General features: G+C 48.5%; 13 protein-coding genes and 2 non-coding genes across 27 annotated transcripts; 10 read left to right on the forward strand and 5 right to left on the reverse strand.

Annotated features, from left to right (window-relative positions):
• Positions 1-8,014: 8,014 nt before the first annotated feature.
• On the reverse strand, positions 8,015-18,618 carry OPN1SW (opsin 1, short wave sensitive). Its single transcript, XM_053407061.1, has 5 exons — positions 18,243-18,618; positions 17,277-17,445; positions 12,483-12,648; positions 10,562-10,801; positions 8,015-8,547 (listed from the first exon to the last, which is right to left on the reverse strand). Exons 1-5 carry the CDS (start codon positions 18,586-18,588, stop codon positions 8,425-8,427), a joined length of 1,044 nt encoding a protein of 347 aa, XP_053263036.1. The 5' UTR covers positions 18,589-18,618; the 3' UTR covers positions 8,015-8,424.
• Positions 18,619-21,811: 3,193 nt separating this feature from the next.
• TRNAP-AGG (transfer RNA proline (anticodon AGG)) lies at positions 21,812-21,883 on the forward strand. The gene has a single exon. It is a non-coding gene; the product is annotated as a tRNA-Pro (tRNA).
• Positions 21,884-26,433: 4,550 nt separating this feature from the next.
• Positions 26,434-26,505, forward strand: TRNAP-AGG (transfer RNA proline (anticodon AGG)). Its single transcript has one exon. It is a non-coding gene; the product is annotated as a tRNA-Pro (tRNA).
• Positions 26,506-38,562: 12,057 nt separating this feature from the next.
• On the forward strand, positions 38,563-80,446 carry CCDC136 (coiled-coil domain containing 136). Of its 5 annotated transcripts, XM_053407055.1 has the most exons (10): positions 43,053-43,124; positions 47,476-47,739; positions 50,205-50,279; positions 65,120-65,494; positions 68,117-68,234; positions 69,600-69,825; positions 71,368-71,499; positions 74,606-74,749; positions 76,584-76,701; positions 78,970-79,077. In XM_053407055.1, exons 1-9 carry the CDS (start codon positions 43,076-43,078, stop codon positions 76,686-76,688), a joined length of 1,488 nt encoding a protein of 495 aa, XP_053263030.1. In that variant the 5' UTR covers positions 43,053-43,075; the 3' UTR covers positions 76,689-76,701; positions 78,970-79,077. The 5 variants fall into 5 exon arrangements, with proteins under 5 accessions (XP_053263035.1, XP_053263031.1, XP_053263030.1 ...); XM_053407060.1 differs by lacking the exons at positions 43,053-43,124; positions 76,584-76,701 and adding an exon at positions 38,563-38,744 and having other exon boundaries at positions 47,494-47,739; positions 78,970-80,446; XM_053407056.1 differs by lacking the exon at positions 76,584-76,701 and having other exon boundaries at positions 43,040-43,124; positions 47,494-47,739; positions 78,970-80,446.
• A 19,708-nt stretch (positions 80,447-100,154) lies between these two features.
• Positions 100,155-221,753, forward strand: FLNC (filamin C). 8 transcript variants are annotated; one of them, XM_053407045.1, is made up of 49 exons: positions 100,155-101,064; positions 138,836-139,084; positions 145,214-145,311; positions 145,906-146,056; positions 147,853-147,971; positions 149,051-149,128; positions 150,291-150,453; positions 152,015-152,215; positions 155,605-155,730; positions 160,236-160,373; positions 161,827-161,953; positions 162,900-163,036; positions 163,854-164,047; positions 164,422-164,535; positions 165,672-165,815; positions 166,724-166,847; positions 168,204-168,364; positions 169,095-169,185; positions 170,226-170,395; positions 170,639-170,756; positions 172,468-172,730; positions 174,341-174,938; positions 176,932-177,105; positions 179,438-179,600; positions 181,581-181,741; positions 182,378-182,545; positions 183,618-183,741; positions 183,873-184,029; positions 184,828-185,017; positions 186,501-186,524; positions 188,533-188,780; positions 191,585-191,683; positions 192,299-192,398; positions 194,671-194,811; positions 196,835-196,963; positions 198,078-198,251; positions 198,859-199,020; positions 200,483-200,686; positions 201,696-201,848; positions 203,019-203,141; positions 206,250-206,495; positions 209,907-210,176; positions 210,936-211,073; positions 211,676-211,791; positions 213,360-213,492; positions 216,268-216,444; positions 218,196-218,414; positions 219,330-219,554; positions 220,398-220,759. In XM_053407045.1, the coding sequence occupies exons 1-49, from the start codon at positions 100,710-100,712 to the stop codon at positions 220,583-220,585; spliced, it is 8,325 nt and encodes a 2,774-aa protein (XP_053263020.1). In that variant the 5' UTR covers positions 100,155-100,709; the 3' UTR covers positions 220,586-220,759. The 8 variants fall into 8 exon arrangements, with proteins under 8 accessions (XP_053263020.1, XP_053263025.1, XP_053263021.1 ...); XM_053407050.1 differs by lacking the exon at positions 206,250-206,495 and having other exon boundaries at positions 220,398-221,753; XM_053407046.1 differs by lacking the exon at positions 191,585-191,683.
• A 4,114-nt stretch (positions 221,754-225,867) lies between these two features.
• On the reverse strand, positions 225,868-231,284 carry ATP6V1F (ATPase H+ transporting V1 subunit F). Its single transcript, XM_053405969.1, has 2 exons — positions 231,071-231,284; positions 225,868-227,047 (listed from the first exon to the last, which is right to left on the reverse strand). Exons 1-2 carry the CDS (start codon positions 231,226-231,228, stop codon positions 226,846-226,848), a joined length of 360 nt encoding a protein of 119 aa, XP_053261944.1. The 5' UTR covers positions 231,229-231,284; the 3' UTR covers positions 225,868-226,845.
• A 1,872-nt stretch (positions 231,285-233,156) lies between these two features.
• On the forward strand, positions 233,157-239,191 carry ATP6V1FNB (ATP6V1F neighbor). The gene is made up of 2 exons (XM_053405968.1): positions 233,157-233,698; positions 239,025-239,191. Exons 1-2 carry the CDS (start codon positions 233,236-233,238, stop codon positions 239,132-239,134), a joined length of 573 nt encoding a protein of 190 aa, XP_053261943.1. The 5' UTR covers positions 233,157-233,235; the 3' UTR covers positions 239,135-239,191.
• Positions 239,192-242,829: 3,638 nt separating this feature from the next.
• Positions 242,830-245,067, forward strand: LOC128422591 (interferon-induced protein with tetratricopeptide repeats 5-like). The gene has a single exon (XM_053406752.1). It carries the CDS (start codon positions 243,040-243,042, stop codon positions 244,324-244,326), a length of 1,287 nt encoding a protein of 428 aa, XP_053262727.1. The 5' UTR covers positions 242,830-243,039; the 3' UTR covers positions 244,327-245,067.
• Positions 245,068-250,367: 5,300 nt separating this feature from the next.
• LOC128422518 (uncharacterized) lies at positions 250,368-266,449 on the forward strand. Its single transcript, XM_053406610.1, has 11 exons — positions 250,368-250,390; positions 250,651-250,786; positions 253,283-253,375; positions 254,192-254,304; positions 255,005-255,236; positions 255,406-255,483; positions 257,549-257,622; positions 260,156-260,280; positions 261,029-261,167; positions 262,146-262,298; positions 266,434-266,449. Exons 1-11 carry the CDS (start codon positions 250,368-250,370, stop codon positions 266,447-266,449), a joined length of 1,182 nt encoding a protein of 393 aa, XP_053262585.1.
• A 4,420-nt stretch (positions 266,450-270,869) lies between these two features.
• Positions 270,870-284,725, forward strand: LOC128422519 (microtubule-associated protein futsch-like). The gene is made up of 5 exons (XM_053406611.1): positions 270,870-271,005; positions 273,692-273,885; positions 278,132-278,260; positions 280,110-284,680; positions 284,722-284,725. Exons 1-5 carry the CDS (start codon positions 270,870-270,872, stop codon positions 284,723-284,725), a joined length of 5,034 nt encoding a protein of 1,677 aa, XP_053262586.1.
• Positions 284,715-294,837, forward strand: LOC128422590 (uncharacterized). Its single transcript, XM_053406751.1, has 6 exons — positions 284,715-286,919; positions 288,200-288,346; positions 289,652-289,798; positions 290,815-290,919; positions 292,250-292,341; positions 294,602-294,837. The coding sequence occupies exons 1-6, from the start codon at positions 284,742-284,744 to the stop codon at positions 294,687-294,689; spliced, it is 2,757 nt and encodes a 918-aa protein (XP_053262726.1). The 5' UTR covers positions 284,715-284,741; the 3' UTR covers positions 294,690-294,837.
• Positions 294,838-296,414: 1,577 nt separating this feature from the next.
• On the reverse strand, positions 296,415-301,776 carry LOC128422404 (interferon-induced protein with tetratricopeptide repeats 5-like). Its single transcript, XM_053406373.1, has 2 exons — positions 301,357-301,776; positions 296,415-298,548 (listed from the first exon to the last, which is right to left on the reverse strand). Exons 1-2 carry the CDS (start codon positions 301,359-301,361, stop codon positions 297,165-297,167), a joined length of 1,389 nt encoding a protein of 462 aa, XP_053262348.1. The 5' UTR covers positions 301,362-301,776; the 3' UTR covers positions 296,415-297,164.
• A 4,642-nt stretch (positions 301,777-306,418) lies between these two features.
• On the reverse strand, positions 306,419-405,536 carry KCP (kielin cysteine rich BMP regulator). The gene is made up of 51 exons (XM_053404655.1): positions 405,052-405,536; positions 397,843-398,399; positions 396,751-396,823; positions 388,655-388,923; positions 387,544-387,727; positions 385,778-385,845; positions 383,486-383,656; positions 381,683-381,779; positions 379,684-379,766; positions 377,487-377,580; positions 373,861-373,940; positions 372,774-372,950; positions 372,259-372,352; positions 371,148-371,230; positions 368,397-368,490; positions 367,365-367,444; positions 365,952-366,051; positions 364,245-364,330; positions 362,657-362,750; positions 361,040-361,192; positions 356,845-356,951; positions 355,557-355,650; positions 354,967-355,140; positions 352,277-352,359; positions 351,999-352,092; positions 350,846-351,028; positions 350,072-350,242; positions 348,068-348,244; positions 347,102-347,187; positions 345,681-345,771; positions 344,303-344,385; positions 343,193-343,366; positions 342,181-342,360; positions 341,763-342,033; positions 341,437-341,519; positions 340,238-340,408; positions 337,001-337,094; positions 335,371-335,544; positions 332,731-332,813; positions 330,384-330,504; positions 326,785-326,867; positions 323,985-324,084; positions 322,741-322,829; positions 322,550-322,652; positions 321,448-321,590; positions 318,878-319,050; positions 316,746-316,857; positions 316,516-316,617; positions 311,771-311,935; positions 309,079-309,385; positions 306,419-306,953 (listed from the first exon to the last, which is right to left on the reverse strand). Exons 1-51 carry the CDS (start codon positions 405,167-405,169, stop codon positions 306,736-306,738), a joined length of 7,044 nt encoding a protein of 2,347 aa, XP_053260630.1. The 5' UTR covers positions 405,170-405,536; the 3' UTR covers positions 306,419-306,735.
• A 13,736-nt stretch (positions 405,537-419,272) lies between these two features.
• Positions 419,273-493,550, forward strand: LOC128421639 (cadherin-related family member 5-like). Its single transcript, XM_053404656.1, has 15 exons — positions 419,273-419,540; positions 448,700-448,849; positions 455,868-456,082; positions 456,728-456,787; positions 458,295-458,387; positions 460,863-460,949; positions 462,691-462,801; positions 468,199-468,369; positions 469,573-469,663; positions 476,770-476,876; positions 478,626-478,826; positions 479,499-479,630; positions 481,032-481,110; positions 482,761-482,951; positions 491,059-493,550. Exons 2-15 carry the CDS (start codon positions 448,786-448,788, stop codon positions 491,950-491,952), a joined length of 2,496 nt encoding a protein of 831 aa, XP_053260631.1. The 5' UTR covers positions 419,273-419,540; positions 448,700-448,785; the 3' UTR covers positions 491,953-493,550.
• Positions 493,551-497,709: 4,159 nt separating this feature from the next.
• Positions 497,710-512,461, reverse strand: LOC128421653 (alpha-N-acetylneuraminide alpha-2,8-sialyltransferase-like). Of its 2 annotated transcripts, none has more exons than XM_053404686.1 (8): positions 512,317-512,461; positions 508,656-508,770; positions 507,698-507,778; positions 506,442-506,594; positions 503,890-504,031; positions 502,575-502,687; positions 500,748-500,837; positions 497,710-498,804 (listed from the first exon to the last, which is right to left on the reverse strand). In XM_053404686.1, the coding sequence occupies exons 1-8, from the start codon at positions 512,420-512,422 to the stop codon at positions 498,381-498,383; spliced, it is 1,224 nt and encodes a 407-aa protein (XP_053260661.1). In that variant the 5' UTR covers positions 512,423-512,461; the 3' UTR covers positions 497,710-498,380. The 2 variants fall into 2 exon arrangements, with proteins under 2 accessions (XP_053260661.1, XP_053260660.1); XM_053404685.1 differs by having other exon boundaries at positions 512,314-512,461.
• Positions 512,462-513,581: the final 1,120 nt, after the last annotated feature.

Consider the following 513,581-nt stretch of genomic DNA (forward strand, 5'->3'; position numbering starts at 1 on the left):
GTTTTTGGATTTTGGGTTGGGGTGTTTTCTAGGAGGTTTGGTGCTTTTGAATTTTTTGGATGTGAAGCACTGATTTTTTTTGGGGGGGGGGGTTGCGAAGGTAGGAGCTGTGCTGCCATGGGGCCCAAGAAGACTGCTGCTGCAGAGGCCGGCGAGAGGAAGAAGGAGAAGGTGACGCTGGAAATGAAGAAGGAGATCATCTGGAAGCACGACGGTGGAATGTGTGTGACAGACCTCGCCAGGGAGTACGGCAGGAATCCATCGACCATCGGGACCATCCTGAAGATGAGGGAGAAGATCCTTGCGACTGATGTAGCCAAGGGAGTCACCAGGATCGTGAAGAACCGCCCAGCTGTTCTGGAGGAGGTGGAGAAGTTGCTGCTCATCTGGTTAGAAGAGAAGCAGCGTGCAGGGGACACAGTGACTGAGGCCGTCATTTGTGAGAAGGCCAAGGCCTTGCACGCAGACCTCGTCCGGCAACAGCCAGGAACCTCAGGCGAGCCAGAAGTCTTCAAGGCAAGCAGAGGCTGGTTTGACCGGTTCAAGACGAGATCTGTAATCCACAGCGTGGTCAGGCATGGAGAGGCTGCCAGTTCTGATGTTCCTGTGGCTGAAGACTTTGCAGCGCAGTTCCTGGAGGTTGTGACGACGGAGGTCTACGTTCCACAGCGGCTGTCCTCCAAAGAACTTGAAAAAGAAACTTTACGGTTTCTCTTGCAAGGAAGATAAAATTTGGATAAGAGGTGAAGATATTTCTGAGAGGAGAGGAGGAGATATTTCAGGGAGGAGAGATCTTATTCCTAATTGGATGTTCAGTGAGTGGGACGCAGAGGTCTCCCAAGCAGCACAACGCTCCTTCGGTTGTTGACTTTTGGTGATGCCTCTCCTAGATGCACTGGCTCTGCTACGGGGAAATGTTGCTGTATTTGCAGCTTTCTTGTTCAGAGAAAAGGAGAGCAAAATGGACTGGCTCAATTGAGAAGGTGAGTGAGAGTATCGCATGATAGACCTGTATAAAAAGAAGGGACCCCTGGACGGTGGAGTCCAGTCAAAGGCAACTATGGGGTTGCGGTGCTCCTCTCGCTTTCAGGCTGAGGAAGCTGGCGTTTGTCCACAGACAGCTTTCCAGATCATGACTAAATCACTTCTGGCGCAATGGGACACCATGATGGAAACCAGAGTGCACGGAAACGCCGTTTACCTTCCTGCCGGAGCGGTACCTATTTATCTACTTGCGCTGGTGTGCTTTCGAACTGCTAGGTTGGCAGGAGGTGGGACAAAGCAACAGCAGCTCACTCAGTTGTGGGGCTTCAAACCGCCGACCTTCCGATCAGGAAGCCCAAGAGGCTCAGTGGCTTAGACCACAGTGCCACCCGCGTCCCTAGACCTGTATAAAATTACACCTGGCATGGAGAAAACAGAAAAAAGTTTCTCATAACACCAGAATTCGTGGACGTCCAACGAAGCTGAATGTTGGGAGATTCAGGACAGATGAAAGAAAGTTCCTCTTCGTTAAACTCTGGAACTCCCTCCCACTGGAGATCCACCAACCTTTGTGGCTTTAAAAGAGGATTGGGCAATTCATGGAGGGATGGTGACCGCAAAACCTGGTGTCTATGTTCTGCCTCTGGGTAGGAGGCAGCAATGATTCTGAATACCAGTTGCTGGAAACCGCAGGAGGAGAGAGGGGTCCTGTGTTCGAATCCTGCCTGCTGGTTTCCCATTGGGCATCTGGTTGGCCAATGTGAGAACAGGGTGCTGGACTAGGTGGGACGATGCGTACCTTACACAGCCCTGTGTGTAGGGAGGCCAAAGTAAGGCATCACTTTGCCAACAAAGGTCAGTCTAGTTCAAGCTATGGTTTTCCCAGTAGTGATGTATGGAAGTGAGAGCTGGACCCAGTGGCGTAGCGTGGGGGGTGCAGGGGGCGCCGGCCGCACCGGGCGCAACATCTGGAGGTTAGGGTTAGGGGGCGCAAATCCACGGGTTAGGGGGCGCAAATCCACAGGTTAGGAGGCACAAATTACTTGCCTTGCCCCGGGTGCTGACAACCCACGCTACGCCACTGGCTGGACCACAAAGAAGGCTGATCGCAGAAGAATTGATGCTTTTGTATTCTGGTGCTGGAGGAGACTCTTGAGAGTCCCATGGACTGCAAGAAGATACAATCTCTCCATTCTGAAGGAAATCAGCCCTGAGTGCTCACTGGAAGGACAGATCCTGAAGCTGAGGCTCCAAGACTTTGGCCACCTCATGAGAAGAGAAGACTCCCTGGAAAAGACCCTGATGTTGGGAAAGATGGAGGGCACAAGGAGAAGGGGACGGCAGAGGACGAGATGGTGGGACAGTGTTCTCAAAGAGACCAGCATGAGTTTGACCAAACTGCGGGAGGCAGTGGAAGACAGGAGTGCCTGGCGTGCTCTGGTCCAGGGGGTCACAAAGAGTCGGACACGACTAAACGACTAAGCAACAACAACAACATAAGCTAGAGACAGTTGCCTGGACGAGTTTTCTTTTATGCTGGCCAAACATTTGTTTTTCATCAGACAAAGATACCTTACTCAGCAAAGTTTTTTCGGACTCCTTCCCTTCCCCAGGGCTACAACTCTTTTGCACAAAGATACGGCAACTCGGGCTTTCAGAGGATCTCCTGGGCACTGTGGCTCTCCCAGTTGCCAAGACCATGTTAAAAACTAGGCTGTGGGACATAGATTCCCGGGAACTAATCTCAGCTATGGAAAAAACATGCTCCCCTCTTTATTTTCGACTCTCTTGGGCGCAGGAATTTAATCTTAATTATTTACAATTTTTGTTTAATCCGCAAGAAAGAAGGGCTAGGTTCAATTCTAATCCTTCTAACCTCCTTTGGGGTGCGGGTGGCGCTGTGGGTTAAACCACAGAGCCTAGGACTTGCTGATCAGAAGGTCAGTGGTTCAAATCCCCGCGATGGGGTGAGCTTCTGTTGCTCGGTCCCTGCTCCTGCCAACCTAGCAGTTCGAAAGCACGTCAAAGTGCAAGGAGATAAATAGGTCCCGCTCCGGCGGGAAGGTAAATGGCGTTTCCGTGCGCTGCTCTGGTTCGCCAGAAGTGGCTTATTCATGCTGGTCACATGACCCAGAAGCTGTACGCCAGCTCCCTCGGCCAATAAAGCGATATGAGCGCCGCAACCCCAGAGTCGTCCACGACTGGACCTAACGGCCAGGGGTCCCTTTACCTTTACCTAACCTCCTTTGGGGTAGGTTTGTGGCTTTGGCAGAAGGAGACTGGATCTGCCCATGCGATGCCCACCTGGTGGAAACTCCAGCTCACATGGCCCTTAAATGTAAAATGTATGATGATCTCCGCCAACAATTTCTAGACCATTTATGTATTCCAAAACCAGAGACGGAGGTTATGCACTTCTTATTACAGTGGAGAGACCAGAAACTCAACAAGACAGTAGCTAAATTCCTCTCTTTGATTTTTTGTTGCCGAAGGATGCTACAGGATCTTGCCCTTGCTGGAAACCCTCAGAGATGAGGCGGATTGCTGTGCCTTTGGGGTGGTGACGAGATCTCATTGGCCTATCTATTTTAAATGTATTCTGAATGTTCTTATGTGATGCGAATAAAGGTTACTTGACTTGACCAGGTGGGCCATTGGCCTGATCTATCAATCTATTGTATCCTTTTGATTTAATAGCCACACAGATCTACCTGCTATGTGATTTAAGTAGGTGTCCTGTGAAATTTGGAGCCTGAAAATGTGTAACTGCAGCCCCGATTATCAGAAAGCACAAACCCAGCCATTTCTCTGCTCTTTGCAGGTCTTTTGTGTGTGTGTGTGTCTCACTTTCAACCACCTTGTGAAGGACACCGCAACTCCTTTTCCAAGTTGCATTGCGTTGAAACGTTTGCATTGGATTTATTGTCTCAGGTCTTTGGTTCTATTTCAAAGCAAAGTCACAGAAGTGGAAAGGCAGATATACAAGCCGTGGTAGGTTCCGTTGTGAATTTTATAAATGCTTTGTATATTTATATATTTTTTTAAAAACACCTTCTGCGTTGGGAGGAAAGAACAGATTCTGTCCATTATCGGGAGATTATAATCGAGGCCTCGGATTCGTCAGTCTTTTGTAACTTACTCGTCTACTTTGCATCCTGGGCACCAGGATAATAACATGCAGGTCGTTGTGCTGGGTTCGAATCACAGAATTGTCTGGTCCAACCCCTTGCAATGCAGGATAAGTGATGGGGTTACTGACAGTAATAAAAGTATTGGTACCAAATCTTGCATGACCCTTTAGACGCTCCCGCCCACCAAGCTGCCAGGTAATTTAAAGAGTTGAAAGTTTTCTGGAAACTAGGTGTATTGATCTTTTTAGTGCTTGGGATTCAACTCTCTCAACACAGAGAGTCCTTCTTACATCCCTGCGAGGTAGACCAGGATAGTGCCCTCTTTACAAAGGGGAAACTGATGTGCCCAAGGTTATGCCAGAGCTGGGATTCGAACCCAAGTCTGTGTCCAACTCTTTCCCTGCCCTGGACCCTTCTCCTAAGATTTTCCTCTGCACATCATATTCCTACCCCAGCCATGTGCAGAGCGGGTATTGCCAGTATTCCTTGCGAGTAGGGGTGTAGCTCAGCGGAGGAGAGCATTTGCTCTGCATGCAGAAGGTCGCAGGTTTGATCCCTGAAGGCGACTCCAGGTAGGGCTGGGAGAGTAACTTCCCCTGAAATCTTGGGAGAGCTGCTTCAAGTCAGTGCAGACGACACTGTTGAGATGGACCACTTGCTCTGACTCGACAGGCAAGCTTCCTGGGTTTCTATTTGTGGGTCAAAGCTCAGTGGCAGAACAGCTGCACTGCATGCAGAAGGGCCCAGCCTCAGCCCCCAACACTTCCAATGTAGGGCTGGGAGCAACGCTCGCCTGAAGAGATGCTGCCAGTCTGTGCGACAATAAGTAACCAAACCAACCCCTGTGTTGCAAAGAGAACGTCAGCAATGTCTAGGCAACACGATGACCATGTACATATGCAACAGACAGTCTTTATAGAATTCCTTCAAACCATAGCAAGTCCAAAATGAAATCTTTAGTCTCAAAGTCTCTGGAAATCTTTAAATGAAGCGAGGTACCAGACTTCATAAGATGAAAGACAAGCTGTGAAGCTTTGTGTATTCAGCAAATGTGATGTCCAACACTGAACAGTGATTCTGGATATTGATTACTGTTTTGTAGAATTCTACGTGGAACAGTGCTTATGTAATAATGTAGTCACTGCATTTGATATTTTCATTTACGTACATTCATTTGAAATAAGATGGGTTTATGAAACAATTCTATATTCTCCCACCACGCTGACGAAGATCTACGAAACAGCAGTCAATATCCGGAATCACTGTTCAGTGTTGGACATCATATTTGCTGAATACACAAAGCTTCACAGCTTGTCTTTCATCGTACAAAGTTTGGTACCTCGCTTTATTTAAAGATTTCCAGAGACTTCGAGGCTAAAGATTTCATTTTGTCCTTGTTATGGTTTGAAGGAATGCTATAAAGATTGTCTATTGCGTATATACATGGTCATCATGCTGCCTAGACATCGCTGCCAGTCCGTGCAAGGCAGCTTCCGACGTTCTGATCCTTTTGCAAAGCTCAGATGGAGTGTCGAGCACCCAACGACTGCCACCATTTGCTCCGGAAAAGTTACGACGGTATTTGGTGAAAGTGAAGCCACAGGGCTTGCACTGGCTGGCGGAACAACCAGCCTGCTTTCTAGTGGAAAGCGTGCAATTTTAGGAGGGCTCTGCCAGTGTGGAAATGGGGCTTCGGAGCTGAGGACCCTGGCGGGAAAGGAGCTCCAAGCTTAACGGAAAAGAGTTGGGAGTTTGGAGGCGGTTGGAGGATGGATGGCGGCTAACAGATTGAGGTTGAATCCTGACAAGACAGAAGTACTGTTTTGGGGGGACAGGGGGTGGGCAGGTGTGGAGGACTCCCTGGTCCTCAATGGGGTAACTGTGTCCCTGAAGGACCAGGTGCGCAGCCTGGGAGTCATTTTGGACCTCACAGCTGTCCATGGGGGCACAGGTCAATTCTGTGTCCAGGGCAGCTGTTTACCAGATCCATCTGGTACGCAGGATGAGACCCTCTCTGCCTGTGGACTGTCGTGCCAGAGTGGTGCATGCTCTGGTTATCTCCCGCTTGGACTGCAATGCACTCTATGTGGGGCTGCCTTTGAAGGTGACCCGGAAACTACAACTAATCCAGAACGCGGCAGCCAGACTGGTGGCTGGGAGCAGCCGCCGAGACCACATAACACTGGTCTTGAAAGACCTACATTGGCTCCCAGTATGTTTCCGAGCACAATTCAAAGTGTTGGTGCTGACCTTTAAAACCCTAAACGGCCTTGGTCCAGTATATCTGAAGGAGCGTCTCCACCCCCATCGTTCTACCCGGACACTGAGGTCCAGCACCGAGGGCCTTCTGGCGGTTCCCTCACTGCGAGAAGCCAAGTTACAGGGAACCAGGCAGAGGGCCTTCTCGGTAGTGGCACCCTCCCTGTGGAACGCCCTCCCACCAGATGTCAAAGAGAACAACAACTACCAGACTTTTAGAAGACATCTGAAGGCAGCCCTGTTTAGGGAAGCTTTTAATGTTTGATGTATTACAGTATTTTAATATGTTGTTGGAAGCCGCCCAGAGTGGCTGGGGAAACCCAGCCAGATGGGCGGGGTATAAATAATAAATTATTATTATTATTATTATTATTATTATTATTATTATTATTATTATTATTATGTTTGCCAACGTGGTGCCACTGCATTCTTGAGGGCTTCTGCCATTGAGCCTCCCTACGGTCATCATCTTGAGCAAGAGAGCCCCAAACCACTGTCAAATCGCAGCTCACATCTATTAAAAAAGAACGCGCTTCCAAGCGGATCTGCTTGAATTCCATGGGCTCTTTCTACAGATCCTTTGCAAAAGTGATGAGTGCGTTTGTCTGCACGTGTGTGATAGAGAGACGCTATTTGGGAGAGAAGCTCAGGCAGCGAGAGTTTCTTCCGAGCCCTTCCGCTTTTAATTAGAAAGTTTTAATTAGCTGGGCTAGGGATTCAAGCTGGGGTACTCAACATGCTCTGCAAATACTCTTCTCAAACAAGCAGTTTCAAGCTTTTGCTCCTCATCTCCTCCTTTGCTTCTACTGGGCTTTCCTTGTCACTCCATCAGTCATTTTGCCTCTCCCATCAGATAAAACTGGTCCCATTTTCCTTCTGGAACAGGGAGCATGGATGCTGCTAAGGAATGTTTTGGTCCCTGAAGCAGGGGATCCAAAAGCTCTCCCCCGCCCGGGCACAGTATCGCAATAAACTAAAGGGCGGCCAGTTTTCACAGCTCCTGGGGGTGACAATATAATTGTACCCCCTGATTATGGCTTAAGGAGGACTCTTGCTCCCAATATTGCCTCAGTCTGTCCTGAAAACAGCCATCAAGCACCTCTTGCCCCCCAGCTCCAGTTCTTAAAGTCTTCCCAGCTACTTCGCTGCTATCTGCCCTTATCACAGAATCGTAGAGGGACCCTGCGGGTCATCTAGTCTGACCCTCTTCAATCCCTGTCCTCACCACCACTTATTCCCAAACTTCTTTCTGTCTATCCTCCCGGTTGTCATTTGTGGGGCCCTGGGTACGGCGTCTAAACATTCTGGCCCTAGATACGTATTAAAATAGCGGTAGTAGACAAGAGTTGCGGTCATCACACGCAGGGCAGTTTGTGAGCTGACTGTACACTTCAGGGCTCTCTGCTTCCGTGCGGCGGCTTGCTTTGCAAAACCAAGTTTCTAGGCCTCATGCTTGTTGCTTTGAAAGGTGCTGCCGAAAAACCCTGAAGGGGACATGGCAATTCCATGAGGGTTTCAGCAGGCTGGCCCCACAGCACCTGTTGCTTCCTAGTTTTAATTCCTTCGGATTAATTCCCACGGCTGGCCCCTCTTAACTTTTAATGCCCGCCACCTTCCTGCTGCCGCCCCCCTTCCCCAAGTTGGCTCTTTGAACGTGCCGTTTCCCACCACTTAACCTGAGCGCAACTGCAATTTTTAAAGGGTTAAAATCGTCTTAAATAAATCTGGTGGTTTAGCTTCTGGAACAACTCCAAATTCAGAAGGAAATTCAGAAGTGTGTATGGTTCTGCCCGACGACTCTGCAACAGAAACCCCCGGAGACACGATCTGACCGTTGCTGTCCTTTTTTTGCTCGATTGAGCCGGTCCGTTTTGCCCGTGTGAAACTACGAGAGACCAAATTATCTGGGTATTGAAGTCCCGGGCCTTTGCCCTGCGTCCGAGCCATGGAGGAACCCTTTTGGCCCTCTCTCTCCCCTGGACATCCTGGGCCCAGCTGTGGATGGCTGGGGAGGGTCTCTCGCCTTCTCGGGACCCCCGGCACGCTCTCCTTAGCTGGGGCTGACCTGGCTGGAGGAAACCGAGGACACCTCTGTCTTCTGGGCTGAGCTGGACACGTCAGACTCATCGGTCATGGGTTTGCCACAAACTGTCTCCATGATGCAAGCCCGGAACTGGCAAGGAAAGGGAGTTGTTGTTAGCTCAAAAATGGAAAATGAGCGAGGTATCAAACAAAGAATAAAGGTAAAGGGACCCCTGACCATTAGGTCCAGTCGTGGCCGACTGTGGGGTTGCGGTGCTCATCTCGCTTTACTGGCTGAGGCAGCCGGCGCACAGCTTCTGGATCATGTGGCCGGCATGACTAAGCTGCTTCTGGTGAACCAGAGCAGCGCACGGAAATGCCGTTTACCTTCCCGCCGGAGCCGTACCTATTTATCTACTTGCACTCGATGTGCTTTTGAACTGCTAGGTTGGCAGGAGCAGGGACCGAGCAACGGGAGCTCTCACCGTCGTCACGGGGATTTGAACTGCCAACCTTCTGATCAGCAAGTCCTAGGCTCTGTGGTTTAACCCACAGCGCCACCCGTGTCCATAAACAAAGAATAATGGCAGCTTAAACTGATGGAATATGCGCAGTTTGCGGATCTAACATATAGAATAAGAGAGCAAGAAGGAAATACGTTTAAAGGAGATTGGAAAACGTTTATTGAATATATGGGAGCAAACTGTGTACGCTTGAAAACGTTGGCAGCATTCAGATAAATTCAACAGTGTAAATAAGTTTTGATGGATGCAATAATGGAATACTGAATGGTATAGTTTTTGTAAAACATGCAGGGATTTATGTTATGCAAAATGAACCATGGGAAGAGAAGAAGGGAAATCATTGATATTTTAAGGTTGTTTAAATGAATATTCTAAATTGTAAAACAGAAAATATTGTTTGTGTGTGTGTGTGTTTGTGTGTGTGTGTGTGTGTGTGTGTGTCCCTATTTTCCAGGGATTTGATCCTGGAATGTCCCACTTTTCCTTAAGTGGGAAATATCAGAAAATATTGGAGGGTATGGAGTTATGCGATCCCCAAGTCAAAAAGACAACTTAGAAGACATCTGAAAGCAGCCCTGGACTGTGAAGGTTTTTTTTTTAATGTTTAACATTTTATTGTGTTTTTATGCCAGCTCCATCTGGTACGCAGGCTGAGACCCCATCTGCCTGCAGACTGTCTGGCCAGAGTGGTGCATGCTTGGACTACTGCCATGCGCTCTACGTGGGGCTACCTTTGAAGGTGACGCGGAAACTGCAATTAATCCTGAATGTGGCAGACTGGTGACTGGGAGCGGCCACCGGGAACACATAACACCGGTCTTGAAAGACCTCCATTGGCTCCCAGTACGTTTCCGAGCACAATTCAAAGTGTTGGTGTTGACCTTTAAAGCCCTAAACGGCCTCAGACCAGGAAACCTGAAGGAGCATCTCCACCCCCATTGTTCTGCCCAGACACTGAAGTCCAGCTCCGAGGGCCTTCTGGCGGTTCCCTCCCTGCGAGAAGTGAGGTTACAGGGAACCAGGCAGAAGGCCTTCTTGGTAGTGGCACCCTCCCTGTGGAACGCCCTCCCACCAGATGTCAAAGAGAAAAACAACTACCAGACTTTTAGAAGACATCTGAAGGCAGCCCTGTTTAGGGAAGCTTTTAATGTTTAATAGGTTATTGTATTTTAGTGTTCTGTTGGAAGCCGCCCAGAGTGGCTGGGGAAACCCAGCCAGATGGGCGGGGTATAAATAATAAATTATTCTTATTCTTATTCTTATTCTTATTCTTATTCTTATTCTTATTCTTATTCTTATATATGATGGAAGCTGCCCAGAGTGGCTGGGGAAACCCAGCCAGATGGGCGGGGTATGTATGTATGTATAAATAATTAATTAATAATAATAATAATAATAATAATAATAATAATAATAATAATAATTACTATTAATGTTGGAAGCTTCCCAGAGTGGCTGGGGCAAACCAGTCAGATGGATGGGGTATAAACAGAGCTGTGATTCCCCAGCGGTTTGACCCCTGAAAGCCCACTCCATTGCCTCTCGAGACAAATGGGATGCCGGCAGTGAATGGCAACCTTGCAGCCCCGCCACGTTCTGCGCCCCTTTCCCTGCCTGCGGAGCGGCTGGCTGGCGACTCACCTGCTTGTTCATGAAGCAATAAATGATGGGGTTGTAGACGCAGGCGGACTTGGAGAAGAAGGCGGGGATGGTGACCAATCGCAGGTCCAGGCCGTGGTCCCGGTTGTTGACCATGTACATGGCGAGCGCGGCGTAGGGGACGTAGCAGAGGCAGAACGACCCCACCATCACCACCACCATCCGAGAGACCTCCCGCTCGGCCTTCTGGGTCGTGGCCGACTCCTGCTGCTGAGCGGCTACCTGGAGAAGGAGGGCAGGGGCCCGGAATGTGTCGTTTTCCCAGAGCTGTAGCACTGTAGCAATTGGAAGGGGGCTCCCCAAAGGCCATCCAGCCTGACCCGCTGCAACACTTGCTCGGCAGTGAACGGGTGGCCGATGCCCCCAGAACTACGCAGAGGCGTTCACTTGGTGGCTATCGGCGGCCGGGCGGGAGCACCATAGGGTGGGGTGCAGCCTAGCGCCGTGGGGGTGGTTCCATCAGCACAGCTGACGGCGGAACTCCCTGCCACAGGAGTGGCCGCCAATCTGACCGGCTTTGAAAGAGGATTAGACAAATTTGGGAAGAGGAGAGGGCTTCTGAATACTGGTTGCTGGAAACGGCAGCAAAAAAAGGCTATCCTGGTAGTTATTGGTGTGTTGTCAAGATGGGATTAGTCTGATTTCCTAATCAGCTGAAAGCATGAGGCTGGATGAATTGGAGACTTGAGGAAAGGTATCTGCAATGCTCATCTCGAAGAATATCTATTCACGATGCATTTATACAATTTCATCATTTGCTTGCTAGTTATCTCCCGCTTGGACTACTGCAATGCGTTCTCCGTGGGGCTACCTTTGAAGGTGACCTGGAAACTGCAATTAATCTAGAATGCGACAGCTAGACTGGTGACTGGGAGCGGCCGCCGGGACCACATAACGCCGGTCTTGAAAGACCTACATTGGCTCCCAGTACGTTTCAGAGCACAATTCAAAGTGTTGGTGCTGACCTTGAAAGCCCTAAACGGCCTCGGCCCAGTATACCTGAAGGAGCGTCTCCACCCCATCGTTCTGCCTGGACACTGAGGTCCAGCGCCGAGGGCCTTCTGGCGGTTCCCTCCCTGCGAGAAGTGAGGTTACAGGGAACCAGGCAGAGGGCCTTCTCGGTAGTGGCACCCGCCCTGTGGAACACCCTCCCTTCCTTCAGATGTGAAGGCAATAAGCAGCTATCTTATCTTTAAAAGACATCTGAAGGCAGCCCTGTTTAGGGAAGCTTTTAATATTTAATGCTGTATTGTTTTTAACACTTGATTGGGAGCCGCCCAGAGTGGCTGATGGGCGGGGTATAAATAATAAATTATTATTATTATTATTGATTACAGGCTTCCCATTTAGACGTTTGGTTGCACACAGCGAGAACAGTGGTACCTCGGGTTAAGAACTTAATTCATTCTGGAGCTCCGTTCTTAACCTGAAACCGTTCTTAACCTGAGGTACTACTTTAGCTACTGGGGCCTCCTGCTGCCGCCGCGCCGCCGGAGCACAATTTCTGTTCTCATCCTGAAGCAAAGTTCTTAACCTGAGGTACTATTTCTGGGTTAGCGGAGTCTGTAACCTGAAGTGTCTGTAACCCGAGGTACCACTGTACTGGGTTTGATCCAGCCGCAGGGACCCTTGTCTTTTTAGCGTCTCTTAAGAAATGGTGCCCCTGGGATGCCAACATCAACCTGGGGTCCAGCAGGGCTTTCCTGATGTACCTGCCAACTCTTGAGAAGAGGGGGTGTAGTACTTAGAGTGACAGATTAGGACCTGGGAGAGACCAGGGCTCAAATCTCCACACGGCCAGCTCCCTGGGTGACCTAGGGCGCTCGCCGCTCCCTGTCCGCCTCACCCTACCTCACAAGATTGTTGTGAAAGGGGTCAGAGGAGCTGGGCAGGAGGTACTTACGGCACGGAGGGCGCCCAGGAGCTGCGAGTAGGAGAAGACGATGAGAGTGAGGGGCACAATGAAGCAGAATATGAAGAGGAACCAGGTGTAGTATTCGCTCTTGTACTTGGTGCCAACTGTGTACCAGTCGGGGCCGCAGGAGCACTGCAGGCCTTCGGGGATGAACCTGAAAGGCAGAGGAGCAGGGGTGAGGGGAGGACATTGGCTTTGTAGGAGCATATTTCCAAAATATGGTTTTCCCAGTAGTGATGTATGGAAGTGAGAGCTGGACGATAAAAAAGGCTGATCGCCAAAGAATGGATGCTTTTGAATTCTGGTGCTGGAGGAGACTCTTGAGAGTCCCATGGACTGCAAGAAGATCAAACCTCTCCATTCTGAAGGAAATCAGCCCTGAGTGCTCCCTGGAAGGACAGATCCTGAAGCTGAGGCTCCAAGACTTTGGCCACCTCATGAGAAGAGAAGACTCCCTGGAAAAGACCCTGATGTTGGGAAAGATGGAGGGCACAAGGAGAAGGACAGAGGACAAGATGGTTGGACAGTGTTCTCGAAGCCACCAGCATGAGTTTGACCAAACTGCGGGAGGCAGTGGAAGACAGGAGTGCCTGGCGTGCTCTGGTCCAGGGGGTCACAAAGAGTCGGACACGACTAAACAACTAAACAACAACAATTTCCAAAATAACAACAACAAAGAGGCTAACAGCAGTGGATTAAGGCATATCAGTGCAATAAGACATAGAATTATAGAACTGTGAAATTGGAAGGGAATCACAGTTGAAGAATCCTTGAAATGTGGCCATGTCTTCTACAAACCTCCAAGGAAAGTCCACAACCTTTTCAGAGACTCCACTCCACTGTGGACCAGCCCTTATTGTCATAAATTCCTTTACCGAAGTTTAGTTGGAATCTCATTTCCTGTACCTCGAAGCCTGGGTTTTGCCTTCTCCATGGGGCAGCCCTTGAGATATTTGAAGATGGCTCTCAAATCTCCTCTCCCTCTCCTCTTTTTCAGGCTAAACATACCCAGCTCCTTCAACCGTTCCTCATAAGGCTTGGGCTGCATCTACGCAGCTATAAAAGAACGCTCTGGAAAAACTGGTTTCAAAGCTCACAATGGGAAATTTCATAGAGTTCCGGTTTCGGCTCTACAGCGCCATCTGTTGTCACAGTGTTATAATGAATATGTAACGCTTTATTTTCCCAGTACAATGGTACCTCTGATTACGTACTTAATTAGTTCTAGAGGTCCGTTCTTAACCTGAAACCGTTCTTAACCTGAAGCACCACTTTAGCTAATGGGGCCTCCCGCTGCCACTGCACCGCCATCGTGCGATTTCTGTTCTCATCCTGAAGCAAAGTTCTTAACCCGAGGTACTATTTCTGGTTAGCGGAGTCTCTAACCTGAAGCGTATGTAACCCGAGGTACCACTGTAGTGATGTATGGAAGTGAGAGCTGGACCATAAAGAAGGTTGATTGCCGAAGAATGGATGCTTTTGAATTCTGGTGCTGGAGGAGACTCTTGAGAGTCCCATGGACTGCAAGAAGATCAAACCTCTCCATTCTTAAGGAAATCAGCCCTGAGTGCTCACTGGAAGGACAGATCCTGAAGCTGAGGCTCCAATGCTTTGGCCACCTCATGAGAAGAGAAGACTCCCTGGAAAAGACCCTGATGTTGGGAAAGATGGAGGGCACAAGGAGAAGAGGACGGCAGAGGACGAGATGGTGGGACAGTGTTCTCAAAGAGACCAGCATGAGTTTGACCAAACTGCGGGAGGCAGTGGAAGACAGGAGTGCCTGGTGTGCTCTGGTCCAGGGGGTCACGAAGAGGCGGACATGACTAAACAACAACAACAACAGCTTCATCGTTTCCAGGCCCTTGACCATCTTGGTTGCCCTCCTCTGCACACCTTCCACCTTGCCAATATCCTTCTTAAATTGTGGTGCCCAGAACTGGACACAGTATTCCAGGAGGGATATGACCAAGGAAGAATAGAATTGGACTATGACTTCCCTTGAGCTGGACACTAGACTTCTGTTGATGCAGCCTAGAATAGTGATAGCTTTTTTTTGCTGCTGCATCACACGGTTGGCTGGGGTCCACCAAGACCACCAGATCTTTTTCCCATGTACTGCTAGTAAGCCAGGTGTCCCCCATCCTATGTCTTTAGGATGAGGAGATGACATTGAAAGAACTCAGGAGGGGGTTCCCATCCGTATGGAATTTCCCAGACATCTGGAATACTGCAGTCTGCAGAAGTGTCCGAGTGGAAATCAGAAAAACATCCAGGAAAATCTGGACATGGCAGCCCATGTTGGCGGTGCTGTTTTTGCTGATTCCCCATAAAAATAGCTCAAAAACTTTTCGCTTTTTGAAAAGTTGTCCCCGAGAGGGGGCAATGACAATAAAGATATTATTATTATTATTATTATTATTATTATTATTATTATTATTATTATTATTATTATTAAATATGGCAGCCCTGCTCAGGAGGGAACTCCCAGCAAGGGATCTGGGCGATCTGTTCAGCGCTAGAGGCGGATCCAAACAGCTTTCCAAGGAAGAACAGCATTTGCAACCTTTGCACCAGGAGCAAACTCACAACCGGTCCATAGACGTGTCATAACTAGCAGCCTTTCCCTCTAGAGTAGACCCTGAAGAAGAAGCGTCCTGTGTGACTCAGAAGCTTGCTGACTACTTTCAGTCGCTCCTGCTAATAGCTACTGCACAGACCGTAATATACAGCTAGAAGAACGGGAGAGGTTGTGGAATGAAGGTGTTAATTTTACAGCATGCAGGACGCTTCAGGAAAACGTTACGGAAATGATGTATAGGTGGTGTTTAACACCAGTTAAACTGGCCAAAAAGTACAGAACAAAAATTGAATGTTGGAAATGTAAGGGAAAGGAGGGTAATTTTAATAATAATAGACTTTATTCACATTAGCCCAACGGCCATGGCAACATAAAACAAGCAATATATACAGATAAAAAGACAGAAATGGGTAAAAAGGGCAATCAAATGACCAATATTATTGTTCAGATAGTGGCCCTTAATCTCATTGCACTCTCGATAAACCTAGCAAACTGCTGTTGTCTGATAATTTAGATCTGATAAAAGAAAAGGAGGGTCCTTTTTACCATATGTGGTGGATATATGGTAAAAGCTTTCTGGGAAATGATATACAATGAGCTAAAGAAAATGTTCAAAAACACTTTTGTTAAAAAACCGGAAGTGTTTTTTATTGGGGATAGTGGGTAGAGAGATACTGAGACAAGATAAAAAATTGTTCTTATGTGCAACAACTGCGGCGAGAATTTTGTTAGCCCAAAGATGGAAACAACAGGAGTTACCAGCAAAAGAAGAGAGGCAGATGAGGCTGATGGATTTTGCAGAACTGGCAAAACTGACAGGAAGAATCTGGAACCAGCGAGACCAAGCATTCCAAAAGGACTGGAACAAATTTATATTATACTTGAAAGACAACTGGAAGCAATTAACATCACTGGCAGGGTTATCTGAAGATTTGTAAGGTGAAATTGCTACCTAGTCAGGTTGAGTAATATAGTGTTTTAGGCAATGGTGTAACAAGGGGAGGAAACGAAGCAAAATGTAAAGATGCAAAGTTTAGTTTTGTGAACCGTCAGACGGGAGGGACGGAAGTCGTTAGGCTAAGAACAGCCAAAGAGATAAAATAATAGGGTACGATGTTACGCAATGTAATTATATTCAGGTAGGTAGCCGTGTTGGTCTGATGCAGTCGAAATAAATAAATCAAAAAATCAAAAAACTGTCCAGTAGCAAACTTAGTTGGTACTGTTTTGGGGGGGGTACAGGTTTTGGGAGACAGGAGGCAGGCGGGTGTGGAGGACTCCCTGGTCCTGAATGGGGTAACTGTGCCCCTGAAGGACCAGGTGCGCAGCCCGGGAGTCATTCTGGACTCACAGCTGTCCATGGAGGCGCAGGTCAGTTCTGTGTTCAGGGCAGCTGTTTACCAGCTCCATCTGGTACACAGAATGAGACCCTCCCTGTCTGCAGAAAGTCTTGCCAGAGGGGTGCATGCTCTAGTTATCTCCCGCTTGGACTACTGCAATGCGCTCTATATGGGGCTATCTTTGAAGGTGACCCGGAAACTACAACTAATCCAGAATGCGGCAGCTAGACTGGTGACTGGGAGCGGCCGCCGAGACCATATAACACCGGTCTTGAAAGACCTACATTGGCTCCCATTCCGTTTCCGAGCACAATTCAAAGTGTTGGTGCTGACCTTTAGAGCCCTAAATGGTCTCAGCCCAGGAAACCTGAAGGAGCGTCTCCACCTCCATCGTTCAGCCTGGACACTGAGGTCCAGCGCCGAGGGCCTTCTGGCGGTTCCCTCACTGCGAGAGGCCAAGTTACAGGGAACCAGGCAGAGGGCCTTCTCGGTGGTGGCCCCCGCCCTGTGGAACGCCCTCCCACCAGATGTCAAAGAGGAAAACAACTACCAGACTTTTAGAAGACATCTGAAGGCAGCCCTGCTTAGGGAAGCTTTTAATGTTTAATAGGTTATTGTATTTTAGTGTTCTGTTGGAAGCCGCCCAGAGTGGCTGGGGAAACCCAACCAGATGGGCGGGGTAGAAATAATAAATTATTATTATTTATTATTATTACTGGACAATTTTTAAAAATATTTTAATTTATTTTGAATGTGGTTATATGTAAAACCAATAAAAATCACACACACACAGAGACAGGCTTCCAGTCTATGGACCTTCTCCCCAATCTGGGCATCGGAAGACCCCCTCGCTTCCCCCCTCACCTGCTCCACCCAAAAAATGGTGGGATTGAAACTCCGATGCCAATGAACCAAGTCGCTGCCACCACCAGAAGAGCGTGTTTGGAGTTGAAGCGGAAATTCCCGAAGGGCTTGCAGATGACGATGTAGCGTTCGAAGGCGAGGAAGGCCAAGGACCAGCCGGTGACCAGCCCTGGGGTGTGTGGGGAGACAGAAACGGACAAGGGTTGGTGAAGATCAGCAGCCAGCCAGGCCCCCAAGGGCACGACACGCAAGGAAAAAGGGACAGGGAGGGAGAAGGAAAAACGCCAGGGGAGGAATTACAGTCCTCCTGCATGCCAGTTGGTTGCAGTGTGGTGCTGTTGGGGGTTCTTCAGGGATTCTCTGGGCTGGACTAGATGAGCCTTGGGGCTCCCTCACAAGTCTCCAATTCTATTATTCTGATATACCTGAAGGAGCGTCTCCACCCCCATCGTTCAGCCCGGACACTGAGGTCCAGCTCTGAGGGCCTTCTGGCGGTTCCCTCCCTGTGAGAAGTGAGGTTACAGGGAACCAGGCAGAGGGCCTTCTCGGTGGTGGCACCCACCCTGTGGAACGCCCTCCCACCAGATGGGAAATAAACAACTATCTGACATTTAGAAGACATCTGAAGGCAGTTTTTAATGTCTGATGTTTTAATGTATTTTTAATCTTTTGTTGGGAGCCGCCCAGAGTGGCTGGGGAAACCCAGCCAGATGGGCAGGGTATGAATAATAAATTATTATTATTATTATTATTATTATTATTATTATTATTATTATTATGATGATGCGATTGAGAGTCCTTTAAGTGTACTGAAAAGGCAAGGAAGAGGAGACGTGAACCAGAGTCCCCAACAAAGGCCAGACGTTCTTCCGCTGCCATTCTCCGCGGGCTGGGCTGGATGACCTTTGAGGGACCCACCCGACACTGCAACTCTATTCTACTCCGCTCCTCCTCCGGGGCTTTTACCTGCCACCGAGCCCAGGAAGGCCTCCAGGGCGCAGATGTGCCTGCCGAAGAAGAAGTAGCCCTGCGAGCTGGCCAGGAAGACGGTGAAGACGGAGAAGACACAGAAGAGGAACCCGGCGAAGGAGATGTTGACCAGGATGTAGTTCAGCGGCTGGCGGAGCTTCTTGTATTTGACGGTGACCACCAGGATGATGGCGTTGAGGGGCGTCCCGGCGAAGAAGACGAAGCCCATGAAGGCCGTCTGGAAGTAGAAGGCCCACATTGGGGCGATGTGGTACTGGGGTCCATCCCAGGGACCCACCTTGGAGATGTTCTCAAAGAGGTAGAAGTCTTCTTCGCCGGACATCGTCCCTGGTGGCGCCGCGGGGACCGAGATCTGCCCGAGGGGCCCCTGCCCTCCTGTTATAGGAGGACGGAGGGGGCAATCCACTTAGAGGCTCGGCCCGGGATCAGGCACTAATCCTGATCATCCCAGAGGCAAACTGGAGGATTGAGGGCATCTAAGACCCTTACCTGCTGTCCCTTAAGCCCCTCTCAGGGGATAATCTTGTTTGCTGTCCAGATCGGAGCCGATTGCGAGGGACTCTTCGGGATGGCAGAGGGCAAGGCGACGCAGAGCCGTATTTCCCCCGTTCGCTTCCCAGGAAGCCTCTCTCAAAAGCACTTTGTAGAATCGTAGAGTTGGGGGACCCTCAGCGGTCATCTATCCCAACCCCCTTGCGATGCGGAGAATCTCAGCTGTAGCAGAAATTACCGGGAAGATCAGAAACCAAGATGATAATAAATTTAGTAAAGGATGGTTCTTACTAAAAGGAACACTGTAAAGAATTAAAAACGTTGGCAGGATTTTTTAAAAAAACCGCTTGCAGTGTGACAAGAACTATGGTGAGAACTGAGCGTTCAGGAAATATGGAGAATGTTATTCGATGCAGTCGGCAAAAAATAACTATGGAACCCATGGAGGGAAGTCAAGGGATTCAGAGAATCCTATGTATATTTTATTATGATTTACATGTGATTTTAATTGTTATATATAAAACTGAATTTGAAAGAGAGAGAGAGAATCGCAGCTATAGCATAGGAACCCAAATGGGACATCCAGAATTGGGATCAGAAGCTGGGGCGGCTTCTGTAAATTTGGGGTGTCCCGCTCGAAACGGGACAGTTGTGCTTTTTGCTTTCGTATCCCCTTCTCTTCTCCAGGCCAAATAAACCCAACTCCCTCAACGGTCCTCGCTCTCTCTCCCCATTCACTCTCCACCCCACTACTGGAAACTGAATTCCCTCGACTTTATCAATGCACACGACGTACATTTGAAGCACACATTATTTCCCTCCGAGTACAGTCATACCTCGGGTTACAGACGCTTTGGGTTGTGTGATTTTGGGTTACACACCGTGCCGAACCCGGAAGTACTGGAATGGTTACTTCTGGGTTTGGGCGTTTGTGCATTTGCAGAAGCGCTAAATCGCGCTTTGCATATGCACAGAAGTGCCGAATTGTGCTTTATGCATGCGCAGAAGTGCCGAATTGCAACCCGCACGTGCACAGACGCATGGGTCGCAGGTTGCGAACGCTGCGGGTTGCGAATGTGCCTCCCGCACGGATCACGTTCACGACCCAAGCATCCACTGTAATCCCAGGAAGTGTAGTTGCCTAAGGGTGCTGGGAACTGTAGCTCAGGCGGACTACAGTTCCCAGCACTCTTTGCAGGGAACGGTGTGCTTCATGACGATTTGTGCCCAGGATGCAACTGGGCTGGTTATACGCGACTCCACTTTTAATACAGTTCGTACCTGCGAAAATTTCAGGGCAGGCAGACTGCTTTAGATCCAACCAGTCCATGACCTGCAGTTTCCTGTTGAAATCCTGTAGCTATTTCTGCCACAAATGTTTTCCACTGCGTTCTCTCCCCTGTTCCCCTTTAGATGCTCTGTAGCTCATGAGAGTCCCTCTAGACGGCAAGAACGAGTTAACATTGGGGGTAGCATTGCAGAACTACAAATAAAGTGGAATAATTTTATAAAGTGTTTAGGTCAAAATGGTCAAAGGCCTGGAAACAATGCCTTATGAGGAACGGCTAAGGGAGCTGGGCATGTTTAGCCTGGAGAAGAGGAGGTTAAGGGGTGATATGATAGCCATGTTCAAATAGATAAAAGGATGTCACATAGAGGAGGGAGAAAGGTTGTTTTCTGCTGCTCCAGAGAAGCGGACACGGAGCAATGGATCCAAACTACAAGAAAGAAGATTCCACCTAAACATTAGGAAGAACTTCCTGACAGTAAGAGCTGTTCGACAGTGGAATTTGCTGCCAAGGAGTGTGGTGGAGTCTCCTTCTTTGGAGGTCTTTAAGCAGAGGCTTGACAACCATATGTCAGGAGTGCTCTGATGGTGTTTCCTGCTTGGCAGGGGGTTGGACTCGATGGCCCTTGTGGTTTCTTCCAACTCTATGATTCTATGATTCTATGAAGTTTTTAATGCTTGATATTTTATCGCTTTTTTATTCTGTTGGGAGCCGCCCAGAGTGGCTGGGGAAACCCAGTCAGATGGGTGGGGTATAAATCTATTATTATTATTATTATTATTATTATTATTATTATTATTATTACAGTGGTACCCTGGTTCTCAAATGCCTTGGTACTCAAACAACTTGGAACCCAAACACTGCAAACCTGGAAGTAAGTGTTCTGGTTTGCGAACTTTTTTCAGAAGCTGAACATGCTCTGTTTTGAGTGTTACGCTTCCGTTTTGGGTGCCACACTTCTCTGTTTGAGTGTTACACTGAGGTCTGTCTGTTTTTGCTATTTATTTTGCGTTTTTGTTTTTGCGGCTCTTTTTTTATCTTTTTGTGACTGTGTGGAACCCAGTTCGGCTCCTAATGGATCGATTGTGTGACTGCAGTACATCATTTATCGCTTTCATTTCATGGATCAGTGGCCTCGTTACATAGTAAAATTCAGGTTAAATCGCTGTTTTAGGGGTTGTTTTTAAAAGTCCGGGACGGATTAATCCGTTTTGCATTGCTTTCTGTGGGAAAGCGTGCCTCGGTTCTGGAACGCTTTGGTTTTGGAACGGACTTCCGGAACGGATTAAGTTTGAGAACCGAGGTACCACTGTATTATAACTTGCGGACCGAATGAATGTTGGTGCACCAAGCTGTCTCGTTAAAAGCACAGCAACAGAGGCTGGTTGGAAAGTTGGCAACCCAAATTGTAGTGAGCCTGCTTGGGATTTGGGCCTCATGCTCTGCCTATTGCTCCACCCCTTTCCCCCCAAATAAATGGGGTTTTCTCCTCTTTAAGGGCAGAGGGGGTAAATGTAGCGTAAGACACTCCTCTGTGTGTTAAATTCCCATTTACTTCGCGGAATCCGGTCTGCCCGATTCTCCCCGGCGCCAAAGGGGTTAAGAGCTTTGCTCCTGAGCAAAGTGGACATGAGCATGTGAGCGCCATATGGGAATGTGGCGCATCACCCTGTTCCTTGCCTGCCACATGCAGAGAGAAGGTAATTTGAGCCTGCAAATTACCAGCCAGCCTGAAAAGAACATCTGGAAGGACTGCAAGCAACTGGCTCGTTGGTCTAGGGGTATGATTCTCGCTTAGGGTGCGAGAGGTCCCGGGTTCAAATCCCGGACGAGCCCTACTTTTTGAACTCCGACTAGGCAAAGGAGAAGACAAGTTGAAACCACAAATGCAATTACCTTTTCTGAAAATCCAGATTTACCAGTGCAGATCACCCGGGGGCAATCATTTATGGCCGGCCTCCCCTTTTGGCCACGATCCAATCGCTTGCCGGCAAATTCAGGTTGTGCAATTAAAGTTGATTAGGGGGGAGGCTTGTGCAACAAACCCGCTTCTCCAAAAGATTAAGAGTTTATTTATTTATTTTTAATGTTGCAATGCAATCTATGAAATCTTTACATAATGATTCATCTACATTATATTCCTAAATTCACTTTTCATTATGTACCAACATTTATCCATTTCTTATTTCTTGCCCTGTGCGTGACTTCCTTGTTATTGTTTTGTAACTTTATTATTGAGATTGGAATTTTTGCATCTTAATAATTAAACGTTCAATCTTATATATCTGCTGAGCTTAACTTAACTTTGTGAAATCAGTCTATGCATAGCAATAAATTCTTGTTGGCGCATCTTTTGGCTATGTATTCTTCTACACCTTTCCATTCCTGTCTGAGATTTTGATTAGATTGCATTCTAATTAGAAAGATTAAGAGGGTTTTGTTTTTTTTGCATAAAGGAAAGTGACAGGAAGATGCGGCGAGACGTGTGGAATCACATCTGGAATCAAACTTCCTTGCAACAAATAAGAATTTGTAGCGAACATGCAGGAGGCCTGGATAATAACACAATATTTCTAACCTGGGGGAAATTATCTGGATTTTTTGCTAACTAATTCACATAAAATATCCGCTGCGGCTGTCGTCTTGCCATGGGCATGTTTTCGTGGCCATCTTTCCTATCCTGATCTGTGGGAATTATTTACTCCCGTGTAAGGATGGGGCTCTCTTTAGACGAGAAAGAGCTATAGATCGAGAAGACCCCAGTTCGAATCTTGCCAATTCAACACTGGATTTATTATTGGTCCTTCAACACCAGGTCCCAGGAGCGGATTGCTACAGTTTAAAACAGTCATGGCCAAACCTGGCCCTCCAGATGTTTTGGGACTACAACTCCCATCATCCCTAGCTAGCAGGACCAGTGGTCAAGGATGATGGGAATTGTAGCCCCAAAACATATGGAGGGCCAAGTTTGGCCGTGCCTGATTTAAAATCCAGTATCTTAAATATTGGATTAGACAAATAATAGAGGCTCAGGCTACCTGCCCGAAGACTGTCTCACCAGAGTGGTGCATGCTCTGGTTATCTCTCGCTTGAACCACTGCAATACGCTGTATGTGGGGCTACCTTTGAAGGTGATCCGGAAACTGCAATTAATCCAGAATGTGGCAGCTAGACTGGTGACTGGGACTGGCCGCCAAGACCACATAACAGCGGTCTTGAAAGAACTACACTGGCTCCCAGTATGTTTCCGAGCACAATTCAAAGTGTTGGTGCTGACCTTTAAAGCCCTAAACGGCCTCGGTCCAGTATATCTGAAGGAGCGTCTCCTCCCCCATCGTTCTGCCCGGACACTGAGGTCCAGCTCCGAGGGCCTTCTGGCGGTTCCCTCCCTGCGAGAAGCCAAGTTACAGGGAACCAGGCAGAGGGCCTTCTCGGTGGTGGCCCCCGCCCTGTGGAACACCCTCCCAGCAGATGTCAAAGAGAAAAATAACTACCAAACTTTTAGAAGACATCTGAAGGCAGCCCTGTTTAGGGAAGCTTTTAATGTTTAATAGGTTACTATATTTTAGTGTTTGTTGGAAGCCGCCCAGAGTGGCTGGGGAAGCCCAGCCAGATGGGTGGGGTATAAATAAATTATTATTATTATTATTATTATTATTATTATTATTATTATTTGCCTCCACAGTATTATTTGCCTCCACAGGAGAGGAGAGTGGTCTTGTGTTCGAATCCTGTTTCCGGGTTTTCCACCGGCATCTGATTTACATTGGTTTGCTCTTCCTGATTTTGCTTCCACAAGCATGTGGCCCCCAAAAAGTTGTCTAATAGGGAGTGCGGCCCTTCTGCTAGGGAAAAAAAACCATTTACCACCCCTGAGGGAAAGGACCACAGGTCACAGAGAAGATATCTGTCTGAATTTTCGTTGCAGCAGAAAACCTTTCTGGAAACTGCCAGTCAAAGCGGGTCAGGCTTCCCCAACTTGGCGCCTTCTGCTTTTTGTCATACTACAACTCCCATAATTTCTGGATATGCTGGGTGTTGGGAGTTAGGGATCCAACAATGTCTGGGTGTCACTAAGGTTGGGTAAGACTTGTTGCAGGAACCCGCCCCCAAATCATTCAGTTTGTACAAACACTACACACACACGACATACGCAACGTTTCTGTTATAAATTCATAGAAAATCAAGCGTACATCGGATTTACACCGGTCCACTTTTATTTTGCTCCATGAAGAAAGGACTATCAAAGGGGATGTTTTGATACAGGATGGCCATAATCCCTTGAGCGTACCAACACATACGCAGGAGCCCTACCCAGTTGGCATGCCAACCGTGATGGTCCCAGACCGAAGACCATCAGGGTCACAAAGGACTTGCATATGGGAGTGGATTCAACACGGACTGGAACAAAGGACAACGATCAGATCTTCCCTCTGGGGGCAGGAAACTGCAAACTCCCCTTTGTCCTCTGGAAATGACTCGTGGGGAGGGGGAAAGGAGGAACCAGTCAGGTGACAAGACACTCAGGTTACCTCCACAACTCCTCCCTCAACCTTATTTGTGATGTAGTTGTGATGTAGTCTTAGGGGTGTAGTTTGGGGGGATTAAAGGTAAAGGTAATGGTACCCCTGCCGGTACGGGCCAGTCTTGACAGACTCTAGGGTTGTGCGCTCATCTCACTCTATAGGCCGGGAGCCAGCGCTGTCCGCAGACACTTCCGGGTCACGTGGCCAGTGTGACAAAGCTGCTCTGGTGAGCCAGAGCCGCACACGGAAACGCCGTTTACCTTCCCGCTAGTAAGCGGTCCCTATTTATCTACTTGCACCCGGGGGTGCTTTCGAACTGCTAGGTTGGCAGGCGCTGGGACCGAGCAACGGGAGCGCACCCCGCCGCGGTTTCGAACCACCGACCATGCGATCGGCAAGTCCTAGGAGCTGAGGTTTTACCCACAGCGCCAAGTTTGGGGGATTAGCAACTAATAAAAGTTGGGGTCTTCTTTTGTTTGGGGCTTCCATCATGTTCCACCTGGTGGCAGGTGGGAGTCCTGTTGCGACAGTCTTCAATAAAGACCAAGCCTACTGGCTGCTGTTTTGCTCTGGTATTCCTGGCTGGTGTCCTTGTTTTTTCCCCCCAAGGGAGCCCTCGGATTTCTCCGTTAACAGACAATTCTGGTCTGGATGCTACACCAGTCCAACGATGCTTTTTTCTGGAACCATTATTAGCTGTGATTCTTGCACTGCCGCGGGTTGGACTAGATGACCTTTCGGTCCCTTCCAGCTCTATAGTTCTATGAGTCTATGAATCATGACACTTTCATTAAACTGCATTAAAACGAGGGGCATTTTGCTGCGTGGACGTCGCTTGGGAAAACCTGAACATATGGCAAGTAGAGCGATTTATTTTGGGGGAGAAGGCTTTAAAAATCTAAGAAAAAATGTAATTTTGGGGGAGATGTCCCTAAAAATAAAAGCTCACAGATGCTCTCCTCCTCCACGAATTTGTCCCATCCTCTTTTGAAGGTTGGTGGCCCTCACTTGCTCCTGTGGGAAGGAGTTCCACAGGTTAAGCATGCAAAGCTTGAAGTGTGTTTAGCAATTTTTGCTTGGAAAAGATTGGCTTCCAGGGTGTTATGTACTGAGTTGAATAGGGTCCAGAATACAGCAGTCTGATTGGTCCTAGAACAATAGAATTCAGAATGCAGCAGTCTGATTGGTCCTAGAACAATAGGGTCCAGAATACAGCAGTCTGATTGGTCCTAGAACAATAGAATTCAGAATGCAGCAGTCTGATTGGTCCTAGAACAATAGGGTCCAGAATGCAGCAGTCTGATTGGTCCTAGAACAATAGGGTCCAGAATGCAGCAGTCTGATTGGTCCTAGAACAATAGGGTCCAGAATGCAGCAGTCTGATTGGTCCACAGGAGCCACCCAATCCAGCTCCAGGTGGAAGTGAATCCGCAACCTGATTGGCCTACAAGAGAATCCCAGAATTAGCCAATCATGTGGGGCCCATTGTGTAAATAATGTATATAAAGCAGACATTCTGGCGGAACTTCCATTCCTCACTACTATGGGCTGAATAAAGAGCGTGAAATCCACTCTCAACTCCGAGTATATTTCACAGTCAGATTGTCTCTGTTTTGGGGTGGGCTTTAGCAAATCGGAACAGAGGCTCATTAAATAGCCCAGGGTGGTCTAGTCTTCCTCCAGAAGAAGACTCAAGCAAACAGGCCATCAGGTCTTAGTCCTCTCACTATTCCTTTTTGCAGGGATATGGTTTCCAAACCTCACACACGTAAATATAGGAGCATGATGCTTTGTGGTTTCTCGGTTTGCCAGCACTTCGTCTTTTTAAATGGCAACATCTGGCAGGCCGCTGCAACAGCTGGCTCGTTGGTCTAGGGGTATGATTCTCGCTTAGGGTGCGAGAGGTCCCGGGTTCAAATCCCGGACGAGCCCCAGGTAACTTTTTCAGCTTATGTGGGCTGAAGTAAAATGTTTGGAAAGGGGTTGAGTTATACCATATTTTTGCTCCATAAGACGCACTTTTTTCCTCCTAAAAATTAACGGGAAATGATTGTGCGTCTTATGGAGCAAAAGTGTGGGCCCTGGAGCCGAATTGCCCAGGGGTGAAAAGCAGATCATGCTTTTTTTTTTTTAGAAAGAGGGAAGGGGGTGTTGAAACAAAGCTGCTGATCGGCAAGTGATTGGGAGGGAGATAAGGGACGCTAGCGATAAAGGAGGCTGCCTGGGAAGGGGGAGGTAAAAGCACATGGATCCTCAGGATTTTTGCATTGGGTCACCCCAAATTCACCATCGGATCACATAGCATGTCCATGGCTACAGCCAGCACCAAAAAAATCACGCGCCCACTGTTTCCTGGGGCCGCAATGGTGCAAAAATGTGGCTCCAAAGCATGGATCCACATGGATCCTCAGGATTTTTGCATTGGGCTACCCCAAACTCACCGTCAAATCACATATCATGTCTGTGGCCACAGCATGAATCACAAAAATCATACATCCATTGTTTCATTCAGAATATATTTTTTTCTTGTTTTCCTCCTCTAAAATCTAGGTGCGTCTTATGGTCAGATGCGTCTTATGGGGTGAAAAATACGGCAATTTTAGAGCAGGAGAAGAACTGTCTACATTGGGCAGTTAGGGATATGGAAGTCTCAGAGGGACAATGTCGCTGCTGAAAATGCATCAACTTATCAAGTTTGCTGTTTCTGTGGACAGAAAGGGGAGAAATGATTGGTTTCGCAGAATTGTAGAGAAGGGAATCCCTGAGGGTCATCTAGCAAAAAAACCTTTCATCATCACCACCACATTTTCCCCACCTTCAAAGAACTAGTTCCCGCGCTTTCAACTAGGGCTGGCATACATAAAAAGCGGAGACAAAAAAGTGGAGGCAGTGAGAGATTTTACTTTCTTGGGCTCTATGATCACTGCAGATGGTGACAGCAGCCACGAAATTAAAAGACGCCTGCTTCTTGGGAGAAAGGCGATGGCAAACCTAGTTAGTATCTTAAAAAGCAGAGACATCACCTTGCCAACAAAGGTCCGTCTAGTTCAAGCTATGGTTTTCCCAGTAGTGATGTATGGAAGTGAGAGCTGGACCATAAAGAATGGCTGATCAAACCTCTCCATTCTGAAGGAAACCAGCCCTGAGTGCTCACTGGACGGACAGATCCTGAAGCTGAGGCTCCAAGACTTTGGCCACCTCATGAGAAGAGAAGACTCCCTGGAAAAGACCCTGATGTTGGGAAAGATGGAGGGCACAAGGAGAAGGGGACGACAGAGGACCAGATGGTGGGACAGTGTTCTTGAAGAGACCAGCATGAGTTTGACCAAACTGCAGGAGGCAGTGGAAGCCAGGAGTGCCTGGCGTGCTCTGGTCCGTGGGGCCACGAAGACGCGGACACGACTAAACGACTAAACAACAACAACACGTATGCGGCCTGAAAGCGAGATGAGCGCTGCAACCCCATAGTCACCTTTGACTGGACTTAACTGTCCAGGAGTCCTTTACCTTCTCATGTTCTTATGAATGCCAAAGGGGATATAAGCGGGCATCAGACTGGCATGTGGAATCAGGTGTCAAACCAGGGCAGGTAGAGCTTAGCTCTCCAGGTCTACCTGCCTCTCTCGCTCCCCTGGGGAGCCATAATACGCAGCGCAAACACCTGTGAGCCCAGGATCCTGCAGGAAATTTCTACTGCGTACCAGACGCCGTGGTTGCCTTTCTGCCAAAAACTTCCTCCAGCGATTTGTTCGCATAGTTGGGAACTGAATGTAGGTCGTGGACAAGGATAAAGTGGAGGATAAAGTGGAGAAATTTTCAGCCAGGATCTTGTGCCCATATCCTGCTTGTGGTTTCTGGGGGCCAGCAAAACCTGCCCGCTGTGGCCAGCTGCACCCACCCAGCAATCTGCTGCCCACTCTTCAGCCTTGGGGCGGTGAGTTCCACAGGATAATTTCAGACCCTCCGAGTGTCCCTATTTTCCAGGGACAGTCCGGGACTTACAGAAGCTTCCCCGGTTTCTGATCTGATCCCGGAATGTTCCACTTTTCCATGGAGGTTCCTATTTCCATCGGAGAAATGTTGGAGGGGATGGAGTTATGTGATCCCCGAGCCAAGGAGATAAGCAACTATACAACCTTTAGAGGACATCTGAAGGCAGCCCTGGATAGGGAAGGTTTTTTTAAAAATGTTTAATACTTTATTATGTTTTTATATATGTTGGAAGCCACCCAGAGTGGCTGGGGCAACCCAGTCAGATGGGCAGGGTAATAATAATAATAATAATAATAATAATAATAATAATAATAATAATAGAATCATAGAAGAATCATAGAAGAATCATAGAAGAATCATAGAAGAATCATAGAATCATAGAAGAGTTGGAAGAGACCACAAGGGCCATCGAGTCCAACCCCCTGCCAAGCAGGAAACACCATCAGAGCACTCCTGACATATGGTTGTCAAGCCTCTGCTTAAAGACCTCCAAAGAAGGAGACTCCACCACACTCCTTGGCAGCAAATTCCACTGTCGAACAGCTCTTACTGTCAGGAAGTTCTTCCTAATGTTTAGGTGGAATCTTCTTTCTTGTAGTTTGGATCCATTGCGCCGTGTCCGCTTCTCTGGAGCAGCAGAAAACAACCTTTCTCCCTCCTCTATATGACATCCTTTTATATATTTGAACATGGCTATCATATCACCCCTTAACCTTCTCTTCTCCAGGCTAAACATGCCCAGCTCCCTTAGCCGTTCCTCATAAGGTATCGTTTCCAGGCCTTTGACCATTTTGGTTGCCCTCCTCTGGACACGTTCCAGTTTGTCAATGTCCTTCTTGAACTGTGGTGCCCAGAACTGGACACAGTACTCCAGGTGAGGTCTGACCAGAGCAGAATACAGTGGCACTATTACTTCCCTTGATCTAGATGCTATACTCCTATTGATGCAGCCCAGAATTGCATTGGCTTTTTTGAGGTGAAACCAGAGTATGCATTGGCTTTTTTAGCTGCCGCGTCACACTGTGTGTGTATATAATAATAATAATACAGTCATACCTCAGGTTACAGACGCTTCTGGTTGCGCAATTTTGGGTTGCGCACTGCGCTGAACCTGGAAGTACCAGAACTGGTTACTCAGAACTGTGCATGCTCAGAAGTGCTAAATCACACTTTGCGCATGCGCAGAAGCGCCGAATCATGATCTGTGCATGCGCAGACACAGCACTGCAGGTTGTGAAGGTGCTTCCCGCACGGATCATGTTCGCAACCTGAGCGTCCACTGTAATACAGTAGAACCTCGGTTTTCGAACGTAATCCGTTCCGGAAGACCGTTTGACTTCTGAAGCATTCGAAAGCCGAAAATCAAAGGGCTGTCAGAAATTTCAATGGAGGAAAAAGAGAAACACGCTTCGGAAGCCGTTTGAGTTCTGAAAAACGTTCAAAAACCAGAACATTTACTTTCAGGTTTTCGGTGTTTGGGAACCGAAACGTTCCAAAATGGAGGAGTTCTAGAACTGAGGTTTGGCTGTAATATAAGATGTCCCTGTTTTCATCAGAGAAATGTTAGAGGGTATGTTATTTCTTGGCCGCTCCAGGAAGCCTATTTACAGAGTGTTCATCCCAATTTGCTCCCACAGTGTTTACACACCTTTCTGTTAATCGTTTGTTCCCATACACCCTTCCTTGCATTTCTCCATTCCTTTCCAAATTCCAAAAAGTCTCTTTCTTTCCTTCTTTCTTTCTTTCTTTCTTTCTTTCTTTCTTTCTTTCTTTGAAATGGATTTGCTGCCCCGGGGTGTGAGACAGAGCCTGTTTTATCCCCTCTAACTGGGCAAACCTACAATCTCCATCCCGCACGAGAGTCTGGGAGCACCTTGGGGGACAAAGGCGGGTTGAGGGAGCTGCCAGCTGCCAGCCAGCGAAGGTGCCCCCATTTCTGTGCCCCTAAGAAAGGGGCACACGGCGGCAAGAAGCCCCAGAGAAGCTGAGTGAAGAAGGATGTCCAGGGAGGAAACATTGGCCTCGTAATCCAATTGGGTCAATCCCATTTCCGATTCTTGGGCGGCTTCCCACCAGTGGGTAAGGAGGTCAGGGGCATTGCAAATGGTGCCAGATTCCTCTTTCACAACCATCATTATGTGTGCTTGTGTGTGTTAAGCAAGCTGTGGGGTTCCTTCTGGCCTTCTTCGAGTGCCTAAGAAAAGATGGAGAGTATTATTCGAGCGGTGCCATTTTTTTAAGGAGACATATACCTGATGGGTATAGGGACGCGGGTGGCGCTGTGGGTTAAACCACAGAGCCTAGGACTTGCCAATCAGAAGGTCGGCGGTTCGAATCCCCGTGACGGGGTGAGCTCCCATTGTTCAGTCCCTGCTCCTGCCCACCTAGCAGTTCAAAAGCACGTCGAAGTGCAAGTAGATAAATAGGTACCACTCTGGCGGGAATGTAAATGGCGTTTCCGTGCGCTGCTCTGGTTCGCCACAAGCGGCTTAGTCATGCTGGCCACATGACCCGGAAGCTGTACGCCGGCTCCCTCGGCCAATAAAGCGAAATAAGCACCGCAACCCCAGAGTCGGCCACGACTGGACCTAATGGTCAGGGGTCCCTTTAACTTTACCAACCTGACGGGCAACCAATTGCCCAGGCCCAATTTTCCTTTTGATATGCTATCAATATACACTCTTTATATAATATGAAGTATATGAAATCACATAAACAGAAAACTTATGAACCTTTGACTTATCTTTATTTGGTTTTATGTTTTCAAGAGAATCCATTAAGAGTGCATATTTTGTTAGTTTCAGAGATTCATAAGTTTTCTGTTTATGTGATTTCATATATTTCATATTATATAAAGAGTGTACAGTGGTACCTCGGGTTACATATGCTTCAGGTTACATATGCTTCAGGTTACATACTCCGCTAAACCACAAATAGTGCTTCAGGTTAAGAACTTTGCTTCAAGATGAGAACAGAAATCGTGCTCCGGCGGCGCGGTGGCAGCGGGAGGCCCCATTAGCTAAAGTAGTGCTTCAGGTTATGAACAGTTTTAGGTTAAGAACAGACCTCCGGAATGAATTAAGTACGTAACCCGAAGTACCACTGTATATTGATATCGCATCATTGTATTTGGTCATCATGTTGCCTTGGGTATTACTGACCATTGTTTGCAACACAGGGGTTAAATTGTTTGGTTACCAATTTTCCTTTTGCCAGAATCCCTCCAGAAGGCAGTTCTTAAGAACATAGGAAGAACTCATCAGCCAATGGACCATCTAGTCACAGAATCATAGAAAGGGAATCCCAAGGGCCATCTAGTCCAACCCTCTGCAATGCAGGAATCTCAATTTTTTCCACGCAGGCATAATTTTATAAGCCCCCATCTTGTTGCCTTTTTACTCTCCTTTCCTCAGCGGTGTCCGAACTTTTTTCAAGGAGGGCCAGATTTGATGAACTGAAGGGCCATGAGGACCGACCAAATTTGTTGACCTTTTTTTTAGGATTGAATTTCTTGAGCTTTTTTTAGGATTTTACCTCGGGAAATAAACCGATCGGCGGGCAGGATTAGGCCCCCAAAACGGACTTTGGACACGCCTGCTCTACACATGGGTAGGCAAACTAGGGCCCGGGGGCCGAATCCGGCCCAATCGCCTTCTCAATCCGGCCCACGGACGGTCCGGGAATCAGCGTGTTTTTACATGAGTAGAATGGGTCCTTTTATTTCAAATGCATCTCTGGGTTATTTGTGGGGCATAGGAATTCATTCATTTCCCCCCAGCAAAAAAAAAAAATATAGTCCAGCATGTAAAACGTTCAGGGGTAAGCAAGGAAATAATAAAAGAATCAGCTGAACAATGATTAAATTAAAACAACACAACAATACGGAAGAAGTAAAAATAAAATCACAGATGGGTGAAGGGGAAGGGGGGCGTGTAGGGGAATTTGAAATATTATTTATGTTGTTGTTGTTGTTGTTTAGTCGTTTAGTCGTGTCCGACTCTTCGTGACCCCCTGGACCAGAGCACGCCAGGCACCTCTGTCCTCCACTACCTCCCGCAGTTTGGTCAGACTCATGCTGGTAACCTCGAAAACACTATCCAACCATCTTGTCCTCTGTCGCCCCCTTCTCCTTGTGCCCTCCATCTTTCCCAGCATCAGTGTCTTCTCCAGGGAGTCTTCTCTTCTCATGAGGTGGCCAAAGTATTGGAGCCTCAGCTTCAGGATCTGTCCTTCCAGTGAGCACTCAGGGCTGATTTCCTTCAGAATGGAGAGGTTTGATATTCTTGCAGTCCATGGGACTCTCAAGAGTCTTCTCCAGCACCAGAATTCAAAAGCATCCATTCTTTGGTGATCAGCCTTCTTTATGGTCTAGCTCTCACTTCCATACATCACTACTGGGAAAACCAGAGCTTTAACTATACGGACCTTTGTTGGCAAGGTGACGTTTCTACTTCTCAAGATGCTGTCTAGGCCTGTCTTTGCCCTTCTCCCAAGAAGCAGGCGTCTTTTAATTTCGTGGCTGCTGTCACCATCTGCAGTGATCATATTATTTATAAAAAGCTTTAATATAAAATTTCTAACTGTGTTGTATTTGTATACAGCAAAGAGAAGAGAAGTATTTGTATACAGCAAAGAGAAGTTTAGAGTAATTAGGTATATCTTAATTTAGTTGTGTAATTGGTTAGAAAATGAATATGGATGTTGAATTGATGTAATTTTTCTTTTTTCGGTGATATATATAAAAAATCCGGCCCCCCACAATGTCTGAGGGACAGTGGACCAGCTCCCTGCCGAAAAAGTCTGCTGACCCCTGGACTAAAAAGTAACAGGCATTTCCAGACTCCTGGATATTGTCCCCATAGATGGAGGGGGGGGCGGTCTAGGGCAGGGCCCTCCTTGCCCGTCAAGAGGGAGGCAGGCCGGCCCCCTCCCCAGGAAGGATGAGCAGGTGGAAAGCAGCTTAAGGAAGATCGGTCCAGCCCCCTGACCTAGGGGTGGGGGATAGAGAAAGGATTAAGGACAAAGTGATTACCCCAAACTCTCCTCCACTGCCCTTGCTCTCGTTGGATAATGGGATGCTCTCCCCCCTGGCAGGGCCTGATCCTGTATGCGATGCTGGCTGGTTTTCTCCCTTGCCAGCTGCGTGAATCTGCGGTTGCACCCACCCCAATCTCCTAGAGAAAAAGGGATTCTCTCTCTCTCTCCCCCCCCCAATTTTTTTTATTAGTTTTCACAATATTATAAACAAACAAACAAAAACACAAGACAAACAAACATAAATCACAGCCTTATTGAAAATTGGTTATTAACTTTGTTAAGTGACTTCCTCGCTTCCCCTTGGTTGAATTTCATTGCATGTCCTTTTAACGGTTTTCCAAATCCCAATTTTTATGAAATTTAACTTAAACATTAACATCCTTAGATCTTCACCTTATGGAATTAAACATATTAATTCATCACTTAACATAAATAAAATCCTAAGCCCATTAAGTATCTGCAAGCTATTTTCGGTTAATTTAACTTAACATATTATACTAAATAATCATTAAATTTATTCCACTCTTCCTGATTCTCTCTCTCTTTTTAAATTTTTATTCATTTTTCTTTTTCATTCATTACATACATCTCAATTTCTTAACATTCACTATATATTCCTCCTCTCCAAGGTTTTCCCCAACTTCCGCTGCTGGTTCGTTTATCTTTTCACCCATTTTGCTATCTCTTAACAGAAAAAAAGTTATTAATAACAGAACATCAAACCTAACGACGTAAAAAAGTACACCATCATCTTTCACTGTCTTCTAATGCTAATAATGTGAATGTTTATTTAAATCCCACCATCAAGTCTATTAACTTTCTTTGCTTCAGCAAATATACCGTATTTTTCGCTCTATAAGACGCACCAGACCACAAGACGCACCTACAGTGGTGCCTCGCAAGACGAACGCCTCGCAAAACGAAAAACTCACAAGACGAAAGAGTTTTCCGTTTTTGAGTCGTTCCGCAAGACGAATTTCCCTATGGGCTTGCTTCGCAAGAAGAAAGCCCATAGGGAAATCTCCGGGGACCTCTTTTAAATGCTGGCCATCGGGAGCAAAGACTTTTGCCCCCCGCCGGCCTTCAGAAGAGGTCCAGGAAGGCCGGCGGAAGGTCCTGGACCTCTTCTGAAGGCCGGCGGGGGGCAAAAGTCTTTGCTCCCCCCCGCCTGCCTTCCCGGGACAGCGGAGACTTCTCCGCTGTCCCGGGCGATCTTAAAATGCTGGCGGGTGGCAGCGAAGCCTTCGCTGCCGCCCGCCAGCATTTTAAAATCGCCCCGGGACAGCGGAGAAGTCTCCGCTGTCCTGGGGGCTTTTAAAATGCTGGCAGTCGGGAAGAAAGCCCTCCTGTCCCCGGAGCTTGCGGGGCGGGAGGTGGGGAGAAGGGCTTTTCTTCCCACCGCCAGCCTTCAGAACAGCCTTCTGAAGGCTGGCGGTGGGAAGAAAAACCCTTGTCCCCCCCCCCAGCCTTCAGAAGAGGTCGGGGGACAGACTGTCCCCGGACCTGGTCTGAAGGCGGTTTCCATAGGAACGCATTGATTGATTTTCAATGCATTCCTATGGGAAACCGTGCTTCGCAAGACGAAAAACTCGCAAGAAGAAAAAACTTGCGGAACGAATTAATTTCGTCTTGCGAGGCACCACTGTAGTTTTGGATGAGGAAAACAAGAAAAAGAATATTCTGAATCCCAGCAGCCAGAACAGCAAGAGGGATCGCTGCGCAGTGAAAGCAGCAATCCCTCTTGCTGTTCTGGCTTCTGGGATAGCTGCGCAGCCTGCATTCGCTCCATAAGACGCACACACATTTCCCCTTACTTTTTAGGAGGGAAAAAGTGAGTCTTATAGAGCAAAAAATATGGTATTCCTCCCTCCCTCCCTCCCTCCCTTCCAAGGCTTCCCCCAACTTCTGATTCTGGTTCGTTTCTATTTTCACCCATTTTGCTATCCCTTAACAGAAAAAGTTATTCATAACATAACATCAAACCTAAAGATATAAAAATAACAGTAAATTAACACCTTTCACTATCTTCTAAACATTTTCTAATGCTAATGATGTGGATGTTTATTTAAATCCTGCCATCAAGTCTATTGACTTTCTTTGCTTCTGCAAATATAATATGGATGGGTCCCGATCTTTTTCAAAGTCTCCGTTTTCTTTTTCTCTTAGTCTATCTATCATTTTTGCCAGTTCTGCATAGTTCATCAACTTCTCTTGCCATTGTTCTTTCGTTGGTGTTTCTCCAGTCGCGAAAAAGGGATTCTCAACAGATACCTCAGGCTTTCTCTGGAGGGGAAACTGGAAGTATACATGAGCAGAAGAACGCAAACCTATACAGTGGTACCTCGGGTTAAGTACTTAATTCGTTCCGGAGGTCCGTTCTTAACCTGAAACTGTTCTTAACTTGAAGCACCACTTTAGCTAATGGGGCCTCCTGCTGCCGCTGCATGATTTCTGTTCTCATCCTGAAGGAAAGTTCTTAACCTGAGGTACTATTTCTGGGTTAGCAGAGTCTGTAACCTGAAGCGTATGTAACATGAAGCGTCTGTAACCTGAGGTACCACTGTAATGGGGCACAGTTGGGGGTCTGCCAGCCCCATTGGGTGTCATGGTCCGAAGTCCTGGCAGAGTCCCTGTTTCCAGCTCCATCAGTCTGAAAGGGTAGATTTCCAGCCATCGTGTGCCCCAAAGCTAAGCATTTAATAGGTGCTTCAGTTCCAAGAGAACGATGAGCAAGTTATCTCTCTTTTTTTGTATATAATTTTTATTGAATTTTCTGTTTGTTTTACCATTTCAAGTACTCCTTTTCACATCCTTTTTTTTAAAAAAAGAGTTTATTAGACAAACAGGTTCTTAAAACACATGCAATACAAACAAAATAACATTCACTATGTTATAAAGATTATAAATATAAAATGGAAAGAATGGAAAAGAACAGAAGAAAGAATAAACAAAGAGAAAGAAGAATGAAAGTGTGAATAAAGGCAAAGACATAATGTTATTCACTGTTTGAATCAGCAAAGAAAGGAACTTCCGACTATGGCCATTGTACTACCGTAATTTACAATTAAACTATTATTTACACAGTTGCGTGAAGTTGTTTTTTGTTAACTTAATTTAACTTTATCTAACAAATACTTTTTATTGCATGGCTCATTCAATATCAGCCAGAAAGCATTTATTATTGCAGTACCCTTTGAGTGCCGCTGTGGGTTAAACCACAGAGCCTTGGACTTGCCGATCAGAAGGTCGGCGGTTCGAATCCCCGCGACGGGGTGAGCTCCGGTTGCTCGGTCCCTGCTACTGCCAACCTAGCAGTTCGAAAGCACGTCACAGTGCAAGTAGATAAATAGGTACCACTCTGGCGGGAAGGTAAATGGCGTTTCCGTGCGCTGCTCTGGTTCGCCAGAAGCGGCTTAGTCCTGCTGGGCACATGACCCGGAAGCTGTACGCCGGCTCCCTCGGCCAGTAAAGCGAGATGAGCGCCGCAACCCCAGAGTCGGCCACGACTGGACCTAGTGGTCAGGGGTCCCTTTATCTTTACTTACCCTTTGAGACCCTCGGACCCCTGACTTCGTGACTCCTTGCTTCTTGACCCTCGGACCCCTGACTTCGTGACTCCTTGCTTCCTGACCCTCGGACCCCTGACTTCGTGACTCCTTGCTTCTTGACCCTCGGACCCCTGACTTCGTGACTCCTTGCTTCTTGACCCTCGGACCCCTGACTTCGTGACTCCTTGCTTCTTGACCCTCGGACCCCTGACTTCGTGACTCCTTCCTTCTTGACCCTCGGACCCCTGACTTCGTGACTCCTTCCTTCTTGACCCTCGGACCCCTGACTTCGTGACTCCTTGCTTCTTGACCCTCGGACCCCTGACTTCGTGACTCCTTCCTTCTTGATCCTCGGACCCCTGACTTCTTGACCCCTTGCTTCTTGACCCTCGGACCCCTGACTTCGTGACTCCTTGCTTCTTGACCCTCGGACCCCTGACTTCGTGACTCCTTCCTTCTTGATCCTCGGACCCCTGACTTCTTGACCCCTTGCTTCTTGACCCTCGGACTCCTGCCTTCATGACTCCTTGCTTCTTGATCCTCAGACCCTTGAGTTCGTGACTCCTTGCTCCTTGCTCCTCGGACCCCTGACTTCGTGACTCCTTCCTTCTTGACCCTCAGACTCCTGACTTCTTGACCCCTTTCTTCTTGACCCTCAGACTCCTGCCTTCATGACTCCTTGCTTCTTGACCCTCGGACCCCTGACTTCGTGACTCCTTGCTTCTTGACCCTCGGACCCCTGACTTCGTGACTCCTTGCTTCTTGACCCTCGGACCCCTGACTTCGTGACTCCTTCCTTCTTGATCCTCGGACCCCTGACTTCTTGACCCCTTGCTTCTTGACCCTCGGACCCCTGACTTCGTGACTCCTTGCTCCTTGCTCCTCGGACCCCTGACTTCGTGACTCCTTCCTTCTTGACCCTCGTACCCCTGACTTCTTGACCCCTTTCTTCTTGACCCTCAGACTCCTGCGTTCATGACTCCTTGCTCCTTGCTCCTCGGACCTCTGACTTCGTGACTCCTTCCTTCTTGACCCTCGGACCCCTGACTTCTTGACCCCTTTCTTCTTGACCCTCAGACTCCTGCGTTCATGACTCCTTGCTCCTTGCTCCTCGGACCCCTGACTTCGTGACTCCTTGCTTCTTGACCCTCGGACTCTTGGCTTCCTGGCTCCTGGCTTCTGGGCCCCCATTCCTGCTCCCACCCCGCCATCTTGCCCCTGGTCCTGACGTCCCCAGCTGGGACTTTGATCGCCTGTGAACCGGACCGTGACAGCATTGTGCGCTGTTGCTGGCCTCTCCGCAGCCGCCGGGGCAGCGAGGCGTGCAGAAACCCTGCTGCCCCTCAGGGATGCTGTGTGGTCCGTTGCCAGGGAGACGCAGAATCTAGAACTCTGAGTGGCATCTCAGGTGAGAAGGATGCTCTGTGCAAGCGTGCCTCCAGCTTGTCCACAAGGCTGGCTGTGCTGGGGTGCGGGAGAAGAGGGGAAGGTGTTCAGAATGTGACCTTCTGGACCAGAGTGCCAGAGCTTCTGTATCATCTCACAGATTTGGCCCGGGAACCATAAATCCACTGATGGAGCAGCCTCCAGACAGTAAGGAGGAGGGGTGTGCTTTGAAGGTCAGAGAGAGGGAGGGAGGGAGGGAGAGAGAGAGAGAGAGAGAAAGAGAGAGAGAGAGAGAGAGAGATGGGATTGTGTCTGGAGAGAGGTGTCGTAGACACTGACGATGGTGATGAATTGAATTTGTATACTGCCCTATACCCGTAGATCTCAGGGCGGTTCATCACGTAAAATTGCAACAGCAAAATCACAAAATAAATAAGTAAGTACCTTGGGTTAAGGGACACAGGTGGTGCTGTGGGTTAAACCACAGAGCCTAGGACTAGCTGATCACAAGGTCGCGGTTCGAATCCCCGCAACACCCCGTTGCTCGGTCCCAGCTCCTGCCAACCTAGCAGTTCGAAAGCATGTCAAAGTGCAAGTAGATAAATAGGTACCACTCCGGCGGGAAGGTAAACGACGTTTCCGTGCGCTGCTCTGGTTCGCCAGAAGCGGCTTAGTCCTGCTGGCCACATGACCTGGAAGCTGTACGCCAGCTCCCTCGGCCAATAAAGCGAGATGAGTGCAAAACCCCAGAGTCGGCCACAACGGGACTTAACGGTCAGGGGTCCCTTTACCTTGGGTTAAGAACTTAATTCGTTCTGGAGGTCCGTTCTTAACCTGAAACTGTTCTTCACCTGAAGCACCACTTTAGCTAATGGGGCCTCCCACTGCTGCCACACCACAGCCGCACAATTTCTGTTCTCATCCTGAAGCAATGTTCTTAACCTGAGGTACTATTTCTGGGTTAGCGGAGTCTGTAACCTGAAGCGTCTGTAACCCAAGGTACCACTGTAATAAAAATAAGAACAAAGACAAGCCAGGAACACCCCTTTTCATAACACGTTTAAAAGGGCATCGGGTAGGCCAGAGGTCAGCAAGCTTTTTCAGCCGTGGGCCGGTCCACCGTCCCTCAGAACACGTGGTGGGCTGGACTATATTTTTTGGGGGGGAAAGAACGAATTTCTATGCCCCACAAATAACCCAGAGATGCATTTGAAATAAAAGCACACATTCTACTCATGTAAAAACACGCTGCTTCCCGGACCATCCGTGGGCCGGATTTAGAAGACGATTAGGTAGGGTAGGCCCAGATTTTGTCTTTCCTGCAGACTCAGAGCTGAAATGCTCTTTAAGTTTGTTTTGCACCTCTGAAAAGGTTTGTCTGCCGCCTCCAGCTGCTGTCGCATGATCTCTGCTGCCCCCTGCTGGACACAGTGGCAAATGCAGACATAGTCCTGGACTGCAGTTGGACAGTTATCCCTGTAGGATGCAGGTAGGGCCGGCACACTGTCTCAGGCGGCTGGATCAGTAGGGGCAGCAGATCTTTAACTCCCTCCCCCTTTGTTCCTGATGTAGGTCTTCACTCACCTTTCTTCCTTGGTGGCAAGGGCGGGGGGGGGGCAGGGACAAAATTTAATAATAGTAATAATAATAATAATAATAATAATAATAATAATAATAATAATAATAATTTATTTATACCCCGCTCATCTGGCTGAGTTTCCTCAGCCACTCTGGACGGCTTCCAATCAAGTGTTAAAAACAATACAGCATTAAATATTTAAAACTTCCCTGAACAGGGCTGCCTTCAGATGTCTTTTAAAGATAGGATAGCTGCTTATTTCCTTCACATCTGAAGGAAGGGCGGGCGCCACTACCGAGAAGGCCCTCTGCCTGGTTCCCTGTAACCTCACTTCTCTCAATGAGGGAACTGCCAGAAGGCCCTCGGAGCTGGACCTCAGTGTCCGGGCTGAACGATGGGGGTGGAGATGCTCCTTCAGGGATACTGGGCTGAGGCTGTTTAGGGCTTTCAGGGTCAGCACCAACACTTTGAATTGTGCTCAGAAACGTACTGGGAGCCAATGCAGATCTCTCAGAACCGGTGTTATGTGGTCCCGGCGGCCGCTCCCAGTCCCCAGTCTAGCTGCCGCTTTCTGGATTAGTTGTAGTTTCTGGGTCACCTTCAAAGGTATGCCTCAAGTAGAGCGCATTGCAGTAGTCCAAGCGGGAGATAACCAGAGCATGCACCACTCTGGCGAGACAGTGCGGGCAGGGAGGGTCTCATCCTGCGTACCATTTGGAGCTGGTAGACAGCCGCCCTGGACACAGAATTGACCTGCGCGTCCAAAATGACTCCCAGGCTGTGCACCTGGTCCTTCAGGGGCACAGGTACCCCATTCAGGACCAGGGAGTCCCCCAAATGAGGGGACCATTCAAGAGTTCCCCCCCATCCTGCACCCCTATGCCTGAGAGTTGCATCCAGCCCCCTCCTTGACAGGCCAAGGAATCGTGAATTGGGTGGCGCATAGGAAGCTAGGAAGCTGATTGGTCCTGTGCTATTGTTCCCCGTAACCCAGTGTTGTCTACCCTGGCAGGCAGCTGCTTCCAGGGTGTCAGGGCAGAAGGCCATCTGCAGATGCTCCTCCACTGAACTCAAGCCCTTACCCAAACAGGCACACCTGAAGATGCCTAATACTCAGCCGCCCATCATCACAGTGATCCATGCGACGGTCATCTCCAGGCTTGACTACTGTAATATGCTCTACGCGGGGCTGCCCTTGAAGCTGTCCCAGAAACTCCAGCGGGTGCAGAATGCTGCAGCGAGGCTCCTCACGGGGTCCCTGCCATGGGAGCATATTCACCCAGTGCTTTTCCAGCTGCACTGGCTCCCAGTGGAGTACAGGGTCAGATTTAAGGTGCTGCTTTTGACCTTTAAAGCCCTTCACGGCCTAGGACCCTCGTACCTACGGGACTGCCTCTCCCGGTCTGCCCCACGGAGAGCCTCAAGGTTCATAAATAGCAACACCCTAGAGGTCCTGGGCCCTAAGGAAGTCAGATTAGCCTCAGCCAGAGGCCTTTTCAACACTGGCCCCGACTTGGTGGAACGCTCTGTCTCATGAGACCAGGGCCCTGCGGGATCTGATCTCTTTCCACAGGGCCTGTAAGACAGAGTTGTTCCGCCTGGCCTTTGGCTTGGAGCCAGTTTGATTCCCTTCCTCTCTTCTTTTTCCTTTTTCCTTTCTCCTCCTGTGATGAGGCTGCATTTTAATATTTTATGTTGTATTTTAATCTTGTTTTTAAGTTGTATTCATTCAACTTGTTTTTATTATTGCTTGTTAGCCACCCTGAGCCCGGCCTTGGCTGGGGAGGGCGGGGTATAATTAAAAATTATTATTATTATTATTTATTATCTAGCTCAGTACTGTCTAAACTGACTGGCAGCAGCTGTCCAGGGTTTCTGGTGGGGAACCTGCCCAGTCTCACCTGTGGACTAAACCTGAGCTATGTCCCTTCCCAGATAGGAACGCGGGAATCAATGCTGAGTCCATGTAGCTCAGTATGGGCTGCTCGGACTGGCAGCAGCTCTCCACGGGGAGGAAAATACCTTGAGCCTTCTGTAGTTCGAGGCTGCCATCCTAGTTTAGGCTGAGAGGCAGAGACTGCCCCGGCCAGGTCACCACCGGCCAGGTGGATTTAAACCCCGGCCTCTCCCAGGAGGTCCGCGCGGGTGCTTCGAGTTTGCGTGCCGGGTGTTTGTGTGTGCCCAGTTGCGGACAAATGTGGGGCTGGGCTGTGGGTCCCGGCTGGTGCTCAGCTTGCTCGCCTACCGTTGGGTGTGCGTGCCAAGCGGACAACGCCGCCTGCTCCTTGGTGCGCGTCGATTCGAGCGCTTGCGCTTGGGAATAGCAGAGCTCGCCAGATGGGAATGCGCATTTCGAGCGCTGCGCGCGTGTCTGGGGGCATGTCTGAGTGCCGGGAGGTGGCGGAGAGCCACGCGCTGATGCTCCCCGGCTCGGGACATCTGCCAGGATGTGCGAGTGTATGCGCTGGCCCCCTGCAAAAGCACAGGCATGTGGGTGGCTCTGAAGTCGTGAGGTTTTAACCTTTGGCTAAAGAGCAGGCCTCGCCAGAAACGCCACGGCCGGGTGTCCATTTATGTGCGCGTTTTGCGCTTGGTTGCGCGCCCTCCACAGCGGTTACGCGCGCGGAGTGGCGAGCCGAAGACGCCCCCGATGTTTCCCGCTGGGCACCCGGGCGGCAAAAAGCTCGGCTGCGCGCTCCTGGGTACCGATTTCCAGCGCGCAACGGAAAGCATCTTTGGGTACCGGCGCGAGCGCGCCAAAGAGATGTCGCGTTTGGGTTGCGCCAGCCCGGGTTGTGAGGATGGGCTCCGGGTAGCGCCAGCCCCCTGTCTCTGTGTGTGCGCGCCTTCCGCCAGCCTGGGGGTGGGCCCTGTCTCCTCCCCCTCCTCCCCTCCCCCGCCTCCCCCGCCTCCTTCTTCCCCCTCCCCCTCCGTCTGCTTTTTCGCTCCAGAAACGGCCATGGAGGCAGCTGAGCTGCAGCTGCTTGGGAGGCGGACGGAGAGAGCAGGTCAGTGATGGGGGGGCGGGTTTGATGGAGAGGATGGGGGCGCAGCCCCAACTCCCGCAAGGACCCCCGCAACCCCCCTGCTCCCCTCCCCTCCCCTTGCGTCACCGCAGCCTTTCCGTTGCGTCCCCTCCATCCGTCTCCCTTCCAAGCGCCTTCACCTCTCCGGGGTCTCTCCTTCCTCTCCTCCTTCCCCGTTTTTTCCCCTTCTCTCTCTCCCCTCCCCCTCTCCACTTTCCACCTGTGGCTGCCCTTTCCCCCCACCCCCCCGTCCTGTGCAGCCCTCCCCCTCTGCGACCCTTCCCCACCCACCTCTCTCTTTGCAAAAAAATATAGAGTCACACCTTGCGCTGATGACACCACGGGCGGTGGTTATGTCATCCGGCGGGCGAGGAGGGTATGTGGTGGAAAGTCCAGTCACTTTGCTACCCGAGACCCTTTCCCCAAATTTACACCTCTGAGGAGTCCCGGCCCCGTTTGGAGAACAGGATTTGGGGGTAAACCGGTGGAGAAAAAGGAAAGCAAAACCCGAGTTTTCTGGAGAGTGTTTGGCGTAGGGGGAAATGGGTTCTCTGGAAATGAGGCTGAATTGTGTGTCTCTAAACACACACACACACACACACACACACACACACACACACACACACACACAGATGTTCTGGACGCTCCATCCTTGTGATCATTGAGGAGTTTGTCCGTTTTACTGCCCCCCTTCCCCGGTTCCATCTGAACTCCACCGCCTTGAAATTGTGTCTAAAAGAGCTGCAGTGAGAAACGGGCTTCTCTTTGTCCAAGGGGAATTGAATCTCTCTCTCCGCCCCCCCTCCAGCTGCCCACCCGATTTCTCCCCCCCCCAATTGACCCAGTTACATAACCCTCCAAGAAAGAAGCGAGAATGCAGTCTTCAGAGACTTGTGGGGTTGCGGAGGCCTTAGGAAGAATGTATCCCATAAGGGATACATGATGCGTTGGGTGGTCTGTGCCCCATAACAGAACCCCGGTGGGGCTAGGGGACTGGCCACCTCTCCCCACCCTCGCCCCAGATTGCCCCACTCTGCAGACACTGCAGCAGAAGTTAAAGGGACAGATACACGAAAGCCCTTCTTCAGGCAGTGCAGTTAACCTGTGGAACTCCCTCCCACAGGGATTTCAAAGGAGATTAGACAAATTCATGGAGGAGGAGAAGAGGGTTATAGAGGCAGCAATGCTTCTGAATATCAGCTGCGGGAGGGGGGGAGGGCTCTTGTGGTCGCATCCTGTTTGCGGGTTTCCCACAGGCATCTGGCTGACGGCCATGAGAAGAGAGTTCTTGACTCGATGGGCTGTTGGCCTGATCCAGCAGGCTTGTCTTGGAATCATTGAATTGGAGAGTTGAAAGGGAACCCCAGGGGTCATCTATTCCAACCCCCTGCAATGCAGGGATCTCAGCTAAAACATCCAGGACAGATGGACCAGGTGCGCAGCCTGGGAGTCATTTTGGCACAGGTCAGTTCTTGTCCAGGGCGGCTGTCTACCAGCTCCATCTGGTACGCAGGATGAGACCCTGCCTGGCCGCAGAGTGTCTCGCCACAGTGGTGCATGCTCTAGTTATCTCCCGCTTGGACTACTGCAATGCGCTCTATGTGGGGCTACCTTTGAAGGTGACCCGGAAACTACAACTAATCCAGAATGCGGCAGCTAGACTGGTGACTGGGAGCGGCTGCCGGGACCATATAACACCGGTCTTGAAAGATCTGCATTGGCTCCCAGTACATTTCCGAGCACAATTCAAAGTTGGACTACAGCTCCCATCACTCCCTGACTATTGGCCATGCTGGCTGGGGCTGATGGGAGTCAGTCACAATCCCCAACTTTGCCTCGGAAGGAGATCTCAAAGGTCATTCAGTCCAACCCCCTGCCGACACAAGAATCTTGTTGTTGAAGGTTCCCTGATGGACGGGCATCCAGACTTTGTTTTTACACCTCTAGTGAAGGAGACTTCATCACGGTCATGAAATGCACCCTAACGTTTAGCCAAAATAATAATAAAATATTAATATTATTATTACAGTGGTACCTCGGGTTACATACATTTCAGGTTACAGACTCCGCTAACCCAGAAATAGTACCTCAGGTTAAGAACTTTGCTTCAGGATCAGAACAGAAATCGCGTGGCAGCAGCAGGAGGCCCCATTAGCTAAAGTGGTGCTTCAGGTTAAGAACAGCTTCAGGTTAAGAACGGACCTCCGGAAGGAATTAAGTACGTAATCAGAGGTACCACTGTAATTATTATTTATACCCCTCCCATCTGGCTGAGTTTCCCCAGCCACTCTGGGCGGCTCCCAACTGAGTGTTAAAAACAATACAGCATTCAATGTTAAAAACTTCCCTAAACAGGGCTGCCTTCCGATGTCTTTTAAAAATAGGATAGCTACTTATTTCCTTCACATCTGATGGAAGGGCGTTCCACAGGGCGGGCGCCACCACCGAGAAGGCCCTCTGCCTGGTTCCCTGTAACTTGGCTTCTCGCAGCGAGGGAACCGCCAGAAGGCCCTTGGTGATGGATCTCAGTGTCCTGGCAGAACGATGGAGGTGGAGACGCTCCTTCAGGTATACTGGACCGAGGCCGTTTAGGGCTTTCAAGGTCAGCACCAACACTTTGAATTGTGCTCGGAAACGTACCCGGAGCCAATGCAGATCTCTCAGGACCGGTGTTATGTGGTCTCGGCGGCCGCTCCCAGTCACCAGTCTAGCTGCCGCATTCTGGATTAATTGCAGTTTCTGGGTCACCTTCAAAGGTAGCCCCACGTAGAGCGCATTGCAGTAGTCCAAACGGAAGATAACTGGATCCCCTTTCTTTTATTTCTAACCTTAAAATTGGGCCTGTGATGGAGCTGCTGCTCAGAGGTTTGCAGAACGGAGTGCAAATCCATAAGAAATTGTTGCTGATGCGTTAATTTATATAAAGCATAAAGCCAGGATAGCTTTGCAAGCGCAAAAACCAATTGCACGAATATTAAAATATAAACACCCATAATTAAAATGCACGATAAAGCAATTCTGTTAGAATTATTACAGTAGAGGCACCCATAATTAAAACAGGCAAGGAAGTAATTCCGTTAGAACAACACGGTAATTAAAACAGAAGTTTGGGTTGGAGAACTCGAGGGAAAAGCCTGCGTAAATGGAGGGGGTGATTTTAAAAGCCGGCAGAATGACAGTGTAGATGGGGAAGAGCAGTAGCTCAGAGGTTGAGCATCTGCAGAATGTTCCGAGTTCGATTCCTGACACCTCCAGGTAGGACTGAGAATGCCTTCAATCTGAAACTCAGACAATACTGGACTGGATGGACTAAGTGTCTAAGGCACCTTCCTGTTGCTGGAAACCCCAGGAGGGGAGGGGGGTGTTCTTATGGTCAGATCCTGCTTCCAGGTTTCTCCCCCTCCTGCTTCCAGCCAACAGAGGACACTGGGGTTATCCCCATATGGGATAGATCCCCATGTATATACTTTGTAACTAAGTCTGCCTTCAGGGATCCAACTGTGAACTGTTGATGTGAGTAAACTTCTTTTATATACTTTACACAAGATTGTGGCGTGTTTATTCTTTTAAGAGGGATATAAGGGACGCGGGTGGCACTGTGGGTTAAACCACAGAGCCTAGGACTTGCCGATCAGAAGGTCGGTGGTTCGAATCCCCGCGACGGGGTGAGCTCCTGTTGCTCGGTCCCTGCTCCTGCCAACCTAGCAGTTCGAAGGCACGTGAAACTGCAAGTAGATAAATAGGTACTGCTCCAGTAAGAAGGTAAATGGTGTTTCCGTGCGCTGCTCTGGTTCGCCAGAAGCGGCTTAGTCATGCTGGCCACATGACCCAGAAGCTGTATTCCAGCTCCCTCGGCCAGTAAAGCGAGATGAGCACCGCAACCCCAGAGTCGGTCACGACTGGACCTAATGGTCAGGGGTCTCTTTACCCTTACTTTAAGGGAACTTAGCAGGAACCTGATAGTGAGAGGCTTACACAAGCCTGCAACCAGTTATCCGCTGTGCGTTTAAAAGGGGAATGTAAAACTCTGCTAAGTAAAGGAACTTGCTAGCGCAAGTTAGGAAGGATATTAATAAACAATATATCCTCTCCTGCCTCTCTGAACGTTCCCACACATCTGCCTCCTGAAGTTCTGCTTGTCTGCCAGAAGATGGCGAAAGCTGCTTGTGTTAACATGGTGGGCGGCCGACTCTCCTTCCTTAGAGGTTTATAAGCAGAGGTTGGACGGCCAACTGCAAGGGATTCAGTACTCTCAGGGGGTTGGGATAGATGACCCCCGGGTGTCCCTCCAAACTCTACGATTCTCCTCTCCCGTTCTGCCTTTTGCTGACAGAGGCATGTTTCCTCCCAGGTGAGGTGGAGACCCCCAATGTCGAAATAAACGAGTTGGAGGAGGAAGATGAGGAAGATGAAGAAGAGGAGGAGGATGAGGACGACGAGGTGGAGGTCAGGAACTTGGACTCTTCGGACGACGAGAAAGAGCCGGACGAGGAGAAGCAGCTGGAGTTGAGAGCCCAGGTGATGCGTTTGCTGGACGAGCTGGAAGAAGTCCGGGAGGTGGCCCTCAAGCACGAAGGGGATTCCCTCGAATTGCAAGGTGGGTGTCTTGCCTCAGGGCTGCGGGGTCCCTGGAACCTGCCAATTTTTTCAGGTCGTTTCAGTTTCCTCCAGGCGACCCACCTGTGGAGCGATCTGCTTGCACAAATCTTATGTAGAAAGTTAGATCATATGTCTGCTCTTTGGTATGTGTTCGCACAGACTGGCTTATGGTTCTGAAAGTGGGTGGTAGCCCCCCCTGGGGGTCGGTGAGATTACCAGGTGGTCCCAAGGGGGCAAGGGAAAAAGCAGAGAGGAGGCCAGAAGTGTAAATGACGCTCAGGCTATGAAAAGTTGGATCAAGTCCATGCATTTTATGCCCATCATTAGAAGAAGAAGAAGAGTTTGGATTTGATATCCCGCCTTTCACTCCCCTTCAGGAGTCTCAAAGCAGCTAACATTCTCCTTTCCCTTCCTCCCCCACAACAAACACTCTGTGAGGTGAGAGGGGCTGAGAGACTTCAGAGAAGTGTGACTGGCCCAAGGTCACCCAGCAGCTGCATGTGGAGGAGCAGAGACGTGAACCCGGTTCCCCAGATTATGTGACTACCGCTCTTAACCACTATACCACACTGGCTCTAATTAAGTTGCTCTAATTAAGTTATCTCTCGCTTGGACTACTGCAATGCGCTCTGCGTGGGGCTACCTTTGAAGGGGAACCGGAAACTACAACTAATCCAGAATGCGGCACATTATTGTGAAAATCTGGACAGAAAAGTTGAGCCAATTTCTGCCTGGACACTGCTTTCATCTGCAGTATTCCGGGTATGTCTGGGAAATTCTGGATGTATGGGAAGCCTAACAAGGCGCCATCCAACCGCCTTAAGGACTCAACTCTGGATTTGTGTAGGAATTTCTCCTGAGCCTCTTCTTCCTCAGAATTTATCCCACAAGGCAGCGGGTAGAATTTAATACAGTGGCACTTTGGTTCTCAAACGCCTTGGTACTCAAACAGCTTGGAACCCAAGCACTGCAAACCCAGAAGTAAGTGTTCTGGTTTGCGAACTTTTTTCAGAAGCTGAACGTGCTCTGTTTTGAGTGCCGCACTTCCGTTTTGAGTGTTACGCTGAGGTCTGCATGTTTTTGCTATTTATTTTCTGTTTTTACAGCTTTTTTGTTTTGGTTTTGTCAGAAGCGGAGCTAGCTGCTCCAGCACATGGAGCGGCGCACATGCTGTGCTCCTGCGGGCAGGGCTAGCCGCCCATGGGGGCAGGGCAAGGGGCAAGTTTCCCAGGGGTGGTGGCGCACGTGGCGATTGTTACGAAAAAGGAGCAATGCAGCTGCGAGCTCCAGGTGGCTGGAATGCCAAACAGGATGTTGATGTTTTGGGACTGTACCGTGGAAACAAGGGACAGTCTATTCTGTGCACTGAGCACCGGATGTTAGCTCAGAGTGTCGCATGACCCTGTACTGGAAGTACATGGGTGGAGTTATTCGCTCTCTGCTGTTGGTGATGAGAGAGTACAGACACGATTTCTCTGTACTGCTGGAAAGACAGGAATAAAGGCATGTAAATACATTTCTGTCTGTCTCTTTCCCCTCCCTGGGAATGGGAGGGGTGAAGTGGTGTGTTCTTCTTCACGTTGAGAAGGATCGCCGATTCAGACCTCCCCTGGTCTTGCCGGGAGTCGCTGACAGGGAGGTCAACAAGGATTCAAGCTGGGCACCTGGAGGGTGGCCAATTCCTCTGGCTTTTGGCTTGAATCAACAGCGATGTCACCCACCCAGGGATGACACCTGGGGCGGATTGCACCCGCAGCACCCCCCCTTCCTCCGCCACTGGTTTTTGTGACTGTGTGGAACCCAGTTCAGCTACTGATTGATTGTGTGACTGCAGTACATTGTTTATTGCTTTCATTTTATGGATCAATGGTCTTGTTAGATAGTAAAATGCATGGTAATTTGCTGCTTTAGGGGTTGTATTTAAAAATCTGGAACGGATTAATCCGTTTTGCATGACTTTCTATGGGAAAGTGCACCTTGGTTTTGGAACGCTTTGGTTTTGGAACGGATTTCCGAAATGGATTAAGTTTGAGAACCAAGGTACCACTGTAAACGGTAAAGGTGTAGGCAGCTTTTAAGCAACATTGTGTAGGGACTGCCAAGCTCAGCCTTGGTTCCCCAGCCAGGAGGGACACGCCTGGTTTTGGAATGGACTTTCGGAACGGATTAAGTTTGAGAACCAAGGTACCACTGTAAATGGTAAAGGTGCAGGCAGCTTTTAAGCAACATTGTGCAGGGACTGCCAAGCTCAGCCTTGGTTCCCCAGCCAGGATTTCACTTTGCTTCTGTAACAGAAGCCAGGGTTTCAGAAAGACAGCTGTGCAACACAGAGGAGCCATAGCAAGGAAGGTGATCTGCAGGTTGCTTTTGAGAAGCTGAAGAGAGGGGGCTCCTGGCTTTTGAATTCGTGGCTGCCTCCTCAAAAGGGTCAACAATTTTTTCTGCTTTTTCTCTCTGCGGCAGGGTTGCTGGAAGACGAGAGACTTGCCAGTGCGCAGCAGGCCGAGACCTTCACGAAGCAGATTCAGAGACTCCAAGGTCAGTCCTGGCCTTGTGTGTGTGTGTGTGTGTGTATGTGTGTGTAATGAATTGATTTACTGATTTAATGCAATTTTATTTAGTGTGTAAATATGCCACATTTTCCCAAGCTGGGTTTCAAGGAGCTTCTGACATTTGAAAACTTTGCTAGAAAATAGTGGTAAGCCAAAGGAAAAAGGGATGGGGTTGGAGAAGGAAAAATAAAATGCAAGCTTAGGCATCTGTTCTTAACAGTTAAGGACTTCTTACTGGAACCAGCAGGGATGGGAGTGGTTCATGGAGCCCAGCGTGTTATAACTGTTTACAATTCTGAATTTTAAATTGTTATAACCTTCCCTGGGACCTCCTGGCAGAGAGCGTGGAATAAGTTTGATGCTGGTGGTGATAAATGCAAAGTAAGAAAAACAAGCTAGTTGAAAACGATAACCAAAAATGCGTCAAAGCACATTTAGAAGTAGAGTAAATACAATTTACTCTGACAGCAGCACAGGCATCAGCATTGTCTAGACATTAGTTTCCAAAGACCTGAACAGAAAGGTCTTAGTCTGTCGATGGAAAGATCACAAAGAGGGAGAAACTCTAACCTCTCCTCAATATGGGAGCAGCTGCGGAAAAGGCTCCGTCTCGTGTTGCTATCAGCCGTGTTTTTGAGGTCGAGAGGCTGAGAGGAGATTCTAAAGGGCATAAATGTGACCCCGTCACTGTTGCCAGGGTTTGATTTGGTCTAAAACTGCTCCGTTGAGTCTCGGAAGCCGTTTCCTCCTTCCGTAAGAGCTCAGGCAAATTGGTGGGGGACTTCATTGGTGTCAGAAGTGGGATATATCACTGGAGGGTGAGTGTCGCTTGCCCTTCCCCTTCCTTCCCACGGGAAGTGATCGTCAGCCCTTCTTTGGGTTCCCCCTCTAAGAGACGTCTAGAGCAGGGGTCAGCAAACTTTTTATTTCTTTTTTTTAAGTAAATTTTTATTGTTTTCCTTACATATTCTTTTCCAACAAACCATATTAATGCCATACATTCCCTTCGACTCTGCCGAGTCCAGTTCTGGGCACCACAGTTCAAGAAGGATACTGAGAAACTGGAACGTGTCCAGAGGAGGGCAACCAAAATGGTCAAAGGCCTGGAAACGATGCCTTATGAGGAACGGCTAAGGGAGCTGGGCATGTTTAGCCTGGAGAAGAGGAGGTTAAGGGGTGATATGATAGCCATGTTCAAATATATAAAAGGATGTCATATAGAGGAGGGAGAAAGGTTGTTTTCTGCTGCTCCAGAGAAGCGGACACGGAGCAATGGATCCAAACTACAAGAAAGAAGATTCCACCTAAACATTAGGAAGAACTTCCTGACAGTAAGAGCTGTTTGACAGTGGAATTTGCTGCCCAGGAGTGTGGTGGAGTCTCCTTCTTTGGAGGTCTTTAAGCAGAGGCTTGACAACCATATGTCAGGAGTGCTCTGATGGTGTTTCCTGCTTGGCAGGGGGTTGGACTCAATGGCCCTTGTGGTCTATTCCAACTCTATGATTCCATGATTCTATGATTCCCTGTTTGCAATTGGAATATTTAACCCCTTAATATCGCGCACATCATTCTCACAATAGTACTATTATACATTGAAGGTATTATGTCAATCCTGCTAGTGTCTTGACCTCTTTACAATTCTCCTTTAAATATTCAATAAATTTACTCCAGCTATTTTGGTATCTTTGGTCTTCCTGGTCCCGGATCCTTCCTGACAATTTGGCAAGTTCTGCGTATTCTGTCAACTTCACCTGCCACTCCTGGATGGTTGTTATGTCTTGTGTTTTCCATCTTTGGGCCAGGAGGGTTCTTGCGGCGGTTGTAGCATACATAAACAGATTTTGGTCTCCCATTTTGATTTCCATTCCTATTAAACCTAATAGACATGCTTCCGGTCTTTTGGGAAAAGTATACCTAAATATTTTTTTGAGTTCATTATAAATTGATTCCCAATTTTTTTAAACCTTATCACAGGTCCACCAGCAGCAAACTTTTTCATCAGGGGGCCGGTCCACTGTCCCTCAGACCTTGTGGGGGGCCGGACTATATTTTGAAAAATATAAATACTCTGCAAGCCGGTCCTGCAGCTGCCTCTGGACCTGGTCGCGAATTTAAGCTGCGCTTTAACTTTTCACTGTCGGAATTTGGGGGGGAACTGCGGCTTATATTTGGGGCCAATACGGTAATATTCTAGTGTAGATCATTTTGGCTTTGTAATTGATCTTCTGGCCCCATTCCAAATGCACAAGTGGGGTTGGGCTAGATGACCTTTGGGGATCCCAACCAGAACTCGGCAGTTCTGCAAAGGGTCTCCCCTTTGTCCCCGGATGCAGCCCCTCTCCTCCCGCAACACTTGGTTTCTTCCTCCCCAGTTCGCTCGCCGGCCTTTTGATGTATTTATATATATATATATATATATATATATATATATATATATATACACACACACAATAATATTTATTAATTTTCAATAGACATAACAAAAAAGAAAATATGCAACAACACAATAGAGAAGTGAAAAAGAAGAAAAAAGAATAACAAACTTAAAATACCTAAACAGAAAAAAGAAACTCAATTAATTAATTAAAATCCATTTTCATAAACATTTTAGTTGACTTCCTCTAATCTCCTCCATCTGAATTTGAATGTAGCAGTTTCCAATATCATTATTTCATAAAACAATATTACAGTCATATTCCAATTTCTTTACCTTTCTTATAGTACATTTTCTTATTTATATATTTAAGTCTAATTTAGTCCTAGGCCTGATTGGTTACATATCTTTAATATTAGAATATTTGTACAAATAGTCTTTAAATTTCTTCCAGTCTTCTTGGTAGTCCTCTTCTTTCTGGTCGCGGACCTTTTGATGTATTTATAGGCCTAATAACCCAGCTCCTTCTCGTCGAGCAAGTGTTAATCTGCGCAGAATGCTGCTATAAATAGCGTGGGCACTGTACAGAGGACGCCACGTGTCCCTGGAGCGGCAGGTGGCGAGTCTATATCTGGCAATTTTGCCCGGGGCTCAAGCAATCCATGGGGACCAGGGATGGGGACAGCCTTGCAGGGCTGGCTCAAGGAGGGGCGGCAGGCAGGCAAGACGCTGGGACAGTTTGGGGTTCAGATGAGGCCAAGTGCTTATTCCCTGGGGGTTTTTTTTGAACTGAGCTTTGACCACTAGGCGCTGCTGCCTCTTCTTGCTGCAACCTCCGAGATCCCCGGTAGTTGTGAGAGCAAAGCACCGGAAAAGGATCTGGAGGTACGAGTGCACCTCGCGGCCTTGTAAAGGTAAAGGGACCTCTGACCGCTAAGTCCAGTTGTGGCCGACTCTGGGGTTGCGGATCCCATTTCACTTTATTGGCCGAGGGAGCCAGCGTACAGCTTCCAGGTCATGTGGCCAGCAGGACTAAGCCGCTTCTGGCGAACCAGAGCAGCGCACGGAAACGCCGTTTACCTTCCTGCCAGAGTGGTACCTATTTATCTACTTGCACTTTGATGTGCTTTCGAACTGCTAGGTTGGCAGGAGCAGGGACCGAGCAATGGGAGCTCATCCCGTCACGGGGATTCCAACCGCCGACCTTCAGATCAGCAAGTCCTAGGCTCAGTGCATGAGAGCAAAGCACTGGAAAAGGATCTGGAGGCAGGAGTGCACCTCGCCGCCTTGACACCGATGCAAATTGAGCAGATCTACACCAGATGGAGCTCGTCTCCCATGCAAAGGCAGAGGCCGTCCATCAAACCAACTCACAAATCTCCAGCACAGCTTTTGTCGGAAGGGCCCTCTTCTCTCTTCACGTCCTGCGCCGGGCTGCATTCTTTGAAATTTCAGTAAATCATAGGATTGTAGAGTTGGAAGGGACCCCAGAGGTCATCCAGTCCAACCCCCTGCAATACAGGGATCTTTTTTCCCCTCCAATTTTTTTTATTCCGTTTATAACACAACTAAACAACACAAACAGAAAAACAAACAATACAAACAAATCCTTGTCTTATCCTTATATTTTCTAAACATTGTTAGGTGGGCTTCCCCAAGTCCCCCCTATCTGATTTTCATTTTACCTCATCTTTAGCAGTTTACATATTTCATAATTTTTAACCATTTTAAAAAATCATGCTTACTTTTACCATAAAAATCTTCACCTTTTATCACTTACTTTAAAATTGTTGTTGTTGTTTAGTCGTTTAGTCGTGGCCGACTCTTCGTGACCCCATGGACCAGAGCACACCAGGCACTCCTGTCTTCCACTGCCTCCCGCAGTTTGGTCAAACTCATGCTGGTCTCTTAGAGAACACTGTCCCACCATCTCGTCCTCTGTCGTCCCCTTCTCCTTGTGCCCTCCATCTTTCCCAACATCAGGGTCTTTTCCAGGGAGTCTTCTTTTCTCATGAGGTGGCCAAAGTATTGGAGCCTCAGCTTCAGGATCTGTCCTTCCGGTGAGCATTCAGGGCTGATTTCCTTCAGAATGGAGAGGTTTGATCTTCTTGCAGTCCATGGGACTCTCAAGAGTCTCCTCCAGCAGCAGAATTCAAAAGCATCAATTCTTCGGCCATGAGCCTTCTTTATGGTCCAGCTCTCACTTCCATACATCACTACTGGGAAAACCAGAGCTTTAACTATACGGACCTTTGTTGGCAAGGTGATGTCTCTGCTTTTTAAGATGCTGTCTAGGTTGATCCATGAAGGGGTACTTTAAAATAGTAGTATTTTAAAATACATTATCTTCTACTTCTCACCCTACAGCCTATATCCACTTCCAAAGCTATTCTAAGATTTAAATATTAACATATTTTCTCAAATATTCTTTAAACTTCTTCCAATCTTCTTCCACCGTCTCTTCTCCCTGGTCTCGGAGCCTCCTAGTCAGTTCGGCAAAGTCCATATAGTCCATCATCATCATCTGCCTCAATGCAGAAATCTTAGCTAAAGCGTCCCTGGCAGGTTGGCTGTCCAAGCTCTGCTTAGAAAACCTACAAGGAAGGAGTCCCTACCATCTCCTGAACTAGTCTGTTCCACTGCGGAATGCCTCTCGCTGTCAGAAAGCTCTTCTTCTTGATGTTCAGTGGGAATCTCCTTTCTTGTAACTCGGAGCCATGGGTTTGGTTCCTCCTCTCTGTTGCAGGAGAAAAGAAGCTTGTTCCGTCCGCCATGTGACAACCTTTGAGATATCAGTTGAATGAAAATAACAGGAGGACAAGTACACACACCAAAAAGCAGCGCGGTATATCTGGAAGAGACTTGGGTCAAATAGGCAGAGGACGTTAGACCTTTAGGAAAGCCGAATTTCACATTGTACCACAAAGAGGGAGTCCTGTGTTTCTGTATTTGTACACATGTAAGATAAGCGACATTGAGTTGCTTAGGTGCACCATGGGTACAGCCTGGGAGTCACTTTGGACTCACAGCTGTCCGTGGAGGTGCAGGTTAATTCTGTGTCCAGGGCGGCTGTCTACTAGCTCCACCTGGTATGCAGGATGAGACCCTCCCTGCCCGCAGACTGCCTCACCAGAGTGGTGCATGCTCTGGTTATCTCCCGCTTGGACTACTGCAATGCGCTCTACGTGGGGCTCCCTTTGGAGGTGACCCGGAAACTGCAATTAATCCAGAATGCGGCAGCCAGACTGGTGACTGGGAGCAGCCGCCGGGACCACATAACACCGGTCTTGTAAGATCTTCATTGGCTCCCAGTATGTTTCCGAGCACGATTCAAAGTGTTGGTGCTGACCTTTAAAGCCCTAAACGGCCTCAATCCTGTATACCTGAAGGAGCGTCTCCACCCCCATTGTTCAGCCCGGACACTGAGATCCAGCGCCTAGGGCCTTCTGGCGGTTCCCTCATTGCGAGAAATAACCCTACAGGGAACCAGACAGAGGGTCTTCTCGGTAGTGGCACCCACCCTGTGGAACGCCCTCCCTTCAGATGTGAGGGAAATAAGTAGCTATCCTATCTTTAAAAGACATCTGAAGGCAGCCCTGTTCAGGGAAGTTTTTAATATTTAACGCTGTATTGTTTTTAATACTTGATTGGGAGGCGCCCAGAGTGGCTGGGGAAACTCAGCCAGATGGGCGGGGTATAAATAATAAATTATTATTTTTATTATTTTATTATTTTATTATGTACAGACTTGTATTTCTAAATGATGACCTCCTGACTTTTCCTTTTTTATAAAAACCCCGCCATCCGATTACCTCGATGATGTCCTAGTTTACTACCTGCAGGGAAGATTTTTGCGTGTGAGTCTTTACGTCAAGAAACATTCAGAACAGTGCTGCCACCTGCAGTCTGAAGTGGCATAGGTAAAAAGGTAAAGGTAAAGGACTCCTGGACAGACTTAGGCGACTATGGGGTTGCGGCGCTCATCTCGCTTTCAGGCCGAGGGAGCCAGCGTTTGTCCACAGACAGCTTTCCGGGTTCATCTGGCCAGCATGACCAAACCGCTTGTGGCACACGAAGGACCGTGACAGAAACCAGAGCGCACGGAAATGCCGTTTACCTTCCTGCCACAGCGGTACCTATTTATCAACTTGTGCTGGTGTGCTTTCGAACTGCTAGGTTGGCAGGAGCAGGGACCGAGCAATAGGAGCTAACCCCGTTGCGGGGATTCGAACCACCGACCTTCCTGGATCCCTTGCCTCAGGCATCACCTGAACCAAGTCTGGGGCCTTGAAGAGTCCCAGTCTGCACAGGTTCCCCTGCAACAAGCACCAGCTGGGCCGAGTCAGGGGCCTGAGCCTGCCCTGGCTCCAGATGTGGGGATTACCTCGTTGCCTCCAGCTGGGCCATCACTTACAGCTGCTCCACTGCCAGTTGGGTCAGGGGAGGCTGAGGCGGCCTCTGGGTCTAGTAACCCACCAACGTCTCCCGAGCTGCAGAGACTGAGGTCTGAGAGAAGGAGAGACCTGAGTACTCGCAGGAGGAGTGCTCGCCTTTGGGCGAGACAGGGAGGTGAGTCGCTGGGGGATCAGGACCGGCCGTTATCCCGACAAAGATAAAAGGCGGTCGGACCCCGCCCCAGGTTGCGGGAGCAACATTGCTGTATACTAGATCCTGCCTGAGATCCTGTACCTGTCCTTGCTTGGTATCCTGCCTTGCCCCTGTCGGACTGACTCCTAGAGGAACCTTTGGATTCTGGACCGGTCCTGGACCACGTTGCTCGGGTTAACCCCCAGGCCCAGAACACCACTCTGTGCAAAGAAGAAGAAGAGGAGTTTGGATTTGATATCCCGCTTTATCACTACGCGAAGGAGTCTTAAAGCGGCTCACATTCTCCTTTCCCTTCCTCCCCCACAACAAACACTCTGTGAGGTGAGTGGGGCTGAGAGACTTCAGAGAAGTGTGACTGGCCCAAGGTCACCCAGCAGCTGCCTGTGGAGGAGCAGGGAAGCGAACCCGGTTCACCAGATTACGAATCTACCGCTCTTAACCACTACACCACACTGGCTCTCAAGTGGAAAGGAGCTGCCCTCTGCTGGTCTTGGGGGCCAGCCGGGCAAATGCCCAGTCTTGCCACCCTCTGGGTACAGCCACCACCACCTCATTTTGCAAAACTTGTAGTATGGCTCTCTGGGAATCAGTGTCTTTGGAGAAGAAGTCTGGAGTGACTTCCCAGGAGGGCATCCTTCTGAGTAAATGAGGAAAGGTGATTTCAGACCTCTTGAAACCAGCCCGGATCAACTTTCTTCTTGGCAAGATGCTGTCTTGACTCTCCAAAGCCAATTTTCTCATGTCTTTGCAAAGTAGGGTTGGTGAGCCAGACCCAATAGTTTTGGAGCTGTAGATTTGTTAAAAATGCATTGCTTTTTTCCTTGCTTGATATTTATAGACCGGCTTTTAACAGAAGGGGGCTTGCAAGGTGGCTTGCCACAGTTTAAAAACACAGTTTTAAAATGACATTCCGGCAGCAGCAGAGATGCAGGCTGTTCTCTATGTTCTGTGCGGCTAGGATTTTTTCCCCTGCCCTCCGACCTTTGGCAAAAGCACCAGGTTTTCTTGCTTTATGCAAAAATCCTGGCATCTTCGGAGAAGTGCTGGGGAAAACCTGTGTCTTGAACATAGACAATGTGGAGCCAGATGGACAAAGGATTTAACTTGGCTGAAGGCCGCTTTAACAGCCATGCCTTCATGCTGTTGAAGAGAGCAAGAGAATAAGGCTCTGTTCCTGGGCTCTCAAATCCCTTGCTACAAAAACGCAAACTTTTGAGATCAAAACAGACATATTTCCCTGTAACCTAGGAATCACATGTAAACACTGATGCATAGTTGAATTGCTTGTTTTGCAGACTCATAATGCTTGCAGATTTGACAAGGATCGTAATATAGAGAGTTTAAGGTGTGGGGGAAAGCAACATGAATATACACCTGAAAAATGGAACAGCTTTTTTATTTTTTTGTAACCATTCTGTTCATTCAAGCGCAAAATGAAATAGTAAAGGTAAAGGGACCCCTGACCATTAGGTCCAGTCGTGGCCGACTCTGGTGTTGCGGCGCTCATCTCGCTTTACTGGCCGAGGGAGCCGGCGTACAGCTTCCGGGTTATGTGGCCAGCATGACTAAGCCGCTTCTGGAGAACCAGAGCAGTGCACGGAAACACCGTTTACCTTCCTGCCGGAGCAGTACCTATTTATCTACTTGCACTTGTGTGCTTTCGAACTGCTAGGTGGGCAGGAGCTGGGACTGAGCAACGGGAGCTCACCCCATCACCGGGATTTGAACCACCAACCTTCTGATTGGCAAGTCCTAGGCTCTGTGGTTTAACCCACAGCGCCACCCGCATCCCACAGCACCACCCATTCCGTTCATTCAAGCACAAAATGAAATAGTAGGATGTTCCAAAAAGCAGCCTCATTAAAAACTGCTGCTGCTATTATTATTATTAAAATCAAGAGCAGTGTCAGCTCCAGATCTTGGGGTTCCTTGTAAAAAAATGCCTGCAGTAGACCCCCTTCTTGCTCGCCCTTGCACCCTATTACAGCACTGCCTCCAGCAACTTGGACATTTTAGACTACAACTCCATGATGGGAATTGTTTGGTCTGGGTGTTCATCAATGTGTGGATGATACGCAGCTCTACCTCTTTCAAATCAGAATCAGGGAAGGCGGTGAAGGTCCTGTGTGAGTGTCTGGAGGCAGCTGGAGGATGGATGGCAGATAACAGATTGAGGTTGAATCCTGACAAGACAGAAGTACTGTTCTTGGGGGACAGGAGGCGGGCAGGTGTGGGGGACTCCCTGGTCCTGAATGGGGTGACTGTGCCCCTGAAGGACCAGGTGCGCAGCCTGGGAGACATTCTGGACTGACATCTGTCCATGGAGGCGCAGCTCAGTTCTGTGTCCAGGGCAGCTGTCTCCCAGCTCCATCTGGTACGCAGGATGAGACCCTCCCTGCCCGCAGACTGTCTCGCCAGAGTGGTGCATGCTCTGGTTATCTCTCACTTGGACTACTGCAATGCCCTCTACATGGGGCTGCCTTTGAAGGTAACCTGGAAACTGCAATTAATCCAGAATGCGGCAGCTAGACTGGTGACTGGGAGCGGCCGCTGAGACCATATAACACCGGTCTTGAAAGACCTACACTGGCTCCCAGTACGTTTCCGAGCACAATTCAAAGTGTTGGTGCTGACCTTGACAGCCCTAAACGACCTCAGCCCAGTATCCCTGAAGGAGCGTCTCCACCCCCATCGGACACCCCCCGGACACTGAGGTCCAACTCTGAGGGCCTTCTGGCAGTTCCCTCCCTGCGAGAAGCCAACTTACAGGGAACCAGGCAGAGGGCCTTCTCAGTGGTGGCGCCCGCCTTGTGGAACGCCCTCCCACCAGATGTCAAAGAGAAAAACAACTACCAGACTTTTAGAAGACACCTGAAGGCAGCCGTGTTTAGGGAAGCTTTTAATGTTTAATAGGTTATTGTATTTTAATATTCTGTTGGAAGCTGCCCAGAGTGGCTAGGGAAACTCAGCCAGATGGGCGGGGCATAAATAATAAATTATTATTAATACCCAAAACATCTGGAGGGCACCAGGTTGGCAAAGCCTGACTCAGAGCAATTTGGAAAATTCAGCCGGTGCCGAATTTGGCAGCCAGGTTGCTCACAGAAGCAAGATAGCTTGAGTGTATTACACCAATCTTGGCCCGACTGCTGCTTAGTTTCTGGGGCTGATTCAAAGTGCTGGTGTTGACCTACAAGGCCTCAAATGGCTTAGGACCACAACCCCTCAAGGACCGCCTCTCCCCATATGAACCGACCCGGACCCTGAGATCATCTTCGGAGGTACTTCTTTGTGTGCCCCCTCCATGAGAGGTCCAGAGGTTGGCAACAAGAGAACGGGGCCTTTTTAGTGGTGGCTCCCCATATGTGAGATGCTCTCCCCAGCGAGGCTCGCCTGGTGCCTTCATTACATCTCTTTAAGTGCCAAGCGAAAAACACTCCTCTTCTCGCAGGCCTTTGCAGGGGTCAGCAAACTTTTTCAGCAGGGGGCTGGTCCACTGTCCCTCAGACCTTGTGGGAGGCCGGACTATATTTTGGAAAAATAAATAAATGCACAAATTCCTATGCCCCACAAATAACTCAGAGATGCATTTTAAATAAAAGGACACATTCTACTCATGTAAAAACACGCTGATTCCCGGACTGTCTGCGGGCCAGATTGAGAAGGCGATTGGGGCAGATTTGGCCCCCGGGCCTTAGTTTGCCTACCCATGGACAACTTACTCCTTAACTTAAAGAAAACAAAAAAGATTATTGTGGACTTTAGGAAATGTAAACTGAATATTCAGCCACTTATTACTGAGGGGAAGTGTGTGGAACGGGTCTCGGTGTTTCGATTTCTGGGAATGGAGTTGAGAGATGACCTAACCTGGGGAGAAAACAGCAAAGACCTGATGAAGAGAGCACAGCAGAGGTTATATTTTCTGAGAATCCTCCAGAAAAACAATCTCTCAAAGGACCTGTTGATGGCATTTTACCATTGTACTGTGGAGAGTGTATTAACTTATGGTCTCTGTGTGTGGTTTGGGAGCTGCACGGTCAGGGAAAAAACAACGCTGTCCAGGGTTGTAAAGACTGCGGAGAGAATAATTGGGTGCCCTCTTCCCACCTTGGATCAAATCTACACTTCCAGGTGCCATAAGAAAGCTGCAGAGATAGCGCAGGATAGTGCGCACCCCGGAAATGATCTCTTTCAGCTTCTGCCTTCTGGAAGAAGGTCCAGGGTTATAAAGACTAGGACTAGCCGCCTGAGAAACAGTTTCTATCCAAATGCGATTTTGGCTTTAAACACAGTGTAAGGAGTCTCTATGGGAGTATATTGTGTTTAAAAATGGGGTATCACAATTTTTAGGGGGCTAACCAGGTTGGGATAGCTGGGATAGCAGGCTTGTTGGTTTCTGAATGTCTGGTGTAGATTTTTTCAATTTCGTTGTTCTGTATGGGACAATGACAATAAAGATTATCGTATTATTGTATCGTATCGTATGGACTACCGGTAATCAAACAATCTACGGCTTTTATGGTTTGTTGTTTCTGTTTGTTACTATGTTACGTCCATTTTGTGTTGTTGTACTGTAAACCACCCTGTGACCCTCGGATATGAAGGTGTGATAGGAATTTTATGGTCTTAGATATATATTAAATGTTCATAAGTGTACCAACCAAGCACGTACATAGATCAGCACAGGAAGACCAACCTGGAACCATTTTGATTCCTAAACTGAGTAAATGTTTTCTTTACAAGGTCAAAATGGAAAAGCCTCCCCATTGTCATTTCCTTCACAAATCCTGTCTTAAGGGCACATTTAAGATATGAATAGGGTGTGAGGCTGTGACCTGGCCCAGGAACTAAGTATTTATCATTACAAAAAACTGGCCAGGCTCCCCAGGCAATCCAATCAAGTAACCTGCCAGACAGGAGATAAACAACGACAGGAGTAAAACAACATTCAAATTTCTGTTGTAGACCACCTTTTCTGTGATGTAGGTGTGATGTATCTGAGGGGTGGTCTTAGGTTACACCCCTTCTGTGATGTATGTATGATGTTTCTGGGGGTGGTCTTGATCTACAGGGTGGCAATTTCAAAAGTCTTTATAAGACCTTGCACGCCATTGTTCTGGGTTCCTCCTCCCTCGTGCGTGTGGTGAGCGAGGACCCTGTTGCAACAGATCAATAAAGATCAGGCTTACTAGCTGCTTTGCTTCTCAATATTCTCTGGTTGGCCTCTGTTATCTTCTCCAACCAATAGGAAACCGACGTAAGGACTTTATATGGGCTCTTGGATACCCCATTAGGGAAAAGGGCAATTTTTGTTTACAACAAAGGGCAGTATAGAAATTCAATAAATAATAAAATAACAAACAGCAGGACCAATCCTGCCCGGCTTGCGCCATCACCCTCTGATCAGTAGCCATGTCAGGGCTCCGGCCTAGCCTGGGGGGTTCCGAGGTGCCGCCACTTTAAGGGCCCAAGGGGGCCCCCGAGCCGAGCGCAGGGGCCGGGTGTGGTGGTTCCGCAGGGCCCCCCAAACCGGCCCCGGCCATGGAACTGGGACACTCATCTTCTCTTGGCTGTGAGTCCCCCTGGGCCTGAGATCAAGGGGTCTGAAAGCCCACGCGGGGCGTTGCCATGGCAGCCAGGCCCCAGAGCGGCACAACTGCCAGGAGTGGCCCCCGCAGCCCCCTTGAGACAGGTCCGGGGCTGGTCCTGCTCCCACCCCAAAGTCTCCAGTCTCCCCCAGGTGTGGCCCTGGGTTTTGGGAGTCACATGACTTGCACCCGGGGCTGAGTGGAAACGCCCTCCCAACGCCCAACCCCAGCAAGGGTTGCCAACTCTTTCCCCTGCCTCTGCTCCTCTGCTTTTAGTAATAGCTTGATTTGCAGGGGTGCCTTCGCTCCCTCTTCACTGCCTGCCCCCCCTACTGTTTTTATGGGAGGATCAAGCTGATGTCTAAATAATAATAATAATAATAATAATAATAATAATTAATAACTACATATTTATTAATCGTCCACCTTTGCACCTAAAGGGCGGCTTAGCATCCCTATTTTCCTGATTTGATCCCCAAATGTCCTGCTTTTCCTTAGGACGTCCCTATTTTCATCAGAGAAATGTTGGAGGGGATGGAGTTATCCGACCCCCGAGCCATCTGAAGCCAGCCCTGTATAAGGAGGTTTTGTAATTTCTTATGTTTTATTATGTTTTTATATATGTTGGAATCTGCCCAGACCGGCTGGGGCAACCTAGTTAGATGGGTGGGGTATAAACAGTAAAATTATTATTATTATTATTATTGTTGTTGTTGTTGTTGTTGTTGTTGTTATTAAATATGACATCCTTATTTTTATCAGATAAATGTTGGAGGTTATGCATTTTTGATATGCAGAAATGAGTCTTTCAGATGACGATGATTTATGAAAGGCATTTTATGACATAAAAACAGAAAAGGTGCAATATAATGATTTAAAACACAACTCCCCCACAGACACACTGAAAAGGCCATTGATTGTTTTAATAGTCAAAGGCCTGGTTGAAGAGGAATGTTTTCACCTGGCGCATAAAGATGTAATGAATGCGCCCGCTTAGCTTCCCCAGGGAGAGCATTCCAGAGATGGGGAGCCACCGCAGAAAAGGCCCCGTTCTCGTGTTGCCACCCTCCAGACCTCTTGTGGAGGAGGCACACAAAGAAGGGCCTCAGAAGATGATCTCTGGGTCCGGGGCAGTGCAGATAGGAAGAGGCGAAGCTTGAGATGTTGGTAGTGATTTTTTAAATCTTTTTTTTTTTGTATATAATTTTTAAAATTAAATTTTCTGTTTTACAATGTACTCATTTTTACACCCTTAAGATATCAGTGACTTCCCTTCTTCTCTTTCCATGGTTCATTTTACATATCATAAATCCCTGCACATTTTACAAAAACTATACTATTCAGTATTCCTTTATTACATCCATCAAAACTGATTTACACTGTTGAATTTATCTTAATGCTGCCAGCGTTTTCAGCTGTACAAGTAGTGATATCTATCATCTATCTATCTATCTATCTATCTATCTATCTATCTATCTATCATCTATCTATCTATCATCTATCTATATCTATCTATCTATCATCTATCTATCATCTATCTATCTACAGCATCTATCATCTATCTATCTATCATCTATCTATCTATCTATCTATCTATCTATCTATCTACAGCATCTATCTATCTATTATCTATCATCTATCTATCTATCTATCTATCTATCTATCTATCTATCTCATCTATCTATCTATCTATCATCTATCTATCTATCTATCTATCTATCTATCTATCTATCTATATCTACAGTATCTATCTATCTATCATCTATCTATCTACAGCATCTATCTATCTATCTATCTATCTATCTATCTATCTATCTATCTATCTATCATCATCTATCTATCTATCATCTATCTATCTATCATCTATCTATCTATCTATCTATCTATCTATCTATCTATCATCTATCTATCTATCATCTATCTATCTCTATCATCTCTATGTTGGAAGCCAATCAAAGTGGCTGGGGCTACTCAGTCAGATGGACGGGGTATAATAATAATAATAATTGCACTTACTGCTCCCCTACCATCACCTGTCCATGGCAAGAGGCGTCTGAAAAAGGAAGTTATAAAGAGGAGGAGCAGGTTCAAAGTGCGCTCTGGTCAAATTCCTTAAAAATATCAGGGCCTGTAGCCCCCGTAATGGCAGTTTCAGAAGAGAATGTGGCCCCTGGGCTGCAAAGGACCAAACTCAGTGACTAATCGAAAGCCCCTGGCTTCTGCCCCCTTGCCTCCTTCTCCCCGCCCCGAATCCAGCTCAGATGTGCTCCCTGAAGGAAGAGTTTGACTCGCTGCAGGAGGTGAAAGATGTGGAGCTGGACCGCTTGGAGCGCGAGCTGCGGGAGGCCAACGAGGAGATCCACAGCCTGCGCTTGGACGCCGAGGAGGCGGCTGCCTTGCACGAGAACGAGGTGGCCGGGCTGCAGGAGGAGATCTGCCGCCTGAAAGCCGAGCTGGAGCGCGTGCAGAGGGTCCGGAACGAGTACGACATGGAGGTCACAGCCCTGCGGGCCGAGATCAACATGAAGCGGCCGGGCACCGGAGACAGCCAGCCTGCCCCAGAGATGTTGGTGGTGTCCCACTTTGATGACCGTCTCGCCTGCACCTCGGAAGAGGTGGCCAGGCTTCAAGGTATGGCCATGTCTCGGGTTACAGACGCTTCGGGTTGCGCAATTTCTTTTTTTAAATATATATATATATATATTTATTGGTTTTAACATGTAAATTATAAAACATACCACACTATTTATTACAAATACAATCTTACTGGACTTCCATCAGCACCTCTGATGATCTTCCGTCTTAACCACTTCTAACACATTTCTTTACTTTATATTGTCTTTACCTCCCTTAACATAACATCACCCCTTTTCCATTTTTACAATATTTCAAATTATACTCCTCACAGAACTTCTTGCAAACCTACAAACGTCGTCTGGTCATCACAAATACTTTTCATGTAGGTCGTAAATTTACGCCAGTCTTCGGTAAATTTCTGGTCTCGCTGGTTTCGGATCCTTCCTGTTAATTTGTCTAATTCTGCATAGTCCATTAACTTCATCCTCCATTCTTCAATCGTCGGGAGTTCTTCTTGTTTCCATTTTTGGGCCAATAATATTCTAGCTGCTGTCACTGCATATAAAACAAACTTACAGTCCTTTCTATTTATATCACTTCCAACAATACCCAGTAGAAATGCTTCTGGCTTCTTACTAAATGTATATTTCAACATTTTTTTCAACTCATTATATATCATCTCCCAGAAGCATTTCACCTTTTTACAATCCCACCACATGTGATAAAATGTTCCCTCTTTTTCTTTGCATTTCCAACATTTATTACTAGTTTTATACATTTTTGCTAATTTAACAGGGGTACTATACCATCTGTACATCATTTTCATCATGTTTTCTTTTAATCCATTACATGCAGTAAACTTTAAGCCTTCTTTCCATAATTTTACCCAATCACACAGTTGTATGTTATACCCAAAATCTTTGGCCCAGTGAATCATAACCGACTTAACTTCTTCATCTTTCAAATGCCATTCAAGCAGCAATTTATACGGGTTGCGCGATTTCGGGTTACTTCCGCGTTTCGGTGCTTGTGCAGGCGCAGAAGCGTTAAACGCACTTTGCGCATGCGCAGAAGCACAGAATCGCGACCTGCTTTAAAAGCAGCTGATCTCTTGTGTGGCCTGGTCCTCTTCAGTGGAGCTCAGAAATAGGTGCCCCGCTCTTCAGTAGGGCTGACCCCCAAGCGAATGTGCATAGGACCATGTTTGTGAGCAGGGCCAGATTGAGGTTCGATGAGGCCCTAAGCTACTGAAGGTATCGGGGCGCTTTCTATGTCCAGCTGTCCTTTGTCAACAAAAATGGTTGCTGTTTTTTGTGTGGAATATAATGGTATATGGTAATTTATGGACCCAATAGGTATTTCAAGCCATTTGCGTGTGTTGCAATGCAATCAGCCCATGCAGAATGTAGGCACCCTATATAAAGGTAAAGCTAAAGGGACCCCTGACCATTAGGTCCAGTCGTGGCCGACTCTGGGGTTGCGGCGCTCATCTCGCTTTACTGGCCGAGGGAGCCAGCGTACAGCTTCCGGGTCATGTGGCCAGCATGACTAAGCCGCTTCTGGCAAACCAGAGCAGCGCACGGAAACGCCGTTTACCTTCTTGCCGGACTGATACCTATTTATCTACTTGCACTTTGACGTGCTTTCGAACTGGTAGGTTGGCAGGAGCAGGGACCAAGCAACGGGAGCTCACTCCATCACGGGGATTTGAACCGTCGACCTTCCGATCGGCAAGTCCTAGGCTCTGTGGTTTAACCCACAGCGCCACCCCTGTCCTGTGAAAGGAGCAAACCAGTGATATTTGAGGGAGCAGGCTAGCAGGCGGGACCCATGACATACATCATAGGAGCCTACACAACGCAAAACACTCTTGCTGTATGTAGGTTTTATTTTATTTGTCTTTTATCTTATATTTTGGAAATGTACATCCAGTTTTTTCCCTTTATTTTTTTGGGGCCCTCACGAGAGAGGGGCCCTAAGCTATAGCTTGTTTAGCTTATACGTAAATCTGGCACTGGTTGTGAGCATATTGGCCTGTTGACTGGGGCTGTAAGCAATTGTTGGAGGTTTCCAGAGGGGCATTTATTGTGTGACTGGAGCTCATCATACTTTCATAATTTTTGCAGTGTTCAGCTGACATTATTGACACCAAAACCCCAGCCTGCATTTCCTTCCTGTTTAATTTGTTTTTGTTTGTTTCCTACCTGGGGAGAACCAGTAAGTAAAAAAACTGAGCAAATGACTTATTTCCAAATGAAACACCCTTAGGGCTCATCCACACTTTCACCACGTGCTTTGCCTGTTGGCTGTGCCTTGCAAAAATTCAGCCTCACTCCGGCGGGAAGGTAAACGGTGTTTCCGTGCGCTGCTCTGGTTCACCAGAAGCGGCTTAGTCCTGCTGGCCACATGACCCGGAAGCTGTACGCCGGCTCCCTCAGCCAATAAAGCTGAGGGAGCCGGGTCCCTTTATCTTTACCTAACTTTTGCACAAGTTCTGTTTTACGCACTTGGCAGAAAACTTTTTAAAAATAAGAAGGGAGTGGAAGGAGGGCGGGCATGCAGGGAAAAAAAAGACTTTGGCAATCTTACCCACCAAACTTTGAATGAGATGGAATAATCCTCCTGACGTGAGCTGCTCGGCTGCAGCACATGATGTTTCATCCCGGTGTTTTGCAGAGGATCTCCGGACGCTGAGAATTCAGTACCAGGAACTGACTAACGAGTACCAAATCCTGCAGGAGAGCAACAAGATCATGGTCAACCAGCTGGAGAGACTGGAGGCCCTGAAATACAGGTGAGTCTCCATGTCCCGGGATTGCCCATGGCGGCCAATGGCTTGTGGCAGGACCCCGAGGGGCCGGAACATTTTATTCGATTGCGTTTGTATTCCACCTTTCCTGCAAGGAGCTCAAGGCGGCCTGCCTTGTTCTCCTCCTTCCCATCTTGATCCTCACAACAACCTTGTGAGGTAGGTTCAGCTGAGAGACTGTGACCGGTCCGAGGCCACCCAGTCAGCTTCATGACCAAGCGGGGATTTGAACCCTCGTCTCCCGTGTCCTAACCCGGCACGCTGTCTACTAAACCACGCTGACTCTCCACAAATAATCAGCTTTAGAGCAAGGATTTTTTGCCGGGAGCAAAGTGGGAGTGGGAAAGAGTTAAAGTCCCTCCTCAGCCCTGCTGCGCTTTTAATCAATAACCTTGCTGCCGTAGTTGCATACATACCGTATTTTCCGCTCTATAGGATGCACTTTTCCCCCTCCAAAAATTAAGGGGAAATGTGTGTGCGTCCTATGGAGCGAATGAGGCTCCTTGGCTTCAGCGAAAGCAACGCGAAGCCTCCGAAGCGCCCTCCGCGCTCCGGAGGCTTCCCGTTGCTTTCGCTGAAGCCTGGAGAGTGAGAGGTCTTGGTGCGCACCGACCCCTCTTGCTCTCCATGCTTCAGGGATAGCCGCCTGAAGCCTTCGGAGTGCAGCACGAGTTCCCACTGTGCTCCGCAAGACTCTCCTGGCTTCAGCAAAAGGAACCCGAAGCCTGCAGAGCGCAGCGGGAACTCGCGCTGCGCTCCAAAGACTTCAAGGATAGCCACGCGCAGCCCCTCCGGCAGGGAGAGGCTGCAAATGGCTATGGCTTCTTTACCCCTGCGCAGCCTCTCCCGGCTGGAGAGGTTGCGCACGGCTAAAGAGGAAGCCAAGACAGCCAGCGGGATGGATCCTGCTCACTGTCTTGGCTTCTTTGCTCTTTGGGGCTGGGGGGGGTGACTCCCCCTGGCAGCCCCAGCAGCTCTGGGAGAAGCTGAATAAGATTTTTTTTCTTGATTTCCCCCTCTAAAAACTAGGTGCGCCCTATGGTCCCGTGCGCCTTATGGAGCGAAAAATACGGTAAATATTGGTCTGACCGTTATTTTTACTTCCTCGGACATGATACCTAGGAGAAAGGATTCTGTTTTTTTTTTTCCAAATGAGAATCTAAACATCTTTTTCAGTTCATTATAGATATTTTCCCAGAATCCCAGTATCTCTTTGCACTCCGACCACATATATAGAATTCTGTTCTCATTCTGAAGCAAAGTTCTTAACCCGAGGTACTATTTCTGGGTTAGCGGAGTCTGTAACCTGAAGCGTATGTAACCCGAGGTACCACTGTATCTCCCTCTCAGTCCTTTCCCTCCGAACAGAGCAAGGAGCAAGTCAGACGACTCTCCCTCCCTCGACTCGGACTCCGAGGGGAGCACGGACCACCCTCCGTCCATCAACTGGCGGGCCACGCCCCACGCCAGCGGCAGCGTCTCCTTCAAGTCCGTGGAGATGGCAGGCACGGCCAGCGAGGGAGACGAGGAGGAGAAACTGTCGAAACCGGAGAGCGAGGCTGACCTGCGCTACCAGGTGAGGAGGGAGGAGAGCGAGGCGGATCCGGACCAGGTGCAGGCATGGGGAGAGGTTTTTAAATGGTGTATAATGTATAATTTATTAAAGAAGAAAAAGAGCTCTTTTACATTCTTAAGGCAGCCAGAAAAAGCTGCCTCCTCCAATCAGGGGTTTTCCAGATATTTCAGATATTTCCAGCTGGTCTTGCCACCTGGGGCTGATGGGATCTGCAGCCTAATAATAATAATAATAATAATAATAATAACAATAATAATAACAATTTATTATTTATACCCCACCCATCTGGCTGAGTTTCTCCAGCCACTCTGGGCGGCTCCCATTCAAGTATTAAAAACAGAACAGCATTAAATATTAAAAACTTCCTTAAACAGGGCTGCCTTCAGATGTCTTTTAAAGATAGGATAGCTGCTTATTTCCTTCACATCTGAAGGGAGGGTGTTCCACAGGGCAGTCTGGTAAAAGTCTGGTAGTTGTTTTTCTCTTTGACATCTGATGGGAGGGTGTTCCACAGGGCGGGCGCCACCACTGAGAAGGCCCTCTGCCTGGTTCCCTGTATCATGGCTTCTCGCAGTGAGGGAAACGCCAAAAGGTCCTCGGCACTGGATCTCAGTGTCCGGGCAGAACAATGGGGGTGGAGACACTGCGTCAGGTATACTGGACCGAGGCCGTTTAGGGCTTTCAAGGTCAGCACCAACACTTTGAATTGTGCTCGGAAACGTACTGGGAGCCAATGCAGATCTCTCAGGACCGGTGTTATATGGTCTCGGCGGCCGCTCCCAGTCACCAGTTTAGCTGCCGCATTTTGGATTAATTGCAGTTTCTGGGTCACCTTCAAAGGTAGCCCCACGCAGAGTGCATTGCAGTAGTCCAAGCGGGAGATAACTAGAGCATGCACTACTCTGGCAAGACAGTCCGCAGGCAGGTAGGGTCCCATCCTGCGTATCAGATGGAGCTGGTAGACAGCCGCCCTGGACTCAGAACTGACCTGCGCCTCCATGGACAGCTATGAGTCCAAAATGACTCCCAGGCTGCGCACCTGCTCCTTCAGGGGCACAGTTACCCCATTCAGCACCAGGGAATCCCCCACACCCACCCGCCCCCTGTCCCCCCAAAACAGTACTTCTGTCTTGTCAGAATTCAACCTCAATCTGTTAGCCGCCATCCATCCTCCAAGTGCCTCCAGACACCCACACAGGACCTTCACTGGTTCCAATTTAAAAGAGAGGAAGAGCTGGGTATCATTCACATAATGGAGAACACCAGCCCAAACCCCCTGATGATCTCTCCCAGCGACTTCGTATAGATATTAAAAAGCATGGGGGAGAGGACGGAACCCTGAGGCACCCCACAAGTGAGAGCCCAGGGGTCTGAACACTCATCCCCCAACACCACTTTCTGGACACTTTCAGGAAGGCTCCCCTAGGTCAGAGAAGGCCGGTAACCCTCCCTGCAGGTCAGAAACAAGAAGGCACAGAGTTTTTGGATGGAGGGCACAGCTTGACCCTCTTGCCCTCTGTGCCCCTCTTCTTGCCCTGGCAGAGCGACCAAGCCCCACGCAGCCAGCGCAGGACGGAAGACAAGGACCATCTCGACCTCCCGGAGTGGGCAAGGAGAGCGGCAGAGCGGAAGGCGGGAGAGGCGGCAAGAGCAGGGAGGGAAGACGGAAGTGAGGTAGGCATGATGTAGAGGAACAGGTGCTGATCAGGAGTTTGGTGGGAAATCCACGTGCTTCAGCTCTGCGTTAGCAGTACAGCGGCCTTCCTTACAGGGTGGCTGTAAAGGGTCCAGTAATATATTCATGCAAACTGCAGGAGTCTGGGCTTGGTTGTTGTTGTTGTTTAGTCGTTTAGTCGTGTCCGACTCTTCGTGACCCCCTGGACCAGAGCACGCCAGGCACTCCTGTCTTCCACTCCCTCCCGCAGCTTGCTCAAACTCATGCTGGTAGCTTCAAGAATACTGTCCCACCATCTTGTCCTCTTTCATCCCCTTCTCCTTGTGCCCTCCATCTTTCCCAACATCAGGGTCTTTTCCAGGGAGTCTTCTCTTCTCATGAGGTGGCCAAAGTACTGGAGCCTCAGCTTCAGGATATGTCCTTCCAGTGAGCACTCAGGGCTGGTTTCCTTCAGAATGGAGAGGTTTGATCTTCCTGCAGTCCATGGGACTCTCAAGAGTCTCCTCCAGCACCAGAATTCAAAAGCATCCATTCTTCGGCGATCAGCCTTCTTTGTGGTCCAGCTCTCACTTCCATACATCGCTACTGGGAAAACCATAGCTTGAACTATATGGACCTTTGTTGGCAAGGTGATGTCTCTGCCTTTTAAGGTGCTGTCTAGGTTTCTCATTGCTTTTCTACCAAGAAGCAAGCGTCTTTTAATTTCGTGACTACTTGGGCTTGGTAGCCAAGTATTAAGTTTTCACCCGCCAGCTTCCAAGTCCAGTCGCAGACTGGTGTCACAATATTGTATACATTTATTAATATGGATCTTCTTTGGAGAAGCACAGGCTGCTCTTAGGGTGACCTGCAAACCGGATCGCTTGCAGGGAGATTAGACCACGGTTGGCTATTTAATGGGCACTCGTTCTGGGGAAGCTAGATGATGTGATGTCAAAGCAAGGGCCAGTCCACACTGTCCAGTGTGCTCTCCCATCAGTTTCCTTACCGCCATCAGTCTCCTTTCTTGTAACTTGGAAGCCACGGATTCGAGTCCTACCCTCCGGAGCAGGAGAAAACAAGCTTGTTCCCTCTTCCATGAGATATTTGAAGATGGCTCTCATATCTCCTCTCAGTCTCCTCTTTTCCAGGCTAAACATACCCAGTTCCTTCAACCGTTCCTCATCAGGCTTAGTTTCCAGGCCCTTGATCATCTTGGTCACCCTCCTCCTCACACATTCCAGCTTGTCAACATCCTTCTTAAATTGTGGTGCCCAGAACTGGACACAGGATTCCAGGTGTGGTCTGACCAAGGCAGAATAGAGCGGGACTATGACTTCCCTTGATCTGCACACGATACTTTTGTTGACGCAGCCTAGAATAGTGTTACCGTATTTTTCGCACTATAGGACGCACCGGTCCATAGGAGGCACCTAGATTTTTTGGGGGGGGAAATAAAGGGGGGAAATTTTATTTCCCCCCCCCCCCAGGCGTGGGGCTGGGGCGGAGGAAGCCCGAGCTTCCCCCTCCCCCAGAACGGGACCCAGAGCCATGCCGAAGCTGTGCGCAGCTTTGGTATCGCTCTGGGAGCTTGCGGGGCTGGGGGAGGAGGAAGCCCTCCGCCAGCCTCCAAACCATGTCGGGAGACAGCGGGATGGCGCGCTGCGCCTCTCCCGCTGTCCCCCGAATTTGCGGGGCTGGCGACGGGGAGGAGCAGGCTTCTCCCCCCCGCCAGCCTTCTAACCGAGTCGGGGGACAGTGGGAAAGGCGCGCTGCGCCTCTCCTGCTGTCCCCCGAGCTTGTGGGGCTGGCAGTGGGGCTCTCCTGAAGCCTGGAGAGCGAGAGGGGTCGGTGCGCACCGACCCCTCTCGCTCTCCAGGCTTCAGCGAAAGCCTGCATTCGCACCATAGGACGCACACACATTTCTCCTTCATTTTTGGAGGGGAAAAAGTGCTTCCTATAGTGCGAAAAATACGGTAGCTTTTTTTTTGCTGCTGCATCGCACAAGACCCCCTCCCTCCCCACTATGGTAACTGCATTACCTGAATCTGAGGGGTTGCATCTGCAGACCTGGGTCCCATATGGGGAATTGCCCCACCAACGTCAGTCCGGCCCCCACCTGCCTGCCTTATTTTTGACCACCAATCCAGGGGGTAGCCCTGCCTGTCAGATTTCCCCTCCTTCTTCACTCCAGGGCTTCTGCCTGCTGAACTTAGCAAAGGGGAAGAGGATGGGGATGAAACTAGAATCAATTGGCAGTGCTGTTGCGTTCCAAAGGCAAAGGAAGGATTGGACTCTGATTACTAAAATACACATGAGGCTTGGCCAGCAAGACTCTGGGAGGAAGTGCCAATAATAATCTGTCGCATCCTGGCCAAGGTCCCTTTTATTAACAAAAGAACTTTTAACAAGCACTTGTAAGACCCAATCAGATTTCCCCTGAGCATTTCGAAAAAGCCACATGGGGCAAAGTTAGATCAGAGAAATCCTTTCAACTACAAAGAACTAATTTGAGCATGCGTACATGTTCAGGCTAAATAAAACAGGAATCAAGGAGGAATGCATTTAGCAAACCCTGGAGGTCATAAACAGGCAGTAAACAGGAAAGGAAGGACAGGCAAGGAAAGATAGTATTTAGCATCTCCTTGTGAATTCTCTTCCTGGCCCTTAAGATCTACCTAAAGATTAACAAAATCTACATCAAAGCTACCTCCTTATCTTATGTACTGAGGATGCCTGGTGAAGCAACTGGTCTGTGTTTTAGAATGCTTATACGTGCCTGTCAGGCAGAGAAAATGGGCAGTAGAGAAAATGGGGCAGAGAAGCAGAGGCTTGTGGGATTTGATCAGAAATTATTGTCAGTGATTCAATCCCACTCAAGCGATGCTTTCATTGCTGACACAATGGCTTGCTCCATTTTTCATAATTTCATAGCAATCCCACCTGACCATCACATCGTGCCCAGGCAGTGGCTCTGGCGCCACCTGCTGTGGGCCTCCGTGCCTCTGCCCTACCCAGTCCCACCAGCTGCTCCTGGATCCCACTAAGACCCCGTGCGTCGGAAAGGTACGCGAAGGGATGCCCGGCTTGTCCGTTGACCCTCTGCTCTTCCTTCTTCTCTGGCAGCACGACCAAACCCAGGACATCCTGCGAGAGATGGAGAGTAAGTGTTGGCTCAGCCAGAACGAACGGGAGCAGCTGCACGAGGAATTGCGGATGTGCAAGGAAGAGATTGAGAGACTTAACGGCACCATCCCCACCGGAGGGCGGGTAAACACTCAGAGGCGTTTGGGCGTGTGTGTGTGTGTGTGTGTGTGTGTGTGTGTGTTGCAGTTTGCTCTGCTCGGTCCAGTGGGGAGCTGGGGGCTGGAACAACCCTTTCCCTGAGGTAGGGGTGATTGATTGATTGATTGATTGACTGATTGCATTTCTATGCCGTTTCCGTTCAAACGAATCCCAAAGCGGCTTACAAGCAACAAACAGCAATAGCATGAACACCACAAGTACAGCATGAATCAGATAATCACGGGGAATCTGGTTCAAGTTTGAATTTGGGTACAAAACCTTTCTGAAACGCAGCTGTCCTCTCCAGACAGGCTTTTAACAACCAGCCGCCTCAGTGTCTCCACAGGGACATATTAATCATTTTATTTGTTTATTTCATAAATAAATTTATGCACAATTTGATTGAGGGTGGGGGTGGGGAGAGACATACCTCAACGCGGTTTACAAAGAGAAGGGGGAAATAAAATTAGCTTTAACAGCAATACTTTGAAATGTTCAAAAGGTAAAACCAGCAAGAAACTGAAAGCAGGTTAAAACACACATCCGCGTTCTGCATGTCTGGGTAAAGGTAAAGGGACCCCTGACCATTAGGTCCAGTCGTGGCCGACTCTGGGATTGCGGCGCTCATCTTGCTTTACTGGCCGAGGGAGCCGGCGTACAGCTTCGGGGTCATGTGGCCAGCATGACGAAGCCGCTTCTGGAGAACCAGAGCTGCGCACGGAAACGCCCTTTACCTTCCCGCCGGAGAGGTGCCTATTTATCTACTTGCACTTTGACGTGCTTTGACTGCTAGGTTGGCAGGAGCAGGGACTGAGGGAACGGGAGCTCACCCCGTCGCGGGGATTCGAACCACCAACCTTCTGATCGGCAAGTCCTAGGCTCTGTGGTTTAACCCACAGCGCCACCCACGTCTGGGTAGGCTTGACCAAACAGAAATGTTTTTAGCAGGCGCTGAAAAATATACAGGGAAGGCACCTGTATGTCATTGGGCAGGGAGTTCGAAAGTGTAGGTGGCGTCGCAGAGAAAGATTGATTTCTTACAAATGCGGAACAGGTATCACACAGCACTTATAGCAGCGCCAGATATCACGTGGGGATCAGTTGTCGGGGCACTTTTGGGGGTGCTGTGCCCAAAGAAGCCAGTGTGGTGTAGTGGTTAAGAGCGGTGGACTCGTAATCTGGTGAACCAGGTTCGCTTCCCTGCTCCTCCACATGCAGCTGCTGGGTGACCTTGGGCCAGTCACACTTCTCTGAAGTCTCCCAGCCTCACTCACCTCACAGAGTGTTTGTTGTGGGGGAGGAAGGGAAAGGAGAATGTTAGCTGCTTTGAGACTCCTTAGGGTAGTGATAAAGTGGGATATCAAATCCAAACTCCACTCCACAAATGCCAAACGACAGGGTTCGAGAGACACAGCAATTCCTGCATAACGTCTCGTGTGGTTGCTTTTTTAAAACACACTCACACATTGACTGACTCCTATTCTAGCACAATCGCAATCCCTTTCCTGGTGGGTGGTAGGAATTCTGCGTAGCCAGCTCCTTCCCAGACACCCAAATTCTTTGGTGCAGAGTCATAGCACGCAGGCGGCTCTGAAGCAGGATCCGGGCCCGAAATTTCAGACCCCCTTCCCACACGGGCAGCCAAAACACCCTGTGGCCTAACTTCTTTCTTTCTTTCTTTCTTTCTTTCTTTCTCTCTCCTCTCTCTCTTTCTCTGGTCCCCTGCCTTGGCTCATCTCCCCTCCGTGGTGTTTCTGGCGTCCCCTCCGCCCTCCATCCCACGCTCTCCCTCCCCACACCGCCCCCCGGAACCCCACAGCCCCCCCACGTACCCGACCCTCCTGCCGTCATCTCCCTCCCTCTCATAGGACTGGTTATCATAGTAGCCCTGCTTTGGTGCTGGCGGGCTGAGATGTCTTCCTAAAGCCCCGAATCAGGTACTGGTATCATCCGCTTGGTCTGCTAGGCTGCGCTTGGCTTGCGTCTCCTGCATGAAGCAAGGACACACATTCCCCGTCCCCAACATTTGGTTGCTTTGTTGTCGTTCTCCCCCGCTTGCAGTCACACCCATGCGCCTGCACTGCACCCCTCCCTCTCGCCTCCTTCCCCAACCCATCGCCTGCCGCACAGCCTGTTCCCTCTTCACAACAAATCATTTCCCCATGCTTGCATTTCCTCCTCCGGTGAGGCAGAGCAGGAACAAGCAAATTCCTTTTTTTTAATAAAAGACTTTGGGTTAGGAACGCCTTTCCAGAGGTTTCCTGCTGGGGCTGATGGGAGCTCTAGGCAGTGCCGGATTTACGTACAGTGGTACCTCGGGTTAAGTACTTAATTTGTTCCGGAGGTCCATTCTTAACCTGAAACTGTTCTTAACCTGAAGCACCACTTTAGCTAATGGGGCCTCCTGCTGCCGCTGCGTCACTGCTGTGCAATTTCTGTTCACATCCTGAAGCAAAGTTCTTAACCCGAGGTGCTATTTCTGGGTTAGCGGAGTCTGTAACCTGAAGCGTATGTAACCCAAGGTACCACTGTATAAGCTAAACAAGCTATAGCTTAGGGCCCCACTCTCTTGGGCCCCCCAAAAAAATTAAAGGAAAAAAACCTGGATGTACATTTCCAAAATATTAAAAAGGTAAAGGTGAAGCACCCCAGACAGTTAATCCAGCCATGAATGACTCTGGGGTTGCGGTGCTCATCTCGCTTTATTGGCTGAGGGAGCCGGCGTACAGCTTTTTGTGGTTTTATATCTTGAACTGCCCTGAAACCCCAGGTATAGGGCAGTATATAAATTCAATTAACAACAACAGCAGCAGCAGCAGCAACAACAACACCACCACTTTATTTATTTACATGCTGTCCATCTGACTGGGTTTCCCCAGCCACTCTGGGCGGCTCCCAGCAGTCAAAACCATTCCTCTTCAACCAGGCCTCTCTCTGGCTTTTGACAGAATCATAGAGTTGGGAGGGACCAACGAGGGTCATCTAGTTCAACCCCCTGCAGTGCAGGAATCTTTTACCCAGTGCAGGTCTCGAACCCACAGCCCTGGCATAGCTACTGACTGAGCTATACCGGCTTGTAACTACCGGTGGCTTTCCAGAATAAGGGAGGGTGTTTTAACGTATTTCTCTCCCACCCGGTTTTAATGCATGTCTTTTTTCCTTTTCCTTTTTCCTTTTGTAAGTCGCTTTGAGTTGCCCTGGCAAAATAAATAAAAAAAATAGGGCGACTAATACATTTAATAAATAAATAAATAACTGACCTACCAGCTCAGAAATAAATAGATAGATAGATAGATAAATAAATAAAGACTAAGCTGCCACCTCAGAAATAAATAAATAGATAGATAGATAGATAGATAGATAGATAGATAGATAGATAAATAAATAAATGACTGAGCTACCGGCTCAGAAATAAATACATATATAAAGGGTAAAGGGACCCCTGACCATTAGGTCCAGTCATGGCCGACTCTGGGGTTGCAGCGCTCATCTCGCTTTACTGGCCGAGGGAGCCGGCGTACAGCTTCCGGGTCATGTGGCCAGCATGGCGAACCAGCATGGCGAACCAGAGCAGCGCACGGAAACGCCGTTTACCTCCTGCCGGAACGGTACCTATTTATCTACTTGCACTTTGACGTGCTTTCGAACTGCTAGGTTGGCAGGAGCAGGGACCGAGCAACGGGAGCTCACCCCGTCGCGGGGATTCGAACCGCTGACCTTCTGATCGGCAAGTCCTAGGCTCTGTGGTTTAACCCACAGCGCCACCTGCGTCCCTAAATAAATAGATAGATAGATAGATAGATAGATAAATAGATAGATAGATAAATGGCTGAGCTACCAGCTCAGAAATAGATAGATAGATAGATGATAGATAGATAGATAAATAGATAAATGACTGAGCTACCGCCTTCCTAGGAATCACCTTCATAAGAATGTAAAAGGCTACAGGATCAATCCAATGGGCCTTTAGTCTAGCACCCTGTTCTCACGGCAGCCGACCAGATGTCTGGTGGCGACCCAGCAAGCGGGATTCGAACACGAGCCCCCCGCCCCCCGCGTGCCGAAAGCGCGGGTTGCAATGCACGCCTGCGGATGTCCGTGTGGTTCAATTAACCCTAGTGCATGGAGCGGGGTTGGAGCCAGGCGGGTGGGTTTTAAGGCTCCCTCGCTGACCCCCCCTTTCTCCTTCTCCTCCTCCCCTGCAGGTCCCAGCCGGAGGGATGAAGCCCCTCGCTCTCTTCGCCGTCCTTGCCGGGGGCCTCCTCCTCTACCCCTGCGTAAAGAGATACACCAGCAGCTGGACGCCGCCCTAAGGAGCCTGCACACCTGGACACCCGCCCCTCAAAGAGGGGGCCCCTTGCGCCACGTACCCCTCCCCACCCCAACTCTGTGAGGACTGAGCACCTGTCCCCCCCGCCCCCCATTAACCCAACCGCTGCTCGGAAGGCCGGTCTCGCCATCAGCCACGCCAAGCGAACCTTCACCCATCATCAGTTATCCATTCCCCTCCCTTCCCTGCTTCTGCTGAGGATGAGCCAAGGTGGGTTTTTTTGGGGGGGAGGGTCTTGCAACTGGGCTTCCAGCTTCCCACCTGCCCTGCCCCCTCCCCTGCCGCCAGGGACCTCTGGGGTGCAGTCCTCGGTCTCCCCATCAGTGGTCCCAACCTCGAGGAGCCCAGGCGTTGGCTGGGAGGGAAGAGAGATGGCGGCTGTGAGTCCGTCTCACCTGCTCGTGGCCCCCCCTGGAAAAAGCAGGACCTGGGGACCCTATGGTACCTCTCCCCTCTTTTACCCCCCTCCCCGGCTCTTCTGCCCTGAGGGAGCAACCGAGAGCAATACCTGCCCTCTGGGTGGCTGACCTCTGCAATAACTGGAAGGGACCTGATGCGCTTTCCCAGCAGGAAAAGTTGCCAGCCAGGGTTGGGATGGAGAGATGTGGGGAGCTGGGGGGGGCATTTTCCTCTAGGCAATATTTAAAATCTGTTTCAACACACTGTGAACGGGAAGCAACTTCTGGAGGGGCCCGGAGCACAACGGATCGACCTGTGAATTTCTTTCGTCCTCCACTCCATCAGTGATAACCTTTCTCGCTTATCCCCAACCCGGGCCGGATCCTGAATCTATGCATTCCACCCCTAGCTCCATCCCCCTCCTCTTTCTCCATTGTGGTCTCATCCCACAGCTGCGCACCATTTCCTCCTGGCCCTAGGAACGCTCACAGAGTTTGTGTGTGTATGTATGTGTGTGTCCCTCTTTGCACCTTCGACGCAGGTATGATGGTTCGGGGACCACCAGGATGCAGAAAGGTCCCTTAAGGCCTGTTTGGGTCCCCCAGGACTGTCCTCGTCCAACAGCGCTTCCAGCAATCAAGGCCCCATCCAGGTAGCAACAGGTGGGGGAGCCACGGCATGTGGACTGTAGCGCAGCCCTCCGGGATTTGAGGCACCAAATCCTTGCCCTGCATGTTTCGTGGGCACCCGTCCTCCGTCACCTCACGGTCCGTTGCCCCCTCCTCACCTCTTCCGCGTCTCGTTCGTCGAGCTCTGCTCCCGACTTCTGTCCGAGAAGGGGGCCACCCCCGAAAAGCCGCTGGAGACCGTCTGCAGATCTTTCTCTTTCGTCTTTGTTCTATGTTGTAACTCAGTAACAAAAGGAAATGGGAAAACAAAGACCTTTCTAAATACATGAGGCTTGGCTCTCTTCTGTCCTGGTTGCGTTTTTCCGCGTGAAGGCAGTGTGGGACTGTTCAGGGTGGCAGGAGAGGATATAAAGGTAAAGGTAAAGGGACCCCTGATCATTAGGTCCAGTCGTGACCGACTCTGGGGTTGCGGCGCTCATCTCGCTTTATTGGCCGAGGGAGCCAGTGTACAGCTTCCGGGTCTTGTGGCCAGCATGACTAAGCTGCTTCTGGTGAACCAGAGCAGCGCACGGAAACGCCGTTTACCTTCCCGCCAGTGGTACCTATTTATCTACTTGAACTTTGACGTGCTTTCGAACTGCTAGGTTGGCAGGAGCAGGGACCGAGCAATGGGAGCTCACCCCGTTACGGGGATTCGAACCGCCAACCTTCTGATCGGCAAGTCCTAGGCTCTGTGGTTTACCCACAGCGCCACCCGCATCCCTTTGAATAAACCTATACAGATTTATTATTGGCTCTCCTTATATTCTTATGCATTGCGGGCGTTAATGAGGATTTTCTCGCTTCTGGGGATCACACTTGACCAGACCTTGCCTGGGGCCTTCGAGCAGTGGCAGAGAAGCGCCAATGGCTGCGATGTGTCTGCGTCTCAAATGAGCAAGCAGGCTCCAAAAGGTCCACGTGAGTCACAGGTCTATAATTGCTGCCCCAGGTGGCCAGGGGAATGAGATGGGTACCCGCCAGAGGTGCCCTCTGGGAAGGCCGCAGCTCAGAACGCTCACTCACCTCCCAGCCTATTCCCCAGTCTCCCCCTCCGAAGAGGCGAAGGGGCTGCTGCTTCTCTCTAGTGCATGACCTGCTTCAGAGCGTCTGGAGCACAAACTGTTCTTGGGGGCCGCGCATGCTGTGTCTTACTCACAAGTCCCTTTTTGAGGCCAGGTGCTCTGGGACAGAACCTCATCGGCTATATCGAGCGAGGAGCGTGGCCTCTGGCCAGCCCATCGCCCTAGCCAGAGAATGAAATGTGTGTGTGTATTTGGGGTGGAGAGGAGGAGGGAAAAGAAGGGGTGAGTTTTAGGGGGCTTGCGAGGGACACGGGTGGCGCTGTGGTCTAAACCACAGAACCTAGGACTTGCCGATCAGAAGGTCGGCGGTTCGAATCCCCGCAACAGGGTGAGCTCCCGTTGCTCGGTCCCTGCTCCTGCCCACCTAGCAGTTCGAAAACACGTCCAAGTGCAAGTAGATAAATAGGTACCGCTCTGGCAGGAAGGTAAATGGTGTTTCCGTGCGCTGCTCTGGTTCACCAGAAGCGGCTTAGTCATGCTGGCCACATGACCCGGAAGCTGTACACCGGCTCCGTCGGCCAATAAAGCGAGATGAGCGCCACAACCCCAGAGTCAGCCATGACTGGACCTAATGGGAAGGGGTCCCTTTACCTTTACCTTTAAGACTTTTGTTCAGCCAAGACATGCTTTCTTGAAAGGTACTAAAAACCAGGAAGATTTGAGGGTTTGCAGGTTAATGATATTGTTATGGGGTTTGTGGGGGAGAGGGTATTGGTCTGGATGTCCTTTCCTGAGCCCCTTCCAATTCCTGGCCCCCTGCACCCAGGGAGGGCTAGAATCCAGCAGAAGATGCCCTAAACCAGGGGTCAGCAAACTTTTTCAGCAGGGGGCCGGTCCACTGTCCCTCAGACCTTGTGGGGGGCCAGACTATATTTTTTTGGGGGAAATGAACGAATTCCCATGCCCCACAAATAACCCAGAGATGCATTTTAAATAAAAGCACACATTCTACTCATATAAAAACACCAGGCAGGCCCCACAAATGACCCAGAGATGCATTTTAAATACAGTGGTACCTCTGGATGCGAACGGGATCTGTTCCGGAGCCCCGTTCGCATCCTGAGTAGAGTGTAACCCGCGACTGTGCATATGTGTATGCGCAGGTCGCGATTCGCCACTTCCGTGCATGCGCGTGACATCATTTTGAGCCTTTGCACATGCACGAGCAGCGAAACCCGGAAGTAATGCGCTCCGTTACTTCCAGGTCACCGCAGAGCGCAACACGAAAATACTGAACCTGAAGCTACTTCAACCCAAGGTTTGACTGTAAAAGGGCACATTCTACTCATGTAAAAACACGCTGATTCCCGGACCGTCTGCGGGCCGGATTGAGAAGGCGATTGGGCCAGATCCGGCCCCTGGGCCTTAGGTTGGCTACCCCTGCTCTTGACTCAAGGTCCCTTAAGAGTTATGACTCTACAATTATAAGCCTCTTTGTAAGACAATGGCCTTGGCTGCCCAAGTTACGTGTCCTCATCAGCACCCCAGAAGAACCAGCCACATTGCAGGAGTTACAACTAAGTGAGGGAGACTTCACCTTGCTGCTAGGCAGGAGAACAAAAACAGATTTATGCATGAGCTGAGCTGAAAGCAGCCCGGAAGCTGGATCCACAGAGACCTCCTTGCTCTGTGCTGGATCCAAAGGTGCGACTGAAGGAGAAGCGAGATCTGTTTGGGGGTTAATGCTGCGAGCCCCTCTGTCTTATGCTTCTTCTACTTTGGTGATCCCTCGTAGCCAAGTAAGATTGTCTTCCATAAACACGGTTTTAACAATGAGTCCGTAAGAGACTGTGGAGGCCAATTCTGGACCCACACATCTTTCCACAGTGGGGACATTGGTTTCCGGGCAGGAGTTGATCACGGTGTGGATTTGCCAAACGTGCCTTCCTCTTAGCATGTTTCTCCCTTGCGTCCTGAGTTCGAGTGTCTTCAAAGCCCATGACACCTTTGGTCAAAGCTGTTCTCCAACTGGAGCGCTCACAGGCCAGAGTTTCCCAATCGTCAGTGTTTATACTACATTTTTAAAGATTTGCCTTGAGACAGTTTTTAAACCTCTTTTGTTGACCACCAGCATTACACTTTCCATTTTTAAGTTCAGAATAGAGGAATCTCAGATTGTACATATGTGCAGATAAAACCACATAACCTGAAGACACCACGATCTCCACCTGGAGATCATTCCAAGGAAACCAATATCTGGGTAAGTGCCCAGAACCCCTGACGTCTCGGAGTTTGGGGTGGCACATAACCAGTGGCATAGTGTGGGGGCGAGAGGGGCAACTGCCCTGGGTGCAAAATTCTAAGAGGGCACAACCTGGTACCCCCACAAGAGACTCTCTCGGGCTGAGTTTCTGGGGCAGTGGGGAGGCAAACCGTGGCCAGGCTGGGCCTTTGGGGCTGGGGCAGTACTACCTCCTCCTTGTGGCCTACAAAGGGGTGCCTGCACGCACCCCACCCCTGGGCTGACCGAGAAGTCAAGGCCAAGGCACCCAGCAGCAGGGCACCACCCCAGCAACAGCATCAGTACATTTCTGAGCACAATTCAAAGTGTTGGTGCTAACCTTTAAAGCCCTAAACGGCCTCAGTCCGGTAGACCTGAAAGAGCGTCTCCACCCCCATCGTTCTGCCCGGACACTGAGGTCCAGCACCGAGGGCCTTCTGGCGGTTCCCTCGCTGCGAGAAGCCAAGTTACAGGGAACCACGCAGAGGGCCTTCTTGGTGGTGGTGCCCGCCCTGTGGAACGCCCTCCCACCAGATGTCAAAGAGAAGAACAACTACCAGGCTTTAGAAGACATCTGAAGGCAGCCCTGTTTTGGGAAGCGCCTCTACCCTGGCTGCCCAGTCCACCAGGGCGGCACAACACTTTCCCTGCCCTGGGCACCAGCAACCCATGCTACACCACTTCCTGTACCCATATAAATTCTGGCCCTCCTCACTCTCCCGGCACCGCCAGAAGACCGTGGACCTCACAAGCTGCTTTGCTTGTGCCCATTTTTTCTTCTTTGCTTATTTCTTTGCTTATTTTTTATTAAATTTTATCTACATAATTATTACAAAATACAAGCAAAATACTGCAAATACATATATATTTCAGATAAGCACACATATATAAAAAAGAACAAAAAAGAAAAAAAGGAAGAGAAGAAAAATTGGAAGAAGAAGAAAAATTGGAAGAATTTCTTCAAATTTATTCTACAAATATCTCAATAATAAAATTTCAGGGATTGACTTCCATTGCTTACACTGCACTTCCTATATATGTTTTAAGCAAAATTGTATCAGTCATTCCATTTTTCCCCCATGCAATCTCATACAAATATTCTAATCAAGAAGTTTTCTCAATCTTTCATAAACACAAACACCACCTTACACTTAATCCTTGTCTACATAAATAACCATTTAAACATTTCCATTATTTTTGGTTTTTGTCTTTATCTTCTTTGCTTATTTCTCTTGTTTTAGGACAAGCTCCCCCCCCCCTGAATTTTGCAGATACGGCGGAGAGACAGACAACCCCAGATGGGTCCTGGGAAAAGACTGCGACTCATGAGGCTGTTGGCCCTGCAGGGGAGAGGAGGAGAATTCCTGGCCTTTGGCTGTGTCTGCCCCCCCTGACTCGGCATGATATTAATAGATTTCCCCCCCTCCCACGTTACCCCTGAGCTCGGCCATTCAGGAATCCCTGGACGCAGCTGCTGCCAGGACGCCTTTGTCTTGCCCACCCACTTTTGCAGAGAGATCGGCCCGCGGCAGAGAGAGGGGCCCGATCCTTTGCCTCACGGGGCCCGATCCGGAGCAGATGAAGCTGTTCCCCACTCACCCGGTGGATTTATGTATGCGCTCAACAAGCTATAGCTTAGGGCACCACTCTCTTGGGGGCCCCAAAAAATTTAAAGGGGAAAAAACCTGGATGTACATTTCCAAAATAGAAGATAAAAAACAAAGAAAATGAAAACGACAAACAGCAAGCGTGTTTTGTGTTGTGTAGGCTCCAATAAGTCATGGGCCCCGCCTGCTAGCCTGCTCCCTAAAAGATCACTGGTTTGCTCCTCTCTATATATAGGGTGCCTACATTCTGCATGGACTGGTTGTATGACAACATGTGCAAATGCCTTGAGATACCTATTAGGTCCATAAATATATGGCATATATTCAACACATAAAACAGTGACCATTTGTTGTTGACAAAGGAGCTGGACGTAGAAAGGGCCCCATTACCTTCAGTAGCTTAGGGCCTCATCAAACCCAAATCTGGCCCCATGCAGGAGGGAGGAGAACCCTGAATAGTGGTGCACAAGCCCTTATACAGACATTTGAAGTTCCAGTATTAACCGTCGCAAAAGAATGGCCAGGCTTCCCAGGTAAAGCAATCAGTGACCGTTATCAGGTATCCTGGCAAACACGATTTTTGTTGTAGACTTGCCTCCTTCTGTGATGTATGTATGAATGATGTTTTGGGGGGTGGTCTTGGGCAACAGGGTAAACCTCCAAGGTAGGAGAGCCCACCACTGTCCCCCTGTCGAATAGCTCTTGCCATCGTAAAGTTCTTCCTGATGTTTAATGGGAATCTGTTTCAATGTCATTTGAAACCACGGGTTCGAGTCTTCTCCTCTGGGGCAACAGGAAACAATCTCTCTCCATCTTCCACTGGACAGCCCTCCAGACATTTGAAGATGGATCTCGCCAAAGACCCAGCGGTGTCGGAAGAGCTTTGCCACATCTGTTTTTGCCGTTGCCTCCTTCCTTGTCCAAAATCTCCACTGGACGCTGTTCCCACCTCACCACCATTTTAAATTCAATTAATAATAGGCCTCATGCATGCAACGCAAACTCTAAACAACCACGCTAATGTAAGTAAGAATATCAGATTATGTGACATATCCTATAATAGAAAACTTTTAATATCCCTATGTTATGAATACAAAACCCTTAATGTCAAAGTTATGCATTTTTAAATATACCATGAAACGTGTATTAAATCTCAATCTATTTTTCTTTAAATAAATATGCGAGTTATCTCTAAAATCTAAGTATCAAAAACCTGCTTATAAAAGTATTAAATGATTATACCTGCTCATAAAAAATGTTAAAAAAATATTCCTTTTATAGCTGGCCCCTGCTAGAAGGTAAAGGTAAAGGGACCCCCTGACCATTAGGTCCAGTCGTGGCCGACTCTGGGGTTGTGGCGCTCATCTCGCTTTCTTGGCCGAGGGAGCCAGCGCACAGCTTCCGGGTCATGTGGCCAGCATGACTATGCCACTTCTGGCGAACCAGAGCAGCGCACGGAAACGCTGTTTACCTTCCCGCCAGAGGGGTACCTATTTATCTACTTGCACTTTGACGTGCTTTTGAATGTGCTTTTGAAGGTTGGTAGGAGCAGGGACCGAGCAACGGGAGCTCACCCCATCGTGGGGATTTGAACTGCCAACCTTCTGATTGGCAAGTCCTAGGCTCTGTGGTTTAACCCACAGCGCCACCCGCGTCCCTAGCCCCTGCTATAGTGCATAATAAAACATTAAACATGGAAAAAACCCTTCCCTATGCGGGGCTGCCTTCAGATGTTTTCTAAAGGTTGTGTAGTTACTTATCTCCTTGGCTCAGGAGTGACATAATTCCATACCCTCCAATGTTTCTCCAGTGAAAATAGGGACGTCCTAAGGAAAAGCCGGACATTCTGGGATCAAATCCCTGGAAAATAGGGTCACCTGGAGGGTCTGCGAGGCCCTTTTGAGCCACAGCCAGCACATGTGTGACTCATGTTTGTGCATAAATGTGTGTCTGATGGGCAGGTGGGGGCAGATTGGCCGCTAGAAGCCGTCCCTCGCTCCAACTGGCATGAAAAAGCCGAAGGCAGCACATAGCATTCGTCAGGAGCTTTCCTAGATAGAAATAACCCACTAGGTCAGTCCAGCCTGAATCACAGCCGGCTAGAATATCAGACCACGTTTTCTCCAAAGGACAAAGGACACCGTGTCTGGGCACCCGTCACTGCACACATCGTTCTGTCGGAGAGGAGAGGATCGCCGGGGACAACACTCAACTCACCCTGCTCTCCGGCCTCTAGACATTCCCTTTGCAATTCCTGTTTCAAACAAACACGAACTGGAAAGGATTGCTGATATTTTTTCGATAAAGCACTCCCATGAAAGAATGGCAAATGAAATATTGGGCTGGGGTATTGTTTAAGGGGGGTTGTTGGTGCTCTCAGTATCAATTATTGTTGTTGTTTAGTCGTTTAGTCGTGTCTGACTCTTCGTGACCCCCTGGGCCAGAGCACGCCAGGCCCTCCTGTCTTCCACTGCCTCCCGCAGTTTGGTCAAACTCATGCTGGTCGCTTCGAGAACACTGTCCAACCATCTCATCCTCCGTTGTCCCCTTCTCCTTGTGCCCTCCATCTTTCCCAACATCAGGGTCTTTTCCAGGGAGTCTTCTCTTCTCATGAGGTGGCCAAAGTCTTGGAGCCTCAGCTTCAGGATCTGTCCTTCCAGTGAGCACTCAGGGCTGATTTCCTTCAGAATGGAGAGGTTGGATCTTCTTGCAGTCCATGGGACTCTCAAGAGTCTCCTCCAGCACCAGAATTCAAAAGCATCAATTCTTCGGCGATCAGCCTTCTTTATGGTCCAGCTCTCATTCCATACATCACTACTGGGAAAACCAGAGCTTTAACTATACAGACTTTTGTCAGCAAGTTGATGTCTCTGCTTTTTAAGATGCTGTCTAGGTTTGTCATTGCTATCAATTATTAGCATCTTTGTTTTTCTAGATCTTACGATTTATGTTCAGGTTACCAGATGTCCCCATTTCCCGGAGACAGTCCCCGGATTTACAAATCAACCCCCCCTGACAAAATCCTATCGTTCCTACTAAAGTTGAAAAGTGTCCCCAGATTCATTGAAAAAAATCTGGTATCCTTAATTTATGTTGAGATTGTTCAGCTTTGTCGTGTGCAATCTCGATGTGCTTTCTTCATTGCTGATGACTTACCTTTCCAATTAGGGACGCGGGGGGCGCTGTGGTCTAAACCACTGAGCTTCTTGGGCTTGCCGATCGGAAGGTCGGTGGTTCAAATCCCCGTGGCGGAGTGAGCTCCCGTTGCTCTGTTCCAGCTCCTGCCAACCTAGCAGTTCGAAAGCACACCGGCGCAAGTAGATAAATAGGGACCACTGCAGCGGGAAAGTAAATGGCATTTCCATGCGCTCTGGTTTCTGTCATGGTGTTCCGCTGTGCCAGAAGTGGTTTAGTCATGCTAGACCAGGGGTCAGCAAACTTTTTCAGCCATGGGCCAGTCCACTGTCTCTCAGACTCTGTGGGGGGGGCCAGACTATATTTTTTGGGGGGAAATGAACGAATTCCTATGCCCCACAAATAACCCTGCTTTATAGGGACATCCTATTTAATAATAATAATAATAATAATAATAATAATAATAATAATAATAATAATATGTTTGTGGGAAGCAGGGCATTTATTGTTTTGCTCTTTTGTTTTTAATTATTTACTTGTTTCTATCCTGTATTTTTTTCTGTGAACCACCATGAGATCTCATGAGAAGGGGCAGCATATAAAATTTAATCATCATCATCATCATCATCATCAGTGCTTTTTTCTTAAAAACCATACCGTATTTTCTGGCGTATAAGACGACTGGGCGTATAAGACGACCCCCCAACTTTTCCAGTTAAAATATAGAGTTTGGGAAATAAGACGCACTCCAAATAAAAATTAAAAAACCAGTCTCCAGTCTGGCTCGGAAATCCGCTCCACTTCCCAGTGGCCGGGGGCTTCTGGGGCCAATTTTCAAGCGTATTTCTGCTTCATTTAGAGAGCTTGGTGTCCTCTGATTTAATTTGCTGACGTTTTATCCTTTGGTGGGGAGTTGCTGCAGGAGCTGCTGCTGTAGCTGGCGTATAAGACAACCCCTGAATTTTGAGAAGATTTTCCTGGTTTAAAAAAATAGTCTTATACGCCAGAAAATACAGTACTCTCATTTTCCTCCTCATATTGAAATACTGCCCCTCAATGAGGCCAAACTTAAATTCACAACATATTTAGGCATATGTGTACCCCTGCGTCCCCCCAGAAAAAAGCACTGATAATAATAATAATAATAATAATAATAATAATAATAATTTTTATCATTTATGCCCTGACCATCTGATTGGGTTGCCCCAGCCACTCTGGGCAGCTTCCAACATATATAAAAACACAGAACTGTCCCAGGAAAACAGGCACATTTGGAGGGTCTGTTGCAGGTTCTGCAGTCCTGAATTACACTCTGTTCTTTGGCCACGAAAACACTTTGAGAATGGGTGGGGCGGGAGTAAGGAGCCCCCCCTCCTTCATTACCCTTTTTGGCACAGCAGGGTTCTGGAAATGACTTCAAGGATAGCTAATCGGCTGGCCGGACTGTGAGTGTCTCTCCCGGCGCACCGTCAAGTGTTTCGCAGATAAAATTGGACATGTTGGTAACATCCCTATTTTCGTACGATCACTGCTGCCTAAAAGCACCCCCCTTGCCCCCCACGCTCTGACCAGATATGCATTTACGAAGGTTCTACTCTGTCTCCAGTAGCCTAGCCCATGTTGTTGTAATAGCCAAGAAGCTGTTGTGCATTAAAAAGAAAAAAAACCTTGGGAAATTGTCCTGCAACCTGCTTTCCAAAGTTGGCACCAAAGGGCTGTGGCTCAGAGTATGTTTGCAGGGAAATCTCTCCTTCTTCTCTGTCGATCCCTCGTAGCCGAGTAAGATTGTCTTCCATAAACATGGTTTTAACAGTGAGTCCGTAAGTAACTGTGGAGGCCAATTCTGGATCCACACGTCCTTCCACTGTGGGGACATTGGTTTCCGGGTGAGAATTGATCACGGGGAGGGTTTCCCAAGCGTGCCTTCCTCTTGCCACATTTCTCCCTTGTGTCCTGAGTTCGAGTGTCTTCAAAGGTGCTGACACCTTTGGGAAAGGCTGTTCTCCAACAGGAGCACTCGCAGGCCAGTGTTTCCCAGTTGTTGGTGCTTATACTACATTATAAGCGGGTGGCGCTGTGGGTTAAACCACAGAGCCTAGGACTTGCCAATCAGAAGGTCAGTGGTTTGAAACCCCGCGACGGGGGAGCTCCTGTTGCTCGGCCCCAGCTCCTGCCAACCTAGCAGTTCGAAAACACGTCAAAGTGCAAGTAGATAAATAGGTACCACTCCAGCGGGAAGGTAAACGGCGTTTCCGTGCACTGCACTGGCTCGCCAGGCACTCCTGTCTTCCACTGCCTCCCGCAGTTTGATCAGACTCATGCTGGTCTCTTCGAGAACACTGTCCCACCATCTCGTCCTCTGTCGTCCCCTTCTTCGTGTGCCCTCCAACTTTCCCAACATCAGGGTCTTTTCCAGGGAGTCTTCTCTTCTCATGAGGTGGCCAAAGTATTGGAGCCTCAGCTTCAGGATATGTCCTTCCAGTGAGCACTCAGGGCTGATTTCCTTCAGAATGGAGAGGTTTGATCTTCTTGTAGTCCAGGGGACTCTCAAGAGTCCTCCAGCACCAGAATTCAAAAGCATTGATTCTTCGGCGATCAGCCTTCTTTATGGTCCAGCTCTCACTTCCATACATCACTACTGGGAAAACCATGGCTTTAACTATAAGGACCTTTGTCAGCAAGGTGATGTCTCTGCTTTTTAAGATAACAATTGATAACAATAGGCTTTTAAAGGTAACAATAGGCTCCCCCAGCTCCTGCTCTGTGATTCGATGAGTTCCTGGGGAAAGCGGGTGAGTTGGAAGAGATAACAGGTTCTGTGTGGGATGATATCGCTAGCCCATCGGCCTTGCATCAGTTGTCACTCACTGCTGAGGCCTGGAGGTTCCCTGGTGGATAGCACAGCATCGCAGGGATGAGTGGATCGATGTCCCAGCGGCAGCCCTGATTGGCCGAGGAAATGGGCCACAAGGAGGTCAAAGTCGCTTCACCAAATAATTCGTCGTTAGGCAGCTGCCACGCAACAGCTCTTGCCTGAAGGGCAAGGGGAGGAACTGCGTCCTCGCCTGATCTGAGGACATTTCACCCCGGAAACCCGCCAAAATTGTTCACCCAGATTTGCTACCTGCAAATGACAGAAGATGGTATTTTGGCTCAGACCTCAAAACACGGAGATGTGTTTGAGATGAAGAGAGCAGACAGGAAGCGCTGGGCTGCGTTGCTCAAACCGGCCATAAAAATGTCTTCGGTCTTCTGTATCTTCTGATTTTACTGGGTTACGGCAAAACCATAATAAAAAATCGTTTTAGCTGGTATTTGCTGCAAGGCTGAATTTGCTTGTAGAAGATTAGGGGGCATTTTTGAGCTCTATCACTGGATCTCCCATAGGTTTGAATTTTTTTGGTGCTTTTTTAAAAAAAGAACTGCAAATATTCTGAGTGGAAAAGTGATGTTGGGGCAGGTTCCCAACCCAGGGGTTCCCAAATTTTTGGGGCCTCTGCTACGAAAATCAGGAAATGGAATAGGTGAGTCGAGGAGCAACAGGTGCTGGGGGAATAAAAACCAAGGGAGCTGCCTTAAATTGAGTGTCGTGGGAATAAGGCGCAGGGTGGCAGCAACTGTTCAGGGTCTCTCCCAGCCCTACCTTGAGGTGCCACCGGGGACTGAACTTGGGTCATTCAGCATTCTCTACCCACTGACGCGGGTGGCGCTGTGGGTTAAACCACAGAGCCTAGGCCTTGCCAATCAGAAGGTCGGCAGTTTGAATCCCTGCAACGGGGTGAGCTCCTGTTGCTCCATCCCTGCTCCCAGTCACCAGTCTGGCTGCCGCATTCTGGATTAGTTGTAGTTTCCGGGTCACCTTCAAAGGTAGCCCCATGTAGAGCGCATGGCAGTAGTCCAAGCGAGAGATAACCAGAGTGTGCAGCACTCTGGCAAGACAGTCTGCGGGCAGGTAGGGTCTCAACCTGCGTCCCAGATGGAGCTGGCAGACAGCTGCCCTGGACTCAGAACTGACCTGCACCTGCATGGACAGCTGTGAGTCCAAAATGACTCTCAGGCTCCGCACCTGGTCCTTCAGGGGCACAGTTGCCCCATTCAGGACCAAGGAGTCCCCCACACCTGCCCGCCTCCTGTCCCCCCAAAACAGTACTTCTGTCTTGTCAGGATTCAACCTCAATGTCGGAATTCAAACCTGGGACCTGGTGCTATACGCCGCTGAGCTATGGATCTGAGCCAGACCATTGGTGCATCCAGCCCAGTGCTGTCTACACTGGCTGGCAGGGTCTCTCTAGGTTTTGAACACGCCAAGGAGTGAACCTGGGTTTTTCTGCAGGCTCTCTGTCACTGAAGAGGGGCCCCTTTTCAGCACGGATTCTAATAGCCAAGAATTGGAAGGGTATAAAGAAAAAGACTCGAAATTTCAAATAGAAATTGTTAACAATGATTGTAAGATAATTTCAAAAATGTATAAAATTTTACTGGAATGGCACACGATGGATGAGGAAGTTAAAGCAGTAATGATTCAGCGGGCCAGAGATTTAGGGTATAGTATAGATTTGGAAGATTGGCAGGAAATATGGAATGAAAACTTGAAGTTTACAGCATGTACTACGTTAAAAGAAAATGTTATGAAAATGGTATATAGATGGTATATGACACCAGTTAAATTGGCAAAAATGTATAAAACCTGTAACAAATGTTGGAAATGTAAAGAGAAAGAGGGTACATTTATCCATATGTGGTGGGAGTGCAAGAAAGTGAAGGGATTCTGGGAAATGATATATAATGAGTTAAAGAAAATGCTGAAATATAGCTTTGTAAAGAAACCAGAAACCTTCTTACTGGGTATAACTAAAAATGAAATAAATAAGAGGGACTGTAAACTCTTTCAGTACGCAATAACAGCAGCGAGAATATTGATGGCCCAAAAATGGAAACAAGAAGAACTACCGACTTTGGAAGAATGGAGAGCAAAACTAACAAACTATGCAGAACTGGATAAATTAACTGGAAAAATCAGACTTCAAAGAGACCATAAGTTCCTAGAGGACTGGGGAAAATTCAGAGACTATTTGAAAACTGTATGTGAGGAAAATATAACGCTAGTGTGTTTTAAAGAAGCTTTGTGAAGAAAATAAGGAATATTGCAAGAATGTAAATGAGGATAGAAAAATTGTATTTAAAGGCGATACTATAATTAAGGAATGTGAAGATAGGAATTTAATTACGGATGATTGTCAGAGGAGTTGAGGGAGGTTCAACAAGTCAAAAAATGTGATGTGGAAAATTGTATGATTGGAGATACTATGGAAAAATTTAATAAAAAATTTATAAAAAAAAAGAATTGGAAAAGTAATCACATCCCCACCAAAACAGACTGGTTAGCAAAAATGATTGGATATCTAAAATGTGCGAAGTTAACAGGGAGAACTAGTGAAGGCGGTGAAAGTCCTGTGTGAGTGTCTGGAGGCGGTTGGAGTGTGGATGGCGACTAACAGATTGAGTTTGAATCCTGACAAGACAGAAGTACTGTTTTGGGGGGACAGGAGGCGGGCAGGTGTGGAGGACTCCCTGGTCCTGAATGGGGCAACTGTGTCCTTGAAGGACCAGGTGTGCAGTCTGGGAGTCATTTTGGACTTACAGCTGTCCATGGAGGCGCAGGTCAGTTCTGAGTCCAGGGCAGCTGTCTACCAGCTCCAACTGGTACACAGGATGAGACCCTACCTGCCTGTGGACTGTCTCGCCAGAGTGGTGCATGCTCTGGTTATCTCTCGCTTGGACTACTGCAATGTGCTCTACGTGGGGCTACCTTTGAAGGTGACCCAGAAACTACAACTAATCCAGAATATGGCAGTTAGACTGGTGACTAGGAGCGGCCGCCAAGACCACATAACACCGGTCCTGAGAGATCTGCATTGGCTGCCAGTACGTTTCCAAGCACAATTCAAAGTGTTGCTGCTGAACTTGAAAGGCCTAACCGGCCTCAGTCCAGTATACCTGAAGGAGCGTCTCCACCTCCATCGTTCTGCCTGGACACTGAGGTCCAGCTCCGAGGGCCTTCTGGCGGTTCCCTCCCTGCGAGAAGTGGTTACAGGGAACCAGGCAGAGGGCCTTCTCGGTGGTGGCGCCTGCCCTGTGGAACGCCCTCCCTTCAGATGTGAAGGAAATAAGCAGCTATCCTATCTTTAAAAGACATCTGAAGGCAGCCCTGTTTAGGGAAGTTTTTAATATTTAATGCTGTCTTGTTTTTAACACTCGATTGGGAGCTGCCCAGAGTGGCTGGGGAAACTCAGCCAGATGGGCTGGGTATAAATAAATTATTATTATTATTATTATTATTATTATTATTATTATTACTACAGAGAGCTGCTGCCGGTCCGAGCAGAACATATGAGGTTAGATAGGCCAACGGCTTTACTTGGCGCCAGGGAGCTTCCTGTGTTTGCCAACCAAAGGGGCTGGGAGGTCAAAATGGGTCGTGCGCCAGCGTGACCCAGATCCTGGTCTCTGCTCACCAGCCAAATCTGTAACTTTGCAGGACCCTCTTGCTATCAGTTGCACGAGGCGTGACTTTGCCCTTTGGAAATGGCTGACTCACGCCTGACGTGCAAAGTCTATCCGTGTGTCTCACAATCCCGTTTTTCCCTGTCGTTTCAACCAGACTTCCTGGCACGATTCTGATTCACAAACCTGTTGGGATCTTGTTTCTGCGGCCAAAGGCTTGGCTTTTTGGCACAGGGAACAGTTTGGTAGCAAAAGAGGGGAACCCCTCAAATCCCTCTGACCCTGACTTGTCTCTCACCTTCCCAGACTCTTGTTGTGGTTTTTTTGAGATGGGATAATAAACATTTTATTGGAATTTTATTTGCAACACAACCCCCCAATACACAAATCCACTCTCATTAAATGTGAACATAACATACAGTGAGCATAACACACAACAATACAAACAACCAAATAAAAGACTTCCTTTATCCTGTATCTGGCCTCCTTATTTACTTCTTATAAGCTGTTTCCTTTATGAATAATTATTAAGATTTATCTAATTATAACTCAAATATCCACAAAGTCTCCTGCAGACATTAGTCGAAACAAGTCCAGGTATGTATTTTAGGGCACTGTTTTGCGAAGTATTCTCTGCGTTTCCCCCATGCTTTTTGAAATTCTTGTCTAGTGTGATCTCTAATTGCCTCTGTTAATCTAGCCAGTTCAACAGTTTTTCTTGCCATTCCTTTTTTTGTTAGCAGTTTCTTTTTCCCAGTTTTTAGCAATTAGGATCCTTGCCGCTCCTGTGGCATAGAGGAATATTTTCTGATCTTCCCTTGCTATACCTGTGTCTGTTATCCCTCGTAGAAAATACAGAAACTTTTCTACTAGGGATAACTTTATGAAAAACACAGAAACTTCCCAGCCTCTTGGAGCTAAAAGAGAAAGATTTTGGCCAACCTTTCCCCATGTTTTGTGAGAAAGACGGTCCCAGAAAGGGTGGTCTGCAACAGAAATCTGAGTGCGTTGTTTATCTCCTGTCTGACAGGTTACCTGTTAATGCTTACTTGATTGGATACCCTGGGGAGCCTGGCCAGTCTTTTGTAATGATAAATACTTAGTTCCTGAGCCAGGTCACAGGCTCACCCTATTCAAACACAGGATTTGTGAAGGAAAAGACAATGGGGAGGCATTTCCATTTTCATTGACCTTGCAGAGAAATCATTTGGTCAGTTTGGGAGCCAAAACGGTTCCAGTGATGTTTTCCTGTGCTGCTTCAGACATGTGGTTTATATATTTATGTACGTGTTTGCTTGGTACATTTATGAACATTTATTCTATATAGTAAAGGGTAAAGGGACCCCTGACCATTAGGTCCAGTTGTGGCTGACTCTGGGGTAGTGGCGCTCATTTCGCTCTACTGGCCAAGGGAGCCGGCGTACAGCTTCCAGGTCATGTGGCCGGCATGACTAAGCCACTTCTGGCAAACCAGAGCAGCGCACGGAAACACCGTTCACCTTCCTGTTCATAGCTGTCAACTTTTCCCTTTTCTTGCGAGGAATCCTATTCGGAATAAGGGAATTTCCCTTAAAAAAAGGGAAACGTTGACAGCTATGTTCCCGCCGAAGCGGTACCTATTTATCTACTTGCACTTGGATGTGCTTTCGAACTGCTAGGTTGGCAGGAGCAGGGGATTCGAACCGCTGACCTTCTGATCGGCAAGTCCTAGGCTCTGTGGTTTAACCCACAGCGCCACCCGCGTCCCATAAGACCTTAAATTTTTTATTTCACCTCCCAGTGTGGTTGGGGCAGCCCAGTCACATGGGCAGGGTACAAGTAGTAAAACAATAATAATTATTATCATCTTCATCATCATCATGGAGTTGGAAGTCCCAGCAGTCACAAAAGTAAAAGACGCCTGTTTCTTGGGAGAAAAGCAATGACAAATCTAGACAGCATCTTAAAAAGCAGGGACATCACCTTGCCAACAAAGGTCCGTATAGTTAAAGCTATGGTTTTCCCAGTAGTGATGTATGGAAGTGAGAGCTGGACCATAAAGAAGGCTGATCGCCGAAGAATTGATGCTTTTGAATTGTGGTTCTGGAGGAGACTCTTGAGAGTCCCATGGACTGCAAGAAGATCAAACCTCTCCATTCTGAAGGAAATCAGCCCTGAGTGCTCACTGGAAGGACAGATCCTGAAGCTGAGGCTCCAAGACTTTGGCCACCTCATGAGAAGAGAAGACTCCCTGGAAAAGACCCTGATGCTGGGAAAGATGGAGGGCATAAGGAGAAGGGGACAACAGAGGACGAGATGGTTGGACAGTGTTCTCGAAGCGACCAGCCTGAGTTTGACCAAACTGCAGGAGGCAGTGGAAGACAGGAGTGCCTGGCGTGCTCTGGTCCAGGGGGTCACGAAGAGTCGGACACGACTAAACGACTACACAACAACAAGGCTCTGTGGTTTAACCCACAGCGCCACCCGTGTCCCATAAGACCTTAAATTTTTTATTTCACCTCCCAGAGTGGCAGTCCCATGGGCAGGGTAGAAGTAGTAAAATAATGATTATCATCTTCATCATGGAGTCGGACGTCCCTATTTTCAACGGAGAAATACTGGAGGGCATGCTCTTTTGGCTTTGACATGCCACTAGTCGAGTGTCTGGGCTCGGGGTCGAATGGCGCTCAGTCAGTGCCTTCTGTCCTGCGAGTTCCTGCTGGACTCCACACCCCCCCTCCAGAGAAAGCTGATGCCCCTGCGATGGGCCAGCGTGGACGCTCCGTTAGCCGAGTGGGTGCTGTTTACAATGCAAATCCCTCCTTGAGCTGCCCGTCCGGTGCGCACCCCCTCTCGACGCAGCACGTCAGGGTGACTGCACAGCTCATGGGCTATTTTGGGTGGCAGCAGCATCATAAGAGAAAAATGAAACAGGGCCCAGGCCTCTCTCCCTCCCTCCTGCAGCTGTGCGAGGAGTCAGCTTTCAACCGTTCCATGAGAAGGCACCTTTTTTGAGCCAGGGTGACACCACAGAGGAGGAGAAAACTCCAGCAGCTTCCAGTGCGTAAAATGCACATGGATGCACAGCTCGACGGGGTGATATCATTTGCACACTCCCCGAGGCGAGGAAATCACTGCTTCTCCCTCTCCGGTTCCCCCACCAGCTCCCAAAACTACATGTACATCATCAGCCATGACCCAGAAAATATGTCACCGACGTAGAGAGAGTTTGCCATACCCCTGAGTCATACTATTGGTCCTCAGTTTGGATATACAGTGGTACCTTGGGTTACAGACGCTTCAGGTTACATACACTTCAGGTTACAGACTCCGCTAACCCAGAAATAGCACCTCGGCTTAAGAACTTTGCTTCAGGATGAGAACAGAAATTGCGTGGCGGCGGCAGCGGGAGGCCCCATTAGCTAAAGTGGTACCTCAGGTTAAGAACAGTTTCAGGTTAAGAACGGACCTCCGGAACGAATTAAGTTCTTAACCCGAGGTACCACTGTAAATAGTATAAAATAATCTGCATTTAAATAGATTTGGGTTTTTTTTTTATTGTTATAATCCCATTGGAGTTTAATTGCTTTTTAACCGTGAGCGAGGGGTGGTTTTGGGGGGTGGGGGAGAGGATGAAAATAATGGAAAGAAAGAGTTCAAAGTATTTTAAGTATTTGCTGTGCACAGTGTGGGAAAGGAAGGAGGTGTTTGGATAGTTTTGTTCCACATTCATAGGTGGCAAAGGGGAGTGTGTGTCCATGTGTGAGCAACGCCTGGCGCCTTCATTATATATTTTTAGGTGGCAGGGCCTAGGAGGAAACGGACCTCTTCAACCAGGCCTTGAAGAGTCTTTTAAATGTGACTGCGGCCCTTATTGTTCTGCTGTTTTGTTTTTAATTATTTACTTGCTTTTATCCTGTGTTTTATACCTTGTGATCTTATGAGGAAGGGAATATATAAAACCTAGTAATAATAATAATAATAATAATAATAATAATAATAATAATAATGCCTGTACTGACACTTCACTCTTTGGAGTAAAAGCTATCCAGGTTGCACCTGTATTTCTGAATTATTTATTTTTATTAATATACTGTAACCTCTGCAAAGAGGGCGAGCCAAAGTAGATCAAGAAAGGGTGTGTGAGAGCTTGAGTGTGGAAGACTCGGGTTCGAATCTTGCTGGTGCTGTGGGCTCTGCTCAGGGAAACTTCCATGCGGCTTGCCACTTGAGTATCAAGGAGTCAACTGATGACAACTGAGTTGCACAAACTGGGCCTCTTTGCTCCCCTGAGGTGTGTGTGTATGTGTGTGTAAAGATTTCCCACCTCTGCAAACCATACTTTTCAGAATACTAAAACACTTGGCTTTTAAGAAAAACACGACGCTCTTCCACTTGCGCTGCCGTAACTGCATCCACAAGTGATGGGTTCAAGATGCTCAGTCATTCTGAACCCCGTGTGTGTGTGTGTGTGTGTGTGTGTGGACGATCCACCTGGCCTTTGGCTTGGAATCAACTTGATCCCCTCCCCTTCTTTCCTTTTTTCCTTTCTCCTTCTGTGATGGAACTCCTATTTGGGGACTTCCCTGGCTTTTTTCTGGCCCACGTAGGACCAGTCTGGATAGTTGGCCTTGGTGAAGATTTGACATTTTCATCCCCAAAAGTTTTTGATTTGAGTTTCTACTGAAATGTGGCTGCATTTTAATGTTGTACTTAATTTTGTTTTTAAGTTGTATTTTAATCAATCGTTTTTATACCTGGTGTTAGCTGCCCTGAGCTGGGTTTTGGCCGGGGAGGGCAGGGTATAAATAAAATTATTATTATTATTATTATTATTATTATTATTATTATTATTAGTTCCCCTGAATTTAATCAGGTGGGCTTTCAAAGGCACATCCGATTCCCCATCTTACAGTTCTGCGCCCGCCCCCAACAAACCTTTTGCGCCCCCCCACAACTCCCCCATTTAAACTCCCCCCCTTTCTAGCAGCCATTGGATCCAAAGAACTGAGGCCAGAGGCCGGCTGCTTCCCCCCTCCCCTTCCCATATTCAAAAGAAGACAAATCCTAACAATATCCAACCCCCCCATTTGTGGACTGGGGGGGGGAGAATCTTAAAAATAGCAACTGATACATCCCTAACTTTCCAGCCTGAAGAAGTGGGTTGGGTTGGAGGGGGGTGTAGAGCAGTGTGGAGTTTGTAACGGGTGTGTGGGGGGGAGATCTGCTCCTGGCAGAGCCAATCCCTGCCCCTTTGCTATCCATAGCGCCCAATCCACAGCTCCTGAATTATCTCAGGGGGCGATTGGGAGCCAGTTACTCATCTCATCGTTGTATATGGTCACAGCACAGGCATTCCTGGGAGTCCTTCCTCCTGACGTGGAACAAGGGGGTGGCTGGTTGGTTGGTTGGGGGGCGAGGGGTGGGGTGGGGGAAAGCTTTTTAAAAACCCCTCCTTTGCCCCGGACCTTCCACTTTTGAATGAGCCAGGAAAACTCGCAACACACGCCCTCTTTTCTCTCACTCTCTCTCTCTCCGCTGTCCTCCCTGCCTGTCTTTCCTCTCTTCGCTTGCCTCCGAAATCCCAGCTGAAAGGAAGAAGGAATCAGAAAAGGGAAACAAAAGAAAATAGAAGCAGCAGCAGCAGACCGTTTTTGTGGATTAATTTTCTCCACCCTCGCTGATCCGTTTTCTGGATACTGTTTTCACCCGCTTCGGGGCGAAGCGCCGCGCCTCTGGATTTTGGGAAGGAAAGTTGGAGAGCCCAGGAAGAAACCCCCCGCCCCCAATTTAAAACAAACAAGGTGGGTTTCGAGCCCTTTCTTCCTCCTCTTCGGTCTGCTCAATTTCACCCCCCGCTAGTCGATCCCAACTCGCCGCGAGCAACTTTTTGCGCCGCTTGGATTTTGGTCTCTCCTCGTCCCTTTCGCTCCTTCGCTCCCCTTTCTCGGAGCTGCTCTCTTTGAACGGACAGACCCACTTCCTTCCTTCCCGAAACAAAATAACAATAATTCAGGATGAATAGCAACAGTTACTACGACCAGGCCCCCCAAACTTATTACCAAGAGGAGCAGGAGGAGATGCCGGCCACCGAGAAAGACCTGGCCGAGGACGCGCCCTGGAAGAAGATTCAGCAGAACACTTTTACGCGCTGGTGCAACGAGCACCTCAAATGCATGAACAAGCGCATCGGCGACTTGCAGAAGGACCTGAGCGACGGCTTGAAGCTCATCGGTCTCCTCGAGGTCCTGAGCCAGAAGAAGATGTACCGAAAGTACCACGCGCGCCCCAACTTCAGGCAGATGAAACTGGAGAACGTCTCGGTGGCGCTGGAGTTCCTCGACCGGGAACACATCAAGCTGGTCTCCATCGGTGAGTTGCTGGAGGAGGGGGACGCGCCCTGGCAGGAGGAGGGGGCGAGGGTGGGGGATCCCCCCGGGGTTTTTTCCCCAGCCCCCATTTCTACGCGCCCCCCCCACTAGCGATCAAGGGGTGTGGACCCGGGAGGAGGCGCGCGCGCGCAGGGTCTCTGTGTGCGCCTGTCTTAGAGAGGGGCGCGTGGAAAACGGTTTGGTAGAGGAAGGGGGTTTGTGGCTGCGTCTTCCGGCGTTACACAGGTCTCTTGGTCTGCGAGGGCTAAGGGCAGCAGGCGCCCTCTGTGCCAACTTTCACACGCCCGCTGGAAACTTTTCTCCGCCTCCGGGCCTGTGCAGGAAATTCGGAATGGACATCTGGTTCTTGCTGTTGTTGTTTAAAAAAATCTTAATGGTATTTATGGTGTGTTTTTCTGTTGCTATTCCTGCGAACCGCTTTGATATATATTTTTACGGCACAAATATTTTATTTATAAAGAGACAGGTATTAGCGCTGGTTTCTTACTGCCCAGTTTGCATGTTAGGTTTCTTGCAGAAAAGGACAGCTGGCAGCCCTTGCGGGGAGGCTATCCTCTGATGGGCCGCCAGCTTCCCAGGTTACACAGAGCGCTACTTAGTCCCGGCCGAGAGAGGGATTACACGGTTGCATTCGCAGCTGCTGCTGCTGCTTAGTCGGTCCCAGAGAGGCGGAGCTTCAAAATGAGCACTTTCTCGGAGCAGCTTCAGATGGGATGGAAGTTCTCTGGGTTAGACAGAGTTCCTCTTGGCCGTGGTCAGGGGCAGCAATGGATTCTGGATTCTACAGGAGAGGAGAATGTTGGTCTTTCCTGCTTATGGGTCTTCTGATGTCAGTATGAATCTACTGAAAATACACTGCTGCGTTGAGAGATTTTGTTTGCTCAAGAGAATGCAGTAGCACAGTCGCTGGCAGGGGTCTGCAGAAAATAAACACTGCTTGCCCATTTGCAAAGCCAGGATCAAGATGTCACTATTAGTACATAAAGCCCTTCACAGCTTGGGACCAGTTGACTCTCACTAGACCAGTTTGATCTGTGGAACGAGCACCATCAAGGGTGCCACATAATATTCAGACCACAGTGGAAAGAAATTCCCCCTTTTATGAAGATTACCGGCTCTGGGATCCCACATCTAATTCTCCCCTGGCCCAAATAGGACTAATTTAGCCAGCTAGCCCTGGTGATCACCTAATGTTTATTGGGTGGATTTCCCCCCTAAATTGATTTTTGAATTCTGGATTTATTGTTATTCATGTTTTAGACTGTATTTTATTCTGTTTTTTGTTGCATCAATTAAGTGTGGTGATAAGAGCTGCCTGCCTTTCAGGGCTATTGTATGCACACATCCTGTATCCTTTTAAACGTGTTTGTGGGAAACGGGGTTATTGGTTTGTAGTTCTCATTCTTGCTTTTGATGAGGGGTTTTGTGTTTCTGTCTTGTGTTTTTATGCTGCGAAACTGCCCTGAGATCTTCAGAGGAAGGGTGGTATGCAATTCTAATTAAAAATAACGGAAGATTCCTGGGCTGCAGGGAGCTGGACTGGGTGACGCTCGTGGTTCTATGATTATATATTGCACGAAATACTATAGAGCTGCAGTTGTCTAACAGCAAGAGGTACTTGGTCTCCCAGAATGGGGAGATACATCTCCCAAGTCCCTTGGCTATTGCAGTGTGGGGCAGAAGAATTCAGAATATGAGGGGCTTCTGAATCCTGGGCCTAGGGGGACTCCCGGCTCTCTCTTATTGCAGCAGCAGGCAGGTTTTACATACTTGCCCTTGCTGATTCTGAACCTCCCAAGGCTTAATTAAGCCTTCAGATTTCCCCCCCAGTAGCTGTAAAGTGTAGTGGTTAATAATAATAATAATAATAATAATAATAATAATAATAATTTATTATTTATACCCTGCCCATCTGACTGGGTTTCCCCACTCCGGGTGGCTTCCAACAGAACACTAAAATACAATAACCTATTAAACATTAAAAGCTGACTTCAGATTTCGTCTAAAAGTCTGGTAGTTGTTCTTCTCTTTGACATCTGGTGGGAGGGCGTTCCACAGGGCAGGCGCCACCACCAAGAAGGCCCTGTGCCTGGTTCCCTGTAACTTGGCTTCTCGCAGTGAGGGAACCGCCAGAAGGCCCTCAACGCTGGACCTCAGTGTCCAGGCTGAACGATGGGGGTGGAGACACTCCTTCAGGTCTACTGGGCCGGGGCCATTTAGGGCTTTCAAGGTCAGCGCCAACACTTTGAATTGTGTTCGGAAACGTACTAGGAGCCAGTATAGGTCTTTCAAGACCGGTGTTATAAGATCTCGGCGGCCGCTCCCAGTCCCCAGTCTAGCTTAGAGTGTCAGACTAAAACCCGGGTGAGACCAGGGTTCAGATCTCCACTTGGCTTCATGAAGCCCCCTGGGGTGTCCTCTGGGTGCCGGTCACTGCCTCTCAGCTTGGCCTACCTCGCAAGGCTGTTTTGGGGATTAGAAACGAGGGGAGAGGCAGAACCATGTAAGCCACTTTGAGCTCCTGGGAGAATAAAGTGGGATATAAGGTAAATGCAATGAATCATTTGCCCAGCCGAACTTGGGCTTATAGACCGAGCTAAGTCACTCCCACGCCCTGTAATTATAATTATTTTTACCACTGCTGTGCTTATTAGAGTTGAATAAACCGAAGGCTTTCCTCTGACGCAAGCAGCTTGCAGTCTAAATTTGCTACCGGATAGCACTGGATTTAGGATGTTGCGGGAAGTTCCCCCACACAAGGTGCTGAGCCGAGGGGGCACATAATGATGATGATAATGATAATAATAATAAAGGTAAAGGGACCCCTGACCGTTAGGTCCAGTCGTGGCCGACTCTGGGGTTGCGGCGCTCATCTCGCTTTGCTGGCCGAGGGAGCCGGCGTACAGCTTCTGGGTCATGTGGCCAGCATGACTAAGCCGCTTCTGGAGAACCAGAGCAGCGCACGGAAACACCGTTTACCTCCCGCCAGAGTGGTACCTATTTATCTACTTGCACTTTGACGTGCTTTGGAACTGCTAGGTTGGCAGGAGCAGGGACCGAGCAACGGGAGCTCACCCCGTCGCGGGGATTTGAACCGCCAACCTTCTGATCAGCAAGTTCTAGGCTCAGTGGTTTAACCCACAATGCCACCCGTGTCCAAATAATAATAATAATAGCAGCTATATTTATATGGGCACCTTCTGAGAAGTTCAATAGAAAACCAACTGTACCCAAAGGAATTAGTGTGAAAATAATAAATATTTAAGGTGGGGGCGCCAAATATTGTCCTCGCTCAGGGAGCCATATTACCAAAGTCTGGCCCTGTTCTGGATCAGGCCAGAAGCAAATCGGTTCCTGCCTCCTGTTCCTACAGCAGCCAATCAGATGCCCCAGCGGGAAGCTAGCAAGTAGGAAATGAGAGCAACAGCCTTCTCCCACTTTTGCTCCCAGCGTTCGAAATTCTCCAGGCGCATTTTGCACCTGGCTTTCGGTCGCTTTTGGCTGAGTGAAGATGCCCGGGTGCCAGGATGGTGCCTGAATTCTCCACCACCTGGAGGTGCATGCCTGGGGGGTCCTTGGACTGGGACTGTTTTCACACCATCACCCCACACCCTGCAGAATTCTATCCATTCTATTTTACCTGCACAATCGGAATGAATTTCAGGAAACAAAAACTCACTCTCTGTGCTGTCTGAGCAGGAGCAGTGAACCACCTTAGAGTAATAATAATAATAATAATTTATTATTTATACCCCACCCATCTGGCTGGGCTTCTCCAGCCACTCTGGGCGGCTTCCAGCACAATATTGAAATACGGTAATGCATCAGACATTAAAAGCTTCCCTAAACAGGGCTGCCTTCAGATGTCTTCTAAATGTCTGGTAGCTGTTGTTCTCTTTGACATCTGGTGGGAGGGCGTTCCACAGGGCAGGCGCCACCGCCGAGAAGGCCCTCTGCCTGGTTTCCTGTATGAATGGTTGCCTCTTGCCTTCGCTGACCCCACCCCATTGCCCTGCTCACGGTTGGGAAGAATATTCCCACTTTATGAATGGACCGTGTCCCCATTAAGAAAAAGATGTCATATGTCTCCACCCCCATCATCCAGCCCAGACACTGAGGTCCAGCTCCAAGGGCTTTTTGGCAGTTCCCTCATTGCGAGAAGGAACCAGACAGAGGACCTTCTCGGTGGTGGCACCCACCCTGTGGAACACCCTCCCTTCAGATGTCAAGGAAATAAGCAGCTATCCTATCTTTAAAAGACATCTGAAGGCAGCCCTGTTTAGGGAAGTTTTTAATATTTAATGCTGTATTGTTTTTAACACTTGATTGGGAGCCGCCCAGAGTGGCTGGGGAAACTCAGCCAGATGGGCGGGGTATAAATAATAAATTATTATTATTATTAGCCAATATATATGTGGATTGTCCCTGGATCAAGCGACTTTTCATCTCTGGGCTCTCAAAGCTTTTAACCAAGCTCAAGGCTGTCATCTGATCTAGCCAGATGTTTAAGTGACAATTAATCGCAGTCAGTGCATCATTTGAAAAATAAGAGCCTTGCCCCCAAATGGCAACTAGACGTTCTGTTGTTGGCGACTGCCAGCTTTGTTTACGGAGCCGTTTGGCTCCCAACTTATATATCTGAGTTTCTAAGACTGCTTGTTGAGAGGTGTTGCTGCTTGCAAAAGTGGAGGGGAGGACATAGCCCTAGTGCCTTGTATCGTCCAGAAATCATCTGTTCCCTCTTTTCAAGCCATCCTTGTCAGCGGCCTTCACTTGTGATAAGCCAAGGGGGAGACTGGGGTCAAGGTAGAAGGAAGGAACGGGACAGGCGGGAGATGAATAGGCTATTTACACGACTCTGTGCCAAGATCAGCCAAATCCAGCAGCCTGAATAAATAACGCAAGGAATAATGATGTTTCTGCGCATATTTGGACTCCCTCAACAATTTATTTGGCTTGGCTTCAGTCGGTCACGGGGTTGGGGGTCTGTGTATAAGCGTCTCTGCAGACTATTGGTGCCCTGCAAAAAAAAAAAATTAACTATCCTACTTTCTTCCTGGCACCGTTCACAGATTTGAATGCCACTCTCCTGCAGCCCTGAGGGCTAGTAACTTAAAACAAGCAAACCCATACGCAGTCTCATAGAAAACTGATATTTCCCGGGTGGCAGTTTCGGCTGCCAAATTTCCCTTGGCCAACAGGGGACAAGATTTCAGTGTCTACTAGGCAGGATGTTTGTCAAGGATGTGGTTTCCTGATTTTACAAGAGTGTACAACCTTACACCAACTAAGTTTGTTATTGGTATGAGCTTTCGTGTGCATGCACACTGACTACTGGTGTTATTAATATTATTTTGATTCTCCATAGCTGCTAATTCCAGTTTCCTCATCTCCAGCTGAAATTGCATTTTTTTGCCTTCTGACTGATTATCTCAACTGTTTGACTGTATTCAGTTAACTACAGAAAAATTATAACTGTACACTGGTTAATTTCAGCTGGAGATGAGATACTATTAGTTTTGACATCTGGTGGGAGGGCATTCACAAGGCAGGCGCCACCACCGAGAAGGCCCTCTGCCCGGTTCCCTGAAACCTCACTTCTCGCAATGAGGGTACCGCCAGAAGGCCCTCGGTGCTGGATCTCAGTGTCTGGGCAGAACGATGTGTGTGGAGACGCTCCTTCAGGGATACTGGACCGAGGCCGTTTAGGGCTTTCAAGGGCAGCACCAACACTTTGAATTGTGCTCGGAAACGTACTGGGAGCCAATGTAGGTAATGTAGGTCATTCAGGACTGGTGTTATGTGGTCTCGGCAGCTGCTCCCAGTCCCCAGTCTAACTGCCGCATTCTGGATTAGTTGTAGTTTCCGGGCTACCTTCAAAGGTAGCCGCATGTAGAGCGCATTGCAGTAGTCCAAGCAGGAGATAACCAGAGCATGCACCACTCTGGCAAGACAGTCTGCGGGCAGGTGGGGTCTCATCCTGCGTACCATGGAGCTGGCAGCCAGCTGCCCTGGACACAGAACTGACCTGTGCCTCCATGGACAGCTGTGAGTCCAGAATGACTCCCAGGCTGCGCACCTGGTCCTTCAGGGGCACAGTTGCCCCATTCAGGACCAGGGAGTACCCCACACCCGCCTGCCTCCTGTCCCCCTGAAACAGTACTACTGTTTTGTCAGGATTCAACCTCAATCTGTTAGCCGCCATCCATCCTCCAACCGCCTCCAGACACTCTTCACGTCTTCATCGCTTTGCTCTGCTCAGTCTGCTTCGCCTGTACTGGCATTTTTTTGGGGGGTGGTGGTGGGGAGGGAGGGAGGGAGGGAGAGGAGCTCTGCCAAACATCCCTCTCTCCCTTTGAAAGGAAATGTGCTTGACTGTGCAGAACAGGATGGAGAGAAGCCAAGCGGCTTGGTGGGCAGGGAGACCTCATAAGACTGGACTCCTGTCAACAAGAATTGTTCCCCTATGTTTTCCTTGGCTGGCGGTGGGGGGCAAGTGGAGGGAGGGGCTTGGGGGTCTCGAGTGCCCCTCTGCAGTCCCACCGCGGCTCGCTTTCTGCTCAAGTTCTTTTTTTAATTTTCAAAAACCATAACAACAATAATAAGGTTTCTGCTCAAGTTCACGGGGAGGCAGCTGTGCGGTGCCAGCCTTGGTCCGGTGCCCCCGTGCCAGCCCAGTGTGGGAATTTCTCTCTTTAAGCAGATTAGGGCCCCTGCGCACAGCTGGCGCAAGCGTCAACAACAAGCTGAGCCAGCCTGGATCCGGCCAGAGGCAGCCCATTTGGAGCACAGCAGCCCTTGCTTCTCAGGGATGCCAGTCAGGCGCATGTAGTTGTTTAGTCGTTTAGTTGTGTCTGACTCTTCGTGACCCCCTGGACCAGAGCACGCCAGGCCCTCCTGTCTTCCACTGCCTCCCGCAGTTTGGTCAAACTCATGCTGGTCGCTTCGAGAACACTGTCCCACCATCTCGTCCTCTGTCGTCCCCTTCTCCTTGTGCCCTCTATCTTTCCCAACATCAGGGTCTTTTCCAGGGAGTCTTCTCTTCTAATGTTGTGGCCAAAGTATTGTAGCCTCAGCTTCAGGATCTGTCCTTCCAGTGAGCACTCAGGGCTGATTTCCTTCAGAATGCATAAGGTGCATAAGGGACCAGAAAGAACGGCCAACAAGTCACAGACTCCTTTACAGTGGTACCTCTGGTTACATGCGCTTCAGGTTACAGACTCTGCTAACCCAGAAATAGTACCTCGGGTTAAGAACTTTGCTTCAGGATGAGAATAGAAATCGTGCGGCAGCAGGAGGCCCCATTAGCTAAAGTGGTGCTTCAGGTTAAGAACAGTTTCAGGTTAAGTATGGACCTCCGGAATGAATTAAATACTTAACCTGAGGTACCACTGTAATAATAATATAATAATAAATTTTATTTATAACCCTCCCTCCCCTTGGCACGGCTACTGAGCAGAGAGCGATGGTGCAAGCCGGGCACAATTGGTCCTGCTGTTTGTTATTATATTGTTTAATAATAATAATAATAATAATAATAATAATAATAATAATAATTTATTTATACCCCACTGTCCCCGGCCAGAGCCTGGCTCAGGGCGGCTAACACCAGTAAGATTACAATAAAAGCATAATAGGGGGGGAAAACCCCACAATTTAAAATACAGGTTAACATGCAATTTAAAATGCACCCTCATTTTAATAGTAGCCCATAGATCAAAACCATAAGGGGAGGGAGACATAAGGGTCAGACAGAGTCCAAACCAAAGGCCAGGTGGAACAGCTCTGTCTTGCAGGCCCTGCGGAAAGATGTCCAGTCCCGCAGGGCCCTAGTCTCTTGGGACAGAGTGTTCCACCAAGTTGGGGCCAGTACTGAAAAGGCCCTGGCCCTAGTTGAGACCAATCTAACCACCTTGCGGCTTGGGACCTCCAAAGTGCTGTCATTTGTGGACCTTAAGGTCCTCCACGGGGCATAGCAGGAGAGGCGGTCCTGTAGGTACGAGGGTCCTAGGCCGCAAGCAGGATTCGATCGCAAGATCTCTCTCTCCTCCTGTGGTTGCCAGGAAGCGTTGGAGCAGAGCCATGAGGCCCAGTAGCCATCGATAGCCCTCTCCTGCTCCACAAATTCGTCTCATCCTCTTTTAAAGCCATCCAAGTTGGTGGCCATCACCTCTTGTAGCAGGGAGTTCCACAGTCCATCTGTCCCGAATCTTCCAACATTCAGCTTCGTCGGATGCCCACGAGAGAGGGAGAGAAACATCTCTCCATCCACCTTCCGCACGCCGGGCATGATTTTTACAAACACCTTATCTCGTCTCCTGTTACTTGCCTTTCCCCTAAACTAAAAAACCACAGAATTTCGAGCTGGAAGCTTCTGGGAAATGATATATAATGAGATGAAAAAAATGTTGAAATATACATTCATAAAGAAACCAGAAACATTTTTACAGGGCATGGTAGGAAGTGATATAAATAGAAAAGAACGTAAGCTGCTTTTATACGCAACAATGGCAGCAAGAATATTATTAGCACAAAAATGGAAGCAAGAAGAATTACCGACGAAAGAAGAATGGAGGATGAAATTAATGGACTATGCAAAATTAGACAAACTAACAGGAAGGATTCAAAATCTGCGGAACCAGAAATTCACAGAAGACTGGTGTAAATTTACAGACTATTTGAAAAGTAATAGTGATGATCAAAGTACGTTTGTAGGTTTGCGAGAAGTTTTGTGAGGTGAATTATTGGTACTATTGCAAAAATGGATAAAGGGGAGGATGATTAGTTATGATAATTAAAGGCAATATGAATTTAAGAAATGCATAAGAAGTGGTTAAAACGGGGGATCATCAGAAGTGCTGATGGGAGTCCATAAAAAGATTGTGTAAGTGGTGAAGTTTTGTGGTATGTATTATAATTCATATGTTAATATTAATAAAAATTATTATTAAAAAAAGGAAGGGACCCTTGAGTCTCATCTAGTCTAACCCCTTGTAAGGCAGGAAGTTGGGGTCTCCTTTCCTCTGCAGCCATTTCCCAGAGTGCTGCAGTTAAATCCTGTGCCGGTGACCCGGGGCCGACGAGCGGGTTGGTCTGCATGACCTCTGCGGTGCCCGCAGCGGTGGCATTTGGGCTTGGCGCCCAGTCCCGTCTTTGGAGCAAAGCGTCAGCTGGGGGAATCAGCTGCTCTTTCAAGCCAAGCCAGGGTCTTGACCCACTGCCAAGCGACTCCTGACCAGCTCAGTCATTCCTGGCTTCACTTGGGGGGAACGGCTGCTGGGTCTGCAAAAGTACTTCTGTGTGGGTCTCCCGGCCCTTCGCCACCCTCCTCTCATCCTTTCTCTCTCTCTCTCTCTCTCTCTCTCTCTCTCTCTCTCTCTCTCTCTCTCTCTCCCCCTACCACCGCCTGCCCAGGCCTCTGATAAGATCACATTCTAGGAAGCAATGACCGCATTGGTAGCCCATTCCAAACAGCTGTTCCCATCTGAGCCAGCGCCAGGGTTAGGGGGAGGCGAAGGAGGCAGTTTTGGAAGCCTGGATTTTTTGGCCTCAAGATATATATAGCAGATACACAGAGTAGAGAGCTGGAGAAAGACAGCGTCCCAGTGTTAAAAAGGCAGATTCCATGTGATCCTTGGGAAAGGAACTGGAAACAAAACAGCCACTGTCATAATCGCAGTTAGGCAAATCTGCGTTCAGAGCATAGCTGTCAACGTTTCCCCCTTTTTTAAGGGAAATTCCCTTATTCCGAATAGGATTCCTCGCAAGGAAAGGGAAAAGTTGACAGCTATGATTCAGAGCCATGTGTATGGTTCTCCCTGCCTCACCTCTGAAAGGGTACAGTGGTACCTTGGTTCTCAGACGCCTTGGTACTCAAACAACTTGGAACCCAAACGCTGCAAACCCGGAAGTAAGTGTTCCGGTTTGTGAACGTTTCTCGGAAGCCGAACGTGCTCCGTTTTGAGTGCCACGCTTTCATTTTGAGTGCCACACTTGTGTTTTGAGTGTTATGTTGGGGTCTGTCTGTTTTTGCTCTTTATTTTGCGTTTTTGTGGCTCTTTTTTTTTGTTTCGTTTTTGCGACTGTGTGCAACCCAGTTCAGCTCCTGATGGATTGATTGACTGTGTGACTGCAGTACATTGTTTATTGCTTTCATTTTGTGGATCAATGGTCTCGTTAGATAGTAAAATTCATGTTAAATTGCTGCTTTAGGGGTTGTTTTTAAAAGTCTGGAACGGATTAATCCGTTTTGCATTACTTCCTATGGGAAAGTGCGCCTTGGTTTTGGAACGCTTTGGTTTTGGAACGGACTTCCTGAACGGATTAAGTTTGAGAATCACGGGACCACTGTAAACGGTAAAGGTGTAGGCAGCTTTTAAGCAACATTGCGCAGGGACTGCCAAGCTCAGCCTTGGTTCCCCAGCCAGGAGGCAAATGCCTGGTTTTGGAATGGACTTCCGGAACGGATTAAGTTTGAGAACCAAGGTACCACTGTATTGTGGAGTGGGAAAAGCTTCAGAAAGAGGCCACTGGAAAAAGATTCAGGGGTTGGAGCGTCTCCCCATCAGCGTTTTAGATTAGACAAAAGGTGAGTAAATGGGGGTGCAATGGATGGATGGCTCAGCTGGTTAGAGTGTGGAGCTGATAACGCCAAGGTTGCAGGTTCGATCACCTGCCTGTTCCTTCATTGCAGGGGGTGGACTAGATGATCCTTGGGGTCCCTTCCAATTCTACAATTCTATGGTTATACAGACTTAAGGAAGTGTGGCTTTCATGGGAATACAGTGGTACCTTGGTTCTAAAACTTAATCCGTTCCGGAAGTCCGCTCCAAAACCAAAGCGTTCCAAAACCAAGGCGTGCTTTCCCATAGAAAGCAATGCAAAATGGATTAATCCGTTCCAGACTTTTAAAAACAGCCATTTAATATGAATTTTACTATCTAACGAGACCATTGATCCATAAAATGAAAGCTATAAACGATGTACTGCCGTCAATCAATCAGTAGCTGAACTGGGTTCCACACAGTCACAAAAACAAAACAAAAAAGAGCTGCAAAGACAAAAATGCAAGATAAATAGCAAAAACAGAGAGACCTCAGCGTAACACTCAAATCGGAAGTGTAGCACTCAAAACGCAGCACGTTCGGCTCCCAAAAAACATTCACAAACCAGAACACTTACTTCCGGGTTTGCAGTGTTTGGGTTCCAAGTTGTTTGAGCACCAAGGCGTTTGAGAACCAAGGTGCCACTGTCGTCACATTTTGGCTTGGACACTGATTCAAAAATTGGGTGGTTCAGATGCAAAGAGAACCAAATAGTTAAGATGCAAAGAGAATCTCTTTAAGAGAAGCACCCACCCACAGCTCCTAAGAATCCCTGTCCCACCAGCTGCCTGTGCAAAGAAGACGACCTCCCCCTGCATAACGGGGTTGGACTAGATGACCGCTGGGTGCCCCTCGAGAATTCTACAATCCAGCCCCTTTCCCCAGGAACCAGGCAGTTCCACACCAGCTCAGGGCGTATGTGTGTGTGTGTATATATTTATATATAGAAGGAGAGGAGCTGGGCTCCCTGTGGGAGATGCCAGGCATTCCCGAAACTCCACGGCAAAGGCATTTGCGCTCCATTGTCTATCTTTGGTAACAGAGTCTCCTCCCGGCCTTGGGGGGAAGGGCGGCAACCTTGGCATTGCCTGGCTGGCACCCCAGAGGCCAAGGGACTCAGCTGCCGGCCGGGAAGCCCCTCAAATGTTGCCTCTGCTGTGATGTGCCCATTCTAGGAAAACCTGCCCTCCCCACTCCCTGGCCTCGTACATGAGCTAGGGTTGTTGCTGTTTAGTCGTTTAGTCGTGTCCGACTCTTCGTGACCCCCTGGACCAGACCTCACCAGGCCCTCCTGTCTTCCACTGCCTCCCGCAGTTTGGTCAAACTCATGCTGGTAGCTTCGAGAACACTGTCCCACCATCTCGTCCTCTGTCGTCCCCTTCTCCTTGTGCCCTCCATCTTTCCCAACATCAGGGTCTTTTCCAGGGAGTCTTCTCTTCTCATGAGGTGGCCAAAGTCTTGAAGCCCCAGCTTCAGGATCTGTCCTTCCAGTGAGCACTCAGGGCTGATTTCCTTCAGAATGGAGAGGTTTGATCTTCTTGCAGTCCATGGGACTCTCAAGAGTCTTCTCCAGCACCAGAATTCAAAAGCATCCATTCTTCGGCGATCAGCCTTCTTGATGGTCCAGCTCTCACTTCCATACATCACTACTGGGAAAACCAGAGCTTGAACTATACGAACCTTTGTTGGCGAGGTGATGTCTCTGCTTTCTCTGCTAGGGTTGCCATATTTAAAAAAACCAGGAGAACCCCAAAAGTTGTCAAGCTTTTTCTAGACAACCCCAACGTTGTTGAGTCCCAGATTCGAATCCTGCTAGCACCTCCAGGTAGGGCTGAAATCCCGGAGAGCCTGGTCAGTATGGACAACACTGATCTCAATGGACCCAGCGGACTGACTCTGTATAAGGCAGCTTCTTGTGTCAAGAGGAGCGTGCTGGATCAGGCCCATGGCCCATCTAGTCCAGCGTCCTGTTCTCACAGTGGCCAGCCCAGTGCCTCTTCTGGGAAAGCAGGATTCGAACCCAACTCCTGTGGTTTCCCCCCAACGGGTATTCAGATGCACTGCTGCCTCCAATTGCAGAGGCAGGACAGCACAGTCACCAACGATGCTGTAAAGCATACAAAAAGTTAAAACGCTATCAAACAGATTAAAATCCTCACCCACTTTCTAAGCATCTGTGCAGGCCTGCAGCTTCCAGCGAAATATAAAAACATAATAAAACCTCAAACATTAAAAACTTCCCAAAACAGGGCTGCCTTCAGATGTCTTCTAAAAGTTGTGTAGTTCTTGAACGTTTCTTGAAAGCGCTGGAAGGAATACAGCGAAGGCGCCTGCCTGATATCACTAGGCGGGGAGTTCCAAAGTTCCAAGGTGCCGCTACGCCAAATGATTGAGTTCTTACCAATGCAGAACAGGTATTACATGCAGTAGTGCCAGTTCCAGTGGGGCAGGACGTCTCATAGGTAAAGGGCAGACTGCAGGTTAAAGAAAGAAAGAAATTCTATAAGCCTATAAGGTGCTGTGGTCTAAACCGCTGAGCCTAGATCTTGCCGATCAGAAGGTCGGCGGTTTGAATCCCCGCGACGGGGTGAGCTCCCGTTGCTCGGTCCCTGCTCCTGCCAACCTAGCAGTTCGAAAGCATGCAGTGCATGTAGATAAATACTGTATTTTTTGCTCCATAAGTGGCACCTGACCATAAGATGCACCTAGTTTTTAGAGGAGGAAAACAAGAAAAAAAATATTCTGAACGAAACAGTGGATGTATGTTTTTTGTGGTTCATGCTGTGGCTACAGACATGATATGTGATTTGACGGTGAGTTTGGGGTCGTCCAGTGCAAAAATCCTGAGGATCCATGTGGATCCATGCTTTGTAACCACGTTTTTGCGCCATTGCAGCCCCACGAAACAGTGGATGCGTGATTTCTTTTGGTGCAGGCTGCAGCCATGGACATGCTATGTGATCTGATGGTGAATTTGGGGTGACCCAGTGCAAAAATCCCGAGGATCCATGTGGATCCGTGCTTTGTAACCACATTTTGTGCCATTTTAGGAGGAAAATGGTGTGTCTTATGGAGCGAAAAATACGGTAGGTACCGCTCCAGTGGGAGGCTAAACGGCGTTTCCATGCGCTGCCCTGGTTTTGCCAGAAGCGGCTTAGTCCTACTGGCCACATGACCTGGAAAAACTGTCTGCGGACAAACGCCGGCTCCCTCGGCCAGTAAAGCGAGATGAGCGCTGCAACCCCAGAGTCATTCGTGACTGGACTTAATGGTCAGGGGTCCTTGACCTTTTTTATAAGGTGCTATAAAGTTTATGCACAAACGCAATAAATAAATGGCCAGAAAGCTGGTTAAAAGGTAAAGGGACCCCTGACCATTAGGTCCAGTTGTGGCCGACTCTGGGGTTGCAGCGCTCATCTCGCTTTACTGGCTCAGGGAGCCGGCGTACAGCTTCCAGGTCCATGTGGCCAGCATGACTAAGCCGCTTCTGGCGAACCAGAGCAGCGCACGGAAACGCCGTTTACCTTCCCGCCGGAGCGGTACCTATTTATCTACTTGCACTTTTGACATGCTTTTGAACTGCTAGGTTGGCAGGAGCAGGGACCAAGCAACGGGAACTCACCCCGTCGCGGGGATTCGAACCGCCGACCTTCTGATCGGCAAGTCCTAGGCTCTGTGGTTTAACCCACAGTGCCGCCCGCGTCCCAGAAAGCTGGTTGCTCAGCGGCAAATTTCCCCTTGTCCCTGCCTTGGGGCTGGACATCTTTTAGGATTGTGCTGGAGTTTTCTAACCGTGCAGCTGGCCATGGGGTGCGGTCGCATTCCCAGGAACCCCAAATCTGGAAGAGAAGGAGGTGCCCCCTTTGCCTTGGGGGGGGGCGGCGGTGTTCCTGGAATCCCAGGAATCTTCCACCAGCCGCTTCTTGCCCTCAGCTGTTGGTAGAAGCCCAATCCATCTTTGTCCTAGTGGAATGCGGGTAAGGACAGGTGTCGACAGATAACTGCAAGGGGGCTCAGAGATAGTCCTATGGCAAAACACCCCCCCTTTAACTTGGGGTCCATAAGAGTGACAGAAACCTTATGGCCCGGCTGCTGTGAGATGAGTCACTGCTTCAACAGATGCTTCTTACATTCTTAGTCCAGTTTTTTTGGGGGGGCCAGCAGACTTGTCATGCAAGAGCGCCAGGAAGGTTTCAGTTTCGCAACCCGAATTTGCTGTTGTGCATCCAAATCCCACTTGCAAAACAGCAGCATTCAGAAATCGCTTCTAGGTTTTTGTTTGTTTGTTTGTTTGTTTGTTGCAAGTATGGATGCACTAGGGACGTGGGTGGTGCTGTGGTCTAAACCACAGAGCCTAGGGCTTGCCGATCAGAATGTCGGCGGTTCGAATCCCCGTGACGGGGTGAGCTCCCGTCGCTCGGTCCCTGCTCCTGCCAACCTAGCAGTTCAAAAGCATGTCAAAGTGTAAGCAGATAAATAGGTCCCGCTCTGGCGGGAAGGTAAATGGCGTTTCCATGCGCTGCTCTGGTTCGCCAGAAGCGGCTTAGTCATGCTGGCCACATGACCTGGAAGCTGTACGCCGGCTCCCTCAGCCAGTAAAGCGAGATGAGCACCGCAATCCCAGAGTTGTCCGCGACTGGACCTAATGGTCAGGGGTCCCTTTAACTTTACCTATCCTACTTTTTTAATGATTTGCCTTGAGAGAGTCTTTAAACCTCTTTTGTTGACCACCAGCATTATCCTTTCCATTTTTAAGTTTGGAAGAGAGTACAGGGGTACCTCGGGTTACATACGCTTCAGGTTACAGGCTCCCTCGGCCAATAAAGTGAGATGAGCGCCGCAACCCCAGAGTCATCTGCGACTGGACCTAATGGTCAGGGGCCCCTTTACCTTTACATTTACCTTTTATGGATGCACAAGCACTTATTTCACCTGCAAACGTTCCCAGGGTGAAATCGCTAGCAAAGTCACCATCGGAGAACATTCACCATCCAACCCACTGAAACCATTGCACACACCCGCCCTCCTTGTGATATTAATTTTATTTATTTTTTATTTCATAAAATTTATACACTGCTTGAGTGGTTAAAAAAACCAAAACAACTCTCAAAGCGGTTTAGGAAAAAGATGGAACGATAAAAAATTCACGACTTTAAAAAAATTCATCACTTTAAAATTTGCTAAGATAACCATAGACCGAAATCAGATTAAAACTCGCACCGACTTTCTAAACATCTGGGTAGGCTTGTCAGACCAAAAATGCTTTTTGCAGGAGTGAAAATGAGTTCAGGGAAGATGCCTGCCTGATGTCAAGTGGCAAGGAGTTCCAAAGTGTGGAATGGGTATTTTGTGGCAGTGCCAGTTCCTCGTAGGTTAACTGGGCCCAAGTTGTTGAGAGCTTTATATACTAAGGCAGTCCTGCCTTGGATCCCGAACGCCTTGGTACTTGGACGTTTTGGCTTCCGAACGCCGCAAACCAGGAAGTGAGTGTTCCAGTTTGTGAGCGTTCTTTGGACCCTGAACAGCCAATGGGGCTTCCGTGGCTTCTGATTGGCTGCAGGAGCTTTGGTTATACTATTAGAAATACATAGACAGATAATTCTGAAATTATTGGGCGGTTTAATAAACTAACTGTTTATGTTTGGACAACTTTTCTGCTGTAAAAGTTTTCCTCCAAAAGCATTTTATTTTTAAAAAATCTGATTTAAATAAAAAACATCATATTCATTCATATATATATATATATGTGTGTGTGTGTGTGTGTGTACATATATATATATATATATATATATATATATATATATATATATACACACACACACACACACCATTGATTCTTATCCATAATAATAATAATAATAATAATAATAATAATAATAATTTATTATTTATACCCCGCCCATCTGGCTGAGTTTCCCCAGCCACTCTGGGCGGCTCCCAATCAAGTGTTAAAAACAGTACAGCGTTACATATTAAAAACTTCCCTGAACAGGGCTGCCTTAAGATGTCTTCAGAATGTCAGGTAGTTGTTTATCTCTTTGACATCTGGTGGGAGGGCGTTCCACAGAGCGTGTGCCGCCACCGAGAAGGCCCTCTGTCTGGTTCCCCATAGCCTCACTTCTCGCAATGAGGGAACCGCCAGAAGACCCTCGGAGCTGGACCTCCATGTCCGGGCTGAACGATGGGGGTGGAGACGCTCCTTCAGATATACTGGGCCAGGGCCATTTAGGGCTTTAAAGGCCAGCACCAACACTTTGAATTGTGCTCGGAAACGTACTGGGAGCCAATGTAGGTCTTTCAAGACCGGTGTTATGGGTCTCGGTGGCCGCTCCGAGTCCCCAGTCTAGCTGCCGCATTCTGGATTAGTTGTAGTTTCCAGGTCACCTTCAAAGGTAGCCCCACGTAGAGTGCATTGCAGTAGTCCAAGCAGGAGATAACCAGAGCATGCACCACTCTGGCGAGACAGTCTGCGGGCAGGGAGGGTCTCATCCTGCATACCAGATGGAGCTGGTAGACAGCTGCCCTGGACACAGAGTTAACCTGCGCCTCCATGGACAGCTGTGAGTCCAAAATGACTCCCAGGCTACGCACCTGGTCCTTCAGGGGCACAGTTACCCCATTCAGCACCAGGGAATCCCCCACACCCACCCGCTCCCTGTCCCCAAAACCAGTACTTCTGTCTTGTCAGGATTCAACCTCAATCCACCCTGAGCAGAAGCCCTTCCACAACCAGAATGCACATGGATGATGTGTTCGGGTGTTCAGACAGGCAAGGCAGCTGGCAAAGAAACATTGGGAGGAAACTTGCTCCTTTAAGACCCTGGGTTTACCAATATAAATTTTGGCAACCAATCAGAAGCTGGGGGAGGTGGGGGTTCAGCCAGTTGGCATCTGTATATGGGGGAGGTTCTGGGCGCACAACCAGGACAGGAACCAGCCCCTTGTCACCCGTGCAAAGAGGGCCGGAGGAAGGGTGAGCCTGCTATTTTGGGACCCGGGACCAGGAGTATCGCATGTTGAAAGGGACAGGACATCAGGGTTCTGCTGGGGGCAGGAGAAAGAAAGGGAGAAGAAATAATCTTCGCAAAAGAGTTGGGGGAGAAGGGTCAAACTGTCTGGTCGTGTGTCCCTAAGATTGTGGGAAAGTTCAGGGATATATTGTTTGGTTATAGCCTTTCTAACTTGTTCCACAATTTAGCAGAGTAACATTCCCCTTTTTAAACTCACAGCGGATGCGTTTGCTCAGGCTCACTAAAACCTCTATAATAACTGTTCTGGTATTTTCCCCTTATTCCCTCATAAAAGAGAAGACACGACACAGTCTTCTATAAAGTATAAAAAGAGTTTACTCACATTCTGTTCACAGTCGGATCCCAGAAGGCAGACTTAGCTTAGAAAAGTAACATACACCTGGGAACTATCTCATAAGGAGACAGTCCCTTTGTCCTCTCTTGGCTGGAAGCCAATTGTGAACAGAATGTGAGTGAGTAAACTCTTTTTATACTTTTATAGAAGTATAAAAAGAAGCCAAGAGAGCATCTTTGGCTAAGCAGATGTTGCTTCTTCGATGCATGTAGTCAGAGAGAGAGAGATGGCTGCCCTCCCCTGTGCTTTTGTTGTTACCTGCACACGTGAGGCCACGCCCACGTCTAGTCACATGCAAAGGAAGTCTGTCCCAGCCCAGAAGGAAACAGGAAGTTGACCTCCTGGCTGGACAAACATTCCTCCCCATGTGTAAACATGTTCACTCTAGGAAGGTTGTACTTGACTGCTCTTGTGTTTCACATCCCACAAAGATTAGGCGCCAGAACCCCTCAAATCATTAGATTTTTGAACTCTTGCAACTCAGGACGGAGAAAAGCAAGTCCTTAGTCACATAGTTAACCTGTGGAACTCACTCCCTCAGGAGATGGCTGCCAATTTGGATGGCATTAAGAGGGGACTAGAGAGGGAGGAGAGGGCTGTCGATGTCTACTAGCCATTTTCATTTCATTTTTAATTTGTATACCGTCTTTCTGTTTCACAACACCCAAGGCGGTTTACAAGCTGAAGAAACAAAGAATGTACACATCATAACAATCCAATCCAATACAAAAATGTGACATTAACATAACTTTAAAATAAGCAACTTGTATCGAATAAAGTAATATTCAACAATCCATTGGAATAGAATGGAATAATATTCAATATCAGCATATAAAAATTAAACAGAAATCCACTCTTAACAATTATAATTAATAATTTCTAAACTATAGTCAATAAAACAACGGCAGGATGGTTCTGCTCTGCCTCCACAGTCGGAGTGCGGCGATGCTTCTGAATCCCAGTTTCGGGAAGCAGTAGGAGGAGAGAGGGGTCTTGTGTTCGAATTCCGCTTGCAGATTTCCCATAACAGGCATCTGGTTGGCCACTGTGAGAAGCTGGACTAGATGGGCTCTCCTTTGAAATGATCCAATGGGTAACTCTGACATTCTTATTTTGTGGGTTGATGCATAATGGGGTGTGTGTGTGTCAGAGCGGCCGTGCAGACTAGAGGACCTTTGGGGATCCCAAACCAGGACAGCAATTCTGCTTCAATGAATGAAAGAATCTGTTTGCGTCAGCCATCGGCCATAGCAATAAAACCACAATACAATATACAAAGAATAGAAATAAAAAGTCAATTACAGTCATACCTCAGGTTACAGATGCTTCAGGTTGCGTTTTTTCGGGTTGCGGACCGCCAAAACCTGGAAGTACTGAAATGGGTTACTTCCGGGTTTCGGCAGGCACACATGTGCAGAAGCACTAAATCATGCTTTGCGCATGTGCAGAAGCGCCGAATCGCAACCCGCGCATGCGCAGACGCGCTGCTGCGGGTTTGTGGACGCTGTGGGTTGCGAATGTGCATCCTGCACGTATCATGTCTGCAACCTGAGTGTCCACTGTATATAAAAGACATTTTAAGGTTTTGAATCAATAGTCAAATAGGGGACCTTATTCTGATTGCCCCGGCTAAAAACCTTGCCGCCTTTGCTGTCACCTGCTCATCTTGATCTGCCAAGAGAAAGGACACTGGGGCAGTGGATGGGCAACCCGGAATGGACAATAAAAAAGGGGTGATAATCTCATTCCTCAAGTCTTTATAAAGAGGGCAAGCCAGAAGGGCATGCGCCACCAATTCAGGACTGCCATCTCCACAGGGACAGAAGCATTTTCCGTGTGGAATCTTTTGGAATCGTCCCTCAAGTCCAGCCGAGGGCAATACATTCAATCTTGCAAGAGTAAAAGCACGTCTATGTTTTAGAATTGCTAGGTTATGCAGATAGGGTGCCAGAGAGTCAAAATGGGAAGGTGGGAAATAGTCATACCACGGGCAAAATTTCCTTATTGTGGCCAAGTTGTTCGGACACTCGATATCATTATGTTGTTGTTGTTTAGTCGTTTAGTCACGTCCTACTCTTCGTGACCCCCTGGACCAGAGCACGCCAGGCACTCCTGTCTTCCACTGCCTCCCGCAGTTTGGTCAAACTCATGTTTGTAGCTTCGAGAACACTGTCCCACCATCTCGTCCTCCGTTGTCCCCTTCTCCTTGTGCCCTCCATCTTTCCCAACATCAGGGTCTTTTCCAGGGAGTTTTCTCTTCTCATGAGGTGGCCAAAGTCTTGGAGCCTCAGCTTCAGGATTTGTCCTTCCAGTGAGCACTCAGGGCTGATTTCTTTCAGAATGGAGAGGTTGGATCTTCTTGCAGTCCATGGGACTCTCAAGAGTCTCCTCCTGCACCAGAATTCAAAAGCATCCATTCTTTGGCGATCAGCCTTCTTTATGGTCCAGCTCTCACTTCCATACATCACTACTGGGAAAACCATAGCTTGAACTATACGGACCTTTGCTGGCAAGGTGATGTCTCTGCTTTTTAAGATGCTGTCTAGGTTTGTCATTGCTTTTCTCCCAAGAAGCAGGCGTCTTTTAATTTCGTGGCTGCTGTCACCATCTGCAGTGATCATGGAGCCCAAGGAAGTCAAATCTCTCACTGCCTCCATTTCTTCCCCTTTGCCAGGAGGTGATGGGACCAGTGGCCATGATCTTCGTTTTTTTGATGTTGAGCTTCAGCCCATATTTTGCGCTCTCCTCTTTCACCCTCATTAAAAGGCTGGCAAACTAGACTGTTTGCTTTACTAAAACCCAAAGTGAGTAGCTGTTGTGGTGATAAACCGCAAGAGTGAAGAGTTTTTGAGAGACAGTTTTAGTCCAGGCGCCCTTGTGACAATCTTGCAGTACTAGGGATCTTAGACCGGGGGGTGAATTTCAGTTTAGGCGAAGCCAATAGTTCAGTGTCCTACGCCAGATCTGTCATTCTGCCGAGGGAAGATTGGTCTCTAGGCACAACAATGCATTTGGGACCCAGGGACGTATGGAGAAAAATTGCTTCTTTCCCATCCTGTGCCCTCTGAATCCTGGCAAGGCCTGATGCGAATGCCCTCCTGCCCCTCCTGCTCCTGAGCTATGCTCAGTCCCAGAATGGCAGAGCCTGGGGGTTTGGCACCCTCCTGCCTTTGGGCAGCTGCTGGGCCAGGGAGTGGGGGCTGTGGGAAGAGGCAGGGCAGGCATTACTGGACTAATCCCACTGACATCGGGCCCAACTGGGAGAGCATGGTCTGTGCTCCCAGAAGCCTTTCTGGTAATTAATAATAATAATAATAATAATAAATAATAATAATAATAATAAATTATTTATACCCCGCCCTCTGCAGCCAAGACCAGCCCCTCTGGTCAAATGGGGAGGAGAACTACATAGGCTGGGGCAACCCAGTGTGACTGTAATTATTATTATTATTATTATTATTATTATTATTATTATTATTATTATTATTATTATTATTCCACCTTGAGCTCCTTGGAGAAAAAGGCAGGATATGAACATAAAAGACAGATAGATAACAAAGACAGATAGATAATAAACAAAAACAACGCTGTCCAGGGTTGTAAAGACTGTGGAGAGAATAATTGGGTGCACTCTTCCCACCTTGGACCAAATCTATGCTTCCAGGTGCCATAAGAAAGCTGCACAGATAGCACAGGATAGTGTGCACCCCGGAAATGATCTCTTTCAGCTTCTGCCTTCTGGAAGAAGGTCCAAGGTTAGAAAGACTAGGACTAGCCACCTGAGAAACAGTTTCTATCCAAATGCGATTTTGGTTTTAAACGCAGTGTAAGGTAGTCTCTATGGGAGTATATTGTATTTAATTATGGGGTATCAGAGGCTGGGATAGCTGGGATAGCAGGCTTGTTGGTTTTTGAATGTCTGATGTAGATTTTTCAATTTCGTTGTTCTGTATGGGTAAATGACAATAAAGATTATCGTATCGTATTGCATAGTGTCGTAACCTGTGGTGTTTTTTCAAACGAGGAAAGCGATGGGAAGACATCCCATATGGTTGTTGTTCTTCGTGACCCCCTGAACCGGAGCACACCAGGCACTCCTGTCTTCCACTGCCTCCCGCAGTTTGGTCAGACTCATGTTTGTAGCTTCGAGAACACTGTCCCACCATCTCGTCCTCTGTCATCCCCTTCTCCTTGCGCCCTCCATCTATCCCAACATCAGGGTCTTTTCCAGGGAGTCTTCTCTTCTCATGAGGTGGCCAAAGTCTTGGAGCCTCAGCTTCAGGATCTGTCCTTCCAGTGAGCACTCAGGGCTGATTTCCTTCAGAATGGAGAGGTTTGATCTTCTTGCAGTCCATGGGACTCTCAAGAGTCTCCTCCAGCACCAGAATTCAAAAGCATCCATTCTTTGGCGATCAGCCTTCTTTATGGTCCAGCTCTCACTTCCATATAGTGCAGGCTAACAAATGCTCAATTATATAGCCAACGCTGTCTAATATCCCTGAAAACAGATCAAGGCGGAGGCTTAGAACAGAAGGAGGTCTGGACTTAGCCTAGGATGGGATTAGCCTAGCAGGAATTGGAGAGGCAGGAATTGGAGAGCCTGTAGGATTTTAGCAGAGATGCTGTCCCCCTCTTAACAAGACTGAACGCAAGTTGCAGCTCCTGGCTGATGCCTGGGGTTGTTTTTTTTTGGGGGGGGGAGGAAGACTCTGAGTGCACCAAACATCTGCTTGCAGCTGGGCTGGCCCCTCCCTCAGATTCCCACCCCCTGAGGCACACTTCTGCATTTCTGACAGCTTATTTCATTGTTTGTATCTCACCAGCTTGGCAGGCGTCCTGTGACAGACGCGGCAGGGGACTCAGGGTGTCGGCTCACAGGTCCCCTTCTGACCCCCATTCCCCCCCCCGAAACCCCAATCTTTCTCCTTCCAGCTGAGGATTCAGGTTACCAAACCCATAGCAAGCATATTTGGTTTCTCTCCATTTTTTAAAAAAATCATTTTTATTAAGTTTTCCATCTTAACAATCCAATCCAATCACATTAAATATTCCAGATTATACAAATACATATCAAATAGTCCAAATACTCTGCCAAATTATAATTTTTTTATTGGGACTTCCCATGCTTCAAGTTTGGGGGGGCCCTGATCATCTCAGATCTCTCCTTCCTTTGATAGCCTTTCCAATAATTCCTTTAAATCTTCCTGCTGTTAACCTTCCTTCTTTCACGGCCTCTGAGTTGTTTCCACAAGCGAGTTGAAGTCAAATGATGTGTTTCTGTGTGAATTTTATGTGTATGATTCCCTTCTGTTGTTGCAGTACCTCCTCACACGCTGGTGTTTCTGCCGAATCAATCCAATTTGGTTTCTCTCAATTGGGGCTGGCCAATTATTGGACTGTAATTCAAAACTAATAAAAAATATTATTATTTTTATTTTAAAAAATGGGCAAGAGGGGGGAAGAGCAATGGGGGGAGCTTCTGGAAGAGCCATTTTAGAGACACTGAACCGGGGACCCAGGGGCGGGTGGGATCCTGCACTGCAAGGGGGTTGGACTGGATGACCCTCAGGGTCCCATCCAACTCTCCAATTCTGTGATCAGCCTTCCGAACTCCTAAAACTTTGCCAGAAGATTTAAGCACCATTTCCACTCCCTGTTGGCCCGAAGACATGTGCCCCATATGATACATGATGGGTCTTGACCAAATTCTACTATTGTTTGGGGATTCATAGTAGTGATATTAGTGACTCAGTGTGCCACAGCCGTGAAAAAGGCAAATTCCACGCTAGGGATCATTCGGAAAGGAATCGAAAACATAGCTGCCAATCTCTTTTTTTAAAAAAATATTTTTTATTAGGAATTTAAACAAAACATATTATCTTACAACGTATCATCCTTAATCCCCCCCATAAAACACCCCCCCTGACTTTCCTGCAGTTCCCATCTCTGGTTTCTCTGTAAATGCTATTCTCTGCATGCTACAAAGTTGTATAAATCCTTATTTTATCTAACTGATTATTATCAGTAAAAAGTTTGTGAGTGTTTATTCAAAACCTGCCAAGGAGTCCGGTTCACTTTGTTGCTTCTTTAAATACTTTGTAAAAGGTTCCCATTCATCTTTAAAGTCACAGTTATCCTTGTCCCGTAGCTTATATGTCAATTTTGCCAGTTCTGCATAGTCCATCACTTTCTCTTGCCATAATTCTTTAGTCGGGGTTTCTTCATTCTTCCATCCTTGTGCTATTAAGACTCGCGCTGCCGTTGTCGCATACATTAAGATACTTTTCAACATCCTTGGCAGGTCCTTTCCTACAATCCCAGACAGAAATGCTTCAGGTTTCTTAACAAATGTTAGATGGAACATTTTCTTCAATTCATTGTATATCATTTCCCAATTTTTTAAAATTTCATTACAATAGCTGCCAATCTCATGATACTGTTAGATAATCTATGGTGCTGCCACATTTGGAATACTGTGTACAGTTCTGGTCCTCAAAAAGGAGATTGTAGAGTTCGTAAAAGTTCAGGAAAGGGCCCCGCAAATAATTAAGGGGGTGAAGGGGACCCCCCCTTTGAATAAAGGCTGCAATGTTTGGCACTTTGGAGTTTAGAGAAAAGGCAAGTTAAAAGCCACATGATTGAAGTTTATAAAAGTGCACAGTCATATAAAGTTTATAATTAGGGCTGGACGATATCTAGCTTTCAACTTTCTGATAGATCAGCAGCTGAACATCGGGACATACAGTGGTACCTCGGTTTACGAACTTAATCTGTTCCGGAAGCTGGTTCTTAAACCGAAACCGTTCTTAAACTGAGACGCGCTTTCCCTAATGAGGTCTCCTGCCAGGGGTGCCCTTCTAGCATTCAGATTCCGTTCTTAGACCGAAGTAAAGTTCGCAAACCGGGACACTACTTCCGGTTTTGCGGAGTTCGTAAACTGAATAGTTCGTAAACAGGGCTGTTCTTAAACTGAGGTACCACTGTACAGTGGTACCTTGGGTTAAGCACTTAATTCGTTCCGGAGGTCTGTTCTTAACCTGAAACTGTTCTTAACCTGAAGCACACTTTAGCTAATGGGGCCTCCTACTGCTGCCGCGCCGCCAGAGCACGATTTCTGTTCTCATCCTGAAGCAAAGTTCTTAACCTGAAGCACTATTTCTGGGTTAGCGGAGTCTGTAACCTGAAGCGTCTGTAACCCGAGGTACCACTGTACTAACATATCACAATATACTGATATGTTAAAGGTCAAGGGACCCCTGACCATTAGGTCCAGTCGTGGCCGACTCTGGGGTTGCGGCGCTCATCTCGCTTTATTGGCCGAGGGAGCCGGCGTACAGCTTCCAGGTCATGTGACCAGCATGAATAAGCTGCTTCTGGCGAACCAGAGCAGCGCACGGAAATGCCGTTTACCTTCCCGCCAGAGCAGTACCTATTTATCTACTTGCACTTTGACGTGCTTTTGAACTGCTAGGTTGGCAGGAGAAGGGACCGAGCAATGGGAGCTCCCTGGTTCCCTGCAACCTCACTTCTCGCAGGGAGGGAACCGCCAGAAGGCCCTCGGAGCTGGACCTCAGATAGAATCATAGCTTCCTAGAGTGGCTTAACCGCCAATCTTAACGCTGGGAATCGTAGCTCTGTGAGGGGGGAATGGGCGTCCCCGAACAGCTCACAGCAACCTTAACAAACTGCAACTCCCAGGGTGCTTGGAGCATTTAAAGCAGTCTGATTTGCATACATGGCTGGTGCAGATTGTGAGTCTAAGGGTTGCTTGAAAGCTTCCAAGAACCTGGTTCTGGGTTTTCTCCGGAACCGGGAAACCCGGATCCAGTCAGAAATCTGGCTTTCTCTCCTCTGCCACTGATCTGCACGCTCACACACTCACTCTCACACAAGCCTGACTCTCCTGCCCACCTCATAGCTGAGGCCTGAGCTCAACCAGCTGCAACTGGGAAAGAAAATTCAGCCATCTCTCGCTGCCTCTGGAGGGATGATCTCAGTTGTGAGCTGGAAGTTTGTGTGCGCATGTGTTTAGACGCAAACCATGAGCAGAAAAGTTCCCCTCCTTTCTGCCTGCTTGCAGAAAAATTAAAATACAAAACCGCATCTTTGCTATAAGACGTGGAACATCTGGCTCCTCTTGCCCCCAAACTCTCGGTTTGACCCCTGCGAGGTCCCAGGCAGTTTGGAAATGTGCGAAGGTCCCCTTAGGGGGTGATCAATAACTGCTGGGGAAGAGGAGGGAGGGGGAGGCAGTTGCCATGGCAGCGGAGCAGGGATGCAGGGCATCAGTTAATGCAAGCCTTGTGACGTAGAGTGACAAGGCATTTGAAACATGAGATCCGCAATCGTCTGCCTGCTGGATTCATCAAGCCCTCTCTCCCTGCATGTGGTCTGATTCAGGCGGATAATTTTCCCTGCACATGGGAACTCTGGCCGGGCTGGGAATACGCACACCCACCCCACAAGAACACGGCATGAGGAACTTAAGAAAATGCTAAAAAAAAACTTGATAAAAAAATCCCGAAGCTTACTGTTAGTGTGGGTGGGCAAAGACATAAGAGGTAAAGGGACCCCTGACCGTTAGGTCCAGTCGTGGCCGACTCTGGGGTTGCGGCGCTCATATCGCTTTACTGGCCGAGGGAGCCGGCGTACAGCTTCAGGGTCACGTGGCCAGCATGACTAAGCCACTTCTGGCGAACCAGAGCAGCGCACGGAAACGCCGTTTACCTTCCCGCCGGAGCGGTGCCTATTTATCTACTTGCAATTCGATGTGCTTTTGAACTGCTAGGTTGGCAGGAGCAGGGACCAAGCAACGGGAGCTCACCCCGTCGTGGGGATTCGAACCGCCGACCTTCTGATCGGCAAGCCCTAGGCTCTGTGGTTTAACCCACAGCACCACCTGTGGCCCTGGGCAAAGACATACCACATATTTAAAAACCCCAATCTTTTTATATGCAACAACAGCTGCCAAGGTAGTGATTGCTACCAAATGGAAATCTTAGGACATACCAACAAGGGAAGAGTGGATTTGTAAATTAAGTGAGTATATAGAATTGGCAAAATTAACTTCATTTATAAGATATCAATCAAATCCAAAGTTAATAATGGAGTGGGAGTATTTCGAGGATTATATGTCAAAATATCGTTCTAAAAATGACATGTTAATAGGCTTAGAATAAAAAAATGTAAGCAATAACAAAACCAATAAAGAAAGAAGGAAAAATCAGAATTTAACAAAAATAATTTATTATGAAATGCAAGGGAAAAATGCAGAAAGAAATATAAAGAAGTCGAATTGCTGTGGAGGGAAGTCGAGGGTGAGTGGGTGGGGTTATAATTAAGTGTATAATTATGCAACTGTTGTAATTTAGATATTATATTTTATGTGAGGCAATCATTGGGAATTTTGGTGGTTATGTATATATGTTAAGTTTCAATAAAGATCTTTGAGATATTCTGAGATCCTTCCAGATCTGCCCTGAGATTTCACGCTTGGTGACAATTCTCAGCTCGCCCTCTTAAGAGCAACGAGAAGAGCCTGTTGGATCAGGCCAACGGCAAATCGAGTCCCAGAATCCTCTTCTCTCAGGGGCCAACCCACAATCAGGATTCGAACACAAGACCCCTCTCTCCCTTTCTGCAGCTTCCAGAAACTGGGATTCAGAATCATCGATGCCTCCAATTGTGGGGAGACAGCGCAGCGGCCATACCTCTCACGATTAGCTTTATCTATTTTGGCGATCCCTCGTAGTCGAGTAAGATTGTCTTCCATAAACACGGTTTTAACAATGAGTCCGTAAGTGACTGTGGAGGCCAATTCTGGATCCACACATCCTTCCACAGTTGGTACATTGATTTCCGGATGGGAGTTGATCACGGTGTGGATTTGCCAAGCGTGCCTTCCTCTGAGCACGTTTCTCCCTTGCGTCCTGAGTTCGAGTGTCTTCAAAGCCCGTGACACCTTTGGGAAAGGCTGTTCTCCAACTGGAGCGCTCGCAGGCCAGTGTTTCCCAGTTGTCAGTGTTTATACTACATTTTTAAAGATTTGCCTTGAGGGAGTCTTTAAACCTCTTTTGTTGACCAATGGCATTACGCTTTCCATTTTTAAGTTCAGAATAGAGTAATTGCTTTGGAAGACGATCATCTGGCATCCACACAACATGACCAGTCCCTAAACCCTGTTTAGGGAAGTTTTTAATCTTTGGTGTTTTATCATGTTTTTAATATCCTGTTGGAAGCTGACCAGAGTGGCTGGGGAAACCCAGGCAGATGGGCAGGGTATTATTATTATTATTATATTATTATTATTATTATTATTATTATTATTATTATTATTAATGATTATTAAAGCCCTATGCAGCCTTGGCCCAGTATACCTGAAGGAGCATCTCCACCCCCATCGTCCAACCCGGCCACTGAGGTCCGGCCACTATGAGAGCAAGATGCCTGATCCTGCAAGCTCTTCTTATGTTTAATCCTTTTCTAGCATTGGGGAAGCATCACGGGACAGAGAATCGAGCGGAATAAATCCGCCATGAATCCACTATTCTTTTTGTCAGAAAACATGTTGCAGAACACAACAAAAACACCCATCTGGCGGGGCCCACTGTCACCGGCCTTCAAAGTGTTGCTTTTACCTCTGCAAAGGAGCAGCTCGTGAACCCCTGTGCTTCTGCAAGTGCTCCCCCCTCTAGCAAAGAAGGATCGTGTTACATCCGCCTGTTGCTCCCCAGTGAAGAGTCTCTCTCCTCCCTCACACACCCAGACCAGGACAGCTGCAGTCCCTGGTTGTGAATGCAGACTTCTTCGAGAATTTATTTTTTTTGAGGGGGAGTTCACTCTGGCTTGGAGGGGGCGGGCAGGGAGGAAGAACAGAGACAGCTGCGAGTCTAGAAGAGGTTGCTCCCCAACTCTCCACCCACATTTAGTAGCAATGGATGTGGAAGAAGCACACTGGTGTCCACAGGTGTTAATCATATAATAATAAATAATAATAATAATAATAATAATAATAATGATAATAATAATAATATTTATTATTTATACCCTGCCCATCTAGCTGAGTTTCCCCAGCCACTTTGGGCGGCTCCCAATCAAGTGTTAAAAACAATACAGCATTAAATATTAAAAACTGCCTTCAGGTGTCTTTTAAAAATAAGCTGCTTAATTCCTTCACATCTGATGGCAATTGCCTCCTGCGTTGTTTAGTCGTTTAGTGGTGTCCGACTCTTCATGACCCCCTGGACCAGAGCATGCCAGGCACTCCTGTCTTCCACTGCCTTCCGCAGTTTGGTCAAACTCATGCTGGTAGCTTCGAGAGCACTGTCCAGCCATCTTGTCCTCTGTCATCCCCTTCTCCTTGTGCCCTCCATCTTTCCCAACTTCAGGGTCTTTTCCAGGGAGTCTTCTCTCCTCATGAGGTGGCCAAAGTCTTGGAGCCTCAGCTTCAGGATCTGTCCTTCCAGTGAGCACTCAGGTCTGATTTCCTTCAGAATGGATCGGTTTGATCTTCTTGCAGTCTATGGGACTCTCAAGTCTCCTCCAGCACCAGAATTCAAAAGCATCCATTCTTCAGCGATCGGCCTTCTTTGTGGTCCAGCTCTCACTTCCATGCATCACCACTGGGAAAACCATAGCTTTTACTATACGGACCTTTGTTGGCAAGGTGATGTCTCTGCTTTTTAAAAGCAGAGACATTGCCTCCTGTACTGGTGCTCAATCTCTCTCTTTCTCTCCCCCCCCCCAAGTCCCCGCAAGACCCCTGGAGGCAGCTGATCGTGTGGGGAGCCTGATTCTCCACCATCTCCTGCTGCAAACATCTGCAGCCCATTTCCTCCCTGGCTGCAATCCAACCGTATTTTCCATGTCCATCATGCCGAATGGCCCGGCGCCAGCTCCCTTTCCCTTTGCAAAGGGGGGGGGGTTTGCATGTGTATCTCTTCTCCCCCTTTGAGAGGAAACAGGCAGACACCCCAGGGGTTTTTTTGGGGGGGAGGGTTTGCACGTGCTAATTCATGTCAACCGTTGCCTTGTATTCACCCAACGAAGCTGAATGCTGGAAGGTTCAGGAGAGAGCAAAGGAAGTCTTTCTCCATGCGGCGCATAGTTGAACTGCGGAACTCATTGCCACTGGAGGTGGTGCTGGCCCCCAACCCAGATAGCTTTATTTTTTTTCTCCCAAAATTTTTATTGGTTTTCACAATACTATAAACAAACAAACAAACAAACAAACACACAAGACAAACAAACATAAATCATAGCCTTATTGAAAATTACAGTTATTAACTTTGTTAAGTGACTTCCTCGCTTTCCCTTAGTTGAATTTCATTGCATGTCCTTTTAACGGTTTTCCAAATCCCAATTTTTATGAAATTTAACTTAAACATTAACATCCTTAAATCTTGACCTTATAGAATTAAACATATTAATTCATCACTTAACATAAATATAGTTCTAAGCCCATTAAGTATCTGCAAGCTATTTCCAGTTAGTTTAACTTAACAAATTTAACTAAATAATCATTAAATTTATTCCATTCTTCCTGATACTACTCCTCCTCCTGGTCGCGGACTCTTCCGGTTAGGTCGGCTAGCTCCGAAAAATCCATCATCTTCATCTGCCATTCTTCTATTGTTGGTAATTCTTGGGTTTTCCACTTTTTAGCTAACAAAATACGAGCAGCAGTTGTGGCATACAAAAATAATTTAACGTCTTTCTTGGGCACAACCCAGATAGCTTTAAAAGAGGAATGGACAGATCCTTTTTTCCTCTTCTTTTTATTATTGATACAGCAAGAAAAGAAGAAAGAGAAAACACAAATACCAAATTACCCACGGAATAACCATAGACACAGAATTTTCTTAACAAACAGTAAGACATAAGTTGGTCTTAACACTAAAGACCCCACCTCGCGTCTATTCTATATTTCATATTACTTATTGCCAATACACACTTTTATCAGAATTAAACTTTTTCTTAATATATCTTGATTCTTATATCTACCTTGCAACTATTACGGAAGTTCCTCGAATGCTGCAACAGAGTTTAAACTACTCTATTTATATTTGAAATATTCTTTAAAATTTATATTGCATTGTAGAATGCAAAGATTATTGTAAATTGTATAATGTGGAGGAAATCGAGTGGGGGTGGAGGGATGTGGCAGGAAGGAGAAAAGAATATGATGGATTGAGGAAATAGAAATGTAAATGTCTGGAGCGATGGGGAGGAAATTGTGTTGGCTTTGGTATATCTGTATTGCAATGTAATATGTGAAAACCCATAATAAAAAAAAGAAAGCTGAAAAAAGACAGACAGACAGACAGAAAGAAAGAAAGAAAGAAAGAAGAAACCTGTTCTCTGTTCGCCAGGCGTAATATTATACACCTCCACCACGCGCCTCCAATTGCCTTTACCCCAAATGACATCAACTATTATTGTTAATGTATCGGGTTAATGCGTGCCGCGGAAAAGGACAAGAAAGGGTTCGTTTTGGTATGCTGTTTAATTGGGGTGTGTTTTGTCCTGCAGCTGCGGCGCTTGTGAGAATGAGTCAGCAAGCATGTGAGAATGAGTCAGCGCCATCTGCCGTGTAATAATAATAATAATAATAATAATTTTATTATTTAAATGTTGTTGTGTTTAAGGCATAATCTGTAGGCTCTAAGGAGACTGTATCTGTCATTGCATGCAACTGAAACTGTATTATGCTCTCAGCAAAGCAACAGATTCTTCTCTGTTCTTTTGGCCCACTCTCCCGGCACTCTGCACATGCCCCCTGGAGAGGGAGGTTAATTGGGAATGAGGGGGGGGGATGAGCTCAGACCTGCAGAGTCTAAGCTAGGACTCTGGTGTCTGAACCAAGAAGGCTCCATCTGAAGGATATTAGGAGCGAAACGAAACGTTGAACAGATTTGAAATCTGGCAGCAATGTTGCTGAACCTGAACTTGACATCTGAAAATGAAGTTGCTGGGTTTTTGTTTTGTTTTGTTCTTAAAGAAGCTGCAAGGAATCTAGTAATTAAATCTCTCTCTCTCTCATGGGAACTGATGCTGAGGGCAAATATCTACTAATATTTCTGTTGCTCAACAGTGTGTGTGTGTGTGTGTGTGTGTGTGTGTGTGTGTGTAAAAAAGGGCAGAAACTGCAGACAGAAAGTGTGATGGCCTGGGAGTCGGATCCAGAGGCTGAACTTGAGGGATCCCAGCCTGCACAGGATTCCCCGCCTCCAGAACCAGCTGAGCTGGGGCTGGGGCATGAGCCTGAAGAGTCCTCACCTGTGCTGGATCCTCAGGTGCAGGCACCAGCTGAGTCTGCTCTGGCCCCTGAGGTGATGGAGGACCCATTGCCTGCAGGTGCTCCACTCTCAGCCCCGTCAGGGGAAGCTGAGGTTGCCTCTGGGTCCGGTAACCCTCCAGCCTCTCCGGAGCTGCAGAGGCTCAGGGCAGAGAGGCGGAGGGAACTAAGTTCTCGCAGGAGGAGTGTTTGCCTCCAGGCCAGGAGAGGCAAGTCACCTGTGGACCGGGGCCGCCCTATGCCTCGGGGCAGATAAAAGCCAGTCAGCCCCAGTCCCAGGTTGCGGGAGCAACATCGTTGCTAGCCTGTTCCTGCCTGCACCCTGTCCTGCTGTTCTGCCGGAGCTCCTGACCTCACCCGACTCCCTGCCTTGGACCCCGCTTCAGCTTTGACGGACTGCCTCCATATTGCACCCTCGACCTCAAACTGGACTCGGACCTCGCCTCGCGGTTAGCCCCCGGGACTGGCACAGGAAGCTTTTAATTAAAGGCACAGTGTGGTCCCTTCCAAGTGTTGTGGAAGTGCCATCAGCCTCAGCCAGGATTGCTAGTGGTAGAGGTCGTTGAATTAGCTACCCTTGCGAGGAACTTTCCAGAAAAACCCTGCTCCTATGACTCGTGCAATTAAGCCAAGCCGTGTGCCAACGACTGACTTTTTTCTGGAGTGTCAGAGGCAAACCTGAAATCTGTTTCTTTCAGCCGAGGGCAATAACAGCTCAGATAAGTGGCTAAGACCATGTACAATAGTGCCTTTTATTTGAAGTATTCGTCAAGGCTCCTCTGATCGTTTTTTGTGGGACTCCCAGTGCTTTTTTTCTTTCAAAAAATGTTTAGGGGTTCTCTCATTTTCCGACTCATATTGAAATACTGCCCCTCAGTGAGGCCAAACTTAGATTCACAAAATGTTTAGGGGTATGCGTACCCCTGCGCCCCCCCCCAAAGCACTGGGGGCTTCTCTTGGCCTCAGTGAACAGTCCATGGGGTCACGAAGAGTCGGACACGACTAAACGACTAAACAACAACATCAATAAGGGACAGCAGCGGGACACGGCGCTGGGATAAGGGAGTTTCCCACCGTTTAAGGGACGGTTGACAGCTATGCCTTCGTGATGCCGGATGCCTCTGGTCCACCTGGAGATGCTGAATGTGGTCCATCGCAGCGCATTGCCGCAGCTCATGTTTGTTATGAAGCGGAGGAGAGATTGCTAAGGAAATGGGAGGCTGCCTTGCCCTCCGTAGCGAGTGTTTATGGAAAGACTGAGCTCGGAGAGAAAGAGTTCGGCGCAGTATTGCATTGTTGTTCTCAGGAACGGCTCGAAAATGTGTCAGAGATTCCTAGGGCAGCGGAGACGGGATTTCCCCGTAACCTCTTCACCCCCGCTTCTCAAACCTCGGCTTTCCTGCCGCACATAACAACCCAACACACACACACAAAACCTGTTCCCAGCCTTTCCTGGGAAGAAGCCAAGCTACAGGGAACCAGGCAGAGGGCCTTCTCGGTGGTGGCGCCCGCCCTGTGGAACGCCCTCCCACCAGATGTCAAAGAGAAAAACAACTACCAGACTTTTAGAAGACATCTGAAGGCAGCCCTGTTTAGGGAAACTTTTAATGTTTAATAGGTTATTGTATTTTAGTGTTTTGTTGGAAGCCGCCCAGAGTGGCTTGGGAAACCCAGCCAGATGGGCAGGGTATAAATAATAAATTATTATTATATATTATTATTATTATTTCAACAAAGTCGAGCCAGTGAAGATTGTGGCTTGGGAGAGCAGGATAGGATGCACTTCTCTGGTTTTATTGATTTGTAGAAGTGTCAGCATGCCACAAATTCATGCCATATAGCAGGGGTCAGCAATCTTTTTCAGCAGGGGGCCGGTCCACTGTCCCTCAGACCTTGTGGGGGGCCGGACTATATTTTGGAAAAAATATGAATGAATTCCTATGCCCCACAAATAACCCAGAGATGCATTTTAAATGAAAGGACACATTCAGGTAAAAACATGCTGATTCCCGGGCCGTCCGTGGGCCGAATTGAGAAGGCGATTGGGCCACATCTGGCCCCCGGGCCTTCGTTTGGCTACCCATGCCTTATAGCAAGGCGGTGTATACGTGATAAAACACAATACGCCACAGACACAGTGCAAAACGAGAATCAAAATGACACTTTTGTAAGCTTGTGCACATCAATGCTGACATATTGTCAGCTTTGCAACATTCTGATTCTGCCCAGCAAAATCTGCTTCCTTCCCCCCCCCCCCAAGTTCTGTGTACCGTAATTTGAAAACTTGCCTGCTGCATTTGTGGTCTTCTGGAGGAAGGTCCTAGAATCAGTGCTTTTTTCCCTAAAAAATGTTTAGGGATACAGTGGTACCTCGGGTTAAGAACTTAATTCATTCTGGAGGTCCGTTCTTAACCTGAAACTGTTCTTAACCTGAGGTACCACTTTAGCTAATGGGGCCTCCTGCTGCTGCCGCGCCACCGGAGCACAATTTCTGTTCTCATCCTGAAGCAAAATTCTTTTTTTTTTAAAGAAATTTATTAAATTTTCCAATTTTTTATACAAACAAAAAGACAAACAAAGAGATTAAAAAAAAAACACATATAGTTCATAAATCATACTTTTCAATAACAAATTTCTCTGACCTCCTCATACCTCCCCTTCTTGTATTCCATTTAAGATTATTTGTTCAGCAAATCCTTAACTTAAAGCAAAATTCTTAACCCGAGGTACTATTTCTGGGTTAGTGGAGTTTGTAACCTGAAGCGTCTGTAACCCAAGGCACCACTGTAGTCTCATTTTCCTACTCATATTGAAATACAGCGGTACCTCTGGTTGTGAACGGGATCCGTTCCGGAGCACTGTTCGCAACATGAACAGAACGCAACCTGCGTCTGTGCGGGTCACGATTCGCCGCTTCTGCGCATGTGCGTGACATCATTTTGAACGTCTGCGCATGCGCGAGCGGCGAAACCCAGAAGTAACCCTTTCCGGTACCTCCGGGTCGCCGCAGGACGCAACCTGAAAAGACGTAACCTGAACCGAATGTAATAAGCGGTATGACCGTACTGCCCCTCAGTGAGGCGAAACATAGACTCACAAAAGGTTCAGAGGTATGAGTACCCCAAGAAAAAAAGCACTGCCTAGAATTGGAGAGTTGGAAGGGACCCCAGGGGTCATCTAGTCCAACCCCCTGCACGGCAGGAATCTCAACTAAAGCATCCAGGACAGAGGTCCAAACTCTGCTTAAAAACCTCCATGGAATAATAATAATAATAATAATAATAATAATAATAATAATAATTTATTATTTATACCCCGCCCATCTGGCTGGGCCTCCCCAGCCACTCTGGGCGGCTTCCATAAAAACCAAAAATACAGTAAAATATCACACGTTAAAAACTTCCCTAAACAGGGCTGCCTTAAGATGTCTTCTGAATGTCAGGTAGTTGTTTATCTCTTTGACATCTGCTGGAAGGGCGTTCCACAGGGCGGGCGCCACTACCGAGAAGGCCCTCTGCCTGGTTCCCTGTAGCTTTGCTTCTCGCAATGAGGGAACCGCCAGAAGGCCCTCGGAGCTGTACCTCAGTGTCCGGGCTGAACGATGGGGGTGGAGACGCTCCTTCAGGTCTACTGGACCGAGGCCGTTTAGGGCTTTCAAGGTCAGCACCAACACTTTGAATTGTGCTCAGAAATGTACTGGGAGCCAATGTAGGTCTTTCAAGACCGGTGTTATATGGTCTCGGCGGGCGCTCCCAGTCACCAGTCTAACTGCCGCATTCTGGATTAGTTGTAGTTTCCGAGTCACCTTCAAAGGTAGCCCCACGTAGAGCGCATTGCAGTAGTCCAAGCGGGAGATAACCAGAGCATGTACCACTCTGGCCAGACAGTCCGCGGGCAGATAGGGTCTCAGCCTGCGTACCAGATGGAGCTGGTAGACAGCTGCCCTGGACACAGAATTGACTTGCGCCTCCATGGACAGCTGTGAGTCCATGGAAGGAGAGTCCACAACTTCCCGAGGGAATCCGTTCCACTGCCAAACAGCTCTTATCGTCAGAAAGTTCTTCCTGATGAAGATCGACTTTTTTGTAACTTGAAGCCATGAGTTCGAGTTCTACCCTCCAGAGCAGGAGAAAACAAGCTTGATGTGTTACATTATTACTGAGAATTACGGGTTCAATATAGTCTTAAATGAGGCAGATTTCATAGATCTGTAGAGTCGGATCTCAAAAGTCATCTAGCCCAACCCCTTCTGATGCAAGAAACTCGGCATATATATTTATAATATTCTGGTGACACCGAGCCTTGATATTTGCATAAGAAATAACTTCGTGCCCTAGAGCCCTCTCCCATCTGATGTCAAAGATATATATAATTGATTTTTTATTTACAGTCATACCTCAGGTTACAGACGCTTCAGGTGGTGTTTTTTCGGGTTACGGACGCGCCAAAACCCAGAAGTATGGAATGGGTTGCTTATGGGTTTCGGCGGTTACGCATGCGCAGAAGCACTAAGTCGTGCTTTGCGCTTGCGCAGAAGCTCCGAATCTCAACCCACGTGTGCGCACACGCGGCGCTGCAGGTTGCGAACGTGCCTCCCGCAGGGATCATGTTTGCAACCTGAGCGTCCACTGTATATTCTTTGTATATCATATTGTTGTTTTATTGCTATGACCGATGCGCTGACGCAAATAACAAAGCATTCATTCTCATTCTCTGATGTCAAAGAGATAAACATACAACCTTCTGTAGACCACATAACACCGGTCTTGAAAGACCTACACTGGCTCCCAGTACGTTTCCGAGCACAATTCAAAGTGTTGGTGCTGACCTTTAAAGTCCTAAACGGCCTCGGTCCTGTATACCTGAAGGAGCGTCTCCACCCCCATCATTCAGCCCAAACACTGAGGTCCAGCTCCGAGGGCCTTTTGGCGGTTCCCTCCCTGCGAGAAGTGAAGTTACAGGGAAGCAGGCAGAGGGCCTTCTCAGTAGTGGCACCGCCCTGTGGAACGCCCTCCCACCAGATGTCAAAGAGAAAAATAACTACCAAACTTTTAGAAGACATCTGAAGGCAGCCCTGTTTATGGAAGCTTTTAATGTTTAATAGGTTATTGTATTTTAGTGTTTTGTTGGAAGCCTCCCAGAGTAGCTGTGGAAACCCAGCCAGATGGGCAGGGTATAAATAAATTATTATTATTATTATTATTATTATTATTATTATTATTATTACTACTACTACTACTACTACTACTACTACTACTACTATATGAAAGCAGCCCTTTGAATAGATAGGAAGAAACTGTGATGAAGTGTTTTGTGGGGACAAAATCATTGGGACGATTTTAACGTGTCGAGTGGGGTCAGATTTGTGGGGCGCAAAAAATAAGTCACATTATTAGAATTATTCTACTGATACTTTTTAAAAAACCACGCAGAGTGCTCCTTGCCTTTTTGCTAACCCTTTCCCTCTCCGCCTTTCCTCCCGACAGACAGCAAGGCCATCGTGGACGGGAACCTCAAGCTGATTTTGGGCTTGATATGGACCCTGATCCTGCACTATTCCATCTCTATGCCCATGTGGGAAGACGAGGACGAGGAGGATGCCAAGAAGCAGACCCCCAAACAGCGGCTCCTGGGCTGGATCCAGAACAAGGTCCCTCAACTGCCAATCACCAACTTCAACCGCGACTGGCAGGACGGCAAGGCGCTGGGAGCCCTGGTGGACAACTGTGCTCCCGGTGAGTAGGAAAAATAAGCCGCCGGATGGTGACTCTGGGCTTTGGTGTTCCTCATGCCTGGGTCCCTGGGTGGACTACAAATCCCATTGTCCAGTGGGCTAAGCTGGCTGTGGACGATGGGAGTTGTAGTCCACCTACACTGGGGAGACCCAGGAGCAAAGAACGCTACTTTGCTCGGTAATGTCCGTGCCAGCAGCTCTCCAGGGGTTTCAAAGAGGAGATGTTCCCAGCCCTCTGTAATAAAAGAAAATCTGCCCTTATTCCCTTATGGGGGGACACAAGAGCCCTTATAGAGTCCTTTGTAGGTTCTCCATCGGTTGGAGAAAAGAACAGAGGCCAACCAGAGAGTATTGAGAAGCAAAGCAGCCAGTAAGCCTGATCTTTATTGAACTGTTGCAACAGGGTGCTCCCCTCACACGCAGGAAAGGAGGAGGACCCCAGAACCCAGGTGTGCCCCCCCTTATATAGACATTTTAAATTGCCCTCCCTGGAGTCCAAGACCACCCCCAGAAACATCATATCCACATCGCAGAAAGGGGTGTAGCTCAAGACCACCCCCCAGATACATCATACCTACATCACAGAAAAGGTGGTCTACAGCAGAAATCCGAGTGCTTTGTTTATCTCCTGTCTGGCAGGTTACCTGTTAATGCTTACTTGATTGGATACCCTGGGGAGCCTGGCCAGTCTTTTGTAATGATAAATACTTAGTTCCTGAGCCAGGTCCCAGGCTCACACCCTATTCATGCACAGACATACCCTTAAGACTGGATTTGTGAAGGAAAAGACAATGGGGAGGCTTTTCCATTTTCCTTTGACTTTGCAGGGAAAACATTTGGTCAGTTTGGGAGCCAAAATGACTAAGCCGCTTCTGGAGAACCAGAGCAGCGCATGGAAACGCCGTTTACCTTCCTGCTGGAGCGGTACCTATTTATCTACTTGCACTGGTGTGCTTTTGAACAGCTAGGTTGGCAGGAGCAGGGGCCTGATCGACAAGTCCTAGGCTGTGTGGTTTAACCCACAGCGCCACGTAACAAGTGTAACAAAAGAGACATTTACATTTCCCTGTTTCCCAGCCAAGTTAATCACACCCTTTTGTCTTCCTCTGGGTTTGTTATTTCTGGAATGGCTACCTGTCTGGCACTCAGGTATCAGGAGGCCAGGGATTATCCCTCAGGCAGAGGGGCTGCTGAGTAGCTGAGCTCACATGTCTATAGGAATTTCTGAAGTTTTCCCTGTGAGCCAGTACATAGAGACATTTATCAGTGAATTCTTACATTTGGTATCGAGCAGCAAAGGCCCTTTGAATAGATAGGAAGAAACTGTGATGAAGTGTTTTGTGGGGACAAATCACAAAAGCCACAAAAGTGATTGTGCTGGTTTTGGTAGTGGGATGCATGTGCGTGATATTTGCTGGAGGGGCAACCCCCACAACCTATACATAAATTCCTGCAAGACTCCGAATATCCAATACTGTATAGAAAACTATACATAAATTCCTGCTTTCAGAGGCACGGCTAAAACCTTTGCACCAGGATTGCCGAATTAGGATTACCGGTATTTATGTTGCAGTCTTGGCACCCTCCAGCTCTCTAGGACTGCAGCTGCCTAGCGCCGGCCGGTTGTTGGGAGTTCTAGTTGGGAGTTGTAGTTCAGAAAAGCTGGAGGGCGCCCGGTTGAGAAAATCCGCCTTCTTCCGTGTCTCCTCTTGGGCTGGTTTTGCTGCTGAGCTCATCTCCTCTTCCAGGACACATCAGCCTAAACACTTCTCTCTCGGATTTATGGCTGGGGGGCGGGGAAGGGAATCTACCCTCCACTCAGGAAAAGCAAGCCAAATTTGGGCAAACTCAGAGGTCTGGATGGATATGTTGGCAGTGGGAGCCCTTGGCTTGTTTGTGGGTTACGTATCCCGCTGTGTAGAGGGGTCTGACGTGGACTGTAGCCTCCTTAATGTTCAGAACTTAAATCCCCCCTCCATTTTTATTTTTATTTTTACATCTGTGGAATTGAGGCAAGATTTCTCCGCAGGCAAACCTTGCTTAGCAACATCCGTGTGGCTTTTGACGAGCCACAGATCTATTTCGCTCTATTAAGTGATACTCAACTCAGAGCAAACCCACTGAAATTAAGGGACCTAATTTAGTGACAGTGGTCAATTTCAATAGGCCTACTCTGATGGACGCGGGTGGCGCTGTGGGTTAAACCACAGAGCCTAGGACTTGCCAAGCAGAAGGTCGGCGGTTTGAATCCCCTTGACGGGGTGAGCTCCCATTGCTCGGTCCCTGCTCCAGGCCACCTAGCAGTTCAAAAGCACATCAAAGTGCAAGTAGATAAATAGGTACCACTCCGGCAGGAAGGTAAACGCCGTTTCCGTGCGCTGCTCTGGTTCTCCAGAAGCGGCTTAGTCCTGCTGGCCACATGACCCGGAAGCTGTACGCTGGCTCCCTTGGCCAATAAAGCGAGATGAGCGCCGCAACCCCAGAGTCGGTGATGACTGGACCTAATGGTCAGGGGTCCCTTTACCTTTACTTACTCTGAGTAAAGTCCAGTTTGCTACCCATCATCAGTGTGGCTTTTGACGAGCCACAAATCTCATCCCCACAGATACGGCTCAGCCACGCTGCTCACTTGCCATCCGCTGTCGCCCCATGGAGTTGCGGGGCAGAGCTTTACCCTAATAATAATAATAATAATAATAATAATAATAATAATAATAATATATGCTGCCCATCTGAGTGGCTCGCCATAAGCACGTGCAGCACACATTTAAAGTGCATGGTTTTGACCAAAGCATCATGGGCACCGTAGTTCGCTAAGGGTGCTTGGAGCCCTGTGAGGAAAAACTACAGTTCCCACGATTCTTTGGGACATAGCTGTCAACGTTTCCCTTTTTTAAAGGGAAATTCCCTGATTCCGAATAGGATTCCTCGCAAGAGAAGGGAAAAGTTGACAGCTATGCTTTGGGAGGAAGTGATGTGCTTTCAGCAGTGGGGTACTGCTTAGCAGGCATGGCCAAACTCGGCCCTCCAGCTGTTTTGGGACTACAACTCCCATCATCCCTGACCACTGGTCCTGTTAGCTAGGGATGATGGGAGTTGTAGTCCCAAAACATCTGGAGGGCCAAGTTTGGCCATGCCTGGCTTATAGTGTCAGACCAGGACCTGGGAGACCTGGGTTCGAATCCATGCGCAGCCATGAAGTTCAGTGGGGGATCTTGGGCCAGTATAAGTGCCATAAAAATTGGTGGGTTATATGTGCCATAAAATTTATGGACACAATTAATATGTGCAGTGTGAGCCTGCTGTCAAAGAAACTTCGGGCCTAAAGCGACTGTCTTGCGGAGGTCTACTCAGAAGTAAGCCCTGCTGAGCCCACGGCAGTTTGCCCCCAGGTAAATGGGGAACAGGATTGCGGCCACGTTAGTGGAACTTACACCTGAGTAGACACTTATAGGATTCTTGCATTCTCAAAGGAGAGGTCCCTTTGCCCGAGAGCGACTCCCCCCCTCTGACAGCCGAAGGGACTGATTACACTCCACACATGGGCAGAGGCACTCTTGTTCTTGGCCGAATCCTGCTGCCGTTAAAATAATGGCAGGTGTGGGTGCTTTGAGGCGCGATGAGTCCGGGTTCGAATTAAATGGAGATGGGGAGGGGGATAGACACCTGTCCTGTCCCTTCTGAAAGCCTTAAGAGAAGACCCTGCTCCCGAGAGCTTTCGTTTACTGCCTTGCCTTGCACGGGGTTGGACTGGATGACCTCCAGGTGTCCCAGCCTCCCACTTTGAGAATCATGTGATTCCTGGGCACTCGCATCCTCGGCGAGGCAGGAGGGTCAAGCAATGGACAGCTGAGTGCTGGGGCTGCCGAGCCAAGTTGTGCCGGGGAGTTTACCTTAACAGAAGCCGCAGCCAGGCCTTATATGTCGATAGCTTCCCTCTGGGTCTGCCTCCTTCCTTAGTTCTTGGCATACTTTCTCTCCATCTCTGGGGATCCCCCAGGCTGCTGCTCGGCTCTCCGCAAATGTTTGGCAATCCATCTCCAGCACGAACGCCTCTGCCCATCCTCTGCAGTGCTCCAAAAAGGCCTCTTCCTCTCAGGGCTAGCGGCAGAATTGCCCGGCAACTGGCAGAATTGTAGAGTTGGAGGGGTTCCCCAGTGGTCATCCATCCCAACCCCAGCAACAGTGGCACTCTGCTGTTCAGCGCAGCTGCCGTGCGCCACTCCAGAAACAGCCGTGTCAGGAGAAGCGGTCATATATATACATACATATATATTATGTAATTTTTATTAAATTTTCTATTTTACAATTTAGAAGACAGTCTTCATTTAAACCTTCTTCACTTTCCACAGTTCATTTTGCATGGCATAAATCCCTGCATATTTTATATAAGCTAAAGGGTCAGCAAACTTTTTCAGCAGGGTCCCTCAGACCTTGTGGGGGGGCCAGAGTATATTTTGAAGGGGGGGGGAAAGAACAAATTCCTATACCCCACAAATAACCCAGAGATGCATTTTATTTATTTTATTTTTTAAATATATCCTTAGTAAAAGGTAAAGGGACCCCTGCCCATTAGGTCCAGTCGTGGCCGACTCTGGGGTTACAGCGTTCATCTCGCTTTACTGGCCAAGGGAGCCGGCGTACAGCTTCCGGATCATGTGGCCAGCATGACAAAGCCGCTTCTGGCGAACCAAAGCAGCGCACAGAAACGGCGTTTACCTTCCCGCTGGAGCGGTACCTATTTTTCTACTTGCACTGGTGTGCTTTCAAACTGCCAGGTTGGGAGGAGCTGGGACCGAGCAACGGGAGCTCACCCCGTTGCGGGGATTCGAACTGCTGACCTTCTGATCAGCAAGTCCTAGGCTCTGTGGTTTAACCCACAGCGCCACCCGTGTCCCTATATCCTTAGTAATTTAAAATAAATACATTTATGAGAAAACAGAAGTACAGACAAGTAAACAAACATACAATCAAACAAACAATTAACAGAAAAATCAAACAAACCACCATACTATAACCTACATTGTTAGGTTATAGTCCTGGTCAGTTTGGGAGCCAAAATGGCTTCATGCCTCCTGCTTCAGACATGTGGTTTATATATTTATGTATGTTTTTGTTTGGTACATTTATGAACATTTATTATATATATATAAAAGACCTCAATTTTTTTATTTCAGGGGACTAGATGGCCTTTGGGGGTCCCTGCTGTGACATCATTCCCAGGGTCTGTTCCACAAATGTCAGCCTCTAGGTCCTTTCTCTGCTGCAGGAGGTTGAGTCCCACAAGGGCAAAGAGGGCACTGCCCCGCCAGTCACAGAATCGCGGAATTGGAATTGGAAGGGATCCCTAGGGGTCATCTAGTCCAACCCGCTTCAATGCAAGAATCTCAGCTAAAACATACACGACAGGTGGCCATGCAACCTCTCCAAGTGGAAGATATTGGTTGCATTTAGAATAGATTTATGAAAGATTTAGAAAACTTCTCGATTAGAATATTTGTATGGGGAAAATACGGAATAACAGATACAAATTGGCTTAAAATGTATATAGGAAGTGCAGTGTAAGCGATGGGAGTCAGTCCATGAAGTTTTATTATTGAGATATTTGTAGAATAAATTTGGAAGAAATTCTTCCAATTTTTCTTCTTATTTTTTTCTTTTTCTTTTTTCTTTTCTTTTTTGTATATAGGTATGCTTATCTGAAAAATATATGTATGTATGTATTTGTATGTATTTTGCTTGTATTTTGTAATAATTATCTTAAATAAAATTGCGCAACTTAGCAGGGAAGAAGAGGGAGGAGACGCCAGGGTGTGTTGGCTCCGCCTCCGATTGGCTCTGGCTCCACCCACTCTTGGACCTTAACCATGGGCACCTTCTGCTGAGTCCTATCCGGTTCCGTGTCTTAATTCTCCCCTTTGCACTCCCTTCCTCAATCCAGTTCCTGTTCTTCTCGGCAGCCAGGACGGCTTGCTATAAACCCTGGAGTGGATCCAGTTCCTTTCCGGCTGGATCGGGCGATCTGTGCCAAGGGTGGCCACAATGCCCCTATTGTCTCTGGCTCTCCTGGCAGGCGCCCCCAAGGCTGGCGCTGCCCGTCTGACCCTGTCTTTATCTCTCCTTCCCATAGGCCTGTGCCCGGACTGGGAGACCTGGGATCCTAACCAGCCCGTGGAAAACGCCCGGGAGGCTATGCAGCAGGCAGACGACTGGCTGGGAGTGCCCCAGGTACCACCTTGGCAAAAAACAGGGTTTCCAAAGGGCTGGGCTCTCTGGACCAAAGCCACCCTTTCCCCTCTGCCTTTAAAAGTTGTCCGGCAGGCGGTAATCCAACTGGCAAAGCCTCTTTTCGTGCTTCGCCGGTTGAATTTTTGCCCGTTGCGGAACAGGGAAGGGGATGGCTCTGGCACGCCGGAGAAAAGCCACTGGTGAGGAAGGGGTGTTATTCCTCTTCGGCGGAATAACATGGCCTTTTCAGTACTGGCCCCGACTTGGTGGAACGCTCTGTCCCAAGAGACTAGGGCCCTGCGGGACTTGACATCTTTCCACAGGGCCTGCAAGACGGAGCTGTTCCTCCTGGCCTTTGGTTTGGACTCAGTCTGACCCTTATGTTTCCCTCCCCTTATGGTTTTGACTTTTAAAATGAGGCTGCATTTTAAACTGCATTTTAACCTGCATTTTAAATTGTGTTGTTTTTTCTTATTATGTTTTCTCTGAAATTTTATTGGTGTTGGCCAGCCTGAGCCCGGCTCTGGCCGGGGAGGGTGGGGTATAAAAAAAAATTATGATGATGATGATGATGATTACTCCTTCTCCTCGCAGGTGATCGCCCCTGAAGAGATTGTGGACCCCAATGTGGATGAGCACTCGGTCATGACCTACCTGTCTCAGTTCCCCAAAGCCAAACTGAAGCCGGGGGCTCCCCTGCGTTCTAAACAGCTGAACCCCAAGAAAGCCAAGGCTTACGGCCCAGGTAAGTAGCCCTGACTAAGGTCAAGAGGACACTGGCCAAGAGAATTACCGTATTTTTCGCTCTATAGGACGCACCATAGGAGGGGGAGAACAGGGAAATTTTTTTTTCCTTGTTCTTTCCCTCTAAAACAAGGTGCATTCAAGGTGCATTCACCCAAAGCCTCCGGAGGCTTCAGGTGGCTACATTGGAAGCCTGGAGAGTGAGAGGAGTGCGCTGCGCACTGCCAGAGCCAGTGTGGTGTAGTGGTTAAGAGTGGTGGACTCGCAATCTGGTGAACTGGGTTCGCTTCCCTGCTCCTCCACATGCAGCTGCTGGGTGACCTTGGGCCAGTCACACTTCTCTGAAGTCTCTCAGCCCCACTCACCTCACAGAGTGTTTGTTATGGGGGAGGAAGGGAAAGGAGAATGTTAGCCGCTTTGAGACTCCTGAAGGGGAGTGAAAGGCGGGATATCAAATCCAAACTCTTCTTCTTCTTCAGTGAAGGCAACCCGAAGCCTCTGGAGCGTGGCACGAGTTCCCACTGGGCTCCGGAGGCTTCAGGTTCCTTTCGCCCTGCTCTTTGGGGCTGGTGGAGGGAAGCGCTGCTTTCCCCCACCGCCAGCCCCAAAGAGCAGGTCGGGGAACAGCGCAAAGGCTGCGCGCAGTCTTGCCGCTGCCCCCTGAGGTTGTGGGGCTGGCGGTGGGGGGAAGTGCTGCTTTCCCCCAGGGCCAGCCTCAAAGATCCCTGAAGCCTTTGGAGCGCAGGGAGACCTCGCGCTGCGCTCCAAGGCTTCGGGTTCCTTTCGCTGACCCAAAGCCTTTGGAGCACAGTGCGAGTTCCCGCTGCACTCCAAAGGCTTGAGGCTTCGGGGACAGCCTTTGTGGCCTCTGCAGGGTTTGGGCTTAGCCGCGCAGCCTGCATTCGCTCTATAGGACGCACACACATTTCCCCTTAATTTTTGGAGGGGAAAAAGTGCATCCTATAGAGTGAAAAATACGGTAATTGCTCTCGTCTCCACCCAACTCCCAAATGACCAGGAAAAGGCCTGCTCCCGTCATTTTAAGAAAGGGACCAATCCGGATCAATCAACCAGCGAAGCCTTCTGTGTTCTGAAGTGAAAGAGGGGGCCTCTGGACTCTTATTTCCATTTCATAGAATCGTAGAATGGGACCCACAAGGGTCATCCATCCCAACCCACTGTGATGCAGGAGTCAGAGCTGTAGAATCCCTGAAGGGTGTAATTCAGCTACTTGGGGTTTACAGATGCAAAGTGAATTAAAGGGCCCAAAGGCAAACAAACAGACAGACAGACAGACAAACAGACAGACAGACAGACAGACAGACAGACAGACAGACAGACAGACAAACAAACAAAGCCCACTTTAAAATAAACATTAGATGGGGAAGTTCCGTTGAAAAGCATGGGACGAGTGAATTGCTGATTAAGGCGGTTAAAGAGCCCGCAAGCTAATCTGGATCATAGAATTGTAGAATTGTCGAGTGAGCCCCCAAAGGTCATGGAGTCCAACCCCCCCAAGACGCAGGAATCTCAGCTGAAGCATCCGAGCCAATGAGTCATCTGATTTGATAAGCAGGTCAGGCAAAAGGCTTAACAGAGACCGGGCGAAATCAAAGTTTGTGCAAGCGGATCGGGACAAATTTTTGATCATTCGTGGAGGAGGAGGTTGGAACGGTTTTACGATTCTATGAGGATTCAGAAAAGGGGGGGAAATAATAATTATGAGAACTGGGGAACTGGAAAGGGACGTTGTTCCATCTTCTGTATCCCGGCTAACGTATCTGACGTTCCTTGCAGGAATCGAGCCCCACGGCAACACGGTGCTGAAACCAGCCCATTTCACAGTGGAAACCATTGAGGCAGGATTGGGAGAGGTGCTGGTCTACATCGAAGACCCCGAAGGCCACACAGAGGAGGTACTGGGCTCTGCAGCCTTCTGCTCTTCTCCTTTTTTTTTAAAAAAAATACATTTTTATTGGGGTTTTTTAAACATATCATTTCCAACAATCATTTAACATAACTTCTTACCTTATACAGTATTTTAGACTTGCGTCAACAACCTCTGAGGATTTTCCGTTCTTTATCGCTTGTTCTGCATTTCTTAATTTCTCTGTTACTTTTAATTATCATTAACTAAGAATTCTCTTCATATTCTTTCTTGCAATATTTCAAGGAGTCCTCCTTGCAGTCCTACTAGCGTAATCTGTTCATCACAATTCCTTTTCAAATAGTTTGTATATTTACTCCAGTCTTCTACGAATCTCTGGTCCCGCAGCTTTCGAATCCTTCCTGTTAATTTATCTCATTCTGCATAGTCCATTAATTTCATGCCTTCTGCTCTTCTCCTTGCCCTCCTGAAAGCCCCTGAGTTTTGTGGGGTCCTGCACCTGATCATATTGAAATGGAAGGTTTTACGGGCAAAGGACTCTTGCAATATCAAACAAGGATGGGAAGCGTGCAGCCCCCCCCAGCTGTTGCCGGACTACAACCCCCATAATCCTTTGCCATTTCCCACGCCAGAGTCCAGCAACAAATGCAAGGCCCTATATTGCAGGACGCGGGTGGCGCTGTGGGTTAAACCACAGAGCCTAGGACTTGCCGATCAGACGGTTGCCGGTTTGAATCCCCGCGACGGGGTGAGCTCCCGTTGCTCAGTCCCTGCTCCTGCCAACCTAGCAGTTGGAAAGCACGTCAAAGTGCAAGTAGATAAATAGGTACCGCTCCGGTGGGAAGGTAAACTGTGTTTCTGTGCGCTGCTCTGGTTTGCCAGAAGCGGCTTAGTCATGCTGGCCACATAACCCGGAAGCTGTAAGCCGGCTCCCTCAGCCAATAAAACGAGATGAGCGCCGCAACCCCAGAGTCAGCCACAACTGGACCTAATGGTCAGGGGTCCCTTTAACTTTACTTATATTGCGGGACACCGCAGTAGGGACACGGGCGAGGGTGCATCTTCCTAGGAAATAATGTCTCCTGCTTTTGTTCCTCACCCACCCAGGCCAAAGTGGTCGCCAACAATGACAAGAACCGGACGTATTCTGTCTCCTACGTGCCGAAAGTGGCTGGCTTGCATAAGGTGAGAGGCCCTTTTCATCTGTAAGCATGGAATCAGAGAAGTGTAGAGCTGGAAGGGACCCCCGGGGTATAATAATAATAATAATAATGATGATGATGATTTATTTATACCTCACCCATCTGGCTAGGTTGCCCCAGCCACTCTGGGCAGCTCCCAACAGATTAAAAGCAGAATAAAACATCAAACATTAAAAGTTTCCCTAAATAGGGCTGCCTTCAGATGTCTTCTAAAATTCAGATAGTTGTTTATTTCCTTGACATCTGACAGGAGGGCGTTCCACAGCGCGGGAGCCACCACCGAGAAGGCCCTGTGCCCGGTTCCCTGTAACTTGGATTCTCACAGGGAGGGAACCGCCTGAAGGTCCTCAGAGCTGGACCTCAGTACCTGGGCAGAATGATAGGGATGGAGATGCTCCTTCAGGTATACTGGGCTGAGGCTGTTTAGGGCTTTAAAGCACCAACACTTTGAATTGTGCCCGGAAACGTACTGGGAGCCAATGTAGGTTTTTCTGGACTGGTGTTATATGGTCTCGGCGGCTGCTCCTAGTCCCCAGTCTAGCTGCCGCATTCTGGATTAATTGCAGTTTCCGGGTCACCTTCAAAGGTAGCCCCACGTAGAGCGCATTGCAGTAGTCCAAGCGGGAGATAACCAGAGCATGCACCACTCTGGCGAGACAGTCTGCGGGCAGGGAGGGTCTCATCCTGCATACCAGATGGAGCTGGGACATAGCCACCCTGGACACAGAACTGGCCTGTGCCTCCGTGGACAGCAGTGAGTCCAAAATGACTCCCAGGCTGTGCACCTGGTGCTTCAGGGGCACAGTTACCCCATTCAGGACCAGGGAGTCCTCCACACCTGCCCGCCCCCTGTCCCCCAAAAACAGTCCTTCTGTCTTGTCAGGATTCAACCTCAATCTGTTAGCCGCCATCCACCCTCCAACTGCCTCCAGGCACTCACACAGGACCTTCACCGCCTTCACTGGTTCTGATTTAGATGTCCAACCCAACGTAATGCAGGGATCTTTCCTCGCAGGAACGTTGTTCCAAACCTTGATCGTTGTTATGCCCCTTTCTGACCTTTTGCCAGTGTGTGCCAGTCCAGGCTGGTTCCCTCCCCATACCCAAAAAATCACCCTCTTCCCCTCCTTGCTCTCCCGCCCTAGGTCACGGTTCTCTTCGCCGGGCAGAATATCGACAAGAGCCCCTTTGAAGTCAATGTGGGCATGGCCCTGGGCGATGCCAACAAGGTCTCGGCCCGCGGGCCAGGCCTGGAGCCCGTGGGCAACGTGGCTCATAAGCCTACCTACTTTGACATCTACACGGCAGGTAAGTGGCCAGGCGGATGCCTCTGAGAAGCCTCCAGGCAGCCCTGCCCGACTAAGTGCCCCCAGTACATCTCAGGTAGACTGCCCCTGAACATTGAAGCTCCATGGCTGATTGCCGTCAATGGGCGTTTCTCCCGAGGGTTGCCAGTCTGCCAGCTCTTGACTTGAAAGTCTCCAAATTTGCCTGTACGATGTCTCCACTGCAGGTGGCAGGGAGAGCGCTTTGTCCCCCAGATGGGCAAGAGTGCCAATAATAATAATAATAATAATAATAATAATAATAATAATACAGTGGTACCTCTGGATGCGGGTGGTGCTGTGGGTTAAACCACAGAGCCTAGGACTTGCCAATCAGAAGATCGGTGGTTCGAATCCCTGCAACGGGGTGAGCTCCCGTTGCTCGGTCCCTGCTCCTGCCAACCTAGCAGTTCGAAAGCACGTCAAAGTGCAAGTAGATAAATAGGTACCACTCTGGCGGGAAGGTAAACAGCATTTCCGTGTGCTGCTCTGGTTCGCCAGAAGCAGCTTAGTCATGCTGGCCACATGACCCGGAAGCTGTACGCCGGCTCCCTCGGCCAATAAAGCGAGATGAGCGCCGCAACCCCAGAGTCAGTCACAGCTAGACCTAACGGTCAGGGGTCCCTTTACCTTTACACCTCTGGATACAAACGGGATCCGTTCCGGAGCCCCGTTCACGTCCAGAAGCGAATGCAATCAGTGTCTGCGCCTGCGCGGGTCACGATTCGCCACTTCCGTGCATGGGCGCAACGTCATTTTGACTGCCTGCGCATGCGCGAGCGGTGAAACCCGGAAGCAACGTGTTCCGTTACTTCCGGGTCGCCATGGAGAGCGACCAGAAACCGCTCAACCTGAAGCAACTTCAACCCGAGGTATGACTGTAATAATTATTATTTAAGAAGATCGTGTGTGTAGCTTGCAAACTTCAGCTCAGCAGGAGATGGACGCAAAGAATAGTTTAGACCAGGCATAGGCAAATTCAGCCCTTCCAGATATTTTGGGACTACAACTCCCATGATCCCTAGCTAACAGGACCAGTGGTCAGGGATGATGGGAGTTGTAGTCCTAAAACATCTGGCGGGCCGAGTCCTCCGCTCCTCATTCCCAATTAACCTCTGTCTCCAGGGTCTTTCCCAATGACATCACCAGGGCTCTTCCCTGTGACATCACTCGGGGCAACCCATAGCTCTCAGTTTCGGTCTCTGAGATCTCAGGGTCTGGGGCGCTCCTCACTTGGCAACCCCAATATCCCAGCAGGAACTTCTTCCAAAGCCCTTTGAAGCGCGGATCGTGGGCCTCGTCCGGGGAGGGGGGACGGCCAGAAGGGTGTGGAGAGGACCGACATCTGTGGGAAGGGAGGGGGGCACCCGGCACACGATTCTTCCGACAGCCAGAGTCCTCGAACTGTAAAGTTGGAAGGGGTCCCCCAGAGGTCATCCAGCCCAACCCCAATGTGAGGACACGGGTCAAACACTAGATGGAGTGCATGGTGTGTGTGTGTGTGTGAGGGTTGGATCCTGAGCTGTGCCCCTCATGCCCAACAGGTGCGGGGACTGGAGACGTGGGCGTGGTGATCGTGGATCCCCAGGGCCGCCGCGACACCGTGGAGGTGGTACTGGAGGACAAGGGCGACAGTATTTTCCGCTGCACTTATCATCCCGTCCTGGAGGGTCCGCACACCCTCTACGTCACCTTTGCGGGGGCTCAGATCCCCAAAAGCCCTTTCACCGTCAACATCTCAGAAGGTAAGGCCGCCTAACGCTTCCTTTCCCCTTCCTTCCTCCCTCCCTCCCTCCCTCCCTCCCTCCCTCCACATTTCCATGCCTGTCTTTCACCTCCAAAATGCCACCCTAACCATTTCCTTAACACTCAGAAAGAAGCCTTTGCAGTCTGAGAAGTGGCGAGGCAGCGTGGGGTAGTGGTTAGAGCGTTTCAGACTAGGACCTGGGAAAGACAAGGGTTCAAATTGCTCCCCTCTCCCCTTGGTCAGTGGGTGACCAGTCCCTGCCTCTCAGCCTAAGCTACCCTACCTCACAGGGATGTCGTGAAAAATAAAGGGAGGGAGGAGAATTGTGTGTGGGGTGATAAATCAATAAATTAAATCATCGTCATCAAGGGGAGCCCATGTGGTATAGCTGTTAGAACGCTGGATCCAGGGAGATCTGGGTTCGAATCTCTGTTTGGGCACGAAGGGAGGATGACCTGTTGCAATATCCCAGCCGGACCCTACTTCACAGGGCTGTTGTGCGAAAGCAAACGGCATAACCTCATGGCTGCCGCCCCAAGATCTTTGGAGAAAAAGTGGACTAATAATAATAATAATAATAATAATAATAATAATAATAATAATAATAATAAATTCCTTTGTAGCTTAATAGGGGGCGTTCTCAACCTTTTTGGGATCCAAGGGGAAAGGTTTGGAAATAGAAGAAACAGTCGTGGTCACCATATACCCATTTCACAGAAGAAAAACCAGCGGTGCTCAGAGCCACACTGCCCAAGAAACCTGGTATAACCCCTGGAAGCCAGTGCAAGCAGATAAAACACAGACAGAAAAAGGATGCAAACTTGCTAACCCCAGATTAAAACACTGGGAGAAGGGGGCCATTTTGGAGACCCCAGTACCAGGGAGTGGGGAGCCAAGCTGCCTCTGTTTCTCTCCAATATGGGGCTAACAGAGAGCTTAGGGGGGCAGACCCTTGGGTGGGCGACGGGTGCCCCTTCCTGGGGTCCAGACTCCTTGGTACCCCAAACCGTTGCCAAGCAATGGGGCTAGTCCAAAGAGAAGCCATTATTTCAACTGTGTGTCCTGCTTCCTCCAGGGAAGCCTGCCTAGGAGTTTGGGGTCCCAGCTGGGGCTACTGGCCCTGATAATAATAATAATAATAATAATAATAATAATAATAATAATAATAATATAATAATAATACCCGGCCCATTTGACTGGGTTTCCCCAGCCACTCTGGTCAGCTTCCAACAGGATATTAAAAGCAAGATAAAACACCAAAGATTAAAAACTTCCCTAAACAGGGCTGCCTTCAGATGTCTTCTAAAAGTCTGGTAGTTGTTTATTTCCTTGACATCTGAAGGGAGGGCGTTCCACAGGGCGGGTGCCACCACTGAGAAGGCCCTCTGCCTGGTTCCCTGTAACCTCGCTTCTTGCAGGGAGAATCGCCCTCGGTGCTGGACCTCAGTGTCCGGGCTGAATGATGGGGGTGGAGATGCTCCTTCAGGTATACAGGACTGAGGCCGTTTAGGGCTTTCAAGGTCAGCACCAACACTTGGAATTGTGCTTAGAAACGTACTGGGATCTCTCAGATCTCTCAGAATTATGTGGTCTCGGCGGCCGCTCCCAGTCCCCAGTCTAGCTGCCGCATATTGGATTAGTTGCAGTTTCCGGGTAACCTTCAAAGGTAGCCCCACGTAGAGCCCATGTCAGTAGTCCAAGCGGGAAATAACTAGAGCATGCGATACAGTCTGTGGATACAGTCTGGCGATACAGTCTGCGGGCAGGGAGGGTCTCATCCTGCGTACCAGGTAGACAGCTGCCCTGGACACAGAACTGACCTGTGCCTCCATGGATAGATGTGAGTCCAGAATGACCCCCAGGCTGCGCACCTGGTCCTTCAGGGCCACAGTTACCACATTCAGGACCAGGGAGTCCTCCACACCTGCCCGCCTCCTGTCCCCCCAAAACAGTCCTGTCTTGTCAGGATTCAACCTCAATCTGTTTTCCGCCATCCATCCTCCAACCGCCTCCAGGCACTCACACAGGACCTTCACCGCCTTCACTGGTTCTGATATAAAGGAGAGGTGTGATTGGCACATCCATTCACCAAATTGAACTTTTTATCGGCAAACTTTGCATTTTGTCACCGGCGGGAGTTATTCCTGGTCTCCCGCGCCAGGAATTTATCTTTATTAATTTTCTTTTGGTTCCTGGGCTGAGATTGATGGTGCCCTCATTATTTTCCACCATTCAAGCCCTCTGTGGCATCTTGGCGGTCATTGCTCCCGTCTCGGCCAAAGCGTCTCACAAAATCCCTAGCTGATATAGTGCAATATAGTCCATTTTGCACGTTTCTAGGAAACACGCCTGCGGAAAGGTCTGGAATCTCGCGGCCAGCTCCCCTCTCTCCTTTGCACTGAAAAACAGGAATCTGACACACCAGATATTTCCTGACAACAACATTCCCCTGGGCACACAGCTGAGCTCTGCTCTCTAGCCTTAGTCCTCATTTTCTCACAACCCCCCCCCCGAACTCTGCGTTTTTTAACATGCAAAACCTTTGCCGTTTCGTATCCTCTTTGGGATCGCCGCACAACAGCCCTATGAGGTCGGTTCTTAGGCTGGTAGGGCCTGAATTCGACTGAGCTAAATGGGACCTACTTCTGAGCCTTACAGCTGCTGTGGCCATTTTACAGATCTGCAAACCGAGTCCGAAGGACAGTGACTTTCCCAAGGTCTCCCCGCGAGTTAGCAGGCTTGAAAACTCTTAATCCTGGCTATTTGGGGATAGGTTGTGGTTCGTTCCTCAAAAGTGAACACACTCTGTGCAAGCTCAGAGGCAGGTGTCTGACTGTTCTGTGCAAGGCTTGGGTGGGGAACTGGATCTCGCCAGTGGGCTGAATCCAGAGCCAGCTCCCCCTTTTGACTCAAAAGTCCCCACCTGTCAATCACCTGATTTCAGGTGATTCAACTTCAGAGGAAGAATGGGGAGTGCACTTTTAGCATGCTCTGGCTTCCTCTTTTCCCCCTTTGCAGCCCCGCCTTGAATTAGGGTTGCGGCTGCGAGTTGACTTTATAGGTGGGCGTGGCTGGGGGGGAAACAGCCTTGCTGGCCAAATTAGGATGCCCAAGGTTTCGTTGTTGAATTTTCTTAATTGAGTTTATACACCGCCCTAGACCCGGAGGTCTCACAGGACAAAATCAAAATATTAAACCCTGGTTTCCCCATGCTTGCCATAGGTAAATGACTAGGAGATCAGCATTCCCATTACACAGATGGGCAAACTGAGGCGGTCTGTCTGCTTTTGGGAGGGAGGCTTCTAGCTGGGACGGGGGGCTTTCCCTGCTTCCTCACCCCATCAAACATCACTAACTCATCCTCTCCTTTCTCCTCGGACCCTCCAGCGCCGTTCCCCTTGCCTCCGCCCAGCGTCTCCCCCCTCCAGATCATCCCTCAGTCCGTCCGCACCCCGCCCGCCGACAAGGCCAAGAAAATCCCACCCCGCACCATGCCCAAGCCACGCAAACCAAGTTAGTAAGAGCAGGCCTGGCGAAGCCTCGCTTGCCCCCGTGCTTCCTGGCATGAGATGGCCCGGCAATGGCATGGAGCGGGCAGACCCACCGTGTCCCGACCACCCAGACTCCTGTTTCGTTTGTTGGGTTGCTTGGTTCGTGGGGTAGGGGGAGAAGATTCATACGTTTTCAGCCTTTCGTCTGCAGAGACTGCTACGCGGTTTGCAAGGCAGTGAAAGTCAAGCCCTTGCAAGACCTCAGCTGCTTTGACTGCCGGCTATACCAGGCGAGAAAGCCTCCCCATATAAAGATGAATGTGCTACCCGAAATGTTATTTTTATTTCAAACAATAAGTGGGTTGGGTTACTTCAAAGAATAGCAAAAAGTAACAACAAAGTTCATCTGGCAAGGGAAAAAACCAAGAATTAAAGAAAGAGGAGGTTTCTCCCTGCGAGATTTGAGATTATATTATGAAGCATCTTGCCTATGTTGGTTAAGGGACTGGATTTTGTTTAAAAATACAGATCTGTTAGATCTGGAAGGATATGAGAAAGCTTCCCCATAACCCTCAAACAAGGGATCCCCCCCTTCTCAGCTTGGGGGTCCCAACCCAGCAACTCTGGCAGGCTGACCCCAGTGCCTTCCTTGGGAGTTTTGGGTTCTGCATGGCATCGTGCTGCCCCCAACCAAGCCCTGCCCCATAGCTGCCCCTTTCCCACGTGCCTGTCGCTTGTGGCATGGACTTGAGGTCGTGCATTTGAGAGATGTGCCTGCACCAAAGGACCGGCATGCTTCACTTTGAGCTGCTGTGACGCCTGCGAGCCGCAGCCTTTCCCCTAAGCGTCTCTGCGGCTTTCGCCTCCTCTGCCAATCTAAGGGGCACCCATCCACCGTGGGATGTGATCCAGGAGAGACAGTCAAGTACAGCATTCCTTAAAATGCTAGAGAAGACATGCGAAGGAATGTTTGGTCCAGCCAGTTCAAACTTCCTGTTCCTCCTGGCTGGAGCACCCTTCCTTTTGCATGTGAGAGAAGGTGGGCGTGACATTACCTGTCCAGGTAACAAAAGGACGAGTCATGCAGCACACCTCCCTCTTTTTGACTTCCTTCTTTGTTTGAGCAGCTTTCAGCGAGGACTGCTCTGATAGCTCTCAGCTAGCAGAAGCACTGGGATTATTCCCCCATATGGGGTAGATCCAATGTACATATTTGCAGCTAAGTCTGCCTTCAGGGATCCAACTGTGAACTGATGTGAGTAAACTTCTTTAATCATCTTTGAATAAGATTGTGGCATCTTTATTCTTTCAAGAGGGAGTCAAGGGAACTAGAATAGAATAGAATAGAATAGAATAGAATAGAATAGAATAGAATAGAATAGAATAGAATAGAATAGAATAGAATTTATTATTTATACCCCGCCCATCTGGCTGGGTTTCCCCAGCCGCTTTGGGCAGCTTCCAACAAAATATTAAAATACAGTGGTCTGTTAAACATTAAAAGCTTCCCTAAAAGGGCTGCCTTCAGATGTCTTCTAAAAGTCTGGTAGTTGTTGTTCTCTTTGACATCTGGTGGGAGGGCGTTCCACAGGGCGGGGGCCACCACCGAGAAGGCCCTCTGCCTGGTTCCCTGTAACTTGGCTTCTCGCAGTGAGTGAACTGCCAGAAGGCCCTCGGTGCTGGACCTCAGTGTCCAGGCAGAACGATGGGGGTGGAGATGCTCCTTACCAGGAACGTACAATTCAGTCTGAGACAGAGTTAGAGGCTCCCACGAGCCTGCAACCAGCTATCTGCTGTGCATGTATAAAAGGGGAACGTAAACTCTGCTAAGGAACTTTCCAGCGCAAGTTAGGAAGGATATGAATAAACAATATATCCTCTCCTGTCACCCTGAACATGCCCACACCCACCCTCTGACTTCCATCTACCACTGCCAGCGTGGTCAACAATTTGTAAGGTGGTTGGGAGTCCCGCAGCACCTCGGGGCACGAGGAGACCAGGTTGGCTGTTCCTGCACTAAACCATCATTGCTAATTCATTCCCCTCCATCTTCCGCTCCATCCACCCTCAATGTCCTTCTTTCCCCTCTTTCGTACCCGTAAATATCTTTTAAATGTGCTCGCCTGATACAACTGGGGAGAAGGACCCCGAATATGGTCTAGGGCTCAAGGCCATTGATCTTCCAACTGGCCATTACTGGGTCGTGGCCCCGATTCTGGAGTCGTTGCAGCACGGTCAGCGTAAGGGCATGTGATTAAAAAGTTAAGAAATGGGTGCCTGGGTGCATGCTTGGGTTCCAGGTGAGTCCTGGATCGGAAAATATGGAAGATTACCAAATTAGGCCCAAGAGAAGGTGGTTTAAGCGCTTGTGATTCCCTGCAAAGCAGGTTTCTGGGGAATAATAAGGACATTAAAAGAGACTGCTGGGTCAGGCCACTGGTCCACATAGTCCAATATGCTGTTCTCACAGTGGTCAACCAGATGTCCTCTTTTAAAGCCCTCCAAATTGGTGGCCATCGCCGTCTCCTGTGGCAGGGAGTCCCACAGTTTAACCTTAACCTCCCAGCATTTAGCTTCACTGGATGTCTGTGAGTTCTGACGTTATGAGAGAGGAAGGAAACCTTTTCTCACTCCCACGATCTCCATGCTTATTTTTACGCACCACTGTGATGCCCCCAATTACTCGCCTTGTTTCTAAGCTAATCAATCGATCTTTATTACGGTCCAGAGACCCAACAAATCGTTACAAAGCAATGCACAATTCATACAGTCTACCTCCAGGTTAAATAAGCATTTTGTTCAGACTTAAAGATAGGGATCATTGGTTCTTGCAACCACCGATAAAAACTTTGCCACTGCTAATGTTCTAGCATTTGTCTGGTCTTCCAATAGGAACTGGACATAGTGAGCCTCTGATTTTCCCGGGAAAGGTACCAGCAAGGGTAGTATCAGTTCAGCCCTGGCTTGCTCATATTTTGCACAGTGCAACAAAATATGTTTTATGGAATCAATGTCTTGAGCCCACGAGCAAAGTCTGTCCTGGCAGGGAACTCCTCTCAACACTGCAGAAGGAAAGACGTTTAGTCTGGCTTTGGTGAATAACCTTCGATAATTTGGTACCGTCAGGTTTTTAATGTAAGGTGTTAACTTAAAGACATGCCCATATCGTACTCCTACTGCCAGCGGACTACAGACTGCGTGTGATCGAGATCGCAAGTCACTGTGTGCAATATCCCATAATCTTTGCTTTAACGTCTTTAGGGCGCCTTCATAACCCAGGTAATAAAGTTGCGGGGGGTGACAGACCAATAGAGGTGGCTTTTCTAGCCATGGTTTTCTGCCATTTGCTGACAAGCTCCTCACTGGTCAGGTGTTAGTGCAAACCCTTCCCTAGAACAAGCTAAAACGTCCCATATGCTGCAACCCATTGATCATTTGAGCTGCCCCTTTCTGAACCGAAACGGCTTGTTTTGTTTTTTTAGTTTCGCTTGCAAAAGTGGGTCAGTGATGACCCCACGGAGCTGTGGGCAGCTGACGTAGGGTACCCCTTGTGACTTACGCAGTTTTAAACAAAAGATAGAAAGGGAAACCCATGCCCAATGCCTAAGAAACTCCAGCTAGAGCCATAATAATAATAATAATAATAATAATAATAATAATAATTTATTATCTGTACCCCGCCCATCTGGCTGGGTTTCCCCAGCCACTCTGGGCGGCTTCCAACAAAAATTAAAAATGCATCAAGATGTCACACATTAAAAACTAACTTGAACAGGTCTGCCTTCAGATGTTTTCTAAATGTCAGGTAGTTGTGTATCTCTCTGACATCTGATGGGAGGGCATTCCACAGGGCGGGCGCCAACACCAAGAAGGCCCTCTGCCTGGTTCCCTGTACTTTGCTTCTCTCAATGAGGGAACCGCCAGAAGGCCCTCGGCGCTGGACCTCAGTGTCTGGGCTGAACGATGGGGGAGGAGACGCTCCTTCAGGTATACCGGACCAAGGCCGTTTAGGGCTTTAAAGGTCAGCACCAACACTTTGAATTGTGCTCGGAAACGTACTAGGAGCCTATGCAGGTCTTTCAAGACCGGCGTTATGTGGTCTCGGCGGCCGCCCCCAGTCACCAGTCTAGCTGCCGCATTCTGGAAAGGGGTTCCCTTTTTCGGAGTGCATAGCTGGAGCTTCAATTGGGCCAGATCTCTTCCGCTGCCGACCCTTCTGCTTGTCTTGCTCGCGAGTCGCTGCATGGAGGGTCTCTTTCGAGCTGACCCGGCCCCAGGTGTGCAAATGTCTGTTCGGGTGGCCCCTTACCCATAGCACCTGGGCGGTGGCGCAGTGCTTGGCTGGCCCTGGGTACCTTGGCAACATTTTGCGTGTGGCAGGTGTGTGGCGCTCTTTGCGGGCCCTGCCTGCCGGATCCCAGCCCTCTCCGGAGAGCGTTGCTGCGGATCCGACGAAGCCAGGACCGTGGAGAGTGAACTGTGTGGCCTGATCCTGCTAACCTGCGCCTTTTCTCTCCTCCTCTGCAGCGTGCAGCCCCAACGCCTGCCGGGCTATGGGTCGCGGGCTCCAGCCCAAGGGAGTGCGAGTGAAGGAAGTGGCTGATTTCAAGGTGTACACTAAAGGCGCTGGAACCGGGGAGCTGAAAGTCGTGGTCAAGGGACCAAGTAAGTGCTGGGAAATTCGAACCCAATCGAGGCCGACGCTACCCTTTCTTTTCAAATTAATTTATTTGACTTTACATATTAACATGTACGTGGACGCTGGGTTCCGAACGTGATCTGTGCGGGTTGCACGTTCGCAACCCGCAGCTGCGCATGCATGGGTTGTGCACCGCGTATGAGAAAAGATGCCTTCATCTTCTTTACATTCCCAGCAGATACTTGTACCTGTCTTATACATTTCCACTAACTTGAAGGTAAAGGTAAAGGGACCCCTGATCATTAGGTCCAGTCGTGGCCGACTCTGGGGTTGCGGCGCTCATCTCGCTTTACTGGCCGAGGGAGCCGGCGTACAGCTTCCGAGTCATGTGGCCAGCATGACTAAGCCGCTTCTGGCGAACCAGAGCAGGGCACAGAAACGCCGTTTACCTTCCCACCGGAGTGGTACCTATTTATCTACTTGCACTTTGACGTGCTTTCGAAAGGCTAGGTTGGCAGGAGCAGGGACCGAGCAATGGGAGCTCACCCCGTCACGGGGATTCGAACCGCCGACCTTCTGATCGGCAAGCCCTAGGCTCAGTGGTTTAATCCACAGCGCCACCCGCGTCGCTTCCGCTAACTTACTGGGAGTTAAATAACAGAGGCCAGCTCTCCCCTTAGGCAGGGTGCAATAGCCGCCTCGGGCGGCAGATGTAGAGGGAGCGTAGGGCAGCGGACTCTCATTTCCCCATAGGTTCGTAAGCGCAGGAGGGTGCCTGGCTCCCAGACTGCCAGCGGCTGCTGTGGGTGCAGGATGCTGCGGCCCGGTTGCTGACAGGAGCGCGGCCTCGTCAGCATGTGACGCCTGCGCTCAGGGATCCGCAATGGTTTCTTGATTTGCTGCCAGGACAAATTCAAGGTGTCATTGCTATTAGTGTACAAAGCGCTTGATAACCGGTTGGCCCACACAATCGCCTTGCCCCAAATGTGCTCTTTTCGACCTGAAGAATTGGCACCGCTAAGGGTACCGTACCTGTTCCTCATTTGTAAGAATGTGATTGTTTAATGTGGCAGTGCCTGAACTTTGGAACTCCTTGCCACTTGATGTCAAGCGCTCTTTTCGGCTCCTGCTAAAAACATTCTTGTTTTAGGCAAGCCTTCCCGGATTCTTAGAAATGCTGGCGCAATTCTTAACCTGTTTTAGTATTTTAACTTTTTCCACGTTTTAAAGTATTGTCAGTCTTTCTTGATTTTATCAATTTAACTTTCTGCAAACTGCTTTGAGGTCCCCGTCCCCCCCAATCAAGCAGCGTATAAATCTTATTAAATAAATAAAGGTTCGTGGAAAGAGATGGAAGAACGAAATTGAATCCAGTGAAGAAATCGGCCAACCAATCGCTTGATTGGCTGGGCACTTTGTACATGCCCAGGTTCCTGTATCCCTGCCATTCACATCTTTGCTCCCGCCCCTTTTTCGCAGAAGGCACTGAGGAGCCAGTGAAGGTTCGGGACGTTGGCGACGGGGTGTACGAATGCGACTACTACCCGACTGTCCCCGGGAAATACGTGGTGTCCATCACATGGGGCGGCTATGCCATCCCGAGGAGGTAAGAAAAATGCCGTGTGGGGCAGGGCACGATCCTGTGCATGCAGAAACGGTGTGGAATTTACACTCTTGAGAATCTCAGATACCTTTCTTTCTCAAAGCAAGCTTATAGTCCTTATTGATGTGAAAATATTTGGCTGATTAATATTTCGCAGCCTGATTAGTACCCGGCAGCCTTTTTAATGCGTTTGCATGAGGCTTGTGGTTTTGTTGCTTCTGTTGTAGCTATTTATTTGTGCTTTATTTTGTATTTTTATCTTGTGAATCACCCTGAGATCTTATTATTATTATTATTATTATTATTATTATTATTATTATTGAAACGGCAAGAAAAGAAAAAAGTGAAAACACAAATACAAAATTACACACAGGGATAACAATAGATACTGAATTTTCTTAACAAACAGTGAGACATAAATTGGTCTTAACACTAAAGACCGAACCTCCTGTCTGTTCCATATTTCAATTTCATATAACTTATTGCCAGTACACACTTTATCATTATTGAACTTTTCCTTAATATATCCTAATTTTTATATCTGCCTTTCAACTGTTACTAAAGTTCCTCGGATGCTGCAACCGAGTTTAAACTACTATATTTATATTTCAAATATTCTTTGAAAACCTCCCATTTTGAAACAAATTCCTGAGATCTTTTGATGAAGGGCAGATTACAACAACAACATTTCCTTGAAAAGGGAAATGTCTAGTGAAATCTCTGCAGCCCAGGAGGACTAGATAATGCTCAACTCTACAATTTCATGGGTGTTCTATGAATTCTGCAAAATGAGAAAAATCTTTTGCACGTGCTTTTATGGAACAAAACTCAATTTGAGTTTCCTTTAGGGCGCTCGTGGATTCTAGGGTGGCTGGTTCCAGCTTGCAAGACTGGCTCAAAATCTTGGTGTGGCATGGAGTTAACTGTTTTTCTTTCCCGCCCCCTCCAGTCCCTTTGAGGTGCTGGTGGGCCCAGAGGCCGGAGTGCAGAAGGTCAGGGCCTGGGGCCCTGGCTTGGAGACTGGCGTGGTGGGCAAGTCGGCAGATTTCGTTGTCGAGGCAATTGGCACAGAAGTGGGCACCCTTGGTAAGTCACAGCGGGGGCAAGGTGGCTTGGGCTGGAGGCGGTTGGGGGGGCATTTCTCAGTTTTGTTTTGTTTTTTAATTTTTTTATTAGTAATTTCAACATAACATTTTATCAAAAAACATATCATCCTTAACTTCCCCCCTCTCTATTTTTCCCTCCCCAAAAACATAGCCCCCCCCAGACTTCCTTCAGCTCCTCTCTCTGGTTTATCAACATATGTTAGTTTCTGCATGTTACAAAAATGTAAAGGTAAAGGGACCCCTGACCATTAGGTCCAGTTGTGGCCGACTCTGGTGTTGCGGCGGCGCTCATCTCGCTTTATTGGCCGAGGGAGCCGGTGTACAGCTTCCGGGTCATGTGGCCAGCATGACTAAGCCGCTTCTGGCGAACCAGAGCAGCGCACGGAAACGCCATTTACCTTCCAGCCGGAGCGGTACCTATTTATCTACTTGCACTTTGACATGCTTTTGAACTGCTAGGCGGGCAGGAACTGGAACAAAGCAACAGGAGCTCACCCCATCACAGGGTTTCGAACCGCCGACCTTCCGATCGGCAAGTCTAAGAGGGTCAATGGTTTAACCCACAGAGCCACCGGCATCCCTATTCAACCTTAAAACAGTGACCATTTGTTGTTGGCAAAGGGCAGCTGGACATTACCTTCAGTAGCTGAGGGCCTCATCAAACCAAAATCCGGGATGTTTGTTTCAATCTTTCTTTTCAGTGTGCTACAGTGATGTGGGTTGTGGGCAGTCCAGGAAACCGTGGCTTGGTGATCTGCTCTCAGCCTAACCTGCCCTCTCTCTCTCCTTCCCGGCAGGCTTCTCCATTGAGGGTCCCTCTCAGGCCAAGATCGAATGTGACGACAAGGGCGATGGCTCTTGCGATGTCCGCTACTGGCCGACCGAGCCGGGCGAGTACGCTGTGCACGTGATCTGCGACGACGAGGACATCAAGGACAGCCCCTTCATTGCTCACATCCTGCCCGCCACCAACGAGTACTTTCCGGAGAAGGTAGGCGCTCCCCAGCCGGGCCAGTCAGAGGTAACCTGCCTCGCCCGGCCACCATCCGTGCCAATCGCTATCACCTTCTTTGGTTCCCTGCGAGAATCCTTGTGGATCAGAACCTGGATGGAAGGGGTAATCAGGGGAGCCTTCTTGGCCAAGCCAATGCCTGCCCTCCCCAGTCCTAGCTTCCTGATCTCACAGTGGCCAAATCAGGATTCGAACACAAGACCCGCCCTCCCGTCCTGCGATTTCCAGCAACTGGTATTCAAAAGCATTTACTGCAACCTTTTGCAGGAGGTGCAGACGCCTGATGGTTGTCAAACAGCGCCCTGAGGTTGCTCCCGTCTCCCCTAACTCCCTTCTCTGCCTCTTTGCACCAGGTAAAAGCTTTCGGTCCAGGGCTGGAGCCGGTCGGCTGCATTGTGAACAAGCCGGCAGAGTTCACCATCGACGCCAGAGGGGCAGGGAAAGCAGAACTCAAGATCTACGCCCAGGTAAGTGGCAAGCCAGGTGTACTGATGACTCCTCTGTGTTTTTTTGCAAAGCTGGTCACTCTGGGATGCTATTTCCTGAACCGACTTTGGTCCCTGACTTCCAGCATCCTTGAAATTGTTAGTAGAATTGTTAGTAGAAGTGGATGGTAAATTAAAGCTGAAAACATTTGAAGAGTTGAGAGGGAAATTAACTGACTGCTTGCAGTATCACCAGTTGCAAGATGTGTTTAGAGAGAATGTTAAAAGTAATGGATTTGCAAGTAGTAAATCAAAAATTGAGGCAGAATTGCTGAGCAGTAAAAGAAAAATACTGTCAAAAATGTATAAGATATTATTAGAGTGGAATACAAAGGACGAAGAGGTGCAAAGTGTTATGATAAGATGGGCTCAGGATTTGGAACACAATATTGATTTCGAAAGGTGGGAAAAAATGTGGACCACTTCCAGCATAATTTCTTTTCTTTCTTCAATTTTATTTTCAAAGTTTCAAAAAGAAAACAATTTTTTGCACACACACAAACATACTTTTGTACATTAAGCCATAATTCATATCAGTACCTTTATGGGGTTCCCTGAAACCCCAAACTTCACCCCACCCCTTGGCTTCCAAAATTTATCTTCCTTTTTAAAAGTGCATCTAATTACCTTTATCTAAAATTAATATGCTTCAGTTTTATCCTTTTATCGTTTTAAAGCACGAGTTCTGTATCAACCCTGCAAACGTTTTTTTTTTAAAATATAAATCTTTATTAGTTTAAAATACAATCATACAGTAAAGGTAAATATAACCAAATTAAGCACAAAAAAGAAAAAAGAAGAAGAAAAAACTTTATTGGATAAGACATGGTGTTGTATAAATATGTGGTTCTTTTAATTGTCTTTTTTTAAACCTTTTTTCCAACCTTTTTGAGGCGACGAATCCCTGCAAACGTTTTTTAAATGTTTGCAGCGTTCTTTAATATATTCTTATAAAATTGTGCCATTCTTTGTTGAATTTATTATCCTCTCGGGGCCTCGGTTAGCCTTGCCATTTCTGCATATGAGACTTCCAGAGTCATTTCATGGCTGCTCCAGAGGGTGGCAGAGAGAGATAACCCAGCAACCTGCTGTTTACACGAGACGCCTTTTCTTTGCAGGATGCAGAAGGCGTCCCCATTGACATCAAAATCAAGGACAACGGCGACGGCACTTTCTCCTGCGTCTACGTCCCCACCAAGGCCATCAAGCACACCATCATCATCAGCTGGGGAGGAGTCAACGTTCCCAAGAGCCCCTTCCGGGTGAGTGTGGGGTTTGGCAGAGAATTGTTGGAAGGGACCCCAGGGGATGTTGTTGTTTAGTCGTTTAGTCATGTCCGCCTCTTCGTGACCCCATGGACCAGAGCATGCCAGGCACTCCTGTGTTCCACTGCCTCCCGCAGTTGGGTCAGACTCATGCTGGTAGCTTCAAGAACACTGTCCAACCATCTCGTCCTCTGTCGTCCCCTTCTCCTTGCACCCTCCATCTTTCCCAACATCACAGTTGTCCTTGTCTCCCAGTTTGTATGTCAGTTTAACCAATTCTGCGTAGTTCATCAATTTCTCTTGCCGCTGTTCTTTTGTCGGGGTTTCCTCATCCTTCCATCCTTGTGCTATCAAGACTCTTGCCGCTGTTGTTGCACACATAAATAAATTCTTTGTTTTCCTTGGCAGGTCCCACAATCCCGAACAAAAATGCTTCTGGTTTTTTTTACAAATGTCATTTTAAACATTTTTTTCAATTCATTATATATCATTTCCCAATTTTTTAAAATTTCTCTACATTCCCACCACATATGATAAAAAGTCCCTTCCTTTTCTTTACATTTCCAACATACGTTTGACCCGGTTTTGTACATTTTTGCTATCTGTACTGGTGTTATAGTAGCTTCCACTGTTGACTGACCCAGTACCTGCCCCTGACTATGGAGGCACCACTGAGCTCTGGTAGCGAATAGCAACCGGTCAAATTCTCCTTTCCCACATGTTAGCCTAATCCTCTTTAAACGCTCCCTAACCTTGCGTCCGTCGCCACATCTAGTGGCAGCGAGTTCCGTAAGCTAACTGCGCGATGCACTTCCCCCAAGACTGTCCTTCGCTTCCTGTCCCTACGGAAAGTCACACCGCCCTCCTAAACCTTTAGCGTTAATCCTTTCTCTTCTTCCCCGCAGGTGGCCGTCGGCGAAGGCAGCCACCCCGACAAAGTCAAGGTCTACGGCCCCGGCGTGGAGAAGACGGGTCTGAAGGCCAACGAGCCCACATACTTCACGGTGGACTGCAGCGAGGCAGGGCAAGGTCAGGATCCTCAGAGGAGTGTCATGACTCAAAAGGAAGCTGCTTTGATCCAGAGTCAGAGCCATTGGTCCGGCTAGACCAATATTGTCAACACAGGCTGGCAGTATTTCTCTGGAGTCTAAGGGCAGGGAAGGTGTTTCAGGAAACTGGGAGGGCTCGATCCAGGACCTTAGCGCCACGGTGCTCAGCTGGTTAGTTTCCAGGGGGTTCTTCTGGGGTGTCCTGCCTTAGGGGTCATCTGGTCCCCATCAGCTGTTAGAATCTAATCATAGAGTTAGGGACCTCAGGGGTCATCTAGTCCAACCCGCTGCAATGCAGGAATCTCGGCTAAAACATCCATGACAGACGGTTGCCCAACCTCTGCTTAAAAACCTCCAAGGGAAGGAGAGTCTGTTCCAATTTTCTCTGGGGCTTTGTTCGGATTTCAAGAAGGGTTGTGTTGCTATTGTTATGATTTCATATTAATATCAATGCTATTTTCTGGGGGTAGGCAGGGGTACACAAACCCCTAAACATTTTGTGAACCTAAGTTTGGCCTCACTGAGAAGCAGTATTTCAATATGAACAGGAAAATGAGGGGATGCGGGTGGCGCTGTGGGTTAAACCACAGAGCCTAGGGCTTGCCGATCAGAAGGTCGGCGGTTCGAATCCCCGCGATGGGGTGAGCTCCCGTTGCTCGGTCCCTGCTCCTGCCCACCTAGCAGTTCGAAAGCACATCAAAGTGTTCAATTTCCGAAATGTTTGGAAACCAAGGCGTGGCTTCCGATTGGTTTCAGGCGTGCCAGAAACAACAGCTGAAGCTGCGCCGGACGTTCGGCTTCCAGAAAAACGTTCGAAAGCCAGAACACTCACTTCTGGTTTTCGGTCGTTCAGGAGCCAGAACGTTCGACTCCCAAGGCGTTTGGGAGCCGATGTACCACTGTAATAAAAATGACAATCATAATACAGTGGTACCTCAGGTTACATACGCTTCAGATTACAGACTCCGCTGACCCAGAAATAGTGCTTCAGGTTAAGAACTTTGCTTCAGGATGAGAACAGAAATCGTGCTCCGGTGGCACAGCGACAGCTGGAGGCCCCATTAGCTAATGTGGTGCTTCAGGTTAAGAACAGTTTCAGGTTAAGAACGGACCTCAGGAATGAATTAAGTACTTAACCTGAGGTACCACTGCACAATGAAGGTAGAATAACGGAATCATAGAATTTTGGGCAACAGGGCGATCAAGGGTGGGGCTTATGGGGGCTGGTTCTGTGGGGCCTGGCCACCCTTGACCATTTGGGTGCAGACCAGAGCTCGGCCCTCGATCGCCTTTGGCGCATCTCATTTGTCATGCGCCTCCTTGGCTGTCTTTGCAGGGGACGTGAGCATCGGTATAAAATGCGCTCCTGGCGTTGTGGGGCCAGTGGAGGCCGACATTGACTTTGACATCATCAAGAATGACAACGACACCTTCACCGTCAAATACACCCCACCCGGTCCTGGGCGCTACACCATCATGGTCCTCTTTGCCAACCAGGTAAAAGGAAGCGAAATGGGCTTAATTCCAGGTGAAATCGCTGGTAGGCTTAGAGCAGGGGCCAGCAACCTTTTTCAGCAGGGGGCCGGTCCACCGTCCCTCAGACCTTGTGGGGGGCCGGACTATATTTTGGAAAAAGAAAAATGAACGAATTCCTATGCCCCACAAATAACCCAGAGATGCATTTTAAATAAAAGCACACATTCTACTCATGTAAAAACATGCTGATTCCTAGACTGTCCACGGGCTGGATTGAGAAGGCGATTGGGCCAGATCTGGCCCCCGGGCCTTTGTTTGCCTACCCCTGAAGTATAATAAGAGAAGGAAGGTACTGACACATGAATTGCAATGCAAATAAGAACCTTAAAGTAATAAAGATAATGAGCACTGCTGGAGGGAAATTGCAAGGGTGTATTAACAGTCACCCATTTTCCTTTAAAAAAATTTGGGGGCCCCCAAGAGAGTGGAGCCCTAAGCTATAGCTTGCTTAGCTTACATGTAAATCCTGCACTGATTATGGGGACACAGGCCACCCCAGATTCCTCTCCTCAGCACCTGGGCACCCCTTTTTTCTGAAGATAGGTGTGTGGGGGGTGCCTGGGAGGAGAGAGGGGGCGTCTCTGCCTGTTCCTGTAGCCAGAGGCCAAAGGGTAGATAGCGCGCATGATCTTGCGGGCGAGAGATGTGATCTTTGCTCATCCTGTTTCTCTCCTTCGCTCCCCTTTTCCAGGAGATCCCCATCAGCCCGTTCCACATCAAGGTAGACCCGTCGCACGATGCCACCAAGGTGAAGGCAGAAGGGCCTGGACTCAGCCGGACAGGTGAGCGGCGCCCAAGGAGTGGTGGGGGGGCAGAGGGGGGAGTCCCACCCCAAAAGATCGCCTCCGAGAGTGCAGCCCCGCCTAGAGATGTCATGGGGACCAGGGACGATACAATATCTTTATTGTCATTGTCCCATGCAGAACAGCAAAACTGAAAATCTACATAAAACATTCAAAACCCAACAAGCCTGCTATCCCAGCTATCCCAACCTGGTTACCCCCCCTAAAAACTCTGATACCCCATTTTTAAATACAATATACTCCTATACAGGGGACGCGGGTGGCGCTGTGGGTTAAACCACAGAGCCTAGGACTTGCCGATCAGAAGGTCGGCGGTTCGAATCCCCACGACGGGGTGAGCTCCTGTTGCTCGGTCCCTGCTCCTGCCAACCTAGCAGTTCGAAAGCACGTCAAAGTGCAAATAGATAAATAGGTACCAGTCCAGCGGGAAGGTAAACGGCGTTTCTGTGCGCTGCTCTGGTTCGCCAGAAGCGGCTTAGTCATGCTGGCCACATGACCCGGAAGCTGTACACCGGCTCCCTCGGCCAGTAAAGTGAGATGAGCACCGCAACCCCAGAGTCGGCCACGATTGGATCTAATGGTCAGGGTCCCTTTATACTCCCATACAGACTACCTTAAATAATTCAATATCTTCTTAAACCAATCCTCCTCCTTCTCACTGACCTTATGTATTGGAATTTGCAGGAACTTAATAAAATGTAAAAACAGAATTGTAGAGTTTGAAGGGGCCATCTAGGGGCCATCTAGTCCAACCCCCTGCAATGCGGGAATCTCAACTAAAGCATGCATGACATGGTACCCGTGTCTCTCTGCAGCCAGATACTGCAGCCGAGAAGGTCCTATGGGGTGGAGTTTGGTGGGGAGGGTCGCAGCCATGGCCTTAATCTCAGTTCAGGAAGCTGCAGGATCAGCCAGAGAAGCTATGGGGGGGGGTGTGCTCTCCTTGGTTTCCTGCAAGGGGGGAAGAGTGACGCCAGAGGACTGAGGGTCTCTGCCCCGCTATGGCCTTTCCTTCTCAGGTGTGGAGGTCGGAAAACCCACCCACTTCACGGTCTTCACCAAGGGGGCTGGCAAAGCCAAGCTGGACGTCCACTTTGCCGGCGCCACCAAGGGAGAGGTTGTGCGGGACTTTGAGATCATCGACAACCACGACTACTCTTACACCGTCAAGTACACGGCCGTGCAACAGGTGAGTAGGACCGCATGCCCCCCACCCTCTGTCCAGCGCGCTCCCCAGCCATGGTGTCTAGCAGCCATCGAGAGCCTCTCTTTCAAAGCCACCCAAGTTGGTGTCTCATGTGGCAGGGAGTTCCGCTGTTCGGCTGTGTCCCGAGTTGGCGATGCAGACCAACACGCTGTTTAAGGCGAATTCAGCTCCCATCCTGTATCCTTTTGCGTGTCTGACGCTGATCTCTTCTCTCCCACGACTTAGGGCAACATGGCGGTGACCGTGACGTACGGCGGGGACCCCATTCCCAAGAGCCCCTTCCCGGTGAACGTGGCGCCGCCCCTCGACCTCAGCAAGGTCAAAGTGCAAGGGCTCAACAACAGTAAGTGGGGCTAAGGGGTCAAGATGGGCAGGGACCAGCAAGGGCCAGCTTCGGCTTGGGGAGGCTGGTCTGTGCCCTGCAGAAAGATTGGCACTCCAGTGTGACTTGACTGCCAATGCTGGAAAATCTTAAATAAACTTTAGGCTCCTCCCCTTTGACCTTGAAGTCTACCACCCCGCCTTTTCCTACACAGCTGTTCTGGGATGAATGTAGAGTTCAGAGAAACAGGGGAGATAAAATGCTCATCTAAAGCTCATATGGCCATTTCAGTCTTATATACTTGGGATTAAGGCTCGCTGGTATCAGTGGGGTTTACTGTTATGTAAACAGTCCATTTTGGACTCACAGCTGTCCATGAAGGCGCAGGTCAATTCTGTGTCCAGGGCAGCTGTCTGCCAGCTCTATCTGGTACGCAGGATGAGACCCTCCCTGCCCGCTGACTGTCTCGCCAGAGTAGTTCATGCTCTGGTTATCTCCCGCTTGGACTACTGCAATGCGCTCTATGTGGGGCTACCTTTGAAAGTGACCCGGAAACTGCAATTAATTCAGAATGCGGCAGCCAGACTGGTGACTGGGAGTGGCTGCTGAGACCCCATGACACCGGTCCTGAAAGACCTACATTGGCTCCCAGTACGTTTCCGAGCACAATTCAAACTGTTGGTGCTGACCTTGAAAGCCCTAAATGGCCTCAGCCCAGTATACCTGAAGGAGCGTCTCCATCCCCATCGTTCTGCCCGGACGCTGAGGTCCAGTGCCGAGGGCCTTCTGGCGGTTCCCTCCCTGCGAGAAGCTAAGCTACAGGGAACCAGGCAGAGGGCCTTCTCGGTGGTGGCGCCCGCCCTGTGGAACATCCTCCCACCAGATGTCAAAGAGATAAACAACTACCTGACATTTAGAAGACATCTGAAGGCAGCCCTGTTTAGGGAAGCTTTTAATGTTTAACAGACTATTGTATTTTTAATCTTTGTTGGAAGCCGCCCAGAGTGGCTGGGGAAACCCAGCCAGATGGGCGGGGTACAAATAATAAATTATTATTATTATTACTGTTATAAGTATGCATTGGGTTGAGCTGAGCTGCCTGGCATAGGTGCCAACTCCCTGGGGCCCTGGGTGCCCGAGCACCCACAAAATTCCCCATAAAAGGAACTGGGCACCCAGAAATTTCAATGCCAAGGTCTTGCACGCTGCATGGAGCCAAGTTGACACTCCTGGTAAACGTAGCAGCTCATATCTAGCAAGTTTTCTCTCGTCCGGCTGCTGAGGTCTTGCAAAGGCACCGTGCTCCACTCTCTTGCGGCTAAAATCCTCTTGTCTTCCCAACCTCCCTCTCCCAACCAACTTTTTTCTTTTTTTAATTTTTTTAAAATAATATTTATTACTTTTAAACCTTACAAAAAGGAGAAAAGAAAAGAAAAAAAGCAAAAGCAAAAGAAAGAAAAAACAATACAGTACAATATATAAACAATACACAACACAACATTAACACATTAAACAAAACGAGAGCAAAAACAATTCAAAAAACACACATCATACCATCTCAATACCCTCTCTTTCATTCCCTTGTTTCATCGACCTCCTCTCACCTCCCTTTTTGTATTCCATTTCTCTTAATTATTTCAGCAAATCCTTTCCATCTTTCTCTATTTTCTGTCATATGGTTAACATATTTTAACCTTATTTTCCAACCAACTCTTTTCTGCCCTCCCCGCAGAGGTGGACGTGGGTCGCGACCAGGAATTTGCCATCAACACGAAGGGAGCCGGAGGCCAAGGGCAGGTGGACGTGAAGATCAGCTCGCCCTCCCGCCGCCCCATCCCTTGCAAGGTGGAGACGGGCAGCGCCAACGACATCCACACCGTGAAATACATGCCGCCCGAAGAGGGGCCCTACAAAGTGGACATCACCTACGACGGGCACCCGGTGCCGGGCAGCCCTTTTGCTGTCGAGGCCGTCATGCCCCCAGACCCATCCAAGGTAAGCACTGAGGGTAGATAGGGGTCTAGATCGGGGGTCAGCAGACTTTTTCAGCAGGGGGCTGGTCCACTGTCCCCCAGACCTTGTGGGGGGGGCCGGACTATATTTTGGAAAAAAGAAATGAACGAATTCCTGTGCCCCACAAATAACCCAGAGATGCATTTTAAATAAAAGGACACATTCTACTCATGTAAAAACACCAAATAAGAATGAAAAAGTGCACCCCACCACTGAGACCGTTACATTGTAACTCTCCAACCTCCCGAAATTTCAACACCTTTTGCGATCGTTTAGACCCTTTTCCGTTTTAACAGTACGAATTCTGCAAACACCCTTCCGTATCTCCTGAAAATCATTACTCCCGCATATTCCCTGTCTTACTTTAATGGCACATGTTAATTGATCATATATATATATATATATATATATATATATATATATATATATATAACATATTTTCAATAATCATTTCACATAATTTCATGTCTTATACAATTCTTTGACTTCCATCAGTCACATCTGAAAATTTCCCAATCTTTCCCACTTCATTTACATTTCTTAATTTCACAATTACTTTTAATTATCTTACCTAATGACTCTCCTCATAGCCTTCCTTGCAATATTTCACACGTTCCTTCTTAGAAAACTTCTTGTAATCCTGCTACAAGCTTCGGCAGCACATATACTAAAATTGGAATGGTACAGAAAAGATTAGCATGGCACATGTTAATTTATCGTTAATAGCTATATCTCATACCTCTTTGTACCATTCTTCCATTTTAGATTCTGCTTGCCCCTTCCACTGCCTAGCTATCATAATTCGTGCAGCTGTCAATCAATTTGTGAGCAAGCCCTTCCTAGCCTGTGAACCTTCTACCCCGTCGTAAATTGATAATAATGCTACCTATATGGTCTGCCCCGCGGAGGACCTTAAGGTCCACAAATGACAACACTTCAGAGGTCTCAAGCCACAAGGTGGTCTCAACTAGGGCCAGGGCCTATTCAGTACTGGCCCCGATCTGGTGGAACGCTCTGTCCCAAGAGACTAGGGCCCTGCGGGACTTGACATCTCTCCGCAGGGCCTGCAAGACGGAGCTGTTCCGCCTGGCCTTTGGTTTGGACTCAGTCTGACCCTTATGTTTCCCTCCCCTTATGGTTTTGATCTATGGCCTATTATTAAAATGAGGCTGCATTTTAAATTGCATTTTAACCTGTATTTTAAATTGCACCCTCCATTATGTTTTTACTGTAATTTTACTGGTGTTAGCCGCCCTGAGTCCGGTTCTGGCCGGGGAGGGCGGGGTATAAATAAATTTATTTATTATTATTATTATAATACAGTGGTACCTCAGGTTAAGTACTTAATTCATTCCGGAGGTCCGTTCTTAACCTGAAACTGTTCTTAACCTGAAGCACCACTTTAGCTAATGGGGTCTCCTGCTGCTGCCGCGCCGCCAGAGCACGATTTCTGTTCTCATCCTGAAGCAAAGTTCTTAACCTGAAGCACTATTTCTGGGTTAGCGGAGTCTGTAACCTGAAGCGTATGTAACCTGAGGTACCACTGTATCTGAGTTACTAACCCTGCCCCAATCCCGTTTGCTCCCTTCCAGGTGTGCGCCTACGGCCCTGGGCTGAAGGGCGGCTTTGTGGGGAAGCCAGCCCCCTTCACCATCGACACCAAGGGGGCTGGCATGGGGGGCCTGGGCTTGACGGTGGAGGGTCCTTGCGAGGCCAAGATCGAGTGCCAGGACAACGGCGACGGCTCCTGCTCCGTCTCCTACCTGCCCACCGAGCCCGGCGAGTACGCCATCAACATCCTCTTTGCGGACGCCCACATCCCCGGCTCGCCCTTCAAGGCGGACATCAAGCCCGTCTTCGACCCGTCCAAGGTGACGGCCAGCGGGCCAGGCCTGGAGCATGGCAAGGTGGGCGAGGTGGCGACCTTCATGGTGGACTGCTCCAAGGCGGGCGAGGCCGAGCTCACCATCGAGATCATCTCGGACTCGGGCGTCAAGGCCGAGGTGCTAATCCAAAACAACAGCGACGGCACCTACAGCATCACCTACATCCCCTCCTTCCCGGGCAGCTACACCATCACCATCAAATATGGCGGCCACCCCGTCCCCAAGTTCCCGGCGCGCGTCAACGTCGACCCCGCGGTGGACACCAGCAACGTCAAGGTCTTCGGGCCGGGAGTGGAGCCGAGAGGTATCCTTTGCGGGATCGTGGACTTGCAGAGTTGTAAGGGACCACAAGGGACGCGGGTGGCGCTGTGGGTTAAACCACAGAGCCGATCAGAAGGTCAGCGGTTCAAATCCCCGCGACGGGGTGAGCTCTCGTTGCTCAGTCCCTGCTCCTGCCAACCTAGCATTCAAAAGCACGTCAAAGTGCAAGTAGATAAATAGGTACCGCTTCGGCGGGAAGGTAAACGGCATTTCTGTGCGCTGCTCTGGTTCGCCAGGAGCGGCTTAGTCATGCTGGCCACATGACCCAGAAGCTGCACGCCGGCTCCCTCGGCCAATAAAGCGAGATGAGCGCCGAAACCCCAGAGTCGGTCACGACTGGACCTAATGGTCAGGGGTCCCTTTAACTTTACCTTAAGGGACCACAAGGGGCATCCAGTCCAACCCCCTTGTCAGGGGCTGGACTGAGGAAGAATGGTGGGAACCGCCCCTCCTTCTCCTGAACCTTTCCAAGGGCAGGAGGACAGTATGGATTTAGAACAGTGGTTTGCAGAGGGGCATAGTCCAGAGGGGAAAAGCTGGGAAATACTGGGTGAGGAACAGCTAGAAAAGGAAACACATATTACGAAGCCTTCTGTCTTCTCTGGTTGAAAGATTGGTATTTATTAAAAAATTGGGATATTTTAGATCTAGAAGGTCACGACACCCGTTTTGGGTGGCATGGCTATCTTAATTATGGGAAAATAAAGGCGCATAGGCGTTTTTCAAATCATATAATAAGAAATGCTATATAAAAGGTATGAGAGCTGGCAGATTCAGTGTCCTTGGACAGCATTCTTGACCCCCCCCCCTTTCGCCTAAGACTAGACAGGCTATGAGTTAAAGAACAGAGAGCAACAAGCTCAGATTACTCGATATAGGAGTAACGTAGATTAATGGGGACGTAGGGGGTTAACCTTTACTGGGAGCAATGCCATTTCTAGAGGGATATGCATTCCTTTGTCTCTCGCTGTGATTATTAAAGAAACTACCGTATTTTTCGCTCTATAGGACGCACCTTGTTTTAGAGGGGGAGAACAGGAAAAAACAAAATTCTCCCCCTCTCTGCTCAGCGCCCCTTCAGCGAAGCGGCAGGAGCAAAGCAGCCCCTTCCATTTCTCCTCCCGCTTCGCTGAAGGGGCGCTGCACAGAGAGGGAAAACTGTGCAGCGCCTCTCCAGCGAAGCCTGGAGAACAAGAGGGATCGGTGTGCACCGACCCCTCTTGCTTTCCAGGCTTCAGACGGCTACCCGCAAGCCTTCGGAGAACAACAGGAACTCCTGCTGCGCACCAAAGGCTTGCAGATTGCTGCCTGAAGCCCCTGGAGCGCAGCGGGAGTTCCCACTGTCCTCCGGGGGCTTCAGGCGGCTTCAGCAAAAGCAACGCGAAGCCTCCAAAGCACGGGGGAGCGCTCCCTCTGTGCTTCGGAGGCTTCGCGTTGCTATCGCTGAAGCCAAGGAGCCTGCATTCGCTCCATTAGACGCACACACATTTCCCCTTAATTTTTGAAGTGGAAAAAGTGTGTCTTATAGAGCGAAAAATACGGTAACCGGTAAGAACACTCCTTTCGTTTGATCTGCTTATTCACTGCCACCGGGGGAGGGATCCGATTCCTGAAGCCTGACACCTCTGCAGGATTCCAAGGCAGGGATCTTTCGCCCAACATGGAGCTGGAACCCACAACCCTGGGACTGAGCGTCTCATGCTCTCCCGACTGAGCCATCATAGAACCATAGAACTGTCAGGGTGAAAGCCGCCCTCAAGTGCCATCCTCTTCAACTAGACATCCGATGCCTTTTTAAATGTGTTTTGGAGGGGGGATTATTTGTTTGTTCCTGTTCTTCTCTTGCATTTTTTGCAATTTTCGCTATATCGTATTTTTATGCTGTGAACCGTCCCAAGATCTACGGACAAAGGGCCGTCTGCAGATTCAGTAAACAAAATAAAGAGAAATAACATATGTCGCCCACGTCTCCCCAGGTGTTCTGCGTGAGGTCACCACCGACTTCACGGTCGACGCCCGTTCGCTGACCAAGACCGGGGGCAGCCACACCAAGGTGCGCGTCATCAACCCCTCTGGTGCCAAGACGGACACTTACGTCACCGACAACGCGGATGGCACTTACCGTGTCCAGTATACCCCCTACGAGGACGGTAAGAATCCCCTGGTCACCCTCCACCTCTAATCCCCTTCCACCCCCTGATGGCACGTGCCAGGCAGGCCTTGGCCAGCCAGGTGACTGCCAGATGTTTCGGACTGCGATTCGCATCTGTTTTAGCCAATCTGGCCATTTTGGACAACAAAATCCGGCCATTTTTAGCCAATCCGGCCATTTTGGACAACAAATCCCATCAAACCCCACCAGGGCTCAGGGCCATATGGCTGCCCTGGTTGATTTTCCAAAAGTAACAAAAATTAAAAAAACACACAATACCAATAACAATACCAAAACAAAACACAATGCTTGACTCCCGTCCCCTTCTTGGTTCTATTATTTTATACTTGTTCACGCACGTCAATAACACCATTTTTAAAACCTTCTTCATCTTATGACAAATGACTTTAAAAAGTTCTACTGATGTTAAGACCTGTACATAAAGCCTAAAAAAATGCATTGAGCATTTGCCCTTTTTTATATAAACTCAAAGTCTCTCCTTCTTGGGCTTCAAAAATATCTGGTTTTTCCTGCATAGTTCAGTAGTTTACCTCCCTCACTCTGACCTCACCACAGTGATCCACGTGACGGTCACCTCCAGGCTTGACTATTGTAACTCGCTCTCCGTGGGGCTGCCCTTGAAACTGACCCAGAAACTCCAGCGGGTGCAGAATGCCGCAGTGAGACTCCTTATGGTGTCCTTGCTGTGGGATCACATTCATCCAGTGCTTTACCAGCTGCACTGGCTCCCGGTGGAATACAGGATCAGGTTCAAGGTGCTGGTTTTAACCTTTAAAGCCCTATGCGACCTGGGACCCTCGTACCTACGGTACCGCCTCTCCTGGTATGTCCCACGGAGGACCTTATGGTCTGCAAACACTCTGAAGTTCCCGGGCCACAGGGAAATTAGACTGGCCTCGACCAGCGCCAGGGCCTTTTTGGCCGTGTCCCCAATCTGGTGGAACGCTCTCCCACAAGAGACTAGGGCCCTGTGGGATTTGACATCTTTCCGCAGGGACTGCAAGATGGAGCTGTTCTGCCAGGCCTTTGGCCAGGGGGCAGTCTGACCTATTTTCCTTTGTATAAGAACAAGCATGAACGAGGCCTCCACAGGTCCTTATAAATATATGATCAGTGAAAACAGTTGGTCCTGACAAGTATTAACCACTCTCAGCCATAACCTGATAACTGCCATTTGTCCAGATTTTAATTTGTCTGAATTTTAAGAAGTATTTTAATTAATTGATGCCTGTTTTTATGTATACAGTGGACGCTCGGGTGGTGAACGTGATCCGTGCGGGATGCACGTTTGCAACCTGCAGCGGTGCATCTGCGCACGTGCGGGTTGTAATTCGGCGCTTCTGCACATGCGCAAAGCACGATTTAGTGCTTCTGCGCATGCGTGACCCCCGAAACCCGGAAGTAACCCATTCCGGTACTTCCGGGTTTCGGCAGTCCGTAACCCGAAAAAAACGCAACCTGAAGCATCTGTAACCAGAGGTATGACTGTACTGCGTTATTTGTATGATGTTAGCCACTCTGAGCCTGGCTTCGGCTGGGGAGGGCGGGGTACAAATAAAATGTATTATTATTATTATTATTATTATGAGTTAGTTTTGTCAATCTTCTTTGGCCGAGGCTTCTTCTTTATGTAGGGGGCTGTCTGGTCTTGGCCTGACGTCCAATCTCAGACGCAGGAACAAAGTTTCCTGCTTTACGGGACCGCCTCTCCTGGTCTGCCCCACAGAGGACCTTTAGGTCCATGAACAACCATAGTTTAGAGGTCCCTAAGGAAGTCAGACTATCCTCCACCAGGGCCAGGGCCTTCTCAGTGATGGCTCCGACCTGGTGGAATGCTCTGTCCCATGAGACCAGGGCCCTGCAGGATTTAACCTCCTTCTGTCTGGCCTGTAAGACAGAGCTATTCCGCCTGGCCTTAATTTGAATTCAGCCTGATCTTTTATTTCCCTTCTCTTCCCTCCCCCTCCCCCTTTTATGAAGATCACCTACTCTGAGACCCCACAGCGAATTCTCCCCTGGCCTCCTTGCTGGCCCAAGTAGGACCAATTCAGCCAGCTAGCCCTGGGGATTATCTAATGCTTATTTTCCCAAAATTGATTTCTGAATTTTGAATTTTATTGTTATTCATGTTTTTATACTGCTTTTTATGCTGTTTTAAATTTGTTGTTAGCCGCCCTGAGCCTGGTTTTTGAACCGGGAAGGGCAGGGTATAAATAAAAAAAATATTATTATTAATTATTATTAAAGAGTCAACTTCCTCGCTTACTCGGAGTGATTTATCGCGTGTGCCCGACTCTCGCCCTTCTCAGGTGTGCACCTGGTGGAAGTCACCTACGATGACGTCCCCGTCCCCAAGAGCCCCTTCCGAGTGGGGGTCACCGAGGGCTGCGACCCCAGCCGTGTCCGAGCCTACGGCCCCGGGCTCGAGGGGGGGCTGGTGAACAAAGCCAACCGCTTCACGGTGGAGACCAGGTAGGCGCAGCCTTCATCTTGGGGGGGCAAGCAAGGGGGTGGCGGTTGTTGTAAAAAAAAATTGCCCTTTTCCCTTATGGGGTATCCAAGAGCCCATATAGAGTCCTTACATAGGTTCCCTATTGGTAGGAGAAGATAACAGAGGCCAGCCAGAGAATATTGAGAAGCAAAGCAGCTAGTAAGCCTGATCTTTATTGATCTGTTGCAACAGGGTGCTCCCCTCACTCGCAGGAGGGAGGAGGGACCCAGAACAATGGCGCGCAAGGCCTTATAAAGACTTTTGAAATTGCCACCCTGTAGATCAAGACCACCCCCAGAAACATCATACATACATCACAGAAGGGGTGTAACCTAAGACCACCCTTCAGATACATCATACCTACATCACAGAAAAGGCAGTCTACAGCAGAAATCTGAGTGCGTTGTTTACCTTCTGTCTGGCAGGTTACCTGTTAATGGTAACCTGTTAATGGTTACCTGTTGATTGATAGCCTGGGGAGTCTGGCCAGTCTTTTGTAATGACAAATACTTAGTTCCTGAGCCAGGTCACAGGAACCGAGAACAATGGTGTGCAAGGCCTTATAAAGACTTTTGAAATTGCCACCCTGTAGATCAAGACCAGAGACGCGGGTGGCGCTGTGGGTTAAACCACAGAACCTAGGACTTGCCGATCAGAAGGTTGGCGGTTCGAATCCCCGCGACGGGGTGAGCTCCCGTTACTCGGTCCCAGCTCATGCCAACCTAGCAGTTCGAAAGCACGTCAAAGTGCAAGTAGATAAATAGGTACCACTCCGGCGGGAAGGTAAACGGCGTTTCCGTGCGTTGCTCTGGTTCGCCAGAAGCGGCTTAGTCATGCTGGCCACATGACCCGGAAGCTGTACGCCGGCTCCCTCGGCCAATAAAGCGAGATGAGCGCCACAACCCCAGAGTCTTCTGCGACTGGACCTAATGGTCAGGGGTCCCTTTACCTTTACCTAGATCAAGACCACCCCCAGAAACATCATACATACATCAGAGAAAAGGCGGTCTAAACAGAAATTTGAGTGCGTTGTTTGCCTCCTGTCTGGCAGGTTACCTGTTAATGCTCACTTGATTGGATACCCTGGGGAGCCTGGCCAGTCTTTTGTAATGATAAATACTTAGTTCCTGAGCCAGGTCACAGGCTCACACCCTATTCAAACACAGAGATACCCTTAAGACAGGTTTTGTGAAGGAAAAGACAATGGGGAGGCTTTTCCATTTTCCTTTGACCTTGCAGAGAAAACATTTGGTCAGTTTGGGAGCCAAAATGGTTCCAGGTCAGTCTTCCTGTGCTGATCTATGTATGTGCTTGGTTGGTACACTTATGAACATTTAACATATATCTAAGACCTCAAAATTCCTATCACATGATCAAGGAAGAGGTTGAGACAAGGACTTTAAAAAAGAATGGGGGAAATTCACCATTGACCTAGGAGACCATTGTTAGCAAACTGAAACTTCTGCTGAACTCTTAAGAAACCCGCGTAAAGTAACGAAGGCTCTGGATCATTTGGAAAAATGAAAACTGCGGAGAACTTACTGATAGGTAGTTTAAATTCTGTTTTAAGGATAGCGGGGGGAGTCTCAAGATTCAGAGAGTTCACAGGAGTTGCTGTTTCAGATAATCAATATATTGAATGTATCGATAGATTTAATGTATTTTAAATCTCTCGTTGGAAGCCGCCCAGAGTGGCTGGGGAAACCCAGCCAGATAGGCAGGGTATAAGTAATTAATTAATTATTATTATTATTATTATTATTATTATTATTATTATTATTATTATTTGGGGCCTCAGTCGTTCTCTTGCCCTCCGAAGTGTTCCGGAACGTTCCACGCAAACGGTTGCGCCGCCGGCCGCAGAGAATCCTGGGAAATCCTTACACATGGAGACCTCCTTATGTCTCTGTTAAGGCTTGCTGGCATCTCCCCTTTGACGGTGCTGTTTTCTGTCTCCCCAGGGGCGCGGGGACCGGGGGCCTGGGCTTGGCCATCGAGGGGCCATCGGAGGCCAAGATGTCCTGCAAGGACAACAAAGATGGCAGCTGCAGCGTGGAATACATCCCCTTCACGCCGGGAGATTACGACGTCAACATCACCTTCGGGGGGCGCCCCATCCCTGGTAGGCGGAGGGCAGGGCTGCTGCGCTTGGACCTTCAGGATGTGTTCTGGAATCATAGAATTGGGGAGTTGGGTCACCCAAAGGTCCTCTAGTCCCATAGACTAGGAATTATGGGTAACGCAATTCCCAAAAAGTTCAGGAGAGTATTGAACTTTGTATGCCACAGTTGCTGCCAGAATTTTAATTGCAAAAGGTTGGAAGGGAGAGGATATTCCGTCCAAATCAGACTGGCAAAATAAATTAAGAGAGTACGCTGAACTGGCGAGACTATCAGCAAGGCAAAACTAATGATATGTATAAACTTGTAAAGTATAAACAGAAAACTACAGTGGTACCTCAGGTTAAGTACTTAATTTGTTCTGGAGGCCTCTTCTTAACCTGAAACTGTTCTTAACCTGAAGCACCACTTTAGCTAATGGGGCTTCCCGCTGCCACCACACGATTTCTGTTCTCATCCTGAAACAAAGTTCTTAACCCAAGGTACTATTTCTGGGTTAGCGGAGTCTGTAACCTGAAGCGTATGTAACCTGAAGCGTCTGTAACCCGAGGTACCACTGTAAAAACAAAAAACAAAATCACAATATGAAAACGCAAAATATGTAGTACAAACTTCCTTCCTGTTTGCTTTTCCCGCAGGGAGCCCCTTCCGCGTCCCGGTCAAGGACGTGGTCGACCCCAGCAAGGTCAAGTGCTCGGGCCCCGGCCTGGGGGCTGGCGTGAGAGCCCGCGTCCCCCAAACCTTCACCGTCGACTGCAGCAAGGCTGGGCTGGCCCCCCTGGAGGTGAAGGTCCTGGGACCCACAGGTATGGAGATCTGGGGCCGAAAAAGAGGACCACCTTGGTGGTTTCACTTGCTAGCCCCCACCCCTTTTTGACCCCCCTGGGGGTGGGGGGTACGGGGGTCCTATGCCTCGCTTTGTGGGTGCTCCCCTAGGAATCCCCTATACCAGGGGTGGCCAACTCCCAAGAGACTACAATAACTGGCAGTGATCTACCCCCTTTTTAGGGGTGCGGGGCAGAGTTGTTGAGCTTTTTACAGGGAGGGGGAAGAAAGCCACGATTTTGGGGGTTGCACAGCAAAAATGGTGAGCTTTCTTTAGGGGAGCCGATCTCTATATAATGGGTAGGCAAAGTAACGCCCAGCCCAATCGTCTTCTAAATCCATCCCGCGAACGGTCCTTTTATTTAAAATGCATCTCTGGGTTATTTGTGGGGAATAGGAATTCGTTCATTTCCCCCCCCAAAATATCGTCCGGCCCCCCACAAAGTCTGAAGGACAGTGGACCGGCCCCCTGCTGAAAAAGTTTGCTGACCCCTGCCCTATACAGTGGTACCTTGGTTCTCAAACTTAATCCATTCCGGAAGTCCGTTCGAAAACCAAAGCGTTCCAAAACCAAGGCACGCTTTCGCATAGAAAGCAATGCAAAATGCCTTAATCCGTTCCAGACTTTTGAAAACAACCCCTAAAGCAGCAATTTAACATGAATTTTACTCTCTGGCGAGACCATTGATCCCTAAAATGAAAGCAATAGTCAATGTACTATAAAGTAGATAAATAGGTACCACTCCGGCGGGAAGGTCAACGGCGTTTCTGTGCGCTGCTCTGGTTCGCCAGAAGCGGCTTAGTCATGCTGGCCACATGACCCGGAAGCTGTACGCCGGCTCCCTCAGCCAATAAAGCGAGATCAGTGCCGCAACCCCAGAGTCGGCCACGACTGGACCTAATGGTCAGGGGTCCCTTTACTTTTACCTATGGAGCGAAAAATACAGTATGTCCTTATCGCTGCAAACACTTTGTCGGAAAGGCGAACGGGCTTAGTTTCGGGTGCTCTGGGTCCCTTGAGAGCCTTTCTGACTCTCTTTCCTCCCCGCCCAGGGGTCGCTGAGCCCGCCGAGGTGCGCGACAACGGGGATGGCACCCACACGGTGAACTACACTCCGGCCACGGACGGGCCCTACACGGTCGCTGTTAAGTACGCCGGGGAAGAGGTGCCCCGCAGGTGAGCAGGGAGACCCAAAGGGAGGTGTTGGGGGGGGGGAGAAGGCAGCTTCCCCTTTGGGAACCCTGCGCGGTTGGTGAGGCCGAGAGGCGGGGTCTTGGGGACATGGTCTGACTGGTCTCTTCTTCCAGCCCGTTCAAGATCAAGGTGCTTCCGGCGCATGACGCTAGCAAGGTGCGCGCCAGCGGCCCCGGGCTCAACGCTTCTGGCATCCCCGCCAGCTTGCCGGTGGAGTTCACCATCGACGCCCGAGATGCTGGCGAGGGGCTGCTCACCGTGCAGATCTTGGTGAGTGGCGGGCGAGGGCGTGGTGGGTTGGGGGGGGTTGCCTGGGTGGGGGCAGGGACAAAGGAGCAGCGGGGGTGCTCCAGGCTGTGCTGGCGGGGGCTGATGGGAGTTGTAGTCCAAAATGGCTATGCTGGTTATGGATAATGGGAGTTGTAGTCCAAAAAGGCTGTGCTGGTGGGGGCTGATGGGAGTCCAAAAAGGCTGTGCTGGTTCTGGCTAATGGGAGTTGTAGTCCAAAATGGCTGTGCTGGTGGGGGCTGATGGGAGTCCAAAATGGCTGTGCTGGTTCTGGCTAATGGGAGTTCTAGTCCAAAATGGCTGTGCTGGTGGGGGCTGATGGGAGTCCAAAAAGGCTGTGCTGGTTCTGGCTAATGGGAGTTGTAGTCCAAAAAGGCTGTGCTGGCGGGGGCTGATGGGAGTTGTAGTCCAAAATGGCTATGCTGGTTATGGATAATGGGAGTTGTAGTCCAAAGCATTTGGAGGGCACCTGGTTGGCAAAGGCAGTGATGTGGGGGTGCCCACGAGACTACTTCCTATTCTGAAGCACCTACCCTCATTCTGACCTCACGAGTGAATTGGGCTGCGTACTCAGTGCCGATTTCTGAGAGGTGCATTTCGTATAAGCTCAGAGGCACTCTCTTCTTGTTGCGTCGTACACGCCCTGACATAGGGCATGGTTGTGGATAAAGGGTTCTGGGGCCTCATCCACCCGTATGTTTGGACTTAGAGAAGCCTCTGATCTTCAGCTCCCCCCCCCACCCCATTCATAGAATCACAGAATTGTTTTCGGTCCCCCAGGACCCTGAGGGCAAGCCTAAGAAAGCCAACATCCGGGACAATGGCGACGGCACCTACACTGTCTCCTACGTCCCGGACATGACGGGCCGCTACACCATCACCATCAAATACGGCGGCGACGAGATCCCCTACTCGCCCTTCCGCATCCACGCTCTGCCCGCGGGCGATGCCAGCAAGTGCCTGGTCACAGGTAGGAGTCTCTCAATGCCCGCCTTGCCAACCCCCGTCCAGCCGGTCTCATCCCCCGGAGTGGGGCACCAGAACGCAAGTTTCTAGTTCTCATGCCCTCTCTGCCCTCTCTGTCCCCTGCCTCCCCCTCCTTTTTGCCTCCATCTTGTGCCGTCTTTGAGGAGGCAATTGGGCGAGAGAGAGTCACTTCTCCAGACGACCCGTATATCGGGCCTTCGCCCCGGCTTATTCCATAATTTCCTTGCTGCATCTACCGTATTTTTCGCTCCATAGGATGCACCTGACCATAGAATGCACCTTGTTTTAGAGGGGGAGAACAAGAAAAAACAAAATTCTCCCCCTCTCTGCTCAGCGCCCCTTCAGCGAAGCGTCAGGAGAAACGGAGCTGAAGGGGCGCTGCGCAGAGAGGGGGAGATTTTTCTCTCTCTTGTTCACCCCCTCTAAAACAAGGTGCGTTCTGTGAGTTCAAGGTGTGTTCACCTGAAGCCTCCGGGTTCCTGCTGCGCTCTGGAGGCTTCAGGCGGCTACCCTGGAAGCCTGGAGAGCGAGAGGGGTCGCTGCGCACTGACCCCTCTCGCTCTCCATGCTTCAGTAAAGGCAACCCGAAGCCTCAGGAGCACAGCGGGAGTTCCCGTCGTACTCCAGAGGCTTTGGGTTCCTTTCGACCTGCGCTTTGGGGCTGGTGGGGGGAAGCGCTGCTTTCCCCCACCGCCAGCCTCAAAGATCCCTGAAGCCTTCAGAGCGCAGCGCGAGTTCCCGCTGCACTCCGCAGGCTTCGGGTTCCTTTTGCTGAAGCCGGGAGAGCTTCAGGAACCTGAAGCCTGCGGAACACAGCGGGAACTCGTGCTGCGCTCTGAAGGCTTCAGGCGGCTATCCCTGAAGCCTGGAGAGCAAGAGGGGTCGGTGCGCACCGACGCCTCTTGCTCTCCAGGCTTCAGCAAAAGCAATGCGAAGCCTCCGGAGTGCGGAGGGAGCGCTCCCTTTGCGCTTTGGAGGCTTTGCGTTGCTATCGCTGAAGCCAAGGAGCCTGCATTCGCTCCATAGGACGCACACACATTTCCCCTTCATTTTTGGAGGGGAAAAAGTGCATCCTATAGAGCGAAAAATATGGTACATCCCTTCCCTCCAAGGAGCTCAAGGTGGCGTATATGCTCTTCCCCCCCTTCATTGCCCCTACAACAACAACCTTGTGAGGAAGGTTAGGCTGAGAGGTTGCCCAAGGAGCTTCATGTCCGAGTGTGAATTCGAACCCGGGTCTCGCCCAGGCCCGAGTCCTGCGCTCTATAAACTTTTGCACGGAAGTCAGAACAAAGTTTTTCAGGGAATCTGTATGCCACAAAAAAATACTTCTTTGGAGTGAACGGTTCATAATTTTTTAGAATAAAATAATAGTACCGCAATCAGCCCTGATTCGCTGCCACGGCGGCAGGTATATGTGCCTTGCTGCTGATTCTCACGTCTGCTCTTCTTCTTCCTTTCTGCAGTGTCCATAGGAGGCCACGGATTGGGTAAGTACCCGTGATGCCCCCTGCCCTGGATCTTGTGGGCGGGCACATGGTAATATCCTGGTACCCCATTCAAGCAGCGCCATTCCTGCCCACCAGCCTAAGAACAGAGGAGGCAGCCTTACGGCAGAATTGCAGAACTGGAAGCCGCCCTACAATGGCAGGCAAAATTTTCTGCAGATCTGGGGACACGAAGGAGAGATTTGCGCTAAAACGCTGCCGCTTTTGAAATGAAATGAAATTGCAAACTGATGTGGAAATGGCAGAGAGAGAGAAAGAGAGAGCTGAATTTAAGATTGGAAAGATGAGAATCTGGGCGCATAGCTCCGAGTGGATGGCTTTCCTTGATGGGTTTGCGTCGCCATCTGGCGGTTAGCTAGTCCAAACACGATTCCCAGCACGTTAGATCAAATTAATCGCTTTAGCAGGTGCTGTCTTTATGGCCATGCTGCAACCCGGCGATTCTCAAACGTTTTCAGGCTGCCGCCTCCCTTGGTTCCGAAGATTCATCACCCCCAGTGCTCCCTCCCTTACAAAAAGCATTATGCACAACCCTCCAAGGAAGATAATGTCATGATAAAATTCAAAACGGTAACCATTAATTGCACGTTTGTTGCAAAATCCCATTAAATACTGAACATAACACCGGTCTTGAAAGACCTACATTGGCTCCCAGTACGTTTCCGAGCACAATTCAAAGTGTTCGTGCTGACCTTGAAAACCTTAAACGGCCCAGTATCCCTGAGGGAGCATCTTCACCCCGTTGTTCAGCCCAGACACTGAGGTCCAGCTCCGAGGGCCTTCTGGCGGTTCCCTCCCTGCGAGAAGCCAAGTTACAGGGAATCAGACAGAGGGCCTTCTTGGTAGTGGCACCCTCCCTGTGGAAAGCCCTCCCTTCAGATGTGAAGGAAATAAGCAGCTATCTTATCTTTAAAAGACATCTGAAGCCAGCCCTGTTTAGGGAAGCTTTTAATGTTTAATAGGTTATTGTATTTTAGTGTTTTGTTGGAAGCCACCCAGAGTGGCTGGGGAAACCTAGCCAGATGGGCAGGGTATAAATAAATAAATAAATAAATAAATAATAATTACTACATCTGGACAGCAGACAGCGTCATCAAAGAAGGGACCATGCGGAATCATTCACCCAACGTGGGTTTTGAACCCACGTCCCTGAGATTGAATCCGGTGCTCTACCAACTTGGTTTCATTAATTCCACAAAACTGAGGGACTCCATCCTGTGAGATCAGCTTTTCAAAGGCTGGCAGTCATTTAGCAAGAGCTTTGGATGCCCCATTTAGTAACTGCTTGGCCGCTCAGCCAATTCCGAATAGATGGGCTGGAGGGAGTGATACCAGTTTCTCAATACCAGCTGAGCAGGAGAGCCCTTGACTCTGCACCAACCTGACTTATCTCTCCGTCCGCCTGCATCCGCGGTTCCCTCTCCAATCCTGCACATACTCCGGCCTCTGACTCTCGTCTCCCAGCTGCCAGGGGCTCCCCCAGATCACCGATCCCTTCCTGCAAGTCCCCACTTCACCCGCCGGCTGCTCCTCTACATCCAGCCGGATCATCCTGACATCGAGTCGCTAATAATAATAATAATAATAATAATAATAATAATTTATTATTTATACCCCAGCCACTCTGGGCGGCTTCCAAAAAAATATTAAAATACTATAATACATCAAACATTAAAAGCTTCCCTAAACAGGGCTGCCTTCAGGTGTCTTCTAGAAGTTTGGTAGTTGTTGTTCTCTTTGACATCTGATGGGAGGGCGTTCCACAGGGCGGGTGCCACCACCGAGAAGGCCCTCTGCCTGGTTCCCTGTAACCTCACTTCTCGTAGGGAGGGAACTGCCAGAAGGTCCTCAGAGCTGGACCTCAGTGTCCAGGCTGAACGATGGGGGTGGAGACACTCCTTCAGGGATACAGGACCGAGGCCTTTCGGTTTGGCTGAGTTCTCCTCCCCGCCTTACCCTAACCAAGGTGTTCTCGATCCTTTACCTGCAGGTACCTGCCTGGGCCCCACCATCCAGATCGGGGAGGAGACGGTAATCACTGTGGACGCCAAGGCAGCAGGGAAAGGCAAGGTCACCTGCAAGGTGTCCACGCCGGACGGAGCTGAGCTGGACGTCGACGTGGTGGAGAACCATGATGGCACGTTCGACATCTACTACACGGCCCCCGAGCCCGGCAAATACGTCATCACCATCCGCTTCGGGGGAGAGCAGATCCCCAACAGCCCCTTCCATGTGGTGGTGAGTTATGGGGTGAAACCGGGGCAAAAGGGCTACCTGGGTCAAGCTGGGCTGGTGCAGCCGTAAAATCATGGGGCAGAGCTTGTGACGGGTGGGGGAGAGGAAGAGAGCCTTATTGGAGCCTGCTATTGTAGCCTTATTGGAGTTCACCGATTGGGTCTGTGTTGCTCCTGGGAGGGAGGAAGGAAGTCAAATGACACCGAGGGTTGATTCAGAGAAAGAGTTCTTTTTTTCTGCTCTCCGGAGCAGCAGAAAGGCACTTGCGTGGTGTGTCCACAGCAAGTCCAAAGAAACGAGAAATTTCATGCAGTATATATATCCTCCAGGCACCCTCTCCCCCCTCCCCCAGGAATCCAGCCACGTCAGCTTATACACGCAGGTTGACATCACAGATGTTCCTGCTCCGGTACTCTTAACCATAAAAGGGCTTTCCTTCCTGTATTCCTGACCATAAAAGGGTATTCCTGTTCCTATATTCTTATCTTGGAACAAGAGGTCACCAACTCCAAGAACATACTCTGGCGCTGTTCCCAGACTAGGTCTGTGCATCAGAGTGTGGTCAGGACGTAAGATAAGACCTAGGCATGTCATCCCTACTCCACTGGAACAGCCAAGGTCATCCGTTGCCGTGACTGATAAAGGAGAGAGCTTTGTTTATACAGCTGTGTTCTTGTTATGCATTTGCTCAACCGCTCAAGTTTATGCATTTTAGAAATGCTAAGAAGAAAAGGGGTTGGGGTTGGGTCCTGTTTCAAACTGACTGCACAGGAACCCATTCCTTCACTATTTAGTTTATTTATTTAATTTACTGCATTTGTATCAGCCCTTTTTCTCCAAGGCGCTCAAGGTGGCATATATGGTTCCCCCCCCCATTTAATTCCCACAACCACCTTGCGAGGTAGGTTAGGCAGTAAAAAAAAGGGTTGGGAGGGCAGATCTTGGAAATGATAGGTTAGGCAGTTAGCTTAACGTCTGTCACTGGAAAACTGGTGGAAAGTATTGTTAAAGATAAAATAGCCAAGCACATAGAACAGGGGTCAGCAAACTTACCGCACCTCGGGCCGGTGTCTCCAGCGCCGATCGCGCGGCGGGCCAGAGGGCGGGGGAGCACGTGCTCATACGCATGCACACGTGCTGTTTCCTGCGCACTTCCGGTTTGGAGGAGCACTGGAAATAGCTTGTGCGCATATGCACGTGACTCCTCCGACCCGGATGTGCACCGAAAATAACGCTTGCGCATGCGCACAAGCGACCGTATTTTCCGCTCTATAAGACGCACCCGACCATAAGACGCATCTAGTTTTCGAGGAGAACAAGAAAAAAAATGTTCTCTCCCTCTCTGCGCAGCGCCCCTTCAGCGAAGCGGCAGGAGAAGCGGAGCCCCTTCCGTTTCTCCTCCTGCTTGGCTGAAGGGGCGCTGCGCAGAGAGGGAAAGCTGTGCAGTGCCTCTCCAGCAAAGCGAAGCCAGGAGAGCGAGAGGGGTCGGTGCACATCGATCCCTCTTGATCTCCTGGCTTCAGGGATAGCTGCCCGAAGCCTCCGGAGTGCAGCAGGAGCGCTCCCGCTGCGCTCCAGAGGCTTCTCGTTGCTTTCACTGAAGCCATGGAGCCTGCATTTGCTCCATAAGATGCACACACATTTCCCCTTACTTTTTAGGAGGGGGAAAGTGCGTCTTATAGAGCGAAAAATACGGTATTTCTGGTGCTCTTCCGACCTGGAAGTGAGCAGCTGTGCAGCACATCGCTGGTAAGAGCAGTCGCCGCGGGTTGCCGTGGGCCGGATAAACGAGTCCCTCGGGCATTATCTGGCCCACGGGCCTTAGTTTGGGGACCCCGATGTAGAAGAACAAGCCCTGTGGAAGCAGAACCAGCATGGCTTCTGCAAAGGAAAAGCTTGGCTCACAAAGAGTTGTTTGAGAATGTCAACAAGCATATAGATAGAGGAGATCTGGTTGACATAGCGTACTGGGACTTTGAAAAAGCTTTTGGCAAACATAACTCACCAAAGACTCCTGACTGATCTTGGCAGTTGAGGAATAAGAGATCTTGTGGATCAGGATTTGGTCAAATTGCAGAAAGCAGAGAGTCAGAATAACTGGACAGTTCTCCAAATGGAGAGAAGTGGAGTCTCCCAAGGATCAGTGTTGGTTGGGACCTGCACTTTTTAACTTGTTTAGATCCGGAGTTAGGGATGGCCAGTGAGTTGGCCAGGTTGACGCTGAATTGTCTGGGGTTTTCAAAACAGAAAGAGATTTGTGAAGAACTCCGAAAGGACCTCTCCAAACAGAGGGGAGGAGTGAAAAAATGGCAAAGTCATGCATGGGGCGGGGTTGGGAATATATTAATTTCACATATACGTTCATGAGGCCTGGACTGCTGGTGGTGGACCAGGAGGAAGACCTTGTGGTCCTAGTAGACAGCTCATCTGGTGTGTCTTGGCCGTGAAAAGGCTCAGAAAATGGCCACCAAAATTATAAAAGCGGTTGAATAGACTACCCTGTGCAGAAAGGTTTCATTAAAACTTTTCGGCGTACAATGTTTGCTTTCCTTTCGTTGTCTTCCTCTCCTTCTTATTTCTCATTTGGTTTCCGGTTTCCTATTGTATGTTGAAAAGTTTTGATGGAACTCTATGCAAAACAGAAAAATAAAAACATAAACCGCCGGCTCTTGCTGCTGGCCTGTGACTCCGGCGTGAGGTTGGTGGGGTGCAGAAAGGGTTCCGGCAGGCAGAGGTGGCTTGGACCCCACAATTGAGTTTGCACCGCGCTGGCGCTGGCCCTGACCTGTCCCGTTGCTTCCCGCCAGGCCTGCGACTCCATCCCCCACGTCGAGGAGCCCTGCGACAGCGTCCAGCTCCGCCAGCCCTTCTCGGCCCCCCACGCCGGCGGCTACCCCCCGCACTGGGTACCAGGAGCTTGCTCTCGCCTCTCTCGGACGCTCTGTCTGTTCCTGCTGCCTCTCTCCCCATCTCTCTGCCTCTCTTCGGAAGAGGGGCTGCCCTTCTCCCTCCTCGGGAAAAAGCCCCCAAGAGCCGCACACACGCTCCACGCGGCTCTTTAAAGGAGCGCTGAGCTGAACCTCCCGTCTGCATTCGCTCCATAAGACGCAGACACATTTCTCCTTACTTTTTAGGAGGGAAAAAGTGTGTCTTATGGAGCGAAAAATACGGTAGTTATTTTTAGCCGTTTGTTTTCCCCAACTGGCAGCCGACGGGTCCAAGCAGGAGATGGTGGTGCTTGCCTGTTTCCTATGCCCAGGGCGATGGCCAGGACTGTCCTGCTTCCGTGGGGTGCCCACTCTCTCGCTGCTCCCCCCTTTTCCTTGCAGCTCTGTGCCTCTTTTCGGTCTGCCTGCCCCTCCAGCGCTGCTGCGGCGGGTGCCCCCCGCTCTCCTTCGCCCTCGCTTCGCCGTCGGGCGCTCTCCTTCCCTCCCTCTGCCTGTACTTAGTCCTTTCTCTCTCTTTCTCTCCCTCTCTCTCTCCTTCTCTCCTTTCCGCCCCCTTCCCCCCTCCCCCACCAGGCTACGGACGAGCCCGTCGCCCCGCCAGAGACCATGGACTCCATGCTGCGCCCCTTCAACCTGGTCATCCCCTTCACCGTCCAGAAGGGGGACATCACAGGTAGGGGCGGCTCCCCAAAAAAACACCTGGAGAGCCCCAGGACTGGCAGAGGGCTTGGGATGCTTAGGGATGGGGAGGGCATTTATTCACTTACAGTGGTGCCTTCGTTCTCAAACTTAATCCATTCCAGAAGTCCATTCCAAAACCAATTGTGTGCCTCCTTCCTAGGGAACCAAGGCTGAGCTTGGCAGTCCCTGCGCAATGTTGCTTAAAAGTTACCTGTGCCTTTACCATTTACAGTGGTACCTTGGTTCTCAAACTTAAACCGTTCCGGAAATCCGTTCCAAAACCAAAATGTTCCAAAACCAAGGCGCGCCTTCCCATAGGAAGCAATGCAAAATGGATCAATCCATTCTAGACTTTTAAAAACAACCCCTAAAACAGCAATTTAACATGAATTTTACTCTCTGATGAGACCACTGACCCAGTGGCGTAGCGTGGGTTGTCAGCACCCGGGGCAAGGCAAGTAATTTGCGCCCCCTAACCCATGGATTTGCGCCCCCTAACCCGTGGATTTGTGCCCCCTAACCCTAACCCCCAGATGTTGCGCCCGGTGCGGCCGGCCCCCCCTGACCCCCCACGCTACGCCACTGCACTGATCCATAAAATGAAAGCAATAAACGATGTACTGCAGTCACACAGTCAATCAATCCACCAGGAGCTGAACTGGGTTGCACACAGTCACAAAGGCAAAACGAAAAAAAAGAGCCACAAAAACAAAAACGCAAAATAATTAGCAAAAACAGACAGACTTCAGCATAACACTCAAACCGGAAGCGTGGCACTTAAAATGGAGCACATTCGGCTTCCGAGAAACCTTTGCAAACCAGAACACTTACTTCCGGGTTTGCAGGGTTTGGGTTCCAAGTTGTTTGAATACCAAGACGTTTGAGAACCAAGGTACTTGGTATTTGGTTTTCCAGATTAAAATTTTGCCGTCGCATATCCAACATACAACATACAAACAAGATTTCAAAGACTTTCCTGGACTTACAGTGGTGCCTTGGTTCTCAAACTTAATCGGTTCCAGAAGTCCATTCCAAAACCAGGCATGTGCCTCCTGGCTGGGGAACCAAGGCTGAGCTTGGCAGTCCCTGCGCAGTGTTGCTTAAAAGCTACCTGCACATTTACCATTTACAGTGGTACCTTGGTTCTCAAACTTAATCCATTCCCGAAGTCCGTTCCAAAACCAAAACGTTCCAAAACCAAGGTGCGCTTTCCCATAGAAAGCAATGCAAAACGGATCAATACGTTCCAGACTTTTAAAAACAACCCCTAAAAGAGCAGTTTAACATGAATTTTGCTATCTAATGAGACCATTGACCCATAAGATGAAAGCACTAATCAATGTACCGTACTATAAAATAAATAAAACAGCATTGTAGATTAGGGAAATTAAAATTATTGTTTTTTCTTACTTGCACTGATAGTCATTGTTTGGAAGGGGGGCTTTTATCCATTTCCGCAATCACACAGTCAATCAGTCAGTAGCTGAACTGTGTTCCACACAGCTACAAAAACAAAAAATAAAACCTGCATACAGCAACAGTGTTTTGTAGGCTGCTATGATGCAAGTCACGGGCCCCGCCTGCTAGCCTGCTCCCTAAAATATCACTGGTTTGCCCCTCTCTCTCTATAGGGTGCCTACATTCTGGATGGACTGGTTGCATGTACAAAATGTGCAAATGGCTTGAGATACCTATTAGGTCCATCAATTACCATATAGCATATATTCAACACAAAAAACAGCGACAATTTTTTGTTGACAAAGGACAGCTGGACGTAGAAAGGGCCCCATTACCTTCAGTAGCTTAGCGCCTCATCGAACCGAAATCCAGCCCTGTCCCCATTGCTCAACTTTAGATTGCCATGCGAAGCCAGACTTAGTGGCACAGCCTCATTGAGGACTGGAGAATTGATGAATGTTGAGAGGGGAGGGACCAAGCTCTGCGCTGCAGCTAAGGACGCTTGGCCTACAGGAGGTCCCAGAGTTCAAGGGATTCCGACTCAACATTAAAACAATAAAATTGAAATTATTATGAGGAAGGACTTCCTGATGGTGAGAGGAGTTTGACAGCAGAATGGACTCCCTCGGAAGGGGGCAGATTATGGGGTGGGCGCAACTCTTGGGAACACAGCAGGCTCCCTTCTACGGAGTCAGGCGAGGTTTCTGAGTCTGGCCCCAATCCACGGCTCTTTCCTCATCATACATTCAGGTCTTAACAGCGTTCCCTTTCCCTCCCGTTTCCCTTCCCCCCTCCCCGGTCTCCAGGCGAGGTGCGGATGCCTTCTGGCAAGACGGCACGGCCGCACATCACCGACAACAAGGATGGCACCGTGACGGTGAAGTACGCCCCCGTGGAGAAGGGTCTGCACGAGATGGACATCAAGTATGATGGAAACCACATCCCAGGTGAGAGGTCCTGCCGGGGATTCTTCAGATTCGACTCCTGCATTGCGGCGGGTTGGGCTGGATGACCTCTGAGGGGCCCCTTCCAACTCTGCAACATTATGGTTCAGTGGTACAAAGCATTTTTGAAAGCCACTGCATCCCAAATGGCCCCAGTCTCCTTCCAACTCCTCCTTTCCTGCGGGGTTTCTGTGGTTCTCTGCCGCGGATTTTGTCCCGAACCACACAATTGTGATCCTTAAGGCAGTTTGTGTGGTCAGAGCAACAGCGGCACAAAGGTGGAGCTCACAGACCCGTGAATCGCACTGGCTCACATAGAGGAATCCTCGTGCCTTAGCCGACACATTTGTAGAAACCGAGTCACGTTGTCAGAGGAAAAGCACGCCTGCGTTATCAGAGCAGGGAGCGGCCGCCGAGACCACATAACACCGGTCTTGAAAGACCATCATTGGCTCCTAGTACATTTCTGAGCACAATTCAAAGTGTTGGTGCTGAGCTTGAAAGCCCTAAACGGCCTCGGTCCAGTATACCTGAAGGAGCGTCTCCACCCCCATCATTCTGCCCGGACACTGAGGTCCAGCGCTGAGGGCCTTCTGGCGGTTCCCTCATTGCGAGAAGCAAAGCTACAGGGAACCAGGCAGAGGGCCTTCTCGGTAGTGGCGCCCGCCCTGTGGAACGCCCTCCCATCAGATGTCAAGGAAATAAACAACTATCTGACTTTTAGAAGACATCTGAAGGCAGCCCTCTTTAGGGAATTTTTAAATGTTTGATGTTTTTAATACAGTGGAACCTTGGGTTGTGTCCGTGATCCGTGCGGGAGGCACATTTGCAACCCACAGCTCTGCATCTGCGTGACGCGATTGGATGCTTCTGCGCATGTGCGAGCACCGAAACCCGGAAGTAACCTGTTCCGGTTCTTCCAGGTTTCAGTGCGTCCGTAACCTGAAAACGCATAACCTGAAGCGTCTGTAACCCGAGGTACCACTGTATTCTGTTGGGAGCCAGATGGGCGGGGTATAAATTATTATTATTATTATTATTATTGAGCTGGATGCCAGATTCAGTGAGCAGACCACAATAATCGAATTTGGGAAGATTCAGGACATATGAAAGTCTTACGCCCACTGACAGTTTTTATATCTTCACATGTACTATCCATGCAAGTGCTAAAATTTCCACTGCACTGCCCCCCCCCCCAAGTTGCACACTGGGGTTTATTGGGGTTTTCGGTGGTGACCAGACTTTTAGAAGACATCTGAAGGCAGCCCTGTTTAGGGAAGCTTTTAATGTTTGATGCATTACTGTATTTTAATATTTTGTTGAAAGCCGCCCAGAGTGGCTGGGGAAGCCCAGCCAGATGGGTGGGGTATAAATTGTTGGCTGTTTGCAGTATGGTAACGCTGCAGAGAGCTTGCTGGGGAGACCATGCATTAAAAAGAAAGGACTCAAAAATAACTTAAGCAAGGTTTTAATAAGAAAAACAAAAACTCCTTTTACACTAAGTACATTAACAACCAAACCAGACCCAACCACCAACCCATCCCCCAGGGTAATGGGAGAGCTAGGTGCTGCTCCTTATATACTACACCCAAATGCTGACACACCTTAATCAAATACAACTCAGCAGCACCTGCTATGCTTCACAGCTGTAAAGCTGGGTCTCGTTATCTTACTCTGGCCCTTGCTCTGGCCCCTTAAAGACATACACATCGGGTGCAACAATGATGAACCTTTACATTTAAAGAAACCATTCAACATAAATAATAATAATATATTATTATTATTATTATTATTATTATTATTATTATTATTATTATTATTTCACTCCAGCCTGCTCAGAGCACACCCACCCAACCTGTTCTCCAAGCCTCCCCTGAATTCCCTGATCCCTCTCTCTTGTGCATGTCTACACGTAAATCGGCACACATTTCTGAGCGCCAGAAATGGAGGGAATTAGAAATCTTTTTCAAGCCGCCTGGCCTGGCGCTGTTCCCCTCCCGCTGACGTCTCTTATCTCTGCGCCTAGGGAGCCCTCTCCAGTTCTACGTGGATGCCATCAACGCCCGCCATGTCAGCGCTTACGGGCCTGGGCTGAGCCACGGCATGGTTAACAAGCCGGCGACCTTCACCATCGTCACCAAGGATGCCGGAGAAGGTAAGACTGGCGCCCCCACCTGGCGGCTCCACCGTGCAGCACATCCCGTATCTAAAAGCAAGCTGCAGTCGGGTGAATCCGCTGGGTCCACAAAACATGTATTTCAGCATCTAAGGATTTCAGGGTGCTAGGGGACCACAAGCTTGACATGAGCCCACAGTGTGATGTAGCTGCGAAGAAAGCAAATGCTGTTCCAGGCTGCATCAACAGAAATGTAGGGTCCAGATCAAAGGAAGTCATAGGTAAAGGTCAAGGTAAAGGGACCCCTGACCATTAGGTCCAGTCGTGGCCGACTCTGGGGTTGCGGCGCTCATCTTGCTTTACTGGCTAAGGGAGCCGGCGTACAGCTTCCGGGTCATGTGGCCAGCATGACTAACCGCTTCTGGCGAACCAGAGCAGCGCACGGAAACGCCGTTTACCTTCCCGCCGGAGCAGTACCTATTTATCTACTTGCACTTTGACATGCTTTTGAACTGCTAGGTTGGCAGGAGCAGGGACCGAGGAACGGGAGCTCACCCCATCATTGCGGGGATTCGAACCGCCAACCTTCTGATCGGCACATCCTCTGAGGTTTAACCCACAGCGCCACCTTATACTGCGTTTAAAACCAAAATCGCATTTGGATAGAAACTGTTTCTCAGGCGGCTAGTCCTAGTCTTTATAACCCTGGACCTTCTTCCAGAAGGCAGAAGCTGAAAGAGATCATTTCCGGGGTGCGCACTATCCTGCGCTATCTCTGCAACTTTCTTATGGCACCTGGGAGCATAGATTTGATCCGAGGTGGGAAGAGTGCACCCAATTATTCTCTCCGCAGTCTTTACAACCCTGGACAGCATTGTTGTTTCCCTGACCATGCAGCTCCCAAACCACACACACAGACCACTCTCTGGTGTCCATAGCTAGGGCAAAGTTGCCCCAAGATCCCGCAGGTGATGGAGGAGGAAGGTGGGCCGGCTAGTACCCGAGGACAGGTGTGGAGGCGAGAGGGATGTCAGGCAGGGCAGCAAGCTGAAAGGGAAGAGAGGGGAAAATAGAGCATTTCTGTGGTATCTGGGTGGAAGGGAGGACCAGCGAGTGCTAGTCCTTTGACCCAGCTGCTTTCTCCTCACCCCAGGAGGCCTGTCGCTGGCTGTGGAGGGTCCCTCTAAGGCCGAAATCACCTGCAAGGACAACAAAGATGGCACCTGCACCGTCTCCTACTTGCCGACGGCCCCCGGGGATTACAACATCATCGTGCGCTTCGACGACAAGCACATCCCCGGCAGCCCCTTCACCGCCAAGATCACCGGTGAGCCTTGCTCTCCAGTTAATGTGGGACGGCGCGACGGCACTTCTTCCCCTTTCGCTCTTGGGTCCACTCTCACTTCGCACCCACCCCGCAGAACACCAATAATTATTATTATTATTAAACAAATGCAGACATGAAATAAAGCCAAAATAGGTAGCCTGTGGACAGAAGATAATAGTAATAATAATAATAATAATAATAATAATAATAATAATAATAATAAATTTATTATTTATACCCCGCCCATCTGGCTGGGTTTCCCCAGCCACTCTGGGCGGCTTCCAACAGAATATAAAAATACAACAATCTATTAAACGTTAAAAGCTTCCCTAGTAGAGACTCAAGCTGTATATTATGATGTAAACGTAACGGTTGGGCAAGGCGAGGTCACAAAATGAGGGCCCTGTTCTAACAAGGGAGAAGAATCAGAATACAGTAGTACCTCTGGATACACACACCTCTGGTTGCGTATCCTTCGGGTTATGCACGCAGCACATTTTTGGGGTTTTGCCGCGCGTGCATGCGCAGAAGCGCTCTATGCACCGCTGTATTTCTTCTGGCGTCCCCGCCTTGCACTCGGTCTCGCTCACAGACTTCTCCTTCCCAGGCGACGACTCCATGCGCACCTCCCAGCTGAACGTGGGAACCTCCACTGACGTCTCTCTGAAGATCACCGAGAGCGACCTGAGCCTGCTCACTGCCAGCATTCGTGCGCCGTCCGGCAACGAAGAACCCTGCTTGCTCAAGCGCCTGCCGAACCGGCACATTGGTGAGTTTGCTGACAGTTTTCTCCTTTTTTCGTTGTTGCAAATTTTGCTCACCGACAGACGGAGGAGACCTGTGAAAACTCGCAAAGGTGTGCTCTCTTGATGCCTTAACTTTCTTTTTTTAAAATAATTTTTATTAAGTTTTCCATTTAACAATCACATTAATTATTCCAAATTATACCAGTACATATCATAAAGTCCCAATATTTTGCCAAATTATAAATTTTTGTTGGGGTGTCCCATGCTTCGAGTTCAGTAAGGGTCCAGTCATCTCATATTGCTGCACCCAATTCCTTAAAAAAAATATAATAATTTTTATTAAGTTTTCCATTTTAACAATCCAATCAGATCACATTAAATATTCCCAATTATACAGTTACATAAAGTCCAAATATTTTGCCAAATTATAAATTTTTGTGGGGGCTTCCCATGCTTCAAGTTCAGTGGGGTCCAATCATCTTATGTTTCTACTGCCTTGAGTTTCCAATAGTTCCTCCTGTTGCTATCCTTCCTTCTTTCATCTTGCTGTGGGTTGGTGTGGGGGATTCCCTGGTCTTGAATGGGGTAACTGTGCCCCTGAAGGACCAGGTGCGCAGCCTGGGAGTCATTTTGGACTCACAGCTGTCCATGGAGGCGCAGGTTAACTCTGTGTCCAGGGCAGCTGTCTACCAGCTCCACCTGGTACGCAGGCTAAGACCCTCCCTGCCTGCAAACTGTCTCGCCAGAGTGGTGCATGCTCTAGTTATCTCACGCTTGGACTACTGCAACGCGCTCTACGTGGGGCTACCTTTGAAGGTGACCCGGAAACTGCAATTAATCCAGAATGCGGCAGCTAGACTGGTGACTGGGAGTGGCCGCCGGGACCACATAACACCGGTTCTGAGAGATCTGCATTGGCTCCCAGTACGTTTCCGAGCACGATTCAAAGTGTTGGTGCTGACCTTTAAAGCCCTAAACGGCCTCGGTCCAGTATACCTGAAGGAGCGTCTCCACCCCCATTGTTCAGCCCGGACACTGAGATCCAGCGCCGAGGGCCTTCTGGCGGTTCCCTCATTGCGAGAAGTGAGGTTACAGGGAACCAGACAGAGGGCCTTCTCGGTAGTGGCGCCCGCCCTGTGGAACGCCCTCCCACCAGATGTCAAAGAGATAAATAATTACCTGTCATTCAGAAGACATCTTAAGGCAGCCCTGTTCAGGGAAGTTTTTAATATGTAACGCTGTACTGTTTTTAACACTGATTGGGAGCCGCCCAGAGTGGCTGGGGAAACTCAGCCAGATGGGCGGGGTATAAATAATAAATTATTATTATTATTATTATTATTATTATTATTATTATTATTATTACTGCACCCAATTCCTATGGGGCTCGTTTTGTTTGGATAGGGGAGCCCCAGGGTCTGGGGGGCTCTGCTGCTGCTGCTGCTCCCGTCCCCCCTTGCACTGACTCTTCCCTCTCCCCCCCAGGCATCTCCTTCACCCCCAAGGAGGTCGGAGAACACGTGGTCAGCGTGAAGAAGAGCGGAAAACACGTCACCAACAGCCCCTTCAAGATCATGGTGGGGCAGTCAGAGATCGGAGACGCCAGCAAGGTTAAAGTCTCAGGAAAAGGGCTGGTGGAAGGGCGGACCTTCGAGGTGTCCGAATTCATTGTGGACACACGCACCGCAGGTGAGGGGAGAAGGGGGGCATGGAGATGCGCCTGTTTGTCTCGGGATAGGAATCGTGGCAACGTAGACTTGGAAGGAACCCCAAAAGTCATCTAGCTCCCAGAATCTCGACTCCATCACACACGGTTTTAGCTTTTCTGTCTTTCGTAAAACCTTTATTGGCATCACATACAACATCCAAAAGGGTGGCACTGTGGGTTAAACCACAGAGCCTAGGACTTGCCGATCAGAAGGTGGGAGGTTTGAATCCCCACGACGACGGGGTGAGCTCTCGTCGCTTGGTCCCAGCTCCTGCCAACCTAGCAGTTCGAAAGCACGTCAAAGTGCAAGTAGATAAGTAGGTACCGCTCCGGCGGGAAGGTAAACGGCGTTTCTGTGTGCTGCTCTGGTTTGCCAGAAGCGGCTTAGTCCTGCTGGCCACAGGACCCGGAAGCTGTATGCCGGCTCCCTCGGCCAATAAGGCGAGATGAGCGCCGCAACCCCAGAGTTGGTCACGACTGGACCTAATGGTCAGGGGTCCCTTTACCTTTTTACAACATCGAAAACAAATCAATGGCACAAAACATTTGCTAAATAAACAAGGCAGAGCAGTCTAACGTCACATCTCTAGGTCTCCAGGGAGATCAGACGTCTGCAGTGAACCTATTATTGAGAGGCTTACACAAGCCTGCGACCAGTTATCTGCTGTGCATGTAAAAGGGGGATGTAACTCTGCTACATAAAGAAACTTGCTAGCGCAAGTTAGGAAGGATATTAATAAACAATATATCCTCTCCTGCTTCCCTGAACATTCCCATAGTTTAAACCAGCGGTTCTCAACCTGTGGGCCCACAGATGTTGTTGGACTACAACTCCCATCATCCCTGACCACTGGTCATGCTGGCTAGGCATGATGGGAGTTGTAGTCCAACATCTGGGGACCCACAGGTTGAGAAACACTGGTTTAAATGATTCGGCTCTCCCAGAGCGAAAGAGATGGGCCTGACGCTGTCTGCCTCCTTCCCCTCCAGGTTATGGCGGCCTCGGCCTGTCCATCGAGGGTCCCAGCAAAGTGGACATCAACTGCGAGGACATGGAGGACGGCACCTGCAAAGTCACCTACTGCCCCACGGAGCCCGGGAACTACATCATCAACATCAAGTTTGCCGACAAGCACGTGCCAGGTCAGTGCCTTTCTCTCGTCAGCATGTCCTCTGTGCGTTGCAGACTTCAAGGTTCTAGTCCTCAGCTTCCCGGCCTTCTCTGCTTCCCTGCCCCACCAGCGACACTTGCAAAACATGACCCCAGCCCCAGTCTCTCGCAATGGAGGGGAGGCGGCCGCGGGTCACTTGGAAAGAGGGTTAGGCAAATTCCCGGAGGACGAGATTGCTGTCGATGGCTCCTAGCTAGGATGGCCATGTTCTGCCTCCAAAATTTGAGGCAGCGATGCTTCTGAACGGCGGTTGGTGGACATTGCAAGAGTAGGGAGAGGGCTCTGGTGCTCGGATCCAGTGGAGTGACATTACCTTTTCTAGTTTGGTGTTAATTTCCTCCACTGTTCTTGCAGTCAGCAGTCAGTGGTCCGTGGGAGATAACCAGAGCATGCAAAAGTTTCTTTCATTATTCTTTTTAGTCTTTACCTACGAGATCGCTTTTCCCCACACGTGCCCACTTGACTGGCACTCCTTCTGGTGCCATCTCATACCCGTTCCGCGCTTGTAAGAACTCGATTGTCCAGCATGGCAGCGCTGGCCCTTCGGAACTCCCTGCCAATTGGTTTTCCTTTCAGCACCTGTGGGAAACATTCTAGTTGAGACGCTTAGAGAAAGTTGGCGAGGATTTTAACCTTTTTTGCAGGATTTCTCCTTTTTGTTTGCTTTAAACCATGGGTGGGCAAACTAAGGCCTGGGGGCCGGATCTGGCCCAATCGCCTTCTAAATCCGGCCCGCAGATGGTCCAGGAATCAGTGTGTTCTCACATGAGTAGAATGTGTCCTTTTATTTGCATCTCTGGGTGTCCTTTAAATGCATCTCTGGGTTATTTGTGGGGCATAGGAATTCGTTCATTTCTCCCCAAAGGTCTGAGACCCCCAACAAGGTCTGAGGGACAGTGGACTGGCCCCCTGCTGAAAAGGTTTGTTGACCCCTGCTTTAAGGTGTTGCCGTAAGATTTTCTTGCCTTACATTTTTTGTAAACCGCTTTGAGGTTCCTCCTGTCCCCAGAAAAACAAACAAACAAGCGGTATATAACTTTGGTGAAATTTCACCCCCGAGCCAAAACCCAGCCGCCTTTTGGGCTTAATTGGGATATAACCGGGATCTCAGGGTAACAGCTATGTGTCGCTGCCTTTCCAGGAAGCCCTTTCACCGTGAAGATGTCGGGCGAGGGGCGCATGAAGGAGAGCATCACCCGCCGGCGCCAGGCGCCATCCATTGCTACCATCGGCAGCACGTGCGATCTGAACCTCAAAATCCCAGGTAAGGGGGCACATCTTGGGGAGTGGGGTTTAGGGGGCAGCCGAAGGCCCAGGACCTGAACAGGACCACCAGGGGATTTTGTTTCCACCCCTATCCCACCCCTTTCTTCCTTTCTGCTCTGTCACCGGTGTGGTCCAGACTAGAGCTGAAACAACACCTGTTGCACAAATCTGGGATTCCAGTATTTTGAAGAAGAAAACCCTTTCCTTTTCTTTCTTTTACATTTTTATTAATTTTTTAACATATCAGTTCCAGCAATCATACAACATATCTTCCCATCTTATATAATATTTTTGACTTCCGTCAACACCTCTGATGATTTTCCGTTCTTTATCACTTATTCTACAATTCTTAATTCCCTATTACATTTAATTATCCTTAACTAATAACTCTTATCGTAGTCTTTCTTGCAACATTTCAAATAATCCACCTTACAAAACTTCTTGCAGTCCTGCTAGCGTAATCTGTTCATCACAATTACTTTTCAAATAGTTCATATATTTGCTCCAGTCTTCTAAGAATCTCTGATCCCACAGGTTTCGAATCCTTCCTGTTAAATTATCTAATTCTGCATAGTCCAGAAGAAAACCCTTTTCTCCCTCTTTTGTAACCCTAGTTAAAACTTTGCATAGTTTCAGCATTTTGCCAAAATGGCAAAAATGACCGGAAGAATCAGAAACCGGGAAGACCAATATGTTAATAAGGAATAGGGGGAATCTTTAATCTTATCTTAAAAACCACTGTAGAGAGCTAAAGTCGTTAGTGTGGTCGGAATATCACTTGTAGTTTAATGGTGGATTTTGGTACACAAAGGAGATGCAAAAGATTCGGGTTATTATAAAAGACGCAGGAGGAAAGAACTAGCAATAGGACCCACCAAGGGGAGGAGGGAAGTCCAGGAGATTCTGTGGAATATTGTATGTTGATACGTTATTGTAAAATTTCAATTTGAAAAACCCAAATAAATCAATATATGGAAAAGCAACAACTATGCATAGTTAACCTGCCGCAGGAGGCAGCGACAGCCAACTTGGATGGCTTTGTGGCTTCGTGTTCTGGTTTTGGCAGGCGGGTCACCTGTTCCTGCCACGGGGCACCCAGAGCCATCTAGTCCACCCTTGGTTCTCCATCTTACATTATGAGTATTGCTATTGCTGCAGGATACATCTGAGTTCCTGGGGTTTCCCAAGAGGCAGGGAGAGTGAGAGGGGGACTTGTTGGAGTCAGAAACGATTCACTGCCTTATTTGCCTTTTCAAAAACTTGCATTTGCTTAGCCCAGGCATGTCCAAAGTCCGTTTTGGGGGCCTAATCTGGCCTGCCAGTCGGCTTAATCTAGCCCCTGTGGCAGTTTATTTCCTGGGGTAAAATCCTAAAAAAACCCTCAACAACTTCAATCCTAATGAAAGCTAAACAGCTTTGGTTGGCCCTTTGGTCAGCCCTCATGGCCCTTCACTTCATCAAATCCAGCCCTCTTTGAAAAAAGTTTGGACACCACTGGCTTAGCCCCTGGTGACAGAAAAAAGCCTGCCCAGGTCTAAGTCGGTAGCAGCACCTGTGGCAATGAGGACTAGCCGTTTGCCTTTTTAGAACCAAGGTGCAAAGGCTTTCACACTTAGAGGCAGAGGGGGCTTCTTTTTGTGGGAATGTTCTGGGTGGCAGGAGAGGATATATTGTTTATTCATATCCTTTCTAACTTGTGCTAGCAAGTTTCTTTATGTGGCAGAGTTACATCCCCCTTTTTACATGCACAGCAGATAGCTGGTTGCAGGCTCGTGTGAGCCTCTCACTATTATACAATTCAGTATTGAATTGTATATTACTGGTAAGTTCCCTTTAATCCCTCTTAATAGAATAAAGATGCCACAATCTTATTCAAAGATGACAAAAGAAGTTTACTCACATCAGTTCACAGTTGGATCCCTGAAGGCAGACTTAGTTACAAATATGTACATTGGATCTACCCCATATGGGGGAATAATCCCAGTGCTTCTGCTCGCTGAGAGCTAGCAGAGCAGTCCTAGCTAGAAGCTGGTCAAACGAGGAAGGAAGTCACAAAGAGAGAGGTGTGCGGCGTGACTTGCTCTTTTGTTACCTGGACAGGTGAGGTCACGCCCACCTTCTGTCACATGCAAAAGGAAGGATTCTCCAGCCAGGAGGAACAGGAAGTTTCGACTGGCTGGACCAAACATTCCCTGGCATGTCTTCTCTAGCATTTCAAGGAATGTTGTACTTGACTGCCTCTCCTGGATCACATCCCACATTCCTGGTGCAAGGCATAGCTATCAACTTTTCCCTTTTCTTGCGAGGAATCCTATTCGGAATAAGGGAATTTCCCTTAAAAAAGGGAAACGTTGACAGCTATGGTGCAAGGACCCCCTTTCTTTTTTTTATCAATTTTTAAAATCGATTTTCCACATTTATAACAAAAATATAACATATAAAAGACACAAAAAGAAACACATTACAATACTGAAAGCAAAATAAAAACACTTCTTACTTCTAAAATCCAAATTAACTTTCATTGTGGTCTGACTTCCTCAAATCCCCCCCCAATGAATTTCATTGTGGCACCAAGTTCTCCACGATCATCTTCCTAACAAAATTAACTCCTTCAATTTACTATCTTCATCTCTTTTCTTATTGGCTTAAATCCATATTCCTGTGCAACATTCTTATTCTAATCCTAGGCCTGTTTGATACTTTCAAGTATTTCCTAATTACCGTATTTTTTGCTCTATAAGACTCACTTTTCCCCCTCCTAAAAAGTAAGGGAAAATGTGTGTGCGTCTTATGGAGCGAATGCAGGCTGCGCAGCTATCCCAGAAGCCAGAACAGCAAGAGGGATTGCTGCTTTCACTGCGCAGCGATCCCTCTTGCTGTTCTGGCTTCTGAGATTCAGAATATATTTTTTTCTTGTTTTCCTCCTCCAAAAACTAGGTGCGTCTTGTGGTCTGGTGCATCTTATAGAGCGAAAAATACGGTATCTTATATTACAATATTTAGCTAGATCATCTTTAAAATTTCTTCGTGGGACCCTCTTTCTAACCCTCCTGTCTCCCCCTCTGTCTTGCCCCCGCTTCTCCTTCCGCCGCCGCCTTCCGCGCAGGCAACTGGTTCCAGATGGTCTCGGCCCAGGAGCGGCTGACGCGCACCTTCACGCGCAGCAGCCACACCTACACGCGCACCGAGCGGACGGAGATCAGCAAGACGCGCGGCGGCGAGACCAAGCGAGAGGTGCGGGTGGAGGAGTCCACCCAAGTGGGCGGGGACCCCTTCCACAACGTCTTCGGAGACTTCCTGGGGCGCGAGAGCCTCGGTTCTTTCGGGAGCATCGCCCGGACGGCCCAGGAGGGTGCGTGGGCGCAGTGTGCTGTGTTGTGGGGTTGCATGGGCCTCTCGTGTGCGCCTGTGTGCGGGGTTTTTTTTTGCACGGAGTCAGGCAGAGGTGCGCCTGCGAGCGGGCAGACGTTTAGGAGGTTCGCTCTACACTTAATTGCATGTGCACCCCACTTTTGGGACGGAGGAGCTCAAGGGGGGGCTATGCATGGTTCCCCCCCTCACTAGGCCTAGGACCCACGTACCTCTCCTGGTATGCCCCGTGGAGGACCTTAACACTTTGGTGGTCCTTAGCCGCAAGGTGGTTAGATTGGTCTCAACTAGGGCCAGGGCCTTTTCGGTACTGGCCCCGACTTGATGGAACGCTCTGTCACAAGAGACTAGGGCCCTGCGGGACTTGACATCTTTCCGCAGGGCCTGCAAGACAGAGCTGTTCCGCCTGGCCTTTGGTTTGGACTCGGTCTGACCCTTATGTTTCTCTCCCCTTAGGGTCTTGATTTATTGGCTATTTTAAAATGAGGCTGCATTTTAAATTGCATTTTAACTTGTACAGTGGTACCTCGGGTTACATACGCTTCAGGTTACAGACTCGGCTAACCCAGAAATAGTACCTCGGGTTAAGAACTTTGCTTCAGGATAAGAACAGAAATCGTGCTCTGGCGGCACGGCAGCAGTGGGAGGCCCCATTAGCTAAGGTGGTGCTTCAGGTTAAGAACAGTTTCAGGTTAAGAACGGACCTCCAGAACGAATTAAGTACTTAACCCGAGGAACGACTGTATTTTAAATTGGTTTTTTTCTCCCTCTCTTTTTTTGTATTTTAAATTGGTTTTTTTTCTCCCTCTCAGTCACAAGCACCATTTGAATGGCAATGCCCATCAACTTTTTTGGGGGGGCTCCATTAGATATTTTATAGGGGGGCAAAGCATGGGCGTAGCCAGTGTTTTTGTTAGGGGGGGTCCAGAAAGTTGTTCAGCTTTGGGGGGAGATCATGGGTAAAAATGCCCCCCAAAAGAGGATATTATGGGGGGCCAGGCTTCTGAATTTGAGTATTTTTAATGCTTTTCAATAATTATGCGGAGCTGTTCCCCCTGTGCCCATGGAGTAAAGGGGCCTGGCCCCTAGGGGTTGTCTCCTATGCCCTGAAGGCAAAACTGAGGATTTCAACCAAGCGTCTACGCCTTGGGGGCTTGGAGAGGCAGCCCTTTCTTAACGTTGCACGAGAATTTTGCTTATTTGCTATTCACTGCTCTGAAGCTCTTGATATCCTCTCCCTGTGCGTTTTGCCTGTGTCGATTCAGTGCTCCAAACGGAGTTTAGAACCGCATTCAGCTCGTTCATGCATGGTCACAGTATATTTGCGTGTTTTGTCCCAGCACCAACACCTGGTCTCTTGCATGACTCTGAATATTCGCACAAGGGGTTAAGGGAAGGATGCGTCCAGGACCAGAATCTTGCCGAAGCTCCTCTAATTTTAAAGCTTTCGGTGGATATGCAGCTTATTTGTTTCCAAACTGCAATCAACCACCCCAATATTGATTATTTTATTGAGATTATTCTAGCAAAGTAAATCAGAAAGAAGGGACACGGGTGGCGCTGAGGGTTAAACCACAGAGCCTAGGACTTGCCGATCAGAAGGTTGGCGGTTCGAATCCCCGCGACGGGGTGAGCTCCCGTTGCTCTGTCCCAGCTCCTGCCAACCTAGCAGTTTGAAAGCACGTCAAAGTGCAAGCAGATAAATAGGTACCCCTCCGCCGGGAAGGTAAACGGCGTTTCCGTGCCCTGCTCTGGTTCGCCAGAAGCGGCTTAGTCATGCTGGCCACATGACCCGGAAGCTGTACGCCGGCTCCCTCGGCCAATAAAGCGAGATGAGCACCGCAACCCCAGAGTCGGCCACGACTGGACCTAATGGTCAGGGGTCCCTTTACCTTTACATTAAATCAGAAAGGAAAAGAAAGAAAAGAAAAAAGGAGGAAGAGAATACATAAAAGACATTTTTAAAAGCAGAGGAAATCAGCAACAATAAAACAACCATATAAGGCTACAGAACTTTAGCCTTTTAGATGGATAAACATATTGTTTAGATGGATAAACTTGTTGTTTCCCTCAAGGTTGTGTTAATCCATGTGTCACTAGGGTTTCGAAAAACGCATTCTAAATATTAAATTTGTCCATGCATAGTCTGCACCTGAAAGTGAACCGTTGATGGGTTGCCAGAGTTGTTATGTCATTTGTCAATTTATTGAAGGGAAACCATATTTCTCCTTTCAGTGATTCAGTATCAGTCTTTTTGCAGATGTGAGGACATGGAAAATGCATTTACATTGACCGATTGCCAGGCCCCATATATTCAGTATATAGTTAAGAGGATGTTATCTTCTAAAAATTATTAGCGCTTTCCCCACCATGATATTTATATACCCTAATACTTCCCCCAGGGACACAGATGGCACTGTTGTCTAAACCACAGAGCCTAGGGCTTGCCGATTGCAAGGTTGGCGGTTCGAATCCCTGCGACGGGGTGAGCTCCCATTGCTCGGTCCCTGCTCCTGCCCACCTAGCAGTTCGAAAGCATGTCAAAGTGCAAGTAGATAAATAGGTACCACTCCAGCGGGAAGGTAAACGGCGTTTCTGTGCACTGCTCGGGTTCGCCAGAAACGGCTTAGTCATGCTGGCCACATGACTGCAGACAAACGCTGGCTCCCTCGGCTTATAGAGCGAAATGAGCACTGCAACCCCAGAGTCGTTTGCGACTGCACCTAACAGTCAGGGGTACCTTTACCTTTAATACTTCCCCCCAAAATTATGCCAGTACTGGTAAAGGTAAAGGTACCCCTGCCCGTACGGGCCAGTCGTGTCCGACTCTAGGGTTGTGCGCTCATCTCACTCTAGAGGCCAGGAGCCAGCGCTGTCCGCAGACACTTCCGGGTCACGTGGCCAGCGTGACGAAGCTGCTCTGGCGAGCCAGCACCAGCGCAGCACACAGAAACACCATTTACCTTCCCGCTAGAAAGCGGTACCTATTTATCTACTTGCACTTAATTGTGCTTTCGAACTGCTAGGTAGGCAGGAGCTGGGACCGAAGGACGGGAGCTCACCCCGCCGCGGGGATTCGAACCGCCGACCATGCGATCGGCAAGCCCTAGGCGCTGAGGTTTTACCCACAGCGCCACCTGCGTTCCTTTTGCCAGTACTGGACACCTGTTTTAAGGAAGCATTTTCCCTATTGCATCTCCAAACTACAGTCATGAGGACTAGAAACACGTTCCTTCTATTATGAGCAATTGGAAACAGGAGCCTCGGGCTGCTCTGATTGGCGAGGCTGCATGCGCGTGAGGCTGCTCGGGATTGGCCGGGCCTTTTTGCAGGCTCTTGATTGGCTGGCGGCCTTCTTACGGACTCTCCCCCTGTCTTCCTCCTCGCGGTCCAGGTGAGGCGGGCTTGCAGGCCATGACTGCTCAGGTGACCAGCCCGTCGGGGAAGATGGCGGAGGCGGAGATCATCGAGGGGGACGACAGCGCCTACTCGGTGCGCTTCGTGCCGCAGGAGATGGGCCCCCACACCGTCAACGTCAAGTACCGAGGGCAGCACGTCCCCGGGAGCCCCTTCCAGTTCACTGTGGGGCCTCTGGGGGAAGGCGGCTCCCACAAGGTGCGAGCGGGAGGCACCGGTCTGGAGAGAGGCGTGGCCGGAGTCCCAGGTAAGAGAGCACATGATAGCCTCAATGAATAAATCTTTATTTGCATCAGCCATCCGCCATAGTTGCGTGGCGAGTTCCCCCCCAGTGGAAATAAAGACACATGATACAATTATTAAGGTTAATGGACTAAATAAGGCCACAACTTTATTGGTTACAGGTGATGAGCGGTATTGGCTTAGGCATTGGTCCTAACCCACTATATCCGACTTCAGCCCATCCGCTTGAAGTCCAGGAAGGGTTAACCACCAGTAGGGGGAGTCCTGCTGATGCACATCAACTAGGAACTCCCCCGGGGTCTCCGTTAGGGGGTGTGCTTTAGACCCTCACCTCCCCAGGCTTCGGACAGGGCCACGCCCCCCAGAATCCTTTACCAGACTACCCTTCAATATGCGGGGCAGGTGATGGCGCTTCCTCCCCTCTTCCGTCTACGGAGCAATACCAATGCCTAACCGCCAATACCCAGAGTGTTGTGACGGTTTGCTATGAGGTAGGCGAAAACCAAGTGGCTGGTGCCAATTTGCCACGGGGAAAAATTCCTACCAGGCTCCTCAATGGCGACCAACCAAGGTCCATAGGAAGGTCAAGGAACGAAAACCTTATAGGGCGGGAAAAACAGGAATTGCAGCAGAAGAAAGATAGAATCGAAGATTTGGGAGGTGTTCCTAGGGGTCATCCAGTCCAACCCGCTGCAATTCAGCCATCCCAATGGAAACATCCCCGACAGGTGGCCTGAAAGCTCCCTCCTCTTTTTCTCCCCAGCCGAGTTCAGCATCTGGACGCGGGAGGCAGGGGCCGGGGGTCTCTCCATCGCTGTGGAGGGTCCCAGCAAGGCGGAGATTGCCTTTGAGGACCGCAAAGACGGCTCTTGTGGAGTTTCCTACATCGTCCAGGAACCAGGTAGGGGGTTTTGGGGCAGGGGCTTTTTCACTGCCGCGGATCACACTGCTGGTTGATGGGGAGCCCACAAAGAGACACTTAAGCCCCAGCATAGTTTTATTTGTTCCAAAGGATTCTGCGCCCCCTTTCCTTTCACAGAACCCACAAGTTGGCTTGGATGCCCATGGGTTCTAGATGAGAAAGGGAGGGGAACTTGCGTCTCTCCACGTCCTGCGTGATTCTGTAAACTTCTATCCTTTGTGTGGTCCTTCGGAACTCCCTGCCTATTGACGTGAGGCAGGCGCTCTTTTCATCACCCGCAGAAAACATTCTTGTTTAGGCAAGCCCACGCAGAATGTTTCTGTACCTCTGGTTTTAGCATATTGCCAGTTTCATCTTTCAAACGTTTTATTAAGCTGTCCTTTTGACCGACAATTCTGCTGTTCCGTTCCGTTTGCGAACGAACTGGGTTTTTTTTCCCTTGCAGCCAAGCAGTGCGTAAGTTTAATGAAGCGAAATGTCCCCCATTTACTCGCCTTTTCCCTAAACGATAAAAAAAAACCCCAAAAGCTGCTAAGGGGAATTGCTCCACCTCCGGTCTTAACCCCTCCTCTCTCCGTCAGGTGACTATGAGGTGTCCATCAAATTCAACGACGAGCACATCCCTGACAGCCCCTTCGTGGTTCCCGTGGCCTCGCTCTCGGACGACGCACACCGCTTGACGGTCACCAGCCTCCAGGTACCAGCCTGCCCAGCCTGATGCCCCCGCAGGACTGTGTACCCCCCCAAGAGGAGTCCTGGAGGGTGTGGCGTTCCCAAAGCAAAGGAAGGATTGGACTCTGATTAACAGAATACACACGAGGCTTGACCAGCAAGACTCTGGGAGGGGTGCCAATAATAATAATTCCTGTCCACCCCTCGGCCCAGGTCGTTTTATTCACGAAAGAACTTTTTACACAGTGTTCGTAAGAACCAATCAGATTTCCTCTGAGCATTTCAAAAACCCCACGTGGGACAAAGACAGATGAGAAGAAATTCTTTTAACTACAAAGAAACTATTTCCTACTTGAGCATGCATATGTAGTTCAGAGTAAATAAAATAGGAATAAAAGGAGGAATGCATTCAGCAAAACCCCAGAGGTAATAAACAGGAGTAAACAGGATGGCAGGATTTACCATCTCCTTGCAAACTCAATTATTGTCAATGAATCAAACCCCATCAACTCAATGCGTTCATCGCGGTCACAATGGCTTGCTCCATATTTCATAATTTCTCATAGTAATCCCACCTGACCTCCACACTCTGGATATCTGCACCCCTACAGAGGGCTTCTGATAGATTTGGGGAACAAAAAGGACAGGGCAGGAAGGGACAGATTGAGGGCACATAAAAGGAAGCGCTTCTTTAAGCAGCGCATAGTTAACCTACAAAACTTTCTCCCCCCAAAAGCAATGATGGCCTGGATAGCTTTAAAAGGAGATTGTCAGTCGTAGAATCGGAGAGTTAGAAGGGACCCCCAGAGTTATCTAGTCCACCCCCTGCAATTCAGGAATCTCAGCTAAAGCATCCCTGACAGATGGCCATCCAATGTCTTATTAAAAACCTCCGAGGAAGGAGAGGCCACAACCTCTTGAGGAAGACCGTTCCACTGTCAAACAGCTCTTGCTGTCAGAAAGTTCTTCCTGATGTTGAGTCAGAATCTCCTTTCTTGTAACTTGAAGCCATGGGTTCGAGTGCTACCCTCCGGGGAGAATCGTTCTGGGGAATACAGTGGTACCTTGGTTCTCAAACTTAATCTGTTCCGGAAGTCTGATCCAAAACCAAAGCCTTCTGGCGGTTCCCTCCCTGTGAGAAGCCAAGTTACAGGGAGAAGCCAAGATACAGGCAGAGGGCCTTCTCAGTGGTGGCACCCTCCCTGTGGAACGCCCTCCCACCAGATGTCAAAGAGATAAAGAACTACCAGACTTTTAGAAGACATCTGAAGGCAGCCCTGTTTAGGGAAGCTTTTAATATTTGACAAATTATTGTATTTTAATATTTTGCTGGAAGCCGCCCAGAGTGGGCGGGGTATAAATGATAATAATAATAATAATAATAATAATAATAATAATAATAATAATAATAATTTATTATTACCAGCCATAATGGCGCTGCTTCCACTATCAGTGCCAGTAATGTTCCAGATTCCATCGATTCCATCAGAATTCCAGGGTCGCCTGCCGCCTTCTGATCTCTCGGGCAGCCCCCCCACCCCCCGATCTCCTGCACGTGGGTCTCACCCAGCCCTCCTTTCTGTGTCCCCGCAGGAGACGGGCTTAAAGGTGAACCAGCCGGCTTCCTTCGCGGTGCAGCTGAATGGAGCTCGCGGCGTGATCGACGCCAAAGTCCACACGCCCGCCGGTGTGGTCGAGGAGTGCTACGTCTCAGAACTGGACAGTGGTGAGTTCGCCAGGTGGCGGCGGCGGAACCAGTCCTGCTTCCCCATGCCCAGTGCTTGCGTCTTCGAGTTTCATAGGGTTGTAAAGTCGGAAGGGACCCCCAGAGGCCATCTAGTCCAACCCCTGCAAATGCACTGAGCCCCGACACCAGATGGGACTTGCATATCAGAGCCGGGGTGACCCAGCCTTCGCCAGCCAGCTTGGCGCTCCCCAGAAGTTTTGGGCAGTCCCAGCCGGCACAGCCTTCCCTCAAAGTGTGCGCCCGGAGCGAGATTCGAATTCGAGACAGCTGGTTTCACAATGCCCCTTCCAAGTCACTGCGTTAGGCAAACACTGTCAGTGAGGTTTGAAAAGCAGGCGTGAATGTCTCCTCTATATTGCCGCATCTCTGGGAAGAATACGATCACAGAGTGGTACAAGGGACCCCCCCAAAGGTCTTCTAGTCCAACCCCCCCTGCTAAATCACAGCTAAATAATCCCTGGGAGTTGGCCATGCAACCTCCATTTAAACACCTGTGGGTTAAACCACTGAGCCTAGGACTTGCCGATCAGAAGGTCGGCGGTTCGAATCCCCGCGACGGCGTGAGCTCCCGTTGCTCGGTTCCTGCTCCTGCCAACCTAACAGTTCGAAAGCATGTCAAAGTGCAAGTAGATAAATAGGTATCACTCCAGTGGGAAGGTAAACGGTGTTTCCATGCACTGCTCTGGTTCGCCAGAAGCGGCTTAGTCATGCTGGCCACATGACCCTGAAGCTGGACGCCGGCTCCCTCGGCCAATAAAGTGAGATGAGCGCCGCAACCCCAGAGTCGGTCACGACTGGACCTAATGGTCAGGGGTCCCTTTACCTTTACCTTTAAGGAGGGAGAGTCCACCATCTTCCACAGTCCAAGCATCAGGGAAATATTCCTGACATTTTGTTGGGACTCTCCTTCCTTGTCATTCAAAGACATGGGTTCGGGTCCTCCCCTCCAGAGCAGCAAAAAAACAAGCTTGCTCCATCTTCCACGGGACAGCCACTCAGATATTTGAAGATCTAAGGGTACAAAATATCCAGAAAAGGCCCCACTTAGGACCAGGAGACTGCAGCGGAAGTGCAATTTCAGGCATGTGTCCCCTTAGCACTGGCAACAGATTCTGGGGCTCAATTCAAGCCCCTGAGAATCCCAGAGGGTTTTTTAAATAGATCCTAGGTCTGCTTTCATTAGCCCTGGCGCCCCACACCTGCACGGGACTACAAATCCCATCATGCATCGCCCAGAACGGTGGTTTGAAAGGCAGGTCTCGATGTTTGGAAGAGCGATCTGACATTTACAGCATATTATTCCTTGAAGGAGGGATGCAGGTGGCGCTATGAGTTAAACCACAGAGCCTAGGACTTGCCAATCAGAAGGTCGGCAGTTTGAATCCCCACAACGAGCTCCCATTGTTCGGTCCCTGCTCCTGCCAACCTGGCAGTTCGAAAGCACGTCAAAGTGCAAGTAGATAAATAGGTACCACTCCGGCGGGGAAATAAACAGCGTTTCCGTGCGTTGCTCTGGTTCGCCAGAAGCGGCTTAGTCCTGCTGGCCACATGACCCGGAAGCTGTATGCCGGCTCCCTCGGCCAATAAAGCGAGATAAGCGCCGCAACCTCAGAGTCGGCCACGACTGGACCTAATGGTCAGGGGTCCCTTTACCTTTATTCCTCGAAGGAGAACTACCCGAAAATGATTTACAGATGGTATTTAACTCCAAGTAGACTTGCTAAGATGTGAATCAGATAAGTGCTGGAGATGCAATGAGACTAAGGGTACATTCTGTCATATGTGGTGGAGCTGTAAAAGGATAAAAGAGTATTGGGAAATAATTCATAATGAATTGAAAAAAATTGTTTAAAAGCACTTTCCCCAAGAAAACCAGCGTCCTTTTTGTTGGGGATAATTCAGACGGAAACTCCCAGGTGTCAAAAAAGGTTATTTATATATGCCACTACTGCGGCCCGTGTTTCGTTAGCCCCAAATTGGAAATTGAGCGAGGTCTCAACCAAAAAATAATGGCAGCTTAACCTGATGGAATACGCGCAGCTTGCAGATTTAACATACAGAATAAGAGAATGAGAAGAACATATGTTTAGAGAAGACTGGAAAATGTTTATTGATTATATGGGGGGGGGACTGTGTGCACTTGAAAACACGGCTAGCATTGAGATAAATTCAACGGTGTAAATAAGTTTTGATGGAAGTAATAATGGAATACTGAATGGTTGAGTTTATATAAAATATGCAGGAATTTATGTAATGCAAAGGGACGCGGGTGGCGCTGTGGGTTAAACCACAGAGCCTAGGACTTGCCGATCAGAAGGTCGGCGGTTCGAATCCCCGCGACGGGGTGAGCTCCCGTTGCTCGGTCCCTGCTCCTGCCAACCTAGCAGTTTGAAAGCATGTCAAAGTGCAAGTAGATAAATAGGTACCGCTCCGGTGGGAAGGTAAACGGCCTTTCCGTGCGCTGCTCTGGTTCGCCAGAAGCAGCTTAGTCATGCTGGCCACATGACCCGGAAAAACTGTCTGCGGACAAACGCCGGCTCCCTTGGCCTATAGAGCGAGATGAGCGCCGCAACCCCAGAGTTGGTCACGACTGGACCTAATGGTCAGGGGTCCCTTTTCCCTTTACCCCATACCTTTACTATGTTATGCAAAATGAACCGTGGAAGGAGAAGAAGGGAAGTCATTGATACTTCAAGGTTGTTTCAATGAATACAGTGGTACCTCGGGTTAAGTACTTAATTCGTCCCTCCACAGACAAGTACGCCATTCGCTTCATCCCCCACGAGAATGGCGTCCACTCCATCGACGTCCGGTTCAACGGGAGACACATCCCCGGCAGCCCCTTCAAGATCCGCGTTGGGGAACAGAGTCAGGCTGGTGACCCAGGACTCGTCACAGCCTATGGGCCAGGCCTGGAGGGCGGAACCACAGGTAAGCACCCCGTCCTCCCATCAGCTACCATTGAGTCCCAGTACATTTCCAAGCACAATTCCAAGTGTTGGTGCTGACCTTGAAAGCCCTAAACGGCCTCGATCCGGTATACTTGAATGAGCGTCTCCACCCCCATCGTTCAGCCCGGACGCTGAGGTCCAGCTCCGAGGGCCTTCTGGCAGTTCCCTCATTGCAAGAAGTAAGCTTACAGGGAACCAGACAGAGGGTCTTCTTGGTAGTGGCGCCCGCCCTGTGGAACGCCCTCCCTTCAGATGTGAAGGAAATAAGCAGCTATCCGACTTTCAGAAGACATTTGAAAGCATCCCTGTTTAGGGAAGTTTTTAATGACTGATGTTTTAATGTACAGTCATACCTCGGGTTACAGACGCTTCAGGTTGCGTTTTTTTGGGTTGCGGACCACTGAAACCCCGAAATACTGGAACGGGTTACTTCCGGGTTTCGGCGGTCGCGCATGCGCAGAAGCGCTAAATTGCGCTATGCGCAGAGGCGCTGAATCGCAACCTGTGTGTGCGCAGATGCGCCACTGTGGGTACAAACGGTCATCCCGCACAGATCATGTTCGCAACCCAAGCGTCCACTGTATTTTTAATCTTTTGTTGGAAACGCCAGATGGGTGTGAAATAAATAAATAAATAAACAAACAAACAAATAAATAATTTAGGCTGTAACAGCTGCAATTCCTTGCAACTCACCCTCACATTGTCCAACTTTCATATCTGTCAGACTGCTCTTGACCTTCATTGCCAAGTCTGGAGCAGCGCCTATAGTATCACCTGCCAGCTCCCTCATTCCACCCGATTAACTTTTATTATTACTTTATTATTATTATTAGAAGCACACACACCCTGCCCCTCCTTCTTCAGCCACAAACAAGTGGCTTGCACCAGATCGGTCGAAACAATCAGAGAAAAAAGGCAGCCCCCGCCTGCAGTGGGCTTCCAAGAGACAGCACAAAAGGAAGAAGGGAGGAGGAGGGAAGAGGAAGAGGAGCAAGCTCAGGCCCCAGTTGTTACAAATTACTTAGCCGTTCTTAATGGTTACTTATTTCATGAAACTTATATATATATATAAAAACCCCAACGACTGACGAAGCAGTTTAGGAAACATGATAGAACAATGAAAATTAAGTTGATGGACTACGCTGAAATGGCAAAAGTGACTGGAAGAATCAGAAATCAGGAGGACCAAAACTTTAATAAGGAATGGGGGGAATTTACAATTTATCTTAATTGCAAACGGTTAAAACTGTTAGTGGGACTGCAGTAACACTTGTAATGTAACAAGGAGCTATGGAGATATAAAAATCTGGATTATTATAAAAGAGGCAGAAGGAAAGGACTAACAATAAGACCCACAAAGGGGAGGAGGTTCTTGGGAATGTTATTTTTATATATAGTATGCTGTGGTATGAACGTACATTTTAATATGGAAAATCCAATAAATAAATAAATCTGAAGGCAGCCCTGTTTAGGGAAGCTTTTAAAATTTGATGAATTATTGTATTTTGATATTTTGCTGGAAGCTGCCCAGAGTGGCTGGGGTATAAATAAATTATTATTATTATTATTATTATTATTATTATTATTATTATTATTATTATTTAATTTTGGGGGGAAAGAACAATGAAATTATCAGCTGAGGAGGCGCTCCGCGGGGCTGGCCTTTCTCAATTTCTCCCCAGTCCTCTCGCAGCTCAGAGTTGCTTAACCCCCCATCTCCTCCTATGGCAGGTGTCTCTTCCGAGTTCTTCGTGAAGACGCGGAACACGGGGTCGGGGGCCCTCTCGGTCACCATCGACGGCCCCTCCAAAGTGCAGATGGACTGCCAGGAGTACCCCGAGGGCCACAAGGTCACCTACATGCCCATGGCGCCCGGAAACTACCTCATCTCCATCAAGTACGGTGGACCCCAGCACATCGTGGGCAGCCCCTTCAAGGCCAAGGTCACAGGTAGGTATCTTGCGAGGTGGGCCGTCTTACGTATATCCGGTGCCGCGGTGCAAAGATCCCTCTGGCGCCCCCGCCCCCCTGCTAGAGGCAGATCCAAACAGCGTTCCAAGGAAGAACAGCATTTCCATCCTTTGCACCAGGAGCAAACTCACAACCGGTCCATAGACGTGTCATAACTAGCAGCTTTCCCCTCTAGAGTAGACCCTGAAGAAGAAGAAGCGTCCTGTGTAACTCAGAAGCTTGCTGTCCAGGGTTGTAAAGACTGCGGAGAGAATAACTGGGTGCACTCTTCCCACCCTGGATCAAATCTATGCTTCCAGGTGCCATAAGAAAGCTGCAGAGATAGTGCAGGATAGTGTGCACCCCGGAAATGATCTCTTTCAGCTGTTGCCTTCTGGAAGAAGGTACAGGGTTATAAAGACTAGGACTAGCCGCCTGAGAAACAGTTTCTATCCAAATGCGATTTTGGTTTTAAATGCAGTGCAAGGTAGTCTCTATGGGAGCATATTGTATTTAATTATGGGGTATCAGAGTTTTTAGGGGGCTAACCAGGTTGGGATAGCTGGGATAGCAGGCTTGTTAGTTTTTGAATGTCTGATGTAGATTTTTTCAGTTTCGTTGCTCTGTATGGGACAATGACAATAAAGATTATCATATCTATCCGTTTCATAAAGCAACAGGCTACCATAATTTCCCTATTAGAAGCACACTCAAGGATTTACAGGGGTACACCTTCTCACGTTTATTGCGGCCCCCTTGGGCCACCACCGCAGAGGCAGAGCCTAGGAGCCACCCATAGCCCGCGAGTTTGCCTAATCCGCTCTCGGATACCAGTGGCAGGGAGTTCCAGAGGTCAGCTACGTGAAAGAAGCCAACGGGGTCTCTTCATTCCTGCCTCTCCATTCCTTTCCCCAGGACCCCGCCTGTCAGGCGGGCACAGCCTCCACGAAACCTCGACGGTGCTGGTGGAGACGGTGACCAGGGCCTCCTCGTCATCTTCTTCATCCTCAGTGGGCGGCAGCTACAGCGCCCTGCCCAAGTTCTCCTCCGACGCCAGCAAGGTGGTCGCCCGGGGGCCTGGGCTGACCAAAGCCTTTGTCGGACAGAAGAACACTTTCACCGTCGACTGCAGCAAGGCTGGTAAGCGTCAGGAAATCTCTGGAGTGTTGGGGTTGGAACCGTGTTTTGTGAGATACCGTATTTTTCGCTCTATAGGACGCACCGGACCATAGGAGGGGGAGAACAGGGGAAAAAAATTTTTTTTCTTGTTCTCCCCCTCTAAATCAAGGTGCGTTCAAGGTGCGTTCACCCGAAGCCTCCGGAGCGCAGCAGGAGTTACCGCTACGCTCGAGGCTTTCGGCGGCTACCCTGGAAGCCTGGAGAGCGAGAGGGGTCGGTGCGCACTGACCCCTCTCGCTCTCCAGGCTTCAGTGAAGGCAACCCGAAGCCTCTGGAGTGTGGCACGAGTTCCCACTGGGCTCCGGGGGCTTCAGGTTCCTTTCGCCCTGCTCTTTGGGGCTGGTGGGGGGAAGCGCTGCTTTCCCCCACCGCCAGCCCCAAAGAGCAGGTCGGGGAACAGCGCAAAGGCTGCGCGCAGCCTTGCCGCTGCCCCCCGAGCTTGTGGGGCTGGCGGGGGGGGGAGTGCTGCTTTCCCCCACGGCCAGCCTCAAAGATCCCTGAAGACTTCAGAGCGCAGCGCGAGGTCCCACTGCGCTCCAAAGGCTTGAGGCTTCGGGGACAGCCTTTGTAGCCTCTGCAGGTCAGCGGGGTGAAGGTGGAGTCTTTGCGCAGCTAACCCCAAGCTAGAACAGCGTTCTGGCTTTGGGCTTAGCCGCGCAGCCTGCATTCACTCTATAGGACGGACACACATTTCCCCTTAATTTTTGGAGGGGGAAAAGTGCGTCCTATAGAGTGAAAAATACGGTAGTTTTTAAAGCAATCCCAATTATTCTTACTCTTATTCTTCTTCTTATTATTCCGCAGGCACCAACATGCTGATGGTGGGGGTCCACGGCCCCAAGACCCCCTGCGACGAGGTCTACGTCAAGCACATGGGCAACCGTGTCTACAACGTCACGTACACCGTCAAGGAGAAGGGCGACTACATCCTCATCGTCAAGTGGGGCGACGAGAGCGTTCCCGGAAGCCCCTACCAAGTCAACGTCCCTTAGGAGGAGGAGGGGGCTGGCACCTATCCCCCCTCGTCCGGGCCCTGCCCTGCACCCCCCCACGCCAAAGACTGCCACCCTCCCAAACCCCTCCCCACATTGCCCCAGGGCGGGGCCGGCGCCACGAGGAGCCTCGGGACAATTCATTTTGCCTTTTTTTTTTTTGCCTTTTTAACTATTTCTCCCGGCTGTGAAGGTGTTTGTGGGGGGGGGGACGGGGGGAAGGGCAAGGGGTGTGCACCGTTGTAGCTGGGAAAGGGTGGGGTTCACAATGGGGAAGGGGTAAAGGGGGGGAGGAAACCGGAAGTCGCAGAGGAGGAAGTGTCAGAAGTTGGTGTTCACCGGGTAGGGGGCGTGTGACGGAGCGCCCCCCGATGGTGGACCCACGAGGTTCTGCCCAAAAAAGTGGGTTGCGAGAGGGGTGAGGAAGGCAGAGCTTGGCAGGTTATGGGCCCAGATTTTTCACACCGCAGGCACCGGGGCATCCGTCTCCTGGCGCCGCTGAACGAGTTTCGCTTTTTCGGAGATGTGGAGAGGCAGCCCAGTGAAGGAAGCAGGGGGAGCAGAATGCAGGGTTGTTTAGAAGACTTCTGCTGGGACCAGGTGGACCGGGGTCATCCGTGACCCCCCCAAACTATAGGAGCAGCTGCCCTGTCAAGTGGCGATGGCTTGTGGGGCAGGTGAGGGTTGAAAGGAAGGATACCGTTTTAAGCGAGAGCGAAGGCTGGGTGGGGTAGAGTCTCCCAGAAAGGTCCGCCATGCGACCCCCCTGCTCGTTGGACAGGGGATTATGCAACAGACCTTCTCAGCTGACCGAGGCCAAAGTTTTGGGGGTTTCCCCCCCACCCCAGAGTAGACCCGTTGAGGGTTTTCCATGCCTTCTCCTCCCACCCCATCCGCAAACTGGTTTGCTGTCGCTGGGAATGGGGGCAGCCCAAGCCGGAGAGAGAGAAAGAGAGAGGAAAGCCTTTTTATATAGAAGACGATGAAGAAAGGGGGCGGGAAAGAAAAATAATGATAATAAAGAAATATTGGGGAAACAGGATAAGAATCCTGGCCCACACGGGCGGGACTGTTTGTAACTGACAGCCCCTCGAGGGAGGGGCTTTTTTATAGCAATGTGTTTGTGGTTGCATGTTTCCTATGGTGGGCAGTGGGAGATCCAGAGCCCAGCCTGGCCGCCTCCGAGGCAATAAAGATGACTTGCTTTTAAAATGCAGTGGTGTGGCCTGTTTTTGTGTGTGCATTTGCTGGGTAAAATCCTGCAGAGCATATCCAGATTCCTTTTTCTTTTGGTGGACGCCTCTAAGGGCTTGCAGGGGCTTACTGGTGCAGCCTAATCTCCCGTTACCAAAGAACACAGTCCCGGTTCAGACATAACCCTAAACCGTGGTTGTTTAACAGACACCAACAACAGACCCCTACAAGAGCAAAATCTGGAACGACGATGAACAACATTTTCAGATGCGAACAACCACGAGAGGGAAGGAGACAATCAGCAAGAGAGTTTTAGGAAAAACAGGAAGCCGCTCTTATTGCACTGGGATCAGCATAAAACAAATTAAGCTGCAATTAGGGACATGTGAAGTGTGATGTAATTAATTACAAAACTTAATATCTTTATAATCGTGAATTATAAAGGTAAAGGACCCCTGACCGTTAAGACCAGTCGCAGACGATTCTGGGGTTGTGGCGCTCATCTCTCTTTACTGGCTGAGGGAGCTGGCGTTTGTCCGCAGACAGCTTCCGGGTCATGTGGCCAGCATGACTAAGCCGCTTCCGGCGAACCAGAGCAGTGCACGGAAATGCCGTTTACCTTCCTGCCGGAGCCGTACCTATTTATCTACTTGAACTTGCAGCCTCCTGGTAGGGGGGCAGGAGTTGGGACCAAGCAACAGGAGCTCACCCCATCGCGGGGATTCGAACCACCGACCTTCTGATCGGCAAGCCCTAGGCTCAGTGGTTTAGACCATAGCGCCACCCACGTCCTTTTTAATCATGAATTATGGGTGTGTGTAAATTAAAAAGAAAAAAAAAGGTTGGAAAAGGGAGGGTACTGAGTTTACCGATAATGCCAAGCCATAGTTAAACCATGGTTTGTGAGCTAACAATAAACCATTGCTTCATATTGTGTTTTGTTGCCAGTAAGTAAAGCATAGAATTGTAGCGTTAGAAGGGGACTACTTGGTCCAACTCACTCCAACGCAGGAATCACAACTAAAGAGGCACGGCACATAGAAACATGCGCAGTTTAAGAATTACATGCCATGCCATGGAATATGCAGTGTTAGGAGTAGCATTAAACGTCAGAAAAACGAATCCACTGGTACCTCAGGTTAAGTACTTAATTCGTTCCGGAGGTTCGTTCTTAACCTGAAACTGTTCTTAACCTGAAGCACCACTTTAGCTAATGGGGCCTCCCGCTGCTGCTGCGCCGCCAGAGCACGATTTCTGTTCTTATCCTGAAGCAAAGTTCTTAACCTGAAGCACTATTTCTGGGTTAGCGGAGTCTGTAACCTGAAGCTTCTGTAACCCGAGGTACCACTGTAACTGGATATGACAAAGATGAGACCCAAGCCAATGGATTCAAATGACAACAAGGTGATTCCAAGTCAACATTGGAAAGAACTTTCTGATGGTAAGAGCCATTCGACAGCAGCGGATGGGAGATGCTGCAAATGGAGAAGACTCAGGGCCGGATTTAGATTTGATGAGGCCCTAAGCTACTGAATCCTGCCAACCTAGCAGTTCGAAAGCGTTTCCATGCGCTGCTCTGGTTCACCAGAAGCGGCTTAGTCATGCTGGCCACATGACCCGGAAGCTGTACGCCGGCTCCCTTGGCCAATAAAGCGAGATGAGCACCGCAACCCCAGAGTCGGTCACAACTGGACCTAATGGTCAGGGGCCCCTTTACCTAAGCTACTGAATAGGTGACCGGGGTGGTGCTGTGGGTTAAACCACAGAGCCTAGGGCTTGTCGATTAGAAGGTTGGCGGTTCGAATCCCCGCGACGGGGTGAGCTCCCGTTGCTCGGTCCCTGCTCCTGCCTACCTAGCAGTTTGAAAGCACGTCAAAGTGCAAGTAGATAAATAGGTACCGCTCTGGTGGGAAGGTAAACAGCGTTTCCGTGCGCTGCTCTGGTTCGCCAGAAGCGGCTTAGTCATGCTGGCCACATGACCCGGAAAAACTGTCTGCGGACAAACGTCGGCTCCCTCGACCAGTAAAGCGAGATGAGCTCGCAACCTCAGAGTCGTCTGCAACTGGACTTAATGGTCAGGGGTCCCTTTACCTTTCAACTCCTGGAGGTAATGGGGCCCTTTCTATGTCCAGCGGTCCTTTGTCAACAACAAATGGTTGCTGTTTTTTGTGTGGAATATATGCTATATGGTAATTGATGGACCTAATAGGTATCAAAGCCATTTGCACATTTTGCCATGCAACCAATCCATGCAGAATGTAGGAACCCTATATATAGAAAGAAGCAAAGCAGTGATTTTTTAGGGAGCCGGCTAGCAGGCGGGGCCCATGACTTACGTCAGAGGAGCCTACACGACACAGAACACTGTTGCTGTATGTAGGCTTTATTTTGTTTTTTATCTTCTATTTTGGAAATGTACATCCGATTTTAGCCCCCTTTAATTTTTTGGGGGGCCCCAAGAGAGGGGACCCTAATCTATAGCTTGTTTAGGTTATACGTAAATCCAGTACTGAGAAGCCTGCTGGTCAGAGTTTGCACATAAAGGTCGAGCCATCATCTAATGAACTGCAGTTTAATAAAACAGTTCTGTGCTCTGTGCCATAGAATCATTGACATGTGGTGCAGGAAGGGCGCTCCAGGGTCATCTAGCCCAACCCCCTGCAATTCAGGAGTCCCAGGTCTTCCTCAGGATGGATTCACTGCGGGTTATTACAAAGAGATGAAATCTATTTTGGTGAATCAATTGAAGGAGGTTATGAACAACATTCTAAGAGAAGAAGAAATTCCGGAAACATGGAAAGAGGCATATGTTACGTTCATTCCAAAACAGGATGCAGATCTAACCCAAGTTAAAAATTATAGACCGATTTCACTGCTGAATATGGACTACAAAATCTTTGCAGGAATCCTGGCGAGGAGGATGAAGATCTTATTACTAGAAACTACCCACAAAGATCAAGCAGGTTTTCTTCCAGGCAGGCAGTTGAGGGATAATACAAGAAACATAATTAATATGCTGGAATACCTGTCTGCCAGGTACGACAAACAAGCTATAATGATGTTTGTAGACGCAGAGAAAGCATTCGATAATGTGGTATGGGACTTTATGTTGAAAAATTTGGAACATATGGAAGTGGGCAAAGATTTTCTTAATGGGATAAAAGCAATTTATACAGAGCAGAAAGCTAAATTGATTATAAATAACGTAGTAACGGAAGAAATAAAGATAAGGAATCAGAAAGGAACAAGACAGGGTTGTCCACTTTCCCCGCTTTTATTTATAAAAGTCCCAGGTCTTCCTCAGGATCCAGCTGCCCCCTCCAAGACCTCTCCATGGGGGGGGGCGCGCTAAGCATGGCTATCTCCTCCTCGAAAGGGGCTACTATCCATGTGGCACGCAAGAGTCTGACCGCCGGGACGACCCTCAGCTCCTTCTAATAATGATGATGATAATAAATTTTATTTATACCCTGCCCTCCCTGGCCAGAGCCAGGCTCAGGGCGGCTAACACCAGTAAAATTACAGTAAAAACATAATAGGGGAAAAACCACAATTTAAAATACAGGTTAAAATGCAATTTAAATGCAGCCTCCTTTTAATAATAGCCCATAGATCAAGACCACAAGGGGAGGGAAACATAAGGGTCAGACTGAGTCCAAACCAAAGGCCAGGCGGAACAGCTCTGTCTTGCAGGCCCTGCAGAAAGATGTCAAGCCCCGCAGGGCCCTAGTTTCTTGTGACAGAGCGTTCCGCCACGTCGGGGCCAGCACTGAGAAGGCCCTGGCCCTAGTTGAAACCAATCAAACCACCTTGCGACCTGGGACCTCCAAAATGTTGTTATTTGTGGACCTTAAGGTCCTCCGCGGGGCAGACCAGGAGAGGCAGTAAAGTAAAAGAAAAAAAAAAGGCAGAGAGCTTGCTGCTGCTGACGTGCTTGCTGCCAGCTCAGCAGACATGGGGCAACTGAGTTGGAGAACTTCCTCATTGCAGTTTCAGGGAAAGAATGACCCACGCACTCGAAGCTGAAAATAATTCCTGGCTCTGGACAGGAGACGGGGGTGAGGAAAAAATACCCGTGGAAAAAAGGATAGTGATTCACAGACAGTTTTTATTGAGTCCACTCCTTAAGTTCCTCCCCTCAATTTAACAGGTTCATTCACAAGGAATCACAAAAATAATAACTACGATTAGCTATTATTAAAGATCACATATATCTTATATTCAGAACAAAACAAACAGCACAAGTCATAAACATGGAAAAGCACAGAAGAATACGGCTGGGTGTCTATTTTCTCTCTGAGACTCACCTCAGGCAGGACTTTTGCAAGAAACAAGCGGTATTCAGTGGAGAATATTTGTGCAAATTGAGGGCTACAGAGAGGTCTGACAGAGGACGGCAGAATGAAAGCGGCAGAAATTTTTCCCGGCGCGACACCGCCTCTGACGAGGTATCGTGACATTTTCTCCTGCATGCATCCTCGAGACGCAAATTGCAGAGAATTGCACGTTCTGCCTTTCAGTTTAATTAAAGATCACCGGTTTGCACTTCACAGATAGGAGTGTGTGTGTGTGTGTGTGTGTAGATTTGGGTTGTAAGTGTATTGCTGCATCAACAACCAGGGACCAGGACTTTAGTCCTGAAGGACAAGGAAATGTCGGGCCCTCAAAAGATCCCAAATCGTTCTGCTGAGAAATATACCTTGGGACCCCCTTTTGTGGGGTAGGAGAAAGGGCCACAGGAGTATATGGAGAAGCTCCCTGGTAAATTACAGCCCGCAAGGGAACTCGAACACAGCTCCAGCTAAGGGGGGGAAAGGAAGTAGTGGCAGCACTCCCACTGCAGCAGAAAATGCAACATTAGCTCCCAGCTGTCCCCACCCTCCCAGCTCCCAAAATATCGCAGACACACTAGAGCTAGAAATTCCAAACAGCGGGAATGTAGGGGACCACAGGGACATCCCCTGGGCAGGGAGAGGAAGGGTCTGAATGGTGGTAAATGTGCTGGAGCAACAGGAGAGGAGGGGAAGGCTCTTGATGGAAGAGTTGATGCTGGAGGAGCAGCCGGTCTACCGCAGGTCCTCAGCGGAGAACATTCCCTTGGCGCGGCGCAGGATCGAGTCCTTGGAGGCATCGTAAGGGTGCTCCTTAGAGGGGATTTCCAGAACCGCCGGGATGGACTTAGTGTGGGCGTCGATGGCGTGCCGGATCATCTCCGCAATGTACTGGTTGATGAGGACGATGCCAATGTCGTCGCGGCACAGGAAGCTCCTGAGGACAGGGAGGGGCAGAGCAAAAGAGGGTCACTGCTGGCCTGCCCCAACGGGGTGTCCCTAGTACTCTCTGGGGACTGGGAGACAGCCGCCAGGCCGGCTGGGTGACTGGTACCTGGAGCCGTTTGCAACAGCAGACAAGGGGCAAACGTTGTCCCATTTATATCTCAAAGCGTTGCATCGCGGCGAACAGATTGAGGTTGAATCCTGACAAGACAGAAGTACAGTGGTACCTCGGGTTACAGACGCTTCAAGTTACAGACTCCACTAACCCAGAAATAGTACCTCGGGTTAAGAATTTTCCTTCATGATGAGAACAGAAATCGTGCTCCAGGGGTGCGGCAGCAGTGGGAGGCTCCATTAGCTAAAGTGATGCTTCAGGTTAAGAACAGTTTCAGGTTAAGAACGGACCTTCGGAATGAATTAAGTTCTTAACCCGAGGTACCACTGTACTGTTTTTGGGGGACAGGAGGCGGGCGGGTGTGGAAGACTCCCTGGTCCTGAATGGGGCAACTGTGCCCCTGAAGGACCAGGTGCGCAGCCTGGGAGTCATTTTGGACTCACATCTGTCCATGGAGGCACAGGTCCATTCTGTGTCCAGGGCAGCTGTTTACCAGCTCCATCTGGTACGCAGGATGAGACCCTCCCTGCCCACAGACTGTCTCGCCAGAGTGGTGCATGCTCAGGTTATCTCCCGCTTGGACTACTGCAATGCGCTCTATGTGGGGCTGCCTTTGAAGGTGACCCGGAAACTACAACTAATCCAGAACGCGGCAACCAGACTGGTGACTAGGAGCGGCCGCCGAGACCACATAACACCGGTCCTGAAAGACCTACACTGGCTCCCAGTACGTTTCCGAGCACAATTCAAAGTGCTGGTGCTTTAAAGCCCTAAACAGCCTTGGTCCAGTATACCTGAAGGAGCATCTCCACCCCCATCGTTCTGCCCAGACACTGAGGTCCAGCTCCGAGGGCCTTCTGGCGGTTCCCTCCCTGTGAGAAGTGAGGTTGCATGGAACCAGGCAGAGGGCCTTCTCAGTGGTGGCTCCCGCCCTGTGGAACACCCTCCCATGAGATGTCAAAGAGAAAAACAACTACCAGACTTTTAGACGGCAGCCCTGTTTAGGGAAGCTTTTAATATTTGATGAATTATTGTATTTCAATATTTTGCTGGAAGCTGCTCAGAGTGGCTGGGGAAATGCAGGCAGATGAGTGGGGTATAAATAATAAATTATTATTTCATTATTATTGTGTAATCTGCAACAATAACAACAACTTCAGGGGGTTAGAGGACCATCAGGCTCCATTCCAACTCTATGATTCCACAAGACCAGCGCAGAAGCCACGCTGGATTGAAGGAGGGACAATCTCAGAAGTGGACCCTGCCCCATTGCAAGTTCAGGAACAGAGAGGGTGGCAGGCAGGGAGATTATGGGCTGTGAGGTGCAGTACCAACACAACTCCTGCTTGCATGTGCTAAAACTCCCATAATCCCTAGCAACTGGCTGGGGCTGATGGGAGATTGAGTCCTTGCTAAGCAAATACAGTTGTCACAATACACAAAGCGCAACAGGCTGAATGATAACAACTGTGAAAAAATTTACTGGTTATTTGCTATCATAAAGGTCTATTCCAGTATGTGCAACATATACAGTTCATATGTACGGTGTATAACCTATGGGGCTAATTCCGATATTATTACATTTCTTCTTATTTTTTCTTACTGCTACTTTTCGTTGGCGGGCCTATTTACACACCCCACATCCAGTAAGGCTTCCCTGCTTCGTATGCACCGGCCAAGGTTGGATAAATTGCCTGCCACAGAGCCACCAGCCTCCCGGGTCAGCAAAGGGCACATCCAACAGAAGGATCCGCTGCAAGGAGCTTCCTCAAGGTCACAAAAGAGCAGGCAGGTCCTTCGTTGGGTGCCAGGGAGCAGAGAGGGCTGGTGGAGGGCGGCTGCGGCCAGATCCGAAGGGCCTGGCTGGGACAGGGTGCTTGTGTGTAAACAGAGCACTGCCTGAACGGGGGAGAAAGAAAGCCACCTGTTCCCTTTGCTGTACACCAGGAGTGGCCAACTCCCAAGAGGCTGCAATCTACTCACAGAGTTAAAAACTGGCAGTGATCTATCCTCCTTTTTGGGGTACAGGGCAAAGTGGTTGAGCTTTTTTTAGGGGAGCGTCCAGTGATCTACCATTAGAGCATGATCCACCTGTTGGACATGCCTGCATGTCCACAAAAGGCGGCCATTCAAGATCAACAGGAAGATTGCAGCCAAGGGGCTTAGAATTGCAGGGTTGGGACATAAATATTCGATTTTTAAGAGGGGCAATTCGAGAATCAGTTATCAACAATGACTGGCCTTTCAAGCTTCCTCCACGTGAATAGGAGTTCGCTTTTCGAATAATAAGAATTATGTGTCATGGGGTGGGGGGCATCAGGATTTTAGAGATGCTTAGGTGGGGCATGGTCAAAAAAGGTTGGGAACCTCTGGTCCAGTCCAATGCAGGAATCACAGACTTCAGGAGGCAACGTTGCTCTGAAATGACTGCAACACAAGCCTTGGAAAGTACTACGAAATTGCAGTGGAGCGCAAATATGGTCGGCTTTTGCTGGGTTGCACTCAGAGGCCTGGGTTCAGATGGGGTTGCGGTGCTCGTTTCGCTTTCAGGCCAAGGGAGCCAGCGTTTGTCCGCAGACAGCTTTCCGGGTCATGTGGCCAGCAGGACTAAACCGCTTCTGGCGCAATGAGACACCGTGACGGAAATCAGAGCACATGGGAACGCCGTTTACCTTCCCATTGCAGCAGTACGTACAGCTTCTGGGTCATGTGGCCAGCATGACTAAGCTGCTTCTGGCGAACCAGAGCAGCGCACGGAAACGCCGTTTACCTTCCCGTCAGAGTGGTACCTATTTATCTACTTGCACTTTGACATGCTTTCGAACTGCTAGGTGGGCAGGAGCTGGGAGAGAGCAACGGGAGCTCACCCCGTCGCGGGGATTCGAACCGCCGACCTTCTGATCGGCAAGCCCAAGAGGCTCAGTGGTTTAGACCACAGCGCCCCCTGTGCCCCTAGGGTGTGTTGGTTTGCACCCTAGGGTGCACAAGCTCTAGGGCCCAGGGCCCACCCTCCCCACTGTCTGTTTCCCCTTCTGCTTTGGGAAGGGCCACTGCTGCGTGGCAGAGCATCTGAAATGTAAGAAACAGGAAACAGACAATGACAGAAGCAAGCCACATTTATGAGAACCAGGCCCTGGGTTCGAATCCCACCAGCCAGCCAAGAAAGGTCACTGTGGGTGACCTTGCCGGGCAACCTCTGCATCTCTCAGCCCAGCCGACCTTGCAGGGCTGTTGTTGGGAGGGGAATGAGATGAGGGGTGGGGGGCCACGTAAATGCCCCTATGGGGCTCCTCGGAGGAGAGGAAAAAGGCGGGGAACATCAATAAAATTCAGAGAAGGAGAACAAGCGGATAATGGAGCTTTTAAACATATATATATATAAACATACACATACATAATCATATATATATATACACACACACACGCACATATATCTGTTCTTGCAGATTTGCATATACAGTGGTACCTCGGGTTAAGTACTTAATTCGTTCTGGAGGTCCGTTCTTAACCTGAAACTGTTCTTAACCTGAAGCACCACTTTAGCTAATGGGGCCTCCCACTGCCGCCACCGCGCAATTTCTGTTCTCATCCTGAAGCAAAGTTCTTAACCCGAGGTAGTATTTCTGGGTTAGCGGAGTCTGTAACCTGAAGTGTGTGTAACCTAAGCGTCTGTAACCCGAGGTACCACTGTATATACATACACACACACACATATATCTGTTCTTGCCGATTTGCATATACACACACACACACACACACACACACACACACACACAAAGAGGACCCCCCCCCGTGCCCGCAGAATGGTCTCTCCCGCGCCCCCCCCCCGTCCCTGGGGGCGCCTTGGTCTCTCCCGCGCCGTCTCCCCGGCAACTGCGCCCCCCCCCCCGCGGCCCTCACCGGAAAGCGTCCTCGATCTCGGCCAGCGCCGTCTCCTTCTCCACCACCAGGAAGTTGGGGCGGCGGTGCTTGTCGAGCTCGCCGACGCCGCCCAGCAGGAACCCGGTCACGGTGTCCTCGTCGCCCAGCACCGCGATCAGCTTCCCCCGGCCGGCCATGGCTGCTGACGGACGAGGACGAGGAGCGCGCTGCCGCGAAGAATGGCCCCGCGCAGCCGCCGTAAGGAGGTTTTATGCGGCGGGCGGGGAAATCGCGGGGAGGGGCGGCGCAGGCGCGGTGTCCGCGAGGGGCGGTACCCTCCTATGGCGCTTGCGTGGTGACGGGTGGAGAAGCCTTACGGAGAAAGGGCGGAAGGGCAGCCTCTTCCACAGAGATAAGAAATGACAGAGGGACACATGGGTTGTTTTTACTCCGGGTTAACTAGACGCCTTTTTGATTTCTTGCCTTTGATTTGGCCGGAATGTTTGGGGAATGAGTTTTTTTCACATCTTCAGAGCAAAGAACTAATTGCAGCCTTTCTCCTCTTAAGTGCATTTTTTCTTTAAAAAAAAAAGTTTAGGGGTACTCTCATTTTTTACTCAAGAAAATCACCATTTTGTAGTTCAAATTGGGGAAAATACAGTAAATGGGCAAAAGACAGAGATTTACAAAATGTTTACAGGAAAAAAGCACTGCTCCACTTCATCATTTTAGGGCTCCCATGCGTCCGGAATTTCCCGGGTTCGCTGGTTAGAAATAACATCTAAGCGGATTTTTCAAAAATAGCCTTAAATGTCTGAGGAAATTCGAGTCTATGGCAACCCATGTCGGATGTGTTTGTTTGTTTGTTTGTTTGTTTGTTTTTTGGTTGAGATATTCCTTAAAAATAGCTCAAAAGCTTCAAATATATATATATATATAAAGCTCAACAACTGTTGTGTCCAGACTTTCACTTTTTGCAATTTGACAACCTTCAAAATTAAGGACTGCACATCTTGGTACAGAGTTATATGTAAAGATTCTATGCTCTGAATTTCCTTCGCTCTGATGTATCACCAGGGTCAAATCTTGTTGAATTAATTCACTAAATAGTTTTAAATGGGTTTTGAATAGATGTGCAACTGATCGTCAATGTTTTGAATTTCATTGAGTTTTTATCCTCCTTAGTATGTCTTCTATTGTCTTTGTCCATGGAGTTTTCTTGGCAAGGATACTGGAGTGGATTGCCGGTTCCTCCTCCAGGTGGATCACGTTTGGTCAAAACTCTCCACTATGACCTATTCATCTTGTGTGCCCAGTAGTGATGTATGGAAGTGAGAGCTGGACCATAAAGAAGGCTGATCGCCGAAGAATTGATGCTTTTGAATTCTGGTGCAGGAGGAGACTCTTGAGAGTCCCATGGACTGCAAGAAGATCAAACGCATCAATTCTTAAGGAAATCAGCCCTGAGTGCTCACTGGAAGGACAGATCCTGAAGCTGAGGCTCCAGTACTTTGGCCACCTCCTGAGAAGAGAAGACTCCCTGGAGAAGACACTGATGCTGGGAAAGATGGAGGGCACAAGGAGAAGGGGGCGACAGAGGACGAGATGGTTGGATAGTGTTTTCGAGGTTACCAGCATGAGTTTGACCAAACTGCAGGAGGCAATGGAGGACAGAGGTGCCTGGCGTGCTCTGGTCCATGGGGTCACGAAGAGTCGGACACGACTAAACGACTAAACAACAATAACAACAAATGTCTTCTAAACCGCTATTCTGAACAATACTCTTAAGAATGTCAGAAGGTCCCTCAAATAACCCAGAGATGCATTTTAAATAAAAGGACACATTCTACTCATGTAAAAACACACTGATTCCCGGACCATCCACGGGCTGGACTGAGAAGGCGATTGGGTCAGATCCGGCCCCTGGGCCTTAGTTTGCCTACCCCTGAGTTAGGCTATCCCTGTCCAGATAGCGGCATAGCTGGGCCACCGCTGAGGGTCCCTTTGCCCCCCCAATGCCTTTGGCAGGAGGCTGGGGAGACCCATGACATCACAAGGGGCTGCTTGAAGCATCTGTGAGGCGCTGCCTACCCCAAGGAGGTTTCCCCAGGGATGCCCACCCCGGCACACTGACTCTGGCTGACCAGTTGGCTTGTGGCAACGAGGGCAGTCCTGGGCGCTGCCCGCAGGTCCCTTAGCCAGCCATGGCGCGGCCACTGAACATGGACACCCTACAACAGAACTTCTGGAAGGAGGAGTACAACAAAGAGCTTGTGATGCGCTACCGCTGGCACCAGAAGTACGGCGCCATCGTGAAGGCCAAGCAGCAGGCGCAGAGGGAGCGTCGGAAGAAGGCTGTAGACAACACCTTACGGCTCCCCTCTGTCAAGCCCGCCCCACTGGACGTAACCCCCCAGCGCCCCATCCCGCCTCTCACGGCAGCCCCCGCAGGGCTGGCGCGGGAACGGGACCTGACCGGGGTGGACGCCGCGATCCTGGAGATGGAAATGAAGCCTGCGCCTCGGGAGTTGCGCAACCTCCTGTACCAGGGCATCTCGCACGAGGACGAAGGGCGCAAGCGCTACCTGAAGCTGCGCCTGCTCTTGAACCCGGAGGACAAATATACCTTTCCTGTCACCACCAACTTCAACTATGGCTGGCAGATGGGTGAGTGGGAGTGAGGGGGGGTGGGAGGGGTGCTGCTAAAAGGTGAAGGGACCCCTGACCGTTAGGTCCATTCGTGGACGACTCTGGGGTTGCGGCGCTCATCTTGCTTTAATGGCTGAGGGAGCCGGCGTACAGCTTCCGGGTCATGTGGCCAGCATGACTAAGCCGCTTCTGGCGAACCGGAGCAGCGCACGGAAACGCTGTTTACCTTCCCGCCAGAGCGGTACCTATTTATCTACTTGCACTTTGTGCTTTCGAACTCCTAGATTGGCAGGAGCAGGGACCGAGCAACGGGAGCTCACCCCGACGCGGGGATTCGAACCGCCGACCTTCTGATCGGCAAGCCCTAGGCTCCGTGGTTTAACCCACAGCACTAACCAAGGGGTTGCGGGAGGGATGCTGCTGTTTTTGGATAAATTAAATGTCGGGGGGTAAGCTGTTGCAGGAATTTATGTATAGGTTGGGGGGGGGGGTTGCCCCTCCAGCAGATATCATGCACATGCAGCCCACTACCAAAATCAGCACCATCACTTTTGTGATTTGTCCCCACAAAACACTTCATCACAGTTTCTTCCTGTCTATTCAAAAGGCCTCTGCTGCAGAATACCAAATGTAACAATTCACTGATAAATGTCTCTATGTACTGACTCACTGGGTAAACTTCATAAATTTATATAGACATGTGAGCTCAGCTCCTCAGCAGCCCCTCTGCCTGAGTGATAATCCCTGGCATCCTGGTACCTGAGTGCCAGACAGGTAGCCATGCCAGAAATACCAAACCCAGATGAAGACAAAAGGGTGTGATTAACTTGGCTGGGAAACAGGGAAATGTAAATATCTTATTTGTTACACTTGATGGGTGTTTGGTGGAGGGCAAGGAGAACCATGGGGCAGGGTCCAGGATGCTCAGATTCCTGCCACCAGACCTCCCCTTTCATGATGTATTAGTGATGTATGAGTGATGTAGTTTGGGGAGGCTGTAACATTGGGATTAGCAGCTAATAAAAATTTGGGTTCACTTTTGTTTGGGGCTTCCATCTTGTTCCACCTGGTGGCAGGTGGGAGTCCTGTTGCAACAGTCTTCAATAAAGACCAAGCCTACTGGCTGCTGTTTTGCTCTGGTATTCCTGGCTGGTGTCCTTGTTTTTTGTCCAAGGGAGCCTTCAGCTTTCTCCGTTAACAAGCCCCACCCTGCACAATTGATCCCTTGATGTGGCAAACACCCATTTGAAAGGCAATGTCCAAAAGCTTTGGTGGGGTTGACCCCCTGAAATATTTCATCGAGGGGGCCGAAGGGACCTTGGCGCATAGGACTCGGCTCTGTTATATGACCAAATAGGTTCTTTTATCTGTTGTTTAACATATATGAGACGCCGTGTACCCTAGGAAAGCGCAACCAGTCTGAAAAGTCTCTTCTTATATACTCTTCCTGCTGCTCTTCTGAGTCTTGGCACTCCTCGCTCCTTGGCATGTTCTTGGCGGTCCTTCGTCCTTGAAAAAAGCAAACCAAGAATGCTGGCCAGTATCAGTTTCAGCAGTGGAAGGGGTCCCTACTCGCAAATCAATAGTCAATTGTAACAAAAACTAATCCATTTGAAAGTACCGGTATGTATTCTGACAAGGATTACTAACTCAGATGGAGATTACAAACTCAAATTCATAAGGATATGTATAACACAATCATTCGTTACAGCATTAGAGATAAGAGTTTATGAGTAGAGATAAGTTCATGTTAGTCCATAGTCAGATCGACGTGAAGGTCTTAGTTTCAATCATTAAGCAGAAGTCAGAAGTCAAATTATGGATCAGAAATCAGGACAGGGCCCTTGTATTCACCTTCATCAGCTGGAAGTGTCAAACATTACACAAAAATAAATTTAAATTCTAAATTATTATAACTTATGATAATTTAGAATTTAGATGTTTTATAACTTATTTTCTCTAATGCTGTAACAAGTTATTGATTATTGATTTTGGAGTAGGGACCACTCCTGAAACTTATATTGGCCAGAGTTCTTGGTGGGCCTTTTTCTTGGTATATTTAATAACAAGAGGTCCTTTGTCTTTGGCCTGTTCCTGGCAAATCACAACACTCATTGCTCGGAACTAGTGCTGAGTAGCTTTTGGCATGTTTCAACACTCATTGTTTGCAACTAGTGTAGTATAGTCAGTCTTTATGCTTCCTTGCGTGTACTGTTCACTTGGCCAGAACATGCACATTCCATTGGTTCTTTGACCAACACAGTTTGTTATTAGTTCATCAACAGCATCCGTTTTGTGTTGGTGGTCTCCAACCATTTTAGGTCCATTCAAACCATATCATTCCTTACAGCTGCTAGGAGAGGAAGGGAGTCCTGGGTCCCCGTCCCCCCCCGGAAAAGGCTGGTGGGTGGGAATCGGATTTGGGTTGCGCAGCAATGTCAGGTTGCTATTCTGGGCTCCCTCCACAGAAATCTCGGGGTCTTAGAGGACCTCAAGCTGAACATGAGTCCACAGCGTGATGCAGCAGCAAAAAAGGCCAATGCTATTCTAGAGAACCTGGAGAACCAGGTTCCAGAGAACCTGGCAGGGCGGACGGGAAAGGACAGAAGAACATCAGGAGAGCAGTTGGCTACAGCTGGGTTTGGCCAAAGCGGGACCGATCCATAGGGACAAATGCCAGGTTCTGCAGTTAGGCTGGAAGAACCAGATGCACAAATATAGGATGGGGGACACCCAGCTCACTAGCAGTACACGAGAAAAAGATCTAGAGGTCTTGGTGGACCACAAACTGAACATGAGCCAACAGTGTGATGCAGCAGCAAAAAAGGCCAGTGCTGTTCTCGGCTGTTCTCCGCCACTTCCCCCTCTGTGGAGTCAAAACATATACCATCAGGTGAAAGACAACAATCCCATGACTGCAATCATGGAGCAGGAATTCTAACAGACCATGCTCTGCCTACACAGCTTCTGAACTGCTGGACACTGCAGGAAGGGAGAGTTGCTCTTGTGCTCAAATCCTGTTTGCAGGTTTTCTTTGGGGGGCATCTCGTCAGCCTCTGTGGGAGCTGGGTGTTAGAATTCCTGCTCCATGATTGCAGTCATGGGATTTTTGTCTATCACATGACGGTATATGTTTTGACTCCACAGAGTGGGAAGTCACGGAGACAGGATGTTTGTGTTACTGCGTTCTGTGAAGTGGGACTATTGTCCTTTGTTCTTTTTCTCTTTGCTGTCTGATGCTAGAGAGAGAGGGAGCCATGTTGCAGTGCTCTGTGTGTGTTTATATGTAAATAAAGTAGATTAGCCAAAATGCTGAGTTGCTGAGGTCTGTCATGAAAAGCTGCAAAGACTCTGCGGATTCCTAAGTGTGCCGATGTCTGTTGGCATCGGTCGCTGTGATGTTCGGAAGTGAAGAAAGCTTTTGAAGCTCCCAAACGATCGACCAGGAGGGAGGGAACATGTCAGTCGGGCATGTGTCTCTGCCAGGGTCTTACTCGAGTGTAGGCTTAACTCCTGACACTGGGTGCTGAGATGTTAAAATTAGCAATTCTCCAAAAGCCTGAAACTTTTATTCTGGGGATATTGGGGACAAACGTACCAAAAAATATGATCAAACTATTTATGTACGCAACAACAGCCGCCAGAATCCTATAGACACAGAATTGGCGGGAAGAAGAAGACCAGACTAAAGAGGAATGTCATGCAAAACTAATAGGCTCTGCAGAATTGGCGGACGCCGGAAAGGAGAAATCAAAACGGCAAACTCTGCGTTGAAGAGTGGAAACCCTTCTCAGAATATCTGGGAAAGAACCATAACCAAGTGAAATCGCGGGCAGGATTTGAATTATGAGCAGCGGATTGAAAATGACAAGAGATGCGTTAGAGGAAATACGTATTAGATTTAGTTGGGCAGGACTTACAGCTGCAAATGAAACGTTTTAAATGCGTTGCAAAGTGCAATACACGAATGTGACATCGGATGGCGGCGGCGAGCTATGCCAAATTTAATGTATTTTTCGAAACGTGGGTTTTTTTTAAAGCATTTTTGCAGCATTTTTTTTTTAAATATGGGTGTAGATTTCACCATACAGTGCAGCAGAACAAGGGGGGGGGCATAGAAAGATACCCGAGAGGTAAGGCTGGGAAGTCGTTTTATTTTGCAAGGGGGGTGTCAACTCATCATCAATCTTTATTACAGTCCAGAGACCCAACAAATTGTTACAAAGCAATACATAAATCATACAGCCCACCTCCAGGTTAAACAAGCATTTTTTCCAGAATATAGGGATCATTGGTTCTTGCAACCATCGATAAAAACTTCGCCACTGCTAATGTTCTGGAGTTTGTCCAGTCTTCCAATAGGAACCTGACATAGTGAGCCTCTGATTTTCCCAGGAAAGGTACCAGCAGGGGTAATATCAGTTCAGCCCTGTCCTGCTCATATTTCACACAGTGCAGCAAAATATGTTTTATGGAATCGATGTCTTGAGCACACAGGCAAACTGCAATTAAGTTAAGATCAATTGTAATAAACAATTTATCACTAGATTCCTCCCTGACGGCTTACGAAAATCTCATTGAGTCCTTGCAGGATGTTGTCTCTGTCAACGTAAACTGAGCCGGCAAGCCACGCACTGCTAAAGGGCACTGTTGGTTTGACCAAGAGTGCTGCACAAAGAAGGAAGCCTTGTTGTTGTTTAGTCGTTTAGTCGTGTCCGACTCTTCGTGACCCCCTGGACCAGAGCACGCCAGGCACTCCTGTCTTCCACTGCCTCCCGCAGTTTGGTCAAACTCATGTTGGTAGCTTCGAGAACACTGTCCAACCATCTCGTCCTCTGTTGTCCCCTTCTCCTTGTGCCCTCCATCTTTCCCAACATCAGGTCTTTTCCAGGGAGTCTTCTCTTCTCATGAGGTGGCCAAAGTCTTGGAGCCTCAGCTTCATGATCTGTCCTTCCAGTGAGAACTCAGGGCTGATTTCCGTCAGAATGGATAGATTTGATCTTCTTGCAGTCCACGGGACTCTCAAGAGTCTCCTCCAGCACCAGAATTCAAAAGCATCAATTCTTCGGCAATCAGCCTTCTTGATGGTCCAGCTCTCACTTCCATACATCACTACTGGGAAAACTGGGAAGGAAGCCTTAAGGAACGCTTATTTGGCTTATAGAAATGCTGGATGTAAATTGTATTTGAAGTTAAGTTGCTAAAGTTTTTTTTTATTATTATTATTATTATTATTATTATTATTATTATTATTATATGACACTAGAGTAGGTGGACCACTCTCTGGCCTGATCCTGCAGGTGGCTCTGCTGTTCTTCACCCTGACCCATTTTTGTCTCCCCAGGGAAACTGGCCACCAGCCACGTCGCCCCCACCCCCAAGTGCCGCATCGACAGCTTCTTCCGCAAGAACGGCGCCTTCTCCCTGCTCCACCCGCGCGACGTGGCCCTCTGAGCGAGACCTGCCTGCTCCCCCGGCTTCGCGCTTGCAAACAAAGCTCTACATGTTTTATCACTCGAGTCTCCTTCTCTGGTGCCTTCCTTTGATTTCCTTCCTTGACTTCCAAACACTAGGGAGAACGGCCAGGGCCAAGGGCCACCTTGATTGATATGGCTGGGGGAGGAGCCTATGGGGTTCGGGGCGGGGCAGAGGGCGGAGCCTGTGGGTTCTGTGGGAAGAGGGCGGAGCTTAGTGCAGCTTGTGGAAGAGCAATTGTTCACTTCAGCCTGAGCGCAAGATACCAGGTTTATTCAACGTAAGCGCTTGAGATCAAACCCAGAGGGTGTTTTTTTTTTTTAAAAAAAGCCAGATTGGGTGTTAAGAGTTGCAAACTGCTGAGTATCTTTAACACCATAGACACCTGTGTTGATGGCTGGTCGGGTAGGATCCATTATTTTCATTGCATTCATAATAATAATAATAATAAACAATCATTTTATTTCTTATAGCCAGCGTGGTGTAGTGGTTAAGAGCAGTGGACTCGTAATCTGGTGAACCACGTTCGATTCCCCGCTCCTCCACATGCAGCTGCTGGGTGACCTTGGGCCAGTCACACTTCTCTGAAGTCTCTCAGCCCCACTCACCTCACAGAGTGTTTGTTGTGGGGGAGGAAGGGAAAGGAGAATGTTAGCTGCTTTGAGACTCCTGAAGGGGAGTGAAAGGCGGGATATCAAGTCCAAACTCTTCTTCTTCTTCTTCTTCTTCTTCTTCTTCTTCTTCTTCTTCTTCTTCTTCTTCTTCTTATACCCTGCCCATCTGGCTGGGTTTCCCCACCCATTGTAGGATGAACACTTTTAAAAAATGTATTTGTTCCATAAAATTTACACGCCACTTGATTGTTAATGAGAAAATGAAAAGACTCAAAACAAGGTGAAATGATAAAATTAATGCATAGGCGTTATACAAAAAAACCTGCTCCTTTTCCCTTCGCAGGCATGTCCAAAGTCCATTTTGGGGGCCTAATTTGGCCTGCAAGTCGGTTTAATCTGGCCCGGCCCCTGTGACAGTTTATTTCCTGGGGTAAAAGCCTAAAAGAACCTCAACAACTTAAATCCTAAAGAAAGGTCAACGACTTTTGTCGGCCCTCACAGCCCTTCAATTCATCAAATCTGGCCCTCTTTGAAAAAAGTTTGGACACCATAGCATGGGGTATCCAAGAGCCCGTATAGAGTCCTTATGCTGGTTTTCTATCGGTAGACGGGAATAACAGAGACCAACCAGAGTATATTTGAGAAGCAAAGCAGCTAGTAAGCCTGATCTTTATTAATCTGTTGAAACAGGGTACCCCTCTCACTGCACACAGGAACCCTGAACAATAGTGCACAGGTCCTTATATAGACTTTTGAAATTGCCCACCCTGTAGCCCAAGATCACCCCCCAAAACATCATAAATACATCATAGAAGGATTCAGGTAGGTAGCCGTGATGGTCTGCAGAATCCTTCCCCCCAAAATTAAAAAATTGTCCAGTAGCATCTTGTAACAGCATGGCCAAGGGCAAGGGCAACGGGAGCGGGAGTCCCGGGACATCAGGAGAGCGGCAGCTGTGGCTCAGTGGTTAGAGCACCTGCTTGGCATGTAGAAGATTTCAGGGCTGGACTAGATGACAGGGGCTGTCTTAAGCATATGCGGGGCCATGCACCTCGTGGTGTACCACATTCACAGTGCAGTGGTACCTCGGGTTACATACGCTTCAGGTTACAGACTCCGCTAACCCAGAAATAGTACCTCGGGTTAAGAACTTTGCTTCAGGATGAGAACAGAAATTGGGCTCCGGCGGTGCAGCAGCAGCAGGAGGCCCCATTAGCTAAAGTGGTGCTTCAGGTTAAGAACAGTTTCAGGTTAAGAACAGACCTCCGGAACGAATTAAGTACTTAACCCGAGGTACCACTGTACTGAGGAAAAGAACCCCCAGGAATGTTTCCCTGAAGCACCCCCCCCCCACCCAAAAAGAATCCTGTTAACTGCAGTTTACACATCAGAGCGGCATTTCCAAGCATCCTTCAGTTCCCAGGGTTCTGGCAGTGCGTGCGCACTTTCAATGTGCTTTGAAGGATGGTGTGCGCACAGTCTTAGAGGCAGGCTGCCTCTGGCACTGGAGATCATGGAGTTGTGGAGTTGGAAGGGACACCCAGAGTCATCTAGTCCAACCCCCTGCAAGGCAGGAATCTCAGCTAAAGAATCCCTGGCAGGTGGCCATCCAACCTCTGCTTAAAAACCTCCAAAGGACTTTTGTTTTCCTCGGATTCCTGGGCTTTGCATGCAGAAGATCTCGGGGCTGGACTAGTTGACCCTCGGGGTCCCTTGCAACTCTCAAATCCTGTGGTCCCCTGATGGCATCTGCAGGTAGGGCTGGAGATAGGATCGTGGAACTGTAGAGTTGGAAGGGACCCATGGGTCATCTAGTCCAGCCCCTTGCAGTGCAGGGATCTTTTACCCCAGGTGGGGCTCAAACCCACAACCCGGAGATCAAGAGTCTCCTGCTCTACCGACGGAGCTGTTATTCTGACACTCTTTGGCCAAATCTAGGGAGTAGGAGCAAGCACCTGCTCGTGTGGGCGGGGCCTAGGGATAAAAGTGGGCAGGGCCTCGATGCAAAGTGGGTGTGGCCTATAGGTAAAAGTGGGCGGGGCAACAGGTGTGACCCTTCCTTTTTTGGCAAGAGGCCACATTCCAGTGACAACCAAGTCTAAATCCTAAATCTTCTGGGCCCTTTTGGGCAAAGAACTCCTACCCGCAGCACCCCTTCACCCTTTCTCTCTTTTTATTTATTTATAGTTTTATTAGATTTTTCTAATTTACATTTCAGGATATTCATTTAAACAACCTCAAATCATTGACTTCCCTTCCTCTCTTTCCGTGGTTCATTTTGCCTACCATACATCCCTGCATATTGTAAATGACCTAAACCATTCCGTATTCCATTGTTACACCATCAAAACTTATTTGCACTGTTGAATTTGTCTTAAGGCTGCCGGTGTTTTTAAATGTATACAACTTTCACCCATATAACCAGTAAACATTTTCCAGCCATCTTTAAACATACATGCTTCTTGCTCTCTTATTCTGTATGTCAAATCTGCAAGCTGCGCATATTCCATCAGTTCAAGTTTCCATTCTTCTATGGTTGGGACCTCACTCAGTTTCCATTCTGGGGCTAGCAAAACACAGTAGCAGCAGTAGTAGCATACATAAATAGCCTTTTTTTAGACACCTGGGGATTTCCCTCTAAATTATCCCCAAGAAAAAGGTTTGTTTGTTTTTTAAAGGTACTTTTAAACATATTCCCCCAATCCATTATACAGTGGTACCTTGGGTTACATACGCTTCAGGTTACAGGCTCTGCTAACCCAGAAATAGTACCTTGGGTTAAGAACTTTGCTTCAGGATGAGAACAGAAATTGTGCAGTGGCAGCGCAGTGCCAGCAGGAGGCCCCATTAGCTACAGTGGTGCTTCAGGTTAAGAACAGTTTCAGGTTAAGAACAGACCTCCGGAACGAATTAAGTACTTAACCCGAGGTACCACTGTATAGTCGTACCTTGGAACAGAATCCGTTCCGGAAGTCTTTTTGACATCCAAAACATTCGACTATCAAAGTGCGGCTTCTGATTGGCAGCAGGAAGAACATTGGAAAACCGGAACACTCACTTCCCGTTTTCAGTCGTTCGGGAGCCAAAACGTTCTACTCCCAAGGCGTTCGGGAGCTGAGGTACGACTGTATATCCTCTCAAGAGTGTCCCTCACCCTTTCTCGACCTCTCTCCCTCCCTGCCTGCCTCTTCCCTCTGCAGCCGACCTCTGAGATCGAAGCTGGAGAGCTTGCAGTGCCACTTCACCTGGGACTTCGAGATCAAGGACAAAATGGATGCCTTGCACATCCTGCAGACCCTGGCCCCGCAGGCCCAGCACACCCCGCACCGCAACCGAGGCGCCTACCTGGCCATGAGGGCCTATCTCCAGGACTTCCAGGGGAACTACGAGGAGGCCCTGGACAGCCTCCGGGAAGCAGAGGGGGCTGTGAGGCGGGACCACCCCTCCAACTTCTCCCGCCAGGCCCTGGTGACCTACGGCAACTACGCCTGGGTCTACTACCACCTGGTCAATTACGACATGGTGGACCTCTACCTGGGACGCATCCACGACATCTGCCGGTCCTTGGCCAGCCCAGAGGCCTACTCTGCGATGATCCCTGAAATCCATTCTCAGAAAGGCTGGTCCCTCCTGGCCGGGGGCTTCCGGAACGGGGACGAGGCCGCAGAATGTTTCCGGAAGGCGCTGGAGGCGGAAGAGTCCAACGAGGAGTTCCAGGCCGGACTGGCCATCTCCGTTTATGCCTCCTGGACTCATTCCTGGACTGCCGAACAACGGGAAGAAGCCCAGAAGTTGCTGGAAGAAGTCGTCGCTCGCCAGCCGCAGAACTACGAAGCCAAAGCTTATTTGGCTCAGACCCTTAAGGAGGTGGACACGGAAAGAGCGCTCTTCCTTGCAGACGATGTTGCCCGGGAGAGCGTGAACCCCGAAGTCCTCCGAATCGTCTCCAAGCTGTACAAGAAGCAATCCCTTCCCCGGACCATTTCCATTCTGAAGAAGGCCATCGCCCTAGATCCTGGCTACCATCTCCCACACTACGACCTTGGCATGTGCTACCTGCAGCAGTTGGAGCATTCTCCGGGTGACTTGGGAGAAGAAGCCGTTGAGGCTGCCATTGAGAGCTTCAAGCGCTCTCTGGAGATGGATCCTTTCTCCATCTTCACCCAGTTGAAGCTGGCAAAAGCTTACGGCAAGAGGTCACCAGCTTACGAGGAAGAGATCTACCTGAACCTGATGGAGGATCTCCCGGGAGCCAGCAAGAGATGCCAGCAGTCCATCTACCTACACTGGGGGGACTTCCTTCTCCACAAGAAGGGGATGAAGAGCCGGGCCCTAGAGATGTACCAGGCGGCTGCCAGGATCCCCGGAGACCACTCCCTTGAGAGGAAGCAGCTGGAAATTCGCCTGAAGAAGCTGGCGAGGATGTTCAGGGAAGACGGAGAAATGGACCAAGTGAGCGCTGTCTACAGCTTCCTTAAAGAAACAGGGCTTCAGGTTACAAGTCAACAGGACGGATCAGGGCGAAGGGGGCGAGGGACCGGCAGGGCCCAGCAGTGAAGGACCTCCACACACACACACTCGCAGAGAGGCAGGGGGTTGTGGCTCTTTCCTTCCAGTTTGGGAAGAGGCTCTTCCTGCACCCTCTGAGCCCCTGGACCCTCCAGAAGTTTTTGCTGGGGAAAAGCTGGTTTCCATGAAGTTTCGTTGCAGTCCCCTCCCCGCACTAAAGGAGAAAAAAAAAGCTTCCAGTTGTGTTTATCTGCAAAAAATGTGATTGTTTCTAGAAGTGGCATTGCTTTTATTATTACTATTATTATTATTATTATTATTATTATTATTATTATTATTATTACTACTACTACTACTATTTTTAGTCCTGGATCCTGCAAGGGTTAAAATCCAATGGAGGATTCCATTGCTGAACCAAGGAGCAAGTTTCTTTGTGGAATAATGGCTGTAGTTGCCACAGTAAGTACTGCCATTCCTTCTCTTGAATAGACATGGGTTTCCCAATCTTTTCCCCCTCCAGACTACAAAACTCCCATCATCACTAGCTAGAAGGACCAGTGGTCAAGGATGGTGGGAGTTGTAGTCCAAAAGCAGCTGGAGACTCAAGTTTGGGAAACTCCAAGTTAGACAAAGGCTGTACAGTGCAATGATCAGTTTGTTTTGCTCTTGATTCCAAGGCTGTCAGTATGGAAGAAGCAAGACCTTTGGGGGTGTTAAGTCTGCGAGCCCCTCCATCCAGGGCTCAGGTTGTATATATGTTCTGCAAATAAACCATATACCCTAAAGACACCACGGTCTCCACTGTTGCCTGTTCCAAGGAAACTGAGCCCTGGGATATCGCTCCGCTCAGAGATTTGGGTGCCACGTAACAGTATTAAGATTATGGTAACCACATATTCCTTGCCCGTCACCCTAAGGTCCCAGGGCGGGTTGCAACCTTTCAAGTTATTAATATATCAAAAGATGGCATTGCACAATATTGCAAACAGTTTAAAGCCAAGTAAGAATTGCCGGGGGTTGAAATAGATTAGCTTTTGGGTCCCTTCCAACTAATTGCAGAAGTGAGCTGGGCATTCATAAAACATACTTCAGGGGTCGAAATGCCACAGGTGGTGCGTGGCTGAGACTCTTCCGTGTCTCAGCTGCACAACAAACACAAACAAGAACTTGGGAAGAGAGCCATGCTTTGGCAAGTTTCCCAGCGCCAGTCTCAAGCCTGCCGTCGTCTTGCTCTGCACCCGCAGATTTCAGCAAGGCTTGTTCAAGAGAACCAGGAAACCTTCAGCGGAGCCGTGCAGTGCCGGATGATTTTGGGAACGTTCAGGGTGGCAGGAGATGAAATATTGTTTATTAATATCCTTCCTAACTTGCAATAGCAAGTTCCTTTACTTAGCAGAGTTACATCCCCCTTTTTACATGCACAGCTGATAGCTGGTTGCAGGCTCGTGTAAGCCTCTCACTATTATACAATTCAGTCTGTCTAAGATTGTACGTTCCTGGTAAATGCCCTTGAATTCCTCTTAAAAGAATAAAGACGCCATAAACTTATTCAAAGTCAATAAGAGAAGTTTACTCACATCGGTTCACAGTTGGATTCCTGAAGGCAGATTTGGTTACAAATATGTACATGTGGATCTACCCCATATGGGGGAATAATCCCAGCGCTTCCGCAGTCCTAGCTAAAAACTGGTCAAACGAAGAAGGAAGTCAAAAAGAGGGAGGCGTGCTGCGTGACTCGTCCTTTTGTTACCTGGACAGGTGAGGCCACACCCACCTTCTATCACATGCAAAAGGAAGGAACAGGAAGTTTCAACTGGTTGGACCAAACATCCCTTGGCATGTCTTCTCTAGAATTACAAGGAATATTGTACTTGACTGCCTCTCCTGGATCACATCCCACAATCTCAAGCGGGGAGGGTGCTGTTTTGCATTCCTTTCTCTTTCAAGGATGAAATAAGCTCCCAGAGGTGCCTTGAAAGTGTGAGGGAGGGAGACTGACAAGTAATATTCTGACAGGGCTCCTGTGCCTTTGACAGGACAGCAGGCGAAGGATGCTGGAATCTCCAGAGGGATCAGGCGGGAGGATGAATTTGGGCAGGGGGGAGCTGGTGAGGGAGGCTCCCGACCCGCTGGCCAGATTTTAAATTCCAAGTTGAGGACCACCCTGTTCCTCGTGGTTCCTCTCATCTCACCTGGGTTTGTAGACCAGGAAACTGCAGGATGGAGGGCAGCTTGGAACTGAAGGAATGGGTTTCTGTGCAGTCAGTCTGAAACGGGACCCAAAATCCACATTTTTCCTCCTCCAAGGGAGCATTTCTAAAATGCATTAACTTGAGCTCTTGAGTCAATGTATAAACAGAAAGCCAGCTGTATAAACCAAGTGCTCAAAGCCCTCTCCTTTATCAGTCTGTGACTGCAATGGATGGCCTTGCCAGTTCCGTGGAGCAGGGATGGCACGTCTGGGTCTTATCTTACATCCTGACCACAAAAAGACACACAGGCCTTGTCAAGTCTGACAAGAGACCCAGAAACGGTGCCAGGAATGTTCTTAGAGTTGGTGACCTCCTGCCCCAAGATAAGAGTATAGGAACAGGGACAACCTTTTATGGTCAAGAGTACCGGAACAGGAATATCTGTTTATGGTCATGGATGTCAACTTACGTGTATAAGCTGACGTGGTTGGATTCCTGGGGAAGGGGGGAGAGGGTGCCTGGAGGATATATATACTGCATGAAATTTCTCATTTCTTTGGACTTGCTGTGAACTGACCACGCAAGTGCCTTCTGCTATCCAGAGAGCAGAATAAACTCTTTCTCTGAATCAACCTCGGTGACATTTGACTTCCTTTCTCCCTCCCGGGAGCAACGCAGACACCACCAGTCGGTCAAGTCTAAGAAGGCTACAGAACCTAACCTTTAGGAAAGGGGGGCTTTTCCAGGAAACTGCCCCCCAGCCAGCAGTCTTCTTCTGGAACAGCCATTGATGCACGTTTGCCTATACGGTCGCCCAAACCTATCGGAGCCCATTTGACCGCTTCAGTAGGTGGAATTGGCCCTGTTACAGGGGACTGTGGAACTCCCTGCCACTTGATACCAAGCAGGCGGCGCCTTCGCTGTACTTTTTCCAGCCCCTGCTATAACCAAGCCAACTCAGATGCTTAGAATCGTAGAATCTTAAGAGTCAGAAGGGACCTGGAGGGTAATCCAGTCCAACCCCCGGCTGCATTGCAGGAATCTCAGCTAAAGAATCCTTGACAGAGGGCCAGCCAACCTCTGCTTAAAAACCTCCAAGGAAGGAGAGTCCATCACCGCAACTCAAAAGTCAAAAGTGGTTTTATTTTTCATTTTTATTTTTTGGAATATATTTCATGAAACTCCCACAAATTCCAAATAAAGTTACATAACCATTTTTTTCTTCAACACAGTGGTACCTCAGGTTAAGAACTTAATTCGTTCTGGAGGTCCGTTCTTAACCTGAAACTGTTCTTAACCTGAAGCACCACATTAGCTAATAGGGCCTCCTGCTGCCGCTGTGTCACTGCCGCACGATTTCTGTTCTCATCCTGAAGCAAAGTTCTTAACCCGAGGTACTATTTCTGGGTTAGCAGAGTCTGTAACCTGAAGCGTCTGTAACCTGAAGCGTTTGTAACACAAGTTAAAGGTAAAGGGACCCCTGACCATTAGGTCCAGTCCTGGCCGACTCTGGGGTAGTGGCACTCATCTTGCTTTATTGGCCGAGGGAGCCGGCGTACAGCTTCCGGGTCATGTGGCCAGCATGACTAAGTCGCTTCTGGCGGACCAGAGCAGCGCACGGAAACGCCGTTTACCTTCCCGCCGGAGCAGTACCTATTTATCTACTTGCACTTTGATGTGCTTTTGAACTGCTAGGTTGGCAGGAGCAGGGACTGAGCAACAGGAGCTCACCCCGTCGCGGGGATTTGAACCACCGACCTTCTGATCGGCAAGTCCTAGGCTCAGGGATTTAACCCACAGCGCCACCTACGTCCCGTAACCCGAGGTATCACTGTACTAATAATAACATATTATCAACTTCCCCTTCCATTTTCTGTGATGTTTTCCCTACCTCCCCATTGCTGCCCCCTGTCTTCACTCTTGTATCCAAATCATAACACAATAATCTCTGATTCTTTCTGTTGTTCAAATCCTGCTTTCAAATTTGTCATATTATAATAGTTCTTTGAACGGTCCGAAAAAGGCTTCCAGTTACGTCAGGCAGAGGAACCCCCAGGCCCTGCTTGGCTCTCTCCGCAGTCTGAGAAGTAGGAAATAATCTGGAATTGGGACCTGGTGGCTCAGAGAACAGACACGCTCCCTCCCAACCGAACAGAAGCAGGATTCGGAGAAGCGGACGCTGGCTTCCTTCGTTCTGCCTTCCCCCAGGACCATTTCTAAGGCTTCCGCCAAGGAAGGATGGTCTTTCCCCCCAGAGTCAGCCTGGCCATAGCTGGGATGTTGCAGCTTCTGTGCAAGGACTGCAGAGGGTGCTTGAGAAATGCAAATACGTTCCGGGGGAAATGGAAACTGAAACTTATAAGAGGAAAGTCACAAGAGAAAGGGCTCTCTGCTCACAAAGTTGTTTTTCTTCCAGCAAAGGAGAGTTTTGTCACCCCGCAAGGGCAGACACCTGTCATGTATGGTTTAGTTGCAGGGGTTGGACTAGATGACCCTCGGGTCCCCTCCAACTTGACACTTCCACGAGGTAGGGGTTTGAGACACGAGGAAAGTGGGGGTTCTCCTGCTCCTGCCCTGCTTGTGAGCTCCCCACTTTGGGCCTGATCCTGCAACCAGACAGATCTTTGGATGTTCTTATGAAGTGAAGCAGTGGCTACGTGCCAGCCCCTCGTGAGGAGCAGGTGACAAACACAGACCTGCCAACATTCTTCTGATAAAAATAGGGACATCCTATTCTGCATCAGTGCCTCTCCCCCCCACACACCTTCATCTTTCCATTTCTGGGTGTAATGAATCCTGGCTGCTTCAGTTACATAAGAATCTTTTTTTGGAATTTCTGTCCCTTCAGGGTTCTTTTTTTTTGTGTGTAATCACTTTAAACATCTTTTTTTTCTTTATCTCATCCTATTTCATTGCCCCCCAAATACCCTCACTTTCTTACCAGACTACCACGTGCGGGAAAATCGTGGCGCTTTTAATGTGTTTCGGTATTTTAGCTTCTGCATGTTTTAACAGCGGGTTTAATCCAATTCTTCTGGGTTCTTTACCTTCTTCTAAACCGCTCGGAGGTTTCCGACAATCGAGCGGCATGCAAATTTCACGAAATTTCACGAAATAAGCAGATGAAGACCCACAGCAACTCTCCAAACATCTGGGCAGGAAGGACTAATAAAGAATATTTCTGGCAGGAGAAAGAAAGAAAGAAAGAAAGAAAGAAAGAAAGAAAGAAAGAGGAAGGGAGGAAGGGAGGGAGGGAGGGAGGAAGGAAGAAGGAAGAAAGGAAGGAAGAAAGAAAGAGGAAGGAAGGGAGGGAGGGAGAGAGGAAGGAAGGAAGGAAGGAAGAAAGAGGAAGGGAGGGAGGGAGGGAGGGAGGAAGGAAGGAAGGAAGGAAGGAAGGAAGGAAGGAAGGAAGAAAGAAAGAAAGAAAGAGGAAGGGAAGGAGGGAAGGAGGGAAGGAGGGAGGGAGGAAGGAAGGAAGGAAGGAAGGAAGGAAGGAAGGAAGGAAGGAAGGAAGAGAATATAGTGCAGGGACCTGCCTGATATCAATAGGCGGTGAGTTCCAAAGGACTGCCGTGCTGAAAGATCGATTTCTTGCAAATGCAGAAAACGGATTATGTGGCCTCTGAATGCAAGCTGGCTCTCCTTTCTGCCTTCCTGGCTCCACCGTCTTGTGTTTAGAGCATCTCATATATCAACAGACAAAGGCACCTGGGCGCTCCATGAATAATAGAGATCTTGCGGTGAGCATTGCACTGCCTGGAACTTGCGCTGCCAGCAAAAAGCCGCGTCGGCTGGCCCAAAGCAGCTCCTGGCTCTCACCCTCCACCCTCCACCTGTGTCCTGGAGCGCCCGGAAATTGCAGGGTACGTACCTGGGTCCTGGCTAGGAGGCCTATCGATGGCTACCAGCAGTGGCGTAACGTGGGGGGTGCAGGGGGGGCCGGCCGCACCGGGCGCAACATCTGGGGTTAGGGCAAATCCACGGGTTAGGGGGCGCAAATCCACGGGTTGGGGGCGCAAATCCACGGGCTAGGGGGCGCAAATTACTTGCCTTGCCCCGGGTGCTGACAACCCACGCTACGCCACTGGCTACCAGCCATGGTGGCTATGCTGTGGTCTCTGTAGTGCGGCTTTCTGACTGGCCACGGTGAAAACCTGGCTCCATCTTTCCCCCATTGCAGGAGCAGGCCGGCTCGCCAGATGGATGCACGAGGGTCCGGTTTGGGCGGCTGGGGCCTCGGTGATCTGCGGCGCCTCCAGCCTGGCCTCTTCCGGACGGCGGCAGACAAGGCCCAGCTGCAGACGGCTGTTCACCAGGTGAGGTCGCAACCCCTTTTCCGCGTCAGCAAAGCATTGTGTTAACGGAAAAATCCGAGGGCTCCCTTGGACAAAAACAAAGACACCAATCAGGATAACTTGGAGCAAAACAGCAGCCTGTAGGCTTGGTCTTTATTGAATACTCCCACCTGCAACAAGATGAAGCAAGATGGAAGCCCAGAACAAAAGAAGACCCCAACTTTTATCAGTTACTAATCCCCCAAACTACACCCCTAAGACTACATCACAACTACATCACAAAAAGGAGGGTTGAGGGAGGAGTTGTGGAGGTAACCTGAGTGTCCTATCACCTGGCTGGTTCCTCTTTCCCCCCCTCCCCAAGAGTACTTTCCAGGTGACAGAGGGGAGTTTGCAGTTTCCCGCCCCCAGAGGGAAGAGCTGATCATTGTCCTTTGTTCCAGTCCATGCTGAATCCACTCCCATATGCAAGTTCTTTGTGACCTTGATGGTCTTCTGTCTAGGACCATCAGGGTTGGCATAGCAACTGGGCAGGGCTCCTGTGTATGTGCTGGTATGCTCAAGGGATTGTGGCTGGCCTGTATCAAACCTTCCCCATTTTGTAGCCCTTCCTTCATGGAGTAAAATAAAAGTGGAACAGTGCAGATCCGATGTATGGTTGATTTTCTATGAATTTATAACAGAAGCATAGCGTATGTAGTGTGTAAGTGTATTTGTGTGTGTGTGTGTGTGAAGTTTGTACAAACTGAATGATGGGGGGGGGTTTCCTGCGACAGTTGCAAATGGTTGCAAGCGTCCTGGCATTCAGTCTCCCATTGTGGCCAGAAGATATGCCTCTGGATACAGGAAAGCGATGGGCACAGCTACACTGCTCTTGACCAGGGAGGCTCCACACCTGCCGTTACTGCTTTACAGCTGGGTTGGATAGCCAGCTGCCAGGGACTCTTTAGATGTGATTTCTCCGGCCACAGAGGGCTGTCCTAGGTGATCCCTTGGGTTCCTCCCATTCCTCCCTTTTTTTGTAGAAATAATTTTTATTATTTGATTTTACAAAAGTTACCACCTTACCAAATACATAACCATCTACAGAGATTTCTCTGAATCCCTGACTTTCCACCTTCCCCTCCATGTGTCCTATTGTCAAGATTTTCAACTGCATATTATTACATAAGCCATATTTTGTATCTGTCCGTATTTCCATCATGTTAGCTACATTACAAGTGTTGTTAAAATGCTGGTAATGTTTTCAGCTGATTAAAAGTAGTCTCCCAGATAGATGGGATGAGGGTGGCACTGTGGTCTAAACCACAGAGCCTAGGGCTTGCTGATCAGAAGGTCGGCGGTTCAAATCCCCGCGACGGGGTGAGCTCCCATTGCTCAGTCCCTGCTCCTGCCAACCTAGCAGTTCGAAAGCACCTCAAAGTGCAAGTAGATAAATAGGTACCGCTCTGGCAGGAAGGTAAACGGCGTTTCCGTGCGCTGCTCTGGTTCACCTGAAGCGGCTCAGTCATGCTGGCCACATGACCCAGAAGCTGTACGCCGGCTCCCTCGGCCAATAAAGCAAGATGGGTGCCGCAACCCCAGAGTCAGTCACGACTCGACCTAATGGTCAGGGGTCCCTTTACCTTTACCCAGATAGATTATAAACTTTCCCCATTCTTTCTCGAAGTTATTGTCTTCTTGGTTCCTGAGCTTTCCGTTCAGTTTTGCCATTTCGGCATAGTCCAGCAGCTGTTCCTCTCTGGTGGGGATTTTATCTTATCATCATCATTTATTCTTATGCCGCCTTTCCATAGTTGAAACCATGCTCAAAGGCAGCTCACAGCATGAGAAGATTTACATAATTACAGACATAGCAGAAGTCATAAACAATAAATAAAACACATCAAAACGTACACAACCAAAGAGAAACAATTTCCACATAAATCGTAAGATCTAAAAGTAAAGATACGGCAATAGTATCAATAAAAGCAACAAGCTCTCTCAACCCTCATAAACAATACTCCAGCCCAATAATCTGTTCAACAGCCTCAGCTTTTGTAGCTGGAGTCAGTCCGCACTCCACTCTCCCAGGCCAGATAGGAAAGGGCTGGGTAAGATTGTCTTCCATAAACACGGTTTTAACAATGAGTCCGTAAGTGACTGTGGAGGCCAATTCTGGATCCACACCTCCTTCCACAGTGGGGACATTGGTTTCTGGGCAGGAGATGATCACGGTGAGGGTTTGCCAAGTGTGCCTTCCTCTTAGCACATTTCTCCCTTCCGTCCTGAGTTCGAGTGTCTTCAAAGCCCATGACACTTTGGCAAAGGCTGTTCTCCAATTGGAGCGCTTGCAGGCCAGTGTTTCCCTGTTGTCTGTGTTTATACTACATTTTTTTAGATTTGCCTTCAGACAGTCTTTAAACCTCCTTTGTTGACCACCAGCATTACACTTTCTATTTTTAAGTTCGGAATAGAGTAGTTGCTTAGGAAGATGATAACCAAGCATGCGCACAACATGCCCTCTCTGCCTCACAGGTATTTGGGAGCCATGCATGGCACGGCTGCTGTTCTGACAAGCTCCTGGAGGCATTGCTTGAAGCAGGGCAGCAGTGTTACCTGAAGCAGCAGGTGAGTTCAGGGGTCCCCATCTCTCTCTCTCTCTCTCTCTCTCTCTCTCTCTCTCTCTCTCTCTCTCCCTCCCTCCTCTGTTGTTGTTTAGTCGTTTAGTCGTGTCCGACTCTTCATGACCCCATGGACCAGAGCACGCTTCTGCGCATGTGCGACCACCAAAACCCGGAAGTACCATATTTTTCACTCCATAAGACACACTTTTTTCCTCCTAAAAAGTAAAGGGAAATGTCTGTGCGTCTTATGGGGCGAATGTGCGGTCAATCGCTGGCTCCCTTTCCACCCCTTGCCCAGGCCTCCATTGTTGAATGTTCTGCAGACGTAGGCCATTTGTTTCCCCAGCGACTTGAGACTGGCTGATTAGATTATCTGTCTGGAAACTGTAGAAACGGCTCCCTTTCCTTTCCTAAAGAAGCTGCAGAACTGTGAGTTGAACCCCATAAAAACAGGATTTTTTCCCTTTGCAAAGTAAGCTCAACAACTTAGAGCTGATCCTCAAAAAAGGGCCTTGTCCCCTTTGCAAAAGAAGCTGAACAACTTTGAGCTGAACCTCAAAAACGGGGCTTTTTCCCTTTGCAAAAGAAGCTGCACAACTGGGAGCTGATCCCCCCCGAAAAACGGGGCTTTCCCCCTTTCCACCTCTAAAAACTAGGTGTGTCTTATGGTCAGGTGCATCTTATGGAGCAAAAAATACGGTAACCTGTTCTGGTACTTCCGGGTTTTGGGGGTCTGCCACCTGAAAAAAACGCAACCTGAAACGTCAGTAACCCGAGGTGTGACTGTACATAGATATCTATATGAGATACCCTTCCCTAGCTGCACTGGGATTTTCAACTCCTGGACTCCGACCACGACGGCTACCTCTCCGCCCGCGATGTGGAGCTGCTCCTGGCCCAGGTGCCGCACGCCCACCCTGCAGGGGAGGCCTGGCAAGACTTCCTCAGGAGCCGGGGACCCAGCTTCTCCTGGAGAGACATCGAGGTAACGGTTGGGCTGCGGAAATAGAGGAGACAGGAGACTGTCCCACGCAGGAGACTGTAGCCTTTCTAGGCCCTTTTAACCATGGATAGGAAAATGTTGCACCCGAGCAGGGACCAAAGGAGCCAGGCGACACCAAGGGGTTAAATCCAGAGAAAGAGCTTTTATTCTGCCATCCCGGGGGGGGGGGCAGAGGAGCAAGTGTGATAACTCACAAAAACAAGCACGAGTTCACATGCGTTTGCACAGAGTATATATCCCCCTTCCAGTTCCCTCCCCCTTTCTCCTCCCATGTGAGCATGAACAGAAAGATCCTGCCTTGGGACCCCGGGAAAGGGGGGTTTCAGAGTGTTCCAGTTATGTTTCATTCTTGTGCTTTGGCATGCGGACAGAAGCAAGTTGCAATCTGGTTTTTAAGCAAGGACAAAGGCTCTGAGAAAACAATGGACTCTGTTCCCTACCTTTTGTTACAGTATTTTAGTTACAGCAAGAGGAATATGCTTTTTGCCTTAGAGGAAATGCAGTTTTTAAAAATGCTTGAGGCGAGGCTTTTGAGGCCTGGCTGAGGGGGGGGGATTCACAAACAGTTTTAGGGTTTTGGGGGTAATCCTAACTGTTCCCCTTCAAGACGTGGTGAGGCGGTGGCTTCAGGCGGCAGGTCAGAGACCTGCTCCCAGTGCAATGGGCTTCCTCCAGTCGCCTCCAGCTGCTTCGGGCGGTTTTCCGTGACGATGTACAGTTTTCCGTTTGGCCTCAGGCGGCAAAATGTCCCGCGCTCCAGGAGGGCCTGAGGGGATTGGCCCAGCAAGGGTCCCGGGGGCCAGGCGGTGAGACGAGGAGGGCCACACTTGCCCCTGGAGGGCCTGAGGTTCTCCACCTTGAGGTAGACGGGTGGTCCTAGGTGGAGGAGCTAATGGGGTTCGGGGGCCAAGCAGGACCCACATGTTGCAGGGGGGCAATATTGTGGGGTGCCAGCTTGCCTGCATGGCCGGGGAGTTACACAGGCCCCTCACCCGGTTTCCTCTTGCTTCTCCCCCCCCTCACCCCGCAAGGACTGGCTTTTCAGACCACCCCACCTGCTTGCGGACAGACCCCGCACCGAGCTGAGAAGGAGCTGCTTCAGCGAGCAGGTAGGAGCGGGAACCAACTTGGGATGGAAACTGCTCGGGAATCGAGCCTTGGCGACGTCCGAACCAGGATCGGGCCCCGGTGGTTGGGAGAGGGCGGGCTGCCTAGGAGTAGCTCAGCTATGGAACTCACTGCTGCAGGAGGGCAGCGATGGCCATCAGTTTGGATGGCTTTCTGTGAGCGCCAGACTAGGGCCCGGGATTTAGCGTTCCCAAAGCAAGGAAGGATTGGAGTCTGATTAATAGAATACACACAAGGCTTGACCAGCAAGACTCTGGGAGGAGGTGCGTATAATAATAATCCTGTCCACCCCTCGGCCCAGGTCGTTTTATTCACAAAAGAACTTTTTACACAGTGTTCGTAAGAACCAATCAGATTTCCTCTGAGCATTTCAAAAACCCCACGTGGAGACAAAGTTAAAAATTAAAACTTGTTGTTGTTTAGTCGTTTAGTTGTGACCGACTCTTTGTGACCCCCTGGATCAGAGCACGCCAGGCACTCCTGTCTTCCACTGCCTCCCGCAGTTTGGTCAAACTCAGGCTGGTCACTTCGAGAAGACTGTCCAACCATCTCGTCCTCTGCCGTCCCCTTCTCCTTGTGCCCTCCATCTTTCCCAACATCAGGGTCTTTTCCAGGGAGTCTTCTCTTCTCATGAGGTGGCCAAAGTCTTGGAGCCTCAGCTTCAGGATCTGTCCTTCCAGTGAGCACTCAGGGCTGATTTCCTTCAGAATGGAGAGGTTTGATCTTCTTGCAGTAGTCCAAGTTGCAAAGTGAGGAATTTAGTTCCTGCTCAGCAGCACCCATCTCCTTAGCTCAGGCTTCCCAAACCCAAGGATCTTGTTGAGCAATAGCTTCCATCAGCCCCCAGACGATAGATTTTATCTGATTTTATCTATCAGATAAAAGAGGGAAACTGTTCACGGAGGCGTGAAGACCCTTTTCGAACTATTTGAAGAACTGTTACAGTCAAGTGAAAATGAGGGCTGGGTTCGAACTATGAGCAGCGGGATGAAAGCAATGATAAGTGAAATAGAGGATAACTGTATTAGATAAAAATATGTCATATAAAACAGTAGATTTAAGTCGGGAATAAAAAAAAGCTTAGGTATAAGTCTGGAATCAAAAAAAGGTAAGGCTGGGAAGTCAAAATTTTAAGAAAAACATATACAGTCATACCTCGGGTTGAATGTGCTTCAGGTTGAGTGCTTTCGGGTTGCACTCCGCGGCAACCCGGAAGTAACAGAGTGTGTTACTTCCAGGTTTCACCGCTCGCGCATGTGCAGACGCTCAAAATGACATCACACGCATGCGTGGAAGCGGCAAAATGTGACCCGCGCATGTGCAGATGCACCGTCGTGTCTTACGTTCTATTCAGGATGCGAACGGGGCTCTGGAACGGATCCCGTTCACATCACGAGGAACCCCTGTATTGAAATTTAGCTAAGTTTGTAAAACTTGTGAAAATCAATAACAAAATTGTGTCAGAAAAAGGGTGGTCCTTTGTGGCCTACAGTTTACAGTTTGCAGCTATTGACGGCACCCTTTGGGATCAGAAACTATAAGTACTGTATTTTTCGCTCCATAAGATGCACCAGACCGCAAGACGCACCTAGTTTTTGGAGGAGGAAAACAAGGGGGAAAAAAATTCTGAATCTCAGAAGCCAGAACAGCAAGAGGGATCGCTGTGCAGTGAAAGCAGCAATCCCTCTTGCTGTTCTGGCTTCTGGGATAGCTGCGCAGCCTGCATTCGCTCCATAAGACGCACACACATTTCCCCTTACTTTTTAGGAGGGAAAAAGTGAGTCTTATAGAGCCAAAAATACGGTAAATGGTGCCTCATCAGGAGTTATGAAAATTGAACAGCACGTTACGGCACTGTTTGGGTTTGCCCTGGCAACAGCAACCCTGTAAGGCCCTTAGTACAGACCAGGGATGGGAGAAAGTAACTCAGCCCATGGATTGATTATTTGGCAGACGAAGGCTTTGAACGCAGGTCCCCAACCCCTGGTGTGAAATTCAAGTCCTTCTGCCCAACCATGTTGACTTGAGGTTTTCTATCTCTCGAAGGGTGCAAGCGGAAGGGCCAGCAGCCCCCTCTATCGCTGGGGCATCAGGAGATGGGATGAGCAGCCGCTGGAACGGTAGGTCTCCCTGCTCAGAGGAAGGGACTTACTCTCGAGTAAGGGTCTATAGCAGCAGCAGGAGGAAACCTCCATCCCTGCAGGTCAGCTTTGACAGGTGGGCAGGGAAACTCACTTGTCAATCTCACAAGGTCTTGCGATGTCGCATGATTGACATCTGATTGTCAAAAGCCATGCCGGGCTTGCAGAAATGGAGAAAAAAGCGAGCAATTTTGCAAGCACAGGCAATGGAGGAGATTTCTTCTGAGCTCTGCCTTTAATTGCAAAATAGAAATAGAAATACTTTATTGTCACTGTACCACTTGTTTACAGTGAGATTAAACGAGCCCCCCTCCCCCCCCAATCTCTCAGTCCTTGTTACACTCTGTGTGCTGTCCTACGACCACCAACCCCAAACCTCAGCTGCAATGTTGCTGTCTTCCATTCAGCAGCCTCACGGCCCACGGGTAGAAACTGTTCTTTAACCTGTTGGTCCAGCTTATCATGCTTCTATGTCTCCTGCCTGAGGTCAGGAGATTAAAAAGGTGCTGGCCAGGGTGTGAGTCATCCCTGAGAATGTTCCTTGCTCTTCTGAGGCAACATCTCCTGCGATAACATGCAATGACAACCCATGATATCGTGTGCCGTCTTCACCACCCTCTGTAGGGACTTTCTGTCCACGGCTGTCAAACCAGCATACCACACCGTAATACAGTATGAGAGAACACTTTCTACTGTGGACCGGTAGAAGGAAATCATCAGTTGCTGTCTAACATTGTTCTTCTGCAAGACCCTAAGGAAATGAAGTCTCTGTTCGGCCTTCCTAACCACCTGGCCTGTATTGACCTTCCAAGTAAGGTCTTCACTAAGATGGACTCCCAGGAATTTAAAGAAAGAGACTCTCTCCACACAGCCCCCCCCCCGATATACAACGGGGCTAGCTCCCCTCTCTTCCTCTGAAAGTCCAACACCATCTCTTTGTCTTGCCAATGTTTAGGTGCATATTGTTCTCTGAGCACCATGTGGATACCTTTTGAGCCTTCCCCCTTTCCCTGGTGGCTTTTGTAGAGGATCACGGCCTTATTTATTTTGTTTTATTTACTGGAATTTATATCCTGTTTGGCTTTCTCAAAAGCAGCCACAAAATGGTTTGGAATTGTAGAACTGTAGAGTCGGAAGAGACCGTGAATCTCAGCCGTCCAAAAACCTCCCAGGAAGGAGAGTCTGCTACGTTCCAAGTCCTTGGGGAGTCTGTTCCACTGCTGAACAGCTTTTACTCCCAGAAACTTCTTCCTGCTGTTAAGTCAGAATCTCCTTCCTTGTACAGCGGTTCCTTGGTTCTCAAACTTATTCCGTTCCGGAAGTCTGTTCCGAAACCAAAGTGTTCCAAAACCAAGGCTCGCTTTCCCATAGAAAGTAATGCAAAACGGATTAATCCGTTTTAAAAACAACTCCTAAAACAGCATTTTAACATGGATTTTACCATCTAACGAGACCATTGATCCATAAAACAAAAGCAATAAAGAGTGTACTGCAGTCACAAAATCAATCAATCAATCAATCAATCAATCAATCAGTAGCTGAACTGGGTTCCACACAGTCACAAAAACAAAACAAAAAGAGCTGCGAAAACAAAAACGTGAAATAAATAACAAAAACAGAGAGATCTCAGCGTAACACTCAAATTGGAAGTGTAACACTCATATTGGAAGTGTGGCACTCAAAACGGAAGGGTAACACTCAAATCAGCAGTGTGGCACTCAAAACAGAGCATGTTCGGCTTCCGAAAAAAGTTCGCAAACCAGTACACACACTTCTGGGTTTGCAGTGTTTGGGTTCCAAGTTGTTTTTGTACCAAGGCATTTGAGAACCAAGATACCACTGTAACCTGAATCCATTGGTTCGAGTCCTACCCTCCAGAGCAGAAGGAAACAAGTTTGATCTATCTTCCATAGGGCATCTCTTCTGATATTCTCCCGTCATCTCCCATTATGAGACTGCCAGCATGCAAAATGCCTTTCAGTGATGCCTTTCGCACTCTTGCCAGTGTCAAAGCAGAGGGCGTACCTTGCAAGGCACATATATGCCTTTGCAAGAGGGGCAAGGTCTCAGAACAGCAACTCAGGTGCCTTCTGTTGGGATTACACTCCTCCCGAGCTGCAGATGTGTGGGATTATTGCATGTCACATGTCTGTTCACATTCCAGCACAGATTGCTGGAGTCTGGGAGCGGAACTTCTGCTCTGTATCGCTTTTGTTTTGGGTCTGTCTCAGAGAAGACGGCAAGGAGAGATGCCATGTTTTCTTTGTCTTGATTTATGTATAATAAATGCGTAGTTTAGTATTGTATCCGCGCCTCGGGTCTTATCTGTTGTGCAGTTTACACTGCTGAGTGATGTGTGCTCAAGGCTGCTCGGCTTGAGTCACAGACGCACATCGGAGGAGAAGAGGTCAATGGATCTCCGCAGCTGCAAGGCTGAGAGGGAGACGCTCCAGTGGGGGCCGAGCCAGTTGGTTTTTCGTCCCCCGATTCCGACCCCTTCTCTCTGCCACAGGTGGGACTCTGGGGGTCTGAGCACCCTGCTTGCAGAGGAGGCTTCTGGGGTGCTGGCAGCGCTGGAGCGGAAATACCGGGTTCTCCAGAGGAAACTGTGCGCTGAGATGCTGCAGGCACACTATGGTGAGAATGTGGGGCACAGCAGTGGGGCAGAGCAGGAGTTGCATCTGGGGAAAGGGGCAGTGATGACTCAGACGGGGGAAGTGCAAGCCAGTGGGCTGGACGTCCAGACATGAGAAGATCCCCTCGCTTAAGAGAAAGGGCCACCAAGATGTGGTGATCGACTAGGTTAGTGGATTTTTTATTTTAGCAAAATGTATACGCCACTTGATTTTAAAAACACCTTGAAGAGGTTCGAAGGACTAACTGTGTGTGTGTGTGTATTATTAAATTTTCTAATTTACATATCAAAATATTCATTTAAACAACCTTAAATCAATGACTTCCCTTCTTCTTTTTCCGTGGTTCATTTTGCATACCATACACCTCTGCATATTTTACATGTAACTAAACCATTCGGTAATCCATTGCTACATTCATCAAAACTCATTTACACTGTTGAATGTATCAGAACGCTTCCAGCATTTTTAAATAAACACAGTTTTCACCCCTATATTCAATAAACATTTCCCAGTCTTCTTTAAACGTACGTTCTTCTCGTTCTCTTACTCTATAAGTTAAATCTGCAGAGGATAAAATAGTATCTTAAACACTGTGCCCCACAGAATTATAGATCTTTTTGCTCGACGTGGGGCTCGAACCCACAAACTTGAGAATCCCATGCTCTGCCAACTGAACATGTAGAGTTAGGGTCTCTCTCTCTCTCTCTCTCTCTCTCTCTCTCTCTCTCTCTCTCTCCTCCCCACTGCAGGGCATCCGGTTTGGACCTCCCTGTCTCAGACTGCGAAAGAGGACAAGCTCTCCGAGCTGGAGACCCTGGTGGATTTCGGCCTGCGCGAGGGAAGCATCCTGCCCCTCTCCAGCCTGCCCGGGGCGCAGCACGAAGTCAGGTGCGCTTGGTGCATGTGTAAATGGCCAGCTGGGGGCATGGGGACCAGGGCCGGATTTAGGTTTGATGAGGCCCTAAGCTCCTGCCAACCTAGCAGCTCGAAAGCACATCAAAGTGCAAGTAGATAAATAGGTACTGCTCTGGCGGGAAGGTAAACGGCATTTCCGTGCGCTGCTCTGGTTCGTCAGAAGCGGCTTAGTCATGCTGGCCACATGACCCGGAAGCTGTACGCCGGCTCCCTCGGCCAGTAAAGCGAGATGAGCGCCACAACCCCAGAGTCGTCCGCGACTGGACCTAATGGTCAGGGGCCCCTTTACCTTTACCTTTTAAGCTCCTGAAGGCAATGGGGCCCTTTATATGTCCAGCTGTCCTTTGTCAACAACAAATTGTCGCTGTTTTTGTGTTGAATATATACTATATGGTAATTTATGGACCTAATAGGTATCTCCAGCCATTTGCACATTTTGCCATCCAACCAGTCCATGCAGAATGTAAAGGTAAAGGGACCCCTGATCGTTAGGTTCAGCTGTGACCGACTCTGGGGTTGTGGCGCTCATCTCACTTTACTGGCCGAGGGAGCCGGCATACAGCTTCCGGGTCATGTGGCCAGCGTGACTAAGCCGCTTCTGGCGAACCAGAGCAGCGCACGGAAATGCCGTTTACCTTCCCGCCGGAGCGGTACCTATTTATCTACTTGCACTTTGACGTGCTTTCGAACTGCTAGGTGGGCAGGAGCTGGGACCGAGCAACGGGAGCTCACCCCATCGCGGGGATTCGAACCGCCGACCTTCTGATTGGGAAACATTATTACTGCAGGAAGAGCATAACCAGCAGCCATCCTTAGCCCTCTGCACTATTAATGTATCTAATCCCTCCTGTGGGAGGGAGTTCCACAGGCTAACTCTGCGCCGCACAAAGAAATGCTTTCTTTTATCTGTCCTGAACCTTCCAACTTTGTGCGACCTTTTTTGCTCACCAGATCTGGGGCACCGAAGGCGGGCGACACCAACGGGAGACCCCTCGACCCCTCGGCCACAGAGGGCACAGCCGCCCACGCCCTCCTGCAGTTGCGGCGCAGGAGGCAGGCAGAGACGGCAGCTCTGCTGACCCACCGGCACCTCCAGGGTGGCAGGTGAGGTTTGGAAGAGGGACACAGTCTCCAGAGCAGAAAGTGTCGAGTTGTTTTTCCATGTCATCTTTGTGGGAATGTTCAGGGATGCAGGAGAGGATACATTGTTTGGTTATAGCCTTTCCAACTTGTGTTAACAAGTTCACAATTTTAGCAGAGTAACATTCCCCTTTTTAAACTCAGCGGATGCATTTGCTCGGGCTCACTAAAGCCTCTATAATAACTGTTCTGGTATTTTCCCCTTATTGCCTCATAATAAGACACAACACAGTCTTCTATAAAAGTATAAAAAGAGTTTACTCACACTTCCGGGTTGGCGCCATTGTTTAATGGCGGATTCCCTCCGAGCTCCGGAGGGAATCGGCTCCGTAGCGTCTGGGTCTGGCTGCTGCGGCGAAGCGGGGACCCTTAAAATCACAGGCGCGGATGCCTGTGAACACAGAGACTCGGCGGGCACCATTTGCGCCCCCCCAATCCGCGACGGAGCCTTTTAAAGGCTTCGGAACGGAGGCAGGGTGAGGCGTGGTGCTGAGAGTACTCCCTCGCCTACGGAGTGAAGCCGCAAGCCATTGACAGAGAGCGCCAACTTCTTCCAAGACCGATTGGACTCTAAAATATAAACCCGTGAGTAATACGGAGATTGGAACCTTAAAAATTCTTAATTTTGGATTTGGAACGAGCGGGAAGGGGCTAAAAAGGAAGTTCACCCCCCCCCTTTGTAAACAATTTAAAGCAAAGGACTGGGCAGCTAAGGTCGAGAGAATCTGTTTTTTGTTTTTTAATGAAAGATCCTGACTTCACGGTTTTGACACTATAAGAAGACTTACTGGAGGATAAAAAGAATTTTGGGAGCTGAAATTTCACCCCCCCGAGACCCGGGAACGTCCTATGAGAAAGCCTGTTGCATTGAAGATTTTGACAGCTGTCAAGTGAGCTGCTAGTCAGCTAGCTGTCAGCTGGAAAAAGAGAACATTGTTTCTGCTGTTTTTGCTGGTTTACTTGGTATAACTTGTTGAAAATAAGGAGGGCTGATACAAAATAACTGGACTTTTGGTTTTGAGCTAAAAGGAACATCAAGGAACTAAAATCCCCCTAGAGGGGTAATAGGGACATTACATCACAAAAATGGCTGGAGTATGTAAAATCCAAGCAGAATTGGACAGAGCACTCGTTCTCTTGGGAAACTTGCAAGATGAGTACAATGTTTTGTCTACAAAGGTATCGCTACTACACTGGACAGTAAACAACAGTTTTGAGCCTGATAAGGACTTGAAACAGGAAGCCCATTTAACTGAACAAATAAATGAAACTGAAAGTGTAGATATGATGGAGCAATATGTTGTTTTTGAAGAAAATGAAGGAGGAGCAGGAGATTTGCAGGAGTCAAAGGAGAGTTACAATATGAGGCCTGACATGATGATAAAAAAGGACAATAAAAATTGGATGTGGAAAGCCTGGTCTGAATGGGAGTCTGGAAAATGGAGAGATCCCTTTTGGAGGAGATCTGAAGACCTGAGGATTACAAATTTGTTGGTGAAAGCTGGAGCTTTGGGGACATCTGGATTTGAAAGAAATTTGAAACAAGAGTTGGAGCACCCCATAGGCTTTGCCTTTAAGTATGGAGGACTGGCTGGAAGCATCATGGATTCTGTTGGGCCGGAGCCCCTCCGAGACTTGGGGTTTAACATCAAGGACTATCAAAGAGACCGGCAGAAAGGAACTGAGAGAGATATAAGGGCCTCGGATGTGAGATCTCCAGGCTAAATAAATAACATAAAGACTGATGGATATTGGTTGGGGACTGGAACCGGGAAAAGGGTGGGTGGAGGTTGGGAATCCAAAGGGTACATAAGGATAATTTGCTTTTTATATTTTTTGTTAGTGGTAAGGAAATTGGGTAAATCGTGGAAGGGAAATTTTGGTCGACTTTAGGAAAAAGGTTTAAGAATAATTAATGAGGTATAAGTATTGATGTGTAATTTTAATAAGGTAAAATTGATTTCTTTTCTTTCTAAATTAATTGAAAATAAGGCTGTTAAAAATAAATTGAAGAAATGGAAAAAAGAAGTAAAGTAAAGCAATAGTATGTTAGAACAAATGTTTAAGCTAAGGTAAAGAAATAAGTTAAGGACTTGCTGAACTGACAATTTAAATTGGAATACAAGAAGGGGAGGTGTGAGGAAGTCTGAGAAATAAGGTTAAGAATAATAAGTACTAGAAACTTTGTGTGTTTTTTCTATTTTTTCATTTTTTTTGTTTTTGTTTAGTTTTGAATGTTATGTATTTTTGTGATTTTTGTTTTGTTTATTTTTTTTGTCTTTGTTTGTTGTGTGTTCATTTGAAAATGCTAATAAATATTTAATTAAAAAAAAAAGAGTTTACTCACTCACATTCTGTTCACAATTGGATCCCAGAAGGCAGACTTAGCTTAGAAAAGTTACATACACCTGGAAACTATCTCATAAGGGGACAGTCCCTTTGTCCTCTCTTGGCTGGAAGCCAATTGTGAACAGAATGTGAGTGAGTAAACTCTTTTTATACTTTTATAGAAGTATAAAAAGAAGCCAAGAGAGCATCTTTGGCTAAGCAGATGTTGCTTCTTCGATGCATGTAGTCAAAGAGAGATGGCTGCCCTGCCCTGTGCTTTTGTCGTTACCTGCACAGGTGAGGCCACGCCCACGTCTAGTCACATGCAGAGGAAGTCTGTCCCAGCCCAGAAGGAAACAGGAAGTTGGCCTGCTGGCTGGACAAACATTCCTCCCCATGTGTAAACATGTTCACTCTAGGAATGTTGGACTTGACTGCTCTTGTGTTTCACATCCGACAATCTTGTGGGCCTTTCTCAGCTCTGCTGTGGTGATGCTGGGAACTGAACTGGCGACCTTCTGCATAGAATCGTAGAATTGTAGAGCTGGGACCCCAGGGGTCATCTAGTCCAACCCCCTGCAATGCAGGAATCTCAGCTAAAGCATCCCTGACAGATGGCTATCCAACCTCTGCTTAGAAACCTCCAAGGAAGGAAAGCCGACCATCTTCTGAGGGAGTCCGTTCCACTGAGGAACAGCTTTGTCAGAAAATTCTTCCGGGTTATTAGTCAGAATCTCCTTTCTTGTAACTTGAAGCCACGGATTCGAGTCCTACCCTCCAGCGCAGGAGAAAACAAGCTTGCTCCCTCTTCCACGTGACAGCCCTTCAGATATTTGAAGATGGCTCTCATATCTCCTCTCAGTCTCCTCTTTACCAGGCTAAACATACTCAGCTCCTTCAAGGGCTCCTCACAATGTGTCAGGCTTCGTGGAATTGGCTTCCTTCCCCGTGGCAGTAAATAATATAAATAATAATAATAAATTTTTATTTATACCCCGCCTTTCCCGGTTAGATTGCAATGTATCCTCTCCCATCCCCGGCTCATCCGAAGATGAGGCTTTCTGGATATTTTATTTTAATAATAAATAATAATAAATTTTTATTTATACCCTGCCCTTCCTGGTTCAAAAACCAGGCTCAGGGCGGCTAACAACAAATTTAAAACACTTAATTGAGGCAACAAAAAACAGCATAAAATACAGTATAAAACGTGAATAACAATTCAGAATTCAAAAATCAATTTAGGGGGGAAATCCATCTAATAAACATTGGATGATCCCCAGGGCTGGCTGGCTAAATTAGTCCTGTTTGGGCCAGTGAGGAGACCAGGGGAGAATTAGCTGTGGGCTCCCAGAGTGGGTAATCTTCATAAAAAGGGGAGGGGGAAGGAAGGAAGGGGAATAAAAGATCAGGCTGAATTCAAATTAAAGGCCAGGCGGAATAGCTTGTCTTACAGGCTCTGCGGAAGGAAGTTAAATCCTGCAAGGCCCTGGTCTCATGGGACAGAGCATTCCACCAGGTCGGAGCCATCACTGAGAAGGCCCTGGCCCTGGTGGAGGATAGTGTGACTTCCTTAGGGCCCGGGACCTCTAAATAAGAAGAGATCAAATGGAAGGAACGTCTTACCATTTAGATTCTTTAATAATCACTGTGAGAGAGAAAAGAACCCATTCATCCTAGAATGGCAGTGCTCCCAATTAAGGCTCCACCCCTATTAATCTACGTCACGCCTACATCTTGTAAGCTGAGCTTGTATCCTCTGTGTTTTCAGTTCCCAGACTTTCTGAGCTCTTCTCGACCTTGGGGAGGGCGGTGGAGGAATGCTGTCCAGAGACTGTGAATCTGTTAACCCTCTCCCTTCTGGTGTTTCTTCTCCTAGCAGTTCCCCATCCAGTATTTCCCAGCTTCTGCCTTCTGAACTATGCCCCTCTGCAAGCCACTGTTCCAAATCTATACTGTCCTGCTCCTGGGAAGATTCAGGATCCGAGGGAAGGGGGTGTCTCCCACCATTCTTCCTCAGTGCAACCCTTCTCAGCACGGTCCCTGACATAAGGCTTGGTTTCCAGACCCGTGATCATCTTTGTCGCCCTCCTCTGCACACCTCCCAGCTTGTCAACACCCTTCAGAAACTGGGGTGCCCAGAACGGGACACAGTATTCCCGGTGTGGTCTGACCAAGGCAGAACAGAGTGGGACTATTATTTCCCTTGATCCGGACACTAGACTTCTGTTGATGCAGCCTGGGTAAAGGTAAAGGTACCCCTGACCGTTAGGTCCCGTCGCGGATGATTCTGGGGTTGTGCGCTCATCTCGCTCTACAGTGGTACCTCAGGTTAAGAACTTAATTTGTTCCGGAGGTCCGTTCTTAACTGAAACTGTTCTTAACCTGAAGCACCACTTTAGCTAATGTGGCCTTCCGCTGCCGCTGCGCCGGCGTGTGATTTCTGTTCTCATCCTGAAGCAAAGTTCTTAACCCGAGGTAATATTTCTGGGTTAGTGGAGTCTGTAACCTGAAACGTCTGTAATCTGAAGCATCTGTAACCTGAAGCGTCTGTAGCCTGAGGTACCACTGTATAGGCAAAGGGAGCCGGCGTTTGTCCACAGACAGCTTCCGGGTCATGTGGCCAGCATGACTAAGCTGCTTCTGGCGAAACCAGAGCAGAGCACAGAAATGGCGTTTACCTTCCCGCCAGAGTGGTACCTATTTATCTACTTGCACTCGATGTGCTTTTGAACTGCTAGGTTGGCAGGAGCAGGGACCGAGCAACAGGAGCTCACCCCGTTGCAGGGATTCAAACTGCTGACCTTCTGATCGGCAAGCCCTAGGCTCTGTGGTTTAGACCACAGCGCAACCCATGTCCGTATTGATGCAGCCTAGGTAAAGGTAAAGGGAACCCTGACCGTTAAGTCCAGTCGTGGCCGACTCTGGGGTTGCGGCACTCATCTCGATTTACTGGCCGAGGGAGCCAGCGTACAGCTTCCAGGTCATGTGGCCAGCAGGACTAAGCCTCTTCTGGCGAACCAGAGCAGCGCACAGAAACGCTGTTTACCTTCCTGCCAGAGCAATACCTATTTATCCACTTGCACTTTGATGTGCTTTCGAACTGCTAGGTTGGCAGGAGCAGGGACCGAGCAACGGGAGCTCACCCCGTTGCGGGGATTCGAACCGCCGACCTTCTGATCGGCAAGCCCTAGGCTCTGTGGTTTAACCCACAGCGCCACCTGCGTCCCTGTTGGTGCAGCCTAGATGCATGCAAAACATCTCCTCAAGGCATGGAACTAGAGAGAAAGAGACGCCCCAGGCTTATATTTCAGGGACAACTGTGCTGAGCCTTCCAGTCGGTGTAGAGAGTACTGAGTGAGATGGATCAAGGCCCTGACTTGCCTTCCCATTAAGTGAAGGCCCATAGCTCAGTGGCAGAGGGCCAGCGGCCCATGCAGAAGGTCGCAGGTTCGATCCCAAATGGCATCTCCCGTTTGGGCTGGGAGAGGCCCCTCCATGACCTGAAGAGTCTCTGCCAGTCAGTGCAGGCAACACTGAGGTAATGGATCCCCTATGCTGCTCCCCTCTCTCTGTAGCAACCCAGAAACCTCGCGCCAACTGTTACATCTGCACGCACAGACGGAGCTCGTCCACCAGGAGATGTCGTTCCCAGCTGCTCTGCTTGCGATAGAGCTGTTCTTGGGAGAAAGGTGAGCCTGTGGTTGGGGGGCCTTGGTGGGTCTCCCCAGCTCTCGCCGGAAGGGTGCAGGGTGGCCTATGCAAGCAGGCCATCGCTTGGGACAGGGAGAACATCTTGATGGAGTTGTGTATTTTAATTACGGATCGTTTTTATAGTTGAGAACCACTTAAAAAGCTGGTTTGGTAGGTAAAAGGTAAATAAAGGTAAAGGGACCCGTGACCAATAGGTCCAGTCATGACTAACTCTGGGGTTGCGGCGCTCATCTCGCTTTACTGGCTGAGGGAGCCGGTGCACAGCTTCCAGGTCATGTGGCCAGCATGACTAAGCCGCTTCTGGCGAACCAGAGCAGCGCATGGAAATGCCGTTTACCTTCCCGCCAGAGCAGTACCTATTTATCTACTTGCACTTTGACGTGCTTTCGAAATGCTAGGTTGGCAGGAGCTGGGACCGAGCAATGGGAGCTCACCCCGTCGTGGGGATTCGAACCGCCGACCTTCTGATCGGCAAGCCCTAGGCTCTGTGGTTTAACCCACAGCGCAGTATATAAATTAATAATAATAATAATAATAATAATAATAATAATAATAATAATAATAGACTTTTAGAGTTGGAAGGGACCCAGCCCCGCTACAATGCAGGAATCACAGCTAAAGCAAGTGGCTTAGATGCTAATTCAGATCACGACAGGCAGGTCCTATTCACGGCTGACTCCGCGCGACGCTTCCTTTTGCAGGTTTTGGGACTCGCAGCCCATCGAACCCGGAGCCCGGCACCTGGAGTTGGCTCGGCTGCGGCTTGCCGCAGGGAGTGGACCAGCATCGGCATGGCAGGAGGCCAAACCTGTGCAAGGAAGATTGATGGCGGTAAAACCAGAATGATCAGCCAAATGGGATATTGGTGCTTGCCAACTAGAGGCGAAGGGGAACATGGAACAGCAGAGAAAGGGCCCAAGTGTGGCTGTCAGCTTCCTGCCTTTAGGAGAGCCCCTTCTCTGCTTCCTCATGAGTCGCTGATCTGTGCGTGCCTGCAAATGGAGCGAGGCAAGCCCAGAGCTGTTACTCATACAGAGAGAAAATGGGCACACCCCTTTCCGGGGAGGACATTCTGTTAGGAAACTGCCCAGGGATTGGTCAAACGCACCATTCATGACCAATGCAGCGATCCAACAGGTTGAAGAACAGTGTATCCTTCAGAGAGGCAGCAGGCACACTCCTCCCGGTAAGCTGGGTTGGCAGGAGCTTTTAAGCCGCGCATTTTTCACAGCCCAGCAATAAAGTTGCGCTTTACTTTTTGCAAACCCCTTTTGCAAATATGTAGGATGTGATGCATAGATAGCTGTCAAGTACAACATTCCTTGTTTTCCTAGAGTGGACATGCAGGGAAATGTTTGTTCCAGTCAGTAGAAAACTTTCTGTTTCCTCCTGAGCTGGGACATACTTCCTTTGCATGTGACTAGAGGTTGCGTGACCTTACCTGCCCAGGTAACACAAAAGGACAAGGCACGCTGCACAATCTCTTTTGACTTCCTCGCCATCATAGGACTAGGGACATGGGTGGCGCTGTGGGTTAAACCACAGAACCTAGGACTTGCCGATCAGAAGGTCGGCGGTTCAAATCCCCACAACGGGGTGAGCTCCCGTTGCTCGGTCCCTGCTCCTGCCAACCTAGCAGTTCGAAAGCACGTCAAAGTGCAAATAGATAAATAGGTACCGCTCCGGCGGGAAGGTAAACCGCGTTTCCGTGCGCTGCTCTGGTTTGCCATGCTGGCCACATGACCTGGTAGCTGTACGCCGGCTCCCTTGGCCAATAAAGCGAGATGAGCGCCGCAACCCCAGAGTCGGCCACGACTGCACCTAATGGTCAGGGGTCCCTTTACCTTTACCATCATAGGACTAGCAGCTTTTTAGCTAGAGATTCACAAAGGGACTATTCCCATATGGGATAGATTCCACATGTATATACTCTGTAACTAAGTCTGCCTTCAGGGATCCATCTGTGAACTGAATGTGTGAGTAAACTTCTTTTATATATACTTTGCAGAAGATTATGTTGTGTCTATTCTTTTTAAGGGGGAGAAAGGGGGATTACAAGGAATCCTAATATTGAGAAACAGCTTGCAACAAGCTAACCGCTGTGCGTTTAAAAGGGGAATGTAAACTCCGCTAAGTAACGGAACTTGCTAGCGCAAGTTAGGAAGCATATTATTAAACAATATATCCTCTCCTGCCTCCCTGAACATTCCCACAAAAGAAGGGTGTTGTTTTTAAAAGGAGGCAGGTTGCGCTGTTTGAATAACGCTGCCAGAATTAAGGCGAGATGGAAAAAGGCACAAAAAATAAGAAACTTGCTTGTTTTACGTATCCAAGGTCAGGGCCTTTGGACCTGGCTGAATGTGGCCCTCAGTATGGAAACCTCCTCCCCTTGCTTTTGCCACCTGGGCTCGGGTAGCACATTCGTAGAACAATAGAACTGTCGATGTGGGGCCACAAAGGCCATGTGTGTTTCTCCTTCTCGCCCCATAGCAAATGCTGCTGGACCGCCTGCTGTTGCAGCAACAGAGGGACAGATCCTGCCTGATCCAGATCTTGTTGGCTCTTGCTGAGCCAGAGGGTGCCCAGGAAAGAGGCCGTGGCAGAAAGCAGCCGACCTCCTTGGGAGCAGGTACAGCAATGGAAGGAGTGTGAGAGAGAGAGAAATTTCAGCGCTTCCAAGCGCTTACCCAGGTTTGCTTTCTTCAGAAGGCGGGGCAGTGGAGACTGTGGTGTCTTTAGGATATATGGCTTTATTTACACATTCTGCTGGGCCCGGGGGTTAACCCGAGCCACACAGTCCAGGTCCGGTCCCGAATCCATGGATTCCACGAGGAGTCAGTCCAACAGGGCCAAGGCAGGAAAGGCTAGGTCAGGCACAGGGTCTCAGGCAGGTTCCAGCAAGCAGCAATGTTGGTCCCGCAACCTGGGGCAGGGTCCGACTGCCTTTTATCTCTGACGGGGTAACAGCCGGTCCTGATCCCCCGGTGACTCACCTCCCTGTCTCGCCTGAAGGGATGGTTTCGCTTTTCCAATTTCTCGCAATAGAATCCTGCTGCAGTTGTGGCATACATGAATGGTGGTCTAACCTTCTTCTTAATTTCTGTTGTCATGATTCCTAATAAAAAGGCCTCCGGTCTTTTTAAGATTAAATGAGCATTAAGATAACTTCAACAGTGTAAATAAGTTTTGATGGATGTGATAATGGAATACTGAATGGTATAGTTTTTGTAAAATATGCAGGGATTTAAGATATGTAAAATGAACCATGGAAAGAGAAGAAGGGGAGTCGTTGATATCTTAAGATGTAAAAAGGAGTAACCTATTTTTTGCTCCATAAGACATGCTTTTTTCCTCCTAAAAAGTAAGGGGAAATGTCTGTGCGTCTTATGGAGCGAATATGTGGTCGATCGCTGGCTCCCTTTCCGCCCCTTGCCCAGGCCTCCACTGTTGAATGTTCTGCAGACGGAGGCCGTTTGTTTCCCCAGCGACATGGGACTGGCTGATTAGATTATCTGTCTGGAAACTGTAGAAACGGCTCCCTTTCCTAAAGAAGCTGCAGAACTGTGAGTTAAACCCCATAAAAACAGGATTTTTGCTCTTTGCAAAGTAAGCTCAACAACTTTGACCTGATCCTCAAAAAAGGGGACTTTTCCCCTTTGCAGAAGAAGCTGCACAACTGGGAGCTGATCCCCCCCGAAAAACGGGGCTTTCCCCCTTTCCTCCTCTAAAAACTAGGTGCGTCTTATGGTCAGGTGCATCTTATGGAGTGAAAAATACGGCGCTTTGAATTGTAAAACAGAAAATTTAATAAAACACACGCACGCACACACACACACACACACACAACCACACCAAAAAGTTCTCCCACGGCCACAGCCTTAGATTCAAGTAGAAATCAATCAGGTCTCTCCTGCAGAGGCTTCAGCCGCCAGCCTCCTATCAGCTTCTAGCTCTCAGACACACTCAACTGTGGCTTTTGTTCATCTAACTACCAGCTGGTTGGGGGAGCATGGATTTGAACCCTGGTCTCTCCCAGCTGCTGGTCCGGCACACAAACTCCCACGTCACACCAGCTCTCACTTTCCCTTGGCACTTTTGCCTCTCGCTTCCTTCGCCCGTTGGAGCCTGTAGTGAGCGGGACTATCCAGGACCCCCCCCCCGACCAGTCCTCCTAGACACCGGCAGGACTTGGCCAGGAAGGGGGAGAGATCGCTAGTTGTTGCAAATCACAAGCCAGACAGTAAAGCTCCCACAACCTCCTTTCCTGGACCACCCTCGAATGGGGTTCAAGAAGGAGAACCCCCCTTCGATATTTACCAGGTTTGCCCAGCCCTGAGTCACTTTACCGTGATGCAGACAGAAATTCAACAGGTAGGTCTCCAAACGGTAAGGCACCAGTTTAGCTTCCCCAAGCAAAGGCACAGAGTTGTTGTTTAGTCGTTTAGTCATGTCCGACTCTTCATGACCCCATGGACCAGAGCACGCCAGGCCCTCCTGTCTTCCACTGCCTCCCGCAGTTTGGTCAAACTCATGCTGGTCGCTTCGAGAACACTGTGCAACCATCTCGTCCTCTGTCTTCCCCTTCTCCTTGTGCCCTCCATCTTTCCCAACATCAGGGTCTTTCCCAGGGAGTCTTCTCTTCTCATGAGGTGGCCAAAGTATTGGAGCCTCAGCTTCACGATCTGTCCTTCCAGTGAGCACTCAGGGCTGATTTCCTTCAGAATGGAGAGGTTTGATCTTCTTGCAGTCCACGGGACTCTCAAGAGTCTCCTCCAGCACCAGAATTCAAAAGCATCAATTCTTCGACGATCAGCCTTCTTTATGGTCCAGCTCTCACTTCCATACATGAGACTAAACACCCATTCCCCAGAAGGCCACAATTTTATCTCTCCCACAATGCTTCACTCCTGCGTGAACCAACGTTTGGACACTGAGGTCCAGCGCCGAGGGCCTTCTGGCGGTTCCCTTGCTGTGAGAAGCCAAGTTACAGGGAACCAGGCAGAGGGCCTTCTCGGTAGTGGCGCCCGCCCTGTGGAACGCCCTCCCACCAGATGTCAAAGAGAAAAATAACTACCAAACTTTTAGAAGACATCTAAAGGCAGCCCTCTTTAGGGAAGCTTTTAATATTTAATAGGTTTTTGTATTTTAGTGTTTTTTTGGAAGCCACCCAAAGATGGACGGGGTATAAATAATAAATTATTATTATGATTTGGCATACCAAGATTTCCCAACTTCACTACAGAGCCCTACCTAAGTGAACTCCGCTCCCTTCCTCTCCCCGTAACGCGTCACGTTTTGCCTGTCTTGTCCCACAGAGCGTGGTAGAGAGGACCTGCCGCCTGCCTTGTGCGAGGCCATTGCCCGGATGCTGAGGGAGCCGGGAAGAGCCAGCGGGGCAGAGGGGACGTGGCAGGATGGTGCCCTCGCGGTGCTGGTGGACCTGCAGCGGGAGCAGCAGGAGGAGCTCAGCCGCACCCTGGAGAGTCTGTCTGGGATCCCGAGTGACAGGGTAAGCGAGGCATGGAGGGTGGGAAGGGGGAGCCGAGCCAGTCGCCTCACTCCATGGCGCCAAAAGATCCACAGCCCATGAAAGGAACAATAGCACCATAGAACTGCATAGAGTTGGAAGGGACTCCGAGGGTCATCTGTGTGGTGTAGCCAGTGTGGTGTAGTGGTTAAGAGCGGTAGTCTCATAATCTGGGGAACCGGGTTCGCGTCTCCGCTCCTCCACATGCAGCTGCTGGGTGACCTTGGGCCAGTCACACTTCTCTGAAGTTTCTCAGCCCCACTCACCTCACAGAGTGTTTGTTGTGGGGGAGGAAGGGAAAGGAGAATGTTAGCCGCTTTGAGACACCGTAAAGGGAGTGAAAGGCGGGATATCAAATCCAAACTCTTCATCTAGTCCAACCCCCCGCAATGCAGAAATCTCTGCTAAAGCACCCATGACAGATGGCCAGCCAAACTCTGCTTAAAAACCTCCAAGGAAGGAGGAAAGTCCACAACCTATAGAGGAGGGAGAAAGGTTCTTTTCTGCTGCTCCAGAGAAGCGGACACGAAGCAATGGATCCAAACTACAAGAAAGAAGATTCCACCTAAACATTAGGAAGAACTTCCTGACAGTAAGAGCTGTTCGACAGTGGAATTTGCTGCCAAGGAGTGTGGTGGAGTCTCCTTCTTTGGAGGTCTTTAAGCAGAGGCTTGACAACCATATGTCAGGAGTGCTCTGATGGTGTTTCCTGCTTGGCAGGGGGTTGGACTCGATGGCCCTTGTGGTCTCTTCCAACTCTATGATTCTATGAACCTTGCCTTGCTGGACTGCTCCTGCTGTCAGAAAGTTCTTCATACACACACACACACACACACACACACACACACACACACACTCTTATTGATTTTTTAACATATCAGTTCCAACAATCATACAACATATCTTCACATCTTATACAGTATTCTGACTTCCGTCAACACCTCTGATGGTTTTCCATTCTTTATCGCTTATTCTTCATTTCTTAATTTCCTATTACATTTAATTATCCTTAACTAATAATTCTTTTCATAGCCTTTCTTGTAATATTTAGAATAATCCACATTACAAAACTTATCGCAGTCCTACAAGCATGATCTGTTCATCACAATTACTTTTCAAATACCGGTAGTTCATATATTTACTGCAGTCTTCTAAGAATCTCTGGTCCCGAAGGTTTCGAATCCTTCCTGTTCATTTATCTAATTCTGCATAGCCCATCAACTTCATCCTCCGTTCTTCTTTCGTCGGCAGTTCTTCTTGATTCTATTTTTGTGCCAATAATATTCTTGCTGCTGCCATTGCATATAAAAACAACTTGCAATCCTGTCTATTAATATTTGTCAGAAAGTTCTTCCTGATGTTTAATCGGAATCTCCTTTCTTGAAACTTGAGGCCATGGGTTCAAGTGCTACCCTCCAGAGCAGGAGAAAACAAGCTTGTTCCCTCTTCCCTGTGACATCCCCCTTGAGATACAGTACATCTGAATTTCATGGAGAGTTCTCCAGCATTGCAGTCACAGCCTCTTCCAGCCAGCCAGCATAACTTCTCCCCTTCTGTCCCCACATGAAGTTTTGCCCACTTCCTCCTCCTCCTGTTGGAAAACTCCCTGGGGTGTCCCTGCAGCCCCCAAACTCTGAGTGTCCTCCGGTAAGCGCAGCTCTGAAAAAGGCATTCCTCTTCTTCTCCAGTGCGCTTCAGCGACATATATTAAAAGACATGTGCATACTAATCTTCTAGCATAACACAGCAAGAAGCATGAGACATTGTAGAGCTAATCTACGTATTTATTTACACACTACTTGCCGATCAGAAGGTCGGCGGTTCGAATCCCTGCGATGGGGTGAGCTCCCGTTCCTCGGTCCCAGCTCCTGCCAACCTAGCAGTTCAAAAGCATGTCAAAGTGCAAGTAGATAAATAGGTACCGCTCCGGCGGGAAGGTAAACAGCGTTTCCGTGCGCTGCTCTGGTTCGCCAGAAGCGGCTTAGTCATGTTAGCCACATGACCTGGAAGCTGTACGCCAGCTCCCTCGGCCAATAAAGCAAGATGAGTGCCGCAACCCCAGAGTTGGCCACGACTGGACCTAATGGTCAGGGGTCCCTTTACCTTTTTATGTACAGACAAAGGAATCATGGCATCCTCTCTCTCCAGCTCCGAGAGAAGAAACAGAAACAAGTAAAAGCAAAAGTACAGTGCAATAGTACATACAGTGGAAGAGATGAGACTGTCTTCCGTTCTCACACTCTTCCCAGACAGGCATGTGATTTACACCAATCTCATATGCAGCCTCGGAGGAGTGAAATACTATCACCTCCTTTGCTCTCAGGCCTTTTCCGCTAGGAAATATATGAAATGCACTCTCTGCAAAACCGAATAAACAGAAATCTTTTAAATCTCTGAAAGTCACAAAATATGCACTCTTGATAGATTCTCTACTTCTGTTTGCGGAATACTTCGGCAGCATTGGACGTCATAAAACAAAGCTTTACGGCTTGTTTTCACCATATAAGAATCTGACCCATTGCTTCTTTCAGAGACTTGCATCGTCTATAAAGACTTTCAGAGATTTATAAGACTTTCATTTCATTCTATGTTTTCAAGAGAATCCACCAAGAGTGCATATTTTGTGACTTTCAGAGATTTATAAGATTTCTGTTTATTTGGTTTTGCGGAGAGTGCATTTCATATATTTCATACTGTGCAACGTTCTGTATAGATTATATAAAGAGTTTATATTGACATCGCATTGTTGTACTTGGTGTTGCCTTGGATATTACTGATATATTGTTTGCAACACAGGGGTTTAATTGTTTGGTTACTTTTCCGCTAGGAAACAGAGACTCCCACTTCACAGCAGCATTGCAGGCCACCCTTATGTCTGCCAAGGGGTGGCAAAATTCCAGGGGCCTTGGCCCTTAACCAGAGTCTGTGTTCCTTTGGAAGGAGGCACAGCAGAGACTACAGTCTTTAAGAAATATGGTTTATTTTGCACACGTTTACAACATGGGTTTTGATGCAGAGAAGCAGTTCACAGAGTATGAAAGGGTACCTGAGGGTTATCTAGTCCAAGCCCCTGTAATGCAGGAACCACACCACATGGTCCCCCATCCAATCTGACACCATACTGGACCCTGCTTAGCTTTGCAAACGCGCTAGCAGTTTCATTGCTGCGCCACCAGGTGCACACAGCTGCTCCCCTTCAGTTCCCACATTACTTAGCAGTTCTTGCAAGTTAGATCATTCTTTTGAGATTCTGGCGAGAACACTTACAATACGATACGATACGATAATCTTTATTGTCATTGTCCCATACAGAACAACGAAATTGAAAAAAATCTACATAAGACATTCAGAAAACAACAAGCCTGCTATTCCAACTATCCCAGCCTGGTTAGCCCCCCTAAAAACTCTGATAACCCATAATTGAATACAATATACTCCCATAGAGATTCCTTACACTGCGTTTAAAACCAAAATTGCATTTGGATAGAAACTATTTCTCAGGCGGCTAGTTCTAGTCTTTATAACCCTGGACCTTCTTCCAGAAGGCAGAAGCTAAAAGAGATCATTTCCAAGGTGCGCACTATCCTGCGCTATCTCTGCAGCTTTCTTGTGGCACCTGGAAACGTAGATTTGATCCAAGCTGGGAAGAGTGCACCCAATTATGCTCTCTGCAGTCTTCACAACCCTGGACAGCATTGTTTTTCCCCTGACTGTGCAGCTCCCAAACCACACACACAGACCATAAGTTAATACACTCTCCACAGTACAATGATAAAATGATGTTAACAGGTCCTTTGAGAGATTATTTTCCTGGAGGATTCTCAGGAAATATATCCTCTGCTGTGCTCTCTTCATCAGGTCTTTGCTGTTTTCTCCCCAGGTTAGGTCATCTCTCAACTCTATTCCCAGAAATTGAAACACCGAGACCTGTTCCACAAACTTCCCCTCAATAATATGTGGCTGAATATTCAATTTACATTTCCTAAAGTCCACAATAATCTCTTTTGTTTTCTTTAGGTTAAGGAGTAACACTTAGGTGGCTCTTGTCTTACATATAAGCTTGTCTGGCTAGTTCAGCAACAGAATCCTCTACTGGATTCTAACCCTCACTGGGTACAGGACCCCAGGAGTGGGAAGGGAGCCAGGAGATCATCCATACTGACCCCACAAGCCCACAGCAGTACGTGACTCGGTCGCTCAGGCTCACCGCTTGCCGTCTCACCCCCAGGAGGGAGCCGCTTGCCCTGCCCTCTTTGAGAAACTCCTCGCCCGGCTCCAGGAATCACCCCTGACTTCTCTGGTCCGGGATTTGCAGCCCGTCTCTCCCCAGGAGCAACAGCGCTCCCTCCTCCAACAGGTAAGTTTGAAAGCTCGCCCACCCACTTACGAAGCGGGGCCCAAGGCATGGGGCAGTGCCATGGTGTGGGAAGTGTTAGATTTCTGTTATGCCACTGTGCAGTTTTTGGAGTCACAAGACTCTAGCTGCAACATGCTAGGGAATGTGTTCAGAAAGGACTCATAACCGTGTCCTACATGCCAGGTGATGAAATTCCTGCTGATTTATTGTCCAAGGTTGTCCCAAGGCATCAACACTGTACCTATGTACAGAAACTGGGTTTGTACTGAGATTATACTGACACACTGCCCAGTGGTGTTCACAGAAAGGGGGAGGATGTTAGATTTCTGTTATGCCACTGTGCAGTTTTTGGAGTCACAAGACTCTGTTTACATTCCAGACTGCTGGAAGTCTCACGGGAGACGGGAGGCACATGTTGATGTTACTGGTTCCCTGTTTCTTTGTTCAGTTGTTCACTGACTCTCACAGAGAGCAGATGCACATTCTTTTCTGTCCTGCGTAGTTAGAAATAAACGTAGCGATGTAGCTCATATTTCTCAGCTCCTTCTGCTGCTTGGATACTCTGCATAATGGGAACGTGCTTGAAGCCTCATTAAAGGCTTAGCTCGTTAATCAACGTCTGAGGGGGAGAGCCTGATGGATTCCGAAGAATGTCCTAGGAGGAGAGCCATTTACAGCTTGGTCGGACGGAACCTCCGACAGGAAGATGGAAGTGCTGCAACCTCAGGTTCCTGGGACCCATCAGCCCCAGAAATCGTCTGTACACAGATTTGGAATTCCATGTACAAAAAGTTTCACATAAGGTCATCCAAAACAAGCAAAGGGGTGGAGCAACTCAATAATAATAATAATAATAATAATAATAATAATAATAATAATAAATAATAATTTATTTATACCCCGCCCTCCCCGGCCAGAGCTCAGGGCAGCTAACACCAGTAAAATTACAATAAAAACATAATGGGGGGGACCCCCAATTTAAAATACAGGTTAAAATGCAATTTAAAATGCAGCCTCATTTTAAAAGGAGCCCATAGACCAAAACCATAAGGGGAGGGAAACATAAGGGTCAGACTGAGTCCAAACCAAAGGCCAGGTGGAACAGCTCTGTCTTGCAGGCCCTGCGGAAAGATGTCAAGTCCCGCAGGACCCTAGTCTCTTGTGACAGAGCATTCCACCAAGTCGGGGCCAGTACTGAGAAGGCCCTGGCCCTAGTTGGGGAGAGGGCACAATATTTGGGGCTTTTTATTGATGTACAAAAGAACAACACAGAACCCTTTTCATGTACGCAACCACAGCGGCGAGGATTTTAATAGCAAAAAAACTGGAAAGGTGATGTAATCCCCACGAAAACTGATTGACAAGCAAAGATGATAGAATATTCAGAACTTGCAAGGATGACGGGGAGAAAAAGAGGAGATTCTAACCAGAAATTTAGTGAAGATTGGACAATGTTCAAAGAATATCTTTAAAAGTCCTGACAGATTTGGATTGAATCTCGAAGTTTAAGGAAATTATAAAGTATGTATAACGTTTATTGCACATGTAACTTGATACGATAGAGTTGTACATTTATCCACTCCATGTTTACAGTATCTCCAGCCTTTGTTTGTTGCTTGAATGTTTACAAGTCTATCTCTATTTTAGCTATTATTCTAGTAAATTTGGTTTTATACTTATAAGCCAGTTTATGGATTATGGGTCATGTAGACCTGCAGGTTCCCCACGCTGCCTGTCCCTGCCAGATCCAGAAATACTGATTCCTCAATATTCATTTCCAGAAGGAGGAGGTGCTCACATCTGGTTTTATGGGACTTCATTGAGTCTTTAACTTTGATTTGATTTCTAGGGAACTGTGCAGACAGAGCGGGAGTTGCGCCTCACCCAGGAACCGTCCCCGTCTGAAGGAGAAGCACTTACTGCAGATGAAATACCTCAGAGGGAAGGCGAGACTTTGCTGAGGAAACCAGAGACTTCTCAACAAGAGAAGCAAAAAGGATTTCAAGATTCAGAGGCCCCTCAGGGCTCCGTAGCTCATGGAAGCAACCGGAACCTCCCTCAGGACAAAGAGATGCAGGCTGAACAAGGCCTTCTGCTCCAGGAGTTGAGTCCTGATACCTTAGAGCCGCAGGTTGCGCTGCTGAGGAAATCAAAATCCTTGGGGTCTCTGGAGTTCCTGTTGAGCCAGGATTTGCTGCCCCAAGGATTGTGGGATGTGGAAATCCCTCAGCAAGCACCACATGGAGGACTGGGGATGCCCCACCTCCCAGGAGCGCAGGGTTGGGAGATGGAAGCCGTAGATGCCCAGACCCATGGTGACCTCCAGTATATTCCACAGAGGGAAACCGAAGCCCTTCAAGAAAACGAAAGGAGGGAAACTTCAGATCTGGAACCTCAGCGGGAGCCCCTTGCATCTAGGAAACCAGAAGTCCCACACAGTGAGAGGAGTCAAATAGCCTTTCATACCCAGGGCACACAGTTCCCCGAACCCCCAGAATGGAGAGAGTCAGAGGCTACTCCACCATGGGAGGTCCTTCAGACCCACAAAGATGTCCACAAGGAGTCCCTGGATCCAGACACGAGACATGGCAAGATTCCGTGCCAGCAGGACCTGAGGTTTCCAGAGCTCTCCCAACTCCAGAGGTTTCTCCGGAAGAAATCAAAATCTTTTGAGCCCCAGCTTTTATCCAGGGCAAGGCCATGGGGGTCACCACAGATTCAGCAGGAGGTATGTGGACCTCAGAAATGTGGATATCCTCAAGCTCTTCAGCCCCAGGAATGGGAAGTTGAGGGAACTTCACAGGCAGAGAAGGAAGGTCTGAGGAGCCATGATTTGAGGGTGGGCCCGCAGCGTCAAAAGTTCCCAGAAAGCCGTGACGCACTCGTTCAGGTCCCAGAGCCCTTGGGTCTTGAATCTGAGGATATGGCAAAGTTACAGGGTGTGGGGCAGCTGGAAGGCCTTCACATCCCAGGAGGACCTCAAGGAAGGCCCCATGGTTGCCTGCAGCAGGAGCAGGAGCTGACCCAAGCTGAGGAGAAGACGGAGGGCTTGGAAACCCCACAAGGCCAGCAAGGACCAGAGCTTTCCCATCCTGAAACCCCTCCTCACTGCAGGAATCTGTGGAGGAAGTCAAAGTCTCTTGAGCTGAGGAGGTCGTGGGCTTTTCAACCCCAGGAACTGAGGGAGCTGCACGTCGCTGGCACCCAGCCCCTGCACCCACAAATGGGTGCAGGAGCTGTTCAGGCTCAAGAGTGCCAGGAACCAGAGGACTCTGAGGCGAAGAAAGCAAAGAAGGAACCACAGAGCCATCAGGAATTTTCTCAGGAGGCCTTTCAAGAGCAAGGGATGGTCCAGAAAGGGGCGAGGGTTACTAGGCCTCAAAATGTGAACGAAACACAGGACTTTTCATCTGAGGGAGCAAAGGGTGTCATAGTTCCACAAAGGCAGACACAGGTTCCTCAGTCCCCAGAGTGCAGAAGTCCAGAATCTCCGCCTCTTCTGTGGAGAATTATGTGGCAGAAGGCAAAATCGTTTGAGATGAGGAAAAAAGATGTCTTTCTGAGTCCAGGGCCGCGACCAGAGGCTCCAAAGCCGAGCATCCTTTATCGTCAGAAGATGAAGGAAACCTTTGTGGGACAATCAGATGTTCTCACCCAGGGACAGAGACAAGAAATGTCTCAAGAAATGAGGGAGGGGGAAACCCGCCTAGTTGAAAAATCTCCACAGAGAAGTCAACAAATATTTCAGAGTGAGGAAATTTCCAAGAGGGAGCTGGGATGGCCTAGACATTCAGAAGAATCACAGCCCTGTGACAAGAAGAGTCTGGAAGACACACAGACTCCAGAGACTGTGCCACAAAAGGAGATGTGGGGTCCTCAGCCCCAGAGAGACCAGAAACCAGAGTCTCCTCCTCTTCTGTGGGGGGCTCTGGAACTGAAGTCAAAATCTTTTGAGATGAGGAAATCAGAAGAGCACAAGCTGAAGAAGTCACTGATGGTTCTGTCACAGAGAAGGCCACCGGTGGGACCAGAAGCTCATAGGCCACAGGGATGGAAAGTTCCAGATACTCGTACTCCTCAGGAACTGAGGGAAGCTGAGGCCTCTCAGGCCCAGCCAGAAAATGGAGCATTGACAGCTCAGAGGGCTCCACCTGAGAGGTTATATGGTCCACTTCTAAGGGAGAGGGAGACCTTTCCAGGTCAAGAAACAAGGGAGCTGGAAGCACACCAAGACCAGGGAACCCCACTGAAGAAGACAACAGCTTTTGAGAGCCAGGAAGCACAACAACAAAGAAAGCTGGAGCCATCAGAGGACCCAGGGACGGTTTCTCAAAGATCGGGGGCTCCACAGGCCCTTCAGCCTGACAAAAAGAAGTTTCCAGAAATGTCTCGGGCCCAGAGAATGCCCGAAATGGTTCTTCAGCCTGAGGAACACAGAAGCCTGGAATCTCCACCTCTCCTGTGGAGGATCCTAGGACTGAAGGCAAAATCGTTTGAGCTGAGGAGGCCACGTCCCTTTCAGACCCAGATCCAGAGAGAGAAGGATGCTTCTTATGGGCAGCAGGGACAAATAGCCTCCCAGAGCCCCCAAATCCTAAAAGAACCAAGGAGATCACAGGCCACCCAAACAGACATAGGGAATGATGGCACACAGCCAGGGCCAGAAGGGAACCCAAGGGTTCCTCAGCATCAGAAACGTAGCAGTCCAGAAACACCTCCTCTTCTGTGGTGGGCCTTGGAGCTGGCCCAGCAAGAGACGCAACATGGGAATTTGTCGGTCTCTCCTCAGCCCCAGGAAACAGAAATGCCCCCAGCAGCCCATCTCCAGAGGGTGCTACAGACAGAGGCCCAGAAGTCGAAGAAACGTGCGCACCAAAATATTGTTTATCCCCAGGAACCAAAGGAACCAGAAACTTCTCAGGTTCTGGAGAAGGAAAGGAAGGCCCCCAAATCTTCACAGCCTCAGGAAACTCTCCCTGAGGTGGACTCCAAGTTGCCAGCTTCACAAGGCTTGGGGTCTCAGGGCTTGCAGAGGGCAGAAGCAACTCAACCCCCCAGGAAAACCCCTCAGGCCCGTGATGTGCTGAAGGAGACAAGGGCTGTTCCTGTCCAGAAATCTCCACCGACAGCAAAAGGTTCCCAAGATGTGAAGAGATCCCCAAAGAAGCAGGATAAACGGGGGTCTTCTCTGTCACAAGGGAAAGTGCCCAAAATGTGTGGCTCTTACAAAGTTGGCTGCTGTCACGTTCATCCATGCCAGGAACTCCAGGGGTGTGAGACAAAAGATTGTGGTCCCTCAGGTGAGGCGCAGTTCCGTCCCCAAAAGGAGCTGAGGCTGGAAAGAGCTGAGGCTCTAGGGAGGATTGAAGATAATGGTTGCTCAGCCCTAGAGGGGCAGAGTAGGACTGAATGTCTCCTGCCCCCAGGAAGATTACTAGGAAAATCAAAGTCTCTTGACCCAAGAGACCTTCAGACCCAGAAGCCACAGAAACTGAGGGAGCAGGAGTCCCCTGGAGTTCAAAGAGAGCCAGAGGCCACAGCCTTTCGGGTTCAGGAAGATCTCCAGATGAAACCACAAAGTGAGACTCAGACCTTTGAATCTCAGGAAGAGAGAAGCCTGGAGGCATCAGAGACCCAAAGCACATCACGGTCATCTCAGCCTCAAGGACCAGGTGCAGAAAGCCCTTCTCATCTTCAGAGCCGCATGGAGAGAGCGTCTGAATCCCGTGAGCTGATGGGGCCACCTGAGAACTCACCACCTAGAGATCCTGAGAACCTCACGCTCCAGGGAACTCTGGATCCCAAGGGACATTGTGAATCACAGTGCTGTGGGGTCAAGATGGATGACAAGCACTCTGAGGTGGAATGCACCCTGGGAAGATCTTCCCAAACTTTCCATGTACAAGAAACCTTTCAGCTTCAGGCAGCTCTGCAAAGGAAATCAAAGTCTCTTGAGCCCCAGGACCTGTCAAGATCACAGACTTTTGGGTGCCAGGCTTCAAAGGAACTAGAAACTCCCCAGTCTCTGAGATACGCAGAGGGTTGTCCTCAGGTCCCTGAGAACCAAGCGCTGGAAAACATCACATCTTGCGAAACTACACAGGCGATGAAGAACCTTCTGCAGGACACATCGGTTGCAAAGAACGAAGATGGATCTTCTGTGCAGAAGATGTTGAGAGACAAGGAGGTCTCACACCTTCAGGAGAAGCTTGGACAGAAGGATCTAGGCGCCACCAATGAAACACAGGAAGACAACCAACAGCTCCAAGGGCAGAAAGAAAATGAAGACCTCCAACCACCAGGAGCGCCACAGACGGAGCAGAACCCTCTGGAGATCCAAGGGCTTTTGCAAAGGGATCTGGGGGGCATTGGTCTGCCAGATCCAAGGCAACCGTGTCTTCTTCAGCTTGAGGAGAAGATGCCAGAGACTCTTGAGCTGATGGATGATGAGATGTCCCAAGCTGAACTGCCCTTATCACATATGGAGACAAAAGACCTCCCACCTTGGCTGGGTCTGGGGAAATCAAAGTCTCTTGACCCGAGGGAACTCCAGGGAAAGGAACTAGGAGATCCCACTAACCTGCAAAACATGGGTATCTCCAAGTTGTGCCACCCACAGAGACAAGGTGAGCTGGAACCTCAGGATTTAAGAGGAGCAGCGGTCCTCCATTCAGGAACCCTTCAAGAACTTCCTCCAAAACACATAGAGGGCCCTCGATTCCAACAAGAACTTGAGTGTGGGACCCAGAAGACTGGACAGGTGGAGATAGAGCCTACCCAAGTGCAGGGGCCACTGAGAAACAGGGGAGGGGACCTTTGTTCCCAAGAACTGAAGGGTGCCCAGATTTTCTACTCCAAAGAATGTGGAGAGCTGGAGAAGTTTCCCCTCCAGAGCGAGACTCTTCAGATTCAGGGGTTTGTGCAAAGGGAACCAGAGTCCCAGGAACTGGTGGAGCCTCAGTCTCTTGATCCTCAAGAAAAGAGGGAGGTGCAAAGCCCTCCGCTCCTGAGAAACCTGCTGAGGAAATCTAAGACACTTGGGCACTGGACCCCAACAAGGGGAGATGGCCTTGTCCAAAGGCCAGAAAGCCTTCATGACCAACCGGTGAAGGAGCCTCTTCAGGGACTTGTGGGGCAGAAGTCACAAAACACTCAAGGGCAAAGCCAACTGGACCAGAGAACACTGGACATTGCTGAAGGGACTCCAGGGAGTCTTGACTCCCACAGAGAAGGTTACAAAATGGAGGCGGAAAGCATCAAATCCCCCAGATCTCTACCTGTGAGCCAGGACTTCCTTCGGGAGCAAAGAGATGAGATGTTCGTAGCTCAGCCAGTCAGTTTGCCCCAGACCCTTCCTCCTCACAAGGCCCCCCAGGTCGATCTTGAGCAGCTCCCGGAACTGGAAGGGTTCTACCATGAACTGGAAGCTCTTCAGCCCCAAGGGCTGAGGTCTGGGGAGGCCCAACAGCCACAAGAAAACAGGGATTTTGGTGAACCAGAGAAGCAAGCGGCAGCTGAACCCCAGGGAACAATGGGCCTTGAGATCCCTCAGGAGTGGAGAGGTTCGGAGTCCCACCAGCCTCCACCAACAGATCAGGAGGCCACTGAGACACGTGAGACACGGCAAGGTCAGCAGATGATCCCTCAGCCTCCCCCAAGCCAGAAGGGAGTTGAGGGGCTTTGTCAGCCCCCAGGAAGACGTGTGAGATCGCCAAAGCTGAAGGCACCTCAGAAAATCCCGGGGCAAGAATGTTCACCAGAGGCATCTGCCGAGGTTCCAGGGGTGAGCGAACCCCACGTTTTCCAGTCCCAGGAAAGCATGGAGCCACAGGCTGAGTGGGGTTCCCTTAAAGCTGAGGGGAGCATGGCCCAGCTGGAACCCGCACCCACAGAGCCCCACAAGCAGCATCGCTTGGAGTTGTGGGGAGTTCTGCTGGGGAGGTCCAAGTCTCTTGACCCTCAGGAGTTGACGAGGACACAAGACCTTGAGGACACCCGGGGAATGAGGAGGGCAGGGGAAGACCCACGTTCTCAGGACAGCGAGATGCCCTCACCCCAAGAGCCACCGTACTACCAGCCGCAGCAAACTCTTCAGCCCCACAGCAGTTTCCCAAACCGTCAGGGAACTCCCGAGGAAGTGCGGGACCCAAACACCCTTTTCCGCCAGAATCTGAGGGAACCCAAGGTCCATGGCATGGGTGATCATTTCCAGGTAGAAGATGGGGTGCAGCGCCATCTCCCAGAAGGAGCAAAGCTGTGCCGGGTGTGCAGGCAACAGGAGCTCCAAGGAGAGGTGGGAGCCCTTGATTCTCAAGGGACGGAAGGACCACGGGCTTTTCAGAGTCAGGAACAGAGATTGAAGGAAGCATTGTCAGCTGAAGGACCTCAACCAAGGATGCTCTCAGCCCCTGGGATGTACCACTCGGACCGTGGAGATCTGGAGCCTGGAGTGCCGAGCAGAAGGCTGGAGGCATCTCCCCTGTGGGAGCAGGCCCCCATTGGCACCTGGAAGTCCACCGCCATGGCCATGCTTTCTCCCCCCAGCCCTGGAGAGCATGACGAAGAGTCCCTGTGGACACCAGCAGCTCTTGGCGTGGGCCTGTCAAGAGAGAGCTCCATCTGCATAGCCCAGCCTGAGAGGCGCTCTGGAGTGTCTTGGGTAAGGAGGAGTGTGGGGCAGGTGGGATCTGGGCCTGGTTTAGGGCACAGAAGTGGGGCGGCTGTGTTGCTGGAGGAACGGGGGAAGCAAGTATGGATATGGGACTTTGACGGCTCGTGCCCACTGGGAGTGGAAGGGTGGCCCAGCAGTTGATGGCACCAGAGACAATGGTAAATGGTAAAGGTAAAGGACCAACGACTCTGGGGTTGCGCCGCTCATCTCGCTCTACTGGCCAAGGGAGCCGATGTTTGTCCGCAGACAGTTTTTCTGGGTCATGTGGTCAGCATGACTAAGCCACTTCTGGGGAAACCAGAGCAGCGCACAGAAATGCCTTTTACCTTCCCGCCAGAGCGGTACCTATTTATCTACTTGCACTTTGACGTGCTTTTGAACTGCTAGGTTGGCAGGAGCAGGGACCGAGCAACGGGAGCTCACCCCGTCACGGGGATTCGAACCGCCGACCTTCTGATTGGCAAGCCTTAGGCTCAGTGGGGTTTAGACCACAGCGCCAATGGTGGACTGAGCCAAATAATTGCCACCTCCTTGTTGGAAGCGAGAAGGAAGGGACAGAGCTGTACACCCCTTTGATGGAGATAAATTGAGGATTAAATCTATAAAACGTAATTTAAACCTCCTATCCCACATGTGTGGGGAGAAATATGAAAGTAAACAGACTGCAAATCCCTTTTAGCACTTATGCGCTTTTGCAGCTTACTAGGAATTAGAAAATCAAACCTTTAACCCTCCTTATTTGTGGTCTGTTGACCTTTCCCCCCTCTGTCCCCTTTGCTAAGAATGAACCGCATGTTTTAGTAAAAACAAAAGGTTTACTTACATTCCAATGCAGGCAGCAAATACATCGAAGTAGTACACAGGTGAAAATTCTCCTTTGTTACAAAATGAAAAATTAGTTTCCAAAATGAAGTCTGGGCTTTATGCGGAGCCCTCGCTTGAAAGAAGAGAGGGAGAGATTGAGGCAAGGAGGAAGGAGAAACAATTAAGATCTTTTGTCCTATTTTCTGCTACAAGGTATAGGATGTAGGTCTGTCCTGTCTTCTCCAGCAATACAGGAACTCTGTGAATCTTAAACTCTCCAGAGGCTTATTTAACAAACTTAATGGTCATTTTGACTGCAGATTTCCTCACCCCCCCACCTGCCCTACTGCCCCAAGAGGGTTGCCCCATTGCCACTGCTGAAGCAAGCTTACCACAGGTAGCAAAATGTCTCGGGCCGGCCCCAATCCCTCCCTGTCTTGATTCCTTTCTCTGCACCGTACCAGGACGGCGAAGTTGACATGAGTTCCACAGGCTCCATGATTTCTCCGTTTTGGGAGGAGTCAGCTGCTTACTCTGAGGCAGACAGCAGCTCCATGGCGATGGCAGGCAGCTCCCGCAGTGCGGCTGCAGAAGAGGCAGGTGGGCACCAGGTAAGGAAAACGCAGCCTTTGCTTTTATCGATCTCACACCGTAAATTTTCTGCGTCCAGGATGCAAGGAGGGAGAAGGTTTTTGGCCTGGGGGCCACATTCTCTCCTGCAGGGGCCACATAGTGGTGTGTGTGTGTGTGTGTGTATGTGTATGTCATAGCTGTCAACTTACAGATTTGAAAGTAAGGGACCAGCAGCCTCGAAAATAAGGGCTCGGCAGCCAAAAAAGGGATTTTCAGAGCACAGGTAGGTTCGACTTCTGAGCCCCTCCAAGCCAAAGGCAGAAAGTCCAGCTAGCAGCCAAATGAAGCTTCAAGCGGTGGTTCCCACAGCGCAGCAACCCGGCAAAGGGGATGCAGCAAGGGAAACCACCGTCACCTCTCCGCTGGGAAGCGCTGAGCAAAGGCGAGTCCCCAGGCAACGCGGCCGATTTGATCGGCACAAGGCATGCAAGCTCCACCCCCACAGTCGTTCTTAGACTCCTTATTGGGTGAGCAACGCAGCCAAGCAACACAGTTGGAGCCTCCCTCCTCCCTGGCCGGCAGGGAGGGAGGGAGGGAGAGGAGCTGCTTCCTTTGAAACCCGGGAAATTTATGGGACATCATCAATAAGGGACAGCAGCGGGACATGGCGCTGGGATAAGGGAGTTTCCCGTCAAATAAGGGACGGTTGACAGCGATGGTGTGTGTGTGTGTGTGTGTGTGTGTGTGTGTGTAGGCACAAAATTGGTCCATGACCCCACATCGACATGTCATCTTCGTAAAGTAGGCTGGTTTCTACAACTCACCTGTCCTTCTGCGCTCCGTCCAGGCAGGCTCAAAGTTGGGTGGAAGTTCTTGAGGAAGAGAGAGGTCTGGCCTGGGGAGAGAGAGTATTTGGGGGATGATTTCGTAAACTGGCTCGGTTCCGGTGGGAAATGCAGCTCAGGATATCTGCAAGAAGGGTCTGAGAGGAGGCAGAGGGAGACCGTGGCCTCAGGTGGCAGATGCTGAACTTTTGCCTCAGGCGGCAACATGTCTTGAGCCGGCCCTGTCTGGAAGGTCCCAGGTGTGTCGTGGGTGGGCTAGAGCTACCAGCACAGAGGCAGCCAACACGGCGGCTTCCGGATCTTGCCGGACTACAACCCCGGTCCGCCCCAGCCAGCAGGCCCAATGGTTAGGCAAGAGCTGGGAGTCCGGTCAACGTTTGGAGGGTGCGTTTGCTGCCCCTGTGCTGGTGGGGAGCTTTTCCTTTGGGGTACGGAAGACCCTCCTGACTCGCCTTTGCCTTTGCACCCCTCCACCTTGCCCCCCGCCCTGCCCCACAGCCTCCCCGCCCTCGCCCACCGTGCCGGGAGAAGGCCTTTGTGTGGCTGTCCCGCCAGGAGAAGGAGGCGGCTCTGCGGCGCTTGGCAGAACTTCAGGCCGAGGGAGAACGGCGGCACCAGCGGGACAAGGAGCGCCAGACCCTGCGGGTGAGACCAGGAGCATGGCGGACAGGCAGTCGGGGGACTCCTCTTGTTTCGAACCCAGCACCCTTGAAATGCCCTGCTCAGGGCGGGGGGGGGGTGTTATGATGGCTGTGCCTTCCAACGGCAGAAAGCACCAAACTCTGACTTGCTGCGCATGTGCACACACAGACCACCTCGTGTTTCGCATGTGCAGGAAGGCGCCAGCTCTCCTTGACACAGCGCTTGCCAACATAGCGCCCACTGGGTGACTACGACTCCCGTCGGCCATGCTGGCTGGGGCTGGCAGGAGTCATAGCTCCGAGTCTCTGGAGGGCACGAGGTTGGCGAAGGCTGCACTACCTATGCTGTGTCCTATCAGTGCAAAGATCTACGTAGATAGTGTGGTGCAATGGTCAGAGCAGTGACTTTCAAACATTTTAGGGCTGCCGCCCTGTTTGTTCCATAAACTCATCTCCAGTTATTCAGAGTAGCACGGACCACTAAGGAGGATAATAACTCAATAAAATTGAAAATGGTAACAATTGCACATTTATTTAAAGCCCAGCAAAAGCTGTTCTAATGAATACAACAAAATTGGTGAACTCGATGGTACCAGATTTGGGAATCTAATAATAATAATCTAATCTAATAATAATAATAATAATAATAATAATAATAATAATAATAATATCCCGTCCATCAGACTGGGCTTCCCCAGCCACTCTGGGCAGCTTCCAACAGGATATTAAAAACACGATAAAACACCAAAGATTAAAAACTTCCCTAAACAGGGCTGCCTTCAGATGTCTTCTAAAAGTCAGATAGTTGTTTATCTCTTTGACTTCTGGTGGGAGGGCGTTCCACAGGGCGGGTGCCACCACCAAGAAGGCCCTCTGCCTGGTTCCCTGTAACCTCACTTCCCACAGGGAGGGAAGCGCCAGAAGGCCCTTGGAGCTGGACCTCAGTGTCCGGGCTGGACGATGGGGGTGGAGATGCAAACCACCAGGAAATGCTGAGACAAATCCTCTCTTCCTTTTCAGTTCCAAGAGAGGCTGTCCATCGCCAAACACCGCAAATCTGAGGACGACCTTCTGGGAAGCAGTCCGGCAGAGTTCTGGCCTCTCCCATCAGAGTACGAGGGCCAGGTGAGGCCATTCCTCCGGGCTGAGGTCGGTTGTCTGTGGATGCCAAGGTCGTTTGAGAAACAACAACAATAATAATTTATTATTTATACCCTGCCCATCTGGCTGGGTTTCCCCAGCCACTCTGGGCAGCTTACAGCATATATAAAAATTGTAAAACATCAGACATTTAAAATTTCCCAATTCACAGCTGCCTTCAGATGTCTTCTAAAAGTTATGTAGTTCTTTATCTCCTTGACATCTGAAGGGAGGGTCACAGGGCGGGTGCCACCACCGAGAAGGCCCTCTGCCTGGTTCCCTGTAACCTCACATCTCGCAGGAAGGGAACCACCAGAAGGCCCTCGGAGCTGGACCTCAGTGTCGGGGCAGAACAATAGGGGTGGAGACGTTCTTTCAGGTCTACTGGGCTGAGGCCGTTTAGGGCTTTCAAGGTCAGCATCAACACTTGGAATTGTGCTCGGAAACGTACTGGGAGCCAATGTAGGTCTTTCAGGACCGGTGTTATATGGTCTTGGCGGCCGCCCCCAGTCACCAGTCCAGCTGCCGCATTCTGGATTAGTTGTAGTTTCCGGGTCACCTTCAAAGGTGGCCCCACGCGGAGCGCATTGCAGTAGTCCAAGCGGGAGATAACCAGAGCATGCACCACTCTGGCAAGACACTCTGCGGGCAGGTAGGGTCTCATCCTGTGTACCAGATGGAGCTGGCAGACAGCTGCCCTGGACACAGAATGGACCTGCGCCTCCATGGACAGCTGTGAGTCCAGAATGACTCCCAGACTGCACACCTGGCCCTTCAGGGGCACAGTTACCCCATTCAGGACCAGGGAGTCCCCCACAGCTGCCCAGGATTCTCTCTTCCTCCCCCTCCTGCCTCAGCCGCCAGCCATGGCGACAGCTCTAACACATTTGCCATTTTTGTGGAGTACCCTTGAAACCAAATCCCCGCTGGGGTCATACCGCAATGTGCCACATCAGAACTGCTTGCACCCTGCAGCGAGTCCAGAAATACCCGTCCACAGAGGAAGGTGCCTGTTGTGTCTCTGCACAATACAGGGGCTCTGCCTTCTGCCTCCTTCCCAGCAGAAGAGGTGACCTCGCTTCCGTCACTCCCAGTGCAGCCATGCAACTGAACCGCTCGTCCAGGAAAGAGTGTGCCCACCGCATATCTGCACGGGACCCTGTTCTGAGTTTTCCAATGTCAGGTTCTGGTTCTTGCAGATTTACTCCATGGGTGGGTTTGGGTATCATCTTGCCTGGGCCATGTCTGCGTCCTAAGAGACGTCTCCTTGGCAGCTGTGAGGGGAGCCAGTGTAACTTTGCGTTTCCCATTCCAGCAAGACCAGGCTGGACAGAAAACCGCAGTGAAACGTCACTTGGAGAAGGTGAAGAGAGAGCGGACCTATGTCATGCAGTCCAAGAGAGAGAGGTAAGGAAGGAGGGGGGGAATCAATATCTGCCCTGGTCCCCTAATCTGTGTCTAGTTCTGTGCACCCCAGTTTAAGAAAGTGGAAAGAGGAGGGCCAGCAAGATGATAAAATTGCCTAGGAATTGGGGATGTTTAGCCTGGATACTGGATGTTTAACCTGGGACACGGGTGGCGCTGTGGTCTAAGCCACAGAGCCTAGGGCTTGCCGATCAGAAGGTCGGCGGTTCGAATCCCCGTAACGGGGTGAGCTCCCGTTGCTCGGTCCCTGCTCCTGCCAACCTAGCAGTTCGAAAGCACATCGAGTGCAAGTAGATAAATAGGTACCACTCTGGCGGGAAGGTAAACGGCGTTTCTGTGCGCTGCTCTGGTTTGCCAGAAGCGGCTTAGTCATGCTGGCCACATGACCCAGAAGCTGTACGCCGGCTCCCTCAGCCAGTAAAGTGAGATGAGCGCCGCAACCCCAGAGTCATCCGCGACTGGACCTAATGGTCAGGGGTCCCTTTACCTTTAGCCTGGATAAAAGGAGACCGAGAGGAGACATAAGAGCCATTTTCAACTATCTCAAGGGCTGCCCCATGGAAAAGAGGCTAGGATCCGAACCAAGGGATTACAAGAAAGGATACTGAACATCAGGAAGAACTTTCCTGGCCATTCAGCACTGGAAAGGATGATCTCAAAGGGGACGGGCACTCCTTCCTTGGAGACTTTTAAACAGAGGTTGGGTGGCCACCTCTCCGGGATTCTTCAGTTGCGATTCCTGCATTGCAGGGGTTGGGCTAGATGTTCTTTGGGGGTTCCTTACAACCTCACAGATCTGTGATTCTAAGAAAGGTGCCCAGGCTAAAAACGCAGGAGGAGCCCGGCTGCTGGCTCAGAACAAGAGTTCGTCCAGCCCAGTGTCATTCTGGCAATCTAGCAGCCTGTCTAAACCTGGCGCCCTCCGGAGGATTCGCACTACAGTTTCCGTCAGCTCCAGCCAGCGTGGTTGTGTAGCCTGCCGTGTCGGCTGGGGCTGCTGGGAATTATAGTTCAGACCACCTGGAGGGCACCAGCTTGGGGAAAGTTGCAAAGAAGCAATAAAAACCAAGGGGATGAGAGAGGCTTGAGAGGCCATCTTTTGTTCCCCTTACATGAGAGCTCCACCCTGAAGCATGTGAAGCGAGAATGATTTTTGAGCATGTGCAAAGTGCATGCCCCTCCCCGAACCAGTAAACACTTCTGGGGCGAAGGTGGAGGCTCCCCAAGTGGGGGGGGGGGACCCCAGCTGAAAACCCAGCGAAATCCCCTTTGCTAGCGTGGAGTGTCAGACTAGGACCTGGGAGACCAGGGTTCGAATCCCCACCATAGCTGTCAAGCGTCCCTTATTTGGCGTCCAGTTTCTGCTCTGCTGCTCTCCCGCTGGGAAGGTCAAGCGCAATATTGTCTAGATTTGCAAAAAAAAGAGAGACAAGCAGCGCAGGCGGGGCTGGAGCGGGCAGCAGGGTGCAAAGGGCGGGAGGTAGGTAGCGAGCTGTTGTCTCCTCTTCTTCCTTCTCTTCCTCCGCTCGGCTCTTCTTCCTCCTTTCTTCTAGGCGCGCCGTAGGGCTTGCTCTCGGTGTCTGTGTTTTAGGGGGCGGGGTGGGGGGTGGCAGTTCATTCACGGCCGTCGCTCTCCGCGATTGCTTTTGGGGCGGGGGCTGAGGCTTGGGAACACTCCCCCCCTGCCCCCGATCGCATGCTTGTGGTGCCACGCTTTTTGCGCTGCTGGCACCTGCCCTTCTCGTCATCCATCGCGGTTGGGGGGAAAAGAAAAGCGGAGACTGCGAGGAGATGGGGACGACTTATATATATTTATGTGCTTTAAAATGAAATGAGAGCAGGCTTCCACGCAAAGGGTGAAACCCGCCGCTTTCCCTCCACGCACAAAGCGCAACTTTGGCGACGAGGAGGAGAAGAACTGTTGCTATTAGCTGAGCTCTTTACTTTGGGACCCGTGATCCCTTATTTTGGCTGCTGATCCCTTATTTTCGAGGCTGCTGGTCCCTTATTTTCAAATCTGTAAGTTGACAGCTATGATCCCCACAGGGGCACAAAGCTTGCTGCTGGCGGGGTGGGGTGGGGGTGGACGTTGGGCATCTGCCCCCCCCCCGACACTCAGCCTTGGGTTAGTTGTGGGGATTAAATGAGGAGGGGGAGAACTCTGCACAGCAAACCTCAAACTCCTTGGGGGGAAAGGAGGGGGGGATGTAAACGCCCCACAAGATCTCTCTCCATCCCGCAGGAACACGCTGCGATTCAAGGAGCTCCTGAACCCACTGGTGGCCGAAGGAGAGGAGACTCCTGAGCAAGAACAGCCTGGAGACTCGTGAACAGAGCAGGAGGAGGACCTGCCCCTCAGATCCGCCCCACTTCTGCCTGCCTTCCTGCAGGACCCACCTTGTTTCTAAGCCTATTGCTATTTCAACTTTTCGAAAGCCTTCAATGGTTGTTCCGATTTCCCCTTTGCAATAATTGTATGGCTTCACCTGTTATGAGAATTCGAAGGTCTCAAATATAAATTGTTGTTTAGTCGTTTAGTCATGTCCGACTCTTCGTGACCCCCTGGACCAGAGCACGCCAGGCACCTCTGTCCTCCACTACCTCCCGCAGTTTGGTCAAACTCATGCTGGTAACCTCGAAAACACTATCCAACCATCTCGTCCTCTGTCGCCCCCTTCTCCTTGTGCCCTCCATCTTTCCCAACATCAGGGTCTTCTCCAGGGAGTCTTCTCTTCTCATGAGGTGGCCAAAGTACTGGAGCCTCAGCTTCAGGATCTGTCCTTCCAGTGAGCACTCAGGGCTGATTTCCTTCAGAATGGAGAGGTTTGATCTTCTTGCAATCCATGGGACTCTCAAGAGTCTCAAATATAAATTAAACGCTCATAAATGTACAAGGCAGGACGTGGGTGGCGCTGTGGGTTAAACCACAGAGGATGTGCTGATCGGAAGGTCGGCAGTTCGAATCCCCGTGATGGAGTGAGCTCCCGTTGCTCGGTCCCTGCTCCTGCCAACCTACCAGTTCAAAAGGACGTCAAAGTGAAAGTAGATAAATAGGTACCGCTCCGGCGGGAAGGTAAACGGCGTTTCCGTGCGCTGCTCTGGTTCGCCAGAAGCGGCTTGGTCATGCTGGCCACATGACCCGGGAGCTGTACGCCGGCTCCCTCAGCCAGTAAAGCGAGATGAGCGCCACAACCCCAGAGTTGGCCACGACTGGACCTAATGGTCAGGGCTCCCTTTACCTTTATCTTTAAATGTACAAGGCAAACACATACATAAGTATATGAACCATGTGTCTGAAATAGTACAGGAGTGCAATCCTGAAGCCATTTTGATTCTCTCAATGACCTCAAATATTCCTCTGCAGGAAGGGAGGCAAATGGGGAACGCTTTCCCATTGTCTTTTTGCGTACAAATCCTGTCTTAAGGATGTATTTGTGTATGAATAGGGTGAGCCTGTGACCTGGAGTCAGGAACTAAAGTATTAACCATCACAAAAGAATGCCCAGGTTGCCCAGGCAATGCAATCAGTGACCATTATCAGGTGTTCTGGCAAACAGGATTTTTGCTGTAGACCATCTCCTTCTGTGATGTATGTTTAATGCTTTTTGGGGGTGGTCTTGGGCTACAGGGTGGGCAATTTCAAAAGTCTATATAAGGGCTTGAGCACCATTGTTCGGGGTTCTCCTCCCTCCTCCGTGGGGTCAGTGGGGAGCCTGTTGCAACAGTTCCTTGAATAAAGATCAGGCTTACTAGCCGCTTTGCTTCTCAAAACACTCTGGTTGGCCTCTGTTATTTTCTGGAAGGGACCCAAAGGCTAATCCGTTTCAACCCCAGCAATTCCTACTTGGCTTTAAACTGTTTGCAATATTGTGCAATGCCATCTTTTGATATATTAATAACTTGAATGGTTGCAGCCCGCCCTGGGACCTTAGGGTGATGGCCAAGCAATATGTGGTCACCATAATCTTAATACTATTATGTGGCACCCAAATCTCTGAGCGGAGCGATATCCCAGGGCTCAGTTTCCTTGGAACAGGCAACAGTGGAGACCGTGGTGTCTTTAGGATATATGGTTTATTTGCACAGCATATATACAACCTGAGCCCCAGATGGAGGGGCTCGCAGACTTAACACTCCAAAAGGTCTTGCTTCTTCCATACTGACAGCCTTGGAATCAAGCGCCAGACAAACTGCTCATTGCACTGTACAGCCTTTGTCTAACTTGGAGTTTCCCAAACTTGAGTCTCCAGCTGCTTTTGGACTACAACTCCCACCATCCTTGACCACTGGTCCTGCTAGCTAGTGATGATGGGAGTTCTGTAGTCTGGAGGGGGGAAAGATTGGGAAACCCATGTCTATTCAAGAGAAGGAATGGCAGTACTTACTGTGGCAACTACAGCCATTATTCCACAAAGAAACTTGCTCCTTGGTTCAGCAATGGAATCCTCCATTGGATTTTAACCCTTGCAGGATCCAGGACTAAAAATAGTAGTAGTAGTAGTAGTAGTAGTAGTAGTAGTAATAATAATAATAATAATAATAATAATAATAATAATAATAATAAAAGCAATGCCACTTCTAGAAACAATCACATTTTTTGCAGATAAACACAACTGGAAGCTTTTTTTCTCTCCTTTAGTGCGGGGAGGGGACTGCAATGAAACTTCATGGAAACCAGCTTTTCCCCAGCAAAAACTGCTGGAGGGTCCAGGGGCTCAGAGGCTGCAGGAAGAGCCTCTTCCCAAACTGGAAGGAAAGAGCCACAACCCCCTGCCTCTCTGCGAGTGTGTGAGTGTGGAGGTCCTTCACTGCTGGGCCCTGCTCTTCCCTCGCCACGAACCCCTTCGCCGCGATCCGTCCCACTGACTTGTAACCTGAAGCCCTGTTTCATTAAGGAAGCTGTAGACAGCGCTCGCTTGGTCCATTTCTCCGTCTTCCCTGAACATCCTCGCCAGACTCTTCAGGCGAATTTCCAGCTGCTTCCTCTCAAGGGAGTGGTCTCCGGGGATCCTGGCAGCCGCCTGGTACATCTCTAGGGCCCTGCTCTTCATCCCCTTCTTGTGGAGGAGGAAGTCCCCCCAGTGCATGTAGATGGACTGCTGGCATCTCCTGCTGGCTCCCGGGAGATCCTCCATCAGGTTCAGGTAGATCTCTTCCTCGTAAGCTGGTGACCTCTCGCCGTAAGCTTTTGCCAGCGTCAACTGGGTAAAGATGGAGAAAGGATCCATCTCCAGAGAGCGCTTGAAGCTCTCAATGGCAGCCTCAACGGCTTCTTCTCCCAAGTCACCTGGAGCGTGCTCCAACATCTGCAGGTAGCACATGCCAAGATCGTAGTGTAGGAGATGGTAGCCAGGATCTAGGGCGATGGCCTTCTCCAGAATGGAAATGGCCTTCTTCAGAATGGAAATGGTACGGGGAAGGGGTTGTTTCTTGTACAGCTTGGAGACGATTCGGAGGACTTCGGGGTTCACGCTCTCCTGGGCAACATCGTCCACAAGGAAGAGCGCTCTTTCCGTGTCCACCGCCATAAGGGTCTGAGCCAAATAAGCTTTGGCTTTGTAGTTCTGCGGCTGGCGAGCGACGACTTCTTCCAGCAACTTCTGGGCTTCTTCCCGTTTTTCGGCAGTCCAGGAATGAGTGTAGGAGGCAAAAACGGAGATGGCCAGTCCGGCCCGGAACTCCTCGTTGGACTCTTCCGCCTCCAGCGCCTTCCGGAAACATTCTGCGGCCTGGTCCCCGTTCCGGAAGCCCCCGGCCAGGAGGGACCAGCCTTTCTGAGCGTGGACTTCAGGGATCATCGCAGAGTAGGCCTCTGGGCTGGCCAAGGACCGGCAGATGTCGTGGATGCGTCCCAGATAGAGGTCCACCATGTCGTAATTGACCAAGCGGTAGTAGACCCAGGCGTAGTTGCCGTAGGTCACCAGGGCCTGGCGGGAGAAGTTGGAGGGGTGGTCCCGCTTCAGAGCCCCCTCTGCTTCCCGGAGGCTGTCCAGGGCCTCCTCGTAGTTCCCCTGGAAGTCCTGGAGGTAGGCCCTCATGGCCAGGTAGGCGCCTCGGTTGCGGTGCGGGGTGTGCTGGGCCTGCGGGGCCAGGGTCCGCAGGATGTGCACGGCATCCACCTTGTCCTTGATCTCGAAGTCCCAGGTGAAGTGGCACTGCAGGCTCTCCAGCTTCGTCCTCAGAGGTCGGCTGCAGAGGGAAGAGGCAGGCAGGGAGGGAGGGAGATCGAGAAAGGGTGAGGGACACTCTTGAGAGGATATACAGTGGTACCTCGGGTTACAGTCATTTCAGGTTACATACGCTTCAGGTTACAGACTCCACTAACCCAGAAATAGTACCTCGGGTTAAGAACTTTGCTTCAGGATGAGCACAGAAATTGCACGGTGGCGGCAGCAGGAGGCCCCATTAGCTAAAGTGGTGCTTCAGGTTAAGAACAGTTTCAGGTTAAGAACGGACCTCACCTCCAGAACAAATTAAGTACTTAACCGGAGGTACCACTGTACAGTCGTACCTCAGCTCCCGAACGCCTTGGGAGTCAAACGTTTTGGCTCCCGAACGACTGAAAACGGGAAGTGAGTGTTCCGGTTTTCCTATCGGAAGCTACGCTTTAGAAGTCGACTTCTGGAATGGATTCTGTTCGACTTCTGAGGTACGACTGTATAATGAATTGGTTTTTTTGTTTTTTTTTAAGTACCTTTCCAAAACCAACAAACCGGAGTCCTTTTTGTTGGGGATAATTCAGAGGGAAATTCCCAGGTGTCAAAAAAAGGCTATTTATGTATGTTACTGAAGGGACGCAGGTGGCACTGTGGGTTAAACCACAGAGCCTAGGACTTGCCGATCAGAAGGTCGCAGTTCGAATCCCCGCGACGGGGTGAGCTCCCGTTGCTCGGTCCCTGCTCCTGCCAACCTAGCAGTTCGAAAGCACGTCAAAGTGCAAGTAGATAAATAGGTACCGCTCTGGCGGGAAGGTAAACAGCATTTCCGTGCGCTGCTCTGGTTTGCCAGAAGCGGCTTAGTCATGCTGGCCACATGACCCAGAAGCTGTACGCCGGCTCCCTCGGCCAGTAAAACGAGATGAGCGCCGCAATCCCAGAGTCGGCCATGACTGGACCTAATGGTCAGGGGTACCTTTACCTTTATGTATGCTACTACTGCTACTACTGTGTTTTGCTCGCCCCAGAATGGAAACTGAGCGAGGTCCCAGCCAAAGAAGAATGGAAACTTCAACTGATGGAATATGCGCAGCCTGCAGATTTGACATACAGAATAAGAGAGCAAGAAGTATGCATGTTTAAAGATGGCTGGAAAATGTTTACTGGTTATATGGGTGAAAGTTGTATACATTTAAAAACACCGGCAGCCTTAAGGTAAATTCAACAGGGCAAATAAGTTTTGATGGTGTAACAGTGGAATACGGAATGGTTTAGGTCATTCACAATATGCAGGGATGTATGGTAGGCAAAATGAACTATGGAAAGAGAGGAAGGGAAGTCAATGATTTGAGGTTGTTTAAAGGAATATCTTGAAATGTAAATTAGAAAAATCTAATAAAACTATAAATAAAGAGCGAGAAAGGGTGAAGGGGTGCTGCAGGCAGGAGTTCTTTGTTCGAAAGGGCCCAGAAGATTTAGGATTTAGACTTGGTTGTCACTGGAATGTGGCCTCTTGCCAAAAAAAGGAAGGGTCACACCTCTTGCCCCGCCCACTTCTACCAATAGGCCCCGCCCACCTTTATCCCTAGGCCCCGCCCACCCGAGCAGGTGCTTCCCCCTACTGCCTAGATTTGGCCAAAGAGTGTCAGAGTAAAAGCTTCGTCGGTAGAGCAGGAGACACTGGATCTCCGGGTTGTGGCTTTGAGCCCCACCTGGGGTAAAAGATCCCTGCACTTCAGGGGGCTGGACTAGATGACCCATGGGTCCCTTCCAACTCTACAGTTCCACGATCCTATCTCCATCCCTACCTGCAGATGCCATCAGGGGACCACAGGATTTTAGAGTTGCAAGGGACCCCGAGGGCCATCTAGTCCAGCCCTGAGATCTTCTGCATGCAAAGCGCAGGAATTTGAGGAAAACAAAAGTCCTTTGGAGGTTTTTAAGCAGAGGTTGGATAGCCACCTGCCAGGGATTCTTTAGCTGAGATTCCTGCCTTGCAGGGGGCTGGACTAGATGACTCTGGGGGTCCCTTCCAACGCCACAATTCTATGATCTCCAGTGCCAGAGGCAGCACACCTCTGAGCCTGTGCGCACACCATCCTTCAAAGCACATTTAAAGTGCGCACGCACTGCCAGAACCCTGCGGACTGAAGGATGCTTGGAAATGCCCCTCTGATGTGTAAAGTGCAGTTAACAGGATTCTTTCTGGGTGTGTGTGTGGGGTGCTTCAGGGAAACATCCTGGGGGTTCTTTTCCTCAGTACAGTGGCACCTCGGGTTAAGTACTTAATTCGTTCCGGAGGTCTGTTCTTAACCTGAAACTGTTCTTAACCTAAAGCACCACTTTAGCTAATGGGGCCTCCTGCTGCTGCTGCGCTGCCGGAGCATGATTTCTGTTCTCATCCTGAAGCAAAGTTCTTAACCTGAAGCACTATATCTGGGTTAGTGGAGACTGTAACCTGAAGCGTATGTAACCCGAGGTACCACTGTACTGTGAATGTGGTACACCACGAGGTGCACGGCTCCCCATATGCTTAAGTCATCTAGTCCAGCCCTGAGATCTTCTACATGCGAAGCAGGTGCTCTAACCACTGAGCCACAGCTGCCGCTCTCCTGATGTCGCGGGACTCCCGCTCCCGTTTCCCTTGCCCTTGGCCATGCTGGCTGCCGAAGCTGGGGTCCAGCAACACCCAACTTGCATTGCCGGGGGCCAGGCTATTCGGGTTGGGCGTTTCCCTCCCATCTCTCCCCTTCTGGGATTCTAACTCCTGCAGCACAAAATGCAGGACGGGAGGTCTTTAAGCCGAAGGAGTCAGATCTACGCAGGAGGAGTCCCTGCTTACCTCATTTTTCCTTTTCCAGAGAGGAGGCTGAATTTCGCAGGAAGCGAACTTTCCCTCGCCAGTGGTCCAGCAGTCTGCAGGATGCTACCTCCGTCTGCAAACTTTTGCCTCCCTCTCTCAGTTTATATAACAACGCAGTGAGCTCACTCGGGCAGAATAGAAACCGAAACTCAAAAGAGAGACCCGTTTCCTGTTTGTGGAGAGGAATGTTCCTTGGCTGCTTGCAAAGTCTCCAAGCGCAACATTTAATTTTTATTTTTATTTTTTCCCCAAGCGCAACATTTTTGCCCCCCACTCGCGGAAATGAGTAAATCAGGGTTTAAACGGGGGCCATACGGCAAAATTGTATCTTGGCTCTCCCCTGCAATCGATGCAAAGCTCCTCCCGGCTCCTTTTGCTCTCCATCCTTGCCTGCTCGCGCCCCAGTCCGCTCTCCGATTCCCCCGCGCCCCCCCCCGCTCTCCTCCCCATCCCGATCCCATGTCCACAAGGTCGGGAGGGATCCTCAATCCACACTTGCAAGGTCTCCTCTGCTCGGCAGGGCAGCATCTGAGCCAAACAGCTGCCTCCGAACCTCTGCAGAATGAGCTGTTGTTGTTTAGTCGTTTAGTCGTGCCCGACTCTTCGTGACCCCCTGGATCAGAGCACGCCAGGCACTCCTGTCTTCCACTGCCTCCCTCATGCTGGTAGCTTCGACAACACTGTGCAACCATCTCGTCCTCTGTCGTCCCCTTCTCCTTGTGCCCTCCATCTTTCCCAACATCAGGGTCTTTTCCAGGGAGTCTTCTCTTCTCATGAGGTGGCCAAAGTATTGGAGCCTCAGCTTCACGATCTGTCCTTCCAGTGAGCACTCAGGGCTGATTTCCATCAGAATGGACAGGTTTGATCTTCTCGCAGTCCATGGGACTCTCAAGAGTCTCCTCCAGCACCAGAATTCAAAAGCATCCATTCTTCAGCGATCAGCCTTCTTTATGGTCCAGCTCTCACTTCCATACATCACTAGTGGGAAAACCATAGCTTGAACTATATGGACCTTTGTTGGCAAGGTGATGTCTCTGCTTTTTAAGATGCTGTCTAGGTTTGTCATTGCTTTTCTCCCAAGAAGCAGGCGTCTTTTAATTTTGTGACTGCTGTCACCATCTGCAGTGATCATGGAGCCCAAGAAAGTAAAATCTCTCACTGCCTCCATTTCTTCCCCTTCTATTTGCCAGGAGGTGATGGGCCCAGTGACCATGATCTTCGTTTTTTTGATGTTGAGCTTTAGGCCATATTTTGCGCTCTCCTCTTTCACCCTCATTAAAAGCTTCTTTAATTCCTCCTCACTTTCTGCCATCAAGGTTGTGTCATCTGCATATCTGAGGTTATTGATATTTCTAGTTTCTCTTTTTCTCCCGATTCCAGGCATGTCTACTTGGAAGTAAGCCCCAGGCTGGCCACGGAGGAGAAACCTGCAAGGGGGGGAGGGGAGAGGCTCCAAGGGCGAGGGGCATGGCTGCGTTCCTGGAACAGAGCACCCAGATAGCGGTGCCCACCTTGGGGCTGAAAACCAGGCAGGTGCTGGTCCAAGCCAGCAAAAGGCCTCCTTGATTCTCCATTTGCAGTGCAGCACCTTCAAAGCTGCCTGGGCTGGAGGATGAGTTTTGTGGCATTGCGAAGAAGTGTGCTAAGCTTTTAAATGAACCCCTTTTGAGGTTGCAAATAAAGGTTTGTGGGGCTGTGGTCTAAAGTTAACCACCGAGCCTCTTAGACTTGCCGATCGGAAGGTTGGCGGTTCGAATCCCCGTGACGGGGTGAGCTCCTGTTGCTCGGTCCCTGCTCCTGCCAACCTAGCAGTTCGAAAGCACGCCAGTGCAAGTAGATAAATAGGTACCACTGCGGCGGGAAGGTAAATGGCATTTCCATGCGCTCTGGTTTTCGTCACGGTGTTCCGTTGCGCCAGAAGCAGTTTAGTCATGCTGGCCACATGACTTGGAAAGCTGTCTGTTCTAAGATTTCTAAGATCTCAAATATAAATTAAACATTCATAAATGTGCAAGGCAAACACATATATAAGTATATGAACCACGTGTCTGAAATAGTACAGGAGAGCAATTCTGAAGCCATTTGGACTCTCCCAATGACCTCAGAGGAATGTGGGTGGAGCTGTGGGTTAAACCACAGAGCCTAGGACTTGCCGATCAGAAGGTCGGTGGTTCGAATCCCCGTGATGGGGTGAGCTCCCGTTGCTCGGTCCCTGCTCCTGCCCACCTAGCAGTTCGAAAGCACGTCAAAGTGCAAGGAGATAAATAGGTACCGCTCCGGCGGGAAGGTAAATAGCGTTTCCATGCGCTGCTCTGGTTCGCCAGAAGTGGCTTAGTCCTGCTGGCCACATGACCTGGAAGTTGTATGCTGGCTACCTTGGCCAATAAAGCGAGATGAGTGCTGCAATCCCAGAGTCGGCCACGACTGGACCTAATGGTCAGGGGTCCCTTTACCTTTTTACAGTTTGAACCATGTGTCTTTGCTTAACAGTAAGTCCCACTGGGCAGCTCAGCCAGCCCCACCCTTCCCCCATATTGCAGTTATGCATATATAGGGTGAGGAAGGAAAACACTGATGTAGAATAGGATGTCCCTATTTTTATCAGAAGAATGTTGGCAGGTCTGTGTTTGTCACCTGCTCCTCACGAGGGGCTGGCACGTAGCCACTGCTTCACTTCATAAGAACATCCGAAGATCTGTCTGGTGGCAGGATCAGGCCCAAAGTGGGGAGCTCACAAGCAGGGCAGGAGCAGGAGAACCCCCACTTTCCTCGTGTCTCAAACCCCTACCTCATGGAAGTGTCAAGTTGGAGGGGACCCAAAGGTCATCTAGTCCAACCCCTGCAACTAAACCATACATGACAGGTGTCTGCCCTTGCGGGGTGACAAAACTCTCCTTTGCTGGAAGAAAAGCAACTTTGTGAGCAGAGAGCCCTTTCTCTTGTGACTTTCCTCTTATAAGTTTCAGTTTCCATTTCCCCCGGAACGAATTTGCATTTCTCAAGCACCCTCTGCAGTCCTTGCACAGAAGCTGCAACGTCCCAGCTATGGCCAGGCTGACTCTGGGGGGAAAGACCATCCTTCCTTGGCGGAAGCCTTAGAAATGGTCCTGGGGGAAGGCAGAACGAAGGAAGCCAGCGTCCGCTTCTCCGAATCCTGCTTCTGTTCGGTTGGGAGGGAGCGTGTCTCTTCTCTGAGCCACCAGGTCCCAATTCAAGATTATTTCCTACTTCTCAGACTGCGGAGAGAGCCAAGCAGGGCCTGGGGGTTCCTCTGCCTGATATAACTGGAAGCCTTTTTTGGACCGTTCAAAGAACTATTATAATATGACAAATTTGAAAGCAGGATTTGAACAACAGAGATTATTGTGTTATGATTTGGATACAAGAGTGAAGACAGGGGGCAGCAATGGGGAGGGAGGGAAAACATCACAGAAAATGGAAGGGGAAGTTGATAATATGTTATTATTAGTACAGTGATACCTCGGGTTACGGGACGTAGGTGGCGCTGTGGGTTAAATCCCTGAGCCTAGGACTTGCCGATCAGAAGGTCGGCGGTTCGAAACCTCGCCACGGGGTGAGCTCTCGTTCCTCGGTCCCTGCTCCTGCCCACTTAGCAGTTCGAAAGCACCTCAAAGTGCAAGTAGATAAATAGGTACCGCTCTGGTGGGAAGGTAAATGGCATTTCCGTGCGCTGCTCTGGTTTGCCAGAAGCGGCTTAGTCATGCTGGCCACATGACCTGGAAGCTGTACGCCGGCTCCCTCGGCCAATAAAACGAGATGAGCGCTGCAACCCCAGAGTCGGCCACGACTGGACCTAATGGTCAGGGGTCCCTTTACCTTTATGACTTCCCTTAATCCAGACACTAGACTTCTGTTGATTCAGCCTAGAATAGCATTAGCCTTTTTTGCTGCTGCATCACACTGTGGGCTCATGTTCAGCTTGTGGTCCACCAAGACCCCCAGATCATTTTCACATGTACTGCTAGTGAGCCAGGTGTCCCCCATCCTATATTTGTGCATCTGGTTCTTCCTGCCTAAGGGCAGAACCTGACATTTGCCCCTACGGAAATTCATTTTGTTAGTTTGGGCCCAGTTCTCCAAGCTGTGAAGGTCACCTTCATCCCCCTTCTCTCTGCCATCTCTAGGCCCAAGCAGAAAACACCTCTGTGCCAGAGAGATCCTTTTTTATTCATCCAGTGGAGCGATGGCAGATACCCTCTTCCACAATACATCCAGACTGCGTCTCCCCTTGGGGAGAGTTGGTTACAACCAGAGGGAGATTTGGGAGTGGTGGGCTCCCTGTGGAAGATCTTCCCATTCTGGTCTCCACCAAAACCCATTGGCTGATGGCAACGTCCGTCACTATTGGCACCTAGAAAGGCATCAATGAGGACTAGGATTGTGCTTGGCTTGCACAGTCACTGCACACAGACACCACCAGGTGAGTTCTAGGAGGAAACGGACCAGGTAGAATAAATCCTGCAACTGAGACATTTTTTTGGGTTGTACATAATTCATTCTGGCTCCACAGTTCAAGTTTTTGGCTTGATTTTTGGGAGGCAGTGGAAAAGGCACAGAAGGGAGTCAGTGAGGACTAGAACCATGCTTCAAAATGAAGGCTTGAATTCTCCCCTGTGGAAGATCTTCCCATTCTGGTCTCCACCAAAACCCATTGGCCGATGGCAACGTCAGTCATCAATGGCATGTTAGAAAGGCATCAATGAGGACTAGTGTTGTGCTTGGCCCAGTTCTCCAATGTTGAGGTCATTTTTTAACCCCGATTCTGTCTTGTGTGGCATTGGCTCCCCCTCCCAGTTTGCAGCCCCCCCCCGCAAATCTGAGAAATGTTCTCTCTCTTCATTCATCCGAGTTATTTAGAAAGAAGGGGGCCCAAAACCCACTGGCCGATGGCAACGTCACTTAGAAAAGCATCAATGAGGACTAGGATTGCGCTTGGCTTGCACAATCAGTGCGCACAGACACCAGCAGGCGAGTTCTAGGAGGAAAATGACCAGGTGGAATAAACCCTGCAACTGAGACATTTTTCTTGGTTGTACATAATTTATTCTGGCTCCACGGTTCAAGTTTTCGGCTTGATTTTTTCGAGGAAGTGGAGAAGGCACAGAAGGAAGTCAGTGAGGACCAGAACCATGCTTCGAAATGAAGGCTGGAATTCTCACCGCAGAGAGCATGTTCTGCCCAGGCACCCCTGCCTTTCAAAGGGAGAGAAGCTTGCTTTGCCAAACTCTCTCCCCCTGGAACAGGCAGGGAAGCCGCCCCACCCCACCCCAGTCCCAGGCTCCCCCAGATGAGGCAAAGGCGGAGGCTTCCCTGGAAATAATCCAGCTCCATCCTGTCTCAGAGAGTTCCGTAGATGATGCGAGGGCAGGACTCCGGCAGGATGCAGTGGGCTTCGTGTTCCACCAGCCCGGCGGGGCACTGGCAGCCTGGCACGCAAGGCTTGAAGCAGTGGGACTCCAGGACCCCCAGCGGGACGGCGTGGTTGAAGCACGTCTTGGGGCAAGGGGGGCCGCACTCGTCAAAGACGTAGCCCCGGTCTTGGGGGCAGCCCACGGCTGCAGGGAGGGGAGAGAAAAAGAGAGAGAAGAGGTTAGATAAGGCAGGATCCGGCCCACGGGGACTGAGGCCTGACTCATCTCGAGATGGCATCTGAAATTCAGGTTGAAGTTGGAGTCTCAGCCAAATGAAAATTATACAATTATACAGTATCTTGGGTTAAGTACTTAATTCGTTCCAGAGGTCCATACTTAACCTGAAACTGTTTTTAACCTGAAGCACCACTTTAGCTAATGGGGGCCTCCCGCTGCCGCCGTGCCGCCGCCACATGATTTCTGTTCTCATCCTGAAGCAAAGTTCTTAACCTGAAGCACGATTTCTGGGTTAGCGGAGTTTGTAACCTGAAGCGTATGTAACCTGAAGCGGATGTAACCCAAGGTACCACTGTGTGTGTGTGTGTGTGTGTGTGTGTGTGTGTGTGTGTGTGTGTGTATATATATATATATATATATATATAATACATTTATGAGAAAACAGACATACATACAAGTAAACAAACATACAGTGGTACCTTGGGTTACAGATGCTTCAGGTTACATACGCTTCAGGTTACAGATTCCGCTAACCCAGAAATATTACCTCGGGTTAAGAACTTTGCTTCAGGATGAGAACAGAAATTGTGCTCCGGCGGTGAGGCGGCAGCAGGAGGCCCCATTAGCTAAAGTGGTGCTTCAGGTTAAGAACAGTTTCAGGTTAATAACGGACCTACGGAACGAATTAAGTACTTAACCTGAGGTACCACTGTACAATCAATCAATCAATCAATCAATCAATCAATCAATCAATCAAATAACAGAAAAATCAAACAAACCACCACATTATAAGATACAAGAAGATTAATATAATTATCACCATATATACTCCTGATAGGGAGTGGCGGTGTGGATTAAACCACAGAGCCTAGGGCTTGCCGATCAGAAGGTTGGCGGTTTGAATCCTCGCGATGGGGTGAGCTCCCGTTGCTCGGTCCCTGCTCCTGCCCACCTAGCAGTTCAAAAGCACCTCAAACGAATTAAGTACTTAACCCGAGGCACCACTGTAGATTTATGAGAAAACAGACGTACATACAAGTAAACAAACATTCAATCAATCAATCAATCAATCAATCAACAGAAAAATCAAACATACCACCACATTATAAGATACAAGAAGATTAATATAATTATCCTCATATATACTCCTCATACTGAACACAATTATAAAACTTATAGAGAAGAAATTTAAAACTGACTTCCACTTAATCTCACTGTACTTTATCTATCCATTACTTTATACCGCACTATATATTTCTTATATAGTTCTTAGAATTCATATACCGGCCTATACTTGGGGGTCTCTGCAGAGACAGGGCAGACCAAGGGGGCATCTAGGTCCAGCCCTCTGAAAAACAGGAATCAGGACTTAAACATCTCGGACAGATAGCCATCACACCTCTATTTTAAAGCCTCCAGAGAATAATAGAATCATGGAATTGTCAAGTTAGAAGGGACCCGGAGTGCCATCTAGTCCAACCCCTGCAACTAAACCATACATGGAGCAGTGCTCGTGTAATAATGTAGTCACTGCATTTGATATTTTCATTTACGTACATTCATTTGAAATAAGATGGGTTTATGAGGCAATTCTATATCTTCCCACCACGCTGATGAAAAATTCTATGTTTTGAGCGTTACACTAAGATTTTTTTGCTATTTATTTTGCGTTTTTGTGGCTCTTTTAGTTTTGTTTTTGTGACTGCGTGGAATTCAGCTACCAATTGATTGTGTGACTGCAGTACATTGCTTATTGCTTTCATTTTATGGATCAATGGTCTCGTTAGAAAGTAAAATCCATGTTAAATTGCTGTTTCAGGGGTTGTTTCCCCAAAGTCTGGAACGGATTAATCCATTTTGCATGACTTTCTATGGGAAAGTGCACCTTGGTTTTGGAATGCTTTGGTTTTGGAACAGACTTCCGGAACAGACTTCCGGAACAGATTAAGTTTGAGAACCAAGGTACCACTATATTAAAGAAAACGATTAAAAAAATAAAAGAATGGTAGAGTCGGAAGGGACCCCAAGGGTCATCTATGCCCACGGGCCTCCCATCCACCCTCCTGCCCCCCCACCTTGCCCGCCTCCTCACCGCAGAGCGTGGGCGATCGCCAATGCAGCACCAGCCCTGCCCGTCGGCACTGGGCGGCGTAGGCCTCTAGGGCCTCGCAGAGGCAGTCTTCCGCCGCGGCCGCGCCGCAGGCACAGAGATCGTAGACGCAGGAGGCGAAGAAGGGCTCTGGCGGGACGGCAGGGTGGCAGCGCTCAAAGGGAGGCGCCTTGAGGACCTTGCAGCGGGCATTGGCCTCTTTGCGGGAGCGGTAGCCAGACTCCTTGCAGGGGTCCACGTCCGGTGCATCGGGGCAGCGGGCAGGTCCAGTGGTGTTGGCGCCGGTCACCTGAGCCGGAAGAAACAGAAGGATGTCAGAAGAGGCAAGGGAGCCCATTTGGTCCAGCATCCAAACACCCCAAAGAACTTGGGGACAGAGCCCCAAAATGGGAAACGAGAGAGGTCTCAACGAAAGAAGATTGGCGACTTAAGTTGATAGAATATGCGCAGCTTGAAATCAACAAATTACGCTAGTAGGATTACAAGAAGTTTTGTAAGGAGAAATATACAAAGCGTTACAAAGTAGAAAAAGATAGAGATATTGGTTAGGAGTTTGAAATGTAATAGGGAAGATAAGAAATGCATACTAAGAGATTAGACTGGAAAATTTTCAGACAGGATTGACGGAAGTAAAAAAAAATGAATAAGATGTAAAAGTATGTTTAATTACTGTTGAAAATGATATGTTAAAAAACTATATATATATATATATATATATATATATATATATATATATATATATATAATATGTGCAGCTTGCAGACAACATATGGAATAAGAGAGCAAGAAGAACATATGTTTAGAGGAGATTGGGAAATGTTTGTTGAATATATGGGGGGAAATTGTGTACACCTGAAAACACTGGCAGCATTAAGATAAATTCAACAGTGTATTTTGTCTTATAAAAGTAAAGGTAAAGGTACCCCTGCCCGTACGGGCTAGTCGTGTCCAACTCTAGGGTTGTGCGCTCATCTCACTTAAGAGGCCGGGAGCCAGCGCTCTCCGGAGACACTTCCAGGTCACGTGGCCAGCGTGACGAAGCTGCTCTGGCGAGCCAGCACCAGAGCAGCACACGGAAACGCCATTTACCTTCCAGCTATAAAGCGGTACCTATTTATCTACTTGCACTTAAGGGTGCTTTCGAACTGCTAGGTGGGCAGGAGCTGGGACCGAAAGACGGGAGCTCACCCCGCCGCGGGGATTCGAACTGCCGACCATACGATCGGCAGGTCCTAGGCACTGAGGTTTTACCCACAGCGCCACCCGCGTCCCTATTTTGTCTTATACATCTTAGCTATTTTGGTAGGTGTTAAGTACCATCTATAAAACATATTGGTTAGATTTCCCCTCAATACTTCACAGGCTGTAAATTTCCAGTTCTTTCTCCATAGTTCTTCCCAATGTTTTTCCAGCCCACTTGATCATTACTTCCTTGACCTATTCGTCTTTGACCTCCCACTCCAATAATGTATCACACATTTTTTATATTACCTTAGTTATGTTTTGTAATAACACTTTTTCTAATAATGAAGGTTCGTTTGAGAAACCTTTCTTCTTATCTGTCCTGAACGCTTCATGCAATTAATGGTATTGGATTCAACCCGTAAGGTGTTGTTTTATTTCCTCAGAATCCTTTATGAATTTATGATAAATTGAATTTATCATAATGATTAATTAATAGTGTAAATAAGTTTAGATGGATGTAATCATGGAATACTGAATGTTTTGGTTTTTGTAAAATATGCAGGGATTTATGATATGTAGAATGAAGCTGAGGCTTCAATACTTTGGCCACCTCATGAGAAGAGAAGACTCCCTGGAAAAGACCCTGATGTTGGGAGAGATTGAGTCGTGTCCGCCTCTTCGTGAGGCACTCCTGTCTTCCACTGTTTCCCACTGTTTGGTCAAACTCATGCTGGTAGCTTCGAGAACGCTGTCCCACCATCTCATCCTCTGTCGTCCCCTTCTCCTTGTGCCCTCCAGCTTTCCCAACATCAGGGTCTTTTCCAGGGAGTCTTCTCTTCTCATGAGGTGGCCAAAGTCTTGGAGCCTCAGCTTCAGGATCTGTCCTTCCAGGGAGCACTCAGGGCTGATTTCCTTCAGAATGGAGAGGTTTGATCTTCTTGCAGTCCATGGGACTCTCAAGAGTCTCCTCCAGCACCAGAATTCAAAAGCATCAATTCTTCAGCGATCAGCCTTCTTTATGGTCCAGCTCTCACTTCCATACATCACTACTGGGAAAACCAGAGCTTGAACTATACAGACCTTTGTTGGCAAGGTGATGTCTCTGCTTTTTAAGATGCTGTCTAGGTTTGCCATCGCTTTCTCCCAAGAAGCAGGCGTCTCTTAATTTCGTGACTGCTGTCACCATCTGCAGTGATCATGGAGCCCAAGAAAGTAAAATCTCTCACTGCCTCCATTTCTTCCCCTTCTATTTGCCAGGAGGTGATGGGACCAGTGGTCATGATCTTCGTTTTTTTTGATGTTGAGCTTCAGACCATATTTTGTGCTCTCCTCTTTCACCCTCATTAAAAGGTTCTTTAATTCCTCCTCACTTTCTGTCAACCTTTTCCTTTTTTAAAGGGAAATTCCCTTATTCCAAATAGGATTCCTCGTAAGAAAAGGGAAAATTTGACAGCTATGCCCCTGCTACCCACCCCCTCGCTGATGTTACCTTCCAGCTGTTGCCGAAAGCCGCCTCTGACAAGGTGAGGTGGCCAGAACGGAGGCGCAGGTCGTCTTGGGGGTAGTTGTTGAAGTTGCCACACAGGCCACAGGTGTGGCCTTTGTATGTGCCGGGGACACTGACCTCCAGGTGGGAGCGGCCGTTCCAAAGAACCTAGTGGAAAAGAGACAGTCACGGAACCAAGACAGAAACGAGAAGTACCGTATTTTTCGCTCCCCTAAGACGCACCTGACCATAAGACACACCTAGTTTTTAGAGGAGGAAAACAAGAAAAATAATATTCTGAACAAAACAGTGGCTGTATGATTTTTGTGGTTCATGCTGTGGCCACAGACATGATATGTGATTTGACGATGAGTTTGGGGTAGCCCAATGCAAAAATCCTGAGGATCCATGTGGGTCCGTGCTTTGTAACCACGTTTTTGCACCACTGCGGCCCCACGAAACAGTGGGTGTGTGGTTATTTTGGTGCAGGCTGTAGCCATGGACATGCTATGTGATCTGATTGAGAATTTGGGGTGACCCAATGCAAAAATCATGAGGATCCATGTGCTTTTACTTCCCCCCTCCCAGGCAGCCTCCTTTATTGCTAGAGTCCCTTATCTCCCTCCTGATCGCTTGCTGATCAGCTGCTCAGCGGCTTTGTTTCAACACCTCCTCCCCTCTTTCTAAAAAAAGAAGAAGCACGATCTGCTTTTCGCCCCTGGGCAATTCGGCTCCAGGGACCACGCATTCGCTCCATAAGACGCACAGACATTTCCCCTTACTTTTTAGGAGGAAAAAAGTGTGTCTTATGGAGCAGAAAATACGGTAATTGACTATAGGGTTAAACTAAATTACAAAAATCAAAAAGTTTAAGGAAAAAATTAACCTAAAATTGAGCAAAGCCTTAACGAGATGCCGGCTACAAACCTCGTTTCACTGAACTAATCAGTCTCCTCAGAAGGAAATAGGGAAATCATAAACCTTGAATGATTTTAAACAAACTCAAGAGCAGGGCTGGAACGCTTCCCTGAGTTTACATAAAAGGTTTGTTTTGGACAAGTTTTGGACATAGCCCTATTTCAGAGAGCCAAGCAGCAGTAATAAGAAATTGAGGACATGGCTGTGAAAACGAGATAAGCTGTTTTAGATTTTAAACAAACTCAAAAACAGGGCAGAAACACTCCTGACTGCAGATGTTAAAGACTGATATAGGGTGTTTATTCTGTAGGGTGAAATAATTTTTAAAGGGACAGACCGTCCACTTCAAACAGAGGGCAGGATTGCTAAGGTTTGTAAAGAATAACAATAATAATATTAAATAGAGTTGTAAGAAATTATTATAAGAAGGAACTGAAGTCAATATAAGAATTGAGACCTGATGGAATTAAGGAACCAAATCTAAAAATCCAATACATTTCTTTCTGTAGCAATTTCTTTCTTAAAAGATCCGTATTTATCTCAGGAGTTTGATATTTATAAAGGATAAACCATCTGAAATCCGTTGCCTTATGTTTAGCTTAAAGCTTTGTTCAATTCTAGGTTAATTTTTTCCTTAAACTTTTTGATTTTTGTTATTTAGTTTAACTCTATCGTCGATTTTTGATATTTAGTTTAACTCTATCGTCGATTTTTGATATTTAGTTTAACTCTATCGTCGATTTTTTATTTTTGTTATTTAGTTTAACTCTATAGTCTGGGATGCAGATGGCGCTGTGGGTTAAACCACAGAGCCTAGGACATGCCGATCAGAAGGTTGGTGGTTCGAATCCCCACAACAGGGTGAGCTCCTGTTGCTCGGTCCCTGCTCCTGCCAACCTAGCAGTTCGAAAGCACGTCAAAGTGCAAGTAGATAAATAGGTACCGCTCCGGCGGGAAGGTAAACGGCGTTTCCATGCGCTGCTCCGGTTCGCCAGAAGTGGCTTAGTCATGCTGGCCACATGACCTGGAAGCTGTACGCCGTCTCCCTCGGTCAGTAAAGCGAGATGAGCGCCGCAACCCCAGAGTCGTCCACGACTGGACCTAATGGTCAGGGGTCCCTTTACCTTTACCTTTACTCCAGGACCGGTAAGGGCAGAGCCAAGCTTCTGGCGAATGTAAAAGCCCTTCTTGCACTCCCTGCAAGAAGTGAGGTTACAGGGAACCAGGCAGAGGGCCTTCTTGGTGGTGGTGCCCGCCCTGTGGAACGCCCTCCCACCAGATGTCAAGGCAATAAACAACTATTCCACCTGTCTGTTCATAGAGTCCAATAATCCACATGAAGGGTTGTTACAATTCTACAGAATCTTTTCACAGAGTCTAAGACAAGGATTTCCGGAATATTAGCCTTGTTTCTTCATCCTAGGCTTCCTCAGTAGTCCAGGCTCATATGTAATGTTACAGGATAGTGGATATAGTGGATCTTATAGCATAGTAGTGGAATAGACACTTATACATGCATGAACCTTATGCATGAACTGACTATAGAATGAACTGATCCACTGGTTCTTCTGCTTTTTTCATTGAACTTTATGAGACTTCTGTCGAAATCTACAATTTAATACAATGAATAGTGTACCTTATTTATTAAAAAATACAGCCTGTTACGTCATGTGTGTTTATTGAGTAGGTTTCACGTAATCATAGGTTTGTTGTTGTTTTGCTAAGGTTCTGCAGTTGGGCTGGAAGAACCAAATGCACAAATATAGGATGGGGGACACCCGGCTCACTAGCAGTACACGGGGAAAAGATCTAGAGGTCTTGGTGGACCACAAGCTGAGCATGAGTCCACAGTGTGATGCAGCAGCAGAAAAGGCCAATGCTATTCTAGGCTGCCTCAACAGAAGTCTAGTGTCTGGATCAAGGGAAGTCATAGTCCCGCTCTATTCTGCCTTGGTCAGGCCACACCTGGAATCCTGTGTCCAGTTCTGGGCACCACAATTTAAGAAGGATGTTGACAAGCTGGAAGGTTGGAAGAGAAGGGCGACCAAGAAGATCAGGGGTCTGGAAACTAAGTCTGATGAGGAATGGTTGAAGGAGCTGAATATGTTTATCCTGGAAATGAGGAGATGTGAGAGCCATCTTCTAATCTTTAAAGACCCAGATGATCAAGGGTCTGGTAGCTAAGCCTGATGAGTATTGTGGTCCTGAGTTGTTTAAGGCGCCATTTGGCGATGACCTTATATATCTGAGTTTCTAACACTGGAGAACACAGCAGTATTATGACTGATCTATGATATATTTATCATCACTTCTATAGCTCACCTTTTCCCTCCAAGGTGTTCAAGCTGGCCCACATGGTTCTTCTCCCATTCCCTCATTTAACCCCCACAAAAACCCTGTGAGGTAGGTTGGGCTGAGAGGCAGTAACTGGCCCCAGATCGCCCAGTGGGCTTCATGGCTTTGTGGGGATTTGAACCCTGGCCTCAGACCACACCTGGAGTCCTGTGTTGACTTCTGGGCACCACAATTTAAGAAAGATGTTGCTAAGCTGGAATGTGTGCAGAGGAGGGCGACCAAGATAAGCAATGGTCTGGAAACGAAGCCTGATGAGGAACGGTTGAAGGAGCTGGGTATGTTTAGCCTGGAAAAGAGGAGACTGAGAGCCATCTTCAGATATCTCAGCATGGAGGCCCATGGACAAGAACTCTCTTTTTGGACCAGATCTGGAGCAGCAGAAAACCAGCTTGCTCCGTATGGGACAGCCCTTGAGATATTTGAAGATGTCTATCTTGAAAATGGCTATCCTGACAAGACAGAAGTACTGTTTTTGGGGGACAGGAGGCGGGTGGGTGTGGAGGACTCCCTAGTCCTGAATGGGGTAACTGTGTCCCTGAAGGACCAGGTGCGCAGCCTGGGAATCATTCTGGACTCACAGCTCTCCATGGAGGCGCAGGTCGATTCTGTGTCTAGGGCGGCTGTATCCCAGCTCCATCTGGTATGCAGGATGAGACCCCACCTGCCCGCAGACTGTCTCGCCAGAGTGGTCCATGCGCTAGTTATCTCCCGCTTAGACTACTGCAATGCGCTCTGCGTGGGGCTACCTTTGAAGGTGACCCGGAAACTACAACTAATCCAGAATGCGGCAGCTAGACTGGTGACTGGGAGTGGCCGCCGAGACCATATAACACCGGTCTTGAAAGACCTACACTGGCTCCCAGTACCTTTCCGAGCACAATTCAAAGTGTTGGTGCTTTAAAGCCCTAAGCGGCCTTGGCCCAGTAGACCTGAAGGAGTGTCTCCACCCCCATCATTCAGCCCGGACACTGAGGTCCAGCACCGAGGGCCTTCTGGCGGTTCCCTCCCTGCAAGAAGCCAAGTTACAGGGAACCAGGCAGAGGGCCTTCTCGGTGGTGGCACCTGCCCTGTGGAATGCCCTCCCACTAGATGTGAAAGAGAAAAATAACAACCAAACTTTTAGAAGACATCTGAAGGCAGCCCTGTTTAGGGAAGCTTTTAATGTTTAATAGGTTATTGTATTTTAGTGTTTTGTTGGAAGCCGCCCAGAGTGGCTGGGGAAACCCACCCAGATGGGCAGGGTATAAATAATAAATTATGATGATGATGATTATATCTCCTCTCAGTCTTCTCTTCTCTGTTTCTCATAAGGCTTGGTTTCCAGACCTTTTAATCATTTGGGTTGAGCATGTTCCAGCTTGTCTGTATCCCTTGGAGATGCAACTCACTGAGAAAGCTACAGAAATGGCATCTCCCCCCTCCCCAGCACCCTGGAGTCTGTTCTCCAGAAATCATGTCCCCACCCCGCTCTGTACCTTGACTCCAATGTTGGTGTTCAAGAGGAGGGTGCTGGCCTTGAGCTCCACATAGAGGTGTGGCTCCTTCAGGAACGGGAGGGTCACCGTCTGGGAGTCCACCTGGTGAAGAGGACATAAGCATATGCTAAAGATGGCCCTGATCCCAAGCGCCAGCTTAGGAGGAGGAGGCGGAGCTTCTTTAGGGGGGTGGAGCATCCGATCGCAGCCCCTTCCCTCCTGCCCCTCACCATGACAACCCGGTCCTGGAGCAGCTGGACGGTGGTGTCGCCAATCATCACGGCCACTTCCTTGGTCCAGGAGACGCCTGTCCGTCCACGGTCATCATTAGTCACGTGGATTCTAATGGAGGAGGGGGAGGGAGAAGGAGGGAGTTCTGTATCACAACTTATTGTTACATTTACGTTTCTTATTTTTAAAAAATAAAAATTAAAATTAAATGTAACAAACAAGGTTAACCAAGTGTTCTGGCATTAGTGAGAAGGAAGGAAGGAAGGAAGGAAGGAGGGAAGGAAGGAAGGAAAGAAAGAAAGAAAGAAAGAAAGAAAGAAAGAAAGAAAGAAAGAAAGAAAGAAAGAAAGAAAGAAAGAAAACTGATCACCGTCAGGTGTAAGGCAAGGGGACAAAAGTTATATAAAAATATGGCAATATTCCAAGACATAGAATCATAAACATTGCATCAAAAAGTCATAGGGGAAACAAAATAAAAAAATTCCTTCCAGTAGCACCTTAGAGACCAACTAAGTTTGCTATTGGTATGAGCTTTTGTGTGCATGCACACTATAGCGAGGAGACGACTCTCTTGCTAAAAGAAATCTAAAGGCTACTGGTCTGTTTCCTGGAACAATTCAAAGTGCTGGTTATGAGCTGTAAAGCCTGATAATAATAATAGTAATAAGAATAATATTTATATGCCACCCATCGGCCTGGGTTGCCCCAGCCACTCTGGGCGGCTTCCAACAACTTAAAACAAATTTTAATGATCAGGACGGTTACAAAGACTTTTCTATCTTCGTCACAAACCTAGACAGCATCTTAAGAAGCAGAGACATCACCTTGCTAACAAAGGTCCGTATAGTTAAAGCTATGGTTTTCCCAGTAGTGATGTATGGAAGCGAAAGCTGGACCATAAAGAAGGCTGATTGCCAAAGAATGGATGCTTTTGAATTATGCTGCTGGAGGAGACTCTTGAGAGTCCCATGGACTGCAAGAAGATCAAACCTCTCCATTCTGAAGGAAATCAGCCCTGAGTGCTCACTGGAAGGACAGATCCTGAAGCTGAGGCTCCAAGACTTTGGCCACCTCATGAGAAGAGAAGGCTCCCTGGAAAAGACCCTGATGTTGGGAAAGATGGAGGGCACAAGGAGAAGGGGACGGCAGAGGACGAGATGGTTGGACAGTGTTCTCGAAGCTACCAGCATGTGTTTGACCAAACTGCGGGAGGCAGTGGAAGACAGGAGTGCCTGGCGTGCTCTGGTCCAGGGGGTCACGAGGAGTCGGACACGACTAAACAACTAAACAACAACATCTTCATCAGGAGACAGACCATGTGGGCGTTTTCCAGGGAAGCCGTGCTTTCCCTCAGATGATTCCATCTTCAGTCCACATGTCCGGTCTATTACAGTGGATGCTCGGGTTGCGAACGTGATCTGTGAGGGAAGCATGTTCGCAACCTGCAGCGTTCGCAACCCGCTGCGCCGCATCTGCGCACGTGCGCGTCGCGATTCAGCATATCTGCGCATGCGCAAAGCGTGATTTAGCGCTTCTGCACATGCACAAGTGCCGAAACCCAGAAGTAACCTGTTCCAGTATTTCCGGGTTCGGCATGGTACGCAAACCAAAATTGCGCAACCCGAAGCGTCTGTAATCCGAGGTATGACTGTATATGCCTTTGGGCAAATGAAACATCTAATAAATAAATAACTCATCTAATAATAAATAAACAAACATCCAATAATGTATAAATAAAACATCGAAAACAGTGGTTCCCAATTAGGGGGTCCAGTATACTTAAAACCCTTTGCTTATTAGGGGCTACACCACATTTTGTTTTGAGGAGCTAACTGCCATAGAGTTATCAAAATTTTTCAAAAGTGGGGGGGCGTGGCTTGGCTTTTGAAAATTAGGGGGTTCTCAGTAATTGGGAGCCACTGATCTAAAACATCTAAAAGGCCTAGGCTAGTTAGAAGACCCCTCTCTCAGTCCCGCCACCCAGACAGGGCCTTCTACGGTGGCTGCTCCCAGAGAACTGTGGAACTGCCATCTAGCACGTCCCCTCTTCCTTTGTTCTCTCTGCCACACTTCTCCCCCCGCCCCCAAATCCTGCCCTCCCCGATCCCTCCGTAGGACGGAGCAGTCTCACCTGAAGTCTCCCGCGTCGCAGTCCTGGGCCAGGACGTAGGTGCAGCTGCCCTGAAAGTGGACCATCTTGCCGTCGAAAGTGCGGTAGTGCGGGTCGCCGAAAGCCACGCAGGTGGCGGGGCGAGGGACGCAGTGCGGGCAGCACATGCCAGGGATCAGCGTGGGCGTCTCATCCTGTCGGGCACAGGAAGGGGGCGAGAGCGTCAGGGCGGCATTCTTCCCCCTACCCCTGCTCCCCTCTTTCGGGACTGTATTTTAGGAGCGTCTGAAATGGCCTCGTGCCACATCAGGAAGTCGGTCCTTCCAGGCTGGCACCAGCTCTGCCAACTGGGCAGTCTTTTCCGAACCCTGCCATGCGGGAGATGGTCACCATCGCCGCTGGCACGAGAGAGGGAAATGAAGAGCAGAAAATCTGCCACAGAAATCGGGGGGCAGTGACTGTTAGAATACTCCCCAGTGACACAAATCATAATGATTTCTGCACACTAATCTCCTGACTTCACACAGCCAGAAGCGTAAGACATTTCAGTCTAATCTACTACTGTATTTTTCGCTCCATAAGACACACCTGACCATAAGACGCACCTAGTTTTTAGAGGAAAACAAGAAAAAAAAATATTCTGAACGCAACAGTGGATGTAAGATTTTTGTGGTTCATGCTGTGGCCACAGACATGGTATGCGATTTGATGATGGGTTTGGGGTAGCCCAATGCAAAAATCCTGAGAATTCATGTGGATCCGTGCTTTATAACCACGTTTTTGCGCCATTGCGGCCCCACGAAACAGTGGATGCGTGTGTTTTTTGGTGCAGGCTGTAGCCATGGACATGCTATGTGATCTGATGGTGAATTTGGGGTGACCCAATGCAAAAATCCTGAGGATCCATGGGCTTTTACCTCCCCCTTCCCAGGCAGCCTCCTTTATTTCTAGAGTCCCTTATCTCCCTCCCGATCACTTGCTGATCAGCTGCTCAGCGGCTTCCTTTCAAACCCCCTTACCTCTTTCTAAAAAACAAACAAAGCACGATCTGCTTTTTGCCCCTGGGCAATTCGGCTCCAGGAACCACGCATTCGCTCCATAAAACACACAGACATTTCCCCTTACTTTTTAGGAGGAAAAAAGTGCGTCTTATGGAGCGAAAAATACGGTATTTATTTACAGACTATACACAGAGAAAGCATAATGGTGTCTGTTCTCTTTCGGCTCCGAGAACAAACGGGCACTGCAAAGGTCACGCCCAGCGAGCTTCTGGGCCGGATCTGATTCCATTTCCCAGGTCCTGGTCCAACCACCGCATGACAGTGGCTCCTAATCCATTGCCTCTTTCTTCCTCCTCTCCCTCTGAAGCTCCCGAGGCAGATGTTGGTGACAGCAGAGCAGGATCGGTGCTGTAGGGGTGCCATGCCCTGTCCTGGTTGTTCCACTGCAGCTCATCTGGGTGAGTCAACCATCACCCAACCGCTAACTTGCTTCCTTGCGCTGCCTGCTGTTCTGTTGTCATGCTGCCACTGGCATCGCCACCTAGTGGCAGCCACGCAAACTGCAGCGTGACAACTTCCCTACAAGAATATTCTACAGCAAGAAATATAATAATAATTTATTATTTATACCCTGCCCATCTGGGTGGGTTTCCCCAGCCACTCCGGGCGGCTTCCAGCAGAACACTAAAATACAATAACCTATTAAACATTAAAAGCTTCCCTAAACAAGGCTGCCTTCAGATGTATTCTAAAACTCTGGTAGTTGTTTTTCTCTTTGACATCTGGTGGGAGGGCGTTCCACAGGGCGGGCACCACCACCGAGAAGGCCCTCTGCCTGGTTCCCTGTAACTTGGCTTCTCGCAGGGAGGGAACCGCCAGAAGACCCTCGGAGCTGGACCTCAGTGTCCGGGCTGAACGATGGGGGAGGAGACGCTCCTTCAGGTATACTGGACGGAGGCCGTTTAGGGCTTTCAAGGTCAGCACCAACACTTTGAATTGTGCTCGGAAACGTACTGGGAGCCAATGTAGGTCTTTCAGGACTGGTATTATGTGGTCTCAGAGGCCACTCCCAGTCACCAGTCTAGCTGCCGCATTCTGGATTAGGTGTACTTTCCGGGTCACCTTCAATGGTAGCCCCACATAGAACGTTGCAGTAGTCCAAGCGAGAGATAACTAGAGCATGCACCACTCTGGCGAGACAGTCTGCGGGCAGATAGGGTCTCATCCTGCATACCAGACGGAGCTGCCCTGGACACAGAATTGACCTGCGCCTCCATGGACAGCTGTGAGTCCAGAATGACTCCCAGGCTGCGCACCTGGTCCTTCAGGGGCACAGTTGCCCCATTCAGGACTAGGGAGTCCCCCACACATGCCCACCTCCTGTCCCCCCAAAGCAGTACTTCTGTCTTGTCAGGATTCAACCTCAATCTGTTAGCCGCCATCCATCCTCCAACCGCGTTGGAGCATTGAAAGGAGCGTTGGTTCTCCCCGCCCACCAGCCGTGATCCTCAGACAGCGGCTCATGGACCGAAGACCCCGCCATGGCCTTCCAAGGGCTGGATGAATCTCCCCCCTGCCCCTTCAACTCACAGCGGCGCAGGCAGCAGGTGGGCAACGCTCGTTCCGGCAGTGCACCTCTCCAGACACACATGTGCAGGCCGTGCACTCATCCACCTGCCAGTGGTCATTGGACTGGAAGGTCTGGCCCTGGTGGGTGCAGGTGGCGCCTGGGTCTGGGGAGAACAGAGAGGAAGGAGAACAGAGCTCATGCCTGTTGAGAAGGCACCCGTAGTGGGACACGATCCACAAAGAAATAAAAAGGTTACTAAGAACTTCACATAGCAAAAGACCAGAAACATACCTTTTGGGAATACTGAATAGTGATATTTCTAGAGGAAATACTAAATTCTTTCTGTACGCGATATCAGCGGCGAGAATCCTGGTGGCTAAGTACTGGAAGGGTAACCAGGTAACGACCAAAGAGGAATGGTTATGTAAATTATGTGAATATTTGGAACTGGCCAAATTGACGGATACAAAGGTCCGTATAGTTAAAGCTCTGGTTTTCCCAGTAGTGATATATGGAAGTGAGAGCTGGACCATAAAGAAGGCTGATCGCCAAAGAATGGATGCTTTTGAATTCTGGTGCTGGAGGAGACTCTTGAGAGTCCCTTGGACTGCAAGAAGATCAAACCTCTCCATTCTGAAGGAAATCAGACCTGAGTGCTCACTGGAAGGACAGATCCTGAAGCTGAGGCTCCAAGACTTTGGCCACCTCATGAGAAGAGAAGACTCCCTGGAAGAGACCCTGATGTTGGGAAAGATGGAGGGCACAAGGAGAAGGGGGCGACAGAGGATGAGATGGTGGGACAGTGTTCTCAAAGAGACCAGCATGAGTTTGACCAAACTGCGGGAGACAGTGGAAGACAGGAGTGCCTGGCGTGCTCTGGTCCATGGGGTCACGAAGAGGTGGACACAACTAAACGACTAAACAACAACAACAACAACAATAATTTATTATTTGTACCCCACCCATCTGGCTGGGTACATATAGAATCCTAGCTGCTGCTGTTACAACTCTGCCAATTTTGGGATTTCTGTGCCTATAATCCCTAAGAGAAGTCCTGGCCTCTCGCTTTGCGGATTTTATCACACTGACATGCTTTGAACAGCTGAGCCGCCCAGCTCCTACCTTGGCACTTGGCGCAGCACTCCCCGGGCACTTGCAACTTCGCCAGTCCATCTTGGCACACGAGGGGCATGCATTCCTGGATGTGGCACTCCACGTGGCCCAGCTGCGCATTGAGGAAAGACGGCGACATTAAAGGATGTTCACGGTTGCCAGGTGGCCTTGGCAGATCTGCCCCCCCCGCCAGGACTTACGTTGCACGAACAGGAGACACAGTTGTCCGCACTGTCTTTCCAGGTCTCCCCGTCTGACACGCGTCGCCCCTCGACCTCAATAACACACTCTGCAAAAAGGACAGGGGGAAAGGGAGGAATAAGCGGGAGACCACTGGGCTCAAGTCAGGGGGAGCCGGGGGGGGGCTTGGAAAAGGAGGGAAGGAAGGAAGGAAGGAAGGAAGGAAGGAAAGGAGGGAGGGAAGAGGGAAGAAAGGAAGGAAGGACGGAAGGAAGGAGGAAGGAAGGAAGGAACGAGGGAGGGAGGAAGGAAGGAACGAGGAAAGGGAGGGAGGGAGGGAGGGAAGAAAGAAAGAAAGAAAGAAAGGAAGGAACGAGGGAGGGAGGGAGGGAGGGAGGGAGGAGGAAAGGAAGAAAGGAAGAAGGAAGGAAGGAAGGAAGGAAGGAAGGAAGGAACAAGGGAGGGAGGGAGGAACGAGGGAAGGGAGGGGGGAAGAAAGGAAGGAAGGAACGAGGGAAGGAAGGAAAGGAGGTAGGGAGAGAAGAGGGAGGGAGGGAAGGAAGGAATGAGGGAAGGAAGGAAGAAAGGAAGGGAAGAAAGGAAGGAAGGAAGGAAAGGAGGGAGGGAGGGAAGGGGAAAGAAAGAAAGAAAGAAAGAAAGGAAGGAAGGAAGGAAGGAAGGAAGGAAGGAAGGAACAAGGGAGGGAGGGAGGAATGAGGGAAGGGAGGGAGGAAGAAAGGAAGGAAGGAACGAGGGAAGGAAGGAAAGGAGGGAGGGAGAGAAGAGGGAGGGAAGGAAGGAAGGAAGGAAGGAAAGGAGGGAGGGAGGGAGGGAAGGGGAAAGAAAGAAAGAAAGAAAGGAAGGAAGGAAGGAAGGAAGGAAGGAAGGAAGGAAGGAAGGAAGGAAGGAAGGAACAAGGGAGGGAGGTATGAGGGGAGGGAGGGAAGAAAGGAAGAAATGAGGGACGGGAAGGAGATATGACTATGTGTGTGCTTCAGGGTTATCCGGCAGGTCTGGTCAAGCCGGTACGAGGCAGAAATCTGTGCTTGCTGGACCGGGGAGATGAAAATCAGGGGAAATCCCTGCCACTGGTATTTGTGGGGTTTTGTCAGAGAGATGCCACCCAAACCTAAATCCACCCCACCCACCTCCAGGCTCCAGGGTGTGGCGGGTCCATCAGGGTGGCCTGTCCCTCCGGAAGAAAGCTTTGGATAGGTGGGGGGGGGTGGAAATCAGAGAGCGGGGAGGGAGAGAGAGACCTCACCATCGCAGATGGGGCAACAGGCTCCGTGCGGAGTGAAACGCTCCGCCGTGGGGCAGCTCAGCGCCGGGCAGACTTGGTGTACACAAACCCAGGTCAGGTCCTGCGTGGAAACAGACAAGAGCTGAGCTGGGAGATCAGAGGCGGTGTGTGTGTGTGTGTGTGTGTGTGTGTGTGTGCGCGTGTGCGCGTGTGTGTGTTTTGGAGATCTCAGAGGACATAACATAAGAGAGTAAAAAGATGTTATGTACTGAGTTGAATAGGATCCAGAATGCAGTAGTCTGATTGGTCCCAGAACAATAGGATTCAGAATGCAGCAGCCTGATTGGTCCCAGAACAATAGGATCCAGAATGCAGAAGTCTGATTGGTCCCAGAACAATAGGATTCAGAATGCAGCAGCCTGATTGGTCGTAGAACAATACAGCAGTATGATTGGTCCCAGAACAATAGGATCCAAAATGCAGCTGTCTGATTGGTCCTAGAACAACCGGATCCAGAATGTAGCAGTCTGATTGGTCCTAGAACAATAGGATCCAGAATGCAGCAGTCTGATTGGTCGTAGAACAACCGGATCCAGAATGCAGCAGTCTGATTGGTCGTAGAACAATAGGATCCAGAATGCAGCAGTCTGATTGGTCCCAGAACAATAGGATTCAGAATGCAGCAGTCTGATTGGTCCGCAGGAGCCACACAATCCAACTCCAGGTGGAAGTGAATCCGCAACCTGATTGGCCTACAGGAGAATCCCGGAATTAGCCAATCACGTGGGGCTCTTGTGTAAATAATGTATATAAAGCAGACATCTCGGGGGAACTTCCATTCCTCCTCACCACTATGAGCTGAATAAAGAGCATGAAATCCACACTCGACTCCGAGTATGTTTCATCCCACTATGGGAAACTCACAAACAGGATTCGAACACGAGAGCAATGCTTTCCAGCAACCGAGATTCAGCAGCCAGAGCACAGCCATTTTGGCTAGTCACTAGCCCTCTTCTCCTCCCTGAATCCGTCCAATCCTCTTTCAAAGCCTTCTAGGTGCTGCCTACTGTGGGAGGGAGTTCCGCAGTCTAACTCTGCATTGCGGGAATGTCTGTCCTGACCTTCAGCTTCATTGAGGCAAGAGGCTCAGGTTGCTTAAAGCGTTAAGATCAGAATGTGGAAAACATGAAAACAATGAGAAGAGGCAGGGACGAACATATCGGAGATATTCTTCGGAGGTCCAGACTATGGGGAGCCTGGGAAAATTAATAATTAACAATTTGGACTGTAATTTGGCCTTTTTTTATTATTTTAGCTTTTTTTTAATCCCCCCCCATTTTGAAATGTTTATATGTAGTAAAATGAAATAAATGATAATAATAAATATTTTAGCTTATTGTTTTTAATTGGATTATGATGTGGATATGTTGATGGGCTGTTTTTATCGGAAAATCAATAAAAATTATTTATTTATTTTTAAAAAGAGGCTCTGGTCGATTCTGTGCTGTACGTTTAAAGCCCGCATTCCCCTCCCAAATTATCCTGAGAACGGCCGTTTGTGAAGGGCGTTGGGAACTGTAGTTCCGGGAGGCAAGCTAGAGTTCCCAGGATTCTACCCGCCCCCAAAGTTTGCCCAGAAAGGAAGGTGGGGGCACCCAGCTCCCCCCATTTCTGCTCCATGCGTATCCCATTCAAAAGGGCTTCGCTCTCTCTCCTTTTGCCTGGGTCGGAGGAGGCAGGAACAAGTCGTGAGTTTCCTGCGCCCTGTGGCGCCACGCAATGCCTCGTTTTCGCCTGGTGCGGGTCCATAGCTGTCAAGCGTCCCTTATTTGGCGGGAAGGTCCCTTATCCCAGGGCCATGTCCCGCTGCTGTCCCTTATTGATGATGTCCCTTAAATAAGCTACTGAAGGTAATGGGGCCCTTTCTATGTCCAGCTGTGTGTAAAATTGCAATCATTTAGAATGATTGCCAGATATTTGCAGTTATATTATTACTATGATGATGATGATGATGATGATGAAGCACTGCCTGGCATTTTCAGAAGGTAAACGTTGTCCAGTCACAAAAATAATAGCAGGTTTGAATTCCTCACACCCAAAAGCATACCGTATTTTTTGCACCATAACACTCACTTTTTTCCTCCTAGAAAGTAAGGGGAAATGTCTGTGCGTGTTATGGAGCGAATGCCTGCGGGTGGCGGGGGGATCTGCTGCAGTCGTGAGCAGAGGATCCATGGTTCTCCTTCCTTCCCTCCTCTGTGGTTACAAAGCATGGATCCACATGGATCCTCAGGATTTTTGCATTGGGCTACTCCAAACTCACTGTCAGGTCACATGTCTGTGGCCACAGCATGAACCACAAAAATCATATATCCACTATTTTGTTTAGAATATTTTTTTTTCTTGTTTTCCTTCTCTAAAAACGATGTGCGTGTTATGGTCTGGTGCGTGTTATAGAGCGAAAAGTACGGTATTTTTAAGGCCTTTTGCTGAAGAAGTTTGCAAAATTTGAGTTTCACCCCCTAAAATGACAGACCCTATCAGGGTTGGTTTTAGGTTTGATGAGGCCCTAAATTACTGAAGGTAATGGGGCCCTTTATATATCCAGCTGTGCTTTGCCAGTAACAAATTGTTGCTGTTTTTGTTGTTGAATATATGCTATATGGTAATTTATAGGACCTAATAGGTATCTAAAGCCATTTGCATGCAACAAAATATGTATTTTATCAAAGTAATTGTTGATCCCTTACTTTGGCTGCTGATCCCTTATTTTCAAATCTGTAAGTTGACAGCTATGGGCGGGTCACCTGGCGGGACTCACCTTGCACTGGCAGGTGTAGCAGGGCTCGTCGGTGGCTTGGACCTCGTTGCCCACCAGGCTGGAAGTGCAGTTGCTAAGCGCCTCTGCAAAAAAAGCAGAAATGTTTAATAATGATATTAGTTTAATAATGATATTGGAAAGCTGTTCCTTTTAATTACAAAGAAGGGAGGGATTTGAGGAAGTCAACCAAGATGTTTAAAAGGTTGGATCTGTGAAGAATTAAGTTTGTTGTTATTGTTTATCTGTTTATTGTTCCCCCTTTCCCCCCCTGTCTTCTTTTTTCTTTTTCTTTTTCTGTTTTTGTGTATCGTTTTGCTTTGTGGTTTGTGTTATCACTGTGGAAAATTTAATAAAATTTGTTTTTTAAAAAAAGAAAGCAGGAAGGAGGCTGCAAAGAAACAATTGGGACTTGTTTTCGAAAAGCGCTTTGCCCAAATGCTCCAAGCGCTTTGCATCTCTTCAGGCAGGCTGCAATGATCAATATCCATCCGTCCGCCCATATCACATTAATCACAGAATCGTAAATTGGCAGGGACCCCGTGGGTCATCTAGTCCAACCCGCTGCAGTGCAGGAATCTTTTGCCCAACCGGAACTCGAACCCGCAACCCTGGGATGAAGAGTCACACGCTCTTATTCCGCCTGAATGTGGCAGTTTCTCTTGTTCCTCGTTTAATCCCCACAATGTCCCCGTGAGGTAGTTCAGGCCCCCCGAAGGTCACTCAGTGAGCCTCATGGCAGAGTGGCATTTGAACCCGAGTCCTGCTGTGGGCGGAGGGTTGGAGAGGCAAGGAACGGCGGGTTTGCCTAAAGCAGCCCCCGCTCTGCCTGCAGAATGTGTCATTTCAGAGGGCGAAACTTACCGTATTTTTTGCTGCATAAGATGCACTTTTTCCCTTCTAAAAAGTAAGGGGAAATGTCTGTGCGTCTTATGGAGCGAGTGCATGGTCCCTGGAGCCGAATTGCCCAGGGGCAAAAAGCAGATTGTCCTCTTTTTTTGGAAAGAGGGAAGGGGGTTTTGAAACAAATCCGCTGATCGTTTGCTGATCGGGGAGAGAGATAAGGGACGCTAGAGATAAAGGAGGCTGCCTGGGAGGGGGGAGGTAAAAGCCCATGGAGCCACAGGATTTTTGCATTGGGTCACCCCAAATTCACCATCAGATGACATAGCATGTCCATGGCTACAGCCTGCACAAAAAAAACACCCACCCACTGTTGTGTGGGGCTGCAATGGCGCAAAGCACGGATCCACATGGATCCTCAGGATTTTTGCATTGGGCTACCCCAAACTCACTGTCAAATCACATATCATGTCTGTGGCCACAGCATGAACCACAAAAATCATACAGCCACTGTTTCGTTCAGAATATTTTTTCCCCTCCTCTAAAAACTAGGTCCGCCTTATGGGCGGGTGCGTCTTATGGAGCAAAAAATACGGCAATTTTGGCAAATTTCTTTCGGCGTTTCCCTGTCTGGGCTGCGGTTCACAAAATTACAGGATCGTGGCATTTAAAGGGACCCTGTGGGTCATCCATCCCAACCCCGGACAACGCTCTCCCTTTCTTTCCCTCTTGCCTTCTCTTCACCATCCCATGCTCCTGTTATAAGAATTCCAAGGTCCCAAATATATAATAAGCGTTCATAAATTTACAAGGCAAACACATACGTAAGTATATAAACCATGTGTCTGAAATAGGACAGGAGAGCAATTCTGAAGTCATTTGGACTCTCCCAAATTGATCTCAAATATTTCTCTGCAAGGAGGAAGAAAATAGGAAATCCTCTCTATAGTCTTTTGATTACCTGTCTTAAGGGCATATTTGTGTATGAATAGGGTGAGCTTGTGACCTGGATTCAGGAAATAATAGTAATAGTAATAGTAATAGTAATAATAATAATAATAATAATAATAATAAATTTTATTTATACCCCGCCCTCCCCAGCCAGAGCTGGGCTCAGCGCGGCTAACACCAGTAAAATCACAGCAAAAACATAATAGGGGAGGGGAAGGGAGAAAAAAAACTATTTAAAATACGGGTTAAAATGCAATTTAAAATGCAGCCTCGTTTTAAAAGTAGCCCATAGATCAAGACCATAAGGGGAGGGCAACATAAGGGTCAGACCAAGTCCAAACCAAAGGCCAGGCGAAACAGCTCTGTCTTGCAGGCCCTGCGCAAAGATGTCAAGTCCCGCAGGGCCCTAGTCTCTTGGGACAGAGCGTTCCACCACGTCGGGGCCAGTACTGAAAAGGCCCTGGCCCTAGTTGAGATCAATCTAACCTCCTTGAGGCTTGGGACCTCCAAAATGTTGTCATTTGTGGACCTTAAGGTCCTCCGCGGGGCAGACCATGACAAAAGAATGGCCAGGCTGCCCAGGTAACGCAATCAGTGACCATTATCAGGTACCCTGGCAGACAAGATTTCGGCTGTAGATGTATGTATGATGTTTTTTGGGATGGTCTTGAGCTACAGGGTGGGCAATTTCAAAAGTCTATATAAGGACTTGCGCGCCATTTTTCTGGGTTCTCCCTCCTGTGTGTGAAGGGGACACCCTGTTGCAACAGTTTAATAAAGATCAGGCTTACTAGCTGCTTTGCTTCTCAATAATCTCTGGTTGGCCTCTTTTATTTTCTCTCTTTTTTATATATATACATTTTTATTATTTTTTTGACATATCAGTTCCAACAGTCATACAACATAACTTCTCATCTTATACAATATTTTTAGACTTCCATCAACACCTCTGATGATTTTCCGTTCTTTATCACTTGTTCTGCATTTCTTAATTTCTATATTACATTTAATTATCCTTAACTAATAACTCTCTTCAGAGTCTTTCTTGCAATATTTCAAATAATCCACCTTACAAAACTTCTTGCAGTCCTACTAGCGTAATCTGTTTATCACAGTTACTTTTCAAATAGTTCATATATTTACTCCAGCCTTCTAAGAATCTCTGATCCTGCAGGTTTCAAATCCTTCCTGTTAATTTATCTAATTCTAATTTATCTAATTTATCTAATTTATCTAATTTATCTAATTTATCTAATTTATCTAATTCATCAACTTGATCCTCGGCCTCTGTTATTTTCTCTTACCGACAGGGAACCTACTTAAAGACTCTATTTACAGGCTTTCCCCATAAGGGAAAGGGAGCGGTTTTTTTCGTATAACACTCCGAAATGACCCACTTTTTAAAAGGGTGTGTTGACACCAGCCTTCCCGAACCAGGTGCTCTCCAGCCGGCTGGGGACGATGGGAGTTGTAGTTCAAAGCGCCTAGCGTGCCCCAGGTGGCAGAGGCCGGTTTACACCTCCGCTTTTGGCAAAAAAAACCAAGCCGGAGATTGCACAGGCTGACTCGGCCCTCCAGATGTTTTGGGACTACAACTCCCATCACCCCTAGCTAACAGGGATGATGGGAATTGTAGTCTCAAAGCATCGGGAGAGCCGAGTTTGCACAAGACAAATTGAAAACTGTTTATCTTCCTTGTCTGTACCCCTGGAAGTGCAAGGGGAACAGATTCAGAGAGGGACGCTCCCAGCTTTGCTCCTGCTCAGGCTTGGAGGGGAATGGTGGTGCAGATTAGAGGCGAGACTCACGTGCGCAGGTTGGGCAGCAGTGCCCGGCGCCCGGCGCCTGGATCTGTTCCCGGGGGCAATCCAGGAGGCTGGGGCACTGCTTGCGGTAGCACTGCAGATGTTGTTCCCCGTCGGACATCAGCTGGGGAAGGAAGCAGAAGAAAATCAGCCAAGGCCTCTTCTGCGCCTTTAAGTGTCGTTGGCCTTCAGCAGATCTGAGCACCTGCTGAAAACTTTTCTGTTCCACCAGGAGGTGAATACGACACCCTTCCGAAGCCGTTATAACCGGAGCCTGCTTTTAAGTTATCATTGCGTGTATTATCTGAAGGTGTAGCCTTATGAGGCTTTGCCCTCGGGTGGGAAAAATATTGCGCCCGGGAAAGGGAAGTGGGAGTCAACAGACACTCAAGGAATAGTTTCGGAGAAAAGGCTTTTATTTCTACCATCCATGAACTGGTAGAAGGAGCAAGTGTGATAGTCCACAAAAAGCATGCATGAGTTCACAATCATGTGCACAGAGCATATATACCCCTTTCCAGTTCCCTCCCCCTTTCTCCTCCCTCAGGAGTCCTCTGAGCATGAACAGAAAGCTGTCTTGGGACTATTGGACTCTTGGCGCCCTTCCCAGGAAAGGGGTTTCAGAGTGTTCAGATATGTTTTTCAATCTCTTTTTCTGGCATGGTTCCCGGACAGAAAGTAAGTTGCAATGTGGTTCTTTAGCAAGGCCAGAAGGCAGGAGAAAGGCCTGAGAAACAATGGACTGTGTTCTCTACCTTTTGTTACAGCAGAGCGGAATGTTTCTGATGCTTAGCTGCTGAGAAAATGATTTTGAAAAGCTTTGAGAAGCTTTGAGCCTGCTTTGGTGGGGGGTGACTTCGGGCCTAGGTGGGGTCACCTGTCCTCACCTTCCTTCATTCCCCCCTCTTAATCTTTGGACAGCCTTTTTCTTAAAAAGGCTCGTCCCAGGAAGGCACAGGCTAGTATACTTGGGCCACCGCTATAATCTGGGGGCGAAGCATGCGTGCAGATATCCCCCCCCCTTAGGGAAGTTTTTAATGTTTGATGTTTGCGTTTTTAATATTCTGTTGGGAGCCGCCCAGAGTGGCTGGGGAAACCCGGCCAGGTGGGCGGGGTATAAGTAGTAGTAATAATAATAATAATTGTAGGATGAAAGACAAGCTGTGAAGCTTTGTGTCTTCAGCAAATATGATGTCCAACACTGAACAGTGATTCCGGATATTGACTGCTGTTTCGTAGATCTTCGTCAGCGTGGTGGGAGGATATAGAATTGCTTCCTAAACCCATCTTATTTCGAATGAATGAATGTAAATGAAAATATCAAATGCTGTGGAAGGAAAGTGTGGGGGCAACCAGTGGCCTTTGGTGCGGCATTTTATTGCTTCGTCAAACTTAAAGTATCAAACGCCGCTTGATTATAAGAGAAAGGAAACGAATATTTTCATATACATACATTCCTTCGAAATAATTGCTGAGTACACAAAGCTTCACATCTTCACATCATATTTGCTGACATAGCTGGGATGTAGCAGCTTCTGTGCAAGGACGGCAGAGGGCGCTTGAGAAATGCAAATTTGTTCCGGGAAATGGAAACTGAAACTTATACGGGAAAGTCAAAAGAGGAAAGGTTCTCTGCTCACAAAGTTGCTTTTCTTCTAGCAAAGGAACAGTTTCATCACCCCGCAAGGGCAAACGCCAGTCATGTATGGTTTAGTTGCACTAGACTAGATGGCGCTTGGTGTCCCTTCTAACTTGACAGTTCCATGATTCTATTATTCACTGGAGGCTTTTAAATAGAGGGGAGATGGCTATCTGTCAGGGATGTTTAAGTCCTGATTCCTGCTTTTTAGAGGGCTGGACCTAGATGCCCCTTTGCGCTGCCCTGTCTCTGCAGAGACCCCAAGCTATAGGGCAGTATATAAATTCTGAGAACTATATAAGAAATATGTAACTGTGCAGTAAAAAGTAATGGATAGAAAAAGTACAGTGAGATTAAGTGGAAGTCAGTTTTAAATTTCTTCTCTATAAGTTTTAGAATTGTGTTTAGTATGAGGAGTATATATGAGGATAATTATATTAATCTTCTTGTATCTTATCATGTGGTGGTTTGTTTGATTTTTCTGTTACTTGATTATTTGATTGTATGTTTGTTTACTTGTATGTACGTCTGTTTTCTCATAAATGTATTTATTTTTCAAAATCAGCGCCACCCTGGCACAACCCAGGCATGGCCTCACCTCTCCTGCCTCCCAGGTACGGAAGTCATAAAATTCTATGACCGTTGAATTGGAAGGGGTCTCCAGAGGTCATCTATCCCAACCCGCAATCCTCTAAGAACCAGGCTGCTCACCTCACAGGTGCAGATTTCGCAGGGGTCTTGTCCCGGCTGGAAACTCTCGCCCGGCCCGTACGCCCGGCCCTCGTAAGTGCAATCTGGGAAAGGGGAGGCCAGGGTTATTTGAGGCTTGCCATATTTCAAAACGCAAAAATCCGGGCACAAAAATCGAGTTTTTGTTGTTGTTTTTTGTCCAAAATTTCCAAAAAGAGCATTTTTATTTTTTTGGAAATTTGCCAAAAAATCTATGCTTCCCCAGACATTTTTAACCACTTTGGGAAATTCATCTTCACAAGTTCTGGCGTTAGGAGAGAAGGGCGAAAGCTCTCCACACTTTCTCCATACTGCGAATAATTTTACAAGTAGAAAAAGACAGGGAACTGAGAAATTGCACAAAACGAACAAAATAACGTGAAAATCCCTGAAATGTGAAGTAATCAACTAGAAATATTATCTTGTGGAAATAAACTAAATAATAAAATTCAAAAAGTTTAAGGAAAAAAAATAGAAAAACCTAAAATTGAACAAAGCCTTAACTGGATGTTGGCTGCAAACCTCCTTTCACTGAACTATTCAGTTTCCTCAATTAAAGACTTAACACCAGCAATAACAACTAGACCACGGGAGCGTTTCAGCCCTGTTCTTGAGTTCGTTTAAAATCTAAAATTTCTTTCTTTGAATTTGTGCCATTTAGGTTTTTAAAACCTTTTTGTAAAAGCAGCACTAGAATTTTCACAGCCGAGTCCTCAACCCTTTAATACTGTGCTTTGCTTCCTTTAAGTTGGGCTTTCTCTAAAACTTGCCATTTAGGCTTTCAAACCCATTTTTGTAAACTCAGTATTAGAAACTGTACCTTTGAGTCCTCAATCCTTTATTACTGTGCTTTGCTTCACCTAGGTCGAGCTAGGATTATAATACTTCAGAATTTTTTGGGAGTTCTACCCCTTTTTTTGAATTTTGGTCATTTAAGGTTTATGATTTTTCTATTTCCTTTGAGGAAACTGAATAGTTCACGGAAACGAGGTTTGTAGCCGGCATACCGTTAATAATAATAATAATAATAATAATATATACCCCGCACATCTGGCTGGGTTTCCCCAGCCACTCTGGGCGGCTTCCAACAAAACACTAAAATACAACAACCTATTAAACATTAAAAAAAACATTAAAAAAAAGGGACGCGGGTGGCGCTGTGGGTAAAACCTCAGCGACTAGGACTTGCCAATCGCATGGTCGGCGGTTCGAATCCCCGCGGCGGGGTGCGCTCCCGTTGCTCGCTCCCAGCGCCTGGCAACCTAGCAGTTCGAAAGCACCCCCAGGTGCAAGTAGATAAATAGGGACCGCTTACTAGCGGGAAGGTAAACGGCGTTTCTGTGTGCTGCGCTGGCTCGCCAGAGCAGCTTCGTCACGCTCGCCACGTGACCCAGAAGTGTCTTCGGACAGCGCTGGCTCCTGGGCTCTAGAGTGAGATGAGCGCACAACCCTAGAGTCTGTCAAGACTGGCCCGTACCGGCAGGGGTACCATTACCTTTACCTTTATTAAACATTAAAAGCTTCCCTAAACAGGGCTGCTTTCAGATGTCTTCTAAAAGTTTGGTAGTTGTTCTTCTCTTTGACATCTGGTGGGAGGGTGTTCCACAGGGCGGGTGCCACCACTGAGAAGGCCCTCTGCCTGGTTCCCTGTAACTTGGCTTCTCACAGTGAGGGAACCGCCAGAAGGCCCTCGGAGCTGGACCTCAGTGTCCGGGCAGAACGATGGGGGTGGAGACACTTCTTCAGGTATACTGGACTGAGGCCGTTTAGAGCTTTAAAGGTCAGCACCAACACTCTGAATTATGCTTGGAAACGTACTGGGAGCCGATGTAGGTCTTTCAAGACCAGTGTTATGTAGTCTCAGCAGCCACTCCCAGTCACCAGTTTAGCTGCCACATTCTGGATTAGTTGCAGTTTCCAGGTCACCTTCAAAGGTAGCCCCACGTAGAGTGCATTGCAATAGTCCAAACGGGAGATAACTGGAGCATGCACCACTCTGGAGAGACAGTCTGCGGGCAGGGAGGGTCTCATCCTGCGTCCCAAATGAAACTGGTAGACAGCCGCCCTGGACACAGAATTGACCTGTGCCTCCATGGACAGCTGTGAGTCCAGAATGACTCCCAGGCTGCGCACCTGGTCCTTCAGGGGCACAGTTACCCCATTCAGGACCAGGGCGTCCCCCACACCCGCCCGCCTCCTGTCCCCCAGAAACAGTACTTCTGTCTTGTCAGGATTAATCCTAAATCCGTTAGCCGCCATCCATCCTCCAACCGCCTCCAGACACTCACACAGGACCTTCACCGTCTTCACTGGTTCCGATTAAGGCTTTGTTCAACTTTTAGGTTTTTCTAATTTTTTCCCTTAAACTTTTAGTTTTTTCTTATTTAGTTATTTCCACAAGATAATATTTTAGTCGATTACTTCTCGTTTCAGGGATTTTCATGAATAATTTTACAAGCTTCTCCCATGCTGCTTCGCCCTCGAATTATCTCGCCACTAAAAAGTCCCCCCTACGCTGACACCTTTCCCCACTGGGGTACCGCTCCGTCCCCTGGAGAGCCCCTCGCAATCCATCTCCCGCCCCCTCCTGTGCCCTTCCCTGCCAATGCCGCCATGCCATACCTGCGCACAGCGGGCAGCACTCCCCAGGCACCTCGATCTGGTTGACGCAGGAGCTGATGCAGGCGATCTCGGCGCAGCTGGCCACGCCCTCCGCGCACATGCACACCCTGCAGGGCAGTGAGGATGAGAACCAGCTGGTCCCGTCCTCTCGCTCGCGGCCCTCATACACGCAACCTTTGGAAAGGGACGAGGGAGGGCGTCAGGCTCACGGCTGCGCCCACACCCCTTCTCAGCCGCCACTTAGTCCCCCAAATATCTTGAGTCACGGCGGTGTAGTGGGCAGGTGGGATTGCTATGAGGAATTATGAAATATGGAGCAAGCCATTGCGTCCGCAGTGAAAGCCTTGCACTGACTGGGTTTGATTCATTGACAATTAATTTCTGATCAAATCCCACAAGCCTCTGCACCTCTGCCGCATTTTCTCTACTGCCCATTTTCTCTGCCTGACAGGCACGTATAAGCACTCTGAAACACAGACTGGTTGCTCCCCCAGGCATCCTGGGTCATAAAGATAGAAGGTAGCTTTGATGTAGTTTAATCTTTAGATAGATCTTAAGGGCCAGGAGGGGATGTGGGTGGTGCTGTGGCCTCTTGGGCTTGCCGATCAGAAGGTCGGCGGTTCGAATACCCACGACGGGATGAGCTCCCGTTGCTCGGTCCCTGCTCCTGCCAACCTAGCAGTTCGAAAGCACGTCAAAGTGCAAGTAGATAAATAGGTACCGCTCCGGCGGGAAGGTAAACGGCGTTTCCATGTGCAGCTCTGGTTTGCCAGAAGTGGCTTAGTCATGCTGGCCACATGACCCGGAAGCTGTACGCCGGCTCCCTCGGCCACTAAAGCGAGATGAGCGCCGCAACCCCAGAGTCGGTCACAACTGGACCTAATGGTCAGGGGTCCCTTTACCTTTAAGGGCCAGGAAGAGAGTTCACAAGGAGATGGTAAATACTGCCATTCTTCCTCTCCTGTTTATGACCTCTGGGGTTTTGCTGAATGCATTCCTCCTTTTATTCCTATTTTATTTACTCTGAACTACATATGCATGCTCAAGTAGGAAATAGTTTCTTTGTAGTTAAAAGAATTTATTCTCATCTGTCTTTGTCCCACGTGGGGTTTTTGAAATGCTCAGAGGAAATCTGATTGGTTCTTACGAACACTGTGTAAAAAGTTCTTTTGTCAATAAAACGACCTGGGCCGAGGGGTGGAGAAGAATTATTATACGCACCCCTCCCAGGGTCTTGCTGGTCAAGTCTTGTGTGTATTCTATTAATCAGAGTCCAATCCTTCCTTGTTTGGGGAATGCTACATACCACCCAATTGGAGCAACTGTCAGTCATCAAATGTCAACCGCATGATGCAGCAGCAAAAAAGGCTACTGCGATTCTAGGCTGCGTCAACAGAAGTCTAGTGTCCAGATCAAGGGAAGTCCTAGTCCCATTCTATTCCATCTTGGTCAGATCCTTCCTGGGAAATTGTGCCCAGTTCTGGGCACCCCAGTTTAAAGTGTGCAGGGGAGGGTGACCAAGATGATCAAGGAAATCAAGCGTGATGAGGAACGGTTGAAGAAGCCGGGTATGTTTAGCCTGGGAAAGAGGATACTGAGAGGAGATAGGACAGTCATCTTCCAATATCACCTTTGCAGCGGGGGCAGCAGACCCCAGGCTCCGTCACGGGGTGGGAGCAGGTGGTCAGGGGGCACTGGATCATCTCGCAGCGGACGTTCCCCTCCTGCAAAAGGGGGAAAGGCAAAAGGGTCACATCTTCCCTCCATGCCCCTGGCACCCCACGCCCCTTGATGCCCACCCCATCGACGGGTCGCTCCGAATTGCCCCACCGAGGCTGTGTGCACAACCACACCGCAAACACCACAAATGTTTCAAATTTTGTTTCAAGTATGGCAGACCAACACGACTGCCTACCTGTAACTATACATATCGCATATATTCAACACAAAAAACAGCGACCATGATCAAGGTGTCTCCCCTGCCAGGTGTTAAAGAAGGATAGAACTTTTTTTATGTATGCAACAACAGCAGCAAGAATACTCATCGCGAAGTATTGGAAGACACAAGATTTACCCACCAGGGAAGAATGGCAGATGAAGTTGATGGACTATATGGAACTGGCGGAAATGACTGGCAGAATCCGAGAAGAGGTGGAAGAAGATTGGAAAAAGTTTAAAGACTATTTACAGAAATATTGTAAAATTAATGAATGTTAGAAGAACGTTGGAATGAAGTGATATGGCTTCAGCAGAAAGGTTATAAGGAATTAAGTACAAATAGATTAATAGAGTATTAATGGAAAAATTAGGTTAAAATGTGTTAAGATAATTATAGGACAGAAAACAGGGGAAGATGGAAAGGAATTGCTGAAATAATTAATAGAAGTGGAATACAAAACGGGAGGCGTGAGGAGGTCGTGGAAATATGTGAAAGAAAGATAAGATATTGAAATTTCTTTTTCCTCCCCCCCCCCCTTTTTCTTTTTTGATGTGTGTCAGGGAACTGCCATCGGAGAAGCAGGAGGTGAAAGGGCTCACAGAGGCTGAGAGAGACTTATCAGCTGGGGAAGGTACCAGCAGGGGGAGAGGAAGAGCTCCAAGGGAAAATGAGTCGGAGGGAGGGCTCAGAGACACTTCCAGCGAAAATAGTGGGGAGGTTTCAGGACCTCCTATAGGGACACCCACTCCTCGCCGGAAACTGTCACGCCGAGAGTCCAGAAGGCGCGTTTCCGTTAAGGAGCTTTTATGCTGGAAGAAATTCCGTAAACGCCCACTGTCGGATTCTACCAGCGACTGACGGAGCCATGCTTAGGGAGCTCCGTTACAGACAGAGGTTTGTGGACTTAGCCAAACTCTGAGGGACTAGGAATTTCACGCACAAGCAGCTCATCATCCCATCACAATGTGTTTTTAAATTGTTTTTGTTTTGTCTTGTTAGTTTTTAGTGTTATGTAGTGTCTTAGTATTGTAATATATTGTTTTTTCTTTGCTTTTTTTTGTAAGTGTTTAAATTGTTGCAAAAGTAATAAATATTATTAAAACAAAAAACAAAAAACAGCGACCATATTTGTTGTTGGCAAAGGACAGCTGGACATAGAAAGGGCCCCATTACCTTAGGAGCTGAGGGCCTCATCAAACCTAAATGTGGTGGGATTGTAAGGTAATTAAAAATTTTTGGGAAATGATATATAACGAATTGAAGAAAATGTTCCATTTAACATTTGTTAAAAAACCTGAAGCATTTTTGTTAGGGATTGTAGGGAAAGATCTGCCAAAAAAGCTGAAAAACATCTTCATGTATGCGACAACGGCCGCGAGAGTTTTAGTAGCACGAGGATGGAAGACTGAAGAAACCCCAACTAAAGAATCATGGCAAGAAAAATTGATGGACTATGCAGAACTGGCAAAACTGACATACAAGCTACGGGACAAGGATAACTGTGACTTTAAAGATGAATGGGAACCCTTTACAAAGTATTTGAAGATGCAACAAAGCGAACTGGACTCCTTGGCAGGTTTTGAATAAACATTCACAAACTTCTTATTGATAATTATTACCGTATTTTTCGCTCTATAACACGCACCTGACCATAACACGCACATCGTTTTTAGAGGAGGAAAACAAGGGAAAAAACATTCTGAATGAAACAGTGGATGTATCATTTTTGTGCTTCATGCTGTGGCCACAGACATGTGATCTGATGGTGAATTTGGGGTGACCCAATGCAAAAATCCTGAGAATCCCTGTGGATCCATGCTTTGTAACCACGTTTTTGCACCATTGCAGCCCCAGGCAACAGTGGGTGCGTGATTTTTTTGGTGCAGGCTGTAGCCATGGACATGCTATGTGATCTGATGGTGAATTTGGGGTGACCCAATGCAAAGATCCTGAGGATCCATGTAGATCCATGCTTTGTAACCACGTTTTTGCACCATTGCAGCCCCAGGCAACAGTGGGTGCGTGATTTTTGGGGGGCAGGCTGTAGCCATGGACATGCTATGTGATCTGATGGTGAATTTGGGGTGACCCAATGCAAAGATCCTGAGGATCCATGTGGATCTATGCTTTGTAACCACATTTTAAGTGGGGAGGGAAGGAAAAACAAAGAAGGGAAAAGGAGCATGAGAGGGGTGTGCAGAGAAGCAGCTGGCTAAGAATGCAGGAGAGGGATTTAACGGGAGGGAGGAAAGAAAGGCAAAAGTTTTCCCCCACCTACCCACCCAAGCCAGCCAGCTCGGGCTCTTTCTCTCTCTCTCTCTCTCAAACCTGCATGTTTTCAGCAGCACCGGAGCACAGAGACGACACTCTGCTTTCTCCTCTGCCTGCCTGGAGGGGAGGGGCTTTCCCTGCTCTTTGTTTCGTTTCAGCAAACACAGCAAGGAAACAGAGGGGGTGGGCAGTAAGACCCTGAGGCAGAATGCAGGAAAGCAGCCGCTTCCTCTTTTCAGGTTTCCCTTCTCCATGAAGTGCGATTTGATTTTTGCCTGATTTTTTGGCTCCAGGGACCACACATTCGCTCAATAACACGCACAGACATTTCCCCTTCCTTTTTAGGAGAAAAAATCTGTGTGTTATAGAGGGGAAAATACGGTACTTAAATAGTTTGAGGATCTATACAACTGTGTAACATGCAGAAAACAGCGTTTTTAGAGAAATCAAAGACTGGAACTTAGGGAAGTCAGGGGGTGGCTGGGTTCTGTGGGGGGAGGGAAGGGGAGGGAGGAAAAATGGGGAGGAATAAGGCTGATATGTTTCTGGATAATATGTTTTGTTTTAATTTTGGATAAAAAAGTAATTAAAAAAACACACCTAAATCCAGCCCTTCTTGGGGGTCCCATCAATGAAGGAGGGTTCGAAGTGTCTCACCTGGCAGTTGCACTGGAGGCAAGACTCCGGCTTGAAGACTTCTCCGTGGGCATGGTGCTCCCCTTCGAAGAGGCAGTCGTGGCAGAGAGGGCAGCACTGCCCACTTCCAGGGGCCGGGTGGGAGCAGAGGGGGACTTCACAGGAAAGAGACTCGCACACGGTTTCGCCACCCTGCAAGGAGAAGGAGGTTGCCTGAGCCCACAGCTGCCCGCTGCAATCCGCAAAAGCCCCGTCGCTGCAGATGCCACGCAACCCCCAAATCTTTTAGTATCATAGCTGTCAACTTTTCCCTTTACTTGTGAGGAATCCTATTCAGAATAAGGGAATTTCTCTTTTAAAAAGAGAAAAGTTGACAGCTATGTTTAGCGCGGCATCTGTTTCGCTGTGGAACTCCCCGCCTATTGAAATCAGGCAGGCGTCTTCGCAGTACCCTTTTCAGTGCCTGCGAAAATAATTTTTGTTCAAATGAGCTTGACCAGATATTTAGGCAGCCGAGGTGAGTTTTTTTAGTCTCTCGTTAATTTTGGAAGCCTTCAATCTCCTTACAAGCCTTGAAGCCTCATTAATTCCTGTGGAATGCTCTCCCAAGGGAAATTCGCCAGGCCTTTGGTTGATCTGATTGACATCCTATGCCCTTAAAAAAAAATTGGGGGAGGGCTATTGGGTTGTTATTTTAATTTTTATTATGCATTTTGTGGTTTTATATCTTGATTTTATTTGGTGAACCTCCAGGTACAGGGCAGTGCAGTGGGTGCTCAGGTGGCGAACGTGATCCGTGCGGGATGCACGTTCGCAACCCGCAGCAGCGCATCTGCGCATGCGCGGGTTATGATTCGGCACTTCTGCGCATAGCGCGATTTAGTGCTTCTGCGCATGCACAACTCCCGAAACCCGGAAGTAACCCGAAATAACGCAACCTGAAGCACCTGTAACCTGACATATGACTGTATATAAATTCAATATAATAATAATAATCATAATAATAATCATAATAATAATCTGACATATCCTCTTTCGCAGACCACTTTGAAGTTTCCTTTCTCTTATAATCAAGCGGTGTTTAAGTTTGACGAAGCAATAAAGTGCCGCACCAAAGGCCCTTGGTTGCCCCTCCCACTTTCGCCTCTGGCCCCGCCTCCAATTGGCCTGCGGCCCCCAAAAAGTCTCTATGGCCCTCTGTGAGGAGCAGAGGATCTCACCACGCAGGAGCACTGCTGACATGGATCCGACGGCGAGAGCCACTGGGAGCCTTCCGGATATTCGCGGCCTCCGTGCTGGCACACTGTCAGGGAGACAGGTGGGTTAGGGGTCGACCTACAGCCCCTCGTCCGCCCCAGCCTCAAACCTGAGAGCCAGCGTGGCGACATGCTTCGGCCTGGGAGAAGCCGGTTCGAATCCCCACCTGACCCAGGGGATTAAATGGGGAGTCAGGGAGGAACGCTGCCTGGAATTTCTTGGAGGGGAAGGTGGCACATTGATGCAACAAATAAAAGCGGATTCCGGGGGACCGGTTTTTGCGGCTTACCTGGGCATTGTGGGCAGCACTGCCCAGGCTTGCGGACGGGACTGGCGCACGGCGCCTGGGGGCAAAAGACCGGGCTGCAGAGGACGTTTCCGCGGAGGCAGCTGCAGTGCCGGCAAGGGTCCGAGGCCGGGGTGAAGACTTGCCGGTTGGCAAGTTTCTGGCCCTCATGGAGGCAGCCGTCGCAGGTGGGGCAGCAGGCGGGAGCATCAGGGGGCAGAGGGTGGGTGCACTGCTGCGGGCAGGGCTTGGGCTGGCAGGTCACAACTTCGGCCTGCGGAGGAAGGCAGTTCAGGGGCAAGGACACTTGCTTGGCATGCAGAAGGCTCATTGGCTCAGCCTTGCCATTAATGGGGGTGCTGAGCGAGGCCAGGGGAGCCCACCTGCCCCTGTAGGTGCCAATCCCTCTGCCCTCACTCACCTGGCAAGTGCACGTGTGGCAGGCGTTCTGCGGTGAGACGAAGGCCTCCCCGCTCTTGTAGAGGCGCCCCTGGAATCGGCAGGCACCCGTGCACTTCGGACAGCACTGCCCGGGTGGCACGACAGGATTCTGGCAGGGGACGGCTGGGCACGGAGCAGGCAAGCAGGTCACGGTGCCAGCCTGTGGGCGGGGAGAGACAAGGACACTGTGGTTTACTTCCAGGGCATTTGCAGAAATGTTCATAGAGATGGGCTACCCCCAGGAATTGGTGACGAACATCATCTGTGCCCTATAAAATCCATCCCACTAGGCCACGCTGCCTCTCAGCTCCAAAGTCAGGGAGGGTTATCCGACTTTTAGAAGACATCTGAAGGCAGCCTTGTTTAGGGATATTTTTAAGGTTGGATGTTTTATTGTGTTTTAAATATTCTGTTGGGAGCCACCCAGAGCGGCTGGGGAAACCCAGCCAGATGGGCAGGGTATAAATAAATAGATTATTATTATAATAATAATTTAAAGGTAAAGGTACCCTGACCGTTAGGTTCAGTCGCGGATGACTCTGGGGTTTTGGCACTCATCTCTCTCTATAGGCCGAGGGAGCCGGTGTTTGTCCACAGACAGTTTTTCCGGGTCATGTGGCCAGCAGGACTAAGCCGCTTCTGGCGAACCAGAGCAGCGCACGGAAATGCCATTTACCTTCCCGCTGGAGTGGTACCTATTTATCTACTTGCACTTTGTGCTTTCAAACTGCTAGGTTGGCAGGAGCAGGGACCGAGCAATGGGAGCTCACCCCGTTGCGGGGATCCGAACCTCCGACCTTCTGATCGGCAAGTCCTAGGCTCTGTGGTTTAGAGTGTGCTAATGGGACCCCTCTCTCTGACCTTTTTGGACTACGTCCTGCCATGTGTTCCCAAATAGAAGGCCTAACAAATGGGGAATCTGGTTTGAGCCTCCGTACCAAACCCCCCAGGAGAATTTTCTCCTGCCTCTCTCCTCCGGCCTCCCTGCTTACCGAACACTGGCACTGGTTGCAGGGGTCTCGGGGGTCAGGAAAACGCTCGCCGTCCAGACAGTCTCGCCCGTGGAAGCTGCAGGAGTCGCAGGTGGGGCATCCGCAAGGGTCGCGCGATGGGTGAGGGCATCGGGCCGTGGGGCAGAGCGTGGGTCTGCAGGATACGTCGCCTCTCTGGGAAGTGGAGAGAGGGGCAAGTGTGAGTATAAGGTGGGGGGTACCTGGAAAACCTGGTGGCGCCCGAGGGTCCAGCCCCTTTGCTAAGCACGGAGACACCCCATGGAGACGGGTGCATAGGGAGCCCTCACACCTGCTTCCCTGCCCCAGGGCAGATCTACACACAGGGGACACAAAACCCTATAAATAAGTCAGAAATTAAATTGTTAGAAGAAAAAAAAAACCGCTATGGAAAATCACTTAGATTTTTTTTCTTGCTCTGCAGCGCCATCTGGTGTTGAATGTTTATAGCGCATTCCAAACGCTGCTTTTTGACTAATTTAGCGTAGTTTGCCCTGCATGAAGAGATCGCTTTCCCCCAAAAGCGCCCATTCCACCGCTTCGGTCGGCAGAATGGGCACTGTTACATAATCCCCGTGCTGCGTTTGTAAGAAATCAGTCCTATGGCTGTCAACTTTTCCCATTTTTTAAGGGAAATTCCCTTATTCCGAATAGGATTCCTCACAAGAAAAGGGGAAAGTTGACAGCTATGTGGCAATCCTTTAGTGTGGCAGAACTTTGGAACTCCCTGCCACTTGACACCAGGCAAGCGCCATCGACGGAACTCTTTTCGGCGTCTGCCGAAACCACATTTGTTCAGAGGAGCCTCCCTGAGAATTGGCTGAGATGGAGAAGTTGATGTGTTTAATTAAACTATTACTGAAAGGAATGGGCCTTAGGGGCAAAAAGGAAAATGTGGTATCTGCATCTGAAGACTGGGGGGGAAAAAAGGCCGGTTCATTAGAAATAGTAGAGTTGGATGCTATTATGGACTGGTGGAAGTCCAGTCCTAGAATCACAGGAACATAGAAGTGCAGGGGTGAAAGGCACTTAAGAGATCCTCTAGACTAACCCGCTGCAACACAAGAAACACGGGTAGATCTCAACACTTACCAGGCAGCGGCATTCCTCACAAGGCTTGTTGGGGGCAGGGAAGCTGTCTCCCTCCCCATATTCACGGCCCTGGAAACTGCAGCCTGCAGGGGAAGGAACAGGGAAAGACTCTGACACCCGACAATTTAAAAGGACATCGGGCGTTAGTCTGCCGAAGGCCCGGTTGGAAAAGAACGTTTTCACCTGGTGCCAAAAGAACCGTTGGCCTAGAACCAGTTTTGCCCACCTGGTACCCTCTGTGGAATAATAATAATAATAATAATAATAATAATAATAATAATAATAATAATAATAATTTATTATTTATATCCCACACATCTGGCTAGGTTTCCCCAGCCACTCTGGGTGGCTTCCAACAGAATATTAAAATACAATAGTCTATTAAATGTAACATTAAAAGCTTCCCTAAACAGGGCTGCCTTCAGATGTCTTCTCAAAGTCTGGTAGTTGTTGTTCTCTTTGACATCTGGTGGGACGGCGTTCCACAGGGCGGGCGCCACCACCGAGAAGGCCCTCTGCCTGGTTCCCTGTAACCTCACTTCTCGCAGTGAGGGAACCGCCTGAAGGCCCTTGGAGATGGACCTCAGTGTCCGGGCTGAATGATGGGGGTGGAGACGCTCCTTCAGGTCTACTGGACCGAGGCCGTTTAGGGCTTTCAAGGTCAGCACCAACACTTTGAATTGTGCTTGGAAACGTACTGGAAGCCAATGTAGGTCTTTCAAGACCAGTGTTATGTGGTCTCGGCGGCCGCTCCCAGTCACCAGTCTAGCTGCCGCATTGTGGATTAGTTGTAGTTTCCGGGTCACCTTCAAAGGTAGCCCCACGTAAAGTGCATGGCAGTAGTCCAAGCGGGAGATAACCAGAGCATGCACCACTCTGGCGAGACAGTCTGGGGGCAGGTAGGGTCTCATCCTGCGTACCAAATGGAGCTGCCCTGGACACAGAATTAACCTGCGCTTTCATGGACAGCTGTGAGTCCACAATGACTCCCAGGCTGCACACCTGGTCCTTCAGGGGCACAGTTGCCCCATTCAGGACCAGGGAATCCTCCACACCCGCCCACCTCCTGTCCCCCAAAAACAGTCCTTCTGTCTTGTCAGGATTCAACCTCAATCTGTTATCCGCCATCCATCCTCCAACCGCCTCCAGACACTCACACAGGACCTTCTTCAGCCCAGAAATCTCTGGAGGCAGCCCCCCAGATATTTCAATGCCCAAATATCGTCCTCCGAATTGAGACCCCACCCAAAATATAATTTGTTATGCTCCTCTGGATCTCCCAGTCCAAGGAGGCCCCTGTGGGGAGCCAGCCACTCCACTCTAAACCACCCACTCTGCCCCATAGCGGGTAGGGCGCCTTTGCCCAAGGGGCACTGACCTTGGCACAACGGGCACGAGCAGGGTCCGGGCACAGGGTAGGCACAGGGGGCTGGCGGGCAGAGCTTTTTCAGGCACTGAACTGAGCCGGCCTGTAGCAAACGGAGCAGAGCATTAGAATCACAGAATCGTAGATTTCGAAGGGACCTCGTGGGTCATCTAGTCCAACCCCCCGCAATGCACAGGTTCCCTTCTATGCAGTGCCAGTTTTACGTAAAAGCTAAACAAGCTATAGCTTAGGGACCCACTCTCTTGGGGCCCCCCAAAAATTTAAAGGAAAAAACAACTGGATGTACATTTCCAAAATATAAGATAAAAAAACCCAATAAAACAAAACCTACCTGCAGCAACCGTGTTTTGTGTTGTCAGCTCCTAAGATGTAAGTCATGGGCCCAGCCTGCTAGCCTGCTCCCTAAATTATCACTGCTTTGCTCCTTTCTATATATAGGGTGCCTACATTCTGAATGGACTAGTTGCAAATGTTATGTGCAAATGGCTTGAGATACCTATGAGGTCCATCAATTACCATATAGCATCGAGTCAACACAAAAAACAGAGACAGTTTGTTTGCTCATTTCTATATATAGGGTGCCTACATTCTGCTATTTATAATTATTAGCAGTTTGCATCATATATTTACACCTATTATTTCATGTTATAGCAAGTTTCTGGATATTAGGTCAGGCATAGGCAAACTTTGGCCCTCCAGATGTTTTGGACTACAATTCCCATCATCCCTGACCACTGGTCACGTTAGCTAGGGATGATGGGAGTTGCAGTCCCAAAACATCTGGCGGGCCGAAGTTTGCCTACGGCTGGAGTAGATTATGAGTCTTTCTAAATTGTGTTTCTAAAGGAACTTTTGTTATTGCCAAATGCCAATGTGTTTGCATTATTAAGTTTGTTATGAATACAAAGTCATTTTAAGTTAGAGCTTAATAATTATTTCACTATCAATATACTTGTTCTTAATTGTATTTCACTATCAATATACTTGTTCTTAATTATCTTTCACTATTAATATACTTCTTAATTGTAATTCAGTTCAACAATTACTTTGATAAAATACATATTTTGTTATGTGCAAATGGCTTGAGATAACTATGAGGTCCATCAGTTACCATCTAACATATATTCAACACACAAAAAAAGCAACAATTTGTTGTTGACAAAGGACAGCTGGACATATAAAAGGCTCCATTACCTTCAGGAGCTTAGGGCCTCATCAAACCGAAATCTGGCCCTGCTTCTACGATCCCATCTTGTGGGAAAGCCCAAAGCGATATTGTGGAAAGGGGAGTTGCTGTTCCACAATTTTTTTTGCAACCAAGGCGGGGCTGACCCACGCAGAGACAGAACGTGTCCCTGTCCCCAGCCCCAGATTTTGAGCTGCTTACATCTCTCAGCCCCTGACCAACTCACCTTGCAGGTACACTGGGAGCAGAGAGGGTCCCCAGGATCGGCAAAGCTCTGCCCGTTGCTAACTGTGACGCCGTTATAGGAACAGCCTGTTTGGAGACAGGAGAAGACGGCGAACGGTGATGAACTCCCTGCTTTTGCAAGTTCCAGTCTGGAGGTCTACGTGGGGCTGCCTTTGAGACTGACCCAGAAACTCCAGCGGATGTAGAATGCCGCAGCGAGACTCCTTACGGGGTCCTCGCCGCAGGATCACATTCACCCGGTGCTATACCAGCTGCACTGGCTCCCGGTGGAGTACAGGATCAGGTTTAAGGTGCTGGTTTTAACCTTTAAAGCCCTATACGGCCTAGGACCCTCGTACCTACAGGACCGCCTCTCCTGGTATGTCCCACGGAGGACCTTACGGTCTTCAAACAAAAACATCTTGGAGGTCCCAGGCCACAGGGAGGTTAGGCTGGCCTCAACCAGAGCCAGGGCTTTTTCGGCCGTGGCCCCGATCTGGTGGAACGCTCTGTCACAAGAGACTAGGGCCCTGCGGGACTTGACATCTTTCCGCAGGGCCTGCAAGACGGAGCTGTTCCACCAGGCCTTTGGCCAAGGCACAGTCTGACCCCCTCCTGTGGTAATCCTCACAGAACTCTGGCCCAATGCTTGCCATTAATTTGATTCTGAATTGATTTTAAAATGAATTGATTTTAGAATGCTGTGCCACTTTTTTTGTTGGTAGCCACGCTGAGCCTGGCTTCGGCCGGGGAGGGCGGGATATAAAATAAATAAATAATAATAATAATAATAATAATAATAATAATAATAATAATAATAATTCTGCAGGAAACAGTGCCCCTGAGCATGTTCAGAAAGCCTCTCCAGCTTTTCAGAGGCAGATCTGAACGCTTCTCTTCCTTGTCCGCTCCAGTTTCTGCCTGTAGCCCCCTCTCCCCCCCTCTCGCCCCGGCACTCTGACCTCACCATGGCAGACAGGGCAGCACTGGCCAGGCCCCCGGACGGGGTGGGAGCATCCCGCTTTGTAGCAGGGCTTTTTGGCGCAGGTGACAAATCCATTCATGCAGGTGCAGAGTCCGCAGGCGTCCTGGGGGTCCGGGAACTCCTGGCCGTTCAGGTAGCCCTCAGAGAGGTACGTGCAACCTGGGGTGGTAGAAATGAAGGCAGGAGATAATTTCAGGCTCACACGCAGGCGGGCGAGAGGGAATAATTAGTAATATCCATGCAACATGCGGTCAGTAGCAGGGGTTACATAACGTTATGATCACTGTTGTTGTTGTTCAGTCGGTTAGTCGTGTCCGACTCTTTGTGACCCCCTGGACCAGAGCACGCCAGGCACTCCTGTCTTCCACTGCCTCCCGCAGTTTGGTCAAACTCATGCTGGTAGCTTCGAGAACACTGTCCCACCATCTCGTCCTCTGTCATCCCCTTCTCCTTGTGCCCTCCATCTTTCGAAGAATTGATGCTTTTGAATTCTGGTGCTGGAGGAGACTCTTGAGAGTCCCATGGACTGCAAGAAGATCAAACCTCTCCATTCTGAAGGAAATCAGCCCTGAGTGCTCACTGGAAGGACGGATCCTGAAGCTGAGGCTCCAAGACTTTGGCCACCTCATGAGAAGAGAAGACTCCCTGGAGAAGACTCTGATGTTGGGAAAGATGGAGGGCACAAGGAGAAGAGGACGACAGAGGATGAGATGGTTGGACAGTGTTCTCTAAGCTACCAGCATGAGTTTGACCAAACTGCGGGAGGCAGTGGAAGACAGGAGTGCCTGGTGTGCTCTGGTCCAGGGGGTCATGAAGAGTCGGACACGACTAAACAACAAATATATATATATATATATACATATGCATACAGTGGTACCTCGGGTTAAGTATTTAATTCGTTCTGGAGGTCCGTTCTTAACCTGAAACTGTTTTTAACCTGAAGCACCACTTTAGCTAATGGGGCCTTCTGCTGCTGCCGCGCTGCCGGAGCACAATTTCTGTTCTCATCCTGAAGCAAAGTTCTCAACCCGAGGTACTATTTCTGGGTTAGCAGAGTCTGTAACCTGAAGCGTATGTAACCTGAGGTACCACTGTATGTGTTCTGTGTGTGTGTGTGTGTGTGTGTGTCTATCATCTATATCTATCTATCTATCTATCTATCATCTATCTATCATCTATCTCTATCTATCTATCATCTATCTATCTATATCTATCATCTATCTATCTATCTATCTATCATCTATCTATCTATCATCTATCTATATCTATCTATCTATCTATCTATCATCTATCATCTATCATCTATCTATCATCTATCTATCTATCTATCTATCTATCATCTATCTATCTATCTATCTATCTATCTATATAATCTATCTATCTATCATCTATCTATCTATCATCTATCTATCTATCATCTATCTATCTATCTATCTATCTATATCTATCTATCTATCTATCTATCTATCATCTATCTATCATCTATCTATCTATCATCTATCTATCTATCATCTATCTATCTATCTATCATCTATCTATCTATCTATCTATCTATCATCTATCATCTATCATCTATCATCTATCATCTATCTATCTATCTATCTATCTATCATCTATCTATCATCTATCTATCTATCTATCTATCTATCTATCTATCTATCATCTATCATCTATCTATCTATCTATCTATCTATCTATCTATCTATCTATCTATATCTATCATCTATCTATCTATCTATCTATCTATCTATCTATCATCTATCTATCTATCTATCTATCTATCTATCTATCTATCTATCATCTATCTATCTATCTATCTATCTATCATCTATCTATCTATCTATCTATCTATCATCTATCTATCATCTATCTATCTATCATCTATCTATCTATCTATCTATCTATCTATCTATCTATCTATCTATCTATATCATCTATCATCTATCTATCTATCTTTCCTCTTTGGCATGCATCCAGAGCGTTTACCTTCGCAGACTTTGCAGCAAGGTCCCGCGACGGGGAAGGGGCACTCCAATGGCGGGCAGGATTTGGCCTTGCAGGTGACGCTCCCCTCCCAGCAGGAGCAGACTCTGCAGGGGTCCTTGGGGTCGGGGAAGTGTTCTCCGTTGGGGAGTTCTTTCGCCTGGTAAAGGCAACCTGGGGGCGGCCGGGGAAGAGAGAGCACAGAGGAGGGCTAGTCAATGAAGAAAGGGGAGGGGTGATTGGAGCCAGGACTCCTGGGTTCTGGAAGGGAAGGCGGTGGGGAGGGAGAAGGGAGCTGATGGGTTAAACAAAGGGGCGTATGAGAGTATGGGGGTTCAAGGTTCTTATATCGATTTACAAAGCCCTGGACAACAATGGGAAGCAAAACCTTCAGCGCCGTCTGCCGAGTCCTGTGGAACTCCCTGCCACTAGAAAAAGATTTGTTGTCAAACAAACCTCACTAACTCAGGAACGACTGATAGCGCTCTGCAGATGATCTGAGCCATCAAGCTCAGGGTCCAGTTGGTCCCCATGCTATTCCAGACCCAAGTTGCTCAGGGCTTTGTAAATCGATATAAGAACCTTGACCGCGGCTTGGCGGCAGATGCGTGGCCAGTTGTCGCCACTCCCTGTAGCCTGACAACCTCAATGAAGTGTTTTCCGCGTGTGCCAGGCTCTGAGTGTTGACCCAAGTTAGGAAGGATGTTAATAAACAATGTATCCTCTCCTGCCTCCCTGAACATTCCCACATGCATAAGCTCAGAAGTGATCGCTCACCGTCGCACGAGCGGCAGCAGTCCAGTTGCAGCGGGTGGGAGCACTGGGCGGGCGCGCAGGGCTGGCGTTGGCAGGTGATGGTCCCATTGTTGCAGATGCAGTCGCGGCACTTGTCCGACGGGTCGTAGAACCGCCCCATGTGCTGGTAGGGGACACCGAGGTAGATGCAGCCGGCTGGGGGAGCTGTAAGAAGGAAGAAAGGAGCGTTGAGAGTTGGAAAGTGGTGGCCTGTTGGAGTGGCATGGGAGGGACGCGGGTGGTGCTGTGGGTTAAACCACAGAGCCTAGGACTTGCCGATCAGAAGGTCGGCGGTTTGAATCCCTGCGACAGGGTGAGCTACTGTTGCTCGGTCCCTGCTCCTGCCAACCTAGCAGTTCGAAAGCACGTCAAAGTGCAAGTAGATAAATAGGTACCGCTCCGGTGGGAAGGTAAACGGTGTTTCCATGCGCTGCTCTGGTTCACCAGACGCGGCTTAGTCATGCTGGCCACATGACCCAGAAGCCGTATGCCGGCTCCCTCGGCCAATAAAGCGAGATGAGCGCCGCAACCCCAGAGTCGGTCACAACTGGACCTAATGGTCAGGGGTCCCTTTACCTTTACCTTTACCTTTAGAGTGGTATATAAAAGATGAACAGGTCAAGTTAATAATAATAATTTATTATTTATACCCCTCCCATCTGGCTGGGTTTCCCCAGCCACTCTGGGCGGCTTCCAATAAAACACTAAAATACAATAACCTATTAAGCATTAAAAGCTTCCATAAACAGGGCTGCCTTCAGATGTGTTCTAAAAGTTTGGTAGTTATTTTTCTCCTCTGACATCTGGTGGGAGGGCGTTCCACAGGGCGGGTGCCACTACTGAGAAGGCCCTCTGCTTTTTGCCCCTGGGCAATTCGGCTCCAGGGACCACGCATTCGCTCCGTAAGACGCACAGACATTTCCCCTTACTTTTTAGGAGGAAAAAAGTGCGTCTTATGGAGTGATGGAGTGAAAAATACGGTACTTACGGCAGGAGCTGCTGACAGAGTTTCTGTTGGCGTGAGGGGCGCACGCGCTTAGGAAATAAGTGAGCGAGCAACAAGCCCTTCGGGGATCGGACCCCATGCCAGGGAAGCGGGTAGACCCTGGAAGGTGAAGCTGGTGCAGTTCCTTACCTGGACACTGGGGGCAGCATTCTCCAGGCATCAGGAACGGTTCCGGGCACAGAAGGGGCGGGCAACGGCGCGAGAGGCACTGGACGTTCCCATTCTGCAGACGGGACGGGGGGAGAAAAGCTGGCTGAGCATTGCGCTGGTACAGTTCTGTGATTCTACAGTGCTAGGATTCCCGCTTCGTAAGGGAGGGGGTTGGACTAGATGGCCCCTGGGTGCCCCTTCTGTGACTGCAAAGGGGAAAGACCCCACCATCCTTTCCCTGCCACCCTGGCACTCACGATGCAGTGGCACTGCCGGCACTTGTCCGTGGGGTGGGGGAACTCAGCTCCGTTGGGGTACTCCTTCCCGGCGTAGTTGCAACCTGTGCAGGAAGGGAAGGGTTAATAGCGGGACTCGTTAGTTGGAGAAAGGGTTCTGTGTGGGTCTGGGGAGCAGAGCTGACTGGGGGCAAGACCAGGAAACAAGTGGGGATCCCCAGGGTTCCCTTCCAAATCAGTGCCAGATTTGCATATAAGCTGAACAAGCTATAGCTTAGGGCCCCACTCTCTTGGGGGTCCCAAAAAAATGTAAAAGGAAAAAAACCTGGATATACATTTGCAAAATAAAAAAACAAATAAAAGCTACATACAGCAACCGTGTTTTGTGTTGTGGAGGCTCCTATGATTTAAGAAATGGGCCCCGCCTGCTCCCTAAAATATCCCTGGTTTGCTCCTTTCTATATACAGGGAGCCTACATTCTGCTATTTATAATTATTAGCAGTTTGCACCATATATTTACACCTATTATTTCATGTTGAGATACCTGTTGGGTCCATCCATTACCATATAGCATATATTCAACACACAAAAAAGAGACAATTTGTTTGCTCATTTCTATATATAGGGTGCCTACATTCTGCTATTTATAATTATTAACCGTTTGCATCATATATTTACACCTATTAATTCATGTTATAGCAAGTTTCTAGATATTAGGTCAGGCATAGGCAAACTTTGGCCCTCCAGATGTTTTGGTCCTGTTAACTAGGGATGATGGGAATTGTAGTCCAAAACATCTGGAGGGCCAAAGTTTGCCTATGGCCGGATTAGATTATGAGTCTTTGTAAACTGTGTTCCTAAAGGAACTTTTGTTATTGCCAAATGCTGATGTGTTTTCATTATTAAGTTTGTTATGAATAAAAAGTCATTTTAAGTTAGAACTTAATAATTATTTCACTGTTAATATACTTGTTCTTAATTATATTTCACTATTAATATACTTGTTCTTAATTGTATTTCACTATGAATATACTTAGGGATAGCAGGTGGTGCTGTGGTCTAAACCACAGAGCCTAGGACTTGCTCCCGTTCCTCAGTCCCTGCTCCTGCCAACCTAGCAGTTCAAAAGCACGTCAAAGTGTGAGTAGATAAATAGGGGGAACGTAAACGGTGTTTCCGTGCTTTGCTCTGGTTCGCCAGAAGCAGCTTAGTCCTGCTGGCCACATGATCCGGAAGCTGTACGCCGGCTCCCTCGGCCAATAAAGCGAGATGAGCGCCGCAACCCCAGAGCCGGCCACGGCTGGATCTAATGGTCAGGGGTCCCTTTACCTTTTTATGAATATACTTGTTCTGAATTGTATTTCACTGTCAATATACTTGTTCTTAATTGTATTTCACTATTAATATACTTCTTCTTAACAGTATTTCAGTTCAGCAATTACTTTGATAAAATACATATCTTGTTATGTGCAAATGGCTTTAGGACCATATTAGGTCTATTAGGTCCAAAAAAACCCACATAGCATATATTCAACACAAAAAACCAGTGACAATTTGTTGTTGACAAAGGACACCTGGACATAACAAGGGCCCCATGTTATGGAAATTATGGGGGGGGCACATCTTTAAAGTTAAATATTACAAATATTATGCCCGAATATATCCTTCCAACTTGACAGCTCAGGGAAGTCACCTAAGTTTAAAAATAATATAAAATCATCTCCTTTCCCAGTTCTCCCCATTCCAAAGCTATTTTCCCCTGGTAAAAGGACTCCAGGAAGTTCCCAGAGGTGACAATTGCTGGGCTCATTGTTAGCCAAAGGAAGCCAAATCTCATCACCTGACTCGCCTCAGGCTCCAGACATGCAAAGGAACTTCTATTGTACTTTTGGGTGGTGGGTACTTAAGACATATTTGTCTATGCTAATCTTATACCTGAGTCTTGCCCTGCCATGTCTGCTTATGCTAATCTTGTACCAAGGACTTGTCGGGACATGTTTGCCAAGGTTAACCCCTCCCCTTTGAACTGTATTCTGGGATGTGGTGGGAAAGTTTTAAAGGTCTTTGTCACCCCATCCTTGGGGTTCAAAATTTGCTCTTTGAACCTATTGCGCAATAAACTTTGGTCTACAGCTGTTTGCTCCGGTTGGCTGGATTCCTTCCTTTATTCCGCAGGGAACCACGGGCTCTGCCCGACCAGCTGGGGGACTGAGCAGCCTCACACCTAGATTTTTCCCTAACACCCATTGCCTTCAGCATCTTAGGGCTTCATCAAACCGAAATTCGGCCCTGTTCCAAATCCATGATTCCATTACATTCTGGATGTGATTCCTGCCTTTCAGGGGCTTGGGCTAGATCATGAGTAGGCAAACTAAGGCCTGGGGGCCGGATCCAGCCCAATCGCCTTTTCAATCCGGCCCGCAGATGGTCTGGGAATCAGCATGTTTTTACATTAGTAGAATGTGTCCTTTTATTTAAAATGCATCTCTGGGTTATTTGTGGGGCATAGGAATTCATTCATGTTTTTTTTCCAAAATATCGTCTGGCCCCCCACAAGGTCTGAGGGACAGTGGACCGGCCCCCTGCTGAAAAAGTTTGCTAGATGATCCCTTGGTGTGTGTGTGGGGTCCCCTTCCAAATGTACGATTCTGTGATTCCCGGGATGGGGTGTGTGTGTGTGGCATTCTAGCCGAGTGCAGGAGATGCTCACCGTTGCAGTTGTTCTGGCAGCAGGATCCGGGCAAGGGGTGAGCGCACAGGGCTCCCGGGCACTGACGCTCCTTGCAGCGCAGTTCTCCAGCGGTGCACAGGCACGCCTGGCAGGGGTTCAGCGGGTTCGGCAGCTCCTCTCCGTCCAGCACCACTCGGTTGTCCTGAGTGCAATCTGTGTGGGAATGTTCAGGGAGGCAAGAAAGGATATACTGTTTATCAATATCCTTCCTAATTTGCGCTAGCAAGTTCCTTTACTTAGTGCAGTTTCACATTCCCCTTTTAAACACACGGCGGGTAGCTGGTTGCAGGCTCGTGTAAGCCTCTCACTATTAGGTTCCTGGTAAGTTCCCTTCTATCTCTCTTAAAAGAATAAGCACGTCACAATCTTGTGTAAAGTACATAAAAGTACAGTGGACGCTCGGGTTGCGAACGTGATCCGTGTGGGAGGCACGTTTGTAACCGGCAGCGTTCACAACCCGCGACTCGTGCGATTCGGCGCTTCTGCTGTATTCTTAGTTTTAGATTTTGATTTATGTGGAAATTTTTCCCCACATAATTGTAATTGGAATTACCCATTCGATGACTCACCGGGGCACTTTGGACAGCATATTCCAGGCCTCCTCTCCGGATGTGGACAAGTCAGTGGGGTGCAAGGAGTGGGGGAGCAGCGGACGGTGCCATCCTGCGGCGGAGAAGAAGGCATTGTTGTTTATTATTGCTATTAAATTTGTATACTGCCCTTTTCCTCCCAAAGAACTCAAGGTGGGTCACGGCACAAGTGGTTCTGCCCCAAAACTGCGGTCTCTGCTTCTGTTCGTTCCCTGCCTAAACTGGACAGACTCAGGACGCCTCCAGATATCTTTCGGATGGGGTTGCAGAAGAGTTCACAAAGCTGATCAAAGATGGTCAGACTTTGCAAGACCTGAGCTGCTCAACTGACTGGTAAGGAGAGGCCCACTTAATTACAATGGTACCTCTGGTTGCGAACGGGTTCCGTTCCGGAGGCCTGTTCACAACATGAAAGGAGCGCAACCCACAGCGGCGCGTCTGTGCACATGCAGGTTGCAATTCGCCACTTCTGCGCATGCGTGTGTCGTCATTTTGTGCTTCTGCGCATGCACGAGCAGCAAAACCCAGAAGTAATCCTTTCTGGTACTTCCGGGTCACCGCAGGATGTAGTAACATGAAGCGGATGTAACATAAGGTATGACTGTATCTGGCTTGTGAGACAGCTAATGTCCAGGAAAACGGCCTCTGGGCATGCTGGGGTGACGTTCAGCTGCATCTACACACAGGCAAAAACCCACAATAAATACCGTATTTTTCGCTCAGTAAGGCACACTTTTTTCCTCCTAAAAAGGAAGGGGAAATGTCTGTGCGTCTTATGGGGCGAATGTGCGGTCAATCGCTGGCTCTTGCCCAGGCCTCCATTGTTGAACGTGCTGCAGACGGAGGCCGTTTGTTTCCCCAGCGACATGGGACTGGCTGATTAGATTATCTATTTGGAAACTGTAGAAACAGCTCCCTTTCCGTTCCTAAAGAAGCTGCAGAACTGTGAGTTGAACCCCATGAAAACAGGATTTTTTCTCCTTTGCAAAAGAAGCTGCACAACTTTGAGCTGATCCTCAAAAAAATGGGGCTTTCTCCCTTTCCTCCTCCAAAAACTAGGTGCATCTTATGGTCAGGTGCATCTTATGGAGCGAAAAATACAGCAAGTCATAAATTAAATCATTATAACAAAAGGGAAAAAACCCGCTATGTAAAATTGCATAGAAAAGTTTTGGGCTTTACAGTGCCACCTAGTGTTACATGTTCATAACACATTCAAAATACAGTTTTTTTGACTAATGCAGCTGAGTCCCCTGCTGGCTCTCACCAGACACCGGCAGCTCTGGCAGGGATGGTCTGGGTCAACGAACTCTTGCCCGTTGCTGTAGAGCCGCTGGTTGTAGGAGCATTGATGGCACCCTGGGCAGCAGGACCCTGCAGAGGAGGCAGAGGGTGAGAGTCACAATTCAACACCTACTGGGTGCTGGTCTGGCTAAGAACCTTGTTTGGTACCCATCTGTCATCGTTCTGCCTAGACATTGAGGTCCAGCTCTGAGGGTCTTCTGGCAGTTCCCTCCCTGCGAGAAGCCAAGTTACAGGGAACCAGGCAGAGGGCCTTCTCGGTGGTGGCACCCACCCTGTGGAACACCCTCCCACCAGTTGTCAAAGAGGAAAACAACCACCAGACTTTTAGAAGACATCTGAAGGCAGCCCTTGTGGGAATGTTCAGGGTGACCCAATACTAAGAATCTGTCAAGAATGTACAACTTGCTGTTGAAATGGAATACACAGGATGAAACGGTTAAATCAGCTATGATTAAATGGGCACAGGATATTGGACATGACATTATGTTTGCTGACTGGGAACAGTTATGGACCACCGGAATGAAGTTTACGGCATGTAATGCCCTAAGAGAGAATATTATGAAAATGATTTATAGGTGGTACATGACCCCAGTCAAGCTTGCAAAAATCTACCATTTGCCCAATAATAAATGCTGGAAATGTAATGAAACTGAAGGTACTTTCTATCACCTTTGGTGGACGTGCCCAAGGATTAAGGTCTTCTGGGAAATGATTTATAATGAAATTAAGAAGGTGCTCAAGTGTACCTTTCATAAGAAACCAGAGGCTTTTCTCCTGGGCATGGTAGGCCAATTGGTGTCAAAGAAAGATAGGACGTTTTTTATGTATGCTACAACAGCAGCAAGAGTTTTTTTTTTTTGCAAGTAAATTTTCTTTATTTTCATTAATTATACATATATACAATCTAGATTACATAAGTTACTTATAACATTGCTGTTACCAAAATCATATACATAATACATACTTATTTGGAGCTCCGCCGAGCCTTGGACTTCCCTTCACTTCATTGGTAAGTATCAGATAATATCAAAAGTTACGTGTTTTATCTCCTTTACATACTTGTCAAACACTGTTAGAGTTGTTCTATTCCTGCCAGAGTCGTCGAAGTTCTATACTTATCTCTTATATATACCAGATATTTATTCCAATTTTCATGAAACTTCTGATCGTCTTGGTCTCTTAGTCTTCCTGTTAATCTAGCTAGTTCAACAGCAGCAAGAGTTTTACTAGCAAAGTATTGGAAGACACAAGAACTACCCACACTGGAAGAGTGGCAGACGAAGGTGATTGACTATATGGGACTGGCGGAGATGATGGGCAGAATCCGTGACCAAGGGAAAGAGACGGTGGAAGAAGATTGGAAGAAATTTAAATTTTATCTTAAAAATTGTTGTAAAATTAGTGAGTGTTAAAATGTCATGGGTAAAGCATAGCAGATTTGCAGCGATAAATGATTGGATAAGAGAAAAAAAGGGGGTTAAAGAAAGGGATTTATAAGTAATTTAGATCAGGGGTTGCTGAAAAAGTTTAAAACGGATGCAGAAAAGGGAGGCATGGGGAAGTCGTTGAAATTGGGTTTAAGAAAAAAGATTATGAAATTATACATGTTTATATGTTTGTTTGTTTTTGTATTGTTGTTTGTAATGTCTTATAATATATGTTGAAAAACCAATAAAAATTTTATAAAAAAAAAAAGGGAATGTTCAGGGTGGCAGGAGAGGATATATTGTTTATTGAGATCCTTCCTAACTTGTGCTAGCAAGTTCCTTTACTTAGCAAAGTTACATCCCCCTTTTTACATGCACAGCAGATAGCTGGTTGCAGGCTCATGTGAGCCTCTCACTCTTATACAATTCAGTCTGTCTCAGACTTTATTGTACATTCCTGGTAAATTCCTTTGAATCCCTCTTAAAAAGAATAAAGACGCCACAATCTTATTCAAAGATGATAAAATGAGTTTACTCACATCACAGCTGGATTCCTGAATGCAGACTTAGTTGCAGATATGTACATGTGGATCTACCCCATATGGGGGAATAGTCCCATTGCTTCTGCTAGCTGACAGCTAGCAAAGCAGTCCTAGCTAAAAACTGGTGAAGAAGGAAGTTAAAAAGAGGTGAAGGGTGCTGCGTGACTCGTCCTTTCATTACCTGGACAGGTGAGGTCATGCCCATCTTTCATCACATGCAAAAGGAAGGATGTTCCAGCCAGGAGGAGCAGGAAGTTTCAACTAGTTGAACTAAACATTCCCTCGTATGTCTTCTCTAGCATTAGAGTGGTACCTCGTCTAGCGTCCGCCTCATCGAGTGCCTATTCTGTCGAACGTCCGAAGTACCGGAAAGGGTTACTTCCGAGTTCACCGCTCGCGCATGCGCAGAAGCGCAAACCGCTCTGCGCGCATGTGCAAACGCGACACTTTGTCCAGCATCCTTTTTGTCCAGCGATTGAGGCTCCTGAATGGATCCCAGTCGCAAAACAAGGTACCATTGTACAAGGATTGTTGTACTTCACTGCCTCTCATGGATCACATCCCACAGCCTTGTTTAGGGAAGTTGTTTTTGTTTTAGTTTGATAATTTTATTTGCTTAATTGTTTATACGTGATGGCCCTTGTGGCCCCTTCCAACTCTACAATATCAGGAAGTCTTTAATGTTTGGTGTTTTATTGTGTTTTTATAAGTGCTGGAAGCCGCCCAGTGTTGCCAAGGAAAACCAGCCATTTGGGTGGGTACTATCATCATCACCACCATCATCATTACAGTTCTATGATTCTATGTTTGTATTTCATATTTAAATTATACAGGCCAGTGGTTGATGCAAAAGTCTATCTATCTAAAACTGTCAACCAGAAGGAGGCAGAATATGTTTCTTATTTAATCTGTCCTGCACAAAGCACCCCCAGTGCCTCCATTTCCCAGCTCCCAGTTGCGGGTCTCCCTATTGCAGCCTCAGATTTGAAATACTCACTTTCTGTGTTTTTTCCTCCCCAGATAATGTACCTTACTGAACATCATTGGTATTTGCTCCTTATCATTCCTTCCAATAACAAATTCAGGTGGGGAGCACTGACAGGATTGCAGCCAAAACAAGGCCGTGGGGAGAAAAGGGAATTTTTAAATGTTTGATGTTTTACAGTGTTTTTAATATTCTGCTGGGAGCCGCCCAGAGTGGCTGGGGAAACCCAGCCAGATGGGCAGAGTGTGAATAATAAAAAATTATTATTATTATTAAGATCTGTTAATGCTGTGAGCCCCTCTGTCTTACACTCAGGTTGTATACATGCGCAGAGAAAACCATGCACCCTGAAGGCACTATTTTCTCTGCTAGGCTTCATTCCAAGGAAATCAAACTTTGGGTAAGTTCCCGGGACCCCTGGAGTCCCTCATTGCCTCCGGCTCCTAAAATGTTGTTTTGAATTAACAGCCCAGATGTGCAGCAACGTCCGTTCCAGATGTTCAAATGCAAATTTGGGATGGGAGGAAGAGGAAAGGTGGTTTGGGTGCCCTTCAGACATTACAGACAACTCTCCCTAGTTCCAGCCAATGCATTCATGCTCGAAAAGTACCGTATTGACCCGAATATAAGCCGCACGCGCAAATAAGACACACCTTTAACATTCGGGGGGGGGGGGAGAGACAATACTTGAATATAAGCCGCTCCCTTAAAATTGGAGGGAAAAGGGGAAAAGCCAATTAGATTCACGGAATACCATACACTCGCTAAAATCGCAAATCGCTATTCAATTGCTACAATTCCACAGGCACTCACGCTTGTAACAATACCGCATTGTAAAATACGGGACAAGCGATGAATGACTTTAGAATTAATTGCACAACAGTCTCAAGCTCGCAAATCGGCAATAGAACATTTTGTGTGTGTTCTGATTTACCGTATGCCTGTTTCAACAGCAATATCATTAACGCCCAATTTTGTCAGGTTGCGAATATAAGCCGCACGTTAACTTTTCACGGTCGGAATTGGGGGGGGGGCTTATATTTGGACCAATACGGTATCATGAAAAGGACCTGGAGGGCACCAGGTTGGCAATGGCTGACTTGGCACATGAACGGTACAAAGGAATTTGATGCATCTGTCTGTGTCAGCTGCCCCCTCCCTGTAGCGGAGCCTTGGAGGCGGGTCATCCAGGTGCGCGCTCACCTTGCAGCTGGGCTGGATGTTGGCAAGGAAGTTGGGGGCAGGGAGTGGGGCTGCACACCGGCTCCCCCTGGAGGCAGATGCAGCTGGTGCAGGGCTCGCCCTCCGGTTCCCACTCGGTGCCGTCTTCAAACTCCACACTGTCAAGGACACACACTGGTGGGAGAGAGAGAGAGAGAGAGAGAGAGTTGTCATCATAGGACTGGTGGCGGGGTCAGTCTGGATGATGCCTGGGGGTCCCTTCCAAACCTGCAATCCAGAAGAAATCTCTACCTTGTGTTGACCTCCCTCTAGACACAAGGCTGCATAGGGTACACAACGTGGGACAGTAAAAATCTTGAAGAGGAAAACTGCCTGCACTTGTTCTACCAACTGGGTAAACCCTGGCAGCCAGACTCGAATACCAATACAGCAATTGAGCTATAATTTTGGCATTGAAGACCTTAAGGGCAGAAGGGATATGCGAATTACCTCTTGTTATGAAAAAATGCATTATGGCCTGTATAGACATCTTACTGGCATTCACTGCCATCGCACGGTGCGAGGAACATAGGAGCCTATGATGGATTGTAATTCCCAGATACAGTGGTACCTCTAGATACGAACGGGATCTGTTCTGGAGCCCCGTTCACCTCTAGAAGCAAACGTAACCAGCAACGGCATGTCTGCTCACACGCGTGTAGCTTTTTGCCACTTCTGCGCATACGAGTGATGTCATTTTGAGTGTCTGCGCATGCACAAGTGGCGAAACCCGGAAGTAACGCACTCCGTTACTTCCAGGTTGCCGCAGAGCGCAACTAGAATGTGCTCAACCCGAAGCACATTCAACCCGAGGTATGACTGTAGTTGAATTTGAATACCTCCTGGATGGGTTTCCCACCAGATACCCAGCTATAGCTCTTGCGTGAATTCCCAAAAACCATCATTTTGCCTTTGTCAAAGTTCATGCACAATTTCATTCTGGACAGATAGTCAATACAGGAATTTAACAATTGCTTTAAACCAATTCTTGTCCGTGAAAGCAAAATAATATCATCTGCGTATAGGAGGATGAAGGATGCTTCATGCATTGAGTTTTGGGCTGAGGGCATCCACCTGTTTTAGTGAGGAAGCGAGGTCGTTAAGAAAAAGGTTAAAAAGAGAGGGAGCGAGTACACAGCCCTGATTTCCTCCTTGGTTTATGATGACGGGATCTGTCATTACATTCCCTGGTGTTGTTCTTATACGGCAGCTGTTCTTTGTACAGCAGTACCTCTGGATGCGAACGGGATCTGTTCCTATTTATCTACGTGCTTTCGAACTGCAAGGTTGGCAGGAGCAGGGACCGAGCAACGGGAGCTCACCCCGTCGCGGGGATTTGAACCGCCGACCTTCTGATTGGCAAGCCCTAGGCTCTGTGGTTTAACCCACAGCGCCACCCGCATCCCTATAAATTACCATAAAGGTCCATAAATTACCATATACAGTAGCATATATTCAACACAAAACAGCGACCGTTTGTTGTTGGCTAAGGACAGCTGGACATAGAAAGGGCCCCATGACCTTCAGGAGCTTAGGGCCGCATCAAACCGAAATCCGGCCCTGGGCAAAGCTTTGCCTGCCCTGGGGTTCAAAGCTCACCTTTGCAGAGTGGGCAGCAGTGTCCTGGGTCTTGGACGGGGTGGGAGCAAGTCGCTGGGGGGCACAGCTCCTCATGGCACCGGACGTGCCCATCCTGTAGACAGGGAAGAAGGAGGTCAGCAGAATCTCGCAAGACTCTGGCTCGGAAAGTATTTGCTCGTGTTTACGGGCGTTTTGAGATTGGTGCAAGTTGTTCTGAGCGTTAAGACTTTTTGCAAATGAATAAGGAAGCAAATAAATTTGCCACACTGAGCTCCTTGGAGGGGTGTAATTGTTAGAATAAAAATAATAAACGAATTTGTTGTCACCCACCCCAAAGAAGCGGGGGGGGGGGCGTTTTGCAATAAGGAAAGTGACAGGAAAATGCACTGGAAAGTGTGGGAGTTGCTCTGACGCAACGCCGTCTAATCTCCCCACAAGCAGGTCAGAATGAATGGCCATGAAATAAGGAACTTCGTTTAATCTCCCCACAAGCAGGTCAGAATGAATGGCCACAAAATAAGGAACTTCGTCTAATCTCTCCACAAATGAATCAGAATGAATGGCATGAAGTAAGGAACTTCGTCTAATCTCCCCACAAGCAGGTCAGAATGAATGGCCACAAAATAAGGAACTTAGTCTAATCTCTCCACAAATGAATCAGAATGAATGGCATGAAGTAAGGAACTTCGTCTAATCTCCCCACAAGCAGGTCAGAATGAATGGGCATGAAATAAGGAACTTCGTCTGATCTCCCCACAAGCAGGTAAAAATGAATAGTAATGAAATAAAGAACTTTGTCTAATCTCCCCACAAGCAAATCAGAATGAATGGTCATGAAATAAGGAACTTCATCTAATCTCCCCACAAGCAGGTAAAAATGAATAGTAATGAAATAAGGAACTTTGTCTAATCTCCCCACAAGCAAATCAGAATGAATGGTCATGAAATAAGGAACTTCATCTAATCTTCCCACAAGCAGGTCAAAATGAATAGTAATGAAATAAGGAACTTAGTCTAATCTCTCCACAAATGAATCAGAATGAATGGCATGAAGTAAGGAACTTCATTTAATCTCCCCACAAGCAAATCAGAATGAATGGTAATGAAATAAGGAACTTTGTCTAATCTCCCTACAAGCAAATCAGAATGAATGGTCATGAAATAAGGAACTTCATCTAATCTCCCTACAAGCAAATCAGTATGAATGGTCAGGAAACAGGTAACTTCATCTAATCTCCCCACAAGCAGGTCAAAATGAATAGTAATGAAATAAGGAACTTCATTTAATCTCCCCACAAGCAAATCAGAATGAATGGGCATGAAATAAGGAACTTCATCTAATCTCCCCACAAGCAAATCAGAATGAATGGTCATGAAACAGGTAACTTCATCTAATCTCTCCACAATCGAATCAGAACGAACGTTCAGGAAACAGGCAACTTCGTCTAATCTCTCCACAAAATGAATGTTCAACCAAACAGGTCACCTGGAAGCAACGAGGGACCTGCTGGAGCGAAAGGGATGAACCCCTCCCTCCCCGCTGTGCCATGAGTGGCACCCCCCCTCTGAGCACAGCCCCTCCCTGGCCCACCCCTGCCCTACTCACTGAGCACGTGCACTGAAGGCAAGGGCTGCCCCCTGCAGGCCGAAAGGTGTCCCCGTTCTGGAAGGGCCGTCCTTCAAACTCACACACTGTCCAGGCGGATCAAGGAAGGGGGAGAGAGGAGCAGGAGGTCAAGCAAATGGCATTTTAAGCTCCACCACCACCCAAAAAAATGCTAAATCAACTGTGGGGTCAGGATCCTGCCCAGTCCTGCCTCTGCCCTTCCCCCAGGACACTCCTGTCCAAGATCCCACAACGAGGAGATTTCACCCCTCCCATTCCAAGAATCTGCTGATGTTCTCTGCTGATTCTTCAGAGAGGAGGGGCGGTTTCTGCTCTCTGCTTATTCTGCTCCAGCCTCACATCAAAGAGTGAGAGAGAGAGACTGAGTGTTAGAGAGAGATCGTGTGTATAGATAAGGTTGCTGCTAAGAGCAGCTGCAGACACTCAGTGCAGTTCAGCATTTTTCGTTTAGACCTCATTTAGCTCTGTATATAGTTGTGTATTATAATTGTAGATAGAATAAAGAAGATATTCTACAGAGCTGCTCTCCGAGTCGTTTATGCTCTGCTATACTCTGCTGTGCGATGACTGTCTTCTTGTGGAAGTGAATCTGGTGCTCACAACTCTAAGCTGTGAGTCCACAGCACTTTGACCTGTTCCTGTGCAGAAGGTGGTCTCTGGAAGTGCTACCCAGCTCACCTGGCCCAGTCGGGGCTGAAGTGGATGAGTCCAGTTGGTGGCACTGGCTCAAGGGCGGTGCTGACACCCACCACCCAATTTAGGCTCCTGAAATTGGCCAAGGACGACGACTGAGACTCTGCCAATGCAGATTCAATTGGCACTTTCTGCCCCAGCTTTCAAATGCCAGCCAAAAACTTCTCTATTCTGCCAGGCCTGCGCAGGCAGTTCAGAATACATCCTTCCCAGCGGCTATAACGGATTCTGTTTAACTTCCAAAAAATGCTTTTTATTGCCTGGTTTACTGTATTTTTCGCTCTATAGGACGCACTTTTCCCCCTCCAAAAATTAAGGGGAAATGTGTGTGCGTCCTATGGAGCGAACGCAGGCTCCTTGGCTTCAGCGATAGCAACACGAAGCCTCCGAAGCGCAGAGGGAGCGCTCCCTCTGCGCTCCAGAGGCTTCACGTTGCTTTCGCTGAAGCCTGGAGAGCGAGAGGGGTCGGTGCACACTGATCACTCTTGCTCTCCAGGCTTCGCTTTGCTAGAGACGTGGCACAGTTTTCCTTCTCTGCGCAGCGCCCCTTCGGCGAAGCGGGAGGAGAAATGGAAGGGGCTCCTTTGCTCCTGCCGCTTCGCTGAAGGGGCGCTGAGCAGAGAGGGGGAGAATTACCCCCCCCGTTCTCCCCCTCCTATGGTCCGGTGCATCCTATGGTCCGGTGCGTCCTATAGAGCAAAAAATACGGTATATTCTTACAACTGCAAACCACTTTGATATATTTTTCTTATGGCACAGCGGTGCACAGATAATTTTTACAAGGGATCAAACAAATATATTTATAGCAACGCCTTGAACCTGGGCGGGGAGCTGCTACTTGCTCAAAAATGGAAGGAGGACGAACTATCTACAAAAGAAGAATGGTTGATAAAGACGAGGGACTATTCCGAACTGGCGAAAATGACCGGGAAAACCAGAGATCGAGCGGACAATCAATTTAATAATTGAATAATTGGGCGGGAGACAACTCACCTTCGCAGGTTGGGCAGCACTGTCCCGGGAGTTTGCCCGGGTGGCTGCAGGACGGCGGAGGGCACTTGGGCGCGGCTCGCTCGCACGAAACCTCCCCGGCCTGCCAGAACAAGCAAAAGGGTTAGGAAGGGGGTTCCGGGGCCATTTTCTGCCCCTTAGCACACACCCTCCCCCAAGAGCGTCTTTGGTCATTCCCCGAGTTGGTGAGGCTCATTGGACAACAATGAGAAGCTGAGACCTTCAACCGGGTCTTGTGGAACTCTCTGCCACTAGAGATTCAGTAGACACTTTCTGCGCCAGCTTTTAAACACTGGCTGAAATCTCTTCTATTCCACCAGAACCCTGTGTGGACAACTAAGAATGCCTCTTTCCACAATGGATTATGATCAACTTCCGCTTTTAACTTTTAAAGACGGTTTTATGGTTTTTGAATTGTTTCTATACATTTTTGAGGGGACACGGGTGGCGCTGTGGGTTAAACCACAGAGCCTAGGACTTTCCGATCAGAAGGTCGGCGGTTCGAATCCCCGTGACGGGGTGAGCTCCCGTTGATCGGTCCCTGCTCCTGCCCACCTAGCAGTTCGAAAGCACACCAGTGCAAGTAGATAAATAGGTACCACTCCGGCGGGAAGGTAAACGGCGTTTCCGTGCGCTGCTCTGGTTCGCCAGAAGCGGCTTAGTCATGCTGGCCACGTGACCCGGAAGCTGTACGCCAGCTCCCTCAGCCAATAAAGCGAGATGAGCGCCGCAACCCCAGAGTCAGCCACGACTGGACCTAATGGTCAGGGGTCCCTTTACCTTTACCTATACATTTTTGAATGACGCAGCAGGTTACGAGTATTTTTTAAATGAATAAATAATATAAAAAACTCCAAGCCGGAGCAGCGTGGAGCGGGAACCCATGCCGCTCCCGAAATGCAAGACTCAGCAACTACCTAAATTTTATAGAAATTTATTCATGTATGCGACTACAGAAGCAAGAATTTTACTTGCCCAAAAGGGGAAAGAAGCAGAAGTCCCAGTAAAGGAAGAATGGATACAAAAACTTATGGAATATGCAGAAATGGCAAACTTACCGGAAGAATAAGAAATCAAGATAAGCTTTTAAGAAAAGAATGGAAATGGTTTATTGAATATTTACAGAGAAATTGCAAACAGATAAAAACATTAGCAGGATTAAGTGCAATAAACCGCAGTTTTATTAGAGTATGTATTTACAGTAGATAATTAAACGAGCAAGTTAAAGGAATTTGGATATCCAGAAGATATTAAAAAATAAACTTAAGGAACTGCAGAAAGAGGGGAAAGAAGCAAGTTTTGAAAGGTCAAATCAATTGTAAAACTAATGAAATGTATAAATTAAAATATATATAAAGAAAAAAGAAATGCAAGATTTGGCGATGGAAGACTCACCACACAGGTGCAGCGCTTGCAAGGCTCTCCGCTCGGGACCACCTCTCCGCTGCGGTACTCTCTCCCTTCCCACAGACAACCTGTGTGGGAATGTTGAGGGTGGCAGGAGAGGATATATTGTTTATTCATATCCTTCCTAACTTGCGCTAGAAAGTTCCTTTACGTAGCAGAGTTACATCCCCCTTTTACATGCACAGCAGATAGCTGGTTGCAGGCTCGTGTGAGCCTCTCACTATTATACAATTCAGTCTGTCTCAGATTGAATTGTACGTTCCTGGTAATTTCCCTTGAATCCCTCTTAGAAGAATAAAGATGCCAGAATCTTATTCAAAGTCAATAAAAGAAGTTTACTCACATCAGTTCACAGTTGGATTCCTGAAGGCAGACTTGGTTACAAATACAGTGGTACCTCAGGTTACATACGCTTCAGGTTACAGACTCTGCTAACCCAGAAATATTACCTCGGGTTAAGTACTTTGCTTCAGGATGAGAACAGAAATTGTGCTCCGGCGGCACGGCAGCAGCAGGAGGCCCCATTAGCTAAAGTGGTGCTTCAGGTTAAGAACAGTTTCAGGTTAAGAATGGACCTCTGGAACGAATTAAGTGCTAACCCAAGGTACCACTGTATGTACACTGGATCTACCCCACATGGGGGAATAATCCCAGTGCTTCTGCTAGCTGAGAGCTAGCAGAGCAGTCCTAGCTAAAACCTGGTCAAATGAAGAAGGAAGTCAAAAAGAGAGAGGTGTGCTGCGTGACTCATCCTTTTGTTACCTGGACAGGTGAGGCCACACCCACCTTCTATCACATGCAAAAGGAAGGATGTTCCAGCCAGGAGGAGCAGGAAGTTTCGACTGGCTGGACCAAACATCCCCTCGCATGTCTTCTCTAGCATTACAAGGAATGCTGTACTTGAGTGCCTCTCCTGGATCACATCCCACAACCTGGAGGCACCAGGACAAGAAGCGTCTGTAAAGGGCTCTGAGTTCGAGATGCAGGGGACAGCCTCTTAAATAATCTCCTGGGACTCACCATCACAGACGGGGCAGCAAGTCCTGGGGCGAGGGGGTGCTGGGTGGCGGCAGAGACTGGCGCAGTGCCTCCTTTTGCAGACGGCGTGGCCTTCCTGGGGGCACGGAAGAAAACAGGGGGGAGGGAGATAATGGAATTGGTACTTTTCAAGAGAACAAGAATGTCTTGCAGGGCCTGACTCACAGACTGCTCTCCCTTCCCCAACAAAAGCCCCTTCCTCCCATTTTATTTTATTGATAATAATATTTATTAATTTTCAATTACAATCCAGTAATAGCCTCATTATAGGGAAGCGGGTGGCGCTGTGGGTTAAACCACAGAGCCTAGGGCTTGCCGATCAGAAGGTCAGCAGTTCAAATCCCCGCGACGGGATGAGCTCCCGTTGCTCGGTCCCTGCTCCTGCCAATCTAGCAGTTTGAAAGCACATCAAAGTGCAAGTAGATAAATAGGTACCGCTCCAGCAAGAAGGTAAATGGCGTTTCCGTGCGCTGCTCTGGTTCGCCAGAAGTGGCTTAGTCATGCTGGCCACATGACCCGGAAGCTGTACTCCGGCTCCCTCGGCCAATAAAGTGAGATGAGCGCCGCAACACCAGAGTCAGTCATGACTGGACCTAATGGTCAGGGGTCCCTTTACCTTTACCTTTAATAGCCTCATTATAACAATACCAATTTATAATACAATCAATAATATCAATCCTTCATGTCAGGGAACTGCCATCGGAACGAGAGGAGGAGGAGGGGCTCCACGACGATGCTGGAGAGGGGCCAAGTAGGGAGAGAGGCAGGTCTCCTGTTGGGGAAGAAATTCAGCGTGACACCAGGGATGGAGGGGGGCCAATGGGGGAAGCAGAGAGCAGGCTCAGAGACTCTTCACTGGACACCAGCGGAGAGAGCACAGGTCCTCCGCTACCCACGCCCACCCTGCGCAGAAGGCTTCCGCGCAGGGAGGCTAGGAGGAGACTGGGTGTCAAACAACTTTTATGTTGGAAAAGGTTGAAGAAACGCCCACTGTCGGATTCTGCCAGCGACTGAGCAGCCACGAAGTGAGGGGCTGTCCAGCCAGGAAAGGTTTAACCAGGCCACCTACCCAGGAGTGGCGGCAACTTACGCACGAGCAACCCCATAACCATTAGACTTCATATAACAAATTATATAATCCTACGTGCTAGGATTGATGATTTTCTTTATTTTGGCCTCTTACTGGTTTCAATTGAATTCCAGTTGCAATAAAAAACCCTTATACAACAGCTGCAATATTTATAACTTCTATTCGTGTTGACCCATTAAATGATTTTATAAAACTACAGGTGAGGATCTCAAACTATACCCTTGTTTTTCCTGTGTGTGACATTTTTTCTCCCTTCCTCCCATTTCAAGCAAACGTCATTCCGGCGACACAACACGGCTTACAACATATTTCCTTCTCTCTTTTTTCGATAATAATTTTTATCAGTTTTCAATTCCAAAAATCCAATATAAGCCTCATTACATCAATACCAAATTACAACGCCAATTCGAATACCAGTCAATCAAATAGCCAATTAAGCAATTTATGTGCCCCCCCAATGTGCAAGATTTCAAGGTTGGATCGTTTCCTTTCATTCCTTCCTGACACTTCCTTAATCCAGTTACATTCCAATCTTGATAGCAATCCCTTATACAAGAGCTACCATGTTTTAAACTTCTATTTGTATCAACACATTTATCAATTTGTGAATCTGCAAGCGAAACTCTGTCTCCTTCGTTTTCCCTGTGTGCAATATTTGTTTTAACCGTGTTGTTTCTTTGTGTCCTTGCTAAATAGGATGTCTCTCTGGGTTATTTCTTTTATTATTATTATTTTTTATTATAAATTTTATTAGTATTTTCAACACAACAACAGCAACATGGAAAATATCGAAAAATAACAATACACAAAACGCAAAAACCAACATTCAAAAAACCAAAACAAAAAACAAATACATAGCTTACAAGTTAATAATATAAACACTAAAAACAAAACAAAACATTGACTTCCACCAATCCCACAGCACCTCTTTTATCTCTCATTGTGTCTTCTTGTTTTCCTTATCTTCTCTATCCTGGCATCCAGATATAAATCCCTCTTTCTTATCCTTTCGCTTCACAAGGTTATTCCAGACTCAGCCAGATTTCTGTCCTTGAACCTTGGCTTTTAAGGTACGATACGATAGGATATCTTTATTGTCATTGTTCCATACAGAACAATGAAATTGAAAAATCTGCATAAGACATTCAAACCCCCCTAAAAACTCTGAAGCCCCATTTTATAATACAACATAGAGGAGTATTCAGAGGCATGTATAAATGAATAGTAAAGGTAAAGGGACCCCTGACCATTAGGTCCAGTCGTGACTGACTCCGGGGTTGCGGCTCTCATCTCGCTTTACTGGCTGAGGGACCCGGCGTACAGCTTCCGGGTCATGTGGCCAGCAGGACTAAGCCGCTTCTGGCGAACCAGAGCAGCGCATGGAAACGCCGTTTACCTTCCCGCCGGAGTGGTACCTATTTATCTACTTGCACTTTGATGTGCTTTTGAACTGCTAGGTTGGCAGGAGCAGGGACCGAGCAACGGGAGCTCACCCTGTCGCGGGGATTTGAACCGCCGACCTTCTGATCGGCAAGTCCTAGGCTCTGTGGTTTAACCCGCAGCGCCACCCGCATCCCTCCTGTCTAAATGAATACCTCTGGGTTATTTCTTGATCTCTGCTTGCAACATTTTTCTGACCTTACCAGGCATTTGCACTTCAGGCAGGGGTCCGAGGATGGGGTCCACTCTTCATTGTGCTCACGCCGGGATTCTCCGTCCAGACAACCTGTCAGGGTCCAGCAACACAAAAATGTCAGGTCGACTTCAACTGGGAGGAATCCCAAAGTAGACAGTAGTGCCCGTGGGGTGGTGGTGGGGCAATGGGGTTGGCATAGGGGACTCTGGGAAACAGTAGGGGGGTGACGGCAGCGATGATTTAAGACCTGAAGGTTCGTTTCCCCACCCATCTGGTTGGGTTTCTCCAGCCACTCTGGGTGGCTCCCAACAGAATATTAAAATACAATAATCTATAAAACATTAAAAGCTTCCCTAAACATGGCTGCCTTCAGATGTCTTCTAAAAGTTTAGTAGTTATCTTTCTCTTTGACATCTGGTGGGAGGGCGTTCCACAGGGGGGGTGCCACTACCGAGAAGGCCCTCTGCCTGGTTCCCTGTAACTTGGCTTCTCGCAGTGAGGGAACCACCAGAAGACCCTCAGCGCTGGACCTCAGTATCTGGGCAGAACGATGGGGGTGGAGACGCTCCTTCGGGTCCACTGGACCGAGGCCGTTTAGGGCTTTAAAGGTCAGCACCAACACTTTGAATTGTGCTCGGAAACATACTGGGAGCCAATGTAGGTCTTTCAAGACCGGTGTTATATGGTCTCGGCGGCCGCCCCCAGTCACCAGTCTAGCTGCCGCATTCTGGATTAGTTGTAGTTTCCAGGTCACCTTCAAAGGTAGCCCCACGGAGAGCGCATTGCAGTAGTCCAAGCGAGAGATGACCAGAGCATGCACCACTCTGGCGAGACAGTCTGCGGGCAGATAGGGTCTCAGCCTACGTACCAGATGGAGATGGCAGACAGCTGCCCTGGACACAGAATGGACCTGCGCCTCTATGGACAGCTGTGAGTCCAGAATGACTCCCAGGCTGTGCACCTGGTCCTTCAGGGGCACAGTTACCCCATTCAGGACCAGGGAGTCCCCCACACCTGCCCGCCCCCTGTCCCCCAGAAACAGTACTTCTGTCTTGTCAGGATGCAACCTCAAGCTTGCACCCCAAGTGCAAAATGGGAAGCCTTCATCTCCTTCTCACCCTGGCACAGGGGGCAACATTGTCCAGGGATCTCCTCTGTGATGGCACAGTCCAGCTTTGGGCAGGCGACCTGGGAGCAGACGATGTTCCCATCCTAGAGAGGGAAAAAGGCAAGAGGAAGCGCAAAATGAATAAGGAGGCTGGCTGGATCAGAGATCTATTGCTCAACCCTCCCCACCAACAACGCTCCCGCTCCAGATGACTCGAGAAAGTGAGCCAAGTCGTATTTCCTGCAGGGAAGGGGATAGGGCCCTTAGAATGCCCCCTTACCCTCATCCCTCATTGGCCCTGCATTGCACCCCAAGATTTTTAAGTTGGCTGGCACATATCCTTAATCCCTAAAGACGTCCCTTTCTTGTATGGATGGAGGATAAAGTTTGGGTACAAAGAGCTCCCTGCACAACCAGCAAAATTTGCATCCTTTGCCCCACCCACTTTGCGGCTGGCCCCGCCCACCACGGGCACGAACTGCATTCTGATTTTTTTTGTGGCAACCACCCCCCCCCGGCACCCACCTGACAGACGCAGCATTCGCAGGGGTCCTTGCCCGCCACCTCGCCACCGTTCGGAATGAGCTGCCCGCGGAAAAGGCAGCGGGTGCAGTCCGGGCAGCAGGAGCCAGCGGCAGAGGGTAGTCCGTGGGTGCAAGGCGGGGGGCATGGCTGGGCAGGGGTGCACACCAGCGCCCCCTCCTGGAGAAAGAGACTCAGGTCACAGAACGGACATGGCAAATGGACACTGCGACCAGGTGCACAGCCTGAGGTCCAGCTCCGAGAGCCTTCTGGCGGTTCCCTCAGTGCGAGAAGTGAGGTTTCAGGGAACCAGGCAGAGGGCCTTCTCGGGGGTGGTGCCCGCCCCGTGGAGTGCCCTCCCTTCAGATGTAAAGGAAATAAACAACTATCCAACTTTTAGAAGACATCTGAAGGCAGCCCTGTTTAGGGAAGTTTTTAAATGTTTGATGTTTTATTGTGTTTTTAATATTCTGTTGGGAGCTGCCCAGAGTGGCTGGGGAAACCCAGTCAGATGGGCAGGGTATTATTATTATTATTAATAATAATAATAATAATAATAATAATAATAATAATAATAATAAACAAAATTACAAAATTACAAAATTACAAAATTACAAAATTACAAAATAATAATAATAATAATAATAATAATAATAATAATAATAATAATAATTTATTTGTACCCCGCCCATCTGGCTAGGTTTCCCCAGCCACTCTGGGCGGCTTCCAACAGAGATTAAAAATACATTAAAACATCAAACATTAAAAACTTCCAATAATAATAATAATAATAATAATAATAATAATAATAATAATAATATTGTGGATTTTTGATGGTTTGAATACAGACCTACTATGCAAACGGATTATAATTTTTTCTATTTGTTATCAGGTATTTGCTATCAGGTAGTGTGAGGACTGGGGGGGTGCGTGCGAATTCTGGCAACGTACGCAAGGTACACTAAAGTCCACCATTGGCTCTCTGGTCAATGGCCGATAAAAATGTACATACACAGTGACAGGATCATTCTACTGCCCCCCACTGGCTTTTGGGGGCATTGCAATCCCCATGGACTCTCCTATAACTCACAGAACAGGTGCAGCTTCGACATCCGTCCGCAGAGGTGAGCTTCTGCCCAGGCTGCAGCGTTCGCCCGTCCAGCTCACACGCTAAGAGGAGAGAGAGAATGAGAGAAGGAAGAAGGCCAAGGAACAGGGAGCATTAGGAACAATTACATTCCTGAATTTTTTTCGTCCTGCAGCACCTACACTTTGGAACTCCCCGCCACTTGAAAACAGGCAGGTACCTTTTCAGCTCTTGCTAACAGAATATTTTTGTGCAGGGGTTTAGAAAAGTTGGTGCTCGTTTCAATCCGGTTTTTAGCCTATTGCTATTTTAACTTTTCTTTGCTGTTGATTCTACTGATGCATAATTTTACTGTTTCATCATTTTTCGTAAACCGATTTGAGTATTATTATTTTTTAATGCACGGTTGGGGGGGGCTATTGGGTTGTTGTTGTTATTTTTATTTTGTGGTTTTATGTCTTCATTTTATTCTGTGAACCGCCCTGAAACCCCTGGGTATAGGGCGGTATATAAATTCTAATAATAATAATGTTGCGAAATAAATAGATAATAAATACAGTGAGGGGGGAAAGTATTTGATCCCCTGCTAAATTTGCCCATTTGCCCTCTGACAAAGAAATGACCAGTCCATAATTTTAATGGTAGGTTTATTGTAGCTGTGAGAGACAGAATAACAACAGGAAAAACCCCAGAAACCCAGAAGACAAAAGTCAGAGATTGATGTGCATTATAATGAGTGAAATCAGTATTTGATCCCCTATCAACCAGCCAGATGTCAGGCTACCTGGTATCTTCACTGTATGTAAGGAGCTGAGATTAGAAGCACCTGCTGTAAGGGAGAGGGCTTACCTGTAACCCCAGCTCCTTACAGTACCTGTACAAAAGACACCTGTCGACAGAAGCAATCAATGCAGCAGATTCCAAAGTAGCCACCATGACCAAGACCAAAGAGCTGTCCAAAGATGTCAGGGACAAGACTGTAGACCTGCACACGGCTGGACTGGGCTACCAGACTATTGCCACGCAGCTTGGTGAGAAGGTGACAACAGTTGGTGAAATAATTTGCAAATGGAAGAAACACCAAATAACTGTCAACCTCTCTCAGTCTGGGGCTCCATGCAAGATCTCATTTCATGGAGTTGCAATGACCAGGAGAACAGTGGTGAAGCAGCCCAGAACTACACGGGGGGAACTTGTCAATGATCTCAGGGCAGCTGGGACCATGGTCACCATGAAAACAGTTGGTAACACTGTTATGTTGTGGGTGAACTGGCGACGAGGATGGGATGGATGGACAACAGAGCACAGCTAGATGCAGCCACCCTCTGAGCGGAGCTGAAACACCGAGCAAAATCACTGAACAGAACCAATTCAGAGCTGACTGTTCTGGCTAGAGCACTGTGTTCCATCCATCGCCCTTCACGCCGGCATCGGAATCATGGCTTCACTTGTGCCTCTACCGCCGTTTGCGCCAGCCTCTGAATCATGGGACTCCTACCTCGCTTGGTTCAACTGCTACCTCCAAGCCAACGAGCTGACGGAAGTATCACAGGAGCGGAAGCGGGGCCTATTCCTCAGCCTCTGTGGGCCTGAGGTGTTTGAGACGGCCCGAGCATTGGTTGCGCCTGTAGCAGTCCAGGCAGCACCGTGGGACACGATTAAAGAGAAGCTCCGCAACCACTACGCGCCAAAGCCATCCAAGATTGCTGCCCGCCATGCGTTCTACCACCTGAACCAGGCAGAGGGGGAGTCAATTAACAACTATACCGCTGCCCTCCAACAGGCTGCAATGCACTGCGAGTTCCGAGACTTGGACGATGCCCTGATGGATCGAATCGTCTGCGGGGTCTGGGACATCCGTCTGCAACGGCGTCTCCTCGCCAAGCCAGACCTCATGCTGCAGAAAGCCATTGAGGAGGCCGTGGCCTCGGAAGCTGCCGAACGCTCCGCCCAGGAGATCCGCAAGTCCAGCAGCCCGTGTCTTGCTAGGAAGCCAGTTCCAGTGCATCATGAAGAGGCCAGCAGTGATGAGGCATCCTCCAGTGAAGACGATGATGTGCACCAGACAAAGCGGGAGTGCAGGAAGTTCCAAAAGAAGTCCAAGGGCCAATCGGAATGTGCCGGCTACGGAGGCAACCATTCCCGTGCCAAGTGTCGATTCAGAGATCCCATTCTCGTCGCCAGTGTTACGTTGTGGGTGAACATATCAGACGACACAGCGATTCTTCAAACAGCTCTTGTTTATTCACAGGCCAGGACAGAACTGAACTGAAGGGTTCAGTCAGCCTGCTTATATAGAGCTCCATTACAATGTAACTGTAACAATTTTCTAAAACTATCCAATAACTGAACGTCACTTTCGATCCCTTATTTGCATAACTATCTACAGTATCCCCCTGCTGGCCCAGGGTGAGAACTTCAGTATACATAACAAACACACTACGCCGTGAAGGCCTGAGATCTTGCAGAGCTCGCAAGGTCCTCTTGCTCAAGACAGCACATGTACAGGCCTGTCTGCAGTTTGCCAATGCACATCTGAATGACCCAGAGGAGAACTGGGTGAGTGTTGTGGTCAGATGAGACCAAAATCGAGCTCTTTGGCATCAACTCAACTCGCCGTGTTTGGAGGAGGAAGAATGCTGCATATGACCCCAAGAACACCATCCCCACCGTCAAGCATGGAGGGGGACATATTATGCTTTGGGGGTGTTTTTCTGCTAAGGGGACAGGACACCTTCACTGCATCGAAGGGACGATCGACGGGACCATGTATTGTCAAATCTTGGGTGAGCACCTCCTTCCCTCCCCCAGGGCATTGAAAATGGGTCGAGGATGGGTATTCCAGCATGACAGTGACCCAAAACACACGGCCAAGGCAACAAAGGAGTGGCTCAAGAAGCAGCACATTAAGGTCCTGGAGTGGCCTAGCCAGTCTCCAGATCTTAATCCCATCGAAAATTTGTGGAGGGAGCCGAAGGTTCAAGTAGCTACACATCAGCCTCGAAATCTTACTGACTTGGAGAGGATCTGCAAAGAGGAGTGGGACAAAACACCTCCTGAGATGTGTGCAAACCTGGTGGCCACCTACAAGAAATGTCTGAGCTCTGTAATTGCCAACAAGGGTTTTGCCACCATGTACTAAGTCATCTTTTGCAAAAGGGATCAAATACTGATTTCACTCATTATAATGCACATCAATCTCCGACTTTTCTCTTCTGGGTTTCTGGGGGTTTTCCTGTTGTTATTCTGTCTCTCACAACTACAGTAAACCTACCATTAAAATTATGGACTGGTCATTTCTTCGTCAGAGGGCAAACGGGCAAATTTAGCAGGGGATGAAATACTTTCCCCCCTCACTGTAAATGTGTCATCTGAGTCCTTTTTTCTATTTATTTTTCCAGGGGGAGCACATTCGCAGGGGGTTAATGATTGAGGAAGAGGCAGGTAATATATTGTCCTGCAGGCAAACAGCAGCCTCAAAACTCAGCTGCTCCTGGGGCACAGAAAAACACCTCCTGGGGCTCACCCTTGGCCCAGTTCACTCCCACCCCTTCTTGGTTCTTTGCAGGATTCGGAAGAGAAGCCAGATTCCTCTACCTGCTCCAGTTTGTTCACAGCGAGTCACTCACCTGAGCAAACGGGGCAGCATTGGCCAGGCTGAGGGTTGGGCTTGGCACAGCGGCTGGGAGGGCAGTGGACTGGGTGGCAGTGGACCAGGCTCCTCTGAAAGGAAAAAGGGAACAGGGTGGGTGGGTAGGGGAGTGCCTCCTTTCCTCCCTGTCCCCAAACTGGGGTCCGTCTTAACCCCCCTCCGCTGGAGGGGTAACCTCAAAAAATGCCAACTTTGCCCAATCTCCCCAAATTATTCCACATCCTTTGACTCAGAAGTGAGGTGCGTGGGGACCAGCGGCAGTTGTTTCTAACAAGACCCTGAATGATGTTCAGTGGGAAGTGATAAAGGTTCACCCCAGCATGTGCAGAGTGTCTTTTCTTCTCTTCATTAAAATGCACTCTGCACATGCTTGGGTGAACCTTTATCACTTCCCACTGAGCATCGTTCAGCGTCTTATTAGAGAATGGAAATAAACGGGGGGATAGGTGCAACAGTTGAATTGAACCTCCAAGTCCACAGACAGTATACCGTTGTGTCCTAAATGCTAGGAAGTCGGCAACACGGGATGGGCCTGATCCTGGCTGCTTGGCTTATGGGCTGCCTCCCGCTGGTAGCTATTACTGGCCCAACCTAAATCTTCCCAGCCTCAGCCTCGAAATCTTCTATCCCAGATCAATCACCGAGATCCTCTGCAGGAGTGTTGCTGGCTGATCCCCAAGTTGGTGAGGCCCATTGGACAACAATGAGAAGCCGAGCCTTTCATGTCATTGGCCGGTCCTGTGAAACTCTCTGCCACTGGAGATTCAGTGCCAACTTTCAAGCGGCTGCTGAAAACTTTCCAATTCTGCCAGGCCTATGCAGGTAATTGAGAATACATCTTTCCACAATGGTTAGCTGATGCCTGTTTTCAACTACTGAATTGCTTTTATTGTATGGTTTTATTCGAAGGGGCAGAGGAACCAGAGACCAAATTGCAAACATGCGCTGGATTATGGAGAAAGCTAGAGAGTTCCAGAAAGACATCTACTTCTGCTTCATTGACTATGCAAAAGCCTTTGACTGTGTCGACCACAGCAAACTATGGCAAGTTCTTAAAGAAATGGGAGTGCCTGATCACCTCATCTGTCTCCTGAGAAATCTCTATGTGGGATAAGAAGCTACAGTTAGAACTGGATATGGAACAACTGATTGGTTCAAAATTGGGAAAGGAATACGACAAGGCTGTATATTGTCTCCCTGCTTATTTAACTTATATGCAGAATTCATCATGCAAAAGGCTGGACTGGATGAATCCCAAGCCGGAATTAAGATTGCCGGAAGAAATATCAACAACCTCAGATATGCAGATGACACAACCTTGATGGCAGAAAGTGAGGAGGAATTAAAGAACCTTTTATTGAGGGTGAAAGAGGAGAGCGCAAAATATGGTCTGAAGCTCAACATCAAGAAAACTAAGATCATGACCACTGGTCCCATCACCTCCTGGCAAATAGAAGGGGAAGAAATGGAGGCAGTGAGAGATTTTACTTTCTCGGGCTCCATGATCACTGCAGATGGTGACAGCAGTGACAAAATTAAAAGACGCCTGATTCTTGGGAGGAAAGCAATGACAAACCTAGACAGCATCTTAAAAAGCAGAGACATCACCTTGCCAACAAGGGTCCGTATAGTTCAAGCTATGGTTTTCTCAGTAGTGGTGTATGGAAGTGAGAGCTGGACCATAAAGAAGGCTGATCGCCAAAGAATGGATGCTTTTGAATTCTGGTGCTGGAGGAGACTCTTGAGAGTCCCCTGGACTGCAAGAAGATCAAACCTCTCCATTCTGAAGGAAATCAGCCCTGAGTGCTCACTGGAAGGACGGATCCAGAAGCTGAGACTCCAAGACTTTGGCCACCTCATGAGAAGAGAAGACCCCCTAGAAAAGACCCTGATGATGGGGAAGATGGAGGGCACAAGGAGAAGGGGACGGCAGAGGACAAGATGGTGGGACAGTGTTCTCAAAGCTACCAGCATGAGTTTGACCAAACTGCGGGAGGCAGTGGAAGACAGGAGTGCCTGGCGTGCTCTGGTCCAGGGGGTCACGAAGAGTCAGACACGACATGACTAAACAACAACAGACACGACATGACTAAACAACAACAGATACAATTAGCACTGTGATAATTTGTTATACAGTATAGCCGGGCGCTCTGCCCTTCCCTCCCTCCACTCACCAGGCAGGAGCAGTTCATGCAGGGGTTTGAGGAGGCTGCAAAGACATCTCCCTCCTGATATCTCTGTCCTTCGTACTCGCAACCTGGGCAAAAAGGAAAAGGCAAGGAATTAATGCAACGCTTCTTAACCGCTGCCAGAATTACTGTTTGTCAAAAACAGGGAGGGAACGAGAACACCATCTGCGGAAAATTAAAACCTGCAAAAGAGTAAGCAGAAAGGACAGGCGACAAGACAATGTTTTTATCGAGATAACAGAACTTTTTTATAAGGTAATGGAGCAATAAGGTAAAACCACTTTTGTCACTTGGAACCGTGTGATATTAATTTACTACGTTTTATTTTGGTACGGAAATGTGTTCCTATACATTAACTTCTGGATACTACATTTATTGTGTCTTTGCTTGGGTGAGATGTTTTATTTTCCTGTTTAAAAAACAGAATTGTCTCTTAGATTGATTTCATGCTGGTTTTAATGGATGCATGTGTTTGTATTTTTTGCTTAAAATGTTGTATGTTGCTTTGAGTTGCTGTGGCTAGAAAGAGTGACTGATAATTGAATAAATGATGATGATGATGAAAATTGTTTCCTTCATCCACGCTGCCCCCACTCCCTTACCTTATCCCAGAGCCAGGGGTTTAGGGTCAAGTTTGGCATAGTATTTAGTAGACTCATGACCTGCAAAGTGAGATATGTCAAGCCTTTATTTGTTATAATTGTGATGATCATGGCGTACAGCTGATGAAAACCCCAAATTAACAATCTCAGAAAATTAGAATATTAAATGAAATCAGCAAAACAAGGGTTGCAAATAGACCAGTATTGGACCTCTGAGAAGTAGAAGCATGCATATGTACTCAGTGCTTGGTTTGGGCCCCTTTTGCATCAATTACTGCCTCAATGCGGCGTGGCATGGATGCTATCAGCCTGTGGCACTGCTGAGGTGTTATGGAAGACCAGGACACTTCAATAGCAGCCTTCAGCTCTTCTGCATTGCTCGGTCTCATATCAAGATTGCTAATTTGGGGTTTTCATCAGCTGTACGCCATGATCATCACAATTATAACAAATAAAGGCTTGACATATCTCGCTTTGCACGTCATGAGTCTATCCCATATATGAGTTTCACCTTTTAAGTTGAATTACTGAAATAAATGAACTTTTCCACAACATTCTAATTTTCTGAGTTTCACTTGTAAAGAAGTGGGAATTTATCTTACACAAGCTGCAGACCCCCCCCCCCGCCAAGGAAAAAACAGGCCAAAATCTTACATTATTTCAAAACGAAAGCAGACGATACAAGAAACATGGAGAGCTTGCACTCTCACGAATGGTCTGTTGACCTTATCTGGCATGGGAAGGATACGGAAGCAAACTTGATAAAGAGGAAACACGCAAATGAATCGGGTCCAAGGACTGACAAAACCAACGGCCCAGTGCATAGCTGTCAACTTACAGATTTGAAAATAAGGGACCAGCAGCCTCGAAAATAAGGGATCAGCAGCCAAAATAAGGGATTTTCAGAGCACAGCTAGGTTCGACTTCTGAGCCCCTCCGAGCCAAAGGCAGAAAGCCCAGCCAGCAGCCAAACGAAGCCTCAAGCGGTGGTTCCCACAGCGCAGCAACCCGGCAAAGGGGATGCAGCAAGGAAAACCACCGTCACCTCTCCGCTGGGAAGCGCTGAGCAAAGGCGAGTCCCCAGGCAATGCGGCCAAATTGATCGGCACAAGGCATGCAAGCTCCACCCCCCAGTCGTTCTTAGACTCCTTATTGGGTGAGCAACGCAGCCAAGCAACACAGTTGGAGCCTCCCTCCTCCCTGGCCGGCAGGGAGGGAGGGAGAGGAGCTGCTTCCTTTGAAACCCGGGAAATTTAAGGGACATCATCAGTAAGGGACAGCAGCAGGACACGGCGCTGGGATAAGGGACTTTCCCGCCAAATAAGGGACGGTTGACAGCTATGGCCCAGTGATGCTCTCGGGGTGCTTCCTCGCATCCTTACCTGGATGGCAAACTGGGCAGCACTCCCCGGGCGGCGTGTATCGCTCCCGGCACGAAAGCTCTGGGCAGCTGGGTGCTTGGCATCGGACGTTGCCTGCCTAGGAGAGTTGCAGAGAGAGGAGAGAATCATACGGCGCCGCCAACGTGGTCACGAAACGCTAGGCAGCGGTGAACACATGGCATTGCTTGGTGCCGAGACCACGTCACAACTGCTAAATATCTATTGTAAAACTGTAGCATTGCAAACAGAGCTGGATTTAGGTTTGATGAGGCCCTAAGCTCCTGAACGGGACGCGGTGGGGCTGTGGGTTAAACCACAGAGCCTAGGACTTGCTGATCAGAAGGTTGGCGGTTCGAAGCGACGGAGTGAGCTCCCATTTCTCGGTCCCAGCTCCTGCCAACCTAGTAGTTCGAAAGCACGTCAAAGTGCAAGTAGATAAATAGGTACCGCTCCGGCGGGAAGGTAAACGGCGTTTCCGTGTGCTGCTCTGGTTCGCCAGAAGCAGCTTAGTCATGCTGGCCACATGACCTGGAAGATGTATGGCGGCTCCCAATAAAGTGAGATGAGCGCTGTAACCCCAGAGTCGGCCATGACTGGACCTAATAGTCAGGGGTCCCTTTACTTTTACGTTTACTCCAGGACCGGTGAGGGCAGAGCCGAGCTTCTAGCGAATGTAAAAGCCCTTCTTGCACTCCTTGCGAGAAGTGAGGTTACAGGGAACGAGGCAGAGGGCCTTCTCGGTGGTGGCGCCCGCCCTGTGGAATGCCCTCCCACCAGATGTCAAGGCAATAAGCAACTATTTTACTTTTAAAAGACAACTGAAAGCGGCCCTGTTTAGGGAAGTTTTTAATGTCTGACGCTGTATTGTTTTTAATAGTCGGTTGGAAGCAGTCCAGAGTGGCTGGGGAAACCCAGCCAGATTGGCCGGGTAATAATAATAATAATAATAATAATAATAATAATAATAATAACAACAACAACAACAACTATCCGAAGTCAGAAGACATCTTAAGGCAGCCCTGTTCAGGGAAGTTTTTAACGAGTGATATTTTACTGTATTTTTGGTTTCTATGGAAGCCGCCCAGAGTGGCTGGGGAGGCCCAGCCAGATGGGCAGGGTATAAATAATAAATTATTATTATTACTATTATTATTATTATTATTATTATTATTATTAATTGGTTTGAGTCCTACTCTCCAGAGAAGGAGAAAACAAGCTTGCTCCATTTTCCATGTTAAAGCCCTTGAGATATTTGAAGATGACTCTCATATCTCAGTCTCCTTTTCAAGGCTATACATACCCACACTCCTTCAACCGTTCCTCATCAGGCTTAGCTTCCAGGCCATTGATCATCTTGGTTGTCCTCCTCTGCACACCTTCCAACTTGTCAACTTCCTTCTTAAATTGTGGTGCCCAGAACTGGACACAGCATTCCAGGTGTGGTCTGACCAAGGCAGAATAGAGCGGGACTATGACTTCCCTTGATCCAGACACTAGACTTCTGTTGATGCAGCCTAGAATAGCATTGGCCTTTTTTGCTCCTGCATCACACGGCGGACTCATGTTCAGATTGTGGTCCACCAAGACCCCCAGATCCTTTCCAGATGTACTGGGCTTCAGGCACAATTGCTCATGATGGCTGGCATTGCCCGCTGCCTCCTGCCACAGACTGGCCCTAGCCCTAGCCCTGAACCTGATCTGGAGGAATGGGGTTTGATACAGGTGCTAAATCTGTTCAGCATCTTTCTTTCTTGCTGGCACCCCTTGGCACTGACCCATCAGCCCCCCCTCCTCCGTGCTCACCTGGCAGATGCAATGCCTGCATGGCTCCTCCAGGTATCTCTGCCCATCCTTCAGGAGGTGCCCTTTGTAGAAGCAACCTCCACACACTGGGCAACACTTCCCCTGAGGGGTTGCTGGGTGCTGGCATGGAGCAGGGGAGCAGTCCTCTCTCTTGCAGGACACTTTGCCATCCTAGGTGGAGAAGGCACAGCGTTACTGGACAGTGAAAGCACGCACGATGCCCAAAGCGATGATTCTATTATTATTATTATTATTATTATTATTATTATTATTATTATTATTATTGTCAATTATATACATTTCAATAACTTTATGGCCCTTTTAACATTTCAAAACTTGTCTTCCTTCCCCCCTCTTTCTGCGGTTCCTTAAATTTATTTTTAATATTTTCTGCATATCCAAATTAACCTAATTTGCTCATTTATTCATCTACTTTCAATATGAAACTGCAGGTTATTACAATAATCCTGCCAATGTTCTTATCCGTTTACAGTTTATCTGTAAATCTTCAATAAACCATTTCCATTCTTTTATATAAAAAAATTTGTTCTCTTGATTTCTTATTCTTCCGGTAAGTTTCGCCATTTCTGCATATCCCATAAGTTTTTGTATCCATTCTTATTTTGCAGGAACATCTTCTTCTTTCCATTTTTGGGAAAGTAACATTCTTGCCTCTTTGGTCATATACATCAATAAGTTTCTATACAGTTAAGGTAGTTCTTCCCCTATAATTCACAAAGGAAAGCTTCTGGGTTTGTTTGTTTGTTTGTTTGTTTACAAAAGTTATTTTATTTTAATTTTTTATGGATTTTTCAATTTTAAGAATTTTATAACATCGTCATATAACATCATTATATCATTCGCCCTGCCAAGCTCTTAATTTCCCTCCCTCCGTCTTTCTGGTTTTCTTATATTGCATTTTTATTTCCACACTTTTTTTTTAACATCTCCATTCTATATCTGTCTTATATTATTAAACACTTTAATCACCAATAGAATGTCCCTTCTTTGAAACGTTGTGAGTTTTATCTCAGTCCTGCTAGTGTCTTTATACTGTATGTGTACAATGATTCTCTATATATAATATAAATTTACTCCATTCTCTCTGGAACACTTAGTCGCTCTGGTTCTGGATTCTTCATTCATTCATTCATTCATTCATTCAATCATTCATTCAATCATTCATTCATTCATTCATTCAGTCAGTCAATCAATCATTCTCAATCATTCATTCATTCAATCAGTCAATCAATCAATCAATCAATCAATCAATCATTCAATCATTCTCATTCATTCATTCATTCAATCATTCATTCATTCATTCAATAGCACCTTCAACAATTGACTTATACTTTTCTATCTGGACAATGTCCTCCTGTGATGCTTACCTGACACCCTCACATTAGTGCCTTCTGTAGGGGCACACCTGGGCTATGGCACAGATGTGAGGGTCCCCTAGTCCAATGTGGGGGTAGCACCGCCTAATGGGCGGAGGGATTCCCTAATGGCGATTCGCCACCATGGCTCACAGTGGAATCAAGGGGCTCTCGTGCCAACAGGCACCAGAAAGAGGCAAGGCAGATCCTTGTGGGGTTGGGTGTGAAATAAAAAAAATTAAGGTCTTATATAAAAGATTCATATCTGCATATATAAACCCCGTCTGAAACCCCACAGAAAAAGTCCCGAAACCATCTTGTCCCTCCCAAATTGACCTCAAATATTTCTCTGCAAGGTTGAAGGAAAATGGAAAAGCCTCCCCATTGTCTTTTCCTTCACAAATCCTGTCTTAAGGGTATGTCTGTGTATGAATAGGGTGAGCCTGTGACCTGGCTCAGGAACTAAGTATTTATCATTACAAAAGACTGGCCAGGCTCCCCAAGCAATCCAGTCAAGTGACCATTAACAGGTAACCTGCCAGACAGGAGGTAAACAATGCACTCAGATTTCTGTTGTAGACCGCCTTTTCTGTGATGTATGTATGATGTATGGAGGGGTGGTCTTGGACTCCAGGGTGGGCAATTTAAAATGTCTATATAAAGGCAGGCACACCTTTGTTTGGGGTCCTCCTCCTTTCCTGTGTGTGAAGGGGGCACCCTGTTGCAACAGATCAATAAAGATCAGACTTACTGGCTGCTTTGCTTCTCAATATTCTCTGGTTGGCCTCTGTTATTTTTTCCGACCGATGAAGAACCTACAAAGGACTCTATAAGGGCTCTTGTGTTCCCCATAAGCGAAGAATGGCATATTTTTGTTTATTACAGGTGTCATCCTGCCAAGAGCACCCCTTCTCACCTCACAGCGGCAGGTCCAGCACGGCTCGGGGCTCCAGTTCTCGCCTTCCTTCCGGCCGTCAGCACAGCCTGCAAAGTGGGGAGGGGGGGGGAGAAGGTCAGCACTGAAGAGAAACTGCACCTGTTGAACTTCTTCCTGTGGCAAAGCTGTCAGCAATGATGGAATCATAGGATCACAGTTGGGAGGGACCTTTGGGGTCATCTAGTCCAACCCCCTGAAATTCAGGAATCTCATGCATGACAGATGGCTTTCCAAACTCTGCTTAAAGAACTCCTAGGGAGGAGAACCCACAACCTGTCAAGGGAGACCATTCCCCTGTCAAACGGCTCTTCCTGTCAGAAAGTTTTTCCTAATATTTAGTTGGAATCTCTTGTAACTTGAAGCCTTCTGCCGGTTCCCTCGCTGCGAGAAGTGAGGTTACAGGGAACCAGGCAGAGGGCCTTCTCGGTGGTGGCTCCCTCGCTGTGGAACGCCCTCCCACCAGATGTCAAGGCAATAAACAACTATTTTACTTTTAAAAGTCAACTGAAGGCGGCCCTATTTAGGGAAGTTTTTAATGTCTGATGCTGTATTGTTTTTAATATTTGGTTGGAAGCAGTCCAGAGTGGCTGGACTCAGAGACTTTACGATGTCGAATTACAACAAGAAGACGCCCTACTCCCGGAGACGTATAGATGTTTAAAAGCTTGGCCTAATTTTGCAACTGCCCCTTACTTAACTAACATCACTAACGAAGCTTATAGATGGGCTTTCTCTAGAGCCCGCTTTGAGACAATGCCCTCAGCAGTGCTGTACGGCAAATTCACGCGGGTACCAATGCATGCGCGCCTCTGCCCCTGTATGTCTAATAAGGTAGAATCTGTCACACACATCCTTCTATTTTGCGAATTTTATAGTGAAGAGCGAGTTCAACTTATTTTGCCGCTTTTATCAAAATTTATACCCCTACAACATTATTTGGAATCCTCCCCCGAAATTCTACGAAAATACCTTCTGGAAGATTCCTCAAGCTCAATATCATATGAGGTGGCCAAATTTTGCACTTTAGTAATCAGGAACCGTAAATCTCTTCTGTTGAATGGCACACTGCGAAGTTCCCTTGTGTAATCCTTTTTTCTTTTTTCTTTTCTGATGTTGTTGTTGATTTCTTTTTGTTTGATCTTGTGGTGTTTAGTGTCACTGGCTTTTGCCGTAATAAAACTTGGTGGTAATATTTGGTTGGAAGCTGCCCAGAGTGGCTGGGAAAACCCAGCCAGATGGGTGGGGTATTATTATTAATAATAATAATACTAATACTACTACTACCACTACTACTACTACTACTACTACTACTACTACTAATAATAATAATCATAATAGGACAATCGGGACTTCAAAGATTGGGAACTTTTTACAGACTATTTTCAAAAACAACAACAAAATGATTTGGACTCCGTGGCAGGTTTTTAATAAACACCCACAAATTTATTAGTAGAATATAGGACAGATGACGTGGTGATATGTACAGTTTTCTACATGCAGAGAACAATACGTGCAAACAGATCAGAGAAGGGAGCTGAGCGAAATCTTGGGTTGGGCGGGGAGAGGGAGGGATGGGGGATAATATTAGGGGGGGAAATAAATGTAATTGATTATTTGAATAATTTGGTTGAAATTTGAAATTCTTTAATAAAAATATATAATAATAATAATAATAATAATAATAATAATAATAATAATAACCCAAGCTGCATGTAATAATAATCCAAACCCTTGCACGTACTCACCCAGACAGCGAGGCCGGTCGTGGCGCAGTGAGCACTCTGCTTTGCCATGCGCACACACGCAAGTGGTGCACAGATCTTGATCCCAGGAAGTGCCGTCCTCATAGCGCTGCCCTTCCCAGAGGCATGCTGGTCGCCGACACTCACAGTCCTCCAGGGACTTCACGCGGCCCAGCAGGTCCGAATTCTGGGGAGGGAAAGACGTGGAACTCTGTGGGTGACTGGAGGGGTTACTCTGGATCCTAACAGGGGAGGAGGAGGTCCGAAGAACCAGGATCTGTCTCTCCCCCCCCCCCATGAAAGAATCACATTTGATATTCAGGACTGAACCTGAAATTATGGAAATCGCGCTTCGCATCTGCGCAGATACAGTGTTTAAGATTGGCGCTGTTTTCATGTTGTGAACGGGCCTCCGGAACGGATGCCGTTTGCAACCAGAGGTACCACTATATTTGCAGTGCCTGGGTTTTATTTATTTATTAAAGATTTTCTTGATTTACAAAAGTGTGTGCAATGTCTCTCTCTCGTATTCCCCCCCCCATGTAACATTTTTACAAATCAGTTTCATTTGTTGAGACATTAGGAAGAAAAGGGGAAAGAGGTGGAGGGGTGATGTACCGTATTTTTTGCTCTATAAGACTCACTTTATCCCTCCTAAAAAGTAAGGGGAAATGTGTGTGCGTCTTATGGAGCGAGTGCAGGCTGCGCAGCTATCCCAGAAGCCAGAACAGCAAGAGGGATTGCTGCTTTCACTGCGCAGCGATCCCACTTGCTGTTCTGGCTTATGAGATTCAGAATATTTTTTTCTTGTTTTCCTACTCCAAAAACTAGGTGCGTCATGTGGTCTGGTGCATCTTATAGAGCGAAAAATACAGTATTTGTGGTTATTTATGGTTACTGTTGCTTTTCTTATTGTTCCCTTTGTGAATGATGCCATGGCCTTTGGCTAGCGCAATAAAGTTTATGATGATGGTGGTGGTGATGATGATGAATGGACATATGGCAAAAATGCTGCTGTCACAAGATTCCTGTGGAGCTGGGGTTAGACTAGATGACCCCTGGGTCCACCCCCGAACTCTAAAATTCTGCGTGGTGGGATCTGAGCTTCCCTCACCTGCTCTTTAACCATGTCCAGCATTGTCCCCAGCCCGTCGACCAGCTCCTCCAGCCGCCGTATCCTCTCCTCTGCGCTGGCTGCGCTGGATCTCGCTGGTCCCGGCGGTGGGAAGTCAGACTCACTTGGCTCCCGCTGGTAGTGGCGGATGTCCGTCAAGGCCGGTGGCTCAAGGGGTGGCGGAGAGTCCAGCTCAGGCAGGTGCTCGTCTGGTAGGTCCAGGTAGCGCTCCTCAGCTGTGGTGTAGGACAGAGGGAGGAGGTCTGGCTCTGCAGGTCAGTGAAAGGGAGAGAAAAGGAGGCAACCAGAATGGTCAAGGGGGTGGAGTGACAGATGATCTATTGCTTCTGCAAGGGTAACATTTGGTACTAGGCCCAGTGCCCAGGACCATGTGAAATAAATTAAACTGAAAACTGTGCTTTGAGTCCTCAGGATTGCAGATACAGTGGTACCTCGGGATGCGTACGGGATCCATTCCGGAGCCCCGTTCGCATCCAGAAGCAAACGTAACTAGCGATGGCACGTCTGCGCACACTCGCGTCACTCTTCGCCGCTTCTGCGCATGAGCGTGACGTCATTTTGAGCATCTGCGCATGCGTGAGCAGCGAAACCCGGAAGTAATGAGGGTGAAAGAGGAGAGCGCAAAATATGGTCTGAAGCTCAACATAAAACCCCCCCGAAGATCATGGCCACTGGGCCCATCATCTCCTGGCAAGTAGAAGGGGAAGAAATGGTGAAGAAGGGGGAGAAGTGAGAGATTTTACTTCTTTGGGCTCCATGATCACTGCAGATGGTGACAGCAGCCACAAAATTAAAAGACGCCTGCTTCTTGGGAGAAAAGCAATGACAAACCTAGACAGCATCTTAAAAAGAAGACATCACCTTGCCAACAAAGGTCCGTATAGTTCAAGCTATGGTTTTCCCAGTAGTGATGTATGGAAGTGAGAGCTGGACCACAAAGAAGGCTGATCGCCGAAGAATGGATGCTTTTGAATTCTGGTGCTGGAGGAAACTCTTGAGAGTCCCATGGACTGCAAGAAGATCAAACCTCTCCATTCTGAAGGAAATCAGCCCTGAGAGCTCACTGGAAGGACAGATCCTGAAGGACAGATCCTGAAGCTGAGGCTCCAAGACTTTGGCCACCTCATGAGAAGAGAAGAATCCCTGGAAAAGACCCTGATGTTAGGAAAGATGGAGGGCACAAGGAGAAGGGGACGACAGAGGACGAGATGGTGGGACAGTGTTCTCGAAGCTACAAACATGAGTTTGACCAAACTGCGGGAGGCAGTGGAAGACAGGAGTGCCTGGCGTGCTCTGGTCCAGGGGGTCACGAAGAGTCGCACACACTAAACGACTCAAAAACAACCTTTTTTACAACTCAATCCATACTCAGGCCCCCAGCTGTACCAGGACAAATCAGATAACATCTCATCCTGCTTACAGTCAAGATGTAATTGACTCACACCTCTAGAGACAGGTAAAGGTAAAGGGACCCCTGACCATTAGGTCCAGTCGTGGCCGACTCTGGGGTTGTGGCGCTCATCTCACTTTATTGGCCGAGGGAGCCGGCATACAGCTTCCGGGTCATGTGGCCAGCATGACTAAGCCGCTTCGGGCGAACCAGAACAGCACACGGAAACGCCGTTTACCTTCCCGCCAGAGTGGTACCTATTTATCTACTTGCACTTTGACGTGCTTTAGAACTGCTAGGTTGGCAGGAGCAGGGACTGAGCAACAGGAGCTCAGCCCGTCGTGGGGATTCTAACCGCCGACCTTCTGATTGGCAAGTCCTAGGCTCAGTGGTTTAACCCACAGCGCCACCCACGTCCCTCTAGAGACAGGTAGCTTTACGTTTAAAGAGACCAAACACCCATTCCCCGGAAGGCTACAGTTTTATCTCTCCCACAATGCCTCACTCCTGCGTGAACCGAGTTTGACATACCAGGATTTCCCAACTTCACTACAGCCCTCCTCCCCTATGCCAGGTGTAATTTTACGAGCTTTTGCCATACTGTTTCTTGGCTTTTCTCAAAGCTAAAAAGTCCCAAAAGCAGCATCCCTTTGATCGCTTGACTTGCCCTCCGAAACCTTAAATTAAAAGGAAAAAGGAAAAGGAAGAAAGCTTCTCGTCCGGCCTCCCGCTGTCCCTCCATCTCCGGCGGGACTCCAGCCCCCTCCTCACAGCCTGACCTCCATCTTGCGCAAGGACCCCCTGAACCACCACCAGCAGCTTGGATCAGGGGGCACCCGGCAGGGTTGTGAAGCCTCGACCCCTCCCTCCCGGGGGCCTAGCGGGGTGTGTGCGTGTGGGCCCAGGCGCTGAGCAATTCCTCCTGCCCAACTGACCCTTCCAGGGGGGCTGGAGGCCAGAAGCGCTTAATGAACAGAAGGGGGCAAGTTGGGGGCAGCCAGAACCGAGATGCTCATTAGATGCATGGATGGCTCAGGGTTGGCCTTGCCAGCAGCTGGGAGGAGGGGAAAGGAGTGGGAGAGTGCAGGAATTGTGGCCAGAAAAAGGACGGAGAGGTCAGGAGGAGATGTAGGCAATGCACAGGGCAGGGATGGCCATAGGTGCCAACTCCCTGGGGCCCTGGGAGCCTGAGCACCCACAAGATTCATAATAATAATAATAATAATAATAATAATAATAATAATAATAATAGAACAATGGGGGTGCAGATGCTCCTTCGGATATACTGGACTGAGGCTGTTTAGGGCTCTAAAGGTCAGCACCAACACACTGAATCATGCTTGGAAACGTCCTGGGAACCAATGTAGGTCTTTTGAGACTGGTGTTATATGGTCTCAGCGGCTGCTCCCAGTCTAGCTGCCGCATTCCGGATTAGTTGTAGTTTTCAGGTCACCTTCAAAGGTAGCTCCACATGGAGCACATTGCAGTAGTCCAAGCGGGAGATAACTAGAGCATGCACCACTCTGGCGAGACAGTCTGTGGGCAGGGAGGGTCTCAGCCTACGTACCAGATGGAGCTGGCAGACAGCTGCCCTGGACACAGGATTGACCTGCGCCTCCATGGACAGCTGTGAGTCCAAAATGAGCACTGGTCCTTCAGGGACACAGTTGCCCCATTCAGGACCAGAGAGTCCTCCACACCTGCCCACCTCCTGTCCCACAAAAACAGTACTTCTGTCTTGTCAGGATTCAACCTCAATCTGTTAGCCGCCATCCATCCTCCCTCCAGAATAGCATGCTGTGAACTTCAAATCGCTCTTCCAGATTTCCCTCCAGAGATTCAAATCTATATTACATCGTTACATCTCTAGCATTTATCTGATTCGGACTTTTTAGCATGTCTACTCCGAGTTAAAAACTTGTCCCTATCCCCTTTTTCCTTGCTGTGCATCACTTTATAGTCCTCAATCTGTTTCTGTCCTGCAAGTTAGGTCTCCCCCAGGAGACCTAAAAGATGAGGATGGATTTATTTGGGGCCTCCTATGCAAATTCACTACTTTGGTTTCCCCAAAACTTCTGGAAGAATTCCCCAAGTTGTCGACCCACGCTGCAAAGCTGTTCATGCATGAGACCGGATCGTGTCATCGTCAAGCACACAAAGGCAGCGCTGACCTCTCCTTCTCAGTGTGGAAATGGCATCGTTAATGTAAAAATTGCAAACGGGACCCAGAGATTTTTTTAAAAAAGCTGTACACAGAGAGCCTCCGCATTTCCTGCTGTATCTATGAACCGAGTGCTTCGGGGTAAATATAGCATCTGTGGCTGAAAAGGCCTGATCTGATGTCTGCCTTTTCCCCAGAGAGGAAGTTATGTATCTAAGCTCAGGCTTCTCATCTGCCAGGGAAATATTAGGCAAATCGTTTAGTTAGAACAGCTGTTCTTCAGCTAATAAGTCTGTAGCTGGGCTGGCTGCTGTTAGGCTTCCTGTAAAAAAGGAAGACCAAGGAAGACCGGCCAGAAAATGTTGCTTTCTGGCAGGGATGGGGGACCTGCGTAGTCGCGACTGATGGGAATCGAACTGGCAAATGGCAAGGATATCTCCGGAGAGCCCCAGGTTCCTTGTCCCTGTGGAATGGAGTGCTCCTCTGCAGGGTTCCAGCCAGCCATGCCCTCTTAGAATAGTAGGGTTGGATGGGACCCTGAGGGACATCTAGTCCAACCCGCTGCGATGCAGGAATCTCAGCTAAATCATCTCTGACAGATGGCCATCCAACCTCTGCTTAAAAACCTCCAAGGAAGGAGGAGAGTCCACCAGCTCCAGGGGGAGTTCGTTCCGCTGCTGAGCAGCTCTTACTGTCAGAAAGTTTTTCCGACTGTTCAGACAGAATCTCCTTTCTTGCAACTTGAAGCCATGGGTTCGAGTCCAGCCCTCCAGAGCAGGAGAAAAACAAGCTTGCTCCCTCTTCCATGAGATATTTGAAGATGGCTCTCATATCTCCTCTCAGTCTCCTCTTTTCCAGGCTAAACATACCCAGCACCTTCAACCCTTCCTCATCAGGTTTAGTTTCCAGACCCTTGATCATCTTGGTCGCCCTTCTCTGCACACCTTCCAGCTTGTCAACATCCTTCTTAAATTGTGGTGCCCAGCACTGGACACAGGATTCCAGGTGTGGTCTGACCAACAGGGCCTTGCAGAGCCAGGCAGAGGCCCGGGCCAGGTAGATAATGTGCCCCTCCTTTTTCACCCTGGGGATAACTGAAGTCTTATAAATGGGTAAAGGGGTAAAGGGGACCCCTGACCATTAGGTCCAGTCGTGACCCACTCTGGGGTTGCGGCGCTCATCTTGCTTTATTGGCCGAGGGAGCCGGCGTACAGCTTCCGGGTCATGTGGCCAGCATGACTAAGCCGCTTCTGGCGAACCAGAGCAGCACACGGAAATGCCGTTTACCTTCCCACCAGAGTGGTACCTATTTATCTACTTGCACTTTGACGTGCTTTTGAACTGCTAGGTTGGCAGGAGCAGGGACTGAGCAACGGGAGCTCACCCTGTTGCGGGGATTCGAACCGCCGACCTTCTGATCGGCAAGTCCTAGGCTCTTTGGTTTAACCCACAGCGCCACCCGCGTTCCTATAAATAAATAAGTATATAAATAATTTTCACAAAAGTTATGCTGACAAATAATTTTATTTCAAGGCTTGAGCCGTCTCTGCATATAAAGACAAAATGGAAAATATAGATAAATATGCTGACCGAGGTCCCCTTTGGAATCGTAGGCCTGGGCCAAGTGGCCCATATGCCCCCCCCCTCTGTCTGGGCCTGCTGACCAAGGCAGAATGGAGCGGGACTATGACTTCCCTTGATCCAGACACTAGACTTCTGTTGATGCAGCCTAGAACAGCATTTACTTTTTTTTTATGCTGCATCACACTGTGGACTCATGTTCAGCTTGTGGTCCACCAAGACCCTCAGATCCTTTTCCCATGTCCTGCTAGTGAGTCAGGTGTCCCCCATCGTGTACTTCTGCATCTGGTTCTTCTTGCCTAACTAAAACATCCCAAATGCTGCAGCTTTTGTTCACGGGAGATTCGCTCCACACACCACCTGATCATTCGTTGTGCCCTTTCTTTATCTTTTCCCACCTCCACAATATCCTTTCGCAAGGCGTCGAGGCGACAGAGCTCTTTAAGAAACTCAACTTTCCGGCGTGAGCTCGAACGCTGCTTGCAAAACAACGACCTGTTTTTGTGCTCCAAGATGTTCAGATTCTACGGTCCTCCCTCGAGGATTTACGCCGCTCAACCTCATTTCTCAGAAACCTCGTACTCTTTGCCCTATGACCTCTTTGGGGCAGCGGTGGGAGGGGGGAATTAATTGGCCAATTACCTGAAAAGAGGCTTCTGAAGGGTCATCAGACTGAGCCTGCCAAAACATTTTGACCTTTGACTGCAGACTGGCAGTGGCTGCGGAGCTAAAATTCAGACGGCTTTGCGGGATTTCTGGTTTGAGCATTGTGTTCCAGAAGCTGCAGAGATCTGTGGGGGGCTGGTTTCACTCCCCCCCTCCTCCTCCCTACATTTCCCAAGCATTTGAGAAGCTGCCCCCTGGAAAAGGGCACTGGGGACCTCTGAAGTCTTTGTCCAAACAGAGAAGGAAAGAAAGAAGGGCGCCTTGCAGGTGTCTAGAGGAGGGGAAATCACTGATTTATAGAGTTGGAATGCACCCAAAGGTCATCTAGTCCAACCCCCTGAAATGCAGACGCGGGTGGCACTGTGGGTTAAACCACAGAGCCTAGCACTTGCCAATCAGAAGGTCGGCGGTTCGAATCCCTGCGACGGGGTGAGCTCCCGTTGCTCTCTCCCAGCTCCTGCCAACCTAGCAGTTCGAAAGCACGTCAAAGTGCAAGTAGATAAATAGGTACCACTCTGGCGGGAAGGTAAATGGCATTTCTGTGCGTTGCTCTGGTTCGCCAGAAGCGGCTTAGTCATGCTGGCCACATGACCCGGAAGCTGTACGCCGGCTCCCTCAGCCAGTAAAGCGAGATGAGCGCCACAACCCCAGAGTCGGTCACGACTGGACCTAATGGTCAGGGGTCCCTTTACCTTTACCTTTAATGTATTAAGAGAAAATTTGATGCTAATGATGTGCAGATAGTATTTAACACCAGTGAACCTAGCAAAAATGTATCATACTCATGATAATAAATGCTGGAAATGTAAGGAAAAAGAAGGAACCTTTTACCACATGTGGTGGACGTGCCCCAAGGTAAAATACTTCTGGGAAAGGATTTATAATGAACTGAATAAAGTGTTGAAAAACATATTTATTAAGAAACCAGAAGCCTTTTTACCTGGTAGAGTGGGGGGAGAAATCCCCAAAAAGGATGTTACTTTTTTTCTGTATGCCACAACAGCTGCGAGAACATTACTAGCGAAGAATTGGAAGAAACAAGATTTACCAGCAATCGAAGAATGGCAGATGAAGATGATGGACTATATGCAAATTGACGAACTGACCGGGAGACTCTGAGACCAGAGAGAAGAGACGGTGGAAAAAGACTGGAAGAAGTTTAAAGAATATTTGAAAAAATATGTTAATATTTAAATCTTAGAACAGCTTTGGAAGTGGATATAAGCTGTAGGGTTAGAAGCAGAAGATAGTGTATTTTAAAATAGTATTATTTGTAAGTGATAAAATGTGAAGATTTTTATGGTAAAAGTAAGTGTGATTTAAAAATGGTTAAAAATTATGATATATGAAACTGTTAAAGATGAAGTAAAATGAAAATCAGATAGGAGGGTCTTGGGGAAGCTCACCTAACAATGTTCAGAAAAAATAAGGATAAGACAAGAATTTGTTTGTATTGTTGATTTGTATTATAAAAGGAATAAAAAAAATTTTGGGGGGGGAGAAAGAAAAAAGAAAACAGGATGTTGGACTCGATGGGCCATTGACCTGCGCTAGCAACCGCTTCTCGTGTCCTTAACAGCTATAATACTTAGCGCAAAAAATAAATGGATCATTTGCAAAGCCCCAGAGAGAGATCTCTCCAACACGCCATTCGCTTGGCTCGGGAACAGAGAAAAACGTCAAGCCCTTTGTCACCTCCCTCCAGACAGATCGCCCCCCACTCCTTTCCCACTCTGTTCCAGATGTCAGCCTCCTCCTCTCTCAACAGCTGGAGCCCTTCCAAGGCCCACGAATTGTACCCGCCCAGGACAGGGAACATCTGGCGCGGCTGATTCCTGCTCTTTGCACAGATGTTGAAGGCTTGACATGGCGAGAACGTTCCCAAAGTCAGCGGATTGCTTTGATGTCTTATTTCTTTGCTTCCCCATTCCCACCAACTCCATTCCGAGCGGATGAAGAATGATAAAATTGTAGAGATGGAAGGGATCACCCGCCCCGGGTCATCTAGTTCAACCCCCCCTGCAATGCAGGAATCTGAGTTTAAAAACCACCTTTTGGTCTTCTCATTTCCAGGCTAAACATACCCAGCTCCCAGATGTTCTGGACTACGAGTCCAGACGTGCTTCCATCAGCCACCATTTCATACAACTCTGTTCTGCACTGGGCTGATGGGAGTTGTAGTCCAAAAGGCCTGGAGTGTGGCAGGTTGGCCAAGGGCGTCTCAGCCAACGCCTGCGCAGACAAACCGGGATGCCACCCAATGCCCCCAGCTCTTACCTGGCAGGTTCTCGCAGTGCCAGGGACGGTGGGGGAAGCCACTGGGCGAAATCTCTGCTGTCTGCCAGTAGCCCTGCAAAATGAAAAGAAATAAAATAAAATAAAATGCCTTGTGGGGGTATGAATTGAGAAAGAAGTGGTTTTGTTAAAATCAAGCACCAGAATTATAGAACCTGTTTTGGGGGGACAGGGGGTGGGTGGGTATGGGGGACTCCCTGGTCTTGAATGGGGCAACTGTGCCCCTGAAGGACCAGGTGTGCAGCCTGGGAGTCATTTTAGACTCACAGCTGTCCATGGAGGCGCAGGTCAGTTCTGTGTCCAGGGCGGCTGTGTCCCAGCTCCATCTGGTACGCAGGATGAGACCCTTGCTGCCCGCAGACTGTCTCGCCAGAGTGGTGCATGCTCTGGTTATCTCTCACTTGGATTACTGCAATGCACTCTATGTAGGGCTACCTTTGAAGGTGACCCGGAAACTACAACTAATCCGGAATGTGGCAGCTAGAAGGTTGACTGCCGAGACCACATAACCCTGGTCTTGAAAGACCTGCACTGGCTCCCAGTACGTTTCCGAGCACAATTCAAAGTGTTGGTACTTTAAAGTCCTAAATGGCCTCGATCCAATATATCTGAAGGAGCGTCTCCAACCCCATCATTCTGCCCAGACACTGAGGTCCAGCTCTGAGGGCCTTCTGGCAGTTCCCCCACAAGTTACAGGGAACCAGGCACAGGGCCTTCTCGGTAGTGGCACCTGCCCTGTGGAACACCCTCCCACCAGATGTCAAAGAGAAAAACAACTATCAGACTTTTAGAAGACATCTGAAGGCAGCCCTCTTTAGGGAAGCTTTTAATGTTTAATAGGTTATTGCATTTTAGTGTTCTGTTGGAAGCCGCCCAGAGTGGCTGAGGAAACCCAGCCAGATGGGCGGGGTATAAATAATAAATGATGATGATGATGATGATGATGATGATGATGATGATGATGAAAACTTAATAAAAATATTTTTGAAAAGAGAGAGATCCAGCAGAACTAGGAAACAGCTTTCACCCGGTTGGCAGGTACTGGCATTTGGGAACATCACGTTGCCAACTTACCAGGAACTTGCTGGCCTTGTCTCCTTCCAAACTGGCAAAGGTGACCTGCAGGTCCAGGGGCAGGATGAGGCTCAGCACCTCCTCGCCGCCGCCTTTCTCGAAGACGACGGGCTCCTGGCAGTCGACAAAGAGTGAGATGCGTTGTGGCTCCAGATGGAGGGCCAGCCGTACCCAGAGACCGTGGGCAAAGGGGTTGCTCCCGGGGAAGACCAAGGAGGCCGGCTCCATGTTGTGGACGGCGCGGTAGTCGAGGCGCAGCTGGCCGGACCGGGCGCTGGACACCAGCTGCAGAAGGGGGCGCCCGTCCCGCTTGGTGGCAGCCGGCGAGACCAGGGAGACAAGGGTCCCTTCCGAGGCGCGGCTCTGGCGGGCCACAAAGTGGAAGCCGAGGGCTGCTTGAACCGTGGACAGCAGGTAGACGGAATAGTCCCAGGGGAGAGTCAGGTGGGGCACCCGCTGGCGGAACTTCCAGGCCGGCACGCCCAGATCGGGACCCTTGGCCTTGGTGACCCCCACGACAGAGCGGGTGACGTTGAGGGCCTCCAGCAGGTCAATGACTGCAAAAATAAAAAGAGAGAGGGAGAGAAATGAGGTGGAGGAGGAAGATTTAATATCTATTTATCTATTCCTTTATTTTTCAAATCTATTTTATTAGATTTCCACAAATGCCGTATAAAATTCCAATACATGATCAGGTCCTGTATCCATAAAGGAGCGTCTCCACCCCCATCATTCAGCCCGGACACTGAGGTCCAGCTCCGAGGGCCTTCTGGTAGTTCCCTCATTGCGAGAAGCGAGGTTACAGGGAACCAGGCAGAGGGCCTTCTCGGTGGTGGCCCCCGCCCTGTGGAACACATTCCCACCAGATGTCAAGGAAATAAACAACTACCTGACGTGTAGAAGACATCTGAAGGCAGCCCTGTTTAGGGAAGTTTTTAAGGTCTGACGCTGTATTGTATTTAATATTTGGTTGGAAGCCGCCCAGAGTGGCTGGGGAAACCCAGCCAGATGGGCAGGGTATAAATAAAAAATTATTATTTTAAAATTATTTTTCCATCCCTTTTCCCGTGGTATTTCCCCTCCAACCCCTTTGCTGCACCCCGTCTTCCCTCTTTGCTTCCCGATGGAAGGAGGTTAAATCCTGCAGGGCCCTGGTCTCCTGGGACAGAGCATTCCACCAGGTCGGAGCCATCACTGAGAAGGCCTTGGCCCTGGTGGAGGATAGTCTGACTTCCTCAGGGACCTCTAAACTATGGTTATTCATGGACCTTAAGGTCCTCTGCAGGGCAGACCAGGAGAGGCGGTCCCGTAGATAAAAGACAGTCCTTCTAACTCAACTGGCAGAGCACCAGACTCAGGGTCGAGGGTTTGAGTCCCATGTTTAGGCAAAAGATTCCTTCATTGCAGGAGGTGGGACTAGGTGAAACCTTGTGGTCCCTTCCAGCTCTACAACTCTATGATTCTATCATTTGTGAAGCACGTCGTTAAACTGTGGAACTCACTCTTTCAGGAGGCAGTGAAGATCACCAAATTGGATGTCTTTGAAACAGGATCAGAAGGGGCTACTTTGCTCGGAGGCAGCAATGCTTCTGACCACCAGATTTTGGAAGCCGCAAAAAACCAGAAGCCTTTTTTGCCAGGTATTTTAGGCCAAGACATACCAAAAGAAACGAGGACATTATATAAGTATGCCACTGCAAGCAGCGAAAACGTTGACTGCACAACATCAGAAGACTGGAGGAATACCAACTAAAGAACAACGGCAAGAGAAGTTGATGAACTATCCAGAACTGGCAAAAAATGACAGATTAAGAGGAAAAGACAACAGCGACTTTGAAAAAGAATGGGAACAGTTTATATTATATTTGCAGAAACAAAGGAAGTCAATAGACTTGATGGCAGGATTCAAATAAACATTCACATTATTAGTACTAGAAAATCTTTAGAAAATAGTGAAATATTATACTGTACAGTCATGTTGTTGTTGAGTCGTTTAGTTGTGTCCGCCTCTTCGTGACCCCCTGGACCAGAGCACGCCAGGCACTCCTGTCTTCCACTGCCTCCCGCAGTTTGGTCAGACTCATGTTTGTAGCTTCGAAGACACTATCCAACCATCTCGTCCTCTGTCGTCCCCTTCTCCTTGTGCCCTCCATCTTTCCCAACATCAGGGTCTTTTCCAGGGAGTCTTCTCTTCTCATGAGGTGGCCAAAGTCTTGGAGCCTCAGCTTCAGGATCTGTCCTTCCAGTGAGCACTCAGGGCTGATTTCCTTCAGAATGGAGAGGTTTGATCTTCTTGCAGTCCATGGGACTCTCAAGAGTCTCCTCCAACACCATAATTCAAAAGCATCCATTCTTTGGCGATCAGCCTTCTTTATGGTCCAGCTCTCACTTCCATACATCACTACTGGGAAAACCATAGCTTTTACTATACGGACCTTTGTTGGCAAGGTGATGTCTCTACTGTACAGTCATACCTCGGGTTAAATGTGCTTCAGGTTGAGCATTTTCAGGTTACGCTCCACGGCGACCCGGAAGTAACGGAGCACATTAATTCTCGGTTTTGCCACTCGCGCATGTGCAAACGCTCAAAATGACGTCATGCGCATGTGCGGAAGCGGCGAATCAAGACCCGCAGACGTGCTTGCACGGGTTGCGTTTGCTTCCGGGTGTGAACGGGGCTCTGGAATGGATCCTGTTCGCATCCAGAGGTACCACTGTATTTACTTTTATTTTTATGTTTTTAGGCTTGATGTTATGTTATTAATAACTTTTTCTGTTAGGAGATAGCAAAGTGGGTGAAAAGAGAAACAAACCAGAAGCGGAAGTTGGGGAAAGCCCTGGAGGGGAGGGAGAGGGGAATATATAGTGAATGTTAAGAAATTGAGATGTATGTAATGAATGAAAAAGAAAAATGAATAAATTTTTTTATTAAAAAAAACCAACAGATTTTGGAAGCTGCAGGAAAGGAGAGGGGTCTTGCGTTCGAATCCTGATTGCGCATCTGCTTGGCCACTGTGATAACAGGATGCTGGACTAGATCCATAGCTGTCAACGTTTCCGTTTTTTTAAGGGGAAATTCCCTTATTCCGAATAGGATTCCTCGCAAGAAAAGGGAAAAGTTGACAGCTATGACTAGATCCTGCAGGCCTCTTCCAATGTTCTTGTGTCCGCGCGGCAGAAACGCTTGCCACATCGCTGTGGCGCCCTGTGCGCGAGAGAGATGGTGAAGGAGACTCTCCCAAGCCAGCTGTGACATTGGGCGCACATCTGTGCATGCCCTTCGTATGTCCCTCTGCTGGATTTGCAAAAAAACCCCCCAAAGTCCAGGGCTGTCACTGTGAATCATTTGCGGGCAGATGCGTCCCCCGGCCCACATAACTTCCGTGTGCAAAAGGCGACGCTCCTTTGTCGAGAGCTCGGCCAGGACTGAGCGGTGCCTGGGCGCTTTTCCCAGAAAACCCCTCCTGATCCCAGTTTAATTAAGAACAGCTGGGGCTGCTCCAATGGAACTGGGGGGAGGCAGACTGGAATGTGGGGGGAGGAGAGAGAGCGTCTAGGCCCCGGACGCCAAGTGGCCTTTGGAATATGTGGTCAACTCTCGGTCTGGAGTTGGGTGAGTGGACTGAGAAAAGACAGAAATGAAACCCTGCCCCAGCCGCTGCCAATATTTTCGTACCTCTTTCCCCCCATTGCATTGTAAAGCTGTTTGCAGGCCACGGGAACCAGAAAAACACCATTAAGCAGTTGGTCCCTTAACTTTATGGAGACACAGGTGGCACTGTGGGTTAAACCACAGAGCCTAGGACTTGCCTATCGGAAGGTCAGCGGTTCGAATCCCCAAAACAGGGTGAGCTCCCGTTGCTCGGTCCCTGCTCCTGCCAACCTAGCAGTTCGAAAGCACCTCAAAGTGCAAGTAGATAAATAGGTACCGCTCCGGCGGGAAGGTAAACGGTGTTTCCGTGCGCTGCTCTGGTTCGCCAGAAGCGGCTTAGTCCTGCTGGCCACATGACCCGGAAGCTGTACGCCGGCTCCCTTGGCCAGTAAAGCGAGATGAGCGCCGCAACCCCAGAGTCGGCCACGACTGGACCTAATGATCAGGGGTCCCTTTACCTTGACCTTTTACCCTTATCTTTCCCGCCGCGACCTGGCCACAGTGATCCATGTGACGGTCAGCTCCAGGCTTGACTACTGTAATTCGCTCTACGCAGGGCTGCCCCGGAAACTCCCGCAATGCAGAATGCTGCAGCAAGGCTCCTCACGGGGTCCCTGCCATGGGAGTATATTCACCCAGTGCTTTACCAGTTGCACTGGCTCCCAGTGGAGTATCGGGTCAGGTTCAGGGTGTTGGTTTTGACTTTTAAAGCCCTTTGTGGCTTAGGGCCCTCGTATTTACGGGACCGCCTCTCCTGGTCTGCCCCGCAGAGGACCTTTAGGTCCATGAATAATCATAGTTTAGAGGTCCTGGGCCCTAAGGAAGTCAGATTATCCTCCCCCAGGGCCAGGGCCTTCTCAGTGATGGCTCCGACCTGGTGGACTGCTCTGTCCCACGAGACCAGGATCCTGCAGGATTTAACTTCCTTCTGCCGGGCCTGTAAGACAGAGCTATTCTGCCAGGCTGAATTTAGCCTGATCTTTTATTCCCCTTCCTTCCCTCCCCCTCCCCTTCTATGAAGATCATCCGCTCTGAGACCCCACAGCTAATTCTCCCCTGGCCTCCTCGCTGGCCCAAGTAGGACCAATTCAGCCAGCTAGGCCTGGGGATTATCTAATGCTTATTTCCCCAAAATTGATTTTTGAATTTTATTGTTAATCATGTTTTTATACTGTATTTTATGCTGCTTTTATAATTAAAGTGTTTTAAATTTGTTGTTAGCCGCCCTGAGCCTGGTTTTTGAACCGGGAAGGGCGGGGTATACATAAATAATAATAATAATAATAATAATAATAATAATAATTATTATTATTATTATTATTATTATTATTATTATTATTATTATTATCTGTCCTGCGTCTTTCAGGAGACATTCAGGAGAGGGAGGAAAACTGCTCTCCACTCCTTCCACACCAGGCAAAATTGGCTATTTTGGTGCCTGATCCAGGGAATGCGAAACACTCTGAAGTCTCATTGGCTCCAGCGGAAGGGAAGAAGGATGCTCTTAAATGCAAAACTGGCTGGATCCTGCCTCTTTCCCCAGGGAGGGGAACCCAGAGGGCAGAGGAAGGTTCTGCCCCATGTGCTCTAGCAAAGAGGAGATGCGAACAGTTGCTTTTCCATCCAGCTGCCAAGGAAGAGTCTGGTTACTGGGATAGCTCAGTCAGTAGAGCAAGAGACTCTAAACCCTCAGGGTGTGGGTTCGAGTCTCACATGGGGCAAAAGATTGCTGCATTGCGGGGGGTTGGACTAGATGATCCTTAGGGTCCCTTCTAATTCCACAGCCCTATGATCTATGATCTAAGTGCAAAATGGGCCAGTTTGGGCTCCAGTAAAATTGAATCCCATAAAGGAAAACGTTCAATTTCCCTCTGTGAGTTCGTGGAAACATTTATTGTTTATTTTGTAAAATGTGTACACGGCTCGATTGTATTTATTTTCAACAATAACATGTTTCACAAAGTAAGATAAAGCAATAAAATTACCACCCAGAAAAAACGGCAACAATAATTTAATGCATTCCTGAAGTTAAAATGATGATAGGCCAAAAACAGAGCTTGCACGAACTCTGTAAACATCTGGAGGGGCTAGTCTAAACAAAAATGTTTTTAGTAAAGGTAAAGGGACCCCTGACCATTAGGTCCAGTCGTGGCCGACTCTGGGGTTGTGGTGCTCATCTCGCTTTGCTGGCCGAGGGAGCCGGCGTACAGCTTCCGGGTCATGTGGCCAGCAGGAGTAAGCCGCTTCTGTCGAACCAGAGCAGCGCACGGAAACGCCGTTTACCTTCCCGCCGGAGCAGTACCTATTTATCTACTTGCACTTTGAGGTGCTTTCCAACTGCTAGGTTGGCAGGAGCTGGGACCAAGCAACAGGAGCTCACCCTGTTTTGGGGATTCGAACCGCCAACCTTCTGATCAGCAAGTCCTAGGCTCTGTGGTTTAACCCACAGCACCACCCGCATCCATAAAAATGTTTTTAGGAGGTGCTAAAAAAAGTGATTTGAAGGTGACTGCCTGCTATCAATAGGCAGGGAGTTCTGCAGTGTAGATGCTGCCACATTTAAAAATTGAGTGTCTTTTGAATGTGGAACATGGGGATCTGCCTTGCATCGAGGAAGACTCCTGGTTCATCCAGCTCAGCAGCTCAGCAAGGTTTCAGGCGGGGCCTGTGCTAGTCCTGCCTGGAGAGGCCATCAGGGTCTGAACCTGGGACATTCTGCTTGCCAAGCTTAGCACTGAGCCAGGAATCTTTCCAAAGAGGTACACAGAAAGCCGTCTAATACTGAGTAACTCCATTAGTCCATCTAGCTGCATACTGCTTGCACTGGCTGGCAGCTGCTGGTCAGGGTTTCAGGGCAGTGGACTCACCCAGCCTTGCCTGAAGGTCTTGGAGATTTGAACCCAGGACCTGACAGCAGTTTCCAGAAAGAATAAAAACAGCTAAAAGCAATTATTTAAAATGTAAACTGTCCCGTGATCCTCGGACGAAGTGCTGTATAGAAATTTAACAAGCAAACAAACAGACAACCCTCAAATTCAGAGAAGCAAGAAACTAAAAGCAGATTTGAACACACACTGATCCACATTTTAGATATCTGGGTAGACTTGGCTAAGAAAAAAATATTGTTTTAGCAGGCGCCGAAAAGAGCACAGCAGAGACGCCTGCTGGGATGTCCAAGTGGCAGGGAGTTCCACAGGAAAAGATGGATTTCTTTAAAAACGTGGAACGGGGATGGCGCCTGGCTACTATTTCAGGATTTAGAAACCGGAGGAAAACACAGACTGTAAGCCAGTTTTGCAAACCGTAAAGCCATGTGAATGAACTGACCCCAAATACCTGGAGAGGGACGCGTAGACTAATCCGGCAAGGCTCTGGAAGAAAAGTTTCCTTGCCCTGTCCCCAAGAGGCTCACGGAATGAGAGAACCGTAGAATTGGAAGGGAACACCAAAGGTCATCTAGCCCAACCCTCTAAGGTTCAGGAATCAGACCCCCGATTCTCAGGGGGTCCCAAAATAGAGGTGCCACCCCCCAGAGAGAGCCAGGATCTCGGACTTACCGTTGTCCCCATAGTAGTGGAGGGGGGTTTCCTGGGCGGCCCCCGGGAGGCTGTGCCAGGCGCCCTGAACGGCCAGCGCTGCCCACTGGACGGCGTAGAGCTGCCAGCACCCCGGCATGGCCCCTGCGCCCCAGATTCATCGGTGGGGGGCACCCAGAGGCGGCGGCGATGGGGCAGGGGCTCCTTTTCAGCCCTAGGCAGCCGCGCAGGAGGGATGCGGTGCCAGATGCGCCCAAATGCGCGCGGGCGCGGAAGGTTCGCAGCGGGCGCTGCGGCGATGGGGCAGGGTCCCTTCCGGGGGTGGGAATGGGGGTCTCAAGCAGCCCCCTCCCCACAGCGAGTCCTGAGAAGGGGAAAGGTCTTCAAGGAGGAGGAGAAGGAAAGGGGCTGGTTGAGGATGGGCGCCGCCGCCGTGCAAACCCGTCCCTGCTCCTCCTTCGCCGGCGATGCGGGGCTGAGCCCACCCCACACCGCCCCACGGGGGGAGCAAGGGGGAGAGAGAGGCTCGGCTCGGGCAGGACCCGCAGCTCCCGGGGTGGGAGCGAAAACCCGAGGCGGATCCCGGCTCCGGATCAGAAGCAGCAGCAATAGGAGCGCGGAAAGGGAGCGCACGGTTAAACGGCGGAACGCGCGCCCGCAGGGCATCATCCGTCACTGCATCAGAAACGCCGGCTGGATGAGGCCCGTGGTCCATTCATTCCAGCATCCTGTGATCACAGTGGCCAACCACATGTCCATCATGGGAAACCCGCAAGCAGGATTCGAACTGAGTTCCCGCTGCGAAGCCCTTCTCCCTCGGCCATAGCTGTCAACTTTCCCCTTTTCTTGCGAGGAATCCTGTTCGGAATAAGGGAATTTCCCTTTAAAAAAGGGAAATGTTGATGATGTATAGATGGCACTTGACTCCTGTTAAACTAGCAAAGATCTATCATAACTGTGATAACCTATGTTGGAAATGTAAAGAAAAAGAAGGAACTTTTTACCATATGCGGTGGACCTGCCCTAAGGTGAAAGACTTCTGGGAAAAGATTTATAATGAATTGCAAAAAATGCTGAAATATACATTTATAAAGAAACCAAAGGCCTTTCTTCTTGGAATGACAGGTTTGGAATTGTCCAAGAAAGATGTTAAATTATTTTTGTATGCCACAACTGCTGCGCGAATCTTATTAGCTAAGAAGTGGAAATTGCAAGAAGTACCAACTATGGAAGAATGGCAGATGAAGATGATGGATTTTTCGGAGCTAGCCGACCTGACCAGAAGAGTCCGTGACCAGAAGGAGGAGGAGTATCAGGAAGAATGGACGAAACTGAATGACTATTTAGTTAAATATGTGAAGTTAAATTAATTGGAAAAAGCTTGCAATTGCCAGATAGGCTTAGGATTTAAATATGTAATATGATGAATTATTATGTTTAATGCTGAATGAATATGAAAGAAACAGGTTAAGCGATCAAGTTAATTATATAAGAATTTGGATTTGGAAAACCGTTAAAATGACATATACTGAAATTCAACTAGGGGGATACAAGGAAGTCACTTAACAATGTTAATAAGATTAGTTTTAATAAGATTATGATTTATGTTTGTTTGTTTATTTGTTTGTATGTTTATAAGTTTGTGAAAATCAATAAAAAAAATTGAGGGGGGAAAAGGAAAACATTGACAGCTATTCTCCCTTCCTGCGACAAGTGAGGTTACAGGGAACCAGGCAGAGGGCCTTCTCGGTGGTGGCCCCTGCCCTGTGGAACGCTCTCCCACCAGATGTCAAAGAGAACAACAACTACCCGACTTTTAGAAGACATCTGAAGGCAGCCCTGTTTAGGGAAGTTTTTAATGTTTGATGAATTATTGTATTTTTAATACAATAAAAATATAAATAAATGTATGGTTGGGGTATAAATTTATTATTATTATTATTATTATTATTATTATTATTATTATTAGTCTCCTAGGTTTTCGATCATGCAGCAGTATCATAATGCCATTACGCAAACTTTTGAGACAACCACATGGTGACTATTGTGTACATTCCTTCTTTACGCAGCACAGAGTTAACCCATGGAACTCCCTCCCACAGGATGGCCACCAACTTGATCTAGGTCCGTATAGTTAAAGCCATGGTTTTCCCAGTAGTGATGTATGGAAGTGAGAGCTGGACCATAAAGAAGGCTGATCGCCGAAGAATTGATGCTTTCGAATTCTGGTGCTGGAGGAGACTCTTGAGAGTCCCGTGGACTGCAAGAAGATCAAACCTCTCCATTCTGAAGGAAATCAGCCCTGAGTGCTCACTGGAAGGACAGATCCTGAAGCTGAGGCTCCAAGACTTTGGCCACCTCATGAGAAGAGAAGACTCCCTGGAAAAGACCCTGATGTTGGGAAAGATGGAGGGCGCAAGGAGAAGGGGACGACGGAGGACGAGATGGTGGGACAGTGTTTTCGAAGAGACAAACATGAGTTTGACCAAACTGCGGGAGGCAGTGGAAGACAGGAGTGCCTGGCGTGCTCTGGTCCAGGGGGTCACAAAGAGTCGCACATGACTAAACGACTCAACAACAACAAGCAGGTAAGTATCCCGCTGACCACTATCAGAGACAGGATACCGGGCTCAGTGAGTAGGGCTCCCTTTATGTACATTTTATTGATTAATTGACTTATTGATTTCCTAATTCCACCTCAACTGGAGCTCGAGGTTGCGTAATATACTCAAAAGCAAAAGGGTGTGTGTGTGATTCTTTCCTCTCCCATGAAAAAGAGAGAGAAGAAATTGTGCACGATTCAAAGTTGTGCCATCAGCTGATGATGATGTATTAGGTTCATTGCATAAAAGGTAAAGGTACCCCTGCCCGTACGGGCCAGTCTTGACAGACTCTGGGGTTGTGCGCCCATCTCACTCAAGAGGCCGGGAGCCAGCGCTGTCCGGAGACACTTCCGGGTCATGTGGCCAGCGTGACAAGCTGCATCTGGCGAGCCAGAGCCGCACACGGAAACACCGTTTACCTTCCCGCTAGAAAGCGGTCCCTATTTATCTACTTGCACCCGGGGGTGCTTTCGAACTGCTAGGTTGGCAGGCGCTGGGACCGAACAACGGGAGCGCACCCCGCCGCAGGGATTCGAACCGCCGACCTTTCGATCGGCAAGCCCTAGGCGCTGAGGCTTTTACCCACAGCGCCACCCGCGTCCCTAGGTTCATTGCATACTTGGGAATAAAACCCTGCGTTGCTTGCATAAATTTGTTTGCAAGAAGTATTGGCACCCTCATTAAAATGCTGGTGTATCAGGCTGCACATTCTGAATGCAAAGCCCCCAGGGCCTAAAAAAATATGGCTACCCCAACTGGCTACTGGAGTGGCTAGCAGGAGAAAATACACTGACATATGTCAATCAGGGCTGAAGGCTCCTTGGAATGCTGCTGCCCCCTAGTGTACAGATGCGGCACTGTCTAGCTGTTTTGGGTGAGTTTTCATTACAGTGGTACCTTGGTTCTCAAACTTAATTTGTTCGGGAAGTCCGTTCCAAAACCGAAACGTTCCAAAACCAAGGTGCCCTTTCCCATAGAAAGTCATGCAAAATGGATTAATCTGTTCCAGACTTCTAAAAACAACCCCTAAAACAGCAATTGAACATGAATTTTACTATCTAACGATAGTATATCTCTACTGGGAAAACCATAGCTTTAATGATACGGACCTTTGTTGGCAAGGTGATGCCTCTGCTTTTTAAGATGCTGTCTAGGTTTGTCATTGCTTTTCTCCCAAGAAGCATGTGTCTTTTAAGTGCCTTGTTGTGGCGAAGGGGCTATGAGCTATGCCATGCAGGGCCACCCAAGATGGACAGGTCATAGTGGAGAGTTCTGACCAAACGTGATCCACCTGGAGCAGGAACCCGCAAGCCACTCCAGTATCCCTGCCAAGAAAACTCCATGGACAAAGGCAACAGGCGTATAAAAAAATAATTTGTTACGTTAAAATAATAATAATTTAAAAATCGGAAAAAAGAATTGTAGTGTTGGAAGGAGGTTAGGATCCAACCTCGGACTTTCTGAGATGTTCCAACCCCAAAGTCCCCCCTCCCACTGAGCCCATCTCCTGAGCGTGGGGCAGAGGGGAGATGGAATCACAGCTGAGCTCCCTCCCACCCACCCCTCCCCACTCACACAATGACCCCCAGCTGGCCCCCTTAGTAGCTGCGATGTTTCTAACCTCTCCATCGCTCCAGTCTGCTAATCCTCTTTGTTAGCAAAGCCTATTACCCAGGATGAGTGTGTGTTAGAATGGGCGCAAGGCTAGGGTTTCCCTCCCTCGCTGCACACCTTGCCGTCCCTCCCCCCCCCCCCCCGCCTTCCCTCCCAGCCACACACTGAGATCCAGCTTGCAACTTTAGCAGCCAGAAAAGGCACCGCCCACATTCTGGTCCATTGAGTGGGGTTAATCTCATAGCCTATGTCATTCTCCCATTGTTTTTTGATTGGGTCTAGGGGGGTTGTTTGATTGGGTCTAGGGGTTTTTTTAAGACAGCATCTTAAAAAGCAGAGACATCACCTTGCCAACAAAGGTCGCTATAGTAAAAGCTATTTTTCCCAGTAGTGATGTATGGAAGTGAGAGCTGGACCACAAAGAAGGCTGATCGCTGAAGAATGGATGCTTTTGAATTCTGGTGCTGGAAGAAACTCTTGAGAGTCCCATGGACTGCAAGAAGATCCAACCTCTCCATTCTGAAGGAAATCAGCCCTGAGTGCTCACTGGAAGGACAGATCCTGAAGCTGAGGCTCCAATACTTTGGCCACCTCATGAGAAGAGAAGACTCCCTGGAAAAGACCCTGATGTTGGGAAAGATGGAGGGCACAAGCAGAAGGGGACGACGGTGGACAAGATGGTGGGACAGTGTTCTCAAAGCTACCAGCATGAGTTTGACCAAACTGCAGGAGGCAGTGGAAGACAGGAGGGCCTGGCGTGCTCTGATCCATGGGGTCACGAAGAGTCGGACATGACTAAACGACTAAACAACAATAACAACAAGGGGGTTTGTGGGATTTTGGAGTAGGATTTTGTATATTGCGGATACCATCCCTTTACCATTTCCCTTTGTTGTTAGGAGGAGGTTTTCGAAGGTTGTCAGGGGCCTAGTTGCTGATTTTACTGTTGGGTTGTTTAAGAGGGCATGTAGCTGCAAGTATTAGTCATCACCCCAGAATTGGCCCTACTAAACATCTTCCAAGACAACAATGCCCATTTACACCACAAATAACTCATAACCCACCTACCTTCAGCAGCCAGAAACACCATAACCAGACACTGGAGAGACCTGTCAGGAGTAAGCATGGACCAATGGTACCAAATAGTATGGGAAACAGCCCTACTAGAAAAATTAACTAATAAACTGAAACTGACACGCGGACAAACAGAAGAAGACTCCTTTACCACGTATGGCTCCCCTTTATCACATACAGAGCCCAACAAGACAATGACAATAATCCACCAACAGCATACAAATCAATATGGCTAACCTGATCCAAAACACACACACACCCCACTCACACATGAAAACAAAACAAAAAAATTTTTTCAGTAGCACCTTAAAGACCAACTAAGTCAGTTCTTGGTATGAACTTTCGTGTGCATGCACACTTCTTCAGATACACTGAAACAGAAGTTGCCAGATCCTTCTATATAGTGAGAAGGTGGGGAGGGGTATTACTCAGAAGGGTGGTGGGAATGGGTGATTGGCAGATAGCTGTGATGAGCCTGTTGACGACTCTTAACGACTCCAATAGGTCTTGCAGGAAAAAACAAAGATCACCACATGAAAACAAAGATCACCACAGACAATCACAAACAAACAACCACACCCTAGGCCAACCCCAACCTCTCTCACCACCAAAGGAACACAAGTGAACAGCACAAGCAACACTGACACCAAACCCTACATGTTGTTGTTGTTGTCGTTTAGCCGTGACCGACTCTTTGTGCCCCCCTGGACCAGAGGACGCCAGGCACTCCTGTCTTCCACCGCCTCCCGCAGTTTGGTCAAACTCATCTTTCCCAACAACAGGGTCTTTTCCAGGGAGTCTTCTGTTCTCAGGAGGTGGCCAAAGTCTTGGAGCCTCAGCTTCAGGATCTGTCCTTCCAGTGAGCACTCAGGGCTGATTTCCTTCAGAATGGAGAGGTTTGTTCTTCTTGGTTTGTTCCCTACATACATTAAGCATAATAGAAACATCGCCACCCGACCCCACCTCCACCCATCTTCCCCCTCCACCCCTTTTCTTCCTAATGTCTCAACAAATGAAACGGATTTGTAAAAATGTTACATGGAATAAATACGAGAGACACTACACATACTTCTGTAAAACAAGAAAATCTTTAATAATAATAATAATAATAATAATAATAATAATAATAATAATAAAAAATAAATAAAACGCACCGCCCTGGGACTCCGATGGAGATCTACGGCATCACCCCCTCGGAGGGGGGCATGATCAGAGAATCACAGAACCATAGGCTTGGAAGGGAATCCCAGGTGTCACCTAGTCCAATTCATTTTGTTTGTTTTTTAAGTAGTTTGTAAAAAGTTCCCATTCTTCTTTAAAGTTACGGTTGTCCTTGTCTCGCAGTTTGTACGTCAATTTCGCCAGTTCTGCATAATCCATCAGTTTCTCTTGCCACTGTTCATATTATCCAATGGGGAAATATCAGGGAAATTGTATTTTCCTGAACAGGTTCTCCATCTCCCACACACGGTCATCTGACCCCTGCTTCAAGACTTCCAATGAATCATAGAATCGGTCCAGTATATCTGAAGGAGCGTCTCCACCCCCATTGTCCATCCCAGACACTGAGGTCCAGCGCCGAGTTCCTTCTGGCAGTTCCCTCCCTGTGAGAAGCCAAGTTACAGGGAACCAGGCACAGGGCCTTCTCAGTAGTGGCACCCGCCCTGTGGAACACCCTCCTAGCAGATGTCAAGGAAATAAACAACTACCTGACATTTAGAAGACATCTGAAGGCAGCCCTGTTCAGGGAAGTTTTTAATGTGTGACATTTTAATGTATTTTTAGTCTTTGTAGGAAGCCACCCAGAGTGGCTGGGGAAGCCCAGCTAGATGGGCGGGGTACAAATAATAAATTATTATTATTGCTGTTGTTATTATTCTGTTGAAAGCTGCCCAGAGTGGCTGGGGAAACCCAGCCAGATGGGCAGGGTATAAATAAGATCTGTGCACCGCTTGCGAGTATGCTTAATGCAAAGCAGAGTGCTCGCTGCTCCACGACCGGCCTCTCTCTCTGGGTGAGTACATGCAAGGGGTTGGGTTATTATTAAATGCAGCTCGGGTTATTATTATTATTATTAAGAACTGGGAAGGGACCTCAGGGGTCATCTAGTCCAACCCCCTGCAATGCAGGAATCTCAGCTAAAGCATCCCTGACAGCTGGCCCTCCAACCTCTGCTTAGGAACCTACAAGGACGGTGAAATATACTCAGAGTCAAGTGTGGATTTCATGCTCTTTATTCAGCTCATAGTAGAGGAATAGAAGTTCCCCCAAAATATCTGCTTTATATACATTATTTACACAATGGGCCACACATGATTGGCTAATCCTGGGATTCTCCTGTAGGCCAATCAGGTTGCGGATTCACTTCCACCTGGAGCTGGATTGGGTGGCTCCTGCGGACCAATCAGACTGCTGCATTCTGGATCCTATTGTTCTAGAACCAGTCAGACTGCTGCATTCTGAATCCTATTGTTCTAGGACCAATCAGACTGCTGCATTCTGGATCCTATTGTTCTAGAACCAGCCAGACTGCTGCATTCTGGATCCTATTGTTCTAGAACCAGTCAGACTGCTGCATTCTGGATCCTATTGTTCTAGAACCAGCCAGACTGCTGCATTCTGGATCCTATTGTTCTAGAACCAGTCAGACTGCTGCATTCTGGATCCTATTGTTCTAGAACCAGTCAGACTGCTGCATTCTGGATCCTATTGTTCTAGGACCAATCAGACTGCTGCATTCTGGATCCTATTGTTCTAGGACCAATCAGACTGCTGCATTCTGGATCCTATTGTTCTAGAACCAGTCAGACTGCTGCATTCTGGAGCCTATTGTTCTAGAACCAGCCAGACTGCTGCATTCTGGAGCCTATTGTTCTAGAACCAGCCAGACTGCTGCATTCTGGATCCTATTGTTCTAGAACCAGTCAGACTGCTGCATTCTGGATCCTATTGTTCTAGGACCAGTCAGACTGCTGCATTCTGGATCCTATTGTTCTAGGACCAATCAGACTGCTGCATTCTGGATCCTATTGTTCTAGAACCAGTCAGACTGCTGCATTCTGGATCCTATTGTTCTAGGACCAGTCAGACTGCTGCATTCTGGATCCTATTGTTCTAGGACCAGTCAGACTGCTGCATTCTGGATCCTATTGTTCTAGGACCAATCAGACTGCTGCATTCTGGATCCTATTGTTCTAGGACCAATCAGACTGCTGCATTCTGGATCCTATTGTTCTAGGACCAATCAGACTGCTGCATTCTGGATCCTAGTGTTCTAGGACCAATCAGGCTGCTGCATTCTGGATCCTATTGTTCTAGAACCAATCAGGTTGCTGCGTTCTGAATCCTATTGTTCAAGGACCAATCAGACTGCTGCCTTTTGGATCCTATTCAACTCAGTACATAACAGACGGAGAGTCCACAACCTTCCGATAAAGTCTGTCCCGTCATCCAACAACTCTTCCTGATAGGTGACCTGCTAGAAGTTTGCAAGGTGAGTTTTTCTCCCTCTCTCCTAACACAAGACCCAGTAGACATCTGGCAGAGGTGAACATTGGAAGAATCAAGACAGATCAAAGTCTTTCTTTGCACTGTGCCGAGTTAGACTGTGGAACTCCCTGCTACAGGAAGCACCAACGTGGATGGGTTTAAAATCTTGTGGGTTGGTATTTTAATCTTGTTTTTAAGTTGCATTTCAATCAACTTGTTTTTATTATTGGTTGTTAGCCACCCTGAGCCTGGTCTCGGCTGGGGAGGGTGGGGTATAAATAATTTATTATTATTATTATTATTATTATTATTATAAAAGAGGATTGTGCCTGTGAATACTTTCTTTATCCTGAGCAAACCGTTTTGTATGACTGGGTAAGGTGTAGTATGAGACTGATATTTTCTAATTTTTATGGTTTACCACACATTGTAATGTGGGACGCGGGTGGCGCTGTGGGTTAAACCACTGAGCCTCTTGGGCTTGCCGATCAGAAGGTTGGCGGTTCGAATCCCCACGACGGGGAGAGCTCCCGTTGCTTGGTCCCTGCTCCTGCCCACTTAGCAGTTCGAAAGCACCTCAAAGTGCAAGTAGATAAATAGGTACCGCTCCAGCGGGAAGGTAAACGGCGTTTCCATGCGCTGCTCTGGTTCGCCAGAAGCGGCTTAGTCATGCTGGCCACATGACCCGGAAGCTGTACGCCGGCTCCCTCGGCCAATAAAGCGAGATGAGCGCTGCAACCCCAGAGTCAGCCACGACCATAGCTGTCAACCGTCCCTTATTTGCCGGGAAAGTCCCTTATCCCAGCGCCGTGTCCCGCTGCTGCCCCATATTGATGATGTCCCTTAAATTTCCCGGGTTTCAAAGGAAGCAGCTCCTCTCCCTCCCTCCCTGCCGGCCAGGGAGGAGGGAGGCTCCAACTGGGTTGCTTGGCTGCGTTGCTCACCCAATAAAGAGTATAAGAACGACTGGGGGGTGGAGCTTGCATGCCTTGTGCCGATCAAATTGTCCGCGTTGCCTGGGGACTCGCCTTTGCTCAGCGCTTCCCAGCGGAGAGGGGACGGTGGTTTTCCTTGCTGCATCCCCTTTGCCGGGTTGCTGCGCTGTGGGAACCACCGCTTGAGGCTTCGTTTGGCTGCTGGCTGGACTTTCTGCCTTTGGCTCGGAGGGGCTCAGAAGTCGAACCTAGCTGCGCTCTGAAAATCCCTTATTTTGGCTGCTGATCCCTTATTTCCGAGGCTGCTGGTCCCTTATTTTCAAATCTGTAAGTTGACAGCTATGGCCACGACTGGACCTAATGGTCAGGGGTCCCTTTACCTTTACCTTTACACATTGTATTTGGAGTGCCATTTTGTATCATGCAGCTTTTCAGACTGATGAAGCGTGTAGCGAAACCTGTAATATATCCGGAGAACAGGTCTCCTTTTGCCCACTTGTGTTATTCTCACCAGGGTGGCAGCTTTGATTTGCCTTCCCGTGATCGATCCATGTACACGGCTTTGTGTTTCCAAGTCAAGACCCATTGGAGAACATCTCGTCCCATTCAATCTTTGAAAAACAGCTTTGGAAAACTTTTTCATATTCTCCAGTGTGGTGCTTTTACAATTAAGTGTTGTCAATTGGTTCTTAGCCTCCCTGAGCCTGGTTTTTGAACCGGGAAGGGCAGGGTATAAATAAAAATAAAAAGCAGCATAAAATACAGTATAAAAACATGATTAGCAATAAAATTCAAAAATCAATTTCGGGGAAATAAGCATTAGATAATCACCAGGGCTAGCTGGCTGAATTGGTCCTACTTGGGCCAGCGAGGAGGCCAGGGGAGAATTAGCTGTGGGGTCTCAGAGTGGGTGATCTTCATAAAAGGGGAGGGGGAGGGAAGAGAAGGGAAATAAAAGATCAGGCTGAATTCAAATTAAAGGCCAGGTGGAATAGCTCTGTCTTACAGGCCCGATGGAAGGAGGTTAAATCCTGCAGGGCCCTGGTCTCCTGGGACAGAGCATTCCACCAGGTCGGAGCCATCACTGAGAAGGCCCTGGCCCTGGTGGAGGATAGTCTGACTTCCTTAGGGCCCGGGACCTCTAAACTATGGTTGTTCATGGACCTTAAGGTCCTCTGCGGGGCAGACCAGGAGAGGTGGTCCCGTAGATACGAGGGCCACCATAGATACGAGGGCTCTAAACATCTCCAACTATTGGAAAGTTCTTCCTGATGTTCACGTGGAATCTCCTTTCCTGTAACTTGAATCCACTGAGCTGGGTTTCCCTTTCTGGAGCATCAGAAAACAAGCTTGCTCCATCTTCCACGGGGTAGAAGATGGCTCTCATATCTCCTCTTTTCCAGGATAAACATACCGAGCTCCTTCAACCGTTCCTCATCAGGCTTCATTTCCAGACCCTTGATCATCTCGGTCGGCCTCTTTTGAAAGATGGCTCCAACGCCAATTCTCAGTCTCGCCTCAATCACTCCAGGACGTGGGATGCTGCTTTATAGATGCAGACCCTCGACTCCTTGAGCTCAGGGCTTCCTACACTGTCAGGAGCTCGTCCTACACTCAAGTCATGTGAAGGACAACCATCCCATGACTGCATTCATGGAGCAGGAATTCTAACATCCACAGACCTGCAGCGCCTGCTCTGCGGTTTCAGAGAGAGGACTCTTTCCAGCTTCACCTGGGACGCCAGCAGGGATCAAACCCGGAACCTTCTGCGTGCAACGTGGGTTCTCTGCCCTTTGACTACCACCTTTCCTCTTCTCCAGAGAGCCAGTGTGGTGTAGTGGTTAAGAGCGGTGGACACGTAGTCTGGGGAACCGGGTTCACGTCTCCGCTCCTCCACATGCAGCTTCTGGGTGACCTTGGGCCAGTCACACTTCTCTGAAGTCTCTCAGCCCCACTCACCTCACAGAGTGTTTGTTGTGGGGGAGGAAGGGAAAGGAGAATGTTAGCCGCTTTGAGTCTCCTTTGCATAGCTGTCAACTTACAGATTTGAAAATAAGGGACCAGCAACCTCGAAAATAAGGGATCAGCAGCCAAAATAAGGGATTTTCCGGGCACAGGTATGTTCAACTTCTGAGCCCCTCTGAGCCAAAGGCAGGAAGCCCAGCCAGCAGCCAAATGAAGCCTCATCAATAAGGGACAGCAGCGGGACATGGCGCTGGGATAAGGGACTGTCCCGCCAAATAAGGGACACTTGACAGCTATGCTCCTTCGGGTAGTGATAAAGCGGGATATCAAATCCAAAACTCTTCTCTTCTTCTCTTCCAAGGCCTGTGTGTGTCTGCGTGTGTCTGAGGAAACCCAGGCAGGGCCTTTCACCCAGAACAGCACTCTGCGTGTTTTGCTGCGGGGCCTGTTTGTTCCACCGGCACAGCCCCTCCCTCCCCGCCCCCGACAGACCGCAACCCACTAGACCCCAGGAACAGCTGGCATCACTTAAAGCCCCCTGGGTCACCTCGGAACAGGCTCTCTTCGTCCACCCCCTGCCTAACTCAAAGCAGCTGCTGCCAGAGAATTAGGCAGAAAACAATTGTTCTTCCATACCCTCCAAGCGCCCCCATATATTGATTTAAGGACGTTCATGGAAAATCAGCCTGCCCACCCCCGCTTTAGGGCATCTTTGCACTGTCCTCTGCTTGGAACCACAAAAACGCCTGTATCTAAACCCCTAAAGGATGCTCTTATCAACCAACCAATCTTTATTATGGTCCAGAGACCCAACAAATCGTTACAAAGCAATGCACAATTCAGACAGCCTACCTCCAGCTTAAACAAGCATTTTGTTCAGACTTAAAGATAGGGATCATTGGTTCTTGCAACCACCAATAAAAACTTCACCACTGCTGTTCTGGCGTTTGTCCGGTCTTCCAATAGGAACCTGACATAGTGAGCCTCTGATTTTCCCGGGAAAGGTACCAGCAAGGGTAATATCAGTTCAGCCCTGGCTTGCTCGTATTTCGCACAGTGCAGCAAAATATGTTTTATGGAATCGATGTCTTGAGCACACGAGCAAATTCTGTCCTGGCAGGGAACTCTTCTCAACCTGCCATCTAATACTGCAGAAGGAAAGACATTGAGTCTGGCTTTGGTGAATAACCTTCGATAATTTGGTACTGTCAGGTTTTTAATGTAAGATGTTAACTTAAAGACATGCCCATATTGTACTCCTACTGCCAGCGGACTACAGGCTGTGTGTGATCGAGATCGCAAGTCACTGTGTGCAATATCCCATAATCTTTGCTTTAACGTCTTTAGGGCGCCTTCATAACCCAGGTAATAAAGTTGCGGGGGGTGACAGACCAATAGAGGTGGCTTTTCTAGCCATGGTTTTCTGCCATTTGCTGACAAGCTCCTCATTGGTCAGGTGTTGATACAAACCCTTCCGTAGATCAAACACTGAAATCCTGAGCCAATGTTTTGGGCAGATGCTCTTATTGCGCATACCCTGCGACATTTCTCTCTCTTTTTAATTTTTTATTTATACTTTTCACTAATTTTGCAATCATTTTGACATTTCAAAACTTGACTTCCTCCCCCCTCTTTCTGCGGTTCCTTAAATTTATTTTTAATATCTTCTGCATATCCCGCTAACACACACAATTTTTTTGTTTTGAAATTTAAAATACTCCTTTTAGCATCCTTAAAATATCAGTGACTTCCTTCCTCTTTCCATTGTTCATTTTGCATATCATAAATCCCTGCATATTTTACAAAAAAAACTAAACCATTCAGTATTCCATTATTGCATCCATCAAAACCAGGGCCGGATTTAGGTTTGATGAATGAATTTGTGTGTGTGTTGAATATATGCTATACAGTAATTGATGGACCTAATAGGTACCTAAAGCACATCACAAAATATGTATTTTATAGAAGTAATTGTTGAACTGAAATACAATTAAGAAGGTAAAAACTTATTTACACTGTTGAACTTATCTTAACGCTGCCAACATTTTCAGGTGTACACAATCCCCCCCCCATATTATTCAATAAACGTTTTCCAGTCTTCTTTAAATGTATATGTTCTTCTTGTTCTCTTATTCTCTGCGTTAAGTCTGCGAAGTCCCAACTAAAGGAGAATGGCAACTGAAGCCGACGGGATGCGCGCGGCGTGCGCTCCTGCATGTTCCAAACCACTGCTGCGCATTTTTCTGCGTAAATTTGCCGTTCTCCCTTTCTGCAGACCGCTTCGAGGTTTTCCCCCCACCCTACGCGGTGCATAAATTTTATGCAGAGACACACGCCCATGCACAAAACCCTCTTCCATATGTGCTCCCCGCCTGCTAAGTGGCCACACGGCCAGCTCGTGCCTCTGCCAGCGAAGACCGCTGGGTGCCACTGGCGGCCGCCTTGCCCGTCCCATCCCTGCTGGTCTAATGCAGGTCAATCCGGCCTGAATCCAATTACCCGGCTGGCAGGAGGGCATTAGCCGGACGCCCACCTGACCAGGCCCCACAGGGTTAACGCTGAGCCGCCGCCTCGGGAACAGCTGCCGCCGGCTTCTCCCAGGCTGTTGCACCAGGAGGCACAACTCGGAGGAGACCCGCGCACCTCTTGGATTTCGCATTTGCAGGGGAGCTCCAGACTGGCGAAAGATGGTGCTTCCAGGGCACAGGACTTAGGAGACGGTCGCCATGAAGCCCTGCGGCTGGTGCTGAAGGAAGCCGGCTGCTTGCAAGGGCAGGTACCTACCTGGACAGGTGCGACGCAGCGGAGGAGTCTCCCGGACGCCAGCCAGGTAAGGCATTCATTTGCAGAGCCTGGCTAATGCTTGGCCCCAGAAAACCCTCCCAAAAAACTGGCTTCCCCAGTTTTTTGGCTTCCCCGAAAACCCTTCCAGGAAAATTTGATATTTGCTCTGGTCTTTTCCTCCCCGGGGCAGAGGAGCCACGGGGCAGGGGGGTGGTTGGCAGCAGCGGTAGGTAGAAGGCAGAGGGAGGCATTTCAAAGCCACAGCGGAGCAGGACAGATCCTGAACTGCCGATGATTGTCAGGAACAGCGGGGTTCTCATTCATTCATTGGTATATTGCACGGTTCTACCGTCCCCACAGCCCTGGGAGGTAGGCTAGGCTAAGAGTGAGTTATTGCCCGCAAGTTCACCCAGTGGGTTTCATGGACGAGCAGTGATTCGAACCCTGGTCCTTAATAATAATAAATTTTATTTATACCCCACCGTCCCAAGCCAAGACCCGGCTCAGGGCGGCTAACACCTGATATAAAAACAAATTTATTGTAATGCAACTGAAAAACAAGATTAAAGCACAACATCAAAACATTAAAATACAGCCTCATTTCAATGGAGACTCAAATCAAAAACTTCTTGGGGGATGAAAGCGTCAAGTCTTCACCAAGGCTAACTTTCCAGACTGCAAAAAATTTTTTTTCCTTCCAGTAGCACCTTAAAGACCAACTAAGTTAGTTCTTGGTATGAGCTTTCGTGTGCATGCACACGAAAGCTCATACCAAGAACTAACTTAGTTGGTCTTTAAGGTGCTACTGGAAGGAAAAAATTTTTTTTGTTTTGACTATGGCAGACCAACACGGCTACCTTTCTGTTTCCAGACTGGTCCTTCATGGGCCAGAAAAAAAGCCAGGGAAGTCCCCAAATGGAATTCCATCACAGGAGGAGAAAGGAAAAAAGAAGAGGGGAAGGGAATCAAATTGATTCCAAGCCTTGCCTGACACTCTGACCACGACACCATAAGGGTAGGGTTCCCATAGCCTCTTCCCCCATAGTATCAGTTCTCATCCCTGCTCACCTGTCAAATGCAGACAGCTTCCAGGTACCCTCTCCTTTCTGTGGTTTTGTGGGTGCTTCTGCGGGACGGACTGGGTGCTGTTCATCTGAACAAGTTTCCGAAAGCACCCACACAATAGCCTAGACCAGGGGGAAACATTTAGGCTTGTGCATTTTGTGATTTTATAAAATTCTATTGGTCGCTCAGTTTGATCTCCCTGTCTGGTCTTCTACGTCTCGTTGTCTCCCGTGTCTCAGGAATCTGCTGTTGTTTTTCTCAATCGCAGCTGAGTGGCGATTTACTGCAACTTTCATTACTATTTGCCGATATTTGGAGAGTTCTTGCGTCACATTATATTCCAAGCGGATCACTGAATGTTGCTCTAGGTGGTTTATTATAAAGTCACAATCTTTATTGTGACTTAATTGCATCAGGTTGTCATAGGACGTGGGTAGGCAAACTGAGGCCCAATCGCCTTCTAAATCCGGTCTGCGGACGGTCCGGGAATCAGCGTGTTTTTATATGAGTAGAATGTGTTTATTTAAAATGCATCTCTGGGTTATTTGTGGGGCATAGGAATTCGTTCATTATTTTTTTCAAAATATAGTCCATCCCCCCACAAGGACTGAGGGACAGTGGACCGGCCCCCTGCTGAAAATGTTTGCTGACCCCTGGCATAGGATGAGCGATCCTTGTGGCACACTGGATGGTCTCTGCAGCTTGCGGACCGCATTACAGTGTGCAAAATGGAAGTGAAAATGAAACAAAAGGTGGGGAGAATTTGCTTTTTAAAAAGTCTTCCACAGTGGGGTCCTTCTCCCCAGATGGGGGCAGGTTCTGGTTCTGCTCTTCAGGACTGATCAGGAAATCTCTCTGCTTTGAAAAGCCGACATCAGTGGCTCAAGTTCGTCACTTTTGTCGAATTAATTGAACTAAATAGTTTTAATGGGATTGGGAATAAATGTGCAACTAATCGTTCCTGTTTTGAATGTGATGGTGTTTTTATAGACCTTAGTGGCTCATGCAAACAGTTATTCGGAATAATACTTTTTATTGCGTAGGGGAACCGAGGATTAATTTACGGAATCGAGGGACTTGTGGCAGGAAAAAGTTTGGGAAGGGCTGGTCTAAAACATAGAAACAGCACCAGGTTCCTGGAGGCTAACAAATGTCTGAGATCTGAGCTCCAGCAAATTAAAAGGACAGCCTTTGGCAGGCACGTTTGGAAAACAACATCTGTGGTCTCTTCGGCGTGTTTTAATGGGGGAGGGCAGAGCTGTTGCCAAATTATTAGGAAGAATTTACCCCCCTCTCTTTTCTGGTTTTGTTGTTGTTGTTGTTTAGTCGTGTAGTCGTTTCGGACTCTTTGTGACCCCCTGGACCAGAGCACGCCAGGCCCTCCTGTCTTCCACTGCCTCCCGCAGTTTGGTCAAACTCATGCTGGTAGCTTCGAGAACACTGTCCCACCATCTCGTCCTCTGTCGTCCCCTTCTCCTTGCACCCTCCATCTTTCCCAACATCAGGGTCTTTTCCAGGGAGTCTTCTCTTCTCATGAGGTGGCCAAAGTCTTGGAGCCTCAGCTTCACGATCTGTCCCTCCAGTGAGCACTCAGGGCTGATTTCCTTAAGAATGGAGAGGTTTGATCTTCTTTTCAGTCCATGGGACTCTCAAGAGTCTCCTCCAGCACCAGAATTCAAAAGCATCAATTCTTCGGCGATCGGCCTTCTTTGTGGTCCAGCTCTCACTTCCATACATCGCTACTGGGGAAACCATAACTTTAACTATATGGACCTTTGTTGGCACACACTAGTATGGAGATAAGTATATCTGACCATCTGTCAGGGCGTCTTTAGTTGCGGTCCAATCGATAACCCCTGGGGTTTCCTTTCAACTCTACAGCTCCATAATTCTGTATGCCACCTGCAAATTCCTGAAGACTTGTTGAAACAATAGAAGTATAAGAATAAGAATGCCATTCATTTATATCCCGTCTTTCTCCCAGAATGGGATTGCAAGGCAGCTCACGAAAGAAAACTCAAAAGCAAACAATAAAAAATTGTCCAGTAGCACCTTGTTGTTGTTTAGTCATTTAGTCGTGTCCGACTCTTCGTGACCACCTGGACCAGAGCACACCAGGCACTCCTGTCTTCTGTAGCACCTTAGAGACCAACTAAGTTTGTTCTCGGTATATGCTTTCATGTGCATGCACACTTCTTCAGAAAGCTTATACCCAGAACAAACTTAGTTGGTCTCTAAGGTGCTACTGGCCAATTTTTATTATTTATTTATTTATTTCAACTGTGTCAGACCAACACGGCTACCTACCTGAATTTAAAAGCAAATAAAGATAGCTAGAAACATATTAATAGTCCTGGTTAAAAATCAATTGTGGTATCTACAGAATTAAACAATGTAAAAAAATATGTCTGTTATTGGAGAGGGGAACAGGACTGTGTACTATTTAAAAGTCCCTTTCTTATTGACAGCCAGTCCCCCAAAACCTGCTGGAATAGAGAGGTCTTCACCTGCCAGCAGAGGGACAAGGAGGGATCCAGTCTGGCTTCTCTAGGCAGCGAGTTCCAAAGTTGCCTGGGAGCAGCCACCACCGAGAAGGCCCTGTCCACAGGCTCCACCCGATAGGCCTGTGAGGGTGACAGGACTGAGAGCAGGCCCCCCCCTGAAGGTATCAGAGCCCGGGGGGGTCCCTAGGGGAGGATACAGCCCTTCAAATTTTCCGCTCTCAAAGAATTCTGGGCTTTGTAGTTTAAGGAGTTCTGGGAATCGCAACTCTGCGAGGGGCGAGCTGCAGAATGCCAGAATTCTTCGAGGGAAAGAATGTCCTTCAAAGACAGAGTCCCTAGGCAGGGAGTTCCAAAGTTGCCATCACCAAGAAGGCCCTTTCCCGCAATCCCTACCCAGCGAGGGAGGCAGGACCGAGGGAAGGGCTTTGCCCAAAGGCCTCCGAACCCAGGCAGCTTTGTAGGAGAGGATATGCTCTCCCGACAGACTGGGCCTAAGCTTTGAGGGCCAGTGCAGAATCTGGCAACCCTGGAAGCGTTTTTCCTGGTGGGAAAGGCATTTGGGTTTTTTCAAGGAGAAAATTTTGTTGTGCCGTCGGAAGGATGCCAGAGCTATCCAAATATCCAAAGGAATTTTTAAAAGAAATAATAATAATAATAATAATAATAATAATAATAATAATAATAATAATTTTATAACTTGTTACAGGTAGGTAGCTGTGTTGGTCTGCTGTAGTCAAAACAAAATAAAAAAATTCCTTCCAGTAGCACCTTAGAGACCAACTATGTTTTTTATTGGTATGAACTTTCGTGTGCATGGTATCTGAAGAAGTGTGCATGCACATGAAAGCTCATACCAATAACAAACTTAGTTGGTTTCTAAGGTGCTACCTGATGGAATTTTTTTATTTTATAACTTGTGTGTACTTGTTTCTCAATTCCATCCTTTTTACCTGGTTTTGAACGTTTTGTGGTATTTCATGCCTTACGACTTGCCGTTATTTTTTTTGCTGATGGTCGTTTAGTAATTCTTCATTGCAGCTGATAAGTGTAAACTGCTTGATGCTTATTTGCTGGTGTTTATTTTTCCTGTTTACTATTATATTTGAATGGTTTGTTGAATACTGCTTTAGTTGATATCGGTTGTTTATTTTAAAGTTACAGTCATACTTCTGTTTATGTAACCCTCTGGTTACGTAAACTTTGGGAGGTGCGCATGGCAAACCCGGAAGTATTTTACCGGGTTTCACCACACGCGCATGTGCAGAAGCGGTCCTCAGGTTGCGGAAACCTTGGGATCCAACCGGACCTCCAGAATGGATCCCGACCGCAACCAGAGGTACCACTGTATTGTGATTTTTTGGGTATTGGTTTAGATTGTCATAAGGTGTGCGGATGGTAAGATAGAAAGGCAATGTACAAATTAAAAGTGAAATGAAAATGGAATGGGGAAAAAGCTGGTGGCAGCCGCTAATAATAATAATAGTAGTAGTAGTAGTAGTAATAATAATAATAATAATAATAATAATAATAATAATAATAATATATTATTTATACCCCGCCCATCTGGCTGAGTTTCCCCAGCCACTCTGGGCGGCTCCCAATCAAGTGTTAAAAACAATACAGCATTAAATATTAAAAACTTCCCTAAACAGGGAAGCTGCCTTCAAATGTCTTCTAAAGAGAAGATAGCTGCTTATTTCCTTCACATCTGAAGGGAGGGTGTTCCACAGGGCGGGTGCCACCACCGAGAAGGCCCTCTGCCTGGTTCCCTGTAACCTCGCTTCTCGCAGGGAGGGTACCGCCGGAAGATCTTCGGAGCTGGACCTCAGTGTCCGGGCAGAACGATGGGGGTGGAGACGCTCCTTCAGGTATACTGGACCAAGGCCATTTAGGGCTTTAAAGCGCCAACACTTTGAATTGTGCTCAGAAACGTACTGGGAGCCAGTGTAGGTCTTTCAAGACCGGTGTTATATGGTCTCGGCGGCCACTCCCAGTCACCAGTCTAGCTGCCGCATTCTGGATTAGTTGTAGTTTCCAGGTCACCTTCAAAGGTAGCCCCACGTAGAGCGCATTGCAGTAGTCCAAGCAGGAGATAACCAGAGCATGTACCACTCTGGCGAGACAGTCCGCAGGCAGGTAGGGTCTCATCCTATGTACCAGATGGAGCTGGTAGACAGCTGCCCTGGACACAGAATTGACCTGCTAGGATGGCACCTGGCTTCCTTTGGTCAGGCTGGGTGACTATGCCCTTCGCCAGCCCCATACATCACAGCTCTAGGATACCGGGTCCAATGAGAACTCCTGTAGCAGTGAGTTCCATAGTCTAACTCAGTGCATGAAGAAGGACTTACTTTCTTCTGTTGTGGATCTTCCAACGCTCAGTTCTACTTCACTTATTTACTTATTTCCACCCCACTTTTTCCCTTCAAGGAGCTCTCGCTGCAGAGACATTTCTCCCCCTTCCCTCCTCACATCAACCCTGGCAGGTAGGTTAGGCGGAGAGGCAGTGAATAGTCCCCAAGGCCACCCAGTGAGCATCGTGGCAAAGTTAGAATTTGAACCCTTGTCTCACCTAGGTCTGAGTCCGAAACTCTGACCAATACACCACACTGGCTCTGCTGTTGCAGAGCACGAGACCCACAATCTCAGGGTTGTGGGTTTGAGCCCCGGGTTGAGCAAAAGATTCCTGCATTGCTTGGGGTTGGGCTGGATGGCCCTCGGGGTACCTTCCAACTCTTCTATGATTCTTTGTCATGAGAGAGTGGGAAGAAGCTATCCTTATCCATTTCCTCTGCGCCAAACATAACACAACCTTGATTCTTCCTCTGATTCGGCAGTGGTGAGTTCCTTTCTGAGGGGAACTTAGTTATTTGGCATGCAAAGGACTGTGGAACTCACTGCCACTGGGGGGCAGTGAGGGTGGCCACGAACTTGGAGGACTTAAAAAGAGGATTGGGCAAACCAATGGAGGATACGGCAATTATTGGCTACTAATCACCATGTCTTCACAGTCGGAGGTTTCCAAATACCGTGTAGGAAGGGAAGTGGCCTTCTTATGCCCACTTTTGCTGTTCTAGATGGACCTTTGGCCTGACCCACAAAGCGCTTCTTATTCAGTTTTACATTTATTTATAAAACTGAGGTATTTATATACAGCACCACAATTTTGTACCGTTTTTAAAAAGTTGTTTTACAGCAATAACCTCGCTAAATATTAAAACAGATCGCTAGCTGTTACAGAAACTGGTTTTGAAGCAATGGGTTTCCCAAATCTAAAGCCTGACTGTGCAGTCAGTCTGAAACGGGCCCCAAAATCCCCATTTTCCCTTCTCCAAGGGTCCATTAGCTAAAAAGCATTAACTTGAGCACTTGAGCCAATGTATAATAGGAACCCAGCTGTATAAACAAAGCCCTCTCCTTTATCAGTCTGTGACGCTTAATGGATGGCCTTGTCAGTTCCGAAGTGGAGACGGGACGGTAGAGCTGGGGCTTATCTTATTTTATAGGTTGTAAATATCCTGACACACTGACACACAGACTCTGCAAGACAGGGTCTGTCAGCCCCCACGGCCGGAGATAGAGATGGCGTCAAGGGAAACTCCTATAGCTGAGTGACCCTCTTAACCCCAAGATAAGAGTACAGGAACAGGAACATCTGTTTATGTTCATGGATGCCAAATTACGTGTATGAACGTACAAGGCTGGATTCCTGGGGAAGGGGGGAGAGGGTGCCTGGAGGATATATATACTGTGTGAAATTTCTCTTTCGTTGGGCTTGCTGTGAACTGACCACGCAAGTGCCTTCCTGCTCCTCCGGAGAGCAGAAATAAAGAACTCTTTCTCTGAATCAACCTCGGTGTCTTTTGACTCCTTCCTCTCTCTCTGGGAGCAACGCTCACCCTACCAATCGGTAAAGTCTAAGAAGGCTACAGTTTGTTTGTTTTTAATTGTCTGCATAAGCCAAAGAGCATAAGAAGAGTTTGCTGGACCCAATCTGGCCCAGCATCCTGGGAAACCCGTATTCAGGATTCGAACACAAGACCCCTTTCAACTCCTGTGGCAATTGGCATTCACGAGCATTGCTGCTTCCTGGTTTGTAGCCATCGATTGCCCTCTCCTTTCATAAATTTGTCCAATCCTTATTTAAAGCCCTCTTTAAAGGACTTTCTTTCATCAGTCCTGAATCTTTCTGATTCCTGCATTGCAGCGGGTTGGACTAGATGACCCACGGGGTCCCTTGCAACTCTGCAATTTTATGATTCTGACATTTGGCTTCGTTTGAATGTCCATGAGTTCTAGTGTTAGGAAAGAGGGAGAAGAACTTTTCTCTAGCTACTTTCTTCATGCCATGCAGAATTTTCTACAATGTCACCTCTTCCTTGTCTTCCCTCTCATAACAATTTAATAGTAATAATTTGTTTTTTGTACCCTGCACGTCTGACTGGGTTGCCCCAGCCACTCTGAGCGGCTTCCAGCATATAAACTAAAAAGTCCCAAACGTCACAACCAGTGCTGGATTTATGTATAAGCTAAACAAACTATAGCTTAGGGCCCCACTCTATTGGGGCCCCCCAAAAAAATGTAAAGGAAAAAAAACCACTGGGTGTACATTTCCAAAATATAAGATAATAAGCAAATAAAATAACACCTACATACAGCAACAGTGTTTGTGTGTTGTGTAGGCTCCTATGACGCCTGCTAGCCTGCTCCCTAAAATATCACTGCTTTGCTCCTTTCTATATATAGGGTGCCTACATTCTGCATAGACTGGGTGCATGGCCACATGTGCAAATGGCTCGAGATACCTATTAAGTCCATCAATATATAGCATATAGTCCACACACAAAAACAGTGACCAGGGATATTTTAGGGAGCAGGCGGGGCCCATGACTTACATCATAGGAGCCTACACAACACAAAACACGGTTGCTGTATGTAGCTTTTATTTTATTTGTTTTTTATCTTATACAGTGGTACCTCTGGTTGCAAACGGGATCTGTTCTGGAGGCCTGTTCGCAACATGAAAGAAGCGCAACCTGCAGCGGTGCGTCTGCGCATGCACGGGTTGCGATTCGCCGCTTCTGCGCATGCGCAGGCTAAACATGCCCAGTTCCCTTAGCCGTTCCTCATAAGGCATCGTTTCCAGGCCTTTGACCATTTTGGTTGCCCTCCTCTGGACACGTTCCAGTTTGTCAGTGTGCTTCTTGAACTGTGGCGCCCAGAACTGGACACAGTACTCCAGGTGAGGTCTGACCAGAGCAGAATACAGTGGCACTATTACTTCCCTTGATCTAGATGCTATACTCCTATTGATGCAGCCCAGAACTGCATTGGTTTTTTTAGCTGCCGCGTCACACTGTTGGCTCTTGTCAAGTTTGTGGTCAACCAAGACTCCTAGATCCTTTTCACATGTACTGCTCTCAAGCCAGGTGTCACCCATCTTGTATTTGTGCCTCTCATTTTTTTTTGCCCAAGTGCAATACTTTACATTTCTCCCTGTTAAAATTCATCTTGTTTGTTTTGGCCCAGTTCTCCAATCTGTCAAGGTCGTTTTGAAGTGTGATCCTGTCCTTTGGGGTGTTAGCCACCCCTCCCAGTTTGGTGTCATCTGCAAATTTGATCAGGATGCCCTTGAGTCCATCATCCAGGTCGTTGATAAAGATGTTGAATAAGACCAGGCCCAAGACAGAACCCTGTGGCACCCCACTAGTCACTCTTCTCCAGGATGAAGAGGAACCATTGATGAGCACCCTTTGGGTTCGGTCAGTCAGCCAGTTACAAATCCACTGAGTGGTAGCATAGTCAAGACCGCATTTTACCAGCTTCTTTACAAGAATATCATGGGGCACCTTGTCAAATGCCTTGCTGAAATCAAGGTAGGCTACATCCACTGCGTTCCCTTCATCTACCAGGCTTGTAATTCTGTCAAAAAACGAGATCAGGTTAGTCTGACATGACTTATTTTTTAGAAATCCATGCTGACTATTGGTGATCACAGCATTCCTTTCTAGGTGCTCACAGACTGTTTGCTTAATGATCTGCTCCAGAATCTTCCCTGGTGTTGATGTCAGACTGACTGGGCGGTAATTATTTGGGTCCTCTCTTTTCCCCTTTTTGAAAATAGGGACAACATTTGCCCTCCTCCAGTCTGCCGGGACTTCGCCTGTTCTCCAGGAATTTAGATTTCCATTTGGAAACAAACCAGAATCCTTTCTCCTAGGTATCATGTCAGAGGAAATAAAAAGAACGGTCAGACCAATATTTATGTATGCAACTACAGCGGCAGGGTTAAAGACAGGGTTAAAGGTAAAGGTAAAGGGACCCCTGACCATTAGGTCCAGTCGTGGCCGACTCTGGGGTTGCGGCGCTTATCTTGCTATATTAGCCAAGGGAGCCGGCGTACAGCTTCTGGGTCGTGTGGCCAGCATGACTAAGACGCTTCTGGCGAACCAGAGCAGCGCACAGAAACGCTGTTTACCTTCCCGCCGGAGCGGTACCTATTTATCTACTTGCACTTTCACGTGCTTTCGAATTGCTAAGTTGGCAGGAGCAGGGACCGAGTAACGGGAGCTCTCCCCGTCGTGGGGATTCAAACCGCTGACCTTCTGATCAGCAAGTCCTAGGCACTGTGGTTTAACCCACAGTGTCACCCGCGTCTCAGCAGCAAGGTTATTGATTGCCAAAAATTGGAAAAGCAATAGCGTCCCAACTAAAACAGACTGGTTACCTAAAATGATGGAATACTTCTATATTGCCGAACTAACAGGAAGGATATGGTACAAAAAGTGAATAAGGAGTGGACTATCTTTAAGAAGAAGAAGAGAAGAGTTTGGATTTGATATCCCGCCTTTCACTCCCCTTCAGGAGTCTCAAAGCGGCTAACATTCTCCTTTCCCTTCCTCCCCCACAACAAACACTCTGTGAGGTGAGTGGGGCTGAGAGACTTCAAAGAAGTGTGACTGGCCCAAGGTCACCCAGCAGCTGCATGTGGAGGAGCGGAGACCCAAACCCGGTTCCCCAGATTACGAGACTACCGCTCTTAACCACTACACCACACTGGCTCTCAGGAAGACATCAAAATTTATGTGGAAAAAGTAGAATTTCTAACAGATATTGAGTGAATGCAGAAAATGATTAGACTGAAAGGAGAGTAAAGTTAAAATTAAAGAAGAGATTAAAGAAATAATGAGATTAAAGAAATTTGATTGAACAGGATTGGAAAAAGTTTAAAGACTATTTACAAAAATACTGTAAAATTGTTGAGTGTTAATATGATGTGGGAAGTGAAGGTAACAGGGTTTGTGTGACTTGGTTAAATGTGAATGAAAAGAAGAATGTTAAAAAGGATAGGGGGCTATGAACAGAACATTATTATGTCATAGTATATAAGATGAGGTATGGATTAAAATAATGAAAAATTGGGACATAATAACTAGAAGAATATAAAATTAAGTATGGTTAAGATAAGGTTTTGAACTTGCTGAATTTGATTGGAATAAAGAGGAACACAAAAAAGGGGGATGTGAGGAGGTCAAGACAGAGGGGCATGGAATTTCATAAATTTAAGAAAGTGGGTTTTTTTTCCCCTTTCTTTTTTCTTATTTTTCTTTTTCTTTTTGCTATATATTTTTGCTTTTCTGTTGTATGTGTTTTCTATATGAGCTTTATGTATGGAAACGATACATTTTGAAACGATGAATCTTTTGTTTTGTAAAACCTTAATAAATATTTACTTTTTTAAAAAAATAAAGAAATAATGAAATGCGTTTAAGCCAGTTGGAAAAATAAAGTCGCGTAACAAGAACGGCTGGAAGTCAAGTCACTTGGTTGATGTCTTTGTGGGATAGCTGTGTAGGTATGTGATATGTACAGTATAGGTAGGTATTATATAGAGTAATGTAGGTATGTTTTATGTTATGGAAATAAGGTAGTGTGTTGTGTACGTGTATTGTGTAAATGCATATGTATGTGTTTTATATGCTAATAAAATTTAAATAATAATAATAATAAGGATAGATGTTGCAGAAACAGGAGTGCGAACGTTCTGGGAGTGTGGGCTTGCGAGAGCACATCTTTCTTTGAGACCTTTGAGATATTGTTGTTGTTGTTTAGTCATTTATTCGTGTCCTATTCTTCGTGACCCCCTGGACCAGAGCACACCAGGCCCTCCTGTCTTCCACTGCCTCCCGCAGTTTGGTCAAACTCATGCTGGTAGCTTTGAGAACACTGTCCCACCATCTCGTCCTCCATCGTCCCATTCTCCTTGTGCCCTCCATCCTTCCCAACATCAGGGTCTTTTCCAGGGAGTCTTCTCTTCTCATGTGGGGGCCAAAGTATTGGAGCCTCAGCTTCAGGATCTGTCCTTCCAGTGAGCACTCAGGGCTGATTTCCTTCAGAATGGAGAGGTTGGATCTTCTTGCGGTCCATGGGACTCTCAAGAGTCTCCTCCAGCACCACAATTCAAAAGCATCAATTCTTTGGCGATCAGCCTTCTTGAGATATTAAAAGCAACCAATTCTCTCTCTTCTGGAGCAATCACTTAAACAAGTGGTTCTCAAGCTTTTTTGGGTCGTACTTGTCTTCAGCCGGAACTCGCCGGAACTTGATTCTGGCACCTCTTGGACGGGTGCCATTCTAAGAGAAGAAGGCGGGTGTTCACGGTGAGTTCCTCCTTTTCCAGAAAAATGGCACTGGTGACAATTAGTTGCACACTTATTCAATGAAATCCAATTAAAACTACTTAGTTTAATTCATCTAACAAAATCGATTAACTTCATCCGGCGACGCCGAGTTTTCAAAGGCTGGTGGCCATTTAGCAAGAGTGTTAGAGACCACAAGATCACTTTTTGCTGCTCCGGAGGGAAAGACCCGAATTCGAATGACGGGAAAGGAGATTCTGATTCAACTTCAAGGAGAACTTTCAGACAGCAAGAGCTGTTTGGCGATGGAAGGAATCCTTCAGGAGGTTGTGGACTCTCCTTCCTTGGAGGTTTTTAAGTGGGATATGGATGGCCCTCTTCATGGATGCTTTAGCAGAGATTCCTGCATTTCAGGGGGGGTTGGACTAGATGACCCCTGGGGTCACTTCTGATTCTAAGAATTTATATCATTCTTCCATAGTCTTTCCCAATCTGCCATTTGAATATTATGCCCCACTTTACCATAACACACTTGACCTCTTCATCCTTAGTTTCCCATTCCAACAACGTATTATACATTTCTGATAATAATTTAGTATCACTTTCTATTACCTCTCTCTGGAAACTTGAAATTTCGTAGGTGAACCCTTTCTTTTTTTAAATCATTTTTGAATACTTCATTTAATTGGAAATAATGTAGCTGATCTGTTACCTTTCCTTTTACTTCTTGAAATCCGTTCAATTTTAATTGGTTAGCCATCTCGTTTAACAGCTCTCTGTACGTTGCCCGATTAGGTTTCATATTTACTTTTTTCACTGTAAATTTTTAAAATTGCTTTTTATTTTCTTCCTTAATAGACAAACATACACAATAAAATCACCAAAATAATAAAATGACAACTATAAGCAAAAGAAGATATAGAAATAATAAAAAAGGAAAAGAAACAGAGAGAGAGAAAAAAAAGAAAATAAAAGACATACAAAATACATACATGCAACCATAAATCCATAAGTTCTTGTATACGGACTTATGTCACCATATTCTTAATCCTAATTCCCTTTCTTCTCAAATAGGCTTCCATCTTCCTCTAAGCGGGTCTATTTTATCTATTTGTTAAGCTGCTCCTATTATGCTTTTTTCATTTCTACTGTTTCCCACACACTATACTAATAATCCATGCTGTGGTTTGCGAAAGTTAATGGAAGCAAATCCAAGTTTTTTACTTGGGGACACTGTCCCCCCCCCCCCCGGTTAATGGAGAAATCCGAGGGCTCCCTTGGACAAGGACACCAGCCAGGAATACCAGAGCAAAACAGCGGCCAGCAGGCTTGGTCTTTATTAAGACTGTTGCAACAGGACTCCCACCTGCCACCAGGTGGAACAAGATGGAAGCCCCGAACAAAAGAGAACCCAAACTTTTATTAGCTGCTCATCCCTCATGCTACACCCCTAAGGCTACATCATAACTACATCATGACTACATCATTGACACATCACAGAAAGGAGGGGTTGAGGGAGGAGTTGTGGTGGTAACCTGAGTGTCTTGCCACCTGGCTGGTCCCCCCTTTCCCCATCCCCATGAGTACTTTCCAGGTGACAGCGGGGAGTTTGCAGTTTCCTGCCCCCAGAGGGAAGAGCTGATCATTGTCCTTTGTTTCAGTCCGTGTTGAATCCGCTCCCATATGCAAGTTCTTTGTGTCCTTGAGGTCTTCTGTCTGGGACCATCACGGTTGGCATGCCAACTGGGTAGGGCTCCTGCGCACGTGTTGGTATGCTCAAGGGATTATGACCATCCTGTATCAAAACATCCCCTTTGATAGTCCTTTCTTCATGGAGCAAAATAAAAGTGGACCGGTGTAAATCCGATGTACGGTTGATTTACTATGAATTTATAACAGAAACGTCATGTATGTCGTGTGTGAGTGTGTGTGTGTGTGTCGAGTTTGTACAAACTGAATGATTGGGGGGGGGGGTTTCCTGCAACAAGTCTTCCTTGTAAATTTTTGAGATGATAGATGTACTTGATGAAACGACAACAAAGTGGGCTTCGACGCCGCTTATCCGGAGTCTTAAATCGCCACTTCCAGCAGTATCCCACCCACGTGGGCAACCAGTGGTTTAAAAGAAAGCCATGGTTTCACTGCCCGCAGTGCTTTAAAGGAAAATATAATGAAAACGATGTACAGACGGTATATAACGCCAGTGAAATTAGCTAAAATGTACAAAGCAAATAACAAATGCTGGAAATGTAAGGAAAAAGAAGGTACTTTTTACCACATGTGGTGGGAGTGTAAGAAAGTAGAGGACTTCTGGGAAATGATTTATAATGAGATTTAAAAAATGTTGAAATATACATTTTCAAAAAACCCCAGAAGGTACTTCTTACCATATTGTGGTGGAAATGTAAGAAAGTAAAGGACTTCTGGGAAATTATTTATAATGGGATTTAAAAAATGTTGAAATATACATTTTCCAAAAGAACACACCCAGAAGCCCTTTTACTTGGTATAGTAGGGTGCAGAGATATACAAGCATTATATATATATATATATATATATATATATATATATATATATATATGCGACAACCACAGCAAGACTACTATTAGCCCAGCGATGGGAGCAAGAATAACTACCAACAAAAGAGTGGCAAATGAAAATGATGGACTATGCCGAGTTGACAAAACTAACTGGGAAAATTTGGAACCAGCAAGACCAGACCTTCCTGAAAGATTGGAAGAAATTTATGATATATTTGAAAGACAATTGTAATCAATTGACACTGCTTGTAGGGTTGCGAGAAGTTTTGTAAGGTGAACTGTATGAATTATTGCGGTGGCGAAAGGACTAAGAAGGAGTTTATTTAGGATTTGGATTTTAGAGCAATAACTATGAAAATAAAATCAGAAAGAAAGCTGGAAAACCATTAGTCGAGGTTGACGGAAGTCCTAGGCTGTGGTAGCCCAAGGTTTGTTATACTGTATAAGGTCAGTCAGTCAGTTTTACTGCACATAGCCAAAGGCTGCCGCAATGTACACAGAATCATTCAACAATTAATAGAAAATACTCTGGATTAATACAAAAAACTTAAAACATTTATATTATCAAGACATTACCTACTCTAAACAGAGCTATAAAAATACCTTAATATACAGGTTAAGACATTAAACAATAAAATTTATAGGCTAAAATCATCACATGGCCACTAATATATTAAAAAATAATGTTAATTAATACAATGTGCAATTATATTCTGAGTTTGGTGATAAAGATAGAATATAGCTTGATGTAGATAGGGTCAAATAAATTCATCTCCTTTACAGTTGGTGGCTATCTTGGCTATATAATTTGCTCTAATTTTCCTAGTGGCAGTTGCAAAGAGTGCTACACGCCAGGTCACATACTTATCTGTGTCTGCGAGGAGATATAAAATCATGTCAGAGGGGTTCTGGCCAGGGGACCTTGTCATTATAGGTGCTAAAAATCGTTCTCTTGCTTCATTATAGAAGGGGCAGCACAAGATATAATGCATAAGGTCCTCTACTTCAGGACACCCCCTAATGCAAACACGTTCGTTTGTTGGTACGCCTCTGCATCTCCCATCTCTGTAAGCAGAGTTTATCTTATTTAACCGTCACTCTCTAAAAGCTTTCCGAAGTTGCACAAAAGTCAATTCATTAAAATAAGGTGTGTGTTCCTAGGCCTCTCTAAGTTTAAAACATAATGGGAGGCATTACTGTATAAGGTGGGATGTTACTTTTGGAAAACGTGTGTAAAAACCAATGAAAATTACCGTATTTTTCGCTCTATAAGACTCACTTTTTCTCTACTAAAAAGTAAGGGGAAATGTGTGTGCATCTTATGGAGCAAATGCTGGCTGTGCAGCTATCCCAGAAGCCAGAACAGCAAGAGGGATTGCTGCTTTCACTGCGCAGCGATCCTTCTTGCTGTTCTGGCTTCAGAGATTCAGAATATTTTATTTCTTGTTTTCCTCCTTCAAAAACTAGGTGCGTCTTGTGGTCTGGTGCGTCTTATAGAGCAAAAAATACGGTATATTAAAAAAAGGAAAACCATGGTTTCGCCGATGCTTCTTCTGCGTCGGCCGCCCGCCTCCCCACGCCTGTCCTCGGCCACGTACGTGAGGCTCTAATTCTGTCTGTGCCAGGTCCCGAAAAGCACCAGATGATCCCAATTACCTGGCGGCCGCCGAGCGAGACGCTTTGATTGGCTGAGCGCACGGCTGCCTCCTTTTAGCCTCGGGGATGACATTGGCGAGAACATCCCCTTTGGCGCGGCCGGGGCTGAACTATTCTTGGTCAGGAGGTTGACCCGGCGCACATCCAAGATGTCCGGGGTCTACCCAGATGTGCGGAAAGTCAGAGCGCGTCTCAATTCTGCTTTCGGTCTGTTGCCGTTGCCGTTTCAACCTCTAGCTAATCGTTCTTGGTTTCTCCTTTTTGATAATTTCATATATATATATATATATATATATATATATATATATATATATATAATGTTTATTGATTTTAACATACAAATTATAAAATGTATCACACAATTTATCACTTATACAATCTTTTCGGACTTCCATCAGCACCTCTGATGATCCTCCGTCTTAATCACTTCTTATGCATTTCTTAACTTTATAGTGCCTTTACATCTCTTAACAAATCATCCTCCCCCTTCTCCATTTTTGCAATACTTCCAATAATACTCCTCCCAAAACTTCTTGCAGACCTACAAACGTCATCTGATCTTCACAAATACTTTTCAAATAATCCGTAAATTTACTCCAGTCTTTGGTGAACTTCTGGTCCTGCCGGTTTCGGATCCTTCCTGTTAGCTTATCTAGTTTTGCACAGTCCATTAACTTCATCCTTCATTCTTCAATCATCGGTAATTCTTCTTGCTCCCATTTTTGAGCCAATAATATTCTTGCTGCTGTTACTGCGTATGAAAAAAGTTTACTTTCCTTTCTATTTATATCACTCCCTACAATGCCTAATAGAAATGCTTCTGGTTTCTTTTTAAATGTATATTTCAACATTTTTTTCAACTTATTATAAAACATCTCCCAGAAGCATTTCACCTTTTTACATTCCCACCACATGTGATAAAATGTTCCCTCTTTTTCTTTACATTTCAAACATTTATAACTAACTTTATGCATTTTTGCTAGCTTAAAAGATGTAATATACCATCTATACATAATTTTCATCACATTTTCTTTTAGCACATTGCATGCAGTAAATTTTAAACCTTCTTTCCATAATTTTACCCAGTCACTCAGCGGTATATTATACCCAAAATCTTTGGCCCAGGGAATCATAACCGACTTAACCTCCTCGTCTTTCAAATGCCATTCAAGCAGCAATTTATACATTTTAGACAAAATTTTAGAATCATTACTTAATATCTCTTGTTCAAAATTTGATTCACTTTCATCAAATCCTTTTTCTTTAAAATCCTGTTTAAACATTTCATTGACCTGGTAATAATGTAACCAATCATTAACACCTTTTTGATAATTTCACTGCTTTACAGCAGGCGTCGCAGAGAACCTTCTTTCCCACGCTGTGGACTTGTAAAAGGGCAAAAGGGTATTGGGAAATAATCTGTAATGAATCAGGGAAAATGTTTAAAAGTACTTTTAAAAAAAAAAACAGAGTCCTTTTTGTTGGGGATAATTCAGACGGAAATTCCCAGGTGTCAGAAAAGGTTATTTATGTGTGCTGCTACTGCGGCCTGTGTTTTGTTAGCCCCAAAATGGAAAACGAGCAGGGTCTCAAACGAAGAATGATGGCAGCTTAACCTGATGGAATATACGCAGCTTGCAGATTTGACATATAAGAGAACAAGTAGAACATACGTTTAGAGAAGATTGGAAGTTTATTGATTACATGGGAAAAAATTGTGTACACTTGAAAACGTTAAGATAAATGCAACAGTGTAAAGAAGTTTTAATGGATGCAATAATGGAATACTGAATGGTTTAATTTTTGTAAAATATGCAGGGATTTATGATATGTAAAATGAACCATGGAAAGAGAAGAAGGGAAGTCATTGACATCTTAAGGATGTTTAAATGAGTATTTTAAATTGCAAAACAGAAAATGTAATAAACATAATACATATATATAAAGATAATTTCACTGTTTTAGCTTTTTTCGTAAACTGCTTTGAGGTTGTTTTTTTTAATTGCAATCAAGCGGTATATAAATTTTACGAATGAATGAATGAATGGCCAGCAGTTCTGGCAATGGCCGTGGGCACTGAATAGAATTAATGCTGTTCATTGTGATGTAATCATTTCGTAATTGTAAGTATATATATATATATATAGAGAGAGAGAGAGAGAGAGAGAACTTTATTGAACTTTTTAAAAACAATTACCCAACACAAAGTGTCGTCCTCCGAGTCTTGTATGCATCTAAATAAAGTTGGAAGGGAGATTACTGTCCTATGGTTAATAAACGATGCAAATTGAGACCATAAGGAGTCAAACCCATTTTGTTTCTCCTCACCTTTCATTAAAAAAAAATTAGATCGTTTTACAAACATTGTGTTAAAAAACCATCTTAAAAAGTAGAATTCTGAAATCAGCTAACTATCGTGGAATGATGCACCCTTCCATATTGCTCAGCCGCCACAATTTGAGCAAAACATCCCAGAATGACAGAAACCATCCCGGCCTCTGATTGAATCCTGGAAAGTCCCGGTTTTGGGTCTCTTGCTCTCGTGCTCCCCTTTATAAAGGGCTCTAGAAGACGGTTTCTCCGCAAGGGGTAAACTACATATTCCAAGATACTTTGGGGTGGGGCGTGGGGAGGGAAATGTGCTTCAGATGTAGCCTTCTTTTTTACACTCACATTTTTAAAGAAAAGGGAACTCACTGTGTTATAGGAATTCTAAGGTCTTAGGTAAAGGGAACCCTGACCATTAGGTCCAGTCGTGGCCAACTCTGGGGTTGCGGCGCTCATCTTGCTTTATTGGCGGAGGGAGCCGGCATACAGCTTCCTGGTCATGTGGCCGGCATGACTAAGCCGCTTCTGGCGAATCAGAGCAGCGCATGGAAACGCCGTTTACCTTCCCGTTGGAGCCTATTTATCTACTTGCACTTTGACGTGCTTTTGAACTGCTAGGTTGGCAGGGGCAGGGACCGAGCAACGGGAGCTCACCCCATCACGGGGATTCGAACCGCCAACCTTCTGATTGGCAAGCCCAAGGCTCAGTGGTTTAACCCACAGCACCACCAGCTTCACTTTCCAAGGTCTTATATATATAAAATAAATGTTCGTAAATGTACATGGCAAACACATGCCATGTATAAACCACGTGTCTGAAATAGTACAGGAGAGCAATCCTGAAGCCATTTTGACTCTCCCAAATTGATTTCAAATATTTCTCTGCAAGGAGGAAGGAAATGGGAAAAGCTTTAAAATTGTCTTAATTGTCTTTGGACTGTATGGTCTTACTTTGTTGTTGTTGTTTAGTCGCTTAGTCATGTCCGACTCTTCATGACCCCCTGGACCAGAGCACGCCAGGCACTCCTGTCTTCCACTGCCTCCCGCAGTTTGGTCAAACTCATGTTGGTCTCTTCGAGAACACTGTCCACCCATCTCGTCCTCCGTCATCCCCTTCTCCTTGTGCCCTCCATCTTTCCCAACATCAGGGTCTTTTCCAGGGAGTCTTCTCTTCTCATGAGGTGGCCAAAGTCTTGGAGCCTCAGCTTCAGGATCTGTCCTTCCAGTGAGCACTCAGGGCTGATTTCCTTCAGAATGGAGAGGTTTGATCTTCTTGCAGTCTATGGGACTCTCAAGTCTCCTCCAGCACCAGAATTCAAAAGCATCCATTCTTCGGCGATCAGCCTTCTTTATGGTCCAGCTCTCACTTCCATACATCACTACTGGGAAAACCATAGCTTGAACTATATGGTCTGGCAAGTATCTTGTTAATCCATGGGTAGGCAAACTAAGGCCCGGGGGCCGAATCCGGCCCAATGGCCTTCTAAATCTGGCCCGCGGATGGTGCGGGAATCAGCATGTTTTTACACGAGTCGAATGTGTCCTTTTATTTTAAATGTATCTCTGGGTTATTTGTGGGGCCAGCCTGGTGTTTTTACATGAGTAGAATGTGTCCGTTTTTTTTTTAAATGCAACTCTGGGTTATTTGTGGGGCATAGGAATTTGCTCATTCCCCCTCCCAAAAAATATAGTCCAGCCTGCAAATGATCTGAGGGAATGTGGACCGGCTCACAGCTGAAAAAGATTGCTGACCCCACTCTCTTAAAGGTAAAGGGACCCCTGACCATTAGGTCCAGTCGTGACCGACTCTGGAGTTGCGGCGCTCATCTCGCTTTACTGGCCAAGGGAGCCGGCGTACAGCTTCCGGGTCATGTGGCCAGCATGACTAAGCCGCTTCTGGAGAACCAGAGCAGCGCACGGAAACACCGTTTACCTTCCTGCCAGAGCGGTTCCTATTTATCTACTTGCTTTCGAACTGCTAGGTTGGCAGGAGCAGGGACCGAGCAACGGGAGCTCACCCCGTCGCGGGGATTTGAACCGCCGACCTTCTGATCGGCAAGTCCTAGGCTCTGTGGTTTAACCCACAGTGCCACGAGGGAGCTGGCGTTTGTCCACAGGCAGCTTCCGGGTCATGTGGCAAACCAGAGCAGCGCACGGAAACGCCGTTTACCTTCCCGCCGGAGCGGTACCTATTTATCTACTTGCACTTTGACGTGCTTTCGAACTGCTAGGTTGGCAGGAGCAGGGACCGAGCAACGGGAGCTCACCCCGTCGCGGGGATCTTCTGATCGGCAAGTCCTAGGCTCTGTGGTTTAACCCACAGTGTCACCTACGTCCCCGCACTCTCTTAGGGGCACCCAAAAAATGTGAAGCTCTTGCTTGCCACTGTAAAAACAGGATGAAGCCAGCCTAGGTGGTCCTTTAAGCTGATACAGAAGGTATCTCCTGATGTTCAATGCTCTCTCACATCCCATACACCTGGAGCTCGGTCAGACGTCTTGATTTAGTGGCTGAACTCTGCACATGGTCAGAGACAGCTGGTTCTACATCTTGCAGGGTTCTGTGCATTGAAGTCCTGCATCTTTTGTTCTGGAAACAGGTTCCGGGGCTGAACCTTTTATAGATCAATCAGTCTTTTAGCTCAGAACCGACTTCTTCTTCTTCTCCCTGGGGGGAGAATCTACTGTCAAACTCCGAATTTGGTCTTCTAGAAGAATTTGGAGAAATAAATGGAAGGAAGTCAGGTTAGGTCAGGAAATGCCAGCTGTCTTCACTGCGTAGGTTTGCTTCTTGCGGACTGTGCGAAACTGCGGAACCGAATGAGCTGACCTGGACTTTGCTGGGAGGGAGGGGAGATTAGGAGAGGCTGAGTTTGTAGGACCAGACGAGAACCACCTGGGACACTTTGGCCCTTGAGCTGTTGTGGCATTTTGGAGTTTGGCCTTTGAAAACATTCATGTAGAGAAGAGAGAGTGAAAGAAGTTGCTGGAGCCTATTTATCTACTTGCACTGGTGTGCTTTCGAACTGCTAGGTTGGCAGGAGCAGGGACCGAGCAACGGGAGCTCACCCCGTCGCAGGGATTCAAACCGCCGACCCTCTGATCAGCAAGCCCTAGGCTCTGTGGTTTAACCCACAGCGCCACCCACGTCCCTATTCATTTAGACAGCCTTAAATCAATGACTTCCCTTCTTCTCCTTCCGCAGTTCATTTTGCTTACCATACATCCCTGCATATTTTACATGAACTAAACCGTTCAGTAATCCCTTGTTACATCCATTAAAACTTATTTACACTCTTGAATTTATCTTAATGCTACCAGCATTTTTAAATAAACACAATTTTCACCTATATATTCAGTAGACATTCTTCTTCTTCTCTTCTTCTGTATGTTAAATCTGCAAACTGTATGTATTCCATCAGTTTAAGTTGCCATTCTCCTTTGGTTTGGACCTCACTTGTTTTCCATTTTGGGGCTAACAAAACATGTGCCACAGTAGTAGCTATCTATGCAAAACGGTTCTTTTGAGATTAGATTCAGAAGCAATACACACACATTTGAGTGAGAAGATTGCAGATTTTATTCCAAACAGAAAGCAGTAGATACTTTACCAAGCAAGCACTTCAGTCCGCCACAGAGAAGCCCTTAAGACGTGGCGAAGTGACCCGCAGGTAGCCTTTTGCACAGCTCTGTGGTCAACTCCCATTGCCATGCTCAAAAGCTAGATATTTTATAGATGGGGCTGTGCCCTGTTATGGCCAGTACAGTAAGATTACCAGATTTTTTTCAACGAATCCTGGGACACTTTAAATACATGTTGTTGTTTAGTCGTTTAGTTGTGTCCGACTCTTCGTGACACCCTGGACCAGAGCACGCCAGGCACTCCTGTCTTCCACTGCCTCCCACAGTTTGGTCAAACTCTTTTTTTTTAAAAAGATATTTATTAAAGTTTCCAATTTTTATACAAACAAAAAGAAAAAAGCAAAAAAGTTTAAAAACACATAAAATTCACAATACTTTGTTTCCAATGACATATTTCCCTGACCTCCTCATACCTCCCCTTCTTGTATTCCAATTCAAATTATTTATTCAGCAAATCCTTATCTCAAAGCATTACAGCTAAAAACCCCTTGATTTCTATCCGACATCATTCAACATTCATTAATTTTACAGTATTTCTGTAGATAGTCCTTGAATTTCTTCCAATCTTCTTCCGCCGACTCTTCTCCCTGGTCATGGATTCTGCCAGTCATTTCTGCCAATCCCATGCAGTCAATCATCTTCATCTGCCATTCTTCCAGAGTGGGTAAATCTTGCGTCTTCCAGTACTTTGCAATAAGTATTCTTGCTGCTGTTGTAGCATACATAAAGAAAGTTCTATCCTTTTTTGACACCAACTGGCTGACCATGCCCAAGAGAAAGTCCTCTGGTTTCTTCAAGAAGGTATATTTAAATACCTTTTTCAATTCGTTATAGATCATTTCCCAGAAAGCCTTAATCTTAGGGCACGTCCACCAAAGGTGAAAGAATGTACCTTCATTTTCTTTGCATTTCCAACATTTATTGTCGGGCAAATGGTAAATTTTTGCAAGCTTGACTGGGGTCATGTACCAGCTGTATATCATTTTCATAATATTTTCTCTTAAGGCATTACATGCCGTAAATTTCATCCCAGTGGTCCACAACTGTTCCCAGTCAGCAAACATAATGTTATGTCCAACATCTTGTGCCCATTTGATCAGAGCAGATTTGACCGTCTCATCCTGAGTGTTCCATTTCAACAGCAAGTTATTCATTTTTGACAAAATCTTAGTTTTGGGTTCTAACAGTTCTGTTTCCAATTTAGATTTTTCCACCTGGAAACCAACTTTCTTATCCAAATTGTAAGCCTCCATTATCTGATAATAATGAAGCCAGTCTTGCACTTTGTTTTTTAGTTTCTCAAAACTCTGCAGTTTCAGTCTATCTCCTTCTTGTTCCAAAATTTCCCAATACTTCGGCCATTTGGCCTCCATATTGAGCTTTTTCTGAGCTTTCGCTTCCATTGGTGACAACCACCTTGGGGTTTTATTTTCCAATAAATCTTTATATCTAATGCTTTATGTGCTTTAACCTTGTCATACCACAAATATGCATGCCACCCAAAAACGTTGTTAAAACCTTCTAGATCCAAAATGTCTGTATTCTCAAGAAGCAGCCAGTCTTTCAACCAGCAGAACGCTGCTGATTCATAGTAAAGTTTAAAGTCTGGCAGGGCAAATCCACCCCTTTCCTTTGCATCAGTTAATATCTTAAATTTTATTCTGGGCTTCTTGCCCTGCCAGACAAATTTAGAAATGTCTTTCTGCCACTTCTTGAAACAGTCCATCTTGTCCACAATTTGCAATGTTTGAAACAAAAACAACATTCTAGGCAATACATTCATCTTTATAGCTGCAATTCGACCCAACAAGGAAAGCTTCAAATTTGACCAAATTTCTAAATCTTTTTTCACTTCCATCCAACATTTTTCATAGTTCATAGTTCCCATTTTTAGCTGTCATGTTAATCCCCAGGTATTTCACTTTCTTAACCACAGTTAAACCTGTTTCATTCTGAAACTTCTCTCTTTCAGTCAATGTTAAGTTTTTCTCTAAAACCTTAGTTTTTGACTTGTTCAATTTGAATCCTGCCACCTGACCAAACTCTTGAATTAGTTCTAAAACTCTTTTAGTACTAGATTCTGGCTCTTGTAACGTCAAAACTAGGTCATCTGCAAATGCTCTCAGTTTATACTGTTTAGCTCCGACCTGTATACCTTTAACCAACCCTTCTAATCATATTCAGCAAGACCTCCAGGACCGATATAAAAAGCAAAGGGGAAATTGGGCATCCCTGTTGTGTCCCTTTTTCTATCTTAAATTGTTCCGTAACCACATTATTTACAATTAATTTGGCCTTTTGTTCAGAATATATTGCACCTATACCATTCTCAAAACCATGGCCTACCCCCATACCCTGTAGGTTCTTTTTCATAAAACTCCAATAAATATTGTCAAAGGCTTTCTCCGCATCCACAAGTATCAAAACTGCTTTAGTGTTTATGTTCACTTCTAGCTTTTCCAAAATATCAATTATGTTCCTCAAATTATCAGATAGATGTCTTCCCGGTAGAAAGCCCGCTTGGTCCTTATGAACCTCCTCAATCAATACTTTTTTCAGTCTCTTAGCCAAAATATCAGCAAAAATTTTGTAATCCACATTTAATAAGGATATGGGACGGTAGTTCTTAAGTTGTGTCTTTTCCGTTTCCGTTTTCGGTATAAGTATAATATACGCCTCTTTCCACGATTCTGGTGCTCTTTTCCCTTCCAAAATTTCATTACAGACTTCCTTCAAAGGTTGTAATAACCACTCTTTCAAAGATCTGTAATATCTGGAAGTCAGCCCATCCGGTCCTGGAGACTTGCCTAATTGCATATTTTGAATGGCACCTTCTATCTCCTGGTCAGATATTTTGCAATTCAACATTAGTTTGCTTTCTTGTGAAATTTTTTGTAATCCATTTGTTTTCAAAAAGCGTTCAATGTCCATTTCATTCTGTGGCCCTTGTGCATATAATTGTTTGAAGTATTTCTGGAAGCAATTTCTAATCTCAGTTGGATTATGTATATCTTTTCCTTCTACTTCCAAATTTGTGATGGTATTTAGTTTTTGTCTTTTTTTCAATTGCCAAGCCAGTAGTTTCCCACATTTATTCGCTGATTCAAATGTCTTCTGTCTCATTTGTTTAATTTTCCATTCTATTTCCTGATTCATCAATTCCATATATTGTACTTGATGTAATTTTATTTCTCTCAAAATCTCCTGCGACTTTGGCTTTACTCTCAGTTTTTTCTCCCCTTCTTTTATTTTCTCCAAAATTTTATCTTTTTTCTCATTTCGACTTCTCTTTTTTATTGCGTTCTGTTGTATTAAGAACCCTCTCATCACAGCTTTACTTGCATCCCACAGTTTGGTCAAACTCATGCTGGTAGCTTCGAGAACACTGTCCAACCATCTCGTCCTCTGTCGTCCCCTTCTCCTTGTGCCCTCCATCTTTCCCAACATCAGGGTCTTTTCCAGGGAGTCTTCTCTTCTCATGAGGTGGTCAAAGTCTTGGAGCCTCAGCTTCATGATCTGTCCTTCCAGTGAGCACTCAGGGCTGATTTCCTTCAGAATGGATAGATTTGATCTTCTTGCCGTCCATGGGACTCTCAAGAGTCTCCTCCAGCACCATAATTCAAAAGCATCCATTCTTCAGCCATCAGCCTTCATTATGGTCCAGCTCTCACTTCCACACATCACTACTGGGAAAACCATAGCTTTTACTATACGGACCTTTATTGGCAAGGTGATGTCTCTACTTTTTAAGATGCTGTCTTTAAATACATACATACATACTACATGTTCAGGACGTTGATGCTGCAGTGATGGCTGTGGCAGAGGGGCGGTCGCGGCCTTGACCTCAACCGCCACGTTTCTGTTAGGATGTTAGAACCTTAAAAGGCTCAGGCATGATTGCTGTGTATCACATGCCTGTTTACACCCAGCACTGACACCACACAGTACAGATGCATTCTAGGCAAGCTGAATTTCATTGCTAGATGTTCAAGGCCTGACATAGCTGTAAGCACTAACCTGTTTAGCAGACGTGCCAACAATCCTACTGTTCAGGATTGGAAAGCTCTGAAGCGCATAGCCCGCTATTTGAAAGGGACTTTGCACTACAGGCTGAGGTTCACCAGTCAGAAGACTGGAGGTCTTGAAATCTTTGCAGATGCAAGTTTTGGAAGTGACACCACGTATGGTACAAGCACTTCTGGAGTATGCTACATGTACAACCACTGTCTGTTTGACTGGTTGTGCAAAAAGCAGACGACAGTAAGCCTAAGTTCCTGTGAAGCAGAACACAATGCCCTATCATTTTCACTCATGGATTGGGAATGGTTGATGCAACTGTTTCAGGACATCAGAGTTTCTGTGAAATGTCCTATACAGGTGTATTAAGACAATAGATCCTGTTTGGCTTTGCTGAACTCAGAGAGTTGCAAGCAAAGAACCAAATACTTGCAGATTAAGTTACATCGTGCAAGAGAGTGTATTCAGAAAGGACTCATTTGGGTGTCCTACACACCAGGAAATGAAATTCCTGCAGATCTGTTGTCTAAGGTTGTTAACAGAGAACAGCTTAAAATTTATGTACAGAGGTTGCAATTGGGCTGAACCACAGGTACTACAGGTTACATGGAAAGGGGGAGTGTGGCACATGGTGTCTGATGTCCCTCTAGTTCCTCTGACAGATAGATGGAAGGCCGTTGATTCAAAGGCCATAGATGTGATTGTCTTGCCCGTCTCTCTGGAGGCTTCTATCTCCTTTCTCCATGAGCCTGGGCAGCCCCCGAGTTGGGGGTTCTTCGGTGGTGGTGGTGGGGAAGCAGTGCGCAGTGGGTCAGGCATGGAAGGCAGAGAAGGAAGGCTGAGCGCGGCGGCGGTGGCGAGGCTCGGGCAGCGTGATGCCTCCCCTCCCATCGGAGCAGACCCAATCCCATTCCTACTTACGTGCAAGCAGGAGGGGGCAGGGATCTCTCAGCCAGCGCAATGCCTCTCTTCCCATCGGAGCAGACCCAATCCCATTCCTACCCGCATGCAAGCAGGAGGGGGCAGGGATCCCTCAACTGGGAAGGGAGGTTTCCCATTGCCTAACTGAGGGATCCCTGCCCCCTCCTGCATGCACGCAAGCTCTGGTAGGCAGCGTGAAGCCCCCCTTCACAGCTGAGAGATCCCTGCCCCCTCCTTCTTGCACGCAAGCTCTGATAGGCAGCATGAAGCCTCCCTTCTCAGCTTAGTTGCTGGGCTCAGGGAAGGTGGAGGCAGCCCAGAAGCTGCATCTGAGAGCCCCTGCACGACCATCATATTGCTACGAAAAAGGAGCAATGCAGAAGCGAGCTCCAGATGGCCGGAAAGCCAAACAGGATGTTGACGTTATGGGACTGTACCGTGGGAACAAGGGACAGTCTATTCAGTGCACTGAGCACCGGATGTTAGCTCAGAGTGTCACATGACCCTGTACTGGAAGTACATGAGAGGAGTTTTCACTCTCTGCTGTTGGTGATGAGAGAGAGCAGTCACGTTTCTCTGTACTGCTGGAAGGACAGAAATAAAGGCATGTAAATACATTTCTGTCTGTCTCTTTCCCCTCCCTGGGAATGGAGGGGGAGGAATGGTGTGTTCTTCTCACGTTGGGAAGGATCGCCGATTGAGATCTCGCCTGATCTTGCCGGGAGTCGCAGACAGGGAGGTCAACAGGATTCAAGCCGGGCACCTGGAGGGTGGCCAATTCCTCTGACTTTTGGCTTGATTCAACACATATAGGGACTTCCGAGCAGCTCCTGAAGCCAGCCAGAGCCGACTGCTCCAGGCTGCTGAAACTGCCACTGCTGCGTTTCCCGGGGACATTAGATGAAATCCGGGGACAGAATTTGTCTGGGGACTTACTCGCAAATCCAGGGACTGTCCCCGGGAAACGGGGACACCTGGTAACCCTACAGTACAGGCTCAGCTGCGAGCCACTCTGCTCTGCATCAAAGACAAAAAGCCAGGCCATCCAGGCTTTCACTGACCGGTGCCCTTTGCCAACAGACCACACATCAAATACTTTTATTTTTATTTTAACAAGGGATAGAGAAAGTAATAAAACATAGACAACCAGAGCCAGGAAGAGATATGTAGATAACCATAGACAGGAAGAGTTGACCATGTCAGATCACTAATCACAATAATCTTCCGGAATAAGTTTCCCATACACCAGACAGTGTTGATAATATGGAGCGAGATGAACCAGTGGTTTGACTTGACCTAGGCAAGCTTGACATCGCTTTCTCTATGTTCTGCTGATAGACTGGAGGACCCGTCGGAATCAAATAGTAGACAGGTGCCTTCCGGTCCTTGTTGTAAGCAAAGGAAGGCCAGCCCCATCTTTGTATTCGCGTCATTATCATTCCGAAATGCAAAAAATTAATTATATCCAGGCAGTGCCTTTTTTTTCTATAAAAAATGTTTAGGGGTACTCTCCTTTTGACTCAAGAAAACCACCATTTTATAGTCCAAATTGGGAAAAATAAATACTGTAAATGGACAAAAGTACAAAGATTGACAAAAGGTTTAGGGGTATGCGTACCCCCCCAGGGGAAAAAAAACCTGTATTCAGGAAATGTCACTTGCAAAAACGTGAGTATTTGTCTGGATTGCATACAAAAAAAAAGTTTATATTGGTAGAAATTTGCACTAAAATGATGCTGAGTTTTCATGAGGATGTTTTATATATGTTTCTTTAAAAAAAATGCAAATGGGTGTGGAACTCATCTGAAGTTTGGGGGAAGTGAAATTGTCTGATTGGATTCCCCTGATCTGTATTCAGTTCAACCCTCGGTCATGATGCTTTCTCCCGTTCCAGGAAACCTGCTTGCGGCTGCCTCGCCTGCCCTGCCCTGCAGTCCTGCATGTGAGAACCGCTTCTCCCGGGTCGCCTGGCTGCAAAATATGCCTCCTTTGACATGCGGAGTCCTCTTCCTCGCCATCGACATGTCCTTCCGGCTCATCACAGGTGAGTCCAGGAACCGGGAAGGGCAGAGAGGTGCCACTGCAGGCAGGCAGGCAGTCTGTGTGCTGGCCCCAGGGGTAACCTGAAAAACGCGGTCCAGGTCTGGTCCAGAATCCAAAGGTTCCGCTAGGAGTCAGTCCGGCAGGGCCAAGGCAGGATGCGAGGCAGGAAACCAGGCAAGGCAGGTTCTAGCAAACAGCAACATTGCTACTGCAACCTGGGGCGGGGTCCAGCAGCCTTTTATCTCTGTCAGGGTAACGGCCGGGCCTGATCCCCCGGCGACTCACCTCCCTGTCTCGCCCGAAGGCGAGCACTCCTCCTGCGAGTACTCAGGTCTCTCTTCTCTCAGACCTCAGTCTCTGCAGCTCGGGAGATGTCGGTGGGTTACTAGACCCAGGGGCCGCCTCAGCCTCCCCTAACCCAACCGGTAGTGGAGCAGCTGTAAGTGATGGCCCAGCTGGAGGCAATGAGGTCATCCCCACATCTGGAGCCAGGGCAGGATCAGGCCCCTGACTCGGCCCAGCTGATGCTTGTTGCAGGGGAACCTGTGCAGACTGGGACTCTTCAGGATCAGGCCCCAGACTTGGTTCAGGTGATGCCTGAGGCAACGGATCCGGTGTGGACTGAGACACCTCTGGTTCCGAATCCGAGCCCGAGTCCCAGGCCATCACAGTCTGGCCTTGGAGGTACCATGGAAAGAAGGTGACCTTCTCAGGATCCAGGTGGTCTTTTTGGCATAGCTCTCTTGAGCTGCGTAAGAGGCTTTCGAGGCCAAAAGCAGCTCTTTGGATTGGGTCCAGAAACGGATTGGCAGCCAGTGGAGTCGGACCAGAACTGTCAGGGGTTGGAGTGATGGAAAATGGTGGGGACAGCCCCTCTCTCTTCCTGCACCTTCACTAGAAGAGCAGGACAGTATAGATTAAGAACAGTGGTTTGCAGAAGGGCACAGTTCAGAGGCTGCAGTGGGGAGAAGCTGGGAAATATTGGAGGAGGAATAGCAGGAAAAAGAAGAATCGGGGAGAGACAGCTGTCAGACTCAGTGTCTCTAGAAAGCATTCCTGATCCCCCTTCTCCCAGGACCAGGCGTGCCGTGAGAGTAGGAGAACAGAAAGGTCAGAGGCAGAAAGCACAGATCAGCTAGCACGGGGGTGACGTAGAGTGGGGACGATGTAGAGGGGTGGGACTTTACTCGGAGCAATGGTCATTATCTAAGAGAGACCACATTCCTTTGTCTCTATGAATATTGAATAAACTACAGTGGTGCCTTGGTTCTCAAACTTAATCCATTCTGGAAGTCTGTTCCAAAACCAAAGCATTCCAAAACCAAGATATGCTTTCCCATATAAAGTAATGCAAAATGGATCAATCCGTTCCATACTTTTAAAAACAACCTCTAAAACAGCCATTTAACATGGATTTTACTATCTAACGAGACCATTGATCCATAAAATGAAAGCAATAATCAATGTGCTGTACTATAAAATAAATAAGACAGTATTTCTTACCTGCATTGATGATAGTCATTGGATGGGGGGCTTTTATACATTTCCACTGTCACACAATCAATCAATCAGTAGCTGAACTGGGTTCCACACAGTCACAAAAACAAAAAACCTCAAAAACAAAAATGCAAAATAAATAGCAAAAACAAAAGCGCCAAACTTAATCCATTCTGGAAGGCTGTTTCACTTCCGAAATGTTCAAAAACCAAGGTGCAGCTTCTGATTGGTGCCAGGGCCCCGCGAACAATAGCCAACAGCCGCATCGGACGTTCGGCTTCCGGAAAACATTCAAAAAACGGAACACTTACTTCTGGGTTTTTGGTGTTTGGGAACCAAGGTGTTTGAGACCCAAGAACATGCTTTCTTTCTCCTGTTAGCAATCCATCTGCTGCACTGGGCATCTGCCATAGCTTCCGAACAGTCTCCGGGGGCAGCCCCACACGCAACACATTGCAGGAGTCTAGCCTTGTGGTTACCAGATAGGGACACCATACAGCCGAAAGCTGGCAGAAGGCACTCCTTAAGAGAAATGGATTTGCTAGGTAGATGCATCTGTAGCATCGCAAAATATATCCGCCTGATTCTGGAGCGGGCAGAGGGCTCCTGTGTTCGAATCTTGCTGGTTTTCCCGCATGCAAACTGTTCCGCCACTGTGAGAACAGGATGCTGGGCTGACGGTGCAACCCTAACCCTTATGTTAATCTTACCAATGATTTGGGAGGTGCCATGATAGGACAGGATTTCTGGACAGCTCAGTCAACCGAAGGGACTCCAGACGCAGGCAGGCAGCCTTCCTACATCTTGAAATAAATGGAGAAAATAACACGTTACTACTGTTAGGGGGGGATGCGGGTGGCACTGTGGGTTAAACCACAGAGCCTAGGGCTTCCCGATCAGAAGGTCAGCGGTTCGAATCCCCACGATGGGGTGAGCTCCCGTTGCTTGGTCCCTGCTTCTGCCAACCTAGCAGTTCAAAAGCATGTCAGTGCAAGTAGATAAATAGGTACCACTCCGGCGGGAAGGTAAACGGCGTTTCCATGCGCTGCTCTGGTTCGCCAGAAGCGGCTTAGTCATGCTGGCCACATGACCCGGAAGCTGTACGCCGGCTCCCTCAGCCAGTAAAGCGAGATGAGCGCCGCAACCCCAGAGTCGGCCATGACTGGACCTGATGGTCAGGGGTCCCTTTACCTTTACCTTACTGTTAGGGAAAAATCTAGGTGCGAGGCTGCTCAGCCACCCAGCTTGTCGGGCAGAGCCCGCGGGTCCCTGCGGGATAAAGGAAGGAGTCCAGCCACCAACCGGAGCAAACGGCTAAAGACCAAAGTTTATTGCCCAACAGGTTCAAAGAGGAATTTTGAACCCCGAGGATGGGGTGACAAGGACTTTTAAATGTTTCAATCTTATCCCAGCATACAGTTCATCGAGCATCATCACTACATCATTGCTACATCAGAAAAGGGGAGGGTTATACATGATTAACATAGGAGGAATGTGTCAGGCTAACAGGTCCGTGCAGTTAAAACCATGGTTTTCCCAGTAGTGATGTATGGAAGTGAGAGCTGGACCATAAAGAAGGCTGATCGCCGAAGAATTGATGATTTTGAATTATGGTGCTAGAGGAGACTCTTGAGAGTCCCATGGACTGCAAGAAGATCAAACCTCTCCATTCTGAAGGAAACCAGCCCTGAGTGCTCACTGGAAGGACAGATCCTGAAGCTGAGGCTCCAGTACTTTGGCCACCTCATGAGAAGAGAAGACTCCCTGGAAAAGACCCTGATGTTGGGAAAGATGGAGGGCACAAGGAGAAGGGGACGACAGATGGCGAGATGGTGGGACAGTATTCTTGAAGCTACCAGCATGAGTTTGACCAAACTGCGGGAGGCAGTGGAAGACAGGAGTGCCTGGCATGCTCTGGTCCAGGGGGTCATGAAGAGTTGGACACAACTGAACGACTGAACAACAACAACAGGCAAATACAGGATATGTATTGGGAAGTATATTCTAAGCACCTATTGCAAAAGAACAATAGAACTTTGGTTTGCATAGAGTGGCACCTGGGCAAGCCCGGAGGAGAGCTTTTGCCCAGCGATTGACACCTATGAGTACCTTCCTGTGAGTACGTGACCTCCCGCTTGAGGGATTATGGCAGGACCGAGTGGTTTCCAACTCCTTGGCCAATGAAACAAATTGGCAGTGGAATGAAGGAAACTGGCAAAGGAGTTGATTTTATGTGATTTTTAAAGCTAGGTAACTTCCCTGTTACCTAGTTAAGGGACGTGGGTGGCGCTGTGGGTAAAACCTCAGCGCCTAGGACTTGCCGATCGCATGGTCTGCGGTTCGAATCCCCGCGGCAGGGTGAGCTCCCGTCGTTCGGTCCCAGCTCCTGCCCACCTAGCAGTTTGAAAGCACCCTTAAGTGCAAGTAGATAAATAGGGACCGCTTTCTAGCGGGAAGGTAAACGGCGTTTCTGTGTGCTGCTCTGGTGCCGGTTCGCCGGAGCAGCGTCGTCACGCTGGCCACGTGACCCAGAAGTGTCTGCGGACAGCGCTGGCTCCCGGCCTCTAGAGTGAGATGAGCGCACAACCCTAGAGTCTGTCAAGACTGGCCCGTACGGGCAGGGGTACCTTTACCTTTACCTATCTTCCCTGTTGGAGCAGGAACCGGCAAGCCACTCCAGTATCCCTGCCAAGAAAACTCCAACATCAAAAAAAATAAGATCATGGCCACTGGTCCTATCACCTCCTGGAAAATAGAAGGGGAAGAAATGGAGGCAGTGAGAGATTTTACTTTCTTGGGCTGCAGATGGAGTCGGACACAACTAAACGACTAAACAACAACAGCAACAACTTCCCGGAGCTGTCAAGTTGAAAGGATACCTTTATGCATAATATTTGTAACATTTGACAACTTTAAAAATGTGCCCCCCCCGTAATTTGCATAACACTACCTAAAAGCAGGGCTGTTGGGAACAAGACCATTAAGTCCGGAGTCTGAAACGATCTAACTCTACCACTGGATACCAGATGGATTTTGTTCAGGGGTGAAACTTGTTAATGAGTCCAGAAATCTTAGTGGACGCAGGAAGGAAGAGCTTGTGGCTCAAGCTGCTTTGGATAAGGGGTTTAAAGCACGCTACGAATTTACAAGGCTCCCCCAGTCCGCCTCAGGTTCTCCCAGCTGCCAGACCTTTCCATTTGTGTTGCAAAATAGAAAGCTCTGGACAAGAACAAGCAACATGTCAGATAATAATAATAATAATAATAATAATAATAATAATAATAATAATAATAATATTTATTTATACCCCGCCCTCCCCGCTGAGGGCGGCTAAAATCACAGTAAAAACAATAAGCTGATCCATGGCCATTAGATGTACCTTTGTGGACAATGTAAAAAGTTCATTATCCTGGGAGAACTGTTACCCTATTGCTACGTTTGGAACGCCTATCATTGCATTTGCAGGATACTGACTGTGGAAAGGCGTTTTGCCTCCATCTCAGTGGTCTTTGATAGTGACGCACCACTCCTATATTCCTGTTCATGGAACATTTATTTGATTCCTATTATTTGTGACTCCATGCATGTATTATATATCTTCTGTTTATGAATTTTGAAACAATAGTAAAGGTAAAGGGACCCTGACTGTTAGGTCCAGTTGTGACTGACTCTGGGGTTGCGGCGCTCATCTTGCTTTACTGGCCGAGGGAGCCGGCGTACAGCTTCTGGGTCATGTGGCCAGCATGACTGAGCCGCTTCTGGCTTTATGATAAAGTAAGGATATGTACAATTTTACAACATGCAGAAAACAATTTATGTAAAGAAATCAGGCAGGGGAGCTGAGTCCTTGGTGGGGGGGAAAATAATGTAATTGATTAAGAGGATTGATAAATTGTTATGTTGAAATTGGTTAATAAAAATATTTAGAAAAAGAAACAAAAGATTAAGACAAGATAAAGAAGGGGGGGACATACAAAACAAGAATTTGCATTATTATACAACCGTTCATTGAATTTCTAAATAAAAGACTTCCAGTTCTTCTCATTGTACTTGTATTGTTATTTACGTTTCACACACAGCCTTCTATTACCCTAATTTGTTTCCGTGTACTCCAACAAATTCACATTTGCACATTGCATTTTACAAGGATCAGTTGAATTCCGCAAGGGGATTGTTATGTGGACAATATGTTTTTAGGTAATCTTTGTTGCAGGAATTTATGTCTAGGTTGAGAGGGGGGGTTGCCCCTCCAGCATATATCATGCACATGCAGCCCACTACCAAAACCAGCACCATCACTTTTGTGACTTTTGTGATTTGTCCCCACAAAACACTTCATTACAGTTTCTTCCTGCCTATTCAAAAGGCCTCTGCTGCAGAATACCAAATGTAACAATTCACTGATAAATGTCTCTATGTAGTGGCTCACTGGGTAAACTTCATAAATTTATATAGACATGTGAGCTCAGCTACTCAGCAGCCCCTCTGCCTGAGTGATAATCCCTGACATCCTGATACCTGAGTGCCAGACAAGTAGCCATTCCAGAAATAAATCCAGATGAAGAGAAAAGGGTGGGATTAACTTGGCTGGGAAACAGGGAAATGTAAATATTTCTTTTGTTCCACTTGATGGGTGTTTGGTGGAGGGCAAGGAGAACCGTGGGGCAGGGTCCAGGATGCTCAGATTCCTGCCACCAGACCTCCCCATTCATGATGTAACCATGACGTATTAATGATGTAGTTTGGGGGGGTGTAAGGACACGGGTGGCGCTGTGGGTTAAAGCCTCAGCGCCTAGGACTTGCCGATTGAAAGGTTGGCGGTTCGAATCCCCGCGGCGGGGTGCGCTCCCGTCGCTTGGTCCCAGCGCCTGCCAACCTAGCAGTTCGAAAGCACCCTCGGGTGCAAGTAGCTAAATAGGGACCGCTTACTAGTGGGAAGGTAAATGGCGTTCCGTGTGCTGCGCTGGCTCGCCAGATGCAGCTTGTCACGCTGGCCACGTGACACGGAAGTGTCTGCGGACAGCGCTGGCCCCTGGCCTCTTAAGCGAGATGGGCGCGCAACCCTAGAGTCTGTCAAGACTGGCCCGTACGGGCAGGGGTACCTTTACCTTTACCTTGGGGGGGTGTAACATGGGGATGAGCAGCTAATAAAAGTTTGGGGGCTCTTTTGTTTGGGGCTTCCATCTTGCTCCACCTGGTGGCAGGTGGGAGTCCTGTCACGACAGTCTTCAATAAAGACCAAGCCTACTGGCTGCTGTTTTGCTCTGGTATTCCTGGCGGTTGCCCTTGTTTTTTGTCCAATGGAGCCCTCAGATTTCTATGTTAACATCTCTGAATATTTTCCATTCTTTGTATTACTTTCTGGTTTGGGAGCCCTCTCACTTTCCCCATCATCTTTGCCATTTGAAGTTATTCAGTCGTAAGGGCCTGCCACTCTATTATCGTGGGTGCTGTTACATTTTCTTTCCTGTGAAATTCTCAGTGGTGTCTGACATGTCCCTTTTCCCCTCCGGGACTGCCAGCGGTTGCTGACCAGTGCAGCGGGGGAAGCAACATCTTCACTGAGATCCCGGAGAACAGCCCTTACGGCACCTTGGTCTGCCAGTTAATGGTGTCTGGCGATCCCGAGGGCGACACCGTCCAGCTGACCTTGGGCGGCATTGATGCCGATTGGTTCTACTTGGACGGAAAGGCTGTGCGGCTGAATGTCTCCGAGGAAAAGGTGTTGGACCGAGAGGTGAGTGTTGCTCCCGTCCAGTGCCGGATTTACGTATAAGCTAAGATGCAGGTGGCGCTGTGGGTTAAACCACAGAGCCTAGGGCTTGCCGATCAGAAGGTTGGCGGTTCGAATCCCCGCAACGGGGTGAGCTCCCATTGCTCAGTCCCTGCTCCTGCCCACCTAGCAGTTCAAAAGCATGTCAAAGTGCAAGTAGATAAACAGGTACCACTCAGGCGGGAAGGTAAAGGGCATTTCCATGCGCTGCTCTGGTTTGCCAGAAGCGGCTTAGTCATGCTGGCCACGTGACCCGGAAGCTGTACGCTGGCTCCCTCGGCCAATAAAGCGAGATGAGCGCCGTAACCCCAGAGTCGGCCGTGACTGGACCTAATGGTCAGGGGTCCCTTTAAGCAAGCTATAGCACCCCTGACCATTAGATCCAGTTGTGGCCGACTCTGGGGTCGCCTAAACAGGGCCGCCTTCAGTTGTCTTTTAAAAGTAAAATAGTTGTTTTGCCTTGACATCAGCTGGGAGGGCGTTCCACGCGGCAGGTGCCACTAATAATAATGATTTTTTAAAAACAGCAATTTTGCATTTGCAAAGTTGAGGAAAGAGATGCATGAATGATGTCAGGGTTACACTCTCCATTTTTTCTCTCTCTTCCAGTCGTTGGAAACTCCTGTTCTGATGGTCTCCTTCACATGCGCGGAAGATGGCTTCTCACCGGTACAAAACATTGCATTTTATTATTTTATTTATTAGGCATTCCTACGTCCGGGACAGGATCTTAAAACTCCCCTTTTCAAGCTCAAGTTCCTTTGGCATCTCCCGCCCGGTCTCCTGCTTAGCATGGCTCTGGCTGCTGCTTACAAAGTGCTTTACGGCCCTGACCACGCGCACACCAGCCCTGCGAGGCAGGCCACAAATGTTTCCAAGGGGAATTCGAGCAAGAAGAGACTTGCCCTTTGTCGTCTTGGAGGGCCACCGGGCTGCCATGGGTGGGGCAAATGGCAAAAGGGGTGGGGCCACGAATGCAAATTTCACCTTCATAAGGCTAGGCCAGTTTCTACACAATCTTGCACCCGCACCCGGTTGAAGGCTGAGTCCTGTCCACGACACAAACCTCCCACTCAAAGTACTGCTGTTATCATCATTATTACTATTACTATTATTAATATCTCCTGCTGTGAGAGCCTAGGGTTCCGGAAAACAATGCGATTAAAATCCGAGGGTGATGGAGATACGTTTACAGCAGGACCACACCCCTTGAAATGGCCGAGAACCCTGGGAACTGTAGTTTGTTAAGGACGCTGAGAGTTGTTAGGAGACCCCTGTTCCACTCACAGAACTACAGTTCCCAGCATTCCCTGGGAAGAAGGATTGGGTGTGAAGCCTCTTTGGGGCTTGTAGCCCTGGGAGGGTCACCTCAGCAAACTACAGCTTCCGAGATGCTTTTGGGGGGAGCTGTGACGGCACAAAGTAGTGTTGTAGAGCTTTATTTTATTATTTTATTATTTTTTATTCAATTTCCAATACAAGTTTTAAACATACATTTTCAATATTATCACAAATACGTAATTTTGACTTCCTACAGCTCATCCACGAATCTTCCGTTTTCTAATCTTCTATCCGCAATTCTAAACTCAACATTGCCCTTTATTTTAAATAAACCTATTCCCTTATTCCCTTTTCTACAGCGTTTCTAATATTATTTCTTCACAAAGCTCCCTGTAAACCCACAAACGTTACTTGCGTATCACAAATGCTTTTCATATAGTCCACAAATTTGCTCCAGTCCTTGGTAAACTTGTGATCTCAGCGGTTTCGGATCCTTCCTGTTAGTTTATCTAATTCTGCGTAGTCCATTAATTTCATTCTCCATTCTTCCATCGATGGTAATTCTTCCTGCTTCCATTTTTGGGCCAGTAGTGTTCTTGCGTAGTGTTGTAGAGCTTTAAATGCATGGTTCAGATGCAGACAGTCGTCTCCTGTAGCTCTGGCGCCCTGTGACACTTCTCCCATGGGAGCCTTACTGTAAAGTGTAGCACAAAATCATAAATCGAGATCCAGGATCATCGGGGGATCCGCTGTTGCGTTGCTCCCAGTGAGCCCCGTCTCCGAACTCCAGGGTGCAGTCCTCTCCCCGCCCCCATTCCTCCCAGCAAAGGGAACTATAGTTTTCCAGGACAGGCGGCACTCGAGGCACTCACAACACCCTCTTCTTCCCTGGCAGGCTGAGTACAGGATCATCGTCCAGGTGATGAACGAGAACGACAACAAGCCACGGTTCCAGGAGGACACCATTTTGACGCAGAACATCAGTGAGGTGAGTGCCTGGCGCCCGGCTGGGACTGGAGGGCCCAGGAAGACCCCGGGCCCTTCTCCAGAACAGGGGACTCGAGAGGAGAAATACCAAGCTTAAGGAAATACTTTAAGGTCCATGAATAACCATAGTTTAGAGGTCCCTAAGGAAGTCAGGTTATCCTCCACCAGGGCCAGGGCCTTCTCAGTGATGGCTCCCACCTGGTGGTATGCTCCGTCCCAGGAGACCAGGGCCCTGCAGGATTTAACCTCCTTCCGCAGGGCCTGTAAGACAGAGCTATTCCGCTTGGCTTTTAATTTGAACTTAGCCTGATCTTTTATTCCCCTTCCTTCCCTCCCCCTCCCCTTTTTATGGATTCCCCACTCTGGGATCCCACAGCTAATTCTCCCCTGGTCTCCTCACTGGCCCAAACAGGACTAATTTAGCCAGCTAGCCCTGGTGATCATCTAATGTTTACTGGATGGATTTCCCCCTTAAATTGATTTTTGAATTCTGAATTTATCATTATTCACGTTTTATACTCTATTTTATGCTGTTTTTTGTTGCATCAATTAAGTGTTTTCAATTTGTTGTTAGCTGCCTGAGACCGGTTTTTTGAACCGGGAAGGGCAGGGTATAAATAAAAAGATATTATTATTATTATTATTATTATTATTATTATTATTATTATTACTACTACTACTACTACTATTATTATTATTATTATTATTATTATCATCTTCCTCCAAGAATAAGATTTGGCTCTCTGCACACCTCTAGCCATTTTATCTTCCCAACAGCCCTGAAAGGCAGGTTAAACTGAGCGATATTAGTGACTGGCCTGAGGTCCGGCCGCTGGATATAGAGGGCAGAAAGAGCTTCACCCCACTCAATATTTTGAGGCAGGGGGCTGAGACCCTTCACCCAATATTGAGGGGGCCATCATTCCCATCACCCCTTGGCAAGCACAGGTGTGCCAGGTGAAGGCAAGCGGCTTAGAGGGTGATTTTTGCCCTCCGCAGCCCCCGCCGTGATTGCCAGAGCACCCTGGCAGGCATGGCCCAACCAGGGGGTGAGGGGGGCAGAGCTTTGTGCTTGTGACATCATCAATGTGCAACAGCCGCCGCCCCCCACATGTTGGGTGCAACTTGGCGCGCCAGCCTGAGGTCACCCAGTAAATCTTCGATACATAGCTGTCAACCGTACCTTATTTGGCGGGAAAGTCCCTTATCCCAGCGCTGTGTCCCGCTGCTGTCCCTTATTGATGATGTCCCTTAAATTTCCCGGGTTTCAAAGGAAGCAGCTCCTCTCCCTCCCTCCCTCCCTGCCGGCCAGGGAGGAGGGAGGCTCCAACTGTGTTGCTTGGCTGCGTGCTCACCCAATAAGGAGTCTAAGACCGACTGGGGGGTGGAGCTTGCATACCTTGTGCCGATCAATTTGGCCGCGTTGCCTGGGGACCCGCCTTTGCTCAGCGCTTCCCAGCGGAGAGGTGACGGTGGTTTCCCTTGCTGCATCCCCTTTGCCGGGTTGCTGCGCTGTGGGAACCACCGCTTGAGGCTTCATTTGGCTGCTGGCTGGGCTTTCTGCCTTTGGCTTGGAGGGGCTCAGAAGTCGAACCTACCTGTGGCTGGAAAATCCCTTATTTTGGCTGCTGATCCCTTATTTTTGAGGCTGCTGGTCCCTTATTTTCAAATCTATAAGTTGACAGCTATGCTTTGATAGCGGCGTGAGGATTTGAACCTGGGTCTCCTTGGTCCTCAGTGCATGACTTAACTGCTAAACTGCGGTGGAAAAGGCTAGTCCTGAGAAACCCGATATTCTGCGGAAAGAGAGTGTTTCCGGTTCCCTCTCACGGCAGGCAGATGAGACGTCACTGGTGCCCCTGCGTTTGAGGGACAAGGTTCTCTAGCCAGCCACGTTGCCTGGGTACCATATTTTTCGCTCCATAAGACACACTTTTTTCTTCCTAAAAAGTAAGGGGAAATGTCTGTGCATCTTATGGAGCGAATGTGCGGTCAATCGCTGGCTCCCTTTCTGGCCCCTTGCCCAGGCCTCCATTGCTAAACGTTCTGCAGATGGAGGCCGTTTGTTTCCCCAGTGACATGGGACTGGCTGATTAGATTATCTGTCTGGAAACTGTAGAAACGGCTCCTTTTCCTTTCCTAAAGAAGCTGCAGAACTGTGAGTTGAACCCCCCCAAAATAGGATTTTTTCCCTTTGCAAAGTAAGCTCAACAACTTTGAGCTGATCCTCAAAAAGGGGGCTTTTCCCCTTTGCAAAAGAAGCTGCACAACTGTGAGCTGATCCTCAAATAATGGGGCTTTGCCCCTTTCCTCCTCTAAAAACTAGGTGCGTCTTATGGTCAGGTGTGTCTTATGGAGCGAAAAATGCGGTATATTTTATCCCCATATCCCAGGAAGGATGAGAGGATGAGAGAGGACTCCTCTCACTAGGGCTGACTTCCCGCCTAACCCTGCTCTCCCCCCCTCTCGTCCCCAGCTGGCTGCCCCCCACTCCGTGATCTTCAGCACCCAGGCGGAGGACGCCGATGGCGACACCCTCATGTACGTGATCGACGGCACGTCGGTGAGTCCTCTCCCCAAGGCCACTGGGAGGAGGAAGATGAACTTTTAGTTGGGGCTGGGGATTAGTTTAATTTTAGTATAAATGTTCTGGATGTTGGGCAATAGGGGCAGTACAGGATTCCCTTTGGTGTACCGACCTCCCAGCTGCACCAAAGACCAGGTGTGCAGCCTGGGGGTAATTTTGGACTCACAGCTGTCCATGGAGGCACAGGTCAAATCTGTGTCCAGGGCAGCTGTTTACCAGCTCCATCTGGTGCGCAGGATGAGACCCTTTCTGCCCGCAGACTGTCTCTCCAGAGTGGTGCATGCTCTGTTTATCTCCCGCTTGAACTACTGCAATGCGCTCAACGTGGGGCTACCTTTGAAGGTGACCCGGAAACTACAACTAATCCAGAATGCAGCAGCTAGACTGGTGACTGGGAGCGGCTTCTGAGACCACATAACACCAGTCTTGAAAGACCTACACTGGCTCCCAGTACGTTTCCGAGCACAATTCAAAGTGTTGGTGCTGACCTTTAAAGCCCTAAACGGCCTTGGTCCAGTATACCTGAAGGCATCTTCTCCACCCCCATCGTTCTGCCCGGACACTGAGGTCCAGCTCCGAGGGCCTTCTGGCGGTTCCTTCGCTGTGAGAAGCCAAGTTACAGGGAACCAGGCAGAGGGCCTTCTTGGTGGTGGCGCCCGCCCTGTGGAACGCCCTCCCACCAGATGTCAAGGAAATAAACAACTACCTGACTTTTAGAAGACATCTGAAGGCAGCCCTGTTTAGCAAAATTTTTAATGTCTGATGTTTTATTGTGTTTTTCATATTTAGTTGGGAGCTGCCCAGAGTGGCTGGGGAAACCCAGGCAGATGGGCAGGATATAAATAAATTAATATTACTACTACTACTACTACTACTACAACAACTATTATAGGCAGAGCTAGAATTTTTGCAACCCCACAACTTGTGCCAGGATTACGTTCCGGGGGCAAAACTGCACTACGGGCAAACCCCCAGAAAAGCCCCAATGTGACTGTCCCTATCTACCTTGGCTGTGGGAATCACAGAACTGTAGACTTGGAAGGGACCCTGCGGGTCATCTAGTCCAACCCCCCGGCCAGGTCCTGCAAACCCGGGCATGGAGAGAACTTTTTAAATCCTACCACCTTCCTCAGGCAAGGTTGCGTGAGATCTCACTGGCCCAGTGCGAGATCTCGGTCGGCCCCTTCTGACTGCTCCCCTCTCTGTTTATGCGTCCATTTCCCCGCCAACCACACAGAGCACAACCGTATCAGCAAAAAAGTTGCGGGTCTCCTTCTGTCTGCTCTGGCGCCACCTGCTGTTCAGCTCCCAACCTCCCGTCCTACCAGCACCAAACACGTCGCCAGCAGCGAAAGCAAAGCAAAGGCGTTGGCACCATTTTGTGCTGGAGCCTTGGCTGAGTTGGCCGGTGCCCGGCCCTCGCTTGGCCAGAACCGTGCGGCTGCAGTGCGCCTGCCCGTCCCTCTCCGACCCCCTTTGCTCCATGGCAACGCCGGCGTGGGCGTAGGATTAGCTGGGGGGAACCAGGACACCTAGACCTGGCCGTGGGCGTAGATTACGGCCAATACCTCTGCGGGTGGAGGAAATGGATTTGCGGGGCAAGGGGTGAGCGGGCGGGAGAAGGGGAGAGGGGACCTGGAGGGATGCCGGGCTTGCCATCCTCTGTGGGCATTTGCTGTGCCAGCTGCGTGGCTACCACCCCTGCTTGAACTTCCAGGCGGACGCCAAATATTTCCGGATCGACCTGCCCAACAGCGGGAGGATCGTGCTGGGCAAAGCGTTGGATTTTGAGACCAAGAGACATCTGGAGTTTGTGATCCATGCCGTGGTGAGGAGGGGAGCGGGAGATTGGGGGGGCATGGGGGCACCCGCAAGGGCCGAATCCTCTCTTCGCTGGTGCCCCTCGCTCTTCCCACACACCAGGATGCCAGCCAGTAGCTGTGTTCTCAGCAACTCGTAAGAACATAAGAAAAACCTGCAGGATGAGGCCATTGGCAACCTGTCTCACAGCGGCCAACTGGATGCCTTTGGGGAGCAGAATTTGAACACATTACTCTTATTAATATCCTACCCTGAGGCCCTAGGCTGGCTCACGAGATTTTGAACGTTAAAATGTTAAGACCAGTTTAAAATAACTTGCAGTTACAGAAATAAAATGGGTTCTAAAAACATATACAGTGGTAGCTCGGGTTACATACGCTTCAGGTTACATACACTTCAGGTTACAGACTCCGCTAACCCAGAAATAGTGTTTCAGGTTAAGAACTTTGCTTCAGGATGAGAACAGAAATCGTGCTCCGGCGGAGTGGTGGCAGCAGGAGGCCCCATTAGCTAAAGTGGTGCTTCAGGTTAAGAACAGTTTCAGGTTAAGAACAGACCTCAGGAATGAATTATGTACTTAACCCGAGATACCACTGTACAGTCATACCTCGGGTTACAGACACTTCAGGTTGTGTTTTTTCGTGTTACGGACCGCTGAAACCTGGAAGTACCGGAACAGCTTACTTCCAGGTTTTGGCGGTCACGCATGCGCAGAAGCGCTAAATCACGCTTTGCGCATGTGCAGAAGCACTAAATCACGCTTTGCGCATGTGCAGAAGCACCGAATCGCAACCCGTGCATGCGCAGATGTGACGCTGCGAGTTGCGAACAAGCATCCCGCATGGATCATGTTTGCAACCCGAGCGTCCACTGTACCTGAAGGGTCAAAGGCCAGGGACAAGTGTCTTCAGCATCCTCCAGAAGCTGTTTAATGAAGGTGACAGACGTGCCTCTGTGGGGAGGGAGTCTCATGGCTTAGGGGCCACCACAGAAAAGGCCCTTTCTCCCAGGCTACCATCCTGAGCCTCTGAGGATGGAGGAACTCTCAAGAACTCCCCCTCTGGGGCCTGAGTCATTTAGGGCTTTAAACATTAACACAAGCACCTTATGAGAACGTAAGAACGGTTTTTCTCCTGCTCTGGGATGTAGAACCCGAACCCATGGCTTCCAGTTACAAAATAGTAGATCCAGGGTAAACATCAGGAAGAACTTTCTGACAGTAAGAGCTGTTTGTAACCAAACCAACCCCTGTGTTGCAAAGAGAACGTCAGCAATGTCTAGGCAACACGATGACCATGTACATATGTAATAGATCTTTATAGAATTCCTTCAAACCATAACAAGTACAAAATGAAATCTTTAGTCTCAAAGTCTCTGGAAATCTTTAAATGAAGCGAGGTACCAAATTTTGTACGATGAAAGACAAGCTGTGAAGCTTTGTGTATTCAGCAAATGTGATGTCCAACACTGAACAGTGATTCCGGATACCGACTACTGTTTCATAGAATTCTTTGTCAGCGTTATTACATGAGCATTATTACATGAGCACTGTTCCACAGCATTTGATATTTTCATTTACATGCATTCATTTGAAATATGATGGGTTTAGGAAGCAATTCTATATCCTCCCACCACGCTGACGAAGAATTCTACGAAACAGTAGTCGTACAAAGTCTGGTAAAGGTAAAGGGACCCTTGACCATTAGGTCCAGTCGCAGCCGACTCTGGGGTTGCGGCGCTCATCTCGCTTTATTGGCCAAGGGAGCCGGCGTACAGCTTCCGGGTCATGTAGCCAGCAGGACTAAGCCACTTCTGGCGAACCAGAGCAGCGCACGGAAACACCGTTTACCTTCCTGCCGGAGCGGTATCTATTTATCTACTTGCACTTTGACGTGCTTTCGAACTGCTAGGTGGGCAGGAGCAGGGACCGAGCAACGGGAGCTCACCCCGTCGTGGGGATTCGAACCCCCGACCTTCTGATCGGCAAGTCCTAGGCTCTGTGGTTTAACCCACAGCGCCACCCGTGTCCCACAAATCTGGTACCTCGCTTCATTTAAAGATTTCCAGAGACTTTGAGCCTAAAGATTTCATTTTGTCCTTGTTATGGTTTGAAGGAATTCTATAAAGATTGTCCATTGCGTATGTACATGGCCATTGTGTTGCCTAGACATTGCTGATGGTATGAGATGTTTGGCAGTGGAATGGGCTTCCTCGGGAGGTGACGGACTCTCCTTCCTTGGAGGTTTTTAAGCAGAGGTCGGGTGGCTACCTGTCCTGGATGTTTTAGCTGAGATTCCTGCATTGCAGGGGGTTGGAATAGATGACCCCTGAGGGTCTCTTTAAACTCTCCAATTCGATGATTCCAAGACAAGCCTTCTGGATCAGGCCACAGCCCATTCAGTCGGAAGCAAAAGTCGGAAGAGCAACCCATGCAAATCAGACGCCTATGGGAAACTCGCAAACAGGATCCGGCCGCAATAGCCCTCTCCCTTCGTGTGGTTTCCAGCAATTGGTATTCAGAAGCATTGCAACCTCGAACTGCAGAGGGATCATGGAATTGTAGAGTTGGGACCCCCGAAGGTCATCCAGCCCAACCCCGTGCGATGCAGGAATGAGAGCACAGCCATTGTGAGCTTTCCCTCACCCAGTCCTCTTTTAATGCTGTTCATGTGGCAGTGAGTTCCACAGTCTGCGCTCCACCATGAACGAGACTTCCTTTGGTCCGCTGCCAGGCAACCATGGGGTGGCCAGGGCAGCCTTCGCCAAGACGGCGCCCTTGAGACGCACGTGCCGTGCTGGGCGGAGATGTCGGCCAAAACGTCTGGCGGGCACCAGGTTGGGGAAGACTGTCAGAAGGTTGTCTCGTCCAACTGCAGGAATCACCACTGAAACCTAAGCAATTGCAGAGAGCGAGGCTTTTCAGAGAGACCAGGAGGCTTTTCCTTGTGGGCAGCTATTTTCAGGCACACTTACCCCCCCCCCTCGCTGCTCGCCGGCTCATTAACAGCCGCCTGGGCCTCCCTAAGCTGGCTAATTGGGGGTGACATGATCCTGTCAGCTCCCCCCTTCAGGGCTAATGGCTTAAATCTCTCCCCCCCTTCTTTTAATTTCTCTAAGAGGGCTAACGTCAAGCGGCAACTCGCTGCATCCATCGCTGGCCCCCATCCCCTTGTGGCCCCAGGAACGCCAAGAGGCGCCCCCCGCCATCTGTACGGCTCACCCCCTCTTTGCCCAAATGACGTGTGCCCCCCGGTTTTGCGCCAGCCCTTCTGCATCGCCCACACCTGCCCTGCGAAGCACTTGGGCTGCTCTCCAGGTGGCAAGGTGCCCAGCGCCACCGTCCCTTGCACAAGGCCCGTCCTGCTCCCGTTCCCGCCCCTCCCTCCTTGCCCCCCCTTCCTGGTTTGCTTCCGAGCCAGGTGCCCTTCAGGTGTGCCCTGGGGCAGCCAACCCACAACACGTGCCTGCAGGTATGTTATGGCCTCTGCGGCTCAACGCTGGTGCTTCCGTCTGACGTGTTCAGAGAGCATTTGCCGCGATTCGTTTGCAGGAGGATGCTCTGCTGTTCAACGAGCATTCGTTCTGATTTCGTAGAATCAGTTGGTAGGACCCCCAAGAGTCATCTAGTCCACCCCCCTTACAGTGCAGGAATTTCAGCTAAAGCATGCAGGACAGATGGCCATCCAGCCTCTGCTTAAAGACCTTCGAGGAAGGAGAGTCCACAACCTCCCAAGGGAGACCATTCCCACAGTCGAACAGCTCTTACTGTCAGAAGGTTTTTCCTGATTCTCACCAAAGCCATGGGTTCGAGTCCTACCACTGCATCGTCAGAAGACCTCAAAACTGTTTACAAAAATCACATCCTGCTTTCCTTGGCTCCCATTTTGCTTTACCAGATTAGCTTTTTTAAATACAGTGGCACCTCGGGTTAAGTACTTAATTCGTTCCGGAGGTCCGTTCTTAACCTGAAACCATTCTTAACCTGAAGCACTACTTTAGCTAATGGGGCCTCCTGCTGCTGCCGCGCCACCGGTGCACAATTTCTGTTCTCATCCTGAAGCAAAGTTCTTAACCTGAAGCACTATTTCTGGGTTAGCGGAGTCTGTAACCTGAAGCGTATGTAACCTGAAGCATATGTAACCTGAGGTACCACTGTACAGTCATACCTTGGGTTACAGACGCTTCAGGTTTCGTTTTTTTGGGTTACGGGCCGCTGAAATCCGGAAGTACCAGAATGGGTTACTTCCGGGTTTTGGTGGTCGTGCATGTGCAGAAGTGCTAAATCGCGACCCGTGCATGCGCAACCCGAGCATCCACTATAAATAACAAATAATATTGGATTTGAGTCCGAGCCTCCAGAACTTAGAGATTTTCTTTTTCCATGTGACTGCCCTTAAGATATTGGAAAATAGCTCTCATATCTCCTCTCCGTCTGTTCTTTTCCAGGCTAAACATCCCCAGCTCCTTCAACCGTTCCTCATCAGGCTTAGATGTCAGTGTGGTGTAGTGGTTAAGAGCGGTGGACTCGTAATCTGGTGAACCGGGTTCGATTCCCTGCTCCTCCACATGCAGCTGCTGGTGACCTTGGGCTAGTCACGCTTCTCTGAAGTCTCTCAGCCCCACTCATCTCACAGAGTGTTTGTTGTGGGGGAGGAAGGGAAAGGAGATCGTTAGCCGCTTTGAGACTTCTTCGGGTAGTGATAAAGCAGGATATCAAATCCAAACTCTTCTTCTTCTTCTTAGTTTCCAGACCCTTGATCATCTTGGCTGCCCTCCTCTGCACAGGTTCCAGCTTGTCAACATCATTCCTAAATTGTGGTTCTCAGAATTAAACATAGTATTCCAGCTGTGGTCTGACCAAGGCAGAATAGAGCGGGACTATGCCTTCCCTTGATCCAGACATTAAACTTCTATTGATGCAGCCTAGAATAGCGTTAGCTTTTTTTGCTGCTGCATCACACTGTTCACTCATGTCAAGCTTGTGATCCACTAAGACCCCTAGATCCCTTTACCCATGTACTGCTAGTAAGCCAGGTGTCCCCAATTCTAAGGGGAAACCCAGCCAGATGGGCAGGGTACAAAAAAATTATTATTATTATTATTATTATTATTATTATTATTATTATTATTATTATATTGCTTTAAAAGAGAATTAGACAAATTCATGGAGAAGGAGAGGGCCATCCATGACTACTAACCACAATAGCTCTGTTCTGCTTCCACCAGTATCTGGAAGCCACAGGATTGGAGTGTGTTCTGATCCTGCTGGAGGTTTTCCTGTTGAGTTATCTGGTTGGCCCCTGCGAGAACAGGATGCTGGACTGAATGGGTCACTGGCCTGATCCAGCACACTCTTCTTATGTTCTTACACTGGGGCCTTTAACCTGAACTTTCTCTGCCCCAGGAAATGAACACGAAGGAAAGGTACAATTCCTCAGCCAGGATCCACGTCAACGTGATAGACGGAGACGACCAGTACCCCCAGTTCCTTCCGTGCAACTTCCTGTCGCACGACGGGGTTGGCGTTTGTGTCAACCCCGTCTACACCGCCAACATCACGGAAGGGGAGGTCAAGGTGAGCAGGAGTGTCTGGTGTTGAAAATGTGGTGCCTGCTGTTAAAAATGTGATGTTGTTAATGGAGAAATCCGAGGGCTCCCTTGGACAAAAAACAAGGACGCCAGCCAGGAATACCAGAGCAAAACAGCAGCCAGTCGGCTTGGTCTTTATTGAAGACTGTCACGACAGGACTCCCACCTGCCACCAGGTGAACAAGATGGAAGCCCTGAACAAAAGAGCCCCCAAACTTTTATTAGCTGCTAATCCCCATGTTAAAAAAGGTAAAGGGACCCCTGACCAGTCGTGACCGACCCTGGGGTTGCGGCGCTCATCTCGCTTTACTGGCCGAGGGAGCCAGCGTACAGCTTCCGGGTCATGGGGCCAGCAGGACTAAGCTGCTTCTGGCAAACCAGAGCAGCGCACGGAAACACCGTTTACCTTCTCACAGGAGCGGTACCTATTTATCTACTTGCACTTTGAGGTGCTTTCGAACTGCTAGGTTGGCAGGAGCAGGGACCGAGCAACGGGAGCTCACCCCGTCGCGAGGATTCAAACCGCCGACCTTCTGATCGGCAAGCCCTAGACTCTGTGGTTTAACCCACAGCGCCACCCATGTTACACCCTCCCAAACTACATCACTCATACATCACGGTTACATCATGAAAGGGGAGGTCTGGTGGCAGGAATCTGAGCATCCTGGACCCTGCCCCACAGTTCTCCTTGCCCTCCACCAAACACCCATCAAGTGTAACAAAAGAGATATTTGCATTTCCCTGTTTCCCAGCCAAGTTAATCACACCCTTTTGTCTTCATCTGGGTTTGTTATTTCTTGAATGGCTACCTGTCTGGCACTCACGTATCAGGATGCCAGGAATTATCCCTCAGGCAGAGGGGCTGCTGATCAGCTGAGCTCACATGTCTATATGAATTTCTGCCGTTTCCCCAGTGAGTCAGTACATAGAGACATTTATCAGTGAATTCTTACATTTGTATCGTGCGGCAGAGGCCCTTTGAATAGATATGTGGGGACAAATCACAAAAGTGATGGTGCTGGTTTTGGTAGTGGGCTGCATGTGCATGATATCTGCTGGAGGGGCAACCCCCCACCCTATCCTATACATAAATTCCTGCAACAACGTGCAGGGCAGAAACTCGAACTCGCTCCCCTGCACATGCACATTTCTCTGCCTGCTTTCCCTGAAGGTTGTTTATCTCTTGCAGACAGAACCCCTCCAGTTCCTGCCTGGTCCCATCCATGCTGAAGACGGAGACCGCGACCTGAAGGCTGCCATCACCTATTCTATTCTCTCAGGTACTGGGGGTCCCTGGCGACAGGGCGGTCAGGGGACAGAAAAAGACCCCGGCTGGCTCCTGGATAAGGTTTAAGAGGGCCCATCGAGTGCAGCATCCTCTTTTTCTTCCAATGGCCCAGCAGGTTCTAGAACAGTGGTTCTCAACCTGTGGGTCCCCAGATGTTGTTTGACTACAACTCCCATCATCCCTGAGCTCTGGCCTTGCTAGCTAGGGGTGATGGGAGTTGTAGTTCAACAACATCTGGGGACCCACAGGTTGAGAAAGGCTGTTTTAGAATCAGGGCATCATAGAGTTGGAAGGGACCCAGAAAGCCATGTAGTCCAACCCCATGCTGTGCAGGAATCTCAGCTGAAGCAGCCAGGATCGATGCCTTTTCTCAGAGGCTTCCGAGTGGGACACGAGTTTCCCCCAAGGGAGCATTGGGCGATGGGGTGTGTGTCTGAATTTGCAGACCGCCCTTTGGGCCTTGGTTTTCGAACGTTTTGGAACTCAAACCGTCTTCCAGAACGGATTACGTTCGAAAACCGAGGGACGACTGTATATCTGTTTAAAACAGACAAGGCAGTAAAAAGCCCTTTAGGTTAAAGCAGTCAGTTCCCTAAAGGCTGTTGGAACAAGAAAAACCTTCATCTGCCAGCAGGACGGGGAGGGGAGGCAGTCAAGCTTCCAGCCAAGTCAAAGGTGTTGCAGTTAAAATGCAAAGCCTGTAACAAATTGGGGCAATGAGATCGCCTGACCCCCCCCCCCCGCACCCCCTTTGCTTGGCAGAACTGGCACGGCCACAGGTGCCATGCAATTCCCACTATCCGTTGATAAAAAATTGGTTGTTTCATGCAGCAGCGCCTGTCTACCCTTTGGAACTCCCTGCCAATTGAGACTGAGCAGGCGCCTTCAGTGTGCTCTTCTCGCCTGTGACCATTCTTCTTCAGACAAGCCTGTCTTAGAAAGTCGAGTCAAATTTCAACTTGTTTCAGGGTTTTATTTTTTTATTTTTTATTTTTTAAACTTTATTTTCTTGTTCTTTTTAAAATCCTTTTTATTGATTTTCCAATTAAAAAAGCATCCAATTAAATATCCAGTCATAATACTTCAATTATAAATAAATAAATAAATAAATAAATAAATAAATATAAATAAATAAATAAAATAAAAAAGATAAATTATAGTCCAAATTGTATTTATTCCTTTCTTGAGGCTCCACACGGTCTGGATCTCTGGAGAATATCTCCACGTCTTAAGTCCTGCTTCTCCTTTTTAAACTTTATTTTCAATGCAGAATTACAACATAAAATATAAACAAAAGAATACATTCGTCAAAAAACCAAAGGAAAGAAAAAAGAACAACCACAAAAACTTAAACAAACATACATACACTTTGACTGCCTTCCATCATTTAGAGCCTTCTTGTGTTATATATATATATATATTGCACATATATATGTTATTTCTAGCTTTGTACCTTTTATAATCATTTCTTCATTCCCTTGACCTTGCAAACTTCATTCATTACATACTGATATGTTTATTCCAGAACAATGTGTTTTTTTTATATACCCTTTAACACAGTCCCATTCTTTTATTAATTGTTGATCTGATTGTCCTCTTAAGACTGCCGTTAACCTTTTCAAATCTATGTATTCACAAAGTTTGATTTGCCATTCTTTTACTTAAGTGTTTTAATCTTTCATGTGTGTGGTTGTGAATTTTCCTCAGTTTCACTGTTTTATCTTTTGTGAGCCGCTTAGAGGTTTCCGGCTTTAACAGCCCAGCAGTGTATAAATTTTAAGAAATACCGTATTTTTCGCTCCATAAGACACAATTTTTTCTCCTAAAAAGTAAGGAGAAATGTCTGTGCGTCTTATGGAGCGAATGTGTGGTCGATCGCTGGCTCCCTTTCCGCCCCTTGCCCAGGCCTCCATTGTTGAATGTTCTGCAGACGGAGGCCGTTTGTTTCCCCAGCGACATGGGACTGGCTGATTAGATTATCTGTCTGGAAACTGTAGAAACGGCTCCCTTTCCTTTCCTAAAGAAGCTGCAGAACTGTGAGTTGAACCCCATAAAAACAGGATTTTTTCCCTTTGCAAAGTAAGCTCAACAGCTTTGAGCTGATCCTCAAAAAAAAAATGGGGCTTTCCCCCTTTCCTCCTCTAAAAACTAGGTGTGTCTTATGGTCAGGTGCGTCTTATGGAGCGAAATATACGGCGAATGGCAAAACCAGAGTTCGCTCAGCTAAAGCACACTGCTCCGTCCAGGAAATCGAGGAAGGAAGGACAGGTTCCTTTCGGCGCTGCTTAGATTACCTGGATGTGGGGTCACATGTTCTCGCACGTGCCATAGCTTATTGCCAGGATATCTGGCAGTGAAGTCAAACTCCTCTGAAGTGCATATATTAGTGAAAATAACACAAAGGTGCATAACTCTGGGGATTTGTGTGTGTGTGTGTGTCTGTCTGTCTCTCTCTCTGTGTGTGTGTAAAATTGCATACTTGTATTTATCAGAAGTTGATAAATGATAGATGAACTTTCATGATTTTTTTAAAAAATAAATAAATTGCTTTTTTATTGAAAAAAATTCAATTACAGTGGTACCTCTGGTTACGTACTTAATTCGTTCCGGAGGTCTGTTCTTAACCTGAAACTGTTCTTAACCTGAAGCATCGCTTTAGCTAATGGGGCCGCTGGAGCACGATTTCTGTTCTCATCCTGAAGCAAAGTTCTTAACCCGAGGTACTATTTCTGGGTTAGCGGAGTTTGTAACCTGAAGCGTCTGTAACCTGAGGTACCACTGTATAAAGCAATAAAGTGATAGAAAAAGAAGAAAAAAACCACACAACTGTGTAATGGGGAAAAAACCTTACATGAGTATATACAAAAATAGCCTAACCCATACATTCTTTTAGAAATTTGACATTCTTATCCTAATACTGATGTAAATATTAATAGACTGCTACGTTTTGCATAAATTTGTTCCAAATATTGTCGTATTTATCCGAGGTGAGTCTACATCCATAAGCAGTCCCTTCGTAGGTTGTGTTATCCTATTATCAATCCACTGATTGAAGGATATCGTGTCTACATTCTTCCAGTTCATCAATATCAGCTACCATTAGAGCGCCTAAAATCCATTTTTATTTTTCCATGGTTAACTTCCATACAGCAGGCATATGGCTGGGGATTATTGCTATTATGATTATGATTATTATTTAAATATATCTTTATTAATTTAAAATAAATACATTTATGAAAAAACAGACATACATACAAGTAAACAAACAAACATACATACATACATACATACAAACAAACAAATAATAGAAGAATCAAACACACTATAAGATATAAGAAGATTAATATAATTATCATCATATATACTCCTGATACAGAACACAATTATAAAACTTATAGAGAAGAAATATAAAACTGAATTCCAATTAATCTCACTGTACTTTATCTATCCATTACTTTATACAACACAGTTACATATTTCTTATTTCATTTCTTTTTACCTCACTACAAACTAATAGTTATACAATACAGGGATTAGTAGCAAGAAATTGCTATTATTATTATTATTATTATTATTATTATGCAGAATTGCATACATGTGTGTATTAAGAGTTGAGATATGTATAGATGATCTTCATGATAAAAGAAAGCCCTTCTTCACACCAAGTTAACCTGTGGAACTCCCTCCCACAGGAATTAGGGATGGCCAGGATTAGCAAATTCATGGAGAAGGAGAGGGCTAGCAATGGCTTAATAGCCATGACAGAGGCTATTCTCTGCCTCTGCGGATAGAGACAGCAAGGCTTTTGAATCCCAGTTGCAGGAAACTGCAGAGAGCACAGGGCAGAGGGTTTGAATCCTGAATGGGGGGCTTCCTAGAAGAAGCATCTGGTGGGACACTGCAAGGACGCAGTGCCGGATTTACGTATAAGCTAAACAAGCTCTAGCTTAGGGCCCCACTTTCTTGGGGGCCTCCCAAAAATTAAAGGGGATGTACCGTATTTTTTGCTCTATAAGACTCACTTTTTCCCTCCTAAAAAGTAAGGGAAAATGTGTGTGCGTCTTATGGAGTGAATACAGGCTGCGCAGCTATCCCAGAAGCCAGAACAGCAAGAGGGACTGCACAGCGATCCCTCTTGCTGTTCTGGCTTCTGAGATTCAGAATATTTTTTTCTTGTTTTCCTCCTCCAAAAACTAGGTGCGTGTTGTGGTCTGGTGCATCTTATAGAGCAAAAAATACAGTGCGTTTCCGAAATATAAGATAACAAACTAATAAAATAAAACCTACATGCAGCAACAGTGTTTTGTATTGTGTAGGCTGCTATGATGTAAGTCATGGCCCCTGCCTGCTCGCCTGCTCCCTAAAATATCCCTGGTTTGCTCCTTTCTATATATAGGGTGCCCACATTCTGCATGGACTGGGTGCATGTGCAACATGGGCAAATGGCTTTAGATGCCTATTGGGTCCATTAATTACCATATAGCATCTATTTGACACAAAAAACAGTGACAATTTGTTGTTGACAAAGGACAGCTGGACATAGAAAGGGCCCAATTACCTTCAGTGGGACAAAGGTGGCGCTGTGGTCTAAACCACAGAGCCTAGGACTTGCCGATCAGAAGGTCGGCGGTTCAAATCCCCGCGACGGGGTGAGCTCCCGTTGCTCGGTCCCTGCTCCTGCCAACCTAGCAGTTCGAAAGCACCTGAAAGTGCAAGTAGATAAATAGGTACCACTCCGGCGGGAAGGTAAACAGCGTTTCCATGCGCTGCTCTGGTTCGCCAGAAGCCGCTTAGTCATGCTGGCCACATGACCCGGAAGCTGTACACCGGCTCCCTCGGCCAATAAAGCGAGATGAGCGCCGCAACCCCAGAGTCATCCCCGACTGGACCTAATGGTCAGGCGTCCCTTTACCTTTACCTTAGGTCCATCAATTACTATATAGCACATATTCAACATAAAAATAAGCAACAATTTGTTGTTGACAAAGGACAGCTGGACATATAAAGGGCCCCATGACCTTCAATAGCTTAGGGCCTCATCAAACCTAAATCTGGTCCTGCAAGGACAGGATGAATGACCACATGCCATGGAGCATGGGTAGGCAAACAAAGGCCCGGGGACCAGATCCAGCCCAATCGCCTTCTTAATCCGTCCCACGGACAGTCCGGGAATCATCATGTTTTTACATGAGTAGAATGTGTCCTTTTATGTAGGGATATCGCGGAGTGGGGAGTGGGGTCCGGAGGGAGCACACTTCCCCACCAGCAGGCAGCCACGGTCGGCCTGCATGCGTGACCTTGGGGTGCAGGGGCAACCCCCCCCACCAGACAAGCCACAGCTGTCTGTACATCGTTCCACCTCTGCCTGACCTTTTGCGATCTCAGCAGTTTGCGGTGTCCTGTCTGTAACCCTTTTCCATGAGACGTTTGTCTCCATTCGTCATACATTGTGCAAGAGGAAAATGACGCTGTGGAACAGGTGCCAAAATAACTTTGTACCACCCCACGATTTCGGGACGGAAGATGTGTAAAGGTCACAGGCCAAAAATGTATCTGCCTAGCTTGCGTGTTTGCCTCAATAAAAAGAGTCTCCACAGGAATGGTGGTAGCTCCCTCGCTTCAGACCACCTGTGCGCAGCTCACATCATGATCAACACTTGTCTTGGGCCTTCACTTCACTTTTATTTCAAATGCATCTCTGGGTTATTTGTGGGGCATAGGAATTCGTTCATCCCCCCCCCCAATATACTTCAGCCCCCCAAAAGGTCTGAGGGACAGTGGACCGGCCCCCTGCCGAAAAAGTTTACTGACCCCTGCCATGGATGCTTTAGCTGAGATTCTGAATTCCACCATACTCTTTTTCACAAATGAGTGCAGAGATGTGAGGAACCAAGAATAAGATCGGGTCAATTTATATATGTTTATGGCCCGCTTTATTTTTTCATGGTTTTTGAGATGTTTCAAACCATATCTAAGAATGCACTTTAATTGCTATGACCCGCCCTGGGGGGGGGGGATAGCAATAAATGGCCGGCTCACCCGCTCACTGCGTGTTGCAGCCGGATTCTGCAAAACTGTGTCACCCGCAGAGGAACGGCTGAGCAATCCAATTGCCTGGCCCAATGGCTGTTCAGGGAGCAAATTGGATGGAAGGTGCTGGAAGCAGGTGCTGGAGGTTGGAGGTGGCCGGGGGGGGGAGGCGGGATTCGAATCCCTCCCCCCCCATGCAATTGGGAGGGTTATTAAACAGTTTAAGCTGGGCTGGGATTATGTGGCAGGTGGACCTAGTGGGCGGGGGTTGGGAGAGAACTCTTGGGGGGCCTCTCTCTGCAATATTCAGAGATGCACAAATTTCAAAGGTAGCAGTTTCTGAAGTGCAAACTAGGTCGTTTCTCCTTTTTTTGGTCAAATCTATTTTTTATTAAGTTTTACATTGTAAATTAAAATCTGACGAAGTGTGCATGCACATGAAAGCTCGTACCAATAACTAACTTAGCTGGTCTCTAAGGTGCTACTGGAAGGAATGTTTCAATTTAATTTTATTTTGTTTCGACTATGGCAGACCAACACGGCTACCTACCTGTGACTAAAATCCAAACGTTAAACATCAGCATCATCATTTAGGATTCCCTGAATACTTTAACTGCCTTTCCATGGTTTCCATTATCAATCTTTTCCCAACTGCTTCTCTTAGGGCTCTGTTTCAATGTATTTACCTTCGTCAGCTAATTTTTAAGTTTGAAGTTTGTAAGTTTGAAGACTTTCGGATAAATATATCCTGTTCTTTTCTACGTTTCTCAAGGATAACACTATGTGCGGGTAGATCAACGTGTATCTTGAGCTTTTCTTTGCACCTAAGATTCCTAATAGGAAAGCCTCTGGTTTCAAACTAGGTCATTTCTCATCAAAACATCAAAGAAAAAAATGAATTTCTCCCCCTGATGCAACAGAGATCAGGTGGCCATCTGCCATGGATGCTTCAGTTAAGATTCTGGTATTGCACGGGGTTCGACAACATGGCCTTAGGGGGTTGCTCCCAACTCTAGTATCTTATGATTCAATGGTCCCTAACTTAACGCTGCCTCCCCTTACTTTCAGGTACGGACCACGGCTACTTCCACATGGACAACGTCACGGGCGCAATCACCATGTTGCGGCCGGTGGAGAGCAGGATTCGCACTCCGGTCTACAGCCTCAGTGTCATGGTAGGCCCTGCAGCTGAGAGAGCAGAGGTCATGCGTCCCTTTGGCTTCTTCACATCTGGGCAGGAGGTGGAAATTGAGGTTCTCAACTCCCAGCCTCAGCCCTCAATCCCGGTGTGATTTATTTTATTTATTTTTATGTCACAGGTATTTTTTTTAACACTGCTTAGTTTTGGGTTCGGTTCCGAATTGCTTTGAGTTGCCTTTGGCAAGAAAAAGCAGCGAATCAATTTAACCGATCGATCAATCGATCATCACCAAAGCCCCTAAGCCTAAAACACACATCCCAGTTCCTGTTAAAATGAGACGTTAGAAACCAATTAGCCAGATTTATTTTTTTCAAAACGAGCTGCTGAAAATATTAATATGCCGTATTTTTCGCTCTATAACACGCACCCGACCATAACACGCACATAGTTTTTAGAGAAGGAAAATCTGTAGGCATGCCACCCGTAGGCATTTCCTCCATAACACGCACAGACATTTCCCCTTACTTTCTAGGGGGGAAAAGTGAGTGTTATGGTGCAAAAAATACGGTACATAATATATGTATATTACGATAATACATGCCAGATCTGGTTACATGCCTAGGTGAGCTTGCTTAAACAAATAATAATAATAATAATAATAATAATAATAATAATAATACCGTATTGGCCTGAATATAAGCCGTACCTGCAAATAAGCCACACCTTTAAAATTGAAAGGGTGGGGGGAGAGAAAAGACACTACCTGGGCTGCTTCCGGGGTGGGGTTGGGATGCCGCGCTGCTTACCTGGCTGCGTAAGTTTGCGAATATAAACCGCATTTTAACTTTTCATGGTTGGAAATTCAGGCCAATACGGTAGTAGTAGTAGTAGTAGTAGTAGTAGTAATAATAATAATAATAATAATAATAATAATAATAATAATAATAATTTTTATTTATATGCTGCCCACCTGACTGGGCTGCCCCAGTCCCTCTAGCCGGCTTCCAACAAATTATAAAACCACAGTAAAACAGCAAACATTAAAAACTTCCTGGGTGGCGCTGTGGGTTAAACCACAGAGCCTAGGACTTGCCGATCAGAAGGTCGGCGGTTCAAATCCCTGCGACGGGGTGAGCTCCCGTTGCTCGGTCCCTGCTCCTGCCAACCTAGCAGTTCGAAAGCACGTCAAGTGCAAGTAGATAAACAGGTACCACTCTGGCGGGAAGGTAAACTGCGTTTCCGTGCGCTGCTCTGGTTCTCCAGAAGCGGCTTAGTCATGCTGGCCACATGACCTGGAAGCTGTACGCCGGCTCCCTCGGCCAATAAAGCGTCCCTCCCCCAAAGAAAAAGCTTGTCCACTAATTGATTAATTGAAATTTTTATATTTAACATAATTATTACAAAATAAAAACATACATATATTTTTCAGATAAGCACACATACCGGTATATTAAAAAGAACAAAAAAGGAAGAAAAGAAAAAGGGAAAAGGGAAATTGGAAGAATTTATTCCAAATTTATTCTACAAATATCTCAATAATAAAATTTCATTGATTGACTTCCTCCGGTTACACTGCACAGATACAAATTTGCTTAAAATGTGTATAGGAAGTGCAGTGTAAATGGAGGGACTTTTAATCCGACCATGCAAAGCCAAAGCCAGGAACGAGCAGGCCTGGATTCAACCCTGCCCTGCAACCGAATTCTGCTGCTCGCTGGTTGCATTTCTTCTGCTAACTGCCTTCTCTCTCTCCTCCTGCCTGCTGCCCGCCTCTCTCTCCCAGGCCTCTCAGGTGAACGACGCCAAGAAGTACGCTGTGACCGAGGTCCGCGTGCGAATCCTGGCAGCCAACAGCCACGCGCCGCACTTTGAGAAGTCCCAGCACCAGGCCTTTGTCCACGAAGGCGAGAGCACGGCCTCTCTGGTCCTGACGTACAGCAGGAGGGTCCTCTTCATCCTGGCCACCGACATGGACTTCCCCGACGTGAGTCACCTGGGTGCTGTTTGGGTGGGGCAGCCCAGAAAGGTCGGCGTGGTGGAGAATCCATGAATCGCTTACTTCCGGGTTTGCGGAGTTAACATATCAAATCATAAACGGCCTCGGCCCAGTAGTCCTGAAGGAGCGTCTCCACCCCCATTGTTCAGCCCGGACACTGAGGTCCAGCTCTGAGGACCTTCTGGCGGTTCCCTCACCGAGAGAAGCCAAATTGCAGGGAACCAGGCAGAAGGCCTTCTCGGTGGTGGTGCCCACCCTGTGGAACGCCCTCCCACCAGATGGCAAAGAGAACAACAACCACCAAACTTTTAGAAGACATCTGAAGGCAGCCCTGTTTAGGGAAGCTTTTAATGTTTAATAGGTTATTGTATTTTAGTGTTTTGTTGGAAGCCGCCCAGAGTGGCTGGGGAAACCCAGCCAGATGGGCAGGGTACAAATAATAAATTATTATTATTATTATTATTATTATTATTATTATTATTATTATTATTTATTCAATAAAAATAAAAAACCAAAATCAAAAAGGTCAGATTATCTTCGGAATTGTAATTTTTAATTTTGCGACTTCCCATAATCTGAACCATGAAGCATGTCCAAATCTCAGTCCTGCCTCTTGTCGATATTTCCACATCTTGATTTAATCTCTTCCTTTCTCCCCAGGGCTTCAACCCTGCGGTGCGGTACAGCCTCAGGCGCCAGTCCAACCACACGCAGCTCTTCCAGGTCACCCCCGGCGGACTCCTCATCGCCCGCGCCGACCACCTGAGCGCTCTCCAGCGATACGCCTTGCAGGTGTGAACCGAGCCCTTCCCCGCCCCCCAGCGACCGCCCGGGGGTCGCTATCCTCCACTGTGCGGGAACAGTGGGAAACTGGCTCCCGGTGGGTCTGGTTGGGTGGAAGGCAGGGAGTCCAACAGCAGGTGGCACCAGAGGCGAAAGCAGGAATCACAGCATGAGCAGGGCCAGGCAGAGCCAGGCAAAGGCCTGGGCCAGGTGGATAGTGTGCCCCCCTCTTTTTTTACCCTGGGGATAACTGAAGTCTTATAAATAAGTACCGTAGATTCTGGCGTATAAGATTACTTTGCAACCCCGGAAAATCATCTAAAAAGTCGGGGGTCATCTTATACGCCAGGTATGGGTCCGCTGGGCATGGCAGTGGGCCTCGGGTCCCACACTGGGAGGAAGCTGGGTGGCTACCGCCTGGTGTGGAGCGGAGCCCGCCGCCCAGCGAAGCTGCCGCGTATTAGGCGACTGGGCATATAAGATGACCCCCCCAAATTGGCAGCTGCCAATCTGGGGGGTCGTCTTATACGCCCAGTCACCTAATACGCCGGAATCTACGTTAAGTATATAAATAATTTTCACAAAAGTTATGCTGACAAATACCGTATTTTTCGCTCTATAAGACCATAAGGCGCTAGTTTTTGGAAGAGAACAAGAAAAAAAAAATCTGAATCCAGAAGCCAGGACAGCAAGCGGGATCGCTGTGCAGCAATCCCACTGGCTGTCCTGGCTTATGGGATAGCTGCGCACAGCCTCTCCCGGCCAGGCAAGGGGAGCCTTCATCGCCTGCCCAGGAGAGGCTGCGTGCGGCTAAGGCTCCCCCAAGAGCCGTGCTCCCTTTAAAGAGCGTGTGTAGCGTATGTGGGGCTCTTGGGGGCTTTTCCCCAGGAGGGAGAAGGGACCGAGGGGCTGCCCTTCTTCCTCCTCGGGGAAAAGCCCCCAAGAGCTCCACACACGCTCCACACAGCTCTTTAAAGGGAGTGCTGAGCAGAACCTCCCGCCTGCATTCTTTCCATAAGACGCACACACATTTCCCCTTACTTTTTAGGAGGGGGTAGATGCGTCTTATAGAGCGAAAATTACGGTTTATTTCAAGGCTTGAACCGTATCTGCATATAAAGACAAAATGGAAACTATAGACATACAATAGTGCTTTTTAAAAATACATAGGGAATGTTTGCTGACCGAGGCCCCCTTTGGAATCGGAGGCCCGGGCCAAGTGGCCCATATGGCCCCCCCTCTGTCTGGGCCTGAGCGTGAAAATCCCTGGCAGGCGGCCCTCAGTCCTCTCCTCAAAAACTCCCCAGGAAAGAGAGTCCGCCACCTTCCGAGGGAGACCGTTTCACTCCCAAAATACTCGGCGCTCACCTGTGTGCTCCTGGTGATGCTCAGCTTTTATTCCTCCTTTAGATCCTTGCGCGAGATGAGGAGTCGGGTGAGACTGCCAACACCACGGTCAACGTGGAGGTGCTGAGTCCTGGCCAGGCAGGTATGCCAGGGCAGGTGACTGGGCAGGTGGGTGACTGGGTAAGCGGGCTCCCTCTCTGCACATGGCCTCTCAGCTATCCATGAAGGGACATGCGCACAATGTGTTGCTGAAGGCTGGTGGTAAATAGCAATAGGCCCTTATTCTGTTACAGTCAGGCATAGGCAAACTCGGCCCTCCGGATATTTTGGGACTACAACTCCCATCATCCCTAGGGAACGGGACCAGTGGTCAGGGATGATGGGAGTTGTAGTCCCAAAACATCTGGAGGGCCGAGTTTGCCTATGCCTGTGTAACACACCACAATTGCCTCATTACGTAAATCGTGTTCAGAATACCACAACACACATGTAACTGGCTGTAAAGTAACATAACATTATATATAATAAAACTGTAATTTAATCGTCATATCAAAAAATTGCAAAGCGCTGTTCCTGATGGCAATAACATATGATATCACTATTAACCTTCTATATGTTTTTATTGTCGTAAAGTCCAAGGATAAAGGTAAAGGGACCCGTGACCATTAGGTCCAGTCATGGCCGACTTTGGGGTTGCGGCGCTCATCTCGCTTTATTGGCCGAGGGAGCCGGCATACAGCTTCCGGGTCATGTGGCCAGCATGACTAAGCCGCTTCTGGCGAACCAGAGCAGCGCACGGAAACGCCGTTTACCTTCCCGCCAGAGCGGTACCTATTTATCTACTTGCACTTTGACGTGCTTTCGAACTGCTAGGTGGGCAGGAGCAGGGACCGAGCAACGGGAGCTCACCCCGTCGCGGGGATTCAAACCGCCAATCCTCTGATCGGCAATTCCTAGGCTCTGTGGTTTAACCCACAGTGCCACCCGCGTCCCAAGGAAAGTCCAAGGATAGTCGAGTCCAAAGATTGGTGGTACCTCAGTTTTCGAATGTAATCCATACCGGAAGACCGTTCAACTTCCGATACATTCAAAAACCGAGGGGCAAGGGGCGATCTGCCAGTTCAATAGAGAGAATTGTGAAAAACAACAGAAAACACACTGCAGAAGCAGTTTGACTTCCAAGGCGCATTCGAAAACAGAAGCATTCACTTCCGGTTTTTTTGGCTTTCGAAAACCTAAAAAGCAAGGGAAAATGTGTGTGCATCCTATGGAGTGAATGCAGGGGGGAGGCAGGCGGGAAAAGCCCCCAAGAGCCGCACACAAGCTCTGCGCAGCTCTTGCGGGCTTTTCCCCAGGAGGGAGAGGGGACTGACTGGCTGCATCAGTCCCTTCTCCCACCTCGTAGAAAAGCCCACAGGAGCCACGCACCCTTTGAAGAGTGCGTGTCTCCTGTGGGCTTCTGCGGGAGGTGGGGGAATTCCCCCACAAAAACAGGGAGAAGGTCTGGGAGAAGCGCACAAGCTGCGTGCAGCCTGTCCGCTGCTCCCAGAGCTGAAGGGAAAATCATATTTTCCCCCTTGATTTCCCCCTCTGAAAACAAGGTGCGCCCTATGGTCAGGTGCGTCCTATGGAGCAAAAAATACGGTAGGTGTGTCTTATAGAGCGAAAAATACAGTGCATTGCTGCGCAAGACCCCTGCAGCCCTGAGCTCTCTCTGCACCACTTATTGCGACTCAGAGTGAGACCCAATGCTCTTTTCCTCTTGCCCCCACCCTCTCCGCGTCCTGGGCAGTTCCCCTGGATCCTCTCGAAGCCGGACACCAGGGGACGATGGACGCCGGAATCCTGGCAGGCGGCCTGGGGGCGCTGCTCTTGGTGACGGCCATCATCCTCTTCCTCATCCTGCGAGCCATGAAGAAGAGGCAGCGGCGCCAGCAGAACATGGAGCGGGCGGCTCTGGCCATGGAGAAGCACCCCAATGTGGTAAGCGGGATGGGTGCGCGTTGATGTGCAAGCTCCAAAGAGCGGGCGCAACAGGAGAAACACCTTGTCTGGAGCAGTCAATGGGGAAACTCCAGCTAAGGCGTTTGGTGCTCAATGACAGCCCAGCCACATCATCTAAGTAGGGCTGGGAATGTCCCCCAGTCTGAAATCACGGCAAGAACCACATACACAATCCCAGTCAGTTTGGGTGAGAGAGAGCAAGGGGTATGACGTGGGCTGGATCTACATGGACCTGTAAAAATGTTATTAAATATAACATTATATAACTCTCCGTGCATTTTTCCATTGATGATGACTTTTAGAAGACATCTGTAGGCAGCCCTGTTTAGGGAAGTTACAGAAAGGTAGCCGTGTTGGTCTGCCATAGTCAAAGCAAAATTTTTTTTTCCTTCCAGTAGCACCTTAAAGACCAACTAAGTTAGTTCTTGGTATGAGCTTTCGTGTGCATGCACACTTCTTCAGATACCAATATTCTTCAGGTATCTGAAGAAGTGTGCATGCACATGAAAGCTCATACCAAGAACTAACTTAGTTGGTCTTTAAGGTGCTACTGGAAGGAAAAAATTTTTTTGTTCTGTTTAGGGAAGCGTTTAATGTTTAATGGACTATTGTATTTTAATATTATGTTGGAAGCCACCCAGAGTGGCTGAGGAAACCCAGCCAGATGGGCAGGGTATAAATAATAAATTATTATTATTATTATTATTATTATTATTATTATTATTATTATTATTTATACCCCACCCTTCTGGCTGGGTTTCCCCAGCCACTCTGGCCGGCTTCCAACAGAATATTAAAAATACAATAAAAACATCAAACATTAAAAACTTCCCTAAGCAGGGCTGTCTGCAGATGTCTTCTAAAAGTCAGATAGTTGTTTATTTCCTTGACATCTGATGGGAGGGCGTTCCACAGGGCGGGTGTCACCACTGAGAAGGCTCTCTGCCTGGTTCCCTGTAACTTGGCTTCTCGCAGGGAGGGAACTGCCAGAAGGCCCTCAGAGTTGGACCTCAGTGTCTGGGCTGAACGACGGGGCTGGAGACGCTCCTTGAGGTATACTGAGCTGAGGCCGTTTAGGGCTTTCAAGGTCAGCACCAATACTTTGAATTGTGCTCGGAAACATACTGGGAGCCAATGGAGCTCTTTCAAGACTGGTGTTATGTGGTCCCAGCGGCCGCTCCCAGTCACCAGTCCAGCTGCCGCATTCTGGATTAATTGCAGTTTCCGGGTCACCTTCAAAGGTAGCCCCACGTAGAGCGCATGGCAGTAGTCCAAGCAGGAGATAACCTCCATGAACTCATCTAATCCTCTTCGAATGCCACCCAGGTTGGTGGCCTTTGCTGCCTCCTGTGGCTATGAGTTCCATAGTTTAATGATGCGTTGTGTGAAGAAGGACTTCCTTTTATCTTTCCTGACTGCTCAGAGAGACCCTCCCCCCAAAATCGGGCCTGCTTTCCTCAAACAAAGGGCTTCCGCTGTCTCTAGATGCTCACAACACCCCCTTGCCTTTTCCTTCTGCTTTTCTCCTCTCTGTTCCTTGACTGCCTTCAACCATCCTCAGCTTTTCCCACCCTTACCTGGCCTTTTGACACTGGCCCCCCACCCCAGCCTGACATGAACACCCCCCGTTTCCAGGGATGCTCTGGCCTCTTAGATGTAGCTGTTCTCCAGCTCACACCAGCCTGGCCAATGGTCAGGGGAGGGTCATTGAGTTGGAAGGGACCCCTGAGGGTTATCTAGTCCAACCCCCTGCAATGCAGGAATCTTTTGCCCAAGGCGGAACTCGAACCCGCAACCCCGAGATCAAGAGCCTTGCGCCCTAATGACTGAGGTATCCCAGCAGCGGAATTTTTCTTGCAAAACATAGGAGGATGGGAGGGGAACAGCTGTTCACAGAAATTCCCCAAGACCCTTTTACCAGTGCAAAGCTTTCTGCAGCCGCAATAATGATTTTGCGAGCGTGAAATTTTGTGCACGGGAACACGAAGAATTATCTGGCGAGGCTGTCCTGATTTCATTGTTCCCATGTGCAAATTCAGTTTAAATCATCATTGCATAGGCCTAGGGGTGAATGGGGTGCCTAGGGGTGCCTAGGGGTGAACGGGGTGCCTAGGGGTGCCTTGCCCAACATGGAGCCCTTCAGCCGCCTTGCGCTACAACTCCCAACATCCTCCGTGTCACATCTGCTGTGGCTGATGGCAATTGTAGTCTGAAAATCTGGAGGGCACCAAGTTGGGGAACCAGACACTACTGGAACCCAGAAATCCTGACTTATCGACAACTATGGGAGAAGGAAAAAAACTCCAGAGATTTGGACAAATCACTCCAGAAAGTCTCAGAGTGGTTTCACAAGCCCTCATGAACTGCCACCTGCTGGCCATTCCTAGAAGTTAAAGCATTTCAGTTGTTATTTACGAATTTCACAAACTGCATATACCGCTTGGTTTTCTTTCTTTTTTAAAAAAGAAGTTGAAGCAATTTACGAAATGTGTGCATGCAAAATTTGTGTGTGCTTCTGCCGTGCCCAAGTCCTTTTGCAGAGACCTGGTTGCTTAAAAAGGGTCGTGCAACACCTTCCGCCCCGGTCAGGCTGTGGGTCCCTCCTCCTCTGGCCTGCCTGCCTTGCTGTGGTTCTCTGCGCATGCTCGTTCTCAAACCTTGACCTTCTCTTTCTCTCTCTCTCTCGTTCTCTCTCCCCTGTCTGTCGCTCTCGGCTCGCCCTGCCACCCGACAGAGCTTAAAATGGTTCCAGCCGGTGAGTGCCCAGATGGGAGGGGGAGGGGGGAGGGCAAGCGGGGGGGAGAGACCCCACCCTACCCCTGCCACCCAGCCACCTCCGCAATGGCTGCACCTACCAAGGGACGCTGTTGGCGCTGTGGGTTAAACCACAGAGCCTAGGGCTTGCCGATCAGGTCGGTGGTTCGAATCCCCGTGACGGGGTGAGCTCCCGTTGCTCAGTCCCTGCTCCTGCCCACCTAGCAGTTCGAAAGCACATCAAAGTGCAAGTAGATAAATAGGTACCGCTCCGGCGGGAAGGTAAACGGCATTTCCGTGCGCTGCTCTGGTTCGCCAGAAGCGGCTTAGTCATGCTGGACACATGACCCGGAAGCTGTACGCCGGCTCCCTCGGCCAGTAAAGCGAGATGAGCGCCGCAACCCCAGAGTCGGCCACGACTGGACCTAACGGTCAGGGGTCCCTTTACCTTTACCTCATTCCAAACTGATGCCCAGGGATAACTGTGTCAGGAGTTCAGCCTACACTTGAGTAGGACTCTGGCAGAGACACATGCCCGACTGGCATGTTCCCTCCCTCCTGGTCGATCGTTCGGGAGCTTCATAAGTTTTCTTCAGGCCAAACATCACAGTGACCGATGCCAACCGACACCGGCACACTTAGGGATCCGCAGAGTTTGCGCAGTTGTGTAACAGACCTCAGCAACTCAGCATGTTGGCTAATATACTTTATTTACATGTACAGTGGTGCCCCGCAAGACGAATGCCTCGCTAAACGAAAAACCCGCAAGACGAAAGGGTTTTCCGATTTTTAGCGGCTTCACAAGACGAAAGCCCATAGGGAAATCTCCGGGGACAGCGGGGAAGCGCAGCGTGCCTTCTCCTCTGTTCCCGGACCTGTCCTGAAGGCTTGTGGTGGGAGGTCCGGGAACAGAGGAGAAGGCGTGCAGCGCTTCTCCTCTGTTCCCGGGGCTTGCGGTGGGAGGAGGGTTTTTCCTCCCCACCGCCAACATTCAGAACAGGATTCTGAATGTTGGCGGTGGGGAGGAAAGCCCTCCTCCCACCACAAGTCTTCAGGACAGGTCCGGGAACAGAGGAGAAGGCGCGCAGCGCTTCTCCTCTGTTCCCGGACCTGTCCTGAAGACTTGCGGTGGGAGGAAGGTTTTCCTCCCCACCGCCAACATTCAGAACAGCATTCTGAAGCCTGGCGGTGGGAAGAAAAGCCCTTCTCCCCCGCTAGCCTTCAGAAGAGTTCCCGCAGGGCTGCCTAGGCTGCGGATAGCAGCCTGCTGCCCCGCACGAGGGGCGCTCTTAAGCAGAGCGCCCCTCGCGCGGGGCAGACATTCGCAGCTTGGGGAGCCCTGCAGGACTTCCCCGCAGTTCTCTCCAAGATGCGGATAGCAGCCTGCTGCCCCTATCCGCAGCTTGCGGATAGCAGCCTGCTACCCCTATCCGCAGCTTGGAGAGCCCTGCGGTGAAGTCCTGCAAGGCTCCCCAAGCTGCGGATGTCTGCCCCACGCGAGGGGCACTCTGAAGCAGAGCGCCCCTCGCGCGGGGCAGCAGGCTGCTATCCGCAGCCTAGGCAGCCCTGCGGGACCTCTTCTGAAGGCTGGTGGGGGGAGAAGGGCTTTTCTTCCCACTGCCAGCCTTCAGAAGGCTGTTCTGAAGGCTGGCGGTGGGGAGAAAAGTCCTTCTCCCCCCCCACCCTTCAGAAGAGGTCCGGGGACAGACTGTCCCCTGACCTGGTCTGAAGGCGGTCTCCATAGGAACGCATTAATTGATTTTCAATGCATTCCTATGGGAAACCGTGCTTCGCAAGACGAAAAACTCGCAAGAAGAAAAAACTTGCGGAACAAATTAATTTCGTCTTGCGAGGCACCACTGTAAACACACATGGAGCACTGCAACATCCTGTCTTCATGTGAAAGATAAAAATCCCATGACTGCAATCATGGATCAGGAATTCTAACAAACTGGACCATGCTCACGATCGTGACATTCATGGCTAGCAGCCTCAAACAACCCAGAGGAAACCAGTGTTCTCAGAATTGTAGAGTTGGAAGGGACCCCACCCAAGGGCCATCTAGTCTAACCCCCTGCAAGGCAGGAATCGCAGCTAAAGAACCCCGGATGGAGAGTTACTGAACGGAATCACTATGTGCCAATTGGGGGGAAAGGAGAAGGACTACTGTTGGATGCCTTGGCAGGCATAGCCAAACTTGGTGTGCTGGTCCCGGGGGGGGGGGGTTACCGTGCGGTGTGGTCTGTGTCTGGTCCGAGGCTAAAACAGGGCAGGGAGTTGGGTGTGGCAGAAAGCAGGACAGGGTGCCAGCAGGAACAGGTAACCAACGATGTTGCTCCCGCAACCTGGGACTGGGCAGGCTGGCCTTTATCTCCTCTGAGGCATAGGGCAGCCCCGGCCTCCAGGTGACTCGCCTCTCCTGGCCTGGAGGCAAACACTCCTCCTGCGAGAACTTAGTTCCCTCCGCCTCTCTGCCCTGAGCCTCTGCAGCTCCGGAGAGGCTGGAGGGTTACTGGACCCAGAGGCAACCTCCTCTTCCCCAGACAGGGCTGAGAGAGGCACACCTGCAGGCAATGGGTCCTCCATCACCTCAGGAGCCAGAGCAGACTCATCTGGTGTCTGCTCCTGAGGATCTTTCACAGGTGAGGGCCCTTCAGGTTCAAGCCCCAGCCCCGGCTCAGCCGGCCCTGGAGGCGGGAACTCCTGTGCAGGCTGGGATTCCTCAGGTTCAGGCTCTGAATCAGATTCCCAGGCCATCACACCTGGCCCTTCAGCTGTTTTGGCACTACAGTTCCCATCATCCCTGACCACTGGTCCTCTTAGCTAGGGATGTTGGGAGTTGTAGTTCCAAAACAGCTGGAGGGCCAAGTGTGGCTACACTTGCCTTAGAGGCTTAAGGGAAGGAGCATGAAGAGGGTGGGTGGCCCCATAGGAAAGGGGGAGGAGAGGGGGGCAGATCTGGGTGACACAGGCCAAAGACAGGGGTCCTTCAAGCCTTAATGAAAGTCGGCAGTGTGGCACAGTGGTTAGAGTGTTGGACTAGGACCTGGGAGAGACCAGGGTTCGAATTCCTACTCAGCCACCAAGCTCATGGGGTGAACATGGGCCCGTCACCGCCTCTCTCAGCCTAACCTCCTTCCCTCACAGGGTTGCTGTGAGGCTAAGGTAATAGAATTATAAAACAGGAGTTGGAAATGACCCAAAGGGTGATCTAGTCTGACCTCCGAAATGTGGGTGCTTCTAGGAGAAAGGGCGGGATACAAAGGCAAGAAGGAGCCTGCATGCACATTTGAAACATGTCTTGACCAGAAAGCCTCTGAGAAACAACAGAAATTTATCCCAGCGGAGGCTTCTTCCGTGCCACCAATGGATTAGGCCAAATACGATGTGACACGGAGGGAGGTGGGGCAGGTGGGGAGCCCGTAACAAAGAGCGAGCCGGCAGTAAACCCCACGTTTATTAGCAAAAATGCAATCTTCGCAGACTTGATGGAGTGCAAGGAATGCAGTGGCTCAACCCCGGTAGACCTTGCCCCATGGATATTGGCAAAGCTGAAAGTCCCCACCTCCCCACAGTCGTCAATGTCTCCTCCTCTCCAGGGCTTTACCCAAGCGATCAGAGACTGTGCCTGCATACAAACAGCCTCTCCTCCGCCCTCTTCACACCTCTCCTGGTTCTGTGAGACCAGGGAGGAGGAGAGCTTGTTGCAGCAGCAGCAGCAAGAGGAGACATCCATGACTCTTCACCAGCTGGACTCATCTCTGCCTCTTGGCCTCCCTCCTCTCCTGATTCAGCTTCTACCTCTGATTCCGGACTTCTCTCTGCACAGACTCTCTCCGCCCACTAAGCCCTGTTACCTTTCTAGATTCCGACACCTCCTCTTCCCAGGCTTCTCCTTCTGACCACGCATCATTGTCCCACCACCAATCCCTGGGCTCCGAACCTTCTGTGGGAATGTTTAGGGATGCAGGGAGGATGTATTGTCTAAGATATCGTATCCCAGCTTGTCTTTACAAGTTCAACAAAATCAGCAGAGTTAACATTCCCCTTATTAAACACACACACAGCAGATAGCATCCTCAGACTCGTTAGAGTCTCTGTAAATATTTGCTGGTATTTCCCCCGTTTAATCCCTACGCAGTCTTCTGTAAAGTATAAAACGTTTACTCACAAGTAATCATCTGTTCACACAAAGGTTCCCAGAAGGCAGATTAAAAGGTTAGAACATACAGTGGTACCTCGGGTTAAGTACTTAATTCGTTCCGGAGGTCCGTTCTTAACCTGAAACTGTTCTTAACTTGAAGCACCACTTTAGCTAATGGGGCCTCCTGCTGCCGCCGTGCTGCCGGAGCACAATTTCTGTTCTCATCCTGAAGCAAAGTTCTTAACCCGAGGTACTATTTCTGGGTTGGCAGAGTCTGTAACCTGAAGCGTATGTAACCTGAGGTACCACTGTAGTTTAAATGTGGTGACTATCTCCTTATGGGAGAAAGCCTCCCCTTTTCTTCTCTTGGCCTGGAGCCAAGGGTGCATCTTAGTAGTGCTGTTGTTAAGATGGCATCAGTAGAGAAAAGAGAGACAAGAATGGTCGCCAGCCTGTGGTTCTGGTTCTTTCTACTTCAGGAAAGGCCACGCCCATCTCAAGTTACACATAGGAAGTTTCGTCTCAGTCCTGGAAAGCAGGAAGTTCTGGCTGGAGGACTGAGACAACCTTCATGTCATGTTGTGTTTGACTGCACCTCATTCTTACATCCCACACCTTCTTCTCCTGGTGGCTCCCCAGTTGGTACCTCCCACTATTCCTCTGCCCCCAACCCATCCATGACACCCCAGGAATTTGTTTTCAGGGGGAGGGGGTTGCCTCCAATAAGCATGGAGCATGGCCTGGGCATGGATAGTTCAGATGGTTAGAGTGTGGTGCTGATACAAAGCTCGGTTGTCGACCGCAATCCATTCCAAAAGCCTCTTCCAACTTCTGAAACGTTTGGCAACTTCTGATTGGTTGCAAGAGCTTCTTGCGGTTAAGCGGAAGCTGTGTTGGATGTTCGGGTTCTGAAAAACGTTCGAAAACCAGAGCATTTACTTCTGGTTCGGCATTCGGGAGCCGAGATGTTCGAAAACGGAACCGTTCGGGAACTGAACCACCAAGGTTACAGGTTCAGTCTTCGTACAGGACAGCTGCTTATTCCTGCATTGCAGGGGGTTGGACTGGATGATCTTCAGGGTCCCTTCTATGAAGCACTCTCAGATGAAAGCCCCCGACGCCAGGTCCTGCCATCTTGCCTGGCTCCCCTCTGCTAACGGGGCCCTTTCCCTTTCTCCCCTTCTACAGGTCAATGCTGGAAAGGCCCCGCCGCACCCCGATAACGTCTACTTCCAGAATGAGGGGTACAGCGACCTTGGCGACGAGGCGCCCAAGACGTACGGAGGCCAGGCGGCCCTGAACTCCAAGCTGGATTCGGCAAGGAGCGGGAAAGGCCTGCCCGTCGGTGATGCACTGCTGGCCAACTCGGTGCCCAAGGGCGGGGGCCAGGCCCGAGCCAGTGCGGCCCCTAAGAAGCCTGAGGAAGAAGAGGAGGCCAAGACGGCTCTTGTCAACGGAAAGGCCCTCGAGCAACGCCCCTCTCTCTGCCTGGAAGACGAGGCCTTGCCCAAAGCTGCGGAGCGGCCGGTGGAAATGCGGGTGGTGGAAGACGAGGATGAGGAAGATGAGGAAGACGAGGCTACTCTCTTCCCCGTGGGCAGTGAGGAGAACCAGTTTGGAGACACCATAGGAGAACCCGAGGAAGAACAGCGCTCCGAGGGCGGTCCGCAGCAAGGGGGAGAGTCGGTGCCGGAAGGCAAGATGGCTGCCAACGGGGGCCCAAGCCACGTGGAGCCCGCTCCTCAGAGCCCCACTGCTGACAGGAACTGTGAGGGTGGCAGAGGGGCTGAGGAGCACCCTGGGTCCCCCAGCGAAAGCATGGACGCATCCCAGGTTATTCCCTGTGGCATTGCCACTCCAGGGGCCACAGAGCCCAGCGACACAACCCCGGCCCCCAAGGAACCAGTCCCCCCACTGCCGAAGCTGGAAGAGCTGCCCACGGAGGACGAGGACGACGACGGGGAGGAGACGCCGAAGGCCACGTCACCCACTTATCGAGACCCCCTGGCGCCTCTGCCTGTCAGTGACGTCAGGATGCCCGCAACGCTTTTGCAGCTTCTGGAAGATTCCATCGAGTGCTAGCCTGCGTCTCGCTGCCCCACCCTGAGCGCGGCCTGCTCGGCCAGGGCGGAGGGAGGGAGGACAGTGGACGGTGTAGAGACAATCTCCTTTCACTGAGGCGAGCGTAATGGGGCAACCGTAGCTCCGGGCATTGGTTTGTGCTGAGCGGGCAGACTGGGGGGAAGGGTCTGCCCCTGGATCCCAGGGCTCGTGCCAACATTGGGGGGCTCCTTTCCTCAGCTCTGTCTGCCAGGCGCACAAAGGCATTTGATTTCCTCGAATGGGGCGTTGCTGACTCTTTAAACCCACGATAGACATGTTAGGTTCCCCCCGTAAGTTGGGGTCGGCCAGGCAGCCCACCAAGGTGCACCAGCTTCTGCTCAGGGTCTACCAACTGGGGAGGGGGGAATGCTTTGGCCTGGGGGTGGGCGGGCAGGGGGCGTATTCCCTTCTCAGCAGCTTCCCTGGCAGGACAAAGAGGAGTGGGGAACCCCCAAGGGAGGAAAGCTCAGAGCAGAGGTCAGAGGGAGGAGGTGCTAGATGATGCAGAGGCAACAGGGTTTAGTGAGCAGGAAGAGCAGATGACAGATTGAAGTTCAGACTCCGAAGGTGAAGCAGAGGAAAAGGGTCAAGAGGCTGCTGAAGAATCCAGGGCGTCTCCCTCTCTGGCTGCAAAAAGCTCCTCTCTCTCCTGGTCTCTGAGAGCGCACAAAGTAATGAGAGGAGCGGAACAGAGACCAGAGGTCTGTAGGTGCAATTTGAAATAGTTTGGGAAACATCTGGGAGAGGAGTCCGCCTTAGAGAGGGTAAAAGGCACGGACCTTCAGTCCTGGCAACTGCTCACCTACTGGGGAGTGTTGCTGAGTTGTACGTTCTTTTCCTGGAATAAAAAGTCAACTTCACTGACAACAGAGCTCTGCCTCTTTTGTGCCAACTTGCGTCTGACTCTGGCCCTGATAGCCAGATGTTTTGGATGGCAACAACCGTCATCAGCCCCAGCCAACGCCCAGCTGGGTCATCTGAAAACATCTGGAGGGCAACAGGTTGGCTAAGGATGCTGTAGAAGCTCTCCCGACGTCATGCCATGCGTGAGCTGTCGATTCTCATCCCAAAACACCCCCAGTGGGGTGCCCTCGGGGTGTTGCTGGACTTCCTCTCCCATCAGCCCCAGACAGCGTGGCCGGTGGCCAGGGAAGATGGAAACTGTAGTCTAGCAGCATCCAAAGGGCACCATCTTAGATATCTCAGCAGGCGTCAGATCCTGAAGGATGGAGAGGCTGATTGCCCCAAGGTATGCCAGCAATGTGGACCACTTTTTGCAAGCGAGGCTCTCAGGCAAAGCAGCACCAAACCTCCCCTCACCTAGCCGGGAGCTCACCGGTGCCACTTCTGCAACTGCTCAGTCGAAGCCCCATCCCTGGGGCTGGATGCGTGTCCTAGGGGGCCTGGGGACACCCTGCCCCAGAAGGATCAAGGCCAAGGAAAGCCCAGGGCTACCCCAATGTCTCACCACCAGCCCTTCCTCTGCAAGCCTGTTGGTGGATGTGCTGTAATATAAAACTGAATGTATGATAGAAGCAACTATTGTCTTGCTTGCGTCTTGGGTTGGTGAGTGTGAGGAAACTGCATTCCTCACTCCAGAAGCTACGTCTAAAGGAGGTCCGGGACGGGTGGCCCAAGAGGACATCATGTTACAGAGGAGGAGGAGGAGGAGGAGGAGGAGGAGGAGGAGGAGAAAGCCAATCCACGCCACCTCATCCGTTTGTATTTTGAAATTAAAGTGTTTTAAAATAAAAAAGTGCCAGATGATCTTTGTGTCCACCTGGGGGGAAGTTCTGGGACAGGGTTTGGCAGCGACATCCCAGAATTTGCTCAGAGTTGCAGCCAGCTCACAACTTGCAGAACCCACAGGTGTTTTTTTCGGTGGGTGGGTGCGTCATAGGGAAGTTTTCAATCTTTGATGCTTTATCGTGTTTCTAATATTTTGTTGGGGGCCTCCCAGAGTGGCTGGGGAGGCCCGGCCAGATGGGAGGGCTATAAGTAATAATTTGTTATTAAAATTATTATGGGTGCTGCAGAGGATTCTGGGCCTAGCTGTCACCTTTTTCCTTTTCTTGCGAGGAATCCTATTCGGAATAAGGGAATTTCCCTTAAAAAACGGGAAATGTTGACAGCTATGATTCTGGGGCACAGCCTTGGCTTGCAGGTAGTCATGCAAGAAGCAAGAATCTGTGTGCTGAGGTTGGCACAGTGAATGCATTGTGAACAGTGCCATTCTAAGCATGGCCGTAGGTCAGCTGCTTCCACATGTGTGGTTGCAGTGGGACTCACATGCCCCAAGCTTTTTTTTCTGGCATCCACACGACATCTGCATAAAAATGTCAGCCTATGTGCCTCCCCGCTACTTAACCTAGATTTACCCTTTCATGAGAGTGTGAGCACAGTGTGCTGGGCTCGGGGGTAACCTGAATAAAGTGGTCCAGGTCCAGTTCTGAATCCAAGGGTTCCACGAGGAGTCAGTCCGACAGGGCCAAGGCAGGACACGAGGCAGGAAACCAGGCAAGGTCAGGCACAGGGTCTTAGGTAGGTTCCAGCAAGCAGCAATGTTGCTCCTGCAACCTGGGACGGGGTCCGACCGCCTTTTATGTCTGTCGGGGTAATGGCCGGTCCTGATCCCCCGCCGACTCACCTCCCCATCTCGCCTGAAGGTGAGCACTCCTCCTGCGAGTACTCAGGTCTCTCCTTCTCTCAGACCTTAGCCTCTGCAGCTCGGGAGATGTCGGTGGGTTACTAGACCCAGGGACCGCCTCAGCCTCTCCTGACCCAACTGGTAGTGGAGCAGCTGTAAGTGATGGCCCAGCCGGAGGCAACGAGGTCATCCCCGCATCTGGAGCCAGGGCAGGCTCAGGCCCCTGACTTGGCCCAGCTGGTGTTTGCTGCAGGGGAACCTGTGCAGACTGGGGCTCTTCAGAATCAGGCCCCAGACTTGGTTCAGATGCTGCCTGGGGCACAGGATCCAGTGCGGACTGAGACTCCTCCGGTTCTGAGCCCGAGTCCTAGGCCATCACACTGTGTTCCTCTTGTCACAGTGGCCAACCAGGTGCCCTAATGGGATTTGAGCAACTCTGCGGGAGGCGCTGTGGGTTAAACCACAGAGCCTAGGACTTGCTGATCAGAAGGTCAGCAGTTCGAATCCCCACGACGGGGTGAACTCCCGTTGCTCGGTCCCTGCTCCTGCCAACCTACCAGTTCGAAAGCACATCAAAGTGCAAGTAGATAAATAGGTACCACTCCGGCAGGAAGGTAAACGGCGTTTCCGTGCGCTGCTCTGGTTCACCAGAAGTGGCTTAGTCATGCTGGCCACATGACCCGGAAGCTGTACGCCGGCTCCCTCGGCCAATAAAGCGAGATGAGCACTGCAACCCCAGAGTCGGCCAGGACTGGACCTAATGGTCAGGGGCCCCTTTACCTTTACCCCTCCTATGGTTTTGAGCAACTGCTATTTAGAAGCATCGCTGCCTCCAACTGTCTTTGGCCTGTGTCACCCAGATCTGCCCCCCTCACCCCCCCTTTCCTATAGGGCCACCCACCCTCTTCATGCTCCTTCCCTTAAGCCTCTAAGGCAGGCATGGCCAAACTCGACCCTCCAGCTGTTTTGGGACCACAACTCCCATCATCCCTAGCTAACAGGACCAGTGGTCAGACATGATGGGAATTGTAGTCCCAAAACAGCTGAAGGGCCAAGTTTGGCCATGCCTGCTAAGACATCCAACAGGTAGCCATTGGATTTTCTGCAGCCTAAGAAAATGCAAGGATGACCCTGATGGAATGACAACACGGCAACTCAGCTAAAATGTGCGGAAATCTGGTGCGGAAAGACCCAGTGCTTGCCTTTGCAGAAGCCATGCTGCAAAGTCCTTCAGCAAGACTTGTCCTTCACTAGGCTCGGTAGTTTCATTTACAATTTACAGGTGTTAAGATGACTGACCTTAAATAAGTTGGAGTTCTTGTTATTAAATATACCAAGAAAAAAGCACACCAAGAACTCAGGCCAATGTAAGTTTCAATAGTGTGAGTGGTCCCTACTCACAATTCAATAGTTGATAGAAACGAGCTTTTCTGTGTGCACGTTTATCTACCCACACATAGTTGTTTTCCTTGAGAAAGGTAGAGAATAACAGGACATATTTATCCGAAAGTCCTCAAACTTACGAACGGCAAACTTAAAAATTACCGTATTTATCGCTCTATAAGACACACTTTTCCCCCTCCAAAAAGTGTGTGTGCGTCTTATGGAGCGAATGCAGGCTCCATGGCTTCAGCGATAGCAACGCGAAGCCTCCGAAGCGCAGTGGGAGAGCTTTCCCCATGCTCCGGAGGCTTTGATTTGCTTTCGCTGAAGCCTGAAGAGCGAGAGGGGTCAGTGCGCACAGATCTCTCTCGCTCTCTAGGCTTCAGGGATAGCCGCCTGAAGCCTCCGGAGCACAGCGGGAGTGCCCGCTGCAGTCTGGAGGCTTCGCGTTGCTTTCGCTGAAGCCAGGAGAGCAAGATTCTCCTGGCTTTGGGGATAGCCGCCTGAAGCCAGGAGTGCAAGAGGGATTGGTGTTCACAGACCCCTCTCGCTCTCCTGGCTTTGCTTCGCTGGAGAGGTGCTGCACAGAGAGGGAGAGAATTTTTTTCCCCTTGTTCTCCCCCTCAAAAACAAGGTGCGTCCTATGGTCAGGTACGTCCTATAGAGTGAAAAATACAGTAGCTGATGAAGGTGAATACATCGAAACAGGGCCCTCTCCTGGTTTCCAATCCATAACTGACTTCTGCTCAATGATTGAAACTGAGTCTCCATCTGCAAGCTGATAAATCATAAGGATCAACATTATTGTCGAGTGAAAAGGAGAAAATCTTTGTAACGAATTATTGTCTTATACATATCTCTCTGAGTCTGCAATCTCTGTTAGAGTTTGTAATCTCTATTTGAGTTTGTAATCTTTATTGGAATACATACTTTTGAATGGGTTAGTTTTTGTTTCTATTGACTATTGAATTGTGAGTAGGGACCACTCCCACTATCGAAACTTACATTGGCCTGAGTTCTTGGTGTGCTTTTTCTTAAGATGACTGACCTGCCATTTCCTCTAGAAGTCCCCCTCTTGACTCAAGTAGGGAAGCTGAACAAAGACCTTTGTAGACCCCAGCTGAGGCTTCGGAGTTTAATGAAGACTTAAGTTCTATGCAAGCTGAGTTGCTATTGGGGAAAGTAGAGCTGCGCTTGTATCAAGTTTTATTTCAGAACCTCTCTGATTTCTCTTTACACTTGTTTCTGAAGATCTAAACCTGGGCCCTGCGGCCTCAACAGAACACATGAAAAAGCATTCAGCTGTAAAAACAACAACTAACAACACAGTAAAAGTAGGATTGGCGTGGAAAGCAGGTTGGGGGTCAGACCGCCTATTGCTCCGCTATAAATCTGGGAAGAGTCTTTCTGCTTCCCTGGCAAGGGCAACTTTCTGCCCAGGCATCCAGCAATGCGCTTTGATGTGCTCCAAAACTGACCGAGTAGTTTCCCAAAGAGCTGAGATTAAGAAGGCAGCACGACGGCCAGTTCCTGCTCTCCACCGCAGACATCCCACAAACACAACAAACCGAGAAACTCTACCGGGGGAAATCCTCACTTCCGGTGACGGTGGCTGAAGCTGCTCCCTGGCTCCCGACTGTTCAGGAGCAGCCGGAATAAGCGGATGGGGTTTGAACGCCCTTGCACTGCAGACAAATTTGGGGGGTTCCTTGTACCTCCATTTGCGCGGCTTGGAGACTGTCCCCTCCAGGAATGCACCAACGACCTCCCTTATCCGGGGATGGGGAAACCTCTGTTTGCGTGGCCCCGCAGCCAGCCAACCCTACTCATTTGGCCCATGAGACCATTTTGACCACTCGTGGCAAAGGCAGAGGGCCAAGAACAGGGAAAGAAGACGCAGCTGCGTCGAAAGGGGGTTTTGCAAGCCCTGACAACCAGCTGGTTCTCTGGACTGAAGGGCTAGTTATGGGGCTGGGTCCTGGAGGTCAATGAAAGAGCATTGGCTGACGCTTATTTCTGGGGTGCAGAGGTACACGTCCACCTCCTGTTCTTCGTTCAGGCTGTTCACAGAACTCTACTCTCAGAAAAAGAGCAGGGGAACAACGTTAACCTTCTGAAAGGACCCCTTTCCCCCATTTTGGGAGACTCCAGTAGTACGAAACAACCCTGTTCCACCTCCAGAAGCCCGTGGGGTCCCCCCAAGCGGTATCACCGGACTCCAGCTCCCATCATCCCTCTGCGCTCCTGGTGGAAGATGGGAGATGGAGTCCAGCAACACCGAAAGCTTCTCCAAAATGGCTTGCCCACGCCGGAACTGAAGTCTGCGTGGAAACGCAACCTCCTCCTTACCCCAGAGAGAGATATATTTCCCTGTTCCTCACTGACACTTGCCCAGCCGCAATCTCAGGATGCCCTGCAGGTACATCTTCAGGTAGCAGGAGAACTCGCTGGGCCTGACGCGCACCTGGGAGTGGCGTGGGAAGGGCTGGCCGCTCAGGCTGTGTGCGAAGGGCCAGAACCCGTAGAGAGTGATGCGCTGGCAGAGTTGCAGAGCCAGGCTGACGAAGGCAAAGTTGGGCGAGAGGCACTCGGGCTGGAAGCCCTCGCGGGTCCAGTAGCTCCCCAGGGCATCCAAGTACTGGGGGTTCAAGAAGGAGGCCCCCTGCAGCACGTCCGAGTCCTCCAGCGGGTGCAGAGGGGGCTTCCTGGCGCGGCTTTGGAGGGTGGGGAGGAGGAGGAGGAGGGTGTCCCGGTAGGGGTGCAGGGCATCCGCAAGACGCTTCCGCTGGGAGCCCTGGTACCTGTGGGAGAAGAAGAAGAAGAAGAAGAGTTTGGATTTGATATCCCGCCTTTCACTCCCTTTAAGGAGTCTCAAAGCGGCTAACATTCTCCTTTCCCTTCCTCCCCCACAACAAACACTCTGTGAGGTGAGTGGGGCTGAGAGAAGTGTGACTGGCCCAAGGTCACCCAGCAGCTGCATGTGGAGGAGCGGAGACACGAACCCGGTTCCCCAGATTACTAGACTACCGCTCTTAACCACTACACCATACTGGGAGGAGGAAAGGAGAAGGAAGCTGCCTTCAGGAAACAAGTAACACATGCGTGGGGATACATAATAATAATACAGTGGTACCTCGGGTTGCGGAGGGATGCGGTTGGCACTGTGGGTTAAACCACAGAGCCTAGGACTTGCCAATAGGAAGGTCGGCGGTTTGAATCCCCGTGACGGGGTGAGCTCCCGTTGCTCGGTCTTAGCTCCTGCCAATCTAGCAGTTCGAAAGCACTTCAAAAGTGCAAGTAGATAAACAGGTACTGTTCCGGCCAGAAGGTAAACAGCGTTTCCGTGCGCTGCTCTGGTTCTCCAGAAGCGGCTTAGTCATGCTGGCCACATGACCCGGAAGCTGTACGCCGGCTCCCTCGGCCAATAAAGCGAGATGAGCGCTGCAACCCCAGAGTCGGCCACGACTGGACCTAATGGTCAGGGGTCCCTTTACCTTTACCTTGGGTTACAGACCATTCAGGTGATAGACGCTTCACATTACAGACTCCGCTAACCCAGAAATATTACCTCGTGTTAAGAACTTTGCTTTAAGAACAGAAATCGCACGCCAGCAGTGGGAGGCCCCATTAGCTAAAGTGGTACCTCAGGTTAAGAACAGTTTCAGGTTAAGAACGGACCTCCAGAACGAATTAAGTTCTTAACCCGAGGTACCACTGTAATAGTAATAATAATAATAATAATAATAATAATAATAATAATAATAATAATAATAATTTATTTATACCTCACCCATCTGGCTGGATTTCCCCAGCCACTCTGGCTGGCTCCCAACAGAATATTAAAAACATGATAAATACATCAAACGTTAAAAACTTCCCTAAACAGGGCTGCCTTCAGATGTCTTCAAAAAGTCAAGATATTTGTTTACTAATTTATTATAATTTATTATTTATTATTTATACCCCGCCCATCTGGCTGGGCTTCCCAGCCACTCTGGGCGGCTTCCAACCAAATATTAAAATACTGTAATACATCAAACATTAAAAGCTTCCCTAACTAGGGCTGCCTTCAGATGTTTTCTAAAAGTCTGGTAGTTGTTTTTCTCTTTGACATCTGGTGGGAGGGCGTTCCACAGGGCGGGCGCCACCACCGAGAAGGCCCTCTGTCTGGTTCCCTGTAACCTCACTTCTCACAGGGAGGGAACCGCCAGAAGGCCCTCGGTGCTGGATCTCAGCGTCCGGGCAGAATGATGGGGGTGGAGATGCTCCTTCAGGTATACTGGACCGAGGCCGTTTCCACACCGGGTACCACCTGACCTTGCTATGCCACTGAGTCCAACATGGCCCTGATAAATCCAATGGCTCTTCTGATGTGCTGAGACCCCTTTCGCTGGTGTACAGAAGCCCTTTTTCGGCCATCATTTATGCACAAGGCCCTTTTTAAACAACTAAATCATGAGCTTGTATCGAACAGCATTAGCTGTTTCTTGAGCTGCTTGGTTTTGCGCTATTCATGTGCTGTTGTGTGTTGGTTGTTGTTTTTTAACATTTTGCTGATTTTTAAATGCTTTTCTTTTCTGGCGAGCTACACTGAGCTCAGTGTCGCTCTTGGGAGAGCAGGCCAGTATTAGTTCGGACCTCATTTGGGGTGAGGCAGCTGCTCAGTGTCACAATTACACCTGCTCCCCAAATGGACAAGACATCTCGGCGTGCCACCCCCCCTCCGGCCCCCCACTCCTCTTACTTAGAGTCCAGGCTGCTGAGGTTCAAGGCCACCAGACTCGTCTTGGACCCCACATCTTCCGAGGAATTCCTGGCAGGAGGCAAACTGAACCTGGATTGCAAGGGGAGAGGGTAAGATGGAAGAGGAAATCAAAGTCTGTGTTAGCTCTCAGATAAACACTCTAGTATTTATTTATTTCATAAAATGTAGGAGATACGCTGTTCCACCTTCCCGATATTTAGGTGTTATAATCTTAGTCTAAGGTTACCAGACGTCCCCGTTTCAAGGGGGCAGTCCCTGGATTTACAAATCAGTCCCCTTGACAAAATCCTATCATTTCTACTGAAGTTGAAAAACGCCCCCCGGATTCATTGAAAAAAATCTGGTACCCTTATCTTAGTAGCAGGTTTAACGTTATTTTTGCATCATTTTCCAGACTAGTGCCTTTTAGATAACCAAGCAGAAGTGTTTTAGGTTCCAGTGGTATTGATGGCATCCTAACGTATCAAGGAGGGACGCGGGTGGCGCTGTGGGTTAAACCATTGAGCCTTGGGCTTGCCGATCAGAAGGTCGGCGGTTCGAATCCCCGCGACGGGGTGAGCTCCCATTGCTCGGTCCCTGCTCCTGCCAAACTAGCAGTTCGAAAGCACACCCAAAAGTGCAAGTAGATAAATAGGTACCACTGCAGCGGGAAGGTAAACAGCGTTTCCGTGTGCAGCTCTGGTTCGCCAGAAGCGGCTCAGGCATGTTGGCCACACGACCCGGAAGCTGTACGCTGGCTCCCTTGGTCAATAAAGCGAGATGAGCGCTGCGACCCCAGAGTCGTCCGCGACTGGACCTAATGGTCAGGGGTCCCTTTACCTTTAATATATCAAGAGATCTGGGCCTGATCAGATTTAATTTCTATTTGAGAACAATTTCAGAAACCTGCCCCTCTTTCTTTCTTTCTTTCTTTCTTTCTTGCTTGCTTGCTTTCTTGCTTTCCTGCTTTCTTTTTTCCTTCCTTCCTTCCTTCCTTCCTTCCTTCCTTCCTTCCTTCCTTCCTTCCTTCCCTCCCTCCCTCCCAGATCTGCTGAACTTGAGTTGAGCAATTTTAGCAGCGTGCATTAGCTGAGTGAACCATGGTTTTGTGATTCATCCACATATCTGGTTCATAAAATCTATACACCGCTGGATTAAAAAAATAAACCCTCAAAAACAAAAAATCAATCCGTATGTCCACCAACAATATTTATTTGCATATTTTTTTTAACAATAACCGAAGACTTTCGAAAAGTTAAAATAACAACAGGTTGAAAACAGATTAAAGCTCGCCTCACTTTTCAAAACACCCTGATAAAGGTAAAGGGACCCCTGACCATTAGGTCCAGTCATGGCCAACTCTGGGGTTGCGGCGCTCATCTCGCTTTATTGGCCGAGGGAGCCAGAGTACAACTTCCGGGTCATTTGGCCAGCATGACTAAGCCACTTCTGGTGAACCAGAGCAGCGCATGGAAACACCGTTTACCTTCCCGCCAGAGCGGATAAACCTATTTATCTACTTGCACTTTTGAAGTGCTTTCGAACTGCTAGGTTGGCAGGAACTGGGACCGAGCAACGGGAGCTCACCCCATCGCGGCGATTCGAACCGCCGACCTTCTGATTTGCAAGTCCTAGGCTCAGTGGTTTAATCCACAGCGCCAGCCGCGTCCCAAAACACCCCGGTAGGCTGGCCTAAACAATATTTTGGCCAGAAGGGTACTACAGCAAAGGTGCTTGCCTGATCTCAATTGGCAGGGTGTTCCCAAGTGTAGTAAGGAACGTTCTCCCTACTTGAAGGGCTCTGAATCACTCTCAAAAAAGAGTTACCTGATTACGAAGTCTGCCTGGTCAATCTCTTTCCCGCAACGGCTTCTCTGCAGGATCCCGCCATTGCCCACCACAGCACAATGCTCGTACTGAACTTCTGAGAAAGTGGATCTCTGGAGGTTTCGAGGGGAAAGGGAGAGATTTTGAAACATCTGTGTCTTAAAACGCATTCAGAATCGATGTGCGAAAGAAATGCCGGCTTCTGTACGCAGGAGTGCGGCCCTGGGTATCCCTGTGCCCGCTGGTGGATGCCAGTTTGGCCAAAGGCTGATTCCACCCTGGGAGACCCCAAGGATATGTTATAAGAATTCTAAGGTCTCAAATATGGAATAAATATTCATAAATGCACACACATCTAAATATAAGAACCATGGGTCTGAAATAGTACGGGAGAGCAATTCTGAAGCCATTTTGGGCTCCTTGCCAAGGAAGGGAAGGAAATTATAATAATACAGTGGTACCTTGGTTCTCAAACTAAACCCGTTCCGGAAGTCCATTCCAAAACCAAAGTGTTCCAAAACCAAGGCACACTTTCCCATAGAAAGTCATGCAAAACGGAATAATCCATTCCAGACTTTTAAAAGCAACCCCTAAAACAGCCATTTAACATAGATTTTATGATCTAACGAGACCATTGATCCATAAAATGAAAGCAATAAACAAAGTACTGCAGTCACATAATCGATTCATCAGTTGCAGAACTGGGTTCCACACAGTCACACACACACAAAGAGCAGCAAAAACGCAAAATAAATAGCAAAAACCTCGGCGTAACACTCAAAACAGAAGTGTGGCACTCAAAACGGAGAACGTCCAACTTCCGAAAACAGTTCAGAAACAAGAACACTTACTTCCAGGTTTGCAGTGTTTGTGTTCCAAGTTGTTTGAGTACCAAGGCATTTGAGAACCAAGGTACCACTGTAGTAGTAATAATAATAATTTATTATTTATACCCCGCCCATCTGCCTGGGTTTCCCCAGCCACTCTGGGCAGCTTTCAACAAAATATTAAAATACAGTAATGCATCAAACGTTAAAAGCTTCCCTAAACAGGGATGCCTTCAGATGACTTCTAAAAGTTTGGTAGTTGTTGTTCTCTTTGACATCTGATGGGAGGGCGTTCCACAGGGCGGGTGCCACCACCGAGAAGGCCCTCTGCCTGGTTCCCTGTAACTTGGCTTCTCGCAGGCTTGGAACCGCCAGAAGGCCATCGGAGGCGGACGTCGGTGTCTGGGTAGAACGGTGGGGGTGGAGATGCTCCTTCAGATATACAACAAAAACAATAACAACATCAACAACAACAGTCTTCCCAGCACCTCAGGGAGCAGGTCCACCAGCTCAGGTCTCACGGGTACTTTTCGTCCGTCCTTCCCAAAGACGATGTTTGACCCCAGAGGGGTGTTTTCCTTGGTCAGGATGAGCAAGGAGGAAGCGTTGCAACATTGCCCCAGTTCTGCCCTGCAAAGGGAAGGGAAGGCAGGTTAGGGATGCACCAGGAAAGGTCGACACACCTGTTGCGTTCCAAAAGCAAGGGAGGATTGGATTCTGATTAATAGAATACACACGAGGCTTGACCAGGAGGACTCTGGGAGGAGGTGCCAATAATAATCCTCTCCACCCCTCGGCCCAGGTCGTTTTATTCACAAAAGAACTTTTTACACAGTGTTCGTAAGAACCAATCAGATTTCCTCTGAGCAATTCAAAAACCCCACGTGGGACAAAGTCAGATCAGAAGAAATCCTTTTAACTACAGTGGTACCTCGGGTTACATACGTTTCAGGTTACAGACTCCGCTAACCCAGAAATAGTACCTCGGGTTAAGAACTTTGCTTCAGGATGAGAACAGAAATCGTTCTCTGGGGCACGGCAGCAGCAGGAGGCTCCATTAGCTGAAGTGTTGCTTCAGGTTAAGAACATGTTCAGGTTAAGAACGGACCTCCGGAATGAATTAAGTACTTAACCTAAGGTACCACTGTACAAAGAAACTATTTCCTACTTGAGCATGCATATGTACAGTGGTGCCCCGCAAGACGAACGCCTCGCAAGACGGAAAACCCGCTAGACGAAAGGGTTTTCCGTTTTGGAGGCGCTTCGCAAAACGAATTTCCCTATGGGCTTCCTTCGCAAGACGAAAGCCCATAGGGAAATCTCCAGGACAGCGGGGAAGCGCAGCGCGTCTTCCCCACTGTCCTCGGACCTCCTCCGAAGGCTGGCGGTGGGGCGGAGAGACCTCCTCCCGCCGCCAGCCTTCGGAAGGCTGCTCCGAAGGCTGGCAGTGGGGCAGAGAGACCTCCTCCCGCCGCCAGGCTTCGGAAGGCTGCTCCGAAGGCTGGCGGTGTGGCGGAGAGACCTCCTCCCGCTGCCAGGCTTCGGAAGGCTGCTCCGAAGGCTGGCGGTGTGGCGGAGAGACCTCCTCCCGCTGCCAGGCTTCGGAAGGCTGCTCCGAAGGCTGGCGGCGCGAGGAGGTCTCTCCGCCCCACCGCTAGGCTTCGGAAGGCTGCTCTGAAGGCTGGCGGTGGGGCGGAGAGACCTCCTCCCGCCGCCAGGCTTCGGAAGGCTCCTCCGAAGGCTGGCGGTGGGGCGGAGAGACCTCCTCTCGCCGCCAGGCTTCGGAAGGCTGCTCCGAAGGCTGGCGGTGGGGCGGAGAGACCTTCTCCCCGTGCCAGCCTTTGGATGGCTGTCCTGAAGACTTGCGGTGGGAGGAGGGTTTTCCTTCCCACCGCCAACATTCAGAATGCTGTTCTGAATGTTGGCGGTGGGGAGGAAAAACCCTCCTCCCACCGCAAGCCCCGGGAACAGAGGAGAAGCGCTGCACGCCTTCCCCTCTGTTCCCGTACCTGTCCTGAAGGCTTGCGGTGGGGAGAAAAGCCCTTCTCCGCACCGCCAGCCTGGCAAGCGGTCTCCATAGGAACGCATTAATTGATTTTCAATGCATTCCTATGGGAAACCGTGCTTCGCAAGACGAAAAACTCGCAAGAAGAAAAAACTTGCGGAACAAATTAATTTCGTCTTGCGAGGCACCACTGTAGTTCAGAGTAAATAAAATAGGGAAAAAAGGAGGAATGCATTCAGCAAAACCCTGGAGGTCATAAACCCATAGGAAAGAAAGACACATTTACCATCTCTGTGTAAACTCTGTTCCTGGCCCTTAAGATCTATCTAAAGATTAACAAAAGCTACATCAAAGCTTCCTCCTATCTTTATGGCTCAGGATGCCTGGTGAAGCAACCAGTCTGTGTTTCAGAGTGCTTATACGTGCCTGTCAGGCGTAGAAAATGGGCAGTAGAGAAAATGGGACAGGGATGCAGAGGTGAAATATACTCAGAGTCGCAAAGTGATTTCATGCTCTTTATTCAGCTCATAGTGGTGAGGAGGAATGAATGTCCCCTCAAAGTATCTGCTTTATATACATTATTTACACAATGGGCTGCACATGATTGGCTAATTCCGGAATTCTACTGTAAGCCAATCAGGTTGTGGATTCACTTCTATCTGGAGCATGATTGGGTAGTTCCTGCCAACCAATCATACTGCTGCATTGTTCTAGGACCAATCAGACTGCTGCATTCTGAATCCTATTGTTCTAGGACCAATCAGACTGCTGCCTTTTGGATCCTATTGTTCTAGGACCAATCAGACTGCTGCAGTTTGGATCCTATTCAACTCAGTACATAACAAGAGGCTTGTGGGATTTGATTAGAAATTATCGTCAATGAATCAAACCCAGTCAACGCAAGGTTCTCATCGCGGACACAAGGGCTTGCTCCATATTTTAATAATTCCTCATTGCAATCCCACCTGACCCCACCCTCACCTGTCGCCTCCAAGGGCATCTCGCTGATCAGGTGAGTAGGAAGGGTATTTTTACCTGTACTGGGCCACAACTGCCGCATCCGGGTCCCACTGGCATTCCTCCGTGAGCAACACGTGCTCCAAGATATTTTTGTCCTCAGTCCAGATATCCCACTTCTTGACGGCACGGATCCTTTTCTGATTCCTGGACGTCTTGCGGTACTGGAAGCTGCCACAGAGAGAGAGAAAGAGAGAGAGAAGAAGATCAAAGGCTCTCACGCAGCAGGACTTCGCTTTCTGGTCAGGGCTGGGTGGAATTGTACCTGGTACCTGGTGGGTGTGCTTGTTTAATAAAATTAATACTACTACTACTACTACTAATATTTTTTGAAAAGGTTATGCAAGATCACTGCAAAATACAGTGCTACCAGACAGGATCTGATGGCAATATGCACAGACAATGTACAATTGCACACCATCGCCAAACGCAAACAGACATGAAATGAAACCAGGGTAAATAAACAGCAGGTAGGCGAATGTGTGGAGGGTGGAGACTGGAACTTGCATTTTGTTTTGTTTTGTTGTTCATTTATTTATTAAATTTGCATGTTACCCTTTATCTGTAGACCTTGGGGCAGTTTACAGAATTCTATCACCTATCTATCTATCATTTATCTATCATCTATCTATCATCTATCATCTAAATCTATTTGTCTATATCTATCTATATCTATCTATCTATCTATCTATCTATCTATCTATCTATCTATCTATCTATCATCTATCTATCTATCTATCTATCTATCATCTATCTATCATCTATCTATCTATCTATCTATCTATCTATCTATCTATCTAATCTATCATCTATCTATCTATCATCTATCATCTATCTATCTATCATCTATATCATCTATCTATCTATCTATCTATCTATCTATCTATCTATCTATATCATCTATCTACCTAATCTATCATCTCTCTATGGATATTACATGATAAAAACAAAAACAAACCAATAAGCCCCTCCCCCAAACACATTAAAAGGAGAATAAGATGTTAATCAGCCCATGGCCTGGTTGAAAATGAACATTTTCACCTGGCCCCTAAAGATATGTAATGTTGGGAATTGTAGTATGGGTGGCACCGGCTTGGCGAAGGCTCGCTTGCAGTGCTTAGATGGAGAGAAGGTAGAGAGGAGGTGAAGTTTTGGAAGCTGCGGGCAGGAATTTGAGATGGGACCAGAAAAGTGATGGTAGCGGAGGTGGATTTCGGGTCGCAAGCCGGAACAAGCCCGCGAGTCGCTGGCCACAGACCTGTGTCAATACTCACTTTCCGAAGAAGAGGTTCTTAGATTCCAGCAGCCAAATCAGTTCCTGGCATTCCTTCTGCTCTTGTATTTGAGCCCATTCTCTGGAAAAGTAAGCCGAAGGCAGAAATAATAATAATTTGTACCCCGCCCATTTGGCTGGGTTTCCCCAGCCACTCAGGGTGGCTTCCAACAAAGACCAAAAATACACTAAAATGTCACACATTAAAAACTTCTCTGAACAGGGCTGCCTTCAGACGCCTTCTGAATGTCAGGTGGTAGTTTATCTCTTTGGCATCTGGTGGGAGGGCGTTCCACAGGGCAGGTGCCACCACTGAGAAGGCCCTCTGCCTGGTTCCCTGTAACTTGGCCTCTCGCAGTGAGGGAACCGCCAGAAGGCCCTCAACGCTGGACCTGAGTGTCCAGGCTGAACGATGGAGGTGGAGACGCTCCTTCAGGTTTCCTGGGCTGAGACCGTTTAGGGCTTTAAAGGTCAGCACCAACACTTTGAATTGTGCTCGGAAACGGAATGGGAGCCAATGTAGGTGTTATATGGTCTCGGCGGCCGCTCCCAGTCCCCAGTCTAGCTGCCGCATTCTGGATTAATTGTAGTTTCCGGGTCACCTTCAAAGGTAGCCCCATGTAGAGCGCATGGCAGTAGTCCAAGCGGAAGATAACCAGAGCGTGCACCACTCTGGCGAGACAGTCCGCAGGCAGGGAGGCTCTCATCCTGTGCACCAGATGGAGCTGGCAGACAGCCGCCCTGGGCACAGAACTGACCTGCGCCTCCATGGACAGCTGTGGGTCCAAAATGACTCCCAAGCTGCGCACTCAATTTTAACTCATGAGCTATTGCTGCAATCTACTCCGATTGTATATTTTACCTTTATGAACGCTGTTTTTATGGTGTTATGTTATGTGAGCTGGTCTTTGGCCGTAATAAATTATCAAACCCCTTGCCTTTAACCCTCGGAAACTTACCTTGCCCTATGCAGCAGCAAGAGCGCCACCCCCAGGAAAAGCAACAAGCAGACTGGTCCCAGCGCCAGGGACCATTTCCGGGGCAGACAGTTCAAGGACATGATGGCACGAACCGCTGGCACCAAGAGAAATAATAGTGATAACAATAATTTATTATTTAAACTCCTCACATCTGGCTGGGTTTCCCCAGCCACTCTGGGCGGCTTCCAACATATTAAAATACAATAGAAACAAGCCTGTTTAGTTTGAGGAACAGAGGATGGAACAGGGGCACAGTAGAGCAAGAAAACTGCAGAGAAAATATTATTATTATTATTATTATTATTATTATTATTATTTTCAGATAATTTTTTAAATTGAGTTTTCCATATTTAATCACATTTTATTACATAAATCTATCACCTTAAGCATTGCTCAAACAGCATCGACTTCCCTCCCTCCCTCTTTTTGACTTCCAAACATCTTTTAATAAATTCTTAGCATTTCTATAACCACTTTTTCCCTTCTTTTAACATTTCACCTCATTATATGTAAAATAGCTCCTTGTTTTAACATCGCAAAACATTTCAGCGCAAACCTAGAAACGTTTTCAAATGTCTACAATTTTGAAAGCTGCAGAGGAAATATTACATTCCGCCGCATGCCTCGTTTAATTGCAAATAAAAATTTAAAAGGGGAGTTGGCGGAGAACGGGTCCTGCTCCTTGTACCATCGCCTGAGGACCGATGTTGACAGGATGGGCAATTGCCTGGCTGAATAAAAATGGCCAGCAAATGTAAGGAGATAATATCAGCCGGTATGTAATTTAAATTATAAAACTATTAATGGCCTGCGCAATGTAAAATCACTATACTGGGCCGGGGCGGGGAGTCCTTCGTTCACTTCTGAGCACCACAATTTTAGAAGGATATACATAAGCTGGAAGTTGTGCAAGGCCAAGATCAGCAAACTTTTTCAGCAGGGGGCTGGTCCGCCATCCCTGAGACCTTGTGGGGGGCCGCACGATATTTTGGAAAAAAATAATAATGAACGGATTCCTATGCCCCGCAAATAACTCAGAGATGCATTTTAAATAAAAGGACACATTCTACTCATGTAAAAACACGCTGATTCCTAGACTGTCGAGGGGCTGGATTGAGAAGGCGATTGGGCCGGATCCGGCCCCAGGTTGCCTACTTGTTATGTACTGAGTTGAATAGGATCCAAAATGCAGCAGCCTGATTGGTCCTAGAACAATAGGATCCAGAATGCAGCAGTCTGATTGGTCCTAGAACAACAGGATCCAGAATGCAGCAGTCTGATTGGTCCTAGAACAATAGGATCCAGAATGCAGCAGTCTTATTGGTCCTAGAACAATAGGATTCAGAATGCAGCAGTCTGATTGGTCCTAGAACAATAGAGTCCAGAATGCAGCAGTCTGATTGGTCCTAGAACAATAGGATTCAGAATGCAGCAGTCTGATTGGTCCTAGAACAACAGGATCCAGAATGCAGCAGTCTGATTGGTCCTAGAACAATAGGATCCAGAATGCAGCAGTCTGATTGGTCCTAGAACAACAGGATCCAGAATGCAGCAGTCTGATTGGTCCTAGAACAACAGGATCCAGAATGCAGCAGTCTGATTGGTCCTAGAACAATAGGATTCAAAATGCAGCAGTCTGATTGGTCCTAGAACAATAGGATTCAAAATGCAGCAGTCTGATTGGTCCGCAGGAGCCACCCAATCCAGCTCCAGGGGGAAGTGAATCCACAACCTGATTGGCCGACAGGAGAATCCCAGAATTAGCCAATCACGTGGGGCCCATTGTGAAAATAATGTATATAAAGCAGACATTTTGGGGGAACTGGCATTCCTCACTACTGTGAGGCCAAGATGGTCAAGGATCTGGAAACCAAGCCTGATGAGGAACGGTTGAAGGAGTCGGGGGTGTTTAGCCTGGAGAAGAAGAGACTGAGATGAGATATGAGAGCCATCTTCCCATATCTTAAGGGCTTTCACGTGAAAAAAGCTTGTTTTCTCCTGCCCCGGAGGCTAAGACTCGAACCCATTACAGTATTATTATCCGTTTTGTAAGGCTAATCTGGTGAAGCAAAATGGGAGCAAAGGAAAGCAGGGTGTGTTTTTCGTAAACCGCTCTGAGGCGTGCAAATCTGGTTCAATAACAACGATAAATTCATCCGAATCGATTTAACGACCTTTGATGAATGAAGCCTCCCTTTGCAACCCCGCACCCTCCTGCCGCGCTGCAATGGTTACGGGTGCGCAGAGGGTCACCCATCTCTCTGCCTAACCCAACTCGCAGGGTCGTCGTAGGTGTAACATGGAGAGAGGGAGAACTGCCTAGGCCACCTTGTGTATGTATATATCTCAATTTTAACTCATGATCTATTGCTGCTGTCTGCTCCGATTGTACCGTATTTTTCGCTCTATAAGACACACTTTTTTCTTCCTAAAAAGTAAGGGGAAATGTCTGTGCGTCTTATGGAGCAAATGTGTGGTCCCTGGAGCTGAATTTCCCAGGGGAGAAAAGCAGATCATGCTTTTTTTTTTAGAAAGAGGGAAGGGGGTGTTGAAACAAATCCGCTGATCGTTTGCCAATCGGGGAGAGAGATAAGGGACGCTAGCGATAAAGGAGGCTGCCTGGGAGGGGGGAGGTAAAGACAAGCAGAGGAGACAGGAAGACTAAAGCAATGAGGAGAGAAATTAGAAGAAAAGGAGGAGCAAAAAACTGCTCCAGCTAAGGGAAAGACACTAAGGCGAACAAGAGGGAAGGGGGCGTTGAAAGGAAGCAGCTGATTGGCAAGTGATTGGGAGGGAGATAAGGGACGCAATAATAATAATAGTAATAATAGTAATAATAATAGTAATAGTAATAATAATAATAATATAATAAATATTTTTTATTTATATCCCGCCCTTCCCGGTTCAAAAACAGGGCTCAGGGCACTAACAACAAATCTAAAACACTTTAAAACACTTAATTATAAAAGCAGCATAAAAGACAGTATAAAAACATGAATAAGAATAAATTCAAAAATCAATTAGATACCGTATTTTTCGCTCTATAAGACGCATCAGACCATAAGACGCACCTAGTTTTTGGAGGAGGAAAACAAGAAAAAAATATTCGGAATCCCAGAAGCCAGAACAGCAAGAGGGATCACTGCGCAGTGAAAGCAGCAATCCCTCTTGCTGTTCTGGCTTCTGGGATAGCTGCGCAGCCTGCATTCGCTCCATAAGACGCACACACATTTCCCCTTACTTTTTAGGAGGGAAAAAGTGAGTCTTATAGAGCAAAAAATACAGTAATCCCCAGGGCTAGCTGGCGGGATTCAAATGCAATAAAAGCGGGCAGACGGTTAAATGTAGCAAATGGGAAGACCTCTCGTATTATTTTTTCCAAATCCCCCCCCCCCCAATTTTAGCAAACATAAAAGAAAAACATTACTATATATATAGATATAGATATAGATAGAAACTAACAGACAAACATTTTTCCTAACTGTATTTCTTTTGGGCATGGGGGAACAAAAAACACACCAAGCTTTTAAAAAGTTCTTGCTAAGGAATAGAGATGAACTGAGCAGGGTGCGCCATTTGAACCCAGGACCAAGCAAAAGAGTTCCAGCCAGCCCTCCGCCTGCCCCATTTTACGTACCACCACCCCAAGGAGATGCTTGGGGGCTGCCTGCCCCACTGGGGGGTCCCTTCCCCTTGTGTCGAGCTGAGCAGGTGCCCCCCAGTTCTTCCTGGCCCAGTCCCCACATGCAGAAACCCCAACAAGGTAGAAGCTGAGCCCTCGGAGGTCGGAGCCAAAATGGGCCCAGCCCAGCCTGTCCCCTGGGTTCTTATACCAAGCAGCCAGCCAATCAGGGCCCCCCAAGCGCGGCCATGTCCTTCTGGCCGGCCAATGGGCCGCTAGCATGCTGTTGGAGGGCGTGGCCTGCAGCTATTTCTGGGAGTAGCTCTCATTTGAACGGTGTGGCTCCCTTCTCCCCCCCCCAACAACTGCAAAGAATCATGGGACCTGTAGTTGCGGATCCCCGACTCAGAACTACGTTTCACGGCACCCTAAAAACTAGACTTCCCAGGATTCTTTGCGGGAGAAAATGTGCTTTCGGTGCGTGGCGTGTTTGTTTGGCGTGGAAAGATAATAATAATAATAATAATTTATTATTGATACCCTGCCCATCTGGCTTCCCCAGCCACTCTGGGCGGCTTCCAACAGAACACTAAAATACAATAAGCTATTATACATTAAAAGCTTCCCTAAACAGGGCTGTCTTCAGATGTCTTCTAAAAGCCAGGTAGTTGTTTATCTCCCTGATATCTGCTGGGAGGGTGTTCCACAGGGCGGGCGCCACCACCGAGAAGGCCCTCTGCCTGCAGGTTGTCAAGCAGAGGTTGGATGGTCTTCTGTCATGGATGCTTTAGCTGAGATTCCTGCATTGCAGAGGGTTGGACGAGATAATCCTTGGGGGTCCCATTCAGTTCTACAGTTCCATGATTCTAGCAGGTAAAGGTAAAGGTAAAGGAATCCCTGACCATTAGGTCCAGTCGTGGCTGACTCTGGGATTGCGGCGCTCATCTTGCTTTATTGGCCGAGGGAGCCGGCGTACAGCTTCCGGGTCATGTGGCCAGCATGACTGAGCCGCTTCTGGCGAACCAGAACAGCGCACGGAAACACCGTTTACCTTCCTGCCAGAGCGGTTCCTATTTATCTACTTGCACTTTGATGTGCTTTCGAACTGCTAGGTTGGCAGGAGCAGGGACCAAGCAACGGGAGCTCACCCAGTTGCAGAGATTCAAACCGCCAACCTTCTGATCTGCAAGTCCAAGGCTCTGTGGTTTATCCCACAGCGCCACCCGCGTCCCTACTATCATCAGTGCAGGTAAGGAAAAAATAATAATCTTAATTTTTATCAT

Source organism: Podarcis raffonei, chromosome 10, assembly GCF_027172205.1.
Source record: "Podarcis raffonei isolate rPodRaf1 chromosome 10, rPodRaf1.pri, whole genome shotgun sequence".
Taxonomy (NCBI): Eukaryota; Metazoa; Chordata; class Lepidosauria; order Squamata; family Lacertidae; genus Podarcis; species Podarcis raffonei.

What these genes read in the sequence shown, in the direction of transcription:
- OPN1SW (XM_053407061.1), bottom strand. Translation starts at nt 18,588, where the DNA reads ATGTCCGGCGAAGAAGACTTCTACCTCTTTGAGAACATCTCCAAGGTG. An exon ending in CCATTTTTTGGGTGGAGCAG is followed by an intron (nt 12,649 to 17,276) that starts GTGAGGGGGGAA and finishes TCTGCCTTTCAG; the next exon opens with GTTCATCCCCGAAGGCCTGC. An exon ending in ATTGCTTCATGAACAAGCAG is followed by an intron (nt 8,548 to 10,561) that starts GTGAGTCGCCAG and finishes TTTCCTTGCCAG; the next exon opens with TTCCGGGCTTGCATCATGGA.
- ATP6V1F (XM_053405969.1), bottom strand. Translation starts at nt 231,228, where the DNA reads ATGGCCGGCCGGGGGAAGCTGATCGCGGTGCTGGGCGACGAGGACACC. An exon ending in GAGATCGAGGACGCTTTCCG is followed by an intron (nt 227,048 to 231,070) that starts GTGAGGGCCGCG and finishes CCCTGTCCTCAG; the next exon opens with GAGCTTCCTGTGCCGCGACG.
- FLNC (XM_053407045.1), top strand. Translation starts at nt 100,710, where the DNA reads ATGAATAGCAACAGTTACTACGACCAGGCCCCCCAAACTTATTACCAA. An exon ending in TGGTCCTCTTTGCCAACCAG is followed by an intron (nt 168,365 to 169,094) that starts GTAAAAGGAAGC and finishes CCCCTTTTCCAG; the next exon opens with GAGATCCCCATCAGCCCGTT. An exon ending in GAAGGTCCTGGGACCCACAG is followed by an intron (nt 182,546 to 183,617) that starts GTATGGAGATCT and finishes CTCCCCGCCCAG; the next exon opens with GGGTCGCTGAGCCCGCCGAG.
- LOC128421653 (XM_053404685.1), bottom strand. Translation starts at nt 512,422, where the DNA reads ATGTGGGGACTGGGCCAGGAAGAACTGGGGGGCACCTGCTCAGCTCGA. An exon ending in AGCATCTCCTTGGGGTGGTG is followed by an intron (nt 508,771 to 512,313) that starts GTACGTAAAATG and finishes TCTTGGTGCCAG; the next exon opens with CGGTTCGTGCCATCATGTCC. An exon ending in CAGGCAGACTTCGTAATCAG is followed by an intron (nt 500,838 to 502,574) that starts GTAACTCTTTTT and finishes CTTGCAATCCAG; the next exon opens with GTTCAGTTTGCCTCCTGCCA.
- KCP (XM_053404655.1), bottom strand. Translation starts at nt 405,169, where the DNA reads ATGCCGGGGTGCTGGCAGCTCTACGCCGTCCAGTGGGCAGCGCTGGCC. An exon ending in CTGCCAGAACAACTGCAACG is followed by an intron (nt 352,360 to 354,966) that starts GTGAGCATCTCC and finishes CTTCCTGCACAG; the next exon opens with GTTGCAACTACGCCGGGAAG. An exon ending in CTTTCGGCAACAGCTGGAAG is followed by an intron (nt 309,386 to 311,770) that starts GTAACATCAGCG and finishes CTTCCGGCTCAG; the next exon opens with GTGACCGGCGCCAACACCAC.
- LOC128422590 (XM_053406751.1), top strand. Translation starts at nt 284,742, where the DNA reads ATGGAGACAAAAGACCTCCCACCTTGGCTGGGTCTGGGGAAATCAAAG. An exon ending in AGGAGCGCCAGACCCTGCGG is followed by an intron (nt 289,799 to 290,814) that starts GTGAGACCAGGA and finishes CTTCCTTTTCAG; the next exon opens with TTCCAAGAGAGGCTGTCCAT. An exon ending in CATCAGAGTACGAGGGCCAG is followed by an intron (nt 290,920 to 292,249) that starts GTGAGGCCATTC and finishes TTCCCATTCCAG; the next exon opens with CAAGACCAGGCTGGACAGAA.
- ATP6V1FNB (XM_053405968.1), top strand. Translation starts at nt 233,236, where the DNA reads ATGGCGCGGCCACTGAACATGGACACCCTACAACAGAACTTCTGGAAG. An exon ending in CAACTATGGCTGGCAGATGG is followed by an intron (nt 233,699 to 239,024) that starts GTGAGTGGGAGT and finishes TTGTCTCCCCAG; the next exon opens with GGAAACTGGCCACCAGCCAC.
- LOC128421639 (XM_053404656.1), top strand. Translation starts at nt 448,786, where the DNA reads ATGCCTCCTTTGACATGCGGAGTCCTCTTCCTCGCCATCGACATGTCC. An exon ending in TCACGGAAGGGGAGGTCAAG is followed by an intron (nt 468,370 to 469,572) that starts GTGAGCAGGAGT and finishes TATCTCTTGCAG; the next exon opens with ACAGAACCCCTCCAGTTCCT. An exon ending in TCTACAGCCTCAGTGTCATG is followed by an intron (nt 476,877 to 478,625) that starts GTAGGCCCTGCA and finishes TCTCTCTCCCAG; the next exon opens with GCCTCTCAGGTGAACGACGC.
- CCDC136 (XM_053407054.1), top strand. Translation starts at nt 43,076, where the DNA reads ATGGAGGCAGCTGAGCTGCAGCTGCTTGGGAGGCGGACGGAGAGAGCA. An exon ending in AGGCTGACCTGCGCTACCAG is followed by an intron (nt 69,826 to 71,367) that starts GTGAGGAGGGAG and finishes TTGCCCTGGCAG; the next exon opens with AGCGACCAAGCCCCACGCAG. An exon ending in CCATCCCCACCGGAGGGCGG is followed by an intron (nt 74,750 to 78,969) that starts GTAAACACTCAG and finishes CCTCCCCTGCAG; the next exon opens with GTCCCAGCCGGAGGGATGAA.
- LOC128422518 (XM_053406610.1), top strand. Translation starts at nt 250,368, where the DNA reads ATGGCTACCAGCAGTGGCGTAAC. An exon ending in TGCAGACGGCTGTTCACCAG is followed by an intron (nt 250,787 to 253,282) that starts GTGAGGTCGCAA and finishes TCTGCCTCACAG; the next exon opens with GTATTTGGGAGCCATGCATG. An exon ending in AGTGTTACCTGAAGCAGCAG is followed by an intron (nt 253,376 to 254,191) that starts GTGAGTTCAGGG and finishes ACCCTTCCCTAG; the next exon opens with CTGCACTGGGATTTTCAACT.
- LOC128422591 (XM_053406752.1), top strand. Translation starts at nt 243,040, where the DNA reads ATGGATGCCTTGCACATCCTGCAGACCCTGGCCCCGCAGGCCCAGCAC.
- LOC128422519 (XM_053406611.1), top strand. Translation starts at nt 270,870, where the DNA reads ATGCTGCTGGACCGCCTGCTGTTGCAGCAACAGAGGGACAGATCCTGC. An exon ending in GCCGACCTCCTTGGGAGCAG is followed by an intron (nt 271,006 to 273,691) that starts GTACAGCAATGG and finishes CTTGTCCCACAG; the next exon opens with AGCGTGGTAGAGAGGACCTG. An exon ending in CTGGGATCCCGAGTGACAGG is followed by an intron (nt 273,886 to 278,131) that starts GTAAGCGAGGCA and finishes TCTCACCCCCAG; the next exon opens with GAGGGAGCCGCTTGCCCTGC.